The sequence below is a fragment of the Onychostruthus taczanowskii genome, unplaced genomic scaffold (assembly GCF_017590055.1).
Source record: "Onychostruthus taczanowskii isolate IOZ18803 unplaced genomic scaffold, ASM1759005v1 scaffold56, whole genome shotgun sequence".
NCBI lineage: Eukaryota > Metazoa > Chordata > Aves > Passeriformes > Passeridae > Onychostruthus > Onychostruthus taczanowskii.
The window spans coordinates 1,879,144-2,437,828 of NW_024503235.1; the positions used below are offsets into that span (position 1 = coordinate 1,879,144).

A 558,685-nucleotide genomic window follows, 5' to 3' on the forward strand; every position below is an offset into this window, starting at 1 on the left:
GCACGGGCGGCGGCGGCGGCGGCGGCAGCGGTGAGTGCCCGCGGGGTGCGGCGCTCCGGGACAGCGGCGACAAGCCCGGGCCCCGCGGCCACCGGGCCGCACCTGTCCCGGAGCATCCCCGGCCGGCGGCGGGGGAGCGGGGAAGGTGAATTTGGGGATGCCCGGCGCGGCTGCGCTGCCGGGGAGCAGCGGGATGCGCGCTCCGGGAGCTCCGGGAGGAGGGATGGAGGGAGAGGAGGGGTCTCGACCCCCGTGGGGACAGCGCCGGGGATCCCCCCGTGCCCCACGGCTGCCGGCACCCCTAAATCATCGCCCAGGCTCTGAGGCGGGATGCGTACCCCCCAAAACCATCGCTGCGCCGAAAACCGGGGAGCTGCGGCCGCGCTCTCCCCGTTCCCGAGGGCTCCCCGGGCCGGTTCCCCGGAGCCTTTCCCGGTGCGGGGCGGGCAGCGCTTCCCGGCCGGCGGCTCGGCACCGGGAGCGCCTTCCCGTGCCATCCATCATCCCGCTGAAAGCCCGTTGACGTCAACCCCGTCCCGTGCACGCCGGTCCCAGCGCCGGGAAAACCGGGATAGGGACCGGGAGAAGCGGGGATTGTCCTGGGGAGGGTCAGCCCCGGGGCATCGCACCGGGCTCAGCTCGTCCCGGGCTTCCCGGCGGCTCCAGCCTGGGATTTGTGCGTGGATTTGCCTCTTCCTCCATCCAGAGCCTCCTCCGCCCTCCGTGGGGTTTGGGGCAGGTCCTGGGGTCGGTTCTGGAGGGAAAATGGTTCGGGAAGGGGTGAGGAAGGGTGAGACCATGCCCCGGGATGGGCAGAGCTCCTGTGCTGCTCCCTTGTGCCACAACCAGGGGGACAACAAGTGGGGACAGCCCGTGGGCATCACCCTGGCACCCCAATGGGCTCAGGCCTGGCTGGCCACAGGGTCCCCTCTGTCCCCAGGTCCCCAGGGCCACTGCGTGGGAGCTGGCACTGAGGGTGGCTCCCACGGGAGGGGGTGACTGTGAGGGGCTCTGTGGTGGGCAGTGCCCGTTCCTGGGGGTCTGGCAGGCTCTGTGGTGGGCAGTGCCCATTCCCGGGGGTCTGAGGGGCTCTGTGGTGGGCAGTGCCCATTCCCGGGGGTCTGGCAGGCTCTGTGGTGGGCAGTGCCCATTCCCGGGGGTCTGAGGGGCTCTGTGGGGGGCAGTGCCCATTCCCGGGGGTCTGGGACCCACGGGAAAGGGGCTTCCAAGGCTGACCCCCATCTCTGGGTGCCCAGGGAACATCTCGGGGCTGCGCCGTTTGTTTCCATTGTGAGCCGGGAGTGGGAGGCTGCGGATCCTCCGGGAGCACGGGATGGGCTTTGCTGCCAGGCACGGGAGCCTGGGGCTGTTCTTCCACCACAGGACGAGGGAGCACCTGCCCAAACCAGCCCTGCCTGATCCCCTGGCCATTCCCAAACCATCCCTGCCTGATCCCCTGGCCATTCCCAAACCACCCCTGCCTGATCCCCTGGCCATTCCCAAACCAGCCCTGCCTGATCCCCCCCGCTGTTCCCAGACCATCCTTGCCTGATGTCCCGGCTTCTCCCAAACCATCCCCGTTTTCATCCCCTGGCTGCTCCCAAGTCATCCCTATTTTCATTCTCTGGCCATTCCCAAACCATCCCTGTCTGATCACCCTGGCCATTCCTAAACGATCCCTGTTTTCATCCCCCAGCCATTCCCAAACCCTCACTTCTCCCAAACCATCCCCGGTTTCTTCCCCTGGCTGCTCCCAAACTGTTCCTGCTTTTATCCCCTGGCCATTCCCAAACCATTCCTGCCTGATCCCCCTCGCCATTCCCAAACTGTTTTCTTTCCCCAGCCATTCCCAAACCATCCCCGTTTTCATCCCTTGGCTGCTCCCAAATCATCCCTATTTTCATTCTCTGACCATTCCCAAACCATCCCTGCTTTTGTCCCCTGGCTGCTCCCAAACCATCCCTGTTTCCATCCCCTGACCATTCCCAAACCATGCCTGCCTGATCACCCTGGCCATTCCCAAACGATCCCTATTTTCTTCTCCCAGCCATTCCCAAACCATCCCGGTGTTCAGCCCCTGGCCATTCCCAAACCCTCCCGGTGTTCATCCCCCAGCCGTTCCCAAACCATCCTGGGGTTCATCCCCCAGCCATTCCCAAACCCTCCTGGTGTTCATCCCCCAGCCATTCCCAAACCCTCCTGGTGTTCATCCCCCAGCCATTCCCAAACCCTCCTGGTGTTCATCCCCCAGCCATTCCCAAACCCTCCTGGTGTTCATCCCCCAGCCATTCCCAAACCCTCCTGGTGTTCATCCCCCAGCCATTCCCAAACCCTCCTGGTGTTCATCCCCCAGCCATTCCCAAACCCTCCTGGTGTTCATCCCCCAGCCATTCCCAAACCCTCCTGGTGTTCATCCCCCAGCCATTCCCAAACCCTCCTGGTGTTCATCCCCCAGCCATTCCCAAACCATCCCTGTGTTCCTCCCCTGCCTATTCCCAAACCCTCCCTGTGTTCATCCCCCAGCCATTCCCAAACCATCCTGGTGTTCATCCCCCAGCCATTCCCAAACCCTCCAGGTTTTCCTCCCCCAGCCATTCCCAAACCCTCCCTGTGTTCCTCCCCTGGCCATTCCCAAACCACCCCGGTTTTCCTCCCCCAGCCATTCCCAAACCCTCCCTGTGTTCCTCCCCCAGCTGCTCCCCTCCCAGCTCTCCTCTCCAGCCCCAGTTCTCCGTGTGCCCGTTTCTTCCCGCACCGCCACCTCCCCAAGGCCGCTCCCGCTGTGCTCACACCTCTCTCCCTCTGTTCCATCTCCGACATCCCTTTGTGAGGCCAAACTCCTGCCACCTCCCACACTCCCAGCCTCTCGCTTTGTCCCCATTCCAGCCTTTGTGGGACAGGGACAGAGGGTGACATTGTGGCAGCTTGGCCCCAAATCCGGGGGTGAATTCCCCCTTCCATCCACCCTGAGCTGCTGCCATCCCTGGAGCTCAGCTCTCCGTGGGCTCCCGCTGCAGCACAGCCCTTTGGGAAGCCTCACATGGATACAAAATGCAGTTTAAGGTGATGAAAATCCCTAATTTTCCTGCTGATTAAAACTGGAGCTGTGTGACAGCAGTTCTTGGCGTCCCTGTCAAGGCACTTCAAATGTTTTGTCACCACATCTCCACAAGCAGGGAAAGAGCCTCGGTTAGGAATTATCGGGAAGGGATTGACAGCCCCGCTCCTCCCGCTGCCTGCTGGGATCAGGAGCTCCTTCCTCACCCTGGGATGCTCTGCTGGGAGCCTCTCCAGCCTCCTCATCCTTTCCACAGACAAAAAGACTCCTGGAGATGGATGTTTCACCCTGGAAATTGGGAATTGTGCAGATTTTAGTTGGGTGGTGAAGCAACACCAGAGCTTTTGGCCTCATCTTCTCACAAGTGCTCTGGGGAGCAGCACCTTCCTGGGATCATCCTGTCGTTTCACCCTGGAAATGTGGAATTGTGCAGATTTTAGTTGTTGGGTGGTGAACCAACAGCAGAGCTTTTGGCCTCATCTTCTCACAAGTGCTCTGGGGAGCAGCACCTTGCTGGGATCATCCTGTGTCCCTCATCCCATCCTCCTGCTCTTCCAGGGATGCAGGAGCTGCTGACACCCCTGGAGAGCCACCCCAGCTCCCCGTGCCACAGCGAGGGGCGTTTGCCGCAGGCTCTGCCCCCTCCTGGCATCGCTCCGGCTCCCAGAACTCTTCCCAAGTTTTCTGCTGATCCCTGAAGAAGCTCAGGAATAATTGTGCAGCCTTAGCAGTTAAAAAAGCAACTTTTTCTGCAAACAAAGCTGCTCACCCCCGGCTCCTGCTGGGCACTGGAGCCAGCTGAGATCTGCGGGATGGATGTGGCTGGGCAGGGAATGTCAGATCCAGCCAGGCTGTTGGCACATCCCGCTGCTGGATGTGGATTTGGGGATGTGGCTGGGTTCAGTGACCCATCCCGGAGTTGGTGGCTCATCCCTGGAGACCCCAGGGGCACTGGGCAGGTGCCAGCAGCCAAGGGTGGAACCTGAGGGATTTCAGGCTCCAGAGCTCCTGGAAGACACAGGGATATTTGCCAACGTGGAATGGGGAGGACCAGGGCGATCTGCTGGGTGCTGCTGGAAGGAAATCAGATGTTCCCTGCTGGTAGGAGCAGCAGAAAGCCAGAGCTGAGAGCAGCCCTTCCCCTGGAGGAAGCAGCTCCATGAAATATTGATGGGATTCACACACAGCAGCCGAGCCGTGCGAGCTGCATTGCAGAGCTCGGAGCCGGAAAGGCAGCGGCAGCCGGAACGGGAAAAGCTCCTCTGCACGTTCCCTCTGTGCCAGGGAGATCAGCCCCAGCCCTGGCACGGCCCTGCCAGCCCTCGGTGCCACCAGGACAAGGGTTGGGATCTGAGTGGGGCCATCCCGTTCCAAACACATCCCAGGTTTCTTGCATGCCCCAGTTTTTGGGGGTTTTTGGGGCCACACGGCTGCAGCGTCCCACTGCCCACAGTGCCAGCTCCTGCGTGTCCCCAGCGAGGTCCTGCTCCGTCCCCAGCTGCCCGTGGTGGCCACAACCACCACAGATTATCCACGCTCTGTCCTGGATTATCTCTGGGATGAGTGGGACCATCAGGGATGGTTGGCGCTTGCCGCGGTGTCCCCGTGGCTCTGGTGGCCAGTTGGGCTCGGCGGGCACTGGCTGTCCCCCAGCCTGGCCCTGCCGGGTGCCTTTTGCTCCTCGGATTCCTTGATGTTGCCAAGGAAACGCTGGGATTCAGCACAGATCTGATTTAACCGGGCGCAGACGTCACGCAGGGACACGGGGGACAGGGACAGCGTGGTCAGGGCGCAGCCTCTGCTCTCCTGCAGCCCCTTCCCCATCCGGGCACGGATGGCCTGGAATTCCACACCCGTCCCACCTTCCCAGTGGAAGATGGGCACAAAGTGGGAGCAGGAGGATTCTGTGTCCCATTGGTTCCCCATGGAGGATCCCACTGGGTCCTCCTGGAGCTGTGACATCCAGAGGTGGACACATCCTTTAGGAATGGAAAGGGAATTGCCATGAGCAAGGTGTGTTTGGATACAGCAGGACTCAGGAAGATTCCCATGGGACATTTCTCCTGTGTCACTGCTGCCTGGAGACCCCATGCTGGGCTGTGGCTCCCAGTGTGGATCCCAGTGGTGCTCCCAGCCTGGATCCCAGTGGTGCTCCCAGTCTGGATCCCACTGGTGCTCCCAGTCTGGATCCCACTGGTGCTCCCAGTCTGGATCCCACTGGTGCTCCCAGTCTGGATCCCAGTGGTGCTCCCAGCCTGGATCCCACTGGTGCTCCCAGTATGGATCCCACTGCTGCTCCCAGTCTGGGTCTCACGTGCAGGAGCAGATGGAAGCCTGGAGAGCCCCTGGAGCAGCCCCAGCTGCTCCCAGGCTGGAGGAATGGCATCCCTCATGAGCCATAGCCAGGTCTCTGGAAGAGCTGAGCCCTTGGGGACATCCCTGGTCACTGTCACCACCATGCCATCAGACCCACAGCACAGCCACCAGCCCTTCCCATCCCCATGGAAAACCTGTCCAGGCTGCCATCCCAGCGCCTGCCCTTTGGAAAACCATCCTGAGCAGAGCCATCCTGTGGGATTTGCTCCAGGACCTTCCTCCTCTTCGTCCTCCCTTGCTAAACCTCTCTCATCCAGCAGCCAGGCCCTTTCCAGAGGCAGTTCCTGTGGGATCCCTGAGCACAGCCCCATCAAACTTCCCAACTTTTCCAAGGAATGGAGCACATTTGGACCCATCCTTTAATTTTAAGCTGATGCAGCAGCAATAATGCTGCACCTGCAGCAAATCCCAGCCAGGACAGAACTTTCCTAACCTGCCTGAGCCAGGAGAAGCTGAATTCCAGGACCTGGAGTTCCTCCCAAATTCCCAGCTCACGTGCACCCAATTATAGCCCTTGTTGGGCAATTAAAATTATACAAGCAGCTGCCTATCAAAGCTGAAGCAATTAATTAGAATGAAATACTTTTAGGGGAAATGAGCCTTGCCTTATTCCCAAATTCCTGGAGGAGCAGGTGTGTGGGAGCTGGGATGCTGCAGCTTGTCCTGGTGTGCTGTTGCCCAGGCAGGGCCTCGGTGTGGCAGCTCTGATAACCTTTTTATTCCCCAAAAAAGCTGATTTTAGGAGCTACCTGCTCCAGACATCCACAGTTTTCAGTGCTGTCCCTCCAGACTCGAGGCAGCCCCAGCCTCACAGGGGGCAGGAAGAACCTCCTGCCCCACTGCCGAGGCTTTCCAGCCCTGTTTTTCCCTGGGAACACCCACCTTGATGGTTTTGAGGGAGCAAACAGCTCCCAAAATCCCTCTGCCTCCTTCCCTGGCAAGGCAGCATTCCCAGCCACCCCCACCATGCTCATTTAGCACCTTCCTCCTCCTCCTCCTCCTCCTCCTCCTTTCCCACCTGTGTGGGGGCACTTGTGGGGCTGCTCCCTCCTTCTCCAGAGCTTTTCCCAAGGCACCCATTTTTCCCATCAATATTTTGCCCCTCATTCCTGTTTCTGTGGCATATTTGGGGCCAGTGCTGCCTCCCAACCCCGGGTTGTCCCTTCCCACACCTGCAGCCCCCCTGGCACTGCCCAGTCACAGGGCTCCATCGCCTCCTGGGGTCACCTGTGACCCCCTGTCCTGCCTCGAGCCCCACTTTTCCCACCTCTGCCATCCCCACGGCATCTGCAGGGATCCAGGGGGGTCACCAGCTCCCTGAATCCCACCCAGGGATGCTCCCAGCACATCCCACCCCGCTGGACCACTGTGGCCCTGCTCGGGGCTGGGAGGAGAACTGGGTCAGCCGTGTAACCATGGAGATGCTGAGGGAGATGCTGAAGCAGCGCCAGCACAGCCCCGGCTCTCCAGAACCCTGGAAAGATTCACCCGCCCTGGCACCCTCCGGATCCGGCCGGGATGGGGCTGCGAAGCTGAGCCGAGCCTCCTCCTCCTCCTCCTCCTCCCCGGCGCAGGGCCGGTAAGACGCCTCCATCTCCTTTTTTATTTTTAAATATTTTTTGGGGTGCCACGAGCGGGGAGGGGCAGAGCTCGGCCCCCGCCATCCACACGCAACAGGGATCCCGATTTTCCTGCCGCTTGTGCTCATCCAGCGGGGATGCTCCAGCCATGACACGGCTCCCAGCGGTGCCCGCGGGCTCCGTGCATCCCTCGGGATCCGGGTTTGCTTCGCCGGGGAACTTCCCGGGGCTGCCGGTGGTCGTCGTTTCCCGCAAGGACGGAGCGTGGTGGCGGTGAGCGCTGCGGGGGCTGCGGCGCTGCCCCGGGAGCTCGGAACGCGTTCCCACGGCAGGGCAGGAGCCGGCTCGGATGCGGCGTCACGGTGGATTGCTCCGAGCATCCCTGCTTTGGGATCCGGGGGATGAATACGTGGAGGGGAAGGGGAAATGTGTGTCTGAAGGGGAAATGGGGGTCTGAAGGGGAAATGGGTGTCTGAAGGGGAAATGGGTGTCTGAAGGGGAAATGGGTGTTTGAGGGGAAAGCTGGTGCGGTTCTCTGACTCCCCCCGCGCTGCCGGGAAGGGGGAGCCGGGGCAGGGGCAGCGGCGGGCTGAGGGGGCTGTGGTGGCATCGAGGGGGCTGTGGTGGCATCAGAGGTGCTGTGGTGGCATCGAGGGGGCTGTGGTGGCATCAGGGGTGCCGTGGCCATGCCAGAGATGCTGTGGCCATACTGAGGATGCTGTGGTGGCATCAATGATGCTGTGGTGGCATCAGGGGTGCCGTGGCCATGCCAGAGATGCTGTGGCCATGCTGAGGATGCTGTGTTGGCATCAAGGGTGCTGTGGCCATGCCAGAGATGCTGTGGTGATGCTGAGGGTGCCGTGGCCATGCTGAGGGTGCTGTGGTGGCACCAAGGATGTTGTGATTGTATCAAGGATGCCATGGCTGTGCCAAGGGTGCTGTGGTGGCATCAGGAGTGCTGTGACCATGCCAGAGATGCTGTGGCCATGCTGAGGATGCTGTGGTGGCATCAGTGATGCTGTGGCCATGCTGAGGGCACTGTGGTAGTGCTGAGGATGCTGTGGTGATACTGAGGATGCTGTGCCCATACTGAGGATGCTGTGGTGGCATCAAGGATCCTGTGGCCGTACTGAGGGCAGTGTAATGGTGCTGAGGATGCTGTGGTGGCATCAAGGATGCTGTGGTGGCATCAAGGTGCTGTGGTGGCATCAGGAGTGCTGTGGCCATGCTGAGGATGCTGTGGTGGTGCTGAGGATGCTGTGGCCATGCCAAGGATACTGTGGCCGTGCCAAGGCTGTGGCAGCCACAGTCAGTCTCCAACACTCAAACCCAGTCTCCAGCCCAGCTCATCTCAGCACCTGGCACCCCTGAACCCCCCACCCAGCACCTGCTCTGGGCAGAAACAGATTGTGCAGAGAGATACGGGGTAAAATCACGGGCAGGGGAAAGCAAATCCTCCCTTCGGGCTGAGGAGCCGCTCGGCTTCCTTTGCAGTGGATTATCCCTGTGTGTGTTGCATTGGAAATGATCCCATTAGCGCTCTGCTCTCCTGATCTAATTTGCTCCCACCAGAGCCTGGTGCTCTCCGGGCGGCTGCAGCGGCGAGTGGGGAACAGCAACAGGAGCCCTTTGTGTTCTCCTGCAGGGTTGGGTTGTCACAGGGATTTCTCACCTGGAATGTGGAGGGGCCTGGGCTGGGCCTGGCTGAGCCCTCGTGCAGAGGGATTTGTGTTTGTTCAGGCACAGCCTAAGCCAGGGTTGGTGGTGGGGAAACTGAGGCATGGGGTGCAGCGGGACACTGCGGCTGGGGAAGTGTTTGGGATCCATTCCCCGTGTCAGGTGCATCCTAAGGGAAAACTCAGGGATTGCAGCAGGTTTGGAGCCTGAGAGTGGCGGGTGGCATTGGGAAGTGTCATCCCAAAGGTCCCCAAGGCAGGGATCAGCCCTGACCCCTCCTGGAGGAGTTGCTGCACATCAGCACGGGGCTGTGATGGGACAGATCCAGAGCTGGAATTGGAGCCAATGGCTCCATCCCTCTGGAGTGAGGCTCATCCCACACCGATGGCTTTACCCCAGAGGATCCACCCCTCTGGAGCTGGGATACATCCCACACCAACAGCTTTATCCAAGGGATCCACCCCTCCAGAGCTGGGGGTCAGTGCTGACCCCCCCAGGCACCAGGAGTTGGGGGAAGGCCGTGGGTCAACGCATGGGCAGAGCCAGGAGGGAAAACCCCAGCCAGGAGAGAACTAATTAATGATATTAATGACTAATCACCCACTCACCCCTGCAATTGATAAATCCACGAGTTCAGCGGTGCTGGAGCTGATCCCACAGCTCCTGCCAGGTCTCATCCATGATTCCCATCAGGTCTCCTCCCAGCAGTGCCCGCTGTGGAGCAGCAGAGCCCCCACCCTGCCCCACTCTCCATCCCTCTCTCCTGAAAGGGAAACATTTTTCCAGGCGCTGCTTCCATCCATTATCACAAAGTGGCTTCGCTTGGCCTGCAGTTAATAATTCACCTTTCCCTGGAAGATGGATGCTCCATCCCGCTGGAGTTTAAATATTCATGGCCAAGGGAAGGAGGCAGGGCCGTGTGGGAGCTCTGGCATCCACCCCTGCTGCTCCCATCCAGGGATTCCCATCTCATCACTGGAGCAGGCTGACCTGGACACGGTTTGGAGAAGGGGATGTGCAGGGAAAACTTGGCTGGATGCGATTTTGGATGTCCTCAGGGGTGGATGGGGCTGTACCCAAGGGACCCCTCATGCCTGGCTGGGCAGGTTGGTGGCACTCAGAGCCTTCTGCCCTTCCAGGTGTCTCCTGGATGTTGGGAGTGTCCAGATCCTGCAGGGAGCTGAGGCAGGGCTGGATGTTCAACCCAGGGGTCCTGACCCCTTCCTGCTGCTCCCGCAAGTGGGAAAAAATCTTGGAATATACTGGAACCCCACAGGGATCACCCAGTCCAACCCCTGGCCCTGCACAGACACCCCTGTGCATCCCTGGGATCCCAGTGTCCCAACACTCCTGGAGCTCTGGCAGCCTCGGGAATGCTCCTGAGGGAGCCTGGGGAGTTCCCAGTGGGAAAAACCTTTCCCTGACATCCAGCCCTCAGTGGGTGATGCCACCTGAATTTCCTGGATTTGTCAACACCTCGATGGCACCACCCACCCCTGCCAGCGACGCCACAACCGCTGCCACCACCCCTCAGTGTCCCCAACTTGTCCCCGCAGCTGATCCCGGGCAGCAGAGCCGGTGCCGGTGCCGGCGGGCGTGCTGACCATGTTCAACGGGGATGCCAGCTCCTCGTCTGCCAGGAATGTGGTGCGCAGCTCCAGCATCAGCGGCGAGATGTACAGCCTGGAGAAGAGCGCGCGCGGCAGCGCCGACTCCGTCTCCGTCACCGTCACCGCCAGCAAGAAGCGACGCTCCAGCCTGGGCGCCAAGATGGTGGCGATCGTGGGGCTGTCCCAGTGGAGCAAGAGCACCCTGCAGCTCAACCAGACCGGTGAGAGGCCGCCCTGATCCCCCTCTTGGGGTTGGAGGTGGCCACCAGTCGTGTTTTGGTTGCCCGCGTGTGATGGAGGCATCTAAATATGGCGCCTGAGAAATGGCGCCTAAAAATGACACCCAAAAAAACTGCACCTAAAAAATGACACCCCAAAAAAACTATACCCAAAAAATTACTCTGCGGCTCAACCAGACCGGTGAGAAGCCGCCCTGATCCCCCTCTTGGGGTTGGAGGTGGCCACCAGTCGTGTTTTGGTTGCCCATGGGTGATGGAGGCATCTAAATATGGCGCGTGAGAAATGGCGCCTAAAAATGACGCCCAAAAAAACTGCACCTAAAAAATGACACCCCAAAAAAACTATACCCAAAAAATTACTCTGCGGCTCAACCAGACCGGTGAGAAGCCGCCCTGATCCCCCTCTTGGGGTTTGAGGTGGCCACCAGTCGTGTTTTGGTTGCCCGCGTGTGATGGAGGCGTCTAAAAATGGCGCCTAAAAATGACACCGAGAATGAGAAATGGCGCCTAAAAATGACACCCAAAAAAACCACACCCAAAAATGTCACCCAACAAAAAATGACCCTGCAGCTCAACCAGACCGGTGAGAGGCCGCCCTGATCCCCCTCTTGGGGTTGGAGGTGGCCACCAGTCGTGTTTTGGTTGCCCGCGTGTGATGGAGGCGTCTAAAAATGGCGCCTAAAAATGACACCGAGAATGAGAAATGGCGCCTAAAAATGACACCCAAAAAATGGCATCCAGAAATGATACCCTAAAAATGGCATCTAAAAATGACATCCAAAAATGGCACCTAAAAATGACATCCAAAAAACTACACCCAAAAAAGGCACCTGAAAAACGGCGCCTAAAAATGACACCCAAAAAAAACTACACTCAAAAATGACATCCAAAAAAACTACACCCAAAAATGGCACCCCCAGAAATGACATCTAAAAAAAACTACACCTAAAAATGACACCCCAAAAAAAAGACACCCAAAAATGGCACCTAAATGCCTTATAAGAAGGCATATTATATAATATAATATATATAATATATAGATAATATATGTATAATGCATTATAGATATAATTATGTAATATATAAGGCATATATTATAATATTATAATATAATTATAATGATATACATTATATAATCCTAACAGCTTCAGTCACTCCCCAGTTAATATTTTCCTACATTTTAAGGCTGTTCCAGGGAGCTGCCAGGACCGGGCAAACCCTTGCATGGGGACAGCCCTGAAGGAGCAGGACAAAGCTGGCAGTGCCACCACTCACACATGGTCACACAGCAGGGCCCGGGGACAGTGCCAGGGGTGGCCGCTCGTGCCACCCTCCTCCTCCTCCTGCTGCCATCTGCCGCTGCTGGGGACACGTGGTGGGGAGGAAAGGGGACATCAGGTGGTGTTGGGGCTGTGCCCACACCTGTGGCACTGCGGATTGTCCCCTCTGGCACGGGGACAGGGATTTTGGAGGACAAGGGGATGGAGAAAAGGGACATCAGGAGCATTGGGGCTGTGCCACTGAGGGTTGTTGTCCCCTCTGGCATGGGGGACGGGGATTTTGGAAGCCAAGGGGGTGGAGAAAGGGGACATCAGGCAGCTTTGGTGCTGTGGCATTGCAGGTTGTCCCCTCCAGCATGGGGACAGGGATTTTGGAGGACAAGGGGATGGAGAAAGGGGACATCAGGAGGCTCTGACATCGTGGATTGCTGTCCCCTCTGGCACAGGGACAGGGGGGTTTTGGAGGCCAAGGGGACATCAGGCGGTGTTGGGGCTGTGCCCACACCTGTGACATTGTGGGTTGTCCCCTCTAGCACGAGGACAGAGGCACAGGGAGGGTGGAGAAGGGGACATCAGGAGCGCTGGGGCTGTGGCACTGTGGGTTCCTGTCCCCTCTGGCACGGGGACTTTGGAGGCCAATGGACGGTGCCAGCTCCTGTGGGCTGAGTGGGGCAGGTCTCAGCTGCAGAGGGGACTCTCAGCCATGCAAAGCCGCGGTGACATCGGGACAGAGAGAGCTGTGGCAGATGGAGTGGGGACACAGGGACACGGGGACACAGAGCCAGCCCGTGGCTCTCCTCTCCTGCCGCATCAGGGTGTGTCCATGCACGATCCCGTGGGAATTCACCCGGGGACCGGTGCAGAACTCCCTGGAATGATGGAAAACAGGAAGGCAGGAGGGCAGGGAAGGGCTGGGGGCAGGAGCTGGAGCTGATCCCGTCTCCAATTCCAGAGGGGGGCCCCAAAAAGCTGCGCAGCACCATCCGCAGGAGCACCGAGACCGGCATCGCCGTGGAGATGAGGACCAGGGTGACCCGGCAGGGCAGCCGGGAGTCCACGGACGGCAGCACCAACAGCAACAGCTCCGACGGCACGTAAGGAACGGGGCAGGGCTTGGGAAGGGCGCCGGGACCCCTCCCGGCAGAGGGATGCTCCATGAAAATCCTTTGCAGGTTCATCTTCCCCACCACGCGGCTGGGAGCAGAGAGCCAGTTCAGCGATTTCCTCGACGGGCTGGGGCCGGGGCAGCTCGTGGGGCGGCAGACCCTGGCGACCCCCCCGATGGGTGAGCAGGGGCAGCCCCCAGGGAGGCTCCCGAGGGAGTGAGGTGGGGGAGAGGCCGCGTGTTTCTTCCCAGGGCTCCGTCCCAGCACATCCCGGGATGTTTGGGAATGCTCTGCCCTATGCAGGGGAGCAGGGCTCAGGGCAGGGCATCCCTGAGAAACAGCTCTGCCTTTTCCCGGGGCTCTGCCTTTTCCCGGGACTTCCCCTTCCCAGGGCTTCCTTTTCGATCATCCTGGAACCAAACCCTCGCCTTTTGTCCCTCTTTTCCCTTTGAAATCCCAAATGGGGATCAAAAGTTGCGCCCTGAGTCTGAATTCCCAGCCAGCAGCAGCTGGGGACACACCCCAAGGTGGCCCCCTGATCCTGCTGGGGCTGGAGATGCTGGGAATGGGAAGAGCTGCCTGGTGTCCCCTGTCCTGTCCCTCCTGTCCCTGTGGTACTGGGAGCTGGTGCTGAATAAATCCTAGCAGGAGGGAAGTTCAAAGGGGAAAGGGGAAAGGGAAAAGGGGAATGGAAAGTGGAAAGGGGAAAGGGGAAAGGGGAAAGGGAGAGGGGAATGGAAAGTGGAAAGGGGAAAGGAGAAAGGGAGAGGGGAACAGAAAGGGGAAAGGGAAAGGAGAAAGGGGAAAGGGAAAGGGGGGGCTGGAGATGCTGGGAATGGGAAGAGCTGCCTGGTGTCCCCTGTCCTGTCCCTCCTGTCCCTATGGTACTGGGAGCTGGTCCTGAATAAATCCCAGCAGGAGGGAAGGCAAGTTCAGGAAAGGGAAAAGGAAAAGGGAAAGGGAAAAGGGAAAGGGGAAAGGGGAAAGGGAGAGGGGAATGGAAAGTGGAAAGGGGAAAGGAGAAAGGGAGAGGGGAACAGAAAGGGGAAAGGGAAAGGAGAAAGGGGAAAGGGAAAGGGGAAAGGGAAAGGGAGAGGTGTGGTTGGACCCCTCAGAGTTCCTGGCCCCTGATCCCTCCTGTCCCAGCCTCTCCTTTTCCTGGGATCACCTGGCCAAGGCCCAGCCTGGGTAAATCCCAGCCTTATTCCCACCACGAGGGATAAAATCCCAGTGACAGGGATGGAGCTGATGGGGAGGAGCAGCTCCCACCCAGATCTCTCCTCGCTGCTCAATCCAAGCTCCTTCCCATCCGCAGAGCCCCTAATTCCCAACAAATCAGGCATCCAGTGGGACGCTGGTGTGAGGATGAGGGTGCCCAGTTCCCACTGGTGACGAGGACACGGGGCTGTGGCTGTCCCCAGGGGGAGGTGACCATCAGGCACGGCCCTGAAGGCGCGTCCCCCCTTGCAGGAGATGTCCACGTCGGCATGGCTGACCGCAACGGGCAGCTGGAGGTGGACGTGATCCAGGCCAGGGGACTCATCCCAAAGATGGGCTCCAAGTGCATCCCGGGTAGGTGGCTGTGGAGGAAAGGGGGTGGGCGCCGTGCTGGGATCATCCCAGGATCCTGCTCCATGTCCCTGGTTGTCCCCTTTTCCCATGGCAGCCACCTATGTGAAGGTTTACCTGCTGGAGAACGGCGTCTGCCTGGCCAAGAAGAAGACCAAGGTGGTGAAGAAAACCTGTGACCCCTCGTACCAGCAGCCCCTGCTCTTCGAGGAGAGTCCCCAGGGCAAAGTCCTGCAGGTGGGCAGGGACACCTACCCCAGGTGGCTCTGAGCCCCATCCAGCCTTTCCTTGGACACTGCCAGGGGTGGGCTGCGATGCCCTCCTTGGAGCTGGGATGTTCTCCTTGAGGTCTGGGTGCCCTCCTTGGGGTCTGGAATGCCCTGCCTGGGTTAGGGTTGGGATGCTCTCCTTGGGGTTGGGATATTCTCCTTAAGGTCTGGAATGATCTCCTTGCTCCTTGAGGTTGGGGTGTACTCCTTGAGGTCCAAGACATTTTTCTGGAGGTCTGGAATGCCCTGACTGGGGTTGGGATGTTCTCCTCAAGGTCTGGGATGCCCTGCTTAGGGTTGGGATGCTCTCATTGAGGTTGGGATGGTCTCCTTGAGGTTGGGATGTTCTCCTTGAGGTCTGGAATGATCTCCTTGAGGTTGGGATGATCTCCTTGAGGTTGGGATGTTCTCCTTGAGGTCCAGGACATTTTCCTGGAGGTCTGGAATGCCCTGCTTGGGGTTGGGATACTCTCCTCGGGGTTGGGATGGTTTCCTCAAGTTTGGCATGCTCTCCTCAGGGCTGGGATGTTCTCCTTGAGATTAGGATGCACTCTTTGGGATCTGGATTGCCGTGTGCCAGGACCTCCCCACCCTCACATGGTGAGGGGAGCAAGGCCAGGGATCCCCAGAGCCCTTCCCAAGCCCGACCACAGCCGGCTTTTTCCATCTGGGCAGGATTTCCCCAGAGCTCCCAGCTCCATCTCCCCTTCCCTGCCCACAGGTGATCGTCTGGGGCGATTACGGGCGCATGGACCACAAGTGCTTCATGGGGATGGCCCAGATCATCCTGGAGGAGCTGGATCTCTCCAGCGCCGTCTCGGGCTGGTACAAACTCTTCCCAACCTCCTCCCTGGCCGACTCCAGCATCGGACCCCTGACCCGCCGCCTCTCCCAGTCCTCCCTGGAGAGCTCCACCAGCCCCTCCTGCCCATAGAGGCTGGGATTGGGAAGGAGACATCCAAGGAGACCTTGCAGAACTGGTTGTGGAGAGCTGTAAATATCCTTTTTTTTTTTTTTTTTTTTCTTTTGTTTTTCCTTTTTTTTTTTTTAATTTTCAGTCTCCTTCCCCCACAAAAAATCTGCCCTGGACACCCTCCCTGGGAAGGGAGAGGGAGTGAGGACCAGGTGTGAGGCAGGGGGGAAGGAGAGAAAATTCCCTCCGAGGGCTGCGACTGCCAACGACCCCAGACTGTTCCCAGACCTCGTCCTGGAAGCTCCCAGTTCTCTCCCAACCCTGCTGGGAGCAGCCCAGTCCGGCTGAGGACGAGGTTCCTTTTTCCTGCCACTCCCTTTCCCTGCCTCTGTGGAAAAGGTGGCTTTCCAAGGGGAAAACCCCACCGAACTCAGAACAAATCCAACTCAGCACTATTTTTGTTTTCCAAGGAATGTAGCATCTTCTCTTATGTAGCTTTGCCACGTGCTAACAACACACTCACTGCAATATCCAAGAGAACTCCGGGTGGACCGGGAACATCTGCCAGTCTCATCCCGTTTGGTCGCTTTCCCAGCACTTTTGGTGGCCATTTTCCCTGCCTTTTTAAAATTTTTTTCCCCCCAATTTTTCTTTTTTTTTGGGTTTTCCCGGGAGCATGTAGCCTGTGACCATTGCCAAAGCAAGAGGGGACAGGGAAAGGGGCGCTGGCCTCCCCTCAGCATCCGCTGGGCTTCTCCTCGTGTCTCAGCGCCGACCGCGCGCGCGTCCGGCCAGAACCGCACCCGAAGGACAAACTCTGGGAATGCCTCGTGGGAGGCGGGAGAAGGCGACCCAACGGAGCGGGAACACCGGGATCCTGGAGGATCAGCTGCCTCCCAGCCCCCTCCTTCCCAGATGGAGGGCTGGGATGCTCTCCTTGGAGCTGGGATGCTCTCCTTGAGGTCTGGAATGCACTCCTTGGAGCTGAGATATCCTTGGAGCTGAGATATCCTCCTCGAGGTCTGGAACGCTCTCCTTGGAGCTGAGATGTCCTCCTTGGAGCTGAGATGTTCTTCTCGAGGTCTGGAACACTCTCCTTGGAGCTGAGATATCCTCCTTGGAGCTGAGATGTCCTCCTTGGAGCTGAGATGTTCTCCTTGGAGCTGAGATGTTCTCCTCGAGGTCTGGAACGCTCTCCTTGGAGCTGAGATGTTCTCCTCGAGGTCTGGAATGCTCTCCTTGGAGCTGAGATATCCTCCTTGGAGCTGAGATGTCCTCCTTGGAGCTGAGATGTTCTCCTCGAGGTCTGGAATGCTCTCCTTGGAGCTGAGATGTCCTCCTTGAGGTCTGGCTGTCCCTCCTTGGGGTCTGGGAAGCCCTGCTCGGGGTTGGGATGCTCTCCTCGAGGTCTGGAATGCTCTCCTTGGGGTTGGGATTCCCTCCTAAGGGGCTGGGATACCCTTCTTGGGGTATGGAATATCCTCCTTGGAGTAGGATGCTGTGCTTAAAGCTGGGATTCCGTCCTCAGGAGTTGGGATACCCTCCCTGAGGGCTGGGATGACCTTCCCAAGATCTTGCATCCCCTCCTGGAGATGCCCTCCTTGGAGCTGGGATCTCCTCCTCCTCCAGACCAGGCTGTCCTCCTCAAGGTATGAGATTCCCTTCCCAGGCTCTGGGATTCCCTTCCCAAGCTCTGGGATTCCCTTCCCAAGCTCCAGCCCGCTCCCCTCGAGGCCTGGGACATCCTCCTTGGGGTTGGGACACCCTTCTGGAGAGCTGGGATGCCCTCCTGGATACTTGAATTCCAAGCAGGAGCGGAATCCAACCCTGGTTCTCTCCAGGGGGACATCTCAAGAGCAGCTCTGGAATTCGGGGGGCAGACAAAGGAGCGGGAGTTCCTTAGTGGGATGAGCGTTTTTGGGGTTTTTTTGTTCATTTTGTTTGTTTTTCCAAGCAGCATTTTGGTTCCCTCCGAGGGATCCAGTTCTTGTAGCAAACCCGGGAATTACGGAAGCTTTTTTTGAAGGTGCCTATTGAAATTTGCTGAAATTACTCAGGGGAGACACCACTAGAAACTCTTGGTTTCTTCATCAAATATTCCTAAATCCAATGACTGTCCTGAAGGGTCAGTTCCCAAGAGAGAAGGAACAAAATCCCGACACACCAAAAGATGAGGAGACTGGAAGAGGACAAGAGGTTCACGGGGAATTTCATGGGGCTGGCTCTGACCTTCAGTCTTCACCACAAAGCACCCCACGGCACGGTTGGGGTTTTTATAGGATTATTTCTTGGCAAAACACGGAATTCCACGATGCACAGAGCACAACAAAGCCACCTGGGCTTCTCCTGGTGGCACCGGGAATGAAGAACCAGCTCAGCCACAGCGGAACAAACCCAAACCTGAAGGAAAAGACTGTTGGGATGGAGCTGTTCCCTCCACAAACCCAACCCCAAACCTGGGCGTCCATAAAACCAAACTTGGGAGTCCTTAACCCCAAATCTGGGGTCCACAAATCCAAATCTGGGGAATCATATATCCAGTCCCAGGAGTCCACAAACCCAAACCTGAGGGTTCACAAATCCAAGCCTTGAGGTCCACAACCCCAGTTCTGGGGTTGCATAACCCCAAACCTGGGGGCCCAAAAACCCAAACTTGGTGTTCCATAACCTCAGATCTGGGGTTCCACCAACCCAAATCTGGAGGTCCACAACCCCAAACTTGGGGGTTCACAAATCCAGATCTGGGCAATCATAAATCCAAACCTGAGGGTTCACAAATCCAAACCTTGGGGTCCACAAGCCCAAACCCGGGGTTCCACCAACCCAAATCAGGGGTTCCACCCAAACCTGGGGTTCCATAACCCCAAAGTTCCACAACCCCAAATCTTGGGGTCTACAAATCCCCAAACTTGGGAGTCTACCAACCAGATCTGTGGGTCTACAAACTCCAACTTTGGGGTCTACAAACTCCAACTTTGGGGTCTACAAACCCACACTTGGGGTTCTACAACTCCAAAACTGTGGCCAGCAGGACTCTGTGCTGTGGCCAATGGCACTGCCACAACCTTGGTGCCATCACGACGGGGACTTGGAGCTGCTGCCGTGACTTTGCCAACTCCAAACCGCCCAGAAGGGAATTGGCTGGATCCTGCTGAGCTGGGGTGGGGAAAAGTTCATCCTTTCCCCCCGTGAAGGATGAAATCCTCCTCAGAGGAGAAGCGATTCCTGGATGGAGACCTCTGGGAATGTGGGATGCCCTGAACCTTGGGTGGTTTGGGGAATAAACTCTGTGCCCTGAGCTCTGAGGCAGGAACAAACAACAGCTTGGACTCGATGTTCCCTCCCGAGCACGGAGCAATTCCATGAGGCCAACGGAATCACGGCAAACAGAATTCCACGAGGCTCAACCTGGCGGCGCCTCTGCCGGATTTTTGACTCTCCGTGAGGGAAAGCATCCCAAAAGGAAAAGCTCTCTGCTCCTCCAAGCTGCCGCTCTTCCCTCTGCCTTCACCAACTCGATTCTGACGGGAAAACTCCAAATCTGCCGCGGCGGGATCGTCCCAGCCACGGAGCGTGGGCAGAGCAGGGAGCTGAGCAGGGACGTTGTGCTCCTGGAGTGCTCCTGGCGTGGGCACAGCTTCCCACCCCCTCCGCATTCCCGCATTCCTCCGGCAGCGCTTCCCTGCTCCTGCTCCCGCCTGGCTGCCAGCAACGTCCCACGGCTGTGCCTGCACGGGGGCTGAGCAGCCGAGCGCGGCCACCACGCGCTCCCCAGGGCCAGCACAAGCGTCCCCGGCTTTCTGCTGGAAAAATCCCGGTGAAATTCCACCTGGGAACGAGGAAAACCCAAAGATTTTGGCTCGCGAGGATGAGTTGGGGGTGACCAAGTGCAGCCTCTCCATGGGTGGGGTTCCTCCTGCTCCTGGGGAAGTGGGAACACCGTGGAGTGACACCAAAATCCAGGAAAACATTCCCTCCTTCCCTTCCAGTCCCCCAGGAGCTGCCACTCTCTTCCCAGCAGGAATGACCCACCTTAAGCTGGTGTGGGAAACCCAAACTGGGGGAGAAGCCAGGATTGTGCCACGCTGGGGTTGCAACATCAGCTTCTCATTTCTCAACCCCCAGGACCTCGTGTCAGATGTTTTCCTTCCTCAAACAAGGAGAAAAACACAGCCAAGACACCCAGAAATCCCAAACTGAGCCCCGTGCCAGCTCCTGAGGAAGTGAACTCCATCCCAGGATAAACTCCTGCACTCCAAGTTTGGTTTTTTGTTGTTTTTCTGGGGGAATATTTTCTCACAAAAGGGCATTTTTTGATGTGCAATTTGATTTTGCAAAATTCCCTGGAAGGAATTTCGAGTTTGATGGTTTTCTCTATTTTCTATCAAGAAAAGAAATCCAAATCACTGGTTTTGCCAGAGATTTTTTTTCCTGGAATGAGGAATTAATATGGAATTACATCAGTTTTGCAGCACATTTCACACCCAGCCCCCAGCAGAGAGGAGCAGCCCCCACCTGACACTGCCAGAACTGAAATCCAAACCCCCAGCTGGAATCACGAGGATGGATTTGACAAAAAAAACCTTGGAATGATGCTGGAACATCCCCTGAAAGCTGACAAAATTCACACAAAGCACAGAGAACGCTCCAAGATTCCAGGCCTGAGTTATCCCTGGTTTTCCACCAGCCTGGAATGGGCCAGATTTGCCAAAGTCCAGGGAAAATTTCCAAGAAATTGGGATCAGCCAGAATGCAGCTGCTGTTTCATCACCATCAGGGCATGCTGAAAAACTGGGAGAGGTTTGGGTGGAGTTTTCCCAAAATCCAGTGGAATCCAGCTCCAATTCCCTGAACCTACTGCCACAGAGCACCAGAGAGGGGGGGAACAAAATCCCCTCCACCTTTCCCAGCTCTGCCAACCTTTCCTCCAGGAGCTCCCAGCTCCTGGTTCCACACAGACCAGGAATTCCTCAGGAATGGGATCAGGATTCCCTTGGCTCACAGGGAATCTCTTCTGTTCACTGCCTGACACCACAACTTGGGAAATCCAGCCTGGATTCCACAATTCCCACCTGGACTCACAAAGCCCAGCGGGGCAGGAAGGATTTTTTTTTTCCTCACGCAAAACAATCCCTAAAAAACTGCACCAGGGATGCTTTTCCAGGTGGAAAATTTTTCTTCCAGTTGACTCAGCTGTTTCTTTCTGGATGGATGGGAAATGCCTGGATGTGGGAACCTCTGGATTGGTTTGGAAAATACCAGAATTGTGCAGCTCAAGGAACAGTGGCCGGGCTGAATCCAACCTAAATGTGTTTTTCCTCACGGATGGCAAGAGCTCTCCCTGTTTTCCCTGGGGATTTCATGGCTGCAGATGGATCAGGAGAATTCCCAGCAGGGTTTGAATCCTGCTGTGCCAAGGGCAGCACGGCCTTTTCCAGTGTTTTTGTAGCAAAGCTGTTCCAACTGGAAGTCTTCCCTCTGCTCCAAAGATCCCAGGCTGGTTTGGGTGGGAAAGACTTGAAAATTCATCAAATTCCAGCCCCTCAGAGGCTGCTCCAAGCCCCATCCTGGGACACTTCATGGACAGGGCAGGATTTCTTTTTTCATGGAGAAACCCCCTCCCAATCCTTGGCTGGTTGGTTAAAGGTGTGAAAATCAATTTTAGGAGTTGAAAAAGCTGCAGGAAAGACTTTTTAGGGGAAAAAAAAAAAAGCATCCCAAATAACAGGGTTGGAATTTTGGGGGTGACTCCGTGATCGGGTGGGACAATCCCGCTCACCTGAGGAAGATTTTGGGTTTAAAAAGACACAGAAAAGTGTCCAAGTGTTGGTCTGGGTGGCTGAGGAACCCCCACGTTGTGGGACCCCCGAGCATCCCTCAGGAACACCGGGAAGGACTCCAGGAGAATCCAGGAGATCCCAGTGCTCCCCCAGGGCCTGGAGCTCCGGTTGTTGCTATACCTCATCCTTTCCTTTTCCTTGGATCTTTCCCTTTCCCCACTTTTTCCATTCCTTTAGGACCCAGAGCTTGTGCACTCGGCCACATCCAGGTTTTATTTAGTTGTTTTTTTGTTTTTTTGTTTTTTTTCTGCTTTTGTTTTCCTGTGGAATGAAAAGCAATCCATGATTGGGGTGGGCAACTCCCAACCCTGCTCCCTTTGGGATCTGAGCCTGAGACAAGGGAATCCTGGAGCTGGAGGGATGATCCAGAGGGATCCCTGTGCCCCTTTTCCATCCTCCCTGTCCAGCAGCCCCTCCAGGGCTGCCCTGAGCCCCCAAAACCCTCCCAGAGGTGGGTGAGGGGCTCGACTCCAAAATCCAGCGCTGCTCCCACCCTTGGGAGGGCACAAATCCTTTTCCAAAGCCCTTGGAAGGGCACAAAGCCCTTGGAGAGGCACAAATCCTGTTCCAAATCCCTTGGAAGGGCACAATTCCCTCTCCAAAGCCCTTGCATGGGCACAAATCCCTTTCCAATGCCCTTGGAAGGGCTCAGATCCCTTTCCAAATCCCTCAGAAGGGCACAAATCCCTTCCTAAACCCCTTGGAGAGGCACAAATCCTTTTCCAAATCCCTTTCCAATGCCCTTGGAGGGGCACAAATCCCTCTCCAAAGCTCCTGGATGGACAAGGAGCCCCTGGAGCAGGCAGGGGGGTGACCCTGCCTCGGAGGACAGGTTGGAATGCTGATCCCATTCCCTGCAGGATCCCAGCTCCCTCTGGCTCCAAAGGGAATTTTCTCCCACCGCAGGGAATATCCTGAAGGAATTCCCAATCCCGAGGGGGAGCCCCTGAATGTTCAGAGCACTTTGAAGTTGGTGGCCTTGTTTTCTTAAAGGGCTTTGATCTTTTCATGAAAGGAGAGAATCTTCCCCATCCCATCAACATCATCATCATCATCCTCCTCCTCCCCAGCTCGGAATTCATCCCTGGAATGTTCAGGATGATCCAGGACTCTGGAATCTGTCATTAATCCCTTAAGTTTACCCTAAAAGGGGAAAAAAAAAGTGGGGAATTTCTCCTGGAATTCAGGCTGGCAGCAGCACCAGGGAAATAAAAACAGAGGGAAAAACCACGATGGATTCTTAGGAGTGGGCAAAGTGAAGTTTGGGAGTGTTTATCCCATGCAAAAATTCTGGATTTCCATTCCAAATGGAGGGATTTTATCCAGAATAAGGAATCTTTCAACCCAGCTTCCCCCTAAAATGTTTGAGGGGGAATGTAAGTGAATTGTGGAATGCCAGACTGGTTTGTGTCCATTAAAAATTAAATTAAAGGGAATAAAAGAGTGGGAATGCTGAGGGATTAAAGGCAAGGAGATGCTCCCAGAGCTCTGCCAGAAATTCCAAACCCTTGGAAGCTGAGGCTGAAAGGAGGGACGGGGGTGAGAGTGCAAAACCCCACAAGGACCCCGAAATCCCTCACATTTTCCAGCCTCAAATCGCCCAAAATTTGCATGGAAAGGGATCACCAGGAGAGGGGGGAAGTGTCAGAGCTTAATGAACCACGAGTTAATTGGCACTAAATGAGAAGGTGACAGCTGAGGGGGAAGGGAGAGCCAGGGGAAGACTTTCCTTGGATATTTTAGACTTTCCTTGGATATTTTAGGATTTTTGGGAGCTGGGATGGGAGCAGTGACCCCACCCCCTCCAATTTGTGCTAAACTGGGTTTAATGACAGATTCCTCCCATTCCACAACTCCACCCTCCCCAAAAAAATCACCGGGAAGGGGGGACCTGGAGCATCCCTGGAGCCCCAGTCCCACATCCAAGAGAAGGGGATGGGTTTGGGACAGCTACAGAAAAGTGGGAATATTTCAAAAAACGAGCAAAATGGAATTTTCTACCTGTGTCCTGTCCCGTTTTCTATGTGTGTGGTCCTTTCTTAAATGTCAAACTCTTGTATTTTTGTGGTTTCTATCTGCGGGACTGACGGCTCTGAGGGCGCACGTTGTTTTGTAAAATATTCCTGACGTTTTCCTTCCCAAAAAAAAAAAACAAAACAAAAATAAAAAGGGAGGAAAAGCTGAATTATTCACCTTTTAATTGGCTTTGCATGTACAGTATTGGGGCAGCAAGTGGAGATGATTAAAGCCAGCTTGAAAACTTTTTGCTTGTGCTTGAGTTGAGTTTTTCTCAAAAAAAAATCATCCCACAACCCCTCATGGATACTCTGGGAAAGAGGGGAATGGGATAACATTTTTTTTTCCCCTGGAAAAAGCAGGTTTGATGTGAGGACAGCAATCCCATAATGAATAAAAGATCCCACAAGAACCCCCAAACCTCCCTGGTTTCCAAATCCCCTCCAGCTTCCCAGGGAAAATGGGGACAGGAAAAGGAGGAATGGGAAGGGTTGGGTGGGATTTTGGGATGAAATTCCTCCCTGTGAGGCTGAGGAGGGGCTGGGATGGAATTCCCAGGGAAGCTGTGGCTGCTGCACCCCTGGGAGTGTCCAAAGCCTGGCTGGAGAAATCTGGGATGGGGAAAGGAGCAGGGGGTGGAACGGAATGGGACCCAAACCATCCTGGAATTCCACAATTCTCTGATTTTCCCTCATCCTTCACATCTTTGGACAACAAGGTTTTGTTAAACCCGAGTTTAAAATGGTTGGGATAATGGAATCAAAGCTGGAATGAAATCATTTAATCCCAGCAGCTGCAGGAATTCTGCTGCACCTTCCCCCCATCCCAAAGCTGAGGGGTTTGTATATAAAAGTGTCAACTTTGGATTCTTCCAGGCCTGGCTGTGCTCCCTCAGCTCCCTGGCATTTGGGACAGAGCCCAACCCAGAGGGAATTTGGGCTGATTTTTGGGATGAAATTCCCTAAATTCCCACACCTGGAGTGACCACCAGCACCAGAGGAGTCCACTGCAATATTTTATTTGGGAATTTACATATCCACAGGAGAGAGCAGACCACAAGTCCGACTTCTTGCTGACTTTTGAAGCAGTTTTGGGTTCTACTGGAGATGAGAAAAGAAATCTGCCTAAGATTAAAATGTCCCAAGCGAGCCAGGAAAGGGAGGAACCAGGATTTTACACAGGAACAACGACAACAAGAACGAAACAAAACAGAAAAAAAAATATGGAAAAAAGTATAAATTAGGATGTCAGAATCATTTTTAAAAGTGTAAGAAAACTTGCACAGGGCTCTGAGCCCCGGAGAATTAACTCTGGTTAGATTGTTAAAAGTGAAATTCCATCAAATCCTAACACCAGCCAGAAAATTCCCTCTGCAGTGCAAGTTTTTCACATTCCATTGGCTTTGCCCCCACTCCGGGCGAGATTCCTGCTTGCTCAGGGGGGGTGGGACAGGGCTTTTCCCAAGGACTTTGGTTCCAAGGAGGGTGGGAGCAGGGAGAGCTCCACTCGAGGGAGGAGGTAGCAAGGCTTGCTTGCCCCTGGGCTCGGCTTAAATCCAGTTCCTCAGCACCAAACGAGGTTCCCCACCCTTTTTTCCACCCCCCCAAAAAAAAAAAAAAAAAAAAAAAATTCATCTAACACTGCAGTTGAAGTGAGAAATCCCAGCTTTCTGGGCAGGATTCAGTCCAGATTTCCCAGTCCCACCTGTGCCCAGGTGCCCAGCAGGGCATCAAGTGCTACCCAGGAGCTCTGGTGGAGCTTTGTGCAGGGAGGGATCCCCTCCCTCCCCGTGTGCATTGACTGTGCTGAGGACGGGGCTGCGCTCGTGGCCGGGCCACCGAGCCGTCCCCGTGTTTGTGACAGTGGAAAGGCAGAGATGGAGCTCAGGGATGGAAACAAAATTTCAGGTTGGGCTGGGTGCCCCGAACCTGAAAGCAAAAAACCCTGAATGTCTCATGGAGCGGGTTTGGAGAACAGAACAAAGGCAGAAATGGTCACGTGCGAGCGAGGGCTCATTTCCACAGCGGGGAGCTGAGGGAGGGATTGCTGCCCTGGGCTGCTCCTCCTCCTCCCATGGACTGTCCATAGCCCATCATTCCATTGGCTCCATAGAAGTTCATCCCAGCCATCTGCTGGGTCATCTGCAAATGGGACAGGAGAGAGGTCAGGGATGGGCTCCCAAAAACAGCAGAGCCCTAAAGGGGAGCAGGGTGTGGCTCCTCAGAATGGGAGGACTTCAGGGTCCTCAGGACATCAGCAGGAATTTTCCCGTGGAAAGGGTGAGCAGGCCTTGGAATTGCCCAGGGAATTGTAGAGTCCCCAGGTATGGGAGGATTTCAGGGCAGGCTGGACATCAAGAGGAATTTCTCCATGGAAAGGGTGAGCAGTGCTTGGAATTGCTCAGGGAATTCTGGAGTCCCCAAGTATGGGAGGATTTCAGGGTCCTCAGGACATCAGCAGAAATTTCCCCATGGAAATGGTGTTCAGGCCTTGGAATTGCCCAGGGAATTGTGGAGTCCCCAGGTATGGGAGGATTTCAGGGTCCTCAGGATATCAGCAGGAATTTCCCCATGGAAACGGTGAGCAGGCCTTGGAATTGCCCAGGGAATTTTGGAGTCCCCAGGTATGGGAAGACTTCAGGGTCCTCAGGATATCAGCAGGAATTTTTCCATGGAAAGGGTGGTCAGTGCTTGGAATTGCCCAGGGAATTTTGGAGCCCCCACACCTGGAGGTGTCCATGGGAGATGAGGCTGAGATTGGACCCAACCTCAGAATCCTTTCCCAACCTGACCCATCCTGGGATCTTCAGGCGCTCCCACAACCCAGCCAAGCCCAGTTTACCCGATCCCGCCCCAACCACAAACCCCTGCACATCCCCTCGTTCCCCCCCCGTTCCCCACTCCCAGAAAACCCCTGGAAAAGCCCCCCAGGAGCCTCCCCCTCACCTGGGCGAGGTTCCACTGCAGCTGCTGCGTTGGCTGGACCCCGTACACGGCCTGGGGCACCGCGGCCACGTAGCCGGGCTGCTGGGCCCCCATCATCCCGTTGGGAACGCCCAGCACGTTGCCCACGTACCCTGCTGGGATGGCCACGGGTGCCACCATGCCAGCAGCTCCAGGCTGGGCCAGCATCCCCACGGATGGGGCCATCAAGCCCCCCATCATGCTGCTGGAAGGGGGCACTCCCGGGAAGGCGGGGTAGGGAGCGGCGGGATAGCCCAGCTGAGCCGGCGCCATGAACATCGCTCCTGGGGAAGGCAGGCAGGGAAGGAGCAGGGAGAAACGGGTCAGTTCAGGGGCTGGAATGTCACAATTCCAGCCACAGACTGGTTGGGATGTCCGGGATGAGCTGTGCCTTGTGCTGCTCACAGTTCTCAACAAAGCTGGGGAAGGAATTTGGGCAGTGACATGCAGGAATGGATTTCCAGTGGCAGAGGGTTGGGTTGGATACTGGGATGGATTCCTCCCTGATCCCCAGTGCTAAAGGACAGATTTGGGTTGGATATTGGGAAGGAATTCCTCCCTGATCTCCAGCGCTAAAGGGCAGGTTTGGGTTGGATATTGGGAGGGAATTCCTCCCTCATTCCCAGTGCCAGAAGGTTGGGTTGGATATTGAGAGGGAATTCCTCCCTGTGAGGGACTGGAATGGTCCTCCCTGATTCCTAGTGATAAATGGCAGGTTTGGGTTGGATATTGGGAAGGAATTCCTCCCTGATCTCCAGTGCTAAAGGGCAGGTTTGGGTTGGATATTGGGAGGGAATTCCTCCCTCATTCCCAGTGCCAGAGGATTGGGTTGGATATTGGGATGGAACTCCTCTCTGATTCCAAGTGCTAAAGGACAGATTTGGGTTGGATATTGGGAAGGAATTCCTCCCTGATCTCCAGTGCTAAAGGGCAGGTTTGGGTTGGATATTGGGAGGGAATTCCTCCCTGATCTCCAGTGCTAAAGGGCAGGTTTGGGTTGGATATTGGGAGGGAATTCCTCCCTCATTCCCAGTGCCAGAGGGTTGGGTTGGATATTGAGAGGGAATTCCTCCCTGTGAGGGACTGGAATGGATTTCCCAGAGAAGCTGTGGCTGCCCCATCCCAGGAAATGCCCAAGGCCAGCTTGGAAAAGGCTTGGAGCAACCTGGGATAGTGGGAAGTGCATGGCTGGAACGGGATGAGCTTCACATTCCCTTCCCACCCACCCCACTTGGGATTTTCAGGGACCACCCACATTCCCACTTCTCCTGGAGTTTTCAGCTCCCTCCCCTGGTCCCAGCTCAGGCCAGGGTTACCTTGTGCTGGCACCTGGGACGTCTGGGAGCCGTACAGGGACAGGATGGAGTCTTTGGAGAGCTGCTTCTTGCCCACTTCCTCCCCTTTGCCTCCGGGCTCCGGGAAGAGATTCAGATTCTCGGGAACGGAGCCAGCGCTTCCAGAGGTTGGCATGGAGCCAACAACCTGGGACAGAGAGACAGGATCAGGGCAGAACCCAGCACAGGGGAAAGGGGAAAATCCATCCACACACAGGGACGTGCTGGGGTGATGGAAGAGGGAGATTCTTCATTCAACGTGGAACAGGGAGATTTCAGGATTTAATTAAGAAATTTAGGTGAAGGAACATTCAGGGCAAACAGTTGATGTGTGTGGTGAAACACTGCATTCCCAGATGGATTTCCCATCCCTGGAAGTGTCCGAGGCCATGTTGGACACCCTGGCACAGTGCAAGATGCTCTTTAATGTCCCTTCCATCCCAAATGATGGCATGGAGCCAACAACCTGGGACAGAGAGACAGGATCAGGGCAGAACCCAGCACAGGGGAAAGGGGAAAATCCATCCACACACAGGGACGTGCTGGGGTGATGGAAGAGGGAGGTTCTTAATTCTTCAACGTGGAACAGGGAGATTTCAGGATTTAATTACGAAATTTAGAAGAAGGAACATTCAGGGCAGACAGTTAATGTGTGTTTGATGGTGAAACAGTGGCACAGCATTCCCAGATGTGGGAATGGAAGAGGGACATTCATTCTTCAACGTGGAAGAGAGAGGTTTCAGGATTTAATTAAGAAATTTAGATGAAGGAACATTCAGGGCAGACAGCTGATGTGTGTGGTGAAACACTGCATTCCCAGATGGACTCCACATCCCTGGAAGTGTCCGAGGCCACGCTGGACACCCTGGCACAGTGTCCCTGCCCTTTAATGTCCCTTCCATCCCAAATGATCCCGGACACAACCAGGCTTTTCCAAGCATTCCCAGCTCACCTTCCTGGAGTCTGAGCTGGATCCCACGGATGCAAAGAGGTCCAGGTCCTTCTCCAGGCTGCTGGGCCGGCCGTTGGTGACGGGCGTTGTCACCGGAGCGTCTGCAGGGACAGAGGTGGCCTGGGTGTCCCCAGCCTGGGGACACCTCTGTGCCACCACTGCCACCCCTCCCAGACCTGACCCCGACCTCCCTAGTCCCTCTGGAGCAGGATTTGGGAAGTGCCCCTGGGTTCTGTTTGTCCCACAGAGCTCCAGCTGCTCCTGGAACACCACAGGATAAAGGGAAAAACATGGAAAACTCTTCCCAAGCAGCTCAAGCTGAATATTCCTGCAGGATTCCTGGGATTGTTCACCTGAAAGGGAAAATGAGGACTGGAACTCCTCAAATTCCCACAATTTCTGAACCAATTTCTCTTACCCAGGCCCAGCAAGTCCATGACTGGCTCAGATTTGGGGGAACTTTTCCTGGATTGCTGCGTTTCGTCCTTCTTTTGAGGCTGGGGGAAAAGAAACAACACAAATCTTATGCAGCTTTTAGGTTCACTCTGAAATGGTTTTAACAAGATTAACCTTAAAATCCCCTTTTTTTCCCAGTGGATTTAAGTGAAAAATAAAAGCAAAATTCTCTTTGCTCTTCCAAAATGAGAATTTCCCAGTTTTTTGTTGTCCCAATAGGTTGTCAAATCCAAGCAGGCTCTAAACTAGGGAGAAGCAGCTGCTGGAGCTGGAAAAAGCAGCAGGGAATAGCTGGATTCCAACCTGCACATCTGCTCAGTGTCTGGTGAGCAGAGCAAAACAAACTCCCACCAGTGACTCAAAGCACCCAGGGTGTGACTGAGGCCAGAAAAATGCTCCCAGAGCAGGCTGGAATCCCTCTGCTCTGCCTCAGGGATGTCTCCACAGCTGCTCCATGGTTTTCTTCCTGATCTTACCATTTTCACCTTCTCAAAGATGATGGGTTCCAGTTTTCTTTCTGACTCGTTGGTCCTTTTCCATTTGTCGTCCTTTTCTTTCTGTGAGGGGAAAAAAAATCACTGACATGAGGGGAAAAGTTCCTGACTACACCAAGAAAAAGCTCTCACCCGGTGCTGTTACTGATCTAAAACTCCTCAGATCTAAAATCCCTCTGAAAAAGCTGAATTTGAGGTAAATTTTTGCATTTTTCCTGCTCTGAGCAAGGAATTGGACAAGGCCCTTCCAAGATCTCCAATCATTATCCCTGATTTATTGCCTCCCTCTTCCATCCACACAAACCAAACAGTTCCAAGAGGGAAAAAATCAGGAATTTAAACAGTTTTGTTCTTTTCTTTCTGTGAAGGAAAAATCACTGACATGAGGGGCAAAGTTCCTGATTTTACCAAGAAAAAGCTCACACCTGCTGCTGTTACTGATCTAAAACCCCTCAGATCTAAAATCCCTCAGAAAAAGCTGAATTTGAGGTAAATTTTTGCATTTTTCTTGCTCTGAGGAAGGAATTGGACAAAACCTTTCCAAGACCTCCTCCAGTGTGAGATATCCATCCACACAAACCAATGAGTGAGATGAAGAAGAGGGAAGAAAACAGGAATTTAACCCACCCAAAAAACTCCAACCCCTGAGCTCTGCCATGTCTGTGATCCTGCCTTTTTTTCCTGGATAATCTGGAATATTCCCTGAATATTCCAAAATATTCTCTGAGCAAAATCCACTCAGCATCCTCAAATCTCCTCAGTGCTGGGCAGGAATTCACTCCATGAAGTGCAAGCAGCCCTGGAGAAGGGATTTCTCCTGACACAGGGAGTATTTCAATAGATATATTTGAATATTTTGTTTTAATCACAAATTTAGGCCTCCAGACTCACCCTGAAGGCGTTGATGTCGATGCTTCTGTCCATGTATTTCTTCTTCTCATATTTATCCCGGATAAAACTCTCCACAGCTCTACAGCAGCTGGTTAAGGACAAAGGATTCCAGAATAGAAGCCTTATTTGACAGGGAGGAACAAGGTACAGGCTGTAACTAAATTAAATCATTGTTTAAAGAGCATTTCCAGCAGTAACTTTCTTAAAATAATTTACTGCTGGATCCCAACTTGGTTTTTGCCCCTGGGTTATTTCAGGTTATTTCAGTGCTATAAAAAGGGAATTAAATCAGGATTTAAGCTCTTGCTGTGTTTTGTCCATTGTGTTTTTTTTTGTTTGTTTGCCCCAAGCATCCCCTCAGCACATTCAGATCACAACAGGATTGTGCACCTCAAAAAGCACCTCAGGTGCCAGATTAACTCAGATTGATGGTGGAAAGGTGATTTTGTGGGTTTTTTTTTAGGTTCACATCATTCCATCCCTGCTTACTCAGCATTCCTGCAAGGTGGGAGTTACAGCTGAAGCATTAAAAATTCCATCAGAGAATCCCAGCCTGCTTTGAGCTGGAAAGGAACCTAAATCCCTTGGGCAGGGGTACCTTCCACTACCCCAGGCTGCTCCAAGCTCCATCCAGTCTGGGGGACACTCCCAGGGATGGGGCAGCCACAGCTTTTTTGGGAAATCTATTCCAGCTCCTCCTCACCCTGACAGGGAGGAATTCCTTCCCAAAATCTCACCTCTCCCTGCCCTCTGGCAGGAATCCACCCCCTCTATCCTGTCCTTTGCAAATCATCTCTCTCCATCTCTCTTGCAGCTCCTTCAGGTCCTGGAAATCCACAATTAGGTCTCCAAGGAGCCTTTGGAATACTCAGAACTTTGGAAAAGCCAACCCTCCCATTTCCTCCAAAACCTTCAGCTTTTGGGCTCACTCTGAAACGTCAGAGATCTCAACCAGATTAACCCTTAAAATCCCTCCTTTTCCAGTGGGATTTTTTCCATTCCAGTGCATTTTTTTTCCCATTTAGGCCAAAAATAAAAGCAAAATTCTCTTTGCTCTTCCAAAATGAGAATTTCATGGTGAATATTTCCCAGTTTTTCATTGTCCCAAGAGGCTGTCAAATCCAAGCAGGCTCTAAACTAGGGAGAAGCAGCCGCCTCCTGTGGTGACCTTGGTGTTCCAGATCCCCATCCCAATCCCTTCATTCCCATTCCCTCCCCAAGGGAACAACTTCTCCTTCAGGGAGGTTCAACCACACAGCTCCAGGATGGAAATCTCTGTGGAATTTCCATGTTTTTTCAGGAAAGGAAAAAAAAAAGGATGCTGGTCTGTCTGGGGCCTCCGGAAGTTCTCGGGCAGGTAGGCTTCGTAGAGACGATTGGCTTTGCCATTCCCCATCTCCTGCACGCACTGAAATCCAAAAAAACTCCTTAAAATTTTCCTTCTCCAGGCATTAAAGCTCTCCCACAAGATCCCAGGCTGCCAGGGAAGAGAAATCCAGGGAAGGGAGATCCACCTGAGAGCCACTCTTCACCCCCAGGGGATGCTGAAGCAGCTGCTCCAATCCCCTCCCAACCCTAAACAATTTTTAGCTCAAGGCAGGATAAATATCCTGTTAGCAACCCAAAATCCCTCTGGAAGGAGAGGTGGGAAGCACCTCCAGGGAAGCAGGGATTGGTCATTTAAGAGACTTGCAGCTCCTTAAGCTTTACTCTCTGCTGTTTGCCCAGTCTGGAACGGGGACATTTTGTTGTCCTTTTCCCTCCCAACCTATCCCAGCTGGAATTCTTCTTCCTCCTCCACTTCCCCCATTTTTTTGGGCTATCCTGGCTTGGTTTATTTACAAAAACCCCACAGTGCTTTATCCCAGCCCTCACCTGGATCTGTTCCTGTGTCCACTGGTCGAGGTTGACAGATTTGACCCTGGATATGTGAACTCCCAGGTTCCTGTGGATCCCGGCACAGCGGATGCAGATGAACACCCCAATATTCCAGGACGCCCATCGTGGCCCTGGGAAGAGACAGAAAAGTGTTTCCCACCAATCCAACCCTTTTTTCTTTTTTTTGTTTTGGCCTGGAGCAACTGGGAAACTGCACCAAGTGAACTGGAATTGAGGCCTCTGGATTCTCATCCAGGCTGGAAACTGGAATTCCACATCAGGAGGATGCTCCCAATCGTTATCCTTGGGGATTTATTGCCTCCCTCTTCCATGCACACAAACCAAACAGCTCCAAGAGGAAGAGGAAAGAAATCAGGTTTTTAAACAATTTTGTTCTTTTCTTTCTATAAAGGAAAAATCACTGACTTGAGGGAAAAAGTTCATAATTTCACCAAGAAAAAGCTCACACCTGGTGCTGTTACTGATCTAAAATCCTGAATTTGAGGTAAAATTTGCACTTTTCCTGCTCTGAGCAAGGAAAAAACCTTCCACGATAAAAAGATCTTGGATAAAATCCTTCCAAGATCTCCTCCAGTCATTATCCCTGCAGATTTATTGCCTCTCTCTTCCATCCACACAAGAAGAGGCAGGAAAACAGGAATTTAAACCACCCAAAAAAACTCCAACCCCCTGAGCTTTGCCATGCCTGTGATCCTGCTTTTTTTTTTTTTCCTGGATAACTCAGCTCCAGAATATTCCCTACAGCAAAAAAAAACAAAAAAAACCACTCAGCATCTTCAAATCTCCTCAGTGCTGGGCAGGAATTCCCAGCTGAGCCAGGACCAAGCACTGAGCCCAGGATTTGGTCCCAAAACCAATCCCAGCCCAAGGAATGATCAGTTCACTCCAGTTTCCACAGCTCTGATATACATTATTTGGTTTTCCTGGGTCAAAACAAAATAAAGGTACTGGCTAAGGTCAGACATTCCTGGTTTTCATGCAGGACAGCTCCAAGGTGTGGATGGGAGATCATGCCAAGGATAAAAAAAACATCCACAAGGGAAAGATTAAGGATCTCAGATGGACTCAGTGCACCCAGGAATCCCAGCAGGGCACACAGAGATCCACAGGAATTCCCTCCCCTCTCTCAGCCATGCCAGATCCTCAATCCTGCTGAAAATTTTAGGAATATTTTAAAATTAAACCCACTGCTCCCAGTCCAGAGCTCCAGCTGCCAGCACAAACTGGTGTCCCAGGGCATGAGAAACTGGGAAAACACAAAATTAGGGATCAAAGAGCCTCCACCAGCCCTTTTTTCCAGACATTCTTCTGGATGATGAAGAGTTATCCTGCTTTTCTTGCCACAGCTAAAATAGCAGCGCCTCAAGTTAATGAGAGGGAGGTGGGAGGGGGAAGAGGGGGAAAAGTGTAATTTCAAAGCCCTAAAAAAGCAGTGCTGTATTTGAGATGCTGTTAACAGTTTAATTCCTATTCCTGGGGAAAGCCTGGAGCATCCTGAGGGATTTGGAGCTGATAAATGCACTCAGGGACCCTTCCAGAGCACAGGTATCCAACCTCTAACAGGTAACTCCAGCAGCTCTTCCAGGGAATTCAATTAAAAATGCCTTTATTAAGTTTTCTGGCCTTTCCTGCCATTATTTGCTGCTTTTTCCCTCTCCAGGAGTGGCCTTTGGGAATGATATCAATTTAATGGAGCTGAGAAATTCACTTCCCAGACACCCTTGCCTACACCTCAGTCCCTTTATTACCTCCTTTATTATCAAAGCAAAACCCACAACTTCAGCCCCACCTGAAGATGCCCAAAAAATGGGAATAAAACCCTTGGCCAGGATCCTTTCCTGTGATTTCTACACGGAATTCTCCCCCAGATCCACCCCCAGGGCTCTAACGTGAGACTGCTGGAAGGATTATCATGAGATTCAAGGTTAGATTTAAAACTCCAGATAAATTTAGCCTTGATAGGACTAAAAGGATTAATGGGCAGCTCCTGGAGTAATCAGCTCACTGGGTTTGTCACATGGACCAGCTCAAGGCACCACAACCTCCCACTAAAACATGACTCAGGGGTAGTGTCACACTCTCCTGCTGCTCCAGTGTCCCCTCAGGGGTCTGGGACAACAAGGCAGCCACAGCTGGAATGTGCTGCAACTCCTAAATCCGAGTTCTGGGAGAGCCAAGATGGAGCAGCTTCCTTATATTTGAATTAAAATGAATATTTAGGGTTTTTGAACCCCTCCCAGCAATAAACACATTATACAACCAGGGGTGAGCTGCTCCCTGGGGAGATTCCAGCTGGGATTTGGGTGTCCTTGAACAGCCACAAGGTGCTGCAGGAAAGGCTTCCAACCTGCAGGGAATGGAGGATTTGGGGGATGTGGGGTAGGTTTTATGCAGGGCCAGGGCACAGATTGTGAGCCCAGCAGCTCAGGGCTCTGCTGTGTCACAGGAGGGACTCCAGGGCCACACAGGGAGGAATTCTGGATTTTCCAAAACGCTCCCTGAGCTGCGGCCACAGCAAACCCTGGTGGGGTCGGGATGGATCCAACACCCTCCAAAACCCCCTTCCCAGACATCCAGCTTAACTAAACCAACACTTTAACCTTCAAATGCCTTCTAAAAATGTTCTTTTAAAATGTCTCATAAAGCCCTGAGGTTGTGGGAGGGGGGAAGGGTTTGGTGGAGATGTAAACAACCTCCCACTTCCCTCTTTGGAGCAGCTCACGCTGGAACATCTCCCACTAAAAATCTCCCTGCAAGTGCCCAGCGGCTCAGATTTTGCTTTTTAGGGCTTTTTGCAGGCATTTCCCCAGGGTTTCACAGCTCTTTTCAAGGTGACTTGACTCGAAAAAGCTCTGGGTGGCATCTCCAGATGTGAATTTCATGCCATGCTGCTGCTTTTCACTTCCCCAAAACCCAGCCCCAGCTCAGACCCTGCAGCAGCTTCAGTGATAAAAGGGGGAAAAAACCCTGGGTTGGAGTTTAGGGGAACATTTTTCTGAGAAAAAATGGGTTTATATCAATAAATAGCAACAGGGCAGCTTTAATCAGCAGTGCTGAGCTGCCTGGGGGAATTATCACCCCTCACAAAAGTGGGCACACCCTGATTAATTGAGAATGGGGGCACCTCACCCTCCTGGCTCAGGGAATTATGGATTTATCTCCCAGAGCATTGAGGACAAGGCCGACAGAAACATTCAGCTCCTTAAACCACTAAAAAATAAATTTGTTTCTTGCACGAATCCTCTGGCTGATGTTCTAAAATCAATTCCCCTGAGGCCGAGGGCCCTCAGAGCCACCAGGCCAAAATGGAAACCCCATTCCCACATGGAAAATTGGGAGTTTCCTCCTGTGACCACCAGTGCCAGCCTTGCCTGATGCTGCCACCACTTCTGTATCAGCTCGATGATGATTTTATGTCTGATTTTATGATGCTAAATGTCTCAGCTTTAGAGGTGATTTTAACATCCATGGGAAGCAAAGTCACCTGGCACCAACCCTGCTCAAATTCATGGAGCTTCACCTCAGGCCTGCACAAATCCCTCCTGGATTGAAGGAAACATCAATTTGGAGTACGAATCCAACGTTTTTCAGAGCCTGGCTGCCCACTGGGCTTAGCACAAGATTTGGGTTAGCTCAGACCCCTTTGGGATGCAGGAGGATCAGGAACCCCAAAGCATCCCTTGCTCAGTGAATTTGCATTCCCACTTTTCCTGAACATTGAGTGCATTCCCCAGGGAGGAGGATCCAGCAGGGATTCAGTGCCCAGCTCATGCTCCAGGAGACAATTCCAGAGCCTGTTTTACATCCCAGCCTGTCAAAATAAACTCCACATACCAAGCTGCTCGTGCCAGCTCCAGTCCCCCTCTAAGCCCTGCTCATTAATGCTCCAAGGGCTGCTGAATAATCTGAATGACTGAAAAGGATCCTAATTCCCTTTAAAACCCCCAGCCTAATTCTCTTTTCAACTCCCAGCTGCTCCAAAGGAATCACTTGCTCCAAGTTCACACCCTGGAGTGGTTTTAATTGAGAAATCCCGAGGGGATTCACTCCTCACCCTTTACTCAGGCACCAAATTCTGGCCCAAGGTTCCTGAGGCAACTTTTCTGCTGTAATAACTCTGCAGAAAGCATTTAAAAATAAACCAGGAGCTGGCTGCAAAACCACAGCTCCTTGGAAAAGGAAGAGCAGGGGAAAAAAAAAAAAAAGAAAAAAAAGAGCTGCTACCATGGGCAGGATTGAGGGAGCATCACAATGGAGAGCGTGAGGAAATATTCCCAGTGGAAATGAGCAGATTTCAGGGAAATGTGGCCTCATCCATGGATCCCAAAACTGCTCCGTGTCTGTCTGTGGAAAAGGGACGTGGGGAATTCTCCCTGGAGCAGGAGAATCCCTGCCAGGGGATATCCACACCCTCAGCCTTCCACCAGGGAAAAAATTCCTCGAGTCCAAGCTGAATAATCCTCATTTTTCTTTTGCAGAGTCAAAGGACGAAGGAACTCAGGATCCAAGAGGTTCCTCTGCCTTGTGGTTTCCTTGTTCTGGAAAGAAATTGCTCAAGGATTTACTGCCATTCGTGCTGCTCAGAGCTGGGACAAAGCCTCTCTTGCAAAACAACTTCCTCTGCTCTTTGCTGGAAATGTCTACTCTGCACTTCCAGGGCTTGGGGGAACCAAAGGAAACTCCAAAAACCCACTTCAACCAGCTTCAAGACCTCTAAATGATGTTATTTAGTTATTAATAACCGAGCTGAGCATGGATCCTGCTGCAGGGACCAGGGATGCACCTCGGATTTGGGATCAATCCCTGCTGCCCTCCCAGATTTAGGGCCAGACTGAGGGATTTGTGCAGCTCTCAGGGGATGCTAAAGCCAAACCCTCACTTTAACACCCACAAAAAATAGTTTAATCATCCAAAAATTCAGCTTTATACCATCCTTTGAAAGAAGAAAGGGCTGTTTGGGGGTTTTATTTTGCTTTTTTTTCTTCCCCACACAGTAATTACAGGCCTCAACCACATTTTGCATGAAAAACAAAGATGCTGGCTCTGATTTCCTCCAGAAAATCTTCCAGTTTAGCAAAAAATATCTAATATTTAAGGGCCCCGTGGCCTTGAAGCCCAAGATTTGGGTGTTTTTGAGTAAAGATGAGCAGCTTTCAGTGCAGCTTTATCACTGCTACCATCGTGTTCTTTGAAGTGCAGGTGGAGGAAATGAAAATTTCTGTGAGCAGCAGGGTGGGGCTTTCCTGCTGCTGCAGAAAGGGATGGTTGTTCCTTCAGTCAATGAAAAGGTGACAGGGACAATTTCAAGCAGTGCTGTCACCAGAATCCATGAAAAACAACTGGGTGACATCAACACTGATGGTGACACAGCTTAAAAATATAAATATACATTAAAAAAAAAAAAATCAGTCAATTCCACAATCCATGGACTTCCTGTGGCATCATTTTTGGACCAAAACCACACATCAGCCAATCCTGGAAATTGCAGATTCCAAGGAGGCCTGAATTTCCATGAAATGCAAATAATTTAGGTGGTAGGTGCACCTGTGAACAGAGCAGCAGGGTGGAAGCTCTGCCATCACTAAGTTGATTTTTGATGCTGTAAATAGAATTTTGCTGCTTTTTAAGATGTTTTTAATTTGCCACTTGGTGTTGAAAATATTTAGACTCTGTTTTTTAATTTAATTTGAGTTAAAGATGTTTTAGGAGCCACTAAATCCTTAGAAAAGCTCTGAGCAGAGGAAGGTCCTGGGTCAGTTTTTGATGGATTGAGAATTTTTTCAGTATCTAAACATGATAATCATAATAATCTCAATTAATATCTTAATTATAATAATACTGATTTTCAGACTCATGAGCTAAACATCCCTTGAAATTCCATGGGAAAGGGGCAGGAAGGAGTGGCATTTATTGCCAAAAATAGAGAAAAACCAATTTATTAAGGCCCAGGTAAATCCAGCCTCGCACCCACTGCTCCAAGTTCAAGACAGCTCCTCCTAAAAGCTCCAATTTTGTCCCAGATTCCCTGGGACACCGGGAACAATCACAACCAGGGACCAACCTGAAGGAGCCCCGAGCTATTCCTGACTTTTTGCTTGGTTTCAAGACCTACTTTGCATTTTGGAGCACGAGCTCCCTTTGCACTGCAGCTGCCATTCCTTACATAACTCCTGGCAGTTTCTATAGGAACAAACTTTACTCCAGCTGGGAATCACGTGGCATTTTTTTTTGGGGGGGAGCTTTCTTTTCCCACCTCCAGAGGTGGGGCAGCACAGAGAGCCCAGGTGCTGCTGCTCTGAGGATTATCCCTATTTCTGGCAGATGTAGGGCCACAGATCCAAGTGTGACTCAGAGCTCTGCTTAAAAGGGATCTTCCTACAACTAATTCCACACTAAATCCCTGTTGGGAACACTGATGCTTTTTTCCCCTTGCTTGAGTGGGCAGTTCCAGCTCCAGGCAGGCTCAGGGTGGACAGAGCTGTGTCCTCTCCCAGTTTTACCCTGCTGAGGTGAAGATCCCAGAGGGATAAAGTGAATTTCAGGGCATTTCCACTCGCTTCGTTCACAAAGCTCTCAGATCTGAATTGGGAAGAGCAGAAAAGCAGAATAATGGAAGATCCCAGAATATTGTGGCTGCAGCTGAGGATTCAAATGAACACACAACCCACATGGATCCCTCTGGCAAGATTCCCTGGCCTAAGGCTGAGCTTTCTCCTCATCCCAGATTTCCTAAGCTGAGCTGAGCAGCTCCAGCCCCTCCACTTTGGGTTTTTGAAGGTACAGGCTGCACCACTCCCCCTCCATCAGCACTGCCATCCTGATTCTCCTTCCTCCCATGCAGCTGTTCCAGCAGCTATTTAAAAAGTTCCTCTTGGAATTGCTCTGCCTGCAAAGGAAATTCAGCTGCAGCTCAAGAGGCTGCTGGAGGAGGAGGAGTTGAGTCACGCAGATTTTCAGGGAATATTTGGTTTGGATTAGTAAGAGTTAGGCTGGACTAAAGCAGCTCCCCCATAATTCCCAAATTCCACTAGAAATCAGCCTCCCCATATCACTTACTCCACCCCAAGCTTCTCCCCCTTCCCATCCCATATTTACCCACCTCTGGGCAGGGATTTCCCCAATCCTACACCTTTTTTTTATTTTTTACTAAAGAATTAAACCTGGATTTACGCCAGCAGCACTTCTCCCATCTAATCCCTCAGGATACAAGGGATGGATTTAGGCCTGGAACCCACGGATCTCACAAGACAAAGGGATGAAGGGAAGAGCCAGACAAAGCAGGGGGAGCACAGGGCAACCTGAACCTCTGGGCAGCTCCCGCTCCGACGTCACCACCCCGGGATCCACGGAGCCTGCTGGATGCATGGATGGGACTGGAGAGCAGAGGGAAGACTTTGGGAGAAGGAGAGAACCAAACACAATTAGCTGGGGGTGCAGAGCAGCTGCAGGGGCAGCAATGAATCCACTCTGTGTCGCCCAGTGGGAATTTTCCAAATCCCGATGGAGATTTCGCCTCATCCCTCCCTCCCTCAGCCATCCCAGCTCCAGGCTGCCACATTCCAAGCAAGGAACGTGCTGCTGGATGCTCAGCTCAGGCTGTGCAGCAGCTCTGTTATCTCTCAGACACACAAAAAGCGAGCAGCAGCACCACAGCCACCCTTGGAATGGCACCAGCAGCAAAAACCCCACCTGCCCAGCAAGTGCTGCTCTCTCCAGGTGTTTTTCCAAGTGATTCCCACAGCAAAGACCTCCAAGGAGAGGATTGGAACTCAGCAGTGCCCACCCTGCCCTGCCTCAGCTCTCCCAGTTCCCCCAAACACCAGGTTGGCAACAAAAAGAGGAAGAGAGTGGAGAGATTTCACCCAATTTCCTGCAAAACAAGAACTCTGAGCAGGGTTTGCTGCAGCAGCAGAATCACTCTGAGATTTCACAGAATCTCACACTGGCTTGGGTGGGAAGGACCTTAAAGCTCATTTAATTCCCCTCTGCCATGGGCAAGGACACTTCCAGCTACCCCAGGTTGCTCCAGTCCCTGGGGAGAGTGCAATGTTGCAGTTATTCCAGGAGGAACAGCAGGACTTCCTTGGCATCAGAGCTGGGAGAGCCCCACGTTCACCAAAAATAACAAAATTGCCCCAAAACGGCAGGAATTCCTTGGAGCTTCAGGCAGAGACAGCTCCATTCACTAAAACTGCCCCAAAACTGCAAAAATAACAAAACTGCCCCAAAACTGCAGGAATTCCTTGGAGCTCTGGGCAGAGACAGCTCCCGTGGCACCACATTGATCAAAAGTACCAGAACTGCCCCAAAAATGCAGCAAAACCCTGGAACTCTGGGCAGAGACAGTTTCATTCACCAAAACTGCCCCAAAACTGCAGGAATTCCTTGGAGCTTCAGGCAGAGACAGCTCCATTCACCAAAAATATCAAAACTGCCCCAAAAGTGCAGGAATTCTCCCTGGAACTCTGGGCAGAGACAGCTCCATTCACCAGAACTGCCCCAAAACTTCAGGAATTCCCTGAAACTCTGGGTAGAGACACTTTCATTCACCAGAACTGTCCCAAAAATGCACAATTCTCCCTGGAACTCTGGGCAGAGACAGCTCCTGTGGCACCACATTGATCAAAAGTACCAAAATTGCCCCAAAATTTCAAGAATTCCCTGGAGCTCTGGGCAGAGCCAGCTCCCATGGCCACATGTGCCCTGGAGGAGGAGATTTCCCACTTCCAGGAATCTCATTAGTGCAGGGGGTAATTAGTGGATCAGATAAGTGGGGACAGCCCCAGCCTGCTCTCCAGGATTGGTGCAATCCCTGACCTCAGCCAGGAGCAGCTTCCAGCTTAGGAAAGGTTGAACTCCACACTAGAGCTTCATTATCATGATAATTAATTAATTAGAATCCTGCGCTTCCAGGACGCGCCGTGACCAGGAGAGGCTCCACCACCCCGAGCTGTGGGGTTGAATTTATTCCCATTTTGGTGGAATTTGCTCTCTCCCAGGCCTGAGCTGAGATAAAGGAGCTATTTCTGCCCTTGGGGCTGGCAGGAGGTGCCAAGAGATAAAGGATTGGCACCAGGGAGAGGAACATCCTGATCCCACCACCACCTTCATCCCAAAGCCAGGTGTGCTCCAGGCAGGTGGGAAGGATGAGGTTATTGTGGTTTGGGGTGAAAAGAAATCATAATTATCTCATTTTTAACACTGTTCAAGGGGGCTGTGCAGTTTTGGAGGTCACACTGAGGTGACCAAGCCCTTTGTTTACAGATGGATTTGGCCAATCCCTCCTCCAAGTTCAATTCCAGCAGCTCTTGGGAAACGAGGCTCAAATCCAGATCTCCAAGAGATTATGGCAGCTCATTAAAACAGGATTTTGGGCAACTTTAACTCTTTTGCTGCAGGAAAACAAAGCAGCAACCACAGGGGACAAGGAACAGTTTTATTCTTTTGTTTTATCCTCTGGAATTCAAACATTTCCTCTCTCAGGGTCATAACACACCTTGGAATCAGAAAAACATGGAATGGTTTGGGTTGGGAGGGACCACAAAGCTCCTCCTGTCCCTTCCACTATCCCAGTTTGGCCTTGAACAATTCCAGGGATGGGGCAGCCACAGATTCCTGTGCCAGGGCCTCACCAGCCTCACAGGGAAAACCCAGCTGGGAAAGGAGGACAAAAATGTGGAATTCCTCCAGTGGTCCACGATCCCAGGGTGAGGTTACAGCTCCTTCCCTGCGCTGGCATTCCAGCCCCAGGTGACAGGATGTGACTCCCCAGCTGGAATTCCCTCAATCCCACAGCGCCGGCTTTTCCAGGTCCCTCTTCTTCCCCCTTTCAGCAGAGGCCCCCACCCACTCTGGGGTGTTTCCCGGGATTCCCACAGGGAGATTTGGGGCCGTTCCCTCCCCATCTCCCCTCGGCCTCCAGAGGCTCCGGGAAGCGCAGCTCCTCCCGCTGCGACCCGCACCAAACCCAGCTGGGCTGCGGCCAAAAATGTGGGGGTTTTCAGCCGAAAACCACCGGGTTCTTTCCCCCAAAAGCCCCCTGTTGTGCCCCCAAAGAACACGGCGTTCTCTCCCCCAAAACCACCGGGTTCTTTCTTCCAAAACCACCCTGTTGTGCCCCCAAAACCACGGCATCCTTTCCCCCAAAACCACCGGGTTCTTTCCTCCAAAACCATCCTATTCTCCCTCTCAAATCACGGAGTTCTTTCCCCTAAAACCACCGGGTCCTTTCCCCCAAAACCACCAGGTTCTTGCCCCAAAAACCACCCTGTTCTCTGCCCCAGACCCCCCCCGCTCTCTGCCCCAAACCCACCCTGCTCTTGCCCCCAGCCCCATCCCGTTCTTGCCCCCAGCTCCCCCCGTTCTTGCCCCAGCCCCCGCAAACCCCCGTAACCGCCGGGGCACCACCGTTGTCCCCCCGCCATCACCGGAGCGCTCCCCTCTGGCGGAAACACCGCGATGCCCACCCTCACCAGACCCAACCGGGGCTGTCCGACTCTCGGGGGAGCGCCCGCACCGGAGAGCACCGAGCGGCGAGGCCGGTGGGGAGTGGGGGGGGCACCGAGGGGGGTGCATCCGGTGCGGCGCGGGCTCAGCAGGCCCCGCCGCCCATCCGCGCTACCTTTAGCCTGGCAGTCGGCGCAGAACTTGTTCTCGTCCTCGGCCAGCAGCCCGGCCAGCACCGCCTGGTAGCGCTCCACGTCCCGCACCGATTTTCCCGTCATGGCGCGGCCGGCGCTGCCCGCCCGCGGGTCACGGCCGGCCCGCCCGCTTCCTGCTTCCGCTATGGGCGGGGCTACAGCCGGGGGAGGAGCCAATCAGCGCCGGCCCCGCGCGGCAACGCCTCCCCCGCGCGCCGCCGGTGCTGGGCGCTGATTGGTTGCGGCGCGAGGGAGGAAGCCAATAGGGAGAGAGGGGAGGAGCCAGCGGGTGTATGAATGGGGAGGGTCACGTGATGGGGGACAATGGGGGGACAATTGGGGGGGGCGGTGACGACTTTTGGAGGGCTCGGAGGCGCTGGGTGGGGGATTTTGGGGGGCTCAGGGTGCTAGGATTCTGGGTGGGGGTTCAGGGGTGTGGGGTTTTGGAGGCCCAGAGGTGCAGGACTCGAGGTTGGGGAGGATTCAGGGGTAAAGAAGTGCTGTGTGTGGGATTTTGGGGGGTCAGAGGGGCTGGTTGAGGATTTTTGGGGGGCTCAGGGATGCTGGGTGGGGGTCCAGGGATTTTTGACGGGAGTTTTGGAGGCTCTGATGTGCTGGATACGGAGTTGGGGAGGATTCAGGGATACAGAGGTGCTGTGTGTGGGGTTTGGGGGGCTCAGGGATGCTCGCTGGGGGATTTTGGGGGACCCTGGGGTGCTGTCCCTTGCCTGGAGGGGGGGACCTGGCAGTGCAGGCGGCTGAGGAGAGGATTTCAGGACGGGCAGTACCCGAAAAACCGCGATAAAACGAGCAATGGCACCGACAGGAGACAGAAATCTGTCACTGAAGCACTCTGAAAAAACAGCCGGAATTACACAATCCTCCCAAAAGTGCCACTCGTGTCCCAGAAAGGGACAGTGCTGGGACACAGGGCCACGAGCAGGAGCATCCCAGCAGCTCCGGGAGGGAGAGATCCAAAAGGAGATGCTCCCAGATGGTTTTTTTCTTTTTTTGCCCCAAACCGCCAGGTTTTGGTGCAATTGCTTCCCTAGGAGGAAGAACAATCCAGGAGCGATCCGAGAGGAGGAGGAGGAGGAGGAGGAACGGGCCGGGATGAATCATCCCGTGTACCCTGGCAATGGGGGGCGGCTGCCGGCCCCTGTGACCTCCCCTTCCCTGCCAGCACCGCTCTGGGGACATGGGGACATCCCCGAGGGTGACAGGGCAGGAATTGGGGCAGGAATCCCCCAGGAGCTGGATCCCAGTGCCGCCCCCATCGCGGGGTGTGGGGGAGCTGCGGCCACAACGCGTAGTGGCACTGGTGGGGACACCGCGGGGACATCCTGGGACATCCTGGCCGGGCTAGCCACAACGCGCAGTGGCACTGGTGGGGACACCGTGGGGACACCGCGGGGACATCCTGGGACATCCTGGCCGGGCTGTCCCCGCAGCAGCTCCCGAGCTCATCCCTGTCCTGTCCCAGCCCCTGATGTGTGCCAAATCCTGTCCCCGTTGTGCCAAATCCTGTCCCCATCATGCCAAACTCTGTCATTGTGCCAAATCCCGTCCCTGTTGTGCCAAATCCCACCCCCATCATGCCAAATTCTGTCCACATCGTGCCAAATCCCATCCCTATTGTGCCAAATTCCGTCCCCGTCGTGCCAGATCCTGTCCCCATCGTGCCAAATTCCGTCCCCGCCGTGCCAAATCCCGTCCTCATCTTGCCAAACCCTCTGTCCCCATCCAGCCACAACAGCCACGGGCTCACCTGAGAGGGGCGGGGACCTGCCCTCATCCCTCTGCTCCATATTCATGAGCCCCTTCCTCCTCCTCCTCCTCCTCCTCCTCCTCGCCCGGCCCTCCCGGTGTCCCGGAGCGCTGCGGCGGCCGGCGCTCGGTGCCAGCCGCGCTCGGTGCCAGCCCGGCTCGCCATGGCCCGTGCCACCACCCTGGTGTCGCAGCTCTGGCTCCTGCTCCAAGCCTCCTGCCTCTGCCTGGCCCAGCTCGTGAGTGCCGTGCTCGATTCCCGGGATGGAGAGGGGATGGAGAAGGGATGGAGAAGGGATGGAGAAGGGAATGGAGAGGGGATGGAGAAGGGGATGGAGAGGGGATGCAGAGGGGACATTCCCCATCTCCGCTCCCTCGCAGTGCTGAGCACTTTGGCTTTATTCCCCCAGCACTTTTCCCGTGTTTTTCCCACGAATGTCGCCCCTGGAGGGTGGGAACATCCTGCTCCAAGCCTCCTGCCTCTGCCTGGCCCAGCTCGTGAGTGCCGTGCTCGATTCCCGGGATGGAGAGGGGATGGAGAGGGGAACGGAGAAGGGGATGCAGAAGGGGATGCAGAAGGGAATGCAGAAGGGGATGGAGAAGGGGATGCAGAGGGGACATTCCCCATCTCCGCTCCCTCGCAGTTCTGAGCACTTTGGCTTTATTCCCCCAGCACTTTTCCCGTGTTTTTCCCAGGAATGTCGCCCCTGGAGGGTGGGAACAGCCACAGCCCCGACCCGTGCGGGCTCTCTGTGCGGACTGGAAATTCGGGAATTGTTGGCTAAATGAGTTTGGTTTGATTTTCCCTCTGGAGCAGCACTGGGGCGCTTTGTCTTCCCCACTGGATTTTTTGGGAAATTTGCTCCTGTTTTCCCGGGATGTGCTGCAGATCCGGACTGAGGAGGGCTGGGGGGGCTCTGACCCTGCCGGGGTGGTCCCAGGGCTCTGTGGGGCTGTCGGGGGGTCCCCGTGGACTCTCCAGACTCACCCAGCAGCAGGAGAAAATGGGTCTGGAAAAAGGGAAGGTGAGCCCTGGAGAGGGGCAGGCAGAGGGATTCCACCTGGGAAAACTCCTTTTACAGCTGCAAAAAAAAAAAAAATCAGTTTTTAGAGGTTTTGGAGAATTTTTCCGTGTAATTCCTGAGCTGCCTGTTGGAAACTGGGGGACAACTCCTTCCTAAACCCTCACCGGGGTCCCCATGGGCTTGTGGGGCAGGGGAGCGGAGCAGGGGGGATGTGGGAATTTCAGGAACAAGGAGCCCTTTGGAATTCGTTCCTTGGGCAGGACAAAGGTGCCATTCAGGGGAGATCCCGGGGATGGGCTCAGGGATTGATCCAAGGTGGAGCTGGGGCTCTCCTGTTGTGTACACGAACCAGCAGCACCTCTCACCCCTATAGATTTACACCGATTCCTACATTTATTCCTTATATTTATATTAATTTTTAAAATTAATCCAGCCTGGGAGGCTGGAGGAGCTGCAGGAGTGCAGCCCAGCCACCGCCTGCTTCCCATTTCCAGGAACACCAGGGCTTCAGTCTGCAGGACCGGAATCTCTTCCCCCTGAACTCCCTGTTAGGATAACAGAGGTTTCTTTGCCGAGTCCTGTGCAAACCTCAAAGCCAGGAGCAGGCTCTGGGAGCTTCCCTGAATGGAGCTTTTGTCTGGAGCCTGGGAGCGGAGCCAGCCTGGCCCAGGGAGAGCTCACACAGAGGGGCTGGGGGTCCCCACCTCATCCTGGGGTTTTGGGCACCTAAATCCTGACAGTGCTCCCGAAAATCCCACTCTGAGCTAAAAGGGGTCTTTGGAAGGGCTGCTGTCACCCCATGGACACCCTGCTCTGGGAGTGGCAGGGAAAGGGGGACAGAGATGGGGTAGAAATGCTTGGAGAGCCTGCTCCATCCAGGCAGGAGCACCAGGGAAAGAGGGAGAAGAAATGCGGCAAAAATGTCATCCCATGCAGATCCTGCTCCATCAGGGCAGAAGATCCTTGGATACCAGGGAAAGAGGTAGTAGAGATGGGGTAAAAATGTCATCCCATGGAGATCCCACTCCATGGGGGCAGGAGATCCTCAAGTACCAGTGAAAGAGGGAGCAGAGGTGGGGTAAAATGTTATCCCATGGAGATCCTGCTCCATGGGGTCAGGAGATCCTTGGGCACCAGGGAAAGAGGAAGCAGGGGTAAAAATGCTGCTATCACCCCATGGAGACCCTGCTCTGTTCCCCATGGGCACCAGGGCAGGAGAGGAGAGAAATGGGATAGAAATTAGGCAGAGAGTGAGGAGCTGGAGGTGCCAGTGTGAGAAATCCTGGATTTCCCCATCCATGCCCTTGCTGGAGGATCCACAGGAGGGGCAGAGCTCTGAGCCCTCGGGGTGTTCTCCATCCCAGCTCCCTGGAAGTGAATTCCCAGCACATTCCCCACACATCTCGGGGTCCTTCCTGACGTGGATCCCATCCCTTTTTCCACAGCGAGGGCCCCCAGGAGAGCCTGGCCCACGAGGGCCCCCCGGTCCCCCAGGAGTGCCGGGAGCCGATGGCATCGATGTGAGTGAGCAGCAACCTGTGCTGGCTGAGGGAGGGAGGGAGGGAGGGGACACGCAGCACAAAAGGGACATTGTGAGTGGCACAGGGCCGGGGGTGCAGCTCCGTGCTGTTCCCACTCCTGATTTAGGGCAGACAGAGCAGCCCCAGCTCCGTTTGGTGCTGCACCCCAAATCCAGCTCCATCCACAGCTGGGGAATTGGGGGTGGGATTGGTTTTTGGGGATGCAGGACAGGGAGGTTGGGGTGCTCGGAGGGGTTGGGGCAGGGAGCACCCCAGAGGTGCCCAGTGAAGGGGGGACCTGTGGGGGGACAGTGACACCCCAGTGGGGTTCCTGCAGAGGGATGTGGTGGGGGATTGTGGCTCTGGATCCTCCACGGGTTGTGGGATGGGGGCCTGAACAGAGGGGAGCCCTGTGAGGCAGCAGAAAGTGCCCTTTCTCCAGGATGTGGTGTTATTTTAGTGTTATTTATACCCAGAGCAGCCACAGCGCTTCAGAAACCCCAGCACAACCCTCACGAAATCCCAGTAAAACCCTCACAAAAGCCCCCTCAGAAACCCCATCAAACCTTCACAAAACCCCAAAACAACCCTCACAAAATCCCACTTCACATACCCCAGCAGAACCCTCACAAAATCCCAGTAGAACCCTCACAAAACCCCCCCTCAGTAACCCCATCAAACCCTCACAAAACCCTAGCTCAACCCTCAGAAAACCCCCCTTCACAAATCCCACTAAAACCCTCACAAGCCCCCATGAAAACCCTCACAAAACCCCCAAAAAACCCTCACTAACCCAAAAAAACCCTCACCCCAATAAAACCCTCACAAAACCCTAGTACAACCCCCACGAAAACCCTCACAAAACCCCAAAAAACCCTCACAAACCCCAAAAAACCCTCACCCCAATAAAACCCTCACAAAACCCTAGTACAACCTTCACCAATTCCCTCTCACAAAACCTCACTAAAACCCTCACAAACCCCAAAAAATCTTCACAAACCCCACTAGTACCCTCATAAACCCCACTAAACCCCTCACAATCCCAACCCACTTTCCCAACCCTGCCCCCATCCTGCCCTGCCTGTGGGACCCAGCAGCTCCCTCCTGTCCCAGGAGCAGGACAGGGATCGGGGTCCCCGGGATGGGCTCTGTGGGGTGCCCCATCCCTTTTCCACCTCTCCTTTCTCAGGGTGACAAAGGCCCTGTAGGATCTGCTGGCACCCCGGTGAGTACCCACCCCATCCCGGTGATCCCGCTCCTTCCACGGGGCCTCCTTCCCACCTGATCCCAATTTTTCATTTTTCCAGGGTGTCAAGGGCGAGCCTGGAGCTCCTGGTCCGGATGGACCCGCAGGGAAGCTGGGAATTGATGTGAGAACTGTCCCCTGTCCCCTCCTGGTGTCCCTGTCTGTGGGGTCACACAAACTGCTCCTGTCCCCAGGGTCTGTCCCACATAAAAACGTGCCCAAATCCCTTTGGGCAGGAGCTGAAAGCACCTGGGGAATCCCAAATAAGCTCAGGAAGAGCTTTTGACACCCTTTTCCACCTTTAGGATCCCAGCAGAGCTCAGGAAGAGCTTCTGCCACTCCTGCCCACCTTGGGGATCCCAAAAGAGCTTGGGAACTGCTTCTGCCACCCTCTCCCGTTTCGGGAATCCCAAAAGAGCTTCTGCCACTCCTTTCCACTTTGGGAATCCCAAAAGAGCTTCTGCCACTTTTTCCCACATTGGGAATCCCAGCAGAGCTCCTCTTGTTTCCTCCAGAATAAATCTGAAGCAATTCCCTACTGTCCCCACTCCCTTGGTAACCATAAGGTGGCACCAGTGACTTTGCCACTGTCCCCTCCTTGGCACAGCCTGGCAGAGGTGGTGGCAGGAAGGGGACGGAGCTGCCACCTCACCCTGAATGTCCCCAGGGTGTGTGATGGGTGCCTGGGGAGGTTTGGGTGGGTTCCTGCCCCATCGCAAGGATAAAACTGGGATCAAGGCTGGGTGGAGCTGCCCACGTGTCCCTGCCAGGGCTGGATGTGCCCAGGGTGTGTGTGAGGGTCTCTGTAGGGCATCCCTGTGCGTGAAATTCCTGATGGATTCAACCCAGCAAGAATTCCTGGCTGGAGAGCAGGAGCAATGGGAATAACTCGCTGGGTCTCTTCCCTTGCAGGGCCTGACAGGAGCCAAAGGGGAGCCAGGACCCACTGGCAGGCCAGGAATTAAAGTGAGTGAGGGGCACTCCTGGGCTCCTCATTCCCAGGCTCCCTCATTCCCAAATTCCCACCTTCCCAAATTCCCACCTTTCCAAATTCCCAAATTCCCAAGCTCCCTCATTCCCAGTCTCCCACCTTCTCAGGCTTCCACCTTCCCAAATTTCCAACCTTCCCAAATTCCCACCTTCTCAATTTCCCACCTTCCCAAGTTCCCACCTTCCCAGACTCCTCCCTTCCCCCCATCCCAGCCTGGGGCCATCCCTGTCACTCTGGAAGGGATCCATGGATGCAGGAGCTGCCTGATGGAATTTTTGGCCCTGAGGCTGCATCCAGGGAGGTGGAATTGGAGCAGCTGCCAGAGCAGATCCTCCTTTTCCAGCTCCTGACTCTCCTCTTGTGTCCTGGCAGGGCCAGCCTGGACTCCCAGGGCCACCAGGGCTCCCTGTGAGTATCTGCTGCTCCCATGGGTGGGGTGGGCACCCCCCAAGTCCCCCCTGCTCCATCCTTGGTGGTGGGGTGGGAATCGCCCTCCTTGGGGCAGGAATTCTGGAGGATTTGGGGAGTTTGAAGCAATTGTAATTTTTTTTTTTTTTTGTCGCAGGGTCCTTCACTGCCAGGACCCCCCGTAAGTGCCACACTGGGGCTGGGATGGGTGGCCTGGGGTCCTGCTTGGAATTGTGCAGGAGGAGCTCAAACCTCAGCACCCCCAGAGGGGAGGAATCAGGATGGGACCTCTCTCATTCCGTGAATTTCTCTCCCTTCTCCCTAAGGGGCTTCCAGGCCAGGTTGGACTTCCCGGGGAGATCGGAGTGCTGGGACCCAAGGTGAGGAGTCAGGAGGGGACAGGGAAGAACGTCCCCTCCTTCCACCAGGAGCTGCTTCTCTGCCCTCCAGGCTCCTGGGATGATCAGGGATGACCCTGAATTGTGGGAATGGAGGTTCCCCTGGTGCCATCACCCTGGGGATGTCCCCATTCCTGCTGGGACTGTCCAGGTTTCTACCTCCCCTCCTGATCCCAAATTCTCCTTTCCTGGCCTCCTTTCCTAGGGTGACCCTGGACCCGATGGCCCGAGGGGTCCCCCAGGCCCTCCAGGGAAACCTGTGAGTATCTCCCTTTCACCTCCAGGAGGGAGAAGATTCCCCAGACTCATCCTCGGGATTGGGGCTGGAATTCGGGCTCTGGCTCTCACCTCCCACCCCACTCCTTGTTCCCTGTTCCTGTAAAACCATCCCGATGTAAAATCCTGGAATGCTGAGGGTTTCCTCCTCTGCAGGGACTTCCAGGACACCTCCAAGGCCTGGAAGGAAGCGCTGATTTCCTGGTGAGAGTCCTGCCATGACTGTGTCCCCTGCTGTGACCAGGGCATCCCCCATGTCCCCTCCCTCCCTCTCTTCCCAGGCTTCTCCAGGTCATTCCCAACTCATCTTTGTCCTTTCTCTCCTCCCAGTGCCCCACCAGCTGCCCCCCAGGTCCCAAGGGCCCCCAGGGACTGCAGGGACTGAAGGTAAGGAAGTCCTGGAGCTGCCATGGGGGCAAAAATGGGAATTGTCACCTCCAGGATGTGGTGGAGTGAAGGATCCTTCTCTGGATCTCTGGAGCACCAGGACAGGGAGGCCTGGAGGAAAAGGTCCCTGTGGGTCCCCAGCCCCTTCCTGGGGGTGGTACCCTGTGCCAAAGTCCCAACCCCAGCTCAGGATGTCACCTGTGGGATTGTGAACCTCCCCAATGTCCCCAGTGGGATTCTGAGCCCATTCCATGTCACCTGTGGGATTCTGAGCACCCCAATGTTCCCACTGGGATTCCGAGCCCCCCAGTGTCCCCAGTGGGATTTTGAGCCCCACCACATCCCCAGCAGCACCCCAGGGTGGGTTGTGCTGGCAGGGGGGCTCTATGGGACATGGCCACCCCAGGGTGGTGCCACCACCCTGCAGCTCTGCCAGGGATTTCCTCTCTCCCCCCTCAGGGACACAGAGGCCGCCCCGGTGCCCTCGGAGAGCCTGGCAAGCAGGGAGAGCCGGTGAGTGTTGCAGCAGGATCCCAGAAGATCCCAGCAGGATCTCAGCCAGATCCCAGTGAGATCTCAGCAGGATCCCCACCAGATCTCAGACAGATCCCAGCAGGATCTCAGCAGGTCCCAGCAGGATCCAGGTGTGGCTGTCCCTGTGAGGCTGGAGCCAGGGAAGGAGTTTTGGGAAGAGAAAGGAAGAAGGGAGGAAAGGAAAACGGAAAATATGGGAATGGGAGACCAGGGTGGCTTCCTGGGCAGGGTCACCTGTCCCCATCCCCTGCCGGGTGCCAGGTGGGGGCTGTGGTGTCCCCAGGCTGCTTCGTGTCCCCTCTCCCTCCAACATTCCCTTTTCTCTCCATTCCCAGGGCCCCAAGGGGGATGTTGGTGCCTCTGGAGAACAAGGAGTCCCAGGTCCTCCGGTAAATCCTTCATTCCTCTTTTCCTCTGTCCCCCAAGTGTTCAAGAACTGGGGGTGGCCTCTTTGTCCTGGTGTCCCCAGACACCAGGGAGGTGACACCAGCCTGTCCCTGCTCCCAGCACTGGGACTGAAGCAAAGCCTTCATCCCATCCCCTCCCAGACATGGATGCCACCATCTCTCCCTCTGGAGGGCTCCATGGGCACCTGGGCTGCTCCCAGCGATAATTTGGGACAAACCCCTGAGTCCCCCTTGCCCCGGTGGGAATTAAAGCCACAGGAATTCTCAGAGCACTTTGAAGATGAAAAACAATTACTGGGCTGAACCCTGCAGGCCAGGAAAGGGCAAAACTACTTTGAAGCTAAGAGCTCTGGCCCAGGGAAGTGGCTGCAGTTTGGGCCCTCTGGAGTTATGGAATTGACAGCTGGAAAAGCACCTGCTGGGGGGCTCTGGAATTAGGAGGGACTGGAATTCCTCATGTTTGGATTCCACTGTTGGGTTTTGCTGTAATTGCTGCTTCCCCCTGGGCTGCTCCTGGGGTTTTTTTTCCAGCTGAATTTGCTGTGGTTTTCTTCCCTGCAGGGACCTCAGGGCCTCAGGGGGTATCCAGGCATGGCAGGACCCAAGGGGGAGACGGTGAGTGCGGGTGGCATCCCCTGGCCCCGGGCTCCAGATCCCACTGAGATTATTCCCAGCAGCATCCCTCCATGCTGAGCCGTCTCAGGGATGCAAGGATGGATTGGGGTGGGAATTGACCTTTCCATGCTCTCTTTGCAGGGCCCTGCTGGCTACAAGGGCATGGTCGGGAGCATCGGAGCTGCCGGGCGGCCGGTGGGTGCCCCTCCCTCAGCCCTGGGTGCTCTGGGGTCCCACTTTGCCCCACTCAATCCTTGTGTTCCTTTCTCCTCCAGGGCAGGGAAGGCCCCAAGGGACCACCTGGGGGCCCTGGTGACAAGGGAGAGCTGGTAGGTGACACCCCAATGCCAGTGTCCCCTTTTCCCCAGCTTGGCACTGTTCCCATATGGAAAACATGGAAAAGGCTCTGCCTCTAGGGGCATCTTCACCTCTCAGGACAGCAGCAGGACACTGACACTTGTCACCTCCTGCTCTAGGGTGGCCGTGGCATCAGGGGACCGCAGGGTGACATCGGCCCCAAGGGGGAGAACGTGAGTACAGCTGGTGGCACCTGTGCCCTGCCTGGGCACGAGCCCCTTGTCCCTGGCTGTGCCACTGTGTGTCCTTGTTCCCTCCAGCGCACACCTGGAACGTTCCTTTCCCTCCCCACGTTTTTTTGTCCCCACTGTGAGCCTTTGAGTCCCTTTGAGATGTCCCATGAGTGCCTCCTCCCCCTTTTCAGGGTCTCCCGGGCATCGATGGCAAGGATGGCACCCCAGGCATCCCAGGAGTGAAGGTGAGGGAATGCCACCCGCTGGGAATAACGGGAATGACAAAGGGAACAATGTCCCTTGGCACAGCAGCTCCTGGCCACGAGCTCAAGGACACTGTCCCCCCTTGGGCAAGAGCCCCTTGCCCACCTGTGGGCACCCCACTCCTGGTGACGCCCCTCTGTCCTCGCAGGGTGGCACAGGACAGGCCGGACGCCCGGGAACACCGGGACACCGGGGACAAGCTGTGAGTGCAGGACCCCCCAGCCTGTCCCCTGAGGGGTGACACCCTCTGCCAGGGGTGCCAGGGCCAGCACCCCTCGGGGACACTGAGCTGTGCCCAGGGGTGACACCCTGAGGGGACACTGAGCTGTGCCCAGGGGTGACTCCCTGAGGGGAACACTGAGCTGTGCCCAGGGGTTGATCCCGGCTTTGTTCCCTTAGGGTTTGCCGGGCCAGCCGGGAAGCAAAGGTGGCCCAGGTGACAAGGTGAGTGACAACTCTGAGCATCCACCCCGCGGCTCTTGTCCCCTCCATGTCCCTCCCTGTTCCTGCTGTCTCTCCCTGTCGCCCCCGTCCCCTCTGAACCGCCTCTCTCTCCCTTCACAGGGTGAATCGGGTCCTCGGGGCCACCCCGGTGTCACCGGTGCCCCAGGGCAGCTTGTAAGTACCGAGATGTCGCCGTGTCCCTCCCGGGGACAGCTTCGGGGCTGAGCTCTCTCTTTTTTCCTTTTATTTCCCCGTTTCCTGCGAAAAGCAGAATCGGGCACTTCATTCCCCGCCTGCTCCTCCGGGGAAACCCTGCTCCTGTCACCACCCTGCGGTGGCGACAAGGACAGGGCCACTCCTCTCTCGTGGAAGGACAAGGAGCACACCACGCCGGTCAATCCCATCTTTTGTGGGATTTTCTTTCTCATTTTTAGGGCGAGCCCGGACCTCGGGGTGAGCAGGGCCCGCAGGGTGTCCCCGGGCCGAAGGTGAGCTGGGGACATCGCGGGGGTGTGGCCGTGCCAGGGCGGGTGGCCCTGACTCCGCTCCTCTGACTCTCCGCAGGGTGACAGGGGCGAGCGTGGCCTCGTGGGACCCCCCGGGGAGCCGGGCAGAGTGGTGAGTTGTCCCCAAAGCCGGTGAGTTGTCCCCAAAGTTGGGCTGGGACATGGGGGATGCTCTGAGTTGTCCCCAAAGCCACTCTGGGACACGGGGAATGCTCTGAGTTGTCCCCAAATCCAGGCTGGCACACGGGGGATGCTCAGCCCTGGGATGGGAGATTCCAAGCCTGGATTTGGGGTCAGTGGGACACAGCCAGACTTCCCCCTTTGATCCCAGGGTCAATCCCGTGCCTGTCCTGCTGCTGAGGGATTAGGGAATAGCTCAGGGATTAGTGGGACCCCAGCTGGGACAGGAATTTCCTCCCATCCCAGGAGAGCCCAGCCCCTCTCCAGAGCTTTCCTGCACTGGAAAAACAGCCAAACCCCTGATTTTTGGTGCTTTTACTGGGGGACAGGAATCCACCCCTGGAAGATCACTGCTCTGGGCATGGCTTCTCCTTGGTTTTGTGCCCTCAGAGCTGGGATTTAGGGAAGGTTGGGATGCTGGGATCAGCTGGAGGATGGGAGCTGCCTGTGCACCTCACTGCCTTGGGGACAATTCCCTGATGGGTAAAAGTCTTCCCATTGTCTCCCATCACTCATTCTCCCATATTCCTTGGATTTCCAGGGGCCAAAGGGCGAGCAGGGCCCACCAGGCATCCCAGGACCCCAAGGCTTGCCTGGAGTCAAAGGAGACAAGGTGACAGCTCTGGGGACAGCAAGGTGGCTTCTTGGGGGCTCTGCTCTGAGCTGGCCTGATCCCACTTTTTCCTTTTCCCAGGGTTCTCCAGGGAAAACTGGCCCCAAAGGCAGCATTGTGAGTACATCCCAGGCTGTTGAACAGAGCTGGGTTTAACAGAGCTGGGTTTAACACTGGCTCTAGGCACCTTCTCCATGAATTCCCCCCTCATCCCAGAGCGTGGGGGTGACTTTGGGAATGTTCCCATCTCCCCTTGCCTTTCCTTTAGGGAGATCCAGGTGTCCACGGCCTGGCAGGGCTCAAGGGAGAGAAGGTGGGTGCTTCCAGGTGATTCCTGGGAATGCTGGGGGATCCCTTCCCATGCTGGGGGATCCTGCCTGGCATTAAATCCCAGCTCCAGCCCTAAATCCCTGCTGTCTCCTTTCCTGTGTCCTCTGTCCCCAGGGGGAGTCAGGAGAGCCAGGACCCAAGGGACAGGTGAGTGATGGGGGGATTGGGACCGAGGGGACCCCACAACTTGGGGGATTTGTGGGATCTTCAGCTGGATCCTCCTGGCTGAGGTGCTAAGGGAATATTTTCTCTGGAGATGGGAGCCAGTGACCCCAGTCAGCCCTGGATTCAGGCTCAGCTCCTCTTTGGGGTTAAACCCTGGATTCAGGCTCAGATCTGGGCTCAGCATTGGATTCAGCCTCAGCCCCAATTTTTGAGATCCAGCCCCAGTCCCATTTGGAATCCAGCCCTGAATTCAGCCCCAGCCCCAGTTTGGGATCCAGCCCTGGATTCAGTCCCAGCCCAAATTTTTGAGATCCAGCCCCAGTTTTTGGGATCCAGCCCTGGGTTCAGCCCCAGCCCTGCTTGGGACCCAGCCCTGCCTGTGGTTTTTGGGACATTTTGAGCTCTCGGGGTGCAGCCCCCGAGCACAGCCTGAGCCTCTCATGTCCCTCTCTCTCCATCCCTCCTCCAGCAAGGCATCCAGGGAGACCTCGGCTTTCCCGGCCCCTCGGGGGATGCAGGAGCACCGGGAATTCGGGGCTATCCCGGCCCGCCCGGCCCGCGGGGGCTGGTGGGGGAGCGTGGAGTGCCGGGAATGCCGGGCCCGAGGGGCACAGCCGTGAGTATCCCGATCCCACAAACCTCCTCACACTCCCTGCTCGGCAGGAATTGCCTCTCCTTCCCACCCAATTCCTCTGGGAAAACACTGCTGTTCCACTCAGCAGCTGGGATCCCGCCTTCCTGGGGAGGAATTCTGTCTTTCCCACTGTGTATGGCATCCAAATCCCTCCCCATATAAACCAGCCAGCAGCAAGGATTTGCAGGGTTGGGATTTTTCCCTAAAAACCTCATTTTGGACTCAAATGCCATGAGCACGGAGTGAGCTGAGCATGGAGCACTTGCCCTGGGACAGAACGGGGAAGAGCAGGGTGGGAAGGTGACCTGGGATGCAGGGAGGGGATGGGGATTGGGATTTGGGCTGGGAAGGGTTCTGGGAGGCAACAGAAGGAGCGAAATTCCCTTCCTGGCAGGGCCGGGATGCTGGGGACCAACACATTGTGGACGTGGTGCTGAAGATGCTGCAAGGTGAGGGTGGAGTGGGGCCACCACATCCCATAGATCCCATGGATCCCATCCCATGGATCCCATGGATCCCACCCCGTGGATCCCTTCCCGTGGATCCCACCCTATGCATGCCATGGATCCCATCCCATGGATCCTTTCTCATGGATCCCACCCTATGGATTGCCCCCTGTGGATCCTATGGATCCCAACCCCATGGATCCCTTCCTATGGATCCCATCCCATGGATCCCCCCCTGTGGATCCCTTCCCATGGATCCCACCCCGTGGATCCTTTCCCATGGATCCCACCCTATGCATCCCATGGATTCCATCCCATAGATCCCACCCTATGCATCCCGAGGATCCCATCCCATGGATCCCTTCCTATGGATCCCACCCTGTGGATCCCTTCCCATAGATCCCACCCTATGCATCCCATGGATCCCACCCCATGGATCCCATCCCGGCCCCTCTCTGCCCCACAGAGCAGCTGGCAGAGGTGGCCGTGAGTGCCAAGAGAGCCGCCCTGGGTGGGGTCGGGGCCATGGGACCCCCCGGCCCCCCCGGCCCCCCAGGGCCACCCGGTGACCAGGGACCCCACGGCCCCATGGGACCCCGAGGTGTCCCCGGAATCCTGGGAGCTGCTGGGCAGATCGGCAATGTCGGACCCAAAGGTGGGTGGCGGTGGCACGGTGCCAGTGCAAACCCTCCTGGGGTGGCACTGCCACGCTTGTCCCTGTCCCTGATCGCCCATCCAGGGTTTCCATGGAGTCCTTCCCTCCTTTTTGTACCCACAGGAAAGAGAGGAGAGAAGGGCGAGCGGGGAGAGGTTGGCCGTGGCCACCCAGGAATGCCGGGGCCTCCAGGGATCCCAGGTGAGACCAGGTGTCCCCAGGTGGCCTTTGTCACCTTGGGGTGATGAGCCCAGCAGTGGCTGGGGATCTTCTGATCCATCCCACAAAAACTGCTCAGGTTCATCCTGTAAATCTGCTCAGGTTTATCCCACAAAAAGGTTCGTCCCACAAAAACTGCACAGGTTCATCCCATAAATGTGCCCAGGTTCACCCCACAAAAACAGCCCAGGCTCATCCTGTAAATCTGCTCAGGTTTATCCCACAAAAGGTTCATCCCACAAAAACTGCCCAGGCTCATCCTGTAAATCTGCTCAGGTTTATCCCACAAAACCTGCCCAGGTTCATCCTATCAATTTTCCCAGATTCATCCTGCAAAATCTGCCTAGGGCTCATCCCAAAAATCTCCCACCTGGATCATCCTTCCTTTCCTTCTTCCTCATCTCTGCCACCTCTTTCCCTCTCTCTGAAACTGCTCTGCCCGCATCCCCAAACCTCTCCAGCAGCATTCCCCAATCCCTATTTCTCAGGGAAAACCCCCTAATTCTCAGGAGAAAACCCCTATTTCTGAGGGAAAAAAATTCCCTATTTCTCAGGGGAAAATCGGTATTATTTCTGAGGGTAAAATCCCTCTTTCTGAAGAAAAATTCCTATTTGTCAGGGGAAAAAAAATATCTCTATTTCTGAGGGAAAAATGCCTATTTCTGAGAGGAAAATGCCTATTTCTGAGGGAAAATCCCTATTTCTGAGGGGAAAATCCCTATTTCTGAGGGGAAATCCCTATTTCTGAGGGGAAAAATCTCTATTTCTCAGATGAAACCCCTATTTCTCAGGCAAACCCCCCCATTTCTCAGGGAAAATACATATTTCTCAGGGGAAAAAAAACCCCTATATCTCAGGGAAAAAAAAATCTGTATTATTTCTGAGGGAAAAATCCCTATTTTTGAGGGGAAAATCCCTATTTCTGAGGGAAAATGCCTATTTCTGAGGGAAAAATCCCTATTTCTCAGGGAAAATACCTATTTCTCAGGGAAAAAAATCGGTATTATTTCTGAGGGAAAAATCCCTATTTCTGAGGAAAAATTCCTATTTCTCAGGGGGAAAAAAAACCCCAAAACAAACATGTTTCTGAGGTAAATCCCCTATTTCTGAGGTAAAACCCCTATTTCTCAGGCAAACCCCTAGCTCAGCTTGAGCCTCAGCACCCCGTCCACCCCACCTCCTTGCCTTTCCAGGTCTCCCGGGCATCCCAGGCCACGCTGTGGACGGCAAGGCGGGCGAGCGGGGCCTGCCGGGCTCCCCGGGCGAGGCGGGCCGGCCGGGCTCCCCGGGGCCCGCGGGCCTGCCGGGCTTCTGCGAGCCGGCCGCGTGCCTGGGAGCCTCGGCCTACGCGGCCGCACGCCTGACGGAGCCGGGCAGCGTCAAGGGCCCCTCGTTCTGAGCGATTCCCGGCGGAAAATCCCTTCCCAAAGTGACCATAACGCTGCAATCCCACAGGGAGCAGCTTCCGCGCTTTCCCGGTTCTGGGGTGAGGGTGGGCGCGGCGAAAACACAGCCCTAAAATAAACCTAAATCTAGGAGCTGATTTTCTTTTACACGGTTCTGGCAGCATAAAGAAATCTTAGAGGTGGTATAAATTTTATTTAAATACGCTTTAGGGTTCCTCTGTGCTGCCCCCCGTTCTGAGCAATTCCCCGAGGAAAATCCCTTCCCAAAAATCCCTTTCACTGCAATCCCATGAGGAGAAGCTTCTGTGCTTTCCCCCGGACGTGGGGAAAACGCAGCCCAAAAATGTTAATTTTGGGAATAAACCCAAATTTGGGAGCTGATTTTCTTTTACACAGTTCTGGCAGCATAAAGAAATCTTAGAGGTGGCATAAATTTTATTTAAATACACTTTGGGGTTCCTCTGTGCTGCCAGAATCTGTAAAGGGGTCTTTATGTAAACCAGAATCAGGGCCTCTAATCCTGTTTCCATCCATGGGGTTTCAAATCTGCACCGTGCACCCTTTTTCCAAAAAAAACCCAAAAAACCAAAAAAAACAAACAAAAAAACAAACAAAAAAAACTGGAATAAATTTTATAATTCCATAAATCAGAATCAGGGCCTCTAATCCTGTTTCTATCCATGGGGTTTCAAATCTGCTCCCTGCACCCTTTCCCCCCTCCAAAAAAAGAAAGGAATAAATTTTATAATTCCCTGTGATGTTTGAAGGAGCTGGTGGAAATCCCCCTTTTTTAAGCCTTCCCTTTTCTTTTTTAAATTGGAATTTTTAAAGCCTCCCCAAAACCTAAATCATGGTTTGATTATTTAAGAGAATTCCCAGCTCCAACTTGGTCACTCCCAGAGCTGTAAATCTTTGTAAAATAGGGATAAAAATAGGGATATTTTATAATTGTGATGAGGAAAACACCAATTTTTTGGAAAAAAATGGACAATAAAACCAAGCTGGATTCTTAATAACTGGAATAATGCGTGGATTTCTTTGGATCAAAGCAAGGCCATGGTGGGCTCAGAATTTTGAGGGTTGAAGTTGGGGATTGGGATGAAGTTGGGTGATAAGTTTTTCTTTGAGCTGGGTCTTACGAGCTGTCAGAGAACTTATTACACTTTAAATAGTTTTGTTACTCCAAATGGCATAAAATTAGTAGGATGGCTTCTGAGGTGGTGTTGGAAACAGAAAAGTTTTAATAAAAGGTAAAATAACAAAGCTTTTTCAGAGAAAACTGAGCTAGGGGTAAGAGGTTTTTAGTCTTACTGAAACACTCTATAAAAGCAATTATTTCCTTTGTTCTCGTCTTTTTCTAGTGAATTATTTAGGTAAGACTTTAATTTAGTCTCTGTCTAATTAGACAGCCCTAAGTTTAAAGTAAAGTCTCAAAAGTTCTATAAAGTATCTTTTTAGCAAATGAAAGAGAAGAACTTCTAAGCTTTTTTTTCCTTTTTAAAGAGACAAAAGATAATTTAGTCACTCCGTCAACAAAAAACACATTCCTGCAGTTGGGAAGAGGGATGAAGTCCTTCATCCCAGGAGGAAGCAGCTTGGATGTCATTCCTGAAACCCAAATGTGGAGATGGAACAGCTGGAAAACATCCAGCCCTCTTCCAGATCCCAAAAATCCCTGTAGGGAGAGGGGAAGGAACAGCCTGGCTGAGCCTCCCGGTCCTTTTCCCTGGAATTCCCGTTGAATTCCCATTTTCCAGCCCCTCCGGGAATCCCGCTCCAGCTGTGCCGCACATCTGGAGCACATCCCAGCTCTCCCTGACTTTTCTCCCCACGAGAGGGAGCTGTCAGCCCGTGGAATTGGCTCTTCCAGCCTGGGATATTCCCGAAAAACGCGGCTTTCCTTCCGGAAGGGGCTGGAGCATCCCCCGGGACCGGGCTGAAGCGGGAAAAGGGGGAATTCCCGTCCTTTGACCCCTTCCCACTTTTGGGATGGATGGACCTGGAAGGAGCTGGGAGAAGGGAATGAGGGCTGGAAGCGGCTGGGAGCTGAGTTTTGGTCCTGGAGCAGGGAAAAGCCACTTCCAGGAAAGATCAAGGACTGAGTTTTGGACTTGGGGCAGGGAAAAATCACTTCCAGGAGGGATCAAGGGCTGAGTTTTGGACTTGGAGCAGGGAAAAATCACTTCCAGGAGGGATTAGGGCTGAGCTCAGGTCCTGGAGCAGGGAAAAGCCACTTGGGCTGAGCTCAGGTCCTGGAGCAGGGAAAAGCCACTTCCAGGACAGAGCAAGAAAAGCTCTGCTGTGTCTGTGGAGCATCCTGGACATCCAGGAGGATCCAGGAATCCTCGGGAGCTCCTGTCCTGCACTGGGATGGGATGGATGAGCTCCAGCACATCCAGGGATGCTGCTCCAGCTGATCTTGCTGCTTCCAGAGGCAGCACAGCTTCCCAAAAATCGCTGAGGGCAGCAGTGAGGGAGCTCTGCCTTGGCAAGGAGCAGCTCTGACCTTCGTGATCCATCCCAGGAGCCAGGAATCCAGAGCCTGGCAAAGCTGGCGTCTGGGAAGACTAAAAAGCTCGGGAATTAATTAAAATTCCGGGAAGCAGCTGTCTGGAGCTCCTGCCTCTCTCTCTCCCACCTGCTCGTGCCTCATGGATTCTCCTGGGAGCCAGCCCAGTCCTCGTCACCTCAGCTGATCCCTGCTCCCAGACATCCAATCCTCAAGATCCAAACCCTGGCCAGGCAGGGCTTCTTTGCCAAGCAAAACCAGGTGGAATCTTTCCAAATTATTCCAAGGGCTTTAAGGATCTGCTCCCCGGGAATACGGCGGGGAGGAGTCCAGCGTCCTGCCTGCCTTCGGTGGGATGGGAACGGCAAAAAGGGAAAGGGAATCGAGGAATCCCTTTGGGATTGCACCAGCTCCTCCTCCAGACCTGAGGCCTCCTGTGGGAGCTTTCCTTTGCTTCCCAGCTCCTTGGAAAGCTGTGGGAAAAGAGGAAAGGAAGAATCGGGATAAACGACAGCCCAGAATAATTAAATTGAATGGGCAGAGACACTTTCCACTGTCTCAAGTTGTTCCAACCTGGCCTTGGACACTTCCAGGGATGTGACAGCCACAGCTCCCCTGTGAAATCCATCCCACCCCTTCCCACCCTCCCAGGGAGGAATTTTTCCCCCAAAATCCCGTCTAAAGTTCCCTTTTCCCCAAAAGTCACCGTGTTCTCAGTTATCCACCTGGACCGTCCTGAAATCCCACCCCGGACTTCCCGTGGCCATGAATAATTCAGGAATACCAGGAAAGTTTCCCGGAGCTGATGAGCCCAAATCACCTGGAGGAGGTGAAGATGAGCTAATCACCGTTTGTTCTCGCTCGATGGCTGATTAACTGCTAATTAGAATATTAAACAAGGGCTTAAATACGTAAATGAGCTTCTGAGGATGGAGTTCGTTATTGGAGGTGCCATAAAATTCCTGATTTTTATTCTTGGTTTATTGTTTGATGGGTTAGATTTTTTTTTTTTCCCTCATGAAGAAAGGGATTTGTTTTTAAAGTGGTTTGTTACGCTGGAATGTTGTAGGAGCTGGGATAAATGAATCCCAAACTCCATCAAAACACTGGGAATGGTGCTCCCAACCCCACTGGAAGGATGCCCAAAGTTCAGGAAGCTTTTCCAGGAAAAAAAAAGGGCAAATTTTGGATGCTCTGCCCAAAATGGCTCCAAGATTCCTGCAGGGTGAGAAGAGGGAGTCACAGGGAATTCACTTCCATCCATTTCCCTGGAATTGGCTGGGGGAATGAGGGTAAAAAGAGGGAGTCACAGGTAATTCACTTCCATCCATTTCCATGGAATTGGCTGCGGGAATGAGGCCAGGAAATCCTGAGAACCCAAATTAAAGGTGGGAAGGGCAGGATTGGCCTGGCAGTGACAGGGGGGGGGACAGAGGGGACAGAGTGTCATTCATGGAGGGGCACCCAGGCAGAAAACAGGGATGGAAAGCACGGGAATCATGGAATTGTGATGGTTGGAGAAGATCTCCAGGATCATCAAATCCAACATTCCCACACCCATCCTGCCATGGACCCCACGGACAGGGATGTTGCTGATGGGATGAGGACTGGGAAAGCCTTTGGGTTTTAAGAGAATTCCCCTGGGTTACAAGAATTCCCAGCTCCAACTTGGTCACTCCCAGAGCTGTAAATCTTCGTAAAATATGGATAAAAATAGGGATATTTTGTAATTGTGACAAGGAAAACACCAACTTTTGGAAACGTGGGACGTGGGTTTTTGTGATGGGGCTGGAATTTTGGATCCCCTTCCTCTGGACCCAAACGTGGCCCCAGCCCCAGCCCTGACCCCAGATCCCATCCCAGGTATCCCTGCAGGACAATTCCTGACACAATCCTCCCTGTTTGGGAAGCAGGGAACAGCTGCCACATGGATGTAAACGAAATAATATTAATTAGGCCTCTTAATGAAGGTTTGTTGTGGTATTAATCAACCCCCAGGCCTTGGCAGAGGCTGGGGGTGGGGTTCAGCCCCAGCACTTCTGAGGAATTCCCAAAACCCCAATTCCCAAGATTCCTGTTGTGATTTTCCTTCTTTGCCCTCAAATCCTGGCAGCTCTCCCTGCTCCGGTCACCTCCCCGTGCTGCCAAAATTTGGGATGTGATATCCTTAAACCTCTCTCTGCTGCCAACACCATTTTGTTCCCATCTGTTATCCAAGGGTTTTTCCAAAGGAGCTCAGCCCAGCCCGGCTTGGCAGCACCGTCCTGCCCCAAAACCATTCCTTGGGAGCAGCAGAGAATTCCAGAGGGGTTTGGGATGGAAGGGACCTTAAGGACCATCCTGCCATGGATGCCAGGTTTTTCCATTCTGGCCTTGGACACTTCCAGTCACAAGTTGTGCTTGGGAATCCTGCATCCATCACGGGATTGTGACATTCCCATGAGGAATGAGATGCTGGTTTGGGATGCAGCTGCTCCCTGTTCCCTTCCTGCAATCCTTGCTTGAAACCTCTTCATTCCCAGCAGCAGGAATGGCAGCACCACTGAGGAAATGGAGGGAAAAAATCCCAAATCCAGCAGGGAGTGGATTTTTGGAGCCAGAACCTTCTGGGGTGGCAGCACCAGCAGCAGGATCTGCTTCCAGCAGGATTGGGAAGTTCAGGGCTGGGATCAAGGAGCCACATCCAGGTGCTCCAGCTCCTGGCAGGTGGGAATGGTGCAGGTAATCCATGGATTTGTGTCCAATTCCAAGGGTTTTGACACCCCAGGGTGTGAATTCCCAAGAAGAATTGGGAATTGTGCTGATTGTGGCAGCCCTTCCCAGCTGCCACATCCAGAAATTCCAGGGCAAAGCTATTCCAGGTTCAAGCAGCTCCATCAGCCTCGCCCGAACTCTTTTTTGTGTTTTGTGTCTGAACATGGATTTTAAACAATTTCTTCCCATTTTTTTTGCCAGATTTCCTGGCAGTTTTCCAAAGGAATGCTCTGGGACAGCGCCTGCTATCCCACAGCTGTCCCAAAGTGCCAGCGTTTGCTCCAGCGTTGTTTTCCAGGCGCTGAGCAGTGGCAAAAGCAGGAAAAATCAATAGTTACAATCCCCGTGGCTCGGTTCTGCCGATGAGCCGTGTGCTCCCTGCTGAAAAACCCGGGAATTGCGAAGGAAAAGGGAAAAAAATGGGAAGGAAAAGGAAAAAATGGAAAGAAAAAGAAAAAAAGGGAAAAAAAGGGGAAAAAGGGGGGGAAAAAAGGGGAAAAAGGAGAAAAAGGGAAAAAAAGGGGAAAAAAGGGGGGAAAAAAGGGAAAAAAAGGAAAAAAAAAAAGAAAAAAGGTGGGGGGGAAAGGAGCACAGAGCTCCCCTTGGTGCCATCTCCCACTTAACCTCCTGCACCCTGAATTCCCTTGGGAAGATCCAAGCACGCCCCTCCAGTTTGGAAGCTGAATTTAATCACCTTTTAATGGGAGAGAGGCCAAGGATTCCCAGGGCTTCCCAACGATTTGTTCCATAATCAGCTGGAATTGGTGCTGGACAGGGCAAATGGAGCAATGATTCCTGGATGTGGAATTATTATTATTATAATTCCTGACACCCCCTTATCCCTCCATCCTCAGGCTGAATTAAAGTGATATTTAAAGTGACATTTAATTAAAGAGATATTTAATTTATAATTTAGTATATAAATCCCAGGTGGGAGAAGGTACTGATTCCATCTTTTCCATCCCTCCCACTCTCCTCACAGGGAGTTTCCCACTTTTTTTTTACAGGAGCTTGGAATATTCCAGGCTGGCAGCTGGTTGTTTTGGGAAGGAATTGGAACTGTGGGGGATTCATTTTCAAAGAAGAAGATCCTAATTAAAAATATTTCCGGATTTTTTTTTTTTTTTGGATGAGCCAACTCCTGGAATCAGGGCACGGATCCTGCTGAGGAATCCTATGGGATATTCCTGAAGAAGTCCTCAGTTTCCCTGATTGTCCCTCCCTGATTTTTCCCCCCAAAAATGCCCAGGGGATGCTCCAGTTCCTGTCCTGCTGCTCTCTCCATGGTCCCTCCCTGATTTTTTCCCCCCAAAAGATTCCCAGTGGAAACTCCAGCTCCTTCCAGCTCTCCCAGTTTTATTCCTCCCAAAAATGCCCAGGGGATGCTCCAGTTCCTGTCCTGCTGCTCTCTCCATGGAATTTTTTTTCCCCTGGAAGTTTTGCTGGTCTTTGCCTGGCTTTTTCCCCCCAAAAGATTCCCAGTGGATGCTCCAGCTCTCTCTCCCCATTTCCCTGCTGCTCTTTCCTTGATTTCTTTTCCCCCAGAAGATTTCCAGCATTGGTTTCTCCCTATTTTTTTCCCCCCAAAAGATTCCCAGTGGCAGTTCCAGCTCTCCCAATTTCCCCGCTGGTCTCTCCCTCAATCAGCCCCCCCCAAAAATTGCACGGTGGAATTTCCAGCTCTCCCAGTTTCCCTGATGGTCCTTTCCTGTTTTTTTTTCTCCCCAAAAGATTCCCAGTGGCAGCTCCAGCTCTCCCAATTTCCCCGCTGGTCTCTCCCTCAATCAGCAGCCACTGGAAGATCTGTGGAAGGGGGGATTTTTGGGATCTTTCCTTCCAAGGAATGCTGGCAGAGCGGTTGGGAAAGCTTTGTAAATCACCAAATCCCTGTTTTGGAGATTTCAGGGCTGGAACTTGGTGGCAAAAAATGCTTGGGAAATGAGGAATTTTCTCCTCAAGAACACCCAAAAGCTGAGCCTGGGCCAGGGATTAAACCCCAAATATGGAGGGAAACTTTGGGAATTGGAAGCAGGAAGAATCCTGGAATGGTTTGGGTTGGAAGGAAGCTTAAGGACCATCCCATTCCACCCAAGATTCCGTGGATAGGGACAGCTCCCGCTATCCCAGGCTGCTCCAAGCTTGGACATTGCAGGGATGGGGCAGTCCCAGTTCCTCTGGGAAGTTCCAAAAGAGTTTGGATCCTCTTCCCTCCCCACAAATCCATGGAAATCTAGCAGGATCCCTTCTGTTGCCCCAAAATCCCAAAGAACGCCCTGCCCCAAGCTCATCCTGCTGGGAATTGTCCCACCAACCATCCCAAAAAACCTCAGCTCCCTCCTCCACCCTTATTTTGGATAAACCGAGCCAAGGAGGGGACAAATCCAAGGATAAATCCAAGGATGAAGCGTCTGGGAGTGGGAAAAGTTAAATAAAAGGCAAGGGAGCATCAAATCCACACGGGAGCAGCCGAGGGACGTCAAAGACCCCGCCTTTCATCCCGAATTTCCTCGATCCCGAGTTAATTCCTGCCAATCACCGGGCAGGCGAGAGAGGAGGCGTTAATTAAAACCTCATTAAGGCAAATTGGGGCTCCTGGAGCAGGAATGCGGGGGTTGGGAAGCGGGAAGGGTCCGGTTCTCCCTTCCCATGGGATATCCCTGATAAAATCCAGCTGGAAAAGCCAAATCCATTCATGCAAATCCACCCAATTTGCCCGGATTTTCCCCCTTCCTGAAACTGGGATGCGCTGGAAAAGTCGGGAACCTCCATCCCTGCACGAATGGTGTATGCACACCCAGAAAATCCCGGGATAAAACTTTTGGAATTCACACACACCCCCCCAAAAAAACCAACCAAACAAAAAAAACCCAACAACAACAACAAAACCACCCAAAAAACCCCAAACACAAAATAAAGAAAAAAAAAAAAAAACCCCCCAAAAAACCCCAAACACAAAATAAAGAAAAAAAAAAAAAGCACCAGGGGGCTGTAAGAAAAAGCAATGCAAAAATCGAGATTTTTTATTATTCGGAAGTCCAAAATCGAAAATAGCTTTGAAATTCCGCAGGGAACGCCGGGAACACACGGAAAAGCCTCATATACAGAGACAGATAAATTAACTGGGAATTCTGCAGACAAGCCAGGGGCATGAAGAGATTCCATATGTACATTTTTTTTATGGAAACCATTTATACACTTTATTACATTTACAAAAAAAAGCTGATTTTTTTTCCCACTACTTGTTTTTGTTTTTTTCCCTACGATAATGAAAAAAAAAATTACATTTTTTTTATTTTATTTTTTAGCTGTACAAACTTTTAATTAATAAAAATATATCTCTGTACAAAAGAGGGATTTGAGCTTTTTTTGTGGTTTTTTTAGTAATTTTTCTCATTTTTTCCCTTTTTTTCTTCTTTTTTTTCCCTTTTTTCTTCATTTTTTTTCTCTTTTATTTTCATTTTTTTTACCCTTTTTTCCATATTTTTTTTTACCATATGCAAGTCCTCTGGGCACAAGGATGGAGAATGGCATGGAGCAGATCCCAGCCAGCTCGCAAAAAATGGGATAAACCCCTTTTCCCACTACCTTGGCTCCCTGGGCAACAGCAGGAAAAGGGAATTCATGGATCCAAAGCAGCAAATTCCATTAAAGTAGTGCTCCCTCTTCTACATGCCTGGGTGGTTTTAAATATTTTGGATTTATTTTGCACTCCTGGACATGGATTTCTCCTGGATTTTCCATGGAATGAGAATTTCTCCTGATTTTTCCATGGAATGAGCGGGAGCCAGGTGTGGGAAGCCAATGTGCATCACCTGGAGGAGCCAGGGGAGGATTCCCTGGAATTTGGACAAGAACCTGGATGGATCCAAGCTCTGCTTCCAGATTTGTTGGAATTCCAGGACTGTTTGAATTTTGGGCCCTGGAATTGGGATGGGGACATGGCAGGGCAGGGGTTTGGGTTGGGCTGTGGCGTTTTTAGGGATAATTGAGCTTGGAAAAGATCAGGGATGAGCCAGGAGAGCCCAGCTGGAGGCAGAGTGGGATCCAAGGGAAGAGGAGAATATTCCCTTGGAGTCCTGCTGGGATTGACACCATCCCAATCCATCTGCCCATGGAATTTCATCCTGGGATCCGCCCCAAATCCATGTGGGAACATTCCCCTGACCCCTGCCCACGCTGGATCGTGGCTCAGGCTCCGGCTCCTACTTCCCAGGGAGGAATCTGGGCACCTTGGTGGGATTTTTGGGAGCAGAAGTGGCATTTTTGGGAGTACAGGTGGTATTTTTTGGCAGGCTGGGGATTCTGCTCCCTGTGGGAGATGCAGGAGTAACAAAAATAAAATATTGATGTATTTACACCCAGAAAATCAAGGATAAACCAACAAAAATTCCCAAATTATCCCATGGTTTTCAGCAGGAAGATCTTTGGGGAGAAGAAGATCCATGCTGGAACGGGAGCATGGATGGAAACCCCCATTCCAAAGGGTTCATCCTGATTTTCCTTGGAGTCTCCTGGACTCAGTGACCTGGCAATGGCAATTCTGCCCTCCCTGATCCTAAAAAAAGTGCCTCCAAGCAAACTTTGGATCTCAAGGATCCAGAGCTTTCCCTGCTCCCACAAAATCCCTGGAAACCTTGGTGCCCCTGGGAAATAAAGGATGCAGCTCAGGATGGGAATTAAAACTCCTCTGGCATTGCCCTTTGGAGGATCAGTCTGGAAAGGGCAAAGGATTTGGGAAGCTTTTGGGGGAATTAGTGTTGAGTTCTTTTCAGAGAGGATTTTTGTCCCTTTGGATATTCCTGTTCCTTCAGGAATCATCTGGCAGTGAATTCCTGATCAGGAATTTGGGCCCAGCTCAAATCAGGGGGAACATGGAGTAGGAAAAACCCAGCCAGGAATGCTCAAAGGAAAATTAGACACAGGGAAGAGGGGGAAATCCTTGGGAAGCTTTTCCCAAGTTTTGGGAAGGTCCTATTTGGAAAACTCTTCCTGGGGTAGAAAAATCCAAGAAATAACCCAGAAACCCAAATGCAGAAACCCCAAATCCTCATCCTATCCCATCCAGGTGTTATCCATAAATCTAGCCAGGAATGCCCAAAGTAAAATCAAACACAGGGAAGAGGGGAAAAGCTTCCCAAAGTTTGGAAAGCTCCCATTTGAAAACCCTTCCTCTGCTCAAGCCCTGGGGTAGAAAATCCAAAAATAACCCAGAAAACCAAACCCAGACACACAAATCCTCATCCTGTCCCATCCAGGTGTTTTCCACGAATCCAGCACCTTGTGCACAGCCTCTTTGTCGCCCAAGCTCTTCCCAAAGTTTGGGAAGCTCCTTCCAGGAGCAGCTCGGGAAAGCCTTCCCACCACCAGGCCTTCCCAAGGTCTGGGAGCAGGGCTGGAGCAGAACCTTTGGCTTGGAGATCCAGCAGGATGGAGGAGGTGGATCCAGCAGCCCCTCGGGAATTCCAGGGAGGTGCAGCAGCTTCCCCGCAGCCTCGGCAGGGGCGGGAGCAGGAGGTGGGGAGGGGATGGATGGATGGTGAGGTGGGACAGTCATCCACACTGCACACCGGCCACGGGAACCTGGGAAAGCAAGGGGCTGCTCAGGACACATGGGAATTCTGGGGGAGTGGCTTTGCTATCCTAAAATTGGAGTATTCCAGAGGGAATATTCCCTGCACTCTATGATCCCATGAGAACCCTTCCAGCTCCCCACGTTCCATGATCCCAAACCCTTCCAACTCCAATCACTCCATGATCCCAAACCCTTCCAAGTCCCCACACTCCACGATCCCATGGGAACCCTTCCAACTCCCCACAATCCATGATCCCAAGAGAACCCTTCTTCCAGTTCCCCATATTCCATGATCCTACGGAAACTCTTCCAACACCACACATTCCATAAGTCCATGAGAATTCTTCCAACGCCCCACATTCCACGATCCCATGAGAACCCTTCCAGCTCCGCATATTCCATGATTCCAACCCTTCCAACTCCCCACACTTCATGATCCCAAACCCTTCCAACTCCAATCACTCCACAATCCCAAACCATTCCAGCTCCCTGCACATTCCACGATCCCAAACCCTTCCAGCTCCCCACACAGTTCATGATCCCAAACCCTTCCAACTCCACACCATCCATGATCCCATGGAAAACCTTGCAATTCCCCACACACTCCACGATCCCAAACCCTTCCAACTCCCCATAATCCACTATCCCATGGGAACCCTTCCAACTCCACACCCCCCACGATCCCAAACCCTTCCAGCTCCCCACGTTCCATGATCCCAAACACTTCCAGCTCCCCACACTCCATGATCCCAAGAGAACCCTTCCAGATCCCCACATTCATGATCCCAAACCCTTCCAACTCCCCATAATCCACTATCCCATGGAAACCCTTCCAACTCCACACACTCCACGATCCCAAACCCTTCCAGCTCCCCACACACTCCACGATCCCAAACCCTTCCTGTTCCCCACACACTTCACAATCCCATGGAAACCCTTGCAATTCCCCACACACTCCATGATCCCAAACCCTTCCAACTCCAATCACTCCACGATCCCAAACCCTTCCAGCTCCCCACACACTCCACGATCCTAAATCCTTCCAACTCCCCATGTTCCATGATCCCAAACCCTTCAAACTCCCCATAATCCACTATCCCATGGAAACCCTTCCAACTCCACACACTCCACAATCCCAAACCCTTCCAGCTCCCCGCCCACCCCACGATCCCACGGCCCCGGGGGACGCGGGTGGCCGCGGGGGCGGCCCTGTGCCGCTCACCGTGCGGGGACAGCGCTATACGGCCGTGCACACCGTGCTCACTGTGAACTCGGCCTCGCCAGCCATGATGTCTGAGGGCTGCAGGTTCCTGTCGTACATGGGGTTCTCGAAGGTGCCCCTCACGTTGGTGTTCTCGTGGCCGGCGTAGCCGTTGAACGGGACTTTGGGTCTCCTCCTGTGGGATCGGGGACAAAACCCGCACAGAGGACAGCCCTGAGGGAGGGCACTGACAGGGGAAACCCGTGGGGATGGGGCAGGAAAATCCTGCCGGGGGTTTGCAGCACTGATCAGGAGCAAAACTGAATTTACACCACGTTCAAAGCTATGGGGTGAGGGGGAATTTGCTTTTTATCCTTCTCAATGTGGCCACAAATCCCATTCATGGCCAGCAAAACCCTCATTGCTCTCCTCTCCCAAATCCTCATCCCACCATACTTTATTTTCCCTTCTTCTGAATTAAACCAGCCCTAAAAGGGGGATTTTAAGCCCAGCTCACTGATACTTCTCTCAAATCCCTATCTTTCTTTCAGCTTTTGGAGTTCCTGCTCCAATCTCCCAAACCCTCTTTGTTGCTGTCCCACCTCTTGAATTAAACCAGCTCTAAATGTGGGATTTTAAGCCCAGCTCACTGATATTTCTCTCAACTCCCTGAGTTTCTTTCACCTTTTGGGATTCTTGCCCCAAACCCACCTGTGTTTTTAGAGATAAAGCACAAACCCTGCAATAACCTCCCAAACCTTCTGGTTTTTTTCCACCACCTGAATTAAACCAGCCCTAAAGGGGGGATTTTAAGCCCAGCTCACTGATACTTCCCTCAAATCCCTGAATTTCCTTCAGCTATTGGAATTCTTGCCCCAAACCCACCTGTGTTTGTAGAGATAAAGCACAAACCCTGCAATAATCAGGGCGATGAAAGGCACAAGGATGGCGGCTGCCACGGAGCTGCTGTTGGATGCAAAGTGGTGGCCTATGGATTCGGGGTCGTTTTCCATCATGCTGATGTCTGGAACACAGCAGAAAGGAACACATTTCCCACATTTCCAAACCCCTGCTGGGGGAAAAGGGCTTGGCTCAAAGTACAGGTGGCACCAGCAGCAAAATGAGTGAAGTGGTGCTGGAAAAGGGAATTTAAAAATGGATGTGCAAGGATGGAGATCCAGCCTAACTTAGGCCTCATCATTTATTTACAGCTGCAATTAAAGAGAGGTATAAATTGATTTATTTTGCAAAAAAGATCCAACTTAGATGCATGAAGTTGGGCTTTAAGGAGACTCTGAAATGCTGCAATAACGAGCATCCATAAAGTTGATGAGATTCCAGCAATCCTGAGGGATTAAAGAGCTCAAACCATGCTTTAAGAGGTAGTTAGGAGCTTAAATTTTGGGTGGTTTAAGCTCCCAAGAGCCTCTGTGATTTCTGATGGAGACACTTTCTGTGGTGGGAATGGGGTTTGGACTTGGCAGGGATTTGGGAATTTGGAAAAAAACATGTCCAGGTGTTGCCTGTGCTTCCAAACTCTCCCTGCCTTTGGACAGCAGCCTGGTTATTCCTCATTTTGCTCCCAAATTATAAATTTTATCCTTGTGCTGTTTGTTTCGTGCTGTTTGTCTCCCACAAACCTCACACCAAGTTCAGCAGAGCTCGGAAAGCGTGGAAAATTCAAGCCAGGGGTTGGAGAAACATTCCCTGCCTGGAAACCCCCAACCAGGCCAAAATGGAGCTTCTGGAATCGAGGGGAAAAGTGCAAATCCAAGGAATTTTACCAAGTCTCTGCAGGCCAAACTGCCCGAAGCCTTTGCCACGCACAAAGCCCTGGTACACGAAGGTGCCACTCGAGGACTCCGACGAGACCTGTGGAGAGTGGAAATCAAGGGATTTATCCAACTTTTCCCTGGATTTAACACCCAGTTCGTCCCAACCCCTTCAAAGTGCATTAATTTGATGCAATTCCCCAGAAAATCCTGGCATTTTTTAAGGAGCTTCACCGCCCAACAGCTGAAAGTTCTTCATTCTCGAAGGAAGGGAAGCTAAAAAAATCTTTGTGATAAACTGGAGAGGACATTGCTGATTCCAGAGGGAGAGGGAAAAAGTGGCCATGGGTCAGTTGGATCCACATTTTTTCCAAGCCCCAGTGGATCCCTAAAGGGCTTGGGAAACTCCCAGACACAGGCAAAGGATGAGGAGTTGGCTCCAGTAAGGAAAATCAGCTTTTCCAGCAAGAAGTTGAGCAGACATAAAACATCCACATGGAACAAATCCCGCTGGTTTCTCCTCCAGCATTATCTGGGAGATGATGGGTTCCAAACCCCAGGGCAATAAAACCAACCCCCAGCTGCAGGAGGAGCTGTCACCTGCTGGAGAAGTGCCACATGTCCCCTCCCAGCTCTGGGAATTATCCCTCAGCTCCAGGGAAGGGAAATCCAGGCTGGGACAGCCAAGGAAGAGTGGATTTTGTTCACTCACGTGTCCATCCAGAGCCCATTTGTCATTCCTGAACTTGTTGGCAAAGATCTCCAGTGGCCCCATGATCTGGTACACCTGGAGCAGCAGGTGCACGTCTTCCTTCTTGTAAATCCCTGGAAAAGAAGGGATTTTGTCAGCTCTGGGTTGGAAATAATTGAGTGGGATGGCAGAGAGACCACGTCAGGATTTGAGTGGACACCAGCCCTGGCACTGGGATACACTGGGAAACACAGCCCAGGATATTGAAGATATTTTCCACATGGGAATGGATTCAACTCAATATTTAATTAAACCTCCCTGGGCAGTTCCAAGGTCTGAGCACCCTTTCCATGGAGAAACATTCCCAAAAATCCAACCTGGCACAGACTGAGGCTGTTTTACCTGGGAGCAGAGCCTGACCCACCCTGGCTACCCTCTCCTGTCAGGGAGTTTTGGGAAGCCCCCTGAACCTCCTTTTTTCCAGGTTCCATCAGAAGCTCTCCAGACCCTTTTCCAGCTCCATTCCCTTCTCTGGACACACTCCAGCCCCTCAATTTCTCTCTGGCCATGAGTGACCAGAACTGGACACAAACCTAGAGGTGTCCCAGTGTCATAGACAGGAAGAGAAATTAAAAAAGAAAGACCTCATAAAATCAGGCCTAAATTAATAGCTGCAAGTTCCCACGAGAAAACAATCTTGGTGTGAAAGATTCATTAACACAGCAATCTATTCCTAGAGTGAAAAATAAGTGCACCAGTATAAACAATAAGATCTGTCTCATGGGAATCAGTAGAAAAACTGTGTAAACTAACTAAAAACACAGAAGTTTGACAGGTATGCAAAATATCACAAACAAAATACCACGCAGACCAAAAAACTAAGTGTAAATAAGCGTCCACCAATAAGATCTGACACAGCACCTTCTGATAATCCCATAAAATATGACTTATCCAATCAAGAATGTGCTTTTATCACAACATCCCAGCAGTGCCAGCGCAGGGGACAGCCCCTGCCATGGCAGTGCCAGTGCCACCCCCTCCCAAAGGCCACCTCGTCGTGTCCCTCACCCGACACCTGGAGCTCCACCCCGCTGTGGTCGATCAAGGTGGCGTTGACCTTGCTGGTGGCAGGGTCAAAGCTGGTGACAGAGAGCATGGCTGGCTGCTTCTTCCCCATGTACTCGTAGGAGCCTTTCCACAGGGAATTCCTTGCGAACACATCCGCAGGCACTGGAATTACAGCAGTGGGAGATGCAAAAAAAAAGCCAGCAGCGTTTCCATTTTTTCAGGGAAGAAAAAAAACGGAGCAGGATTTTTGTCTTTCTTTGAATTAACTTATAATAATTAAATTGTTTTAAATATTTAATATTTGAAAAATATTTTGTGTTTTAAGTATCTTAAATCCCACCCGCTCTGTGCCATCACCATGGGGAACAAAGCCAAAACCAGTGACTTTAATTAGTCCGTTGTGACCAAAAACACAAGGAAAGTTTTAAAAACAAACCAACCCCTGAAATAATTTATTAGGAAAAGTTAACTTCAAACAAAAAAAATGTCAAATGTACAAAATCCTGGAAGGGAACACTGTGGGGAGGGCAGTGGGTGTCGATGCCCATCTCCTGCAAGGATCCTGTTTGATCTCCAGGGAACAGGCTGGGGCATGTGGCAGCTTCCAGAGGGGGGGTTCAGGAGGGGGGATGTGAGGGGGCAGCAGGGATGTGTCCATGGGGACGAGCCCCCTGAGCCTCACCTGAGGCCTTGGCGAGCGGCGGCTCCCGCGCGGTGCCCACGGGCCTCCCGCTGGGCCGGACGTCGGCTGCGACAGGGGGCAAAGCACAGCTGGTCAATATTTGGGGTCTGGCACTGTCCACGCCAGGATTCCTGAGGCTGGAAAAGCCCTCCAAGGTCACAGAGTCCAAGCTGTGCCCGATGGCCACCTTGTCACCCAGCCCAGAGCACCGAGTGCCACGTCCAGGCCTTCCTTGGGAATTCCAAACCTCCCTGGGCAGCCCCTGCCAAGGCCTGTCCCCCATTTCTGTGCAGAAATTTTCCCTAAAATCTGACCCCCAAACTCCCCTGGTCCAGTCTGATGCCGTTCCCTCTCCTCCTGTCCCTGTTCCCTGGGAGCAGAGCCCGACCCCCCCGGCTGTCCCCTCCTGTCAGGAGTTGTGCAGAGCCACAAGGTCCCCCCTGAGCCTCCTGTGCTCCAGGCTGAGCCCCCTCAGCTCCAGCAGGAGTTTTCCAGCTCTGTTCCCATCCCTGGACATGCTCCAGCCCCTCCTTGTCCCAAATGGAGGAGCCCAGAAGTGGACACAGCACTCGTGGTGTCCCTCACCAGTGTCCAGGACAGGGGACAATCCCTTTCCTGCTCCTGCTGGTCCATCCCTGATCCAGCCAGGTGCCACTGGCCACGTGGGCACAGCTGGCTCATGTCCTGCTGCTGTCCCTCGGCATCCCCAGGTCCCTCTCTGCCTTTCAGCCTGTCCTGCCCTTCCCTCTGCTCCAATCCCAAGTGTCCAGAGTGACCCCGCTCCAGGAGAGCCACAGGGCACCATTTCAATGGATCAGAACATGTTCCTCATCCAAGACTCTGTGGCAGGTAAAATGTGGGGGAGATAAACAATTTTTATCCTGTGCAGGCATTTCTAGACCCAAAAATTCCCCAGGTGGCTCTTTAAGGAAAGACTGGAGGTGGCACCTGAGTGTTGGGTCACAGGTTACACTTGATGATCTCAAAGGTCTTTTCCAACCTAATTCTGGGATTCTGCTGTGGAAACCAACAGTGGAGACCCTCCTACCAAGTGAAAGTCAGGCTGGGCCATCCCACAACTTTTAAGGGAACAAAATCATGGCTGAAAACACCTCCCCTCTCCTCCCTTGGAGTTCTGACCCCAGAACTGAATCTTGGCTTTATCTGCAGTCTGAAAACCACCTTTGAAGCACCTCAAGGCTCGGGATCTCCACAACCTGAGAGCCTGGGGAGGGTCTCAGAGCCCAGCTGGTGCTGCCAGCCCCTCACCCAGGCAGATGGGGGGCTTCCCTGTCCAGCTGCCGTCGGCTTTGCAGGTACGGTGCTCGGAGCCCCCGGTGAGGTAGAAGCCGCTCTGGCAGGAGTAGATCAAGGTGTAGCCCAGGGAGGGCAGGTCCAGGGCACCCACGTTGGCGTGGGATGGGGTCTCAGGCTGCTTGCAGTGGTGGGCTGGAGAGGACAGGGAGAACAGGTGAGAGAAACCAGCCAGGAGGGCACGGGGAGGGTGAAAAGCGACACCGTGGCAGCAAACTTCCAATCCTGGAAGAGTTTCTACAGCACAGCTCACAGGGATTTTTCCCAGCTGGAGGAATTAATAAGGAGCTTCCCATGCTGGGTTTCTGTTCCTGGCTAAAGCTGAACCAGGCTCCAGCTGATGAGCTGGAAATCAGGATTGGCCACCCCCGTTTTTAAGGGAAAAAGACAAAGGTAAAAGATGCTGAAGCACCTCTGAGCCCAGAACTGAGTGCCAGGTGTGGGTGCAGACTAAAAACTGCCTTTGCAATCCCCAATTCTCCCTAAAATCCAGCACATTTCCTCCAAGGATTCCTTTTCCAGAGCCTGGCTGAGGGCCCCAGCTCCCTGTGGCATTCCCAGGACTCACGGACGCAGTCGGGCTGGACGCCGCTCCAGGTCAGGTTGGGCAGGCAGGTCCTGGTGGTGGAGCCCTGCAGGAGATATCCCTTCTGGCACCTGAAGAACAGGATGCTTCCCACCTGTCCCAAGGGGAGACAATCACTCAGCTTCCCAGGGATTCCCAGGCTTTCATTCCATCCCCTTGTCACCACCTCAGCCCTCACAGGAGCAGCTCCACTCCCAGGGAAGCTCCCAGATGAGCAAAAATCCCACTTATGGTGTCTCCAAATTAATTAAACCTAAAATTAATTAATTAAACCCCAAGATTAAGGTAACTAATTAGCAGGGAAAATGGAAGGATCCACTCTGGCATCCACTATCCCTGCAGGGAATGGGTGGGAATGGAGCCCCCAAGGGAGTCACTGTGGGATTTTTGTCCCCATTCCAATGATTTCCTGCTGGATGAGAGATGGGATTAGCAAAGGCACCTGCAGGATTTGGCCTGAAAATTAATGGGAATTAATGTGAATAGCAGCAACTATTAATTGGCACTGTAATTAATTTCAGATACAATGCACTGCTTATTAATGCTGTGCAAACCCACTTGGAGGGCTAAAGGAGCACACTGCGGGATTAGCAAAGGCACCTGCAGGATTGGCCTGAAAATTAATGTGAATACCAGCAACTATTAATTGGCACTGTAATTAATTTCAGATACAATGCACTGCTTATTAATGCTGTGCAAACCCACTTGGAGGGCTAAAGGAGCACACTGGGGTGTCCTGCTCCCAGGAGGAGACAGGAATCCATGGAAGGACACATGAATCCATAGGATGGGACATGAATCCATAAGATGGGACATGAATCCATAAGATAGGACATTAATCCATGGAAGGACACAGGAATCCATAGGATGAGACATGAATTCATAGGATGGGACATTAATCCATGGAAGGACAAATGAATCCATGGGATAACACAAGAATCCATGAGAGGGGACACGAACTCATGGGAGGACACAATAATCCATGGAAGGACACATGAATCCATGGGATAACACAAGACTCCATGAGAGGGGACATGAACTCATGGGAGGACACAATAATCCATGGAAAAATGCAAGAATCCATGGAGGAAGGACACATGAATCCATGGGACAATGCGGGAATCCATGGGAGAACATGTGAATCCATGGGAAGACACAAGGATGCACGGGAGGACACATGAATCCACAGGATAACATGTGAATCCATGACAGAAGGCATTAACTCATGGAAGGATACATGAATCCATGGGAGAACACAATAATCCATGAGAGGAAACATGAATCCATGGGAGGACACATGAATCCATGGAATAACACAGGAATCCATGGGAGGACACGTGAATCCAGGCCAAGGATTGAGCAGGGCTGGCTTTGTGCTGCACCCCTCTTCCATGGCCATACCTGATACCCTTGGGAATTGTTCTGCATCCCAAAAAGAGGCACCCCAGGATCTGCACACGTCGTGAGGCTGGGATCTGTTAAAAACAGGGAAGGGATTTATGGGAGGGTTCAGACTCCTCCAGGCACACAGGTCCTGCTGCACCTCTGGAACACAAGAGGGATTTGGCTCTGAAGGAACATATGGCAACAAGGAAAACCACATGGATCTTCTTGTTCCTTAAATCCCTGCCTGCTGCAGCACGAAGCAACCAGAGGCACTTCATCCCTCAGGAGAAAAATTGGGAACACACACCTTGGATCAGGACAGCTCTTCCCCACATCCACACCCTCTGCTCCCAAGGGCCATCCCAAGCTCCAAGCACCACGGTGATGCCACCCTCCTCCCTGCCCTCTCCTGAGACATAAACTTTAAGGAATTTAGAGATTTTAGAGGAGCTAAGATTTTAGTTAGAGATAAGCTTTATTGGAGTTCATTGAAATAAATGGGTAGGCCTTGATGAAGTTAAGAGTTAGTAGTTAACTAATAATTGATTGCTTGTCAAGACAATGTTTGGTTAGCTGGGTTTATAATGAAGAATATAGAAACTGATAAATAGCTTTAGGAACATAAGACAATTGTGGGCCTCCTCTGTTCTGAAACCAATTGAAGACAGGGAATAGGAGTTCTACCAAGGGTTCATTTGTCATATTTGCATTGAAAAAGTAGAAAGGTCAGAACGAGGAAGACTTCACTTCCTCATTTTGGGACCCCTCCCCATGAAAGGGACCACTGACCCATTTCAAGGAATAAACTACGCATGCTTAATAGCTTTAGAACTAATTAGCATACAAAGAGGGGAATGGGATGTACCAAAATTATTAATATGTATTTGTATTTTGGCTGTTCAATACTTGTATAGATAAAAAGGGTCTGTAATCACCTGTGAATTGCAGTGTGTGTTTGGGAGCTATCCCTGGCAATAAACACACACTTTCTGACTTTAAACTGTTGGAGAGTCTTTGTCCGTCACAGCTGGATATCGGTACTAGACCAATATCCTTATTTTTTAAATAAATCCCTCCTCCCATCCTGATCTCCAAGGACCACGGGGCTGGGATTGGAAGTGAAGAGAGCCCCCAAAGCTTTCAGCTGGGCCCCCCTTACCGATGCAGCTGGGCTGGGTCCCGCTCCAGGTGCCGTCGGACTGGCAGAACCTCCGCGCCGACCCCACGAGCACCAGCGGGGCCAGGCAGGAGAAGGACACGGACGAGCGGTAGGTGAAGCCTCGGTCCTCCCTCCTGCCCTGGGCTGGGGTCCCCGGGTCCCCACAGAACACGGCTGCAACAGCAAAGGGACAAGGAGGTGGCCACAGACCCCTCAGGAATGTCGCATCCCATCCAGCCCATCCAGCTCCATGATTAGCTCAGGAATCAGGGGTGGCAGAAGGCATTGCTGGCTGCATTCCTTGTAATTATCTCCTTTTGGCAGTGGTTGTTAATTAACTTCCACCTTCTCCCCCGGATTTGCCTTTTTTTTCCCCCCTCTTTTTTCTCCCCTAATTGCACAGTGTCACTTTGTTCCTTGGCTCTGTATCACATGGAAAGCCCACTAATTATCCCAGATCCTGGGAAAGGTGTGAGGAACAGTGAGGGGTTTGTGGGATTTAATACGAAAATGGATATTGTGCAGCTGGAAAAAGGACTCAGAGCTGCCTTTAGCATCAGGAGATGTTTAATTTCCTTTTTTGTTTGGTGTTTGCTGTTGTATCAAACCCACCCAGCTCCACAAAACACTCCCAACTTCTGCTGCAACATGGTGCCCTTTGCCAAAGGATTTTTTGGCAGTTCCAGGAATCCCGATTGCAGAAGATTGGGTCACTGAGGGCAAACACCCAGTTTTGAGGATATTTTGTAAGCAGGAACATGGAAAATGCCCGGATTCACCCCAAATGTGGCATCACCCTTCTGTAACAGGGGTAGAGTGACCGCCTGTGTCCCTGGAGTGACCACCAGCATCCCTGCCTCCTCCCTACAGATGCCAAACCAAGGCTCCCAAAAATCCAAGCCATGAGGGAGCTGGGAGAGCAGCCAGACTTTGGCTCCAGACTCCTGAAGCATCACCATGCCACCAAAAATTCCCACTCCAGCTGCCGGAAAACTCCATTTAGGAACAGGGCACAAAGCACAGCACGATCCCTCCAAACCCTGAGCTGCCAAACCAGTGACACAGAGCTTAGAAAAAAAAGCTGGGAAAAGCCCCAAAAATCTGGATTTGAAGCAGAATCCTGCTGATTGCTGGTGGGAAAGAAGGAAGCTGCCTACTCACGGAAGCACTGGGGGATCTCCCCGCTCCAGGAGCCGTTGCCCTCGCAGGTGAGCACGGCGGGCAGGGACAGCTGGTAGCCCTCGAGGCAGGCGTAGCTGATGCTGGAACCCCAGCTGAAATCTGATCCCACCACCTTCCCGTTGGGAATGGCCTGGGGAGCTCTGCAGGTGATGGCTGGAGGAGAAGGAAGGAGGAGGAGGAGAAGGTGGAAAAGGAGGAAAAGGAAAAGCAGAATGAGAAGGTGGAAAAGAAGGAAAAGGAAAAGAAGGAGGAGAAGGAAAAGAAGGAGAAAAAAGGAAGGAAAAGGAGGAAAAGGCAAAATAGGAGGAAAAGGAGGAGAAGGAAAAGGAGGAGGATGAGAAGGACAAGGAACAGGAAAAGGAGAAAAAGAAAAGGAGAAAAGGAAAAGAAAAGGAAAAGGAAAAACAGAGTCAGGTCTCTCCACTTCTTAATTATTTCCATTAACAAGCAAATTCCACGCAGGGGTGAAGTCACGTCCTGCTCTCCAAGAGCATCTCCTGGGACTGGCACAAAGTGGGGACAAACCCTTCAATGTCTGGAGTTCAATCCCAAATTATGAAATATCATAATTTCATAATCCCAAATTATGAAATATCCAAGCCCAGGCCCTGCACAGACACCCCAAAATCCCACCCTGAGAGCATTGTCCAAATATTCCTTGAGATCCTGGGGCTGTGCCCATTCCCTGGAGAGCCTGTTCAGTGCCCCACCACCCCCTGGTGGAAGAACTTTTTCCTCAACATCTCTACAAATCCGATTTTGAAGTCAATGCTCATTCTCAGCTGAAGGTAAAAATCTGCCCTGACATGGTGTGAAAACTCATCCCAGATTTCCCCGAAGATTCACACATTTTGGACAACCTGGCTGAGGCTCAGACGAGCAGTTGAAGCCACAACCTGTCGGGTTTTCACCCACTCTGGGGTGTTTGGAGATGACATTTTTGCAGTGCTCTCCTCTTCAGCTCAGAGGAGCTAAACCTGTGCCTCCAAATGAGACTCTTGGCCACATTCTGGATCATTTCTGCAGCATTTGCTCAGTGCAGAGAAAAAGGAGAGGAAGAATTGCTCTTTACAGCCTCTGAAGGAGCTGGAGTGCATTTGAAGGTTTTTATGTGGCCTGTTTTTATATCACCTCCATGACAGGTGAATTTTCCAGATTTTTAAAGGAATGCAGAGATGCTGCCACACATTTTATCTGTGCTGGGGGGTGAGGAAAAGAGATCCAGCCTGCCCAGCCACTGCTTTCCTATTTCCCTTTTCTATCTCTGAACCACAGGAGCCGTCTCAGAATAATGAAAAGACTCGCAGGGAACATTTTTCAGATGTTTCTGGGTGATGCCAGCACAGCGTCTGCTGGAAAAACACAATATTTCATCCAAGCTTGATCTGAGTTTTTGTGCAAAATCACTTTACTCCCTGGGCTTTGAAGGAGAAGAGCAATTCCTTCCCTCCCTCCCAGGCACAGATTGATAGCCCTGAACACAGCAAGGTGTTGCTGCTTCCCTGACAAACGCCAAACTTTGGGTGGAAGGAGGGAGCTGAGGAGCGCCCAGCCAGGCTTCCAGGGAAACTCTGGTGGCCTGCAAAACTTGTCTCCTGCACCCCCTGCAGGGTTCCTACCCTTGCAGACAGGTTTGGTGCCGTTCCAGGTGCGGTCCTTGGTGCAGGTGAGGGCAGCTGCTCTGTCTGACTCCATCATGAAGCCAGGAGTGCACTGGAACACCACGGATTTGTTGTAGGTGAAGTCACTGCCCAGCCTGAGCCCGTTGGCCGGCACGCCGGGGTCTCCACAGTTGATCACTGCCAAGGAAGGGAAAAAGGAGAATTTCTGGCAGCTGGAACCACACCTGTGATGGTCCTGAGTGAGTTTTTTTTTCCAGGTGGGATTTAACCAGTTAAATGTGGAGCAGGTTTGTAGCACAAGGTGGAGCTTAATGGCTCATTAAGACCTTGAAAGGAGCTGGATTAACACTCATTAAACTTTAAAGCAAAGCCGGGTCAAACCTGGGTGAAGGGAAGGCAGTTTGCCACAGCACTCCCCACTTAGCCCAGTCACTGCCTCTGATGTAAATCCACCTTTGTCACCACCCGTTCCCAGCCCTGAGGTCACATCCCTGCCCCAGGAATGTCACACTCAGGAGCAGCCCCAGAGAGCCCCCCCAGCTCGGCCAACACCCACTCCCAAAATTACCCCAGAGCTCCCTCCATCCAGCTGGAAAAAGAACCCTACAGCAAGATTTTTCCATTAGATCCCAGCAGAATTCCCAGGCTGAGCTGCTGCTGGTGCCAGGCCAGGCTTTAGCAGAGTTTCTCAGGGTGGCACTCTCTTGGTGCCTTAGGATTTGAGCTTTCCTATTTTTCATATATTTTTAATCCTGAAGTTCTTAGTCTGTAACTCTAAACTCCACACACAGTGTGAGCTGCTGCTTTCCCATTTTGGGCAGACACAACAATTCCCCTCCAGGCCTGGCAATCAAGGACACCTCACTGCCTCAGGCCTGAGAGATGGAAACAAAAGTGAATTGGGGGGAGAAAACCTGGAGTCAGTGACTTCATTACCTAATGAAATGCAGCATTACCTAAAGCTGCAATTGGAATTAATTAATCCCCAAAATGCAAATGGACCAAAATTATAAAAGTGTGAAACCTGTGACCCATCATCCATTTTTTGGGTTTAGCCCCTGGGGGGGCTTTGTCTGCCCTAAAGGTACCTGAAGACCCTTCAATAAATACAACTGCTTTTTATTCCCTTAACTTTGTCTGGCCTCTGTTTTTAGGTAGCCCAAAAGGCATCAAGTGGGCACAGCTGGGCCTGGCAGCTCATCCTCGCCCTCTCCCTGTGGCAGGATTCCATCCCAGTGGTGCCCTGTGAAGGCTGAGCTGGAACAGAGTTAAAGAATAAAGCAGGGATTTATTAAAAGGATCTCCTCAATGGATGCACCTTGGGCAGCACAAGAGCCCAGCCAGGGCTACACCCAAAATGAACGAAAATGGCCACAGAAATGGATGACTGGTTACAAGATCTCACATTTTTGTAAGTCTGGATATTGGAGTTAATTGTCCAATTACAGCTTTAGGTTATGAAGTCCCATCCTTCTTGTTTTTCTCTCTTCAGCCCACGTTGTTTGTGCTCTTGGGCCTGAGATTTGGGTGGTTCTCCTTGGTCCCCAGCTGGAGCAGGAATTGTTTTGTCTCCCTGCTCTGTGCAGAGAGCTCACCATCCCTAATATGAAGCTCAGACCCACCCACTAAAGCACACAGAACCCGAAAACCACAAAAGCTAAACCTGAGGCAGCACCAGTGCTCACCAGTGCACTCGGGGCTGGTCCCAGTCCAGGTGCCGTTGACGGTGCAGTGCCTGCTCAGCACCCCTGTGGAATAATAACCTTCCCTGCACTGGTAGATGATGGAGCTGGAGAACACCAGGCCATCGTTGAAGATCACCCTGGCATTGCTGGGCGTCCCAGGATTCCCACAGGAAATCACTGCCAGGGAAATGGGGAAGTTAAAATAACCCAGGGAACACAAACAACCCCCAGAACCCCGAGGGGCTCCTCCTGCATTGCCTGTCCTCAGTAAAGGCAAATTCTGGGATGTGAGAACACTTCCGGGGACACCAGAGACATTCTGGGGACATGAGAGCATTTCTGGGGACACCAGAGCAGTCCTGAGGACATCAGAGGAATTCTGGGGACACCAGAGCAGTCCTGGGGACATCAGGGCAATCCCGGGGAAACTGGAGCAGTCCTGGGGACACCAGAGGAATTCTGGGGACAGTACAGCAGTTCTGGGGACTCTGGAGCAGTTCTGGGGACACCAGAACAGCTCTGGGGACACCGGTGCAGCTCTGTGCACATCAGAGAATTCTGAAGACATTGGGGCAGCTCTGGAGACATCAGAACAGCTCTGGGGACATCAGAGCAATTCTGGGGACACTGGGGCAGTCCTAGAGACACTGGGGCAACTCTGGGCATACCAGAACAGCTCTGGAGATACTGGGGCAGCTCTGGGGACACTGGGGCAGCTCTGTGCACATCAGAGAATTCTGAAGATATTGGGGCAGCTCTGGAGACACCAGAACAGCTCTGGGGACACTGGAGCAGCTCTGGGGACACCGGGGCAGCTCTGGGGACACTGGGGCAGTCCAGGGGACACTGGGGAAGTTCTGGGGACACCAGAATGGCTCTGGGGACACCAGGGCAGCTTTGGGGACACTGTGGCAGCCCAGGGGACACTGGAGCAGCTCTGGGGACACCGGGGCAGCTCTGGGGACACCGGGGCAGTCCCGGGGACACCAGAAGAGCCCCGGGGCTGTGGCACAGGGGTACCTTCGCACTCGGGCTGCGTGCCGCTCCAGGAGCCGTTGGCGTGGCAGATCCTCTCGGAGGAGCCCCGCAGGGAGTAGCCGGGCTCGCAGCTGAACCTCACCACGCTGCCCACGTCGAAGGCATCCCCCAGCCCAATCCCATGGGAAGGGATCCCGGGATCGCCGCACACGCCCTGGCTGCCCCCTGCCCAGGGAGAGCACAGAGTCACCAGAGCCACCAGGGGACGGTGGCTCTTGTCACCCTCATGGGGAATGCCATCCCCAGCAGAGCAGTGCAATTCCAAATTAAACATTCCCTGGTTCCAGGAGCCCCCCTGGTTTTGAGCTGGATGCAAACATGGCCACAATTCCTGAATCACAAGGTGGAGCCTCCCGCATCAGCCCCAGGGATGTTTCCCCTCCACAAAGGAATTCCCACATGCTCCAAGCCAGCCCAGAGCAGCCGGCACTCAGGGAACAAGGAGGGGTTGGAGCATGCGGGAAAGGGAAGGGAAAAGGGAAGGGTTGGGGAAGTTCAGGGAAGGGAAGTTCAGGGAAGGGAGGTGCCTCCTCCTCGAGGCACAAGGAGTAGGTGATGATGGGTGGGAGGTGATGACAGTGGCTGGGTGACCAGGAATGGGTGACAATGAATGAGTGACCATGAACGGGTGACCAAGAACGAATGACCATGAGTGGATGACCATAGATGGGTGACTGTGAATGGGTGACTGTGGCTAGCTGACCGTGGCTGGGTGACCATGAATGGATGACCATGGCTAGCTGACCTTGGCTAGCTGACCATGGCTGGGTGACTGTGAATGCGTGACCATGGCTAGCTGACTGTGGCTAGTTGACCATGGCTGGATGACCATGAACCGGTGACCATGAATGGGTGACCATGGCTAGCTGACCATGTCAGGGTGACCATGAGCAGTTGACCATGGCTAGCTGTCTGTGTCTGGGTGACCATGAACGGGTGATGACCATGGCTAGCTGTCCGTGTCTGGGTGACCATGAATGGGTGACCATGGCTAGCTGTCCATGTCTGGGTGACCATGAACGGGTGACCATGGCTAGCTGTCCATATCTGGGTGACCCCCGCTGCCCCTCCCGGGGCCCCTCACCGGAGCAGTGAGGCAGGGAGCCGCTCCAGCGCCCGTCCAGCTGGCACATCCGCGTGGCATTGCCCACCAGCGTGCGCCTGCCCAGGCAGCTGTACCTGACCACGGAGCCCACCGTGTGCTTGTCCCCCGAGATCTGCGCGTGGGGAGGGGACCCGGGGTGGCCACACGACACCACTGCAAGAGAGACACAGCTTCAGCACCTGGAAATTCCAGAATTATGGCTTGGGGGGCTTTAAACGTCAGTTAATGCCAACCCTTTCCATGGGCAGGGATGCTTTTCCCTATCTCAGGTTGCTCCAAGCCCTGTCCAGCCTGGCCTTGGACACTTCCAGGGATGGGGACACTTCCTGCTGCTCTGGGCACCTGTGCCAAGGCCTCTCCACCCTCATAGGGAAGTTCAACACACAGGAAACAAAAACATGGGATAATATTTTTTTTTTTTAACTTTTAACCCCAGGAATCCAAGGAATCAGTGGTAAAACAGACCTGGGTTTCCAAATGCCCACAAATCCTACAAACCCTAATATTTTATGGGAGATAAAATGGAGGAAGGAGATCCCTTGTACTCAAGGGGCTGAGGAAGCCTGGGATTGGGGTTTTAACAGGAATTCCCTCCTGGCTGTGGGAATATGGATCATCACTCACCAATTCCCCAGGAACCATGCAAGGGGTGAGGACAGGACAAAAGGAGAGGAAAATGTGCCCAAAACTGCTCAGTAGGATTTGGTGTGGAGGGATAAACATGGAAAAAACAAAAGGAACAATCCCAGCTTTGGAACAGCTCAAGCCAATTGGAATTTCCAGAGTTCTGAGGCCATTCCCGAGGGCAGGGAATGGGACTGAAGCTGGTTTAGTGCCCAAAGGGACAAACTGGTCATGCTGGGAGTGGGGCTGATCCTGCCTGCACCTCCCTAAGGCAGCTAAAATCCACTCTGGATCCCAAATTCCCAGTGTAAGACTGGGACCCACTCACTCAGGTGAGTCCTCACTTAGGTGAGCCCTCACTCAGGTGAGTTCTCACTCACCCAAGGTGTACCCTCAACCACTCAGGTGAGTTTCCACTCATCACTCAGGTGAGTCCTCCCTGTGCTCCAGAGCTACTCCTGCCCTCTCCACCTGCACCATCCCAGCTGGATCCTCTCCTCACCCTCAAAATCCATTGGGATCCACCTGTCCTTACACAGATAACCCCCTGCAGCAGGATCCTCTCCTCAAATCCCAAAACCCATCAGGATTCCACCTGGAACCCCCAAAACCCATTGGGATTCCACCTGTCCTTACACAGAGAACTCCCTCCAGTAGGATCCTTTCCTCAAACCCCAAAACCCATTGGGATTCCACCTGGAATCCCCCAGATCCACTGGGATCCACCTGTCCTTACACAGAGAACCCCCTCCAGTAGGATCCTTTCCTCAAACCCCCAAAGCCCATTAGGATTCCACCCAGAACACCCAAAATCCATCGGCATCTGCCTGTCCTTACACAGGGAACTCGCTCCAGCAGGATCCTCTCATCAAACCCCAAGATTCATTGAGATTCCTCCTGGAACCCCCCAAATCCACTGGGATTCCACCTGGAATCCCCCAAATCCACTGGGCTCCACCTGTCCCTACACAAATAATCCCCTCCAGCATGATCCTCTCCTCAAACCCCAAAACCCATTGGGATTCCACATGGATCTCCCAAAACCCATTGGGATTCCACCTGGAACTCCCAAAATCCATTGGGATTCCACCCAGAACTCCCAAAACCCATTGGGATTCCACACGGAGCTCCCAAAATCCACTAGGATCCACCTGTCCCTACACAGAGAATGCCCTCAGCAGGATCCTCTCCTCAACCCCAAACCCCCTTCCCTGGGAAACTCCTGAAACCACTGGGATCATTCCCAGGTGGATTTTTTTTTGGGGGGGGCGGATTTTCCCTCATGAATCCTGCTAAACCCCATGACATGAGCTGGGCAGGGAGGGTTGGGGCCACTTACAAAGGCACTGGGGGAGGGCTCTGTCCCACGTGCCATCGCCCTGGCACGTCAGGACGTGCGTTCCCAACAAATAAAATCCGTGGATGCACTGATAGGACACGGTGGTGCCGAAGCTGAACCTGTGGGGGCCGCTCGGCTGCACTTGCCGGACGCTGTTTTCCAGGTGCCCGGGGTCAGAACAGTTCACAACTGCAAACAAACAACAGAACAACACCCAAAAAATAACGGGAGGCAAAGGGTGGGGCAGAAAATGTGTGGTTCTCCAAAAAAAAAAGCGGGAAAAAAGGTGGGAAGTTGAAGATTTTATGTTGTGATTTAAGTTTGGTTTTTTTTTTCCCCCTCTGAGATTTTTTAGGGTGAGAGTGGAAAAAATTCTTGTGAAAAGGGAGTCCAGGCAATGCTGCAGGTTCTCACCCAGCAGCAGAGGCTGGATCTCCAGCCCCAAATTGGGATTTAGATTATCCAGCTGGGAATAACTGATCCCAAGCAGGGAATAATTGATAATCCAGCATGGTCAGAGATCCTGGATTAGGGGAATGCATAGGGAGGGAGTGCAGGGAGAGGAGGGGATTTGGGAAGTGAACCTGAGTGCTGATCCCATGGGAAAAAGGGAAGTGGGCTCTGCACAAAGCTATGGGAAGATATTTCCTGGGAAGATAAATGAGGAGATTGGACAAGGTGATTTGGGGGGGAACAGAGGAGAGATCCTGATTTTCCATGGACATGGACTGTGACCACCAAGGTGTGTTTGTAGGGCTGTGCCTGCCTTTAACACCCTCTGACCCCAAATTTAGGTCTGATCCCAAATTTCCTTTTCCAACACACTCCAACACCTTGGAGAACGCAGCGAGGTGAGAAAATCCCACGGGATTTACAGCGACCCTGGGATCTCCAACATCCCCTGGATGGTTTCCAGGGATTTCTGGCTTGGGATCATGGAGAAATCCCCAAGGAAGGCCCAGACTGACCTCGGCAGGATGGCAGGGTGCTGCTCCACTGGCCGTTGGCCAGGCACTGGGATTGGGAAGCTCCCTCCAGGCGGAAGCCGGGATTGCACTGGAATTTGGCCACGTCGTTGAGGTTGAACTGGGAGCCCTGGGTGAGGCCGTTGGGGGGGTTGCCAGGGTGGCCACAGGTGATGGCTGCAAGGACAAAATGGAAATGTCACTGGATTTATTCCTGGAGAAAAGGTGGATTATTCAATGGAAAAAGTTGTGAAGGTAGGAGAGCATAAAACCCCCACATCAATCCCAAAACCCAAAGACTTGGGGCCTGCTCTCTTGAGATACAGGATGACATTGAGAGAATGGGAATTTTGTAGGTTTTAGTGGCACCAGGAATTCCCTGTATCCCTCTCCAGGCAGCTGAGTGCCAGGATCTCACTGATTTACACCACATACCCCTCTCCAAAAATCCCACCTCCTGCTCTTAATCCCACACCACCCCCAGCATCCCAACCTCTGTTGTTCCCTCCCTCTCTCCCCATGCCAGTCCTGGCTGCTCCCTGCAGGGAAAAGTTACACCTGGAAGCAGATAGAAAAGAGGGAAAATAGGAGGAAAATCAGAATTCCAGGACAGAGCCTGAAGAGATGAAATCTGCCCAAGTAGGAGAAACTTTGTGGGAAGATTTTACTTCCAAATCCCTGAAGTGAGGATTTTTTTTTTGAGTTTTTTTTTTTTCCCTGAGGTTGCTGTTGGCTCAGGATGAAGTGAAGGGCACAGGAGCTGCTCTGGCAATTCCCAGGGAAGCAAAGCCAATTCCAGCATCCCAAATACTTCTGGGAAGTGGCTGGAACACTCTGCTGTCACCTCGGCAGGTGACACAGGGAGGGCACAGCCCCGCTGCTGGCAGAGCCTTTGATTCCAGCCAGCTCCAGGCCACAAAAGGAAACTCAGGATGAGCCACCAGGAGATTCTTGGCTGCCTAAGGAATGTGACATCCTGGGACAGCTGAGGACAAAGCTTTATTGATCATTGTCACACGGAATGTCCTGATTTGTCCATCAGAAAGAATTCGGTTTTCCTGGCCAGCTGCCAGCACCAGGAGATTGAAGGGAAGATGAAATTCCCACAAAAGATCCATAACAAATCTGACTGCCCAGGTGGGCTGGAGCACAGGGATGGGGATTTGTTCCAAGCTGGTGGCAGGGAGAAATGAGAAATATGGAGTGCTGCAGGAAGCAGGTTTGGGATATCATCCCACGTTTTTGGAAATGGGAGGGATTCTGTCCCTGGATTAAAACAGGCTTCCCACAGTTCCACGGATCAAAGAGAGGAGGTGACTGCAGCAGGTTGGGATGGGAAATACCAGGAGAACTGGGAATGGTGCTGTGCCCTGAGTGGGGTCAATAAAGCCCTGGGGTGCCTCATTCCAGACCCCACCAGAGCTCGGATCGACAATCCCAAATTTCTGTTACCCCCAAGGTCTAAAATGTGCCATAACTCAGAATTCCAGAATGGTTTGGGATGGAAAGGAGTTTAAAGCCCATCCCATTCCAGCCCCTGCCACGGGCATATAAATTCCACCCTTTCCAACCACTCCTCTCCCAAAAATCTCCAGCAGGATCTCAGACACCCCCCAAATTCTTCCTCCTTCTGTGTGCACAGCCAGCCCACACCTCGGGGGTGTGAGCTCTGCTCAGCCCTTTCCACAGCCCCTTCCACAGCCCCTTCCTGGCCCTCCTGGCTGGAATTTTCCCCCCAGGGCTGAAGGAATGACAAGTACTTATGCACACAAGAATTTAATAGAAAGATTTGATGGACAAGTAAAATACCTTTTACTAACCAATAAAGTAATTGGCCAGAAAGCTACTGACCAATTGGAGTGGCATGTGAGGTCTGTAAAACTGCATAAAAAGGAGTTATAAAGAGTAGGTTTTTTCCTGCATGAAGAAAATGGAGTCTCAACAGCAAAACACCCCGAATGTGCATCCATGACCACCCCACACCTCGTGGGTGTGAGCTCTGCCCAGCCCTTTCCACAACCCCTTTGACAGCCCCTCCCAACCCCTTCCAGGCTGGAATGTCCCCCCGGGGCTGAAGGAATGACCAGTATTTCTGCACACAGGAATTTAAGAATAGAAAGATTTGATGGACAAGTAAAATACCTTTTACTAACCAATAAAATAAATGGCTACAAAGCTACTGAACAATTGGAGTGACACAACAAGGTCTATAAAACTGCATAAAAAGGAGTTATGTGAATAAAGAATAATTTTTTTCTTGCATGAAGAAAATGGAGTCCTGTGTGATTTATTCTGATAGAAAAATGCCCTGAACGTGCATGCACGGCCACCCCACACCTCATGGGTGTGAGCTCTGCCCAGCCCCTTCCACAGCCCCTCCCAACTCCTTCCAAGCTGGAATTTTCCCCCCAGGGCTGAAGGAATGACAAGTACTTACGCACACAGGAGTTTAAGAATAGAAAGATTTGATGGACCCTAACCAATAAAGTAATTTGCAAGAAAGCTACTAACCAGTTGGAATGACACATGAGCTCTGTAAAACTGCATCAAAACTACTTATGTGAATAAAGAACAGGTTTTTCCTTGCATGAAGAAAATGGAGTCTCGAATCAGTGTGGTCATCAAGAACAGGTCTTGCTGCTCCAGACCATCAATCTGGCCTCTCACTTGCTCCAGACTAGCTGAACATGAACTTTAAGAGCACTTCTGTCTTTAGGAGCACTTCTGTCTCCTGCGCCTCATCCTCAAGAGCTGACAGAGGCGTCTGTCAGTCCTCGCTCTTCCTCCTTCTCATGGGCGTGAGCTCTGCCCAGCCCTCTCCACAAGCCCTTCCACAGCCCCTTCCAGGCTGGAATTTCCCCCCAGGGCTGAAGGAATGGCAAGTACTTACGCACACAGACAGGCGTCTTGCCGGACCAGCGGTGGTCCTGCTGGCAGATGCGCACGGACATGCCGATGAGGCGGAAGCCGGGCTGGCACTGGTACACCACGCTGCCGCGGTAGTTGTAGTTCTCCCCGTTGATCTGCCCGTTCACAATGGGGCTGGGCACGCCACAGTGCCCGGCTGGAGGGGGGAAAACAGCAAGAATCAGCTGGGGGTCCCATCAGAGGTGTCCCCAAAAGGCATCGCCCGGATCTCTGCGGGATTGGGGTGAAGAGAAGCCCAGACTGGGTTGGGCTGGAAGGGAATGTAAGGATTGTCCACAGGGACACCTTCCACCATCCCGCATCACTCCAAGCCCTGTCCAGCCTCTCCTCGGAGACTTCTGGGATGGGGCAGCCACAGCTTCTCTGGGCATGGATGGGGTTTGGAGAAGCCCAGACTGGGTTGGGTTGGAGGGGGATGTAAGGATTGTCCACAGGGACACCTTCCACTGTCCCTGATCACTCCAAGCCCTGTCCAACCTCTCCTTGGAGACTTCTGGGATGGGGCTTCTCTGGGCATGGATGGGGTTTGGAGAAGCCCAGACTGGTTGGGTTGGATGGGAACGTTAAGGGTTGTTCACAGGGACACCTTCCACCATGCCAGACTGGGTTGGGTTGGATGGGGATGTAAGGATTGTCCACAGGGACACCTTCCACCATGCCAGGTCACCCTGTCCAACCTCTCCTTGGACACTTCCAGGGATAGGGCAGCCCCAGATTCTCTGGGCATGGATGGGGTTCATGATGCCCAACTGGTTTGGGTTGGAAGGGAACATAAGGGACAAAGAGGGCACCTGGAAAATCCAACCTTTTCCCTGCTGCCCCTGCTATTCCTTTTTCCTGCATCCAGCCATGGAGAGTGGGGGGAAGCTGAGCTCTTCCCATTCCCACCAAGGCCTGCTCCCTTCTGCTTTTTGTCCCCTTAATGCTTCCCAAAAGATTGTCCCTTTTATTTATCCCCAGGAAACTGAGGCACAGGGAGGGACAGGAGCTCCAGGCCAGCAGGACTGAGCTGCCTCTTGCCTTCATTCCATGGAATCATGGAATGATTTGGGATGGAAAGGAGTTGAAATCCCATTCCACTCCCTGCCATGGGGACACCCTCCACCATCCCTGGCCACTCCAAGCCCTGTCCAGGCTCTCCTTGGACACTTCCAGGGATGGGGCAGCCCCAGCTTCTCTGGGCATAGATGGGGTTCAGAGATGCCCAGACTGGTTTGGGTTGGAAGGGAACATAAGGATTGTCCACAAGGACACTTTCCACCATCCCTGGTCACTCCAACCCTGTCCAGCCTCTCCTTGGACACTTCCAGGGATGGGGCAGCCCCAGATTCTCTGGTCAATCCACGCCTGCTGTTTATAGGGAAGAATCCATCCCAATATCCAACCCAACCCTGTCCTCTTTCCGCTCCAGGCTGTTACCTCAAGACTCTGCTGTCATAAACAAACATCCCCATCCCAAAACTCTCCCAACACCTCACACCTACTGAGGATGCAGGAATCAAACCCTGTTACATCCACTTCAAACCCCTCAGGGTGGACATCAGTCCCTAAATCCCCCGTTCCCTCCCGAGGAGCCTCCAGGAGCCTTCCCCACACCCATGGGTGCCACAGGAGGTTCCCAAGGGACACCTACCCAGACAGCGGACCTCAGCCCCGCTCCAGAGCCCGTTGGCCATGCACTCCCGGACCCTGGAGCCCACCAGGGTGTAGCCAGTGTTGCAGGAGAAGATGGCAGTGGCCCCGTAACTGGTGAGGGTCCCGATCTTGTTCCCGTTGGGAGGGGTGGGCAGGTCCCCACAGGAGATAACTAGGACAGATCCCAAAGGATAGTGAGAACAGGCTGGGTTTTGAAGGAATGCATCCAGGCACAGTACCAGGAGTTATTGTTGGAGTGGGAAAGTTCATTAAATAATTCCAGTAATTGTAATAATTCCAGAGCCATGTTAGACGAGGTGACAAAAATAAGAGCTGTTAATATTTATGCTTCAGGACACAAGGGAAGCACTAAAGACAGGCTGGGAAGGAACCAAAGGATTTTTTCACACCAGAACTTCCTCACACAGGAATATTTTTCTGTCATTAACCCATTGCTGATTCCCAGAAAACCCACAGAATCATGGAATGGGGTGAGTTGGAAGAGACCTTAAAGACCATGAGCAGGGACATCTCCCTCTGGGCCAGGTTGCTCCAAGCCCTGTCCAGCCTGCCCTTGGAATGGCACAAAGTTTCCTATTAAAAGTGACACCCAGCTTTCCCCCATAAGCCAAAATCCAGAAATCTGCAGATCCCAGCTGGGTTTGTGGGATGCAGGAACCCCTGCAAACCCAACTCCCCCTCAGAACTCCAGCTCTTGATTTTATCTTCATTTTCTCTGCCTTCAAGCTCTGCAAATCCTCCAGAGCTCCCGCAGGGTGCTCCTGACCTCGGGGCACTGCCAAGATCCTGTCACTTGGATTTAGGTGGCAATAAGGCTGAGGGAACAAAAGGAGGTCAGGCTCCTGCTCCCAGAACCAGAGGAAGAGCTGGCAGGGGGAAAAGTACATCTGTCACCCACGCCAGCAGCCACAGCTCCACAAACAAAGGCAGGCAGCAGGGAAGGAAAGATTTTGCTGCCTCTGTCTGCACTTGGAGAGAAAAACTCTCCACCTCTGACAAAAGGAGAGATCCAAAGCACAGCAGTGGTGTCAGAACAACTGAGAGCTGCTGGTGTGCCGCGCTGGGTTTGATTTGCAGGTGACACTGTTACCCTTGTAAACCTGGTGTTTGTGTGAGAGCTGAGGCTTGACAGCAGAATTCTTTATTTTTCGTCCTTAAAAGCCCTGACTTCAGAGCAGCTGTGACAGAGAAGCTGCTGGGACCCCACAGCAACAGCTGAGCTGAAGGGCTTGAGATCCCAGAGAAGTGCTGGGATTAAACCAGGAATCACATCCAGGCATCTCCCTGCATCCCAGCTCCCTTCCAGCAGCTCTGCTGTCTCCACCTCAGCTGCTGCCAGCAGTAATTAAGTTCCACCCCACAGCAGGGACACCTTCCATTATCCCAGTTTGCTCCAACATGGCCTGGGACAATTCCAGGGATGGGATGGGTTGGAAGGGATGGAGCAGCCACAGCTTCTCTGGGAAATCCATCCCAACCCCTCCCTGCCCTCACAGGGAAGGATTTCTTCCCCAAATCTGAACCAAACCACCTCACAAATGCCCAACAAAGTAAATCATGCTCCACAGCTCCACCTCAGCTGCTGCCACGAGTAATTAAGTTCCACCCCACAGCAGGGACACCTTCCATTTTCCCAGTTTGCTCCAACATGGCCTGGGACACTTCCAGGGATGGGGTGGGTTGGAAGGGATGGGGCAGCCACAGTTTCCCTGGGAAATCCATCCCAGCCTCTCCCTGCCCTCCCAGGGATGGATTACCTCCCAAAATCTGCACCAAACCATGCCATCCTATACCTAAAGGGCACCAATCTCCTTGGTTATCCATGGTCACCCACCAGCACCATCCTGAAACCCCCAGGGCTGGGATTTCCTGGCCCAAAAAACAAAACCAGCCCCCAGTGACGCTGCCCTGTGAAAACCACCCCAGCCCCTCCCTGCCTTTCCAGGGATGGATTTCCTCCCAAAATCTGCACCAAACTATGCCATCCTGTACCCACAGGGCACCATCTCCTTGGTTATCCATGGTCACCCACCAGCACCATCCTGAAACCCCCAGGGATTTCCTGGCCCAAAAAACAAAACCAGCCCCCAGTGATGCTGCCCTGTGAAAACCATCCCAGCCCCTCCCTGCCCTCCCAGGGATGGATTTCCTCCCAAAATCTGCACCAAACCATCCCATCCTGTACCCAAAGGGCACCATCACAGAATCACAGAACGAGCCAAGTTGGAAAAGACCTTTGAGATCATCAAGTCCACCATCTCCTTGGTTATCCACCACCAGCACCACCCTGAAACCCCCCAGGGCTGCCATTTGCTGACCCAAAAACCAAAACCAGCCCCGGTGCCACCCCGGGGGGTGCCCCTGCTCTTACTTTTACAGGTGGGCACGGGCTCCCCGATGCTCCAGGTGCCGTTGGCCTGGCAGCGGATCACCCTCTGGCCCGTGTAGTAGTAGCCAGGGTCACAGATGAGCATCAGCTGGGCGTTGTAGTGGTACTGCACCTCGTAGGTGAGGCGCCAGCGGCCGTGCTCCACCGCGATGCTGCTCACGTCGGGGCACGTCACGGCTGAGGGGGAAAAGTGGCACAGGGAGTTGGCTGGGTGAGGTTTTAACACACCGGAAAATTCCAGGTGTGGTGGGTTTTTAGTGGAGCTGTGGTTGGGAATTGAAAGGAAAATTTTGTGGGTAGTGTTGTAAGTGGTGATGGTGCCTGAAATCTGAAGAGAAAAAAGCCTTTGCAATGGTGTTAAAATCATCAGATGGGAATCAAGGACACCTCACTGCCTCAGGAAACAAAACTGAGTTGGGGGGGAGCAAACTTGGGGTAAATGACTTCATTACCTGAAGCTATAATTGGGAGACTAACCCCCAATATGCAAATGGCCCAAAATTACACAAGTGTGAAAACCCCTGACCCATTGTCCATTTTGGGTGCAGCCCCTGGAGGGCTTTGACTGCCCTAAATGCCCCTGAAGGCCCTTCAATAAATACAACTGCTTTATACTTTTTCGTTTTGTCTGGCCTGTGTTTTTAGGTAGCCCCGAAGGCATCACTGCAGGCTGGGCAGCCCAAACCCCCACTCACCCAGGCACAGAGGGGGCTGGTTCCCGTTGCTCCAGACTCCCTCCTGCAGGCACTCTGCGCTGGGCTCGGCGCCCGGCTGCAGCTGGAAGCCCTGGTTGCACTGGTACACAGCCTTGGTGCCCACTGTGTACTCCTTCCCAAAGACAACCCCGTTCCTTGGGGCTCTGGGAACGCCACAGGAGAGAGCTTGGGGAAAAAAAAAAAAAAAAAAAAACCCCCCAGGGCTGCCATTTGCTGACCCAAAAACCAAAACCAGCCCCGGTGCCACCCCGGGGGGTGCCCCTGCTCTTACTTTTACAGGTGGGCACGGGCTCCCCGATGCTCCAGGTGCCGTTGGCCTGGCAGCGGATCACCCTCTGGCCCGTGTAGTAGTAGCCAGGGTCACAGATGAGCATCAGCTGGGCGTTGTAGTGGTACTGCACCTCGTAGGTGAGGCGCCAGCGGCCGTGCTCCACCGCGATGCTGCTCACGTCGGGGCACGTCACGGCTGAGGGGGAAAAGTGGCACAGGGAGTTGGCTGGGTGAGGTTTTAACACACCGGAAAATTCCAGGTGTGGTGGGTTTTTAGTGGAGCTGTGGTTGGGAATTGAAAGGAAAATTTTGTGGGTAGTGTTGTAAGTGGTGATGGTGCCTGAAATCTGAAGAGAAAAAAGCCTTTGCAATGGTGTTAAAATCGTCAGATGGGAATCAAGGACACCTCACTGCCTCAGGCCCTGAGAAATGGAAACAAAACTGAGTTGGGGGGGAGCAAACTTGGGGTAAATGACTTCATTACCTGAAGCTATAATTGGGAGATTAACCCCCAATATGCAAACAGCCCAAACTTATACAAGTGTGAAAACCCCTGACCCATTGTCCATTTTGGGTGCAGCCCCTGGAGGGCTTTGACTGCCCTAAATGCCCCTGAAGGCCCTTCAATAAATACAACTGCTTTATACTTTTTCGTTTTGTCTGGCCTGTGTTTTTAGGTAGCCCCGAAGGCATCACTGCAGGCTGGGCAGCCCAAACCCCCACTCACCCAGGCACAGAGGGGGCTGGTTCCCGTTGCTCCAGACTCCCTCCTGCAGGCACTCTGCGCTGGGCTCGGCGCCCGGCTGCAGCTGGAAGCCCTGGTTGCACTGGTACACAGCCTTGGTGCCCACTGTGTACTCCTTCCCAAAGACAACCCCGTTCCTTGGGGCTCTGGGAACGCCACAGGAGAGAGCTTGGGGAAAAAAAAAAAAAAAAAAAATCAGGGAGCTGCTGTTTTTATCCCAAATCTAAACCCCGGATCCCGAACTTTCCTACAGACACTGCAGGGAGTGCCCACCCTTCATAAAGAACCAGCTTTTGCACCAGCAAAGCCAACCCTGAATCTCACTTTCTCCTGGAAGAGGCTCTGGCTCGCACAGCCCATAATATCTATCCCACAAGATGCATCAGCAGAGTGCTCTGGGTTTCCATGTGGAGATGAAGGATCTGATAGTGGGAACGCTTTGTGTTCACACCCCACAGCAGCACCGACCCCAAACACCTCTCCAGGAGCACTTCTGCATTACACAAGGCAGCAAATTGTGTGATTATGTTGTGGCAGAAGGGAGGCTAAATTTAGCCTCATGGCTGAGGAGGTAGAGGGGGGAAATTCATGGGAAAAATGGGAAAGCAGGCGTGGCGCCAGGCGGCTGCTGGAGATGGCAGCGCTCTCGAGGGGAGGCTCTGCACCATTCCTGCTGGGATCCTGGGCTCAGGGAGCAGGGCAGGGAGGGGACAGGCAGGTGACAGCCAAAATACGCAAAGAATCACTGCCATTTATGCTGTTACCCTTTCTCCCAACCCTGCCAGCACGGGGAAATGCCCCCAGATCTGCTTCTCCAGCAGCACGAGGAGGAGGAGGGAAAACAAATCTAGATCTGACTCCAAACACACCCCGTGGTACCCATCCCTCTCCAAGCCTGGCTCTGGGGAAAAGGCAGATCCACTACCCTCCTGTCTGGACAGGGTGGGATGCCAAGGGAAGAGCAGCCAGGACCTGGGAAGCTCCTGAAGGCTCTGTGGGGCTGGGAGAGGAGCAGAACCTGCCAGAAGACACAGCCCTAACCCCCGATCCCAATATCTGCCTGTGCTTTCAGACAAACCCATTCCCTCCCGGAGCAGCCCCAGCTCGGCTCCAGAACTCTTCTCCTGAGCCAACACATTCCCCTTCCTGGTGTTCCCTGTGCACAAAAACAGGGCTGGAAAAGCAGGAAAAGTGTCACTTTTTGGTGACATGGAGCCCAGTGAGGGCTGGAGAGTCCAAACTTTGCATGTGCAGCAGCAGCATCAGCAGAGCCCTGGGTCTTTCCCCATGCAAGGCCCAGCTTTAATCCCACTCCTGCCACAGCATGGAGCAGGATCCCAGAGCAGCTGGCAGGTGCTGGAATTCTGAGAGGTTTCAGCAGCTCCAGAGGCAGGATCAGGCCCATCCCTGGCGGCACTGATGGTGACAGGAGTGTCACTGCAGCGAGCTCAGGGCTGGCCAATCCCTCTCCAAGGCCTGGTGTCTAGACAGGCTGCCAGGCTGAATACCAATGGCTCTCCCAGGGAAAAGAGAGCACCTGGAAAATCCAACCTTTTCCCTGCTGCTCTTTTCCAGCTCCCAGTCATTCTCTTTCCTCTTTGCCATCTATTCCCAAAGCCCTGGAGACGAGGATCACCCCTCAGCGTTCCGAGCTTGTTCTCAACACCGAATTACCCAATTCAAATATCATTTTTTTTTCATTGCTTTTCAAAGGACTCTCAGAACTCTATTCCAACCCATCCCTGCTCTCACCTTGGCACAGGGGGATGGCTTCCCTCCAGTGGAAGTGGCCCTGGGGGTGCTGGGTGCAGGTGGTGGTGCTGTGTCCCACCAGGCGGTAGCCGGCGTCGCAGCCGAAGCGCACGGAGCTGCCGGGGCGCAGCCCGGAGTGGCTCAGGATCATCCCATGGGCTGGTGGCTGTGGGAGGCTGCAGTAGGGAGCTGGGAAGAGCAAACCAGCCACAGGATGAGCAGCAGCAGGGTCATTCCCTTCCCACTCCCAGGAATTACACTGAGCTTCCCCAAAAACCACAGAACAAAAATCAGCGATGGATAAACGTGGAGTTGAAGTGGGGATGGAGTGCAGGGCTCTAGTCTGAGCCTCACCCAGCTCCAGGAATTCCTGGTTTTTAAATATTCCTGGTAATTTAATATTCCTTAACTCATTTGCTGAGCAAAGCCTGGACAGACTTTTCCAGTGCCTGGCCACCCCCTCATCCAGAAACCTTTCCCGATATCCAGCCCCTGGCATCAATGACTCCACATCAGGCTTCAGATTCTGAAAAGTGGTTGGGAAATGAGCCAAAGCTCTAAGGTTTCTCCCTAGAATTTCTCCTGATTGTGATCCCACAATCCTGGTCCTGATTGTTACAGAGTGGTTGAGATTGAGCCAAAGCTCCAAGGTTTCTTCTGGACAGCCCCTGCCTTTCCCGACCTCCCCAGCTCGGAACACGCCCGGCTTTGTGCCTCCCCTGCCTTGGCATCTCCTGCCCTGACAGCTGGATCTCTGCAGGAATTCCATGGATTCTCCTGGCTGTGGAGCTGCTCCTGCTCCTGGCAGAGGCACCTGGGACTCACCAGAGTAGCGGATTTTGAAGCCTTTCCTGTTGTAGGCGTGGTCGGAGGACCAGCGCAGGAAGACGCTGTTCCCGCTGCTGGTGACGGTCAGAGGGGACGAGTAATTCCCACTCAGGGACAGCAGCAGGGGGCTCTGCCCAGAGGGACCTGCCAGGAACATGGAAAAGGGAGAAGGGAGAAGTCACAGCAGCCATGGAGCCACTGGTGGGGCTCGGTGTCCCTGCAGGAGGAAGGAGCACAGGGAGATTTCCCTGAGGAAAGGCAGCTCCCAGCTCCCTGTGGAGTTCCAGGGCTCTCATCCTGCTCCTGGGATCCAGGAGCAAAGCTGATGACAGGAAAGGCAGGATTTTGCTCAGGTCCTCATGGTGACCCCAGGAGCACCAGCACAGTCTCTGTGTCTTCATTGTTTATCCTGAGAATCCCCTCCCCATTCCCAAGAACTCCTGGGGCTGGAGAATCTGCTCCCTGTGGCCTTCAGGGATGAGAATTCCCCCTTTTCCAACTCACCCGCTGCAGCAATCTCTGCTGCCATCCCTCTCCCAAGATTTCCCAACTCCTACCCCTTGGAAAAATCCTTCCGATCCATCCCAAAAAATCAAATTATAGCTGTTTCCTTATGCCAGGAATCAGTGAGGAGCTTTCTGGAAGGCCAGCAGGAGGTTCCAGGTGGGAAGTTGGCCCTGGAATGCTCCTTGCCCCTTGACTGCCATGGGATTATGGAACCCCAGGAAGGTTTGGGATTGAAGGCAGGTCAGAGGGGGGAATCTCTCACCATCAAAGATTTCAAACTCATCAAACTGCTTCTCGCTGAGGAAGTACTCGATGGTGAGGGAGATGTTGTAGCCTGGCTCCACCTTCACCACCCAGGAGCAGGTCTGGAAGTGGGGGTAACTTCCCAGGAAGCTCTGGCTCAGGATCACCCCGGTGGAATCCGTCATCAGCTGGTTCATGGGGCAGTGCACTGGGAATGGAAATGAGCATTCAGTGGAAATGAACATGAAATGAGCGTTTTTCAGAGCAAGGATGGAAGAACAAGGTGTGTCCTGATGAGCCAGCTCAAGGCACAGCACGACCCCTGCACTCCTTGAGCCCTGGGGCTCAAAGAATCCCAAAATCCCACAAATCCCAACAACTTGTCACACTCAATAAAGGAGCAAAAAGCAACAAAGCCAACAAACCATTCCCACTGCCTCAGCTCACACCCCTCCCAAAACCAGGAGGATCACGACCAGAACTCTCCTGAGGCACAAAAGCCTCTCCAAGAATATCTGGAAACTCTTTTAGAACAAAAGCTGGAGCCACAGCTCATCCCATGGAATTGTTAACAGGGACATGAGAACTCCCAATTCCTGCTCAGGGGGTGTCTCACTCCCTCCTCCCAAAATCCCACACTCCTGCAGATGGGAAAATGAACCCCAAGGATGAAAAATGTGCCAAAAAACCTCCCCCAGCTCCATCCCTGAGCAGGGAAATCTGGGATTTGTGGAAGTTTTACCTTCACAGGTGGGTGGGGGTCCCTCAAACTGCAGGTGGGTGCCCAGTTTGCAGGTGAGGATTTCACTCCCAATCAGGGTGAAGCCGGGAAGGCACCGGTACCTGACGATGTCACCTGTGAAGGGATGGAAAACAGGGATGGGAGGGGGAATGCACCCAAAAAAGGGGAATTTATGGGATAAAAGATGGAATAGAGGGATAAAACAGGGGATTGCAGAGATAAAAGGGGAAATGGAGGGATAAGAGGGGGAAATAGAGGGACAAAAGGGGGAAATAAGGGGATAAAAGGTGAAATAAGGGGATACAAGGGGGAATTGCAGAGATAAAAGGGGGAAATCCAGGGATAGAAGGGGAAATGGAGGGATAAGAGGGGGAAATAGAGGGACAAAAGGGGGAAATAAGGGGATAAAAGGTGAAATAAGGGGATACAAGGGGGAATTGCAGAGATAAAAGGGGGAAATCCAGGGATAGAAGGGGAAATGGAGGGATAAGAGGGGGAAATAGAGGGACAAAATGGAGAAATAAGGGGATAAAAGGGGGAATTGCAGAGATAAAAGGTGGAAATGCAGGGATAAAGAGGGGAAATAGAGGGACAAAAGGGGAAAATGCAGAATAAAGGGGTAAATATTGGAATACAAGGGGTAAATGCAGAAATAAAAGGGGTAGGTGCAGATAAAAGGGGTAAATACAGGAATAAAAGGGAGAAATACAGGAATAAAAGGCGTAAATCAGAAATAAAAGGCTAGGAAAGCCATGCTGGAGTCACCCTGGGATAAACTCCTGTCACCACAACAGATTTGGGAATTATTCCAGGTGCAGACTCCCCTCAAAGAGAGCAGCCAGGGTGAGAAGCTGCTCCAAGAAAAATCCTGGCTGCAGCCACTTGAAAATGTGGATGACAAAAAAGATAAAAAATCACAAAAAAACTCCGGAAAGATCCCCAAAAAGCAGAATAAAGGCTCTAAAGCTTCATGTGCAACACCTGAGAAATATCATTATTCCCAAAGATTCCTGAGAGATTCCAAACAGCCTCAAATCTCTCCCAAAAATCCATTTTTCCAGGGAGGAAAAAGGCTGGGAACAATGGGAACACTTGGATGCTGCTTTTGATGTTGATCTCCCACGGAAAACCCTCCTGGAAAACCAGGATTTGGGGGGAAAAATGCACTCCTAGGAGCTGGAGAGGTGGGAGTGAGGATGAGGAGGACGAGGGAAGGTTTTACCGATGTTGAACTCCTCGTTCTCCGTGACGATCTCAGCGTTGGGAACGATGGTGGGAGGCTGGCAGCGGAACAGCTGGAAGGCTGGGAAGGCAAGGGAAGAGCAGCACGTCCTGAAGGCAGCAGGGAAATCCTCCCTCCCCACCAGGAACATCCTCCCTCTCCACCAGGAAAATCCATTGCCTCCACAAGGAAAATGCTCCCTTTCCACCAGGAAAATCCTCCCTCTCCGCCAGGAAGACCCTTTCCACAAGGAAATTCCTCCCTTTCCACCAGGAAAATCCTCCCTTTCCACCAAGAAAATCCTTCCTTTCCACAAGGAAATTCCTCTCTCTCCACCAAGAAAATGCTCCCTCTCCACCAGGAAAATCCTCCCTTTCCACGAGGAAATTCCTCCCTCCCCACAAGAAAATTCGCCTTCTCCACCAGGAAAATCCTTTGTCTCCACAAGGAGAATGCCCCCTTTCCACCAGGAAAATGCTCCCTCTCCACCAGGAAAATCTTCCCTTTCCAACAGGAAAATCCTCTCTCTCTACCAGGAAATTTCTCCCTCTCCACCAGGAAATTCCTCCCTCTCCACCAAGAAAAATGATCCCTCTCTACCAGGAAAATCCTCCTTTTCCACAAGAAAATTCTCCCTCTCCACCAGGAAAATCTTCCCTTTTCCACCAGGAAAATCCTCCTTCTCCACCAAGAAAATCCTTCCTTTCCACAAGGAAATTCCTCTCTCTCCACCAAGAAAATGCTCCCTCTCTGCCAGGAAAATCCTTTCCTTTCTACAAGGAAATTCCTCCCTCTCCACAAGGGAATTCCTCCCTCTCCACCAGGAAAATCTTCCCTTTCCACCAGGAAACAGAATTGGCCAAATCCAACCAAGCCTTTCCCCCCACAAATCCTACAAAGATGAAGGCAGGAATTTGTATCCTGCTGTTTCTTCCACCCCAACAGGAAGATTTTGGGTGTTCCTGGACAATGTTTTTCCTTTGGGAATGTCAACAGCAATTTTTGGGATGCTGAAAAAGGATCTTGGTGGCCTCAGTGGAATTTAGTCATCCAGGAAAAAAGAAAAGCATCCCAGGCTGCTCCAGCACCTCATGAATTAAAATATTGTCCAGGGAATCCCATCCCTTGGACAGGGATCTCAAAACTTACTGATTTGTATTTTTTTTTAAACTTGGAAGTGATTTTTTTTTTAGTGATTTTTTCCACAAAGAATTCCAAGAGTGAGAATGTTTCCAGCTGCAAATCCTTGGAGTTCTCAGAGTGACTTGAGCAAAGTCCAAGTGAAAAAGGGCAAAATTTGCAAAACTTTGTGGAAAAAAATGAGCTGGAAAACTTCCTGCAAAAAAACTGGACTGAAAAACTCTGTGGAAAAAAAAAAACTGGTTTGAAAAATTTTGTGGAAAAAAACTGCAATGGAAAAACTTCATGGAAAACCTGGGCTGAAAAACTTCCTGGAAAAACCTGGTTTGAAAGATTTGTGGAAATAAACTGAACTGAAAAACTTCCTGGAAAAACTGGTTTGAAAGACTCTGTGGAAAAAAAACTGGGCTGAAAAACTTCCTGGAAAAAATTGGTTTGAAAAATTTTGTGGGGAAAAAAAAAGAAACAAAAAATGGACCTGAAAAACTTCCTGGGGAAACCTGACCTGAAAAACTTCACTGAAAAAAAAAAAAAACTGGGCTGGAAAACTCTGTGGAAAACTTGGCGTTAAAGGGTATTTTTTTGCATTTTCCCAGATCTATTCCCCAATATTCCCAAGGTTTCCCCTCCCAGGAGTGCAGCAGCACTGACCATAGAAGTAGATGGCGAAGATGCCTCCGTTGGCGCCGTCGCTGTGGAATTTCAGCAGCACCTGGTTGGAGGAGCTCTGGGCAGATTTCTTGGCTGAGTTGCCTGTGAACACCCCCAGCTGGGGGGCTGTTTGCTGGGGCCCGTCCCTGATGGCAGGAACATAAAGAAAATTGATTTTTCCAGGGATTTAAGCCTAGGAACTTGACCTCCTCCTGCCCTGCATGCCCAGGGACTCCTCCTCACCCTCCTCCCCCTTCCTCATCCTCCCTTTCCCACATCCACATTTCAGACTCCCTGCTCCAGTTTAACCCCTACAACTTCTCCTGGCTCCCAGCTGATAATCAGAAATGCAAATTTCACTTTTAACCTCAGAAACTGAGGAATTAGGACCTGTTTCCCAAAGGAATTTCACTCCCTGTTCGCCCAGCAGACATGGGGATATTCTGAAGGTCAGACTTTGTGTGCTACAAGCTCAAAATTTGGTCACAAACTCTTTAATCAGAGCTCCCCTGGCTGCCTAAAGTTGATAATCTCCATTATTATGCATAAATAATACTTTTATTTATTCATATTAAAAGAAGGCTCAAAAAAATGTTTAATTTCTCTTCTCCAAAACACCAGGAAGCTCCCAGCCTGCAAAGGGGATCCCAAGGGCCCCATTCCCAGTTGCTGCTATTTCAAAGCCAGGAGTATTTCCCAAAATGAGTCCTTGGAGTGACTCCTGACCCTCCGCACCCACCAGACAGTGATGAAATCATTGTAGGGCTCTGTCTGCAGCAGGGTGAAGTTCAGGTGGATCCCATATCCCACAGGGACTGTCAGCAGCCAGGTGCAATCCTGGGAATTTGGGTACTGGTTGGGGAAGCCAGGAGAGTAAACTGTCCCATTCTGGGCAGTGACATTGCCCCCACAAGGCACTGCAGGGGAGGAGAGAGAAACACAAAACCAGTGAGCAAATATCCCCTTAAACATCCTTAGATCCTATTTTTATTCCTTTTTTTTTTTTTTTTTTTTTTTTTGTACAAAGGTAACAATTCTGGATACAGAAAAATCCAGATCTTGGCCTAACTTGCCTCAAATACTTCCTCTCTGCTACAAGCACAGAGCCAGCACTGAAAGAGCAGCTGAGGATTCAGCTCTTTGTGTTCTCTGGGGTTCAAGGACTTACAAGAGGGCAAATATCACCTCTCTCCCTCCTTCCCAGCTCCTGCAGAGCCTGTGCTGGGATAAAGGTCAGTGCTCCCGGGAAATGGGCTGGGAAATCTTCAATAAGCAGGTCTGAACTTCTTAAAGGTTCACCTGAAACCCTTCTGGAAGTAAATCCCACAGAATTCCGGCCACCAGCCCGAGGGGTGAAAGGCTGAAACAGCCATGAGGGGGGTGGAAATAAGAATTTGGGTGAGTTTGGATTGTAAATCTTCAGCCTGCAGAGTCCTCTGAGCACAGTTTTCAGAAAAAAAAAAAAAAACACCTTGGAAGATTCCTGAGGATCTCCCACCTGGATCATTTTGGAGATGCCCAAGAAGGAGAGAGACAGGGACAGAGTCCTCAGAGCTGCCAGGCTGTTTTACCAGCGACTATTTTTATTTATCAGAGCTAGATCAATGGAAGCTGGATGTTGTTGAGGGAATAAAGCACCAAGGAATTACCACTCCAAGGCCCCTGGAGTGTGTCACACAGAAATAACAGCTCCAGCAGGGAGGTGAGAGACACAGATTCTCCTCACCCACACCCCAAGACTCAAACCCCCCATCAGAAGCTGCTCTTTGGTTCCGAAACACCCCAAATAATCACCGAAACACCCCAAATAGTCACCAAAACACCCCAAATAATCACCAAAACACCCCAAATAATCACCAAAACACCTCACAGAGACCACAATTTCCTGCAAGAGCAGATTCCCAGCCACACCTTTGCTCCCAGAGCAAAGCCAGCCCGGTCCCAAGGAGCTGAAGTGCCCAGGTGAGCCCAGGCCATACCTTCACACCTGGGCAGGGGGTGGTCCCAGTTCCTGTTGGTGCCGTGCTGGCAGGTGAGCACGGGGTGGCCGATCAGCTGGTAGCCAGGCAGGCACTCGAAGGAGATGGACTGGCCAACGTTGTAGCCAGCTCCTCTCACCACCCCGTTGGCAAAAGGCTCCGGGTCGGGGCACTCCTGCAGCTCGTAGGCTGGAAAACACAAGGTGGGAATGGTTTGTGTTTCATCTCCCAGGGAAAAGGTGACAGGGTAAGGCCACAGGATGTGCCAGGGGAGAGGCAGGATGGAGTTCAGGAGGAATTTCTCCATGGAAAGGGTTGGAAGGGGTGCCCAGGGAGGTCTGGAGTCAACAACCACGGAATTCACTCAACAACCACAGAATTAACTCAACAACCATGGAATTCACTCAAAAACCAAGGAATTACCTCAAAACCCATGGAATTGACTCAACAACCATGGAATTAACTCAACAACCACAGAATTAACAACCATGGAATTCACTCAACAACCACTGAATTAACTCAACAACCACGGAATTCACTCAAAAACCATGGAATTCACTCAACAACCACGGAATTCACTCAACAACCACGGAATTCACTCAACAACCAAGGAATTCACTCAACAACCAAGGAATTCACTCAACAACCTAGGAATTCACTCAACAACCAAGGAATTCACTCAACAACCATGGAATTAACTCAACAACCACGGAATTCACTCAACAACCGCCACCCCCAGGGCAGGATTGTCCCTCCTCACCTTGGTACTCCAGCTTGAAGCCGGGTTTGTTCTGGGAGTGGTCGCTGTGGAAGTAGATGGTGGTTTCGTGGGAGGTGGACAGCAGGGAGCCGGGCAGCTCGGCGCCGCTGAAGCGCCCGATGACGCTGCTGGTGTCGTAGGGCCCGTTCCTGATCTCCACAAAGTCGTGGTTGGGCTCCGTGGAGAAGTTCAGGAACTGGATGTGGGCACCTGGAGAGGGGGAAGGAGGAGTTTGGCTCTAGAATTGCAGGTGAGCTTTTGCACCAGCACCAGCTCCAACCCCAGCACCAACATCAGCATTAACCCCAGCTCCAACACCAACACCAACCCCAACCCCAACATTAGCACCAACCCCAGCTCCAATCCCAATACCAAACCCAGCTCCAACACCAGCACCAACCCTAACATCAGCACCAACCCCGGATCCAATCCCAACCCCAAACCCAGCTTTAAATCCAGCTCCAACCCCAACATCAGCACCAACCCCAGCTCCAATCCCAATGCCAAACCTAGCTCCAACACCAGCATCAACATTAGCACAAACCCCAGCTCCAATAGTAGCACCAACCCCAACATCAACACCAACCCCAGCTCCAAGAGAAGCTTCAACAGGAGCACCAACCCCAACCCCAACCCTAGCTTTAAACCCAGCTCCAACCCCAACATCAGCACCAATCCCAGCTCCAACCCTCGTTCCAATCCCAACCCCAATTCAAATCCCAACCCCAACATCAGCTCCAACCCCAGCTCCAAGAGAAGCTTCAACAGGAGCACCAACCCCAGCATCAGCACCAACCCCAGCTCCAACCCTTGTTCCAATCTCAATCCCAACCCCAATTCAAATCCCAACCCCAGCTCCAACCCCAGCACTGCCCACTGCAGAGCCCAGGACAGCCCGGGCACTCAGCAGGACTCTAACTGCCCTGGGGACACAGAGTGCCTTCAAACTGACTCAGAGGAGCTTTGGATGGGAGGTTAGGAAGGCATTCCTCCCTGGGAGGGTGGGAGGTCCTGGCACAGGTGCCCAGAGAAGCTGTGACTGCCCCTGGGTCCCTGGCAGTGTCCCAGACCAGGCTGGATGGAGCACCTTGGGATAGTTTCCCCTGGCAGGGCGTGGAATGAGATGATCTCGAGGTTCTTCCCAACCCAAACCAGTCAGGGATTCTCTGATTTTTCAGCCCCTCTTCTGGGACAGCACCAACCCAAAGCCAGCTCTCTCACCAAACCCCACTGGCAGCAGGATCCTCCACGTGCAGTCCAGGTTGCTGGGATAATTTCCTGGGAATCCTGGGCTCAGGAGCACTCCTTCCATCTCTTCTGCTGTTCCTCCACACTGGGCTGGAAAAACAACAGGGTTCATGGTCAGGATCCAGTCACAGGATCCCTGCCAGGATCCCTGAGGGGTCTGTCTGGGTGAAGACCACGGGAAATCAAGGAATTAAAGACTCAGCTGAGGAAAAGGAACCAGCACCAAGTTTCCAGGCACTGCATGGCCACATCAGGAATGGATGTGCATTTCTCCTGCCCTTTGGAGATGGAGACTGAGCCCAGGGATCCAGTTTGGGCCACCACAGAGGGAGAGCCAGATCTGAGCAGTGACAGAGGGGATGGGCACCTGCTCTGCCCACAGACATTGCATCAAATCAGGCATCAGCGCTTGCTTGACACCTTCACCAGCTCAAAAATTGACTGTGAAGAAGCTGAGTGATCCTGTTTTGACCCCAGTTACAGCCTCTTCTTTTCCCTGCCCCAGCTGCCAATCTCTGGGCAGTCTGTCACTGATAAATCCAGCACAGAGTGTTTGCTCACTGCCCGGAGCCGACTGCCAGCTGCAACAGCCCAAAAATATGTTTACAAAAGGCATCGCATGAAATTCAAACACTGACAGCACCTTCTCATGCTTATCTGGATGACCTCCACCTGGTCCCAGCAGCAGCACTCAGCTGAATCCAGCCAGGTGTCCTCCTAACTCGCTGTGACAGCCAGGTACAGGCTCTTTGTCCAATATCTCATTACCCCAGACTTGCTCCTAACGAGGTTTCTCCCAGAAGATTTCTCTTTCTTTTCCCTCCTAATGGCTCTTTAATAGAACTGCTTCTGAATTATTTAGAAGCCCAGCAGCTGGAGGAAGTAGACCAGGAGAAAATCAGCACAGTTGCAAACTGTGCTTGGAGCAGGAGCTCTGGTGGGCACAGGACAGAGCCCCAGGACTGTCACACCCACAAAGGTGACAGCCACTCCTCCAGGACTGACTCCAGATGTGTTTCTGCCTCTCTGCAGCTGCCTGACCTTTCCCAGGGAGGTGAAAAGACAGGCACAGCCCAAGCAGCCAAAATCCTGCTGGACTGGGTGGCTGGTGCTGATTCAAAGGACCAAACTTGTGGCTTGCCAGCTTTTGGGATCCTCCTCCATGCTGGGATCTCCCAGCTGAGTCCAAGGACTTCTGCTTCCATTCAGAGCAGCTCCCAAGGGAATGGGTCCTTTAGCTCAGTCATTCTCCTGGAAACATCTCTCTATTTATTCCTGGCCTGCAGATCATCAGATAAAAGAACTGTTGGCTCTTATAATTACTTTAAAGCCAAATGATGTAAGCTGGAACAGCAGGAGCCCAAAATAACTGTTAACTAAAGCTATTAAATGCATAAATGTCTCTCTCAGAGCTGCAAAATGTGCAATATGAATATTAAACATCTACATTTGCTAAAAGCAAATGACTGGAAATAATTTTAAAAACCTCCTGCAAGTTCCCTTCACCTCCAGGCCTCTTCCACAGGGAAAATGGAATGTCCAGTCATTTCTAGACCTGAAAATCTGAACACATCTGAGGGTAAACAGTGTCCTGGACCTGGACAGCAGAGTGGCCACAGCAAGCTGGGATCCTGGGAGGGACCAGGCCCCAGTGAAAGGAGAAGCTTTCGTGGTATCAGATACATTCCACAAAAATAAACCACACTTCAGATGGAAAAAATCCTCAAGCCATAAAACCAACCTGCTTCCAGCACGAGGAAATTTGAGGTTTTCCCTTTTGAATGGTTTTGTGCTGAGGGGGATAATTCTGTGTTTCACATTTTGTGCTACAGCCACATCTGTAACATCCAAAACAAAGCACTCCAGGCAGCCCACGGGGACTTCTCGGGCACAATTTCCCTGGCAACCGATGTTTTCTCACACTCTCTCACACTTGCAGAACCAACCTGAATTTCTCTAAATCAGCTCTTTAGACTTGGTTTTTTTGGGTTTTTTTTTAGGGAAGTGTTATAAATATCAGCCAGGTAGAAAGAAGTTGATTCCTACCGATGCAGAGGGGTGGAGGGTAATTCCAGCGGCGCACCGTGCCCGGCATGCAGGAGATGTGGGAGTGGCCCTGCAGGGATGGAAAACAAAAACAAAACAAGGGTTTAGGGGGTGGATGGAAAACAAGGGGAGAGCCTGTCCCTGTCCTGGCAGGAAAAAATTCCTTGCAAGATGGATCTGATCCAGGGGGAGATGCCTGTTGTATCTGGGGTATCAGAAAAAGTGATGCCTTAAAGAATGGAATAAAACAACTCACTTTGGAGATAATCTTTCACACTTGGGTATTATCTTTGGAGATAATATTAATGTAGGAGGTAATCTAAAGGCTGGTCTTTATTGGAGGAATCCAAGGGAAGATATGGAAAAATGTCTATAAAATGCTGATCCCTGCAAGGGGGGGGTTGAATACAGTTCTTCAAATTTAGCAAATTAGCATAATTGACAAAAATCATCAGGGACACAAATAGTGAGGTAACTCAACCATCTCTGAATCCTCTCCCTCAGACAGGGACTAAACTTTGTTGATGAAAATGTGTCTCCAAGAGCTGGTCTCAACCTTGACCCCCAGGAAGAACCAAGACAGGACAGGAACCTGGGACCCCCAGCTTGGAGCTCTGGAACGTGTTTTGTCTTTCTGCCTCAGGAAAAGGCAGGGAAAAGTACTGTGACTGGCCACAAATACAACAACAGAGCTACAAATAGATGTGTAAAGAACATAGAGAACACAGAAAAGCAGGAATCCTTCCGGTGATGCCTAAAGACCTGGAACAGAGCTGGACAGAGTTAAAGAATAAAGCAGGGATTTATTAAAAGGTCTTTACAGGATCCACTTGGGCAGCACAAGAGCCCAGCCAGGGCTACACCCAGGATGGACCCAAGTCAAGAGTTTTCACACTTTTATGAGTTTTGGTCCATTTCCATTTGGGTTAACTGTCCAATTCCAGCTCCAGGTGATGCAGTCCCACCCTCCCAGGTTGCTCTCCTCCATTCCCTGCTGTTTGCACTTTTTGGGCTGAAGCTGCAGCGGTGTCCTTGGTTCTGGGCTGGAAAAGGATTGTTTGTGGGACTGAGCTGTGAGGAGAACTGCTGACACTGTATAAAGTTCAGAGTCACACCGAGGCAGTGCAGAATCTGGAAAACCAGGGAGCTAAAGCTGCAGGAGGGGTCGGTACCTGCAGGGCGTAGCCGGGCTCGCACTGGAAGGACACCACGTCGTTCACCAGGTAGCGCTCGCCGATCTTCAGCCCATTCCCAGGAACCGCCGGCTCCGGGCAGCTGGAGAGGCCCACGGCTGTGGGGGCAAGGGAGATGGGAGCTCAGGGAGTGGGGATGGGGCTGTGCTGGGGGCTGGAGGGATGGAGCACACTTTTGTTTTACCCCACTCCCGTTTACCAACCGCCACCGCAGGCTCTGGGTGGGGAAATGCTGTTTCCTTTGGATTCTCCATGGACAGCCCATTTCCATCCCCACATTTACAGCTGGGAATATCCTGCTGCAAACCCAATTAACAACCTGTGACATCTCATGTGTGGGGTGATGGGGTCTCCTTCCCTTTTCCCTTTCCTTTCCTTCCCTTCTTCCTTTCTCCTTTCCTTTCTCCTTTCCTTTCCTTTCCTTTCCTTTCCTTTCCTTTCCTTTCCTTTCCTTTCCTTTCCTTTCCTTTCCTTTCCTTCCCTTCCCTTCCCTTCCCTTCCCTTCCCTTCCCTTCCATCTCCCCCCTCCTCCCCAAATCTCCCTCTCCTTCCTTTCCCCATCTCCCTCTCCTTCCCACATCTCATTTCCCCATCTCCTTCCCTCCTCCTCCTTCCCTCTCCTTCCCTAAACTCCCTCTCCCTTCTCCTTCCCATATCTCTCCCTTTCCTTCCCACATTTCCCCTCTCCTTTCCAAATCTCCCCTCTCCTTCCCTTCCCCATCTCCCTCTCCTTCCCAAAACTCCCTCTCCCCTCTCCCTCTCCCCTCTGCGCAGCCCAGGGAGATAAAAGCAATCCTGCAGGCTCCTCACAGCCGCTCCCAGCACCTCCCTCCCTCCCTGCCTGTGCTGGCAGCTGCCTCTCCATGATAACCTGCATCCCTGCAAGGGCTCCTGCTCTGCTGCAGCCCCACAGAGCCCCAGGCAGGGGGAAAATGAAAGAGAAAAGGAGCGAGGAGAGGCTGAGTCTCCTCCTAAAGCCCAGTCACGCTTCCCCCACCGGCTCCTGGATGTGCTGCTTGACCTTCAGAGAGGCAGGAGGGAAAATGGCTTTAAATAACTTCTCCTTCACATCAGTGGCTTTCACTCAGTCCCAAATTGTTCCTGGCTTTGGAGCATGCAGAGGTAAGAGCTCAGCCTGAGTACCACAGTGAGGGAGAAACCTGAGTTTTCCTCCCCTGTTTTAAGCTCATCTCTCCCAACTTCCTGCCAGAAGGAACACAGAAAAAAAACCCAGGGCTCAGGGCTGGGAGATTCCAATTGTACAAACAGAGCAGAAATCACATTATTTCCAGCTGCCCTGAAAATCAACACCTATTAATTTCCTCAGCCAAGGAAACAGACAGGGCTGATAATCCCCAGGCTCATGAAAAACCTGGCCATGATTTTTTGCAGGAGGGTGCTCAAAGGATTTATTGATTGGAATAGAGGTGGAGAAGAAACAGAGTCGCAGCAGGAGGACTCCTGCAGCTCCCAGAGCACAGGCTGGGCACATTTTTTCTCCCCCAGTCCTGTGGTGGCTGTAATCCTACTGGATTCAATAATGGACAAGGTTTCAGTGAGTAAAGGCAGCAAATCCTGGAAGGTTTCGTGCTGCTTGGCTCAAAGCACAGTCCCAGCTGTGCCACTGCAGGGAATCTCACTTTGGGTTTGGGTGGGAAGGGTCCTCAATCACCCAACTCCCCCTGCCTGGGCAGGGACACCTCCCACCCTGCCAGGCTGCCCTTGGACCCCTCAGGGATGTGGCAGCCCCAGCTCCTCCTCGGCCACTCTCCAGAGTGAACTGCACCATCCAAAAATCCATTTGCAGCCTTGGAAAGAACCCAAAGCAGCAGAAGGTGGCTTGGCTCCAGAGGCCAGAGCCGTGCTCAGAAGCAGCCACCAGCCCCAGTGCCCAGCAGCAAGCAGCCCTGCAGTGTCCCAGAGGGTTGGGGACACAGACACAGCTGTCCCCAGGTGTCTCAGCATTCCCTGCTCTGCTGTGGGACACGGCCAGGCCAGCCTGGGATGAGCCAGGGAGCTGCAGGAGCTCCAGGCTGGCTCCCAGCCCTATTCCTGCCTTTGGATGTGCTGGGCAGAGCTGGCAGTGCCCTCCTGCATCCCCTCACTGTTCCTGGGCTCAGTGGCACCAATTCCAACCTCACACAGCAGCAGAGCTGAGAAAATCATGGAATATCCTGAGCTGGGACCTGCTAGGATCATCCTGGCTCTGCAGGATAACCCCAGAATGTTTAGGTTGGATTTAGGGCAAGGTTCTTTCCCCAGAGGGTGCAGGAATGGGAACATTCCCAAGGCTGCCAGAGCTCCAGGAAGGTTTGGACAGGGTGGGATTGTTGGGGTGCCTGTGCAGGGTCAGGGTTGGATCCTGGTGGATCCTTCCAGCCCAAGATATTCCATGATTCTCTGCCAGTGTTATCCAAACACTGGCAATAACAGACCCCAGGCTGGGCTGTTGCACCTCTCCTGATCAGACATCAGGAATCAAACACACACCCAGGGGAAAATGAATTTTTGTCATCGCCATCCAAACCTGACAGCCATTTCCCAAAGGATTCTCTTCCCTGCCTCAGTCAGGTTTGTTCTCTCACCGCTGGGGATTTATTTTTGAAAACACATTCTCTGTCTAGAACCACATTTAGCCACGTGCTGGGGTCTGTATTCCCAAAAAAACCTGGCATGAGACCTGTTGGGAGCAAAGTGCTGCCAATTCCAGGAGGTGTTGGGATCATCCCTAACCAGGAACCCACTCAAGTGCTCCACACCACCACAGAATTTGGGTTGGAGGGGACCTTAAAGATGTTTTTAAGGTGTTTTTAATTTTTCGTTAAGATGAGTGGGTGCCCACACGACCTCAGAGCTTCCACAGGCTGTGCCTCCCTCAGCTGGAGGCTGGAAAAGGAGGATGGATCAACCACCTCGGGAATGCTCCTGTGCAGGTCCTGGACAGCTCTGAGCACAAAGCACAGAAATTCCTGGATCCAGGAGCGTGCCCAGGGTGCTGGGCTGCGGGGACAGGAGCACATCCAGCAGCTGAGGGAGGGGAACATCCCAGCAGCCACCAGGCAGCACCTGAAACACTGCAGAGAGCCCACACTGACAGCAACACTGATAACACTGACTGATAACACTGCTAACACCGAGTTCAGCCCTCAGCTGTGAGCACAGCCTGCCCAGGGTGTTTGTGCAGCCCCATCCCTGCAGTTTTTCCAAGCTCAGGCTCCATCAAAATGTGCAAATCGAGTTTTATCTCTGTTCTGACCCTGCTTTCCTCAGCAGCTCCCACGGGATGACCTCCGAGGACCCTTCCAGCCAGGATTTTAGGGATGAGGACATGTCCAGGCCTGCTGCTGGTTCCAGCAGGGAATGCCAAGAGCTGCAAGTCTCTGCCATCCCCTGGCAAGCAGCCCTCCCCAAACCCAGATCCCAACCCTGCACCCATGGACTTTTACCCCTTTGTGCCACCACCCAGCCACAAAAAGCTGCCACCAAGAACACAATGAGGATCATCCCACCCCTCTGCTCCATCTTTTCTCTGTTTATCACTCCCTCCCTGGGAGCAGGGAGCCACAGCAGCTCCTTCTCCCACTTCTCCATCCCCGCAGGCACCTCCCCAACCTCCCAGGAGCTGCGGGATCAAGGCTGGAACTGCTCTTACTTTTGTATTCCAGGTGAAAGCCGGCAGCAGAGACGCTGATGTCGGAATAGAAATGCAGATAGAGCTGGTTTGAAGTGCTGTTGAGCAGCGCAGGCACTGTGGTTCCTGGCAAAACAAGAGGTGCACAAAGGCAGTGGAGAGGAGCTCTCTCCCCCTCCTCGGAGATTTGCGGCAGGAGAGGCTGACAACACAAAGTCCTTTCAACTTAACGAGCTCCTCTCGGTTTTGATCAGGTTCTTTCTAATGAGGCCAATTGAGAAATACCCAGGGCCTTTCCAGTGGCTGCTCCTGGATTTCAGCCTGTGGAGCTCGGCCACCGACGGACAAAAAGCATCAAGGGATGGGAAACAGCGTGCGGGGAGCACAGGAATCCGGGAAAATTCGGGATTCCTTCATCGCCTGGAAGCTGCTGCAGCAGCAGGACAAGGCAGCTCCATCCCAGACCCTTCTCCTGCCAAGCTCATGGCACATTTGGAAAATAAACAGGATTTTGGGCCATTGTTCTGCCAGTGGTGCTGCATTTGAAAACTTCTCAAAGCTCCTGGAGCCTACTCTGCTAAAAGCCACAATTCAAGGAAAAATACAAGGATTCCAAAGGAAATACAAAAATTCCAAAGAAAAACAGAGTTTGTTTGGTAGCCCTTCACCCATTCTGGGGCACATCAGGCAGGCCAGGTCACCCTGGCTGGTGTGGTGGCCTCACATCCCAGCAGAGCTGAGGGAATTCCCATTTCCAGGAATAAAAACCCACTGGTTTTGTGTTTAAGGTTCCCTCCCAACACTTCCCACAGGCAGATGCAGTTGAAATTCCCAACCCAACAGAGCACATGATTCCCTTTAAATCTATTCCTGGCTTTTGATGCTTTTTGAAGTTTAATTTTGTGAGGTGAATGAAATGAGGCAGGAGCTGATGGGCTCAAGGGCCACGTACCAGAGAAGCTCCCCAGCATGGTGGCTGTGTTGTCCCCTCCATCAAACACTTCCAGGGAATCCCAGTTCTGCTCTGTGACAAAACTGATCACCTGGATCTGCAGAGAGAAACAAAACAAAGAAAAAAATGAAATAATGGGAATAAATCAAATTTATAGCAATTAAAGGGTTACTAATTGACTTTACACACTCTGGGGGTTCAGCACGGGCAAAACTTGGGAGACTTCTGCTTTTGACCATTCCCACTGGGATTTTCCAGCTATTTTTCCCCCAAACTTCCAAACAGAAATGCTATTTTCTGCTGCTTCTCCAGAGCTCCTGGAACTGCCCAGCTCATTTACAGCTGCTGAGAATCCCAGACCTTTTTTCCCCCATTTGGAGAAATCCCTGAAGACTTTGAGCCCTTTCAAATGAGAGCAACCAGCAGCAACCCAGAGATAAAATTAACTCAAAAACCACCTCACATTAAGCAACAGGATTTCAAAAATCCAATCAAGTTCCTGCCTTGTTCCTCAGCTTTTAGTGGAATCACTCGAGTGCATTTTCAGATTTCACCTTTCCCTGCCATGCCCCACAAGGTTTGGAGGCCTTAGGAAGGCGCTTGGCTCCATTAGTTGGAACATCAACACAAATCCTTGGATGAGAAACATTGGGAGAGCTGAGAAATCTGCATTTATACCGAAAAGCAGAGCTGAGAAATCTGCATTTATACCGAAAAGCAGCTCGTGCTTGAGTGAGGATCTCCATGGAATTGCACAGCTTTGTTTGCCAGGATTACCATTAGCAGGGATTTTGCCTAAATTCTAAATGCTGGTGGTTCAAAGCCTTCAGTGTCCCACGAAAAACCCGAGTTTGGTGAATGGGGTGAGAGTGAGGCAGAAAATCTGAGCAAGAGCCACTGGTTTTGGGGAAAATCCAGATTTAATCTGGAAGGTCTGCATGAGATTTTCCAACATTGGGTATCTCAAATTAAATTGGCAGGCAAAAAAAACCCCAAAAAAACAAAAAACCAAAAAACCAAGAAAAAACAAATCCAAAACGAAACTTAAAGATAAATCAGGAGCATAATGAGTTGTACAGCTTGGCTCTTAACAAGGAGAGTGCTGAAAAATTGGGCAAAATGAGCAGTGAGGAGACTTCACTGCCCTCAAACTTTCTCTACACACGTGTGAACCCTCTCCCCAAATCTTATTCCCTGATTTCTCCATCCACCCCAATTCCCCACTTACTTCTGCCTTGCCGACCATCAAATCAAAACCCCCCGTTTGAAAATAAATAATATTTAAAAAAATCAATCCCCCCACTTCAGCCATTTAAACCCATTTCCTCCTTGATTTACTCCGGGTAATAAAACCGGCTGTGAAGTTCCTCCCAAGTGGTTTTTTTTTAGCAGAAAGTGAGTGGAGTTCACCCAGCAGGAATCGCAGTGACCCCCACAGAGCCATCACTGCTCCCACTGACCCTTTTTTCCTTTTTTTCCTGCCTCATTACACCCCTATTGTGATTTACATTATTGGAAGTGGAGTGAGAATGAGCGTTTTGTTTGCTCTTACACCGCCTAAATTATTTATTCTCCTCTCTCCCCCCTCCTCCAGCTTAACGGAATAAACATTTTTAAGGTCCTAATGCTAGTCTGACATGTGGATTCACAAGGGATCTGCATCTATTTATTGCCACGTGTATAAATTAATTCACTCAGGAAGGTTTGCTCCGGGAATGAATAATTCATGGCAGAAGTGCCAGCTTCTACCCTGATTACATAAAAATCCTGCTCCTGAGTGCTGCTACCAAGAAAGCTTCAATTTCACCTCCTTCCCTGATTCACAGTTGTTTAACCTTTAATTGTTGTGCAAAAAGGGGGTAAAGTGATGCTGGAATTAAGATCTAATAATGGAGAACCCAAAGGAAGTGGAGCCAGGATGGATCCTGCTTCAGCTCCGCGGTCATTCCCTCCCTGGGGGCTGCCCTGAGACCCCTCCCTGCAGCTGAAAACCCAAAACCTTTCTCCAAGGGCTTTTTGGAAGTTTCAGGGAAGCTGATGGGTCGTGACCAGGTGACAGCAGATCCCGGTGCCATGAAGTGGAGACCTCAGCACTGGTGGGGGCCCAAAAATATAGGATCAAAGAATTTTAAGGGATTGGGATGGATTTTAAAGTTTATCTTGCCCCAAAACCTCTGCTGTGGGCAGGGACACCTCCCATTATCCCAGGCTGCTCCAAGCCCTGCTCAATCAGGCTTTGGGCACTTCCAGGGTTGGAGCATTCATATCCTCCCTGGACAACCATAATAAAAAAATTCTTCCTAAAATTTAACCCAAATTCCCCCTCTTTTGTGCCAGAATGTGGGTCACACTGAGGGACCACGGTCCTGCTCTTCCCCAAATCCCTCCCTGACAATGCTGCTGGAGCTCTGGCAGCCTCGGGGCTGTGCCCATTCCCCGGGGAGCTTGGGCAGTGATAAACACCCTCTGGGGAAGAAGAACCTTTCCCTAAATCCAACCTGACCCTCGCCTGGCACAGCCCCAGCCCTTGCCTGGTCACAAACATCACCAGTGAGTCCCTGCCTAATCCTGGCAGTAGATGAATGCCTGATTCCAGAGAATTCCACATCAATCCACCCCTGTCCTACAAGGAGCAGCTACTTCCCAACACATGGCCTCTCTGAGAGCAGCAGCACACCCCGAGTGTCCTCCTGTCTGTCCTGGCTGTACCTGAATCCCTGCTCCCTCGGGCACTGAGATCTTCCACACGCAGTTGAGGCTGTTCAGGTAGGGCTCAGGGAAGCCTGGGGACAGGATGGTTCCTTTCCTCTCTGTCAGGTTTCCCCCACAGGGCACTGCCATGAGGAAAGCAGAAGGAATTGGTTTTGCTAAAAACATCGTTAACATGACAAGAAATCAAGAGCTGGCTGTGATTTAAGGATGAGATTTGTAGGACTAATCCTCTTTACAGTAACTTTTTTCGTGCAACTTTTGGCACATTCCTCGGGTGTGGTGAAGGCACGAGGATGATCTTCTGGAGCTGCTCTCCTTCAGAGGAGGTGAAAGCAGCTTCCAGCCAGATCTGATTTATTTGATATGCTGCCCCAGATCTCACAAGAGTACTGGATCAAAAATGTCAATTCCCTGGAATTTGGGGTTAAACTGTTCTTATTCAGAGCCAGGCTGGGCTTTGTATTTTGTCAGACAATCATGGAACAGCTTAGGTGGGAAGGAACCTTAAAGATCACCAAATCCCTTCACCCAGACACCTTCCACTATCCCAGGTTGCTCCAATCCCTGTCCAACCTGGCCTGGGACACTTACAAGGATGGGACAGCCACAACCTTTCTGGATAGAACCACAGGAGGTTTTAAAGAAGTATTTTACATTTCATTAATTTACATTTACATTCACATTCATTAGTGCTTTGTTTTGCTGTTGATTTTTCCCACAGAACACCCCAGGCTGGAAGAGACCCACAAACACGACCAACATCCAATCCCTGTCCCTTTCCAGGACAACCCAGAGAGTGGTATCACTCCGAATGACATTCCCAATGCCACCCACCCCGCTCCCACCTCCCCCAGTGCCACCTATCTGTCCCTACAGGACACAAAATAAAATTACATGGACATGCAACTTTCCAAGGTAAAAAGAATGGAAGTTTAATTTCTGACTCTAACATTTAAAGATTTCCAAAAGTGACAGTGGATTGGAGGGTGACAGTGTTGGCTGGAAAAACCAACAGCCCATCAAACTTCTCTTCCAATAAAAGAACGCAAAACAATAAGTTATTCGCACACAGCGCGCGAGGAAGTCCGCTACAAGAACACAAACATCAGAATGCTTAGAAAAACTTAAAAAAAACCCAAAAAACAGGGCGACACCTACCCACGCAGGTGGGGACGGAGGAGTTCCACTGAGCCAGGGCCCCGGGCATGGCCAGGCACTGGATGGCCGGGGAGCCCCGCAGGCTGTAGCCGGGGCTGCACTCGAAGCGCACCACGGCGCCCACGGCGAAGTCGCTGCCCAGGCGCCGGCCGTGCCGCGGCTCCGGCACCGAGCTGCACTGCGTGGCGCTGGTGCGGGGCACGGCTGCCAGCAGCGGGGGAGGCAGACACGACAGAGTTAGTGTGAGCATGGCAGCTGGGGGAGTAAAGATTTGTCAGTTTTACAGTGAGATCACCGAGTATCTAAACCCCGGGAGGTGGTGGGTGAGGACTTGATCGTTGATTGATTGTACCTAAACCCCAAAGAGGGGTTCAATCCAAATCCAAATAGAGCATTGGCTGATTGTTCCTAAATCCCAAGGAGGGGCTGAATCCAAACAGAGCATTGGCTGGTTGGTCCTAAACCCCAAAGTATCTAAACCCCAAAGAGGGGCTGAATCCAAACAGAGCATTGGCTGGTTGGTCCTAAACCCCAAAGTATCTAAACCCCAAAGAGGGGCTGAATCCAAACAGAGCATTGGCTGGTTGGTCCTAAACCCCAAAGTATCTAAACCCCAAAGAGGGGCTGAATCCAAACAGAGCATTGGCTGGTTGGTCCTAAACCCCAAAGTATCTAAACCCCAAAGAGGGGCTGAATCCAAACAGAGCATTGGCTGATTGTTCCTAAATCCCAAGGAGGGGCTGAATCCAAACAGAGCATTGGCTGATTGCACCTAAACCCCAAAGTATCTAAACCCCAAAGAGGGGTTCAATCCAAACATGACCATTGACTGAGTGCACCTAAACCCCAAGGAAGGGCTCAATCTAAACATGACCATTGGCTGATTGTACCTAAACCCCAAAGAGGGGCTGAATCCAAACTTGGCCATTCATTGATTGTACCTAAAATCCTGAAGTATCAGGGTTGAATCAAAACATGGCCATTGGCTGATTGTACCTAATCCCAAGGAGAGGCTGAATCCAAACTTGGCCATTGACTGATTGTACCTAAAATCCTGAAGTATCAAGGTTGAATCAAAACATGGCCATGGGCTGATTGTACCTAAACCCCAAAGTATCTAAACCCCAAATAGGGGTTCAATCCAAACATGACCACTGACTGATTGTACCTAAAATCCTGAAGTATCAGGGCTGAATTCAAACTTGGCCATTGATTGGTTGTACCTAAACCCCAAAGTATCTAAACCCAAAGGAAGGGCTGAATCCAAACACAACCATTGACTGTACCTAAATCCCAAAGTACCTAAACCCCAAGCAGGGGCTGAATCTGAACTTGGTCATTGACTGATTGTACCTAAAACCCCAAAGTATCTAAATGACAAAGAGAGGATGAATCCAAGCTTAACCATGGCTTGATTTTATCTAAATCCCAAAGACTGGCTTAATTCAAGCATGACTATTGACTGATTATACTTAAATCCAGGCATGACCATTGAGTGATTACTCCTAAACCCCAAAGTATCTAAATCCTAAAGAATGCCTGAATCCAAGCATGACCATTGATTGATCATTCCTAAATTCCAAAGCACCTAAACCCCAAAGATGGGCTGAATCCAAGCATGACCACTGAGAAAAAAAGAACATTTCACTCCCAGTTCTGCCAGCTCAAGTGATCCAAATTCAAGTGGTTCCATGCCAGACTGAGTGGAGGTGGCACTTGGTGACACAGCTGGGTGAGCACAGGGGCACTTGGTTGAAGGTTGGGCTTGAAGAACTTGGAGGTTTTTTCCAATCTTAATGATTTAATTATTCTATACCTGAAATAAAAGCAGCTGGGACATCCAGAACCCCTCCACTGCCTCCCTTCAGAGAACTTTCCCCACATCAAAGGGTTGTTTTTACCCAGGGGAACCAAAGGATTTGGCAGTAGCTTCCCAAAAAGTTGTTTTGTCACCCAATGCAGGAGCCTCTGTGGGTTCCTCAGCTCCCTGGGCCTCGTGGCCATGAAGGAGCAGCAATTGAGAGAAAATCTTCTTTGGAAAAGAGAGAAAAGGGGGATTTAAGTTGTGATGGTGCTGAAATTGTTGATATTCCTGTTGAGTACTGGGAATTACAGTCAAAACAGGAATGAGTCTGGCAGATAAGTGAGGAGAAAAACTCATCAAAAAAATCAGGTCTATTGCCAAGGAAGAATTCAATTAATATTTTCCTCTGAGTTGCTTTAAATTTATGAGTGTTTAGCTAATTAGAGTCTGGCCAGGCAGATCCAAATCAGGATTGCCCTTTCCCCCTTGCTTCCCATGCAGCTCGTGCAGGAGGGAGGAGAAAAACTCCCCTGGTTTCATCAAAACCTTTGCTCTGCTGAGCTCTTTGAAGATTGCGATCACAACCACGGCTGTTTCACACTCATTAGGCAGGAATTCAAGAGAACAGATCTCTAACTACTCCAAAATCCAAACCAGGCTTTGCTTCACCCCTGGAGAAGGCTCAGGTCATGCCAGTGTCTGTCCCCTCTTTGCAGCAAAAGCCTGGATGTTCCCACAGATAACTCCAGGGAGCACGTGGGTGAGAAATCCCTTCTGCTTTCCCACTGTTCCATGCATCATTTGCTATTTACTCCCATAAAATCCCTGAGTTGTTCTCGCCCGGTGCAGCACAAAGCTGTTACTGAAAGGATCAAGGGGCAGGAGTGTGACAGCCCCGAGACTGTGACACGCACAGAGGGAAGATTTCTGAGCTGCCAGACGGGATTTCAGCTGCTTACACCCAGCAAAGTGCTAAAAATGCCACTGGGAAGAATTGCTGCAGGATAAATCTCCAAATTCCCTGTGTGACGCCGGGCACGACGCCGGGATGGGGCTGATGGTAATGTTGGGATGTGCAGGGTTCAGGCTGAGTGGGAATGAAAGGGCAGAATACAAAGTACCCAGAGCAGTCAGACAGCACTACCAGAGCTCTGCTCCCAAAGGAATCCTAATTCCCTGTGATATTCCCTGCTCAGAACCCCCAGACACCAAAAGCAGCTCAGGACACTCAGGACACCCCTGGGAGTGACCCAAGGACACTTCCAGAACACACCTGAACTCACCTTGGTAGACAAAATGAAAGCCTTTGGCTGTAGATTGACCCTTGGAGCTGAATTTGATGAGGATCTCGTTGGTGGTGGCCAACGGCAAAGATTCCCCTGGATGGGGAGGAGGGAGAAAGGGAGAGACAGAGGTGAAGGAATGAGCCACAGGGAGCAGGTGTTGGGTGTCAGCTGTGACAAAGCTGCTTTCCCCAGCAGGGACAAGGACAGGGGACAGGGAGCAGCTCCCTACCTGAGTGAGAGCCTGAGAGGGAGCTGAGCAGCCGTGAGTGCTCCGTGGGGCCATCGTGCACCTCCACCACGTCATTGAGCGCCGTCTGGAAAAAGGCAAACTGCCCGAAGAGCACTGTGGGGACAGGGACAGGGACAGGGCTGGGACCAGCCACTGCTGTCCCCAGCATCACCACACTGCTGTCCCCAGTGTCATCACACTGCTGTCCCCAGCACCACCACACTGCTGTCCCCAGTGTCATCCCACTGCCATCCCACTGCTGCCCCCAGTGTCCCCACACTGCTGTCCCCAGTGTCACCGCACTGCTGTCCCCAGCGTCATCACACTGCCATCCCACTGCTGCCCCCAGTGTCCCCACACTGCTGTCCCCAGTGTCACCGCACTGCTGTCCCCAGCGTCATCACACTGCCATCCCACTGCTGCCCCCAGTGTCCCCACACTGCTGTCCCCAGTGTCACCACACTGCTGTCCCCAGCATCACTATGCTGCTGTCCACAGCATCATCACACTGCTGTCCCCAGCATCACCACACTGCTGTCCCCGCCGTCATCACGCCATCATCCCCACTGCCATCCCCACCCAATCCCAGTGCTGTCCCCACTGCCATCCCACTGCTGTCCCCAGTGTCACCACACTGCTGTCCACAGCATCACCACACTGCTGTCCCCGCAGTCATCACACCATCATCCCCACTGCCATCCCCACCCAATCCCAGTGCTGTCCCCACTGCCATCCCACTGCTGTCCCCAGTGTCACCACACTGCTGGCCCCAGCATCACCACACTGCTGTCCCCGCCGTCATCACGCCATCATCCCCACTGCCATCCCCACCCAATCCCAGTGCTGTCCCCACTGTCATCCTACTGCTGTCCCACTCCCACCCCCCTGCCACCACACTGCCATCCTACTGCTGTCCCCACTATCATCCCACGGCTGACCCCACTGCTGTCCCTACACAGCCAGGCCACAGAGCCAGGGCATTTCCATGGACTCACAGAATGCCCTGAGCTGAAATGGACCCCAAGGACCATCGAGTCCAACCCCTGGTCCTGCCCAGGACCCCCCAGGATTCCCAGCATTCCAAACTGGGATCTATTTTCCCAGCACAACATTTGTCCCATGTTTCAGCTGCCTTTATTCCAGGCAGGGACAAGGCCTGAGTGACAGCCTGGAAAAATGGGAGCCCTTCATTTATCCCAAATTCCAGAGGCAGCACCAGCTTCCCTTGGGTTCATTAACACAACGTTTTCCCACTGATTCCCAGTCCTCTGGGAATATTCTGTGACTCATCCCCTTCCCCTGCCTAGGGAACACAAGGTACAGAATTCCAGTGAGGAATAATAATTATTGATTAGCTGTAATTGGCTCCCGTTGGGTGGAGCTTTGGACAAAACTTGGACAAATCCAGAATTTTCTCTGACTCCAGCACAAAGAGCACCCAACAGCACCTCTTGCTACTCTCCCATCTGCCTTATCTCCAGTTCTGGATGCACTTATAAAAAACCAGCATTAAAAACCCAACAAATAAGAGTTGGAAGAAGAGAATCCCATAAAAATTCCGAGCATGGTACCATAGTCCTTGGGCACGACGATGGAGTACAGGCACACCTGGCCACTGGTGTAGTTTTGGGGATAATTTGGGGACAGGACCACTCCATCTGAGCCTGTGTACTGCCCTCCACAGGGAGCTGCAAGGGAAAAGAAAATGGAGCATCCCTGGAGCCTGGAAATGTCCCCAGCCACCATTCCCTGCTCCAGGTGTTGCACCCTGAAAGTTCTCATTGGAAAAATCAGGTTTATCCCACCCTGAGTTCATGCTGGCTCCACGTGGAATTATCAAACCACTAATTAATGTGGGATTTGCACTGTTCCCCACATCACAGCTGGGGATGAGCTCCTTTTGCCACCTTTTCTCAGTTTTCCCTGCCAGAGCCTTCCCAAATTAGGGATTTCATTCCTTCCCCCCACCAGCTGCCTCTTGATTCCCTTCTGAGATCAAGTCTGACTGCAAACCATGAAGTCAGAAAAGAAAACAAAATAGCCATAGAAAAACCCTAAGGAAAAACCCCTTGTTTTGCCACTGAGCTCTGCCCCTGCTCAGGAACGCCCAAGACTGAGGGTTTGGATTAGCAAGGATCAGGTTTAGCCAGGGTTTAAGTGGATTCCTGACTCCTGCCCTGTGCCAGGCACTGGATCAGCCACGTCCAGTTTCCTGTCTGTCTCCAAAAAAAAACCTCAAGAAAACTCTCAGAAATCAGCTCTTCCTGTTAAAAGAAGAGCTGTTAAACCCCTGAAAAATGATAAAAACTAATTCCTGGTAAAACCCCTCAAAAATTAGGGAAAAACTGAGAAACCCCTCTAAACTTACACTTAAAAATTAAGTTTTCCATGGGGGATGCATCGAGGGATCCAGCTCTGGGCAGATCCTCCCCCCTGCCCCTTCCCATGGGATTTACCTGTACAGGTGGGGCGAGGCTTGTTCCAGGTGGGTTTCCCATCCCCTCCCATGACACAGGTGAGGGTGGGGCCCCCCTCAATGTCGTAGCCCCCATCACAGTAGAAGGTGATGGTGGAGCCCAGCTTCAGGTCCGTGCCCACTCTGGTGCCATTCTTGACGGAGCCTGGGTCAAAGCAGGACTCCCGGGGGTTCTCTGCAGGGAAAGAGATAAAATTTTTAAAAAGTATAAAAAACCTGCTAAAAAAATTAAATTCCCAGGATTTTTATTCATCTGCTGTTTTCATCAGTGAAATGAGAGGGTTTTTTTAGGATTTTTTTTGCACCTGGGAATGTGTGGGAGGCTCCAGTTCCCACACAGGCACCCAAAACCCAAGCAGTAAGGCAGAACTTTGATTTCACACAATCCCAGGATTGCTGAGGCTGGAAAATCCCTTCAGGACCATCAAGTCCAAGCTGTGACCCATCCCCACTTTGTCACCAGCTCAGAGCACTGAGTGCCACAAGGACAAATCATATTTGAGATGGGGAGGCCCTGGCACAGAGAAATCCTGGATTCCCCATCCCTGGGAGTGTCCAAGGCCAGGCTGGATGGAACTGGGAGCACTCTGGGATAGTGGAAGTGTCCCTGCCTATGGAGCTGGATGGGTTTTATGGTCCTTTCCAACCCCAACCAGTCTGTGATTCTTTTATTTACTCCTTGGACACCTCCAAGGGTGGGGATTCCACCCCTTCCAAGGCCTGACACCTTTTCCATGCAGAAATTCCTGCTGATGTCCAACCTGAGCCTCCTCTGGCACAACTTGAGGCTGTTCCCTCATCCTGTCCCTGTTCCCTGGGAGCAGAGGCCAAACAAACCCCACCTTGCTCCATCCTCCTGGCAGGCAGAGAGTGAAAAATTCTCTGCCCTGCAGAGTTTAAAATCTCATTTCCATACAAACATTCCAGGGAACACTACAGAGCTGTCAGGACTTAGATATTTCTTTCCTCCATGTTGTTCATGTTGTTCTTCTAACGGCTTTTTTTTTTTGTTTTTTTCTTTTCTTTCTCTTATTTTTTTTTTCATGCCTGCAATATAATTAGAGGCTTTGATTAATCCTGCTCTTTTGTCATTTGGAAATTGCTCATTAAAGACAAGGACTTTTCTGAGAGCAGTGGCTCTGGCAACAATTCAAGTGTACTTAAGCATTAAATCAGGGGCTCTCAGATTTTGGGGAAGGTGTGGAAGGAGAAACAGGAAACTGTAAAGCCCACAGGTCTTGCTTTTGCTTCTCTGCATGAAAAATCTGATGATCCCATGGTTTCCTGTCCACAGCAGCTACACCAGGTGATCCAAGTGAATGGGGCACAAAAGGATGGGATTTGTTTTTTTTTTCCCAGAGCACCAATTCCCTGTTTTGGGAGCCACAGACTGGTCAGCCCCCACTGCCCATCACACATTTGCACCCTCAACTTTTAAATCCTGGGTTCTCCTGGGCTCAGTGGGGTCTTGATGCACACATTTTAGACACTTTGAGCACCACTTTTCCTGTTTCATTCCATTCCTCTTCACCTTCCTCTCTCCTCCCATTGCTTTGGGCAAGAGGGACTCTCTCCCTCCTTTTCTCCACCCTCTGCTTCTGGGGTGGCAAAACACCAGAATTCCCCCTGAAAGGAGTTTTCCCCAGCATCTAGAGCCTCTCCCACTTGTTCCAACGAGGTGGAATCATCTGGGAATAAGGCCAGGGAAAGCCCCAGGTAGCTGCTGGGCCAGGTGTGCCCTCAGCCCTCACCTGTGTACTCGATGACGAAGCCGGCGTTGCTGACGGAGGCGTCGCTCCGGAACGCCAGGAAAAGGTTGTTGCTGCTGCTCTCGATCCTCTCTGGGAGCTGGGAGCCATAAAAACTCCCAATCAGGGGGCTCAGGGAGTCAGGCCCATCATAGATGTGCAGGAAATCGTAGCCAGGCTCCAGGCTGAAGCTGCAAAAGCAAAGGAGAGCTTGGAGCTGGGAAATGTCCCTGGAGAACTCCGGGTTGAGGTCCTGGGATGTGGAACCCCAGGGTAGGGATTGGCTGCTCCTGCCCCAAAGTTCTGCCAAGCAGGACATTCCTGCCAGCTGCTCCTGCTCCAAAATCCTGCCAGGCAGAAGAAATTCCTGCTTCCATCCCAGGAGTGGGGAATCTAGGAGTGGGGATGGAGTCAAGAGACAGAGGCTGAGCCGGAGCTGCTGCAGGGATTCCTGGGCTGTGCCACACCATGTTCTGTCTATCAAAGAGGAGCTGCAGCTGGAATATGAGGATCTCCCCGCCAGAAAAAGTCTGGGAACAGATTATCCAGGGGCATGGGGCAGTTCCATCAGCTTTGGTTCCTTCCCAGAGTTCAGGACATCCACACCCAGACCATCCCTCCCCTCTCTGTGGCCACGGCGAAAAACCACGTGGGCCCTCCCTAAGGCCATGGCACCAAACCCTTGGGTACTCACACGTTGAACACCAGGGCAATGACATAGTCAGGGGACACTGTCAGCTTCCAGTCACACTCCTTCCCTGGGGGATATGGCTCCGGGTACTGTGGGGACAGGATCACCCCAGCTGGGCCTGTCAGGATTCCGCCACAGGGAGCTGCAGGAGAACCACCAAGGGTGAGGCTTTGGGGCACAGAGACTTCCAAAGCACCAAATGGGAAGCAGGAATGGAATAAAAAGATGTGATAGACAGGGAGGCTTGAGACAGCACAAAATCCTGGGGTATTTTAGTGAGAAGTGACCTTGAGGTTCACTTGGGACGTGAGGTTGTGGTGGCTCTGCCAGGCGAGGGCTCTGCCATTCCACAGGGGACAAACACCACAAAGAGAGCTCTGGATGCCACCAGGACCTCCCTAAAATCCTTAAGCAAGGAGCCAGGAGGGGAGAGAGGGAGATCTTCCACTTCTCTGCTGCATTTATGGAACTCCCTGTCAAGGCCTGCTTGCTTGTAACGAGGTGAAAACATGTCTGGGCCTAAATGGCTCCGCCGTGTTTACTCCACTTCCCAGCACATTAAATGCCAAGCTGATTGAAAAATCAATTATTACTTTTTTAAGGCTCGAAGTGCTTGCTCGTGTTTCTCACCGTGGCAAAACATGACTGATATTTTTCCTGTCAGCTTTTTCGGCAGGCTCCCTGTGAGGGCTCTGAGATTCCCCAGATCAACCCTCACGTATTTGGGGAGAAAGGAAGGGGGTCTGATAGCAGCTACAGAGTGGGAAATGAGCTGGGATGGGATAAAAATGATGGGATAAATATTGGAAACATTTTCCATGAAGGAACGAGCACGTGGGATTGCCCTGTGGGCTTTGATAAAGAAAAATATCAGGAAAAATATCAGGTAAAACCCAGTGGGGCCTGTCTAGAAATGTCATAGTAGGGATTAGAGACCTTTCTCCAAGTCCAAAAATGGAGAAATGTTATCCTTCTGGGACACACCAGGAAACCACAGCACAGATATGGAAAATTTGGCTGAAGGCCACCCAAAAATACCTTGGAATAACCAGCAAACCTCCCATGTTTGGGATGGGATGAGAGCAAGGAGAGCACAGCCTGTGAGGGGGTCTGAGAGCAGCTCACAGAGAGGGAAATGAGGGGACGGGACACAAGTGGTGGCATAAATCTTGAAGGATTTTCCATCAAGGAACGAGCACATGGGATTGTCCTGTGGGCTTTGATGAGAAAAATATCAGGAAAAACCAAGTGGGGCTGGTCTAGAAATATCCAAGTAGAGATTAGAGACCCTTCCCCAAAGCTTTAAAGCAACTTCAACCAAGTCCAGACTCAGGCATGGAGAACTTTTATCCCTCTGGGACACACCAGGAAATCACAGCACAGACATGGAAAATTTGGCTGAAAGTCCCCCAAAAATGCCTGGGAAGAACCCACCAGCATCTCTTCTGTGCCCATTCACCCCAATTTTAACCCCAAGGGTGCTTTCCCCTCCCAGACTGCAACGTCAGGGGAAAACTCCAAAGAAACTGAAATCTAAGGACTCATTTTTGAAAAGCCTGAGGGAGACAAGTGTTCAACACCCTCGGATTCCTTTGAAAATCCCACCCAGAGTCTCCAAAGGATTTGAAGCAGGAACTGGACCCAGCCAGTGCTGCCTGGGACTGGGAGGGATGCAGACTTCAAATGGCCCAAACCTCCTGGGGCTCTCCCAGCCCAGATTGTTTGGCAGTTGTGCCACAAAGAGGGGAAAACACATTTGAAATGCTAAATACCCCAAATGAGCCCTAAATTTAACACTGAATTTTCCTAGTTTAGCTCCAACCAAGCTGCCTCTCCCCCAGTTACTCATATTTCACTCCAACTCCTTTTGGAAAAATAAAATTGGATGGAAAATTGGATGGAAAATAAACTTTAAACACAATTTGAAGTATTAGAAAATCAGCATTTTTTTATCACAGATAAAAAAAATCACATATTTTTATCTGGAGACCTGAAGGATATTTTTTTAAGTATTTCTTAATTTTTTAAGATGTGTGAGGCGAAATTTTACAACAGGGCTCAGATCATGGATCTGTGTTCATGAGTTCAGCACAGGAATGTGTGTCCATGGGTTCAGGACATGGATCTGTGTCTATGGGTTCAGGACATGGACCTGTATCCATGGGTTCAGAACAGGGATGTGTGGGATTCAACACAGGGTGTGTGTCCATGGGTTCAGGACGTGGATCTGTGTCCATGTGCTGAGATCATGGATCTGTGTCCATGGGTTCAGCACAGGGATGTGTGTCCATGGATTCAGGACACAGATCTGTGTCCATGGATTCAGCACAGGGATGTGTGTCCATGGGTTCAGGACGTGGATCTGTGTCCATGGGTTCAGGACATGAATTTCTGTCCCTGTGCTCAGATCATGGATCTGTGTCCATGGATTCAGGACATGGATCTGCATCCCTGTGCTCAGATCATGGATCTCTGTCCATTCAGCACAGGGATGTGTGTTCATGGATTCAGGACATGGATGTGTCTCCATGGGTTCAAGATATGGCTCTGTGTGCATGTGCCCAGAACATGGATCTGCATCCCTGGGCTCAGATCAGGATCTGTGTCCATAGGTACAGGTCACAGATCTGTGTCCCTGTGTTCAGATAATGGATCTGTGTCTATGTGTTCAGATCACAGATGTGTGTCCCTGTGCCAGGACAGGGCCCTGTGTCCCTGTGCCCAGGTCACAGATCTGCGTCCCTGTGCCAGGACAGGGCCCTGTGTCCCTGTGCCCAGGTCACAGATCTGTGTCCCTGTGCCCAGCCCATGGATCTGTGCCCATACCTGTGCAGGTGGGGGGGTCTGGCTGCCAGAAGAACCTGTTCTGGATCTGCACACAGGTGATCTGGGCCTCCCCTTGCAGGGTGTAGCCAGGGTTGCACTGGAAGGTGATGGAGTCCCCGGCCTCTCTGCTGTCCCCGCTCCGGCTCCCGTTCTGGGGGATTCCTGGGTCGTTGCACGAGGTGGCTGTGGACACTGCAGGGAATTAAAAGCACTCTTGAATATCAATGTTTATTTGACACCAGGCCTGCAGCACCGGCTGTCCTCAGGCTCTGTCCTTAGCCAGACATCCAGGCCATGCCTTGTTTCCCCACCCCTCCTCCCTCAGCATCCCAAAAACTTCCCCCACACAAAAAGTGCCTTTCCCTTTGCTCTGAGCATCTGCCACTCCAGCTGGGACAGGCTCTGGGGACCAGCAAGTTCAAGAGCAGCACCCAGGGAGCAGCTTTGATGTAGAATTGTGCACATGGCTGTTTACTCCATCAGGCCAGACACCCACTGATCTTTCACGGTGTTTTTGGAGAGTTCTGTGCCAAGCACATGCTGCAAAATCAACTCAGCCACCAGCACTTCACGCTTTCCCCTGAGTGGCAGAGAAATTTAGCCTCAAGATCTGTGAAGCATCAAGCCTGACCTTTCAGAAATGTGTTTGTTTCCCTTCCAGACTTGTTGCTGCCTCTCTTTGAGATCCGAGATGTCCCCTGAGCTGGGGACAGGCAAAGCTTCACTGCTGCCTGAGCTCAAGGTCTGCCAACAGCACAAGGATTTACCAGCAGGGAAAATCCTGGAGTAATAGGAGTTTTGTGAGCTTATCCACCTCATTAAAGCTCCCAAGATCCCAAAGTGGACAGGTCTGAGCTCAGGTCTGGCTGCTTAGTCACACCTGCTGAACAAAGGCTTTGAGCAGGAGCAGTCAATAAAGCCAAGCTCCAGATCAGGAGCTTATTTCCTGCTAAGTTGATGAGAGTCTGTTACAGCCAGGCAGTTTAGAGAAAGCTGCTCTTGAAAGAGCCAGAGGAAATCCCTCTCTTTCTGTGCAGCTGGAGATAAGGAAGTTAACAGCCCAGGCTGGTCCTTCCTGGCAGGACGAGACACAAATCTGGCAAAAAAAACCCAGGATGGCACCACTGTTCTGGGTGACACAAAGCTCTGCCTCTGTCTGGGTCATCCCAAAGGTCTGAAATCCAGCAGAAATTCTCCCCAAAATGCTGCCTTGTTCCCCCAGCCAAGCAAGGCACCCTGGACAAAAAATTATGGAAAAAAAAAAAAACCAACAAAACTTGGGAAGATGCTTCAATATGTCTCAGTCCATGGAAAGTCACATCATCACTCACCCAAGTACTCCCTGTTTATTATCACTCCAAAACAACAACACAAACCTGGAATCCTCTGTAAATATTGGAATATATCCCCCTAAAGGATTGAAAGGAATGTGTTTGCAGGGCTGAGGTTTGGTTGGGTTTTCCCTCTGGGTTCAGCTGGGTTTTCCCTCTGGGTCTGGTCAGGTTTTTGAGGAATCCCTGCACATCCCACCTGAGAACTGGATGGCAAAGCCCTGTTTGCTGGTGAAGAAGTCGGTGTTGAACTGCAGGATGACAGAGTTGAAGGTGCTGTGGATGTCCCCAGGCAGCCCCGAGCCGCTCATCTCCTTCAGCAGGATCCCGTTCTCCACCGGCCCGTCCCAGATCCGCAGCACGTCGTGGAACTCCTCGGTGTGGAAAACCATGAAATGGAGCCTGAGGGGCAAAAAACACCTGGAATTCAGGCCTGGAGTGTGATTTGTGCCAAATTCACGCAGCCAGATCCACACAGAATGTGTTGTCTCATCTGGAATTCAGGCCTGGAGTGGGGTTTGTATCAAATTCAGGCAGCCAGGCTCACATGGAATGTGTTGTCTTCTTTGGAATTCAGACCTGAAACATGGTTTGTGCCAAATTCAGGCAGCCAGACCCACACAGAATGTGTTGTCTCATCTGGAATTCAGACCTGAAACGTGGTTTGTGCCAAATTCAGGCAGCCAGGTCCACATGGAATATGTTGTTTCATCTGGAATTCAGACCTGGAGTATGGTTTGTGCCAAATTCAGGCAGCCAGGCTCACACAGAACATGTCTCATCTGGAATTCAGACCTGGAGTATGGTTTGTGCCACATTCAGGTAGCCAATTCTGATGCTGGATTGCAGCACCTCCAGGATTTTGATGTATTTTGGGAAGGTCTGGATGTTGCAGAATGGGGTCTAGATCAGCAAACAGAGGAACTTCAGCAGAGAACAGAGAGAAAATGAGGCAATAGGAGGGAGAGCTCCAAAATCCACACCAGGAAGGGAAGGGAAGGAAAACAGGAGTTATGAAGGTGACAATGAGCTGACACTGAGGGTTTATTTGGATGCTCTGAAGGCGGATTTTATTCCCTTCCTCAGGATTTCAAAGTTGGCTTTGTCCTGGAGACAGGGTTCAAGGCCTTCAGGCAAGGCACTGGCACAGGGATTTCCTCAGGGAAAGCTGCAGGAGGCCTCATGTGAGGGAATTCCTGTTGAGTCTGGGCCAGTGATGGACCCAAGGGAGAGGCAGGAGGTCCTTCTGTGCCAGGTGAGAGCTGGTGGCACTCCAGGACAGGACAAACATGGTCCCAACACATCCCTGGTGGGATCTCACCCTGCTGCTCCCCAGGCGCAGCTCTGCTGTGGGAGGATGAGGAGCAGATGGATCCAGGCTTTTCCAAGAGCTTTGGGATCTTCCCAGGTCAGAAGAACCATGCAAGAACAAGATCCTGCCCTGGCTGTGGTGACACCTGGGGGAGTCACCAGCTGAAGGATGCAGTTCTGAGTGTCCTGAGTGTGAATGGACCCACAGGGATCATCAAATCCAATTCCAGGCCCTGCAGACACCCCCAAATCCCACCCTGTCCTTGAGGGTGTTGTCCAAACCCTCCTGGAGCTCTTGGGAATGTGACCATTCCCTGGGGATGGAGCAGGAGCTGATCCCTTCCACTCCTGCACTCAAATCCCACCTGGAGAGGAGAGGAGGAATTTCCCTGTCCCTGTTTGTCACTGCCCCATTTTCCCTCTGGCACAACAAAATCAGGCCAACTATGGGCAACTCAACCCCAGTGTGAAATGGGGACAGAAACCTAGAAACAGAAAAAAAAAATCTGTAAAAAATAAACCCATCAGGTGCTGTGCTGAAATCCCTGCCAGCCCACAGAGGCAAACAGGGAAGTTTTCACTTGGCTGCTTTCCCATTTATCTGGGGCAAACATAAATAAATCAGGGGAGAGCCATAAAAAAAAAAAAAAGGGGGAGGAAAAAAAAAAAAAAAAAAAAAGCCCCACTGCAAAATCCTCAGCAACAAAATGATGCCCACAAAAGCTGGGAGAAACCAAAAGAGCTGAATCATAAATCTCCCAAGCAGAGACCTTGAGCAAAGAGAAATAAAGCCAAGCTTGAGGAAAATCAGGATGGATGGTGCAGAGCTGTTCTCCACGGCTGCCTTGGTGTGATTACGTTTGTTCCCAGCCTTAACTGGGCCCAGTGAGCCAGAAACGCTGGAAAAAACTCATCCCTGGAGACCTTGGGATCAGGGAGAGGCTGCCAGAGGTTGAGCTGGGCTGGGGAAACACCCTGGAACTGCCACCAGCAGCTCCAGGGCTGCCTAAACCACCCCCCTTTATTTGAGAAAAAAACAACTTCAGGCTGTGCCAGGGGGAGAACACCTTGATCCAGGTGATCCATGGGACAGGCTGGAATCTGCTGGGACATCAGATCTGGAGCTCTCTGGAGCAAATCCATCTATTCCACAGGCACATCTCAGCTTTTCCCTCAGCCTGATGTGTGAGACCAGGCACAGCCCCTGCTTCAGCAGACAGTGGAGGGGGAAGGAATTTTATTCCTGAGGGGAAAGGAGTTTTATTCCTGAGGGGAAAAGAGCTCTATTCCTGCACTGACAATCCCAATTTCCCAATTACAGGCATAGAAATGCAGGGAAAAAAATTAGAAATTGGGGAGATTTATATAAATATAAGTGTAAGAGAGGGGAAGTTCTGCCAGCTTAGCAAGGAGCAGAGAGGAGAGCCCAGCTCTGCCCTGAGAGTGTGAACAACCGTTGAGGAGCTCTTCCCAAAGCTCCCCAGAACCCCAGTGACCATCCTGAGGTGTTTTTATCTTTTATGACATTCCCCATCCAAGCTCTGGCCATTCCAGCTTGGCTGTGCTGTGCAAGGCTGGCACTCCCCTGGCACAGAGGTGCCACCAAAGCCACCACCTCCCACCCCAGCAGCAGTTTGGGAGCTGCCCACTGCCTCCCTCTGCCCCAGAGAGGCTTTTCCAGCTTGAAAGCTGCTCAATATCCTGTCCTTGGAAAGTGGAACATCCCAAAATGCTGGAAGTGGTCACATTCCAAGGGCTGCCAGAGCTCCAGGAGTGTTTGGGATGCACAGGGTGAGGTTTTGGGGGGTCTGGGCAGGGCCAGGAGCTGCACTGGATGATCCCCATGGTCCCTTCCAGCTCTGGGTATTTTCTCACTGCTGTTTTTAGATGAAAGTCTGGAAAATGGAACCTGTCAATACCCATGAAAGAATTAAGAACATCAGTGGATTTTGACAACACTGGGATCAGGGACTGACCACAACCTACTTCTGCCACGTCTCTGTGTTCCAGCTCCCAGCTGGGCAAGGAATTTCCATCCATTTTCCTGCACACCCTCCTCCTTTTCCTCTTCCTTCCTCCTCTCCCCCAGCTCTCCCAGCCCAAGCAAGGCGCTCCAAGCCCCAGATCAATCCCCTCTGCAAGAGCAGCCCTTTCCCTTTCATGGCTCTGAAGTGCAGACTCATTTTTCTCCCCGTCTCACCCCCCTGCCCTTCCCCTCATGTTGTGCAGATACAGCTTCATTCCAAAAGCTCTGGTGATTAATTTTCATGTAAGTTATAAATGAGAGCTTTATACAATTGTATCATGCGTGAAGAGGATTATTTTTCCAATGGATTACCATAAAAATGAAGTTGCTGGGAATGTGTTCTCTCCACTCCCCTGAGATCAGCTGTGCTGCTGGAGCTGGGAAATGAAAGGGCACGGAAAGGGAGCTCTGATCTCTTGGAAAGGCAGGGTCACCAGGTGTGTGTGGCTCTGACACCTTCTGGAACCTTCTCCTTTCACTGCTGGCCTCTTCCAAGCCTTTGGTTGATCCCAAAACTCTGCTCATGTGGGTGCTTTTAGGGATTAAAAGTTGCTGAAGCAGGCCCTGGATGGGGGGAAAAAGGGACCTCTCTACCCTGTCCTATAAAAACCTTTTCCAGGAGAATAAAAGTAGAGGAGATTTCAAGTGGAAGCTGCCTGTGCAGGGATTCAGCTGCTTTGGCTGGGCTTTTTCTCCTCTGTTCACACCCAAACCCATCCATTATTGAGCCATCCAAAGGGCAGTGCTAATGGAGGGAATTTCTACATTAAATAAAGATGAAAACACCAGCCCAAACCTGTCTCCAGCAGAAATCCACGGGCTAAAAGCAGCACAGAGCTCACCCTGAGGGACAGGCTGTGCTGGAGGGGTGATGGGTGCTGAGGCAGCAGGGAGGAAAAAATGGGATTGAGAGGGAAGGAGTTCAGGATGGAACAGCCACAGGCTTGGGATGAGCCAGGAATGGCTGACAAGCACTGGGATTATTAGTTAGAATTATTTTAATAATAATATTAATAATAATAATAATGATGATGATAATGATAATAATAATAATAATAGAACTTTTAAGGTGCATTTCTCCCCATCAAATCCACATCAAGACCACTCAGTCAAAGCTTGGCTTGCCCAAATATTCCAGTTTTCTGTGGGCTTTGGCCAGCCTGGAATCTGTGGGAACACCCAGGGCAGCCCTGCCCTGAAGGGTTTGGCAGGGCTGGGCAAACATCTCTGGGGATGGTGGGGACAGAAGTGCAGGATCAGGGAGCAGGAACTGGCTGGATCCTGGGACATTCCCTGTGATTTCCTACAACACCCTCATTCCAGGATTGTGCCAGGTGGCCATTCAGCACTTTTGGAAAGTTCCTCATTAATCTGATGGAAAAAAGGTTTGAGAAAAAAAGGAGAGGGGTGGAAAGCTGTCCATGGACACCGAAGCTCTGGGATCTTCAAGCTCAGGAGCACCACGGGTGGCACCAGGACACGGTCTGGTGTCACCACCCAGGGCTGTGACACACAGGGGACACACAGGGCTGAAAACAGAGGTGCAGTGATGCCACAGGGGGCTCTGAGCAGCCTGGGCTGGTGGGAAACGTCCCTGTAAATCCTTAATCCCAGCCTAAACCATTCCCTGAATCTGGAACCAAAGCAGTGACTTCTCCCTGCTTGTCCCTCTCAGAGTGACAGCAGCTTCTCCCACCTTGCTTTATTTAATTTTTGACCTGGAAAAATCAGCTCCACGTGGGAAAAGAGCCAAACCACAGGAGCCCAGCTCACCCAATGGTGCATCCAGGCTCTGCCTCGATGGTCCAGATGCAGTTGAGGTTGTGGTCATAGGGGGTTGGATATCCTGGAGAAAGGATCCGTCCCGAGGCCTCTCCTCTGATTGTCCCTCCACACTCAGCTGGAACGAAAATATTTATGGGGTTAGGGAGGAGATTCGTGGCTTTTTGTGGCTCTTGCTTGGCAACAATCTCACCCTGCAAAAGAGATTAGTCCTGGCTTTTTCCAGGGATTCTAAAAGCTTACAAAGATGAAGAGAATCGTTGAATTCAGCTGAGTTATCAGAATTATTCTGCATTTCTGTGCTCATTCTGAACACCTGGCAAAGCTTCCCTGCTCCACCTTTCTGAATCCCCAGGGAGCAAAGGCAGAGCCTGGCAGGATCCTGCCTCCCTGCTCCAGACGTGGGGGGTGAAGGAGCTCTGCTTGGATTCATCAGAAAATGAAGGATAAGAAGGCAAAGAACTTGTAAATGTCGCTGTAAATGAACTGCAAAGAACGTGAGGATTTGGAGTAATTTCCATAACATATCCATTCAAATTTTCATTTCTTTGAGATTTCTTTCATTTCTTTTTAATTTCCACACACTCAGACACGGCCTCATATCCAAGACATGTAGAGCAAACAGGGTGAAGGTTAAGAAACTGCACAAATGATAGAGATTTATCTTTTTACATCAATAAATGAGGCTAAAATCCCAGCCAAGGAATGGTCCTGCCTCCTGGGAGAGAGAACACGGAGTGCCAGGGGCTGAGCACAGCCCTGGGTGTGGAGATCTCCCAGGGGACTCAGTGTCCAACAACTTCCCCATGTCCTGGGCACAGCAGGACAGGAATCAGCAATCAGCAATCAGCCTCGTTCATTTAACACACAAAATCAGGATTTTCCAAGCAAGAAGAGATGCAGGTGAAAAGGAACTCAGCAAAGGGAATTGAAATGTCTGGGGATGGGATCAGGTGTCAGGCAGCTCTCAAATAAACCTGGCTCTGAGCTGTCACATGCCAGGACACACGTTGATGTCACTATCAGGAGGTGCCACTCACTTCAACGCATCCAGAGTGAAAGGACAAGGGCTGGGACAGCACAAGGAAGCAAAAAAACCCTTGTCAAATGTGTGTTTAGGGCAAAGTGTTTCATGTTAAAGCTGCTTCAAGTGCTCTCTATCTCACACAGGATCCTCACCACATTAATTAGTGCTGATGGGCAATTAATAGCAGAGTTAATGTCAATGGATCAGCAAAGCGTGGTCAGGGTGGGCAATCCACAAGGAAATAATTTCCTGGAGGTGCAGGAGGTGTCTCTATCTTGAGATGCCTCACAGAGGATCCTCACCACAACTTAATTAATGCAGATGCAATTAATATGAGAGTTAGTGTCACACGGATGAGCAAAGCAGGGACAGAAGGTGGTCAGGGTATGGGATCCAAGGAAATAATTTCCTGGAACTTTTGCAGAGCAGGAGGTGTCTCCATTTCAAGGACCCTCACCACATACAACTTAATTAGCGTAGATGCAATTAACAGTAGAGTTAATGTCAGTGGAACAGCAAAGCAAGGACCAAGGGCAGGGCATAGAATCCACAAGGAAATAATTTTCTGGAGGTTTTGGAGGAGCAGGAGGTGTCTCCATCTTGAGATGCCTCACAGAGGATCCTCACCACAACTTAATTAGTGTAGATGGGAGTAATTAATAGCAGAGTTAATGTCAATGGATCAGCAAAGCAGGGACAAAAAATGGTCAGGGTGGGGTATCCAAGGAAATCTCAGTCTCGAGAGTGCTGGAGGAGCAGGAGGTGACTCCATCTTGAGGACCCTCACCACAACTTAATTAGTGCAGATGCAATTAACAGCAGAGTTAATGTCAGTGGATCAGCAAAGCAGGGACAAAAAATGGTCAGGGTGGGGAAGCCACAAGGAAATAAATTCCTGGAAGTTTTAGCAGAGCAGGAGGTGTCTCCATCTCAAGGACCCTCACCACACACAACTTAATTAGTGCAGATGCAATTAACAGAAGAGTTAATGTCAATGGATCAGCAAAGCAGGCATAAAGGGTGTTTAGAGTGTGGGATCAAAGGAAATAAATTCCTGGAAGTTTTGGCAGAGCAGGAGGTATCTCCATCCCAAGGACCCTCACCACACACAACTTAATTAGTGCAGATGCAATTAACAGCAGAGTTAATGTCAGTGGATCAGCAAAGCAGGGACTAAGGATGCTCAGGGTGTGGGATCCAAGGAAATCTCTCCCTGGAGGTACTGGAGGAGGAGGAGGAGGAGGAGGAGGAGGAGGAGGAGGAGGTGTCTCACCCACACAGGTCGGCAGGGGCTGGTCCCAGGCTCTCCTCTCCCCTGTCAGGCACACCAGCACCCTGGTGCCTCTCAGGGTGTATCCAGGGTCACAGCTGAAGGACACCGAGCTGCCAGCAAAGTGTCCCTCGTCGTGCACCTTGTACCCAAACTGGGGCACGCCGGGGTCCTCGCACTTGATGAGTTCAAAACCTGCAGCGGGGAGGAAGGGCAGCTGTTGGCACTGGGAATTTCACAGCCAGGAGGGTTTCACGCAAAGCCACGGTGGTGTTTTCTTCTGACAATGATTTGTTGGGGACCAAAAGGGCCATGTTGGAAATTAGAGGGGTTTTAATGAATGTTGGAGTTTTGATCTGAATTTCTGGATCGTTACAGGCTCGACAGGAAAGGTTTGATCATATCCCAGGGAACAGGGACAGGAGAAGAGGAAACAGCCTCCAGCTGTGCCAGGGGAGGGTCAGGTTGGACAGGAGGAATTTCTGCATGGAAAGGGTTGGAAGGGGCTACCCAGGGAGGTTTGGAGTGCCCATCCCTGGAGGTGTCCAAGGAATGGCTGCATGTGGCACTCAGTGACAAGGTGGGCACAGCTTGGACTGGATGGGCTTGGAGGGCTTTTCCACCCTCAATAATCCTGGGATTCTGTGCTCTACCACACCCCAACTCCACTTTGGGTGCGAGATCACCCCGGAAAGGACTCTTTGCTCACGTGCAACACAAAACCACAAAAATACACCTTGACCTGTGGGATTGCCAGCACACATGGGATTGAAACTCACTGGAGAACTGCAGCTCGAAGCCTTTGCTGGTGTTGGCAGTGTCAGTGATGAACTCCAGCCACATGGAGCTGGAGGTGCTGTTGATGCTGGTGCCCAGCAGCTCCGAGTGGCTGAAGGTGCCCAGCAGCCGGGCAGAGCTGTTGGTGCCATCGTAGACCTGGGGGGAACAAGAAATCCAGCCTGGAAAAGCCATCCCTGTGTTACTCCAGGGATCAAACCTGCCCAGAGAAGCTGTGGCTGCCCCTGGATCCCTGGAAGTGCCCAAGGTCAGGTTGGACAGGGCTTGGAGCAACCTGGGATAGTGGAAGGTGTCCCTACACTGACAGGGGTGGCACTGGATGATCCTTAAGGTCCCTTCCCACCCAAACCATTCCAGGATTTCTCTGCAGTTTCACTGAGCTCTAGAACAGAGAAATGATGAGGAATTTATCCCACCTTGCCCCTGCTCTGCTCACAGCAACACCCTGGGCTGTCCTTTGGCTTTTTTTGGTGGAGCAGCTTCCTGGAAGAGCCAGCAGCTCCTGATAAATGCCCTGATTTGGGGTCACCTCAAATCAAGGAATTTGCTTCTGGCACTGAGCTGATCCTGGGTATTGGAGGGAAAAGAGAAGGAAAGAACCAACCCTACTCTGAATTCCAGCATCAGGCTGGAAAAGCAACTCTAACCCTTCAGGATTTGTCCCACAGGTGATCCAGCAATGGTCCCTGGATCCACAAGTGCAAACAGGGACAAATCCTTCAGGCAATGTGGGCTGAGATCCAGGGATCTCAACTGAAAGTCTGACTTGAAACTCCACAGTGCTGCCCACCTGAGGAGCAGGATTTCCACCCTGGAGGATCTGCACCCTCCTCCTCAGCCCTGGTTTACTCTGCACACAGAGCTGCATCTCCTCAGCTCTCGTTCCCAAGGAGCAGCTACTGAAAAAACCCACGTTTTTCTCCCCAGATTGACTCAGAGATGAGCCTTGAATTCACTGTGATTTAAGAAAAACACAAATGGTTTTTTTTTTCTTCCTTCCTTTTGTGAGGACCAAGAGCAGCTCCTCACCAATGGAGATCGATAGGAACTTTCCTCAGATGAGCAGCTGATGACAAACCTGCTGAGAGAACATAATTCCTCTGACAAGGAGTACATTCCTTGCATTAACAGGAAATCTTTCTCTCTTTCCAGTCATTTCTGAGCTGGAAACGTGGATTACATCTCTCCTGGAGTGTGACACTTCAATGAGGACAGAGGCATTCCTGGGAAGATGGCTCAGCACATCCTTGCAATATTAATGCCTCCTTCAAAACCATTCTTTTGGTTAATAAAAAACTCAGCCTGGATTTGTCTCCTCCTCCACAGAGTCCTGGAGCTTGAATAATCTCAGAAGAGTCTGGAGTTCTGCATTTCAATCAGCCCCTTTCTGGGACAAACCAGCCTTGATTCTTCAAAGCACTAAAATAATGCTCAAACCCTCACCCTTCTGATGGATGAGGAGTTTTTCCTGTAAAATTCCACAGGTGGGAGATGAAGTTTAGCTGGTCTGGGGGAAATTTAGTCTTCCAAACTGCCACGGCCATCACTCCATGACACTGGGGTGACACAGAGGTCACTCCCACCTAATCCCATCAAAATTTTAGAGCATTTAGAGACGTTGCTCTCCTGAGCCAGAATTACCTTGAGGACATCTCCTGCCTCCAGCTCGAAGGTCCTGGCTTTCAGCTGGATGCCCTTGCCAGGCTGGCTCTGGATGGAGTAGATGCACTCGTGGTTGTTGTTGTAGTTCAGGGGGTAGTTGGGGGACAGCAGCACACCCTGGGTTCCCGTCACGGACGAGCCACACTCAGCTGCACCGAGACACAAAGGCACATTTCAGTGACCCCACGCGTGTTCTGGCCACGCCACACATGCAGGAGACTCCTCTGAAGGCCACAGCTGCTCAGCCCCTCCTGCAGCAGCAAGGAAAGGGGCTTCTGCCTGTTGTTATCCACTACAACCTGTTGTTATCCACTACAACCTGCTGTCATTCACTACAACCTGCAGACTGTCCCCTTTTCCAGCACATTTTCCCAGCCAGGCTTCTCTCCTCCTTCAGAACCTGTGTAAATTTAAATCTGGGGGGAATCATTTGGGGAATCTGTGTAAATATAAATCTGTGTGAATCTCTGCAAAATCTGTGTGGATCTGTGGGGAATCTGTGGGAATTTGGGTGAATCTGTGGGGGATCTCTGCTAATATAAATCTGTGTCAATCTCTGTGAAACCTGTGTGGATCTGTGAGAAATCAGGGGGAATTTGGGGGATATCTGTGTGAATCTGTGTAAATATAAATCTGTGTGAATCTCTGTGAAACCTCTGTGGATCTGTGGGAAATCTGGGGGGAATTTAGGGGATATCTGCGGGAATCTGTGGGGAATCTGTGGGAATTTGGGTGAATCTGTGGGGGATCTGTGTAAATGTAAATCTGTGTGAATCTCTGTAAAATCTGTGTGGATCTGTGGGAAATCTGTGGAAATTTGGGGGGATCTGTGGGAAATCTCTGGAAATTTGGCAGGGGGATCTATGAGGAATCTGTGCAAATATAAATCTGTGTGAATTTCTGTGAAATCTGTGTGGACCTGCAGAAAAACTGTGGGAAATCTGTATAAATTTATGTGGATCTGCCTCAGAACAACCCCACGCTGAGGATTTTCTGTTCCTCCTGCCGAGCTCCCACACGAGCGAGCCGTGACTCACTGTTTTCCCAGCCTGTTTACCCTGCAAGATTTTCTGCTGTCAAACACTGACTGCCTGCTCCTCTGGGGCTGTGCAGGCAAGGCTGGGCACTCCAAAGTCCCCTGAGAGCAGTTTTTGGCATCAGTCTAATGGCCCTGAGTCCTCACAGCTCCTGGAGCTCAGGGAACCATCCCAGGGCAGCTCCTGGAGCTGAAGGAACTATCCCATGGCAGCTCCTGGAGCTCAGGGCACCATCCCAGGGCAGCTCCTGGAGCTCAGGGCACCATCCCAGGGCAGCTCCTGGAGCTCAGGGCACCATCCCAGGGCAGCTCCTGCAGCTCAGGGCACCATCCCAGGGCAGCTCCTGGAGCTCAGGGCACCATCCCAAGGCAGCTCCTGGAGCTGAAGGAACCATCCCAGGGCAGCTCCTGGAGCTCAGGGCACCATCCCAGGGCAGCTCCTGCAGCTCAGGGACCATCCCAGGGCAGCTCCTGGAGCTGAAGGAACCATCCCAGGGCAGCTCCTGGCTCTGCTGCTCCTCCAGGGAAGGGTTAAGGAAGGAGGCAGCAGCAGATGCACCCAGAGGAGGCTCTTTGGAGCTGACTTTGTCCTCTGCTCTTGCCATGGATGAAAAGCTGGATTTTGGCACAGATTCCCAAGGGACAATGCTGGGGACATCTCAGGGAGCTAGCCTGGCCAGAGGGCTTGGACAAAGGAACAAAAACCACTCTGAGTTCTCCCCAGACCATCTCTAGGTCAGCAGCTGAATACAGAGTGTCTGGAAAAGCAATTAAATCTCCTGTGATCTTAACGAGCCAGTCTCCCATTTCCATCCCTATCCAGGCAGATCTGAGCAGGCAGTGGGGACATTGTGACAGAGCTGTCACCCTGCCACAGAGCTCTGGGCCATCAGCCCTGAGTTTGCCCTGTTATGATAAACCCAAGCTGTTAATTCTGAGCCAGGAACAGCAGCCAGGATGTCCACTTGGTGCTGCTGTCTGAAGCTTCAGTTCAAAGCTCTGGAAATGATGTGTATTTTTGATTTTCATTCCCCTGATGAGCTTTATCTGCAGCCTGATTGTTATTCCTGCCTGTCCCAGCAGGATGGGGCCCCAGAGCTCAGCAGAGCTGGGAAATTCAGCACCACAGGCTGGGAGGAGGCAGCAGCTGGCTCTGCTGGGGAGCTTTGCCCTGCAGTGGCCCTCGAGGGTCACCCAGAGCTCAGGACCATCTCCTGAGCAGGTCTGGCCACCAGGTGAGAGCCCTGCCCTGGAGGAATCCCCCAGGCTCTGGGTGAGCAGAGCTGGCAACGATTTCCTATTGAAATTCTACACCAAAATAAAGGTGTGACATCTTTTTCCCAAGGCCTGCAGCAGCTCCCCCATCCCTGCTCTGGATTGGTCCCATCCTGGGGGATGTCACCCCTCCATCCCAGGGATGTCACCCATCCCAGGGGATGTCACTCCTCCATCCCACCTGGGGGATGTCACCCCTCCATCCCAGGGATGTCACCCATCCCAGGGGATGTCACTCCTCCATCCCACCTGGGGGATGTCACCCCTCCATCCCAGGGGATGTCACCCATCCTAGGGGTGCTCCCATCCATCCCAGGGATGTCACCCCTCCATCCCAGGGGATGTCACCCATCCTAGGGGTGCTCCCATCCATTCCAGGGGATGTCATCCCTCCATCCCAGGGGATGTCACTCATCCCAGAGGTACTCCCAACCATACCAGAGGATGTCACCTCTCCATCCCAGGGGATGTCACCTCTCCATCCCAGGGGTGCTCCCATCCATCCTGGGGGATATCAGCCATCCACCCCGGGGATGTCACCCCTCCATCCCACACAGCCACCTGGGGGATGTCACCCCTCCATCCCAGGGGATATCAGCCATCCACCCGGGGGATGTCACCCCTCCATCCCAGGGATGTCACCCATCCCGGGGGTGCTCCCATCCATCCCTGCCCACCTCAACAGTGCAGCACAGCGGGACCAGCCAAGCAAAATGAAAGCACATGACCACCTACCAACACACCTTGGCAGAGGCGAGCTCCACACACGCCGTCTCCCGCCCAGGCAGGTGATCCGGGCCGCTCCCTCCAGCCGGTACCCCGGGAAGCACGAGAAGGTCAGCACGTCCCCCACTCCGAACTGCAGCCCCTTCCTGATGCTGTAGGCTGGCACTTCTGGCTCGTCACACGGCTCCAGGTCGTATTCTGGAGGGGATAAATGGGTTTTTTGGGATGGTAAATGGGTTCTGTCCTCCGTGGAGAGGACACGAGGATTCAAGGGAGCTTTGATCCAGCTGCAGTGAATCCATGAGGATGGAATCCTGTTTGAGCCTTGAAAACCCTCCTGGATTTCACCCCAACCTAAAATTCAGGGGTTCTGTCCTCCCTGGAGAGGACACGAGGATCCAAAGGAGCTTTGATCCAGCTGCAGTGAATCCATGAGGATTCCAGGCTGTGAAAATCCACCTGGATTTCATCCCCACCTACAGCTCAAGGATTCTGTCCTCCCTGTAAATGACACGAGGATCCAAAGGAGCTCTGAGCCTTGATCCAGCTGCACTGAATCCATGAGCATCCCAATTTCCCCCTCCACCTACAACTCCCCCCCAGCACCTGCATCCCAACCACCTCCAAAGGCAACAGGTCCCAGTTCCTGTCACAGTGACACCAGTGGGGATGGGGATTTGTCACTGTCCCTCTGCAGCAGCCCAGTGAGGATGGATTGATCTGGGTGGGATTTCTGCTGCCTCTCCATTTCTAATCCTGGAAATGGATGATCCTGCTCAGGAAATGCAGGAGGACACTGAAGCTGCTGCTCCAAGAAAGGTCATGTAGGATTCTGGCCAACAGCCAAACTCACATCTCTGACCCCAAACCAGCCTGAAGGAAAACTCTTCTGAGGGTGTTTTTGGCAAAATCTCCAAGTCCAGAGCCTGTATGTTAACATATATATATATATATGTAAAGGAAGCTAAAAATAGAACTGACTCCCATTTTTGCCTTTCAAGATAGGAAAGAAACCTTGAAACACACTGAAAATGAGAGTTATAATTAGAGGCGAGCTTTTGAAAGGCAAAAAGCCATTTTCCCCTCATCAAAATGGGAGTTAATTGGAAATTTTCTGACTGGTTTCCACATGCAAATCCCTGACTTCAGAGGCCAGTAACAAAGGCACTGGGAACCAGGTTTCAGCTGCATCTATGGCAACAGCTCTGCCCGTCAGGGAGGGTGCCAGACCAAGCTCCACAGGAAAAATGGGAATTTCTCTCCTTCCCTGGGTGCTGAAGTGGCAGCTCAGGACTGGGAAGGACACAGGGACAGAGCAAGAACAGCAATAAAGCTCCTGTCCCTCACTGGTTGTTGTAGGGAATGGCTTCTGGGGCACTCAGGCAGCAAAGATTGACATTCCCTGGAATGGGAACACTTGGGAGTCATTTGGAGGACTCCAGCCCAGAGGACACAGTCAAACACCTCCCACCCTTCAACCAGAGGCTGCCCCAGTGCCATGAGCTGCCCTGCAGTGCCACATGTCCCTTTTTTGGGTCCTTCTCCAAGTCCCTGCACTCATTCTAACTGACAACTGCTGAAAAATCAGGATTTCCTTTGAAAAATCTGCACTTTGGATCGCCACACGCACTCAAAGCCACCATCACCGTGATGGCTGAGCAAGCACAGCTCAGCATGGGATCGTTGGAACTTCTCTGGGCAGGAATGGTTTCCCTCAGCCTCCTCCTGACTCCTGGAGTCAGGAAAATCTGGATTCCCTCAGAGCCCTGCTGGGTGCAGCAGGAGGGAGCTCCCATCTGGTACCACAGCAGAGCAACTGAGCCAGCCCAGGCAGGGAAAATGCATTTTCCAGTTCCCTGGAAGTAGCAGTGGGATCATGGCAACCCAGCCTGGGATATGCCAGGTTAAAATAATGGAATGGTTTTCCATGATTAAAATGGATTTCCATGATAAAATCATGGAAGGGACACTAAGAATCATCCAGTGCCATGGCAGGGACACCTCCCACTGTCCCAGGCTGCTCCAAGCCCTGTCCAGCCTGGCCTGGGACACTGCTAGGGATCCAGGGGAAAATCCATCCCAGCCTCTGCCCACCCTCACAGGGAGAAATTTCTTCCCAATATCCCCAAATCTCCCCTTTCCCAGTTTGAAGCCATTCCCTGTGTCCTGTCCCTCCATCCTTGTCTCCAGTCCCTCTCCAGCTCTCCTAGAGCCCCTTCAGGCCCTGGAAGGGCTCTGAGCTCTCCCTGGATCCTTCTCCTCTCCAGGTGAACATTCCCAGCTGTGCCAGGCTGGCTCCAGAGCAGAGACAGATCCAGGACAGGCTGCAGGCTCAGGAGGGGCACTGGAGGAGCATCCAGAGGCAAAAAGAGGGAGCAGACAGACAAGGGGGACCAGCCCTGCCCTGCTCCTGACCCAAGCAGTGCAGATTGCTCCACGCTGCTTCCAAAGGATCCCATCTGACTGTCCCTGTGCTGGAAATGCTGGCCCTGCTGCAGGGATTCTGCTCTAAAACCAGAGAAGGTGTTTGGGGAAAGAGGGACAGCATTCCCCAAAAATCCTGAGCTGGAGCTGTCCATAAACAGAGCAGGGAAGGGGAGGGTGAGGAGGGAGACTGGAGAGGGGTTTAATTCCAGTGGGTCCATTCCTGTGATCCAGGACAGACAGAACTGTTCCCCCTGGCTGTATGGGGGCTGCAAGGGGGATATTTCTTGGGACACATTGGGAAAATGTCTTGGGACACATTGGGAAAATGTCTTGGGACATACTGGGAAAATTTCTCAGGATACACCAGGAAAATTTCTTGGGACACACTGGGGTTTAATACTGGGATAATTTACTGGGTGACAAAAGGAGTGACCCAAATCAATGGAAAATTATTTTACTGGGAGGGTGGGGAGGCCCTGGCACCCCAGAGAAGGGGTGGCCCATCCCTGGAAGTGTCCAGGTGTTGGGGCAAGCTGGGATAGTGGGAGATTGGGCAGGGCAGGGCCTGGATGAGCTTTAAGGTCCCTCCAAACCACAGAAAAGTGGGAAGGGAAAGAGGGGGAAGGAAAAGGGAGGAAAAGGGGAAGGAAAAGGGAGGAAAAGGGGAGGAAAAGGGGGAGGAAAGAAGGAAGGGACAGAAGGAAGGGAGGGAAAGAGGGGAGGGAGGGAAAAGGGAAGAAGGGAGGGAAAGAAAGAAGCGAGGAGGAAGGGAAAGAAAAGAAGGGAAAGAAGGAAGGGATGGAAGGAAGGGAGGGACAGAAGGAAGGGAGGGACAGAAGGAAGGCGCTGGGCAGCTGCTGTCACCTGAGAAGGTGATGTTGAAGCCCTCGTAGGACATGGAGAAGTCGGAGATGAAGCGGATCTGGGCCGAGAAGTTGCCGAAGAGCCCGGCGCTGAGCGGCGCCGGCAGCCGCGAGCCCGTCAGCTGCTTCAGGGGCTGGGCAAAGCTGGAGTTCTCTGTGATCAGCAGGTAATCGTGGCCATTCTCCAGGTGGAACGTGTGGAAGGTGAAGAACACACCTGCAGAGGAGGGGGGAACCACAGGTGGAGTCATCCCACAGCATTCCCTGCTTCCCACCGAGGGCAGGGGGGAGATCACTCTGAGATCTCATGGATTTTGTTCTGGTGGAGATGAAATGAATAAAACCCCTAAATCCTGGGTGTGGGAGCAGGCCCAGAGCAGGGACAGGCTCTGGAAATGTTGGATTCCTGTGCCCTTGTGAGGGATGACACAAACTTGCTCCAGGGACAGAGCAGCAGCTGAGGGAGCAGCCCAGGGGAGCCTTTTATTCTAAAAGTGACTTTTAAATGGAGAGCAAGAGCAGCAAGGCTGGAGATGGGAGGGCCAAGCGTGTTCCAGAAGGAATTCCTGCCGGGAAAATCAGGATTTAAACCCAGCCTCAAGGTCAGGGAGGCTTTTCCAGAAGTGTGTCAGTGGTGCAGCTGCAAGGACCTTCCCATGATGGGCTGAATCAGAGAATCATGGAATGATTTGGGTGGAAATGACCTTTAAAATTGTTTTATTCCATCCCCCTACCATGGGAAGGGGCACCTTCCCCTAAAGCCTACTTTTTTATTCACCTTTTCTTCCCCAAAATAAACCCCACAACAGCCCCAGCCACGGAAATCCCAGCCAAACACAGCAAAACTATTTTGCCTTTTCCTCCCAAATTCAATTTGAACGATTTGAAACATTTGGGGAGAAGGCTGTGACCTTGCTGCATTTGTAAATGAGCCAGAGAGGAGTAATGGATTACTTAAAGTCCCCTTCACACCTCCAGACACACAATGGGAAGCACTTCAGGCTCCTGCAGGAGCTTCCAGCGAGGTGATTTTTCATGCTGGAATTCAAACACCATTAGAAACACTCATTCTCTGGAAAATAATTCCAGCTTGGAAATAAAATAATAATAAAAAAACTCTCCAAAAACTAACAAAAAAACGGCAGTGAGAGCAGAGCCAGGCAGGATCTGAGCTCAGGAACTCTGTCACAGCATTGTCACACCGACTTAACAAGGCAAGGAGATGCCAAGCAGTAAAAAGCCTTTTTGCATTTAGATGGATTTTTCCATCCTGATCTCCCAGCTCAGGGCAGGCTCCCAAGCCCCTGCTGGTATGGGATTGGGATTTATCCTGCTCAGAACCCCTCTGGAGAGACACAGACCCCTCCTGGAAACCCAAGGATGGAATTCGGGCTTTGGGAGAGACCCCTGCTTGGTTTGACCAGGTTATTTCATTTAAGCCAATCATTCCCACCCCAAGGGCTGGCTCTGCATCCCACCTTTCCCAAAATACAGCATCCCAAAGAAACAGCAGGAAACCTGCAAAGAAAGCCCAGAGGAAGATCCTCCTCCTTGCTGCCCATTCCCTATTAATTCCTGGAGATCAGGGAAAGCCCTGGAGATCCAATATCCAACCCCACAGCATCAAATTCCAGCTGAAAATTCCATTTATTTATCCCAAGTTCTTCCTGGAGGTTTGCTGCTCACATGGAGCTCTTCCCTTCCAAGAAGTGAAGGTCAGAGAGGCTGGAAACCAATAAGGAATTTTTCCCATGGGATTGGGAATGAAGGAGTTGTAGGGTCATCCCAGCCTTTATCCCTCACTGCCCTTCAGGGTCTCAGGAGGATTTTTATTACCCAAAGCTTAAGACTGACATTGATAATTCTTTCTTTATATCCATTCTGTGGAGAATATGTTTTAGTCTCGCTCTTTCCCCCACTGCAAAATTCCACAAAAGCAGGAAACTTCCAAGAGTTACCGAATTGTTTGTTATTTCCATCAGAAGCACAAAACAGAAATAGATCTGACCTGAAAACTGGGATGTGGGGAATGCAAAATGACTTTATTGTCCCCTGACAGCAAATTTAAACCCTCAGTTTTAGCAAATCCAGCCTAAGGAACAGAAATAACACCACCCCTCTGGAATTAGCACAAGAATAATTCAGTTATCCTGGAGAACATGCCCAAATTCCAAGTTTTTTAAAGTAAAAACTCCAAGCAGAGGGCACGAGGCTCCTCCAGCACTGAAGGGTTGTGGAACTGTAGCAAAAAGGGCTAATTATAAACTCATTTTAAAGGATTTGTGACCAATTAAACCTTTGCTCTGGTCTGCAATTTACTGTGGCACAAAACATCTCTGCAAACACAAGGTTGGGCTTTTATTTTCTCCCCCCATTCTCTGCAGAAGAAACAGCAAAACAAATTAGAGGGAAAAGAAATCACTTTGAAGCAGTGAGATTAAAAATAATGGTCTCTCTTTAGGCATTTAAATACCTTTAAAATTAAGCTGCTTTTAAACTCCACTTGCACAGCCTGGGAGTCCATAAAGTGTCACAGGAAAATAATTGTTGGAGCAGCTGGGGCAATTCCAGGACTCGTGTGGTGGCCATGTGGGAGATATTCCCAAAAAACCTGGGAGGGGAGGAGCTGAACTCCTCCACAAATCCCTCAGGGGAGGCAGATCCCTCTCTGTGACAGGGAATGGTTGCAGGATATCTGCATCCACATCCTGACTTTCAGGATGGGGCCACAAAGGTCTGGAACAGGAGATAACACAAAACACAGGCTCCGTTTGATAAGAATTTTCTCTTGAAAAGGATGAAGATGTGACATCAAAACCCTCTGGATCTTGTCCAGGGACAATGGAATCATCATTCCTGAGAGGAACTCTTGGTTCCCAGAGGGAAAAGTTTCTCTCCCACTGCCTCAGTCCTCTCCTCACCTTTCCCATGGGATGTCTCTATCGTCCACGTGCAGTTCAAGTTGTTGGGATAAAAATCAGGGAAGCCTGGGGAGAGGATGGTGCCACTGGAGCCACGGATGTAGCCCCCACAGAGAGCTAAAAACACACAAAAAAAGGAGAGAAAGAGTTTAATAATCCAGAAACTTTCACAAGCTGTGAGGAAAAAGTAAAGCCAAAACCCAACATGGGAAAATCCAATAAAAGAGACTGATCGACCCAAATCCAATCAACCCAAATTGGGTTTTGTTGGTCAAAATCCACCAAAATACATGGACAGACCCACCAAAACCCAGGGATTAAATTCCACTGGGAGCTTTCCAGCATGGGAAGGGTTTCTAGCAGCTGGAACCACCATCCCTGTGGGACCCAACTCTGGGTATCCCCACCCTGGGAGCTCAGCTCTGCCTCCCAGCACCAAGAACACCCTGCAGATGCTGGATCAGAGCTTTCCTCACCCTCACAGCTGGGCAGGGGCCGGCTCCACTGGAAGTTGGGCTCGCACTCCAGGGCCTCGCTGTCACTCAGGGTGTAGCCAGGGTCACAGCTGAATGTCACCAGGGCTCCCACGTAGAAATCGTTGCCGTGGCGCTGCCCGTTGACCGGGATGCCCGGGTCCAGGCAGTGGTCAGACTGCAGCTTCACAGCTGGGCACAAAGAGCAGGGTCACAGCCCTCAGCTGGGCACCGAGCAGCTCAGGGGCAGCTCAGCCCACCCACGGGATTGTCCTGGTTAATCACACAGTCGGAGGGTGGAAGGGAGAGAGGGGATTCCCCAAGTGAGGGGATGGAGAGAGGGAAGTCCTCAAAGTGAGAGGAGGAAAGGGAAATCCATGAAATGAGGGGATGGAGAGAGGGAAATCATCAAAATGAGAGGAGGAAAGGGAGAGGGAAATCCCTGAAATGAGGAGATGGAGAGAGGGAAATGCCCCAAGGAAGGGGAGGAAATGGAGAGAGGAAAATCCCTGAAGTGAGAGGATAGAGGGAAATCCCTTAAATGAGGGGATGGAGAGAGGGAAATGCCCCAAGCGAGGGGAGGAAATGGAGAGAGGAAAATCCCTGAAGTGAGAGGATAAAGAGAGGGAAATCTTCAGTGTGAGAAGAGGAAAGGGAGAGAGGAAAATCCCAAAAGTGAGAGGATGGAGAGAGGGAAATCCCTGAAATGAGGGGATGGAGAGAGGGAATTGCCCCAAGGGAGGGGAGGAAATGGAGAGGAAAATCCCTGAAATGAGGGGATGGAGATAGGGAAATCATCAAAATGAGAGGAGGAAATGGAGAGAGGGAAATCCCTGAAATGAGGGGATGGAGAGAGGGAATTGCCCCAAGGGAGGGGAGGAAAGGGAGAGAAGAAAACCACCGAAGTGAGAGGATGAAATGGACAGAGGGAAATCCTCAAAGTAAGAGGAAAATCCCCAAAGTGAGAGGATGAAATGGAGAGAGGGAAATGCTTGAAATGAAGGGATGGAGAGATGGAAATCCCCAAAGTGAGAAGAGGAAATGAAGAGAGGAATTGGTCTGGGATTCTTGGGTCTGTCCTGTGCAGGACCAGCAGTTGGACTCCACAATCCCTGTGGGATCCAGCTCTGGATATTCTGATTCTCTGAGCTCAGCTCTGCCTCCTAACATCAAGACTATTCTGTAGATGGTAAAATAAAAAATAAAAAGCTTCTACAAACAAGCAGAGAGGGAATGGCTTCAGATTGGAAAAGGGGAAATTTGGATGGGATATTGGGAAGGAATTCTTCCCTGTGAGGGTGGGGAGGGGCTGGGATGGCATTCCCAGAGAAGCTGTGGCTGCCTCACCCCTGCAAGTGCCCAAGGTCAGCTTGGAGCAACCTGGCAGAGTGGGAGCTGTCCCTGCCTTTGGGTTTTGAGTTTCCTTCCCAGCCAAACCAGTCTGGGATGCCAGGAAAAGCAGAAACTGCTCCTCCACTGGCAGCAGCTTCCCATGGCCTGTCCTTGAGCAGTGTGAGCTGCCTGGCACGGGGGAAAAGAGACCCAGGGGGACTTGAGGAGGCTGTGGGGCTGCTGGAGACGGGGAATTGCAGGGAATTGCAGGGAATTGCAGGGAATCCCATGAACAAGGGGCCCTTACTTTCGTATCGGATCTGGAAGCCGATGTCGGAGTGGCTCTTGTCCGTGGTGAACAGGAGGTAGAGGTGGTTGCTGGTGCTGATCAGGAACTGGGGCACCTGGGTGCCATCATAGACCCCAATCAGGGGAGAGGAGTAGGAGCGGCCGTCCCTCACCTCCAGGGTGTCATAATTCACCTCTGTCTTGAACCTGGAAGGGACAGGAGGAAAATGAAACCCCAGCACTGCTCCTTTCTCCTCATTCCCTCCTGGAAACACCACGGGGGCTGTCTGAGCTGAGCTTTTCCGCTGCCTGAGTCTCATTAAGGCACCTCACACGTGTTTGGGTTTTTTTTCTGATCCTTCACCTCTTCTCCTGCTGGCCCCCACCTAAAATGTTGCCCAGGTGCTGAGCCAGCAAATGAGACAGGGCTGGAAGAGCCATGGAGCCCCAAATGTCACAGCAGTGGTGGCAGTGGCAGCTCCTCTCTGCTCTCTGGGGCATTCCTGGCACTGCCAGGAATCCAAAGAACAGCTGAGTTTTCAGGATATTTGCATCGATATCCATCTACATCCCTGAACAAGCCCTCCCACACAGCCAGCCCCAGGGCCAGGAAATCCAGGAAAGTCAAAAAACTCAGCATTCCCTGCTGCTCCCCCCACCCATGTGGCAGCTCAGCCCCCCAAAAAAGTGTCTAAAACACCCCTGAAAACCAGCAGGAGTGGTTCAGACACAACCATTCCCCCCAGTGCTGGGTGAGTTTTAATTCCCTGCCAGGAGCTCATAAATCAAAAAGGGGAGAGGGGAGAACCTCAGAGCTCACTCCCCTCTCCTGGCTGCACCTTGCAATCACCAAAAGCACCCAAAGCCAGGGAATTTGGGGGCTGCCGGAGGTGGTGGGCACCTGTCAAAGGTGATCTTGATGGGGTAGCCAGGCTGGGCCTCGATGACCCAGGCACAGCTGAGCGAGTCCTTGTAGAAGCCAGGCCAGCCTGGGGACAGGATGGTTCCACTGGGTGACGTCAGGTGGCCCCCACAGGGTGCTGGGGACACAAAAAGGACACAAATCACACAATTACCCAAGCTGGAAAAGACTTTCAGGCTCATCCAGCCTAACACTGTCAATGCCACCACTAAACCACGTCCCTGAGTGCCACGTCTTTAAAACTGGGGTGAAAAATGTCCCCGAGCTGCAGCACCGTGAGATGTCCCCACCTCTGAAACCCCTTCCCTGCATTTCTGTCCCGCCACGATTAAAACTGGGGTGAAAAATGTCACCGAGCTGCAGCACCTAAGATGTCCCCACCTCTGAAACCCCTTCCCTGCATTTCTGTCCCCCCACGAGTTAAAAATCACCAGAGCCAGATGGAAAACCAACATTAACTGCTCAGAAATTGCCTTTTCGGCTCCAAGTGCAGACACTGCCCCACTGGGAGCCAGCAGAGCTGACCTTGGGCCCTGCTCGGAGGGGACGGGGTGTAAAATAATGATTGGATATAAAAGCAGAGGAAACCGCAAGGTCGCTTGGCATTTCAGGTGCCAGAAAATCCCTCCCAGCCCTGCTAATTGAGTCATGGCTTTGCTGCCTCGAGGGACATCACCAGAGCAGGGCATGAATTCCAGCCCGTGCTCCCCAGTGCCACCAGCAGGAGCTGCACGCACTTTCTTGCATTTTCTGGGAAAAGGACACCGGGTCTGAGAGCCCAGAGGCACAAAAACCCCACAGCCCCCAGGAACTGCCAGGTTTTGTCCTCCAAGGAGTGACCCAGGGCCAGCCCCAATGTCACCGTGCCCCTGTGCCAGCCCAAAATGTGCCAGCCCCAGCCCCAAAGCTCCCCTGCTGCTCTGAAGGGTGGCAGATGAAAGTCATTTGATCCCAGCTGGCTCCAAAGCAATTATTTTTTCCTTTCTGCCCCAAAGCTGCATGGTCTTCTGTCAGGATTTCCACCCTTTTCTCTGTCTCCTTCATTCCCATTAATTTTTTTTTCAAGTGTTGAACAGGACTTTAGATCTCTGGGCTTTTCTCCTTGCTTAAAAAGGGTAATTAAAATGTCCAGACTGAAGGGTGAGTCAAAGAAATCACCAGAGTGATCAGGAGGAGAAGGCAGAAGGTTATCAAATATAAAACTTGATTAGAAGTGTATTATTTAATGAATGTTTCCCTTTCATACTTAAAAATATGTAAATTTCAAGGCTTGTGCTTTGAAAGTAACAGGAGCCCTGAATTAAACCTACATTTTGACAGGAGCAAAATTATGTAAGAATACAAGAAGTCCAGCTTTTTATCCTATAAAAGATGTTGAAGACAATTGAGTCTTTCCTTCAGTCCCAAAGACAATGGCCAGGATTGTGCAATTCTTGCTGCTCAGGCAATGCAGGGCCAATTACTCCAATTATTTCTCAATATTCCAGGGCTGTTTCTCAAGAGCTCAGCACTTGTTATTCAAATTGCTGCAAATACCAGAGCAGAGCATCACTTCCCTGAGAACACAGGGCACAGGAAGATTTTCAGTCCTAATGAGCTCCTTCTTCACTTCTCTTTTGCAGAGGAGAAGCTTGAAAGTCCTAAAAAAGCTTTGAAATCTGAATTAAAGCCTTTAATTCAGCCCAGCTCCCTCCACGGCAGGGTTGGCTGTTGCAGCCAGGAGATGGAAATGCAGAATTTCTGCCTCTCAGCTGTCAGAGCTCATTGACAGAACTTCTGTCATTACATAAATATCAGATATTTTACATGGATCAAAAACCAGGATGGGAAAACATCACCCTGGATCTTCCATTCCCTGTTGTTTGATTCCCTCCCTGACAGGAGCAGCAGGGAAGCTTTGAGGCACCACGAAACCAGAACCTTTTATTATTATTGTTATTGTTATTAGAAAAACACCTGTTGTAACATGAACTGATCATCAAACAAATACAATAAAAATACTCCCCAGCGTTCATTCCACACACAAAAAAAAAAAAAAAATATTGGAAAATAAACAGAGCTCAGGAAAATTTGAACTGAAATTTCCTCCCCAGCAAAATCCTCTGTGCACCTTCCAGAGGCATGGAAAACCCTGGAAGGTGTTGGCTGGACACTGTGGAATGTGAGAGTGAAACCTGACAGGCAGAACCCAGATTCTGGATCCCAAAAGGCTGCAAAATTCACCCCCAAAAAATCTATCTCCCTGAAGGAATGCTCACCTGGAGAAGAGGAAGAGAAGGAGAGGAGAAGGAGAGAAGGAGGAGAAGAGGAGGAGGAGGAGAAGAGGAGGAGAGGGGGAGAAGGAGAGGAGGAGAAGAGGAGGAGGAAGAGAAGAACAGGAGGAGAAGAAGAAGAGGAGGAGAAGAAGAGGAGGAGGAAGAGAAGAAGAAGAGGAGGAAGAGAAGAGGAGGAGAAGAGGAGGAAGAGAAGAGGAGGAAGAGAAGAGGAGGAAGAGAAGAGGAGGAAGAGAAGAGGAGGAAGAGAAGAGGAGGAAGAGGAAAAGAAGAGGAAGAGGAAAAGAAGAAGAGAATCTCTCTCCCACCAGGCTGGGAACACTCACCAGGAGAAGAGAAGCTCCAAGGAGACCTCAGAGCTCCTTCCCGTGCCTGAAGGGGCTCCAGGAGAGCTGGAGAGGGACTGGGGACAGGGGATGGAGGGACACGACACAGGGAATGGCCCTGAACAGGGAAAGGGGAGGTTTAGGGATATTGGGAAGGGATTCTCAGCCGTGAGTCTGGGGAGGAGCTGGGATGGAATTCCCAGAGAAGCTGTGGCCACCCCGGGATCCCTGGCAGTGCCCAAGACCAAGGTTTGGACACAGAAGCATCCCTCCCCACGGGAAGAGGTGAGATGGGATCTTTTCTGCCCCTCCCAGCCCAAACCAACCCCAAACCCTGGTGCCCAGGTGTGGGGCTGACCTTCGCAGCGCAGCACAGCGTTGTCCCACACCACGTTGCCCTCCTGCAGCACGCAGGTGACGCTCTCGGCGCCGTGGGTGCGGATGAAGCCCTCGTCACACAGGAAGGACACGGAGCTGCCCAGCTGCAGGCTGTCCCCAAAGCGCTTCCCGTTCACCGGCACGCCGGGGTCCGGACACTCGTTGTGCCGGAACGCTGCCAGGAGCGGGACGAGGAGAGGAGGAGGAAGAAGAGGAGGGAAAGAAGAGAAAAAGAGGAGAATCAGCATATTTGGTTTTCCCCCCACAACCTGTCCCCAAAATGAGGATGTTGCATCCTCAAATTGAGGAAAATTGAATTTTTCCCTTTGACGAGGAGGAGAGGAGGGAAAGAAGAGGAAAAGAGGAGAATCAGCGTCTTTTTTTTTTCCCCACAACCTGTCCCCAAAACAAGGATGCTGAGGGTGTAATTGAGGAAAATTGAATTTTTCCCTTTGAGGAGGAGGAGAGGAGGGAAACAAGAGGAAAAGAGGAGAATCAGCATCTTTTTGTACCCTCCACCCTGTCCCCAAAACGAGGATGTTACACCCTCGAATTGAGGAAAACTGAATTTCCCCCCTTCCCAGTGCCAGGAGGAGAGGAGGGAAAGAGAAGAGGAAAAGAGGAGAATCAGCATCTTTTTGTACCGCTCACCCTGTCCCCAAAATGAGGATGTTGCACCCTCAAATTGAGGAAAATTGAATTTTTCCCCTTCCCAGTGCCAGGAGGAGATCAGGAGAAGGAGTAGAGGTGGGAAAGAGAAGAGGAAAAGAGGAGAATCAGCATCTTTTTGTACTCCCACCCTGTCCCCAAAACGAGGAAAATTGAATTTTTCCCCTTCCCAGTTTCTGCCTCAGGCACAACAGGAGAGGAAGGGGGAGGTTAAAGGTGCTGGTGTCCATCAGAGGATGGGATACAGCAGGAACAGCAGCAGGAAAGGTCCTGGAAAACCGAGTCACCTTCTCAGCCACCTTCTATATGTAAAAATACTCCAAATAGGGAGAGATTTTAAAAAAACCCCAAAAATTTCTGCCCAGAGGGGACATAAGGGAACTGCTGATGGGAAAAACGGAAAGATTTAAGGCACCAAGGTTAAAAATCAACCTCAGCACGTTCTGTGACTGCCACATCACAGAGCTGGAAGGGACATTAAAGCTCATCAGGGCCATGGGCAGGGACACCTTCCACTATCCCAGGCTGCTCCAAGCCCTGCCCAAGCTGGCCTTGGACACTTCCAGGCATCCAGCTTCTCTGGGACTTCTATCCCAGCCCCTCACAGGGAACAATTCTTTCCCAAAATCCCAATTAAACCGAGTCCCTTTCAGCTCCATTCACAGCCCTGCTGAGAGGAAACAAAGCACACACACAAATCTCTCAGGTGCCACCAAGTCCTTGTGGGATTGCAGGGACACCTGGCTCAGTTTTAAGACCCTCTCCAGCAGTTTAAGCTCCACCAGCCAAACATTTGGCAATTAGGCCTTAATTCCTCATTAAGTGCATAATTATGTCCTACATCTCCTCCTGCTTGGAGAGGAGCAGCCTAGCAGGGATTAAAGGCTCCGGGTTAATCCCACACCTGAGGTTTCAGTGTCTTCAGTGCACCTGAGCAAAGCCAGCTGAGCTCTGGATGGCTCCCAGAGCATCTCTGCCCTCAGCTCTCCTGTTCTCCACAGGGCTGGAGGGGAAAAGAGGCTGGAAGTGAGTCCTGTGCTCTGGTACCTGCCCCTGGCCCCCTCTTCCCTCCCCCAGACTGAAGGGAAGGGCCTGGAGCTGTCTGGGAAAGGCTCAGCGCAGAACTCGAAGCAGTCAGAACAAATTAACTCATTCCTGAGTCAACCCCAGCACTGAAAAAAGATGAAAAATGTCCTGGAAAAATGTCCCCACGCAAGGGAGCTCCCAGCAGGGGAAAGGGAGAGGCACCAGCAGCGTTCCTGAGGTGTCAGCCCCTCACCCAAACCCCTCCTCTGAGGAGCCCTCAGCCTGCTGGAGTTTGGCAAATGCTTCCTTAAGACCTCTGATTTTATTTATTTTTTTAAATTTCTCTTTAAATAAAAGCTCTGCAATCAGAGCTGGAAAGGCCATCAATTTATCCAAAGGCCAGCCTAACAAAGCTCAGCTCTGCTGAAGAGGTTTAAAAAGGCTCTTTGGAAAATTACAGGACAATATGAAGCTAAAATTACCGTGGGGATTTGAGGAGTGGACTTAACACAGAGCCAAATCTCTCTCTGGAAATTTCAAGGCTTTCTAACACAAGGCAGGGCTACATTTGCCCTTTTCTCCAAAATTTTGCATCTCTGGCTGTCAGGAATCAAGGGTGGCACTGACTGAGGGACACAGGGACAATCCCAGACCAAACATTTCCTCCTGAGCTGCCGCCAGGGTATCACCTCAGCTCCCTGAGCAGAAAGGAGGCTCTGAGAGGGAGCCTTCAACTTCGCAGCCAGAAAGAATCTGTGCCACCAATCCTCCATCACCCAACTGCAAATCCAAATTAATCCCCAATTTTCGGGTTTACTTCGGAATTCCAACAGCTTTAGCAAGCTCCATCTCTGCAGTTTCCAACACGAATTTAGAGTTGAAGGAAGGGTGAGGCACTTGATGCATTGGGATTTGAGCTTTTATGTTTTTTATATATTTGTAATCCTGCAGTTCTTTAGCTCTAAGAACTCCAATAACTCCAAACTCCACACACAGTGTGAGCTGCTGCTTTCCCATTTTGGGCAGACACAACAATTCCTCTCCAGGCCTGGCAATCAAGGACCCCTCACTGCCTCAGGCCCTGAGAGATGGAAACAAAAGTGACTTGGGGGGAGCAAACTTGGGGTCAATGACTTCATTACCTGAAGATGTAATTGGAAGATTAACCCTGAATATGCAAATTATAAAACCCCAAAATTATAAAAATGTGAAAATCCATGACCTGTTGTCCATTTTGGGTGTAGCCCCTGGGGGAGCTTGGTCAGTCCTAAATGTCCCTGAAAGCCCTTCAATAAATACAACTGCTTTTTATTCCTTTAAATTTGTCCAGCCTCTGTTTTTTAGGTAGCCCTAAAAAGGCACCACACTTGTAGCATTCACATTCTCTGGAAAAATCCCTTCATCCAGGATTTCTCTCCTGGGAAGCTGAGAAGCCTCAGAGAAAAAGGAAAACAATTCTTATCTCATTTGCTTCTCCTGGGTTGTGCTTGCAGGTGGAATGTGTTTGGTGATTGTTTACCCACAGGTGATTGTTTCATTGGTTTCATGTGAATTGTTTTCACTCATTGGCCAATCAGGGCCAAGCTGTGTCGAAACTCTGGCAAGAGTCACGAGTTCTTATCATTATCTTTTCACGAGTTTTCAATATTACATTTTTAGCATTGAGTAAATATCTTTTCTGTATTCTTTAGTATCGTTTAGCTCAGTATTCTTTAATATAATATTATTAATTTAGTATATAATGTAATAATAAATAATATATTAACTTAATTAAATAACTATATTAATTCATTAAATCACTATATTAATTTAATATAGTGTTGTAAAGTAACAAATTAGCCTTCTGCTAAGATGGAATCAGACACACCATTCCTCCCTGCCACCTGCAAATACAACACCCACTCACTGGTGAAGGTGATGTTGAATCCTCTCTTCTCCATGGAGTGGTCAGTCTGGAACTCCAGCCGGGCCACGTGGCCACTGCTGGTCAGCGAGGAGGGGATGTGGCTCCCTGAGAAGGTGCCCAGCACGGGCGACTCGGCCGTGCCACCGTCCTTGACGGCCAGGAAGTCGAACTGGGGCTCCACGTCGAAGTCGTTGAAGGCCAGGTGGATCCGGCTCTCGGGGTTGGCGATGATGAGCCACACGCAGTGCAGGCTGCTCCCGTACTCCTCGGGGTAGTTGGGGGACAGCACGATGCCCGACGGGCTGGTGAAGTTGAAAAAGCAGGAGACTGCAAAGGGAAAGTGGCGTCAGTCCCCGCAGCTGTCGCTGCCCGCGTCCCCCTGGCTGGGATGCTCCCAGTTCCTGCTCTGAGGCTGCCTCAGGAGGGCTCTGCTCAGGGGGAAATGTCATTTCCAGGCTGCCAGAGCCCACTGACAGAACTTCTGTCATCATATAAATATCAGCATTTCAGGTGCATCAAGAACCAGGAGGGGAAAACACCACCCTGGATCTTCCATTAATTCCCTTCCATTTTTTCTTTAATTCCCCCCCCTCACAGGAGCAGCAGGGAAGCCTTTGGTGACCACTAAATCAGAATCTTTTGGTCACCAATAAATCCAAATATTTTGGTCATCACTGAATCAGAACCTTTTGGTCACCACTGAATCAGAACCTTTTGGGCATCATTAAATCAGAACCTTTTGGTCACCACTAAATCCGAATCTTTTGGTCATCACTGAATCAGAACCTTTTGGTCATCAGTAAATCAGATTTTTTTAGTCATCACTGAATCCAAATATTTTGGTCACTACTGAATACAAATATTTTGGTCATCACTGAATCAGAACCTTTTGGTCACCACTGAATCAGAACCTTTTGGGCATCATTAAATCAGAACCTTTTGGTCACCACTAAATCCGAATCTTTTGGTCATCACTGAATCAGAACCTTTTGGTCACCACTGAATCAGAACCTTTTGGGCATCATTAAATCAGAACCTTTTGGTCGCCACAAAATCAGAATCTTTTGTTATTGGGATAAGAAAAGCACCCGTTCTTTGGGATTTTGGGTGGATTTGCCATTTTCCAGTCCCTTCCAGGGACTTCCAATGAACAGCAGGAAGAAAATGCCTCTCAGGTGGGATCTGGCGTTTTCCAGGTGAATTCTCCCCTCAGGAAACCCCCCAATAATCCAGTGGGTGACTCGAGATGGTGCAAAATAAAACCAGCCAAGTTTCACCTCAACATTTTTTTGCTGTGGCCACATCCCAGCACAGAACCTGGAGCAAGGAACCAGCTCAGTCCCTCTGGGCACTGCTCCAGCCTCCCCTGCTGCTGTCCCTGGCTCAGCCCTGTCACCTGCAGGTGACACATCCATCCCCAGGGCGCTGCAGACTCCTCGGGGCTTTGCTCACAATAAAATCTGCCCTTTCCATCTGCTGAGCTCATTTCCCCCCCACTCTGCATTCATCAAACTCCTTCCATCCACACCATGCCCGTCCCACAGGGAGTATTTGTGGGACACAGCAACAAATGGAGTGCTTGGAGAAGGAGCTGGGAGTTAATTTGCTCTGTCTGTGTCCTTGGGAAGTCGTTTACACCTGGCTGAGCACTGGGAGAGGTGGAACAGCCCAAGAACATTCCCAAATGCTGGGGTTTGGGACAAACCAGAGGAATCTGCAGCCCTGGAGGAGGGGAAGATCTTCCCACCACAAATAAATCCCTGAGTTCTGCTGGTTCCCAAAAAGAGGCACCCAACCAGGCTGCCATTGCCACGGAAATAATTAAAACCAGGCTCAAAACGAAGCTGAGGGGAAGAGCATGCATGAAAAACCCTCCAGCTCTCCAGGGGCTCAATCTATCCCAGGCTGCAGCTGCCAAGGCCCATTAATTTGGGAAGGCAAGGCTGCCTTTGAAGTGCTACCTTCCCAAACTTCGGGATATTTTATGTACGGATGCTTTGCTCATCCTTTTTCCCCACCGCCACCCTTGGTAAAACCCATTATTGGGAACATCCATCTCCCTAATTCCTGGCACACAGGATGAGCTTGGCTTGGGGTTGGCATTTAGACAATTATTTGGATCACTGCTCTGCCTCCCTCTGTTATTTTCCCTCTGTCTCCCCTCACCACTTAATGGGCTGGGATCAAATAATTCGGACGTTCCCGTGACGTTATCAAGGCCACGGAGCTGCACAATCCATTCCCTGCTCTCAGCCACAAAGAGAGCAGATTAAAGAGAAAACAAACTGCAAAACATCCTCAGGAATTTATTTTTTTTTTGGGCTCTCTCTGTCTTTTTACCAGACGCTGAAATATCAGGGGATGCTGTCAAATAATTCTGTCAGCATAAGCACGGTGTAATCTGCCTCAGGAAAATTGAAAATAAATTCATTCACACCCAGGGAAATGTCTCCGCAGCAGGGATGAGGTGTCTCCTCTAAATTTTTAAATCCAAAGGGGTGAATTAGCATTCAGCCAGGACCTCCAGCAGCCCAGCAAGAGAGAGGTGCAGTCGCCAGTTCAGAAAATAAAACAACAAAGGACTTGCTGACAAAGGGGAGAGGAGCAGAGCGAGGGAAGAATATAAAATTAACCTTGGCCAGATAAAACAAAGTGACAGATTAAAGAGGAGCAGATTAAAAAAAAAAAATCAAAACCCTCCAAGAGTCTCCACTGCAGGGAAGTAAATGAGGATTTTGATTTTCCATAAGATCAGGGAGGAGAAAGGCGAGTTGGAGCTGGAGGACCAAGGCCACTGGGCCAAGCTGTGGCCAGGAAAAATCTCTCCTTGATGGAGAGAGGAGCTGGAACCACATCCCAGAGGGGAACATCCAGCCCAGGAAGCCACGAGGTTCATGAACAAGACCAGGGAGTCTGTGAGATGATGATTTTCTTCATCTTTTGAAGCAGAGGAGGTTTTTCTTCACTTGGAAGGAGATTTTTCTTCTCTGTGGAAGGCTTTTCTTCACTGTAGAAGGAGGTTTTCCCTCACTTGGAAGGAGGTTTTCCCTCACTGTGGAAGGAGGTTTTTCTTCTCTGTGGAAGGCTTTTCTTTACTGTGGAAGGAGGTTTTCCCTCGCTGTGGAAGGAGGTTTTTCTTCACTTGGAAGGACGTTTTCCCTTGCTGTGGGAAGAGGTTTCAGCTCTGATCCACTCAGCCTCCCTGGAGCTGGACACTGGGACAAACCAGGAGCTGTTTAACAACGTGTCACAGGCAGGGCCAGGCTGTCAGGAGGAAGATGATGGCAGCAGGAAAGGTGGAGGCAGCCCAGCTGCACCTGCTTGGCGCTGCTGGAGCATCCCAAAGAGCCCTGAGCAGCAGGAATCATTCCCAACGTGACAGAGGCCAGCCCTGCTGCCCATCAGCAGCACGGGCTGGGAGCAGCCCTGGCTGCAATTAATATTTATTACCCTTGTTAAATGCCAGCAGAGGCCATTTCATTATGTGCACAGCACAGGGGCCTGTTTACAAAAGCTGGCTGTGCCAATAATTTTTTTATTTGTCAATAATTGCTACATTTGTCAATAATCCTTATTGCTGACCAATTACTGCAAAGGCAATGAGAAAAATCCCTTTATTAAATAAAGAATAAATCACAGCAGACACAGAGCAGCAAGAGCACGGCACGAATGAACCAGCACAGCGATTTGTTCAGGTTACCACAAGCACCACCAGGATTCTGCCTCTGAAACAATGAAGGAGCAGCTCCTTGGCTCTTGGGAGAGGGACATGGATGTGAACATGGATCAGGCAGGAGTTTTCAGCAGGAGAAATTCCTGCAGCTCCTTCTCTTCTCTTCTCTTCTCTTCTCTTCTCTTCTCTTCTCTTCTCTTCTCTTCTCTTCTCTTCTCTTCTCTTCTCTTCTCTTCTCCCTTCTCTTTCTCTTCCTCTTCTCCAGACCCCACCTCCTCCCAGACCACCTCCCTTCTCCTGCTCCTGGCTCCAGACACTCCATCCCTGCTCACCCTGCAGGAGAATCCAGGGCAGATCCCAAGGAGAGGTCACACCATGGGAGCAGGAAAGGCACCGGGGTCAGGAGCTGGAAACCAAGCAAGAAATCCCTGGAATAATTGCAGTCTCCATGGAAACAATCCAAAATTCCTGACTTTCCTCTCAGTTTTTAGATCGTGCTCTCACAGATCTCTTGAGAAAGAGTTGGGAGACAGGAGTGGATTTTCTGCCTTGCATTTCCTTTTTTCCAAAAATGCCTCCTCTAGGCAGAACTTGGTGATGGACTGGAAAAGCAGGACAGTGCTGAGAGCTCGGGGCACTTCTCCAGCTGGGCAGCAAAGTGCTTCATATTTTGTATTTTCCTCTTTCTGTATCTTGTTATTCCAAAGAGAGAAAAAAAAAAAAAATCTGCATCTCATGGTGCCTTTTCCTCCTGAAAACGCTGTGACACCACAGGGCAAGTGGGAGGTGAGGGAAGGAGTTTGGAGCAAAATTAACTGGGAGGGTTTTGTTATTTCAGACCAACAAAACCCAGCTCAGTCTGGGGGTGGGACTGCAGGTATGAGGAGAAGAATGAAAACCAGGCAGGTTTTGGGAACCAAATCTTGAGGAAAATATCACTGAATTTAAAATAGACGTGCAGGGAAGAGCAGGTTTCACTGCCACCCACTCCAGCAGGAGCAGGACTGGCTTTGGGAAGGAGCTGAAGTTTTTTAAAACTTACTGGGAGCTGCTGACCCCCACTGGGACAGGGCTGGGCTGCTCCTGCCAGGGATCCTGCAGCCATCTGCTCCTGGGACGTGCTCCAAGGCTTCTGCACCTTCCCCTCCCGAGTCCCCATGATTTCCAACAGAACTCTTCCTCTCCCAGCAGACTCCCTTGGGAATTTTTGCAGTGGCTACAAGAAGGTGGAAGTTTGTGGCCATTTTTTTGGCCCAAAAAAAGCCTGGTGGTGCTGCCGTTCACCCATCCTGCGCTCCTCCCTCCTCTGCCAAGTGCTGCATCCAGCTCCTGCAGGTGGGATGGGACTGTCCCTCAGGGCCAGGGGGACATTTCTGGGCAGCCACCACTTCCCTGTGGCAGATATTTTTGGCAGGAATAACTGGGATGTTAATGAACACATTTATCCCAAATCCATTAAAATATACCCAGCAATGAATACATTTATCCCCAATCCATGAACACATTTGTTCCCAATCCACTCAAATATTCCCAGGAACGACCACGTGTTAACAAACAAACCCAGGAACAAAAACATTTATCCCAAAACCCCTCACACATTCCCAGGAATGAACACATTTGTCCCCAGTCCACTCAAAACCAACCAGAAATGAACACGTTTATCCCCAAACCCAAACGCTCCCAGAAATGAACAGATTTATCCCCAAATGGAATCAAACACTGCCAGGAATGAATATATTTGCTCCCAATCCATTCAAACATTCCCAGAAGTGAACATGTTTATCTTCAATCCATTCAAACACTCCCAGGGATGACCACGAGTCCCAAACCCAATCAAACATTCCCAGGAATGAACAGATTTATCCCAAATCCATTCAAACACTCCTAGAAATGACCACATGAGTCCCAAACCCAATCAAACATTCCCAGGAATGAACATGTTCCATTCAAACATTCCCAGAACAACCACACTAATCCCAATCCAAGTCAAACATTCCCAGGAATGAACAGATTTGTCCCAAATCCATTCAAAACATTCCCAGGAACGACCACATGAATCTCAAACCCAAACATTTCCAGAAATGAATGTGTTTGCTCCTAATCCACTCAAACATTCTCAGATTTATCCCCAAACCTTCCCAGGAATGACCACAAACCAATTCAAACATTTCCAGAAATGAATGTGCTCCATTCAAACATTCCTAGAAATGACCACATGAATCCCAAACCAAATCAAACATTCCCAGGAATGAACATGTTCCACTCAAACATTCCCAGGAATGACCCCATTAATCCCAATCCAAGTCAAACATTCCCAGGAATGAACAGATTTGTCCCAAATCCGTTCAAAACATTCCCAGGAACGACCACATGAATCTCAAACCCAAACATTTCCAGAAATGAATGTGTTTGCTCCTAATCCACTCAAACATTCTCAGATTTATCCCCAAACCTTCCCAGGAATGACCACAAACCAATTCAAACATTTCCAGAAATGAATGTGCTCCATTCAAACATTCCTAGAAATGACCACATGAGTCCCAAACCCAATCAAACATTCCCAGGAATGAACAGATTTATCCCAAATCCATTCAAAACATTCCTAGAAATGACCACATGAGTCCCAAACCCAATCAAACATTCCCAGGAATGAACAGATTTATCCCAAATCCATTCAAAACATTCCTAGAAATGACCACATGAGTCCCAAACCCAATCAAACATTCCCAGGAATGAACAGATTTATCCCAAATCCATTCAAAACATTCCTAGAAATGACCACATGAGTCCCAAACCCAATCAAACATTCCCAGGAATGAACAGATTTATCCCAAATCCATTCAAACACTCCTAGAAATGACCACATGAGTCCCAAACCCAATCAAACATTCCCAGGACAATCCCAAACCCAATCAAACATTCCCAGGAATGACCCCATTAATCCAAATCCAAGTCAAACATTCTCAGGAATGAACAGATTTGTCCCAAATCTATTCAAACGCTGCCAGGAATGACCACATGAATCTCAAACCCAGACATTTCCAGAAATGAATGTGTTTGCTCCCAATCCATTCAAACTTTCCCAGATTTACCCCCAAACCTTCCCAGGAATGACTACAAACCAATTCACACATTTCCAGAAATGAATGTGTTTGCTCCCAATCCATTCAAACTTTCCCAGATTTACCCCCAAACCTTCCCAGGAATGACTACAAACCAATTCACACATTTCCAGAAATGAATGTGTTTGCTCCCAATCCATTCAAACTTTCCCAGATTTACCCCCAAACCTTCCCAGGAATGACTACAAACCAATTCACACATTTCCAGAAATGAATGTGTTTGCTCCCAATCCATTCAAACTTTCCCAGATTTACCCCCAAACCTTCCCAGGAATGACTACAAACCAATTCACACATTTCCAGAAATGAATGTGTTTGCTCCCAATCCATTCAAACTTTCCCAGATTTATCCCCAAACCTTCCCAGGAATGACCACATGAATCCCAAAACTCTGCTGAGCGACGCCAGCCAACCCAACCCTGCTGGGGTCAGTGCAGACCCTCCCCCTCTGGGGATTTTTTGGGCACAATCCCCTCCTTTTACTCCCCCATGATTTCATTCCCTGCCAGACACGAGGCGGGTCCAGAAAACCTGGATTTTCCAAGTCTGATCCCAACAAACTGAAGCTGCAGCAGAAATTCTGGAGTGACTCTCCCAGAACTGGCAGAGGGCACCTAAACCAAGGCAGGAGCTCTGCCTCTACTGCCCCAGGTGGTGACAATGGCATTTATTGTCACTCCAAGTGCCACAATCATCCCCCACAGAACAGGACGGGTCAAGCACCCAGAGAAAAATGCAGGATGAAAATTTGGGAAAGGCAGGAGGAGCAGGGAAGGAAAGAACAAAGATCCTTGAAAGACTCTTTCACTGCAGAACCCCCCCAGGAGTACCAGGGCCCTGCTCTTTCTGTCAAATAAACCCTATGAAGTGAATTTTGGGGGCCTCCCACTGCGAACAAAATCAGAAAATGAGTTTTTTTTCTCTACTCCACACGAGGATGTTTGAACAGCAATTCCCACCCTGGATCTGGAGGTTTTGGCAGCTCTGGGATGTCCCTCTCCCTCACCACATCTCCATCCTCAGTGTCAGCAGCTCCAGAGCTGGAATTATGGAGCTGATTCTCCATTTATAAATGGAATAATCTCCTCAGCCACAGGATATTCTGTCCCCAAATCAGAGCACAAACCTCAGCTGAGGGAGCACAAGGGTTTTCCAATTTCCATTTATCCAATGCCCACCCACCCCGAGCCCGTTTTGCTGAGAAAAAGGAACAAATTCTGGCCAAAATTGAGTTCTGGGTATGGAACTGCCCTGGCCTGTGACAGACACCACACTCCCCAACCCTGGAAATGCCATTTTCAAAGACAACAACAGAATTATGGAGCTGGTTCAAGCAGTGCAGGATGGTGCAGGACAGAGAGAAGAATTTCAGCCATCACCGACAGCCAGACACTCAAATTGTACAGAAAGACACCCAGACTGTACAGAAATAAACACCCAGACACCCAAATTGTGCAGAAAGACACCCAAACTGTAAGATATAAACACCCAGATACCCGAATTGTAGAGAAATAAACACTCAGACACCCAGAGTGAAGAGGAACAGACAGTCAGACACCTGAATTGTACAGAAATAAACAATCAAGACACCCACATTTTGCAGAAGCAAACACCCAGCCATCCAAATTTAACAGGAACAGACACCCAGACACCCGAATTTAACAAGGAAAAAACATTCAGACATTCACATTGAACAGGAACAGACACCCAGCCATCCAAATCTCATAGAAACTGACACCCAGATACCCAAATTGCACAGAAATAAACACTCAAACACCCACATTGAACAGGAACAGACACCCAGACACGCAAATGGACCAGGAACAAACACCCAGATACACACAACTGCACAGAAACAGCCATGCAGACACTCAAATTGTACAGAAATGAACACCCAGACACCCAAATTGTACAGAAATGAACACCCAGACACCCAAATTGTACAGAAATGAACACCCAGACATCCACAAAGTACAGGAACAGGTACCCTGACACCCAAATTGGACAGAAACAAACATTCAGACACCTGAATTGTACAGAAACAGACACTGATATTTTACAGAATCAAACACCCTGACACCCATATTTAAGAGGAACACACCGCCAGACACCCCAAAACCAACCAGATTCCCAAATCCCACAGGAACAAACACCCCCAACACCCAAATTTCAAAGAAACAACCCCCCAGACCCCAAATTTCACAGAAGCAAAGGGTTCCCTCATTTCCCCCCTCACATCTGATGGTCTCCCAACATTTCCCACCTGGAAAATTCAGACATTTTGTCCTGTGACCCCTCCTGCTGCACAAGAAATCAGGAGTGAAGGTCAGGAGGGGTCTGTGAGGTATTTTTCCCACTGCCTGCACATTGTCTCATTGATCCATAAATATCCCCAGAGCCACAGAGAACAGATCACACTGGAATGATTTGAACTGAAAGATTCCTGCTATGCTTTGAATGGATGGGGCTCGATTTGATCAGTATCAATAATCCTATTTTACCAAAAATCTCCTTTCTAGTCTGCTGTAACCCAGCTCTGTTGCCCTGAGCACAAACCACAGGTTTATTCTCACTCCAAACTCTCAGCACGAGCCTCAACTGCAACAACTTGTTCAAAGTCACCTGAAATTCCAAGAAATTAAAAGGAAAAAACAGCACAGACCCAGTTGAACACTTCCCACCTCCCAGACAATCAGGAAAAACTCCAATATTTATTTCCTCAGCAGCACCTCCAGCTGATTTGCTTACAAAGAGAAAAAACCAAACAGGAAGGGAGGGATGGCAGCTGGAAAAGGCAGCACTCAGAGGAATTGCTTCCCTTCCCCAGGCATTTCTCTGAGCTTACATCAGTGTTTGAAAAGAAAGGCACTGGCTTCAAACTGGTTCTCCCCCTTCTCCACGACCCCCAGTTCTCTCCCAGCTCCTCCAGAACAGAATTGTTTATTAGGAAAAGGTGTGATTTTTATAGTCTGACTCACTAAATTGAGACCTGATTGGTCTCAAAGTGAAAACTTTTTCTATTATTGTTGAGTTATGAATAGTGTACTTTGGAGAACTATATTTATAAACAATGCTTACAGAAAGAGAGAATTCTTTTCTCTAAGTTTCTTACAGTTTCTACAGCTTCCCAGGAAAATCCTGGCAGAATTCTCTCTCTCTCTGTTCAGAGGATATGTGATTACCACACTCCAGACCCCCATCCAGCTCTGCAGGATCTGGTTTTTCACCCCCAGCTCCATCATTTTCATGGATCAGCTCCTGCCACACCACATTTCCACTGGAATCCCCCCAGTTTGGCACCTGCACTTCTAAAACCAACATTTTTGCTTTCTCCCTCTCCATTCTCCCCTCCCTCAGCTGCATTTTCCTCTCCTGTTTTTTTCAGGCTCAGCCTCACTCCCCTGCTCCAAGGCCCAGATTTTAACAGAGCCAACAAAGTAGAAAAGGAGATAAAAAGAAGAGTGAGGTTATCACCAGCTGGGGAAAAGAGAGGGAAAACTCTGGGGAAAACTCCTGCAGGAAGGTCCTGTCAGGGCAATAAAAAAACTGCCCAACATATCTACAGAGGACAGCATTAAAACCCCATGGGGACTGTGCAGGAACTCCCACTTCCACCCCAAAATGTGATCCTGAGCCACCACAGAGAGCAGAACATCCCAAACCTGCTGAGAACTTGGGCAACAAATGCAAAACCAAGGCCCAGCAGGAGGGAGCCTGGAGAGGGTCGGTCATGAGGAAAAATGAGGGGCCAAAACCAGAATCCAGGTTTAAATTGTGGATTTGGCCCTGTCCTGTCTGTGCTGGCCACCAAGGACTTGATTTTCCCTCAGGACAAGGCAGGGAGTGCCCAGCAGAGCCCAAAACTTTCTCTGCAAACAGAATCCAGGTTTAAATCTGGAATTTGGCCATGTTCTGTCTGTGCTGGCCACCAAGGGCTGATTTTCCCTCAGGGAAGGGAAGGGAAAGCCCAGCACAGCCCAAATCTCCCTCTGCAAACAGAATCCAGATTTCAATCTGGAATTTGGCCCTGTCCTGCCTGTGCTGGCCACGAAGGGCTGATTTTCCTTCAGGACAAGGCAGGGAGTGCCCAGCAGAGCCCAAAACTTTCTCTGCAAACAGAATCCAGGTTTAAATCTGGAATTTGCTGTGTCCTCTCTGTGCTGGCCACGAAGGGTTGATTTTCCCTCAGGACAAGGCAGGGAAGACCAGCACAGCCTAAATTTCTCTCTACAAAGAGAACCCAGGTTTAAATCTGGAATTTAGCTGTGTCCTGCCTGTGCCGGCTACCAAGGGCTGATTTTCCCTCAGGACAAGGCAGGGAGTGCTCAGCAGAGCCCAAATCCCACTCTACAAAGAGAACCCAGGTTAAAATCTGGAATTTGGCCATGTCCTGTATGTGCTGGCCACGAAGGGCTGATTTTCCCTCAGGACAAGGCAGGGAGAGCCCAGCACAGCCCAAATCCCACTCTGCAAACAGAACCCAGGTTAAAATCTGGAATTTGCTGTGTCCTCTCTGTACCGGTCACCAAGGACTGATTTTCCTTCAGGACAAGGCAGGGAGTGCCCAGCAGAGCCCAAAACTTTCTTTGCAAACAGAATCCAGGTTTAAATTGCAGATTTGGCCATGTCCTGTCTGTACTGGTCACCAAGGGCTCATTTTCTCTCAGGACAAGGCAGGGAGAACCCAGCACAGCCTAAATTTCCCTCTACAAAGAGAACCCAGGTTTAAATCTGGAATTTGGCCATGTTCTGTCTGTGCTGGCCACCAAGGGCTGATTTTCCCTCAGGGAAGGGAAGGGAAAGTCCAGCACAGCCCAAATCTCCCTCTGCAAACAGAATCCAGATTTCAATCTGGAATTTGGCCATGTCCTGTATGTGCTGGCCACGAAGGGCTGATTTTCCCTCAGGACAAGGCAGGGAGTGCCCAACATAGCCCAAATTTCTCTCTACAAAGAGACCCTAGGAATCTGGAATATGACCATATCCTGTCTGTGCTGGCCACCAAGGGCTGATTTTCCCTCAGGACAAGGCAGGGAGAGCCCAGCAGAGCCCAAATCTCCCCTGCTCAGCCCAGGGAAGAGCCCAAACCTGTCCCCAAGCTGGCAGAAGGTGACACCGGGCAGGCGCCACCACCTCGGCGTCCCCTCAGGGAGGACACAGGGCGCTGCTCTGGAGCTGCTGGCCCACTTACAAACACACACAGGTTTCTGAGCAGACCACTGGCTGCTCTTTTGGCAGGTGATGCTCTTGTGGCCCTTCAGCTCGAAGGCAGGCTGGCACTCGAAGTGCAGGGTGTCCCCGTGGCGGAAGCCGGAGCCGTCTCTGCGGCCGAAGGCGGGGACGCCGGGATCGCCACAGCTGCCCTGGTCGATCTCTGGAAAAAAGAGCACAGGGCTTGGCTGGGGAAGGGGCTGGAGGAGAGAGAACACAGGGCTTGGGGGTGGGAAGGGGCTGGAGGAGAGGGAACACAGGGTTTGGGGGTGGGAAGGGGCTGGAGGAGAGAGAACACAGGGCTTGGGTGTGGGGAAGGGGCTGGGAGAGAGAGAACACGGCTTGGGGTATGGGAAGGGGCTGGAGGAGAGAGAACACAGGGCTTGGCTTGGGAAGGGGCTGGAGGAGAGAGAACACAGGGTTTGGGTGTGGGAAGGGGCTGGAAGAGAGAGAACACAGGGTTTGGGTGTGGGAAAGGGCTGGGAGAGAGAGAACATGGAAACTGGGTGTGGGGAAGGGGCTGGAGGAGAGAGAACACAGGGCTTGGGGTGTGGGAAGGGGTTGGAAGACAGAATTTGGGTGTAGGGAAAGGGCTGGAAGAGAGAACAGAGAATTTGGGTGTGGGAAAGAGCTTGGGAGAGAGAAAACACAGGGTTTGGGTGTGGAAAGGGGCTGGGAGAGAGAGAACACAGGGCTTGGCTTGGGGAAGGGGCTGGAGGAGAGAGAACATGGCTTGGGAGTGGGGAAGGGTTGGAAGAAAGATTTTGGGTGTAGGTAAGGGGCTGGAAGAGAAAGAACACACAATCTGAGTGTGGGAAGGGGTTGGAAGAGAGAAAACATAGGATCTGGGTGTGGGGAAGAGGTTGGAAGAGAGAATTTGGGTGTGGGGAAGGGGCTGGAAGAGAGAATTTGGGTGTGGGGAAGGGGCTGGAAGAGAGAATTTGGGTGTAGGGAAGGGGCTGGGAGAGAGAATTTGGGTGTGGGGAAGGGGCTGAGGCCCAGCTGGTGCAGCCCCCACAGGTTGTGGCATCCCAACCCCGATTCTCTCCTAAATCCCATTCCCATTTCTGCCTTGTCCCCTTAACACAGAGTTAATCCCCCTCTCTCTCTGCGTGCATTTGGACTCCAAAGAAACCCCAGGGACAACTTCCTGTTATCTCCTGCTTCCCTCAATCCCATTTCCAAATGGCTCCCTGCCCTGCATCACTATTAGCTCCAAAAACTTCTGTACTCCTCCTGAGTGATTATTTACCTGCCCCACACTCTTCTCCCCTCCCAGTCCTCTGGTTTTTATCCCCAAAAACTTCATTCCTTCATTCCTCCTGAATGTTCCCACATTATTTATCTGCTCCTCACTCCTGCCATCTCCCAATCCTCTGGATTTATCCCCAAAAACTTCATTCCTTTGGAGTATTCCCACATTATTTATCTCTTTACGTTCCTCTCCTCTCCCAATCCTGTTTTTTCGCTCCAAAAATTTCTTCATTCCTCCTGAGTGTTCCCACATTATTTATCTCCTCTCCTCTCCCAATCCTCTCGTTTTTATCCCCAAAAACTTCATTCCTTCATTCCTCCTGAATGTTCCCACATTATTTATCTGCTCCTCACTCCTGCCATCTCCCAATCCTCTGGATTTATCCCCAAAAACTTCATTCCTTTGGAGTATTCCCACATTATTTATCTCTTTACGTTCCTCTCCTCTCCCAATCCTGTTTTTTAGCTCCAAAAATTTCTTCATTCCTCCTTAGTGTTCCCACATTATTTATCTGCCTCACACTCCTCTCCTCTCCCAATCCTCTGGTTTTCATCCCCAAAAACTTCATTCCTCTTTAGTGTTCCCACATTATTTATCTCCTCTCCTCTCCTCTCCTCTCCCAATCCTCTCGTTTTTATCCCCAAAAACTTCATTCCTTCATTCCTCCTGAGTGTTCCCACATTGCAGTGTCGCTCCACACTCCTCTCCCAATCCTCTGGTTTTTATCCCCATCATCTCTCATCAGTCTCGCTGTCTTTTCCTCCCCGCTTCCAATTTCTTGCACCAAATTGGAAATCTCTTTTATGACACTTCCTTTACAGAGGCAAATCATGGGAGCTGAGATTTGCATGACTCCCTCTAATATCCCAATTTGGCTGGAATAACAACAAGCACCCTCATTATTATTCTGGCTCCAGGCAACTCCACATCCAGGTGTATTTTGAGCAGAAGTCACGGAGCTTCTGCTGCATCTCGAGCTGAAAACTCACTGCTAGCTAATGAAGCATCTCCAAAATAATTTAACATAAATTAATATTAAAAGTTTTCATGAAACAGGCTGCGTTTTTTGCCTCTCAGTGAAAGCACTTTGCCAGGATTTACGGATCTTCCTGCACACTTTCCAAATCCAACTGTTTAGGAGCTGCACTTGCATATTAGGGATGGGAAATGAAAATTTTGGGTGTTAAAGCTGCACTGAACTGTTCATTCCTCCCCTCAGAAACGCACAAGGCCAACAGTGCCTAGCATGAAATGAAAATTCAGCTGGAAAACTCAAGGAACAGCAACGAGCTGGGATGGGAGGAGTGGATCTGGAACATTCATCAGCGTGTTTGACAGGGAGCTGGGGATGCTCCCTGCTGCCACTCAGAACACCCATGGCTGTTTTACCCCTTCCCTCCCACACCCTGGAACTGCAGTGAGCAAGCCCTGGGAGCTGCAGGGGGTCTGTCCCCAGTGTCCCCGCAGTGTCCCCTCAGTGTCCCCACTGTCCCCAGTGCTGGGTGCCTGAGGAAGGAGCTGTTGGATGTCCTGGGATCCCTCTGGCTTCTGGCATTTGGTGATGATTCCCCACCCCTAGCAGTGTCTCCCAGGCCAGGCTGGAGCACCCTGGGGCAGTGGGAGGTGTCCCTGCCCATGGACTGGGGTGGGCTTTGAGGTCCTGTGTGATCCAAACCATGCCAGGATTCTGTGACACCAACACACCTCACTCCAGCCACCCCTGAGGACATGGAGCAAGTGTGGATTCACCTCCCAGCCCAAACTGTACCAAAAAGTTCCCATCGTGACAGCCCCAAAACTCCTCCACAAATGGGCAGAAAAAATTCCTGCCTGACCCCATCCTGGCAGGCCCAAAAGTCCTCCACAAATGGACATAAAACTTCCCATTCTGGCAGTCCCAAAATTCCACACAGGGACACAAGAAGTTCCCATCGTGGCAGCCCCAAAACTCCCCCACAAATGGCCATAAAAAATTCCTGCCTGACCCCATCCTGGCAGCCCCAGAACTCCCCACACAGACACAAAAAATTCCCATTGTGGCAGCCCCAAAGCTCCTCCTCAAATGGACATAAAAAATTCCTGCCTGACCCCATCCTGGCAGCCCCAGAACTCCCCACACAGACACAAAAAATTCCCATTGTGGCAGCCCCAAAGCTCCTCCTCAAATGGACATAAAAAATTCCTGCCTGACCCCATCCTGGCAGCCCCAGAACTCCCCACACAGACACAAAAAATTCCCATTGTGGCAGCCCCAAAGCTCCTCCTCAAATGGACATAAAAAATTCCTGCCTGACCCCATCCTGGCAGCCCCAAAACTCCTCCACAAATGGACATACAATTCTCATCCTGGCAGCCCCAAAACTCCACACATACACACAAAAAATTTCCATCCTGGAAGCCCTAAAATTCCACATATGGACATAAAAAATTCCCATTGTGGCAGCCCCAAAACTCCTCCACAAATGGACATAAAATTCCCATTCTGGCAGCCCCAAAACTCCACACATAGACACAAAAAATTCCCATTGTGGCAGCCCCAAAACTCCACACACGGACACAAAAAATTCCCATTGTGGCAGCCCTAAAATTCCACACATAGACACAAGAAATTCCCATCCTGGCAGCCCCAAAATTCCACACACAGACACAAAAAAATTTCCATTGTGGCAGCCCCAAAACTCCTCCACAAATGGACATAAAATTCCCATCCTGGAAGCCCCAAAACTCCTCCACACACGGACTCAGAAAATTCCTGCCTGAGCCATGGCAGCCCCGTCCCCCTGAGAGTCACAGGAGCTTCCCCAGAAGGGTCAGAGATGCCAAAACCCCAGAGCCAGCCCCAAATGTTTCCCTCAGCTTGGGCTGGTGGCTCTGCAGGGATGGGAATCACAGGAATTCTGCACCAAGCAGCTCCAGCTTAGGGAAAAGCAGAGGTTCCAGAGCTGTAATTCCAAAGGAAGCTGGGAATGTGCAGCATCAGTAAAATCAGGACGTGCTGAGGGCATCAGGAGCTTGGAAAAAATGCAGCCCCAAGTGAGGTAAAATCAGAGCATTTTGACCTTTGGATGAGAGAGAATAAAGGCAACACTCAAGGGTCTCCTCCCTCTTCACCCATTCCTGTCACTCTGCACAACTCCAGCTCAAATCAGGGGGTTAAAAATGGGAGGAAAATGAGGAATTAGGGCTCTCAGTTCCCACCCTCTCCTTGTCAGCAGCAGGCAAACACAGCTCACAGGTTTCATCACCTTACAGAGGTCCGGAAATGGAATTTATTCAGAAATTCCATTTTCTGACCTGAGAAAAATCCCCTGGTTCCTGCATTTCTTTGTGTAGGGAGTAAAATCCATCAAATATTTAGCAGGGCAGAAGTTCCATTAAAAAAAAAAAGGAGTGATTCAAAAATATCAAAACATGTTACTTCAATAAGATTGAAACATTCCTCCTGATGAATGTTTAAAGTAAAATCATTTCCACATTAGAATAATAAAAGTCAAAACTAAACAAGAACATCCAAACCAAGTGTTTTGACATTATTGAAAGGAAACAAGTTGACATGAATCTTTCACAGCTTTCTCCATCAAATATTATTCATACAGGAGGAAATTTTTGACAAAACGGCGTTTTCCGAGGGAAGATGTGGCAGCAGGAATTTTGCAGAGCTCTTTGTGCTGTTTGGCTGAGGGTGGTAGGTGGGAAATGGGGTGAGGAATGAGAAAAAAACCTCCTGCAGCCTCCCCAAATCCAGGCTGCTCCTCCCTGGGAGTTCCTGCTCTTGCCTGCCTCGTTTCTGAGGGAAAATGAGGATTTTTGGAGCTGCCAGCAAGTCAAACTCTGGTTTCTGGAAGGGATGAAGGATTTGTGAGACTGAGGAAAGCCCACAAATGTCACCCCCAATCAGGAAATACCCAGGAAAATATTTACCTCTCACACAGGATTTTGTACTTAAATGACCTTGGCTTAATTAATTAAAGCCAATGGTGTCAGGTAGGAATTTGGAGGAATCAAGACCAGGGTGTTTCTGCTGCTTTTTAGTTTTTGCCCACAAGAATGAATAAAAATGATCCCATTTTTATCTCATTCCAGCCCAAAGGATTCTCTGGTTCTGACCCCATAGGATGGAACGGGATGGGCTTTAAGGCCCCTTCCAACCCAGACTGGTCTGGGATTCCCTGAAGGAGGAAAAAATGGATCTAAAGAGGAAACACAACAAGGAGGGGATGAACTAAAAGGGAAAATCCCTTCCTGCCTCTCCCTGCCACCCAAAAGCAGCAGAGCAAGTGCAGCACTGGGCCTGGCTTTGTTAGGATCAGCATCATCACACCCTGTCCTGAGCCTTGGGCCAGGCTTAAACACCAGGAACAGGACCCTGCAGAGCTCAGCTCAGCACGAGCTCCAAGCCCTTCTGTGGCTCCTGCTTTGTGACAAACTCAAGCCATTAAATTCACATTTAATTCCATGGGAAAGCAGAGCAGGAGGGATGGAAACCCCTTGGCCTCCTGAGAGACCCCAACACCAACAAAACAGAGGGGAAGGAGATGCAGAACCTAAAAAAATAAACCCAGAGCTGGATTCCCACCTGGATAATTGGCAAAAGAGCTGCAGGAAGCAGCAGCTCATCCCAGCAAAGTTTGAAAAAAGAAAAAAAAAAAAATCTTTATTTCTTCTGCTGAAGAACCGGAGTTTATTCCAAGCAATAGCATAAAAGTAAATCAATTGTATCAATTCCTGTGGTAAGATGAAAAAGTTTGATTAAAAGCACAAAGGGCAGGGGAGGAAATCTCCAGCTCCAGCCCTGCAGAGCTCCTAAGCCTCTTTAGCACCGTGGGGCTGAATTGCAGCTCTCCACAGCCAAAGCCTTGCTCAGCACTCCCCCGACAATAAACAGCCTTTAATCATCCCCTGCCTGCAGCAGGGGGCTCAGACCTGAGTCAGCTCCTTCCCAATTCCAGCAGAAATCCAAATTAAATTAGTGTGGGAGCGCCCATAAATCTGGTTTTAATTTGAAATTCTCACTTTCTATTAAAACAATGCAACATTGAATTACAATTTGGCTTCGTTCTGGTTTTTCGTGAGGTTTTTTTTCATGTTGAGATGTTTCTGTTCTTACCACAGGAATTTATAAAATTCATTTACTTTTATGCTATTGCTTGGCATAAATTCAGGTTCATCAGTAGAAAAAATGGGTTTTTTTTGAGTCCAAATAGGGGAATATCCCTCAGAAGGAGGAAATGATGGGAGTGTGGATCTTCTTTAATCAATCCTAAATTTCTCAGGAACTTCTGAAAAATGTGGCATGAAGGAATCCTTTATCCCAGCTGTTACAATGGGCTGGGAATTCTACAGGAATATCTGATGGAAGTGGAAGGCACCATCTCCAGGGGAAGTTTTCCCAACAAATCACCCAAGATTAAAGGAAAAGAGGGAGAAGAGAAGCCCCAGGATCCCAAAAATTTCAGCATCCCTCAGCTCTGTGCATTGGGGAGGAAGGAAAGGATTCTCCAGGAAAGTGGAACTTAATCCAAACTCCTTCTGCCAAGCACTGGAAAATCCAGAATTATTGTTCATTAAATGAAAAAAAAATCTGTTCCGGAGGCTGAAAGTTGGGAATGGAGATTTGGGAGTGATCTTGGGGAAAATCAAGGAGCCAGAGCTGAACTGAGACCCAACTGATTTACAGAGGCTGCAAACAGGACAGCCAAAGAAACACCTTTAAAATGAAAAATGTGCATTTGGGGCTGGAAAATCCAGAGCTGAATGCTCCCACTGGGCACTTCCAGCACCTCTCAGGGAGATTTTCCCTCACAATTTCCCTATTTTTGCCAACACCTGACAACAACAAACCTTAGGCCAGACTTGAGCACTCCCATCTTGCTGCATTCTGGGAGTTTCTTTGAAAAAATCCCAATATTAACTTTGATTTCACCTGAAACAGCCCTGCCTAATCCCAGTTTATGGCAGCTGACACCAGTGATCTGCTGGAACCACGGATTCCCCATCCCAACCCCTCCCACAGGCACAGTCTGTTGCTGTCAGCTGAAAATCCCCAAATTTTTTTCCAAATAAAACACCTGAAATGGCAACGGGACAGCCCCCACCCAGGAGAAACTCTTAAGGAAAAATAGAGGAAAGGAACCTCTTAAGGAAAAAAAGGAAACTCTTAAGGAAAAAAAATCTTACAGAGCTTTGATTTATTTAGAGGAGCTCCCTTTTCCCCCAAATCCTTGCACCCAGCTTTGATTTAGAGGAATTCCCTTTTTTCCCCAAATCCTTGCACCCAGCTTTGATTTATTTAGAGGAGCTCCCTTTTCCCCCAAATCCTTGCACCCAGCTTTGATTTATTTAGAGGAGCTCCCTTTTTCCCCCCAAATCCTTGCACCCAGCTTTGATTTATTTAGAGGAGCTCCCTTTTCCCCCCAAATCCTTGCACCCAGCTTTGATTTATTTAGAGGAGCTCCCTTTTCCCCCAAATCCTTGCACCCAGCTTTGATTTATTTAGAGGAGCTCCCTTTTCCCCCCAAATCCTTGCACCCAGCTTTGATTTATTTAGAGGAGCTCCCTTTTCACCCCAAATCCTTGCACCCAGCTTTGATTTATTTAGAGAAGCTCCCTTTTTCCCCCCAAATCCTTGCACCCAGCTTTGATTTATGTAGAGGAGCTCCCTTTTTCTCCCAAATCCCTGCACCCAGCTGGTCCCTGATGCTTTGGGAAAGGGGGAATTGGGCAGGGGGAGCCTGGGCTACCTTCGTAGGTGGCTTTGAAGCCCAGCAGGTTGCTGACACTGTCGGTCTGGAAGAGGAGCCACATCTGGTGCTGGGTGCTGACGATGAGGTCAGGGACCGTGGTGCCCGTCAGGCTGCAAAAATAAATAATAAAAACAAATCAACAGCCTCGAAGCAGCCTCAGATTTACGCGTTCTCAAATAAAGGACGCTGCAGGAGAAGGGAAATGCCAAACTAATTAAGAATCACCCCAAAAAATGGGAGATTTTCAATCCTCTGGTGTTCAGAGTTCTACCCCCCACGCTGAATCTTCCCCCACCACCCTCAGTGCAATAATTACAATTCACTGCTCTTATTGGTACAGATCACCCAGCAGCAAAAGGAATCGTTTCCCTGCTCGCTGAGGCAAAACATCAGCCAAACAAATCAAATTCCCAGAAGCCAAACTGTGCCCTGAGTGACTGAATCCTCTGAACTGCCCTCGCAGCAGTTTCCAGTGGCACAGAAAATGACTTTCCACCCATTGCTGCCCTGAGAGAAGTTTCTACAAGGCTCAAAAAAAATAAAAAAAAAAGGCAAAAAAAGCACCCAGCAGACAAAGCACGAGCTCCAAATGTGCTCAACAACCCCGTGAGCCCTTGAGAAGTGCCACTAATCCCGGCAGGATCAGGGCTCTGCCTTCCCCTCAGGATCCTCCCAGGGGAGGGAAATGTCACTGATCTCTCCCTGTTAATGAGGCTCATTCAGCCTCCGGGATTAATCACCTCGTGGTGGTTCAACACAGCTTTAGAGCTTTATCCCCCAGCCACAGGAGCATCTTTTGCACAGGCAGATGGAGCTCAGCTCCCTCCCTTCCCTGTGCTCCTGGAAACAGCAGCAGCATTTGTGTGGGCAGGGTGATTATTCCAGGAGCAGGGCTCTTGTGTTGCCTGTGTTTAATGTTGTGATTATCCTGTTTCTGCTGAGGTATTATCTGCGAGAAATTCAGAAATTAAGAGCAAGTGGAGAGGGGTGAGAGGGTTTTTTTAATGTTTTCTGCAGGGTTTAAATAAATCCAAATTCATGCCCGTGCTCAGCTCTGGGTTGGGCCTGGCCCCAGCTACAACAGCAGCTCTTGAAAGGCTCCTGGATAAAAGTAAACTCAAAGAAAAGGGACAGGGAATTGCTGGAGCAAGGCCAGAGGAGGGCTGTGAAGCTGATAAAGGGACAGGATCCAGGCTGGGAGAGTTGGGAATGTTCAGCCTGGAGAAGGGAAGGTTGAGTGGAGCCCTCAGAGCAGCTGCCAGGAGCTGCAGGAGATCTGGAGAGGGACTCAGCACCAGGAACTGCGGTGCCAGGACAAGGGGCAATGGCTTCAAACTGGAAAAGGGGAGAACTGGGTGGGATTTTGGGGAGAAATTCCTGGCTGTGAGGGTGGGCAGGCCCTGGCACAGGGTGCCCAGAGCAGCTGTGGCTGCCCCTGGATCCCTGGCAGTACCCAAGGCCAGGCTGGATGGGGCTGGGAGCAGCCTGGCACAGTGGAAGGTGTCCCTGCCATGGCAGGGGTGGCACTGGATGGGTTTTGAGGTCCTTCTACCCCAAACCACTCCAGGATTCTGTGGCAGCTCCCAGGGCTGTGTCACCCACCCAGTGCAGGTGACATTAACTCCTCTCCCTGCCGAGTGCCAGCTCCTTTCCAGGGCAGGATCTCAGGGAAATGGGACCACCCTGGGCATCACAGACCTCTCCTCGCCCTGCCAGGAACTTCTCAAACCCCAGGGACACCTGCAGCAGCCATGCTCAGGCTCTGAACCTGGAGTGGTTTTTGTTTTTCCTGCAATCACAATCCCAGCCAAGCTCTCCCAGCTCTGCCCCCGCCTTTGCTCCGTGATTGCTCTGACCCGCAGCAGGAACTTTATTGATCTCAGGGTGCTGTTAAATGAAGAAGTGATGTTGTTTTAGTGCCTGTTTTGCATCCCAGAGATGTTCAGGAGTGTTATTGTTGATTCTGAGTTTATTTATTAAAGCAGCAGCCAGGCAGGAATGAGGAACACTCCAAGAGGAAAAAACCTCCAGGAAAAGGAGCTTCAAAGCTTTCTGCATCCTTTGCCACCCCACTTTTAACAAGCTGGGTGATTGATTTGGGTGCTTGTTACTTCAGAAAATCAAATTCCTTCTGCAAGTCAGGAAGCTGAGCCTCACAATCTGCCCTGCTCCTATTTTCCAGGGATGGGAATGAGCCCGGAAACAAATGGTCCTTCCCAGCTCTGTTTGGGGTGGAATCTGCTGCTCTGCAGCTCCACTCAAGTGCATTCCTTGATTGGGAAGGCAGCAGGGCTGAGCTCCTCAACAGCCAAGGAGAAGTGAAGAGCAGGAAGGAAATTGGAATTACTGCCTTTGACAGGAGTTTCTGCATTTTGATTCTTCCAAAGAAACCTCACTTTGTATCCAGGTATTATTCCTGATCTGTGACTCCAGCTAAAAGTGGCAGAAAACTCTGGGAAAAGTGATCCATGGACTTTCAAGCACATTAATTAGCACTATGGTCTTCACAGCTCTCTCCCATTTCATTATGTTTCAATTAATCCTCCCAGATTATTAATAATAATAATAAAAAAATCCCTGGAAGGATTAGCAGCAGGAATTTACTGGAAACTTCCTGGGAAAAGATTCCAGGCATCTCAGATATTCCAAATTTGCATCAGCAAAATGCTGAGGAGATAACAAAGACTAGGAAAAAAACAAGGAGTGGTTAAAATCCAATCTAAGGAAAATCTTCATCGGTTTTAGGCAAACCAGAAGGGCTGGAATGGGAAATCATGTCAGGAATTTCTTCCAAACTGCTGCCACGGCAGGGATTTGCAGATTGTGACCAAGCAGCTGTGAAATGTTCTGGGACACCTGAATTACACCTGAGCAATGATCAACCCTCACATTCCAGCTGGGGTTCCTGACCAAGGATCACCCCTGTCCATGTGCTGGGAAGAAACAAAACCTCAGGGAAAAGGTGTTTGGGAAAGACAAAGAAATATTGATGTGTGAAAATGCAGTGGGAGGCTGCTTCTCATGGAAAAACAAGAGGAAGAAGGAGAAAATACAATAAAATACAATGAATTTCTCCGTCAGAGAAAGGCCAGAGCACAGCAGCTTTGCAGGAGAAGCCTGGAGGGAAAGCAGGACCATCTGCACATTCCCTATGCTGAAGAAACCCCCACAGAACATCAGATTTGCAAGAAAAGGATGCAAAAAAAATCCCAAATCCCAGCCTGGAAGAAGCCTCGTTTCCCCAAATGCACCCTGGGTGTGAAATGATGGGGATGTCACTCCAAGATCTTGGATTGACAGCTCAAAATTATGGCAGCAGGAGAGAGAGAGAGAGATCCAAACAGCTCCTGGCGCTTTTCCTTTTGGATCCCAGCTCTTCTCAACTCCCTGGAGAGCCTCAGCCTCTCCCTGAGGGGGAGGGAAGCACAGAGGGGACAATTTTCTGTTCCCAAAGTGACAACCAACCCCAAAACCAACTGCATCCCTGCATCCCAAGCCCTCAGCCCCACCTGGCCAGGTGCATTCCCACAGGAGGGAATTGTACTCACACATAAAGCACAGAGGGGACAATTTTCTGTCCCTAAAGTGACAACCAGCCCCAAAACCCACCAGATCCTTGCAGCCCCACCTGGCCAGGTGCATTCCTGCAGGGGGGAACTGGGAATTGGTACTCACATATAAAACTCAGAGGAGACAATTTTCTGTCCCCAAAGTAACAACCAGCCCCAAAACCACCGATCCTTGCATGCCAAGCCCTCAGCCCCACCTGGCCAGGTGCATTCCTGCAGGAATGAATTGGTACTCACACATAAAGCACAGAGGGGACAATTTTCTGTCCCCAAAGTGACAACCAGTCCCAAAACCCACCAGATCCTTGCAGCCCCACCTGGCCAGGTGCATTCCCACAGGAGAGAATTGTACTCACACATAAAGCACAGATTTCTGGTCTCCGACCTGGCCTCCATCCCCCACCGTCAGCGTGTCGTAGCCTCTCTCCAGCTCGAATTCCTCGAAGGTGAGTTTGATCACCTGCCAAAGACACGGCACAATTAACACCATTCATTCATCAATTAACACCAAGCCCTGCCCTCCTCATGGATCCTGCAGCAGCTTCCAAGAGCATCAAAATCTCCAAAACATTCCCAAAAGTTGTTTGTTTTTTTCTTTTTTTTTTTCTGCTTGCCCAGGTGACTTCACTGATGTCAATATTTGTGTGTTGACATCTCCACGAGCCTTTTCCCACCCTTTCCCTCCCCAAAGCTGGAATTCTGGAGGTGGGTTTGGATATAAATGCAGAGTATTTTACTTTGTGGCTCAGGAAATTCTCCTGGTTCATGGTCAGAGCAGGAGAGGATTTATGGATTTATGTGAATTGTCAGAGAACTCTCTCCTGCTGTCTGCACACACAATCCTCAGCATTTTCACTTCCCTGATCCCTGTTGTTTCTCTCCTGTTCCACCCAAATTTTGGATTTTTGCAGCCTCTCTGTATCATTTAGGAGCAGAACTCTCAGGGAAGTTGGTGCTCCAAGGCTCTCAGCTGCTTTAGGAACTCTGCTTTTCAAATCTAATTTAGGGGGCAGAGTCCTTAACCCAGCCTGGGACAGGCAGAACAAAGAGATAAAGAAGAGATTAATTAAATTAGAGAAGAGTTTCACATCCCCCATCAGCAGAAATCAATGGAGTTTTGTTTCTTGGATTCTTTACCTGACCAGCAAAAAGACAAAAAAAAAAAAAAAAAGCACAAAAACCACTCAAATGCAGGAGACCTTTGCAAATACAAGAAATCTCCTGACTTTTAACAGGAGATTTTTAACAGATTAAATCCCCAAATGTGGGTTGCTGCTTCTTTCAGCTGCTTCACAAAACACAAAAATCACCAAAAGCCAAAAGGGAGAAGAAGGCAGGGGAGTGCCAAGGACCACAGAGCTCTGAGGCCACTTCCCACCTCAGTTTGGGACAAGGAACCAAAGCCCAGGAAACCCAAAATCTTGTTCTTGTCCTTCCTTGCTTTTACAAGCAGCACCTCCTGCAAAACCTGAGCAGGTGTGGATTCCCAGGGGGATAAAAAACCCCGAAGTTCAAACCAAAAATAAGAGAAAAAAAAAAGTGTTTATACAGTTCAGGCTGAGCTGGCCTGTGTTTTCTTTCCTACAGATGAGCACGGTATTTTTCAATGCACAGAAAATGAAATGTAGAGATTTTAGCTGTTGTGAAATGAGGGCTTTTTTCCCCAGAGCCCCAGGATGGTGAACCAGGAGCCCGGGTGATGCTTCAGACAACTTTAATTTGTGTCTAGTACCCAAATATTAACCTGTGCAGGCTACAAAAGCATGAAGTGCTGGAATGAAGTGATTAATCCAGAGAACATCGAGCTGCAGACCTGCACACACCATTACTTCAGCCACTCAAGGAGCTGCATCCTCAGCACTCTGACCCTAATTAAACAACTAATTACATCCTAGCACGCTCAAGACTGCAACCTCGTGGCACAGGATTTGGATGCTGAATATTGTATTTATTTACCCGTTTTCCTGTTTTGTGGGGTGGTTTTTTTGGTTTTTTTTTTTTTTTTGGCGTTTTGTTGTTGTTTTGTTGAAGTTTTTTTGTTTGTTATGGTTTTTTCTTTTTTTTTTTTTTTGTTTGTTTGGGGTTTTGTTTGGTTTTTTCATTTCCCCTCTGAAAGCTGGAAATGTAATTAATTTAATTATTGAATGATTTATTAAAGAGCCAAGGAAGCAACCAGCACCCCCAAACCTGGAGCTGCTGAAGGGACAAGGAGCAATCAGCAAAGCCAGGAAAATGGGCTGGGACTCCAGATTCCGAAGTCATTGGAAGTTCAGTCACACTCTGAGGAGAAAAACCCACAATAATTCTCTCCAGGAGAACAGCAGCTGGTGCAGTTCTGACCTGAAGCTTTACAAGCACATTCCTCATTTCCCTGCCCCCCAGGCTCCAGAATTTCCACCTCCATTTGGGATAAATCATCCCCTTTTCCCCCCATCACCTTGGACATGGCTTTTTTGTTTTTTTGGCTCCAGGTGGGAACAACCCCAGGAGAAACCTCAACCAGCAACATCCATTATGTCAAAAAGGGCCAGAAATAGCTTTTATGCAAATTCCCCAATTATCATATGCATTTCTCAGCTCCCCAGTGATTTATTTTCCCACTGTGGTTGGAATTAATTCCCAGGGCACCAGGGCCCAGCTAAAAAAAACCCTGAATATCCCCCAAATAGATTTAATGTCCCCCCTCTGCAGAGGAAAAATTCCCAATTTGAGGCCTCAGCTCTATGGATGCAAAGTTCCCAGTTTTGAGGGGAGAATTGCAAATTTGGAGGGGATTTTGGGGCTCAGTGGATCTCAGGCTCTTTCTCTGCCAAAGATACAGCAGAGGACCTGTAAATAATTCCTAAATTCAGGTCCCTGCTTCTCCCAAAGCTCCACGGAACAGGACCTGACCCAAAGACCACTGGAGTCCATGAAAAGATTACAAAAAAAAGATTACAAAATATTGTTTTAAAATATTTTATGGGAATTATTGGAAGTAATTCATCCCCAATCCTTCCCTCAGCCAGGCTGGGAATGGGAAATGCTGGGATCATCCCTGAGGGACAAGGCAGGGAGAGCTGTGGCCTTCCCAAAGGATTTGGTGCTTTTCTCCCTACTCCAGGAGAGCTTTTCCCAACCTGTAAATCAAAATTTCCACTGTGAAACACCTAAAACCAAAAAACCCTTCCAAAAATTGACATTAATTGAATTAATTAAAGCCATTTATCATTTCAAAGGAGAAGGCAATGGGATCTCCTCTCACAGCTGGCAAATTTCCATATTTCAGTGTATGAAAGAGCAGAACCTGCAGTTCCTTGTGCTGTGGAATCTCTGATCTGAGTTGGGAAATCTTAAAATTAATGGATTTGACGAATTCCAATCTCCTTTAGGATTTAGGAAAGGATCAGGACAAGCAGGGAGAGCTTCCCACAGGGGTTGCTGCTTTTCTTCCCTGATTCAGGAGAGGTTTTCCCCTCTCTGTAAATGACACTGAAACACCTAAACCCCAAAAAAAAATCCCTCAAAAACTGACATTAATTGAATTAATTAAAACTATTTATCATTTCAAAGGAGAAGGCAATGGGATCTCCTCTCACAGCTCAAAAATTTCCATATTTCTGTGTATGATGGAGCAGAACCTGCAGTTCCTTGTGCTGATCCAAGCTGGGAAATCTTAAAATTAATGGATTTGACCAATTCCAATCTCCTTTTTGTACAGGTGTGACTGCCCTGGCCTGGGAGAGATCAATCCCTGTCCATTTTCCCCTGGCAATGGGAATTGAATTGAGGGCAGTGTTTGGTGCCCTCACAGCTTTTTCCAGTCTCAGCTCGTGACAAGGAGAGACAGGGCTTGTATTTAAATTCAAACCAGTGCAAAAATGTGAATAAATTTACAATACTGCATAAATAACATGAGATAGACCCAAACCTCATTCCTCTGCCCCTGGGGGCTGAAACCCTGCTGGATAAGGAAAAAAAAAGGGAAAAATCAGCATTCCTGGCACAGCCTCCCGATGAGCTGGGCTGCTCGGGCACCTCCCCACCCTCCAGATATCAAAGGGGCTTCGATTACAAATAATTACTCTCACTTTTAATTACAACCCTTAACAAAACGAGTCTTCAGCAGGGAGGGAAGGTCAGGGATTTCAAGACAGCTGGGGAAACACAGGGAAGAGTCAGTGTGGGGACAGAAACTGAGCCTGGGGGGCTGAATAAACCTCGAATGTGAGGCTGAGAGAGGCTGGAAAAGCTTTCCAGAGAAGCTGTGGCTGGTTCTGGATCCCTGGAAGTGTCCAGGGCCAAGGTGGACAGGGCTTGGAGCAACCTGGGACAGTGGAGGAGCCTGGATGTGTTTGGAAGTGACTGGATGTGTCTGGATGTGTTTGGAAGTGTCTGGAAGTGTCTGGATGAGTTTGGAGGGGTCTGGATGAGTTTGGAAGTATTTGGAAGTGTTTGGATGTGTTTGAAGGGGTCTGGATGTGTCTGGATGTGCCTATATTTTTCTGGATGTGTTTGGAAGTATTTGGAAGTGTCTGGATATGTCTGGAGGGGTCTGGAGGTTTTTGGATGTGTCTGGAATTGTCTGGATTTGTTTGGATGTATCTGGATGTGCTTGGATGTCTCTGAACATGCATGGATTTGTCTGGGTGTGTTTGGATGTGTCCGGACGTGTATTTGTCTGGATGTGTCTGGAAGGATCTGGATGTGTTTGGATGTGTCTGGATGTGTCTGGATTTGTCTGGAAGCATTTGGAAGGATCTGGATTTGTCTATTTCTGGCTGTGTCTGGCTGTGCACACACACTCCACCACCATATCCCAGCATCCAAATCTATTCCAACTTTTGTTCCATAAAACATCAGGGCAAAGGACCCCCTTTGTTCATCTCCTCCTCTCACGGCTCTGGTAAATTCTCCTCAATGGCTTGGAACTGAAAGGAGCAGGTTTGGATGGGATATTGGGATTGAACCCTTCTCTGGGAAGGTGAGGAGGGGCTGGGCTGGAATTCCCAGAGAAGCTGTGGCTGCCCCTAGAAGTGTCCAATGTGGAGAAACCTGGGATAGTGAAAGTGTCCCTGCCCTTCTTTGAGATCCCTCCCAACCCAGACCTGGAATCCCATGAAATAGAAGTCTAGAATTCCACAGAACACCAGAAACCCTTTCTCCCTGGAGCTGCAGAACTGTCCAGCCCTGAGCTGGTGCTGAGGACCCACCTTCACAGAATTCCCAGAATGACCAGGTTGGAAGAGACCTTGAAGGCCATTGAGTCCAACCCAGCCCCAACACCCCAACTCAACCCTGGCACCCAGTGCCACATCCAGGCTTTGTTAAACACACCCAGGGATGGTGACTCCACCACCTCCCTGGGCAGAACATTCCAGAACTTTATCACCCTTTCTGTAAAAATTTTTTTCCTGCTATCCATAACCTGTATTCCCCTTGGTGCAGCTCGAGGCTGTGTCCTCTGGTTCTGTCAGCTCCTGGAGGCAGAGCCCAGCCCCAGCTGAGCCCAGGCACCTTTCAGGAGCTGTGCAGAGTGACGAGGGCACCCCTGAGTCTCGTTTTCCCCAGGCTGAGCACCCCCAGCTCACCTTGGCGGGGTTGAGGGCGGTGATGACCCACACGCAGTAGGCGTTGTTGTCGTACTGCACGGGGTAGTTGGGCGACGTGATGACCCCGCTGGGCCCGCGCAGGTACGTGTCACACATCCTGGCTGGGGACACAAACGGGGACACTCAGCACCGGGGAGGGCCTTTCCGGGGGGAGGGAGGAGGGATGAGCTTGGGATGGAAGTGGGAGGAGGTAAAAATGGCTAGGTTGGTGTTTTCGCGGCCGGGTGGTAAAAATGGAGGGATTCTCTGTGAAGAGTGGGGCCATGAAACCCTGATCTCAACAATCCCTGATCCCAACAAACCCTGAACCCATCAACTCTGATCCCATCAACCCTGATCCCAACAAATCCTGATCCCATCAAAGCCTGATCCCAACAATCCCTGATGCCAACAAACCCTGATCCCATCAAACTCGGATTCCAACAATCCCTGATGCAAACAAACCCTGATCCCATCAAACTCTGATCCAAACAACTGCTGATGCCAACAATCCCTGATCCCATCAATCCCTGATCCCAACAAACCCTAATCTCATCAAACCCTGATCTCAATAATCCCTGATCCCAACAATCCCTGATCTCAACAAACCCTGAACCCGTAAACTCTGATCCCATCAACCCTGATCCCAACAAATCCTGATCTCAACAAAACCTGATCCCAATCAAACCCTGATCCCAACAAAGCCTGATCCCATCAAAGCCTGATCCCAACAAACCCTGATCCCATCAACCCCCAATCCCATCAACCCCGATCCAAACAATCCCTGATCCCAAGAATCCCTGATCCCAGTAATCCCCAATCCCATCTCCCCTCAGACCAACACCCAGCCCACTCTCTATGCTCACACTGATTTATTCCCTTGTTTTCCTCCTTTTTTTCCTCACAAAAATCCTTCCCCATCCAGGCCAGGAATGACACAACTCCCTCCTGATGTCCCCAAAAAAACACATTCCCTTTCTTCCTGCAGATCAAACCCCCAAAACACTGCACAGCCAGGATTTATTAGGTCTTTATTAAGTATTTATCAGCCGGTTTCCTTCTGTGGGCTCAGAACTAAGGTGGAAACTCAGCTCTGCATATTCAAAACATCTCAGGTAAAGGAAAAGCTGGAAAAAATGCTTAAGCAGGGAAAATTTTGCCTGTGGAATGCCTTTGATGTAATATTTAGCTGAAATATTCCACCAAAAAAAAAAGTGGGGGAAAACATCGTGGTTCTGGAAATATTCTCTGCTGTGATGGAGCCTCAAAATTAATTTATTTTTGAAGTTTAGTTATTTATTTAAATGTATAATTTAATTTTGGAGAGGTATTTGCATTTGTGGAGTCTGAAAAGGTTTTTTTTCTCTGTAAAATGTAGAAAATAATCTCCTGGCCAAGCTGTGGGAACATTGGGAATGGTTGGGAAGCAGTTTAGGAAGGAGCTGAGGTCACTTATCCAGGATGCTGAACCACTCCTGCCTCATCCTGGAGCTCCCACAGTGTACAAGAAGGATAAATCCCATTATTCCCATTTTTCAGGTGGGATTAAGTGACTCTCCCAGAATCCAGAGGGAATCTGCTGAAGATGGGGAAGCTGCAGAACTTTCCCCCAAAGTTTGCTCATTGGGGATTAAGAAATTATTGAAGCCCAAGGGGTTAAAATCTGGGACTGGCTCTGGAATTTGAGAGAAAGCCAATTAAAAAAAAATGGTACAAACTGGGAGGAAAAAGTGGCAGAAAGCTGAAATAAAAATCCAACTTTTTAAATAGGAAAAAAACCCCCAAAACATGAAAGTCAGCAGCTAAAAATTTAAGATGATTCACAGAAACAGAATAATGCTGGCAAATCCTTTCTTATCTCTTGCAGGAGGACACCATAAATTTCCTTTACAGTGTCACATATTTATGCCAAATATCCTCTTACACTGATTCAATTTATTCCAGGCTTGTTTCAAGAATTACACGGGATTCCAAAGCCCTGAAAAAAATCTGCAGATGAAATTAAAAAAAAAAAAGAACTGGGGAAAAAAACCACCCTATTTATGATTTTAAGAGCTTTAAAGGGATTCAATTAAAAATATTACAAGTTGTTCTTTATTAGCATTACAAATATCACAATGTGACATTTCAGAGAGGGAATGAAAACAAAATGGCCAAGGGCAAAACGGAAAAAAAAACTCCATTCCCTGATGGCTCATGGCACAGGATGAGGCTCCTGGGGAAGCACAGCTCCAAAATTCCACATTTCCAGTTAAAAATCTCCCTCCATCTCTGCTTTTCCAGGTTTTATTCCAGTCTTTCCTCTAAGGAGGAGAGGGGAGAAAACACCTGGAACAGGGAGAGGGATGATCCTGCTCAGGTTTGACATCCCTGAACAAAAGGAATGTTCAGGGAAGGGAAGGGAAGGGATTTAGGGACAGTTGGGAGGGGTCTGAGAGGGGAGAAGAGGGTCCAGAAACAGGGGCTGAGGGGCTGAAAAAAGCTTTAAAGTGAGGGTGGCGAGGCCTTGGGGAAGATTTCCCAGAGAAATCGTGGATGCCCCATCCCTGGAAGTGTCCAAGGTCAACCTGGGATGGGGGAAGGTGTCCCTGCCCATGGAACAACATTTTCTGTAAGGTTCCTCCCAACCCAAACCCCTCTGGGACTCTCTGACCTGGCCAAGGGATGGCCTGAGGGCAGGATGGGTGAGAAATGGACATGAAGGAGCTGGGAATTCCCACAAATCCCAAAATCCAGCCAAGCTCAGCCCCCTCAGGCTGCCCCTGGATCACTGGGAGTGTCCAAGGCCCACTTGGAGCAATCTCGGAGAGTGGAAGGAGCAGGATGGTCCAACCCAAACCATTCTGGGATTATTTGACCTGAGGGCAGGATGGGTGATGGAAAAGGGACATGAAGGAGCTGAGAATTCCTAAAAATCCCAAAATCCAGCCAGGCTGAGCCCCCTCAGACTGTCTCTGGACCCCTGGTAGTGTCTAAGACAGTGGAAGGAGCAGGATGGTCCTCAAGGTCCCTCCAACCCAAACCATTCTGGGATTCTCTGACTGACCCAAGAGCAGGATGGGAGTTGGAAAAGGAACATGAAGGAGATGGGAATTCCTAAAACTCCCAAAATCCAGCCAGGCTGAGCCCCCTCAGACTGCCACTGAATCCCTGGGAGTGTCCAAGGCCAGCTTGGAGGAACAGTGGAAGGAACAGGATGGTCCTCAAGGTCCCTCCAACCCAAACCATTCTGGGATTTGATCTGAGGGAAGGATGAGTGATGGAAAAGGGACATGAAGGAGCTGGGAATTTCCACAAATCCCCAAATCGAGCCAGGCTGAGCCCCCTCACACTGCCACTAAATCCCTGGTAGTGTCTAAGACAGTGGAAGGAGCAGGATGGTCCTCAAGGTCCCTCCAACCCCAACCATTCTGGAACTCTCTGACTGGCCCAAGGGCAGGATGGGTGATGGAGAAGGAATATGAAGGAGCTGGGAAATCCCACAAATCCCCAAATCCAGCCAGGCTGAGCCCCTCACCTCTGCAGACGGGCCGGTGGTCGCTCCAGGCCACGATGATGTCGCTGACTCTCTTGCAGGTGATGCTCTTGGAGCCCTGCAGGTCGTAGCCCTCGTTGCAGGAGAACTGGATGCTGGAGCCCAGCCTGGAGAGGGGACACAGGGGACATCAGCCTGCTCCTGCCTCGTGCATCCAGGATTTGGGGCCAGAGCCATCTCCTGGCCCCACGAGCAGCAGGAAGGGAGGAGGGAGCAGCTCTGCCTCCCCTCTGCCATGTTTGTCCCAGGTGCTGATGTCCAAATCTCAGTTTTAGTGACATTTCAGGGGGATTTTCATCCACAGCCCTGGGAGAGGACACGCTCAGTGTTCTCATAAAGTGAAATAAAAATCTTTATCAACTGCTGAGAGTTCTGCTCTTTGATCTGTGGTTTGGATTCTGAGCTTTGCTGTTCCAGCTGCTTTGTTCACTGGGTAACACAATCCAGTCTGCAGCAGCTGGGAATTCATCCCATGGAATTTAGGGGCTGTTGGGATTCCCTTTCCTCTGCCCTCCCTCCTTTGCTGGATTTGAGGAGAATTTAACAGACTGGGATTTGATTGAGAGACATTTTCCATGAGCAAAACATCCCTGAGCAGCAAAATCAGATGAAATATTGATTCCCCACAGCCACCAGCAGCTGGGGCATCCCTGCAAAGGAAAACTGGGAACTGGAAAGGAACAACAGCTCTGGTTGAAACTTTCTAAATCCCAATTAGCTGGCACCACACAGACTCAGTGACAAGGAACCTCAGTCACCTCAAATTCTCTAAGGGCAGGGCCATGCTGGGGCTTGAGCTAATTTGAAAAGTGATTTTGTTTTTTGGCTGTTTCAATTTTCCAGGGGAGGGATGACAGCACAGAGGGATTCTACAGCCTGGATTGGGAAAGGATAAAAATACTCCAAGAGATCTTTAGAGAGCCTCACGTGGAACAGCACACACAGGCAGGGTTAACACACGTGTTCCCCAAAACTGGGCAGGATTTTGGGAGGGGGACAGAGCAAACAGAGCCCCCCACACCAGGAGCACGACCAGGGACACCCAGGAGCTCATGCACAGAACACACAGAAAATGTTCTTACCTAAAATCGTTGCCTATCCTTTTGCCTCTCTCGGGAATCCCAGGGTCTGGACACAAATTATGTCCCTGGGACACACCAACCTGAGTTACTACAAAGCAAAAAACAGCACATACAGAGACAGAATAGCAAAAGGAACATTCTTTCAGCAGCTGTCTTGGTGGATGTGGCGAGAAAAATGGCAACTGGGAGCTCAGAAACCTCAATGTTTTATTCCAGAAAAACAACAGCTTTGGAAACAAATATCCTGCTCAGTTTACACACCCGAGTTTTCTAGGAAATGCCAGCTAGGGACACAGTTTTCCCTCCGTTCCACTACAGAAATACCTCTAGAAGAAGTTACATTTTTGGTATTTTTTTCCATTCTGCTAAATGATACCAACCACAGAGCCCGTTCGCTGTGATTAAAACTCCACCTGCCACCCTCCAAGGTGATCTCACAGCCCTCCAAGCCCAGCCCAGTGTGCCAGGGAAAGAAAACAACTCCATGAAAAGGCAGGTGTGTGATCCCAGGGAGGAAAACCAAGCACAGAACGAGAGGGAGAAAGGAGAGGGGAATGCAAGTCGAGGGTTTGAAAGCCAAGTCATTTAGTTGGAACATGGAAAAAATTATGGAGCAACCTGGATGCCAGCAAACATGAAATCCATGGAGTGGTGGCCAGCACTGAAGAAAGCTCCCAGCTCCATCCTCCCCATTTCTAGCCCTCTCCAACCTGCCCGAGGTACAAAAGAGGGTTCAGGGTGGGGGAACCTGGGGGGTTCCTCAGCCCTGGCACAATCCTGATTTCCAGGCTAAATTCCAGTACAGTAACAAGGGACAAGAGGGGGATTTTGCCACAGGAATTGGAGGGGATTTGGTTTTCTTTGCACCCAAACCAACAGCACATTTCTCAGCCATGACGCTGAATCACTGGAACAACCCCGTTTCCATTCCACCTCTGCCCAGCACTGCATTACAGGGAAGAAAATCCCAATTTTATTCCTAACACAGTGTCCCAAAGGCCACTGCCAGGGGGAGGGTGACACTGAGGTGACACCAGCCTGTTTCTCATGGCAGACAGAGGGCTCAGCAGCTGCAGCCCTGCAGGGGCAGGGGGGAAGGGGAGAATCCAGGGGGAGAATCCACCCACACTGGACACACACAAAGCCAAGACCATCCAATATTTGGGAATTTACCACTGGGGAATCCCTGGTGAATCCCCAGCTACAGCTCTTCCTACAAGGAGGATGCTTCCCAACTTTTGCTGATCCCAAAAATACTCCAGCTTCTCCTCAGCACTAACACCTCCTCTGATGCCCTTTCAGTTCTTTTTAGGAATTTCCTTTTTAAGGCCCTTTTTTCCTCCCTTCCCTCTCTGCTGGAGCAGGAATTGTCCCCACACATGGCTCTGCTTTCCCTCATGATGCTCTCCTGTGTGTGTGGGAGGGCACAGAGGTGACAGAGACATGGGTTCATGGAAAACAGCCTCCTGTGGGATTGTTTTCTCATTTTCCACATCCATAACCCCTGGTTAAGCCCAGTCAGCAGCACCAAAGCAGCATCCAGCGTCCCTCCATTTTCTGTAGCTCCAAACTTTGCTTTGCCACTTTTCACAGGCCCAGAGGATTCCAAACCACCCCAGAGCGTGAAGGAAGAGAGCCCATGGATTCAACTCCCAGCTTCTGACAGGAAAGGTTTGGCTGAACAAAGTCCCCAGGTGCCACCATCCTCCTTGGGCTCCTTCCCTGCACCCAAAGGTGATGCCTGTGCACAGGCAGCTCCAAACAAAGGAAAATTCACCTCAGGATGAGAGGCCCAAGCAGGGTTTTATGTCCCAAAGCCATGTGGGAGTGAAGGAAAGTGCTCAAATTCCTGATTTTACTCTGTAAACCACCCCCCTGACCAGACACACCTGTAACAACCAGTTTCCAGGGCTGCACCTCAACACTTGGGAACTCTTCCTCAGAGGAAAATCCCATTCCCACAGCAAATTCCTCCTCCCATGGTCAAAACCCCCCCAGACCACCCTTTCTGTGCCCCTAGAGTGGGTCACTGCTGCCACACCCAGTGATTATTTCCCATATCAGATAAAAATGAAGCCTGGAATTCCAAACTTTGGGAAGAAATGATCCCAGATCCCCAGGAAAACAAAGGCCCAGAGGAGAGTTTGTCACCCCAGTGCTGATGTCTAAGCCCAGCTCATGTCTCATTAGCTGGAGATTCATTAACACCTAAAAACATGTGTAGATAAAGCAGAGAACAGGGAAGATAAAACTGAGCAAGGGGGAGAGGGAAGATAGCTCCATATCCTGGGAGTTGGGGAATTTCTCTTTTAAGGAGAGTGAAAGAAAAGGAGGAGATGGATTAGATGCTCATTTACAGAAACTTTTTTTCTCTAGTTTCTGTTTTGAACACACACACACACACACACACACACACACACACACACACACACAGAACAGCCCAAAGGTTATAAACTGGCTTTGTCATGCTGAAAATTTGCTGTGTTCACCTTCCCAAAGTTCCACCTGGGCTGATTTCATTTCCAAGTGAACCCTTCAAGGTTACTGGAAAAACAACAGATCCCAAAAATTGTGATGAACTGCTCAATTTCTGTATTAGAAGCTCAGGAATTCTCTCCCCCAACCATGGGATTGATTTTCCATCCCATCATCCTCCTGATTTTTTCAATTTCTTTCTCCTCGTGAATTCAGTGACAGCCAGTTCTGATTGTTCCGTTTGCAACTGGAATTCACTGCTAAAATCCTCTTTAGTTTTATCTCTCTTAATAAGAAAACTTCACTGACAGATTCCCAAAGGATAATTTCTCACTGAATTTCAGAACTACAAAATCAAGCAGCACCTAAAAAAAACCTTTGACAAAGCCCCAGCATTTCTCAGCATGAGCAATCCCGTGAAAGGAGGTGATGCTTTCTCCTGGCAGGAGGGGTGCAGCAGGAATTAGATGGTTTAAAGGGTTAATCTGTGTGGTCACACCAGGGTCATTCCATGCAAACTTCTGGGAATGATCCCAAAAATCAGGCCTGAGAGCTTGGCGCTGATTTAGGGGTGCGGGGCTCACCCCAACGAGGTCCTGCTGCATTTCCAACCCCCAAAGACCCTTCAGCACCCAAAAACCACGGATTCAATGATTCCAGAACCTCAGTGACACCAACCCAGACGGTGAACACTCATTTTAGCAACACCAAGAGCGAAAAGGGCACTGGGAAAATCCAATCCCAGCTGGGAATGTTCCACCAGGAGAGCTCCAAACCCCGATTTCCCACCTTGTGCTGTCCCAGAACAGCTCAGGAAGTGAAGCTTCACAAGCATTCCCAGAAATGCAGAATTCCCAGAACATTTCCAGGCAAGCACAGCTTGTCCCCAAGCCCCAGGTGTCCCACAGATACCTCCCCAAAATCCAGGAACTCCCACACACTCGAGACCTAAAAACTGCTCAAGCCACCCCAAAAATGACTTTGCAAAGCAGATTTTGACCGAGCTGGACACGCACAGAATTCCAGTTCTTCACCCAAGCCCTTCCAGGCACCCCCACAGGGCCTCTGCAGCTGGACCTCACCCAAACGCCACAAAAACCACTTGGATGCTGGTTTTTTAAATTCAAACCACCACAATTTTCCCACTGTGGGACCTGGAATATCCACATTTACATTCTGCATTCAGCACCAGAAACAGCCTCCAAAATACGGCCTAAAAATTTCAAACTATTTCTTCAACCTGCTTTATTTGCCTCTCGGTATTATTTTCCCTCCAAAAGTGATTAAAGCAAGATTTCCATATAATTTGACTGATGGTGAGCAGTACAAGGCACTTAATTAAGATTTCAAACAAACACATTGCACTACAACTGAGCCCCAGCAGCACCTTCCCCCAGAATTCTGTATTTTTATGGATTTTTTTCCCCCTGCAAGAACACAAGCAGCTGTTACATCACTACATTTTGCCTCCATTCAGCCACACAAAACACACAAGGTTTAATCTGACCAGGCAATCCCAAATCCAAAACCTCTGCAAAAACCTGCAGGATTTAAGAGTGGATTCTTCCAGGGAGGATTTTAGGCCAGGTTTTACCAAAGAGCACTTGGAAAGAAAACATTGCTGGTAGGAATAATTAAAAATAAAGCAGGGACTTCAAGGTTAGACTTGGTCTTTTCCAGCCTTAATGATTTTAGGATTCTGTGGCACACCTTTAAGTGTTACCAAGAGACACAAAAAATTCCTGAATTTCTGGTTTTTGAGTCAGAGCAACTGGAAATTGCTCTGGAATAGGAAATTTCTTTAGCCAGCCTGTCCCACCTGTGGAATTATCTGTGATGCAAACTCAGCTCATGGAAGTTTGGGAGCACAGAGGGGCTCAGCCAACCCTGCAAATCCAGCAGGGAACAGAGCAGATAAGGCTTTGCAAAAAAACCAAAATAAATAAAAACCTGATTTTCCTGGCGCCATCTCCTTGGGAATCAGCACTTCTGCAGCTGGAAATTCCCTGTGGGAGCAGAAGGCTCCAAAATGGGGATAATCAGGGCTGAAAATCCAGACCTGATGGAGAGCAGGGGCACGGGGAAGGAGCTGGAGGGTGACAAGGACCATGGAATGGGGCCACCACCCCCATCCCCATTTTTCCAGCTCAACAACTTCCAGCCTGAGCTGTCCTCCATCAGCAGGATGAGATTTGAGCTCCCAAGATGCTGCACTGGCAGCTCCGAGCCCCTTGGGATGGGATAAACCAGGCAGGGGGGGATGAATTCCTGTTTTTTCTCCTCAGAAGTGCAGGATCTGCAGGAAAGGGAAGCGCAGGTGCTGTGTCCTCCTCACCTCAGGGCATTAAAAAAAGGGTAAAACTGCTCCAAAGGCCATTCCCAGGAAGGAGAAATGGGAATTCTGTGTATTGTTAACACCATAATACTTCATTAAATCAATGATTTCACTCCTTTCCCCACGTTCCCCAAAATCCAGGGCAAAACACCCCCCACTCCAAACACACCCCTCTGTCTCCACACCCAGCCAGGGGGGTTCCCAGCTGGATTTTCGACTCAGTTAAATGCACTGGGATGTTTATTCCAATAAATTCTTCCTGGCAAGGAATGCATCACCCAGCCAGCAGCAGCCTGGACTCCATTTTAAAGGATAATTTCCTTTAAAATTGAATTATGTTCCCCTGGACACGCCCCCAGTGTTTTCTGCTCTGGAGATTTTGGGTTGTTTTTTACCTTTTTTTGGGCTTTGCTCCCAAAAAAACAGCCTCTAAAAATTCTCCTGGGAGCTGGGAGGGAGACTCTCCTTCCAGACAGACACTAAGCCACGATTCAGATCCAGTCCATGCATTTTTCTGCATTTTGTATGCAAAATCCACCCGGCTGAGATGTGCAAACTGCTCCTCTCTGATGGGGTAATGGGCTGTGCAACAAAATGAGCAATTCCAGCTTCTCCCCTAAAATCCATTTGGAAAAATGCTCCATCCTGCTCCCATTTGAATCCATATAAAATATTAACTCCCAGTCAGATCCCTCCTGTTTCATTTTATTAAGAGCTCAAGATTCAGGGACAAAACTCACAAGTTTTGCTCCTGATTTGGGAAGAACCCGATGGAAAAGCTGAAAGATTTCCCTCCTGCCCGAGGGAGGCACAGCAGATGTTCTGCCCCTGACACACCAAGCACTACACACAACCTGAAAAATCAGCATTACAAACCCAGAATTATGATTTTTCTGCAGGGAAAAGGAAATAAAACTCAAACAGAAAAAGGAAGACGCTGTGACTACCTCTGTAAATTTTCTAATATTTTGTTTTTAATGCTGTTCCTTATCCCTGCTCCTTATTTACAGCGATAACACCGATCCCAATCCCAAAAGTCTTTGTTTTCCCCACTAAAAGAAGCCCAAAGCCACGACCCTGGAGCACAGAACCAACCAAATGCAGAGATCCAACCCCCTGCACCCTTCCAGGAGTTAGTAAATGCTTGTGACCAGAGCACTGGGAGGAGGGAGTGATGCAGAAATGCAGAGGGAAGAGGGAAAAGCACCCAAACTTTTCAGAGTGGCGAAGTTTTAGAGATTATTGGAAAGTCCAATGAAATGTTCCAGGAGATTGTTATCAAAAAGACAGTGAGGAAGAGCCAGAAAACTTACACACAGATGTCTTCTGGTTGTTGTCCTTGCTGGGCATGAGCTTCACCCCTCTGGACTTCAGCTCCATCTGCTTCTTGACTGCAAGGAAAGATGAGGAAAAGGTTTAGCTGAGCTTCATGGATTTTCAAGTTTTTATTTTAAAAAGAAAAATGGGAATCACCCACATCCTGCATCCTTCCTTTTGGGATCAGCCAGCTTATCCTGACTGCTCAAAACCAGCAGGGGTTTGTTTTTCCATGTTAGGGCTTTGGAGAGGGATTTATTTTCCATGTCAGGGCTTTGGAGAGCTTTAATTTCAAAATAAAAATGGGGTCCAACCCCTCCCATCCCTCTGTAATCCACTAAAAATGGGAGACAGGCAAAAGGGAAGCTCTGAGGAACTTCAGGGATGCTGAGAGGAAAATGCTGAGCTGGTTCCCCCCAGTTTTTCTGCTGCAGGAATTTATCCCATGAACCCATTATACAGCAGAGCCATTCCAGGGGAGCACTCATAACCTAAAAACTGCAGAGCTGGTGTGAATAAACAGCCAGAAAAGGCAGGAAAAATAGCAGGGAAAAGAAAATTAAACCCCATTATTGGCAAAGGGAAGCATCAGCTTGGACCCCCACAACTGGGGGACTCCTCCCAAAGTGTGACCATTCCCTCCCTGCTCCAAACCTCCACCAGAAGAGGAGAAAAACCAGGAAAGGGAACAAGAATTCATCCATCTCCAAGAGCCCCATCCTTTCCCAACAGGCAGCTCCCCACATCAGGGAGCAGCAATTTGTTTTCCTACTCTGGACTTGGCTGCTGCTGCCTCCACCCCGAGGGTTTGACACAAACCCCACCTGGCAGAACCATCTGGGAACAGCACAAACACCTGGATTTGGGATCATTCCAGTTTCCAGAGGCAGGAATTGGGATAAAAGAGTCTCTACTGTGAGGAGTTGGGATAAAAGAGCAGAAATTGGGATAACCCAAAAGGAACTGGGATAATTCCAACAGGAATTGGGGTAACCCAGCCCTCACTGCAGGAACTGGGAAAACCCAACAGGAATTGGGATAATTCCAACAGGACTTGGGATAACCCAACAGGAATTGGGATAATTCCAACAGGAATTGAGATAACCCAACAGGAATTGGGATAATTCCAACAGGACTTGGGATAACCCAACAGGAATTGGGATAATTCCAACAGGAATTGAGATCAAAAGCCTCCACTGCAGGATTTGTGATAACCCAGCCCTCACTGCAGGAATTGGGATAAAAGAGTCCCCACTGCAGGAACTGGGGTAACCCAACAGGAACTGGGATAATTCCAACAGGAATTGGGATAACCCAACAGAAATTGGGATAATTCCAACAGGAATTGGGATAACCCAACAGGAATTGGGATAATTCCAACAGGAATTGAGATAACCCAGCCCTCAATAGCAGGAACTGGGATAACCCAGCCCTCACTGTGAGAAATTGGGATAAAAGAGCCTCCACTGGCAAAAAATTGGAATAAAAGAGCTTTCACTGTGAGGAATTGGGATAACTAAGCCCCCACTGCAGGAATTGGGATAACCCAGTGTCCAAACCACTTTCTGGGAGCCTTTTCCTGATGAGCCAGCCCTTATCCTTGGAGAAACCCACTTCAAACCCTTCTCCTCGTGTTCTTCATCTTGTCAGGCTTTCATCCCTAAATTAGCACATTCCTAAGACAAAGCTGTCAAGAAGAATTACCCATGTAACTAAAGAGGGGGTTTTTAATCGTGCTGGGCTTTTTTGGGCTTAAAAAGAACCTGTTTGGAACAGCTGCTGCAGGAGGCTCAGACAGGGAGATGCTTCTTGAAGCTCACCTGAGGTGCTGCTTTGAGGGAGATGCTGGGTGCAGCTTTTCACTCATCATTTCCTCACAGCTTTTGGCTTTCTCTTTAAATAAAGCAGCAAGAACTTCAAAAATTTTAGCTGGAAAATATTCATGAGGAAAAGCTGCTGCTGTTCCTGTCTTCCTCAGCAGCTTCAATCTGTTCAGGGCAGCTGCCTTTTTTTATTAATTTAAGAAGGGAAAACTAATTAACAGCAGGCTGCTGTCAAAGCAAATTGAACTCTTTGTTTCTTTTTACTCCAAATTCACCTGCAAGTGCAGCAGGAGGAAAAAAAAGCAGCAGGTTTTGGGATGCCCCAAAGGTCCACGTGGATGGGAATCACGGGGTATTTCCAGCTTGATCTCAAGGTTTTTAATAAATGTGGTATCAATGGATCAAAAGAAGGACTTGGGGCTACTAGAACTCACATTTTTGGGGTAAAAATCTATTTCTGCTTCAAATAAAATAGTGACAGACATTCCTGTGGTGATTCTCCAGCTTTTTCCAAGCAAACACAGGGATAACTCCCCAGTCCCAGCCCAACATTCCCTCCCAGGCAACAAAACCCAGGCAAATCCAAGTTTCCAAGGCTGAATTTGGATTTTGATCTGAATTTTCCAAGGATGTGTGTTGGGATTCTGCAGTCTCTAAGTCTCTGCTCTGTGGTTTTGCTTTGGGGCACGAGCAGTGATGGAGCAGCTCTACAAAATAATCCCCATTTTGGTATTCTCCACAGCTTCCCACTGCACATCCCATTATCCAGCCCCCAGGGAATGTTCCCACTCTGCACACAAACAAAAAGCTCAGCTCAGATGATCTGTGCACCACAAAGGGAATTTAGAGGCCAAGCAAAGCTTCCCAAGCATTGGTGAACCCCACCAGAGCTGATGGTGGCACCATGGATGGGATGAGACATCCTTGGAACTCTTCCATGAGGACACAGCAAGCTGCAGGGATTTCCCCAGTGCTGAACATCCCAAATCCAGGAGAAGGCAGTGGAAGGTGCCAGGGGGTGCAGCGAGAGGAATTTTAAGGTCTCTTCCAACCCAAACCATTCCAGGATTCTCTGGCACAGGGAAATTCATAATTTGGATACAGCCAGGCTTGGAAATTTTTCAGGGACACATTTCTAACTAAGGTTCTCCCAGAGCCATCCCATCCAACATCCCCCTCCAACCCCATTCCTGATGGAAAACCTGGCTCCCAAACCCCTCAGCAATGGGAACAAAGCACTCAGCACTGAGCACCAATCCCAAAATTCAGAGCCCAAGCTGCATCCCCAGGAAACATCTCCTCCCCTAATTGTACCGTGTCCCTTTCCAGGAGAATTGATAAAGATAAATTGGTGAAGATAAATTGATAAAGAGGGATCACTCTATCCTCTCCTCCTCATCCTTCATTCTGGAGCCCTAATGATGGAAGTCAGACTTTACAAATGACTCCATTTAGATCAGAACCAGGCACAGCAAAGCACCACTTGTTTTGTCCTTTTTAAAAAATTAAACAAATAAGAACAATTCTCCCACTCCCTGCCCTCAAAAATCTGGTATTTGAAAATCTACTTTGTTTGTAAATTGGAATGTGGAGCAGTACTACAAAGGACTGTGTCAGGATAATTGGATGAACAGAAACTCCTGTTTTCTGGAGGCTTTTGCTGCTCACACACATCCAACAGATCTAATGGAATACTCAGCATCCTGTCAGATTTGAGAGATGACATTACAAAGCTCTGCCAGCATGGCAGGCAGGCCGGGCTGTTCCTTTCAAAGCACTTCGTGTTGCTCTAAATGAGGATTTAAGCAGACATTTATTTATTTTAATTTGGAAAACAGCGCTTCAGCAGCAACAACAGGAAAAAAAATCTATTCCATGAAGCTCTGCTCTCCTTGTTGGGGGAACTGCTGTTAAATCCAGATCCTGGCTGGGTCTCTCCCTCCTGCTGGGATGATTCAGCAGCAGGATGCTCACAGGGGTTCTTGTTCTTGGTGAAGAGAAACCCCCATAAAGTGCGACTCTTTGGAAAAATTCCTCTTTTGGCAGCCTGAGCGATGGATCTTTGGGAATCAAAGCCTGCACAAACACTGGGATTGTCCAGAATTGCCCAGGAGACTCCACAGATCTCATGGCAGGAGCTAAAAATCCCTTTGGAACCCAAGGGTGTGATCCAGGATGAGGAGGGGGAGATCCAAGATGGGAAATGGAAGATCCAAGATGAGGAGGGGGAGATCCAGGATGAGGAGGGGAAAGATCCAAGATTAAAAGGAGAAGATCCAAGATGAGGAATGGAAGATCAGGATGAAGAGTGGAAGATCCAAGGTGAGGAAGGGAAGATGCAAGATGAAAAGGGGAAGATTGAAAATGAGGGGAAGATCAAAAATGAGAAGTGGAAGATCCAAGATGAGGAGTGGAAGATCCAGGATGAGCAGTGGGAGATCCAGGATAAAAAGTAGAAGATTCAGGATGAGAAATGGAAGATCCAAGATGAGGAGTGGGAGATCCAGGATGAGGAGTGGGAGATCCAGGATGAGGAGTGAGAGATGAGGATGAAGAGGAGCAGATCTGTCCAAACTGAAGCCAAACTGATCTATCCATGGGTAGAGCTACTGATCTTCCCATGGACAGATCTGTAGATCAAAGCCATGGATGGGGTTGGGACCACCCTGGGATATTGGGAGGTCGCTGGCCCTGGAAAGGGTGGAAGCGGATGGGATTTAAACCCATTCCAAACCATTCCAAGATTCCATGACACCCTCACAAAGCCATTTAAGTGTCTCTGGTGACCAGCAGAGAGCTGCCCAGCCCCTCCCTGAAGGAGCAGCTCTGTCCTGTGCAGGGCTGGAGCTCATCCCATTTATCTTCCTGCCCGAGGGAAGGGAAGCGGCCGGGGCGGGGAGATCGATAAAAGCTGCAATTATGTGTTGGTAACAATCAGCTCCAGAGCAATTAGGGAGCCAAGTTCTGCCATAAAACATGTGCAGAGAGGTGCAGCAGCAGCCAGGGCAGCATTCCCATCTCTCCAATTCCAGCCCTGCATTTGCAGCCCCTCTGATGGGGTGGACACTTGAGGTGCTGCCACCTCACCTGATTAAAATCTTTTGTATTATTTTCTTCCACCTTTTTGAGGAGACAGGATGGGGAGGAAATTAAAAAAAAAAACAATCCTGTGCACAGATTTCTCCCAGTCCCTTTGATTTCCTTACATGGGGAATGGGAAAAAAGCATTTGCAAAAATCAAGATTCACCTTAATGAAAGGGAAAAGGGAAAGGGGAAATATTTAACTCTCCCTAGAAGGGAACAAAACGAATTTGCTGTATTCAACAACAACAACAACAAAAAAAAAAACCCTCTCCACAGCCTGATTGCATCTAACCTTGCTTTTACATTCCTAAAGTGATTTCCAAATGAGGGCACGGATTAGGGAGAGCAGAGAGGGAGCAGACAGAGAAGGTGTTCTGCAAAACTCGGGATCAATTTAAACAAGCTGGAAGGGAAATTGTTTTCTTATAGATTATCAGCAAAGCCAGACCCTGTCCCAGAGGACACAGGGGGTTCATAAATGATGTACAGACACGTCTTTGGAAAAGAGACAGCAAATTAGAGCCACCCTAAAGCCTCCCTTGCTTCTCCTGGCCGATCCTGATTCGGCTCTCCTGATGAAAAATTCATTTCGGCTGCTGCGCTTCCCGTGGAATGACATGGCCTGTTTTGTAGGGATTTATCTCCAGTGAAATATTTATGTCCAGGCCAGGTTGTGGAAAGGGTTACAGGGAGGTTTTTAAAGTATCAGCATCTCCTGTCCTACAGATCCCACTGCCTGCAGACACCTTCCCTTCCTTCCCTGGGAATCTTCACTGCTTGGCTGTTTGTTTTGCTGGATTTTTAAGCATTGAAAGGCAGAAAGAAGCTGCTAAACACCACAAAAACCGGCAGGAAAAAAGAGGGCAGGTCCTTCTGTCAGCTGGGCCTAGGTCCTGCCTGGATTCCAGCTCAGAATGGGGAGTTCAGTTCATTTTCCAACACTCAATCCCCAGTTCATTCCCTCTGCCAACGCCGCGCACGAGACGAGAACCCCCTGACATTCATCTGATCAAGGGGAATGAGAACATTCATCCTGACTTTGCTGTGGAGGGAAAAGGCTGACTCAGACAGGGAAAAGACATCCAAAGGGAAACTGCTTTTTCCAGGTGTTGGTGCTGCACAGCAACAACAAAAGGTTTGGGGTTTTTTTTTTCCTTGCAGTTTAAAGTCATTTATACGTTCAAGGAAAGCAGGAAAGTTAAATAATGATGCGGTTCGTGTGTTGAGGCCATGACAGCCCTGTTAACAACAACCTGGGAACATCCAAACGAGGCAGCTCTGTGGATTTATCCAAGGAAAATTATCTCCCTTTCCCTTGACTCCTCTCCAGAGCTTTTTCCCAGCAAACCTGCAGAGCTCCCCAGAGCCCAGCCTTGGGAGAGGACCCAAAACCATTCCTGCTCCTTCTCTGCTCTCCTGGATCCTGCCTCCAGAGTCAGCTGCACCACAACTCCTTCAAAAACATCCCAGGGAGTGGTGGGAACGCTTCCAAGGAATCCACTCAATCCATTCTGGTCCCACTCTGGTCCCACCTTCACTGCCAAAGGATCTCCTGTCCCTCAACAGCACCTGAACATCCCCATCCTGAAATCTTTATCCCAATCCTGAATTCTGCCCTGTGAGGGTGGGAAGGGGCTGAGACGGATTTTCCAGAGCTCCTGAATCCCTGGGAGTGTTCAAGGCCAGGCTGGAGAGGACTTGGAGCACCCTGGGACAGTGGAAATGTCACTGGATGGGTTCTGAAGTTCCTCCCAACCCAAACCAGGCTGGGTTTTTCTACGAAACCCGCACTTTGGAGGATTCCAGCTGGAAAATAACAGCAGCAGAACCATGCAGGGAGGCAGCTGGGGATTCCTGGCAAAGCAGGGGTGGGTGAGGCCAGGCAAGGGCATTTCTTTATTGCTCCTTACCTTGGTACTGGGCACTGAAGCCCTTCTGCCTGTGGTTGCCATCAGAGGTGAAGTGCAGCCGCAGCCAATTTTTACTGCTGATCACAGGGGCAGGCAAATTCATCCCAGTGAACCTGCAAGAGAGCAAAGCAGCACAGCCACGTCAGGAGCTGGGAGTGACACCCAAACCCACCTACAGCCACATCAGGACCAGGAGTGACACCCCAAACCCATCTACAGCCACGTCAGGACCAGGAGTGACACCCCAAACCCACCTACAGCCACGTCAGGAGCTGGAGTGACATCCCAAACCCATCTCTGCAGGCCATCCTGCTCCCCCAGGAGTTTGGGAACTCCTCCATGGGTACCACACAACAAAGGAGAGCATCCTCCCCACGCCAGGGCTGCTTCCAGCCCCACATTCCTGCAGGGATTCCCATCTGAGAGATCCATGTTTGTAATTACAGAGGTTCCCCATCCTTTTTCCTAAGGCACAGAACATTCCCAGGCTCATCTCTTCACATTTGGTTAACCCCACTACAAAAACCTGTTTATTTTAACTCAGGAAGAGAAAGTTTGGCAAGAACCTCTTTATTTTTTATTTATGACCAATCCCGACCTGAGGAAGATTCCAGCCAGCAACAGAGGTGGGCAGCTCCAGAGCCCAGCAGCAGTCCTTCATATCTGCTCATCATTTTATTTCCTTTTAAAATATGATGTTGTTTACTTCATTTAACTCCAGCTCACAATTCCTGGCTGAGTTTTGTCCCAAACCAAGTTCTAGACTGGAACACTTCAGACTCAGGCTGAGATCCACAATGGTGACATTCACCACTGGGGACATGAATGCTCTCTCTGTTCCTGCTAATGAAAGTTAATTATTTTAATTCCCAATTATCACTTACTTTAAAATTACTGCAATTTCAGCACCCATTATTGGCATTCCAACACCTTTTATTGCCATTCCAACACCCAGTTTTGCCATTCCAACATTCTTTTTTGACATTCCAATGTTCTTTTTTGACATTCCAACGCACCCTGCTTTTTTTAATGAAGGCAAAAGGATCCTGGGAATCTGTTCCATCTGAAGGGTAATTCAGATTTGATTATTAAACATTTTTTAGCAGCAGCTCTAACAGCCCATGGAGCATCTGAAGAGTCCTTCAGTCACCCAGCCCATCCAGAGGTGACCTCAGCTCCTCCAAGTGGGAGCCAGGCTGGAATTGGCAGCGTTAATTAATGGCAGAGGGGCTGCCCTGTGCTCCCAGCCCGTTAATGAGCTGGCAGGGTGATTAGTGCATAACTGAAGCATCTCTGCCACCTACAGTACAATCCAAACCCTGGATTATCCCGTGCCTGGATCCTGCAGCGCTCTGAGATGATTCAAGACTGGGATTTGAGGTTGTTCCCAATCACTTCTCCATGGATTGTCTCCACCCCTGTTCCCCAGCCCTTTCAGGAGGATGAGGTGGAGCAGAAATGGATCCTCTTTTTGCCATCCTTGGGGAACTCCAAGGCTGCTGAACCCATTGAACTGGAAACTTCCTCAAAGAACCGAGTTCAAACGAACAGATTTGGGGCTGAGATCAAACATGGGATGGCTCAAACCCATCCTGAGGAAGTTCCCCTGGCATGTTGTTATGACAACACCCTTAAACTTAATGTTCTCACCCCCCAAGGGCCATTCCATTCTTCATTCTGCAGCAGCAAACCCCTCAGAAATAATCTTTAGCTATGCAGAGCCAAATTTCCCTTTCACAGCTGTAATTCAACTGCCTGAGATAAAAACCAGACAACAATGAAGCAAAGCTGCCTGAATGAGGCTCAGCTTCTCCTGTCCTCCATCCCTGGTTGTGGTTTTGATCAGCACATCCTTGAAGGGTGGATTCACCCCAAACCTGATTTGTTTTTCCTTTGTGTGACACCGAAGCCTCCCCATTAAACAAAATTCCTTTATTCAAAACAGGGAGGGGTTAATGCCACCAAAACTCCTCTTTTTGAGAAAAAGCACTGAAGTGAGGCCTTCTCAACTCTTTTATTTCTTTCCTTGCTCTCTCACTTCCCACTGAATCCAGGCATTAAATATTTATCCCATTCCCTCCCCTGGCACAATTAGTATGGCTGTACATGGCTGGCACTGATTACTCTGCATTCACGTCCCATTATCTATTTACAATCCCAATTCCTGCTTTAATTTGTTTCCACGCAGAGAGGAAGAAAAGGAAGGGGAAAAAGAAATCAATAAAGTGTCACAAAGTGAGGCAGAAGCACTGGAGGAGCAGGAGGAGATGTTTGCACACCGATTTTGAGCACCCTGAGATTTGATTATCATCAATTTGGCCATTAGTTCTTCTTAAATGGACACAGATACGATGAGAATTCCTGGTGTGGATGCTGCAAACCCAGTGCAGGAGTCAAAGTCATGACTAAAGGCAGGAATTCCATCTGAAACCCTGTTATTTCAGGTGAAATATATGGAGATGATGGATTTAAACATGAATTTGAAGGAGCCCTGCTTTCCTGGTGCTACCCAAAACTGGGGTGCAAATAAAAGCAAAGGACATCACTGGGGCTGTTTTATCTTTTTTTCCCCTCCCACTGAACTGATTTTGTTGATTTAATTAAACCTCTCTGTTAATTTAATCTCTGTTTTGACACCCCTTTGGATCTCTGCTGATAATCCCCAACACCAGCCAGGCTGGGTCCTGGCTCCTCCTGGAGCCTCCAGGATGAATCTCCTGGAAATTTCATCTTCCTGGAGATCAGATCCACCTTTTCCTTCCCTGGCTGTGTTAAACCCAAAGTCAGACCCACTGGAGTGGCTGGGAGGAGTAGGAAGAGGAGGAGGAGGAAGGGAGATCCCAGCAGCTTTTCCATGGGTGGAGGAGCCAAGGGGAGATCCCAGCAGCTTTTCCATGGATGGAAGAGTCAAGGGGAGATCCCAGCACCTTTTTCATGGATGGAAGAGTCAAGGGGAGATCCCAGCAGCTTTTCCAGAGATGGAGGAGTCAAGGCTAGCAGTCAACACGAAATCCAAGGAGAAGAACACACCTGGATCACCCCTGGAATGCCCAGGAGACGATGGAGCAGCTGGGATAATGGAATGTGTCCCTGCCCATGGATGGGGAGGCACTGGATGGGATTTAAGACCCTTCCCAACCCAAACCATTCTAGAATTCCACAATCCACAATTGGATTTGGTGCTGTGGATCCTCAGTTTCACCAGAATTGTTGAGGACACAGAACTAAGCCCAGCCCACTGTGAGCCTCCTTTTCCCTCCCAGCTTTTATTCCACTGATATCCTGCCAATTCGGATGGAGGAGCCAAGGGGAGATCCCAGCAGCTTTTCCATGGATGGAAGAGTCAAGGCGAGCAGTCAACACGAAATCCAAGGAGAAGAACACACCTGGATCACCCCTGGAATGCCCAGGAGACGATGGAGCAGCTGGGATAATGGAATGTGTCCCTGCCCATGGATGGGGAGGCACTGGATGGGATTTAAGACCCTTCCCAACCCAAACCATTCTAGAATTCCACAATCCACAATTGGATTTGGTGCTGTGGATCCTCAGTTTCACCAGAATTGTTGAGGACACAGAACTAAGCCCAGCCCACTGTGAGCCTCCTTTTCCCTCCCAGCTTTTATTCCACTGATATCCTGCCAATTCTGACTCATTTCCCACTCACTACAACTCAGGGACACCTCTCAGCAGCTCTTCATCTCCCTGTGTATTATTATTCACTTCACCTGTATTTTTAACTTTTCATCCAAACCTCTCCTCAAATTATCAGGAGAGCTGTACCATTAATTCTGAACATCTTATTTGAGCTTGTCTGCTCTCTTAAACAAAATATACTTAAGCACCTCTAGACCTCATTTCTGGGTCGCAGGAGACTTCTCCTCACTGTGGACTTTTACAAGGAAAATGAATCATTAGATCAGTTATTGTTCCTCCTTTCCTTCTGCAGGGATGGGAGGAGCACTCCTGCACCTCATGTGGGTCTTAAAAACATCCCAGTGGGGAATTCCAGCCTTAAAACATTCCAGGGAGGAGGGGACTGGGAGGTCTGAAGGGGGCACATCCTTGCAAGGGGAATCCCTGACTGCTCCCAGAAGTTCCTCTGCCTTGTTTGTAGGGTGTTTTTTTACACAATTCCCTACAAGCAGAGGTGTTCCATGAGCCAAGCTGCTGCTCCCCGAGGTGTGTGGGTGATGTGGGGTCTGTCCCTGCACCTCCTGAGGCACTTGCAGGCTCTGGAGCAGGGTGAAGGTGAAGGAGTGCTCCTCCCATCCCTGCAGCAGCACAGGAGGAACAATAAATGACCTAATGATTCATTTTCCTTGTAAAAATCCACAGTGAGGAGAAGTCTCCTGCGACCCAGAAACGAGGTCTACAGGTGCTTAAGTATGTTTTGTTTAAGAGAGCAGACAAGCTCAAATAAGATGCTCATTAATTAATTAATGGCACAATACAAGGTCAGGCCTTGGAGCTGCCCACGGAGGTTTGGAGCTCCCATTCCTGCAGGTGTCCAGGGCAGGTCTGGATATGGCTGGGGACAAGAACTGGTGACAAGTTGGGCTGGGTGACCTTGGAGGGCTTTTCTAACCTCAATTATCCCGGAAAGGAAAACAGATTCTTCCTCCTCCTCTGCCAGCGCTGCAGCCACAGGGAGACCTTTGTGCTCCTCGCAATTAAAATAATTAAATAATTAATCCCACCCTCGCTGCTAATTACCCCAATAAAAAGAAGCCAAGCGACACAACCAAAGCACTTCCCACACACTCCCACCCTGAAACCAGAGCTTGGTTCCAGTCACACCACAGCGAGGTGACAAACACGATTAGATTTATTCCATTCAGAGCCAACCACCCCTAATGCAGCACAACAGAATGCAACTGAGGCTCTCTAATGCTGCACTGCAAATCCTCCCCCCCAAACCTGCTACAGCTTTATTAGAATTTCCTCTGAAGCCTGGATATCAGAGCTGCAGAGATTGTTTTCCCCGGGCAGGCAGGGGGAGATGTGCTGATAAGGAGCAGGGCTGTGTTTATCAGCGGATAAATAACAACCAGCCCTCCGCGCAGGGCAGCCTCACTCCCGCCTTTGTCACCCTAACAATGCACTTAAATTCCATTAAACCTGGATTTTACTACCAAACAAGCCTGGGGAGGCAGGGAGGGGGATGTTTCAGCCCACTAAAATCTGCAGAGGGAGCCCAAGAAGCTGCAAGGGAGATTTTTGGAGCTGCATCCTGGCGCTTTTCCAGCTCACCGGGCACAGAAGTTGCTCCCTTTGGGGACCGGAGCACAATCAGGTCACCTCAGCTGCGCTCCCAGACACGCAGGAGGGGCTGAGCTGATCCTGGCTGCCTCCAGGATGTCACATTAATAATGGAAGAGGCTCGCTGGAAGTGACAAACTCGGTGGAAGTGACCCTGCCTGGTGGCAGCTCTGTCGGATTAAGCCCTTTTCTGACCTGGAGATGGGGCGGCTGAGATGCATTTCAAAAACTTTTTTATTCCATTTTCATTTAAAAAGTAAGACAATACAAGTGTTACAATTCACACTATGACAATCAAAAACCAGCTATTTCCTAGTCACAATACCATTAGTATTTCTTAACCTATCAACTTTTACCACACCATACTACAAATACCTTAAAACCAATCATCTAAAATTACCCTTCATAAATCCTAATACATCTTTTATAATTCCATTTCTCCAACATATCTGGTCTTTTCTACAAGACCATCCTTTAAAACTTGTTTCTTATTCAATTTCTCTCTCAACAACAAATATCCTATTCCACAACATTTCTAAACTCAACGTTTACATACAAATACACACTGTGTGAACCTTCTATCAGGTTTTAAGAATTTTTTACAAATCCATTCCCCACATTAGCTCCTTCAGAATCACACCAGGCCTGGGTTCAGCCCTGTCGTGTTCTCTCCTCCAGCCTGTCCCTCCTGTCAGGCATTAATGTGACATTAAACAAAAGTTGTTTCCAGCCCCTCTGCTCAGTCCCCAGCACCTCAGAGAAGGAGTTTCCCCAACCAACCCACACTTCCAGAGCCAGGATTCAGCTTTTCCACCACAAGCTCATCACAAAAAGGCATCATTTAACTGCAAAATCGGTGGGAAAATATTCCAGCAGCAGGCAGGATGGACAGAGCAGGCATGTGCCCGTGGAATGAAAATCCTGGCACGCAGCACAGGAATCCCTCCCATCAGAAGTGTTACTGTCTCCAGTTTAAACCAGTAATAATTAAAGCCCCTGAGGTGGGTGCAGGGCCAGTGGGAGGCAAAGAAATCACTCAATTCCTCTCCAAGGTCATCCAAGGAAATGAGGCCTCCCTGAAGATTCCCCAAGCTAAAATATCCATGGCCTGGATGTTGTAACTCCAGAAGAAGAGAGAGGGAGATCAAATATTGGGAAAGCTCTGGGAGGGAGCTACAAAAGGCAGGAAATCCAGCGTTAAGGCAAACATTGGAAGAGATTCAAAAGGAGCAGAAGGGAGGAGGAAAAGCTGCAGATAAGGATTGTCTCACACCGGGACGTGTTTACTTTATTAATTCCTGATCCTGCTCTCCTCAGAGCAAGGTGAGAGGATTGGGCAGTGTGAAATACGCCATTCACTTGTGTTAAAATTTTAGTAGTTTAATAGTAATAAAATAGTAATAAAAATGAGGGCAGTAAGAATTTGGACAGATAAAGTTAGGACAATAAAAGATAATAAAAAGCAAAGAATTATGGACTTGGGGTGCTTTGCTCTGCTACAAAGCACACTTTGCTAACAAAGGATTAACCCTTAAAAGCAACGGCCTATTGCATATTCATAGATCTCATACATGATTCAAACATTCTTTTCAAACTGGGGTGTTTCTGCTTGTGAAAAATGTCTATTTTATGATTGGCTTTTTGCAAATATTCAAATGAATATTGTATGTGTTATGTTAGAAAGTGATGCTGGATTAATTTTCTTAAGTCGTGTGGTAAATACAGTTTTAGGTTGGAACATAATGTTAAAATAGAAACTATGCTATGTAAGATACTTTTTTAAAAGAAAGGACTTGCACCAGATAGCAGCCACCTAAATCTTTCAGAGAAAAAGAATTTATTGCCCAATTATCAGAAGAAACGAACTTCTTCCCACCTTGCTCAGCCCTGAAGATGCTGTCAGGATTCAAAGGAAGAAGCTGACACTGACCAGACAGAATCCTTTGTTTGAATGGAATTTATGCATCATGTATGAGGTGTATGAACATGCAACAGGCTATTGCTTTTAAGGGTTAATCCTCTGTTAATGTGGGTCCTTTTTCGGGCTTATTTTACCCAGAAAGAGGTACCTGGACTGTCTGTAACTCTTTGTTTTTATTGTCTCATATTGTCCTAAATCCTAATTGTCCAAATTTTTGTTACTCTAATTATATGCCTATTTTTATAACCATTTTATTACTATCAAACTTTTAAAATTTTAAAAACAAATGATTGGCGTTTTTCACAATGTTTAACTTGAGCTCCCCCCCCTCATCTTGTAAATCCATCTTCTCTGGTTTCTCGGAGTCTGGACTTTCCCAATGAGGAGGCAATAATTCTTCTCTTAGAATCCAGTTGTATCTCCATCCAGAGGATAATGAGAAGAATTTCTTGGTTATCTTTTCTATTCCTTGGGTCGGTTACAAATAGTATCTTACATCACATTGTTTCTATTTTAATATTATGTTATAACCTAAAAAGCTCTATTTACCACCACGTAAAAGAGCTTAACTCTCCAACATAACACATATAATATTCATTTTAATATTTGTGAAAAGCCAATCATATAATATACATTTTTCACAGGCAGGAATGAAACAAAAGCTGGGAATCTTCCCCAGCAGGGATCTGTGGTCACACACGGGGGTCAGCACCCAAATCCCCGTGGCACCGAGGGGACGTGGCCAAGGTGACACAGCTGGGGTGGCCCCGAGCCCGGAGCTGGCTCAGCTCAGCTCCAATCTGCTGCAGTATAGACATGCCTGGGGTCACACCTTGCTCTGGAAAAGTCATCTCACATGCTGATTTGTCTGTGTTTTCTGCATGGAAAATATTCCTGGCCCCATTTTTTTAAGCTTCTTTTTATGTTTGGTTGGTTTTGGTTGGTTTTTTTTTGGGTTGTTTTTCATTTTTTCCCCCCTCAGGTCCTGCATTTACCCAGAGAGCAGTGACTGGAGGATTAAAGGTGAGCACTTTAATCCTCCTCACAATTCACTCACGCCACCAAGTGCAGCAGCACTCCCAGGTTGTCTCTGACCCCTCTCAACTCCAGGGAGCACCAGGCACGAAGGCTTCTCCCATCCCAGCTCCTTCCTCCTGTGCCTCAACCCTGCCCTTACAAAAATCCAGTTTTTCCTCAGGATCCCAGCGTGGTTTGGTTGGAAGGAGCTCAAGGATTATCCAGCCCCACCCCACCATGGCAAGGGCCACCTTCCACCAGAGCAGGGTGTTCAGAGCTCCTTCCTTCCCCTCACAAGGGCAGCTTGTTGCTGACTTACACTAAAAAAATAAAAGACAGCACCAACAGAGATTATCTGGGATCACCGAGATGAATTTTTATGAGGGAACAAAGCCTGGGTAATGATGATGTTGAAGGAGCAGCCTTTTGCTCCAAATGGTCCCCCTGGTAATTCCTGCGGTGTCTCCACAAGTTTAATACACGGGATTATTGCAGGGAAGTCTCTCAGAACGCAGCAGATCCTTAACTTGCTTTGACATTGTCATTTTACACTGCATTATTCCACGGGAGAGCTGCAAAGCAATAAATCCTTCCTCTGCCAGGATGTGGGAGCCCTGTGAGAGGTGCCAGCAACAAATTGTTCAGCTAAATTCTCATTTCTGCCCCGAATTCCACCTTGTCCTCAATGACTCTTCAGAAAAAAAAAGAAAGAGTCACCTGCTTAAAGCCTACAGGAAGCTCTGAGATTTCATTCCCTGATAAACTCATGCTGGAGTTTTAATTTAAAGCAGCAGGGACAAGAAAGGTGCTTTTCAGTAACTTCCACTCCATGAAACTATCAGAGAAATAAAACTTTGGTTTTCCCCTTTTACTCCTTTCCAACCCAGCTTTGGCTCTTCCTGCCAAGAAAGACATTGTGAAAAGGTGTTTGCAAAGTTCTATTTATTTAGGGAGCTACTGAGTAACTCCAGCAGGAGAACATAAAACAAGCCTGGCCTTATCATTTTGGGTGAATTCTTCAGAAAAATCCATTTTCAATGTGTTTGCTATTGAGAGAATTGCTGGAATTCACCACAAGTGAATAAATTGTTGTTTCTGAGGATCAAGTGGCACCTTCTCAGCAGCAAAGTGAGTCCATCCAATCATTCCAACACCCACCCAGCAGCAAGTCCTTTGGAGATTCCCTGGGTGAGGGCTCTCAGGAAAGGGGAAAAAAAACCTCATTTTAAATTCCACCTGCCCCTGTGCTCCCACCTCCAGGCAGCCAGGAATTCCCAGGTGGGTTTATCAAGATCCCAGGTGGGTTTATCAAGATTCTCAGTGAGTTTATCAAGTTCCCAGGTGGGTTTGTCAAGTTCCCAGTGCAGTTTGTTTCCTCCTTAGCAAAAGATGCCTGATGCACTCTGGCCATTACAAAATGCTCATTAAAATCTCCACACTGTGCACAACTCCTATTTCACACCCCAGACAGGGCACAGCCTGCCAAATCCAAAAAAAACCTTCCACCTGCCACTGGTAAAACATGGGAAGGAGGCAGAGAATCAGCCAAGGTCACACAGATGGATCGGAGCAAACTGTGGAGTCCAGAAAAACCCATAAATCTGAGGGGTTTCCAGAAAACCCCATAAATCTGAGGGGTGATTTCACATCCAGAATGCTACACAAATCCTGGGGAAGCACCTGAAACTCCCTGCTCCACCCAAGGCTGGGAGGAGGGGGGTGGAATTTGTTAATTCAGGCAGTTTCACACTGTCTCCTTGGTATCAATGGGTTTAGCTGGTGGAGTTGGACACAGGAGGAGCAGAGATTTCACTGGAACAAATCCCAGGGCAGCCTCTGCCAGGAACAGCTGCTCCCTGTCTGGGAGAAGCAGAGCCATTCTTCTTCCCAAAGTCTTACAGAACCAGCAAGAAAGGACTCAGAGCTGAGTGCCAGGAGCTGGGGACAAATCCAGCATGGGCAGGGACACCAGGAAGACCCTTGGGGAGGAGCCTCCTGGGGCTGATGGGTCCTAGGGAGAATGGGAATCTCCAAGGATTTAATCAGTACTCCTGAAAGCAGCTGATGATCACACAAAATGTTCATTTAACAGGAGACCCTGCTCTGCCCTTGGAATTCCTCGGAACAAATCCACCCTGATCCAAACCTGGTCTTTCTCCTCCAGTCAGTTTTTCTTTAGTTCAAACAAAAATTGTTATTTTATGGAGCCCTGGACAACTGCAGGTGAAAGCACTGCAGAGAGGGCAGCTATAAAAAAAAATGTTGTTAATATTTGAAGGACAATCCACACAAAAACATGAGAAAAAAACCCCAATTGTTCCAGTTGTCCATCAAACTGTGAGCAGCATCCTGTACCTGTGGGTACAGATCACCCTTCATTATGACAACTCTATCAAAGTGCACTTGAGTCATTTCATATTTGCTGTGTCACAGTTACATTATCAACAAGTACGAGCAGAAATGGATTTTTACAGCCAAGAGATTAAATTACACACCCTCCCCTCACTGCCTCTCTCATGAAAATCCCCGTTACAAACAGCAGGTGAGTTAGAACACAAAGCAAGGCAGTGTTTGGTCTGTTCTGTTGACAAATATTACCCAAATATCAACCCCAAACCTCAGCAGGCAGCAGAGGGAGGTCACCTCCCTATCAAGGAAAAGCAGGCAGTGAATTCCACCTGAACACAGCTGCTCTCAGGAAATATTCCCAGGATCAGCCCTCCTGAACCTTTGTTATCTCACCTGCCCACATCTTATCTGGGGACTCAGCACTCCCACATTTGCATGCAGCATTTCAAGTCACTCCTCCCAAATCAGCCCCTTATCAGCTCCAGCATCCCCTGCCCTTGCTCACAGGTGGCTCTGCTGTCCTTTATGTCACTCCCTGCTCTAGGGGTGCCACCAGAGCCGGGCTCCACCTGAGGAGAGCTCAGGATAAAGCAGAGGGATGATGGGGACAAGGCCCAAGTGCTGGGAGGCCATGGCCACCACCTGCTGATGGCACAGGGAGGGATCCTTCACTTCAGCTCATCAGTTCCACATCCCCAGCCCAGAGAGGGAACAAGGACAGCCACGAGCCATCTGTGACCTGGCAAGGTGATGGCCTTGGTGAAACCACCAGAGAACATGGCAAAATTCATTTCCTTGTGAATGAAACACAGAGAGAGCTCTGGAACACCTTCACCTAGGGATCAACCACATAAACTCATTTGTGGGGATAAATCCCAGAGTGGGGCAGGTTTATGGGACCACAGAGGGTCACCTGCTCCAGCAGGGCCACCCCAGGGCACAGCAGTGTGTACAGAGGGCTCAGGAACACCTTCACGTGGGGATCAGCAACATAAACTCATTTTGGGGAGATGAATCCCACAGTCCCAGAGTGGGGCAGGGTTAAGGGACCCTGGGGGATCAGCCACATGAACTCATTTTGGGGAGATGAATCCCACAGTCCCAGAGTGGGGCAGGGTTAAGGGAGCACAGAGGCTCAGCTGGTGCCACCTCAGGCCCAGCCCAGGGCACAGGGCCCAGCAGTGTGTGCAGAGGGCTCAGGAACATCCCCAGGGAGGGACAATCCCCAGGCAATCCTCTCTGGGCTCTGTTCCAGTGCCCACAGGGCAGCTCTGCCTGCTGGGCAGGAGAATTGCTGGGCTCAGGCCCTGCCCGTGGCTCTGCGGCCATTGCTGGGCCTGGAGCAGAGCCTGGGCCTGCTCTGACCTCTGCACGCAGGGACAGACAGGGATGGACAGAGGGACACAGGGACGGACAGGGGAATACAGCGACAGACAGGGTTAGATGAGGACATTCAGGGTCACAACAAGGTCACCCTGGGACACATGGGGACACTCAGGGTCATCCAGGAACAGACAGGGTCACCCAGGGCTGAGGGCCCCTCTCAGCATCTCCTCAGCCCCAGCTCCCTCAGCCTTTCCTGCTCCAGGCCCTTCCTCAGCTCCACAGCTCTCCAGGAGCTCCTGGCCCTGCTGTCCCGAGGATCCCAGAGCTGGACAAGCACTCCAGATGTGCCTCTAGGGCTGACAATTTATATTTTTAATTCCCACTGAAGACAACAACCTGGAGCCCAGCTGATCCCACCTGCCCAACGTGAAGCGACTCCTGCCTTCACTCCTTCCTCAGAGGACAAAAACCCCAGAAATGCTCTTGGTTCCTTTCTCCCAGAGGCCCTGGGGTGGACAATAACAATAAAAATATGCCTGCAGAGCTTTCAGCCTCAAAGCCTGATTTTCCAGGCACTCTCCTGCAGTTCCTCTGTAATGGCATTTTTTATGGCCTGGCCGAAGGAACCTAATCTTGCAATTATTCCATTTAATGCCATGTAATGGCTGGGCAGCTTCCTGGGATATGAGAAAGGAGAAGTGTGGTATAATTGCATTAAAGTGGGAAACAGGAGTAACTACTCACACTAAAAAGGATGAGGAATAAAAGGCAACATGGTGTGAATTGTAGAGAAAGGAATGGGTTTACGACATGCAGCCGAAGGTCTGGAAGCTTTTGAGAGGCACCATTCCCCTCCTGTCCTTTTCCCTTCCCCTCAGGACAATAAAGGAGGAAAAGAAGAGAGCTGGGAGCATAAAATCCACAGGGCTTGCAAAAGGGATAAACTGGGTTTGAGGATGGAGTGAGCAGGTCAAGGGCAAGGCACCTCCAGGGAGATTCTCCTGGTGCACTGCAGCATTCCCAGGAGAACCTGGCAGCACAAGGTCCTAAAGATGGGGAACACCTGCTGAGCAGCCCCAATTCCCAGGACAAAGACCTCCCTGATCCCTGACTTCACAGCATGAAAAAGGAGACTGGGAAAAATAAAAAGGGAATAAAAGTTATTGTTTGAAAAACCATTGGGGTGACCCTCCGCAGTGCAGGAGGGATAACAGTGGGTGATTAATTCCTGAGGGGAAGGGCTCCTCACTCCAGCTTGCAAAAGCCAAAAGTCAAGTGTCCCAGGCTCTGGAATTCAGGCACAATGAAGATTCAAGGAATTCTCAAGGAATGGAGGGAAAGGATTTTACCTTAACAGAAAAAAAAAAAAACCAAAAAACAAAAGGGGGAAGGACGTGTCCCATGTGTTCCACATCTTCCAACCCATTCCATGATTCCATGGGTCTCTTCTCCTTTGCGTGAGGAAAAACCACAAAACACACCACAAAACCAGCTGAGGCACCAAGTTTGGGCTGAAGGGAGCCACCTGAGCTACAGAGGGACCTGTTGGGATCCAAACAGAGCTTCTGAGCTCAGCTCTACACACCTGAGAGCACCTGTACCTGTAATAAATGCAAAAATTCACCCAGATATCACCAGATTATAAAATACAGTATTTTCTATTCACCTTGTGACTTTTAAGGCCCCATCCCTGTGCTGAGACCTTTTCCTGCCACCCCAAATCAGAGGGAAGAGTCCAAGACACGAAGCTTTTAAAAGCTGGATTCTCCCTGTGTAATTATGAGTACCAACAAAGAAAATGCTGAACCTTTTCCCTTCCTCTGCTCCTGCAGGAATGGGAATCTTCCAGACATTTCAGCTTCTCCCTCCGTCAAACTCCACACAGATCCTCCACACCTTCACACGTCTGATCCTTTCAGCTCAGCTCTCAAATGTCAACATTCATTTACCTCCTAATTAACATCATTACGAGCAGTGACATTTTTCTCGTCTTCCTGCTTAGTTTTCTTTGGGTTTTTTTTTTTGGTTTTTGTTTTTTTTTTTAGTGTGTCCTGATGTTTTCTGTCAAGAGGCTGTTTTCACTTCCAGGTTTTTTTAAAAGTAACAGTAAAAACTTGTTATTTCCAATGAGGAGCTGCTGTGTATTCCAGGGATTGCTCCTGACAAGGAGGGGCTGGGAGTGCTGCTGGGAGCGCTCTGGCAACAGCTTTACCTCAACTTTCATTGCAATTCACGGAGAGTCTTCTGCTCCTGTTAATTTTCCTGGCTTGCCTTTGACGTTATTCCTCCTGGCATGGAATTTTCACCCGTCTAAGCAAACTGGAGCCAATTCCATCCCTTCATCAACACTCATTACTTAATAGGGCAGGCAGAGCAGTGGCCAAGGTCTGTGAAGGGTTTCTGGGCATTTTTGTGGCATTTCATGGTTGGTTTTATGGTTGTTTTGTTGTGGTTTTTTTTTTTTTTATTCTATTTTGCCCCTTTGGATACAATATTATCTGCTAAACACAAGCTTTGCAAATTCTGCTTTTCACTGCAAATCCAAACAGGTCCACAAGCAAGATTTAGTTTCTGCCAGGACTGGTGGCAAAATCTCTCCCTCCTGATCAGGTCTGGGCAGCCTCAGGACACATCTGGACCCTCTGCCCAGAGGAGATCAGGGCACTGAGAAGGTCCCAGCCTTCTCAAAGCCACGGGCCTTGTTCAGCTTCAGGCAGGAAAATGGACACAAACCCTCTTGAATCACCAATTCCATGATGCCTTTATGGGTACTCCCATGATTAAACAAATACCTGGAGCAGCCACAAGCACAGGAAAAGCTCTGCAGTGTCTGAACATGTCCAAAGCCTGGTTTTCCTGGGCTCTGCTCCCCACAAATGATTTGTCCTTAACAATCACTGTTCCACGTGAAAATCCTCTAATAAAAGAGGAAACTGGAGCAATAAAGGTGCTTTATTCTGCTCTCTCTGGTGCAGAGACCCCATAAAAGTGGTGGTGGGTTAAACCCAACCCCGTGCTGGAGAAAGGATTGATGGATGTGTCCCACCCCAGCAGTGCCCTGTGTTTATTCCAGCACTTCTAGCCCAGATTTCCCTGGACCTAAATGACCTATTTTGATGGAGTATGTAGGTAATCCAGGGACATGAACAAACATTGTGCTGAATTCAGATAAATGGCCTCGATTCAAAGTGAATTTTATAAATGACCCAGCCCAAGTGGGACAGCTCTGCCTTTATGTGCATTTTAACACAATGCACCCCTTAAGGCAATTGGGGCTGAACAGCATCAATTCCACATTTAAATATAATTCCTGGGGAGGATCTGGAAAGAACACAGGGAAAAAAAAAAAAAAAAAAAAAAAGAGGCTAAATAAACCAAATCAGGGAAAGAGCAAAAGAGTTTTATTTGTAGCTCCTGAACTGTGGGAATTGGGGAGGCTGGAAAGTCTCTTAGGCTGAATTATTGAGATAATAAAGCACCTGCTGAAGGGACCTGTGACTGCTGGAATGAAATTATTTCACTGCCCCAGAATAATCACCAGGGCAGGTTCTCTTTGGAGAGCAAAGGAAACAAGGGAAGGAAGAGATAAATGGAATGCAAATCACCCTCTCCACTAAAAGGGAAAGCAGGGACATGAAAGGAACGAGGCTGGTGGGACAAACGGAGTTTATTTACCAGGCTGAGGCCACTGGAAAACAACTGGAGTAAACAGCAGGGGAACTGGGAATCCAGCTCTGTCCAGGCTGGATTTTGCCACGAGCCTGATGAGCCCTCGACCCCTCTCTGCCAGGGTTAACCAGCCCAGCAATTACACAAGTCCTAATTGTGCTGGAATTACACAATCCCAGAGTTATCCATGTGCAACTCAGGGATGACTCCCGACTTCCAAGGCTTCTGCTCCCCCATCTTCACCTTTCAGAGACAAGTTCCACAGAACAGGGGCTGTTTCATAATTTAGTACTTATGCAATCGGCTACATATGAATATTTAACACTACTGGGAACTTCAATAAATCACCTTGTACTCGGAATGAGTGGTCAAAATTCCAATTTGTTTTATTCATAGTCCTGTCCTCAGTCACAAGAATTCTGACAGGGACAGCCAAGCTCACCTCTGCCTGTGTAGGACTGATTTCACCTTTTGGAAACAACCAAACAAACCACTGGGAATTTCTTTTCTTCCCAGACAAACCTGCAGAACGTTATTGCATTCCCATCTGCTAAAGCGTAATTAATGAAGGCTTTTAAACCCACAGAACCTTTCAAATTAATGAAAAGTCCACCCAAATAAATTATCCATGGAGTCCAAGGGCTGTGGATTTAAATAACAGTGGTTCTCCTGACAGGAACCAAGGAACAGCTGTCACAGACAATTATTTTTAGGGTTGCTACTAAACCATTTTCCCATTATCAGCTGCCACCTCGCAGCGGCGAACGGCGGCTCCACATTTTATCATGACAAAAAATCCGAGGGCTCCGCTTCCCTCCTTGGGTGTTACAGGTTTGTAAAACGTTGGGTGAGAAACGGAGCCAAAATCCTGGTGCTGGAGTAGGGGGGCCCTGGGTGAAGGGATGCGATGTCACCACCATGGCCATGACATCGCCACCATCACTGTGACATCATCACAGCTATGACATCATCTCATCCCTCCAGACAGCAGGGTAACAGGAAGAGGGTGTTGCTCCTTCTGGTGGGCTTGGGAGACCTCATGTCGCCATGGCAGTGATGTCACCATGGCACATCCCGAAACTCTGTCCATGGAGTGTTCCTGACTCCACCAAACTGCTCCATCACCATGGCCATGACATCACCATGGTTATGACATCAGCACATCCCTCCAGCCAAAAGGGTTACAGGGACCAGGCCTGGCTCCCTCTGATTTGCTCAGGGGACCACATATCACCATGGGACATCCCAAAATTCCATCCATGGAACGCCCCCAACTCATCCAAGATCTGCTCTGCCCCCATGGGAATGACATCAGCACCCCCCACACAGTCACAGGGACCAGGCCAGGCCTGTCCTGCTCGTCTTTGGGACCCTCATGTCCCAAAGGCCCTGTGATGTCACCATGGCACATCCCAAAATTCCATCCACAGAACACTCCCAACTCATCCAAGATCTGCTCCGCCCCCATGGCAATGACATCAGCACCCCCCTCCAGCCCACACAGTCACAGGGACCAGGCCTGGCCTGTCCTGCTCAGCTTTGGGACCCTCGTGTCCCCAGGGCCGCCGCCCACGCCAACGTTCCATCCACGGGAACTCTCCCACGCCAACACAAACTGGTTCCACCACGCTGACTATGACATCAGCACACCCCTCCAGCCAACAGCATTGCAAGGAGCTGGCCTGGCCTGTCCTGATTGGCCGCTGGCAGCTGATGTCACAGTGCCGCGGTGACGCCAGGGTGGTGGCCCGGCCTGTTGTTGGCCCGCTGTGGCTCAGTGCGCTCCAGCGGCCGCGCTGAGGGGCAGCACAGCCCGGCGCTCCTCCGCAGCGTTCCAGAGGAACTCCAGGCAGCCGGGGAGCAGAGCAGGAGCAGCCCAGCCTGGCCGGCCCCACGCGGCCATGGCCCGGCCGGTGCGCTCGCGCCGGGGGCCCAGCACCACGATGCTCTTCCGCATCACCATCCAAAGGCCCGGCCGCATGCTGCGGCGGAGGCCCATGAGGGCACGCTCCAGGCTCCGGGTCAGGAGGGGAAGGCGCCTCGGGAAGAGTGTCCGCTTCAGGTCCTCCGGGCGCGCGCTGCCGCCTTTCTTCCTCTTCATGGAGAGGCACCGCCGGCGGCTCCAGAGGACCTACCCCAACCTTACCGTGGTGCAGACGGCCAAGAGGCTGGGCAGGATGTGGCAGAGGCTGCCCGAAGAAGACAAGGAAATGTACAAGGAGGCTGCCGAGCGCCTGAAGGGCAGGAGGATCCGCCGCCGCATGCCCAGGAGCCGGAGCAGGCCGAGGATGCCCGTCCGCAGAAGGGCCATGAAGGACCTCATGATCTCCTTCACCACCAAGGCGGCCAACCTGCGGAATTTCCTCATGTCCTACCTGTGACTGCAGTTCCTGCCTGTGACTGCAGTTCCTACCTGTGATGGCAGTTCCTACCTGAGATGGCTGTCCCTACCTGAGATGGCTGTTCCTTGGAAAGTCCCAATAAAGTTCCAAGTTGTTATTGCAGTAAACCCTGGCCCGCTGTGGTGTCTTTGGGCAGGGCACGAATTTGGGTTTAGCAGAGCTGGTGCCATCGTGGTTGGCAGGGAGGCTGAGGCGGGGTGGGGATGGATGTTCCTGCACATCCACAAGGAGAATAGCCATGACTTCTCCAAAGCATGAGTTAAAATAGGCTCCTTCTGCAAAGGAGGGATTTTGGTCCTCCAACAGCAGGTCCTGGAGCAGGGGAGGAGGCACAGTGAATGCCAATTGGGAAGCAAGAGGGTGCAGGGAACACACAAACATGGCTTTTCCCAGGAAAAAGCCTTGGGAAGGGGCACAAACTCAGAGCCCAAACCCGCACAGCTCCCTGACCCTGCTGGAGGAGCCTCAGAGAGGTTTCTCCTCTTGACCACAGCCTTTGCCCATGTTCCTTTAGGGATGATCACAGCCCATTCCCATGCAAGGTCACATCCCAGAGTCCCAGTCAACACCACATTTTCCCCAAGCCCCAAAAGTCTCCAGCAAACAACTGCTGAGGTGTTCCTGTCCCTTATTCCACACAACATTCCACAGGAATTCCACTGACATGGATAACAGCTCCTGAAGTGTTCCTGTCCCTTATTCCACACAACTCCTGAGGTGCTCCTGTCCCTTATTCCACAAACAGGATTCTGTCAGGTCTTTGCACACCCCACAAAGCAGCTGGGAAACCTAAAACCCTGGGATATGGTCCTAGGATACGGGTACAAAAGCTGGAGATATTAAGGGAAAACTGCAAGGCTGCCATGAGCTGGTAGCAGAGTGTTGAAGTGAGCAGCGACAAGAAATTTCACTTTAATGGTTCTCCTGCCTGCACGGCCGCTGAGAGCCTGACAGGATCCATCAATTAAAATCTATTCCCAGCTGCAGCAGCCGTGGCTCCAGCAGAAGGAGCAGCTATTTTTGGCCTGTTACAAATATGAAGTGGTCAGAAAGGCCCCAGATATCACCCAGCCAATTACGCTTTCCACGGAATCTTTGCGCTCCCCCATCCCTCAGCCTGCAAGCTCCATAAACAAGTGGCACTCGGGCAAAATCAGGCCCAGGGAAGTTGGAACATGGGTTCCACTCAATTGAACCCATCACACAGGACCGGTCCTGAGGAATGGCTCCAAATTCCTGCAGCTCTGCCTGCAAATATCCATTTTTTACAAGGACACCCAAATAAACTCCAAGTCTGGCCATTGCCACCAGTCTCTTCAGCTGAAACACCACCTGAGAGGCTGAGGGACAACTCTGCCAGCCCTGAACACACAATAAAATTCCAGTTATCTGCAGCAGGAAATCTTGTAGTGACAGGAAAACAGGAAGGGATGGGAAACAGTGCGCTGGAAATTGGTTGTTATCCACCTGGATGTGTTTCCCACTAATGGTGTGGAGACTAGAGATGGAAATAACTGTGAGAGCAAAGCATTAACAAGGAGAAATAACAGTTTGGGAGATGCCTTCCAGCAGCAGAGAGGAAACAATGATCTTGGAAGAGCTGCAGGCAGCTGATGGAGGAGGGGGGTAAGTGATAAATATGGATATTATGAGGGGAACATATCTGGGGGGCCTGGGGTGGGTTCCTTCCTCTGCTTTCCACACTGTAGTTAAAACCTGCAATAAACCAACTGCAGAAAATGGTTTCTCTCAGTATTGGCACAATTTTGGCTCGTTGGGAGCCTCGGCACCTTTTTCATGTGCTCAGAACTAGCGTTAATGGTGTTACAGACCCAGGAATGTCACTTTTATCATCATGCTGCCTGCGTTGTCACTGCTCGGGGAAAAATGATTTTAAAACACCTTGGAAATTGCCTGGACAACCTTCCCTTCAGGCCAGCTACATGGAATTACCTGAGAGCTGTCCAGGATGGGATTTGCTGTCCCTGTCCTTGGGATTTGCCGTCCCTGTCCTCTCCATGTGGGGGCTTCAAAGGGGACGAGTTTCAGAGCAGAAGGGAAAAGCCAGGAGTGACAGATTTTTATCCAAAGCCCTCCAAAATCCGCTTTCCTGTGCCTGACCAGGGGCACAAACACACATCTGCCACCACAGGTGTCGGATCACAGATGCAAGACAAACATTTGGGACTTCAAAGTTTGGGTAAACAACACAAAATTTCCTGTACCCTCCCGCACCCAAACTAAAAAATCCAATTATTGAGCACAAAACCACCGAGACGTGGCTGCTGCACTCGTGGCCCCATTGAGAACATGAGAGCTGTGCCTCTGCAGAGATCTCCTCTTGTTCTGAGGGAACAATGGCACTTCAGTCCCCCTCCCTCAGCCAGCTCCACTCTCCTCATGCCAGCAATTTTCCTTTTTCTGTGCACGAGATGCTCTTGTGTGGCAGCAATAGCAGGAGAAGCACTGGAGGACTCGTGAACAGCAGATTTATTTAATAAATTTCTCAGCACTCATGCTCCCACATGTGGCTTTGTCTGTGTTCAGGGACACACCAGGAGTATCCCACAGCTTGGCACCAAAACAAACACCCCAAACCAAGCCCTGCAATTCTTTCTGGAGGCTGCAGTGAGGATCTGAGCCTTTGAAGGAGCAGCTTTGGGGTCGAGTTTGTGTCAGTGTCCCCAGAGGGTTATGAGAGTCAGCCCAGTCATTCCCAACAACAAGAAGAGATTAGAGGGGGACCCTCTTCTCTCTCCTCACTCCTGGCCACCCAGAAAGATTTTTGGGACCAATCCACAGCAGCCAAACCTGGCAGAAACCTGCCTTAAACCCCCACTTAGGAACAGATTAATTCTGGATGACTGCAAGGCTTTGCAGGTTCCTTGTCACGCTTTAACTGAGATGTTACAACTTCCAACACCCTTTGAAAAATCAGAGCCTGGAAGAGTTCTCTGCTCATTAACTGCCTGCCAAAGGATCCTCCTGCTCTCAAGAATCAATAACCTGCTTCTGTTCACAGCTTGATTTTAATGGGACCAAAAAGCCACAAGAGCTGAGAGCCACCAGGACCGCGGCGAGCGGAACAACAGCTCGGCTCTTTGAAGCCCATCTTGCAGGCAGGAAGGCACAGACTGAGCATCCCCGAGCTCATCCCCATCTGCACAGCTCGGGCTGCAGAGGCAGCACACCCTGCCCCCCTTGTTAGCTTTGATTTACATCACAGATCACCGCAGGAAGGAGCTCCTTCCACACCCGGCACGGCCCAGCCCGCGCCAGGGATGCTCCCAACGCCATTTTCCAGCTCTCCCACTCCCAGGGGCATCACAGATGATGGGGACAGGGAATCTCCAGTCCTTGGGAGCAGGGAGTCCCCAGTCCCAGTTTGAGATGAGATAATGGAACAGTTTTTCCAAAGTGTGCCACCCCCACCCAACTCCAAACCCATCTGTTTCTTTTAGTTTCCCCCCCAAAAAATCAGCAGCTGAGTTATCAGAAGTGCAATGGGAGCAGCAGCTTGACAGACCCAGTTTTGGCTTTCCCAGAATTCATCATTTACATGGATGAAATACGGGTTGGCTCGTGAACTTCCTCATTCCACTTAAAGCCACAACATTCCAGTTCCATCAGGCAGGGATGGGTTCTGGCTGCAGCTCTCATGGGGAGGGTGTCAAACACCCCAGAATGTGTCAAACACCCCAGAATGTGTCAAATACCACAGAATCTGTAAAATATCACAGAATCTGTAAAATCCCCCAGATTAAGAATATCCACATTATGGTTGGGGTTGGAATTCAATTATCTTTAAGACCCCTTCCAACCCAAATCATTCCAGGGTTAAAAAATATATTCATTTATTTTCTATGTGAAAAATAAATCTGTCATCAGATAATCCCAAAAGAGAGCCCAACCACCAGGTAAAATGGGATTAATTATGTTTAAGAAATTGCTTGATTTGACAAAGTTCATTTTCTATCCCTTTCCTATCAGCTGCACAGTCCCAGTGGCTGCTGGGGGAGTTGGGTGTGACTGAGATGGGGATGGCAAAGCTGTCTTCTTAAAACTGGTGATGAATTGATTTGGATGGTCCACCAGGGGGTGAAGATGTGATTCTTCTCCTGGGCACTATGGAATCATGGAATATTCTGGAAGGAACACACAAGAACCCTCCTGGCCCTGCACACATACCCCAGTGAAAGGAATGAGGGATTTGTCTTTATAAACCAACTGTGGGTCTGCTGATAAATAAAGTTAGATACAGAGGGATGAAAGAAAGAATGGGAAGAACCATAAATTCCACAGGAATTCCACTGACACAAGGAAAATTTAAAATGGGGGGTACACTTTAGAAGGGGGTCTGTATTAAGTGATTTGGGAAGTCTCTACCTCTCAAATACCTCAGCCAGTGAGGAAAGAGAAGAGAGGGAAATGCAGCTGGGAAATTGGGATAAAAAGCAGGCTGCACCCTCTAAAAATTTGGAAGACTCCATGGAAATGCCCCATGGCCTCTCCCTTTATCCCAATGAAGCTCCAGGACTCCTCTGTCTCCTTTTTGGGCACAAACCTCTGGGGTTTGTGGATGAATTTTCCTGGCACCAACAACCCCAGCCTGTGCCTGGCAGCGTGTGAAGAGAAGAACACTCTCCCCACTCAGTCCCTGCGAGGTTTTTATGGCCAGGGGTGACCAAACCTGTCAGGGTGACCCCAATCCTCAAGGAATCACTGCAGAGTTCCCTGCCGGTGCTGGGTGAGAGGCAGCCCTGCCTCCCAGCCACACCAAACTCATCACTCTGCTCTCCAGAGCAGCTTCACCAGTGGCCAAAGCCCTGGCAGGGCTGAGCATCACAACCTGAGCCGAGCAGGGTCTGGGGCTGCTCCATGAAGAGCTCTCAACACCCCAGGGCACAGATCTGAGCTGCCAAGGCAGCAGAACAAGAACTGCACAAGGGCAAAATGTCCTTTTAAAGAAGCCTCTGAGGGTGACCTTAACAAAACGTGAATTCTTTCCAACTGCAGAAACTCTTGAGTGCTGCCAGTGGGTTCTGCTTTATTATTTCCTGCTTTTTAAAGCTGCTTTCTGTCTGCCCTTTGCTACTCTGAGCTTCTCTTGCTCTCCCAGCTCCTCAGAGATCAATCTGCACCTTCTCCACTCAGCTGACGTGAGTTGTGTCACTGCTCACTAGCCTATCATTCCTTATTTGCAAGGGTCTGATCAGATAAAAAATCCTGAAACGTTCTCCAGTCAGAAATGAAGCAGAATTCTGGGAAAGGAGCAGATACTGAGTCCACTTTCTGCTGGGGAAAATAAAAATCCACCTTTACCACATGGGGCCAGTGATGTTCTGTGCCTCCATTAATGGTGTGGGAGATGGGGCAGAGCCCTGCACAAAGCTCTGGGAGCAGCTGAGGGACCCCATGGGCACATTCCCACCCTGGAGAAAGGGGAAAAGGGACAATCCTGAGCAGTTCAGAGGAAACTCCACGTCCTGCCCCAGAGGAGGGGAGATCCCATGGAGCTGGCAGAGCCCTGAGCTCGTGAACCAGGCAGGTTGTGCCATCAGTGCCACCAGCAGCATCCTGGGCTGCAGCCAACCTGGAATTCTGTGGAATTCCCATGTTCCAGGAGGATCTGAGCACCTTTTTTTGGATGATCTGAGCATCTTTTTTTGCAGGATCTCCCTGCTCACCTCAAGCCAGGGCACCTGACAAGAACCTGCAGGACAAGAGCAGCCCCAAGCAGTGACAGCTTTATTTGTGCTGCTGCCTTTAAATCAAACCTGGTGCAGCCTCAGAGCAGCCAAATCCACCAGGAAATTCCCAGAATCATCCACAGTTTAGATGAACTCTCTCCCTTTTCAATCAATAAAGTGCCATTAAGAGCCTATTCTGAGCTGGATGTTGCTGATGTTCGAGGAGTGCAGCCCTGGCAGAGACTGCTCCAGATTTTTTCCCTGATTTGGATTAAATTTGGGTTCAATTTGGATTAAAATTTGGATTTTGCTGGGAGGAGTCTTCAAAACACCAACTATGCAAACTCTGACTCCTCCTCACCTGCAAGTCCAGGGGAATTTTAAAGCTCTGCCAGGTCAGGTTCTGGTCTGGGATTTCACAGACTCTGGAATTTCCCACTGCTTTTACTGCTCCCTATAAACTGTTTTGGGATCAGAGGGAAAAATATTCAAGTGGAGTAAGAAACACGAAAATTCCCAATTCCAAAATGTTTCAGGCTGGTTTATGTTCCAGTCAAGGAAACCTCCAAGTTTCAGGATACAACCAGGAGCCCAGCCAAGGCTTTTACATGCCCAGAGCAGCTGGTTATGAGCAACATTTTTAGAAGGAAAACCTAAAAAATCCCATTTGGAATCTCCTAAACTTCCCACCAGGAAACACCTTGGAGTCAGTGGAGCCTTGCTTGTCTTTCCCAGAGATTTGCTGCAGTTTTTCCCGAGATTTAGGAAGATGGATTCTTGGCAGTTTGGCAGAAAAAACCAAAATAAGTTACTTTCCTGGCAACTTGCTAAAATCAGAACTTGCATAAAGGAAGGGGAAAAATGCCAAAAGCAAAGCAAGGCCTGGCATCCACAGCAAATGCAGAATCCGTGAGTTTGTCCCTTTGGACTCAATTAGTCCAAATTTACAAAGAATGACACCCATAAAGATGTTAAACATTAACAAAACTTCTGCTAACTCGCTTCAAAATGAATTTTAATTGCAAGCTGTTTGATGCATTGCAAAATTTAATGAGGGTTTTATTCTGCCCACAAAAATTCCGATATATTAATTTCAGGCTAAAAATCTATAGTTCCTTAAAAGCCTGAGAGAAAAAATAATCAATGACAGAATGTTCTAAATGCCAGTCACTCAGATCGTTCTGCTTTTGAGTTTCTGGGGGGGCAGATATTGAGCACAGCCCCTCCTGCTTCAACATTTCTGCTTTCAAATGGGTTTTTGAGGGAATGTGGCAATACAGATCACGGAATTGTTAAGGCTGGAAAAGACTTTTAAGATGATCAAGTGCAGCCATCAGACTCAGGAGCTTTTTCTCTCTTCAACTGGAGACGAGAGTGAAATCAGAGGGTGAAATATCAGAGTTTCAGAAGAGCAGCAGATTTATCCTCAGCTTGTGCAAATCAAGCAAATGGGAGAGAGGGGGGAGCAGGGGGACGCCCTAGATCAGGAGCCCCTTCCCAAGCCCAGCTCTCACCCAGGGAACCAGGGCACATTCCCAAATGCCAGAGCTGGGCTGGAATGGGCATCCAGGCACTGCTGATGAGCAGGGAAATGCAGAGCCCGGGGAGGTTTCACTGGGAATGTTCCAGTTTGCACTGGGACAGCAGAACTGGCAGCACCACCAGCAGGTGTGGGCACCCACCTGGGCACAGGGCACAGAACACACCTGGGCACAGGACACAGAATCTACCTGGGCACAGCACCCAGCACCCACCTGGGTACAGGACACAGAATCTATCTGAGCACAGGGCACAGAATTTACCTGGGCACAGAACACACCTGGGCACAGGACACAGAATCTACCTGGGCACAGCACCCAGCACCCACCTGGGTACAGGACACAGAATCTATCTGAGCACAGGGCACAGAATTTACCTGGGCACAGGACACAGAATCTACCTGGGCACAGGACACAGCTCCCAGCTGGCACAGGACATAGAATCTACCTGGGCACAGCCCCCACCTAGATCCAGGATCCACCTGGGCACAGGAAACTTCTGGCACAGCATCCACCTGGGCACAGCACCCACCTAAGAGCAGCACCCACCTGGCCAGCACCCACCTAAAAGCCGTACCCACCTGGGCACAGCACCCACCTACATACAGCACCCACCTGGGCACAGCATCCATGGGCACAGCACCCACGGGGGCACAGCCCCCACCTAGATCCACCTGGGCACAGGAAACTCCTGGCACAGCATCCACCTGGCCAAATCTGCCTGGGCACAGGGCACAGAATCCACCTGGGCATAGGACACAGCTCCCACTGAATACAGGACACACCTGGGCACAGAACACACCTGGATAGAGAATCTACCTGCCCCAGCACCCACCCGGGCACAGCACACACCTGGGCACAGGACACAGAATCTACCTGGGCACAGCCCCCACCTAGATCCAGGATCCACCTGGGCACAGGAAACTCCTGGCACAGCATCCACCTGGCCACAGCACCCACCTACATAGAGTATCCACCTGGGCACAGCATCCATGGGCACAGGACACACCTGGGCACAGGACACAGAATCTACCTGGGCACAGCCCCCACCTAGATCCAGGATCCACCTGGGCACAGGAAACTTCTGGCACAGCACCCACGTGGGCACAGCACCCACCTGGGCACAGCACCCACCTGGGCACAGGACACACCTGGGCACAGCCCCCACCTACATACAGGATCCACCTGGGCACAGGACACAGAATCTATCAGGGCACAGCCCCTACCTAGATCCAGGATCCACCTGGGCACAGGAAACTTCTGGCACAGCATCCACCTGGGCACAGCACCCACGTGGGCATAGCACCCACCCACATACAGGATCTCACCTGGGCACAGCACGTCCTGCCCAGCACCCACCTGGGCACAGCACCCCCTGCCCAGCAGCAGGAAACCCAGAGGAGCAGCAGAGACCCCGAGCATCCCCAGTGCCCCCCTGTCCATCCCTGGGAGCAGCTCCTGGCCCCGTCCCTGTCCCAGCAGCCCAGCCCTGCCCCTCTCTCCCAAATCAGCTTTGCCATCTCCAGCCTCCCCCTCACCCATCACAGAGCAGCTCTGAAATCTCTTTCAAGATTTCCCTTTGGTTTCCCCTTGCCTTTGATTTGCTTCCAGGCTCCAGAAATTCCAGTGTGGCTTTGAACAAATATCCTTTGGATTTTAAACTTACACAAAGCTTCTGTGACTGGGCAAAAACCCCCAAATCCTCTGTGAACGCTCCCCTTCCCACAGGGCTGTTTGGAGCACAGGGCACTGCTCCAGGATCAATGGGGGTAATTTATTCTCTGACATTACACAGGGAACAACCTGATTTCCAAATTCCTTCCTGCCAGCTTCCAGCCTGAAGCACTTCTGTTATTTTTTCTCCCCTTTTAAGAACAGCTGACTTATCAAAACCAGGTTTTTCCAAGAGAAAAGCACAAGCTAAGCCACATTACAATAATTGAAGCTATTAATTACCTTTATGCTTTTCTTTTTTTAAGGGAGATCTTTAATGCAGGTAATTCTGGCTAAAAGAGCTAATTTGAGCTGCTCCATCATTTAAAAGATGATTATAAAATTAATTCAGAAAGAGTGGAAGAAAGACAAAGGGACAAAGGAGAGCAGGAAGAGATGGGTATTCCCCCTGTGCTCCAATTGGGAATTATCAAAGGAACGGGATTGTTTTAAAAGAACAGGGAGGGCTGATGGTGTTTTTAGGTTTTTTTTACAATTTATTGCATTTTCCAGAGAAGCTGTGGATGTTCCAGCCCTGGAAGTGTCCCAAGCCAGGCTGGATGGGGCTGGGAGCATCCTGGGATAGTGGAAGGGTTGGGTGGGATGGGAATGGATGGGCTTGGAGCTCCCTTCCAACCCAAACCCTTCTGGCATCCCAGAACTCTACACATCCTCCTCTTTTACAGATGGAGAAAAGAATTCAGGAAGGGACACTGGGAAGGAATTCCTCCCTGTGAGGTGGGGAGGGGCTGGAAAAGGTTTCCCAGAGCAGCTGTGGCTGCCCCTGGATCCCTGGCAGTGCCCAAGGCCAGGCTGGACAGGGCTTGGAGCAGCCTGGGACAGTGGGAGGTGTCCCTGCCATGGCAGGGCATGGAATGGGATGGGATTTAAGGTCCCTTCCAACCCAAACCCCTCCACGATTCTGTGGGAATTCCAGCCAGTAAAGCAATCCATGGACATGAATTGCCAACAGCACTTTGTTTATTCCTAATCCTCCAATATTTACTGATGTCCTGGGCATCTTCCTGATCCCCACTCCAAACCCAGCCACCAGAAAGGTCCCTGGGAGGCCAAAATCAGCCCACAGTGAAACAGCCAAAAGTGTCACAGCCAAGCCCAGCAGGAGCTGAAGAGATCCCAACCTGCCAGGACAGAACAGAACTGTGCCAAGGAGCAAAACCCAGCTCAGGATCTGCCTCCATCTGGGCTCTGGGCAGCCTGATCTGAGCTCAGATCTCACTGAAGTGCCTGCTTTGAACAGCTGATGGAGCAGCTTTGTCTGGGGCACACAAATGTCCCCGTGCCAAGAGCCAGCAGTGGTGGCAGCTCCCAGGGCAGGCAGGCAAACACTGGATTTGGAAGCCTGTGAAATTCATGATTATCACAGAAATCCCACCTGTTCCTGCTGACAGCCATTCCCAGAGCCAGCTTTTGGACCAATTCCTTAAGGAAACATCAAGCCCTGGAAAGGAAAACCTTCCCCTGTCCTGAGGATGCTCAGTTGGGTTTCACCCCTCAGGTCTGACCCTGCTGAGGGGAGGCTGCAGTGACCAACCCCAAACTGAAATTAAAGCAGTTCCCCCTCCCTCCAGGGATCCAGCAGCTCCCAGGTGAACCCTGGATCCAGACTGGAAAACAGACTCTGCACTTCCCTCCTCATCCACTGACCCCTGCCAGGGCATCTTCAGCTTCTAAAGCAGCAGCAGCAAAGCAAACAAGAGGAAAAAGGGTTAATTTTTGCCACATTAACTGCAGGGTTGGTACTTGAGTACAAGAGGCCCCCAGGCCTGGACTAGAGCTGGTAGAATGGAGAAGTTTGGCTGAATTCTAAATAATAGATATGGGGTTGTACTCCAGATGAGTCAGGACATAGAGATGCCAGATATTAATGGAGATGTCAATGAATAAATACAACACAGTAGTGTAAAAACACACTAGGAATGACAGATACAACAGCCCAGCTCTGAAAACAGACCAGGAATAACAGACACAGCAGCCCAGCTCTGAGAACACATCAAGACTAACAAATCCCAGCTCTGGAAACACAACTCCAATTGCTAACTTCGTTTTTTCCACGCTGTGGCCACACTTTGTTTCCTCTGCCCTCTCAAGAGGAATTGCACCAAGACACGTTGGTGTTTCCCTACTCTTTGAAACGCTGATCTTTTCCTCCCCTGAGGCCCAGACATCCCCTAAAACATCATTTTAAAGGCAGAGGGATGAATTCAGCACGGAATGGATCCATCAGTGGTGATTCCCAGCTCCAGGGAGTGATGGAAAGCGAGCCCAGGGAAGGGACACGTGCTGGGATCCGGGGAGCAGCTGCAGCAAACCCAGCCAGGCAAAAGCCAGCAGGCAAAGAGCATTTAAACCACATTTTGTGAGGCAGCTGACGTCTGAAAACAAAGTGATTCCATCCTTGAAACAACTTGTAAATAGCAGAAAAACATCCCTGAGTGGGGCCTGGAGAAAGCCCAGCAGGGAGAGGCCTTTGAAAGCATCCGAGGTGTCTGCGCTGCTCCCTTTGAAGCTGCAGATAAGGGAGGGTGTAGAACACGAGTGTTATCAGCTCTGGCAGACACATCCTGACACCAAAACGCAGCTCCCTGGATTCCTGTGCAAGGAGAGACCTCCCTGCACAGGCACAGCTCAGCCCAACGGCGTGAAAATGACAGGAATTGGTGTCTGAACATGAAAAAAAAGGCACAGACAGCTCCTGGAACAGCTCGGAGTGAAGGCACTGATCTTCCCCACCAACGTTTGTCCAAATCCTTGCTTTAGCTGGGAGGAATCAGTGTTCTGCTGTGACAGTGTTTTAAAGAGAATTCCAAATATCCGACTTTTTACAACCCCAAACATCATCTGCACTTACTTAAAGCTTCCTTCCCCTGCCAAATCTGGGTATTATTCACTGCTTTACAGTCTATATTTTGGGTCACATCCTGAAGGAGGCTCCAATATTTTTCTCAGCTTCCAGCCAGGCATGTCAGACTCAGTCTCAAAAAAACCTCTTTTTAGATTACAGCTATTGAGGCTCCTTGCAAAAACCTGTTGTTTGGTTTTGGTTGTTTTTTTTTTTTTTTTTTTTTTTTTTTTTTTTTTCCTTGCAAAAACCTGTTGTTTGGGGTTTTTTGTTTGTTTTATTTTGTTTTGGTTTTGGTTGTTTTTTTTTTGTTTGTTTTTTTTTTTTTTTTTTTTTTTTTTTTTTTTTTTTTTTTTGTTTGGTTTTTTTTTTTACTCTTCCAACATGTGTTTGCAGGACAAACACCAAAAACAAATAAGAATGAATTAATGACCTTCAGGGATTTTTTTCCCCCTCCACTGTCACAGGCTTCCCTGCCCTTCATCCCTTGGGATTCAGGCTCACACAACAGTGACCCTTCTGTGGGGATCTTTGCCCCTGAGTTGACCAAACAACAAAGAAGGGACAAATTGGGATAAAAAAGGCAATTAAACCATTATCAGGGTCACTTTTCAGCCTAAAAGCATCTCCTTCCCAATCTGAATATTCATTAAAAGCTTTACACTGTGCAGCAAATGGAATTCATCATGTTAATGCATGGAAAAGTAACTTTGGGGGGAGAGTGGGATGGGATGTGATCCTGTTTGATTGGATTGAAGGGGAGAAGTCATGGGGCCTTGTCCCAGGGGTTTGTCTGTCCCTGCCATGTCCCAGGGCAGGATTTGGGAAGCAGATGATTCCCAGAAGGAGGAATGGCAACCAGGAGCAGGGAGAAGTGAGTGCTGCTGCTCCACGTTCAGCCACGACCTGGGGCAGGAGCTGAAACCTTCCCTTCCCTCCAGGAATATCCACCAGCTGTGGAACTCCTCCAAATCCCTCCTTCCCCTTCCTTCCAGCATTCCCAACTAATTCTGCAGTGCCAGGAGCTCTGGGACAGCGTGTGAGCACAAACCTCTCTGTCCAAAGCATTCCCAATCCTTGAACTTGTCACCAGCACCGAGGATGCTCAGGGATGGTTGGAATTCCCTTGGGAAGCCATCAGCTCTGCCTCCTGCATTCCAGAGCTCCAGCAGGGAGAAACAGCTCCCTGACCAACAATTTCCTGCTTTTCACAGAGGAAATCCATGTTCAAATAAGGCCTGGAATGCAGGAATTCCAAAGGTTGGAATTTCCTCACCACCTCCTAGGAACTGGAAGTGCTCTGGTTCCAGCTTCTCCAGAATGTTCTCTGCAGGGAATGAACCTTCCAGGAGAAAAGGAGATCTTGCCAGATGACCATTTCCCACTAAAACAAAGTTTTAGGAGTTTGAAGCCTTTGTGGGATTCGTTTCCAATTAAAAGCACATAAATGCTCGGGAAGAAAAACGATGGAATTAAATAAGGAAGTCAATTTTGCAGATTCCAAAGAAGATGTAACTGACATTTCAAAAGCCACTTCATCCACATTTCCCAGTCCTATGGAAAACACATCCTATGGAAGAAAAACATCTGAAAATTACAGATAAAGCATCCAGGAGTTCTTGTAAAATAAGGAAGCTCCAATCATTGCACAGGGAAAGGAAACTTTCCCCATTTTTCTGGGTTTTAAGTGGTGATGAAAGAATTTCTTTCAAGGCACACAAAAACCTTCCCAGCTCCAGCCTCATGCACGCCCAGGGCAGGATAATTCTTGTCAACTCGCAAATAAAATCAATTAGAGCTTGGAAAATTTCTGCCAGAGAGTGGCAAGTGTGAGATGAGAATCATTGGGAAGCAATCTGCTTTTCAGAATCCCTGCGAGGAACAGCAGCTGCTGGGGAGGCACAGGGGGCAGAGAGAGGGACCATCCTCTGGGAAAGCCTATAGGATCCTGTAGAAAGCTGCACAGGGAGCAGGAACACATCCCAAAGCACAAAATCCTGCCTCTGGAGCCAGAGCCCTTGCACGGACTTCACAGGCAGCTCCGAGATGAAAACCGGGAGCTGAAAGCTCCGAGGCCACCACGGCGGGATCAGAAGCTGCTTTGATATAAAGAGAAGGGGTTGGTTCATTAGGAGCTCACACTGAGGAGCTTTTCACCACCCCATCAGCAGCTCCATGTGAAGCTGTGACCTCCAGGACCTGCAGCTCTGAGAGCACAAGGTGTGTGCAGAGAGAGGGGACGGGATGACGGAATCTCGGAGCATCCCAGAGCTTTAATGACTTTTGGGAACCACTTAGGAGACAGATTCAGGTGCTGGGGAGGGAAGGGTCAGCTGCACGTAGGGATGGGAAAAGGAAGTTGAGAGGAGCTGCTGAAATGCTGATGGCTCCTGCAAATACCTTCCCCCAAAGTCTTCCCAAATAGGGAAATCAGAGAACATGGAAATGAGGGAATTTCAGGAATGCTGCTCCAGAAAGGGCTGATGGATCCAAGGGGTCTCAGGAAAGGAGAGAATTTCAGAAATGCTCCTCCAGGAAGGGCTGATGGCTCCAAGGGGTCTCAGGAAAGAAGAGAATTTCAGAAATTCTCCTCCAGGAAGGGCTGATGGATCCAAGGGGTCTCAGGAAAGAAGAGAATTTCAGAAATGCTCCTCCAGGAAGGGCTGTTGGCCTCAAGGGTTCCCCTGAGCTCAGCTCCAGGAAAAAAAACCCTAAAATCAACCAGAGGAACCTGGAATTCCAAGGTTCTTGGTTCTCCCAGGCTCACCTGGTGCACGGGCACTTTTGTTTTCACCCACTGCCCATCATCTGGAGCCTGTGTTGCCTTCACATCTGGCACAGCAGTGCTGGAAGTGAGTGCAATGATTCACATGCACGTGTTGGGGCAGGTTCCTTTTCCAGGGAATCACGGGGTGAAGCCAAAAGGAATTCTACAGAAATGAAGTGAAAAAAACCAGAGGAGAAGAAAAGATTTTGTGCAAGGGAGGAAAATGCAGCGCCAAGGTTGGAGAGGCAAAAGGAAGACGAGGCACTGAGGGGGAGGAACTGAACTCAGACAGGAATAAACTCCCTGGATTTGGCCGTTCCTCACTTGCAGCCTTGCTTCTCCCACCACATTCCCTCAGCATGGGACTATCAACAGAAAACCAAGGAGGAGAAACTGGATCCCAGGGGGAATGACAAGGGAAGGCTCAAGGAGTGGGAGGCATTGGGGCAATGTGACAGCTGATGCAACTTTCCTAAAATAAACCCAAAAAGGCTCAGAGCATTTTGTGATCTGAAGCCCACGACACCAGGATAAAGCAGCAACAGCAGCACAATTCCCAGTGAAAATCCCAGTCCCTCCCACCCAGCCAAAAAAACACACCATGGATAGAAAAGATCTGGAAAGCCTCATTATTGAAGCTAAAAGTAAATTTCATCCTAAAAGTAAATTTGCCACCTAAATTTTCCAATCAGAAACATCTCCTGAAGCTCCAGAACATCCCAGACAGATCAGAGACACATTTTGGGGTGTTCTGGGTGCTCAGGTTTTGGGGTGTGGGGCTCTGAGCAGGTGCCACAAACCAGGAACAATCAGCAGCAATTCCCAACAGCCTCAGCACTGGGAATTCCCAGCTCCAGCAGGTCCTGACACAAAGCCCTGGGAGGACCTGAGCTGCTCTGGGGGATTTTCTTCTTTTCCAGGATTTCGAGGGAGGAATTGCACTGATGCTGCCAGATCTCCCAGGGACAAGAGAAGGGAAAGGAACCCCAAGGATGGAAGAGAAGAAGAAGAAGTCTGGGGGTGAGGATGCCAGAGAAGCCCAGAGTGGACTGGACTGGAAGGGATCTCCAAGATCCTCTGTTCCCACGGGATCAGGTGCATTGCACACCCTGGGGACAGGGCAGGGTCACACCTGGATGGCCCAAAGGAGAACAGGGCATCTCCTGCCGTGCTTCCCATTCCACCTCCCAGCATGGAGACCCCACCTGGCCCTTCCTGATCCCACAGGCTCATCCCACCCTGCTCCTTCCCCCTCTTGCTCCCTGCTCAGCTCGACAGGATTTTATTTCTCACCTCCCAAGGCAATCTGGGCCCAAGGTCCCCTGGCAGAGCTGTGGGAGCAGCTGAAAGAGCTGTAAAAGTGATTTTATTAATCTGTCTCAAACAGCTCCCTTGGAATTCTTCCTGCAGGATTCACATCCAACAGGTTGGGGAGCAAAGGAAACCCAGCTCAGGATTCTCCAGGCTGTGGGATCAATGAGAAGGCACTTAAAGCAAGCTGGCTCATAAAAAAAAAAAAAAAAACCAAAAAAAAATCCATTTTTAAAGCTGGGAGGGTGAATGGTAATGCAGGTTTTTCTAAGAGCAGGTCAAGTCAAGGTTACTTGAAGTGCTGAGTTAATGGGCTCATAAATATCATCATTAGGTGCCAGTCCCTAGCTTGGAAACACACAGGAATTATCTTCCTGATGAAATTGAATTTTGTTTATTTGTGCCCAGCCCTGGCCATGACTAAAATTACTCAGAATGCTCAGAAAATGAAATATTTGAAATATTCAGCTGCGAGAGGCTTCAAGAGAATTGGCTGCAAGTCTCTCTGCCCTATTACCAATAATTAAAATCAGTTTTTTCATAGGCAGAAGGGGGAAAAAGGGGCTTGAGCTCTCTTTTCCTGCTGAATCACATCAGCATGGTTAAAGATGAGATAGGAGCACCAGGTTTTTTCCCCCTACGGGCAAAAATTATTGAGAACTGACTCATCTGAATTTAATTACTGGGCCGGCTCGGAGAGATGAAATTCTAAACAAGACTTCTTTGCAATTCCACTTGTGGGGCTGCAAAGTTTCCTTCAGGAATGAGAAATTAGATGCCCTGGAATGGGCTGGGGCTGGGGCTGGCTCGTGTGGATGGGAAATTCAGGAGATGCCCTGGAATGGGCTGGGGCTGGCTCGTGTGGATGGGAAATTCAGGGGATGTGAAATTCAGGGATGTGGAATTCAGGGATGGGAAATCTGTGGATGTGGAATTCAGGGATGTGAAATTTGGGGGATGTGGAATTTGGGGATGTGAAATTTAGGGATGTGAAGTGCAGGGATGTGAATTTCGAGGATGGGAAATTCAGGGATGTGAAATTTGTGGATGTGAAATTTGTGGATGTGGAATTCGGGGATGGGAAATTCAGGGATGTAGAATTCAGGGATGTGAATTTCAGGGATGGGAATTTCAGGGATGGGAAATTCAGGGATGCACCACACAAAGCAGGAACAGCTTCTGCCGGGGGGAATTCCTGCTGCTGGGGCCAGGGGATCCCAAAAAGGGCTGAGCTCATCCAGGGAATGTGCTGGGAGGAAAGGCAGCCCCAGGGATGCAGCACATGCACACCTGGAGGGGGAGCAGGGATGCAAATCCATCATTTTTCCCTCCAACGAGCCCCAGAGTGACGCCTGTAAAACTTAAACCAGGCTTTAATCTCAGTTTTAAGGACTGTGTGTGCACTGCAGGCTCAGCTCAAAGCCGGGCTTACATTCCCCACAATTTAAAGTTTTTTTCCCTGCTGTGTTTACAAGGAGTTTATTAATTTTATTTTATTTTTTTTCCCAGCAGGTTCCCTCTGCCAGGCTTTGTTTTATTTTTGACATGACAAGACACAGCTCTGCTTTGGCAACACCTCCAGGCTGAATAATGTTTTTTAACCAGCTCCATCCATCTTCCCAGCCAGCACAGCTGAGTGCCTACGAACCAACAGTGCCCTAAAATATTAATGCATTCTAATAAAACCAGCCCGGGCTTTTTTTCATCAAACAGCAACATCTAATTTTCCAAGGGGGCCTGAGAACAGTAAACAATTGGGACGTGGTAAATGGCAACTTCCCTCCCATCAATACAGCCTAAACACTCCAATCCTGCTCCCTCAGAATTGCCAGCCAGGATAAATCACTCAAATAAATGGGATTTGCAACAGGATCCTCACAAATAATCACAATTTAACTCGCTGCTGATAATCCCAGGCAACACCTGATTATTTCAAAAGCTTCATTCTTCCCTTCCAGAGGGATGTTGGGTTTAAATTCAACTTCCAGGACCTTCCACTTGCTGCCAGTCAGGACTTTTAACCATTTGCAGGGTGCAGTTGATCACTGTGTCCTTTGCTATAAAACCAACAGGAGGAACACATCAAATTCCCCCTGCAGTTCCTTATTTCTCCTGCCTTCAGAGCACTGGGGTGCCTTCTCAATATTGAAAATATTGGCTTTTACCCCAGATCAAAGCAATATTTCTGAGAGCACTTTCCAGGCAGCCCGCTGGGATGAGGGAGGGTTGGAATTCTGTCTCCTGTCCCAGGGACAACTGGATCTGGTGAAACATTTCCACAAGTTCCTCAACACCAATGGGTTTAGCAATCATCAGAACATTTAACAAAACCAAGGCTTGAGTGTGGCAGGGCTTGAGGGGTTCTCAGAGGTTGGGTGATTTTGTTTGGGTTTTTTTTTCAATCTTTCTTCTTCTACCCATCCACACCACGACTCTCATTGCAGACAGCAGGACTCAGAGCAGCCAATGCTCACTGCAGAGTTTGCCAAGCAAATCCCAAGTTCCAGAAGGAAACCACGGGGAATAACTGGCAATTTCTCCTCCTTCAGGTCCAAACTGCTCCCTCTGAGCACCCTGTGAATTTGGCTCTGCCCACACAGACCACGAGTCCCCTACAAGGAATGAACACAGCGGGAACCTACCAGAGCGAGGATCCCTCCGTGCCAGCAACTTCCAGGACATCATATCCATCCTCCAGCTGAAAATCCATGAAAACCAGGGCAATGGTGTCCCCAGGCTCGGCCAGGATGGTCCAGGTGCAGTCTGCATTGTTGCCATACTCCAGGGGGAAGTGAGGGCTGGAGATGATCCCGCTCTGGCCCCGCAGGGTCCCTCCGCACGCGTCGTCGGCTGCAACAGAGGCGAGGGGTGAGCCCTGGGGTGCCCAAAGTCCAGCCCAAAGTCCCAGGCAAACCCCAGAGCTTGGGGCAGGGAGGGTCACTGCCACTCTTAAGGATGGAGGTGCTGCCTCAGGTTTTAGGTTTTGTGTTTTTCAGGTTCTGTGCTGCTTTAGTGTGCATTTCTGAGCTTCATATCAGGGGATGATGAGCTCTCAGCACAGAGCAGGGAGACAAAACAATTCCTGCTCCAGCTGGGGACCAAGGAGAACCACCCAAATCTCAGGCCCAAGAGCACAAACAACGTGGGCTGAAGAGAGAAAAACAAGAGGGATGGGACTTCATAACCTAAAGCTGTAATTGGGCAATGAACTCCAATATACAAATGGAGCAGAACTTATAAAAGTGAGAGACCTTATGACCAGTCATCCATTTTTGGGACCATTTTGGTTCATCTTGGGTGTAGCCCTGGCTGGGCTCTTGTGCTGCCCACGGTGGATCCATTGAGGAGATCCTTTTAATAAATCCCTGCTTTATTCTTTAACTCTGTCCAGCCTCTGTTCTAACTCAGCCTTCACAAGGAATCAAACATGTAGAGGGATGCAAATTCAGCCGCAGGCACAGCTCCACCAGAGCAGCTGAAAAGCACATTTTGTGCTGCCTTTGGAGCCATTCCCTGGATCTTCCTCCTCCCTGGAGCAGCTCAGGTGCCACCAGCCCCAGTGCTGGACTCCAGACTGAAGGACAGCGTTGAAATCAAACACGAGTTTGGCACTTCAGGGTGGAAATGCAAAGCTGGGCTTTTCCTCCAGCTGGAGAGGGGATCTCAGCAATGGAAATGATGCCAACCCTCAGCTCCAGCACCAGCTGGGGTCAGGATTAATCCCTCCCTCCCTGGGGTTTCCTCCACAAATGCTGAATGAAGCTGGGCAAGGAGAAGACTCTGGGAAATGCTGTCAGAGCAGAGGGAACTGCTCCTTCCAGCAGGGAATTTCCTCTTGTCCTACCAAGGTGTTGCTTTGGCCGTTCTCAAGGTGGAATTTCAGGGAATTTCAGTGGAATTTCAGGGAATTTCAGGGAATTTCAGTGGAATTTCAGGGAATTTCAGGGAATTTCAGTGGAATTTCAGGGAATTTCAGGGAATTTCAGTGGAATTTCAGGGAATTTCAGGGAATTTCAGTGGAATTTCACCTTTTAGAGGGTCCAGAGGAGGGCCAGGAATGGTGAAGGGGCTGGAGGGGCAGCTGAGGGCACTTGGGGTGCTCAGCTGGAGAGGAGGAGGCTGAGGGCAGAGCTCAGAGGGGCTGCAGCTCCTCCTGATGGAATATTGGGATGGATTTAGGGCAGGGTTCTTCCCCCAGAGGGTGCTGGGCACTGGCCAGGCTTCCCAGGGAATGGGAACATTCCCAAGGCTGCCAGAGCTCCAGGAATGTTTGGACACCACTCTCAAGGTGGGATTTTGGGGTGTCTGTGCAGGGTCAGGAGCTGGAGTCAGTGATTCTCCATCCCTTGATTCTGTGAGTATTTTCACCTCCAATGAAACTCAAAAAATAAAATTAAATTTAAAAAGTGTTATAGAAGTGACAAAGACCATCTTAATTTGGAGAAAAGCATTGCAATTGATCATAAAAAAAACATCAGGGATAAGCAGCCCTCTCTCAAATCACTCTGAGCCCTCCCATCAAACACTCCTGGCCCCAAACCAGCAGGGAAATGCCCCAAAAAAACCCCACTGAGAGGCACAACATCTCTGTGCCTTGTAACCCATCCAAAGGAGCATTAAAAACATCCCAAGCAACCAACATTTGCTCACTTGAAGCCCCAGCTCCACGGCCCAGGGGCTGATTGATTGCACAGGCAGAGTCAATAAAAGGAATCAATAGGAGATGCTCTGCTGAAGTACACAAGGAATCGAGGGGAAGAGACTTCAAGAGCAGCAGCAAATGTTTTTGGTAGAACAACACAGATATTTGTGTATTTACACACTCCCCAGCCCCCGTGGGAGCACAATTAGCAAGGCACTCTCCGGGCTGATAAAGGAATTTTGAAGTTCAACCGGCAGGAAGTTGGGAATTGTTTTCAGTAGAAATTGTTTTACCTCCCCTGCAGCATCCCCAAGGCAAGGGCACATCCCAGCCCTGCACAAATCCACCTTCCCTGCAGCACAGCACCACAACCACCCTGGCATGTGCCCCGGGACAGGGAATCTGGCACTGGGAAGCAGAAAATCCAGTCCCATTTCCAGTGTTTGAGCTGGAAAAACTGCAGGCTTGGGTAGGTGCTTGATTTTCTGGATAATCATGGGATCATGATTGGGTTGGGCTGGGAAGGAGCGTTGGGATCATCTCATTCCATGGGCAGGGACACTTTCCACAATCCCAGCTTGCTCCAACCTGGCCTTGGACATTTCCAGGGATGGGGCAGCCACAGCTTCTCCAGGAAATCAATCCCAGCCCCTCAGAAGGAGGAATTTCCTCCTAATATTTAATCTAAACCTACTCTCTTTCAGTTTAAAGCCATCCCCCTTGTCCTGCCACCTGTAAAATTGGGTTTTTCCCCCACTTCATTTTATTTTTAAAATTTAATTGTCCAGGGACCAAGAAACTGCAGCTAAAGAAGCTGTGCCCCATTCCCAACACCCCAAGCCCTTCACAACCTTCCCATTATTCCCCCAAAGCCCAACAGCCTCGAGGAACCCATTAAAAACTCATTAACCACAACCCCGATTTTCAAGGGCTGGTTTTTAAGGATTGGTTTCTAAGAGTTAATTTTTAAGGATTGGTTTTTAAGGGTTGATTTCTAAGGGCTGGTTTTTAAGGGTTGCTTTTTAAGGGTTGTTTTTAAAGGTTGTTTGTTAAAGGTTGGTTTTTGAGGTTTGTTTTTTAGAGGCTGGTTTTTAAGGGTTGCTTTTTAAGGTTGTTTTTTAAGGGTGGTTTTTTTAAGGGTTGGTTTGTAAGAGTTGGTTTTTAAGGGTTGTTTTTTAAGGGCTGCTTTTTAACCCCCCCAAACCCCATTTCCAGGGGGATCTCATTACCTCTGCAGACGGGGAGAGGGAAATCCCAGGAGGCTCCTTGTCCCGAGCTGGCCTGGCAGGTGAGCAGGGCGTGGCCCTCCAGGAAGAATCCAGGGTTGCAGCTGTACCTGACCCTGTCCCCGATGCTGAAGGTGGTTCCTTGCTGGACCCCGTTCCGCAGCCGCCCCGGGTTCCCGCACGTGTGGCTGGGCAGGGCTGCAAGGGAACAGGGCTGGGTTAGGGACAGGGAATTGTCACGGGGCTGGGGTGAATCCTCAGGAAAAATGGAATAATCGAGAATAATCCAATTGAGGGAAGCCGGGCTGGGTTAGGGACACGGAATTGTCACCGGGCTGGGGGAAAGCCTCAGGAAAAATGGAATAATTGAGAATAATCCAATTGAGGGAAGCAGGGCTGGGTTAGGGACAGGGAGCTGCCACTGGGCTGGGTGAATCCTCGGGAAAAACTGAATAATCGTCATTGAAAACAGAATAATCCACTTGAGGGAAGCAGGGCTGGGTTAGGGACAGGGAATTGTCACAGGGCTGGGGTGAATCCTCAGGAAAAATGGAATAATTGAGAATAATCCATTTGAGGGAAGCAGGGTTCTGTTAGAGACAGGGAGCTGCCACTGGGCTGGGTGAACCCTCGGGAAAAATGGAATAATTGTCATTGAAAACAGCATAATCCATTTGACGGAAGCAGGGCTGGGTTAGGGACAGGGAGCTGCCACTGGGCTGGGTGAACCCTCGGGAAAAATGGAATAATTGTCATTGAAAACAGCATAATCCATTTGACGGAAGCAGGGCTGGGTTAGGGACAGGGAATTGTCACTGGGCTGGGGTAAATTCTCAGGAAAAATGGAATAATCATCGTTGAAAACAGAATAATCCACTTGAGCAGCCTCCAGACTTACCTGGGGTTGTACCAGAACTTGTCAGGCCCCTTGGAGTCAATGTTTAAATATAATTTTTACCAAACATCCAGATAAAGAAGGAAAATCACAGAATCTCAGAATCACCAGGTTGGAAGAGACCTTCAAGACCATCGAGTCCAACCCAGCCCTGAATAAACCTCAACTCACCCCTGGCACCCAGTGCCACATCCAGGCTTTGTTAAACACACCCAGGGATGGTGACTGCACCACCTCCCCGGGCAGAACATTCCAGAACTTCATCACTCTTTCCATAAAAACCTTTTTCCTGCTGTCCAGCCTGTAGCTGAAGGCTGCCCCAAATCCCTCCCCAAGCTGCTGAGGCAACAAGATCCTCTCCTTCCTGAGCAATTTCTGAACCACAGGAAGGAACTTGAGGATCAGGCTGTGGTGGGTGCTTGATCTCTGGAAATCATGGAATGGTTTGGGTTGGGAAGGAATTTAAGGATCATCTCATTTACCCCATTCCATGGGCAGGGACACTTTGGACACTTCCAGGGATCCAGGGGTAGCCACAGCTTCTCTGGAAAATCCATCCCAGCCCTCCCAGGGAGGAATTTCTTCCTAATTACTGAATTCTCCCTCTCAATTTTATATGATTTGATTGCACTTGGTTATTTAGCTTGAGTTGATTAAATCCAAAGATCACATTTTTCAACAAGCTGCAGTTCCTGCAATACAAGCAGGTTTGTTTTACACCTTAAATCCACCCAAAACCCAGCAAAACTGATTGCCTGCAAAAAAACCCCCAATGTTTCAGCTCACCAGGATTTGTAATTCCCAGTGTTTAATCCAGATTTCACACACGTGCATCAAACCAGACTCAAACACAGCTGGACCCAGCTCTACTTAAAGCAAAACAGAGCTCAATAAAATCAGGGGAAATGTGGGATACTCCAATCTAAGATGGGAAAGCTGCAGCTGAAACGCCAATAAATCCTCAGGCAGTGCCTCTGCACAGCACTTCCAGGGAATTTAAATAAACCCCCAGGTTTCCACCAGCCACTCCAAAAAAGATCAACTCCAATCATGGTTTTAGAGGCTGATAAAAACCCCAAGCAAAGACAACAAGGCCTAAAAATGAGTCCATCAAACTGAAATCAGGCCCTTGTGCAGCATCTCCAGCGATGGTTCCTTTTCATTAGGGCTGGGGGAGCAGGGGAGGGCCCTGCTCACACTCAGTGCTGGAAAATGAGTTTGTCAGGGATGAATTTCCACTTTGCTCTGCAGCTCTGCCCAGAGAAAGAGGGAGAGGAAAAGGAAAATGATGTCCTGGCACACACAGAGAGGGATAAAACCCAGGCAGAGCTGGGGTGTGAGAAATGCCAATCACTTGTTCTTAAAATTTTAAAAGTTTAATGGTAATTAAATGGTCATAAAAATTGCAATATAATTAGAGTAATAAAAATTTGGACAATTGAGATTAGGACAATATGAGACAATGACATTTTTCACATGGGGAAATGGGACATAAACCCCCAGTGCTGAGGGAAATCCTGCTTTGGGATGGGGAGTGGGATCTTCCTCCCTGACAGGAGGGGAATGAAGGGTTAATCCCAAATGCACACAGGAGCAGTTCCCAGCTCCCAGAGAGACCACCTGGGTCTGTGGTGAGCCCAGCCCTGGAAATTCTGCACTGAAACATCACCTGGAAGGGGATTTATGTAAATGGCATGTTCAGATCCACTCCTGAGCTTCTTCAGGCAGGTTTGGGGTTTTGTGCTGTGCCCACGAGCTCTGCTCACACAGAGATTCCCCAAGCCCAGATTTGGTGTTTTTCAGCTGTTCCCATGAGCACTGCTCAAACAGAGGTTCCCCAAGCCCAGATTTGGGGTTTTTCAGCTGTTCCTCTGAGCTCTGCTGACACCTGAGTGTCCCCAAGCCCAGATTTGGGGATTTCTGCTGCACCTGCAAGCTCTGGTCACACACAGAGTGCCCCAAAGCTCAGTTTTTGGGGATTTTCAGGGTTTTTTTGCTGTCCCTCTGACTCTGGTCACACCTGAGTGTCCCCAAGCCCAGATTTGGGGATTTCTGCTGCACCTGCAAGCTCTGGTCACACACAGAATGCCCCAAAGTCAGGTTTTGGGGATTTTCAGGGTTTTTTTGCTGTCCCTCTGACTCTGGTCACACCTGAGTGTCCCCAAGCCCAGTTTTGGGTTTCTCAGCCATCCCTCTGATCTCTGCTCACACACAGAGTGTCCCCAAGCCCAGTTTTTGGGGCTCCAGCCCTCCCATCCCTCCCTGCACACCAGGAGGGGCAGATCCCAGCTCCTGACACCATTTCTTGCCCCCAAACTCGTTATTTCCATCCACCCCCAAAGCCCCTGGAGCTGGGAGGTTCCACCAGGAAATTTTCCTGCCCAGGCAGGTTCTGGGAGCAGGGGCTGCTGTCAAATCCAAGCGGGTGGAAAAGCAGCCCAGAACTAACATTTCATTTTTTGTAATGATACTCAAACCCCCAATTTAATTAAATTACCAATGCCACTTTTTTTTTTTTAATGAACCCATTCCTGCTTTTATGCTTCCATCCTTTAAAATTAATGAGTATAACTCTGCTATAAATAAAAATCCATCATTTTTAAAAGTCAATCTCTACCACGAGCTGCTCTCTACTTAATGAACTGTGAAGAATCAGACAACCCTGACCTGCATGGGATCTTAAAATCAGACTTGAAAAACAGATCTCAGATTAAAATTCTGCTTCACTGAGCTGCCTGCACATTTCAGATCTTGCTCCAGGAGGGGAGGCACAGCAGCTTTGGGGGGAGCAGCATTAACCCCCCACTGCCCTGGGTCGCTGCAGGGAGCTTGGACTGGGGTTTTTAAATCACCCAAGTGCAGGAGATCTTCAAATTCCTGCTGATGGAGAGAGAAAAATGATTCCAGAGGGGTTGGGGTTACATCCAGAGCTGGGCCATTTGTGGAGATGAAGGGAAGGTCCTGTTACTCATTTTCTGTTCCTTCCCACGATGAATTCTGAGCAGTTTATTTCATTTGTCTGCACCTGAACAGCTGCCAAAGCCTGATGTGATTTTACAACAGAGGAAAGGCAATGGGATTATCCTGGTGCAGTGGCACCTCCAATGTCACTGTCCCAGGGCTGGCTGGGCTCTGGACACCTCCCTGCAAGGTGACCCAGCACAGGAGCCACGCTGGGGGTGTTAAAGCCAGCACAGACCCAGCAGAACCAGAGCAGAGCCACGACTGTCACACCAGGTGACAATGGCCTGATGCACCAGTGGCACCTTCTCAGCAAGAACTTGATGCCTCAGGTTTTAACTTTTATATTTTTCAGGTTCTCTCCTGCTTTGGTGTGTGGGTCTGGGCTTCATATTATGGGATGATGAGCTCTGCACAGAGCAGGGAGACAAAACAATTCCTGCTCCAGCTGGGCACCAAGGACAAATGATCCAAATCTCAGGCCCAAGAGCACAAACAACAAGGAGTGAAGAGAGAAAAACAAGAAGGATGGGACTTCATAACCTAAAGCTGTAATTGGACAATTAACCCTAATAAGCAAATGAAGCAGAGCTGATCCCAGGGAGAGACCCCGTGACCATCGTGCATTTTGGGACCATTTTGGTTCATCTTGGGTGCAGCCCTGGCTGGGCTCTTGTGCTGCCCACGGTGGATCCATTGAGGAGATCCTTTAAATAAATTCCTGCTTTGTTCTGCAACCCTGTCCAGCCTCTGTTCTAGGCCAGCCTCCACCAGGCACCAAAACCATGAAGCACAGGAAAAGAATCAGGGATGAACCCACCAGGACCTGGAGCTCTCCTGCTCCTTCAGCTTTCACTCACCCCTCAGAACCACTCAGCCATCCAAAATGACCCTGGTGGGCACAAAGCAACCTCAGCCCAGCTGAACCTCCTCCTGCTCCACAGCTCTGCTTTTGTCCTTTTCCAGTCTGAGTCCCTTTAGTCCCATCCCCTGGAACCTCTGCAATTCCTGGGATTTGTGTCTCAGCCTCCATTCCAGCTGGAGGTGTCCCTTCCCGCTGGGGTGGGACACAAAGAGCTTTAAGGTCCCTTCCAACCCAAACTCCTCTGTGATCCTGAGATTCCACCCTGGGAGCACCACCCAGGATCCTCCTTCATCCACACTTTTATCCTTTTCCTCCTGGGGCCAGACCTGTGAGTACCAGAGCAGATCTGACTCCCAGATTTCACAGGCTGTCACCTAAAATGAACTCAACTTGAAATGGAAGCTGGAGATGTGAGGCATTTCCATCACCCATTCCCTGAGCTGCTGCAGAGCTCCCAGAACTGCTGACCTGCACCAGCAGCCTCAGCCCACCCAGTGATTCTCATGTTTTACCTTCCTTTCTCCCTGACTCTCATTTTTTACCTCCATTTCTCCCTGATTCTCATTTTTTACCTCCATTTCTCCCCGATTCTCATTTTTTACCTCCCTTTCTTCCTGATTCTCATTTTTTACCTTCCTTTCTCCCTGATTCCCATTTTTTACCACCCTTTCTCCCTGATTCTCATTTTTTACCTCCATTTCTCCCTGATTCTCATTTTTTACCCCCCTTCCTCCCTGACTCTCATTTTTTACCTCCATTTCTCCCTGATTCTCATTTTTTACCTCCCTTTCTCCCCGATTCTCATTTTTTACCTCCCTTTCTCCCCGATTCTCATTTTTTACCTCCCTTTCTCCCCGATTCTCATTTTTTACCCCCCTTTCTCCCCGATTCTCATTTTTTACCTCCCTTTCTCCCCGATTCTCATTTTTTACCTCCATTTCTCCCTGCTCTTCTGAGCTGTGAGCTGCTACAGAGCTCCCAGAGTTTCTGATCTACACCAGAACCTTCCTCCCATCCACCTTTAGCTCTCACATCCATTTCTTTCCACTCTTTTTAACCAGGCTGCTCCCAACTTTTCCTCATCCCAGGATGGCTCCACTGCGAGTTTTCAACATCAGGAGCTTTCACAACCTGGTGCTCGTCAAGCTGTGCCTCCTTGTTCCAGTTCATTCGAAATTAATTAGGAGTTTTTAAGTCATTAGATGTGACTCAACGCATCCTTGGCCACAGTCCCACCATCACAACGTATTCAGCCTCATTACATCAGCCTCTCCCAAGCCCCCAAAGCTCTCATTGTCAGCAGGGAAAGAAAAGGGGAAAAGGGAAAGAGAAGGGGAAAAAAGGGGAAAAAAACATTAGAAAGGGGAAAGAAAAGGGAAATAGGGAAAGAAAAGGGGAAAAAACATTAAAAAAGGGAAAGAAAAGGAAAAAAACATTAAAAAAGGGAAAGAGAAGGGAAAAAAACCATTAAAAATGGTTTCTCTCCTTGCTCACCATCAGCTCCTCGACCTGTTCCAGGCACTTTCAAACAAAACCCAAATCCATCCTCACCCCCACGAGGAGAAACCTTCCCTGTTTCCTTTTCCAGTTAATCTCCAGCTCCATTTTCTCTGTTGATATTGCTGGAATGTGCAACAAGCCCGAGGTTTGGGGAGTGCAGCTCTGCTCTATTGCCCTATTTCCATGGCTAAAATCAGCTTTTTTATGGCTTGGATCACCCGGGCTGAGATTTCCACGCTGTCATTGTTCTAGCCTTGAAATCTTATCAAGGAGCACCACTTTGATGATACGAGGCTGTAGATCACATCCCTGCATTCCCCACTCATTTCCATCCCTAATAAAAGAGGAAGGAAGGCGAGGCAGGCCCTGCCAGAGCAGCAATAATTCATAAATCCCACGGAACGGCGCTGAACAGAGCACATAAAAATAACAAAATCATTGACCTCAAACACTTGGCTCAGGCAGTGCTGCACACACAGATCCAAATTAATCCCCATTCAGATTTTTTAATTTTTTTTCTTAACCTTTCTTTGTGTTTTCCTGCCTTTCCTGGATTTCTGGGGGGGTTGGAAGTCAAGATATCCACAGGAATCAACAGGAGAGCCAGGGCAGGGAGCTATTATCCTAATGAGCCAGCCTGCACTGGATCCTAGAAATTCAAGGGAAAAGCAGATTTTTTAAAGAGAATACCCCTAAGATTTCCATCACAATTCAAAAATTAAGAGGACGTGGAGAGTGGAGGAGAGATCCACACAGAGCCCTTTCCTCCCACTCTACATCCATAACTTTTGGGCCAAGTACTCCAGGGATACTCCAGGACTGTCTGAGATATTTCAGCAGTGTTTTAGCACAATCTGCTTTAGTTCAGAAGAGTTTTAATCTTCACAAGAACTGTCCAGAGTGTGCTACAGCAAAGGAAATAAATGGGATCGTTTTCATTTCATTTTATCCCTTTTTTTTTTTTTTTTGTCGTGCCATGATTTGTTTCCAGTACATCCACAGATAAAACTAAATGGAAACTACTTTTCCCCCCCTCCAATATTTCTCTCTGTTCACTAAAAATCAGCCAGAAAGTCACTTCTGGATAACAGCAACCCAAATGCTTCATCATCCATCTTGTTTGTGGGAGTCGTTCTGGGCCTTTTTGGGTGGGTTTTTTTGCTTTTTAGAAACTCAGTTTTCAATTTCCCTTTCTGGAACGTGCCTCAGCAACTTCTGAGCAACTTCAGCGCAACTTCCAAGGATATCCCAGAGGCTGGGAGAGCAGGAGCTTGGCTTTGATTAAATCCTCATCAGAATCAGGTGGAATCCTCATCCTCCTGCAGAAGCAGCAGCAGAGGCAAGGCCTGGGAGCCGGGGGCTCAGGGGGAATTGGGGAGCAGAGGATGCCAAGTGTGGGATGTGGGGAGCAGCCTCAGCAGCTGGGGCTTGCTGCCTCCCCTCCTGCAGGCTTCCAGGCCAGAGCAGCACTGGCTGAGCACAGCAGAGGGAGCCTGGCTGGGATGAAGATCCAAATCCCAGGATCATGGCATGGCTTGGCTTGGGAGGGGATTTAAATCAAATCCCATCCCATCCCATCCCATCCCATCCCATCCCATCCCTGCCATGGGGACACCTCCACTGCCCCAGGATGCTCCAGCCCCAAAATCCAACCTGACCTTGGGCACTTCCCAGGGGCAGCCCCAGCTGCTCTGGGAATTCCATCCCAGCCCCTCCCAGGGAATAATTCCATCCCAATACCTGCCCAGAACCATCAGCTCAGGCAATTTTATCAGCTTCCAACAATTTTAGTGCTTTCAAATTCCTCCTGAGTTTCAGGACTGTCTGACATCCCGCGGTGTTTGGAAAGTGGGGAAATGATTCCTGAATATCCTGAATATCCACATTGGATCTTTCCCACCCCTTCTCCTGAGCAGAGAGCTGTGCTCAATGAAGAAAATAAAGTTTGTAGCCCTTCACAGGTGATAAAGCCATGGAGCAAACAGCCTGGCAGGCCATAAAATCCTGGATTTTGGGATGTGCCAATAGAGGAATTCCATCCCAGCCCTCAGAAGGAGGAATTTTCTCCACTCTCTAATCCAGTCCTCCTCTCTGGCAGCCTGGGAGCATTCCCTCCATGCCCCTGTGGGAAATCTGGAAATCGGGATGCAGGATCCCTGTGCTGCCCATGCAGAACTCAGCCTCCAGGCTCCGATCCTCAGCCTGCCCCCCACCCACCCTGGCATTTGTGAAATCCCACCACCAGGACTGTGAAAAATGTGTATTTTATGATTGGCTTTTCGCAAATATTCAAATGAATGTTGTATCTGTTATGTTAGAAAGTGATGCTGCATTAATTTTTTAAGTAGTGTGGTAAATACAGTTTTAGGTTGGAACATAATGTTAAAATAGAAACTATGCTATGTAAGATACTTTTTTTAAAGAGAGGACTTGCACTAGATAGCAGCCACAGGACACCTAAATCTTTCAGAGAAAAAGAATTTATTGCCCAATTATCAGAAGAAACTTCTTCCTGCCTCAGGTCAGGATTCAGAGGAAGAAGCTGACACTGACCAGACGTCTAGAATCCTGTGTTTGAATGGAATTTATGCATCATGTAGGAGATGTATGAATATTCAACAGGCTATTGCTTTTAAGGGTTAATCCTCTGTTAACCTGGGTCCTTTTTCAGGCTTATTTTGCCCAGAAAGAGGCACCTGGACTGTCCCTAACTCTTCGTTCTTATTGTCTCGTATTGTCCTAATCTCAATTGTCCAAATTTTTATTACTCTAATTATATTACTATTTTCCTAACCATTTTATTACCATTAAACTTTTAAAATTTTAAGAACAAGTGACTGGCGTTTTTCACGAGGATCCTCTCCAGGGATGTGTTTATCCCCCTGAACAGCTCCAGCCTCCCGGTGCCACAACACTTGAGCACAGCTTAATTTAAAGGAGGTGCTGAAGTGTTTTGCTGAGCAGGAATGGCGTTAAGTGTGTGTTTAAAGGCTCCACTGAACTGGCATTTAACAGCTGCAGAGTGACTGGAAAACCTTTCCCCGGGGAGGAGGGTGGTTCTGCATTGCCTCCCTCCCTCCTTGAGCCCAGCTTTAACCATTCCATGGTGCCAGGAAAATTCATCCACAAACAGCAAAGGTTTGTGTCCAAAAAGGAGACAGAGGAGTCCTGGAACTTTACTGCAATAAAAGGCCATGGGGGATTTCCATGGGGTCTCTCACATTTTTAGAGGACACAGCCTCCTTTTTATCCCCATTTCCCAGCTGCATTTCCCTCTCTCTTTCGGGGGTGAGGTATTTGAGAGCTTCAGACTTCCCAAATCACCTAACACAGACCCCCTTGTAATGTACCCCCCTTTTCCTTTTGTCTCATTTTCCCCTCCAAATCCAAAGATTCCGCACAGTTTGAGTGAGCACTGGAATAAAAGGCCATGGGGGATTTCCATGGGGTCTCTCACATTTTTAGAGGACACAGCCTCCTTTTTATCCCAATTTCCCAGCTGCATTTCCCTCTCTCTTTCCGGGGTGAGGTATTTGAGAGCTTCAGACTTCCCAAATCACCTAACACAGACCCCCTTGTAATGTACCCCCCTTTTCCTTTTGTCTCATTTTCCCCTCCAAATCCAAAGATTCCGCACAGTTTGAGTGAGCAGCAGTCTGTCTCAATCAGTGGAATTCCTATGGAATTTATGGTTATTCCCATTACTTCTTTCACCTCTCTGTATCTGAACTTTTCTACCCTCAGCCTGTTGGTAAAACAAAGACACCTTCTCACTGCTCTGAGCGGGAAGCACAGAAAGTGCAGCACCAGGAGAGCAGAGCAGGCACCAAACTGATGCCTTAAGTTTCAGCTTTCCTATTTTCAGCTTCTCTACTGCATTACTATACAATCTGAACTTCATTTGAAGTGTCAGCAGTTCTCCTCACAGCTCAGTCCCACAAACAATCCTTTTCCAGCCCAGAACCAAGGACACCGCTGCAGCTTCAGCCCAAAAGTGCAAACAGCAGGGAATGGAGGGGAGCAACCTGGGAGGGTGGGACTGCATCACCTGGAGCTGGAGTTGGACAGTTAACCCCAATATATAAATAAAACTTATAAAAGTGTAAAACTTGTGACTCAGGGTCCATCTTGGGTGTAGCCTCAGCCGGGCTCTTGGGAGAGAGGGGAAATATCCTCGTACTGCCCAAGGTGCATCCTGTAAAGACCTTTTAATAAATCCTATTTTATTCCTTTAACTCTGTCCAGCCCCTGTTCCAGGCAGCCTCTCCAGGCCCCAGAGGAGAGCAGAAAGGAGCTGAGGCAGATCAGAGCTCTCACTCCACCCTGCCCATCAAAAGCTCAGTGGGACCAGTGTGAGCTGCCCCTGCTCAGTCTGAACTGATCCCACACAGACACTGGGTGCCAGTGTTGGTCTGCTCTGCTCCTCGCTGCAGCCAGCCCTGCCCACGGAACACTCTTTGTTCTGGGGGGAAAAAAGCCACTTCCAACTTTAGAGGCCACATTGTTCAGCTGCTCATTGATCTCCTCTGGCTGTTGGCTCCTCACCCAGGAGCGGGGGCTGCAGCCAGCTCCATCTGCTAAATAAATAAATAAATAAATAAATAAATAAAATGTTAAATGAATAGATATTGCACCACATCACTGCATTCCTGGGCTTCCAGCCCCCTCTGCAATGAGCAGGGCTGCAAGGGCAGGGCTGGGGACACAGCCGTGCTCCAGGTGTCACCTGGGCATCCCCACAGTGTCACACACAGCTCCGTTCTCCCTCACTCCCAGCTTCCACAGAATTCCCAGAATGACCAGGCTGGAAGAGACCTTCAAGCTCATGGAGTCCAACCCAGCCCCAACACCTCAACTCAACCCTGGCCCCCAGTGCCACATCCAGGCTTTGTTAAACACACCCAGGGATGGTGACTCCACCACCTCCCCGGGCAGAACATTCCAGAGCTTTATCACTCTTTCTGTAAAAAACTTCTTCCTAATATCCAGCCTGTATTCCCTTGGTGCAGCTGGAGGCTCTGTGCTCTGGTTGTGTCAGCTCCTGGAGAAACAGCCCAGCCCCAGCTGAGCACAGGCACCTTTCAGGAGCTGTGCAGGGTGATGAGGGCACCCCTGAGTCTCCTTTGCTCCAGGCTGAGCACCCCCAGCTCCCTCAGTGGTTCCTCACAGGGTTTGTGTTCCCAGCACCTCCGGATGAGCTTCAGAGTCCCAACATCCTTCCCAAACTGAGGGCCCAGAAGCTTTTTGGAAGGGCAGGTGGGGATTTTTTTTTTCTCCCTTATTTCCAAGTGAGGAGACCGAGCCAGCTCAGCTCCCCCAGGTTAAACCATGATTAATGCACTTGCTCAGGGCTGGGGCCAGAAACCTCAGAATTCACAGCCTCCACCTCCTTCAGCTCCTCTCAAACTCCATAAGGGCTGCCTCACAGACACAAATAAACAAGGATAAACTTGTTTCTTTTCATTTCCCAACTGCCTTGGGAATTTATCCTTTCTTGTCTCGCCCCTCTCACAGTTTGTCTTTCTCTGTTCCTTCTTTGGGAAGCCTGGCTACCCAAAACCACCAAATGCTCAATATTTTGTAGAGAAGACTTCCCAGGACGTCCAGAGCAGGAGTGAAAGCACAGAGTTTGTGGGAAGTACCCTTGGGAAGAGGGAAAAATGAAATATCCCAGCACTGGTATGAAATATGACAGCAAAAGCCAAAGGAGGCTGAGCTGGCATCACATCAACACCCAGGAACCAAAACCACGCCGAGGACGGTGCCACAGAGAGCCCGCAGAGCTGCCACAGCAATCCTGGTCACCAGCTGCCTCCAGCTCCACAGGCTCATTATTAATTTGCAGTCATAACTGATGAAAAATAAAGAACCCAAACCTCCAGATGGTAATTTTATCCCCTTCACTGCAAACAGAGCTCGAGTGATCCAATTATGTCACAAAAACACGCGCAGGGCTCGGCGCAGGCAGAGCCTGGGAAGGGCTCAGCTCCTCTGGCTGCACGGGGGATCTCCCCAGAGCCTGGCTCTGTTCAGGGACAAGGATTGCTCCTGATTTCTCCCTCCCATTCCTGCTCAGGTGCACAGATGCCCGCTAAAAGTTACACAACCCAGCCCTGGCAGACGTGGTTCACGGGGAGAAGCTTAAAAATGTGCATCCACTGCTAGGAACTACGCAACACACTTCTTACAGCAGCTCTGCTCCAGAATTGCAAAGGCTCAGCTTCAGAATTCTTTACAAGCATCGAAATAAAACTTTGGATTTGATCTCGCTCAGCCAACCTGGCTCCCTTTCCTGCCTTTGGGTATATAATATATATATAATATATAATAAATATAATAAATATAATACATATAATATATATAATAAATATAATAACTATAATAAATAAATGTAATAAATATAATATATAACATAGATATAATATGTAATATATAATATAATATGTAATATATAATTTTATATAATATTTACTATATTATAATATATTATAATAGATAATTGTTGTATAATATAATTGATTGTCTTAATATATTACTGTATAATGTATTTTTATATATAATAGACTGTATATTAATATATTAATACAATCAATTATATTATATAACATATATATGATATATGATATATTATATATAATATAGAAAAATAGATAGAATATAAAATACATATTTAATATATATTCTAATATACAGTTGTTATATAACATAATTTATTTCATTAATGTATAATCTATTATCTATATTGTATATTAATACCGAATTATATATTATTATATGCAATAAATAATTTGGAATAAATGTTTCAAACAGCTCAAGGAGACCTTAAATACACCAGGAATTCATGCAGGGGAGTTGTTACAAATGAAAAAATCTATATATCCATAGTGCAAGGCATCTACTGTACAAACATTGTCATGGAAACAGGACTCGGATCTGCTTTAAAGGACTCAGAAGAGAAAGGGCTGGACTGAACCCAAAAAATCCCAGCTAAAACCCTCCCAACTGGCCTCAGTCTTCTTCTGCAGAGCCCAGAATTCCATAAAAATCAGAGTTTCAGGGGCTGCACAACCTGGGCAGGCCCAACACACCGACCTGACCCTTCTCCAAGCTCCCGAAACTTTCCCTTCCCATCTGATTTCCCCCAAAAAATCAGAATATCCCTGCTCTGATCCCAGCCACTGCTTCCAAGGCTGGCTCCTGCTCCTGGAATTTCCAGGGGGAATTTCAGGGCTCCAACTGCTGCTCACACAAATTGCTCCGGGGCTTTGTTGTGCTCTGCTCCATTGCCCTTGCAGCAGAACACGGATTTTTCTGTAAAATGTCCAAATTCCAGCTGCTCTGGCCCGCTGAGGATCTGCTCATGCAGAATTACAAATGTAGAATGAGGAATTTGACTTCCAGGAAGTTTTTTGGTTTTTTTTTTTTCCTGCTGAATTCCTTCCTTAGCAGCCAGCAGCTCCTGAGGACACAAAATCCCATTATTGAAATGCTGGGAGATGGTTTGGGATGAAAACACCGAGACTTGGTTGGGAATTCCCATCAAAACACAATTAATGGGATTATTGTAGGGAATCAATAAATTTTTTCCTCCCATTCTGTGCTCCTGGTTTAATTTTATAGGATGAGAGCTGGCACTGAGGAGGGGGTTAAAAACAATATTCATTATTCCAAGGTATTTTCAATGGGAAAAAAAGATTTCTCTGGTTTCGTTTAGAGCATTAAATAAAAAATATTTATAAATATATAAGAAAATGTCTGGAAAATGAATTCCAGGACAGTCTTGGGACCTGGGTCTCTGTCCAGGACACTCTGAAAAAACACAAACCCAACAATTTCTGACACGGCCTGTGGAACAAACTGCTCCAATTTCTCTGGATAATTCTGGCATCACCTCTCTGTCAGCTCCATTAAGATTTTGGAGACTCCTGGGCTTCAAATCCTGTTTGTTTCCCTCACACTGAGCAGGGTTTTATGTAATTTTTGATCTGAAAAGAGAATTCCATGCCAAGCTCCAGGTCCTGGTAAATCCAGGGTGGCTCCGATGCCCATCCCAGACATTCCTGAGCTCCAGCCAAGCCCTACAAAACAGCACTAAAGGGATTAAAAACCTGCAGGAGGGGGAAATTCACAGAATTCAATGACACAGCATTGGGAAAAAAAACAAAATTCCAGCAGCAAAACCAACTCTGAAAGGGATGGGGGAGCTGGGAAGAGGCTGAGGCAGGAGATGTTCCCAAATCCAGGATAAATGGATGTGGATTTGCACAGGTGGGACACCCGGCCATGGGAAAATCCACCAGAATGAAGGAAAAATGGGGAGGGAAACGAGAGGAAAGAAATATTCCTGCAAATTTGCTTCCCCCACGAGGCCAGGGCAAAACAATCAATTCATTTCACAATTCATCATGGTCACAAATCAATATTCCACAATTCATTTTGGGGAAATTCAGATTAGTTCCTCCAACCAGGAGACTGAATTTCCACACTCCCAGCTCCAGCAGGGCCCAGAGGAAAATCCTGGACCCTGCAGGACAAAAATTCCAGCTAAATTCCAGTTAATAAATAAGTAATTTAAGGACAAATTCTTCCTAAAAACCATCAGGGAGAAACAAAGAGGGAAAAGTGCTCTGGATTCTGAATGGGTTATTTGGAACCCATTTTCCCAAGCTTTTATTTTTTACCCAGCTTCTTTTTTCCCCTCAGCTTTTGTGCAAAGCTGAAAATATCCAGCCACGCCACGCTGCCTGTTTGTGGAATAACATGGGAGCTGCCAAATCCCCTCCCTGCCCCCTGCACTCCCCAGAAAAGCAGAAATGTGCTTTTCTCTCCCAGCTTCTGGCACCCACAGCTCTCTGCGACTGAATGAGCTCATGTTTTATCCCTGAAAAGTGCTCCCAGGGTTCCATGGGATTTGTTGGGATGTGGAAGTTTGGTCCAGCAGAGAAACACCTGGATTTGTACATGTGAAAAATGTTATTTTATGATTGGCTTTCCGTGAGTATTAAAATGAATGTTGTATGTGTTATGTTAGAAAGTTATGCTGTGTTAATTTTCTCAAGTATTAAATTAACTATTAAATACTGTTTTAGGTTATAGCATAATGTTAAAATAGAAATTATGCTGTGTAAGATACTTGGTTAAGAAAGGACTCGCACCAGACAGCAGCCACAGGACACCCAAATCTTTCAGAGAAAGGGAATTTATTGCTCCCTCATCAGCAGAAAAAAAACTTCTTCCCACCTTGCTCAGACAGGAAGACGGCACGAGGATTCAGAGGAAGAAGCTGACAGTGACCAGACAGAATCCTGTGTTTGAATGGAATTTATGCATCATGGATGAGGTGTATGAATGTGCAACAGGATATTGTTTTTAAGGGTTAATCCTCTGTTAATGTGGGTCCTTTTTTGGGCTTATTTTGCCCAGAAAAAGGTACCCAGACGTCCATCTCTCCTTGTTTTTATTGCCTCATTTTGTCCCAATCTCAACTGTTCAAACTTTATTATTCTGATTATATTACTACTATTAAACTTTTAAAATTTCAAAAACAAGTGGTTGGCGTTTTTCACAGTATATATTAATATATGTATTTAATTCATTCATGTAGGGAGATTATATGCTTATTTTATTGGTATATTTATCTAATATCTATTTAATATATTAATATGAAATATCTATGTAACATTACTATATCAAATAGAATATTAATATCTATTTAACATTACTATATAAATATGTATTAGATAAATAGAAATAATAATAGCTATTTAAATAATAAATATAAATAATATCTATTTAATATATAATGTATATTAATATATTAATGTATATCTGATACGTTAATATATGCAGTTTATATGCTTATTTATTAGATGTAAAGATGATGAATATATAAATATACTTACTATATAATTATATATCAATGTATAATATCTAATATATTCATATAGAAATAGATAATGTATTAATACATTATCTATACTATATAAATATTTGTTATAATGATATAATTTTATATTGCAGAATTAATATATTATATATTATCCTATATTTTTATAAAATTTTATTTCTAGTATTTAATTATTTATTATTATATATTTATATATCATAAATATTATTATTTAAAATACATTTTTAAAAATATATTTTTTAAAACATATATAAAAATATAATAATAATTTAAAATATATATATTTTTTAAAAACACCTCTCAGATTGTTTCTACCCCCAGGGTGGGAGTGGGGAATATTCCAGGTGTCCTGTGCAGGTGAATTCACTTTTTTCCCCGTCATTTTTCCCCAGGAACACAAAGCCAGGCGAGTTTCTGTGTCCAGGGATGGATGGAGCTGTTGGACCAGTGAGGAAAAGCCCAAATCCTCAGGAGAAGCTTTTCCCTGAGTTTTGCTGGTTGCTCGGGGGGATGTTTTGATTTTTTTTTCCTTATTTTCTCCCCTTTTTCCACAGCAGAGGAAGGCTCTTAACTCCCTGCCTGTCACACCTCAGGCTGGCAGCACAATTTGAGCTGGAAAAGCCAAAATTCACCTTCCACAGCAGCCTGGGCTGAGGGGGTTTTGTTGGGACTGAATTGTTGGGATTTGTGGGGTTCATGGAAAACCCACAGGACACCAATCACCTTCACTTAATCCCTATTAAACATCCCCAAAATCCTCCCCTGGGAAATGATCAGCACGGAATTCCACCCCTGGAAGCCCAATCTAAACCCCAACAGGAGGAACTTGATGGCAGAGCCAATAAAAATTCCCATTTAAAGGAAATTAATGCCTTGAATAACATATTTGAGTCCCCACCTCTTGCATAAATTAAAGGTCACGCACTCAACTCTTCCAAACTCAATTATTTCCCCCCTAATTAAGTTTATCCAGGACATTAAATGAGCAAATTAAACTGAAACCATCCCTCTTGACCAGCTGGAGTTGGAATGATGATGAACAACGACGTTCACTGCCCAGAAAATAAAAATATTTCCTAAAAGCCTCATTTTTCCTGATGGCCACTGATTTGCTGTTGGAAGGTTCAGGATATTCCAAATTCCCTTTCAGGAGATGTTAAATTTTATCCCTTTCAAGTGGGCATCGCTCCTATCAGCCCTCCACATCTGCTAATTAAGCACTCTTCAGTAATTAAAGTTCTTGCAGTAAAAAAAAAAAATGAAGAATTAGGAGGTGATCATTAGGGATTAAACACTCCCAGCAGAAAGGGGAATGTGGAAAAGCTGATTTGCAGGAAAAAAATTGGGATCTGTTGTAGTTTTCTGCACAAAATTGGGGAATTTACAGGAAATTTTTCTGATTTTTTTAGTTTTTCAGTTTGTTGCTGAAATTATTGGAAGATGAAATAACTGAGTAATTATGGCATGTTTAGTTCAGCTTTTCAATTTATTTGGAGTTGTTGGATTTCCTGTTATTTTACACCAGTTTTTACCAGCATCTACAGCAATAAAAAAGCCTTTTCCAAGGCATGGAAAATTTAAAAAAATTTTTAAAAAAATTTTAAAAAAATTTTAAAATTAATAATAATAAAATTTATCCTCAAAAAATTGCAGAGTTCCTGTTCATGGTTAGAATTCCCTGATTTGTCACCTAATCCCAGCCAGGGGTAAAGGAGGGTTTGGGTCACTTCATCTTCCAAATCAGCTGAAATCTTGTTGGGTTTGAAAATCTGAATTGTGGGCTTTAAAACCTGAATTGTGGGATTTAGAAACATGAATTTTGGGCTTTGGAAATCTGAATTTTGGGCTTTAAGGAAATCTGGATCATGGGCCTTTATTTCCCTCTTGACATGTTGTGCTCAGTAATTCCATTTCCTTGTTTGAGCTGCTCCTGAAATCCCCACCAAAGCGGGACAAATTCAAGCACCAAAATGGGAAAAATTAAGCACCAAAGTTGTCCAAATTCAAGCAGTAAAACTGGACAAATTCAGCACCAAAATGGGCTAAATTCGAGCACCGAAATGGAAAAATTCAAGTAGTAAAATGGGCTAAATTCAAGAACCATAATGGGCCAAATTAAGCACCAAAATGGACCAAATTAAATCACCAATATGGGCCCAATTCAAGCAGTAAAATTGGACAAATTCAGTATCAAAATGGACCAAATTCAGCACCAAAATGGGAAAATTTCAAACACCATAATGGGCCAAATTCAGCACCAAAATGGACGCAATTAAAGATCCAAAATGAGCCAAATTCAAGCAGTAAATTGGACAAATTCAGCATCAAAATGGGAAAAATTCAAGCATCATAATGGGCTAAATTCAGCACCAAAATGGACCCAATTAAAGAACCAAAATGAGCCAAATTCAAGCAGTAAATTGGACAAATTCAGCACCAAAACGGGAAAAATTAAAGCAGTATAATGGGCCAAATTAAGCAACAAAATGGGACAAATTAAAGCACCAAAATGGGAAAAATTCAGCACCAAAATGGGCCAAATTCGAGCTCCAGAGGTCCCCCCGTGGCCCCTGCACTGTTTTTTCCCTCTCCTCCCTCACCCAGGAGTGGCAACTCCTTCACTGCAAGTGTCACTTGAATTTGCTTAAATGCTTTAATAGAGCCTCCTCTCTCCGGCGCTGATTGGGCTCATTTGCATATGCAAATCACCCGCCAATAGGAGGCACTTAATATTCCTCCGACTTCATTTAGGGCTGCAGCAAACGTGGGTCAATATCTGAGGGAGGGGGGCTTGGGGCTGAGTCAGCAAATGCTAATTAGCTCTGCTGCTTCCAAGCCTTAAAATCAATTAGTGGGATATTAAGGCAGACTGGCTGGGAGCTCATTGAAGTAATAAAAATCTTTTGTGTGGCAAAAAAGGGAAAAAAAAAAAAAAAAAAGGAAAGTTTGACTCTTCCTTCCCTGGAGAGCTGGTGAGTCTGGGATCCTGATGGGGAGAAAATCATCGGGCCCTGGAATGTGGCTCTGGGGGGAAAAGCAGGAAAATCCCAAATCCACACGGATTTCAGTAGGATTTTTCCCTCTGCCCTCGTTGGAGCAATGGGAACACTCAGGGACCTGGCTCTGCTGGGCTGGATTGGGAGGAAAAGCAGGAAAATCCCAAATCCACATGGATTTCAGTAGGATTCTTCCCACTGCCCTCCTTGGAGCAATGGGAACACTCAGGGACCTGGCTCTGCCGGGCTGGATTGGGGGGAAAAGCAGGAAAATCCAAAATCCACATGGATTTCAGTGGGATTTTTCCCTCTGCCCTCCTTGGAGCAATGGGAACAGCAGGAGGAATGGGAGCAGCACATCCACAGCCACCAAACCCCAGAATCCCCAGTGATTCCTGGTCGCTGCCATTCCCAGGGCAGGCATTCCAGGATTTTACAGCTCCAAAAATCCCACTGAGCATTCCAGGAGCAACACCATGAGCTGAATTCTGTGATCTAAAAATCTGAATTGTGGGCTTTGAAAATCTGAATTGTAGGCTTTGGAAATCTGAATTGTGGGCTTTGGGAATCTGAACTCTGGGCTTTGAAAATCTGAATGCTGGGCTTTGGAAATCTACACTCTGGGCTTTGGGAATCTGAATCCTGAGCTTTTATTTCCCTGTTGATGTGTTGTGCTCAGTGATGCAGCCCCCAGGAGCTGCAGCACCAGCTCAGCCCATCCTGCACCTCAGGAAATCCACTGGATCCACCCCAAAATCCAGGTGCTCCCACCCTGAGGAATCCTCTGGATGAGGTGACTCCATCAGGAAGATGCTTTGGAATCACCAGCTGAGAGTCACAGGCTCACCCCACCCCAAAGGAGAGGCACAGGCAGGAAAATCCATGGAAAATGAACTTTTAAGGTGTTTCCCCTCACCCACCCCATGGATATTTGACCTTGGGAACTCATGGGAAGCTCTTGGATCCAGAGCCAAGCTCAGTGGACAGCCCCATTCCCACCTTCTATCCCTTTTCCCACCTAAGGAAGCGTTGGTTCGTGAACAAGACTCCCAAATTCCCAGGGAAATCCAGCTAAATTACCAGCACAGCTGAATTTCCATTTGTTTCTCCACTCTCTAATCAAGATTTTTGCTTTACGAGTGCCTGAGCACCTGCTGCAGCCCCGAGCTCATCACCCCTGCTCGGGGCAGACACCTGGCTGGATTTTACATCCCAAAATTTATTGGACATGATGGAGCAGCACTCACACAGCTCCTGCCAAGGCTGGCAAAAATAACTGCATCACCCCTGCCATGCCAATTTGCCATTCCCTCTTCTGGCAAGGCTGGAGAGGCACTGCCTGGAATGTGCTTGTGACCAGGAGAACAATTCCAGCTCTGTTCAGTCCTTTTTGTTCCGGAGCAAAGTGGAAATAAACAGATAAATAGGATTTAAAAGGCAGCTTTGGGTCTCTCAGGTGGCTTTCTGCGCTCTGGGAGTTGTCCAGAAAACAGCAACTGCCCTCTAAATGCTGCAGGAGGAGGGTTTTGGGTCTTTTTGACCCAAACCAAGGTTTTTATTCACAACACTTCTCCCAGTGCTGGCACAGACGTGAAGCACCAGCAGGAATTCAGGTTAATTTGGGATAAAAAGCCCAGGTGAGGGATTCTGACCAACCAGGTGCTGTTTCTCCCTCCAGATTCCCATCCACGTCACTGCCAGGGAATATTTGTGCCAAATCCTTCATGTCCAACCCACGGCACATGGAAATGGACCAGGAGCTGCAGGTTGAGAACACGGACAGGGCAAAAAATTCCCCATGGAAAACCTGCTCAAGGCAAACCTGTTGCCAACCAAATGTTTCACATGAGGTGGAAAGCACTTAATTGGGGACAGAATCAATGCAGGGCTATGCTTGAAATCTAATTATCCATCTCCTCTTGCAGACACTGCCCTGTGTAGAACAGCCCTGGCACTCAATAGTATTGACAATCCTGCCCAGCTCTCCTGGTTTTCCATGGAATCCAGGGGCTGATATCCTGCAGAAAAAAAAAAGCAAATTAAAGTTCCTGCGCTGGCACATTCCAAAATCCAGGATTTTATGGCCTGCCAGGTTGTTTTCTCTGTGGCTTTATCACCACAAGCTGTGAAGGGCTACAAACTTTATTTTCTTCATTGAGCACAGCTCTCTGCTCAGGAGAAGGGGTGGGAAAGATCCAATGTGGATATTCAGGATATTCAGGAATCATTTCCCCACTTTCCAAACACCGCGGGATGTCAGACAGTCCTGAAACTCAGGAGGAATTTGAAAGCAATAAAATTGTTGGAAGCTGATAAAATTGTCTGAGCTGAAGGTTCTGGGCAGGTTTGGGATGGAATTATTCCCTGGGAGGGGCTTTGATGGAATTGCCAGAGCAGCTGGGGCTGCCCCTGGATCCCTGAAAGTGCCCGAGGCCAGGCTGGAGCACACTGGGATTGTAGAATGGGATCAGTTTGGAACCCAAACCCGACCCAAACCATTCCAGGACTCCAAGTGGGAGCTTCCCATCAGCATCTGAGCTCATCCTGCATTCAGCTCTTGATTAATATGGGAAATTGGGAACTCCCCCTCAATATCCACAGCAGAATGTTTGGTTTTGTTTGCTTTTGTGGGGTTTTTGTTTGGTTTTGTGGGGTTTCTGTTTGGTTTTGTGGGGTTTTGTTTGGTTTTGTGAGGTTTTTGTTTGTTTGGCTTTGTGTGTTCTTTAGTTTGGGTTTTCTGTTTGATTGGTTTTTAGTTAGTTTGGGTTTGCGGTTTTTAGTTTGGGTTTTTTGTTTGGTTTGTGATCTTTAGTTTATTTGGGTTTGTGTCCTTTTTTGTTTGTGGTCTTTATTTGGGTTTGTGGTCTTTAATTTGGGTTTTTTGTTTGTTTGCTTTTGTGGGGATTCAGTTTGTTTGGGTTTTGTGGATGTTAATTTGGTTGGTTTTGCGTCTTTTTAGTTTGTTTGGTTTGTGGGTTTTTAGATTGTTTGGCTTTGTGTGTTCTTTAGTTTGAGGTTTTTGTTTGTTTGGTTTGTGGTTTTTAGTTTGTTTGGGTTTGTCTCTTTTCAGTTTGGTTTGTGTTTTTTAGTTTGTTTTGTGTCTTTTTTGTTTATTTGAGTTTGTGGTTTGTAATTTGTTTGGTTTTTGGGTTATTAGTTTGTTTTGGTTTTGTGGATATTTTGGCTGGTTTTGTGGGTTTTTAGTTTCTTTTGTGGGTGTTTCATTTGTTTGGTTTTGTGGCTTTTTTGTTCATCTGGGTCTGTGAAATTTTAGTTCATTTGGATTTTGTTCATTTCAGTTTCGGGGATTTTAGTTCATTTGGGTTTCTGGAATTTATTTTATTTAGGTTTGTGGGATTTTAGTTCATTTGGGTTTTTAGAATTTACTTTATTTGGGTCTGTGGGATTTTAGTTCACTTGGATTTGTGGATTTTAGTTTGGTTTGGCTTTGTTTTGGGTTTTCCTCCACCAAGGACAGTCTCAGCCTACCAAACCCAGAAGCTCATTTGGGCAACTTTTAGATAAAAATCTCCATTATTGAGTCCCCAAAGCCAACAAGAACTCCAACTGATCCATCAACAGAGCCAAACCCCAGCTGGGAAAAAGGAGAAATGCAGCAGCAACATCCCAAAAAATCCCAGAGCCAGGAATGCTCCGAGAGGGACGGAAGCAGCAATAAAAATACAATTTAATTGTATTTTCTCCATCTGTTTGCACAACTCTGCAAAGAGCCTGTGAAGAATGAGCCCAGTATTTATTTCCAAACAGCTCCAGCTCCTCGGGGCTGTTTCCCTCGGGATTTCAACGCCTCTAATTCCTGAAAATGAGCAGTGTTCGTGCAGCCCTAATTGCTCCTTTTCAATCAGTGCTTGCAGAGAGAATTTGGTGCAGCTGCCATCCATGTCTTGGGAAGGGAAATTTTCAGCCCCTGGAATTCCTCAGGGATCCACAGGGCCCTGCTTCCCCCCAGGAATTCCCACTGAATTCTACTTTTTTGGGGGGGAAGATCCAGACCACCAACAAAAACCCTGCCCTGAAATTAAAATTTTAAGTTACAAAGAGGAAGATTCCTAAAAAAAAAAAAAAAAAAAAAAAAAAAGGCATTTTTAGTATTTTAGTTAAATATTTGTGTATTTATGTTTATATATCTATTTAAAACAGGCACTTTCTGGTTTATATCCCTTTGTATCCCTTTAAAAAAGGGCCCTGCTTCCCTCCAGGAATTCCCACTGATTTCTGCTTTTTAGGGGGGCAAAAATCCAGACCACCAAAGAAAAAACCCACCCTAAAAGTAAAATTCCAAGTTCCATAGTTGAGTATTCCTAAAAAATAGCATCTGACATTATTGCATCCCTCTATTTTTACAGAGCCCTCTTCATTTATATTTTACTTAAATATAGGTGTATTTTATGTATATTTTTATTTAAAATTTTATTAATTTTTTCATATTTGTTTTTCTCTATATCCCTTTAAAATATTTTCCCCTATATTTATATCTAAAATATATATACAGATTAAATTATATTATATATATATATATTATATATATATATAAAAAAATTATATATACCCCTTTATGTATATATATTTATGTCCCTCTTCTACAGATAGATTTATAAATTGTGTCCTGACAAGGAAATAAATGAAAATACAACCTCATGCTCTGCTTGACAAGGTAGGAATTGCCCCAAAGTTGGATTTGGGAAGTCTTTTCCAACCCAAACACTTCCACCATTGTGTTTTTCCTTAAATCCCTTTTTATTTGTCACCCTCTGCTCTAACACAGCACCCAGAGGTGGTGATTTCATAATAATTGAATTTACTTTAATAATTTAATCTTCTTTTATCCTTTCATTTCAAATAAACCACCTGCTCTGCACCCCTGCTTTATTTATTATTTCTGTGGAATTTGTGTCACTTTTCCTCTCACTGTCTCAAACTTGCCTGATTTATTTGAAGTCAGCTCTGAGTGAATTCCTCAGCAAGGAGAGGAATTAATTCCCTTTGCAGTCCAGCCTCACACATCTTCCAGAACAAGCAAAAAAAATGGGTATTTCTACATTTTTAGGAAGATTTTTTTTTTCACCAGATGAGGCTGTCAACATTCAAATCCCAGTCAAATTTAACTGGGATTATTTATAACTGGCTCCAAAATTTCTGCAGCTGAAAGGAAATTCAGGACTCCACAGCTGGGTTAGGGCTGGGGAAAAAAAAATCCTTTAGTGAGAAAAGAAGGAAAAATCCCCCAGTCTGAGGGTGAACGGGGCTAATTAGGAAATCATGTTGAATTCAAGGGACAGTAAACAGGGAAAGAAAACAAATTTAGGGATGCTAAAAGCATGAAAGCACTTAATTTCAATATTTTCTAAATGAGACGTGCTGAAACAGAGCTCCCTGAACTGCTGGTGTTTCCTAGAAGCTCGTAAGTAAAGAAATTACCTTGAGATCAAAGCATTTGATTGAAATGGAAATGAAATCCTCTCTGTTCTCCCAATTCCCCAAGAAAAAGCTGACAGGTTTTCACTCCCACTGGTCCTGCCGTGGCTGCCCTCAGCTCTTTTTCCACACCAGCCACTAAATCCAGATTTGTGCTGACCCAAGCCTCTCTCCTCTCCCCAGATGGGATTTTGGGGGGTCCATTCCCAGATTTTCAAGCCCCCCAGCAGCTGCTGCATTTCTCCCTTTTCCCAGCTGGGGTTTGGCTCTGTTGATGGATCAGTTGGAGTTCTTGTTGGCTTTGGGGACTCAATAATGGAGATTTTTATCTAAAAGTTGCCCAAATGAGCTTCTGGGTTTGGTAGGCTGAGACTGTCCTTGGTGGAGGAAAACCCCGAGCAAACAAAGCCAAACCAAACTAAAATCCACAAATCCAAGTGAACTAAAATCCCACAGACCCAAATAAAATAAAATCCCAGAAACCCCAATGAACTAAAATCCCACAGACCCAAATGAACTAAAAACCCCAATGAACTAAAATCCCACAGACCCAAATGAACTAAAATCCCACAGACCCAAAAAATCCCAGAAACTGAAATGAACTAAAATTCCACAAACCCAAATGAACTAAAATCCCACAACCCAAATGAACTAAAATGTGCCCCCAGGAGCAGGAATTCCCATAACAAGGAATATCCTGAGCTTTTTGGGTCACTTGGGAACTGCCAACCCTGCAGGGTGAGGTGGAGCAGAACCAGGCGGTGCAACCCAGGAATGCCCAGGGAACACAAATTCCCAGGATTCACAGAATTCCCAGAATGACCAGGTTGGAAGAGACCTTCAAGACCATCGAGTCCAACCCAGCCCCAACACCTCAACTCAACCCTGGCACCCAGTGCCACATCCAGGCTTTGTTAAACACACCCAGGGATGGTGACTGCACCACCTCCAGGGCAGAACAAACACCACGGGAATGCCCAGGGAACACAAACACCCCAGGAATGCCCAGGGAACACTTTGGGAATGTCCAAGGAAGAATTCAGGAATGCCTTGGAAATGCTCAGGGAATATAAACACCCCAGGAATGCCCAGGGAACAAAAACACCCTGGGAATGCCCAAGGAACACAAACACCCCAGGAATGTCCAGAGAACACCTCAGGAATTCCCAGGGAACACACCAGGAATGCCTTGGAAATGCTCAGGGAATATAAACACCCCAGGAATGCCCAGGGAACACTTTGGGAATGTCCAAGGAACGAGGAATCCCTTGGAAATGGCTAGGGAATACAAACATCCCAGGAATGTCCAGAGAACACCTCAGGAATTCCCAGGGAACACACCAGGAATGTCCAGTGCACACAAGCACCCCAGGAATGCCCAGAGAACACCTTGGGAATGTCCAAGGAACACACCAGGAATGTCCAGTGAACACAAACACCCCAGGAATACCCAGAGAACACCTTGGGAATGTCCAGTGCACACAAACACCCCAGGAATGCCCAGAGAACACCTTGGGAATGTCCAAGGAACACACCAGGAACGCCTTGGAAATGCCCAGGGAATACAAACACCCCAGGAATGCCCAGTGAACATCCTGGGAATGCCCAGGGAACACCCCAGGAATACCCATGGAACACAAACACCCCAGGAATGCCCAGGAACACCCCAGGAATGCCATGACGTGGCCATGTCCCCACCCAGGCCTCACCCTGCCCTCCCCAGCAAGGCAGGAAATGTTCAAATGTTCTCTGCTCACACCAAGCTCAGCTGATGCGTCCCCATCACTGGGAATGTTTTTGTGCCACTTTGATGCCTCCAGCTGTACTTTCTTCCTGTCCTCTTTTTAAAAAAAAAAAAAAAAAGTTCCTGAGAGCTTTCGTTGCCAATTTTAAAATTCTGTTTCTTTTGGTGCATTTCCCAACGATGGCTCCGAGGGAGGAGGGGAATAATGAAATAATGAGGGGGCTTTGATGGCAGATCACAGCAGAGCCATTTACTGCAGGATTCTGATGCACTGCTCTGCCTTTAAACGGGAATTATCCCTCACTGGCTCTTCCCTGAGTCACAGATTCCCCAGTATGGGGATTTCGGAAGGAATTTGAATGAGTTACAGACGGGACTTGTGAGTTTTTAGATGATGTGATTTGTTCTTCTTATCTTCTGCACAGGCAGGAAGGGTGAGTTTGGCTCACATTGTTACAGCGAAGGTCAGAAAGTCACAAGACCCTTAGTTAAAAAACTTTTAAAGGATTTATTGACCAATAAAACCCTGCCAACAAGGATGTTTGTGTTTCTGACCCAGTCCTTAAATATTTCGTCTTACGGACCCATGCTACAGTGCTAGCCAATCATGCCATGGCACACAAACCCACAGCACTGCATTCTAAACCCCTTGTTTACCTTTGTAATTAATATTATTTTTTCTCTATCTTAAACTCTAAAACTCTAAACTTTCCTCTTCTTAACTTAACCTGTCTCTGCTTTAAACTACAAATCCACATTCTCGCTTCCAGCACCTCAGTTTGGGAGCCTTTTCCAAGGTCTCAGATCAAATCCTGGGTTTAATTCTAAGCTTTGGTTTACAGTTCTGAGAATTCCCTGCATTTTGGAATCCAACACCCAAGGAACTGAAGCAGCACTCCAGCAGCAACCCCAACTGCATTTATCACCTCCTTCAGCCTTAATTAACACCCAAAATGCAAATAATTTGCTTTGGGGCAGGCTCAGGGTTGTATTTCAGCAAGTGAGCTCCTCTCCCACCTTCAAAATAAAACTCTGATTTATGCCAGTGCTCTCTCTGTCACTCTGGCGCAGGTTAAGTTTTAAATACATTTATTTTCCCCCTCAGTTACAGCCCTGAAAGCCTCCTAATCACCAGTCAAATAAACCCCAGATTGTTTCAGATGTGTGTGACTAAAGGGCAGCCCCGGCGCCAGCCTTTGTACAAGATTTCCTGAGGCATCAAGGTAATAAAAGAACATTACAAAGTGTACAACGAGCTGTGTGTAAATGCCAAAAAATGAACTGGAAATGTCAAGAAAGTGCAAAAGCAGCTGCGTGTCCTCTGCCCCAGGATTTGGGAGTGACGTGTCTCACACAGAGACTGGCAGATGTTCCAGCAGAGGGACTGCAAAGGGGAAAATCTGAACAAATTGGGAACATTTGGGGGGGAAAAAAAGCAGTTTTGCAAATGGATTTGTCTTTCCTCCCAATGGGTGCTGAGCTCACCTGTCCCAGAATCCTCACCTGTCCCAAAAGCTTCCCCTGTGCCAAAATCCTCACCTGTACCAACATCCTCACCTGTCCCAAAAGCTTCACTTGTCCCCATATCCCCACTTGTCCCAAAATCCTCCAGTCCCAAAAGCGTCCCCTGTGACAAAATCCTCACCTGTCCTGACATCCTCACCTGTCCCAAAAGCTTCCCCTGTTCCAAAAGCTTCACCTATCCCAAAATCCTCACCTGTCCCAAAACCTTCACTGTCTCAACATCCTCAATTGTCCCAAATGTGTCACCTGCCCCAACATCCTCACTGGTCTGAAGAGCTTCACCTATCCCAAAAGCTTCACCTGTCCTAACATCCTCATCTGTCTAAAAGCTTCCCCTGTCCCAAAATCCTCACCTGTCCTGAAATTCCCACCTATCCCACAAGATTCACCTGTTCCAAAATCCTCACCTGTCCCAAAATCCTCACCTGCCTGTCTAAAAGCTTCCCCTCTCCCAAAATCCTCACCTGTCCTGAAGTTCCCACCTATCCCACAAGATTCACCTGTTCCAAAATCCTCACCTGTCCCAAAATCCTCACCTGTCCTGACAGCCTTACTTATCCCAACATCCTCACCTGCCCCAAAACTTTCACCTGTCCTGACATCCTCATCTGCTCCAAAATCCTCACCTGTCCCAACATCCTCACCTGTCCCAAAAGCTTCCCCTGTCCCAAAATCTTCACCTATCCCAAAATCCTTACCTGTCCCAAAACCTTCAGCACCAAGAAAACCCCCCCAGTGCCTCGAGGCATAGCAGAGAATGAGGGAATTTCAGCAGAAACTGGAGGGGATTTGAGCAGAATTTAATTGTCAAGAGCAGGAAATGCTGCGAGGCTCCACCATCACCTCAGTGAAGCATTTCCCTGGCTGAATGTCTGGGGTAATTGGCCAGTTGGACTCATTACCAACAAGTTTTCAGCCTTAATGATAATTTTAGGGACTCAAGATAAAAAAAAAAAACCAAAAACATTTATGGGGAGCTGAGCAGCATTTTAGGTTCAGTAATCAACAGCCGTGTAAGCTGCATTTTAACATGGTTAATTTGTCATTCCCCCAGCAGCACCATGGAACATCCTGACATGACTTCCACTATAAAACAGCTTTTTCCAGATGTCCAAGGGTTCCTCTGCCCCAGGTTTGCAGCTTTCACACACAACCCTTCACCCCCACAGCCACTGGGCATCACTGATGGCACAAACACAGGGTGAGCTCAGGGCTGGGGGAGGCAGGGGCAGGGAAAGGCAAAATAACAAATGGGTGAGGAGAATGCAAGGGAAGTGCAGTAAATCAAATCTCCTGGTGCCTACATGGGACACTGCTCCTGGAAATCTGCCCCACATTACTGAGAGGAATGAGGGATTTGTCTTTCCAAGAAACTGGTGGATAAAACCAGCACTGAGAGAGAAAAGAAACAATGGGAAGGATTGGTGAATGGGAAAAGATATTTGCTTGTACAAATAAAATTTAAGTTTGCTGATAAATGGAATTGGATATTGAAAGATGAAAGAAACAATGGGGAAAACCCTAAATTCCATTAGAATTAAAAATTAAAAGGAGGGTTATACATTAGAGGGGAATCTTGGGGATCAGGTGTTCTGGGAACTCTGAACCTCTCAAGTACCTCAGAAATGGGGAAAGAGAGAAGAGAAATGCAGCTGGGAAATTGGGATAAAAAGGAGGCTGAGTCCTCCAAAAATTGGAGAGACCCCAGGGGAATGCCCCATGGCCTCTGCCTTTATTGGAATAAAGTAAAAGGACTCCTCTGTCTCTTTTTGGACATAAATCTCTGATGTCTGTGGATTAATTCTCCTGACATTACCTACCCTTCCCAGATACTCCAGGGAATTCAGCCAGAGCACACTTTTAACAAAAAAAATCCCACTCTGCTGGAAGGAACAAGCAATTTAAATGCTGAAAAAAAAGTAAATTAAATTACACAACAATGAGGCAGAGATATCCAGATCCTGGTGCAGACTCTGCAGCTTAGTTTCCCACCTCCCAAGCCCAGTCCAGGTGCAATTCCAGCCCCTCCTGGACTCACCCTCGTAGCTGGCCTGGAAGCCTTGGGCACTCACGGCGTAGTCACTGACGAGCCACAGGGACAGCACCAGGCCAGTGCTGACGATGGGAGCAGGCAGCTGGAATCCTGTCAGCCTGGAAAAAAAGCCACACAAGGTCAGTTCCACCAGGAAAAACCCACACGACGTCAGTTCCACCAGGAAAAACCCACACGACGTCAGTTCCACCAGGAAAAACCCACACAAGGTCAGTTCCACCAGGAAAAACCCACACGACGTCAGTTCCACCAGGAAAAACCCACACAAGGTCAGTTCCACCAGGAAAAACCCACACAAGGTCAGTTCCACTAGGAAAAACCCACACAAGGTCAGTTCCACCAGAAAAAACCCACACAAGGTCACACTCACAGGGAAAAACCCACAGCATGGTCACACTCCCCATTTCTGACCTGGCAAAAAGCCCACACAAGGTCACATTCACCAGGAAAAACCCATAGTGAGGTCACACTCATCACTGCCCTACAAAAACCCACAGCATGGTCACATTGACCACTTCTGACCTGAAAAACCCACAGCAAGCTCAGTCCCACCAGGAAAAACTCACAGCAAGGTCTGCCTCAGCAGGAAAAGCCCACACAAGGTCAGCCCCACCAGGAAAAACCCAGACAAGGTCAGTTCCACCAGGAAAAACCCAGACAAGGTCAGCCCCACCAGGAAAAACCCACACAAGGTCAGTTCCACCAGGAAAAACCCACAGCAAGGTCACACTCACAGGGAAAACACACAGCCAGGTCAGCCCCAGCAGGAAAAACCCACACAAGGTCATACTCACCACTTCTGACCTGGTAAAAAACCCACAGCCAGGTCACAGTCACCAGGAAAAAACCACACAAGGTCACACTCACAGGGAAAAACCCACAGCACAGTCATACCACTGCTCTACAAAAACCCATAGCATGGTCACACTCATCACTTCTGACCTGGTAAAAGCTCACAGCAAAGTCACACTGACGAATTCTGACCTGAAAAACCCACAGCAAGGTCACACTTACCAGGAAAAGCCCACAATGAGGTCACACTCACCACTTCTGACTGGAGAAAACTCACACCAGGTCACATTCATTGGGGAAAAACTCACACCAGGTCACATTCATTGGGAAAATCCCACACCAGGTCACACTCAGCATTGCTGCCCTACAAAAACCAGGAGTGGGGTTGATCCCATCACACTCCTGGAGGAGCTCAGAGCTCCTGAGCACCTGGGACAGCCTGAGAGCAACAAATCCTGGGCTTTTCCCACCTTCTGCCTGCCCACAGGAACTGCTCCTGTAATTTTTCAGAGTTTTCCACAGTTTTTCACAGGTTTTCTCCACTCCTGTGGTTCTTCACTGGTTCTGTCCCAAAGCCCTCCCTGGTCACCAACACCTGCCCTGGGACACTCCACAAACCCAGGCCTGGGATGCTGGAGCAGAACCCACCCCATGGGACAGAGATTTTGGGGTGCTGAGTGAGCCCAGGGCTTTGTTCAATAATGCTTAAAATGTTTTGAGAACCTTGGAGTAAAAATCTGACTGAAGTGTTCTACAAACTGCACTAAACTGAACTCAAAAAACAGGCAAAAAATGAACGTTAACAACTAAATAAACCTTCAGTGTGGTGCCTCCAGAGTGTCTGACATGGAAAAGGCTAGAAGGTTCTAGGAATCCTCCCCAGTCCAGCACCAGGACAAGGACAGGAGTTTTATGTGTGCACAGATCCAAAATGTACCAAGGGATGGTTCCCACCTCCTCCCTGAGGTAAAAATCCAAGCTCACAGCCGGGAAATTGCTGCACCAGAGGGTCTGGGAGCTGCACTGCAGGAATTCCCAGGACATGGGCACAAATCAGAGTGAAGAGAAGAAAATAAAATTGGACAAATCCAGGAAGTCCCACCTGCTCCCCTCATGGACTCACAGCTAAATGACAACTGATTTTATTATAAAAACCTGTTTATTACTGATTTTCATTAATCCCAAACACAAACCCTTGGTGCTGAGCCATCCCCAGACCAGCCTGTTGACCAAAATTACATTTTTACAACTTCCAAAGCTCCTCACACGTGGCCAAGGGGATTCCTGGACAGATTTCCAGTTTAAAGGATTCCCACAGAGGACTCCTGCCTGCCATTACTGGGGTCAGGAATTCAGGAGCAATCCCTGAGCAGCCCCAAACCCAGACTTTTATAAACCACAGGAGCAGCAGGAACTGAAGGAATTTGGTATCATTTGGGATCAAGAGTGCTCAAAGGATCACAAGGGCAGGAGTAGCATGAGATAAACAGGAAAAAAAAAGAGAATTTAAAGCTTCTTAAGCACACTCTGAGGTTTATACCATGTAGAGCAGCCAAACTTTGTGCCGGGGGGAAAAGGATCACCTGTGACACAAAGCTTTCTGCCCCTTTAGGGAATACCTGTAAATGTTATTTCATTCAGGGTGTTTCCTCTCTTCATACAGAATGAAAAGGCACCCACAGAACAAAACCAGATTTGGGGGGGGTTTAAAATGAAATTGAAATTGAAATTTCTCTGAGCACCCAGCCCAAGCAATTCCTGCTCATAGTCATCACCAGCCCCTGAGACAGTGAGGGAACTTCCCTCCTCTTCTCTCTGCCTCTCATTGAGCAAACTTAAGTATTATTTCACACACATTTGAGCTCTGACTGATGAGAGATGACAGGCTCTGCCTGAGAACTTTATTGAAGCAAAAATTCCAGTTATTGGCAGAGCTCACGGAGTTGCCAGCCCATGATTTAAGTTTTAATGTCAGCACAGCAGCACTGACCAGCCCTCAGCATAAAATCCATGGTCTGGACAAGCTGGAAGGACAATTGCTCCTGTTTATTAACAATCAGAGCTTCCAGGAGCCAGAAGGATTCAGTTTTTACTGTGCTGAGTGGAAGTGTCATTGTTTTTATTAATCAATTTGGCAGTTTAATTAGAGTGGCCTGCTGAAACATCCATGCACTTAAAAAAAAAATCCAGGAAATGCCTGGACCAGCTTTAATAAAAGCAGAACCTGCTGATTTGTCTTCCCCTGATCAGCCCATACCATCACCCAGGAACTTGTGAATGCCTTTCATTCCCCAGAGTGGATCTGCTCCCTCTGAGCTGAGCTTTTTGCATCGTGGATTCTGCTCACAGCCCCTGTGCTAAGAGGATCCCACTCTGCAGATGTTGCTTTTAATTCAGGGCAACAGGAACATGTCCTTTACCTGTAAGGAAGAGCTGCTCTCCCCCAGGAGTCACAGGAATTAAGTGTTACCTGAAACAACACTGCCCTGCAGCATTTATTCCAACACAACTGCTGTTTTCTACTAACAGGGCTTTAAAAGAGAAGTTCCTGTGCACGAGGGCATGAAATTGTCACTGAGCTTGTTCTCAGAGCCCACACTGACTGGAGAGACAATTTCCAGGGGAGCCTCTAGAAATTGATAAAGCCAAGCAGCTCTGACCCTCAGAGGTTCCCTCGCGTGTCCCCACCAAAGGCACCAAACCCACTCCCCACACACCAAAAATCCCCTCAGCCCACAGAACATCCCAGGTGGCTCCACTGAAAGCAAACTGAGCCAGGAGGGAGCAGGAAATGCTGCTGCAGTCAGGGAAATACCTGTGCAGCACCTCCAGCTCTGCCCCACAGCCCTCCCTGGCTGCTCCTGCAGGGAAATCCTGCCCTGGGAACGAGCTGGAGCTGCTCCTGCTTCTCACTGAAATCACAATGAAAGCCACTTCTCCTCTTAAGCCTCCAGCCAACTCACACAACTGCTTTCTTTTTTTCTTCTCTATGTCCTTGTCTTGTCCAAGGCAGCATCCCCTTGAAGAACAATCACTTACCATGGCTATGTTCAAAACCTCAGCTCTGCTGTTGCAAAGCCCCAGGACAGCCAGCATTGGCAGGAATCCCTGCTTGGTAACTGCTCTCCTGCCTTCCTCCCTAAATCTGCACCCCAGAGAGATTTAAAGCAGGGGAAAGGCAGACAGAACATGGAATCATTCCCCACCAAACAGCAATTCTGACATCGCTGATCTTCAGGGCAGCAACCACAAAAAACACTCACTAACAAGGCAAGGAAGCAGCAAACTCCACTCCTTGTTTTTATGGAGGTGAGGGCAGTAATAACAGCAGGAATAATCATATTCCATTCCTTCTGTACCTCTAGCCAAATGGATTATTGAGTGATTATCCCCTTAACGTGCTCGGAGCCAGTGCTGATTGTGTGAGATCTGCAATGTGTTTTTCATTGGCTTAATTTTGCTCCTGCAGCGAGGAACCAAACGAAACCAGCGCCAGAAATGCCACTTGATAAGCTTGCCCTTGCAAAAAAATCAATATATCCAAACAAATCAACACAGAAATCCTCTGCTCTGTTTGCATCCCTCGTGCTCTGCTTCAGGTGTGCCACGGACGCTGCAAGTCTGCCTGGTTTGGCTCCCAGCTTGCAGCAGGACAGGAAAAATCAGTTTTGGGAGAGTCGATGGCAGTGAAAAGCACCTTCCACAGGTGACAAACCCCACCTGCCATGGAGCTCAGCCTGGATGGGACAGAATCCCAGAATCAGGGAGGCTGGAAAAGCCCTCCAGGACCATCGAGTCCAAGCTGTGCCCAGTCCCCACAAGTGCCACATCCAGCTCTTCCTTTGGATGCCCTTCCAGGGATGGGCACTCCAAACCTCCCAGGGCAATGCCTGACCACTCTTTCCATGGAGAAACTTCTCCTGATGTCCAAGCTAAACTTCCCCTGACAAAGCTTGAGGCCGTTCCCTCTCATCTTGTCCCTGTTCCCTGGGAGCACAGCCCGACCCCCCCTGGCTGTCCCCTCCTGTCAGGAGTTGTGCAGAGCCACAAGGTGCAAAAAAATCAATATATCCAAACAAATCAACACAGAAATCCTCTGCTCTGTTTGCATCCCTCGTGCTCTGCTTCAGGTGTGCCACGGACGCTGCAAGTCTGCCTGGTTTGGCTCCCAGCTTGCAGCAGGACAGGAAAAATCAGTTTTGGGAGAGTCGATGGCAGTGAAAAGCACCTTCCACAGGTGACAAACCCCACCTGCCATGGAGCTCAGCCTGGATGGGACAGAATCCCAGAATCAGGGAGGCTGGAAAAGCCCTCCAGGACCATCGAGTCCAAGCTGTGCCCAGTCCCCACTTTGTCCCCAAGTGCCACCTCCAGCTCTTCCTTTGGATGCCCCTCCAGGGATGGGCATTCCAAACCTCCCAGGGCAATGCCTGACCACTCTTTCCATGGAGAAACTTTACCTATAATCCAATTTAAACCTCCCCTGGTTCAACTCTGCTCAGCAGCTTCAAGCCACACCTGAACATTTCTTTTTCCCCCAAACCCCAACACCCAGGCAGGACCCCCCAGGCCTGTTCCAAGCCCCCTCAGCTCCATCTGTTGCACATTTGCCATCCCTTGGATGCAGCACGGCCGTGCTGACGCACTTGGGGAGTGCAGGTGCCATAATTAAAGCCCAGCCCATTATTTTTCTGGTAGGATGCCCACCATCAGCTCAGGCTGCAATCAAAACAGTTATTGCAGCTGGCAATCCAGCAGCCTTTAAAGCATAAATGCTGGAGAAGTGTCTCAGAACATCTAATGAAAATGCACTGGATTGTGTCATTTAACCCAGCATTAAATTACAGCACCCCAGAGCTCGGTGAGCTTTTTCTGCCTGTCATTTAAAGGCACCTATTAGGGAAAATTTCCCATCAAATGAGGCACTCTCCTTGCTGTGTGCAGGGTAAATGACAGCAGCCTGGCACCCCTGCACCATCCTGGGATAATGATCCTTGCAAGGCAGGTGGGAGGGAGGGGATGCTGCCCCTCTGCCCAGCCTTGGAGGGCTTGTCCAGCTCTGGATCCTCAGCACAGCAGGGCCAGGAGCTCCTGGAGTGCTGCAGGGCTGAGGAAGGGCCTGGAGCAGGAAAGGCTGGGGCTGAGGAGATGCTGAGAGGGGCCCTCAGCCCAGGTGCTGCTGCCTCAGCCTCTCTCACACATCTCATCCCTTCTCCTTCCTGCAGAACTTCCCCTGTTGCCCGTGGCTGTGGATAAAAGCCACCCCTGAGCAGCCAGCTCGCTTCTCCTGGCATTTCCTCAGGCTTGGCTGGGACAGGAATTTCCCCCCATCGGTGGCTCTGTTAGATTTTTCCCTGTATTTATTAAAGAAAAACACAATTACAGTGAGATGTCAGCTTTTTTCCAGAGCCCATGGACACGAACGCTCTCATTAATCATCAATAAAACAAGCAGAGCATGATCTGAGAGCACTCCCAGCTCCCAAATGCTGCAGACACTTAAAAGGCAGCTCTGTCCTCCAGGCACAGCTCGCTGGTGTCACTGAGATAGTTGTCCTTTCATTTGCAGCCCTGCAAGGCTGAAATGATGCTCTGGACCAAAAAAAATCAACTCTCAACCAACTTAAAAGGATCCTGCAGTGACACAAGAACAGCTCCCAGTTGGATTTAGCCAAGCTGGTGGAGGGATTTGTGCTCAGAGCCCAACTGCTTTTGTTTGGGAGTCAGGCACAGAACAAACACCTGCACAGGAGTGCTTGGATCTGCTCACATTTCACTCCCATGGCCACTCTGATCCCATCCCAGCTGCTGGAGAATTGATTCCAAACCAGTACAATCCACTGGTTCTGACATTCACTATTTTTGTTTTTCTTACCACGCCAGTTAACAAGCAAAGGGCAAAACCCCTCATTTTTTTCTGTTCCTTAACCTCTCCCAGTGCCATAAACACCAACAATTTTCTCAGGAATTGTATCCAGCACAGCTCTCAGTCTCAGGAATCAGCTGCACCTCCCTCCCTTGCCCAAGCCAAGCACAATCCATCAAGGCCCAGGAGCCCTTTGCTTACCTCTGACACTGACAAAGCTTCATTAACCAACACGGGCTCGGGGGACAGTGACAGAGCTCATAAATCCCAGCCTGGATGGATTTCTCCACTTGTTTAAAGCAGGGTTTGGGTCAATTCCCACTAGAAAAGTGTTATTTATAGAGCCCAGAGCCAGCACAGCCAGCTCAGATATATGAGGCCTTCATGGCTCAGGCTGGGGACAGGTACTGAGCATCAAATTTCAATAAATTTGATTTTCCATGCAATGCAATGGACTGGGAAGACCATGGAGTTGGATGTGATTTATTGTTTTTCTCACATCCCTTCCATGCTCGTTTTTCCAAGATTTCCTGGCACTGCAGTGGGATTTTGTCCCCTCTGCCCTGCTCAGGTGAGACCCCACCTGCAGAGCTGCCTCCAGCCCTGGGGTGGGAGTGGGGAAGGTGTTCCTGCCCATGGGATGAGCTTTAATTCCCTTCCCACCCAAACCCTTCTACAATTCCATGAAATCCAACTGTGGCACCTCCATTCTCAGCCTCGTTATGACAAACCAAGAGGAAGAAAAAAGACAAATTCACAGGAAAGTTCATCAAATCTCAGTCACCCCCTGGCAAATCCGAGCTGACATTCTGGGTAAACAAAGACAAGTTTGGATACAGCCCAAGCACGGCTCAGCAGCTTCAATTCAGAACTTGCAGATTTGGGTTATTTCTGTCTTTCTTCAAAAAAACTCTCAAAAAAAACAAAAAAAAAAAAAAAAAAAAAAAAAAAAAAAAAAAAAAAAAAAAAAAAAAAAAAAAGAAAAAAGGAAAAAGTCACCATGGGTGTGAAATGGGAAAAAGAAGTTCTTGGAACATCCTGGAAATCACAGAAGGTTTGTTTATTGCTAAACACAGGGCAAGGGGGGAACAAGGAGCCAGTGCTGCCACAGTGGAGGTGTTGGGATCACCCCGGGCTCCCAGCAGCCCTGCAGAGCAGGAATGCAGAGTCCTGCACGACAGGAACAAGCGTCTGGCACAGCCTGAAAGGAAAAAGAGGCAGGATGGAGAGGCTGTCAGGCCAGCAGCTCTCTGGGATTCTGGGATTTCACAGCAGGGAAAGCTGAGAAGGTTTGCCCAGGGAGCAGAGCAGCTCCTGGGCTCCGGGCAGGACGGATCCCTGCTCCTGGGAGGGATTCCAGCACATCCCTGTGCCCCACACCCTCTGCTGCACTGCCCTGCCCATGCTGGCACCAAACCCCACAGAGGGCAGTGCCACCACCCTGCTCACTGACTCCAAGGGACGTTATTTTGGAATAATTTGAACTATTATTTGGTTCGGTATTAAGTCAAGAGATTTTTGGGACAGGTTCTTACAAGCAGGGCCAGACTGGAGCCACCTCCTGTCACAGAGCAATGTGTGTAATAATAAATGTAAAAGTAATTATTCATAATAAATAAAATAAAATAAAATAAAATAAAATAAAATAAAATAAAATAAAATAAAATAAAATAAAATAAAATAAAATAAAACAAAACAAAATAAAATAACATAAATAAAATAAAATAAAATAATAACATAAATAAAATAAAATAAATTAAAAAATAAAATAAAATAAAATAAAATAAAATAACTAAACTAACTAAAATAAAATAAAATAAAATAAAATAAAATAAAATAAAATAAAATAAAATAAAAATGTAGTAATAATTTAAGCAATCTCTTCAGAGATCCTGCCTGTGTGTCTCACCTCAGAGGTGTGAGCAGGTCCTTTAACCCCTAAACCAGGACAAAACCTCTTCATCCCCGTCTCTGAAGAGGCTGCCAAAATATCCCTGCCAAGGCTCCTCCTGAGCCTACAACATTCCCCACGGTGCCAGGGAAAAAGCTCCCACTCTGATTGAATCAGCTGCTTTTATCACTCCTCCTGATGCACCCTCTGCTAATAAATATGGAAAAAGTGAATTGAAATTGCAAAGCCCTGCTGCAGTTGCATTAACTCCATTACCTCTCCCAGACTTTCAGCTCCAGTTTCATCAATTATCCTGCAGACAGAGTTTAAACACTCAGCACTTCCTCAGAACAAAACAGGGACTCTGCTGAAGGGTCCTGGAGCTGCTGGAGCAGCTCAAACACGCCTCTTCCCAGAGAGAAAAACACAAATAAAGTGGATTTTATCCTACACAGCAGAGAACATAAATTTAAGTGGGGTTTTGTTGTGTTTCTTTTCCCATGGAGTTAATGGGAAGCGACAAAAGGCTCTGCTGAGAGGGAGGTGGGGCTCGGATGTTTACTAAAGGTGACAAAGGATTTAGCTGGCCCTCTGCTTTATTTATCCTTCTCCTTAGTGAAAAGAACTGTAGTCACCTTGGAGACATGAGGCAGTGACAAAGGAATATTGCACTGGACCAGAGGTGACTCAACACAAACTCCTGACACAAGCTCTGTGCATTCCCAGCTGACAAGTGCTGCTTTTCCAGGAATTTCTTTACCAGGACAGAGCCCCTGGATTTTTTCTTTACCAGGACTGAACCCCAGGAATTTCTTGACCAGAATTGAACCCCGGGATTTTTTCTTTACCAGAACTAAACCCCAGGATGTCGTTTCACCCCAAATTTGCATCTCTGCAAGCCACAGGAACACTGGGGGAACTCTCTCCTCCCTTTGTCCCTTCCTCTCCTCCTCCCTTTTGCTGTTTTTAAGATCAAAAGCTTTGTGCTCTTGATTGGTAATTAAGTACAAGTCACCCAGGCTGCTTTTTCAAAGAGTAATTAAAAGGTTATCAAGAGAAACATGCAAGGTGCAGGTAATTAGGTCAGCCCAGAGATAACTCTGCTCTTATCACAAGGATCACATCGTTTCCGAGTTCAAACCAAATCCTTCAACTTTCAGTCAATTAAATGTGGCCCAAGATGTGGTTCTGAACTGCTCACACAGCAGATTGATGGCAATCCTTCTCCTCGCTCTTCAGCCACTTGTCAGGGAAGAGGGATGAGGATCTGGGAGCAGCTTGAGGAGACACCGTGAGATGTGGGACGTGAGCTGCAAGGGAAGCAGGGCCCTGTGCCAGCAGCAGGATTTGTGTGCTTTGCACAGAACCCCACTGAAATACTGACTGCAAATGTACCCTGCAGGCTCCGTGGGCACGGGAATTTCTGCAGAACCCTCCTCGGAAGGAGCAGGTTCCTCCCAGATGTGCCAATAAATTGGAATTTGTTCTTCCTCCCAGCGACGCCCGTGGAAACGCGGCCTGCACTGCGAGGCCCTGGGAGTTGTTTTCCTCTGGATGCACGGCCTCAAACAAACATTTTCTCAAGCAAATAAACTCAGCATCACTGAAATGTTTGGTTTGAACAGGGAAGAGACCAGAGGAGGACACAATTCCCTGCCCACAACAGGTGGGAAGGGAAGCCCAAGGGTTGGAAGAGACTGAGAAACCCTGGCATTGCTCAGCACATTCATAAGTGAGGAGCCTCTGCTGGTAGAAACATCCCATGTTCTGTTCCCTGGGCTTTTTTGAATATCTCTGTAAGGAAAAAAACCAAAAAATCTGATTTTCTAAGCTGACCACTTCCATTTGGAGTGTAAATTCAGCAGGTCTCACTGGGAAAACAGAATTAGGGAGCTACAAGGACCGACACACAGGGAGACTGTAAATGTGTTTTCCCTGGGTCTGAGAACAAGCTCAAAGCTTCAAATCAGGGAATTTGCAAGTGATTTAAGACTCTCACATTAAAGGGGTCCTGCAAATTACTGGCAGATGAAAAAGCTGGGGGAAGCCACGTGGTTCTGTCGTTGCCCACTCTGGGGATGCCGTGGAACAAGAGTCTGACACAAAGAGGTGCAAGTCTCTCCCAAATCCCACAGCAATCTCAGAGCCATAAATAACCCCAAGAATTCAAATTGTAGTCAGGTCTGTGCTGAGTTTCTGAGGCCAGCACAGTGGGAAGGCAATCAGGAAGGGAACCTGATTGGAGCGACCTGGGAACAATGCCACAATCACAAGGCACAATGGGAACTGGGCAAAGACTGTTCTGGAATAACTGCAGGGCTCCACAGGACTCCCTGATCCCACAGCAGCTGGGAACTTGGAGGAAGAGGATGTAGGAAGAGATGTGGAATGAGCTCAAGAGAAGGGGAAGTCCTGGACATGAAGCAAATCTTGATGTCCCTCATCAAGAAAAACTCTGCAGCTACCAAATATAATTATTATTAATATAATTATTATAATATACAGCTCTCAGGTTTCACAGAAAATTCCCCCACAGTAGTTCCTCCTCAAAGCCTGGAGCTGGGAAAATTCCAGTGGACAAGGAGGAATGGGTTCCAACTGAAAAAGGAGAAATTTAGGTTACATGTATGGAAAAAATCCTGCCCTGTGAGGGTTGGGAGGCCCTGGCACAGGTTGCCCACAAAACCTGTGGCTGGCCCTGGAAGCCTGAAGTGTCCAAGGCCAGGCTGGAGCAGCCTGTGATGGTGGAAGGTCCCTGCCCATGGCAGAGGATGGAACGAGATGGAATTGAAGTTCCCTTCCAACCCAACCCACTGCAGGATTCTAAAAACCCGATGATTTGAGAGAAGCTGGAATAGCAAAGACTTGGAAATGAGCTCTGATTTTAGCAAACAAAGCAAAGTCATGGCACTGAGAGATGACAACAGCCCTGGATGTCTAAATTAAGGCACTGAAACCCATTTAATATTCACGTCCTCATCACAAACACGCAAGGCAAATTCCCTAATATCCAGTAAAGCTGTTTATTAGCAAATGCCTCATTGGATTAGGGCTGCTCTTATTCTATTAGGGAACCTTCACACCACATTAAATTGCAAGACAAGAGGGTGCTTGCCAGCACATGATGAACACAACATTAACCCCTTCCCAGGAAGTCCTGGAATGGTCTGGGTTGGGAAGGACCTCAAATGCATCAGGGATGCTCAAAAATAGAAGTTTGGGAGGGGAAGAGGCAAAGAAATCCAGTTGTCCCTTCTTTTCCCCTTGCTCACAGCTCATTTTGGGTGAGCTCTGATGAGTGACACGTGGCCATCCATCTTCAGGGCTGCACCTCGGTGATGAATGGAGAACATTTGGAGAGCAGGCAGGAAAAAAAAGCAAAATTGATGGCCATGAGAAAGAGAAAAAAGGGAGAAAAAAAGTAACCCAGTGTTAGGCAACAGTTAAGAGTTTAATGAGGTGAGATTGATACACCAGAAATAATACCTGGGGTGTCCTGAGGTGGAAGGGACCCACAAGGATGAGGGGACACCCCAACAATCCCACCCTGTGCAAGAGCCTTGCCCAAACACTAAAACTGGTGAACAAGGAGATGAGACATGAAACAGCCCAAAGGAGCCAACTCCAGGTTTCAAGTTGCTAATCCAGAAATGTCCAAGGGAAGAAAACAAATGTCCAAGGGAAGAAAGCAAATGTCCACCATGCAGGAGTTCATCTTTTACTGTGCTGAGCCTCCCTAAATGCTTTCAGACCTCTAGGAATCCCCCTATTTATTTCCCCCCTTTATTTCCCTTTCCTGACCTAAATACACTCCATTTCCTGAGCTCGGAGATGGAACATTCCCACGTGGATTTTGCTGCTGGTTCCACCCCCAGCTCCCATTCACCTGCCCAAGCTGCACCTGAACCTTTTCTGCTTCCTCACCTTACCCCAGTGCAGGGCCACAAATCCCCAGGGCAGAGCCCCAGCTCACACTTGGGAGGTTCCTTTCTGCTACTTCTATTTACAACCAGAATGTTCTAGTGAGGATCTCACAGCAGCATTAACTTCTCACCACACAAAGTTTCCCGAGCTGGATTTTACCCCCAGTTTTCCACCTTTCCATTATCCCCAAAGCAAAGCACTGAACCTCCTGATTAAACACCCAGGTCCCATAATTAAAGTGATTCTCAAGCACAGTTGCCAAATGAGGAGATGATTTATTTGCATAACTGAAATAATCTACATAAAGAGCTGATTTCCACCAGGGTGCAGCTCAGATGCTCCACTTGGGTCAGACAAGACACTGAGGTCAATGGATTTGTCCTGAACTCGAGTGCTTTGAAGGAAAATCCATTTCCAGGGCTCCAGAATTCTTGCCAGAGATTCAGAGCCTGGATGCTGCCACTGCTCCCTGAGTTTTTGAATGCATCACTGTCAGGGTGGAGCTGCCACCAGCACCTCCAGTCGTGTCCCCAGCTCAGAGGGCTGAGATCACGACTGCTCCACAGCTGACAGCTCACAGAGCATCTGCTGCCACAGCAACACAGCAAAATCAGCCTCCCACAAAACTTTTTTTAACACTGAAAGCCTCACTGGAGAAGCCATGGGGAGTTTTCCTACTAAAGTGGATTACTGAAGACTTCTTACCCCTGGAGATCCAACAGATGGGAGAAATGCAGCCCTGGCCAGCTGCTGGATGGACTGGGGGTTAAGGAACAGCCCAGACTTTGGGGGAAAACCCACAAAGGCTTTGGCAGAGCTGTCACTGAACCCCGCAGTCCATTCTCCCACTCCAGGAGTGTCCTCTGGACTGAGGGAAGCTCTCTGCACATTAACTCTGCTTCCCTCCTGCTCCATTTCCTAATTAACTCCTCTGCATGTCTGGGGTAAGTCTTGATAAATCATTACTGTCAGGAGTTCAGAGAAACATTTCCAAGCCTTATCAGAGATAAGAAATCAAAACAACTGTAAGAACTGCTCATGGAGAAACACTCCCAGTTTATTGCAGCATAAACATCCAAGGGCAGATTTAATCCCAGTGGCAGGAAGGGGAACATGTTTATAAACATCACTGTAATGAACACTGTACCTCGTTCTCAGATTCCCCTGCTGAGGCAGCCCATCGTAGATGGATAATACATCAAAATCTTCCTCTAATGCAAAGGAGTGGAAAACAAGCTGTATCCTGTTCTGCTCCTCAGCAGTGATTGTCCACGTGCAGTTTGCATAATTGGGGTATCCATAGGGAAAGCCTGGACTCTGTATTGTCCCGTTTGGGCCCTGCAATGTGTGACTGCAGTTCTGGGCTGCCAAGAGAAAAGACAAAAGCACAAAGTCAGAGGGTGTCAGGTGAACATTGAATGTCCTCAGCATCCCAACAGAGCATACAGGGCTCTTCCCACCAGGTTTCTGTGCCTCAGGAAACAGAGGAAAGTAAAATCTGAGGATGAAGTTCTGGCCTCCTCCCTGCAGGGATGTGGAGCCCAACCCCCAGACACATCCTGGGCTCTGCTCCCAGCAGCTGTGAGCACAGCTGGATTCACAGCTGCTGCCTGGCCCTGGGGCCACCCTTCCCCAGCCCACCACAAAACCCGGAGTTCTCCCATCACACTCCGACTGCACCCGTGCCAGGGGCCAGGCCCTGCTGGGTCACAGCACAGGGACAGTGCCAGAGCTGACTGTCCCCAGATTCCAGGACAATGCCAGAGCTGAATGTCCCCCAATTCCAGGGACAATGCCAGAGCTGACTGTCTCCTTCTCCCCCAGTTCGAGGGAAAATGCCAGAGCTGAGTGTACCCCAATTCCAGGGACAATGCCAGAGCTGACTGTCCCCTTCTCCCCCAGTTCCAGGGACAATGCCAGACCGTCTCCTTCTCCCCCAGTTCCAGGGACAATGCCAGAGCTGACTTGTCCCCCAATTCCAGGGACAATGCAGAGCTGACCGTCCCCCAATTCCAGGGACAATGCCAGACTGTCTCCTTCTCCCCCAGTTCCACCTGGACACAAGGCAGAAGAAGGGCTGAGTGTGCAGGCAGTGCCACATCCCACCCTCACCCTGAGAAAGCAGAAGGGACCCCAGGGAGTGACAGGCTGAGCCACCACGGGCAGCCTGGCTGGCCAAGGCTGTCTGAAATCTCGTCAGCCACAAACCTGTCCTGACTCCAAAAAGAGCAGGACACAGTGCAAGGCTTGGCCAAACAAACCATCCTGTAAGGTGCCCTCCAGCCCTGACTCGGAATGGCTCACTGGAACAAAAGACAGCAGCAGCACTCACACCCCTGTTAGACCTGTCCCCCTGTCCTGGGGGGACACAGGGGAGAAATCACCGGCTGGACCCTGCCTTGGGGGGCTGCTGGCTCCTCTCAGCCACTTCTGACAGGTTTGTGCTCCTTATTCTGCCTCAACACACAGAACATCTTCAGTCAGTATGTCTGAGGAGCTGCTGCAAAGCTGCAGAGAACAAAACCCCCTCCTGTAACACCAATGAAACACCTGAAACCTCCCTCAAATCCCTCATTTCCCCTGCCCAAGGCAGTACCTGGGAACGTTACATCCCAAAGATAAAGAGCCACGATGTACACTTACAGGATATATGAGATTTTCTTCTCTCTGGGGACACAGGTACATGAATGTGTTTTGGGAACAGCCTAAATGACAATTTCCCTTCAGCCTTTTGCTCTCCCTTCACTGCTGCTGTACCTGGATATCTTTGGAGGCACAAAGGACTCACTCCAAACTGCTCCAACCCTCACTGCTTTAGTGGAAGAATTCCCCCACACAAAGCCAAATTCCAGACAGCTGGAAGGGTCAATCTCGTGGCCCAAAAGCTGAGTTTCACCTTTATCCTCTAAGCTGCTGCTGCAGCTTTTCCCACCCATGCTGGATTGTTTACCCTGCTGATGGGGACAACAGAGGCTTTCAAGTCGAAATGCATTAGAGTAGAAATTACTTCTTTGATTTCTCCTTGATTTTTTTTTTCTTTTTTTTTTTTTCTCAAAGGCAGCAAAGGCATTTGCACTTCTGAGTGCCAAGCAGCTACAGGTACAAAACTGCAGAGTGGTGCTCATTAAAGGCAATTATAATTAGATTGACCTACTTTGGGTGCAAAAAACGCTCCGTGGAACTTCTCCGCGCAAGACGGAGTTCGCCGTTTTATGAATCCAAGACAGCCCATCCTATTTACTACCCAGGGAATCTTTTTGTAGCACGTTTATTGGATCAATGAGAGGCAGGACAGCCCCACAATCCACCAGGGATTAAAGTGAGGGAGGCACAGGATTCTTTAACTGGAGTATTTTGCATTTCTGTAGCACCTGGCTTTTTGTCACTACATAAGAGACTAATCCGCCTCCCTCCTCCACTTGGGCTCCATTTCTTTTGGGGAGTTCACTGGAAGAGCTCAGTGCCAGAAAGCTGCAGAGGAGTGGGAATATTCCTGTGATCACAGAGGAGTAAAATGAAGCCCAGTTTGGTTTAAGAACCAAAGATCCACGAGCTCTGTTCTCCAATTCAGTCGAATCCTTTCTCCAACCTCAGCGACGCTCAATAAGCAGCAGGGGGATATTGAACTGTCCCTCCTGCTCATTTTTATTTTAATCATAAGTTCATCAGAACAATTTAAGGCAAATGGGAAATTAAAGAGGCTTTATCTCTCAATTTCCTGATGGTGTAAAAGCTACCAAGGCTGCACGAAGCTCAGGAAATAAATTCAAGGTCACAGACACCATGTTCCAAACACTTCCAAGGTCATATGGAAGCTCCAAAATCCACAAACTCAGCCCATCCTTCCACAGCCAGTGCCTGTGCCACAAATGGACATAAATCTATCTGAAAGAACAAATAAATAATAGAAAAATAAGACAGAGTTTTATGATGTATCCAATCAATCTACTGAAATATTTGCATGTTCACGATGTTGACCCAGAGGTGCTTTGGGCACAGATAAAAGAAAATTGCTTATTGCAAACAAAGCACAGCTTTGCAAAAGCTGCCAAACTGGGCAGTAATATGTTCTGTAATAGCTGTAATAGCAGAGAACTTCATTTATATTGGACATTGCTGGAAAAAAGTCATCAGGCACGGAAAGAAATCCGGGAAGCTGAGGGAATTTATGTGTTCTATCATTTGCTTCCAGGTCTGAGTTAGTTCAGCTCATCCTTGACTGACAAAACCTTATCTGAAATTCAAAATTTCTCCCGTGAAGATTGCAGAAACAATTCCCTTTATCCCTTTGGCCCAGGAGCACAAACAAGTAGAAAGATATGAAAGGGCAGCGCCGGTGCCTGTGCTGGCAAGTTCCAGGTGGATTTGGGGTTGACAGAGGACAATTCTCCCAAAATTTCTGGCACATTCTTCCCAAAGTCTGACACGAGGCACCTTCAATTCCTCCCGCAGAGATGAGAATGCTGCATCATCCCCCCAGCTCAGGTGTGCCCCTGTGGGTATTCCAGCTCCTCATCTCTTCTCCATGAGCTGACATTCCAGAGGGTGAGACCCCCTGGGCTCATCACAGGGATGGCTTTGTGGGCATTTGTCCCATTTGTGATGCAGGGAAAACAGAGCTGAGGCCAGGCTGGGCTCTGCCAGCACCTCCTCTCAATTCTGGAGAGTGGTTTATTGGGAGTGGGTCCCTGAAATGAATCCCTCAGCACTGCTTTACTGCAGGAACTTCAGACAAGGACAAGGGATCATTGAGGGCATCATCATTTACGAGATCACCATTCAGGATCATCACAGGAATCACTTAGGCTGGAAAAGACCTCCAAAACTATTAAATCCTTTAAGGAAAACCACAGCACTTTGGGAAAACATCTTTATGTGGGACACCACCAATGGAATTCACTGATGGTGACTCAATTCCTCAATTTTTTCACACGTTGGTTTAACCAAGTCTCCACTTCCAAGAGTTCTTTTGTGCAACAGGCACTCTTTGAACAATCCCCAGACTAACTGGCTTCACCCTGGGCTCCTCACGAGGGAAATGATGGAATATTTACTCTGCACTACTCTCACAGAAGAACTGCAGTTTGTAACACACAGTTTAATCCACACGGTACAAAACTTAACGTGACCAGACACTGCAGTGAAAAATAAATATCAGCTGAGCAGAGGAGAGCTACAAACCCCCCAGGCTTCACTGTGGGGCTCCATGAAGAGAAAGGAAGGGTGGCAGGAGCAGGAACCACATCCTTGTGCTCCAAAGCAGAGTTCTTTTGACAGGACAAGCTCCAGGAGTGGAGGCAGAGGCTCAGGGGAGGTTTTATTTCCACTGTAAATCCAAAGTCATCTTGACACACGAGCCAGGACCATTCTGGTGCCAGTCACTGCAGATTTAGAGAGGCCCTGAAGCAGCAGGGCTGGCTGGGCTCTGGGGCAGCACCAGCTCAGCCCAGTGTCCCAGAGGTGGCAGTGTGACAATCACTGCACACTGACCAAACCCACCAGGTCATGTGCAGGTAAAACACGAGATTCAGCCATGGAAGAACACTCACAGCAACAGGATTTTGTTATTCCCTTTAAACAAGCAACACTTCAGGACAGGAACGAGCTGCCTTGGCTGTTGCTCCCTCCCAGCCCGGCCTGACAGGGAATTCCAGCAGCTCCAGACTGAGATAAACCTGAACATCCAAACTGTGTCACTACAAACCTCCCCCCTCTGCCAGGAGGTAAACAACAATAACAAACAAAGGCATTTTCTGGAGTGACAAGTGCAAAGGAAACCAGTAGGAAAAAATAATCTTCCACCTACTTGCAATTCCTTAAACTTCAATCCCAGGCCAAATTCAGGGGGGTGTAAACCAAGGAAGAATTGTAGCTGTTGGTTTACACCATGTTATTATCCAAGCAATGCTTGAGAGAGAGGGAGACTGAATTTATCTCTGAAGTGCTTCCTGAAATACAAGTTGCTGCACTTTGTTCCTCAGCAGAAACAAAATCTAATTTAGCAAACGCTGATGCATGGTCACTGCACAATTCAGTGGGAACAAATATCAAATCATGCACAGTGCCTTGCTCTCAGCAGCATCATTTATGGAGGATCCATGGCTGCCTCCTCCCTAATGCAGCAGTTTGGGGTTTTGCCATTTGCTGTAGTTACTGTTACTCACACAGAAATGCTGTTATTCCGTGTTGTTCTACAGCCCATTCCACAAAGGCAGGCACATAAAAAACCTTTCCCCAGGAAAACTGAAATGCACAGGCAAACGCTGAAACACCAGGGGCAAACCCTGCTCGTCCAGCAGCACCTCCAAGATTTGCCCACTTCACCTCACTCAACCCACACACACCAACTCCTTCTCATTGTTTGAACAGGAAAAAACGTTCCTGTGCCCATTGTTTAGTGCTGTGCATCATTTATCAGGCACTAAAGATGCCTCCTTTAGGGTGGTTCAGCAAGTCATTACACCTGATCACAACCAGGGAGTAATTTACTCCCAGCCCGGCTCTGATTCTCTGTCTCACCCAATTTCAGTGAGCAAACACGGAAAGCACCTCCACACTTGATCAATGCCAGCCTTGCTGCCCTCAGGATTCACCTTCCCCGAGCTGGAGCTTAACCTCCAGTCTCCTATCAAAGCCTGCTGGGTAATAAATAATGCAGAGTCATTCCATTAACTAGAACTTCATCAAAAGCCCGTGGATCCAAGAGCATCATCAAGGGATGATTTCCATCTCAGATAGCCTGAGCCTGCTCATTCTGAGCACGGGGAGTGATGAGCTGGGCAATGCAAGGGCAGAAAAAGTGCATTTGAGCTGAACTCAGCTCGTGCCAGCACTGCCAAGCCCAGAAGAATCCAAAGCCCCAGCTCAGCTCAAGACAGGACACCCAGATTTGCACAACTGCACAAATCCCCAAACACCACAGTTCTCTGGGCACACACAGCCCTTCCCTCCCTGTCCAGGTGTCCCTCACTGCCCCCTGCCACCACTTTGTCCCTTCGTGCCACCACTTTGTCCCTTCTGGTGCTGCCCAGGCTGTTACTGCAGAGCTCCCACACCCCAGCACTGCTCCAGCCCAGCAATCCCGTTTTCAGGCCTTCCCAAGCAGGAAGAGGAGAGGAACAAAAGGATGCAAAAGTTGTCCCCATGTGTGCTCTCTCTCCCTTTCCCAATCAAAAATGTTGTCCTGGACAGTTATGAAAATTCCTACACGTGTCTGGGATTCCACAAAAGCTCCAGCTGAGCCACCGCACACCTGAAACCACAAACACACACAGCAAAAGGGAGCTTGTGCCAGGGGAGGTTCAGGTTGGATATTAGGAAAAATTTCTTTTAAATATCCAGGAAAAATTGAGGAAAACTTTTTCAGAGGCAGCAGGGTGACAGGAGGGCCTGGCTGCTGTCCCTGCCCGTGAAGGGACCAGCCCAGCTCCCTGGCAGGCTCTGATGCTGCATTTCCTTCCCCAGTGACAGGAGAGCAGCTCTGTGAGGCAGCAGGCAGGAGTCTGGCGCTGGCAGTGCCCTCAGCGTGGCACAGACTCTTTCATCTGTCCAGCAGAAATATCCAGACGTGTTCAGCACTGCACAGAGCCCAAAACCCACCCCTGAGCTTTCTGCAGGCACAGCAAACCAGCCAATTCCTCTGTGCTGCCCTGGCTCCTTGCTGGACCCCAGCTAACCTCGTGTGTGCCTGTGCTGTGACAAAAAGGACTTTATTTTGTGCCTTTGGCATGAGAACAAGGGACATTCGTTCTGCCAGGCCCACTGATCTCCACAGGGCTCTGAGGCACCTTGGCTGAAGGAGTTCAGACATTCCTAGCCCAAAAAGCCCAAGCAAACAAAAAACCTGAACGCCCCAGGAAGAGTAACACTTGAAAAACCAAATTAAGCAGCCCCAGTTGATAAGACTTTAAACACAATCCCAGGTTTCTGCCCTCTCCACTTCTCAGCAAATCCATTTCTTGGTACAGATGTTCCACATTTCAAGTGTGGTCCCTGTGGCACTGCAGCAGCTTCAGATTCAGGTGAAATCCTGGAACTGTGTCACAGGAGCTGCTCACATCCTCAGAATTCATCCCACACCCCACGCACAAAAAAACTGGGCTGGAAAACTCCTGGCAAAGCTTCCACACCCCAAGAGGATTCACTGTGTTAGGAAAATTAATCCACAAACATCAGAGGTTTATGTCCAAAAAGGAGAGAGAGGAGTCCTGGAACTTTATTCCAATAAAGGCAGAGGCCACGGGGCATTCCCCTGGGGTCTCTCCAATTTTTGGAGGATGCAGCCTCCTTTTCATCCCAATTTCTCAGCTGCATTTCCCTTCTCTCTTTCCCCATTTCTGAGGTACTTGAGAGGTTCAGACTTCCCAAAACGCCTGATACCAAAGATTCCCCTCTAATGTATAACCCTCCTTTTAATTTCTAAATTCTTACAGAATTTAGGGGTTTTTCTTCCCCATTGTATCTTTCATCTTTCAATGTCCAATATAATTTCTCAAATAAACCTAAAGTTTATTTGTGTTTATTTTTCCATTCACCCATCAGTGGAATCCTTCCTACTGTTTCCTCTCTCTCTCAGCGCAGGTTTTATCTCCCAGCAGACCCACAGCTTGCTTGGGAAGACAAATCCCTCACTCCTCTCAACTGCCAGCTCCCCTGGTCTGTGCAGGGCAGGGGCAGAAAGCTGCTGGGGGTACTCAAGGAAGCCTGAAGGGCAGGGAATGAAGGAGCAGGCTTTGGAAACCTTGGAAACGCAGCAGCAGCAGGATGGTTCATCCCAAATTGCCATTCCAGAGGCAGCCAGGGTCGTGGCTCAGACGTGACGGGGTTCTGGGGTTGAGATGACCCCAAGGTAGTAGAAAGTCTTTTTTCTCCCAGCTCCACAACCAAAGAAGTCGAGATTTGTCGGTTCTGCTTTTCAAGGTTGTTTATTTTTCCTTATTTAAAACATTCTTTCCCTGACCAGCTGAGCTCTGTCCAGCAGGCTGTGGCACAGTGACTGCCCTTGGGGTGGTGTTAACATTTTATACTAAGAACTATATGTACTTTATTTACAATAATTTTCCAATACCTATCACCTATGTTAGACAGTCTGTCTCTACTCTAAACCAATCCAAAAGTGTCACCATCCCAGCAGAAGATGGAGGGCAAGAAGAAGGAGGACAGGATATGCCCAGATTCTTCCATCTTGCCTCTTGAACCCCCATTCGAACCCCAAAATTCTACTTTTTCACCCTGTGACAAATTAGCTACCATGCTACTCTGACTCTTGTGGCTTGTACATCTTCACACAAAGTTGGTAACTTTTTCCATGGGCTAAAATCAAAGGCACAGGTATTTTTGACTTCGTGCCAAGGTCTCTGAGCCCCTTGCCAGGGTCTCAATCATCCAGGGCAGTCAGAGGAATGTCCTGAGTTCTGACACAGACGTGCCCAGGCTCAGCTGCTAAGCACAGGCACACAGGGAGCAGCTCCAGCTCCTCCTGACAGGGCAACCATCACCTGGGATCACCTGCTCAGCTCCAGGAAGTTATCCCAATAACATTCAGCCAGGATATTCAGACATCTCCTCCAGGGATGTCATTTCCTTCCTTCAAACCTTTCCCTTTCAGAATTGGCTCTTAATCAATTTTGGCTGCTCCCTCAGCGCTGCCACTCCTCTCCACAGCCATTGTCAGCAGAATGATAAACCCAGGCACTTATGGAGCTGTTTCCATCTCCAGAGCACTCCACAGGCATTAACCAATTAATGCAGATTCTGGGGTGAGGAACAGCCCCACTGGGAATTCCCAGCACTTCCCTCTGTGGCCTCTCAGCTCCTCCAGTGCCCTTGGATTCAACCACAGAATTGCTGAACCCTTTGCCTGGGAAGGGACCTCAAAGCTCCTCTGCACTTCTCCTGTCAAACCAAGAGTTATCCTCAAAAAAAAAATATGGTTTAAGATGTGGTAAAGGCACAGAGATGGAAGCTGGGAGGCTCTGACTGATCCCTCTGGTGACTCCTTTGTGAAAAACACCACAAAACCAAACCCGAGTTCACAAATCCTTTTCAAAGGAACTTCAGAGCCCCAGGTTTACAAATATTTTATAACCCTGTGGAGCCTTCCTAACCCCACCTGAGCTGTGCAGCCACATTTCCCTTATAAACCCCCCCTAGGCAAGTCTCCACTTATTTTGGCATCTAAAGATCCTTGAAAATCTTGTCCTGAGATCTGAGGCTCAATTAAAATGTCCAGCCTGATTCAAAACCTTCTCAAAATTTCACTCTTATTTTCTCTCTAAGATGAACACAGCAAAGATTTCATTTTTTCTCACTTCCACTGTAGATATCTGTAAAAATGACACAGATCATCTCAACCCCCAGTTGAAATTAAACTCAGAAAACAGAAGGCAATTTGATGAAAAACTTTTTTCCCAGTGTCTGCAAATGGACTCCCACTCATGTGCAGCATTTTTACTCAGTCTCATTTACAAGGTGCTAATTATTATCGCCAAAACAAAATTTTCAATTTGTATTTCAATTATTTTGCAGTAAAATAATATTTGCATTTAAATGGTTTATCCAGGGGGCTCAAAGGCATTTTCATCTCAGGTGTTACAATTATCTCAAAAAAAAAAGAAAATAAAAATTGAAGAAGGTGAAGTAAGGTTCAAGGTGAAATCCCATCCCAAGTGACAGTGGAGCCAAAATTGAAGAATTCCTCATGAAAATCTTTCATTGTTCTCCCATTGTCACCATTAAACACTTAAAACCAGCTCAAATTCCCTTTGCCACTGGAGCTCTGTGTCCAGCTGTAAAATTCAATGTTCCCTCAAGGCCCAAGGGAGATCTTGGGCTCCAAATCCCATCTCCCTAAGAATTCACAAGCCCTCAGCCCTTGGAATTCTCCCAATATCAACAATTCCATCCTTTCCCTGATGTGTTTAAAGAGAGCCCAGTGGGGAGAGCTCCTTTAGAAGTAAATCTGCACTGAAAAGTTTTTCATCTGAGGGAGTTCCAAGGGGTTTCTTCCCCCTTCCCACCATGTTCTGGATTCTAACTTAGATTTTACACATCAATTCATGAACCAGCTTGTATTTTCATGCATTTTTTACTCCCTAAAAGCCCAGAAGTTCCACAAGTCCCCTTTTGGTGCTTGCAGAGAGGCCACAGACCCTTTTTATCCCCCAGGGACCCAGAGAAGCTCTGCAGCAGCCAAAACAGAAGAAACCACTTCATCCACTGCCATGGCCAGCATCTTACACCTCCAGATCTGAACTAAATTAAAAATATCACTCGGAACAAGCAGAGACTCCACTTATTAAAAGCTCTTCACTCTTGCACCACCGTTCTCATCTCCCCACGCTCTGCAAAGTGAAATGTTCTCTGTTTTTACAAGAGCTCTGAGATCTTCCAGCAAACCCCTCTGCCAGGCAATTGTGTTACAGCAGCTCACACTTGTGTGATTGGATTTGAATTACAAAAAGAGTCCAACAGAAAGCAATTTCTCCTGGGAATTTTTGTTAGGATATAAATCCAATTTTTACTTGATTCCGTTAACAGCACTTTCATATTCACTTCCTTTAAGTATTGCAGCACTTGATATTTATTACCTAATGCCTCCTTGTCACCTTGAGCAATCAATGAAAGTCACCTGGAGTTGACAGTACAGAGGAAAGTTAATAAATAAAAGTTAATAATTCACTTCACCCAATGAGCCAAAAAAACAAGCCAGTCACATGCCCCAAAGAATAATAGCTACAAAAGGCTCCTACCAGATTATCTGGAGAAAGAGTGAAACATTTCAATTATACTGAATTTCTCAGTCCATTTAGACGTGAGTTTCCCGTTTACAATGGCAAAACCTCAATTATTATTTCAGGGAATTGGGGAATGGTTTGGAGGGGATATGTTAAAGATCAGCTGTGGGCACTGAAAGCTGGGAGCTCTGTTCAACAAGGGAATGGGGAACTGATAGATGCTCTGATAGCCCAAAACCAGATTTTTTTTGTGCTGTTTTGACCCAATTTAGAAAAACTCTTGTGCCAAGCACTGATTTCCCATGACTTGTACAACTTCTGCATCCTGTGACCTCTCCACCTCTGTAGAACCACCAGAGAAACCCAGAACTCCCTCCTATTAACATTACACTGTATTTTCTTTTTCTCTCGCCTCCTCCATCCATTTAAAACCTCATTTTCACCCACAGACATATTCCACTTCATCTTAGTTTTCAATCCCCAAAGCAGATCAATACCTTTCTTCTTCAATCTACATAGCTCTCAATCAAGGAGCTAACAGGGGGTGAATTGAATCGACTTGTACGTTCAAATTGGGGATTTTTTGTCAAAAGTCTCATTTGTTAACTGCATTTCATGGAAGAAAAGGCAAAAAACTCCCTGTAACAGCCCTCAGTGTTGGACTCCTGGGTAAAAAAAGGTCATCATTTGTTCTCTAATTTAAGATTGGGAAGTGCTCCCAGGAGGAATAAATGACAGAGCCTCCCCTAAGCCGGCATTTTAAATCCAGCAAAATGAACTTGCTCTTATTAAATGAATTTAGTTAATTCAGTAGGAAGAAGTGCAGGTGTTTACCAAGAGGTGACAACAGCAGGGACCTTGCAGGGTTGGTTTTTCTCCCTTAAATCTTGCCCAGGGTCAGAATCAGCCCTGCCTGTGCCACTGGAGAAGCGCCCTGGGTCGGTGAGACACCAGAGCAAAGTTAAAAACAGGATCCTGGAATGGTTTGGGGGGGAGAGAGACCTTAAACCTCATCCAATTTCATCCAAAAGAGATCTTAAGCCTCATCATCCAACCCCATCCAAAAGAGACCTTAAACCTCATCCCATCCCATTCAAAAGAGACCTTAAACATCCCATGCCATCCAAAAGAAACCTTAAACTTCATCAAACCATATCCAAAAGAGTTCCTACACCTCATCCAACCCCATCCAAAAGAGATCTTAAACCTCATCCCATACAAAAGAGATCTTAAACCTCATCCCATCCCATTCAAAAGAGACCTTAAACATCCCATGCCATACAAAAGAAACCTTAAACCTCATCCAACCCCATCCAAAAGAGATCTTAAACTTCATCCAACCCCATCCAAAAGAGACCCTAAACCTCATCCCATACAAAAGAGATCCTACACCTCATCCAACCCCATCCAAAAGAGATCTTAAACCTCATCCTATCCCTTCCAGGTGCTGCCCCAGATGCTCCAAGCCCCGGCCAGCCTGGCCTTGGACATTTCCAGAGATCCAGGGGCAGCCCCAGCTCCTCTGGGAATTCCATCCCAGCCCTCCCCACCCTCCCAGGGAATGATTTCTCCCTTTCTGATCAAGTCCAAAGAACTTCACTCAAAACCCACCCTGGGTTTTATCTCTGGGCTCTCCTGACAGCATGGGGACAATTCCACACCTTGTTCCCTCAGCACAGGATCTCTGATGGGGCTTTTTAAAACAGATTTTCATTAAATCCCCCACCAAAGTAGAGAAATTCCAATGTAGCTGAGGCCAGACAAAAAAATTAAGGGGATAAAAAGCAGTTGTATTTATTGAAGGGCCTTCAGAGGCATTTTGGGCAGACAAAGCCCCCCCAAGGGGCTGCACCCAAAAAATGGACAATAGGTCATGAGTTTTCACACTTTTATAAGTTTGGGCCATTTGCATATTGGGGGTTAATTAATTCCAGTGACAGCTTAAGGTAATGAAGTCATTTACCCCAAGTTTGCTCCCCCTTGACAGCTTCAGGTAATGAAGTCATTTACCCCAAGTTTGCTCCCCAACTCACTTTTGATTCCATCTCTTGGGGCCTTAGGTGTCCCTATTTGCCAGGCCTGGAGAGGAATTTTGTGTTTAGTGGTTTTGAGGTTTAATTTTGAGGTTTTGAGGTTCGCATGACTTCCCTAAATATTTCTCATGCCAAACCATGACATTGTGTCTGCCCAAAATGGGGAAGCAGCAGCTCACACTGTGTGGAGTTCAGATTTATACACTAAAGAACTGCAGGACAGTTCATGACAAATACATGAAAAATAAAAAAACTAAAATCCTAAGGCATCTCCGGAAAAAAAAAGTCCCCACACAATGAGGGACAAACTCCCCATCCTTCAAACCCTTCATTATTCCAGCAGGTGAACCTTATTTTAATATTAACAACCCCAGTGATGCTTAACTTTAATGAGAGCCCCTTGGGAATGCTGCTGACAGCTGCCCAGTGTCCAGGATCCGTGCCTAACCTTTCCCTAATGGAGACAAAACAACAATAGAGGGATATAAACAATATGCTGTGGGATGCAAGGAGCATCTTTAAAAATGGCATCACCTTTGGAAAAGCACCAGCTCCATTATCCTCCCGCAGGATGGGATGTTTTCCTCCCCTTACCAGGAGGAAATGTGTTTTTCTGGGTGTTATTATTTGGTGGATAAAGGGGAAAGGAACATTGAATTGTGCCTTTGTCAGAGGAGAAATGAGCTGCTGTTTTCTGTACCCCTGAGTTTACCAGCTCTCCACAGCCCCTGCAAGGTGCAGAGCTTCCTTTGCCCACAGCAATGAGAAGAGAATCCTGCTGGGATTCACGGATTTAAAGGTGTGGAAGGGGAAGGATTTGGGACAGGATGTGACCCCCTGTGAGCCACCACACCCCACCACATCACTCCTCACCACAAAGCTCCTCAGCAAACTTCCCGTGCCTAAAATCCCACTCCTCCTGTTTTTCTCAGGGAATAAGCTCCACCTCAGGCCATGCAACTCCAAAAGTAATGACATAAATGCCACCAAAAAGAAAAAAAATCTTATTTCGAACTCTGCTTTCACTAAATTAACTAAACAAAATATTGATAAACTGCTGATAAATAACAGGAACCGTAACAAGGAAACAAGTTCTCCATTTGATCTCTGCCATCCTGCAGGCATTCATCTTCATAATTAATTAGATAATACTATTAGTACAGCACTACTTTTCCCCCTCCATAGACAAGAAGCTGGAGCTCACATAATTTAAGCAACTGCTTCAAAGGCGGAGTGTGTGGCAGGTTAAATTCAGAAGGTCCAGAGCATCCTCTCTGCCAATATCCTGCTTTTCTAAAGCCCAGGATCCAATTCCCTGATGCATCTGGCAAGTTCTCAGGGCACACCTCCCACCTCCCCACCTCTAGTGAGCACACTTTGCTTTTAAAAGCTGCAGTCTTTGCATAAAACATGGATCCAAAGGTATAAAATGTGTAAAGGCAATTCTGTACGAACTACAGGAGCTGTGCAAATCCTCCCTGCAACACAAACTGCAGCTGGTTTTATTCCTGACTTTTTTTGACAATACTACTTGAAGTTCAGTAGCAGACAGACAACTTTCACCTCAAAATGTCATTCACAATTAATCCCAAATTGTACATGAAATGGTTGAATTCACTCCACGCAATCAAGGGAGAGAACCAAGAGCACAGAAAAGTTGAGCAGTTAATCAACCTGGTGCAATTTGTACCTGCTGAAAGCTCCTCACAAACATCCCAACATCTCTCTCTCTCTCTCTCTCTACAGAATAAATCTGTAAATCATTTTGCAAATTCTGTTTATCCCTGCTGTAGGGATGGGGAAGGGAAGCAGAGTGAGTGAGGCTCAGACCCTGCTGGATCCCCTAGTGCCCCCAGCCATGGGAGGCAGCAGGAACTGGGCTCTGACAACTCCTGCAAAAGTCAGGGGAGTGTGCAAATAACAGCAGAGCACTGAAGCAGCAAATCCCCAGTTGTGGTTAATTCTCTGCCTGTGATTAACTCATCTTTCCTGGCTATTCCAGCCCTCCTTGCACCTTCCAGTGCAGCTGGGGCTGGGATTGTCAGGCTGTGGCTGTGCCTTGGTCTGCACTGAAGTGACAGCTGGGGACCAGGTAAAATGCTCCACTGAAACAAATGTAGGTGGATGAAACCCAAATAAAGCCATTTCACCAGGACAGAACAGACTTCCCATTGCAGAGGTCAGAGGAACAAATCTTCCCTTTGTTTTGTGTTCAAGTGTTCTGGACAAAGACACCTTTATTTGAGATTCACCGTTGTTTTATCTGTCTGGAAATGGGAATCACAGACATTTTGATAAATGGATGCAGGAATTGTTCTGTTCCAGTGTAACCACTGTGAAATGCCTTTCACAGACACAGCTCCAACCTCATCTGCAGCAGGGAGGCTTCTCAAAAACCACCTCAGGAGCTGCAGCATCACACTCCCGTGCTGGTGCTCAGCGTGGGATGACGCAGGAGTGACATCCAGGCTGCTCCTGCTGGGTGACCTTGGCCAGGCCTTCCTGCTCCTGCCTCCTTCCCTGACTTCCAGCACCTCCTGGGGCACTCACTGCCCTGCCCAGGAGTGAAACAGGAGCAGAAATGCCTTTTTACAGCAGGAAATGGGACGCTGTGGGTTTCCTGCTGGTTGGATGGAAAGAGGAGCTGCCTGCTGAGGACAGCCAGGATTAACAGAGGAAGAAGCTGAAACGCCAGCAAGGATTGAGAAATTTTTTGGTGAGGATTTGGCTGCAGCTCCAGTCCTGCCCAGGTGGTGCCCACACAAACCAGGCTGGCTCTGGTGGCACTGGTGGCATTTCTTGCGTGTCCTCCTAAGGCAATCCTTGCTTGGCAAGCAGAATTCCAGCAGCACTGGAAGAAAGCCCCTCTGGGCTGTGATTTCCACCTCTTTCACAGCTCTCCAGCACTCCAGGATTACACACAATACTTGTTGAGAGTACAGAATGTTCCCTGTGCCACACAAGGGCCACCTCCAGGTGTATCCAGGAGGAATTTCTGCATGGAAAGGGTGGTCAGGCATCAGAACTGCTCTGAGGTTTGGGGTCTCATCACTCGAGGTGTCCAAGAAGGTCTGGCTGTGACACTCAGTGCTCTGGGCTGGGGACAAGGTGGGGATTGGGCACAGCTTGGGCTCTGTGACCTGGGAGGGCTTTTCCAGCCTCACTGATCCCGGAATTTTGGGTGTTTACACCTCCCTGGGCAGGTAATGACACTGCTGGAAACTCACACACCAACACCAGGGCTTGCAGGGGTGTTTCTGCACCCTGTTCCACCTCCTGCACCCCTCTGCAAACCTTCACCCCCAAACACAGGCCAGGGGTTCATTACCCAGCAGATTTCTGCAGTCAGCACCAGGGCAAGATTTGATTTTTTTAATTACTCCCTTATCCCACACCTCCATGGCAGCCACAGTGACAAGACCCTCTTCCAGTGGAAGTCACAGCATCACACCTCTTCACTCCATGATTTTTCTGCCCCCTTGGGAATCACCAGCACCAGCAGGACTCTGACACGGCCCCCAGTCCTCTTTCCATCCATCAAACCCAACTGTGCACTCAAAAGCAGGGAGTTCATTCCTACAGGTGATGCCTGCCTTGGAAGGCCAGGAAATTATTGCAAAGAGCTCAGCCAGGGAATGCACCTGACACTGGGAAGAAGAAACACCACACAACCACTGTGAAATCCCATTAAAAAAAGGGGGAAACCACCCAAAAAACTCTCTTCCACTTTCATGCAAGGGAGGTGTAAAATAATTTCATCCAAGCTCCCTGCAGTCTCCATTCTGGCTGTGTCCATGGAGCCAAGAGACTGAAACAGAGTTAATTGGATTCCTTTAATCAATGGGAGTGTCCCAATTACACATTAACCACCAGCAGCCCTGGCTGCCACTGCAGAGCACGGAGGCAGCACAGAGATTTTGCAGATTCCTGCACTGCATCCTGTTTATTGCAGGCAGAGAACATAGTTTTTCATAATTGCACCGTACTTCCCTCGCCCAGAAACGCTGTGTGAACACAGAACTGTGCCTGCTACCACCCCTGGGCTCATCTCCATCCCCCAATTCCACTGAAAGCCATGCAAGCCTCCTCCTCAGAGCAGGAAATAACCCTGGAGTTGCACTGAAATCATCTCCCAGCAAGGAGCCTCATGTTTCTTGGTGAAGAACTGAGGAATAAAGCAGGAAAAACGATGTTGCAGTTAAAGCTGAGCTGCCCCAAGCTCCCCAAACAACCTCGTGCAAGGCACTGCACGAAGCACAATTATTCCATGGAGTGGTTTGGGCTGGAAGGAACCTCTGGAGATCAGGCTGAGCCATTTGTTAGGGATTTGTCTCTGCTCTCAGAGGTTGGGGTGGGATCAGAGCCTCCCTGCTGAGCTCCTGCCCTGCGATATCTGCAGGACAAGGATGAACTGGAGCTCTCACTAAACTGACTTCAGGGAAACATCTCAAATTAAAACTCTGAGCTGGACCATAAATCCTCAGTTACCAAGCAGGATGGATGGTTCCCACCTCTCCCCAGGTGGAGCAAAAAGCCTCACCTGGTTTAAACTCCCTTTAAAGCCTGATTCCCTTTCCCTTCCTGTCATTCCTCACTGGATATTGGAGCCAATCAATGGGATTCCAGCACCTTTGCCATTTCTGGCTGCTGTGGATGTCAGAGAGACAGCTCAATGCTGCACTCAACAATTCCAGCAGTAGAGAATCTTTACTACTTAATCATTTCCCTTTTTTTTGTAGCCCTTAAAGTCTTATCTCTCCCCTTCCATTTGAATTTGCTCTATTTTCTGTTGGGAAAAAAAAAAGCCTAATTTAAATTTATGCCTATTCATGGCGTTTCTGAACCTCCCAATGCCTGGAAACATGGAGGAGAGTAAAGAAGTATTATTTAAAATCCACTCAGCTAAACAGAGCTTTGTTATAATTTCACTAAAGCCTGTGAAAAATTACTCCAGCCCAGTGTCTCAGGATACTCCTGATAAAAATGGAGTTAAAAAGACTCTTCTTGCAATGCTATGGGCTCAAAACCAGTTAAGGCTGCCTGACCTTGCCCCCAACTAACCCCCAACATTATCATAACAATTTCCTCTGGTCAAGATCCAGGCCAAATTCTGGCAGGGGTTGGGAGGCCAGCAGCAGGAACAGAAGCACAGCTGTGAAATTTGGCATTTCCCACCCAGCTGGGCTCTCAGCAAGCAGAGAAGGGCAGCAATAATTCCATGGCTGGAAATCCCTGGAATGCTGCTGGAAGTGGCTGAGAGCAGGAACCATTCCCTGGGTGAGGAATGCTCAGCTCTGCACAGGGACACATCCCCCACAGCACTGACAACCCCTGGTCAGCAGCTCAGCCACACCTGGGACACAAAAACCCATCCATGGGATCCATGGATCAAACCCCCCAGAGGCATCCTGGTGTCTGCCAGGAGCTCCTGGCACAGGGAGGCAGCAGCAGAGGAGCAAACACCCAGCTCTGCTCCTGGGGGCAGCAGGAGCCAGGATTTCCCTGGGAGGAATCTGAGAGATGGGCACAGCTCAGCAGGACCCAGAATTTCCTTGAGAGGAATTTTAGAGATGGGCACAGCTCAGCAGGACCCAGAATTTCCTTGAGAGGAATTTTAGAGATGGGCACAGCTCAGCAGGACCCAGAATTTCCTTGAGAGGAATTTTAGAGATGGGCACAGCTCAGCAGGACCCAGAATTTCCTTGAGAGGAATTTTAGAGATGGGCACAGCTCAGCAGGACCCAGAATTTCCCTGGGAAGAATCTGAGAGATGGGCACAGCTCAGCAGGACCCAGAATTTCCTGGGAGGCACCTGAGGGATGGGCACATTTAATTCAAGTTCGATCCAGAACCCCCAGATTTACTGACTGCATCTCCTATGAACCCTTTCCTCACATCTCCAGCAGTGGTCCACACCTAATTAAAAACAAGTGGGAATGTTCTTTAACCCCTTGTGGTTCCTCAGGGCAGTGGAATTATCAGTGCAGGCTGAGATGGCTGCAATGAAACCTCCTCTGCCCTCTGTTCCTGCCCACATCTTAAATTCATAAGCAGCTTCCTGCTCATCCACTTTTCAGAAGAGAAGCCTGGAAAAAACCAGTTTTCCATCGAGAAAAAATAATAATTACAGGGGTTTAAATGATGAGCTAGTGTTTCAAGCTGGTGCATCCTCCCTTAACCCCGTACCAAGCAAGGTGCTGACGAATAAAGCAGTATGTAAATAATGATGTCAAGACCCTTTTCAACAGGCCATTAAAATGTATTTTATCTGTGTTTATCCACACCCACGGGGCCTACACATGCCCCTAATGCACCCTGCAGTGCTGGAGCAGAGGAAGAAGCAGAAAGGGGTGAGCAGCACCACTGTGCCCACCTGACTACCAACCAACAGTCAGAATTCCAGAATCATCACACTCCAGAGGCCAGGCTGGGCTCACCACAACCCACAGCCAAAGGCAAATCCAGTGCCCTGTGCCCATCTTATCCCTGTGAAACCATCACTGCAGCCTCCAGACTGGAAGGGAGAACCTCACAAAGCACCTCCATAGCCACAATAAACTTCAAACTGGAAGGTAGAACCTCACAAAGCACCTCCATAGCCACAATAAACTTCAAACTGGAAGGGAGAACCTCACAAAGCACATCTAGAGCCACAATAAATTTCAAACTGGAAGGGAGAACCTCACAAAGCACCTCCATAGCCACAATAAAGTTCCCATCACCAGGCACCACCTTCCCTCCTCTCCAGCTCCATCCTTCCCCCAAGGGAAGCTCCATCATCCTGCCCAGGGACATGGCAGCACCTGAGGGCACCCCACGCCTTGTGCTGGGTTTCAGAAGCCATTTCTGGGCAGGCACGGCCCAGCTGATGTGATGGGAGCAGGGTTTCTCCCCCTTTTTCTGTCCCACTCCTGGCTGATGGCTCCACACACACGGCTCTGCTGCCACACTATGTGAACTGCTGGCTACTGCTCCCTGCACAGCCCCGGAACGGGAGAGCTCGGAGCTCTTGGAACTTTGTTCCACAGGGTTCAGCACTCAGCTCAGGCTGAAATGATTTCCTGGGGTTGCACCCTGAACCCACCGTGACCCTGCAAAGGGTGGGTGCCTCCCCTCCCTCCCTGTGTACCCAGCAGCAGGCACTGACGCCCAAGTTGGCATCCTGCTCTCACAAAAACATCCTTACTGGGGTTTCAGAATCTAAAGAGAGGACTTATTGATCAATGCCTCCGGCTCTGATGCAGATAAAAAACCATCTGAGGTCTAAAAAGCTTTCGCAGGTCTTCTGCTCACAAAGCAAAACAGCCCAGAGCATCAACCTCTGGCTGAAGGATCCAGAACAGAGAGCTCAAAATGCAGACAGGAGGGACCAGGGGCCTGAGAAGAAAGGATTAAATGCTCAGCGAGGTACAGAGTGAAGCCTGGAAGATCCAGTATGAATAAGGCACAGACAGCTCAGAAGAGAAAAAGCTGTAAGCCCCTGGTAGAGTAAAGCTGAGATTTAGGTATCTCTCCATCAGTCTGCTCACATGAGGAAAGCTCAACAGAAGCTGCTGGAATGGTTTTCCTCTGTGCACAGGCTGAATGTTCATGCTGAAGAGATGAAAAATAGCCACCAAAATAAACATTCAGCCTTTATTAAGGACCTGTAGGTTGTTTGGGTGGGTTTACAGCCTTTCCTAACAGATGCTCCCAGTCAGCAGAACTGTTCAGCTCCACTGCAAGAGTGCTCAAGAGCAGCAGTTAATCCTCATCCCCCAGCCCCTGAAAGGAAACCTGCCTTACATAATAAAATCAATCTTGCATTCCAGATAAAGTTTTTCTTAAAAAAAGAAAAAAAAAAAAAAAAACACCAACCCCAAAAGAGCAAAAATCCCAAAGCCAAGGAGCTTTCATACACATCAACACCCAAACACACATTCCTCCAGCCTAGGATACAGCAGACAAGACAACAGGACTTGGAAACTTGGAAATCGGGGCACTGCACAGTGTGGAGAGCAGCCACTGCCAGGCACTCGGCTCTCCCACTCTTCCCCCTCCTACACACACAGAAGGACAGTCCCTAAATATTTGCTGTTTACACCAGAAATAAACTTCACTCCCTGGATCTGCTTTGGCTGCAAGGGCAGCTGCGGAAATGAGGTAGGAGACACAAGCAAACTGCCCCCAAATTCAAGTCTTCTTCTGCTTTCAAGCCCAAACATGCATATTTCATAAAAACCAGGATGCTGAGGCCAGCGAGCTCATATATGAGATATAAAACTAGGAAGGCAGAAGGAAAAGGAGGAAAGTGCTTCCATGTTCATGCAAGGCATCCAGAAATCTGTTCTATCAGCTGTGGGCAAGCAGCAGGGTAGTGCAATCCTGAATTAAGATGCCAGGGAAAGACAGAGGGGAAAGCAGTGCTGGCATTTTTCACAGTCATCCTGCACATCAGCAGCTCCTGAAGCAGCTCAGCCCAAACCTGACCCAGCGGAGCAGGGGAATGAGATCATGGAGAGCCACCCTCTATCACACGGCAGCGCTGGAAAACTGCTGCTCCCGGAGGATGAATCAAACACCCTCGGTGCCGTGCCCAAGGTGCCAGGGCACAGTGTGCCAACACCTCAGTGCCACACAGCCCATTACCATCACCCCAGTGGCACCACCCCAGTGCCACACAGCCTATTACCACCACCCCAATGCCACCACACCAGTGCCATCACTCCAGTGGCACACACCCCAGTGGCACACAGCCCAGTGCCACCATCCCAATACCACCAGCCCTGTGCCATCACTCCAGTGGCACACAACCTATTGCTACCACCCCAGTGCCACACACCCCAGTACTACCACCACAGTGCCACACAGCCTATTACCATCATCCCAGTGCCACACAGCACAGTGCCACCATCCCAGTGCCACACAGCACAGTGCCATCACCCCAGTGGCACACAGCCTATTGCCACCATCCCAGCGCCACCACCACAGTGTCACCACCCCAGTGCCACCACCACAGTATCACAAAGCCTACTGCCACCACCCCAGTACCACAAAGCCTACTGCCACCACCCCAGTACCACAAAGCCTACTGCCCCCACCCCAGTGCCATCACCCCAGTGCCACCACCCCAGTCCCACACAGCCTATTACCATCATCCCAGTGCCACACAGCACAGTGCCACCACCCCAGTGCCACACAGCCTATTGCCATCACCCCAGTGCCACATAGCCTATTGCCAGCACCCCAGTGCCACCACTACAGTGTCACACAGCCTCTTGCCACCACCCCAGTGTCACACAGCCTATTGCCATCACCCCAGTGCCATCACCCCAGTGCCACCCACCCGCACCCCGCTCCCGCACGGGGTCCAGCGGCGCTCCCTGCCCCCGCAGCCGGGGCTGGATCGGAGCCTCTCCCGCAGAAGTTGCCCGCGGCACTCACCCATGGCCGATCCTGCCAGCAGCCCCAGCGAGAGCAGCAGTGCCCGGCTCCAGGCGCTGCCCTCCGCCGTCAGCAGAGCCACCATGCCCAGTTTCCACCAGTGCCTCCCGAAGCTGCAGCTGCATCCCGGCTGGTCCCATCCCAAGGAAGGTTGCATGTCAAAGGGCAGCGGCAGGAATGGGGCGTGCTGGGGGTCTGCTGGTTGCCGCTGTTGGGTTTTTCCCCCTTTTTTCCTTCCCCTCGGCGATTGGGATAGTCCTCGGCTCGGCTGGATGAAGAGGAGAAAGGAAGGAGGAGGGGGGAGGTGAGGGGGGAGCGGGTCAGGCTTGTGATTTTTATTTATTTTTTTTTTTCCCCCTTAATTTTTTTCAGCCCGGGAGGAGGAAAGAAAAAAAAATCCCACCGCATGGAAGGCTCTGAGCTTCTGCAGCTGGAATGAACCAAGTGTGGCAGCAGCTCGGGGAGAGGAGAGGAGAGGGAAGGCGAGGAGAGGAGAAGAGAGGAGAGGAGAGCAGGGGAGGGCTGGCGCGTCCCTCCCGGTGGCTGTCTCAGAGCCAGCTCCTCGGCAGCAGCACCACCACCAGCACCACGCAGCCCTCAGGGATTTATACTTCTTCCTTTTTTTTTTTTTTTTTTTTTTTTTTATTAAGCCACTTGATTAATCGTTCCCGGAGCTTTGTTCCCTCTCTGGATGGCGGGCCAGGGGGGTGTTGTGGAGGGGGGGATGCTGTGTTACCCACCCCAAACCCAGCACCCAGCCCCACAGCCTGGGCTCCAGCAGCGTGTTTATTTTTGATACTCCAGGTTTCTTGATAAGGAACGAGCCCCCCACCCCCGTTTCTATCACACACACATCCCTGTTATTCACTCCCCCTCCCTTTCCCCCATAAACAACCTGATGCTATTGACACAATTTTTGTGATGAGGCAAATTTTGTGGCAAACACAGACCACGGCAGACACCCCCCTCCCCTCCCTTCTCCCTGTCTGTGGCTTGTCCTCGCAGCACGGCTCCCTGACACTGGTGGGACTGGTCCAGGGGCATCCTGGAGGTGGGAAAGGCTGTGCCCCCTCCCCCCAGCCAACAGGGGGGCTTGGCAGGGCTGGCAGAGCCCCGTTTCTCCCCCATCACCAGCAGCACCAGCAGCACCTCCCCTTGTTTTTGTTTTAACATCTCCCGGTACGCCGGTCCCTGGAGCTGCAGGCAAGATGGGGAAAAGGGAGGGAGGAATGGGAATGCAGCCACTTAACGCCACATTCGGGAACTTCATTATCTTGCTAATGATGCTCAGATCCAGGGACAAGGAAAACAACTCGAACATGACACCAGAGCTTAAGGAAATAAATAAATAACGAAGAAAAAGGCACTCTGGAACGCTCGAGCATCCTCCCCCTCCTCCCTCCTCGCCAAGCACCGACTTTACGTTCGTGACAGGCTCGGAGCCGCCGCTCTCCCCCAAACCCCTGGGGAACAGGGGGTGTCTGCCAGCCCCACATCCCCTCTCCAGCCCTGTTATCCCCTTTTTTCCCCCGCGTCCATCCCAATTTCCCCCGCTCCCCCCGGGATGCGAGGCCGGGCCGGTGCCCCCGGTTCCCAGAGCGGGCCCGGGCCGCTCCCCCCGGCCTGGCCGGGGCCACCTCGGGGGCTCCCGTGGCCACCACCCCCCTGCTCCCCCGGCTTTGCATTTGCTGCAATTTCTTGCTGCAAAACCCCCTTCTTCGGCCGTGTTCCGGTTGCCTTTCAATGAGCTTATTTGACAGCTAAAAAAACCAAATTATATATCGAGGTCTCGCAGATCTGGGCTCAATCCTCCTTGTCTCTCCCTCCGTCCCCTCTGCATTTCAATCCTCGCACTGCCCACATCGGGAGCCGCTGCCAAGAGCCAAGGCAACCGCGGCTGGCACATGAAAGAGTTGCTTTATGTCTGTTTAAGCTGCAGCATCAATTCAAACAACCCCGATTGTGCACAGGCACAGCTCCCCCGGGGAAAGCTCCGGGGACAGGGGGCCGCAGCTCCACGAGTCGCTGTCCCCTCGCCACCCAGAGATGTCCCCCAGCCCAAAATCGCATCCTGTGCTGGGGATGCTGCAGGGCAGGGGCTGAGCCAAGAGCCCTGCATGCACCAGGAATGATCCACAGGCATAAAAAAAGGCATTGAGGAGCCTTTATTCTCACTTTATTCCCAGCAATTAGGAATGATCCACAGGCAAAAAAAAAAAAAAAAAAAAGGCATTGAGGAGCCTTTATTCCCATTTTATTCCCAGCAATCCCACTTTACTGCAGCTATTACAAATCCAGGGGTTCCTCCCGCGTAGGTTTGCACCGCCAAAAAACCCGGAGGTTTAGGGTTGAGCTGTCTCCAAAATAATTAAGAAAATAATAATTAAGAAAAAATACTGCGCTTATCCACGGAAAGGACAATTGCCATGAGCACGGCACAAACCATGCCTGGCATCCCCAACTCCTCATCCCCGAGGGAGGGATGCTGGGGTTCCCAGCCCGTCTCTCACCCCGAGTCTCACCTTGCCAGATCACCTCTCCCTACACACACAATTCCTGCGAGTGGCACAAACGCTGCTCTGCACTGCCACCCGCAGCCGAGCCCGGCTGCAGGGACACATTCCCGCTGATATCATCCCACTTTTTCATGTCCCCCTCGCCAAAACTCTGCTCTGATTCCTCCCAAGGAATGCCAGGCGGTCCCCAAGGTGCTGCACAGCTTTGTGCCGTGGGTGTGGGGAGGAAATCCTTCCCTGCGAGGGTGAGGAGGGTCTGGCACTGGGAAGATGTGGTTGTCCCATCCCTGCAAGTGTCCAAAGCTAGGTTGGACAGGGCTTCGAGCAAGCTGGGACAGGGAAAGGTATCCTGGGATAGGGAGAAGTGTCCCTGGGATAGAGAAAGGTGTCCTGGGATAGGGAAAGGTGTCCCTGGGATAGAGAAAGGTATCCTGGGATAGGGAAAGGTGTCCCTGGGACAGGGAAAGGTGTCCTGGGTTAGGGAAAGGTGTCCTGGGATAGGGAGAGGTGTCCCTGGGATAGAGAAAGGTGTCCCTGGGACAGAGAAAGGTGTCCCGGGGATAAAAAGGTGTCCCTGGGATAGGGAAAGGTGTCTCTGGGACAAAAAGGCGACCCTAGGACAGGGAAGGGTGGGATGAGATGAGCTGATTTAAGATCCTTTCCCACCCAGATCCTACACTTTCCCAAGGAGTCACCTGTTGAAACAAAGCCTGAGGCACAGGGCACATCCTCCTCCTATGGAAGCAAACAATTCCCACTTTTTCCCACCACAACCAATTTTCTTTGGGAAAAGTGTGTCCCATGAAACCCGACTACTTCAAATTCTGAAGCACCCTAAGCAGCTGCTGCATTCGATTCCCCACAACATTTAAAGGAAAACAACCACAGACACATCAAAATATTTACAGGAAGAAGCGAAAGCGGCATTCAAAGGAGCAAAATGGAAAATTAAAGTGTTATAAGGAAGCTACTGTAAACAGCTGATCTTCACAAAGAAAAGCTGAATTTAGCACAGAAAAATTTATGCCAAATCATGTTTCACAGGACAAATAATGGGGAAAGAGGGAAGGATGCTCTTCACATTAATTGGATAATATTTACTGTGTGCTCCCAAAATAGAAAAAGTAAAATTGACAAATCCCGCTCACAATCAGCAAGAATTAACATGTGGCCAGTTCTAAACATCCCAACAAAACATCCTGCAAACCTGGCCTGTCCTGCTTGGGACGTGGAAGTGTTAAATCGTATTTTACCTTCCAAAAAAGAACTTCACAGATGAGGAAATAGAGAATTTTCCAGATGAAGCTATGGAGGAACAGAAGGGGAAAGATGCAGCCTGTGAAACCACCAGACAGGAATCCCTTTGAGAAAATGGGGCAGAAAGTTGTTTCTGTACTCAAAAATAGCCTAACAATGTTCTATTTTCATACCCACGGCACAAATCTGTTGAGGTTTTTATTACAGAGAATATCTCTGTTCTTTAAAAATAGAGGGGAACCAGCATCCCACTAATTACAGTGAGCCTATGATTAGAGATAATTAGATACATTTACAATTTAGAATTTCCTAACTTTGGCTGTTTATGAACCATATATGTGCCCATAGTGTGTGCACAGAGCATCAGTCATTCCCTGCAGCTATGAGGAGTAAATTGATAACACATTAAATTATTGAACATGGCAGGAGCAAACTGGAATTTAAATGGGTGTTTGGAGAGGAAGGAAGCCCAAGAATTGGGATTTGGAGCAGGTGACCATTACAGGCAGGTGGAACACAAAACTCTTCAATCCCTCTGCAAGTCCCAGAGGAATCTGGGGGGTTTGGAGGGGCAGCACTGCAGTGTTTGCTCCGTGGTGATGCCCAGCCCAGGTCTGGAAAGTGCTGGAATGGCTTTTTCCACTCAGGAATTGTTGTGTTCCCTGCCAGGGGCTGCTATCCCACTCTGCTCTAACTCTCAGTCCAGGTTCTCCCTCCTGCTGAAGTGGAGCAGACACAGGGAGCTGATGGCCATGGAGAACTGGGATTGTCCAACATGGAGAGGAAAAGCTCTGGGGGGACCTAATTGTGGTCTTCCAGGACCTGAGGGGCACAGCAAGGATGATGGAGAGGGACCACTTACAAGGGATGGAGTGACAGGACATGGGGAATGGCTCCAAACTGGAAAAGAGGAGATTTGGGTGGGATATTTGGGAGGAATTCCTCCCTGGGTGGGTGGAGAGGGGCTGGGCTGGAACTCCCAGAGCAGCTGTGGCTGCCCCTGGATCCCTGGCAGTGCCCAAGGCCAGACTGGACAGGGCTTGGAGCAGCCTGGGACCGTGGAAAGTGTCCCTGAGGATGGCACTGGATGGGATTTAAGGCCTCTCCCAACCCAAACCATTCCTGGATCCTGTGGCTGATACATTCCTTGAAGCAATCCTTGTCCATTGCAGGATGGACAAAACCTCTGGAGCACATCCAGACCTCCTGTGCAGGAAGTGACCCTGAGGGTGGCACTGGATGGGATTTAAGGCCTCTCCCAACCCAAACCATTCCTGGATCCTGTGGCTGATACATTCCTTGAAGCAATCCTTGTCCATTGCAGGATGGACAAAACCTCTGGAGCACATCCAGACCTCCTGTGCAGGATTTTGGACTGAATTTATCACCCTGAAGGTGCAAGACACAACCAAGCAATTATCCTTTGCATCCCAGAGGGTTCTGAGATTTGGGCAGAGTGTTGGGTTCTATTCCTACAACCTCGTTTGGTCTCAAATTCTCAGGAAATTCCTTGAATTTGGTTCTATTCCTACAACCTCGTTTGGTCTCAAATTCCCAGAAAATTCCTCAAATTTGGTTCTATTCCTACAACCTCACTTGGTCTCAAATTCTCAGGAAACTCCTCAAATTTGGTTTTATTCCTACAACCTCGTTTGGTCTCAAATTCTCAGGAAATTCCTTGAATTTGGTTCTGTTCCTACAATCTCATTTGGTCTCAAATTCTCAGGAAATTCCTCAAATTTGGTTCTATTCCTACAACCTCGTTTGGTCTCAAATTCTCAGGAAATTCCTCAGGAAATTCCTCAGGAAATTTCTCAAAAACTCAGGAAATTCCAGGTGAGAGTTTCACGGCCCTCCAAGGGGACTTCTCTGCTAATTTCCAAATTTTGGGGGCTGCATTGCACAACTTCACCCTGGCAAAATAACTGACCTGAAAGAGACTTTGCTTGCAGGCAAAGCTTGTCCTCCTAACTGCAAATATCCCAGAGATAATAAAGAAATTGCATGTTTATTAACACCTTTAACCTTGTGTTGTTTTACAGGCGCTCCTACAACACTGCAGAAAAAAATTAATTCAAGCACTTCAGATTTTCTACTACGTTTATTCACAGCAGTGGCCAAGGCTGAGCTTCTCTTCCTCCCTCTTCCAGTTTTCCCAAATATTCCAATTTCCCAGTCTTTTAAGGAACAAAACAGACCCAAATTTGGTGAGGAGAGAGCAGAACAATTCACAGACTTGGGGCACAATACTGAGAGCTGTTTTCTGATTTGCAAAAAAAAAAAAAAAAACAAATTGAGGATCCTTGTCCTACAAAATATGGAGAAGTGGCTTATGGGACAGAGAGGAAAAGCTCATCCTTCCCTCTGGATCCCCTTCCCAGAAAATAAAATGTAAAAAAAACCCAGCCAGAAATGGATAAAGGCTCCTAGGAGCTTCATTATGAGGAAGAGAAAGAAATTATGTGGAAGTTTGAGGTAATCCCCTGAAGCTTGACTGAATTTCTGGGTTAAATTCCTGGAGAACTGCAGGGACAAACCTCAACTCTACCAGTGAGAGCCATGCAAAATTTTAAGGGAATTCAGAGTTCCTGTCCTGGTATTGTGAGGAAAAGCTGCCATTTATCAAAGTCTCCGAGTCCTATAAGGACTTCATGTTTTCCCCAAAGTGAACATTTCCATCTCGAATAATCCCCTATGATTTATAGGGTGAGAAACAGCTGGATGACAATTCATCTGAAATAAATTTTTTAAGGATGACAGAATAAGAAGGGAGCTTTTTTTCTTTTCTTCTTCTTCTTCTTCTTCTTTTTTTTTTGTATGGGAAGATGGAGACAAATAATAAAAATGTTTTATTTATGAAAAATGCCTGAGCTGCTCAGAATTGAGTGCTGGTGCAATAAAGATGGTTGATAGAAGAGAGACTTGGCTGTGAAATTTCAGAGATAGGGACTTTATTTGTGTGTTCAGAGGGAGATTAACACAAAACACTCAATGCCTGGGTGGTGCACGACTCGCTCGTGCTTTATTCCCTCAAACTCCTGTTAATCCAGAGTTTAAAATCAGAGTTTTAATAGTAAAGACCAAGCCAAAAAGCTTGGTTGTGGAACCCTGCTTAATTATATCCCCTTGGGGCGCTTCACTTGGGAATTTGAAGGCTGTGAGCCTGACAACAACCCCTGCAGAGCAGCTTTGCTTCCTCCCATGCAGGCTGGGGCTGCTCAGTTTCAGCCACTTGGCCGGGTCAGAGGTACCAGACTGATTAAATGAGATTTTACAGCCTCTGGGAGCCCCGTCACAACAAATCACCAGCGAAGTCTCACCCAGCCTCAGCACCAGTGACTCAGGGCAGTGACAAAGATCTGAGTGTGAGCTTCACCCAGCACCACTGAGTCAGCTCCCAGATTCACATTTAGGCTGGGCTTAAGAGGATAGCTCAAAATGGGAATTAACTCTACTAAGATCTGAGTGTTTCACCCAGCACCACTGAGTCAGCTCCCAGATTCACATTTAGTCCTGGCTTAAGAGGATATTGCACCCATAGAGGTCAAAATAGGAATTAATTCTACGAAGATCTGAGTGTTTCACTCAGCCCCACTGAGTCAGCTCCCAAACTCACATTTAAGCTTGGCTTAAGAGGATGGTCAAAATGGGAATTAACTCTACAAAAGTCTGAGTGTGTGTTTCACCCAGCCCCACTGAGTCAGCTCCCAGATTCACATTTAGGCTTGGCTTAAGAGGATAGGTCAAAAGGGGAATTAACTCTACTAAGATCTGAGTGTTTCACCCAGCACCACTGAGTCAGCCTGCTCCCATATTCACATTTAGGCTGGGCTTAAGAGGATAGCTCAAAATGGGAATTAACTCTACTAAGCTCTGAGTGTTTCACCCAGCCCCACTGAGTCACCTCCAAAATTCACATTTAGGCTTGGCTTAAGAGGATATTGCACCTGCAGAAGTCAAAATGGGAATTAACTCTACGAACACCTGAGTGTTTCACCCAGCACCACTGAGTTAACTTGCTCCTAAATTCAAATTTAGGCTTGGCCTAAGAGGATATTGTACCTGTAGAGGTCAAAATGGGAATTACCTCTGCAGAGCTGGAAAAGTCTGGGTGTTTTGCAGGTAGTCACAGGTCCTACAGAAGGTGGAGAACCTTCACTCCTGGAGGAGCTGCAGGACCAAACGTGCTTCACCTCTTCAGGCAAAGCCCTTCCTAAGGGGCCAGGCTTCAATGGGGGTCATAATTCAATTAAAACTGGAGGATTCTCCTGGTGGGACGGGGCTTGGAGCAGCCTGGGCAGGGGGAGCTGTCCCTGCTGGAATGGGATGAGCTTTAAGGTCCCTCCCAACCCAAACCACTCTGATTCACTGAGCTTTAGATTTAGCCCCTGATACACCAACACCAGGTTTGTTCTCTCCTCCTGTGTTTAAAAAATTCAGCTCTCCCTTCCCTTTTAATCCCTTTTATGTAAAGAGAACCACGTCGTGGTGTCGCCAGTATAAAATCCAGAGTCTGTTTACTCTTGTGGGCTTGATAAACAATCTTACAGCGATCCTCCAGGTGACATTCTGCACATCAGAACTGCTTCAGTCCTCACTGTTCCTCTGCATCATCATCTATTTTGGGTTACCCAGATGGCTGAGGTGCTCTAGGACAATTTATAAGGAGGAATTCATGTCTTGGCAAGATGTGCCCACTGGCCCCTTTTTTTTTCCTCCGCACGCAGCTGCGAGCCAGAATTTCAACTCAGCTAAATTAGACAAGCAATTAGGAACCTCCAGTGTTTCCACAACATTCCTCACTCACCTCACCTTGTGGGGAAGGGGATGGCGGGGGGGACATCAACCAAACTGAGAGGCTGTGGAAGGAACACCAAGGCAGGCAGCTGGGAGAAACCCCAAAGCCCATTCATCGCTCCCAAACTCCCACCAGCAGCAGAAACAACAAACTCAGAGCCCCAGGGCACCTCAAATGTGGGAAGATGAGAGGGGGGACTCCAGTAAAGGGTCCACGTGTCACATTCCATTCCTGGAAGTGTCCCAGGCCAGGTTGGACAGGGCTTGGAGCAACCTGGGATGGTGGAAGGTGTCGCTGCCCATGGCAGGGGTGGCACTGGATGGGCTTTAAAGTCCCTTCCAACCCAAACCATTCCAGGATTTCATCAATATTTACTATCTTAGGGACAAGCAGACTGCACTGGATTCATCCCTGGGTTATGTTCAGCTGGAAATCCAGGAGCTGAGGATCAGCCAAGCTCCCTCCAGGCCCCAAAGGAACGAGGCTGGAGCATCAAGAAGGAATGGAAACCACAGCTCTGCTCAGTCAGGAACACTAGCACACCAAAGCAGGGTCGTATGGATTTAATCACCAGAATTCCTGCTTATTCCAGCAGGGTAACATGGGTTCTCTCCGCAGAATTCCTGCTTTATTTCACCAGGATTACACTGCTTCTTCACACAGAATTCCTGCCCTGTTTCACCAGGATTACATTGGTTCTCTCCCCAAAATTCCTGCTTTATTTCACCAGGATTGCACAGGTTCTCCATGCAGAATTCCTGTCCTGTTTCAGCAGGATTACATGGGCTCTCTCCCCAGAATTCCTGCCTTATTTCACCAGGACTACATGGGCTCTCCATGCAGAATTCCTGCCCTCTTTCAGCAGGATTACATGGATTCTCCACCCACACTTCCTCATTTCCAGCACAGGATTACATGGTTTCTCCACTCAGAATTCCTGCTTTGTTTTGCAGGATTACCCAGGCTCTCCTCCCACTATTCCTGCCCTGTTTCCAGCATGGGATTAGAGACACCCAATGAAGATTCTTAGCAATTTTTTCCTTTTTTCCCATTATTCACCTCATGGCTGTGCTCCCCAGAATTCCTGCTTTATTTCGCCAGGATTACACAGCTTCTCCACACTGAATTCCTGCCCTGTTTCACCGGATTCCATTGGTTCTCTCCCCAAAATTCCTGCTTTATTTCACCAGGATTGCACAGGTTCTCCATGCAGAATTCCTGTCCTGTTTCAGCAGGATTACATGGGCTCTCTCCCCAGAATTCCTGCCTTATTTCACCAGGACTACATGGGCTCTCCATGCAGAATTCCTGCCCTATTTCAGCAGGATTACATGTATTCTCCACCCACACTTCCTCATTTCCAGCACAGGATTACATGGTTTCTCCACTCAGAATTCCTGCTTTGTTTTGCAGGATTACCCAGGCTCTCCTCCCACTATTCCTGCCCTGTTTCCAGCATGGGATTAGAGACACCCAATGAAGATTCTTAGCAATTTTTTCCTTTTTTCCCATTATTCACCTCATGGCTGTGCTCCCACATGGACCTACAGGAATATTCCAGTTCTCAGGAGCTTTTTACTCATACCTGGAAATCCACACTTCCAGCTTTTCCCAACACATTTCTCCCAAACCTCTGTTAGAGACAGGAAAGAGGAATCACCCCCCTTTTACAAATAAAAAGCTGAATTCTGGGAAGTCAGAACTCAATCCATCCAGTCTAAGGGCACAAACCACAGGAAAATAAATTCTCAGGGACACAAACCAGGATCTGGAGGGCACAAAAGTCATAGAACTTTTCCTCTGCCTTGACCAATTCCCAAACTCCCTTCCAGTGCATTCCATCACTGCTGGATGTCACATGAAACTCCCTGGGCAAATCCTGATTTATTTCCTAACTCATTGCTGAATTTTCCCCAAGATTCTCTTGCAGGATCAACTCCTTCCATTGTGGCTGCTACAGGGTTCCTTTGAAAAATAATTTTACACAGCAAAATAATTATTTACTTACGGTTTTCCAACCCAATACTTGGATCAGAATTTCCTCTGTCTCAAGCCAGGTCCGTTCTGCCCCAGTAAATTCCCATTTTCTTTAAGTGGAGTAGATGCTTGGACTTTTCTCCTGTTCAATGCACTGCCTGTTTTCCTCCAATATTCCTAACACAATTAGCATAACAAGATAAAGGAATCATCAAGTCCTTTCCCATTTTTCTTCCTTTGTAAAAGGACTGATGACAAACTGGGAATCAGGATCTGTATTGAATTACATTTGCCACAAAAGAGTTCATTAAGTAATAGTACATAATAAAAATCATCTGTCAGCTTGAGGGATTGACCAAATCCACTTAAGGGAACAGCTGGTTATTTTCTGGAGCACTCCAGAGCCAACGGTCAATATGTGCAAGGAGAAAGAGTGGGACACAAGGAAACAAGGAACAGGTCAGGTATTGGAATGCCAGGAAAGTTTCTGGGATTTCCTGCACAGTTGGTGAGGACTGGAGGTGAGACTTTGCCTATGGCAGCTCGGTTTCTCCCTGATTTTTGTGCTGACAGCAGCTCCTTTCACCAGGAAAAGGATCACGGAGGGCTCAATGTGACAGACCTGGAGATGCTTCAACAAATCATGGAATTTCATCATCATCATCAAATCATGGAGCATCATCAGGTCATGGAATAGAATCCCAGGATCAGTGAGGTTGGAAGAGAGCTCCAGAACCACAGAGTGTCCACTCTCCACCTTGTCACCAGCTCAGAGCACTGAGTGCCACCTCCAGGTGCTCCTTGGACACTTCCAGGGATGGGGACTCCAAACCTCCCTGGGCAGCCCTTCCAATGCCTGACCACCCTTTCCATGAAGGAATTTTCCCCAAAATCCATCTAAAATCTCTCCCAGGACATCTTGGGGCCCCTCCTTGTCAGCACCAGGGGAGCTGAACACAGAATCACAAGGTTGGAAGAGACCTTCAAGATCATAGAGTCCAACCCACACCCATGAACTTCTCTCTCACTCCAACACACCGAGGAGACCATGACAACCATGGCAGCAGGGTCCCATTTCTCGTCCCCAATATCTGTGTCCCTAAAGCCGCATCAGCACATCCCAACAGAGCCATCACTGTCCCACCCTTCCCAGCCAGGAATCCCAAATGGAAAAGTGCTTCTGACTGCGAAGTGTGCGCAGCAAACCTGGGGAGGGAATGCTCAGGCCCATCCCCAGCACTCCTGGAGCTTCAGAGGAAAACTCCAGCCTTGTGCAGGATCCCTGCTCCAGCAGAACCACAGCTGGCACTGCAGGAGGGCTGAGCCCCCATGGGATGGGACTGTGCCACCACCCTGACCCACAGGGTGCCATGTCCTGTTCTGACTCTGGCAGGGTTGTTTTCTATTGTTGCATTGTTTATTTTTTTTGTTGTTGCTGTTTTCTTCCCTAGTAAAGAACTGTTATTCCTGCTCATATCTTTGCCTGAGAGCCCCCTTAATTCCAAAATTACAACAATTCAGAGGGAGGTTTTTGCATTTTCCATTTCAGGGAAGGCTCTTAGCAGACACCTGGCTGTTTAAACCAACACACCTGCTTTTCACAGCTGGACCCACTGGGGATGAGGCTCTGCCACAGCCCCAGTCCCAATCCCCATAAACTGTGCTATCCTCTCCCTCTCCAAGCCTTCTCCCTGCACCAAGGGAAATACAGGTTGGATATCAGGAAAAAGTCTTTCATGGAAAGAGTGATAAAGCTCTGGAATGTTCTGCCCGGGGAGGTGGTGCAGTCACCATCCCTGGGTGTGTTTAACAAAGCCTGGATGTGGCACTGGGTGCCAGGGTTGAGTTGAGGTGTCAAGGGAACAGGTTGGATTCAACGATCTTGAAGGTCTTTTCCAGCCTTGTGATTCTGTGATTCTCTGTGATTCAGAAGCACACCCATCCCAGCTCCTGCTGCCTGCATTTGAGTCACTTCATCTGCATGGAAGATTTCAGAGAAGCCACCCAAACAGTGCTGCTGAACTGGACTCCTTTCCTCTGGGAACCAGACTCCCAGGGGCTGTTGTGCTGTGATTCAGGATGTGCTGTGGCTGGCACAGCGAGCAAACATGAAATTGTGAACCCAGACCCTTCAGGATTGACACTTCCAGCTGCTCCGAGCTGCCAGGCTCACATGTTGGAGATGGCTCATTGATGCTGATGAGCCAGGAGCCAGTTCCTGCATCTTAAACTCCTGCTGGTGCCTTGAGAAGGCTGGCTTAGAACAGAGACCAGACAGAGTTAAAGAATAAAGCAGGGATTTATTAAAAGGCCTCAATGGATCCACCTTGGGCAGCACAAGAGCCCAGCCAGGGCTACACCCAAGATGAACCAAAATGGTCACAAAATGGACAACTGCTCATGGGGTCTCTCACTTTTATAAGTTCTTCTCCATTTGCAAATTGGAGTTCATTGTCCAATTACAGCCCCAGCCCATGCAGTCCCATCCTTCTTGTTTTTCTCTCTTTAGCCCACGTTGTTTGTGCTCTTGGGCCTGAGATTTGGATCATTTGTCCTTGGTCCCCAGCTGGAGCAGGAATTGTTTTATTTCCCTGCTCTGTGCAGAGAGCTCACCATCCCCTGATACCCCAGACCCACCCACTAAAGCAGCACAGGATCTGAAAAATAGAAAAGCTGAAACCTGAGGCACCACTGCAGCCTCTCAGCTGTGCTTTAAACACTGCCCTCCCAAGAGCAGCGTGCAGAGTCAGACATGGGTAAGAACCTTGTAGTACCAGGATCTCGTGCAGGGAGCAGATTCCAGGCTGGATTTATCAATCCAGCTGCAGGTGCAGGGGAGTGTCAGTGCTGCTGAACAGGGAAATCCATCTGGCAGGAGCAGCACACTCAGAACACATCCAAGGTTTGGGAATTTTATCTCCTCTTCTGAAACTCGCCCCTGCTCATCTTTCAGAGATGTTACTGTAAAAGCAGAGCTGGGCAGAGATGTCTTATTGAACATCTCCCCCAGGGCAGGCAGCATCTCCCGGGGTGAGGGAATCATCCAGCTGAGGGATGAAGAGCAGGAAGCATCCAAATCCATCGCAGCCCTTCCCACTGTACTGGATTTGCAGGGATGCCCTGACGAAGGCAGGAATAATGCATCTGGCTCCATGTTCTCAGCAGGCTGATTTATTATTTTATTAGACTGTATTATACTAAAGAATACAGAAAATATACTTAATGCTAAAAAGATAATAATGAAAACTCGTGACTCTCTCCAGAGCCTCGACACAGCTTGGCCCTGATTGGTCAGTAAGTCAAAATAATTCACATGAAACGAATGAAACAATCACCTGTGGGTAAACAATCTCCAACCACATTTCACACATGAGCACAACACAGGAAAAGCAAATGAGATAAGAATTGTTTTCCTTTTTTCTGAGGCTTCTCAGCTTCCCAGGAGAAAAATCCTGGGCCAAGGGATTTTCCAGAGAATGTGAATGCCGCACCACTGTGCTCTCCTGCTGCTCCTGGCAGGGTGTGTGCAGCACTCAGGCTCACTCTGAGTGCAGGGATGGAGGGAAGGAAGCTCCAAAGGTCACCCAGTCCATTCCCCACCCCGAGGCAGATGCAAAAACATCTGCCCAGCTGGCACAGGTGGAGCTGAGCCTGCCTTGGGCAAAGACTCCCTGGATGCTTTAGTGCACATTCAGTGATTTCCTGAGCAAAAAGGAGATCCAGGCATCCCCTTCCAAATGTTCACTGCCAGCACATCCTGTCCCTGTTTAAGGGATCCTTAAACCCAACCTAAACCCAACCCCTGCCTTATTTGTGCATCTCCCCCACAGCTCCTATTCATGGAACAGTCCCTAAACCAGAGAATCTCCCACAAAAATTCCAATTAATTGACCAACACTGCGTTGGTATGGTTGGTTTGGGTGTCATGGCTGTTTTGTTTGTTGATTTGGTTGGGTTTTTTTAAATTTAAACAAGATTATGTTTTCTTACAGACAAATCAGCTGGGGATTAAGAGTTCAGTGGTTTGCCCACCTACCACTGCTCCTGGAGTTCTAATTCAAACCCCATTTTCACGCAGAATTTGGTGCTACCAGAGCAAATTCTTATTTTCTCCAGTTCATTTGTTCACGCTGAAGCAGATGAACATTAGTTAAAAGCTCACTCCCAGCTCCAATTCCAACCTCCTGGCTCACAACACAAGATTTTGAGAGCAGCTTCTTGCATCCACGAGAAACTGCTCCAAGCTGGCTGCCAGTGGTTCTGAGGGATTTGACAGGGAATCCAAAAAAGAGGGGAAGGAGTACTTTTAATCCTGGCTATTGCAGTTCTCTGCACATCTTCAGACACCGGCACAGCTCAGGGATAGAGAGATTTCCTGTCATTTTCCCAATTTTTTCCCTGGCAGAGGAGGAACATTTTTTCACCCTGAGCAGGAGGCTGAAGGGCTCAGCCCACCACCCTGCTCACTACAGGATCCACACCTAAGAATTCCCTAAAAAAGCCTGGAAACAGCTCCACCCCTCTTACCACCTGATCCTAAACCTCCTGCACAATTTAGCATCCATTCATTCTTCTCCAATGGATTCAAAATTATAGCAATGGGGTATGGCTGTAATTATTCCCCCCTGTTAATGAGTTTTCTTGCACTTTACCAATGCTGCTGGGACTCTCCTTCCCCATTTGTGCACTCCTGAATTAATCTGATTAGGAAGCACAATATTCCAAGCATTTATTCCTCACTTCCTTTCATTTGTATAAATATGTTGCTCTGCCATGTTCTCTAATTGCTTAACATCTGCTGGAAGGAAGAGAAAATAAACACATTATGGCAAGAACAAGCTGTGATACCCTTTACAAATCAGAGTGGACTGAGAATTCCAGGAACACCACAAAGTGGAAGTCATCCACCCATGAAGTGAGGAGGGTTTGGCACCAAGACTCCTGCACTGGAACCAATCAGTTCATTTTTGGTTCCATTTGTGGAGCTGGACTTTTGATGATCTGTGACTTTGATGATCTCTGTGGATCCCATGCAAGCCAAGATTTTCCATGATCCCAACGTCCTGACAGCGTTTTTGCCCAAAACTTTGGGACAAGTGAGCCCAGCAAAGCCCGACAGAGCCATTTTCTCCTCAGCCACTGCTCTCAGCATCCTCAGCACTTACTCAGCTCTTTCCCCAGCAGCTCCTCAGCTGCCTGTGCCAGCACCCATTTATTAAATGAACATTTCAGGAGCCAAGGGATGACAACGGACTCATGGGGAGCCACTGGAGCCCCTTCAGCTCATGGCTGGCATTTAAATGACCCCACAAAAACTGGGGGCAAACAGGAGCTGCAAACCCCTGAGCTTTCCCTGCAGTGGGAGGACACATCTGAACCACAGGTCTGAGGTAGTTTTGGTGGAGTTTACTGAAAAAACTGACAGAGATATGGTTTAGACCAATACAAAACACCGTAAAACTGAGCTAGAAGCTTTTGCTGGAGCAACAGAATAGTTAGAGAGTCTTAATTTCATTTCTCCAGCTCAAGAAATCCTGCTCCTCTGTCTCCTCTGCTCCAGCCTGAATTTTATCTCCTGTTTAAAAGGAGAAAACAAAGCTAATTTTAGCTAAAATATGAAGTCACGGGGTGTAACGTGAAGCTGCTGTACGTTACCTGCACAGCTCAATGTCACTGTGACAGAGCTGACAGTGCACTTGAATTTTATTGTGTGATTTCATGAATGACTATTAACCACTGCACTGAGCCCTGTAAATAGCAGCTCATTTCTGAGAGCTTTTTTTTTTTTTTAAATGACTCCTTGCTGCTGCTGCCATTCCTTGTCTTGCTCTCTGAAGATGCCACTTATCAACTGGGGATTCAATTGTGTGCAAATGAAGAGTTTATTGACTTTAGTATTTTCCCCTCAATATTTTGTAATCTGAAGCCCAACCATTCACCCAGAAAGAAACATCTTGTAAAAAGGGAGGAGGAAAGATCTCAATTGCAAGAGATCTTTTATCCAAACTACAGCTTGTGGAGGCTGATAGTCCTAGACAAAGCCAGGAGGGACACAGGGAAAAAATGGGGGTGTTATAATGTAAATCAACTCATGTGGTGGCAATTTTGGACTCTGCACCTCCCTATATATTCATGAAACCCTTTTTGTCCCTTTCAGAGGATTCTCCTTCTCACAGATCCCACTGGCAGGGCCAGAAAACAGCAGCAAAATTCAATATAACCAGAATTATTTTATCCATAAATAAAGCTCCAACCACCAGGAACACAAGTAGATAACACCAAACAGAGAAACACGAGGAGATAATAGTGCAGATGCCAAGATAGGAGCATCTTTAATTGTCTGGATCTGGCAGGGAGAACAAACTCCTGTGCAGTTGGGTTTTCCTCCAGTTAATGCTTTGTGTCTGTGCTGGGCAGCCCAGCTGAGGGGGGAAGGCAGCTTTGCTATCAAATCTTGGTTTTAATGAGCAAAAATTATTCTGTCTCTGCTCTGCAGGCACAGCTCCAGGGTAAAAGCCAGCCCTGCCTGGCTGGGAAATGGTTTTTTGTCAGGACAAGTTAATCCTGGCCAAGGAATCCGCGTTATCTCGGCTCCTCCGGGGAGCTCATCCCTGGGATGCTCAAAAAGGGAACTCAGACTCTGGAGCATAGAGGTGGGGGCAAAGCTGAGTTAACCAGACCCAGCCCAGCTCCATCAGCTCCTCCTGCAGCATTTCCAGCTGGGAAACTGGAGTGGTTTTACTGGAAAACCTCCTGGGAACTGGGATGTGTGGGACAGGACTGTCCCAGCTCCACTGCACAGGCAGCACTGCCCAGCTCTGGAGCACTGCACAAGGTAGGGGTAAAACTGAGTTACCCTGACACATCCCAGCTCCATCAGCTCCTCCTGAAGCATTTCCAGCCTGGTTTCAATGGAAAATCCCCTGGGAACTGGGATCTGTGGGACTGAACTGTCTGTCCGGGCTCCCAGTGCCCAGACTGGTGCTGGCAGCACTGCCCAGCTCTGGAGCACTGCACAAAGTGAGGGTAAGACTGAATTACCCAGACCCAGCCCAGCTCCTCCTGCAGCTTTTCCAGGCTGGACATCAAATGGTTTCACTGGAAACCCCCCAAGACTGGGATGTGTGGGACAGGACTGTCCCAGCTCCACTGCCCAGGCAGCACTGCCCAGCTCTGGAGCACTGCACAAAGGGGGGTAAAACTGAGTTAATCTGACCCAGCCCAGCTCCATCAGCTCCTCCTGCAGCATTTCCAGCTGGGAAACTGGAGTGGTTTTACTGGAAAACCTCCTGGGAACTGGGATTTTTGGGGTAGCACTGTCCCAGCTCCACAGTACAGGCAACACTGCCCAAACTTGGAGCACTGCACCAAGTGAGGGTAAAACTGAATTACCCAGACCCAGCCCAGCTCTTCCTGCAGCATTTCCAGCCTGGGAATCAAACAGTTTCACTGGAAACCCCCAGGAGCTGGGATCTGTGGGACTGTGTCCCAGCTCCCACTGCCCCGTTCTGGGCACTGCCCTTTTCCTTGCCAAGGGACAATCCAATCCAATCCAATCCAATCCAATCTTGGAAAATCCCCTGGGAACTGGGATTGTTGGGACAGCACTGTCCCAGCTCCCGCTGCCATGGCTGGTGCTGGCAGCACTGCCCAGATCTGGAGCACTGCACAAAGTGGGGGCAAAGCTGAGTTATCCTGACACATCCCAGCTCTTCCTGCAGCATTTCCAGCCTGGGAATCAAACAGTTTCACTGGAAACCCCCAGGAGCTGGGATCTGTGGGACTGTGTCCCAGCTCCCACTGCCCCGTTCTGGGCACTGCCCTTTTCCTTGCCAAGGGACAATCCAATCCAATCCAATCCAATCCAATCCAATCCAATCCAATCCAATCCAATCCAATCCCCACATGGACTTTCCCCAGCTGGGAAACTGGAGTGGTTTTACTGGAAAACCTCCTGGGAACTGGGATGTGTGGGACAGGACTGTCCCAGCTCCACTGCACAGGCAGCACTGCCCAAACCTGGAGCACTGCACCAAGTGAGGGTAAAACTGAATTACCCAGACCCAGCCCAGCTCCTCCTGCAGCATTTCCAGGCTGGAAACTGGAGTGGTTTTATTGGAAAATCCCCTGGGAACTGGGATTGTTGGGACAGCACTGTCCCAGCTCCCGCTGCCATGGCTGGTGCTGGCAGCACTGCCCAGATCTGGAGCACTGCACAAAGTGGGGGCAAAGCTGAGTTATCCTGACACATCCCAGCTCTTCCTGCAGCATTTCCAGGCTGGGAAGCAAATGGTTTCACTGGAACCCCCCAGGAGCTGGGATCTGTGGGACTGTGTCCCAGCTCCCACTGCCCCGTTCTGGGCACTGCCCTTTTCCTTGCCAAGGGACAATCCAATCCAATCCAATCCAATCCAATCCCCACATGGACTTATGGATGCAATCACCCCCCTTTTGGAGCCCTTTTCCACCCATAACTGTGTGCTCACAAGGACAATCTATTCCCCAGAGAACATCATTGATATGAACAAGGAATCCATGCAGAAAGAACTCCACAAATCCTTTTTTTCCTCTCTTACCCTCCTGGCTTGGTCCAGCAGCATCAGGCTCCACGAGTTGTATTTTGGATAAAATATCTTTTGGAATTTATTTCTTTCCCTCCCCCATTTTTATTCTATCTCAATGAATGGTTTGGACTACAGCTTCCAAAATATGGAGGGGAAAATACTGAATTAATAAACTCCTCATCTGCACACAACTGAATCCCCTCCCTTTCCATTTTCCTTTTAAAAGTGGAGGCACCACTTCAGTTTAACTTGAGGGAGTGTTTGAGATCCAGCTCACTTTGTAATAAATCTCTGAGGGAGGGGGGTGGAAAAGAGACTGGAACACGACTCTTTAAATCCATAATGGATGGGAAACACTCATCAGAACGTGTGAAAAGTGAAAACAGTTTACACAGTAAAACCTGACTGGTTTAAAACACTTCCCTAACATGAAAGTCCCTTTTTTATTAGTTAAATATTGATGATTATTGTAGGATCCTACTTAAGAGTCAGCTGGAAAGGTGCGTGGGGCCTCAGCAGCTGCTGCTGAGAGAAAAATGCAAACATTTACTCAGAAAACCAGGCAGATCTTCCAGCTCAGAGTGGGTTTAGATTGGATACTGGGAAGGAATTCTTCCCTGTGAAGGCGGGGAGGGGCTGGAATGGATTTCCCAGAGAAGCTGTGGCTGCCCCTGGATCCCTGGAAGTGCCCAAGGCCGGGCTGGACAGGGTTTGGAGAAGTCTGGGACAGTGGAAGTGTCCCTGCTCATGGAAACAGATGAGTTTAAAGTCCTTCCCACCCCAACCATTCCAGAATTCCATATATTCCCATCAAACACCTGCGGAGCCACAGCAGGGCTGGCATTAGCCAGGATGGGCACCTCCAACTCCAGGACAGGCAGGATGTTCCTTTCCCTCCCTGATGCCAGCAGCAGGGCTGGGCAGAATCCCCTCCCTGGGGGAAAATCCCTCTGCTAAAACATCCACCCAGAGATCCTGGAGCAGGGGACAGGGACACAGGGACAGCAGGGAAGTGTCAGTGGTAAAAACCACCCACAAAAACATCCCCCCCAACATCCAAGAGGGGAAAGATTTCCAGGTTATCCTCAGTATTTGTGCTCTCTGCATGCCTGGCAGGAACACATCGTGCAATTCACCTTCAGTTTACAAATGGCCACACAACGGGGAGGGAAAAATAATGAAGCATGAAATGCAAACCCTGCGTTGGAGGTGAACCATGAAACAGCAAGAGCAGCACAGCTGCAGCCAGGGAAGAGCTCCCACCCAGTCACAGCCCAGCAACACAACTGGGGGAAACTGGGGCCAGGGCAGCCCCCACCCCAAAACAACCCTTCAGAAAGGGCAAAGGAGCTGGTGGGATAAATACCACCCATCAAATTCTCTGTTTTGAGCAGCAGACACTGAAGGCACGAGGGTGGGGAGCACTTGAACAGTTGCAGGCTGCAGCAGGTCCGAAGTTACTCCTGGAAGCAGCCAAGGAGCAACTCCAGGGGTGTGGAGCCAGAGCAGCTCCCTGTGCTCCTGTCGAAACCCAGAGCAACTTCAGGGGAAGTACTGGGGCAGTGCTGGGGAAAAACACGGCCAGGGCCCTGCCCAGGGACACACACAGAGCCTCAGCTTCCATTCCTGCTCCTTCCCAGGGATTTGCTGCCTGGCACAGGCTCCAGGAACCCCAAAGCTGCACCCTGGCTGTCCCTCGTGTCCCTGTGACGAGCAGCAGTGAGTAAACACGCTGGGCTGGGGTGGGAGAGAATTTGAGGATGATCCCATCCCACCCCTGCCACGGGCAGGGTCATCTCCCACTGCTCCAGCCTAGCCTGGGACACTCCCAGGGATTCAGGGGCAGCCACAGCTTCTCTGGGAAATCCATTCCTCACCCTCACAGGGAAGACTTTCTTCCCAAAATCCCATCTAACCCTGGCACCCTTCAGCTAAAGGCCGTTCCCCTCTCTTGTCACTCCGTGCCCTCATTCCAGCCAGGCACACAAACACCTTCTGCCTGCATTTGCTGTGGGACATCTGAACCCAGAACACTCCCAGGTACTGCACAGAAGCCAGGAAAGGACCAGAAGTCCTGGGATAACTCTGTTCTGGCCAGGGAGTGCTACCTGTGCAACCACAGCTTCAGGGAGGCTTTGCTATACTGGCCAAAAGTGAAATCACAAACACAACCCAGGGCCTGGGGACAGCAGCAGCTGCACAGATTTGGGGCTGCACTTTATGGATACCAATCCTTGGGGTTGAACTTCATGGGCAGCAATCCTTGAGGTTGAACTTCATGGGCATCAGTCTTTGGGGTTGAACTTCATGGGCATCAATTTTTGGGGTTGCACTTCATGGGCAGCAATCCTTGAGGTTGCACTTCATGGGCAAAATCATTCCCAAAAGCCCTCACTTGGATTAGGAGTCCTCTCACCCTTGTGTGGAAATGCAGCAGTTCTGGGCACTAAATCTTGTAGGATTTGCCACAGGAAATGGTGCAGAATCTTGCAGAAATCAAATCTTGCAGAATGGCACCACAGAATGCCACGAGAATCCCATTCCTGTGTCCAGGAGCACATCTGGCCATGAGCCATCCCACTGGGAAAAGCAGCCCTAAAACAATCCTGGAGAGCTCCTGAGCCACCTCCAGCCCTGTGGACGCTGCCAGCGGGGTGTAACCACCTCAGCAACGAGGTGCATGTTCTTCTGAGAGCACACTGCTCACCTGAACTGCATCCAGAACCCTTCCAGCAGTTTGTATTTCAGAATGCAGCTCCCCAGCCCTGCAGCAAACACATCCCTGCCTCTCTGGACTGCCTGTTCTGGAAGGAGATCTGCTATCAGCTATCAATTGCAGTAGCAAGCATCTAATTTGACTTTGGCAGCAAGATGACAGTGTCTTGAATGCTAAATTACATCTGCAAAAAGGTCAAACCCCATGGATACCTGAGCATTTACATAATTCAAACAGCTCATCATCAGTTGCCTCCTTTTTTTTTTTTCTTCTTTTTTTAAAGCTACTCCAAGGCAATGAATTTGCCATGACTTTCGGGAAAGTGACTTTTAGTGGGTAATGTTCTTGGGTTTGACCTTGTTTCTACGGTGTTAATTACTGCCATTATCAACTGCTTGCATCTTCAGGAAAAAAAAAGGCAATTAGTTGTAGGAATCAGCCCTCCCCTACACCGGAGGTAATAAACCTGAAACCCCTGCCCTGGGAGGAGCAGCTTTGTGCAGCCTCCCATCACCTCCAGACCCTCCTCCCTTCATAAAACCACCCGGAGCTGCTCAGCAGCCTGCAGACAGAGTCATTTCTCAGCAGTGCCACCATTCCTGGGCAACTTTTACAAATTCTGATGCAGAAACACTCAGCATAATGAAAACGGATTTCTGTCCCCTGCTCACGGCGAGGAGCACAGTCAGGGCTTTCAGATCCCATTCCCATCTGATTTTCTGGATAACAAACACCAGTGATTTTCCATCTGAGTGCCTCAGTTTCCTTCTTTCTTCCTGGGAAGCTCAGCAGAGCCCAAATTCCACAGATGCCCACGCTGAGGGCACCTCACCGCTGCTGAACTTCTCCAACTTCCCTCACTGCTCGTATTTGCAGATGAATTACAGCTTTGTAATTAATCTTCCCTTTTTTTCCCTACCTCTGTATGTTAATCACCGTGATTATTTCTGGTAATTCCATTTTACAAATGCTCCTGGAAGCGCAGAGCAGTGGCTGCACTATCTGAAATGAAATCTCTGCTCAGGGAACTCGGCGAGGACAGAGGTTTGGGAACAGAGATGGAATTGCAGGGAGTGCCCAGCACTTGTTTCTTCACTGGATTCAAGAGTCACAGGATCACTGAGGCTGGAAAAGCCCTCTAAGGTCACCAAATCCAACCTGTCACCCACCCCCTCCTTGTCCCCAGCCCAGGGCACTGAATGCCACCTCCAGCCCTTCCCTGGACACCTCCAGGGACGGGCACTCCAAACCTCCCTGGGCAATGCCTCACCACCCTTTCCATGGAGAAATTTTCCCTAAAATCCAATTTAAACCTCCCCTGGTCCAGCCTGATGCCGTTCCCTCTCCTCCTGTCCCTGTTCCTGGCAGCACAGCCCGACCCCCCCCGGCTGTCCCCTCCTGTCAGGAGTTGTGCAGAGACATAAGGTCCCCCCTGAGCCTCCTTTGCTCCAGGATGAGCCCCTTCAGGAGCTCCATCAGGAGTTTTCCAGCCTTCCCTGGGCACTCTCCAGCCCCTCTGGACCCCTCCAGTGTGCCAGCACTGATGGAAAACTGCCCCGTGCCCCCCCAAAAGGAGCTGAGCCCAGCCAGAGCCCCCCTGGCTGCTCTGCTCAGCAGCTTCAAGCCACACCTGAACATTTCTTTTTCCCCTAAACCCCAACACCCAGGCAGGCTGAGCCACCTCAGCTCCAGCTGTTTTCCAGCTCCTTCCCCTTCCCTGAATACTCTCCAGCCCCTCCAGGGCTCTCGGGTGACCAGAGCTGTCCCCAGCCCTGGAGGTGCTCCAGCAGTGCCAGCACAGGGGACAGTCCCTGCCCTGTCCTGCTGGCACAGCAGTGCTGATGCTCTTCCTGCCTCACTCCCTTCACTCAGAGCAGGAGCATTTTGAGCAGGAATCTCTCCCTAAGAGACTCTTTCCCTCCCCCTCAATACCCCTGGGGGAAAAGAAAAAAAAAGGACAAGAAGTAAAAGGAAAAGAAAAAAAAAGTAAAAGAAACAAAAGGAAAATAATAATAATTAAAAAAAGGACAAGGTTTGCTCTGAGCTTGTCTATTCACTGCTCAGCCAGGAACAAATGTTCAAACCTCCCCAAATTCTGAACACCCTGAGCACCTGTGCCACCAAACCCATCAGGCAGCCCCTCCCTGCTCCTGTCACCTCACACAGTACCTGTCCCACTGCCACCACCCAGCACCAGGGGTCCCATTCAGGGTCCCACTAAGCAGCCTCTGCTTCCCTCCAAGCCCACTCCAACACTTGAATTCTGCCTCTCTCTCAAACTGAAAAAAAATTTCAATTTTTTTCCTTGTCCAAGACCTGAAAACATGCTGGAAAGACATGGTTAGGGTTAATAAGTATCTCTATCAATAGAATATTCAATCAGTATGAATAACCATCAGATCTCTCCCCACCCTTCTGACTGATGATAGCTAAATTACTTCTAAATATAGCCCTTAAAATCTGCATTAATCCTGTCTGCTCAAACACGTTGGCTTTATTGACAGCATGAAGATATAAGCCAAGCACCTGCATGCAGCACGAGCTTATAAAACAGGAAATAAGAGCAATCCAGATGAAATGCAACTTCCATTAACCTTGGCTTTTTGTTTTCACTTCTCTGAATGCTCACAGTGCCACCAAACAATCATTGCATTGCAGGCAGCTCTGGACTCCAGCCCTGCCAGAGAACTGCACAGCACAACCACCTCCATCCTCACTCTTCACTCTGCAGCTTGGGGGAAGATAACCAGAGGGAGAAGTTCCTCTCAGGACACCAAGAAGTCAAGACCATCAGTGCTGGGTGGACCTGCAGTATTGTGTTAGGGGAGTTCCCAGATGAAGGAAGGAATGATGAATCTGATTCCACGTTCTCAGAAGGCTAATTTATTATTTATGATACTATATTATATTAAAGAATACTATACTAAACTATACTAAAGAATACAAAAAGGATACTTAATGCTAAAAGGATATACTAATGAAAACTCATGACTTTCTAGAGCCTTGACACAGCTTGACCCTGATTGGTCAATAAGTTAAAATATTTCACATGAAACCAATTAAACAACCACCTGTGGGTAAACAATCTCCAAACACATTCCAAAGCAGCGAAACACAGGAGAAGCAAATGAGTTAAGAATTGTTTTCCTTTTTCTCTAGCCAGGGTCTGAAAGTCTCAAACTCAGCATCCAGAGCTCCACCACCCTCTCTTCATCGTCTGGAAGGTGCTGATGCTGCTGAAGCCTGGCTCTGCTGGATTTCATTCCCCAGGAGAGCTTTTCTGGAGCCAGACCTCCAGCTGGAAACTTCAGGAGAGGTCAGGCTGGATCCCTCAGCACCTGCAGCTGACACAAGACCCGAAAGAAGCCCATGGACACATCTGGAGTCAGTCCCTGTTTCTCTGGTGTGAATTACAAATGACTCCACGAACTCCTGGAGTCACCTGAGAGGCAGAGGTGAGCCAGGCCCTGCCCTGCCCCTCTGAGGGCAGCCTGTCCATCACACTCTGGGTTACTGCACAGCGCTGGGAGCTCTGGGCTCCTCGCCATCACGAGTAATTGGATTGCAAGAAAAGCACAGATCTGCCTCCAAATGACATTTTTATCAATATCTGTCTGTTTACAGGTGTCTGTCATAACCTTCAAATACACTTAAATAACTCATTCATCCAAGCATTGAGCATGTGCTAGGGAGAAGATTCATCAAGCAAATGCAAAACTACTGCTCCAGTTTGTGCCTTCTGAGAAAATGTTCATCACAAAACCTCTCCAAGAGTCCTGGAAATCCTCCCCTGGAGTGGCAGCATGGCTTGAGTGGCCAGGGTTTCCCAACAGAGGAGGTGGGGCCAGTGGAACAAAGATTCAGCCCAGAAATAAGAATTCCAATAAACTGTTTCTTCACAAAACAGTTTGTTTGAGATTCACTGCTGCCCTGGGACATCTCAACTCAGTTCCATCATACTCACTGCAATTTAAGGCTGAAGAATTACCCTAGTCAGTGGAAAAGCTCAAGGTTTCACGTGGATTCTGACATGCAAAGACAAACCTGTGGAAATGAAGAATGAAATCTTTTAGCCCCTCCCCAACCAGACAGAAACAAACCTTCTGCTGCCAGGCTGTTTCAAGCTCCAGTGAACCCAAATCGCTGCATCTGAGCTTCTACTCCAGAATTTAAGTCTGTCAAAACATCCCTCAGGCCAGGCCAACCTGTACAGCAAGAGCTGAGCTTGTACCTGAAGCCCAGAGTGATTTGTTTGCAATTCCTCAGCGCTGTTCTGGCTGCAGGAGTGCTGATGTTCCCTCCCACCACCGAGCACCCCTGGTTATTTCTGGTCTATTATCCACAGCAGGAATGAAATCCAGCAGAGCCAGGCTTCAGCAGCATCAGCACCTTCCCAGACAATAAAAAACAACACTGAGAGGGTGGTGGAGCTCTGGATGCTGAGTTTGAGACTTTCAGACCCTGACTCCCAGGAGAGCACTGCACTGACCTGAGGCCATGGAGAAGGCTTCCAAAATGGAATGATGGCACTGGGATTGTGGGTGTGCCACCCTTGGACTGGCACCACAACCCCCTGGAGCACACACAGTCCAAGAGCCCTGCCTGGCACCACTCTGGGCAATGTTCAGTGCCAGGTTTGGACCAGCCAGGGCTGCCAAGCCCAGCCCAGCCCAGCCCATGCTCACCCAAAATCCCACCTTCCCCATTCTCAGAACACTGAACTCGCCACCCCTGGAGCCTCCCAACGCTCCCTTCCATTAATCCTGCCTTGCTAATGACCTAACAAATGAGGAAGAGCCTTATGTGTGTCAGATGAAAGCTCTGTGATAATGTCTTTAATGTTTTACTTTAATACTAAATTTAATTAGGATAGTGAAGAGGTGGGGGTGGGGGGGAAGGACTGAAACCTGGGAAGTGTCACCAGCAGCTCCTCTGCCACATCTGAGCTGGAATGGCTCCCAGCCAGACGAGCAATTCCTCCAGGAGCAGACAGGGCCAAGCCAAGCATGTGAGGCCCAGATGCAGCTGCCTGGCCCCAGGGAGGGTCCCTGAGGAGCTCTGCTCTTCCCAGTGCTCTCCAAGCCACTCCAGAGGCACCTCAGAGCTCTGGGATCTCAGGGAAAAAAAGGCCACCCTGGAGTGCTCCTGTCCCTGGGGCTCTCAGTGTCCCCACAGCTGCCAAGTGCCATGGATGCCCCAGGTCCCTGTGGTCCCTCGTGCTCTGGGGGAGGATCAGAGGGAAGCAGGTGATGCTCAGAGCCCTCAGAGGCACGCAGGACAGCCAGGCCACCACGCTGGGGTGCAGGGACGTGGCTTAATCCCCCCCAGGGGACGGGGACAAGCCCCTGTGACAGCAGTGCTGGCTCCTGGCAGCAGCACAGATGGTCCTGTGGGTGTGACACAACAGCTCCTCTCTAGAGGGGTCCCAAGCCCTGTGATGGCTCCACCAGCACTGCCAGACACGTTCTGGTGACCCAAGTCACCAACACGGGGACAAAGGCAGCTCCTCAGGCAGGTCACAGCAGCCACATCCTTCACTGGACTCAACAGGAGGTTACAGAGCTCTGAGTGTCAGTGACATCCCCACTGCCCTGGGGACCTGTCCTGGGGCACTTCAGCCACACAAGTGCTCCTTGTGGCACTGTCACCAAGGGCAGCAGGTGACAGTGCTGGAAGAGGCACTCCCTGATCAGCTGAGCTGAACAAGTGCTCCCTGGGGCAGTAAAGCTGGGGATGACTGTCACTCTAGGACATGAAATAAAATTATGTGGACACTGGAATCTCCAAGGTAAAAAGAGGGCAAGTTTAATTCTGACTCCAACATTTATACATTTCCAAAAGTGACAATGGATTGGAGGATGACAGTGCCACCTCTCCAATGACACTGGACAAACCAACAGTCCATCAAATTCCTCCTGCTCCAGAAAAGAATGCAAAACAATAAGTATTTACAGAAAAGCATGTGAGAACGTTCATTACAAGAACGTAAACATCAGAAGGCTTAGAAGAACTCAAAAGAACAGGGGGACAGGGGACACGGGGCTGGGTCCCTGCAGCCACCAAAACCCATGTGGAGACAGACACAGTCCAACAGCTGGAGGAGCCTGATCACCCCAGGACCCACAGGAGCCTGATCACCCCAAAAGCTGGAGGAGCCTGATCACCCCAGGACCCACAGGAGCCTGATAACCCCAGGATCCACAGGAGCCTGATCACCCCAACAGCCACAGGAGCCTGATCATCCCAGGCAGCCCAAAAGGAGTCCCAAAAGCCCAAATCCCAAACTCAGCCCAGAACAGAGAGCTTGGAGCCTCCTGCCTGAGCAGCACACGAGCCAGGCTCTCCCTGCTGAAGGACCATGGAGTGATTTGGGTTGGAAGGGAGCTCAAAGCTCATCCAGTGTCAACAGCCACAGGAGCCTGATCATCCCAGGCAGCCTAAAAGAAACCTGATCATCCCAGGCAGCCCAAAAGGAGTCCCAAAAGCCCAAATCCCAAACTCAGCCCAGAACAGAGAGCTTGGAGCCTCCTGCCTGAGCAGAACACGAGCCAGGCTCTCCCTGCTGAAGGACCATGGAGTGATTTGGGTTGGAAGGGAGCTCAAAGCTCATCCAGTGTCACCTCTGCCATAGCAGGGACACTTCCCACTGTTCCCAAGCTGGCTTGGTCACCTCAGGGATTCTCTTTTGAAGGCATCTCTGTCCCCAGCCCACGTGAAACCATAGCTTGGAGTCTGAACAACACGAGCCAGGCTCTCCCTGCTGAAGGACCATGGAGTGATTTGGGTTGGAAGGGAGCTCAAAGCTCATCCAGTGTCACCCCTGCCATAGCAGGGACACTTCCCACTGTTCCCAAGCTGGCTTGGTCACCTCAGGGATTCTCTTTTGAAGGCATCTCTGTCCCCAGCCCACGTGAAACCACAGGAACTTGCAGTAATAGCTGTTGCATATTACATTTACAGAGCCCTTTGTCCAAGGATTACAGACTTTCCAAAACTTAATTAATTAATCTGTAACCCCCCTGCCCTCCATAAGGTGCACTAAATTCTCTGTCAGCATTTCCAGACTAAAGCACTATTTTACAGCAGTTATTAATTGGCTGTATGTTTCAAGTTCCTCACCCAGGGAAAGATTCAGTTCCTGCCTTCTAAGCACAAAGCCCAATTCCGGATTCTTGGGGCTTCTGGCTTTGTTTTGCTTTCCTGACATCAGACACAGCCAAGTAAACAGGTCAGAACCTCCTCATTTCACAGCTGCCATCAGCAGTGGACAGAGAAACACAGATCATTAGAGCAACGGCCATTTCACCCCTCACAGAAAATCCCATATATTGTGCACAGCTGTGCCTGTGGGATCACATCTCCAGCTGAATCCAGAGGGGTTTGCACAACTGGGAGAGCTCCTACACCTCAATACCAATCATCTACTGCTTAAAATAGAAATAGTAACTCTATGAAACATTAAAACAAAAATTTAAAAACTAAATATAAAAGTATATAAATTCTTTTGAATAACCTTTCAAAATATTCCCAGATCCAGAGGTGTGACAGGGCTGTGTCTGTGGGTCTGTGTGACAGAAGCATTCCTCCTTCTCTGAAAACAGCAGATTTTAGAGGGTATGGAAACCAGGCACCTCTATTTTGGATTTATTGATAGCAGATCGCTGCATTTTCAGTGGCTGGGAACTGAAGAGGAATGCACAGCTCTGTCTCTGCTGAAATGATCACAGGAGAGAGCTGGGACCACAGGGAGCTGGGCAAAGCTGGGAGGGGACTGGGTGGAGGGAAAGAAAAACACCCACGTAAGATCACAGAATTCACAGAATCACTGGGTTGGAAGAGACCTTCAAAATCATCAAAATGCCCCAAAACCTCAACCAAACCCTGGCACCCAGTGCCACATCCAGGCTTTGTTAAACACACCCAGCAATGGTGACTCCACCACCTCCCCAGGCAGACCAAACACCTCAGGAGTGCCCTCAGAACACAAATTCCCAGAATGCACAGAATTCACAGAGTCACTGGGGTGGAAGAGACCTTCAAGCTCATCGAGTCCAGCCCAGCCCCAACACCTCAACTCAACCCTGGCACCCAGTGCCACATCCAGGCTTTGTTAAACACACCCAGGGATGGTGACTGCACCACCTCCCCATGCAGAACATCCCAGAACTTTATCACTCTTTCCATAAAAAACTTTTTCCTGATATCCAACCTGTATTTCCCTTGGTGCAGCTTGAGATGGAGTGCCCTGAGCAGAACAACTCAGCTCAGGACAGCAGCAGGGGAAGGGGCTGAGGGGTCCCTGCCCTGCTGTGCCCCAGCCAAACCCCCCCTTCCTGCCACCACAGCGATGCTCCCTCAGCACAGACAAGAGGGTTATGGGCACAGGGTTTAAAAATAAATCAACTTCTGCGTTGTTTTGGAAGCAATCTATGAAAAGAGATTTGGTTGTAAAAGCTGTTTTATAAATGGAGGCACAATTATTGTTTGACAATAAAAAACCCAAACAGTTTTCTTATATTTGCTGGGAATATAACCATTTTGCAGATGTCTTCAGACAGGCTTTTCAACTGCTTTCCGCATCTTAATTTTCCCTTTTAGGTTTTTATTACATTTAAATTAAACTGATGCCTGTAAGCAGTCAAGGGCAACTTTTAACAAGTCTATCAGTGCTGAACTTTTCACTGCTCAGCTCTCTCACCTTTGCTCAGGAGACTGTAAACAAAGCTCACCCTTTCTCCAAAGCCCCTCCTCTTCCCTGCTCAGGCAGGAATGCTTTTCCAACCCTTTGTGCTTCCAAAAAACCTTCTGCTTTTCACTGTCAGTCACTACTCTAATTACTCATCCCAACACAGGAGCCAAAAGCCCTTCTGCATCTTTGCTTTTTAGGAAACAAACCCCATCCCATGAGCTGGAATGTGAGGAATGACATGCAACAGAGAAATAAAGGGAATTTTTTTACTGACCAGATTAGACATTGACAGAAAAACCAAAGCTAAAAAAAAACCCCTCCTCTTCCCAGGGTAAAATGGAAATGGAGCTTGGAACAAGAAAAAGTTCCTTAAAATACCTTAACAGAGAATCTTAAATAAGTGATCTGTGTCAATCAGGTTTCAGCAGCGATTTGGCCAGGAGTTTTGGCTACCACCAGGAGAAGAGACCACCCCCACTCCCTCACCTGCTTCTTCCTCCCCTTGATGATTTCAGCATTTCTACTCCACATTTAACCCCAGACCAGGCCCTGCTGATTTGGAAACATCCTCAGGAGAGGCAATAAAAGCCCCAAAAGAGAGATGGCAGGGCTGAGCTTTCCTCAGCTTGGTTTGCTCAGACCCTCCAAGAGACTAAAAAATCCCTGCTATACCACACAGGACCTGAGCATCCTCTCCCCACCCTCTCCAGGACACAAAAAAGCACATTTCCACATTTCCACTGCTTTGAAGTAGCCTGAAACTGCTTCCCAATCCTTTTTAAAATGGAAACTGCATCTAAGGCACCAAAGCCACGGAGAATTTCCAATGGGCTCGTTGGAATTGAGAATTTCCAAGCCCTTCTTGCTGCTGCCCCTGTGTGTTCCCAGGTTTGCAGCTCTGCCAGGGCAGCTGTGGTTGCTGCAGGCTGGATTAATGTGGCGTGGCAGAGAGGAGCCCAGCACACCTGCTCTAAATAAAGATTTCACTTCTGTTGCTCTATTTATTCTTGTTTCAATCCATCTAAAGTAAATTCTATGTAGGCTCCAAGCTGCTCTTTGCTTGTGGGGAAACAATGAGAGCCCCCAGGTACAGCCAAAGCTCAGAATTAGGTAAATAATTAAGTTACCTCAGATACTCTCAGTTAATTCCCACAGATGGATTTAGTTCCTATTTTCTGGGTGGAATGTATTGTTGCATTAGCTGGAACTATTCCATTAAAGGAATCTTCAGATTGTTTGGGGGTTCTGTGGATTCGTGAAGCTTCCTGCCATGGATTCTCCCAGGAAGAAAGGAGGCTTGTAGGTATTTAGCACTTTTGTTGGCTCCAGATGCTCTGCCAGATCTGTGGAGCCACCAACATCTCAGTCCCAAGGACAGGTTCCATTTACCAAAAAGTTCCAACAGGTAAAGGAAGCAGATTTTGCTCAGCACCTGGAAATTCGGGAGAAGTGCTTCCCAATTTGTGTCACACAGCACAAACAGCATTTTCTGTCTGCACAGGGGGCATTTTCAGTCTCACCTACACAGAGCAGCCAAAAAATCCCTTTCCCAGCTGCTCTGTGCCCATCCAGGGCTGATCCCAAAGCCACAGTGGGGAGCCCCTTGCTCTGCAATATCTGCAATAATCTGCTTTCCTCCCCTGACAAATCCTGACATGCATAAAGTGATAGCAGAGAGGCTCAAAGTTTATCAGCAGCACATGTAAAATTGCCTTTTCCTGTCCTGAAAACAGGCAAGGATGAGCTGCTCCTGCCAGAACCACTCCACAACTCCTTACAGCCACTAGAGTTTGGTCAGGACCCTTCAGGATGAGCCTTGTCCCTCATCCCCCTCCTCAAACCCCACTGATTTCTCCTCAGGAATCCCTGGGCTTCCCCCACATCCATTTTTTGTTCACAAATGAATTAAACATCGCAGCTTCCCATGGAGAAGCCAGGAGGAATTGATGGGAATGTGTTTCTACCTTACACCTCCTATTTCCAATTTTTAAACTCACTTTCCTAAACCTGTACCCAGCACATCACAGGCACTGCTGGAATAAAAACAGCAGCACAAGCCAGAGCAGCAGGATTTCCAAAAGCACTGAAAACACAGAGCTGGTCCCTGTGGTTTGAGCCAGCCCAGGTACCCAGCAGATGTTGAGGTGCAGCTTAAACAAAGGCAAATTCTCCCCACGGCTCCTAAAACCACTTTATTTGCATGTTTCTATGCAAGTTGAAAGGTTCATCAGGGATTTTTCCAGGTGCTCACACCTTTCCTTCCCTCAAGTCTCCAGCAGCAGAATCAGCCAAACTGCACTGCTTTATTTCCTAATAAAAGTGGGGTAAACTTTGCTTCTGTTCTGTTCTCTCCAGCCTAAACCAGAGCTCAGATGGGCAACACCTGAGCACAGAGAATTACACACACTCAGCACAAGGCAGGTGTTGCAAACCCAGTTGAAGTTGACTCATAAAATACAAAAATTAAATTAGATTAATGAGGAAATTGGTAAAAATAGCATTAAAAGAATAAGGAGAATTAAGAAGAAGAAGAAAACACCAACTCTACAGGAGAGGGCCCTGGTGAACAGGCCCATTCCAGGGATGTGCACTGACAAACAGGTGCCTGCTCAGCACACCCAGCTCCTCAGGAGCTGATTCTGCTCCAGATTCACTCTTGCACACCTCAAGTTTGAAGATCTGACTGCAAATCCTGACGTGGATCTGTGACACGGACAGTGACATGGACAATTTCCATGGAGAACTCACCACACACATCTATTGCTCCCAAAACATGCCCTAACATGGAACCAAAGGGAAAAAACAAACTTTCCCCAAAGCGAAAGCAGACTAAAACTTACCCTCAAGAGTCAGGGTGGGTGAATCTCAAAGCTGCTGAGCTTCCAGGAGTGTGTGGAACATTCTGGAATCTTCTACCAGCCAAGGCATGAAAGTCCCTCCCCTTCCTTTTCCCACCCCCTTTCTGTTCCACACCCATCTCCCTGAAGTTCAGTAAGGTTAAATATTAGAAGTAACTTCCTTTAATAGCTTTTAATGAGTTTTTTTTAATTACTGGTGAGCAGTGCCCACTTGCAGCCAGCACCAGCTGAGTTTCCTCACAGGCCCTCCTTGAGATCTTTGATCTCTAAATCACCTCAAAGCTGAAGTTTGCTGAAACCAACATTGACCAGCTCCAACAAACTGAACCAAAGGGATCTGGAGATCTGGGAACTTCAAATTGTGGCACTTGGAGGATGTTGGAGTAACCAGGAGATACAAAGGAGATCAAGGCCTGGAAAGCTGCACAGTCCCTGCTGATAAAAGGACTAAAGGATGAGTAGGAAGAGCAAGAAATCAAGAATCAATAAAATTCTGATTGATGAAGAGAATTGCATGGCTTAGAGCCAGTGGTTGTTAATTTCTTTGTTTGGTAAAAATGTATAAATAAGTGGAGAAGTTTTGGACCAAGGTCTGTGTGGAGGCCAGAGCTTTGTCAGCCACGCACCCAAACCCTGGCCAAGAATGAAATAATGCCTGGCTCGCTGACACCACAAAGGAAATCTGATTTATCCCGAGGATTTTGGAGGATTTTGGGAACAGTAACATAGCTCAGGTGATCTCTGGCAGAAGAGGCACCTGAGGGCAGGGACCCTGAGGGGGCTCCTCCAGTTTTTTGTTGGTTCTATTACCCAATCTCAAATCCATTTTTTTTTCCTTAAAAAGAAAAGCTTCTGTTTATTTATTTTTATTTACAACAAATTCTGCCATCTACATGAGACTATCAATTACTATAAACTATGATTTCCTCTGTAGCAGCCCTCCATTCATATCTCTTACTAATAACAAAAATAAGGTGGCGCTTGAATCCCACCCAAATTCCAGAACAGCCCATCCCTGTGTGGCATCATCCTTTATTTATTTATAAATAAAGGCTGAGGAGGGCAGGGATTGCTCCATAATCCCATAATTTGTAGGCTCAGGAGTCTCAGCTCTCCCCCTAAAGGATGTGAAAGTTGGGGGCAGTCTGTGCAGCTCTTTTTGGGGTTCAGCTGTTGGTTGTAAAGTCGTGCTTTTGGTGTAAAAGCTGTCCTAGAGTAGACCTTGCACGTTCTTTAGTTTGCAAAAATATTCATTCATAACCAGTTGGTTCTCAGCCCACGGATGGGAAGTTGTGAATCATGGATTAATTCCCAGTGCAGAGCTGAATGGAGAGCACAAGTGAGATTTGCTTCCTTGCTTTTTCCTTGGGTTTTATTTTTTTGGGTTTTTTGGATTTTTTTGTTGTTGTTTTGGGGATTTTTTGTGTTGTGTTTTTTTTTTTTTCACTGTGTGCAGTGTTTAATTCCTTTTTTTTTTCTTTTTTTTTTTTTTGTTTGTTTTTTTGCTGTTATTTAATTCCTATTTTTTTTCCCCAGGTAGGAGCAGTTTCCTGGTGTCCCACAGCACCTGGGAGAGTTTTCCTTGGTGTTGATGGAGCCAGGAACATCCTGGGGAGCAGAGACAGCTTCACACTGCTGATATCTCACCAGCTAGAAACAGAGTAGAGGGGTTTTCTGAAAAACAGAAATATTTGTGGAGTTTGTGGCTCCTTCCTGGTGGTGCTGAGGGGCTGAGCTGGTGCCCAGCAAGCCGTGGGGGTCTCTGGGCTGGGCAGGGGGCTCAGTCCCAACTGGAGCAGTTTGTCCCTGCACTTCTGGCTTAGACTGGGACCAACTGGAGGGAATTTGAATTTAGGGAGGGTTGTGATGGGTGTAATATTGAATTATCACCTCCTGTACATGAGCAGAAATAGTGACCTGGAGCAGAAATGCAGCAGAAGGGAGTCTTTACCAATTCCCAGCCACTTTTACAGCCTCTGCCATTTCTTGGTGGGTTTCCAGGCTGGTCTGACCCTTCCAAGCTCCATTCTCACCTCCTCCCTTGGCCAGGCTCCAGCTTCACAAACCCTCTACCCTGACCCATGTGGCACCTGAGTTTTTTGCCCCCCTCACCCAGAATTTCTGGGGCTTCTTCCCATGAGTTTAGCATGAATGAAAGCAGGGCTGCTCTGGTGAATTGCTGTGCTGCTGCCTGGTGTGATTTTAGCACTCTGCATCAGGGATTAGCTGCACAACTCCTGTTGCCATAGCTCTGCTCCCTCTGAGACTTGAGTGTGTCACATAAACTGAATGAGGAACAACCAAAGCAGGAAGGGGGGCTGAAAGGTGGGCAACAGAGGAGGGAGCCACAAACAAAGCAGGAATCCTTCCCTCAATTCCAGCCTCGTGATCCAACATTTACGGTGACAATAATTCAGAGCTGTAAACAGGCAGTGAACAAAAGCCCCGTGTGGGAGGGGGGAAGGCTGAGCTCAGCATGACTGGCGTGCCTTGAGATCACTCCTCAGGCCTCCTTCAAAGCCCTGCCTGTTCATCAAAAGAAATTTTCTTTTCCCAAAAGAAATTTTCTTTTCCCAAAAGAAATTCCAGCTCCAGAGCAGAGCAGCAGTCCCATTTAGTGCAGTGGCCAGTGCATGAGTGTGGGTGTCTGTCTTGGTTTGAAAAGCCAGGTGTCTGCTTAAGGAAGGCAGGAGCCTTCCCTGAAATGGAAAATATAAACCCTCTCCCTCCAAATTATTATAATTTTGAAATTAAAAGGCTCTCAGGCAAAGATATGGGAGCAGGAATAACAGTTCTTTACCAGGAAAACTAAAAATACAAATGCAATAGTACAAACAATTATCAGAAGATAACTGCCCCACCTCTAACATCACAGAATACACAACTCCACCCACATCTTGCAACCCAGGACAGTGGCAAAAGCAGGAAATATTCCCAATTCCTGGAGTTCCTCACCAAAGTCCCCCGTGCACACTGCTGGAGGAGGTGGCAATAAATGGGAAGCTGCCTGAAATCATTGGTTGGGTTTGTTTTCTTTCTTTATGGAAAAGGGGGGAAAGTCACATTTCAGCCACAAAAGCTTCCCTGGGAGCCTTTCAGAGGAGTCATAAATAGTTCTGTGTGCCAGGGTTTGAGGTGCCCACTTGGGCTCTTTGGTGAGCAAGCAGCTGCTCAGTGCTGCTGTCCTGGGGACTTTGGTCTGCCTGGAACAAGGAGAAAAGGCAAAAAACAAAGTGGGGTGGGACCTGAAGGAAAAATCCCGGTGATTCTGGTTAGGTGGAATAGCTGTGGCAGCAGGAAAAGGCAGAATTTATTTGTCACCTGTTGATTTTTTCAGTATTTACATCTAAAAAGCTCAAGTCCTTCAGTTGCATTTTGGAGATGAGTGCAGGCGAAGTGCTGCTGTTGAAGGTTGTTCCAGCACTTTGTCCAGCCAGCCAGGGCTCTGGGGAGCAGGGATGCATCCAGGGATTGGAGTGGAAGATAAATTGTGGGATTTAACAGGGAAAAAGCCCATGTGGTGAGCAGCAAGTACAGCAGGAGCGAGGCTCTGGGTCAGTGTGTGGGTTACAAACAGGGCAAGGCAGGGGATGGATGTGTTAGGAAAATTCATCCACAAACACCTGAGGTTTATGGCCAAAAAGGAGACAGAGGAGTCCTGAAACTTTATTCCAATAAAGGCAGAGGCCATGGGGCATTCCCCTGGGGTCTCTCCAGTTTTTGGAGGATGCAGCCTCCTTTTTATCCCAATTTCCTGCTGCATCTCCCTTCTCTCTTTCCCCATTTCTGAGGTACTTGAGAGATTCAGACTTGTGGATACACCTGATCCCAAATATCCCCCTCTAATGTACAACCCCCCCCTTTTAATTTTTAATTCTTATGGAATTTAGGGTGTTTTCTTCCCCATTGTTTCTTTCATCTTTCAATGTCTAATTTCATTTCTCAACAACCCTAAAGTTTATTTATAAAAGTAAATATCTTTTTCCATTCACCCATCAGTGGAATCCTTCCCATTGTTTCTTTTCTCTCCCAGTGCTGGTTTTATCCACCAGCAGACCCCCAGCTTGTTTGGAAAGACAAATCCACTGTTCCTCTCAGGTGTAAACTGGTGGGAGCACATTCCCAGTGTGCTGGAATTCCCTCTGGAGCTGTTTCTCACGGATCCTGCCTCCCCACCTGTCCCTGCTGCCCTCTGCAGTTTATGGACCTTTCCTGGAGCTCTCCTGCTGTGAGACAACCTGTCAGAAAACCTGTCTGAAAGCCCAGGGGTCAGAGGAATTAAAAATCAGCAATGTCTTTGGGGAAAAGAGAATAATGAAAGTGATGAGGCTCAATTGCCTTCAATCCATTTGGCTTTTAATTCCATGATAATGGGCACCAATTAGCTTAAGGAAACACTCAGCTTTGAAATATTCATTGGGATGCTGGAAAATCGGCTTCATCTTCCTGGGGAGGAATCTGAGGAAAGGGCTGTGTTGGGGTTTTGAATTTCAAAGAAAAGGAGAGGCAGATTTTAGTGTTTCAACTGTTCCAAATATATTTCTCCCAAAATCAGTGTCAGCTTTTGTAAATGCTGCTTCCCTTCTGGAATGGCTCCATCCCAAGGCAATGAATCCCAATTTATTGGCAGTGTGGGTGTGGAATTGGGTTCTTTATTTATCTGCTTTGATGCAGGACCCCAGAACTTGGAGCAGAGGAGGACAAACTGTTAGGGCTGAGTTTTAAAAGCCTCATTTCCAGGTGAGCTGCTTCTGGAAAGTGATGTCCTGTGCTTGGGCAGGTAGCAGAGAGCTTCTGGTCTGTTTTTCCTTTCTAGTCCATTTTTCCTTTCCAAAATTAAAGTCTGCTGGGAAAATATCCTTCCAAAGCCTTTCAGCTGCTGGGCTCAAGTGTGGATGTTCAACAGCAGTTGCCCGAGTTCAGTTCTCAGCTCTGTGACAGTCTCAGACAAACCTGGGAGGGTCCATCTGGGGAAGGATTTGTTCCTCCCCTTCAGCAAAAGCTGTGGCTGGCCAGCAGAAAATGTCACTGTGAGAGTTTTCCCTGAGAACCAACTGCAGCATTCCTTCAGAGCAGCCAGCCACGTTCCTGTGAACCTCACCTGAGTGAATCTGGTACTTTTTATTTGTGTTTTCCATGCAATTTTCTAATTTGGTTCCCTGCAGCCTTGGGCTGCTCTCCCCGTTCCAGTATTTAATTGAAATAAAGGATGTGCAGCACCTGTTCTGGTTGGGCTCTCACCTGGTGGTCTCTGTGCAATAGGAATAATAATAATAACTTGAAATTGTGGTTTGGAGCGAGTTGCTTTGCATTCTGCAGGGCTGGGAGAGGTTGTTTAGCTGGGATGAGGAGAGCTGATCACACAGATTAATTCTGATTTTAATACAATGATGGAGCTGCATGAGGGAAATGTCAGTGTTCATCAGCTCCTTCTGGGTCTTTAATTTGCTGTCATGGCTCAGAGTCAGGTTCTGACCTGGGATGTGTGAAGAGAGTGTCAGACCCTTGTGCTCTGCTGGAACTTGGTGTTGCCATCTCCTCAGTGTGGTGGCAGGTGTTTGGGAAATGCTGGGACATTCCTGGAGCTCTGGGGATCAGGGAGTGCTGCTTTGGAAGCTGTTTGGGAAATGCTGGGACATTCCTGGTGCCAGGGAGTGCTGCTCTGGGAGGTGTTTGGTGAGAAATTCTGGGACATTCCTGATGCCTGGAGCTCTGGGGATCAGGGAATGCTGCTGTGTCTCCAGAGAGGAAACTGTTGGAATGCCAGTACAGTTTGCCTCTGGTTTCCTGCCCCTTTTCTGCTCAGAATTTGCATTTCTGTACTAGACATGAGTTGTTTACAGCCCTGGGCCTCCACTGTCATCTCCTGTCCTTCATCTCATGTCTCTTCTCTCCTACCTTGCACCTTGTGTCCCCATTTTCAAGGTCTCTGTCTAATGCCAGGCCTGTGTCCCTCAAGAGTCACCGCTCCCTGGACTTTTTACAAGGGCATGACAGGATGGGGAAATGGCTTTAAACTGAGAGAGGGCAGGGTTAGATGGGATATTGGGAAGGAATTGTTCTCTGGAAGGGTGGGGAGGGGCTGGAATGGATTTCTCAGAGAAGCTGGGGCTGTCCCTGGATCCCTGGCAGTGTCCAAGGCCAGGCTGGACAGGGCTTGGAGCAGCCTGGGACAGTGGAAGGTGTCCCTGCCATGGGACATGTCTTTTCCAACCCAAACTCTTCTGGGATTCCAATCTTCCCTGCTGCTCCTGCCTTTGGAAATGAAGCTGTCACTCTCAGAAGGGGCAGCTGTGACCAGAGGAGGAGGAGGAGCAGGGACCTCACTGCAGTTCCCCCTCAGACAACATCCCTGCTTGGGCAAACACAGCCCCTGTCCTAATGGAATATTTGCTTTTCCCTTCGCTGCAGCTTGGATTTCAGCTAGCAGAGGCAGCCCAGCACCTGCAGCAGGTGCACATTTCCACCCTGTCCCCCTCCCAGCTCCCTGTACCAGATCTAAAGGTGATCTAAAGGGGAAGGAAGGTGATAATGGAGCTCCTGATTACCCAGCCCCGGGTGAGGGCTGAGGGACGAGCTGGGTTGAACAGCGATGCTGGTGAGACTGCTTCCCCCACCCCCTTCTTCCAAATCATCTATTTTTCAAGTTCACATCAATTACTTCTGTTTCCAACTGGATAAATTTGAATGAGACGCCTTTCTGTAATCTGCTGACAAGACAGTGAAGCATTTTTTGTTAGCACCTCCTGATGCCATCTAAATTGGGTGTTTGCAGGAAGAAATGTAGCGTGCAGTTAAGGAAGATGAAAAAGCAGAGGAAGGAAAGGGAGATGTTATTTAGAGCTTGTGTTAAGATGGGAGTGCTGGGTTTTCATGCAGGGAACACGAGGCTACAGCTGAATGAGGTGTAGAGGTGAATCAAAAGGGTCTCTGGGTTTGTCTGGCTCCTTCTGGTGCAATTCCTCTGAGGACTGGAAGGACCAAAGGGAATATTCTTGCTAACAGGAGTGGTAGAAGTGTCTGCACCCTCTGCTCTGGGTACCACAAACTGAATAATCACCATAAATATGCTACAGTCAAAATACACCTGGGTTTAGGTAGGTGTCCATGAAGAGTTTTCTTCTTCACCTAAATTCATAATGGATAAGGGAGGGAAAAAAAGCTTAATCCAGACTGTTGAAGGCTGCATCCTTAACTTTCTGGGGAGCTGCTTTGGCACTGGGTGTGTTTATAACATGTTTTCAGTGCTTTTCTCCAAAAAAGAGGCAGAACTGCCTGTGATGGATGTGAAATGCTGGGGAAGCAGGAGAGGGAGAAGGTCCAAGGAGCTGTGCAGGGCATCCCCTGGCTCTGCCACCTCCCTGAGCATCTCCGTGGTGGAGATGAGACCTCTGGGGGCAGGAGAAGAGAAGAGGTGAAGTTAAAATCATGGCAGAGCGTTGCTACAACAACCTCCCTCTGCAGCAGAGATTTGCCATAGCAATAAACTTTAACAAGAGGGATTTGGGATCGGTGTGTTCCTCGTAAATCCTCTCAGGCTGGCTGTTTGCTGCCGAGGCTTTGGGGAGGGTGAGTGCTAACAGATCTCCCTCGGTCTCAGGGAGCAGCTGGAGAGACCCCATTGCTGAGGAGGGAACTCAAAATCCCTAAATCAGAGCAGCTGGAGGGTGAGTGCAGCCACTGCCACCACCCCTGCCCTGCCTCCTGGAGGACACTGGACAAAGTTAACATTTGGGAGAAAATTCAGCATCACTTCTGTCATCCAGGCTCCTTTTCCTCATTGCTTTTCCTTCATAATATCCCTTGTGTGCAGAGCTTTTCGTATAAGGAGAGCACATGAACTCACTCCAACCCTGTTTTAGGCACTGGGAGCTGCCAAAAATCCTTCTGTGTGCTCTTTTTTGGGGGTTTGGGGGTTGCTCTTGGTGACTGGCAAATTAGGGAAAGCCTTTTGAGTCACCCAGCTGCAAAATCTGAGTTGGGCAACGACATCTCATTGGGTGTTTAACCAAGCTCTGGTTCCTGTGTGGAGCTGAAAGGCTTCTCAGTGGAACTAATGATGCTTGTTAGGCCTGACACAGTCACTTTTACAATGCTGAACAAATAGCAGCAAGATTTTAATTTCTTCCCCAATTATGATTAGGATACTGGAAAACTGAATGCAGGTTTGTTTATCCAGAAGGAGCTCAAGTATGGTGAGGACAGGAGCAGCAATCAGAGCACCAGCAGCAGGTTCAGCTGGGAAAGCTTCACTCTGCCCCTCAGGGTTTGGAGGGGTGAAATGCAAACGCTTTGGGAGCTGATTTCTTGGCAACAGGATTGGTTTTATTCCTGTTTCTTCAGGGTTTTTCCAGTGTTTTGGTTTACTGTGAATTCCAAGCTGGGAGCTCAGACTGATTGATGGATTGAAGCTGATGTTGATGGAACAATCACTGGAGAGTTTTTCCCTTTCTCTGCAGCTCCCCAAGGCCTGGAAGAGAATCTGTTGCCTGAAAGGAGGAGTGTTTTGTGTCTTATCTGTCTCAACCACCTCCAATCGAGCTCCTCTTTTGTGATTTCAAGCTGCAGCAAGCTGGGAAACTTTGCAGCAATTCCATGCAAATCCATCCTCCACTTTGCTCCCAGTGAGGCAGATCAGGACTCCTGGACAAGTAATCAATGGGATTTAGCAGAAGTTGTTTATTGTTTACATTACACACTTATTTCTAGATTCTCTTTATATAGATTTATATCTAGATTTATAGGACATGCGACCCCAATATATTTTCCCTTCAGATCTCATTAAATAATAGGTTTCAGCACGGGTTTCAGGTTTCCCTTGATGTTGCTGGACCTGTTTGGACTCCATCACCTGCTGCAGGTGGGCAGTGCCACATGGAGTGGTGGCACTTCAAGCCTAACAAGAATTTGGGGTCCTGGAGCCCTCAGTGCCACCAGACCTGTGCTTGCCCTGCCAGCTCCAAGGCAGTGGTGTTGTTTGTTTGGTTTTTTTCTGAGCCTTTGAATCCTGTTCTTATCCCCTCCCATTTTCCTTTTTTCCCTTTGTAGCAGAGATGTAAGGCTGAGGCAGAGACAAGGAAACACCTTGTTCAAAGTGTCACTGCTGCTTGTGCTGAGCTGCTGTGCCAAAGGCAAATCCAGGGTGAGGAGCTGCCTGCAACAGTTCCCTGTGCAGTGGAAAGCAGAGGGATGTGTAGCCTGGGCTCCTGATGGGAAGGAGGAGATTGCAAGGTGAGCAGAGCACCGTGAAGGTGCTTCTGAGCACATCACAGTATTTGGATGTTTTCTGTGCAGCTGCCCAAAACAAATGTTTGCCTCCCCCCAAATGGGAGCTGCCTCGTTCCTGGTGGAGAGAATGTCCATGCTGAACTGTGGAAGGTCAGAGCATCCCAACACTCACCCCTGGAGTGGAGAGTGCCTGAAGGTTACCACAAAATCCCCAGTAGTGGACAGTGCTTGAAGGTTACCACAAAAACCCAGGGGAGTGGAGAGTGCCTGAAGGTTACCACAAAATCCAGGGGAGTGGACAGTGCCTGAAGGTTACCACAAAATCCCCAGGAGTGGACAGTGCCTGAAGGTTACCACAAAACCCCCAGAGCTCCTTCGCCTCGGTGTGGCAATCGATGTTGTGCAAGGAGCCAGATCCCTGCTTGTAAATCAGCTCAGCCTGTAATATCTGTCAAGTGTTTGGGGACACCTGGCTATCCATGCTGGATAAATGTCAGCTGTTATTACAGTTTCTTGCTCGGGTTATTGATTTCTCCCCTGCTGCTCTCCCTGGGATGGAGCCATTGGAGGTTTTTTGGTGGATCAGCTCTTCCTCCTTCAGCTCATCTCACAAACTCTGAACCCTGAAGGGCAGGGTTGGTGTCTCATAATTCCCACCCCTGCAAGTGTCCAAGGCCAGTTGGACACTGGGGCTTGGGACAGTGGAAGGTGTCCCTGCCCATGGGATTGGATGAGCTTTAATCTCTTTTCCAGTCCAAACTCTTCTGGGATTCCAATCTTCCCTGCCGCTCCTGCTCCTGGGGTGGTGGCAGGTGTCCCTGGTGGAACAGGAAGGGATTTAAGTCCCCTCCCAGCCCAAAGTGATTCTGTGTTAAACAATTCCTGCTTTCCAGAGCCCAGGAGGTCAAGCACTGCCCAGCCCCCGAGTGCCTCCTGCCAGAGGCACAGAATGTCCCCTGTGACCCTCACAGTGATGTTCTGTGTTCTGCTTCTCCTCCAGTGCACACACCCACACCCTCTTCCCCTTCATCCTGGAGACTCTGCTCCTGTGTGAATGGAAATCTGTTCAGCTCTGTTATTTCAGCCTGAAGGACAAAGTTATCATTCTGTCTCCCAGCAAATGCACTGCCCTCACCTTTCAAAGCTCAGCCATGAAATGCAAACCTTTGACAGGATCTGATCCCCAGGAGTCCCTGCAGTGTTTTAGCTTGGCTGTAAAAGCTGCCTCAGTTAAAGGGGAAAAATATATTTATTATTTTCTCCTTCCAAACCCAGAAAGTCTTCCCTGCCCCCCTTTTCCCTCCTGCCATCATACCAAGAAACTTTCCTCGCTACCGTAGAAAATGTTCAGCTTTTAAGGGCAGAAGGGCCCAGCTGTGATTATTTAGTCAGGATTTATTGAAAACACCGATGTGCAAGTCTTGGTTTTCCTAAATCAGCTGCACCAAAGGCAGAAAGACACTGGGTGTGCTGGGTGGAGATGGATGTGCCTCATTAGCAGGGCAGCTGTTGGAGAGACCCTGCTTCTTCTGCAGCCTTTCCTGACCTTCCCACGTTACAGGAGTGCTTTCCAAGTGCCACCGGCCCACAACGTGCTCCCTCTGTTCTCCCCCTGCCCTGCTAGCAAAGCATTTTTCCCCTGGTCCATATGAAGCATTTTTGGGGTTACCTGTGGGCAGCTCTGGCTGGTGCTGGAGTGTCACTCCCCCCAGTAAGAGCTCCGCTGCTGTAAATTGACTGTGTGCTTGTGGCAGGGGATGTTGTTGATTTATAGACTGAAGGTCTGGCGTGCTCATCTTTTTAATTAGCATCAGATCCTTGCCTGGGAGCCTCCTTGCATCAACATGTTGCTGTGCCAGGTGCTCAGGAAAGGCAGCATAAGAGACTCCAGGTCCCCAAGAAGATGCAGTCTGGTGCAATTAGAGGGGAGAGCTGCCTGTGTCACATCTGCTCACAGCTGCAGCCCTGAGAACTGCCCTGAATTTCACCCAGATAAATCCTGGAACCAGCACTTCCAAAGCCTCATCTGGCTGTGCTCAAGCTGCCTGATTGAAAACCTCAAATTTAAAATTTAATTCCAGCTGTGGGGGTGTCCTGAAGAGCCAGGTCAGGACCAGAAGCAGTAGTCGTGTGGTTATTCAAGGTTCAGTGCTGGGCCCAGGGTTAATTTATTTACCAATAAATAAATGTGAATTCCAAGTTGGTGAAGGTGCAGGAGCCTCCTCAGTGAGACACAAAACTGGGAGGAGAACCCCAGGGTGCTGGAGAGGTGGGCACAGGGAACTCTGAAATTCAGCAAGGGGAAAAACAGATCCTGCAAGAGGGGAGGAAAAACCCAAACAGGCTGGGGGGAGAACAGGACCTGCGTGGTCCTGGTGTGATTTGGTAACAGTTTGGTTTTGGGGTAGGACAAAGAGGGTCAGAGACTGGAGCAGAAATAGCCTCTCCCAGCTGTCCCTGTGCCTGGCAGGTGTCAGGAAAATTAATCCACAAACATCAGAGGTTTATGTCCAAAAAGGAGACAGAGGAGTTCTCTTTTTTTAATTCTAATGAAGGGACAGGCCATGGGGCATTCCCTGGGGATCTCTCAAATTTTTGGAGGACTCAGCCTCCTTTTTACCCTGATCTCCCAGCTGCATTTCCCTTCTCTCTTTCCCCATTTCTGAGGTACTTGAGAGGTTCAGACTTGTGGACACACCTGATCCCCAAGGTTTCCCTCTAATGTACAACCCTCCCTTTTAATTTTTAATTCTTATGGAATTTAGGGGTTTTTCTTCCCCATTGTTTCTTTCATCTTTCAATGTCTAATTTCATTTCTCAACAACCCTAAAGTTTATTTGTAAAAGCAAATATCTGTTTCCATTCACCAATCAGTGGAATCCATCCCATTGTTTCTTTTCTCTTCCAGTGCTGGTTTTATCCACCAGCAGACCCCCAGCTTGTTTGGAAAGACAAATCCACTGTTCCTCTCACAGGGAACTGGATCCAAACCCAGGCAGGACAGGAAAGGGGAGTTGTGTTCACCTCAACGTGACTGAGACATTTTATGGGTTTCTTTACCTTTTCTGATTGCTCTGGGAGCAGGGGGCAGTAAATCTGTGGATTTTTATATCTTGTGCAAAAGCTGACATTGCTAAAATATCCCATTATCACAAGCTGCCATAAATGAGCTCTTCCAAGAGCCACAGCTGGACTCTGAGGGTGGAAGCAAAGCGATTACAGGAAGCCATGAGCTGCTCCTGGAAGAGCAGTGGGAAAGTCAATAACTTATTAGCACCAGTTTCTGGATTATCTGGTTTCCTGAAGTGTCTCCGTCCCCCACTGCTCGGCTAAACGGGGTTTTTGTTATGCAAAGCCACGGATCGCCAGCCCCCGTTCCCCCCCTGCAAAGAGCTGGTGTTGAACAGAGTGAGAACAGGGCTGGGAAATGCCAAAGGCGGAGAAGTCACAGCTCGGGGTTGTTTGAGATTCGCCTCTGTTCGCCCTCTCGGTGAGAAATGGTTGAAGAAAGTGAAACATGGCTAAAAAAAAATAAATAAAGTACCCACGGCAGTTAGAGCTGATCCGTCTGTGTTCAGAGCGTGAGGAGAAAGGTTCTGATGGGGAGGGATGAGGAATTTGTCATTCTTTTGTGGGGAGAAGTCCCTGTGTTCTTCACCTTGGAGTGAGTACCAGGTGGGCAAGGAAGAAAAACTGTGACCATTGAGACTTGAGGGATGAGAGGTTCAGTCCCAGCCTTCCCAGAACCTTCCAGACACTTTGTGTGGAATTTTGGACCCTCTGGAAAACTCCTAGGAGCTGTCCAATGGTTGTAGACAAGGAAAGAGGAGCTTGGTGCTTGGCATGAGTTTCACAAGAGGAATTCTCCATTTGCTCCCATCCTCCTTCACATTCACTAAATTAATTTACTTATTTGATGGACCATAATGTGTGTGTCACCACTAAAGCAGGATGTACACAGCTTTATAGAGATGTATTTCCTGCACCATTAAACCACTCTCCCTGTGACAGAGCCTGTGAATAAGTTCCAAGAGGTAACCTCAAATGTTTTAGGGCATGGCTTTCTAATAAATATATATGGATATCTGCCCTTGGAAACTCTTGGGATGCAGCAGATTAGAAAGGAGGGCAGTAGGTTGGGGAGGAAAAGCTTGTTAGCAAATTGGTTTGAACATCCAGCACCTCTGCTGCTGTTTCTCTGCTCTGAGTACACATGGCAGGGTAATTTATGTCCTGGAATTACAATCCATATGAATTAGCCTGGCACAAATAGATCATTTCCTAATAATAATGACAAGATGCTTCAAGGAATGATGATGAGAACAGCACTTTCTTATATGTTCTGCTTTAGTGCTGAGTAATTATCTAATCATTTCCTTGTAGGGATATAAAAGGGGTTTTATTTCCCTCCTCTAAAGCAACAAGTGCTTTTTGGAGGCTGTGGTGTGAAACAAAGCCCAGAAATAACAATAACAGGTCCACTTCTGTGCTGACAGCCCAGGGAGAATGCCCTGCCCAAGCCAGGCTTTAAGGGAATGTCCAAGTGGGGAAATCCATGGTGGGGTTTGGGGTAAATTCCTTCTCTTTCACTTCGGGAGTGAGAAACTTGGTGTTTATTGCACGATGTGATCACAGGATGGGCTGGGTTCCAAGGGACCTTAAAGACCTCCTTCCACCCCCTGCCATCCTCTTGTGGGCTCCCTTCAGGCACTGGAAGGCCAAAATTAGGACACCCCAAAACTTCAGTTTCCCACTCTGAACAATCCCAATTCCTTCAGCATTTTGATTTGCAACCAAAATTCTGTCTCTGAGCTGCCTGTGCTTCGTACATCACCAAGCCCAGTGGTCCAGAAAAAGCTTGGGCTTCCAGGTGCCTCTGCAAGATTAATTGTTGAGTTGCTAATTAGTGGGAAAAAACAGGTTTTTCTCTCTGTTTTCTCTCCCTGCCTCACCTGTTGAGCTCCAGGTGCTCGGTGAGCAGAGCTGCCTCTCCCTCTTCCACCCCTGGGGCGGACCTTGCATAATTCCCTTTGCCTGCCTGCTGTTACCATAGTAATAAGTCACGATTAAGAAACCTTCTTTGAGTCGTGTTTAATCCTGTGGAGTCCTGGCAGGGCTGATGATCACAGGGCTCTGGTGAGCACACTTGGATCCTTTGCTTTGCTCAAAATCCAGGCAGGAACCCCGGAGGAGCCTGTGCTGCTCCAGCCCTGCCGTTCCCACTGTTTGCTCTGCTGCCTTTTGGGGCTTGTTTTCAGCATTTTTGGAGTCCTTCAGAAGTGGTTGGTGGGAGGGAGCACGGATTTTCCATCTGCAAGTACCCCTTGTCCCAGGGATGGTGCTCACCCCAGTGCCTGTGGAGGCAGAAGCTGTGTGGTTCCACTGGTCCTTAAACACTTCCAATACTGGAGTTGGTTAAATTGGAAGATTTCCCCCAAAACCTGCTTAGTGGCTATTACAAAAACATTTTCAGCAGGTTTTTTACCCCATTCCTCCCTCTTTGCAGCTGTCATTTGACCACAAGCTGGATGTCTCCTGTGCTGCTGCCAATTTAGTGCCTCCCCCAGTTACATCCCAGGATGGCAAATTTGGCTGATATCACATCCCAGGATGGCAAATGGCTGATAATGATATCCCAGGATGACAAATCTGGCTGATAATGACATCCCAGGATGGCAAATCCGGCTGATAATCAACCCCCTCCAAACCCTGCCTGGGGTGGAGGACACGGCCTCCACGTGCAGGGGAGGAACAGGAGAGCAGCTCCCCGAGGTTTTCCATCACTTGTTTAACCTGGTGGCCCTGGAGCAGCAGTGGAGTGAGAAATGGCTTTTCCTGGGGCTCTGCCCTTGTGGATAATTGCCTGGAGGTTGCTGGAAGTGCAGGAAGGGAGGAAGGAGAGGCTCCTGCCTGTCAGAAGCTGCTGAGGTGGCCGTTGTCACCGTGCTAGGGGAAACACTACTGAAATCATGTCCCAGGAACTCCTTTTTGTTGTTGTTGTTGTTGTTGTTGTTGTTGGAGAGGCTCCTGCATGTCAGAAGCTGCTCAGGTGGCTGTTGTCACCGTGCTGGGGGACACAGCACTGAAATCATGTCCCAGGAACTGTTGACACCATGACTAAAACATCCTAAATAAGCAGGAGGAGTCGGCTCTGCCCTCAGCCAGACTAAACTCCTTTTTTTTTTGTATTTTTGTTTTTTTGTTTCAGTGTTTGTGCTTTCTCTGCAGAGGTTGGTGCTGCCCTTGGCTCTGTGTCCTGTTCTCACAGCCCTCGGTGCACTGCCAGTCACGCTGGCCATGCTGAGAAGGCAAAAAAATGGGAAAAACCAGGGAAAACTGAGTGCTGGAGGCACAACAGGATTTTTTCCAAAGGGGTAGGGCAGAACTGGGAAGTTCAGGATGAGGACTTGGGGTGTGAGGTGATGATGATGATGTGATTTTAAAGGATGGGAGTTAATTGAGGCAGTAATTAATCCCCATTCAGCCCCCTCACCTCTTACTCAGGACTGCCTTGGGGAATTCCATTTTTTGTAGCAGTTTTGCGGTGTTTCCTCCATCCCAAGTGCTGGGGAGGCAAATCCTGATGGAGAGGTGCTGATGGACCAACACATTTCATTCTCCTTGATTCTATGAAAGAAAAAAAAAAGCAAAAAAAAGCCCCGCTGAAAGGCCCTGGGCAACTCTGTGTGATTGAAACATAAAATCCATCACAATAAAAAGCAGCCAATGTATCCAGGAACGTGCATTAACTGAAGCAAGCACTCTGAAGCCTTTCAATGACACCAAATTAATAATACTAAACCCCAATGCTGGGTGATGAGCTGCCTTCATTGTGAGCCTGAGTACATTTCCACATTTACAACCTCGCCGTGAATTGTGCTGCTCTTGCCTGTGTGGGCTCCTAATTGAGATTTGAACTGCTAGATAACTATTAGCATGCAAATCAGAAATAGTGGGAATAATAATAATAATAATACAAATGTTCTTAACCTACTCAACTGCTGGAACAATACTGCAGACAGAGAAGGATGATCCTGCAAGTGAGGTGGTTTCTGGATGTGAAGATTAGAGAACAAAAATACACTTGGCCTGCCTGGGTGCCTGTTATTTTATTATATGTTATTATATATATTTTTTATATAAATAATGTATTTTTTAAGCTACACGAGCTGCTCTTGTTGCTGTACCCCACTGATAATCTGTGTAAATGCCACAGCACAAGTGTGGAAGAAAAGGGTTTTGAATTCCCAGACTGATCAACCCTCTGTGTACCACCAGAAATGTTGGATTTTAGTGGTGCTCCTGCTACATTGGGATTCTCTGCCCCATTTTTTATTTCTGTGGTATTATTTAAAAAATAAAAGGTCACTCCAGTGAATAATTTGTTTCCTGATGTACCAAAGCTTCTAACACAGCCAGGATGAATTATATTTTTCCAATAGTCATGAATTATTGGTGAAACATTTCAGTCTGACTTGCTGGCCTGAGTGTCAGGGTCAGACCTTCTGTTTCCTTTTATTTCCTTTTGTTTTCCTTCTGTTTCTTTCTGTTTGCTTCTATTTTCTTCTATTTCCTTCTGTTTCCTTCCAACTTCTTCTATTTCCTTCTGTTTCCGCCTCTATTTCCCACCCTGGCTGGGGCAGACCTGGGTCTTTCCAAACCTCCCTTTCAGCCTTTTATTTTCTTCTGTTTCCTTTTATTTCCTTCTCTTTCCTTTTATTTCCTTCTGTTTTCCTTCTGTTTCTTTCTGTTTGCTTCTATTTCCTTCTGTTTCCTTCCAATTTCTTCTATTTCCTTCTGTTTCCCCCTCTATTTCCCACCCTGGCTGGGGCAGACCTAGGTCTTTCCAAACCTCCCTTTCAGTGCCCAATTCCCCCAAACCTCCCTGCTCCTCATGCCCAGGAGGGACAGAGGGAAGTGGGCAGGGGCTGCCCAGGGAGGTTTGGATTCCCCATCCCTGGAGGTGTCGGAGGAAGGGCTGGAGGTGACACTCAGTGACAAGGTGGGGACTGATCACAGGTTGGATTTGATGGCCTCACAGGGCTTTTCCAGATTCCAAGAAAATGTGTATTCTATTGCCATCTGTTAGAGGTGTGGCAGTTATCTTCTGTTCATTGGGCAGTTTTCTTTGTCTCTTGCACAAACCAATCCTCCCTCAGGGAGACGTGCCCAATTCCCCCAAACCTCCCTGCTCCTCATGCCCAGGAGGGACAGAGGGAAGTGGGCAGGGGCTGCCCAGGGAGGTTTGGATTCCCCATCCCTGGAGGTGTCGGAGGAAGGGCTGGAGGTGGCACTTAGTGACAAGGTGGGGATTGATCACAGGTTGGATTTGATGGCCTCGCAGGGCTTTTCCAGATTCCAAGGCAATGTGTATTCTATTGCCATCTGTTAGAGGTGTGGCAGTTATCTTCTGTTCATTGGGCAGTTTTCTTTGTCTCTTGCACAAACCAACCCTCCCTCCAGGGAGACATCTGCTGTTAAGGGGCTATTGAGTGTCACTGCCTGACTGATAAAAATTCCATCATCCCATTGGGAGATGCTCCACCCAGAGGGAGGAGCCAAGAATTCCTACCTGGATGTAATCTGAGGTTTTGGAACACCAGAACAGACATTTAGAGGAACCAAGCATTCCTACCTGGATAGAATCTGAGGTTTTGGGACTCCAGAACAGCCTTTCCACTGGATTCCCAGAGGAGCAGCTGCCTTTTCCACTGGATCTTCAGAGGAAGACTACACCCTTCTACAGGATCCCTGCTCCAGCAGAACCACATCTGCCACTCCAAGAGGACTGCAGCCACAATTCCTATTGAATTGTACCAAAACCCTGACCAACAGGGTGTCAGGTTGTGTTCCGACTCTGGCAGTGGTTTTTCTTTTGTATTATTGCATGTATTTGGGGTTTTTTTGTTTGTTTGTTTGTTTGGTTTTTTTCCTTTTCCTAATAAATTGTATTTCTGACTTGGAGTCTCTCACTGGTTTTGCTTTCAAACCAGAACATCCATCCTCAGAGATGCTGTGAAATGAAGTCAGAGCTGCTCCACCCTGGAAATTCCGGGGATGGCAATTTTAGAAACTCATGGTGTTTATTTGCTGCTGTAAATGGAGCTGCCAGACTGCCCTGGCTCCAGCCAGGATCTCCCCCTCTCCCTCACACCATTCTCATGCCTTTTAATGACGTGTCCATTGCTGTGCTCCCTTCAGCCAGGGAGCAGGATTATCATTCTTATTTTATTACCAATGACAGCATGAGATTTTTCAAGCCCCTGCAAACACTGTTTGGCCGATCACTTTGTAAGTGATTGGGTTATGGTGAATTATGGAGTTCTTTCTTTCTGCTCCCAGCAGATAAAAATACATTTCCTCAAGCTAATCTCGGTGTAAAACCCAAATCCTGTCTCCATCTGTAATGTGTGATGTGATTTGAGCAGGGGCTGACAGAGAAGAGCCTTAATGAGAGGAGCCATCACCAACGCCAGATTTTGGGGCTGGTTCTTCTCCCTCTGAGGGCCTGAGAGAAAACAGTCAAGAGATTTGATGGGCCCAGTTACAGAGGCTTTGACAGAGGAGCTGAATTCCTGGAGTCACTTGTGGAATGTTGGTTTGTCAGCATCAATAGCAGCAGCTCCAGCAGAGTGACAGCCCAGCCCGGGGATTCTACTCCAGGCACGTCCTTGGCCATAATCCCTTTGCTCAGGGCTGAGCTACAATTACACATAATTATGTGCAAGGGTATCAAACCCCCCTGCAGAGCCTGTGCTGCTTAATGCCAGCAAACTGTGAATTTCTCAAACACCTCAGCAATCACCTCTTGCTTTGTCTTCTTATCATCAGGATTTAATATGAGGGCTGGCAAGTGAGAAACTCACCCTCTCCTCTCCCCCTTATTTGTTGTCACACTTGAATTAAAGTGGGGGGTTTTAAAAATAAATAAAAATTTAAATTGCATTTTATTTTCTTACCAGCTGCTAACTCTCTGAGACCGATTGGGAGATCAATTATCACAGCGGTGAATAAATCTAATTTTTCAATATAATTTACGGTAATTCCATATCCTCTGCCTGAGAAGCAAATAGTGCTGGCTGGTTTCCAAAACAGGGCTTGGAAAGAACTTCAGAAGAATCCTCACAGAACCAGCAGCACCCCTGAGCTCCAGCAGCCAGGACCTCCTCGTGGTGCCAGGGGTGGGGAGGGCTGGATTTGTCTGCTCCAAGGAAATTCCCCTAGAAAATTCTAGAATTGGTTCTGGGGAGAGAACCACGATGGAATTCTGAATATTTGTCCTGGGTTTGTGGAGGATTCTGGCTCTTGGGGTGTGAGGACTCTCTGTTGGGCTCAGCTCAGCTCTGGATCATAATCCACGTGTGGGATTCATCCCTGTGGCTCTCTTCAGTGTCCAAAATAAGGAGGATGCTGGGAGCACTCCTCAGGGTCAGATGGGCTCAGGGCTTTAGCACAGGACTGGCCCTCTGGAATGTGGGAATTACATGAGGAATCAGCCTCCAGGGTTAGCAGTGGTCAGGAGGCAGGATGGCAAATCCAGCTGATAATCAAATTCCAGGATGGCAAATGACTGATAATGACATCCCAGGATATCAAATCTGGCTGATATCACATGGCAGGATACCAAATCTGGCTGATATTACATCCCAGGATGGCAAATCTTATATATATATCCTGATAATGAAATTCCAGGACAGCAGATAAATAATAATGACATCCCAGGATGGCAAATCTTCCCTGGGTCCCACCTCTGTCGCTGCTCCCCATGGATGTCCCTCAGCACCTGTGTGGAGTCACCTGAACCAATGAAAATCTCTGACCCTGTGCCTCTACAATCATCTCCATGTGGAAATCTGTGGGGAAAACTCAATGTTCCCTGTTCCAATCCCATTTCCCTGGAGTGGCTCCATGGCTGAGGCAGGAAGGCCAACACTGGAGCACTTCCTGGGCACTGATGGCATTTCTGGAAAAGTCTGGTGTGACAGATGACTTCAAATGGCCTTAAATAATTCAAGTAAACACCCTGCACATATTGGACAGGGTGGGGGAAACAAAAAGAGGCTGCAAAACTTGTTGTGTTCATTTAAAAACTCACTTTAAATCTACCAGGAGTAGAAATAATGCAGTTAATTGGCAGGAATTTAGAAATCCTTTCATTTTGGAAGCCCCAGGACAAACAGATTGGGAACTGCAAGCTCTCTGGGTGTCACCAAGGGTGCTGCACATGGCCTGAGATGCAAAAAAGCAGGGAAGGCATTTTTATTTATGGCTCATCCAGCACATTATTGTACCTTGCATTAAAGATTCATCCCCAAGCTGGTCAGATTGATTCCTCCCCTCTGCATTAATGCACAAACAAAGAAATTATTGTCATTTCTCAGTGCAAAGTGGCCCTGGAATCCAGAGCTGTTGAAGCTGTAGCACAAACACTTGCAGCTCTCAGAGAACACAACAGCCTGGAGAAGGTCACCTGCCAGGTCACAGATTTTTCCTTTTACCTTGTTCACTCAATAACTGCAATTTCTGCCTTTTTCCCCTGATGTTTGTCCATTCCCCATGCCCTTTGTGGTGTGTGTGATTTTCCACATTAGCATCGAGCCCTCTGTTGTCCAGATGACAAGTTCCACTCCAGTAAAAGCCACACCCTGCATTTTGGGGCAATTTGGGGGAGGTGCTGTTTCAATGCTGTGCTGGGTGGAACAGCACCTCTGACTCTTCTGCAGAGGCAAAAAATGCTTTTGGACATGCAGGGGTTGCACAATGAGATGCAGAGCAGCAGACACAGGATAATATCCCAGCAGTCAACATTCAGCAATGGGTGCAGTGCTTGGGGAGTTACCAAATACCTTAAATGTGTGTTTTTATGTGAAATGCTGGGGTTGAGGCAGTTTTATTGAGGCAGGGCACAAGGCTCTGTGGAATTTTGGGCACTTGCCTTGTTGGCAAACAGGAGCAATGCCACCCTTTTTGTCTGTTTAGTTTGCAAACTGCTTGGACAGAGCCTGGTGTGTGTGTGTGCAGGACACAGTGAATTCCTGGAATTGTGTTTTGGGATTGCTCTGTCATGGATATCACCAGTGGTACCTGAACTGGCCAAAAGAGAGACAGAGAGAGAGAGTTTTGCTTTGATGTTCAGAGTGGGAGTTGAGCTGATGGAAGTCATCCTCATGGAATAATTTTCATAGAACAGCCTGGGCTGGAAGGGGCATTAAAGCACATCCAGTGATGGGCAGGGACACTTTTCCCTATCCCAGGGTACTCCAAGCCCTGTCCAGCCTGGCCTTGGGCACTTCCAGCCCCTCATTCCCCCAGCCCTTCTGGGCAGGGCTGCTCTGGGTGTGCCTGGGTGGGTTAGAGCAATTTGTGTTTGTGTGTGTGAGCAAAGGCAGGAGCTGTACACCCTAAATCACACCAGGGATGTGCACACCCTAAATCAGACCAGGAATCTGCACACTCTGTGTCATACCCAGGGATCTGCACACCCTAAATCACACCCAGGGATCTGCACAGTGTCACACCAGGGATGTGCACACTCTAAATCACACCAGGGATCTGCACACTCCAAATCACACCAGGGATCTGCATACTCTGTGTCACACCAGGGATCTGCACACTCCAAATCACACCAGGGATCTGCATACTCTGTGTCACACCCAGGTTCTGCACACTCCAAATCACACCCAGGGATCTGCACACTCCAAATCACACTTGGTGGCATTTGCAAAAGACTTAATTGTTCCCCAGGGAACGCCTGAGTGGGTCACAGGCAGTGAAGGTGCAAACCCCCTGAGCTGTTGTCTCTGACAGAGGAGCGGCTGTTTCCAGACCTGGGGGATGTTCCAAGGCTCTCTGGTGACACTTTATTCACCTGTCCCTGTTGTTACCTGAACCACTCCCTGTGCCCCGGGGCTCCTGAGTGGTGACAGGAACTCCTGGATAAGCCACCGGGAGTTTGTGCTGCTTGGCACCACTCCCAGGACAGTTTTCCTGCTGTTCACAAAATCCTGGAACAGTTTGGGTTGGAAGGGACCTCCAAACCCATCTCATTCCAAGGCAGGGACATTTCCACTAGACCAGTTCCAAGCCCTCTCCTACCTGCCCTGCTTATTTGAACTTGAGGGGTAGGCATTGGCATAGAATTGCAAAAAAAAAAAACCCAAAAAAACCAAAACCCCTAAACCTGGGAATGTAAAAAGATATAGATAGCAGGGAGCTGCTGAAGGTTGCAGAAGCATTTTGATGTTCATATGCTAATTGCATCCCAGTGCCTCACAAACCGCAATCACTCCATTGTTTTTGTGCCATGTGTTTTTGAAAGGATTTCATTGAAACCTCCTTAATGAGGCAGGCACAGAGTGAAGGAGGTGTGGTAGGGATGGAAATTTCTCCTGAATGCTCCACGTTCATTCTTCCTTGATTTCATCTTAGCAAAGTTGTTCATGTTCATTTTAGAGGCAGAAAGCAGAATGTGAGCGCCAAGCCAGCTCTGGCATGCAGGGAGGGAGCTGTGATCCTCCTGGATCCTGGAAAAGGGCAGGGACAGGGTGGCTGTCACTCCTGGGATGCAGGGAAGGAGCTGTGATCCTCCTGGATCCTGGAAAAGGGCAGGGACAGGGTGGCTGTCACTCCTGGGAAGCAGGGAAGGAGCTGTGATCCTCCTGGATCCTGGAGAAGGACAGGGACAGGGTGGCTGTCACTCCTGGGAAGCAGGAAATGAGCTGTGATCCTCCTGGATCCTGAAGAAGGACAGGGACAGGGTGGCTGTCACTCCTGGGATGCAGGGAGGGAGCTGTCATCCTCCTGGATTCTGGAAAAGGGCAGGGACAGGGTGGTTGTCACTTCTGGGATGCAGGGAAGGAGCTGTGATCCTCCTGGATCCTGGAGAAGGACAGGGACAGGGTGGCTGTCCCTCCTGGGATGCAGGGAGGTGCTGCTGTCCCCGAGAAGAGCTCAAGGGAGATCCCTGGCAAACCCAAGGCCTCTGGGAGATGGTTCACAAATCCATAAAGTTGGAAAAGACCTTTAAGATCTCCAAGTCTGACTCTCAGCCCAGCATCACCACCCTGTTCACCACGAATGTGTCCCCAGTGCCACATCCACACATTTCAGAACCTCTCCAGGGATGGTGACTCCAGCACTGCCCTGGGCAGCCCATTCCAATGCTTTACGACCTTTTTGTGACAAATTCTGTCCCCAAAATGTGATCTAAACCTCCCGTGGCACAAGCTGAGGCAGGTATTGGAGCAAGGCTGCTGCTGCTTGGTGATGCAGCTTTGCATCCCCCCAGCTCAGATCCCCAGCCAGGCTCGTGGTTTTTTGGAACATTTGGGATGTGCTGGAGCTCTGTGGAGCCCAGAGAGCTGCAGGAACTGCGGTGACCCCAAGAGTGCTGGGAGGAGCACTCAGAGCCGTTAATTACAATGTCCGCAGGCTCTTTCTCAGTCCTTTGCAAATGTTAACCCTGTGGGCAGCAGCAGCAGCATAAAAAGCCTTTTATTTTCCCTTCTAAATGTGCTGCTGCAATTAGATTTTTTATTTTTTTCTAGCTGAGAGAAGAAGGCAATGAGGCTGTTGCCAGGGAAGGGTGCTTGTCATAGAGGTGACTTTTATTTTGTGTCTGGTTTGGGTTTATTTATTTCTCCTGTTGCCAGCACAGGACACAATTCCAGTGAACTGTGGGGTGCAGGAGTGAGGCTTGGTAAAGATGGTTCAGCTGAAATAGGAGCAGCCCTAAATCTTCAGCAGGGGCCTGATGAGAACCCCAACACTTCCCAAATTGCAGCAGAGCTCCAGCAGCCTCCCTGTCACAGCGCTCCCTGTTCTCCATCATTTTGAACACGAGCTGATAAAATTGAAAGGACAAGTCTGTATTTCTTGCCCACTCAGCAGTAAAATGTATAAAACATTTGGAATCTCATAAGATTTTCCAGACCAAAATGTTTTCAGAGCGTGTAGCTGCAGTTTCTGAAATGAGCCTGCCTGGAGGGTGAATTTCAATCAGAGCACCTTTCCCCCCCGCTAATTTTAGCACATCCTGGGAAATGATGGGAATCTGTAGAGCCTGAGGTTTTTAGGAGCAGGATCACCTCACCTGCAGCAGGGGCTGCCTGGAGCCCCATCCAGGTGGGATTCAGAGCCTCCAGGTGAGGATGAGGCAGCCTCATCCCTTGCTGAGGTGCTTCCAGTGGTTCCTCACTCCATCCCATCCTCCTGGGAATGGAGTGGGGAGTGAGGAACCTTTAGGATGTAGCATTCCAGGCCTTTAGGATGCAGTTTTCTCTTGGGAATGAGTGTGGTGCTCCCTGCTGTGTAATGGACAGGTATTCAAGTGACAAGAAGTGCAGGGGAAATTCTTACATTGAGCTGATAAATTCAGTGGCAGCTCCAGCCTCACAGTGACAGCCAGTGGTGCATCTCATCTTTTGTCCTGATAGAAATAAAAAAAAAAACCCAAAACAACTCGAAATATTCTGATTTTCCAGTACAAAGACAATGCTTTGGAGGATGACAAATCCCATCCCACTCAGCCAAGTCAGAGCCTTTACATTCATTAGCTCAGTGCTTGTTTCCCTCCTTTTGATGCACCTGGTTCCCACCTCCACTCCTGCTCACGCTCTGATTTCCTCTGTGAGCCACTTTTTGGCTTTTTTGGAGGCATCAAAGCCAGGCATTGCTGTGTTTAAAGAACATAAACTTTTGATTTGATGGCATTATGATCAGCTGAAGACAGGTCCCTTTTGTTCATGTTGCTTTGCTTAGACACGTGCCAAGAGAAATTGAAATGTAAAAATAGCTGTCCTTCTTTAAACAGTTCCATTCCATAAGGCTGGGAGGGATGGGAGTTTGTCTGAGGAAATAGGGGAGGACTGAAGGACTCTGAAGTGACTTCTGGCCTGGCTTTGGGACTGATTTGTCATCTGGCTCTGACTCAACAGCAGCAGGAGGAATTTGTCACTGCTCTGTGGGTGTTGGTGTTCACACTCTGTGGCTGTGCCTTCCCAGCCCAGTGCAGACCTGTTGTATTTGTGTTCCCCCCAGACAAAGGCAGGAATGATGAATCTGACTGCATGTTCTCAGAAAGCTAATTTATTATTTTATGATACTATATTATATTAAAGAATGCTATACTAAACTATACTAAAGAATACAGAAAGGATACTTACAGAAGGCTGAAAAGATAATAATGAAAACTCGTGACTCTTTCCAGAGTGTCCACACAGCTTGGCACTGATTATCCAATGAGTGAAAACAATTCACATGAAACTAAGGAAACAATCACCTGTGGGTAAACAATCTCCAAACACATTCCACATGTGAGCACAACACAGGAGAAGCAAATGAGATAAGAATTGTTTTCCTTTTTCTCTGAGGCTTCTCAGCTTCCCAGGAGAAAAATCCTGGGCGAAGGGATTTTCCAGAGAATGTGAATGTGACACAGACCTTGAAGGTCACTGCTGTCACCTCAGAGGCTGTGTGGGCACAGCCCAGAGCCCCCTGGGCTGGAGCTGCTCAGTCACTGAGGGGCAGAGGCAGCAGCTCTCCCTTCTGGGGTTTTGGGGCTGTTTTGGTCATTCTGTGCCAATTCCTGCCCCTCAGCTGAAGTTCAGACAACCAGGGCCAGGCTGGCCAGGGCTGGTAGAGCTGTGCTTGTGTGGCACAGGTGGCACTGGTAGGACAGAGCTGTGCTTGGGTGGCACAGGTGGCACTGGTAGGACAGAGCTGTGTTTGGTGGCACAGGTGGCACTGGCAGGTCGGGGTGCTGTGTCTCTCCAGCTGCTGGAGCTCTTCCCACCCTGTTCTCCCCAGGACTGAGACTCCCCTGCCCCATGGACAGGGGTTGGAGCTGCAGGAAGCACAGCAGGAGCTGATCTCAGCTGTGCCACACAGGGAGGGGTCTGGAGCCACCTGAGAGGGATCAGAGGGACACAGTGCTCAGGGGAGCCAGGTCCTGGCTCTTTGGGGGTTTTTAGGATCAGTGATATCTGTGACATAAATAAAAGCTCATTCCTTATGGTGTTGGTACTTCTCAGCAGTGCTGCAGATCATGGAATTGTTGAATGCTTTGGGTTGGGGGGGAAATTAAAGATCTTGTCCCACCCCTGCCGTGGCAGGGACACCTTCCATTGTCCCAGGCTGCTCCCAGCCCCATCCAACCTGGCCTTGGGCACTGCCAGGGATCCAGGGGCAGCCACAGCTGCTCTGGGCACCCTGTGCCAGGGCCTGCCCACCCTCACAGGGAGGAATTCCTTCCTAATATCCCACCCAAATCTCCCCTTTTCCCATTTGAAGCCATTTCCTGTGTCCTGTCCCTCCATCCCTTGTCCAAAGTCTCTCTCCATCTTTCCTGTAAGCTCCCTTTGGGTCCTGGAAGGTCACAGTGAGGTCACTCTGGTCTCTTCTCCAGGCTGAACCATCCCAGCTCTCCCAGCAGAGCTGCTCCATCCCTCTGCTCGTCCTGGAGCCTCCTCTGGGCTCTCTCCAGCAGCTCCAGATCCTTCCTCAGTCTCTTCTGTGCTTCAAAACACCCAAGTGCTGCTTCCCAAAAATCCTACACCTTCCCTTGGAGGAGGTGAAGGAAGTGGCTCCTCTTTGCTGCTTGTGCAGCCACAAAAAAGCCATTTCCAATCCCACAGTTTACCCAACTAAACCAATGGCAAGGACTGTGGGAGCCTTGGGAGCAGCACAGGCACTTCCAAACGGATCAATTGGAATTGATTCCTGCAGAACAGTGGCAAATAAACCCCCCTCCCCATTTCCTGGGCTCTAGCACAAAGCTCCTTGTAGTGGCATGTAAAATATTTATACTTCACTACTAAGCTGTAACTTACATTACCCATAAATGAGTTCAACAAAACCTTTTCAGAAAGCATTTTATTCTTCAGCAGGAAAGTGCTTGGCGCTCTCCAGAGTTCTGGGCTTTGATTCTACACCCCCTCCCTTATTTCATCTGTTCAGGAACAACTTGCATTTCAGGGAATGGTGTTTAAATTTTTTATTTCTTGTCTGTTTGGGAAGCTGTGTCATTTTGTCAGGGTTTATTTGTTGTTGTTTTCTATATGTTTCTTCAGTCTGGTAAATGTATCTTTTTCTCTCTTCTGAAAAAAGAGGAAAGCTAATATTCCATTTGAGCTCTTGAACTGGGAAATCAGCTTTGAATTTCCAGCTTCTCTGCCCAGGACTCCTGGGTTTCCTTGGGCAGATTTAGCAGCTTATTGAAACTCAGCTGAACTTAATTATCAGCAGATGTGAACACCTTTTAGAGTTCAGTTAAATTACACTCACTGTGCCTCCAGCAGATGGAAACTGTTGTTAACTTGGTTTTCTTGGTGGAGGAGCCATGAGGCTGAGGGGACGCCTGAGTGAGGATGTGGAAGGATCCTCCTGAGGGATTCCTTCAGCCTTGTGCTGCCTCTGCTGGGCTGTTTAGGGTGGATTGATTCCATCGTGGAATGACTCCGTTTATTCCGTTCAATTCAGGATTCAATTTATCGAATCGTGGAGTGAATTCATGGAATGATCCAGTCCTGAGCTGGAAGGGATCAAGGATCATTGATTCCAACCCTGACCCTGCACAGACACCCCAAATCCCACCCTGTCCAAACTCCCCTGCAGCTCTGGCAGCCTTGGGAATGTTCCCATTCCCTGGGAAGCCTGGCCAGTGCCCAGCACCCTCTGGGGGAAGAACCCTGCCCTAAATCCATCCCAATATTCCATCAGGAGGAGCTGCAGCCCCTCTGAGCTCTGCCCTCAGCCTCCTCCTCTCCAGCTGAGCACCCCAAGTGCCCTCAGCTGCCCCTCCAGCCCCTTCACCATTCCTGGCCCTCCTCCAGACCCTCTAAAAGGTGAAATTCCACTGAAATTCCATGAAATTCCCTGAAATTCCACTGAAATTCCCTGAAATTCCACCTTGAGAACGGCCAAAGCAACACCTCGGTAGGAGAAAAGGGAATTCCCTGCTGGAGGGAGCAGTTCCCTCTGCTCTGACAGCGTTTCCCAGAGTGCCCCAACACCCTCAGGGGGAAGAACCTTTCCCTAAATCCCACCTAAACCCTCTGCTGGCCCAGCTCCAGCCCTTCCCTGGCTCCTGTCCCTGTCCCAGGGAGCTGCAGCCCCTCTGAGCTCTGCCCTCACCTCCTCCTCTCCAGCTGAACGCCCCAAGTGCCCTCACCCCCTCCTCCTGTGGCCCCCCCAGACCCTTCCCCGTCTCTGCAGCTCCTTTGGGCACTTTTACCGATTCTTGAGTTACTCTGAGTTGAGTTTTTTAGTTCTGTGTGAGCCAGAGGAGCTGTGGAGTGCCCAACATTCATGCCCAGCTCTGCTGCAGCCCCACCAGGGCCTGCCTTTGCCTTGGCCAGGAGCCTTTGGGAATAAATTGTGATTATTGGGAACATTCAGGGAAACGAGACAAAAAACAGCTTGTGGCTTTCCAAGAAATTGTGGGAACAGCTTTGCTTTGAGGGTTTCTCCTGCCAGCACCCCTGGGTAATTCCACCAGCACTGCCTGTCCTCTGAGGTGTTTGGCCCTGCACAGGCCATTTTTTGGGACAAAAGGGACAATAATTCCCACCCCTGTCCTCTGTGCTGTTTGTCCCAGGCTATTTTTAGGGACAAAAGGGACAGTAATTCCCATCCCTGACCCTGACCAGGCCATTTTTTGGGACAAAAGGGACAATAATTCCCACCCCTGTCCTCTGAGGTGTTTGGCCCTGCACAGGCCATCTTTTGGGACAAAAGGGACAATAATTCCCACCCCTGTCCCCTGTGCTGTTTGTCCCAGGCTATTTTTAGGGACAAAAGGGACAGTAATTCCCATCCCTGACCCTGACCAGGCCATTTTTTGGGACAAAAGGGACAATAATTCCCACCCCTGTCCTCTGTGCTGTTTGTCCCAGGCTATTTTTAGGGACAAACGGGACAGTAATTCCCACCCCTGACCCTGACCAGACCATTTTTTGGGACAAAAGGGACAATAATTCCCACCCCTGTCCTCTGAGGTGTTTGGCCCTGCACAGGCCATTTTTTGGGACAAAAGGGACAATAATTCCCACCCCTGTCCCTGCACAGGCCATTTTCAGGGACACAGTGGGGACAGTAATCCCCACCCCTGTTCTTTGAGGCTGCTCCTGCTTCCAGGAAAAGTCTTGTGGGTTTTTTTGCTGTTGTTGCCCATGTGGCTCCATTCCTGTGATGCCATGATGATTTTTTTGCCTTTTTTTTATATATCCCTTAACAGGGTCTCGCCCTTAATTTTAGGACCAAGGATAGAGCATCACCTACCCCGAATTATTCTTTTCTGAGTGACTGAGGAGTCCTTTTCAAATGGAACAGCACAAGGAGCTGATTCACTAGTGCAATTTCTCTCCTTTCCCTGAAAGAATTCACCTTCATCAAATTGGCTTGCACCTAAAAAGGCCCTTTCCCTCCCCAAAACATCCTTGTGGTGAGAGGCTGCTGCTGCACAGAGAAATATGCTGCTTTCATGACTTTAATAATTAAAAATGCACTTTAAAAAAATCCTTCTGCACACTCTGTAGGAAAGGTCTGGTGCATTTATTGGAGCCTCTCATGGATCCTTATAGTTTTATGGGCACTTTAGAGCAGAAATAAAGATCTTTTTATATTCCAAAAGCAGATGTCTTCAGAACTGCCATTCTGTTCTGCACAGCCCCAGCGTTTTCCTCTTTAAGATGTTGCATCTGGAGCCAGGTTTTTACCTTTCCTTTTTCCAGAGATGAGCCAGTTTAGGGCAGGGGAAATCTCCCTCCCCGTGTCCTGTTGTCACTGTCACATCCTGGGGGACTCTGCCCTGCACAACCTGAGTGTCACAAGGGTGGCTCTGCCAAATGCTCAGACCTTGAAATTCTCATTTCTTTATTCTTTATTTCTTTGTTTCTTTATTTCTCATTCTTTCCAAACTTGAGGTCCATAAAAGCATCGATGGGAATCTTTCATGTGGAGATGGACTCAAAGCCTCGAGCTGAATCCTTCAGGAATTCCCACCCTGATCTTCCTCCTCACACCCAGCATTAAATGGACCTTGCTGAGGTGTCTTGGAGGCCCAGCCCAGCAGCAGATTCAATTCTAATGTCGTTTTGAGGATGTGGCAGGCATCCCTTTGTAGTTATCCCATTTTCCATCTCCAAAAGCAGGAGCAGGGAGGGCATTCTGCCCCTGTCCTCAGCACTGAGTGCTGTGTCCAGTTCTGGGCCCTCAGTTTGGGAAGGATATTTTGAGACACTTGAGGGCCAGAGTTAGATTAAAACCAGAATTTTGCTGCTGGAGTATTTTTAGCTGTGGGTGTTGCAGGGAGGAGCAGGAGCTGATCTCAGGATGTTTTACCTTTGAAAAATCCACGTGGAACGGGGTGTTTGTTGTGCTGGAGAGCCCAGGAGATGGAGATTTAGGTTTGTGTCAGTGCAGGGAGAGTTTCCTTGGGCAAAAAATACAAATGCAGCTTCCCCCCACCCAAAAAAAATAATCCCAGTGGCTCTTAGAGGCTGACACACAACAAAACCCAAGAAAATAAATGAACTTGACCACGCCATTCATACAAATCACATGAAAAATAACCTCAGGACCTCACCCCCCCACAAAAAAAAAAAAAACAAAAAAACAAATTAAACCAATCAAATTTCATCCACACCATTGATACCAAAAAAAAAGTTACTTAAGGAGGTAATTTCAGTTGGATTTAGGCTTTGATTTTTGCATCTTGGTGTGAGCCTCGTCAGTGTTTATAAAAATGGGGTTTCTGTGTTCATTGTGACACAACACAGAGAACCTTCAAAGCAGTTGGAGGGAAAAGGGAGTTGTTATTTTTGATAAATTATGTACGAAGGGAAGGGTAAGGAGTAGCTCAATCTGTCCTTCCTCTCTTAGGACTTGAACACAAAAAGAAAACAAGGTTTGAAGCTTTTGAATGTTCAGTCAGTGCCAGAGACAGTACAGAAGTGCCTTTTAGTGACATTAGGTCACTGAACATCCTCAGAGAACAGGACACACCGACATGGCAGTTGCTGGTTTGATTTTATTTTACCCCAACTCTCTTTTTCCATGTGTTTCTCTTTCCCTGCATTTCATCCCCGTGTTCCCTTTCTCTTGTGCTTTGACCTACAGCCATTTTTAGGCAAACATTTCATTCCAGTGTCCCCTTTTTTTTATGTTCCAACCATCATTTTTACGGAATTAATTAATGTAATCACAGAGTGATCAAGGCTGTGGGGAAGGTTTTGGGTGCATCCCTGCAAATTGCCACATCTGAGCTTCCTGCTGCTCTGACTTGTGCTCTTAGAAGGTTTCAGGGAGTCACAGTTGCAAAGGAGATGGAAAGGAAAGGGGAGGACTCTTCTGTTTTATAAACCCAACTGGAGGTGCCAGTTCTGATGTCACAGCTGGGGGGAGGCAGCTGGAAAACCAGAACCCCATGGATTGATTTTCCCACCACCAACAAACTGGAGAAAAGAATAATGAGGTGAAGGGAGACCAGGAAGCTGTGCCCAGCCAGCTGGAAACCCTCCAGTCCTGAAACAAGCCATAAAAAGCTGATTTGTGGCTCTGAGGTTTGTGGTGTTCCGTGTGTCCTTCTCAGCTCCTCCCCAAGGGAGTCCCAGGATGGGCTGGAAGGGACCCAAAGCCCATCCAGTGCCACCTTCAGGGACACCTCCCACTGTCCCAGGTGCTCCAAGCCCTGTCCAGCCTGGCCTGGGACACTTCCAGGCATCCAGGGGCAGCCACAGCTGCTCTGGGAATTCCCAGCCCCTCTCCACCCTCCCAGGGAATAATTCCTTCCCAATATCCCACCCAAATCTCCTCTTTTCCCATTTGAAGCCATTCCCTGTGTCCTGTCCCTCCATCCCTTGTCCAAAGTCTCTCTCCATGGTTTTTTGTGGGTTTGTTTGTTTGTTTGGTTGGTTGGTTGGTTGGTTGGTTGGGTTTTTTTGTGCACTGGAAGGGGCAGTGATGTTCCCCTAAGAACTTTCCCTTCTCCAGGCTGGACAATCCCACTCCTGCCAGCTTGAACAATTCCAGAGGCGCAGAGCCCAGTGTGTGCAGTGCCACATCCCAGCTCAGGGAGGTTTCCTCTCTCTTGGGGCTGTGCTGGCCCTGCCTGTCACCTCTGCTGTCCCCTCTCTGCCTGGCCTCTGCACAGCCAGGCTTGTTTGCCAAAAGCAGGAGTCAGGGTATTTTATTTTACATGAATTCCTTATGTAACTTTTCAGGAAATGAGATGATTTTTGACTCCTGCTGCCTGACAGGAGTAATGGATTCAGGGCAGGGAAGGTGCCTACAGAAATGAGTGCCTTTCCTTCATTCCAGGACACGGTTGACATGGCAAATAAACTCACAGGGCTGAGATCTGTGCCTTGGGTAAATAAGTGTGACTCTCTGAGCTGGGCTGGAACACTGTAATGTTCATTTACCGTTACAGGCTGAATTGTAACAGCAAACTGCTTAATGATTGCTCTGTGCACTGCCCTGAGCTCTGGGGCCAGGACACACAGCAGCCACCAGCAGCAGTCCCAAATGTCCTTTAGGACCTGTCTGAGGAACCTGGCAGGTTCATTAGCGACAGAGAATGGCGCTGAGCAGCATTTCTGCTGCTCCTTCTTCCTGCTGTCAGGAAAATTCATCCACAAACACCTGAGGTTTAGGAGACAGAGGAGTCCTTTTACTTCATTCCAATAAAGGCAGAGGCCATGGGGCATTCCCCTGGGGTCTCTCCAATTTTTGGAGGACTCAGCCTCCTTTTTATCCCAATTTCTCAGCTGCATTTCCCTCTCTCTTTCCCCATTTCTGAGGTACTTGAGAGGTTCAGACATCTGATACCAACAGATTGGAACACCTGATACCAAAGATTCCCCTCTAATGTACAACCCTCCCTTTTAATTTTGAATTCTTTTAGTTTAGGGTTTATTTAGGGATTTTTAGGTAAATTCTTTAGTTTTGGGGTTTTCTCCCATTGTTTCTTTCCTCTTTCAATATCCAATTCCATTTATCAGCAAACCTACAGTTTATTTATAAAAGCAAATATCTTTTCCCATCCACCAATCCACAGAATCCTTCCCATGGTTTCTTTTCTCTCTCAGGGCTGGTTTTATCCACCGGTTTTTTGGGAAAGACAAACCCCTCATTCCTCTCACTGCAGCATCCTGTGCCTGAATTCCCAGTTCCTCCAGCATGGATGTGGAATTCTGTCCGTGTTGGGAGCAGCTCTGTTTGAGAGCCTTGCCTGGGACAGGTGGGTGGCACTGCCTGGGAATGAAGAATTTCCAAGCTTTTTTTCCCTGCCTGACTGAGCTGCACTTCCCATCCAGTCCCAGTGCTCCAGTCTGGTGCTCATTAACCACTGTTCTTCATTTACTTGGCAATCAAAAGGACAATTATGGGGAGACATTTGAGTTTGTGAAGCACAGGGAGAGCAAGGAGACACTATCTCCATGCAAAATTATTTTATTTTTAAAAGGTCTTTTTTTGTTTAAATATGCCTCATCTCAGGGGTAGTTTAAAGTGCATAATAGCCCATAGAACAGTTGTGCAGACTTGATGCATGATGATATTTTTACGTGGTGTTTGAAAAAATTACAAAGGGAAAGGTTTACTTGCTTTAAAACACTTCCCACTGAAAAGCCACAGAGCTCTGTCCAACACCAGAGGTTGTTGTGAATAACAGAAAATTGGGAGTGAGCAGAGTGAGGTGAGCTGTGATGTTTTGAGGTTCCCTTATCCCAAAGCACTTATTAAAGCTGTTAGGGAGGGTTTGGAATTAATTATTGACATTATTGGGAATGCAGTGATTGTGTGGCGGGGTGGGAAGAGCCCTGGGAGGAGAGTTGGGGATAAAGGGACCTGGGGAGGAGAGTTTGGGTTAAAGGAAACCTGGGGAGGAGAGTTTGGGATAAAGGAAACCTGGAGAGAGGAGTTTGGGATAAAGGAAACCTGGAGAAGGGATAAAGGGACACTGGGGAGAGGAGTTTGGGATAAAGGGACCTGGGGAGAGGGGTTTGGGATAAAGGGACCCTGGGGAGGAGAGTTTGGGATAAAGGAAACCTGGAGAGAGGAGTTTGGGATAAAGGGACCTGGAGAAGGGATAAAGGGACACTGGGGAGAGAGGTTTGGGATAAAGGGACCTGGTGAGAGGGTTTTGGGATAAAGGGATCCTGAGGAGAGGGGTTTGGGATAAAGGGACCTGGGGAAAGGGATTTGGGAGAAATGAACACTGGGGAGAGAGGTTTGGGATAAATGGACCCTGCAGAGAGGAGTTTGGGATAAAGGGACCCTGGGGAGAGGGATTTGGGATAAAAGACCCTGGGGAGAGGAGTTTGGGATAAAGGGACCCTGGGGAGAGGGATTTGGGATAAAAGACCCTGGGGAGAGGAGTTTGGGATAAAGGACCCTGGGGAGAGAGGGGTTTGGGATAAAGGGACCCTGCAGAGAGGGGTTTGGGATAAAGGACCCTGGGGAGAGGGGTTTGGGGATATTGGGGCTGCCTATGCCCTAAACCCCTGTCCTGGGCTGATCCCACAACGTTGGGGTGACCTAATTGTGATTTCCAGTGCTGAAGGAGCCAAGAGGAACCATGGAGAGAGGCTTTGGACAAGGGATGGAGTGCCAGGACACAGGGAATGGCTCCCACTGCCAGAGGGCAAGGCTGGGTGGGATCTTGGGAAGGAATTGTGCCCTGGGGGGTTCTGTGCTTCACTGCCCCATTTATGCAAATAAACGAGACCCTGTGATATTTGTGCAGCCAAAAATGGGATTTTTGCCACTTGTTATTGACTGGGAGGACAGCAAATGTGTCTGAACTTGCTCTTTAAGGGAATTTTTTAATTTTGGAGGGGTTTTTAAAATCCTGGCCTGTATTTTCTGGCTCTCACATGTGCACTGGGTCACCATGTATCACAATTGATCCCTTTTGGGCTCTCTTTTGGAGAACTGAGCAACTGAAGCTCTCCCTTTTAATTCATATTACTTACCAGGCAGGGTTTTCACAGCCAATCTGCTTGAAAATAGTAAATCTGAAAAGAAAAATCCATTTTCAAATCATTAAAAGCATTAAAAGTGACCTTTACCTGCTGCAAACATAATCCATTAATAATGTGTCTTGTACTGGACAGATAATGGGGATCTTCCACCCGGGGATTAAAGGATTGTGCAGACTCAGCTGCTGATTTCCTGAGGAAATGTGTGCTTTTGGGAATCACAGGGGGGACCCCAGGGCTGCTGCCACCTAGATCAGGGCTTCCACCTCATGCCTCTCCCAGATTTCAAAATATCCACAAATTTCTGCTTGGATAACTCTGAAAACTTGGGATCTTTGAGCAAAGGGTGATGCCACAGCAGCTTTTTGGTTGTGTTTGCCTCAGAATAATCTCTGGAGCTCTGCAACAGGGATTAGGCTCTGTGTGTTCCTTGGGCAGATTTAGGGTGGCCTAAATTCAGGTTGCTGGTTGAACTTACCTCTGTTTCAAAGGAAGAAAATTCAACAAGAAATGCAGTATATAATACCACACTTTAATTCAATTTATATTGAATATTAAAATATTCAATATTTTTAGCTGTAAGTCAGCATGCAAGGGTTAGACAATCCTTGTGTCTGGTGGGATCCTCTCTGAAAAATCCCAGCTGTTAAATTCACACAGGACAAAAGTGAGCTCCTTGTAGCTCTTGCCCAAAGTAGGAACAAGGAGCTGGTCTGGAATTCTCCCTGGAACCAGCCAGAGCTGTTTTCCTGCTGGGAATATCACCCAGATTCCCTGAGATTTTGGTGACCCGAGGATTTTCATTGGGATTTCAGATTTAAAATCCACATTTTGTGCTGCTGGAGTGATCCAGAGGCTGTGACAGCACAGCCAGCACGGAGCTGGTGGCTCGGTGTGCCTGGGGACAGGGAGGGAGGTGTTGGCATTGTCACCCTCATCCATCTCCCCGTGCCTGAGTCACTTCCCAAAGGGAAAGGAGCTTTGGGAGCGTTCCTGAGACACTTCCCAAAGGGAAGGAAACATTGGGAATGTTCCTGAGTCACTTCCCAAAGGGAAGGAAGCGTTGGGAACATTCCTGAGTCACTTCCCAAAGGGAAAGGAGCATTGGGAATGTTCCTGAGTCACTTCCCAAAGGGAAGGAAGCATTGGGAATGTTCCTGAGTCACTTCCCAAAGGGAAGGAAGCGTTGGGAACATTCCCAGTGAAATGTTGGGAATGAAACCTCGCGCAGCTCCGGCCGCGGCTGAGGAGGCTCCGCGGGACCTGGGAGGTGTCAGCTTGATTGATCACTCAGCTCCTGCAGAACATACACAGAACAGAGACTTCTCCATTGAAGAGCCAGCAGGTTTTCCAAGGAGCTGGCCCTGGGAGGGCAGGGGAGCCGGATCAGAGCTGCACTGAGAGCTCGTTCCTGCAGCAGACTTGGGGAAAACAGATTTGGCTGCCTTCCCTCTGCTGGGAATGACCAGAAAATGAGGTGGAGATGGAGCAAAGAGCAGCTGCTCTGAGCAGAAACCCCATTTGCAGGGCTCACAGGGCAGCTGGGGGTGTCCAAGCCTTGGGAGTGACCCCTCAGGGGACAGCTCTCTGCTTGGACAGACCTTCCATGGGGTCTGCGCAGTGTGTGGGGTGCCCATCCCTGGAGGTTTCCAAGGATGTGGCTGGTGACAACGTGGGGATGGGTCACAGCTTGGACTCGATGCTCTTGGGGGGCTTTTCCAACGTAAATTCTGGGAATCTGTGACTTTCCTTGGGACAAGTGGGAATCCTTTCAGGGTTTTTCCTTGGATGGAGCAGGTACAGCAGGTTGGGCTCTGTGTACTCCTCACCTCAAAGCTGCTCACAAGGTGCATCTGGGCTGCTCAGGGATGCTCCAGCCCATTATTTAGGAAGTATGGAGTAGGGGATGAGTCAGTGAAGTGATTTTCCCAGCAATGGATGGGGCAATAAACATCTCCCTGCTCATAAAGCAGCAGCTCTGAAGAGCTACTGCCGGGCTGCTCTGCTGCTGCTGGGCTGCTCTGCACTCAGATTGCAATTAGGTTGTGTATTAAATTAAAAATAAAACCAAAACAGCAGAGCTGAGCTGTGCTGTAACTCACTGAAGGTGAAGTTCACCCCTGTTCTGCAGTGCTGGGTTCTGTAAAACTTCCCCCTGTTTATTTTCATTCTTTTGTCCATGGAGAGTCACGGAGTCACAGCATGGCTTGGGTTGGCAGGAACCTTAAAAATCCCCTCATTTCCCCCTTGCCATGTGCAGGGACACCTTCCACTGTCCCAGGCTGCCTTGGACACTTCCAGGGATGAGGCATCTGCACCCTGGGCAGAGCCTGAACCTCCATGAGCACCAGGTTTGGACTTCAGAGGCTGCATTCCAGCCAGACCTCTGCTTTGGAAGGCTGTGGGGGTTTGGGATGTTAATTTATCTCCTAGTTTTGACTTCAGAGGCTGCATTCCAGCCAGACCTCTGCTTTGGAAGGCTGTGGGGGTTTGGGATGTTAATTTATCTCCTGGAAGAGGTGGAGGCCCTGTGCAGCCACTGTGCAGTACCCTCAGTACCCAAACACCCCCAACTGCACTCCAGAGGAAGATGAAGAGTTCCTTGAACCCCAAGTGCTTGAGCTGAATTTAAATTCAGCTCTTAGACAGCACAACCGGAGCAGTCCCTACATTTAAAGTTTGTCCCAGGCAGCAGCACCCTTTAAAATGCAGGTCAGCCTTCCTCCAAGTGTGACCTCTCCTCTCAACTCCTGGAGTTTGAACACTGACACTGGAGTTACATTTCCAAGATTTTCTTCAAAGGCCCAAGGATGGGAAGCTGAATTTTTGTTCTGCTCTTTTGAAGGCTGAGTGTCTCATGAAATAACATTACAGCAGGAACTGGGAGCAGAAAAATTAACATGATCAAAGGTGGCAGAGTCTGTTAGATTTGGCAAATGCCTTATTTGATTTGTATCTGCAGCAGTGGTCACACTGCTGTGTCCTCAGAGCCTCTCACATCTGAGAGCTCTGCTTCCCCTGACTTTGTGAGTAATGTACACTCACAGGTTATTGTGAAAAGCCAAAAAAAAAAAAAAAACCTAATCAAATCCTCTTGCAGGATTTAAACCCTTTTTTTTTTTTTTTAAATAAATGAGTGCTGTCCCAGGTGGGCTGAATGAGGATGAGCCACACTGATGTCTGACTCAAACAGGTGAAGCCTCCCTGGGTGCTGCCCTTTCCCATGGCCACCAGTGGCCTGTCCTTGCTTTGGCACATCAGTGTCCTCGTCCATCCTCCAGGCTCCCAGACAGATTCCTGCCCTGGAATCTAAAGGGGAATGTTAATTAACACCTGACCATTTGGAATTCATGACTCTGAGATGATTACAGGGATTCTGTGGGACCCTTGAGCCGTCCTGAGGCCAGGCCTGAGCAGCTCCCAGGGCTCTTTGTGTAGCCTCAAACCCCAGTGCTCCCAGTGCAGCCCAGCTTGGCACAGTGCTTATAAACATAATTAGTGCAGGAAACCTTTTCCCTCTGTCCAGGAGGTGACTTTTCATTAAATGAGGGGAAGAAAAGGCCCTGAGGAAGCTTTTGTCACGTGGCAAGAGCCAGTTCCACCTCCAGTTCAGGTTGCAGCCTGCTGATGGATAGGGAACTTCATAAATCTTAAATGCTTACAGAGAATAGAAACATTTTGCTCTTTCTCCTGGAAAATGTTCCTTCCCAGTTTGGCAGCAGCTGGTTTTGTTGGGAAGTGTTTGTTGGTGTTTCTCTGTCTCCCTCCATCCCTCACCTGGGCAGGCTGGGAAGTGTTTTTGCCTGAGAGCTTCTCCCAGCTCTGGCTGATTCCCAGGGCACGACTGGGAGAGCAGCAGCAGGAGGAAAAGGTCACAGGAAAGATAGGAAAGATGTGAGAGAAAAGGGGAGTGAGTGGAGGAGACAGGAGGAGGTTTTGCTGTCTTGCACAAGGAATAACGTGAGCCAGCTGAGGCCGAGCAGGGAGCCTGAAACAGAAGGGAAATGTGGTGGGAGAGGGGAAAGGAAAGGGAGAGGGAGACGTGGAGCAAGAAAAAGAGTAAGGAGGTAAAGGGTGTTTGGAAGAAAGATGGAGGAAAATGGAGGCTTTCCATGGTCAGCTCTGTGATGTTCTCTCAGCTGGGAGTGAGGGATCCCCTCCTGGAACTCTCATCCCACAGCTGGGAATGAGGGATCCCTTCCTGGAGTTCTCTTCTCTCAGGTGGGAATGAGAGATCCCTTCCTGGCAATCTCATCCCTCAGTAGAATGAGGGATCCCCTTCCTGGAGTTCTCATCCCTCAGTAGAAGGAGGGATCCCCTCCTGGGGCTCTCATCCCACAGCTGGGAATGAGGGATCCCCTCCTGGGGCTCTCATCCCATAGCTGGGAATGAGGGATCCCCTCCTGGAGTTCTCTTCTCTCAGTTGGGATTGAAGGATCTCCTTCCTGGGGCTCTCATCCCACAGCTGGGAATGAGGGATCCCCTCCTGGGGCTCTCACCCCTCAGTAGAATGAGGGATCCCCTCCCAGGGCTCTCACCCCTCAGTAGAATGAACGATCTTCTTCCTGGGGCTCTCATCCCTCAATAGAATGAGGGATCCCCTCCTGGGACTCTCATCCCTCAGTTGGGATTGAGGGTTCCCTTCCTGGGGCTCTCACCCCTCAGTAGAATGAGGGATCCCCTCCTGGGGCTCTCACTCCTCAGTAGAATGAAGGATCTCCTTCCTGGGGCTCTCATCCCCCACTTGAGCCCACCCCAGGCTGGCACTGCCCTCCTGCCAGGGAATGGGCTCTGCCCTTGGCTCTGGTGCTCGGGGGATCTGGGTGCACCAGCCAGGCTCATGCTCCAGTGGGGTTTGCTTGGAATCCCCCTCATTCCTTCTGTCAGGAACCTCCCTGGGCATCCCATCCTTTCCCAGGGCCACCAGGTCATCACTGCTGTGTGCCTGGAGGCCCCTGTGGGTGCAGGAGATTTTTGGCCTCCTTTTCTAGAGCCTCCACGGTCCCCATCACCCCCAAAGTGGTCCTGGCAGGGCCACGGTGGGGCCTTGGCACAGCAAGCCCAGCTGAGGTTGGATTTGATCTTGGAGGTGCTTTCCAGCCTTAAAGATTGGAGGATTCTGTAATTCTCAGCCTCTGAGAAAAACTGAAGTTCTTGGAGGAGAAATGAAGCAGCCAAACCGGGGAATGTTAAACAGGAACATGAAATAAAGTGTTAAACAGGAATATTAAATAACTCCTCCTCGGGAATGGCAGGCTGGGAAGGACTGAGGGAAGGAGCTGATGGGAATTTAATAAAGATTGTGTTCAGTTCTGAGCTCCAGCAACCTGCCCAGGGTCTCCAGTGCGAGCCAGAGGTGTTGCACCACTGAATTTTGTGGGATTCACTCTCTTTTTCCTGCTGGAAAGCAGCAGTGACCCATTTTCCAATGAGCAGGGCTGGTTTTCCTCCTCCTTGGCCATGGCAATTCCTTGGTAGCACTGCCTGGGCTGAGCTGCTTCTCGCTGGGGAAGGAGTTAAGATGAACTCAAAAACATTAAGGCCTTTTTAATTCAGAAGAGGAGGGTTTGTGTCATGGTGTCACACAGTTTAACTAATCTACTTTAAAATTAATTTGGTTTAATTTTCCTTAGGGCCCCCATGTGGATATACCCTTAAATACCTAGAATAAATAACAGGTAACTGGGTTGTAAATCACCACAAGTAATTGTGTACCTACTTCCCTGTTGTAAATCAGCAATAACTCCAGAGGGGCTGATTCTCCCTGTGTATACCTGCAATAAACGAGGAGTAACCTGCTCTAAGTCAATAAAGGTAATTTTCTTCCTACTTTCCTGGGATAAAACAAGAAGAAGGAGCTCGGCTGAGAGAAATTCAAAGCAAGAAGGTGAATATTTTTTACTTCTGAGGATAATTAATGACAGAACAACTGACCAGGGACTGTAATGAACTCTGTGGGACTGCAGAGTTCTTTTCTCAAGCTCAGCTCACTCCCTGAGCCTGCCCTTGTTCAAGCAGGAGGAGGAAGCTCCCTGGGCTGTGGCAGGCAGAGCATCATCCTAAATGAGCATTATTTACTCATTATTTACTCCCTGCACACAAACCTCCCACCCTGTTAACCCTGGGAGAGCCTGGGAAGGGCAGGAGCACTCTGGAAATTCCAGTGGTGAGGAGGAGGCACTGAATGGGCCAGGAAAGGCTGAGGCAGGGTTATCCCACCTCTCTTGGATCCTGGCATTGCTGCAGAGGGAGAACCGAGGGTGGCAAATGAAGGAATTCATTCCTGCCCCCACCCCTGCATGGAGGTGAAGTCAGCAGCCATGGAGTCATGGAATGCTTTGGGATCATCATGGAATGGTTTGGGATCAATGAATGTAATTGACCATTGGAATCATGGAATGGTTTGGGATCAATGAATGCTTTGGGATCAATGAATGCTTTGGGATCATCATGGAATGGTTTGGGATCAATGAATGTAATTGGCCATTGGAATCATGGAATGGTTTGGGATCAATGAATGCTTTGGGATCATCATGTAATGCTTTGGGATCATCATGGAATGGTTTGGGATCATCATGGAATGGTTTGGGATCAATGAATGGTTTGGAATCATGGAATGGTTGGGGATCATCATGGAATGGTTTGTGATCATGGAATGGTTTGGGTGGGAAGGGACATTAAAGATTTGTCCCATCCCTGCCATGGCAGGGACACTTCCACTGTCCCAGGCTGCTCCAAGCCCTCTCCATCCTGGCCTTGGGCACTTCCAGGGATCGAGGGGCAGCCACAGCTGCTCTGGGAAACCAATCCAGCCCCTCCTCACCCTCACAAGGAGGAATTTCATCCCAATATCCCATCTATCTGTGCCCTCCTTCAGCTTTAAGGCCATTCCCCCTTGTCCTGTCACTCCAGGCCTTTGTAAAAGGGCAAAAATTTCCAAATTTCCAGGTCCTGCATCAAACCAACACAGCTCATTGAGGGAAAATAAATGGAAATTGGGATGAGCTGGAGCTGTTGGAGCCACCAGTGCTTGGAGACCAACCTGACAGACCCTGCACTGTGCAGTGACAGGGTTTTGTCCCACCCTTGCACCTGAACCAGCTCCAAGGTGAAGCTGCATTGGTGGCACCTAAAAAGCCAAATTTGCACAAAAATATTTGGTAGGAATAGAGCAAGGTTCTGTCAGGAAAATGTCAGGGTACTTAACTCACCATGAGCTCGTTCTTTGCCTCCCCTGTTTGTCCATCTCTGTAAGCCCAAGCAGGATTTCTGACTTAGGACTCTAAAAAAGAACTCCTTACAGTAATGCTGGTAGATCATATGTTAGATTTTTTTTTTCCCCCTTCTGACAAAACAGCCTCTGGCAAATTTTCCACTCCAATCTAAAAATTGTGTGTTGCTTCCCGGAGCCGAGCCCTTCTCCTGCTGCACCACAGAACGATGACAGACGAACATAATTAGCAAAGTGAGTAGAAACCCCATCTGATGTTGTGGCATTTCACACCCTATTTACAGAGGAATTAACACCTTCACTGTCACGCTGGGGACGTCGCCTTTCGATCTGCTCAGGAGGATTTGCCTTGAGGAGAAAATTGATTTAATCACGTGCCAATCTGTCTCCATGAGGGGTCTGCGGGGCTCTCTTGGTCTTTCCCCTTGGGCCTCACAGTTCCTGCACAGAAATAGTCCCCATCTCGAAAATTTTCATTATTTTCTTACTAATTTGGCTCAGCCTTTGTATTCGTTGCCCAAATTCCTGGCTGTGACTCAGAACTGAGCTCCCACCTCTCCAGGGACTGTTATTTGTGTGGATAAAGCTGGTCCAGCTCTCATTAGCAAGGCTCCATCTCCAGCCTGGATCCTTCAGGAGAGGGGTTTGGATCCTTTCCCTGCGCAGCACAGCAATGGGAAGGCCCAAAGTTGAGCAGAGGAGTGAAAAAGAGCTGCTTGCTTTATTGTCAGATCCTATTGATCAGAGCTTGGCTCTGCTCTGCTCTGCTTGGCCTTAAAGCTGCTAAAGTGGAACAAAAACGTGGAATGAGGGATAACAGCTGGTTCCACGAGGCTGAGCCCAGTGGGGTTTGTGCTGGGGATCTTTCATTTTCATGCTGAGGCAAGAACATGAATAGATCACCCACAGATTTATGTCTTATCTGTAAAGAGTATTTGGGGTGGGAAAAATCTGGAAACCTCTTCATGTGTTTGGTGCTTGCATCGCCATAACAGATCTGCTCTCTGAAGGAATCCACTCTGGAAGAGGAGCTGGATGAATGTATGCATGAGCAGAGGCTGCGTGCCTGCATGAAAATGGGAAAGTTCCATCTTTTATGCAAAGTGGGAGAAGATAAACTGTGCTTTTTGTGGCTCACGTGGAGGAGCACTAAGGAAACTCGACCAAACCCAGTCCCAAAGGTTTGGGAGAGAAGCCAGTCCCAAAGGTCTGGGAGAGAAGCCAGTCCCAAAGGTCTGGGAGAAAACCCAATCCCAAAGGTTTGGGAGAAAAGCCAATCCCAAAGGCTTGGGAGCAAACCCAGTTCCTGAAGGGCAGACTCAGAAGGAATTTCTTTTAGGGCATCATTACTGCCTCATAAGGAGAAAACCCAATCCTAAAGGTTTAGGAGAAAACCCAATCCCAAAGATAGGGAGGAAACCCAATCCCAAACGTTTGGGAGGAAACCCAATCCTAAAGGTTTGGGAGAAAACCCAGTCCCAAAGATATGGGGGAAAACCCAATCTCAAAGGTATGGGAGAAAATCCAATCCCAAAGGTTTGGGAGGAAACCCAGTTCCTGAAGGGCAGACTCAGAAGGAATTTCTTTTAGGGCATCATTACTGCCTCATAAGAGACACTTTCAGTTCTTCAGCTGGATTTTCTTGTCATTTCCCCTGCCATAAGCCCAGGCTTTCCTTCTCCCATTTATATTTGCTCAAATCTCTGTTTTTCCATGACTTTCTCCCCACCCTGTGCCCGTCCCCTCCCTCCCCAAGGAGTCCAGTTCCCAGGAGGGGTTTTGCAGCAGGCTCTGTGTCAGACGCTGCAGACGAGCGAGTTAAAACCACGACTAAAACTTCCATGGAAGAAGAGGATGGAGAAGTAAGGAAATGGGATTCAGCAGCTCTCCTAAAATCACCTGCCAGGCTGCTCCCTTGGCTGGGAGCCCTTTTCCAGCCCAGCTCCCTTCCCTTCCTGGGCAGCAGAGGAAGATTCTGTTTGACAGGGCTGATCCTCGGAGTTAAAACTTTATTCCTCCATCAGCACATTAATGAAAAGAGAAATGTAGCTCGGGGAGGAAGGCTTATGAAATGAAAATCAAACTAAATCTATCAATTCCCCATCCTGAATAAATGAATCTATTAAGGTGGGGTGAGATGCCTGGCAGATAAGGGGTGTTCCACATAAAACCAGGCAGGAAAAGCCAGGCAGCCCTGTGCAAACCCGGCGCTGAGCGCTGGGATTGTCTCCTGTGTGCTGTGAGCTTTTCCACCTGAGCCACAATTCTCCAGTTGCTGCCTGCGAGGAGAATGTTCCTTGGCTGGCTTCGGGTTAGGGAACGTTAATGGGAAGAAATGCCAATAGATGGCGCTTGGGAATTCTTGGAGGAGGGAAGAGGTTGGGTGGGAGCGATGGACACTCGTCCTTGTGTGCTGTAAACTCTCCTGATGAGCTCCTGGATTTGCTCTTCCCAGGAAGCCCAAGGAAATGTGGGTGCTCCTCCTGGTATCCCTGGCCATCCTCTCCTCTCTTTTTGCTCCCCAGTGGCTCTCAGTTTGGATTTTCAGGCAGACAAACCCTTTGGAGATGAGATCAGCGGGGCTGGCAGAGCCGGGTGGCCAAGGAGCTGGCCCGGGTACATGGTGGGTAAATCACAGCTCTACCTGCACTGACAGCAGTGATTTATCTCAGCCTGGAAAAAGCTGCTGCTTCCCATCTTGGGCTCTGAGGGTCATTCATCACTTTTTGTTATTTTTCTAACAGAAGAGAGAGTGCTGGCTCCCTCCCCCCATCGCCTCCAGCCGCTCCCCGGGGACAAATTGGCAGCTCTGGAAATGGATGAGCTGAGGGGCTGTTTTATTTCTGTTTTTAATCGTGCAGCCAAAGCCCTGGGACCTGCAGGGGCAGATGGAGCAAGGCTCTGGAACTCTGCCACCAGGAGGATGTGGCCTTTGGGTCCTGCTGCTGAGGTGGCAGGTGGTGACATCCCAAGGCCTCGTGGTGGCTCTGAATCCAGCTCAGCATCCAGAGAGCCTGCCAAGGATTGTGATCTGGGCTGGGCAGGATCTGGGGGTTCTCTGGAGATCTCACTGCTAGAAACAGGAGCTGTCTCTGCTCCTGAAGCCTCCTGATCTCTGCTCTCTGATCCTGTGCCAGCCTCAGCCATTCTGGGGCCGTAGGAACACTCATCTCTGTTTCCTCGGGATGCTGAGCTCTGCACGAGCACGGGGCTCTACATCCAGCCACAAACAGGTGCAGGTTTTATCCCTGCTGCTTTGCTGGGATAGATGAATGTACATGAAAAAAACCCCAAAACATATATATACACATACACATTGTATATTTACATTTTATATGTATATATATAATATGTAATGTATATATTGTATATATTGTATATATTTATATATAATGTATATATCTGTATATTCCATAAATAATTTTGAGAGAGACCTGCTGAACTCTCATATGCCCAGAGAAGCTGTGGCTGCCCTATCCCTGGAGGTGTCCAAGGCCAGCTTGGACAGGACTTGGAGCAGCCTGGGATAGTGAAAGGTGTCCCTGCCCATGGCAGGGCTGGAATGATCTTAAAATTTAAGGTCCCTTCCCACCCAAACCATTCCGTGATGATTTTGTGATCTATTTCCAGCCCATCCTGGATCTGCTATTGCCCTCCTGCTGTGTTTTTTAGGGTTTTTTTTTAGGCTTTAGGGTTTTTTTTTCCTTCATGTCTGACTCCTCTGGGCACTGAGGAGCTGTAGGCAGGCAGCAGGAGAGGGAAGATTGGATACAGGGTCCTTGGGGAGGATACAGGTGCTCCACGATCCCTTTCTCACTGAGGGGACATTGCTTCAATGACTCTGCCAATCACTGTCCCTCACCTGTCTGTCACTTGTTGTGCAGCCAGGGAATTCATCTCACAGAGTGGCCAAAAGTGGCGGATTTTTATGTCTGGAAGGGGCCATTTTGCATAATTCTGGGCACCAGGGAACAGAGCCTGTGAGGAGGCATCCACAGCCCCATTTCCATGGAAATTTCCCAGCAGGCAGGGGACATGGATGTATTCACTTCCCAGGGCATTGCAGATGGGCAGATTTGCCTTGTAGAGCTGGAAATTGCTTTTGTGTCTCACACATCAGCGTGCTGAGCCTGCTCAGAGGAAGGGCATTGAGGAGAAAGGGATGGGGATGTCTCCCTCTCCTCTCCTCTCCTCTCCTCTCCTCTCCCTTCCCCCCCTTCAGGGGAAGCTTTTGGAGCTGCAGATTGTGACGGAGATCACAGAATTTTGGGGTGGTTTGGGTTGGAAGGGACCTTAAAGCTCATTCAGTTCTACCCCTGCTGATGCCTTAGGATTTGAGCTTTTCTATTTTTCATCTATTTTTAATCCTGAAGTTCTTTAGTGCATAACTCCAAACTCCACTCACAGTGTGAGCTGCTGCTTTCCCATTTTGGGCAGACACAACAATTCCTCTCCAGGCCTGGCAGTCAAGGACACCTCACTGCCTCAGGCCCTGAGAGATGGAAACAAAAGTGAGTTGGGGGAGCAAACTTGGGGTCAATGACTTCATTAGCTGAAGCTGTAATTAATTAACCACCAATATGCAAATGGACCAAACTTATAAAAGTGTGAAACCTGTGACCCATTGTCCATTTTTTCAGTGCAGCCCCTGTGGGGCTTTGTCTGCCCAAAATTCCCCTTAAGACCCTTCAATAAATAGAACTGCTTTTTATTGCCTCAGTTTTGTCTGGCCTCTGTTTTTAGGTAGCCCCAAAAGGCATCTCTGCCATGGCAGGGCTGCAGCTGCAGGCAGATGTTGGGGTGGGAGTTGTTGCTCTCTGCTGGTCCTGGCCCCTGCATGGTGGTGGCTGGAGAGGCTGTGGGGGTCATCTCTGCTGGGCCTGCCTTGCAGGATAGATTTGTATTCTCATTTTGGCTTTTGTTGGATTTTTTTTTCCCTTTTCTTCCCTCCTCCTGTTGACTGCACAATGCATAACCTCGGCTGTGACAGGCTGGTGATTATTTATTGTCGTTTGCAGTGACTCGGGGACAAGCACAGACCATGTACAGCCATTAAAGGCTTTTTTGGAAAACCCAGGAGGGGCCAGGCCCTCTCAGGAAGCAAAGTGGCCTCGTTCCCTTGGCTGCAGGGAGCAGCAGGGCCTCGTGCTCACCATGGCCATGGTTCAGGGCTCCTCTACAGCCTCCCTAATTGACTCATTTGTCTCTCCAAATACCCACCAGCTTCACTGAAGATTTGTGGGTTCTCTTCATTATTAGTATCATTAATTTTTATTTAGATAGAATTGATGGCCTCGTCCATGGAAGCTGATCTGAAGTTGTGTCTGGAAAATGCACTGAGGGGCTGGTGGGGATGGAGAGCTCAGGGGTTGGGGTCCTGGGGGTGACCTGGGCCACAGCCAGAGCCACAGGGCCACATTTCCTTGAGAAAGGTTCTTGTGCAACCTGGAGGTGACAGAAGAGTTTCTGGGTGGGATTTAGGCCACCTAAATATTGCTCCAAGAGATACAAGACTTCCTGACTGTCAGTTTACTGTTGTCCTGTCCTTTTTCTGAGGGTTTTGTGAGGAGAATCACCACCCAGACAGCGTGGAGCAGTCAGATTTCACAGGCAAAGAACAAAACCCAAATGTCTTGGATGATTTTTGTCCTGTTCTCCCTGGAGAGAAGTCACGTTGCTGTTGCAGGTGTTGCTGGTCCAAGAGGGGACCTCTCCCTGCTGAGCCCAGCTGGGGCAGAGGCCGTGGGCAGCAGAGCTGAGGGCAGGCACCTGCATGTGCTCATCTGCATCCTTCCCTTGCCAAAAATCAACATTTCTACTGATGCCTTAAGTTTTAGCTTCCAGAATTTCCAGATTCTGTGCTGCCTCAGTGTGTGATTCTGAACTTTATACAGAGTGTCAGCAGTTCTCCTCACAGCTCAGTCCCACAAACAATCCTTTTCCAGCCCAGAACCAAGGACACCCCTGCAGCTTTAGCCCAAAAAGGGCAAACAGCAGGGAATGGAGGGGAGCAACCTGGGAGGGTGGGACTGCATCCCCTGGAGCTGGAATTGGACAGTTAACCCAACATGGAAATGGACCAAAACTCATAAAAGTGTGAAACTCTTGACTTGGGTCCATTTTGGGTGTAGCCCTGGCTGGGCTCTTGTGCTGCCCAAGTGGATCCTGTAAAGACCTTTTAATAAATCCCTGCTTTATTCTGTCCAGCCTCTGTTCCAGGTTCCTCTCAAGGCATCACAAACTTCTTGTAAATCCGAGGGCTCCTGGAGGTCAGGACGTGGCTGTAGCTCCTGTCCTTGCTGGGACAGCCCTGGAGGAGGAGGATGAAGAGGAGGAGGAGGAGGAAGAGAAGTTAATCTTACAGCTGGACTCTCTGCTGGACTCGTGTCTTATAGGTGATCACTTCAGAGGACAAGGATGAGGACAAGGAGGAGGACTAGGACAAGGATGAGGATGAGAAGGAAGAGGAGGAGGATGAGTGAGGATGATGATGATGATTGATGATGATTCAAAGCCTGCAGCTGTGTGGAGCCATTTCCGTGCTGAGAACCTTTGCTGCCACTTGGTTTCGGTGTTCTGGTTTGTTGTGGGTTTTTTTTTTAATTCACTCTTCCAGTTAAACTCTTCATTTTGCTGCCACTTGCTGGGCCTGCCAGCTGCTAACAACCACCAAGGGACTCCAGGCAGCTTTGCAGGCTGCCTCGGAGTGCCTCAGGCAAAGCCTGAAACGCATAAAACATGAAAATAACCTTTTGTGTTCGCTTGCAGCCTCACACCCTTCATCCTCCTGGGGTGGGGAGTGATTGGTGAGGCTCACATCCAGCAGTGGAGGTGGCTGTGTGTTGCAAGGTGCTGGGATTCACGCTGGGGCTCTATTTTTATTATTCTTATTATTTTATTATTTTTAGGGAATGTTGCAAGCTGTGATTTGGGCCGGTGACCTCCTGCACGGAGTGATGCCTGGTGAAGGCTGCCCTGGAGCAGAGGCTGGACAGAGTTAAAGAATAAAGCAGGGATTTATTAAAAGGATCTCCTCAATGGATTCACCTTGGGCAGCAAAAAAGCCCAGCCAGCGCTGCACCCAAGATGACCCAAAATGGTCCCAAAATGCACAACTGCTCACCGGGTCTCTCACTTTTTTAAGTTCTGCTCCATTTGCATATTGGAGTTAATTGTCCAATTACAGCCTCAGCCCATGCAGTCCCATCCTTCTTGTTTTTCTCTTTTCAATTCACCATTTATTTATAATGTTATTTATCATATATTTATACTTTTTGGGCCTGGAGCTTGCAATGGTTATCCTTGGTCATGCTGGAAAAGGATTATTTTGTCTACCTACCCTGTGAAGAGAACTTGCTAACACTGAATGAGAGGCTCAGAGTTACACACTAAAGCAGCACAGAATCTGAAAAATATAAAGCTAAAACTTAAGGCACCAGGAGCACATTCAGTCTGTGCTGCCACGGTTTTAGCTTGGCTACAAAGGAAGCAAAGCTGCCCTGAACCATTGTGTGTGATAAAGAAATCAGGCACTGCGAGACCCTCACTCTGTCCTGCAGCTCAGGGGAGGAAGGCCCTGAGTGGTGACATTTTTGTGGCACAGCTTTGTGCAAGCACTGCCCCAAGCTGGGATATGTCACATTCACATTCTCTGGAAAATCCCTTCGCCCAGGATTTTTCTCCTGGGAAGCTGAGAAGCCTCAGAAAAAGGAAAACAATTCTTATCTCATTTGCTTCTCCTTTGTTTTGTTCATGTGTGGAATGTGTTTGGAGATTGTTTACCCACAGGTGATTGTTTCATTGCATTCTGCTGTGAGTTGTTTTCACTCTTTGGCCAGTCAGGGCCAAGCTGTGTCAGGACTCTGGAGAGAGTCACGAGTTTTCATTATTAGTTTTTTAGCATTGAGTTAGTATCTTTTCTGTATTCTTTAGTATAGTTAGTATAGTATTCTTTAATACAATATAGTATCATAATTTAATAAATCAGCCTTCTGAGAACACGGAGTCAGATTCATCATTCCTTCCTTTGTAGGGACATTCCCTGTGAATACAATAGGGATGGGCTGAGCAACCTGCTCTGGTGGGAGGTGGCCCTGCCCATCCCAACGAGATGATCTTTAAGGTCCCTTTGAAGCCAAATGAGACTGGGATTCTGCGATTCCTCATTTTTTGCTGGGATTCCCCGTTTTTTTCTGGGTTTCCCCAGATGCAGGAGGCAGAGCATCCTCAGCCTGTGAGCAGCATCCCCAGACTCTGCTGGTGCAGGCTTTGCTTGGAGCTCCCTGAGTTCTGGCTCTGAGATTGTTAAATCGTGCTGGTCAGGTTTATCCTTCCTTAATCCTGCGTTATTCAAATGTTCTGCTCTGTCTTTCATGTTAAACAAACAGACAAACAAAACTCCTTAGGAAGCAAAGTCCTGATTTGCTGATTAGACCCAGCCCTGCTGGAATCTCATCCTAAAATCCATCAGAGTGCATCTGCTGGGCTCCCCTGGAGAACTGCAGCATTTCCAGCCTTGAAGGGCTGACTTGAAGTACATTTGCATTGAGTGCAGATCACAAGGAGCCAACAAGCCCAGGTCAGCTGTGTGAGGCCAGCTCTGCTCGGGGAGGTGTGAAGAGGTTGGAAAAGAGGCTGTCAGGAGCATTAGTGCAGGGAGGGAAAAGAGCAGCTCTGCTGGGGTGTGTTTGCTGCTGTCTGTTTTTAGCAGTTAAAACACTGCTGCGCTGCTGACACTTTGTAGTGTTTAGCCAGGGATGAAAAGAACTGATGTGACTTGCAGGGTAAAAGAAAAAAAAAAAAAGTTAAAAAAAAAAGTTCAGGATAAAAAAGGATTTCTTCCTTCCACACATAATCTGGAGAATGTGAGAGGGGTGTCAGCAGGCAGATAAATGTTCCTTTCTGCCTGGCTTTGTGGGGGACAGCAGAAAACTTGGGCACAAACCCCTGAATTCCTCTGCACACTTTGCTTTCTGCTTCTGCTAGAGCTTGCCAGAAAGTGTGTTTCGCTTTCTCCAGATTTAATTCAAGAGCTCTCAGTGCCTTTTCCAAGCTCTGTGTTGCAAGACCTTCCCATATTGAGGAAAGGAGCCCTGTGACCTCACAGTGAGGTTCCTCCCTCTGGAGCAGGAGCTGGAGATCCAGAGAAGTCCTTCCTGCTCCTTCTCTGCCCCCAGGGATTTTGATTTTGATGTATGATGAGACAAAGGTTATTTTGTGATCAGTGAACTCATGATCTGTTTATTGTTTTCCCTTTCCAAACTCTCCCATTCCAGTCTGTTCTTTCATGATTAATTAACCTTTTATTCTTTCCAAGTGGGTGCACATTTTTTATTGTGTAAAGTTGGTCTCCTTAATTCCTTCAGTTTTCCCTTTATTCAGTGAAAGTTGTCCCAATATTAGGTGCCCAAAGAGATGAAATAGCAGCTCCTGCACCCCTGGGAGATGTTCCCTTCCTGCTGCTCCTGCCCAGTATAAAATGATCCCTCTCCTGTCTCTCCTCAGGATGTGCATCCTTGGTAGGAACTTCTGCCTGATGCACAGCTTAATATATTCCCTGCACAGTTTTGTGCCATTATTCCTAGTTAAACTCTCCTGGATCACCCAGAAGATGAGGAATGTGCAGCAGCTTCCCACAGCACAGCATAATTAGCTGCTTCAAAAGCTACCTGCAAAGAGTGATGCCCTCATTATGCCGAGCAGAGGAGGCTTTGGTGGGGTGAGATGTCTCCAGGAAGGAGATGCATTTCTCTTCAGAGCAAGAAGAAGAGGCAGCCCTGGCCCTCCTGCTGTTCCCTTCATCACTGGGTTCCTCAGGAGCCTGAAGGCACCTGGCAGAGCCCCATGATGGAAGCAAACACCTTGGAGCATCCGTTAGGAGATTGTGGTGATTAAAGCAAAGCCTCGTGGTTCATGTGCTGCAGGAAATAAGCCAGGAAATAACCACCAATGTTGTTTAAAAATGCTTTATTTGCTATTCTGCTGCAAAACAGGTGAGTGGGTGCAGCTTTAGCCAGGCCTGGTGGTGGAAGTGACTGGGAGCCCGTCACATTCCCAGCTGTCCTTGGCTGGAATCCTTCCCTGCCACCCTGGGCAGAACAAACCTGGTCTGTCCATTCTTCTTTATCCTCTGATAAAACAAAGCCAGCCTTGGGTTGGGAGCCAGCCGTGATTTGTTCCCACTTTATTTCTGAAATCCAGAGCTGGCCAAGAAGTCTCCAGTGCCTGCTTGGCTGAGCACAACAACCCTTGATGTTCCTGCAGCGTTTCTCGTCGAGGATCTCTGAGTGCTCTGCAAACAAAACCTCCAAAAGCCTCCCCTGAGCCCCTGGGCTGGGTCTTGTACTCCTGACTTAGCAGATGAGTAAACAAAGGCCCAGCAGCTCAAGTTTTCCATGTTCAGAGCACTTTGTCAATATTAACCTGATTAATCCTCACACTTGGGTGGGGAGCGTTGGGTTCCTTCAGGGGCAGAGCAAAGTCACAGTGGGGATGTCCTGAGTGCCACTGTTTGGGGTCCCCACACTGAATAACGGGGTGCTGGCAGCTGAGCCATGAGTCATGGGGTGTCCAGAAGGGACCACCAAGGGTCATCCACAACGAGGTCACCTCTGGTCTCTTCTCCAGAGAACAATCCCAGCCTTTCTTCCCAGCAGAACTGCTCCATCCCTCTGCTCCTCCTGGAGCCTCCCTGGACTCTCTCCAGCAGGTCAGCTCTGTCCAGTAGGAGTGTGTGTGAGACTCTGTGGGAAATGTGCCCAGGAAATGTCCCTGTGTGAACCCCCCCAGGTGACAGAGCAGGGTCTGCCCTGCTCAGGACAGCTCTGCAGACCCCCTTGAGTGGATGGGCTGATCCCAGGAGCTTTTAAAGCCCAGATCCAAAAGAGCACTGAAACATTTTATTAGCCTTTAACAAGACAGAGTTATATCAAGTTTGTTCAGCATTAATTATACTTTCTGCAGTGTTCTACCTACACCATCAATTATTAATTAATCTCCCTCTGTATTTTTAGCTGTTACCTGTCCCTAATCACCTTGCTGCTATAACTTTCTGGTCTCATGCCAACGTGTGTTGCCAGACCAGTTGAAGACATTAGTAGGAATGTAATTACCTCGTTAGTGCTCGTGGGGTTTTGCATACCCCACCGCGATGACATTAGAGATGCAGAGGGAAAGGCATTTTTCCCTGGAAGTGTTTCTGCTTGTTCCCTCACCCTGAGGACGGTCAGTGACCCTGCTGTCACAGTGCCCCTGCTGTCACGGTGCCACAGATCCCCTGGCACCGTGAGCAGGACTCTGTGACCCGGCTCTGAACCGTGGCACTGCAGCTGAGGCTGGGCTCAGTCAGCTCCCTGCAGGCAGGACCTCAGTGCTGGGGGGCACTGGGGAGGTGTCCAGTGCTGGGGGGCACTGTGGGATCTCCCAGGGCTGGGGGGCACTGTGGGATCTCCCCAGGGCTGGGGGTCATGGTGGGATCTCCCAGGGCTGGGGGTCATTGTGGGATCTCCCAGTGCTACTGGGGTCATTGCAGGGACTCTCCAGTGCTGGGGCGCACTGTGGGATTTCCCAGGGCTGGGGGTCATTGTGGGATCCCCCAGTGCTGGGGTCACTGTGGGATCTCCCAATGCTGGGGGGCACTGTGGGATCTCCCAATGCTGGGGGGCACTGTGGGATCTCCCAGCACTGATGGGGTCACTGTGAGATCTCCCCAGTGCTGGGGTCACTGTGGGATCTTACCAGTGCTGTGGGATCTCTCCTGTGCTAATGTGGTCACTGTGGGATCTCCTCAGTGCTGTGGGATCTCCCAGGGCTGGGGGTCATTGTAGGGACTCTCCAGTGCTGGGGGGCACTGTGGGATCTCCCGGCACTGATGGGGTCACTGTGGGATCTCCCAGTGCTATTGGGGTCATTGTGGGATCTCCCCAGTGCTGTGGGGTCTCCCAGTGCTGGGGTCACTGTGAGATCTCCCCAGTGCTGGGGTCACCTGGGTGGGTCACTCAGGTACCCCAGCCTGCAGCTCCCCGGAGCTCTGGGGACAACCTTTGGTCACTTCTGGCCATTGTGCTCCCGAGCCTTCCCCTGCCCCATCAGTGGCTCAGGCTCTGTTTCCATCAGGAAGCTGTGCAAGTGAGGGCTCTCCTGCTGCCTGCTTTTTGCAGCTGTCACTTTGTCACTTCCACATCACACCACAATGTCAAACGGAGAGAATGGAGGGGACAGCAGCTCCCTGCTCCCTGTTTTAAGGGATTCAAGCTTGTCCTGTTTCTGTGCCAAATTCCCTTTGCCTCTTCCATCCCAATTATCACATTCTGATGTTGCCTCAAGCCTTCCCTCAAAACCCCCAGGAAAAACAATCACCCAGCTCCTGCTCCGTGCCTGCTGATGTCTCCCCAGCCAGCCACGCTGCATTTGTGTGCTCAGGCATGTCCAGGGCTGCAGATTTCCAGGCTCAGGATAAAACCCTGCCAGCCAGCAAGGTTCCCAGCCAACTTTTCCTCCTGTTTTTCCTGCAGCTCCGTGCTGTGTGCATGGATGAACAAATGTCAGCACAGCTGGGCTGCAGTGGCCACTGGAGGAGAACTCCTGAACTCCTTCCCTCTGCAGCTGGGCACAGCTGGCAGTGTCAGATGGTGCCCCTGTGCCGTGGCAGAGGCAGCTGTGCCACCTCACCCAGCTTTGGGAAGGGCAAGGCTGGGCTGTGAGACCAAATCCTCCCTTTGTTCCCTCCTGGAAAGCACCAAGGGCTGTGCTTGGAGCTCTCATCTGATTGTTGTGTCAGTCAGCGTGTGGGAAGGGAGTGGTTTTGGGGGAATAAAAGCAAAAGGAGACTTTTTCTTGGAGAAGGGAAATGAGGAGTGCTGAGGTACTTCAGAGCAGGATTATTTTAAAAGCCCCCACATATCCATAGCCCAGACATGAGATTTTAACACTGGAGTATTTATGTTCCTCAGAGCTGGGCAAATATTTGGGATGCTCTTCTTGGATGTTCATCCTTCATTCACCCAGGCAAGATGAGAAAGTGGCAGATCAGTGAAGGTGGAGTACCTGACACGAGTCCTTGACCTGCAGGTCTGGAAGCCTCCACTCCAATGAATCACACATTGGATGGGTTTGGATGAGTGGTCAAAAAGCAGAAAGTGGGGAGAGCAAAGCCATTAACTGAACATAACCATAAGGACTTCAGTGTCCCTGCCCTTGGAAAGGGTTGGAACTGGATGACCTTTAAATTCCCTTCTAAAAAAGGGAACTTAAAAGGGAATTCTGTGATTCTAAAATCCACCCAGAGCAAATGCAAGGTGTCCAGCTCCAGGGGGAAACCTGGGAACATCCAGCATGACGATTAACTGCAGTTACTGTGACCCAGCAAATCTGTGCCAGGACCATCCCGACAGGTCTGCCCCAGGGCAGGCTGGCAGTTCTGCCCCCCAGTCCTCACTGCTGCAGCCAGGTGCTGGCAGGAGAGCTAAAAGATAAAGTGCCTGAAAAATGCAAAATATGAGGAGCTGGCTCTCAGCTGGCACAAATGAGCCCAGGTTTTTTTGACATCGGTGGAATTACAGCTTGCACTGGATAAAACCTGGCCTGCTCTTCCTGCAGGGGCTCTGATTGCTGATTTGACTTTGGGGTCGGAGTGCTGCTGGTGCATTGGGTTCATCACAGCAGCTGAGCCTGGGCTGGAAACAGAGCTTTGCTGCAAAGCCATGCTGCTCTGCTCCCCTCAGAATTTGCCAATTTGCCAAATTTGTTTGCAGAGCCGGGGTGACTGCAGACCTGCAGGGATGGCAGGCAGGTTGCTTGGCAGTTTTACCCTGCCTACCTCTGCTTTGGAGCACCTGGCCAGCAGCTCCTCCTGCTGAAAGCCTGGAAGAGCCTGGATCTGGCTCCAGCTCTGCTGTCCCATCTGCTGCTCCCCAGGATGGCAGTGCCCGCTCCATTTCCCACTGAAGGGAAAACATTTCCTCTGCTAAACACAGGAGTCCTTCCCCATCCAGCTCCAGCCTGGATTCCTGAGTGCTGCACAGGGTTCCTGCTGCTGGGTTTTGTACAGGTTTTGTACAGGTTTTGTACAGCTCAGTGCAGCTGGAGAATTTCCATGTGCTAGAGAGGAAATTCCAGCTCAGTGCCAGATCCAAGGAGCCCGTGAGGACACAGGGATGCCCAGTGCTGGTTTGAATTCTTCCAAATTTACATCTCCATGTGCCACCTATCAAAATATTTCCCCCAAAATCCTTTTGGTTTTTGGTTGTTTTGGGTTTGTTTTGTTTTTTTTTTTTTTTAAGTGTGAAATGCCTGAAGCTGGGGATTTTCCAGGGAAAGGGCATTCCCACCCATCATCAAAGCTTGTCATGTTTACTGTGGAACACTGAGATCCCTAAATTCTCAGCAGCTGCTCTGCTGTCTCTGTGTTTATTTTTTCTCTCCTGTCAGGAGTTAAATTTGGAGGGCACAAAGCACTCCTGTGAATGGAAATGGTGCAGAAGGCTGGAAGAATAAAGGAGAATAAGGACAAAATTATGTTTATTTTCCCCTGCTCAGAGCTTTAAATTGGCAAAGCCTGACCACTCCCTGCCCAGTTCCTCATCCTGACAGGTGTTCCCTCAATTCAGAGACATTCCAAGGGAAACAAATGAAAAGTAACCAGAGAAAAATTCCTTTTCCTGAAGAGGCATCCACACAACCTGGTGTCATTTGGGCAAGTACTTTCTGTGCTCAGCTGCTTTCACTGGGCAGAACTGCTGAGTCTGATGGTGAAACCACCAAAAAGTTGGGAAATATTCCCAAAACAAAGAAGGAAGGATGTGGCAGTGACTCCACTGACTCAGGAATGATGGTGAAATGTAGGGGTTTTGATTCCATGGGCTGGAAATGCAGTGGCAGCTCTTGGGCTCATTTTCTGATTTGGCCAGTTGTTAAATGTGAAGTGAGGTTGAAAGTGTGACCCTGTTGTCAGAGCCTCAAACCCTGGGAGCAGCCTGGGCCAGTGCAAGGTGACCCTGCCCAGGAGGCTGGGCCAACTTTGAGCTCCCTTCCAACCTAAACCATCCTGTGATTCCATGAAAATGTGAAAATTCCACCTGAGGCTCCAGGTATTAAGAGGAGTGAAGAACTCTGAATCTCTGAGAACAGGAGGACTGAGAGGTGCAGATTTCCAAGCTCTAAAGAACCTTTCCATCTCTTTGGCTGGGTTTTTTTCTGCTCTGACCCCGCCTGTTGTGAGCCTCAGAGCTGATTCCCAAGAGATGGGAGCAATGAGGGGATTGGGGATATCAGCATGGGGCAGTCAGGAGTGATTCCCTGCATTACAGGGAGAAGTTCTACCTGCTTTGAAATCTGAGTGCCAGCCCTGCTTGACCTGGCTCGTGCCTTTGCCAAAATACATATGAACCAATACATCCTTCAACAAAAAACCAAATTCCAGTGAGTAATAACAAAGTAGGAATTCAGGTGGTTCACTTTCAGCACTGGAGTTTCCCAGCTTCTGAGTGCTCATGCTTTGTACCTTTCTCCTTCTTGCAATTTTAAGTGATTTTTTTTTTTTTGTCTTTTGCTAAAGCTTAATATAACCTAGCACAGATCCATGGCTTAAAACAGTCAGCAGAACTTTTGACAGCAGTGGGACCCATGGGATAAAGCACTCCAGTGCCAGTAAACTCTGATTCTTTCCTCATTATATAACAATGCAAATGTAATAATTTCTTCTCTGCTCCAGTTGTTACTCAATCCCCGATTAATTCAGAAATGGGCCAGTAGTGAATATACAATTGCAACTGCCAGCAGAGTTTAATATGAAGTTTGGGTTATTGTCACATTGCTATTAATAACACTCATGATTAGGCACTGACTTGTCCCTGAGCTGTTTAAATGTCACCGCTGGAATCAGAGGGGTGAAAGGAATTTAATCTCTTTTCCCCAACCCTCAGCCTCTGTATCACAGGAACTTGGAAATGTGTGGTTTTTCCTATTGTTCTTCAGTCTATTGTAGAAGTGCTGCAGTGACTAATTCCTGCATAAATCATTGCCATGACAACACCTGTAATATCTCCTGTCAAACACTGCGAGCTGCTGTGGCTCCTTCTCGGGTTAAAAAGGTGCAAATAGGGGTGAGCAGAGTGCACAGACCTGTTCTGGGAGTGGAGGAGTGCTGAGCACTGGGGTGAGCTTTGGGAACCTCTCCCTGCATGCCTGCCTTCCTTCCCATGTCCCTGGGAGCTGATCAAGCCTCCTGTCAGGGATTAATGGATCTGAAATGGGGAGAGAGATGCTCAAAGGTCTGGCTTGGTGTTGAGTTGGAGCAAACACAGCTCCAAGGCAGGGCTGGGTCTCACCAGGGCTCCTCAGCCCCCTGGAACACACAGGGTGGACAACTCACAGCAGGCTCTTTCCTCCTGGCTGCATTCATGATAAAATATTGATCCCCGTCTACGGGGAAACAGGCAAAGTTGGGTGTTGTGTTTAATTAAGGGCTTTAAAAGAAGGACTGGTAAGGTGATCAATATTTATTAGGACAGGGTAATCTTGTTTTGACTTCTCAGCTTGGTGGGTTTGATGTATGCCAGCAGCAGGGCTGGGGATGGGCAGAAGTGAGATGTGCTTTTCTCTGGGGAGTTGCTTTGACGATAACCCCAAGCCAAGCTCAGCTTTAATGGCAAAATAGATCAGCCCATTTTTCTTCTGTTCCTGCGAGCTCTTCTTTATTCCCCTCAAAAGGAGGCCTGTGAAGGAAGAATGGAGCGGAGAGGTTACTGATTGCTATCTCCAGCCTTGTCACAAAGGAAGATTTACTAACACAGGGTAAAATAGGAATGACTGCGTTGAGCGGATTCCATCGGAAGTGCTTTACAGGCAGGACTGGATGAAAAATGAGGTTTGACTTTTAATGCCAATATAGAATCCATCTGTTTAGGTCCATCTACTTTTTTCTTATCCTCTATTCATCCCTATTGTGTGTGAAGTCTCCTGTGATATGTGAAGATCTCAGTTTTGCCTCAGATTAAAGGCAAGGCTTCTCTTTGGGCAGCGTTCCCTGCTCGGGCACAAAGGGGAGGAGGGATGGAGACCATGTGTGGAGGGCTTGGTCCCTGCAGTGACAGAACTCTGGGGCCCCTCTTGAAGAGTCCTCCTAAGGAGTGACTTTATTTATCCAGAGTTCTGCCTCCTGACCTGGTTTTCTACTCCTCAGTGCCTCCCGTGCTCGCTGCCACCGGAGCGTGTGAAGCGTTGCTGTTCCAGTTCCTCGGCCCGGGTTCAGGGCAGGGTGGTGCAGATGGAGGTTCAGCACTGGAATTTTGGTTCATACAACCCAGTGAAGTCATTTTGGGTCTTGTCTAAGCTGTACTTAAAGTTCTCCTGTCTGGAAAATGTGGTAAAGGTTTTATTGACCATTTCACCCAGGTAAAGGTGAAATGGTGAATAAAATATGAGAAGGGCTCAGCTACATTGTCCAAGAGAGAGGTGGGCAGAGTTTGTTACCTGCTCCTCAACCCTTGGGCTGTCCCTTGCTGATTTATTTCTGTGCTTGACTGTCCTGAGAGTTGCAATGTTTTACCTCCAGTCTGACCATAAATCTCCGGTGTGGATGGGGATGTTGGGCACAGGTTCACCTGGAGAGGCACTGAACTGCAAACTGAACTTCCTCTTCCAATCCCACACCTGCGTTCTGCATTTTTGTTCTGCTTCAGCCACTGAGAAGGAGTGAGGGAAGAGAATCTGGATTTGTGTGGTGCCTTGGCTGAGGCAGAGCTGTAACCCTCGGGGAAGGGCAGAAGTGCAGACAGCCCTCCTGATACCAGCACTGCCTGGAAATGTTCCCTCCCTCCCTCCCCTCTTCAGCTCCAAGAGAATTAGTCTGAAATTAAAGCCTTTGTTTTGCCCAGTAGGAGCAGCCAGGCTCTCTGCTCGGAGAGGTGGTTCAGTGGCAGCAGCAGACCTGGGTAATTTGGGTGACAAAAGAGTTTTACTCAACAGAAATGCAGTTTTGGAGTGGAGGAGGCAAAGCTGTCTGTGAATTTGGGTCAGATTCAGCACACGATTTCTGCCAAAAAAAAAAAAAAAGGAAAAAAGAAAAAAGGAAAACACAAAATTCTCTCTTTATTGCTTTTCCAGATAATCAAAATAATTCATTTTATAATTCCCAAGAATCAGCAAATAAAAATACAATGAGAATTAACATTTTCTTCTCCCATGGGAATATCCCACACTGAAAAATACATCCAGGCAGTGACATTTGCCCAGGTAAAACATCTCATTTAACAAAACCTGTTGTTTTTCACAGGAAAACACCTGCGTGGTTCTGGTGCAGGTGGCACACGAGTTCCTCCCTCTTGGAGTGGCTGCGCATAGAAATAAAACCTGTGAATAGTGGCCTGTGAATAGAAATAAAACCAGCAGATGGTGCTGGAGAATGTCCACCCTGGGTCCTGCAGGGACAGCCTGAGCCTCCCCTGGAGGGTGGCCTGGGCTGGAATATCCATGGAGAGCCAGGGCTGGAATATCCATCGGGAGCCAGGGCTGGTGGCGAGGAGGGTGGAAAGGAGGAAAATTGGGCATCTCCAGGCCTGTTCCTGCCTGATGAGCAAAGGCCAGTGTCTGTCTCTGTGTGTCCCTGTCTGTCCCTGGGTCTCCCTGGGTGACCCTGGGTGACCCTGTCTGTCCCTGTCTCTTGCTGTCCCTGGGCATCCCTGTCTCTCCCTGTCCATCTCTGTCTGTCCCTGTCTGTCCCTGTGTCCCCCTGTCCATCCCTGTGTGTCCTTGGGTCTTCCTGTGTCGCCCAGTCTGTCCCTGTGTGTCCCTGTCCATCCCTGTCTGTCTCTGTCTGTCTCTGTCCATCCCTCTCCATCCCTGTCCATCCTTGTCCGTCCCTGTGTCCCCCTGTCCGTCCCTGTGTCTGTCCCTGTCTGTCCCTGTGTCCCCCTGTCTGTCCCTGTGTGCAGAGGTCAGAGCAGGCCCAGGCTCTGCTCCAGGCCCAGCAATGGCCACGGGCAGGGCCTGAGCCCAGGAAGCTCCACAGAATTCTGGACAGGGCTTGGAGCCACTTGGTCTAGTGAAGGGTGTCCCCAAGATGGGCTTAAGGTCCCTTCCAACCCAAACCATCCCACCTTCCTCTGATTTCCCCAGCGTTTGGAGCTGTCTCGTGTTGAGTTTTGCTGTCTCAGAGCACAGAGTGGGGTGTCCCACCTGTACCCCTCAGCTCTGTGTCTCTGCTGCTTTCTGCTGCAGCAAAGTCTCTTGTTTTTGCTTTCCTAGGAGCCTGGAGTGGCCTCATTTGCTATTCCCACACATCTGCTCTGCTGCAGCCTGTCATTCATCTCCTGGTAGCTTCAGGTTTCCCCCTCTCCCACTTGCTGCATGGCCACCCAACGACTTATTGGAGGTAAAACTTAAATTCTTTATGTGTAAAGGGGTATGAACTGTTCAGAAATTCACTGGGGAAATTGAAAGAATTTACCCAGAAGGTTAGAGCCTTCTTTGACCTAATGTGACTTATTGAGGGTTGAAGGGTGCGAGACCATTTTTACTGAAGGACCTGTTAAAGGTATTTTTGTAACTAATGAAAATAAAGATACTTGTTATCAAATAAAGAGCTCAGATGATGTTTTAAATCTTTCTCTGGCAGAATCATCTCTGTCTCTCCCATATCATGTGCCTGAGGCCAAAAGTGTGCATGACTTCTTCGAGAGCAGACCTTGACCAGCATGTCAAGGAAATGCCATGGCCCTGCTGAAGTAAGGAAAGAGACAAAGCAAATGCAGCTTCCAGGGCTACCTGGTAATTGTTTTCTTGCTAAAAAACATAGGATGAATCTTTCAGTTAAAGGAAATAACAGTCTGAGAAGCGGGGAGGTCCCTCCAGCCCCGTCAGAGTGGAAATGAGCACAATTCTGGTCACACATTACGGTGCTTTGGGAGAGCAGCCTGGCCTGGCTTTGCCCTGGATACCCCCAAATTCTCCAGATCTTGTTCCAACCCGAAGAACTGCCCTCATTTGTTAGCAGAGTGTGATGGCCACTGGCAAAGCTGTAAATGCTCTGCTGGGACTGCAACAGAAAGGGGCATTTTTAAGGCTCTTCCTGAAGTAAGATGGAAATTAAAAAGATATTTTTGTCCCAAGGCCAGCCCCTGAGTAAGCGTAATTTGGCTCTGACAACTCCGGAGGAGCAGTGCCAGTTTCTACAGCTGAAGTCCCATCTATGATATTAAGAAAAAACAAATCTCATTTATTCTGTGTCCTTGTTGGCATCACAATCCAGCTATTAAAAAAAATGAACACATTGCAGAGCAGTCCTGCCATTATGAAGAGAGTACACACCAGGATAGTTAAAATGAACTGAAGGGATTGTTTGTTTTAATTTTTTAGGGGGTTTTTTTTGTTGGGTTTTGTTGGTTTTTGGGGTTTTTTTTTGGTTTTTTTTTTTTTTTTTTTTTTTTGGTTTTTTTTTTTTGTTTTTTTTTTTTTTTTTTTTGTTTTTTTTTTTTTTTTTTTTTTTTGTTTTGTTTTGTTTTGTTTTTTTGGGGTTTTTTTTTTTGGTTTTTTTGGCCTTGAGGGGCTCTGTTCCCATGTTCACTTTGTAAACACGAAGGTGAAGGAACCTTTCCACTGCTGGAGTGCAGAAGTAGGTGGGGAAGAAATGCTTTGCAAAAAAAGCATCACATTGTGAGGCTGAGAATCCTGAATTTTTGTAGCATCATGGAATGGTCTGGGTTGAAAGGACCTTAAAGATTATCCAGATTATCCATGGGCAGGGACACTTCCACTGTCCCAGGCTGCTCCAAATCCTGTCCAACCTGGCCTTGGATACTCCCAGGAATGGAGCAACCACAGCTTCTCTGGGAAATCCATCCCAGCCCCTCTCCACCCTCACAGGGAAGAATTTCCCAGAAGAAAGCAGACATAAACAGAATTTCTCTGGCAGCCTTATCCCTGTCCCCTGACCCCAAACCTGCTCCCTGCAGCTGTGCTGCTGTAACCCACACCAGGCAGGGCTGTGCTCACACTGGCATTAATTGTTCTTTGTCAAGTGCTCTAAAACAGCCAGATGAAACCTGCCAGAACCTTCTCTGGGTTTTTTCCCTCACCCACTTCAATGCGAGGAGGGCAAGTGAGTCAAACTCTTGTCAGGCTCTGGGTGAGAACAGAGGGCTCAGCTGGCCCAGCAAGGCTGACCCAGAGCCACAAACACAAACAGGGTTTGCTTCTATGCCCTGTCTGCTCACTAACAGCTAATTTACAGCTCCCTCCCAAAGAGGGGAATTTAATGGGGTTTTCTTTCAAAAGTGTTACTTATTAATGTGCTGTAGCAGTGTAAAAGTGTCTGCAGGCACAGAAATCATCACCAGCGACTGCTAAAGACTGATACACAGAGAGAGGAAATTTATATTCTCTCAAAAATGGGAACCAGACTGTAAATTGAATTTGTCAATAAATATGGAAATGGTTCCTGTTTTCCTTGTCTTCACTGCACTGGGAAATCTGGTACCATCACTGATGTGGGAAGAGAAATTTCTAGGTCCTGCCCTGCTGTGTGTCAGGAGATTTGTTATCACCTCTTCAGGTCCAGGGTAGAAATAATACAAATCCCTTAGGAACAGAGTCTGGAAGGAGATAATTGCATTTAAAGAACTCAGAAAGACATTCTGGATAATTTACCTTCCTGGAAACCTGTGAACGGTGAAGGAAGGAACACAACCATCAGACTTTGGTCCATGCAAGCACCCAGTGATCCTCAGGTGAAATTCCTTGTTCTGGTGAACTTCCTGAGGAAGTTCCCATTTCAGTCCTGACGGCCCTGGAGCTCCACTCCGTGCTCTGCTCCTCAGGTACACTGTGTGTAAATTGTGTCACCTGACTTTTGAGTGGCAAAGCTGCACTTTGAGGGGGATGTGATGGGGAGGCGTTGGCCTGGGTTTGGATTTTCCTCCCTGCTTGTGGACACTGCACTTCCATGGTTCATCTGCCCCTTGGAGAAACAGTTGCTTGGTTAGGAAGCAGTGCAGTGAGCCATGGATCTGTCCTGTGTGCCTTCCAGCTCACGGTTTTGGTTTTAAATTTCTCTTGGATAAAAGGATTTGCACATCAATGTTTGCAGAATGGTTGTTCAGCCATCACCTGCTGGTGTTGGGAGTTGGATTTAAGAGAAGGCAGCTCCTTGAAGGAAGAAGGTGAACTCTGAAGACACAAAACTGAGTTATAAGGCAGCCCTTAGACCCTCAGGTCGTCCCAGAGAGGCCAAACAACTCCAACCTATCAAAAATGCAATGAAAGCCCATCACTTTGATAAGTGGAAAAAGTCACCCCAGCATCAGAAGAGAGAGATAATTTCATTTTATCACCCCAGGGTTGTTAGCCTGGGGAGCAGAGACACTCTGCTGGGAACTGTGATCCCATCAATCCTGACAGGGCTGCTCTGATATTTTGGTTTAGTGGAGTTTGGGGGATTTTTATCTCTTGGTTCATCAAAACCCCTGGCACAGCTGTCCTCTCCCTTAACACACACCTGGCTGCCAGGTGAGCAGTGGCTGCTCCTTGTGTGTGATGTTTGAGTGTGTCTGCAAGGAAAGGCTTTGGGGAGGTTCTGCTCTTCTCTCCCCTCTCCAGGTGAGCAGTGGCTGCTCCTCATGTGTGATGTTTGAGTGTCTGTGCAAAGGAGAGGCTTTGGGGAGGTTCTGCTCTTCTCTCCCCTCTCCAGGTGAGCTCACAGCTGGTTTGGCTTTCCTCATGGGAGAGCTGCTCCATCCCTCTGATCACCTTGGTGTCCCTCAAGGACCCTGGGCTGTAACCTGGCCTCTCACTACATTGAAAATTCGAGGTTTATTCCCCTCTGCCCTTCCCAGCGTGTGCTGAGTTTTACAGAATTCAGGCTTTGGCTCAAACCCCATGAGTTAAGCCCAGCCTGTGGTGTTGTGGACAGCTCTGCTTTATCAGAGGAGTGTCAGGCTTCCCCTGGCTGGGACTGCTATCAGTAATTAGCACACCCCACCGAGCTGCTGCTCCACAGAAATGCTGCTTTGTCATCAAAGTACAGTAGCTTGTAACTAATTACATCCCCGCTTTATCTGGGCCCGTTCTTCCTTTTAAATACACTTAATAACTCTGCCTTTGAAGGTTTCAGGAATAAAAATAACCACTTCAAATAATCTCCTGGAGACACATGCCACATTAGGTGTAGAGCTGGAGTAGGCACCTTGGATTATCTGAGCAAAACAAGAGGCCTGGGTCCCTGCTGGGCTGGGATGGAGAGCTGGAGGTTTGGAGTGCTCTGGAGACCAGAGTTTGTGTTTTCCAGGAGTCCTGTGCTGCCATTGTCGTTAAAGATGTGAGGAAGGACAAGGGGACTGTGCCAAAAGAGCTGTGATTTCAGGGCAGTGGCTGAGCTGGGTGGAAAGACTAACAAATACAACAGCTAAAATCCAGCATAGTCCCTCCTCCGTGACCTGAACCCTCAACTTCTCTTCCTAAATCATGTTTAAACATTCCCAGTGTCACTGGATCCACAGCTCTGTCTTCTGTCATCCTCTCCCTGACCCCTTCAAAAGAAGGACCAAAGAAAACATTTTGTTTCCCTGATCTTGGAAGTTCCTGTGGGATGGGAAACACCTTTGCAGAAGGAAGGGCTGCTGAGCTGGGTTGGGAGTCAGGGGGGAACCAGGATTCATGGAGCTGGAGCCAGCAAGTTCCCACTGGTTTATTTAAAAACCCTCTGCTGTCACTGAAGCCATTCTGTGAGCTCTGGGTGCCATAATGAGGCACTAAAATATCCCATAGGGCAGGATCAATTTTTATTATGGCCAAGTATTTTTGGTGTGTATTTTTTATTATTACCTAATTTCTTCCTGTACAGTGAGCCCATAAACTCTAACGATGCTTGGGATAGATGGGAATGTGCCAGTCCCTGACTGCAGTTTCTGTGCCTTTGAGCTTTGGGAAAAAGGTAGGAAATTCAAAAGTAATCCATGTCAGGACTTTGACAGGAGAGAGGACCAGAGCAGAGTCAGGGGCCCGTGGCTCCTCATCCCAAAGTGATCCAAGCAAAAGGAACAGGCAGTGCCATGAAAATGTCATGGCTGCAAAGCACCGAGGAGGAAATCAACATTGAGAGGCAGCAGAAGGCGAGTAGATTATGGCACTTCTAAATTAAAGGTGTTCAGGGGATTCCTGGAGGGAAGGGGCTGGGAGTTAGGAGGAATTCATTATGGAGACCCTGCACTGGTGAATCACCTGCCCATTAAACCTGTCCTACACTGCCCTCAGAGTGGGGATGGCATCACTGGGGTCAGGGAGAGCCTCTCTGTGTGCTCCCAATGACCTTTAGCCAAGGAGGTTCTGCCTTTCCCCCTAACTGCAGCTCCAGGTGTGTGTGGCCCTGCCTGCTGCCCAGACTGAGGGATGGAGCCAGGGGCAGGTGGCTTTAAGGGCATCATTGGCTGCCAAATTGACAGTGGTGCTTTGTCTCATTTGAAATGAAAATGCAGAGGAGGGGAGAGCTCTGAGCATGACGTGGAGGGACAGAGTGCCAGCACTTCAGAGGACTTTGTTCTCCAAGGGGCTGTTTTTATTCAGGGTGAAATTCAGGATCAGTCCCAGGACTGGAGCACGGTTCTCTGTCTGTGGTGTGAACTGGGAGCAGATTTAATTGAGCAATTGTGGATTTATGTCCGACCCAACCCCACAAGAGTCACTCCACATTTGCATCTCAGCTCTGCCAGGCTGGACCATCTCCAAGATGTTTCCTTGGCTTTGCTGTATCGTTTTTCTTCAGCCATTTCAAGTGCAATTCTTAATGGATACCTCTAGAGAAAATAAAATGAGTAAATTCAGTGCTCGTGGAGAATCAGAAAGTCAGCACAAGGATTGAGCTGGGCTGACATTCCCTCTCCTTCCTGCAGCTCCTGCTCTGCTGCCAGCCCCACCAAATGCATTCCCAAGGCTCCCTTGCAGTGCTCCTTCAAGTCTCTTCCCCTGTGGCCATGCTGCCACCTCCTCCTTGGCTCTGAGGGTGACAAAGCCACCACTGCAGCCTCAGTGAGCACAAGGGAGGTGACCACAGCTCATGGGCTTCCCCGGCAGTGTCCTCTCAGTGTGTGAATTCTCACCTGCATCAAACCCTAAATTTGCCTGGAGTGATTTCCAGTGCCCCCAAGGAACCCTGTCCCTCACAGGTTTGTCTCTCTGCTCTGAGAGCAGGAGGAGTGAGGTGTGTCAGTTCTCAGCTCTAGACACACTCAACGATTTGCACAATTTTGCCACCAAAAAACAGAGGTTGTTTTGTCACCACTCCCATATGGTGGCTCATTCAGCTGTGCCAGGACACAATTAATTATTGGAGGCTGCTGTTTATCTGTCAGACCACTGTAAGGAGAAGTTTGGGCTGCATTGTTTGTTTAATCTATAGTGGCTTTTGTTTGCTTCAGAATAGCCGATATCTTTTCAATTTTTTCCTTTTTCTTATCTTACCCCTTTCTAAAGCTTTAATTCCTATAATCCAAATGGTCTCTTTCCTTTCATTGCTGCTGATCAGTTATCACAGAGCCAGAAAATCATGGAACTGGGTTGGGAGGGACCTTAAAGATGATCCCATCCCACTCCCTGCCATGGAGAGGGACACCTTTCACTGTCCCGGGCTGCTCCAAGCCCCAGGGTGGGACGCTGCCAGGGATGGGGCAGCCACAGCCTCACAGGGAAGAATTTTTTCCTAATGTCTCATCTCAGCCTCCTCTCAGTGTGAAGCCGTTCCCCCTTCTCCTGTCATCACATGCCCTTGTAAATATTACCCATAGTAATATTTACAAGTCACTTGTCCCAGGTGGAAGATGTGACACTCAGCTGGGCTGGCAATGTTCACGAGGGCTCATCCCATCTCCTGAGCAGCAGCAGCAGGATCAGAGGGGAGTGAAAGGCAGAGAATAAACCGTCCCTGGAGTGACTCAGCCCTGAGTCAGTGTCTGGCTGGCTCCCGGGGACACCTCCTGACTAAACTCCTCAGCCAGATGCCCGTGGGCAGGAACGTGGCAGGGGATGAATCCTGCCAGGGCCCTGCCTCCAGGATCATGAGGAGCTGCAGAATGAAGAGATGCAGCAGCAGGAACCCCTCTGCTGAGGTATCAGAGCTCAGGAGAGCTCCCCACCACCATCACCCACCCCAGAGGTGGCACTGAGGTGTCCCAGCAGCTCATCTGCCCAAAGGGAGGCTGGAGTGTTCTCAGGCCCTTCCCAGACCTTGCCAGGAGAAATCATCCTCACACCCAAAATCAGAAAGGGGAAAATAAATCAATTTATAAAAAAAGAAATGACATGAACTAACTCCAAATTAGGATTATTCTGTTGCAGCCACATAAGCTGCATTGTAAAACCTGTTTTAATATTTCTCCTAGAGAATGTCCACCAGTAAAAGGAATATGCAACAAGTAAATAACCCACCAAATATTATACACGTAAAATATGAGGAAGGCAGCCTGCCTCCCTCCGAAAAGCCCCTCCTTCCCCTCTGGGGCTGCAATGGTGTTTGCCAATCCCCTGAGGGGCTGTGCAGGTGCCAGGTGTCCTTGAGGAGGGGCTGTGTTCTCCACAGGCAGGTAACGTTCTGCTCAGGAGAGCTCTGTGCTGGCCAGGTGGCAGCTGCTCCAGAGGAAACAGATGTTCTGTTCCAGAATCTGAGGAGCTCTCAGAGTTTTGTCAGTTCCTGGGGAGCCGAGAGCTGAGGTCAGCACTGAGCTGCCACAGCCTGGGCTGCAGGGCTGATTTTATCGGGAGGAAAACGAGTGTTTGTCAGTGCAGGGGAGAGCTGGGAAAATATTTCCAGGAGGAAGGGAAGCGTTTGTGAGTGTTGGCTGATTGTGAAAGCCCTGCATGGACTTGGCTGGGTCTGCAGCTCCCTGTTGTCAGCTTCTCCTAAAGCCTGAGAGCCATAAATGTTTGTTTCCAGAAGTTTCTTGGAAAGAGGCTCCCTGCTGGGACCACGGCTCCCTTTGGGTGGCTGGGGATGGTATTTTGGAGCATTCCAGGGGTGCCAGGCTCACCCAGCCCTACTGCAGGGGCTGGATGTGCAAGTGCCAGCAGGAAAAACAGGACTGGGGGATTTCCACCTTCTCCACCAAGAGCAGGTCCCCCTCCTTTGCTTTTGGGGCTGCCTCAAGGACAGGTCACCCCTCAGTTACACCCAAGGCCCTGCAGATACTTTTAAAATCACAATAAAACAACCCCACACAAGACCTGTCCCCCAAACCTTTGCTTGGCAGGAGAGTCAGGCTCTCCAAACGTTCTGTTTCCACAAGCTCCGTGTCAAGACTCGGAAGTTTAACTAATTATCTGCGTGCAGATTTTGCTTAGCTCAGGTCTTTATTTCCTCCTTTGATTCTGTCTGCAGTACAGCCTTCCATGCAGGACACTAATTCCACTTCCAAGCAGCTCCTTTTATCCTGGAGACTCCAGTGCCAGACACCTCGGGGCAAACTGGGTGGCCACAGGCTGGGAACAGGCAGCGAGTGTGTTCAAAGGCAGGGAAAACATTTCATCTGTTCAAAGCCAGCTGCAGTCCCCACTGCTGGGCTTTTGAGTGGCTCTCGTAAAAACTGAGGATGTTTAATTATCAAAAGTTAAAATAATAACTGGTATAAACAGCACTGGAAGGGTTTGGGCTCAGCTTGCTGGGCTGTGTGTTGCTGTGTCCCCTCCCTGCCATGAGTGTGTTTCTGGTGTTTCAGGGGGATTTCTGTCTTTGTGGGACAACGGGCATCATTACTTCTGAGGGGAAAAGTGGGATTTTCCCAGAAAAAAAGATGCTCATCTAAGTGTTCCTCCTGATCCCAATTTTCTGCCCTTCCTGATGCTGATCCAAACCCAAGCAGGGAGTAACTCACTCAAGGAGGCCTTGCTTTGTCCCTTTGGAATCAGAACACCTTTTCAACACTGAAATGTGAAGTTTTCCATCTCATCCCAAACATTTATTGTTACAATCAGTGCCTCTGCCTGTCCTTGTTCTCTGCACAAATATTCAACACCTTTTAAATCTTTTAAGTGCTCAGAAAAGTCACATTTTACTGGAAGGCAGGGCTCTGCATTCTACTGGACAGGGTGGCTGATGTTTTCATGGCACAGCTAGTGTGGAACACGAGGATTTAGTCAGGTTTCACAGCTGTTTAAAGGTGTTGTGGTTTTTATTGTCTATTCAGGTAGCTGGCCTTGAATGTTGAGATGAGGATCAGCTTTGTGAGTCGTTTTCTTGGCACGACTTCTCTTCCACAAACTTAGCAAGCTGGTTTATGAGACCATGAAAACTTTTGCATCCATGGCATCCTACAGCTTGGAGAATTTTGTTCTACTTATTTTTTCCTTTTTACTTTGGAAAAGGCCTCTCCTTCTCTTGGTTTTGAACCTGGGTGGGGACTGAGCAGTGGGGGAAAAGCACCATCTGCTCATTCCGTATTTTCTCCACAAGCCAGGGAACAGCCCATGAGGTCTCCCAGGGCACCTGGGGTGTCCAAGAGCACCCAGACCCTCCCGTCTGAGCCGCAGCCACCAGCAGAGCCGTGCCCTGGGGCTTCTGGAGGACAGTGAGGCAGTGAGAAGATGCTCCCAGGAGAGAGGAGCAGCAGCCCCAGCTCAGGCAGGCTGATCTTTATGATGTTATTTCAATTGCTGTGTTTCAGCTGCTGTGGGAGCTGCACACCTCAGCCTGGTGTGCTAAATATACCTTATTAATTGCCTTGCTCTTTCCACACACCGGAGGCTGGTGCGCCGTTAAACACACCAGGAACATTTATTCCTTGAGGTTTTGGGGTTTATTGAAATATTCCAGCTCTTAATGACTCCTCTGCTTGGGATCAGGCTGGACCTGACTGCAATCCATGGTTTTCCCTCCTCAGTATTTCCATTTAAGCTCAACATGCTCGTACAGAGCAGCATCACCGGCCTGGAGGAGTAAAGCCCTTCTGGGAGCATTTAGGGCTGAAATTTCTCTGTTGTGCTGCATGATCTGAAGGCTGCAGCTGGGGTTGCTCTGTGCAGGGGCAGGAGCAGCCCCCCAAAGTGCAGTTTGCAGCTTGAGCAGGCAGTCAGGTGGCAGGGCACAGCTCCAAGGCAGGGCACAAACTGAGACCATCTCCAGGTCACAGCTGGACTCGCTTCAGGAAGCACCAGGGATGGAGCCCAGGCCCATTTTCCTGCTGATCACCTCAGCTGCAAGGCTGGAGCAGCTGGGCTGGAGCTGCTGCTGCTTTCAGGCAGCACAGCACTCACCCAAAGAGAGAATTTACTCCAGAAACCCTCCCTGTCTTGGGTTCTGAATGGAACAGGGCTGTTGAACTTTCATTTGCTGGGCCTCTGTGCATCGAGGACAGGACTCAAAGGGGCTTTCAAATAGAAGTAGGAAATTCTCCAGTGTTCTTTTAAAAATGCCAACCTGCATCTGCAGTGCTGCAGGAAAGAAAAAGCTGGAAGAGCTTTTCTTTCATGTGGGAGGAACCCCATACTGGAAGAAAATCACAGAATCATGGAAGGGACCCATTAGGATCATTGAGTCCAACCCTTGGCCATGCATAGACATCCCAAAATCCCACCCTGTGGATCCCTGGGAGCGTTGTCCAAGCTCTTCTGGAGCTCTGGCAGCCTTGGGAATGTGACATATCTGTGCCCCAGCACCCTCTGGGGGAAGAACCTTCCCCTAAATCCAACGTAAACCCTCGCCTGGCACAGCCTCACAATTCCAGCCCATATCACCAACCCCAAGCCTTCTGGGAGCTTCACTTCGAGTAGGAAAACAACCCTTCAGCTCCAAATATCCTGTTTTTTATTGAGAGCCTCTTCCTTTTTTACAGCCCTGTTTGTTTTTGCTGTAAAAGCTGGTGCAGCACCTGGCACAGCAGTGTTAGCTCCATGCATGGTTCAGCCAAGCCCTCTGCTCCCTTTCAAGTGCTGCAGTGCTTTTGGAGCTGTGCCCTGGGGCTGTGAACACACTTTTGCCATGGGATAGGGGCTGCTGGGCTCCCAAAAACTCATCCCAAGGACAGCTCTGGATCAGTGTCCGCAGCACATCAGCCCCTTGGTAGCATCTTTAACTCGAAACACTCAATTCCTCCAGGCAATTTCGGGTCTGCTCCCTTCCCTGGATGAGTTTGTAGAGGAAAACACAACAGCCATCACCAGGCAACACGTTGTTGTATTATTCATGGCCTGTAGTTGAGAGTGATTGAGGTGGGGAAAGGGAGGAGAAAAACCCTGCAAAATTCATTAAGGCTTCAACAGGCTCAAGGGATTTGGGATATTGTGGCTTTAACTGGAGCTAATGGGGCTCTGCTGCTTCAGGGAGGGCTCAGAGTGGATGGAAGGGCTGCAATTCCTGCTGGGCAGGTCAGGATTCAATGTCCCTGGCACAGGTGAGTCATGGGAGGAGCCCTGGAAAAAGAAGTAGAAAAGAAGTTCTCAGGTTAGTCATGGGAGGAGCCCTGGAAAAAGAAGTAGAAATGAAGTTCTCGAAGCTATAGGATGTAGCAATGTATCTGAACAACTCAGACTGCAGGCTGCACCAGCCATTTCACTGTAATTGTTCTTATCAGAATTTTCTCAGGAATTCATCAAAGTTACTAAGACATAAACTATGCTAAAATAAGAAAAAAGAAGCTAAGAAACTGAATTCTGAGACCACAAGAAGGAGATAACAGAGTTGTGAGTCACCTGGACTGTGACCAATCCCATATTCTGAGAAGTGCATGCAGAATGCATGGACAAGCAAAGGCACCAATAAAAACTGCATCACTAACATGTGCAATAGTTTTAGAATCCATAAATAACTGCATAATGTAAACAATAAACAGCTTCTGCTTAATCATATTAGTTACTCATCCAGGAATCTTGAATTTCCCACAATAGGAAGCCATGGATGCAAAAATTTTCATGGTCTCATAAACCAAACCATGAGGTGTGACACAGCACTCGTGGCCTCACTGTCACTTCACCCTTGTGTCCTGTCTGGTGAGGACACAGAGTGTGGCACAAAGGTTTTCCTGCATGTTTCACCCCTGGCAGCAGCACTTGCTGCAATCCTTCAGTGGAAATCCACAGGAATTGTTGCAATTGTTTAGCAGGGACACAGAACAAGCACAGCTCCTCGGCTGCAGGCACTGATTCATGGGTGGGGTTTGGAGAATTTGGTTTCCAGAGCAGGCACCTTGGGTATTTCTCTGCTCTGCAGATGGGGAAGGCAATGCCAATCCAGCCCAGGAATTTATACACTCTCTTGTCAAAAGACTGATATCCCATGTATTTATCCTTGCACTGCCTATTGATTATTAGGAATAGATTTTTTTATACTTTGCAGGATGTGGGGAGAGGGGAAAGTCAATGCAGACTCTTCAGTGGCTTCTCAATGAGGAGTTTAAATGGAGCCCCATTCCTGCATCTTCCAGAACTCTCCAGGTACTGAATCATCCTCCTTTATGGGAATTATTGCGGAATCACTGAATCTTCAGGTGCAAGTCCCATGGTCTCAAAGAACATAAATCATTTTCCTGGGGCTTTTTGCCAAAAATTCTGCCCTTTAAAGGGCCACTGTGTGGCTTCCCTGCAATTTTCCCATTTGCCAGCCTGGCTGACACCAATGTTGGTGTGACACCCCACAAACACAGAGGTGGCCGTGGGTGGATCAGTTCTCTGAAGAGGAATGTTCAGTTTCCCACCTCTGGGCTCCTCAGGAGAAGAGGGACAAGGAGCTCCTGGAGTGGGTCCAGCAAAGGGTGAAAGATGAGGGGCCTGGAGCACCTCCTTGTCCAGGAAAGGCTGAGGGAGCTGGGGCTGAGGAGATGCTGAGAGGGGCCCTCAGCCCTGGGTGACCCTGTTGTGACCCTGAGTGTCCTTGAGCATCCCTGGGTGACCTCTCTGTCCCTGTCTGTCCCTGTGTCTCCCTGTCCGTCCCTGTCTGTCCCTGCGTGCAGAGGTCAGAGCAGGCCCAGGCTCTGCTCCAGGCCCAGCAATGGCCGCAGAGCCACGGGCAGGGCCTGAGCCCAGCAATTCCCCTCACAGGAGGCAGAGTTGCCCTGTGGGCACTGGAACAGAGCCCAGAGAGGATTGCCTGGGGATTGTCCCTCCCTGGGGATGTTCCTGAGCCCTCTGCACACACTGCTGGGCCCTGTGCCCTGGGCTGGCCCTGAGGTGGCACCAGCTGAGCCTCTGTGCTCCCTTAACCCTGCCCCACTCTGGGACTGTGGGATTCATCTCCCCAAAATGAGTTCATGTGGCTGATCCCCCAGGGTCCCTTAACCCTGCCCCACTCTGGGACTGTGGGATTCATCCCCCCAAAATGATTTCATGTTGCTGATCCCCCAGGGTCCCTTAACCCTGCCCCACTCTGGGACTGTGGGATTCATCCCCCCAAAATGAGTTTTTGTGGCTGATCCCCACGTGAAGGTGTTCCTGAGCCCTCTGCACACACTGCTGGGCCCTGGGGTGGCCCTGCTGGAGCAGGTGACCCTCTATGATCCCATAAACCTGTCCCACTCTGGGATTGTGGGATTTATCCCCACAAATAAGTTTATGTGGCTGATCCCCAGGTGAAGGTGTTCCTGAGCCCTCTGCACACACTGCTGAGCCCTGTGCTCTGGCATGTGGCACCAGATGAGCCTCTGTGGTCCCTCCCAGCCTGCTCAGTCTGGGATTCTGAGATTTTGCCCAGGACACTGCAGGAGATGGCCTTGTGGCCCCAGCAGAGCTGGCCCTGCTGTCTCCAAAGCAGGATTGGCAGTGAAGAGCCTGCTGGAGCCCATAAAGCTCGACAGTAAGTAAAGGATGAGAAGGCTGAGCTGATACAGTCTAATTAACTTCCGTTCAGGCTCTTTGTTTGCTGTGCTCAAGCCTGGTTTCTTCCAGATTTAAATTGATTATGAAAATCAGCACAATGACAAAACGCTGCTTTTGAAATCAGACTTTTCACAGTAAATGGTTATTTGTTTCCCTGCTCAAAAATATTGGCTTATCCCCAGTGATAGAATTCTCTCTCTCTCCTCTTCCACCTTCACTCCTGCCTGATTTGTGTGTGTAGTTTAATTAAAATCATACAGTCCTTCCACAGCTTGGTCCATCTCTGCTGCTAGCCTTGTATTTGATTTATATACAGCATTCCAGTGAAACTGCCTGAAGAAATTAAATAGACATGAATCAACTTGCTGCAGGCTTTTGAAATCCAGCATTTCACAGCAAACTCCCTGTGGACATCTCCTTTCAGCCTGGTGCAGGAGAAATGTTCCTGTGAGCACAGAGGGACATGGGCAAAGCACAGTCATTAGGTTTGGGGTTTATAATTGGAGCTGTTTGCCAAATGATAGCTCAGGAGGCAGGAAGCCCTTGGATTCACTACTTATAAGATTATTAAAAAATAAACATTTTAAAAATAAAAGGAAGAAAAGCAAAACTACTTGGGTTATTAGGCTTCAATTTTATTTTTTTTTTTTTTTGGCTTGGCTTCTGGAATGAGTCTAAACCAGTGGTAAATGCCTGTAACAACACTTCAGCCTAAGTGTGTTTGATGGAGCTGCTGTAAATGCTGGTTCTGTCTCTATCTTATCTGGAGGTGTGAGCTCTTAGCTCATAGACAGAGACTTATTCTTAGCTGAGCTGCAGCTCCCTTTGGAGGCTTCGTACATCACAAACAAAGTTAACTCCTTATCAGAACCTCCCCTGCTTTTATCAACGTGACTTAAAACAGGGCAAAACAAGGCACTGAGCAGGAGAAACCTGAAACGCTGCTGCTGCCACTCCAGATTCACTTACCTGGAGTGTGTGAGAACATGGAATAAACTCCCTTGGAGCTGAAACTGTGGAGTTAACTCCTTTGGAGCTGAAATTATGGAGTTAACTCCCTTGGAGCTGAACCTGTGGACCAGGCCTTTTAGGACTGAGAATGGATATCCAAAAGGGACAGACATTTCTCTGCCTTTCCGAGCCCCTCAGCCTGGCTTAGTCCCAGCAGCAGCAGCGAGGCTGGTGTTGAATTTCCAAAAGGGTGAGCAGAAAGGGAAGAAAATTCCTTTGTAGCTCCTGGGCTGTGTGCTGGGAGCCCAGATCCCCTGCACAGCCGTGCGTGGAGCGAGCACCGCGCTCGGCACCGCGGAACGTCTGCGGTGCTGCTCATCCCTCCTGCCTCGTGCTGCATGGGAGTTAATCAAGAATTGCCAGCCTTGTGGAAGACAAAGAGAGCCCGCTGTGGGATTTGGGCTCAGCTGTGTCCTTTCAATAATTTATAATAAGTCTGGGGCTGTAATAACCTAATCGCAAGGATTTGGGGAAGGAGGCGATGAGTTTGTTTGTTTCCTGCCAGCCACAGGTGATATTAAAGTGAAGAAAGGAAAATTAATCCCCTTTTCTGATTTGTCTTATAAAAGATATGCAAATGGTGTGAGGAGATGCTCAAAATGCCAGTGATTTCTGGATTGTCACGGGTGAATACTAAAGCAGGGCCTTGGAAAGCGAGGCTGTGGTGGCTCAGGAGCACCAGGGCTGTCTCTGCTGCTTGATACCAAAGTGCTGCAGGTTGGAATGATCCATGGAAATCTGCTGATCCCACCAGAAGAATCTGGCTGAGGGATGCAGTGGGTGGCCTTGGTCAGGCCAGCTTAGGCAGGCTGGGATGTTAAACACCATCAGAGGGGAGCTGAGCTCCTGGGAGAAGTGCAGAACGATGCTGGAAGCTGCAGGAGATGCAGTGCCAGACCTAAAGATGTTCAGTGGGCTAGAGAGATTCCATGGGTGAGCTGAGCTGTGGGAATTCCTCCTCTGTGCTGGCTGCTGTCAGGGTGGGAGGTGGGAGAGCAGAAAGTGCCTCTGTGGGGTTTTACAGATGGGAGGCACAGCCTGAGCTGGGTGGGAGCTCAGGGAGCCCAGACTGTGGGATCCAGTGGGATGGAGAAACTGGACTTGGAAACAGCTTTACAGAGCTCCAGGACCTCCCTTCTATGCTGCAGGGCTGCTCCAAGACAGGGACTTGTACTGTACTGTGTGCATGGAAAAACCTCAGAGAAAGGTAAAATTGTGGATGTAGGAATCACAGAGTAGTGAATCACAGACTCCCAGACTGGTTTGGGTTGGAAGGGACCTTAAAGCCAATCCTGTTTCACCCCCTGCCATGGGCAGGGACACCTTCCACTGTCCCAGAATGCTCCAAGCCCTGTCCAGCCTGGCCTTGGGCACTGCCAGGGATCCAGGGGCAGCCACAGCTGCTCTGTGCCAATGCAGGGAAAGGAGGGTCTGGAAGAGGCAAGCAGGAACACAGCAGGGAGATGTTGGTGCATCTCAAACTGGAGAGCACATCAGTGAAGGCTCTGATTTGGGCTCCTGGCTGTGTGGGGTGTGGAGCTGGCCTGTTTGGGGGGTGGGTGCCAAGCATCCCTGCCTCCCTGACCTCCGGAAATCCTGCTGCCTGGGAGACAGCCTGTCATCTCATGTTTGCAAGTGCTTTTCAATTTAATACATTTTAATCAGAAAATTAATCAGGAAACACCAGTTCAGCAAGATAATTGAACAATGAAGAGACATGATAATTACTGTTTAGTCTAATTAACTTTGTTAAGTCTTTATTGGGAACAGAGACTTCCTGAGTGAAACTTATTAAATGGTTCTCCCTGGAAAACAGAATCCCCATCAAAAAGGCTTTGTTCCTCACACTGTTGGTTAGGAACTGGGTGCTGTCTTTAAATCATGATTAGGGAAGCCAGCAGGTGGGTTCTGAGAAAACTCTGAGTTACCTTTCAGCAGCTTCTCTTCCATCCTCAGTTCATTTACATCTCTTTAATCCAGGGTTCTCCTCCTCGCTGCTTCCCAGGTGGGCAGGGTTTGATTGCCAACAAAACCCACGGGGCTGTGCAGCCCCACGGTGCTGCCTCCTCAAGCACCTACACTTGGCTTTGTTCCCAGGTCAAAGTGTGTGGAGAATGAACAGGTGATGGAGACTATCGGCAAAAAAAAGCCTGAGCCTTTGTCTGCTGCGATAAATAGATCTAAAAATATCAAATATCAAAATATCCAAACCTTTTATAGGGTTCTGACAGGAGGGAGCTGCTAGGAACACCTGATTGAGGGGTTTATTGAGGGGATCTGCGGGCTGGGATAACCCTGGGGAAGGCCAGGGTGGGATGGGGAGAGTATTTGGGAGAGCACCACGATGCTGCCATGGAATATTCACACCAGGCCAGAAAAGGAAACCTTGGTGGAAGCCCCCAGGAATGAATCCTGGCTCCAGGAATGAAACCTGGCTCCAGGAATGAAATCTGGCTTCAGGAATGAATCCTAAACCTGGCTCCAGGAATGAAACCTGACTCCAGGAATCAAACCTGGCTCCAGGAATCAAACCTGGCTGCAGAAATGAATTGTGGCTCCAGGAATCAAACCTGGCTCCAGGAATGAACCTGACTTCATGCCTGCTGTGCTCCTCAGCTCTGACCTCTGTCCTTTCAGGCTCTGTCAAGACTCAAATAAATAATCTATGTTGATTGAGGAATATTAATGGCATCAGGAGCTGTGTCTGTCTGGACAGGAATTAGCATGAAAGAGCCGCTCTGTCTGGGCTGGTGTCTCCTCTGCTTTTGCTTGGCTTTGCTTTCCTGTAAGGGCGTAGCATGAAATATTTATCATTTCAGAATGAAGGATTAAACATAAATATTGAAATGAACTTGATTGGCTTTTGATCTGCTGAGAGAGCCCTTTGGCTGGCCACACTCCAGCCAGAACTGCCCCACCGGCAGCTCGTGCATTATTCATGGTGGGATAGGTCAGGAAGAGGAGAGAGCTTGGGATATCGACCTGACAGAGGGATGTGATTTAATAATCCCTGGCTCCTGGGTTATCTGCTTGAAGCAAGGAACCAGGGGAAACTCAGGGGCTCAGACTTTGCTCTCAGTTTCAGTCGTGGCAAACCTGAGACACGCTTTGTGCAGAGCCCAGCTCCCCTGGGGGCACAGGGCCTGGAACACGCTGTAGCCCCTGGGCTGTTGGACTTGAGGCTGCTTTGTTTGCTGTCAACACTTCTGTAACCACAGAGATGCTTCTGCAGCAGAGCAGGTCTCCCTTCTCCAACACACAGGTATCTGAATGAGCAATTTTGCAGGAGAAAAATGCTCTGAGTGAACACTCTGCTACTTCTCTAGTTCTCAGTGTCTCAGATTGTACCCAGCACACTCTGCCCCACTTTAGACCTCATTATTTTCAATTATTTTCATTATTTTCAGACCTCAAGTTTTAGCTTTTCTATTTTTCAGATTCTGTGCTGCTTTAGTGTGGACTTCTCAGCTTCATATTAGGGGATGGTGAGCTCTCTGCACAGAGCAGGGAGACAAAACAATTCCTTCTCTAGCTGGGCACCAAGGACAAATGATCCAAATCTCAGGCCCAAGAGCACAAACACCGTGGGCTGAAGAGAGAAAAACAAGAAGGATGGGGCTTCATAACCTAAAGCTGTAATTGGGCAATTAACTCCAATATGCAAATGGAGCAGAACTTATAAAATGTGAGAGTCCCTGTGACCAGGTGTCCATTTTGTGACCAATTTGGATCATCTTGGGTGTAGCCCTGACTGGGCTCTTGCACTGCCAAAGGTGGATCCATTGAGGAGATCCTTTTAATAAATCCCTGCTTTATTCTTTAGCTCTGTCCAGCCTCTGTTCCAGGTCAGCCTCACAAGGAGGGCACAGGATGGCTCCCCACAAGTCCTGCTCTCTCCTGCAGTTAATTCATGGAACTCTGAGCCTGAGTGTTTTGAGTTCCTTGTTGGTGAGGAGCGCTGTGATTGAATTTGTAATTTATTTGGTCCAGTTTGTAATTAAAGGAAGTGCTCTCCCACTCTTTGTGGTTGGGTTTTTCCATCCATGTCGTGCTGCAGAGCAGCCCCAAATTGTTCAGTGCCGTGTTCAGCCCCAAAGCACAAGAGACAACTCATTACTCCTCTTTTTTCTGGGTCACCCCATGCCAGGCATCGTTTTGTTGTGTGGAATCACGACTCAAGACATGGCTCTGTTGGGAGGGAACATTTTGGAGAGTGCAGTCAGCAGCACTGCCTGCTCCTGTATTTCCTTTTTTCTCCTCTCTCCCCATTAATTACTGAGCAAACTCTGCTGGTTCCTCTGGGAGGATCCTTTCACCAGGGAAAGGCATGGAATGGTTTTTCTAGAGGGGCAACTCTTGAGCAACCTCCTGATTTAACTTTTCCCTCCCGTTCTCTCCCGCAGTGTCACACAGAAAATAAAATTGCTGGAGCCTTAAAGCACTTCCCCAGCTGAGCCAGGGAGTTAATTATTATTTAAGAGAGACAATTGGGTGAGGTTAAAAGCTGTGAAAGAAAAGAAGGGGAAAAATAAAAAGTTGAAATTGCAAAAAGAGGGGGAAGGAGAAAGATGCTGTTCTATAGTGTGATTTTATACAGAGCAATATCTGCAGTTTCAAGGCAGAAGACAAATAGAATTTTCCTTTTTCATTTCCTTTTCCTGCAACCATTCCAGGACAAAGAAATTTCTCTTTTCTCCTTCAGAAGGATAGATAGGAAGTGGTGACCCTGCAGTATGTTTCAGCCCAATTTGGTGGCCATGCAAATAGTTTGTATTTGAAGAAATACACCACCAACCTTTGTGGCGCTCTGCAAATCACATCCTAAAGCTCTTTTGTGCTTTGCTGCCCTGAAAGTCAAATCCCTGTGGCAGCAAACCCCATTTGTCTTGTGGCTGAACAGCAAAGGGCCCAGCACGTGGGACTCCAGAGCCTGCTGGAAAGGGCAGGCAACTCCCCAGGCACCAGCACACAGCAGGTAATTAAGAATATCATAAAGTCTTAATGGGGGCTTCAGCCTTTTCTGCAGGGTGGTTTTGCCCCTGTAAACAGCAATCATTTGGCTGTGCTGAGAGAACTCCAAAGGAAAGGCAGTGACAAAGCTGTGTTGGGTGTGCTGAGCCATCCCCTCCTTGTCCCCAGCCCAGGGCACTGAGTGCTACATCCAGCCCTTCCTTGGACACCTCCAGGGATGGGCACTCCAAACCTCCCTGGGCACTTCCAAGGCCTGAGCACCCTTTCCATGGGGAAATTTTCCCTAAAATCCAATCCCAAACTCCCCTGGCCCAGCCTGAGGCCGTTCCCTCTGCTTCTGTCCCTGTTCCTGGGAGCAGAGCTGTCGCCCCGGCTGTCCCCTCTTGTCAGGAGTTGTGCAGGGCCACAAGGTCCCCCCTGAGCCTCCTTTTCCAGGCTGAGCCCCTTCCCAGCTCTGTTCCCTGCCCTGGACACGCTCCAGCCCCTCAGGCTCTCTCCTGCCATGAGGGGCCAGAGCAGGACTCAGCTCTCATTCCACACTTCCCTCCCCTCACGGGGGCAGAGCTGGTGTGTGACTTCACAGACCTTGGCTGAGCAGAGAGCATGGGAGTATTTTTACCAACAAAGGCTGCTCCTTCCTGAACTCCCAAACCTTTGTGTTTGTGCAGTGACAGAGGAGATTTGCCTCCCCTCGCTGCTCAGAGCCACAAATACCTTCCCTGCTCTGTAGGCAGCGTGTCCCAGGCTCCTGAAGAACCTGCCCCATGCTGCTCAGCTTTTCCACAGCTCCTTGTGCAGCCTTTTCTTTGCCATAAACCCTTAATTCTCTGCTTCCAGCACTCACCTTGTCTGTTTTCTCTCTCTGAAACAGGCAGAATGTTAAATAAATGCCTGTTGGTCGTTAAAGCCGTGTTTACAGCTCTGGAACAGGCACAGAACCTGCTCTGCAGAATTGTCACTGTGTGAACACACCATGATAAGCAGCTGGGAGTTAAAAGCTTTGGGATGTATGGAAAGCTGTAATTTGCTGATTACCAGGGCTTGATTGTGGTTGTATTGCAATATCTGTTCCCAAGCATCCCCAGAAACCCAACCCCTCTCCAAAGGAGCCAGATCAGAGGAAAATGCTGGGACTGCAGGAGAATGATCAGGGGCTGCAGGAGTTTTGACCCCTTGTGTTGGATTGGTTTGGGTGGAGATGGGGCTGTGCTGGTGTGGTTGCTGTGTCTCCCATCAGCTCAAGATCTGCTGAGCTCCAATTCATAGAAAGGCAGCAAAGCCATGCAGGCTTTTCTGTCCTCACTGGTTTTCCACTGCTAATTTGTTGGAGTTCCTCAGGAAGTCACTTCTTCCCCTCCTGGCTCTTCCTTGGGGCTGTTGGCATTCCCTAGTGCTGATGCTCAGGACCTGGTGCACATAAAATGTGGTTTTCCTGAAGCTTCCATGGAGCTCTGCAGAATGGATTTATGTGCTAATTCCACTGATCTCTCTCAGACAGGATTTCTGTAGGGTGTGAGTTTGGTTTTGGATGAACACCCCCTTCACCCAAAGGTGCCTTCAGACACTAGTGGGCTTTATTTTAAATTATGCCCCTCTTTGGGGGAAAAAAAAAAAAAAAAAAAAAAAAAAAAGGAAAAAAAAAGAAAGAGGAGTCAGGAACATAAATTAAGCCTTCAAATGCATGTGCAGTTCTCTGTGACACAAACTTTGCTCTTGGGGTTTATGATGCTAATAAAATACTATTCACTGCTAACAGCTCTCTCCTTCCTGGCCTCGGAAACAGAGACAAATAAGTGCCTGTATTGAAGGAGTTCACATTTTATGTCTCTTTGCATCAATATGGCCCTGCTTTATTGACATTTTTAGGTAGAAACTGGCTGGTCATGTCTGAACTATATTAACTATTATTTATTATTTGGGCTGAGGACCCGAACCCTCCTCGTTCTAGGTGGTTGTACATACAAATCAATACTATTTGTATCCCAAAGAGCCTCTAAATATTATGAGAGACAAGAACTAAGTGAGATAAAAAGTGCAAGAAGCAGCGGGGTGGTTTGTGTGGGAGGTGCTGGGGAACAACACGAGCAGCCACGGCAAGCACCGACCTTGGGGATGGAGAAACATTGCCAAGGGTTTGTGGCAGGTTCCTGAGCATGGAGGAGGTGGCACAGAGGCTCCTGAGCTAATTAACCCACAAATTAATGAGAATTCATTAGAGTGAGACCCATAAAATGGTCCTACTGTGTCCCAAAAGAACCAACTCACCCAAGGGCTGCTGTTCCACGCTGTCCCTGGTGTGCTCTCAGATTTCATCCACCAGGTGCTCACAAGGGAAGTCATGAGGTGATCAGCAATTATCATTTTGTGTCGTGTGTAGGATAAATCATGTAAGGAACTGCCTGAGCAGGGCAGCATGGACTGGAGCCTGCCCCCAGACACGTGCCCTGGCTGCCTCCAGGAGGGCCTGGGAGATCCAGGGCAGCTCTTGCTGGTGGGGTGTCACTCTAGGACACGAATTAAAACCCCACACACACTGGAACCTCCAAGGTAAAAGAAGAGAAGTTTAATTTCTGACTCCAACATTTGCTTTCCAGAAGTGAGAGTGGATTGGAGGATGACAGTGCCACCTCTCCAATGACACTGGACAAACCAACAGTCCATCAAATTTCTCCTCCTCCAGAAAAGATTTTAAAACAATAATTATTTACAGAAAAGCGCGTGAGAAAGTTTGTTACAAGAATATAAACATCAGAAGGCTTAGAAGAACTTAGAAGAACAGGGCGACAGTGGGGTGTTTGTTCTTCTGTTGGAAAATCTGGAATGGTCTGCTTGGGAGAAGACTGATGGTCATTTAACCGTGGTGGTTTGGTACCTCTTTAGGGTCATCCAGGTCCACGTGGGTCCCAGACAATTTCCCAGGAGACAGCGGAGTGTCAGGGGTGAAGCTCTGTGCCTGGGAAGACATTGTTTGAAAGACATGAGTCTGGATTTTCCATCAGAATTTCTGATCATTCTAATGCAAAACAACTTCACACAACTTAGCCATGAACAGAACATTTCTTTCCTCTTGTTTCCTTGCCCAGATCTTTGCTGGAACACCTATAAATGTCTCATCTGACCCAGAGATTCATGTATGGAGCTGTTTGGGGAAACCACAGTGAAAACCCAGCACAGAACCAAGCCCTCAAAATCAGATTAACCTTTAGGAAGAGCTCCTAAGGAAGTGCTTTGTCCCCTTTGAGCACTCTGAAGCCCTGACAAAGTGACTTGGCTGTTGAAGCATTTGTCACATGGACAAGGAAGGTCAAATTTAGGTCTCAGGGTGCAGGGAGAGAAACCTGTCCCCATGGAAGAACCTGTGGAAGATCTGCCCTGTTGACTTCCCTGGATTTCACCTCGGGGCTGTTCCAGTGAGAGCCCCCAACAGCGAGGCTTGACTTGGCCTGGAGTGTGTGATTTCCTTATGCCATGGAATTCTCTGTGCTTAATTTTCTAGTTTTTAAGGACCTGGACTAGTTTCTAAAACTAGAGCTTTATTCCCCACATTCACTTTCTAAAGGACAATGACAGAAGAGAGAGGGAGAGCGAGAGGGAGGGGGAAAATGCCACAAACTGGGACATTTTGTTATCACATTCCCTGCACATCTGGGAGCTCTTTTGGTACATAATTGCTGGCTAGTGTTGCTCACGAGCTGCAGCCCCGTGCACAGCCCCTGGGAAGCTGCTGGGATGTTGTGGCCCCTGCTCTGCAAATTGAGCGTGACCTCCTGGCCAGGTGTTCAGCTCTGAGAGGGAAACTTGGCCTTCCTTCCCTTTGCTCTGTGATATTCTGGCCAGGCCACTGGGTTTGGAGGCTCTAAAAGCCTCATTGATCCCAAATTCCCTGCACTGGGTGGGTCCTAAAGAGAATTCTGTGGTGAATTCTTGCTGCTCTGCAAAGCTGACATTGGGTATTGGGGAAATTCCTTTCTATGCCTGGATTTGCTCTGTAGAAAACATCAGCTTATAATTAAATGAAGAAATTATTCCATTTTTCTGTTATTTAAGGAAATAAATCCAGCCACAGGAATTAATCCAGCAACCTGGATGTGACTAACAAACAGCCCCGTGCAACTTTTCCCTTTCTATTCTCTCACCAAAATTTAAAGAAGGTCCACAATTCAAAACATTTTGTTGAATTTCCTGCCTCTTTAAAATACCATTGAAACAGAACTTTTAGGGGGGAAGTCTAGTTAAGATGCTTCCCTACCTTTCCTTGGGATTGTGTTATGTCTTAATTGCATAATCCCAAAATTTGGGAGATCCTCATCCCAAGGATGTGGCAGGCTGGTGCTGGGGATGGCTGGAGGCAGCTCCCAGGAAATATTTGGGACATATGGTGGCAGATAATGGATGAATGCAGGATTAAAGCAGAGATGATTGAGTAAACTTCTGCCTTCTCCACCTGGATGTGGTGTCTGTCCACGCCACGTGGTGAAGGTGATAAATTGTAGTGAATTTGTGATCTGGAGCCATCAAATTTCCTCACCGTCTTTCTTAACCTTGGGACAAATTAAATCAAGTTCTGCTGTGAAGCCTAAAGACATAAAATTTGTTAGCTGTAACAGCACATCCTGCCAAGCAGTCAGAACTCCCTGGTATTAATTACTTTATTCTCAAAGTTAAATAAATGATGTGATATTTGGATTCAGGGGGAAGCCACCCAGGAGTCTATAAAGGATGTGAAGATTTTCCTGTCAATGAACATCCAATCTCTGTTGCTAATTTGCTGTGGAGGGAAATAATCGGTTCTAAAGTACCTCCATTCCTGAGTGAGATCCTGCCAAACAGGAGCACCATTGGCAGGACACCTGGGGTGGTGCATCCCAGTGATTCTGGGATTTGTGTTGGGGTCCCTCTTCCCATTTGTTTTCCTCTTCTGGAACAAGCATCATCCCAGCCTGTGTGGATTCCCTGGCTCTGCTCCCCAGCTGCTGGGGGTTTCCCTCAGCTCTGAGAACACCAATCCATGGATGAACATCTCCTCACCTGCCCCACATGAACCCAGGTGGGTCCAAGGCCCCTCACACAGAGGGTGAAGTCATCCCCACTGCTCTGGCTGTGGACTGGAGACCCCTGCTCTGATTTCTCTGAGTTTCTCCCTACAAGAAGTGTCTTGCAAAGAGACCCAAACCCAGCTGACAGCGAGTCCACACTCCTGGGTTGTTCAGTGAGTCACTACCCCATTGGAAAAAAAACCAAAAAAACAAAAACCCACATTATTTTGAATTCAAATTTGCCTGCCTTTAATTTCCACTAAGAGATTCTGTCTCTGCTCATCTCTGCCAGGTTAAAGAGCCCTCAGTATCTGATGGTTTCTTCCTGTGAAAGTGTTTGTACACTATAATCAAATTACCTTTTGAATTTCTTCCTGATAACTTTAAAGAGATTAATACTTTCACAGTCTCCATTCCGAAGCAGTTTATTTCCACGAGCCTGAGTCACTCACGGGCCTTCTCAGCACCCCCTCTCCAGGTCTGTGACTTGCCAGAATGCACAGACACTGCAACTGGGGGCAGTGCTGTTAAACTGGACTCAGAAATAGCCTCGGGGTTGGGTCAGGTCCTGTCCTGGTTCTCCATCCTGGCTCAGGTGAGAAATGAGCCCAGGATATCACACCAGTGAGGAACTGGTCAGAGAACCCAACCTGGTTATGAGGGGAAACCTGTCAGAAGCAGTCGTGGGACTGGAACCCAAATTTCAGGTGCAGCAACACCTTTCTGATGTGTTTCTGAGCCTGGGGAAAGCAGGCAGAGATGTGAAGAGAGAGATTCCTGGTCTGGAACACTTCTTCACTGCTCCCGTGGCTCAGGTCAACTCCCATCTGTCATTCCTTCCCTCCCTGGTGGAAGATGGAGAACAGCTACTGGGAAAAAGGTGCTAAATGGCTCCCTGATTTATTATCTTCATTATTTTACTGAGGCAGCTGTGCTTGGCATTACCCTGTGGGGAATGTTTGTACTCAGCCTCTGAGATCAGCCCTGCACCAGCAGCTCGGTGTTTCTGCTGCCATTTCCTGGGATGACAAGTTTGCCCAGCTTCTTAAATCCACAGCAAAGCTTTTAGAGAACTTTAAGAACTACTTTTTTGTGAAGGCTGTATTTAAAGGACTAAGAACTGGGGCTATTTTTAGAAAAGGCTAAGTATTAAAATGCAGAAAAGGCAGAAGGAGAAGTGGACAGGGAGGCAGCACGAGGCTCAGCTCGTTAGCACATCCTGCCCTGAGCACCACTGCACCCTCGCTCTGCTGCTAAAATTCATTTATACTGTAAAAAAAGGAGGTGGAGAGTTTTAAAAAAGTAGGCAAAATCTCAATCCTGCCAGATGCTGAGTGCTTCTTTGGGAAGCCCTAAGTTGGCAGGAGCTGGAGCTGCTCAGCCCCTCTCAGACACTCCTCTTCCTCCTCCTTTATTGTCAGCTCATCTGCAGAGCTGGCCATAAAACAGGCAGGGGATTCCAATAAAACAAAACCATTTCCAAGGGTTACAATACGGATATTTCACTGTACAGACTCATTCCAGAGGGTGAAATCCTGTGGAGAAAGGGAGAAAGATGTTCTGGTAGAGGAACACAGAGCTCCTACAGGCAGAGGGATGGAGGGGACAATGTGAGCCCAGGGGTGCAGCTGGGCCAGGTCCCTGCTGTGCTGTCCCATGAGCTCCTGGCTGTGTCAGCATCACTGAGGGTGAACAGGCTTTGGGAGGAGCATTCAGACCTTAAATCATCACCCAAATTACTGCCACACATTCTGGCTCAGCACTCGTGGCCTTATTTATAGCCCAGGCAGCAGACGGCATCTCCTCGGAGGTTTGGAGGCTGAGAGTAAACTGCAGGTACAAAATGCTGCACCACATTTCAGGTGATGTAAAAGCCAGGGGTGGTTGCTGCCAGCTCCCTCTGGAGATGCCTGGGAAGAGGTGATCTCCTTCCAAAGGGCTGGTGGTGTCTCAGGTGGGTTCCTCCAGGAATTAAGTGCCAGGTTCTGCTGGTCCCAGGAGTTGGAATTTGAGGATCCTGGTGGCTCCCTTCCAGTTCAGGGTATTTTATGATTCCTGGGCATGTGGCAGATGAGTGTCCAGCTCCCCAGGGAACAGGACATGGTGATAAAAACCACTTTTGGACTGAAGCTGCCTTCTACTCCAGCTGTGGAACGTGGCCCTGATCCTTGCTGTAAGCTCAAATCCCAAACAAGAGAATTAATTAATGGCAACAGCAGCAGCTCAGAGCTGTCCCCTGGATTGGCTCAGGTTGTGGGTGCTTCAGCAGCCCCAGGCCATGAAATCCCAGTGCAGGGATTCCCATAAGGGCTGGAGAACAGCCGGGACCCTCCGGGCTCTGCTCATTCCCTGCCTGTGCAGGACTGCCTGGGAAGGCAAGCCTGGAGCTCCGGGGAGGGCAGGCTGAATCAGGAGCATCATTTCCATATTCAACAGAGCCTCGAGCAGCACGATGAGTTTGAGAGAGTCCCGCAGTCCTTCAGGAGGCACCTCGTGCCCATAAACAGGCTCCCCCCTCTCTCCAGAACCCATAAAACCCTGTGGTAACGACCGTCGTGACAACCATAAACCTGTTGTTTCCATTCCCGTGATTTACGGAGCTGGTGGGAAAGGTGGGGCTGCTCTTTTATTGGGATGATCAAATGTTTGCAGAGGGAAAATACAATCTGCATTCCTCCAAGGCTGCTTTTATACAGTGAATCATGAATACATTTCCTTTCCCATTAGCAGTTTAACATGGTAGGACACAGAAACACTTCTTCAAAGTGAATTTCTTTTTTAAGTAGTGTAAAGTCCTGGCTGTGGGGGAGGGAATGCACAAGCCTTTGTAACCATGTGAAAGCTGGGCCAGAACCTCCACAAAGCAGCATTTTCCTGCTCTGGGCACCTGTGAGAGAGATAAATCACCTGTCCTGCCCTTGTGAGGTGCTGCCCACGTGCCTGGGCAGTCGAGCAGCCTCAGCATGTGCAGGACAGCTGTGGAGACAGGACTTTGGTCCAGAGAGAAAAGAGGATGAAGGAAAACAAATCCTTTGAGTCTCTCATGTGCTGGATCATCCAGGCACACGCAGAGAGGAGATAAATGATGCATGGGGCTGGGGTGGATTTAGCCTGCCATTACCTGGCCATTTCTCTGTGTTAAATACTTTTCCCTATTTTCTGCTGGGTTAAAACTTCACACAGGTACTCAAGAGATACTGTATTTAATAGCTGCAAATGTGGAATCGAATACAATTAATAATAGTAATTGTAGTGGCCAGCACGCTGATGTAATTGACCTAAATGTTCCTTACTAATTAGAACAGCTCCAGTTCAGAAATCGTTCACAGCTTTATGCTGGGAAAAACAAGCTGTCCTCAATCTGTGCCACACATCAGCGTTCACACAGGGCAGATTGGATTTTACTGTTATATTTATTTGCCTTTTCTGGGAGTATTAGAGCTGGATGGATCTAAAGAAGATGATCTGGGCATGCTGTGGGTTTATATTTGTAATTTGGATATTCCTCTCTCTCTTGGGTCACAACTATGGGGCTTCCTTCAACACAGGTCACACTTCCACTGGATTAAATGAGCTGGGATCTCTCCCTTAAAGCTTCTTTCATCTCACATCTCATGTTGTCATTTTTACTCCTGCAAAATGAATATGAAACCCATCCATGAAAGTGAAATGAGAATTTCTGCTTTATTTCTGATTTATGCACTGATGTAAATTGTCAGGGAATGTGCAAAGCAGAATCAAGCTGGGCTCAAAGTGTTTGTGGTGCAAACCCCTGTTACAGCAAATCCCTGTTACCACAGCATCCCCATCCACTGATCTGGGATGTGACAGGACATGGGATGTGACAGGACATGGGATGTGACAGGATCCAGAATGTAACAGGACCTGGGATGTGACAGGACATGGGATGTGACAGGATCCAGAATGTGACAGGATCCAGACTGTGGCAGGACCTAGGATGCGTATCTAGGATGTGACAGGACCTGGGATGTGACAGGACCTCGGATGTGGATCCAGGATGTGACAGGATCTAGAATGTGACAGGACCTGGGATATGACAGGATCCAGGTTGTGACAGGATTTCGGAATGTGACAGGACCTGGGATGTGGATCCAGGATGTGACAGGACCTGGGATGTGACAGGATCCGGGATGTGACAGGACCTGGGATGTGACACATGGCTGGCTCAGGCACTGTGAAGTTGGTGACTGACAGCAGCTCAGACAGCGTTTGATGTTAAACACTGCCCAAGTGCTGCACCACAGCCAGGGGACAGGGTCTGCAGCCTTGTCCCCATGCAGAGTCCCCTTCCTGCCCAGTCAATCCCCCAGGACTGGCCAATTCCCCAATGGGAATGTGACACTTCGACAAGTGGGACAGTGACATTGTGCCAAAGAGTGGCATCACAATCACAGCTTCGTGCAGAGCTTATCCTGCCAATGTTCTCATGTGCCTTAGAATGGGATTTTTGGGGCCAGATCCCTCCCTAGTGTTGCTGGAGATGGAGCAGCTGAGCATGGCTGTGCTCCCCAAAAACTGAGTGTGCAACAGGACACAGCCAGCCCTGAGCCAGCATCTCTGCACCCCCAGACAAAGCATCAGCGCCTTCCCAGAGCAGAGCAGAGCCTGGCTGAGGTGAGAGCAGCCCCTGCTCCTGCACAGATCCCCGGGAGGCAGCGAGGCTCCAACTGCCAGGGAAGCAGAGAGCTCGGCTGGGCAGGAAAATCAAAAAGGAGCAGCTAAAGGCCTTGGCAGTTGGTCGCCCAAAGCGACCACAAACATGTGTCTCACCCTGGTAGGTCTCATCAGCACAGCTCAAATGTCAGCTCGTGCTGACAAGCGAGAGAGAGGAAAACACGGCTGCCCTTGCTGGAAAATAATGACAGCTGCGAGCAAGGAGGGAGCAGAGAGCAGTCCCAGGTTGGTTGTGTCCCATTTGTGATCCTCCTCTCTCGCTGTTCTTCCAGCACTGCTCGTTTTGGGGGTTATTAAAGTGCTGGGTTTGCAGCAGCAGTGCTGGGCACGGTGTAAATGCCTGGGAGGAGAAAGCCCAAACACCTCCAGCAGCTGCTGTGCAGCCAAAAAAAGGTTTGACATAAACCACTGAGCACTGATCCAGAGAGGTTTTTAGGAGATAAAAGTTCCATTCCCAAATTTGACACGCACTCCTCTCTGTGATCTGTGGGCACTTCTCTTAATCTCTTTGTGGCTGAGTTCTCCAGGCTTAAAGAATATTGGAGGGGTTTAGGAGCAGCTGATCCTGCTCTGGGGCTGTGTGTGACACTGGGAAAAGCCACATTGGAGGGACACAGGGACGTGGCACTTCATGATGTGGTTTAGTGGCCATGGGGGTATTAGGTCAGAGGTTGGGCTGGATGGTCCTGGAAGCCTTTTCCAGCCTTAATGATCCATGCCAGGCAGTGTGGGTGCACTTGGACAGATGAAAAGCAAAAAGTGGGAAACCCATGGCACCATCCCTGCTGCACCTCTGGATCCTCCCTCCATCCAGGATTTCTCCTGGATGAACCAGCAGGTGCTGGGCTCTCTGCTTCCTTCCACCACCACACACCTGCTTTATTTTTCCCCACTTGTAATATATTTCAGAGACAGGCTGAAGTGCAGCATAAAGGAAAGTGTGTCCAGGACAGCAGGTCAAGGAAAGGGACACCTCTCTTCTCTCTTCCTCTCCCTTCCAGCCCAAGGCTTTTTCAATCTCCTTCCCACCCCTGCACCCAGCTGGTTAAGAGCTCTCCCTCCTACAAAAATGTGTGCTGTGTCCTCACTGCATTAAGCATTGGCTTCAAGTGAATTTCTCTCACAAGCAGAACTAATAAAAGGACTAAAACCTGCCAGGTTCCACTTGACAAATGACTGGAAGGAGGATATCTCCCTGCTTTTAGTGTTTGCAGTGATTGATCAGGGCAGGCTCGGAAGCAGCTGACCTGTTGAGGGTTTCCAGAGGGGGGGATGATGGAAGGAAGATAATGCTCCTTTCTGGTTGATCACTGTAATTTTTGCTTTTCAGCAGATAACATATCCAGTGTCCAGAAATCACCACCTGTGTTTTGGAACTCGCCCAGGAGCTGCAATTTCAGTCCATGTGTGCATCTGTCTGCTCAGCTCACCATTCCCAGGAGGCTGGCACAGCCTGGGGGTGCTGCTGCAGACACACACAGGGGGACAGGGTCATCCCAAAGTGCTTTATGGCCCAGAATGAAGGTGCCCAATGGGTCACACCAGAGCCTGGCATCAATCTACAGAGGGCTCCAGCAAGGCTCTGGCTGCATCCAGGCACTTCCTCCCAGTGAAGCTCTATCAGTCTCTCCTGGGGAAGCTCTGAAAGCCCACACTCTGAGATGGATGAGTTTTTGCTCAGCTGGAGGTGGGAGAAGGAGCTCTGGAGCAGGGAATCCCAGCCCCATCTCTAGGCACTGCAAACTGGCCAGGCTGGATGTGCCCAAGGCTGAAGGGACACAGCCCACATTTGTGCAAGGGACCTCCTTTTAAGGAGTTCTGGCTTTCAACAAAAATCTGAGGAGTTTCACTCCTCCCCCAGGTACTGGGGACCTGGAGAGCTGTAAAATGTCCAGGTGATCTGAGCTGCCTTTGCTCAGCCAGACAACGTGGAGCAGGGCCAGAGCCTTGGGATCTGCTCTGTGAATTAACTCATCACACAGATTTCTCTCATCAAATCCATTTGCAAGCCACAGTGACAGTTGTTACTTATTTATCTAAATAAAAAGAAACAATTAGCTAAGAGGAGATGCACTGTGACCTCACTGTGAAAGCTGTTCTTTGCTTTTTGTGGGTTTCAGACATTTCATCTCCCTGGGGATCACAGCAACCAGGGCTGAGCTGAGTCCTGGCTCTGCCTCGAGCTGGTCGTGCAGGTGAATGCTCTTGTGGTTAATTGACATCCTATTTATTGCTGAAGTGTTGTCCTTTTTGGGTTTTTTCTTCCCTTCTCCGTCCAGGAAGGAAGATTTTTGTTCAGCAATCGGTCACAAGAGATTAGCAAACAAGCTGAGAACACTTGCTCTGGAGTGTGTTTGAGACCAGGCAGCTCTTCCTGGACCCTGTCTCGCCTCCCTCCTTCCCAGCAGCTTTCCCTGACTGCATTAGGAAACTTCATGGAGCCTTCCTGGAGGTGGATTTTCCCAGGCAGCCATCAGTGCTGCTGCCTGATTTGTCATTTTGTGCAGTGGATAAAAGCAATTTCATGTTCCACTCTGAAACCCCTTGTTCACTTTATGAATAACTCCTGTAAGTATCACTTCAGAAGCTGATCCAGCAAAGTGACAGGGAAGGGATCCTCCTGGGATGTCCAAAAAAAATTTTAAAAAGGGAGACCAGATTGTGTCTGCAAGGCGGACGCCTGGGGGTGTTTTTGTGAACTCCTCATGTGGGAGGGAGAGCAGAGCAGGCACTGGAGCCCTGTGCAAGCACAAAGCCACTTTTGCAGCTTCTCTGCTGTCCCTGTCCCCCTTTAAAGCCCAGAGCTGAGCTGCCACCCCAGGTGACCTGTGCAGGGGGGTGTTTGACACCACGGGTTTGGTGCCACCTTGTCAGAGCCATCAGTGCTGGATCATTTCTGAGCAACCTCAGCACCTTCCAGCTCAGCTGATCCACTGCTGGCCCTGACTGAGATCAACAATTAATGCTGGATCCTCATTAAGGAGGATGACTCTGGTTTTTCTCTCCTCTCCTGCAGCTGCTGGCAGGGCAGGGGCTCAGGATGCTCCCAGGAAGGCTGGGGCTGACCATGACTGAGTCCCCAGCCCTGGAAGTGTCCAAGGCCAGTTTGGACAGGGCTTGGAACACCCTGGGACAGTGGATGGTGTCCCTGCCCATTGCAGGGGGTGGAATATGATGATCTTTAAGGTCCCTTCCCACCCAAACCATCCTGGCACTCTCAGTGTTCTCAGTCCCTCTCAGCAGTTGTTTGTGTGCTGCCCAGGCCTCACTTAATGCAGGTTTCTCATGAAAATACCTGTGTTTAATATCTCACTTAATGCAGGTTTCTCATGAAAATACCGTGTTTAACTCCAGGATGTTGGCCCTGCTGAAGGGAAGTGTAGCTCTGCCAGCTCTCTCCATTTTTAATTGTCACCATAACCTCCCTCTCCTTGCTGAGACATAAAGCCTGCACAGTCTGCTGGGACCTTCCCACATATTCCTGCAGCTGCAGGGACTTGTCCTGACTCCTGCTCTGTTCTTGAGGAGATGTTGATGCATTTACTTGCAGTTGCTGAAGCAAAGAATGTGAAGAGATCCCCTGGCCCTGCCTGCTCACAGTAGTTGGTCACTGAAGCACATGCAGATTTTCGCTTTTCGGATTTATTTTTTTTGTGCACAATTAGGCTTAGCCTGAGCTAACTGTGTCCAGCTGGGCTTTGACATCAGCTGGAAACTCTCCAGGCTGGTGCAATCGTTGGTGCCTGCTGTGCTGGGAGGGTTGGGGTGCTGTGGGGGGAGCCCAGAACAGACTCTCCACTGGCTCTGTTTATCTAAATTTCCTTGGGATATTGCCTTGCACCTTCTTGTCCTGAGCTGGGAGCACGTGGCTGCTTCTTCAGCTGCTGCTGGACAAGCAGGGGAGTGGGAGGAGATCTGAACAAATCCCTGGGTTATCTCCTGGCTGGAGGGGAGCTCTGGGGTCCTCCAAAGGGGAAAAAGGTCACTCCTCATCCTTTTCTCTTTCAGAAAGAAAAGGGAGGGAGGAAAATAAAAAGTACTGAAAAACCTTTAAACCAACCTGAGCCAAATAATCTGAGGGTTGCATATTTGAATCCTTTCCCTCAGGTGGCATGGGTGGACCCTGAGTGACATCCTGTCACCCTGGTGGCATTTCTGCAACATGTCCCAAACCCACCTCTCAGAAGTCAGGCCTTCCTGCTCGGGGTAAGCTGTGAGGAGAGCCTGGGGAAGGACTCACTCTTATGGAATGACTGCTCGTGGAATGCTGTCAGCATTTCTTTAAGATGCCAGAGGCTTTAATAAGCAAGGAATTAATTACACCTCCCATGGCTGCCTGGCAGCTTCACCTTAATGCCTGAGCACATTTGCATGCTGTTATTGGGGGGCAGGAAAATAATGGCATTGTCCTCCTGTTGTCCCCCAGTGAATCCAGGGTGGTGTGATCCTCCTGAGGGAGGAGCTGGAGGCTGTGCTGGCAGGCAGGGGGTGAGCTGTGCTCCACAGGTCACCATTCCTGTGCTCCAGCCAGTGCAATGGAAGGGATTTATTCCATCATCCAACTGATTCTGGATGAGCTGCTGGGTAAACAAGGCAAAGGCAAGGCTGGGGTGAAAGCTCAGGTGGCTTTTTGGAGCTGATCTTCACAACCTTGTTTGTGTAGCTGTGCTTGCCAGTGCCTCTGGGCACAGCCTTTGAAGGTCCTTTCCTGCTGCAGGTGATTCATGAGCCAGCTCGAGGTGAACCTTTCTGGCAGGTTTTGTTTCCTGTTCTGGGCAGACCTTGGAGCATCAGGTTTCCACCCACCCCTTCTAGCGAGCAAAAGTCCTACATTTATGGCTTCCCCTGAGGCACTGGGGATGACTGATCAGGCAGCTCTGACCAAAAATGGCACATGAAGTGTTTGCTCCTTGAGGAGCTGAGTAACGCGCTAATGAGTGCAAGACAGATCCTGCTGCTTCCCATCCGATGGGAATTCATCGTGCCTGTGCTGGAGCAGAACCAGCCTGCCTGCTCATGCATTGATTATGGCTTCACTTTCCAGAAAGTACAATTGAGCTGAACTTTTCATGGAGTTTGAGCCAGGAGTGATGCAGTCAATGAGAGCTGCACCAAGAGCTGTGCCCTGAGCCAGCCCCGAGCCAGGGCTGAGCTGCTGCAGTGTCCCGTGGTGATCCCGTTCCCATCTCCCTCAGGCAGGGCCAAAATGTTTCTCTGTGATGAACCAAATTGCTTGGCTGAGTGCTGGGCCTTGGCATGGCCTGGTGTGTGGCAGGGGAAGGACTTCCCAAGGCTGTCCTTCCTGCCTGTCCTGCTCTGGATTTGGGGTGAGGACCTTGGGAAGGGGTTCCTGGTGATGCCTCAGGTTTTAACTTTTATATTTTTCACATTTTGTGCTGCTTTAGTGTGCATTTCTGAGCTTCATATTAGGGGATGGTGAGCTCTCTGCACAGAGCAGGGAGAAAAAACAATTCCTTCTCTAGCTGGGACCAAGGACAAATGATCCAAATCTCAGGCCCAAGAGCACAAACAACGTGGGCTGAAGAGAGAAAAACAAGAAGGATGGGACTTCATAACCTAAAGCTGTAACTGGGCGATTAACTCCAATATGCAAATAGAGCAGAACTTATAAAAGTGAGAGACCCTGTGAGCGGTCGTGCATTTTGTGGCCGTTTTGGTTCATCTTGGGTGAACTCCACCCTGGCTGGGCTCTTGTGCTGCCCAAGGTGGATCCATTGAGGAGATCCTTTAAATAAATCCCTGCTTTATTCTTTAACTCTGTCCAGCCTCTGTTCTAGGGCAGCCTTCACCAGGCATCCCTGGACTGCTGAATGTGGGACGTGCCCTGTCCTGGGCTGTGAAAGGTCGGCAGAGGCTCTGAAAGGGGAATCAGCACCAGGGCTGCCTGAAGGAGCCTCCTTTGGGCTCTTTGGTTGCTGGCAGAGGTTTAAAAATGCTTTTTATTTAAGTATAGAGAAGAATCCCTTAAATCCAAGAGTCAGAGTTTATTGCCCTGAGGAGCCCTGATGGCTCCAGCTGCCCAGCCAGATGTTGGGTAGGTAAAGCTCTCTGAAAAGCAAAGCTGGGCTTGGCTGAGCTGAGCTGGGCCAGCCCCTCACTTGCTCCCAGCCCATGATTCAAAGCCCAGCTCCAGCACTGCAGACCTGCCCACAGCCCCATCACTTATTGCTTAACAAGTGCATTAGTGTAAATCAAGAGGCATGTTTCAATTATCTAATAGAAGAATTATTGATCCACGCTCTCCTCCTGAACGTTCAAATGTTCCAGGAGGAGAAGCAGTATTTGTATATGCTATAAAAAAGCTGGAGTGTGGTTTTATGTTTCAATTAGGTGGTGCAAGATGTTTTTGTAGGAGCAGCTGTGGCCAAGCTGTGATGGGCACAGAGCCACTGGTGGTCCCCAGCCCTGGTTTTGGGGTCAGCAAAGGACAGCAATAGGTGAAATTCCTCCCTTTCCCCTTAGGGTGCTGTGCAGGGAAGTCCAGGGCTTCACTTTCCACTCGTTGTCCATGGAAAAGTGCAGCTATTCCTTAAAATGCCCAATCCAGTTGAAGTGTGTCAAATCAAACCAATTTTCTTCTCCCTCTCCCTGCCCCGTGGTTCTGATGGCTGGGGGGAGAAAGGGGATTTGTGCTTCTTGTGTAAGGAGTGTAAGGAGCCCTGGGCATCTGGCTGATAAAACAAACATCCCACAGGAGAGTTAATGCAAGTGGAATTATTCTGAACCTTCAGCTTTCAGTCCATTGTCCTGTGCTGACTGTGCAAAATGCCATTGAGGGATGTTCCTTTTTCCCTTTGATATAAAACATGGGGCTATTTTAGAAACTTAAAATTCATTCCAGCCTCTTCTCAGCACTTCTTTTCAAAGCAGCTCAGTTCAGCTGTCAGTCCCCAGCTCCACTTTTAATTAAAATATGTTTGTAGCCTTCCCTGACAAGCAAACATGTACAGTAAGTTGCAAACTACAGAGCAATTCTTCTCAGCTTAAGGGTGCCACATCAAATGTCACTTGGCACCTCTCTAGGACAGCTCTCTATGCTTAAGAATAAATATACAAATAAAGTTGTCATCTGAAAAGCTGTGGATAACCCCTTTCTAGGACAGGGAGCTCAGATAAGACATAATAGCAGGTGCCTGTACTTCCTGCAGTCCCAAAAATGTCTCTGGAGACTCCATGGCCCTGAGTTGTGGGGTTTTTTTTCCCCATTGTGCACAGTGACACAACTTGTGAAACGGTGTCGCTGTGATTTGGGGGAGCCCTGGGGCAGCTCAGGGGTCCTGGGCCAGCAGAGATTTGCAATGAGGATTGCTCAGCCCAGCTGAAAACAGAGCTGGGGTGACGCCCAGGGACCCTTCCAAGGAATGGGATGGAAGCACAGGGAAATGTGGGAACAGCCTGTGCTGCAGAATTTGCACAGAATATTCTTTGTGGTTTGAGCACTTCACTGCCAGAGCAGGATTTCCCTGCTGGAACGAGGCACCTGCTGAACCTGTCACTGCTTTCATGTTCTGCTTATTGAAATCCTGAGAAACCCTCCAAAAGCAAATAAGATTAACTCCAAACAAATGTGTGGCACAGAGCAGCAAAATGTGCTGCAGGTTTATTGCTGTCACCATTATGAACAAGTTTCTTCTCCTGGCCTGGCTGCTATTTGGTGTATTTTTCAGTGTTTAAGGTTTGTTTGGTGTATTTTTTAGTGTTTAAAGTTTTTTAAAGTCTCCCCAAGGTTTCAGGGTTAGGGGAGGCCACTCTCACTCTGTTTTGGGGGTCAGGCTGGGCTTCTCTAAAGCAGGTTGTCCTAAAATAAGCAATGGGATCACAGAACTCTGGGTATGGGGTTGGGGACTTGCTGCTGCAGCTGGGTGCTTGGGATGGATGTTGTGGGAGATGCTCAGCTTTGAGGGGCTAAAATGGCCCAGCCTGGAGTGGCACAACTGTCCCCAAGTGCCACATGTTCCAGGGCAGTGATCCCTGCAGCACTGGCAGGGAAGGGGGCTTGTCCCTGTTTCCCAGCTGGAAACCTGTGCAGTGTCAAATATTCCAACTCCTCACCCCAACTTCTCAGACCCAGAGTGGCTTTGTGACTTAAATCCACATTTTTGGGGGCTTCCCAGCAGGAACCAGCCAGCTCCTTCCTTGCCCCAGCCCTGCTCCCCATTCAGAGCCCTGCAGCAGAGCACTGGAGCCCTTTCCTGGAGCAGAACCTCCTCCTCCAGGCTGTAGTGTGGTAAATCCATCCAGGTGGGAAGCACCAGGACAGGATAGCAGTTGTATTTTCCCTCTGCTATTTACACACTGCTTTAATTAGGAGGCTGCCTTTGATTAGCTGAAGAAAACCCAAGCTGTGTCAATTGAAATTAATTTCCCCCTATCAATTTATCCTTTGTGAAAAGTTTGGGTGGCTTGTTCCAAACTGGAATGTGGGTAGCACAGGGAGAGAAATCAATTTTCCTAGCAGGTCTAATCATGAGAGGTGTGAAATTAAGTTGTCACCCAGACCCCCTAATCCTCCTGTCTAAGTGCATGTTGGGCTGTTTGCTGAGGCAATTACAGGAACCTGGTTCCTCTCCCTTCCTGACTTCCTTTATTAGAAAACACTTAAGGTACAGCTCCCTGTGACACGTTGTCACCAGGGAGGGACAAAAGTTTCAGAGGAGAGAAGTAGGACATGTAGGAGCAACATGAACTGGTAGGAATCAAGAAGCTATTTATGAGCCATTTACTTACTTAGCCCTAAAAATAGCTGGGGTTTTATGTGAAAATAGGGCTGTGATTGAAATCAAGCCTTAGACGTGAGGTAATGGGAAAAGGGGGGGGTACAAAGAGAGATGCAATCAGGTGTTCTATAAATAGCCCTGCTGGCCTCTCCAGGGGTGGGGTAGGGGTTTGGTTTGGGTGTTTTCCTGCTGGGGCTTGGAGGGGTCAGTGGGGCTGGAGGAGCTGCCTTGCGGTGCAGCAGGGTTTGCTGAAAGACTGAAGGCAGCAGGAACGTGGGCAGGTGCTGGGACTGAGATCCAGGATGGGTGATCCAGGTGTTGGATGATACCCAGCACCTCAGATCCCAGCTGCACTGTCCCACCTGCTGGCCAGTGCTGTCCTCAGGGGGCTGTGTCCAGTCCTGGGCTCCTCAGGATGGGGCCAGGAGCTCCTGGAGAGCTGTGGAGCTGAGGAAGGGCCTGGAGCAGGAAAAGCTGAGGGAGCTGGGGCTGAGGAGATGCTGAGAGGGGCCCTCAGCCCTGGGTGACCCTGTCTGTTCCTGGATGACCCTGAGTGTCCCCATGTGTCCTGGGGTGACCCTGTTGTGATCCTGAGTGTCCCTGTGTGTCCCCATCTGACCCTGTTGGGTCCCTGTCCATCCCTGTCCGTCCCTGTCTGTCCCTGGGTGTCCCTGTCTATCCCTGTGTCCCTCTGTCCATCCCTGTCCATTCCTGTCCATCCCTGTTTGTCCTGGCTGTCCCTGTGTCCCCCTGTCTGTCCCTGTGTGTCCCCCTGTCCGTCCCTGCGTGTCCCTGCGTGCAGAGGTCAGAGCAGGCCCAGGCTCTGCTCCAGGCCCAGCAATGGCCACAGAGCCACGGGCAGGGCCTGAGCCCAGCAATTCCCCTCACAGGAGGCAGAGCTGCCCTGTGGGCACTGGAACAGAGCCCAGAGAGGATTGCCTGGGGATTGTCCCTCCCTGGGGATGTTCCTGAGCCCTCTGCACACACTGCTGGGCCCTGTGCCCTGGGCTGGCCCTGAGGTGGCACCAGCTGAGCCTCTGTGCTCCCTTAACCCTGCCCCACTCTGGGACTGTGGGATTCATCCCCCCAAAATGATTTCATGTTGCTGATCCCCCAGGGTCCCTTAACCCTGCCCCACTCTGGGACTGTGGGATTCATCCCCCCAAAATGAGTTTTTGTGGCTGATCCCCACGTGAAGGTGTTCCTGAGCCCTCTGCACACACTGCTGTGCCCTGGGGTGGCCCTGCTGGAGCAGGTGACCCTCTGTGATCCCATAAACCCCACTCTGAGATTCCAGGCTTCTCTTCCAACCCTCCTGCCACAATAAGATGCTTTGCAAGTCAAAAGGTGCTGAGTAACTTCTCCTGGAAGCAGTTCTCTGCAGTGCAACCTCTTTGATCTCCTGCTTCCATCTGCTCTTTTATTGCTCCAGAGCTGCAGTGTTGAAGTTCTTAACTCAAGAGGTGACTTTTGGGTCCTTTTGGGTCTCTCAGTGTTGGAGCAAGCCCAGCACCCTGGCTGGGTGCCACAACCAAGCCGTGCCTGTCACCTTAACCTGCACAGGAGCACTCCAGAGAGGGCACTGAGAGGAACAGATGGAATTAAATCCCCATTTACTGTAGGCTTTTAATAAAAGAGGGGACGTGTGTAACATCACCAGCTCTGCCCATGCTCTGGGGAATTTGCCCTGGACACTTTTCCAGCTTTTCCTTGGAGCTGAGAAGCATAACTGTGCTTTTGCCACAATGCAATTAAAGAAATTCACTGCTCCCCATAAAGACTAAACCCTATAAAATACAGCTGTTCTCTCCTGCTGGGTTTAAAAAGAAATGGTTTCACAGAAATGGCTCCAGGTGTGTGTTTGTGCCAGAGAGGCTTGTGAATGCCTGCTGGAAGGGCTGTGGAAATATTTTGGCAGATGTTGCTCCTGGGCCAGAGGATGCTGCTGTGGGAGATGCAGAGCTGTGGCTGTGGGGACAGCCTGTGTCCCAAATCCCCACAGCGTGGTTAAGATGGCACAGTTTGCTCAAAAGCTGGACTTGATGATCCTGGAGGGCATTTCCAGCCTTCACAACGTGGTGATTCTGTCTGTGGTGTGGTCCCAGCCTGAGCCAGAGCACCCTGGGCTGTGCTGCTGGCCCTGCTGAGAGTCCCCTGCCCGAAGCTCTGGAGGTGAAAGTCCTGAGCTCTCTGCTTTCCCAGGCCTTCAGCCCAGCCAAAGCAGGGTGCAGTGTGCTGGCAGCAGCCTGCTCTGCTCTTCCTGAAAATATGTTTGAAATCAAGGAGCTCAAGAGCCCTGCAAGCAGGGAGAGTGGGAGGGAGCAGAGACGGAGCCCAGCTGTGCTGGTGCAAAATGGGATTTATGACTTGTGACCATTTTTCAAGTGAGAATCATTGATTTTTGTAATTTTTTTTTCTTTTTCCTCATAGAATTTCTTCTCCTTGAAATAGAACAGATTGCCTGAAGCACCTGGCTTCCCAGGGATCCAAGGCCATTCCTTCCTGGATCCTTCCTGCCCTGAGCACAGAGGTTGCAGTGATGTGTGGAGCTGTGCTGGGAGTTTTGCAGCCAGGAGGTGCTGGGGATACTTCAGTGCTGGAGCTGGAGGTGCCATTTTCCCAAAAAAATCTTTGGATTTAGCATTTCTCCTCATGGCAGGGCTGTTTTCCCTGCAGTGCTTTACAGTCCACCAGGAAGGAAACCCATTCTTTGTTTCTGACTTACCCTAAATGCCTTTCTTTGTTAATGTCAGACCATTCTTTTTGTACTGCCTGTTCCAACACAAAAGGAAACAAATCCTTTCTATGCCAAACTGCAAATTTTTGCCCCAAACGTGCTGTTCTGATGATTTTTGAAAGGCTGCAGAAAGTTCTCTTGATAGGCACTAAAACCATGCAGATTTTGAAGATTTTCAGAGGTTGGACTTGATGATCTTGGAGGTTTTTTCCCAACCTTAATGATTCTCTGATTCCATCTCTGTGCATTTGGGCTGGGAAAGGATCGTTCTGAACAATTCTGCTTCCTTTTGCCTTTGTAAAGTCATGAGTGCAGGCACAGCCATGAATTTGGGGAAAACTTAAACTCTGCCTCTCGTTTCCCTCCCTGAATAATGGATGGTTGTGGGGGCCTGGTGGGGCTGTTAATGCTCCTGTGAAGTCACAGCCCATCTGTGAGCCCAGAGAGAAATGGGAATTGCAACATTTTGTTTTGTCTGCTCTACAGAGCAGGAGCTGGAGATTGATTAATTCTTGTGAGCTGATCAGAGAGCTGGGGGAAGGTGTTCCAGACAGAGGGGATCAGGAATTGGGGGGCTGTCTGTGGGAGATGAGATGTCTGAGGACCCCCCAAGCTTTGGCCTGTCCAGTGTGAACATATCTGTCAGAGGGCCTGGGCAGTGTGTGGGGACAAAGGAATGGAATAAATAAGGAGAAAATAAAAAATGCTAATTGAAAATCAGACTGAGATTAATTCTAACCGACTCCACATCACAAAGTGGAGTGACAGGACAAGGGGCAGTGGGTTCCCACTACCAGAGGGCAGGGTCAAATGGGATATTGGGAACAAATTCTTCCCTGTGGGGGTGGTGAGGAGCTGGGATGGATTTCTCAGAAAAGCTGTGGCTGCCCCATCCCTGGAAGTGTCCCTGGAAGGTTGGACAAGACTTGGAGCACCCTGGTCTGGTGGAAGATAACCCTGCTCATGGAAGGGGGATGAAAATGAGTGATCTTTACATTCCCTTCCAACCCACACCATTCCATGATTTCCTGATTCTATTTTCCTTCTCATATGAAGGAACGTGGCCTATCACTACTCACTTAAAGAAATAAAAACCACACTGTACTAAAATAGTGACTTCAGGTCCCTCTGTGAACATTCCCCTGCAATTACTCAACTCTTTTAGACTATTTCCAACACTTTTGGATCCTGACAGAGAAATGCTGTTTATCACTTCCAATTTCTACAACTGGGTCTGAAAACTAATTAGTAAACAGACTGTACCATCTGCTTCCTTGGGATGTGCTCCTGCTGTAACTATTTATATTTTAAGTTGGGGTTTTTTTTTCCTTTGTAAATTTGTTCTTTCTCCTAAAGTGGTTCAATCCAGCCTATTGTACAGTCATATTCCTCTCCTTCTGCATCTGCATCTCTTCTTGGCATCAAGAGTACACTGAGAGGAAGGAAACATAAAACAAAACTTAATCCTGTCATTCTTTCTGCACAAATGTGCCTGGTTTGTATTCCTGGGGCAGCTCTTGCTGGAAAACACTGCAGAGTTTGCAGGTAGGAAAGGCAGGAGCTGTTCACCTAATGAAAGCAGTGATTCTCCATGGGGAGGGAGCAGGAGAAGGAGATCCAGACTCCCCTGGTCTCCTCAGCCCTGGGAACAGAGATGGCACAGGCTTGGGAGGGTACGTGGCTCTTGGTTTGACCAAAAAATTCTGGTTTTGGGGCAATGTTTGGAGCAGGGCAGGGCTGATGCTTTTGCCATGCCAAGGAGTGTTTTCCACATCAGAGACTGGCAGAGCTCAGTGATTCTCCGTGGTGGATATTTCCCCTGATATTCCTCTTGAATTCTCCATCACTCATTTTAATATTATTATTCCTGTTTGCACACTAAACAACCCTTCCTCCCTGCTGGTTGATGTCCTCATTGTATCTGCTTTCTGCAAGAGAAAGCAAGATCTTATCCCTAAAATAAACTCAGGGATGGAGAGTTTGGAGCCTTCCTTTGCCTCTGCAGGGGGTGGATGATGCTACCCTGGGCCTCTACTCCCAACTGCACCGAGCTGTGGATCCTGAGCTGTGGAGAAAGGATTTTAACATGGTAGGTGAGGAGGAGAGCTCTGAGTTTTTGGCAGCTGAGCGGGAGCAGTGATTCCCTCCTGGAACTGCAGTACCAACTCTGCCAGAGGTGGGACAAGGAAATCGAAATAACTCACAGTAGCCAAGTCAAAAATGTCACTCCCAGCTACATCCACAATTTTCTGCTCATTTCTCCTCACCTGCAAAAGGATCAGCTCTTAACCAGAGGGAAAATTGAAGCAGTAGTTGTTGTGTGGCTGAAAATCCACTGGTGTGGTGGATGCTGCTCCCCCTCCAGGTGCCAAAGACCTTTAGACCTCCAGCTCGTGAGATCCCCATCAACCCAACAAAGGTCATGCTTGGCAAATAATGTGTCTCAGATGAGTTTCTTCCTCTGCATGAGCTTAGCTGCTCAGATCGTGCCCTGCTTTTATCCCTCCCTTTGAGGGCTCCCAGGCTGGTGGCAGGAAAGCCATTATCAAGGAGCTGCTCCTTTGCCTTTCTTTGTGGATATAAATACTGACACCTTGTTCCATTTTTCATGCATTACTTCTTTCCCTGCCCCATTCAAAAGAACAAAAGGAGTTCTGAGCTCTCTGAGCTTGGAATTTGACAGCTTTTCCTTGGTGGTGGCATTACTGGTTTTTTAGTTCTGCTCAAAAACAGCTTTTTCCTTTCAGCTGAAGGGGAAGGGGGGGAAATGAAATGATGGGGAAATCTGGAGGAGGTTTAACCTGCATGCACGAAGCAGCAATTCTAGTGATTTTATTGTTTGGGCTTTCTGATGGTCGTCCCAAATCATCAATAAAGCTCTGGCTGTCTCTGCTTTGCCCTCCTCATTAGCTGGAGGCAGAGCCCAGCTCTGTGGCTGCCTGGGAAGTGCCTGCCTGGCTAATTCCTCTCTCCCCCTGCCTCTCCAGCTGGCCTTCACTCCCATTTGGAATATGTAAGGGACCAGAGGGCAGGATTTATGGCCAGCAGACAGTTTTTAGTACAGATGTGCAGAGCAGCAACTCTCAGGTGCCAACAAAACCTCTGGAGAGATACATCATAGCAGGAAGTTGTCAGCAATTAATTTTCAGAGGGCTAAACCTCAACCATGTTTTAATAGAAGAGGAGGCTGAAGGACCAAAGAGAGAATAAATCATTTGGACCCCTGGGAGGTTTTTTTAGCTACTTTCCTGAGCAAGCGTTGCTGCTTTTTTTCTCCTTTGCAACAGGTAAAACATTGGGGGTTTAACCACTGAGACAAATATTCTTTAAAAAGCAAGACTTAAAATAGAAAAATAAAACTAAGAACAGCTTTTCTCTGTGAGATCCCTTGAATCTTTTTGCAAGAAAGATGCCAAACACTTGGATAAAGGTCTGGTTGATCTTGCAGGTGATACCTGAGTGACAAAGTGAGGGGGGGCTGAGCTATAATTGGTGGCTGTGAAAAGTTTGCTGACAGGGTTGGTTACTGACTTTTACAAATTTAGTTTTGGGGGGTTGATTTGGGGGTTTTGGGCTGGGTGTTTTTTTTTTGGAGGAGGGGGTAATTTTTTTGCAGCTCAGTTCCTCTGCCAGCCACAGACTTCAGAGAGGAAGAAGAGATGGCCACAGCTCAATGGCAGGGCTGCCTGAATGCTGGTTCATGGTTGGAGCTGAGTCAATGATGCTTTCATGAGGCCGTGGTGTGAAAGGAGAGTTTCTGTTCCTTCTGAAGAACCTCAGTTCATCAAAGCATTTCACGTTTTCCTCCCAGTTAAGCCAGGGTTTAAGTCCAGTTCTGCTGTGCACAGTGTAAATGGGGTGTGGGTGTCTAATGCTCATTGTGGTGGCTTTTAAAGCTCCTAAAATTTTCCACTCCCACCAAAGTTGGGGGTTTTCTTGCTCTGTAGAAGCTGGCAATTGTCTTCCTCATGCCACAGTGTGGTTTAGAGGGCATGGTGGGATTAGGTCCAGGGTTGGACTTGATCCTGGAGGTCTTCTCCAACCTCAATGGTTCTGGGATTCTGTATTAACAAAAACTGTTGCAATTCAACAAAAACCAACAAATCACAGAATCATGGAATGGTTTGGGTTAGGAAGGGACCTTAAAGATCACCCCACTCCACCCCCCACCATGGGCAGGGACACCTTCCACTATCCCAGGTCCATCTTCCACTATCCCAGGTCCAACCTGGCCTTGGACACAGCCAGGCACCCAGGGCCAGCCACAGCTGCTCTGTGCCAGGGCTTCTCCACCTTCACAGAGAACACTTCCTTCTATATATCTAACCAAAATTCCCCTCTTTCAGTCTGAACCCCCAAATCTTCCTCTGTCCCAAATGGTGGTGGCAGCTCCAGGTGCCTCCCAGGTGAGGCAGTGGTCAGGAAAGCTCAGGAGACAGAGAACTTGAGCTGAAAATTCACTGTGGAACAATTCCACTCTGTCATCTTCCTCCTTATTACCCTTTCCTCTGCAGCCATGATGGGATTAGTGATATTTCCATTTGTCTGTTTTATGTATTTTGTTTTCCTTTCCTCTGAAAAATGATTACAGGATGAAAAGTTTGTCAGGCCTTGGAGTTCAGCAAGATTCTCTCTGGAATTAATTTCCTACAGTGGAGTATGAGCAGGCATCTAGAAAAACACTATTTGATTGTACTTTTGTTTTCATATAAGAAAATTATTATTTTTTACTTGTTGGTGGGTGTAGGACACAGAGCTGTGTGGGAAAGCAGGATTTTTATTTATCAGATGCCTGAAGATTTAAAATCCTAAGAAGTAGTAATGAGGAAAGCTGAGGATATGGAAATTTTGCTCCATTTATTCCCTAAATAATGGGAAATATTTGGTTATTCCCAAGTGTCAGAAATCCACAGCAGATGAGAAGAGCAGGAGGAGCAAGGACATTGCCCTGGAACCAAACACCCCGGTGTGCTGAGCTGGGGTCTGTCAGACCCTGAGGCCCAGCAGAGCCAGATCCAGGCAGGTCTGGCATGAAATGGCTCCTCTTGATTTCCTCATCCTCCCCATCGAGCTTCTCTCTCTCGATCTAATTGAAGGGGTTTGTTCTGACACCTGCTGCAATCAGGGCTGGATGTTTTCCACGGGAATTCGGTGCCAGGCACGAGGCCTGTGCTGTGCTCTTGGCTCCAGTGCCTCTCCAGCACTGGTTTCTACTTGCTCCAGTTGCAAGAGACCCTTCTGCTCCATCACTCCTTCCACCTGCAGATCTTCCTGCAGCCACCCCCAAGTGGTTTTTATCCCAAAAACTTGTGGATCATTCCTGCCCCACCATTTCACCCTTCCCCTCAGCACCCTGCTCTCGCAACCTTTTTAATCATATTCACATGAAATCAACCCCCATGGTGGGGGTTTGGAACCAGACCATCTTTAAGGTCCCTCCAAAAGCTAAAGGGTTTTGGTTTCTGGTTTGGGTTTAAGGGTTCCCTAAGTCCAAACCATTCTCTGATTTTGAGATATCTATGGTGTTTTCTGCATCAGGAGGGATCTCATTAGGTGCTGCTGCTCCATCAGCTGCTTGACACCATCACCTCCCTCAGAGGAGGAGGCTGAGGAATGCTGGCTCCTCCTCGGGTCTGTAGTGAGGAAAAATCCATAATTTCCCCTCTCCTCATCTTCCCAGTGCTGATGGAGGATTCACTCTGCCTTTAAATGAAGTAACCTCTGCAAGGACTTACCATGCCTGGAGCCTCAGACCTTCGTGCCAGGATGGTTTCTTCTCCATCATCCAGAATTATTCCCTTTCTCCAGCTGCTGGCCTCGGGTTCCTGTGCTCAGAGGAGCTGACTCAGAGATGACTCAAACTCTTCACACGCCTTTGTGGGTTTGCAAATGAAAGAGCAGGGTAAGGTTGGGTGGTTAATAAGAGACCTCAGCCAGCAGCCAGCCCCTTCCCAAAATCCCAGGGGGAAGTCAGGACCTGGAAACTCACCCTGGGCAGGGTGATTCAATGGAGTGAGCAAAAACCACTTGTAAATACATTTATTAGTGCTGAGGCTGTGGTTGGAGCTGAGGCAAGGGAGAGAAGCCACACAATTACCTACAAATTCCTCCTGAAGTCCTGGGGTCTGTAGGTCAGCAGGGAAAGAGGAAGGAACAGGGAGATATTTCTGTTTTGCTGTGGGTTTTATTTAATTCCACTCTTTATTTTCTGCTCTTAAAGGCACATTATAAAACTGGTGTTTTTTAAAGGAAATTGCCAGTCTGGAGGCAGCTGCAGAATGTGAAGAGTTACTGGGAAGCCACAACACCAAAACTGGTATCTGGATCTGGGTGTATGAGGGACTTGTCAGAAAGATTCTGAGTCCATCAGCTTTTTCTCAGAGCCACAGCAGAGCAGCAACAATCCCATGAGATTTCTAAATCCATTCCTGGTTACGTCCAGCTGCCAGAAAATGCCCTGGGGATGAAGGGGCAGGGTGGGACTCTTCACCTTGGGCTGCACAACAGGAATGAAGTAACCAAAAAAATTACTTTGAGTCTCGCTTAGGAGCAAAACCAGCCCCTGAGCTGAGCACAGACCCCATCCCAGTGAAGCCTTGTGAAGGCTGCCCTAGAACAGAGGCTGGACAGAGCTAAAGAATAAAGCAGGGATTTATTAAAATGATCCCCTCAATGGATCCACCTTGGGCAGTGCAAGAGCCCAGCCAGGGCTACACCCAAAATGAGCCACAATGGTCACAAAATGGACACCTGGTCACAGGGTCTCTCACTTTCATAAGTTCTGGTCAATTTACATATTGGAGTTAATTGTCCAATTACAGCTTTAGGTTATGAAGTCCCATCCTTCTTGTTTTTCTGTCTTCATTCCTTTTTGTTTGTGCTCATGAGCCTGAGATTTGGATCATTTGTCCTTGGTCCCCAGCTAGAGAAGGAATTACTTTGCTGTTTTGAAATTGAAATTTTTGGATTGTTTTGCTCCTGCTCTGTGAAGAGAGCTCTCCATCCCTAATATGAACCCTGACCCACACACTAAAGCAGCACAGAATCTGAAAAATATCAAAGCTAAAACCTGAGGCATCACCTGGAAATTTGGGTCTTTCCTCTCACATTTAGTCAGGCTGTGGCTGTTGCAGGAGGGATTATCACCCTGTGCTCTGTAAGAGCTGCAATGAGATCCTGCAGATGAGGGTTTCCAGGGGATTCACAGGCATCTGTCATTCCTGCTCAGCACATCCTGGGCTGAAAGGGAGGGAATTGCACTTGGATACAGAACTTTTCCTGCTCCTCAGCTGGGGACATCCCGCAGGTGCTGGGAGGTCTGAGGGGAGGATTATGGGCTTTACAGTGTGCAGCATTTCCATAGGGCTTAATGGAGCCAATACCTGTAAATTAGGATATTTTTTCATTTATGGAGGTAAAGCTCCAGTGGGAAACTGCATTTGCTGTTGTGAGCCTTAGAGGTAATTATAATCTCCTTTTTTGACACTGCACTGTTGGGAGTGAATGCCAACATTTCCATTTGAGGGCTTATTTGATTATTTTTCTCATTTTGCAAAACATTATTACATTAACCCGCCACTCCTGAATCCTTGTCCTACCATGGCATTTATGCATGAGAGGGTCTGTGCTCTGAAAGGAACATCAGGCTGAAGAATGCTCCGTGATGATGGAAAGGCTTCTGTTTATCCTGTGGTTTTGGAATAAGAGCTTATTTTTGGCTTTGGAAGCAAATGTGACCTAGTTTGGATCCAAAATGTAATCTGAACCTTCAGCTACACATGTCAGATATTTATTAGGGCTGAAAGTAGTCAATAAATGGACGTGAGTCTGAGTAAGACTGAGAGAGGGGAAGTTTAGGTTAGAGTTTAGGGAGAAATTCCTCCCTGTGAGGGTGGGGAGGGGCTGGGATAGAATTCCCAGAGAAGCTGTGGCTGCCCCTGGAAGTGTCCCTGGAAGGCTGGACAGGGCTTGGAGCACCCTGGGGCAGTGGAAGGTGTCCCTGCCCATGGCAGGGGTGGAATGAGATGAACTTTAAGGTCCTTTCCAAGCCAAACCACTCTGGGATTCCAAGGTTTTATATAAATCAGTAATCCACAGCACCCTTTTGTTGCCTTCCAGCCCTCACCCTCTTTCCATCCCAGTTAAACCAGTTAGGCAGGAGGAGGCTGCTCCAGTCTGCAGAGATCCCTCAGGCTGCTCTGACCAGGTGAAGCCATCCCTGAGAAAAATCCTTCCCCACCAGGGCTCACTGCTCTTCATTTCTCTGCCCACACTGTCCTGAATGCAGTTCTGGGTTATTCCTCTCAGTCCATGCAATGCTTTCCTTTTTCTTGCTTACTTTTAATTAAACCTCATCACTTGAAAAATCCCAAGGAAGGCTTTGCAAGATCCTTAATTTGATTTTTATTTTCATTAAGCTCAAACTTATATGACAAATCTCCCAGAGCTGTGGCTAAATGCACTTTGTTTTCATGCAGTGCTCTTCTGGCTGAAAGTCCTGTTCCTACCAGGGGAACGTGGGCAGGAAGGGAATGTTCACCTGGGGTTTATGACCCTGACAACCTGTTTTTGTTATTAAAATGGTGGTGAGCAGCAGAAGTGATGAAATACTGAGTTCTGTGGAGTCTGCAGAGTGTTTTTTTAACCTCCAGTCATTATACATTGTGTTGGCATAAAAAAACAGAGGAAGAAGATCCTTCCTAGAGAGCAAGCAATTCTTCTTGGACCTTATGAAGTTAATTATTTTATATCCCATAACTGAAACTTGTAACTCAGTGTAATTGGCAGGAGAAGTCCCACAGTAACAATCACGGGGCTGGTTATTGTTTCCTCTAGTGCTCCACTGTGGGAATGCTGGAAAAACAGCTTCCCATCCTGGTGTTTATTGGCAAATGCTTAAATAAATCATGCCAGCCTGTACAACAAGCTGAACAATCAATAATCTCTCCTCTTGAAATGGGAAGTGTTGCAGGAGGGGAGGAGGTGGGGACAGGTTTGTGGTGCCTGTTTAGCTGGGATTTGCTTTATGGGTTTGGGAAAACCAGAGACCAAGCCCAGGCTGGAAGATGTCCCTGTCCATGGCAGAGGGGTGGGATGGGATGAGCTTTAACACCCCTTCAACCCAAACCACTCTGGGGTTTGATGTCCCTTCAGCCCAAACCATTCTGGGGTTTCATGTCCCTTCAGCCCAAGCCATTCTGGGATTTTATGAGTCCATGATGATTTTATGAATTTGTCCTTTCCCCAGTCTGCCAACACCTCACTGTGTGACCACAACAGGTCCTGGATTAACCTCGTGGTGCTCCCCTATTCTGTTAAAAACCCCACTGATTGTCTCAGGCCCTGTTTGCAGCCTGGGTGAAGGAACCACATCTCACACTCGGCATCACAGTGCCCCAGGGTTCCTCACCCCTGTGTTCAGCCCAGCAACACCAACTCCTCATGCTGCTGTCAGCACCATGGGAATGACCCCATCACCCCCATCCTGAGGGATTTTGTGCAGCCACATCAGCCCCAGTTCCTCAGGTGCCTTTTCCAGCTGTGCTCAGCCCATGGAGGCTCCTGGCTGTGCAAGACTTGATTTTACCCAGGGGCTGCTGCTGCTGCTTTGCCTCACAGACCCTCTGGAGCTGCCTCCCTCTTGCAAGTGGATATATTAAGATATTTTTTCATATCTGCCACTAATTTCTTTTATTTCTGTCCCAGGTGGAGCCTGCAGTGACAAGAGTGACCCATCTTTTTTTTTTCATATCTGCCACTAATTTCTGCCTATTTCTGTCCCAGGTGGAGCCTGCAGTGACAAGAGTGACCCATCTGTGAACGCAGACAGCACTCAGCACTGCCTCAAGATTCCAGCATAGCCAGGGAGAAGGGCAGGGACAACAGAGCTTTGCTTAAATGTCACCTTTGGCACTTGTGATGGGGCATTTGAAGTGGAAGGAAAGGGCAAAGCAGGAGATCTCTGGTGAATGTGGCACCTCCACCCTGCTGCTGCTGCTGAGAGCAGCAGTGGCTGAGGATACAGCTCCAATTTAATGCTTCAGTAGGAAATCTTAGGATGGATCCTCATCTGGGACGAGCTGGCCTCACTTTCAGTGGCAAGCAGGCAGTTTGTGAGGGATGGGGTCTGACCTGCTGGTCGTTTGAGGGCTTCAAGCTCATCTGTTCAGCTGCAGTTGAGTTTGCAGGTTGGCATGGCATTCCTGCCATGTGGCGCAGGAGCAGGGCTGGGCACACACTCAGGATTGAGCATGTGAGTGTTTTACAGAAATACTCCTGTGTCAGTTCAGATATCCCCGTGCCCTTCTTTCTGCATGGAGAATGCTGGCTCAATTAAATTGTCATCTTCCTGGAAAAAAAGATATCCTGGTAGCAGGCCTGGGTCTCTTGGTATGAAACTACAATTCTGGAAGGAATTTAAACAAAGTCATCTGTTTTAGGGGGTTGCTGAATTTTGCTTTCTATCCCTTCCATCACGAAAAGGAAATATGCTTCTGAACTCTCCAGACAGTGATTTCAAGGTAGGATGGCTCCTGTTAAATTAGACATTTATGGACTATTTAGTAAATTACCTCAGAGACAAAACCTTCCAGGCTTGTTTTCTGTTTCATATGGACTATTTCAGAAAATTCCTCAGGATTATCTGGGGCTGGGAGGATCTGAGGAGCTGGGAGATGTGGGAGAGGTGGCCTGGCTGGGAATTGCCCAGTTGTCCTGCTGGTGGCAGTGACTGGGGACAGAGCGCAGCAGAGAAAAGCAGCTCTGGACCCTTTCCCAATTTCAGCAGCTAAGGAAAGGAGAATGCTGCTGGAATGTTAGAGGGGATGTGATGTGATCCTGCTGCAGTCATGGCCCGGAGGTGGCCGGGGGTGCCTGACCCCGGGGGAGGCTCTGATGGGGCCACCCCTGGCCAGATGTGGCTGCAGCTGCTTCCTGACAGACACCTGGGCTTCCACAGGGCCAAGGCTGCAGCCCCATGGCAGGAGGTGCTGTTTGGGCCGTGGGGCCTGGAAACATCCCCAGAGAATGCTACAAAATGGGGTTTGTGGGATCCATGGCATTGGCACAGAGCACACCTGGCCAGCTGTGCGTTGGGTTTATCCTCACCCGAAGCACCAAACCTGTATCTCCTCCTCCCAGTGATGCCCTGTGAAGGCTGGCCTAGAACAGAGGCTGGACAGAGTTAAAGAATAAAGTAGGGATTTATTAAAGGCCTCAATGGATGCACTTTGGGCAGCACAAGAGCCCAGTCAGGGCTATGCCCAAAATGAACCAAGATGGTCCCAAAATGGACACCTGGTCATGGGGTCTCCCACTTTTATAAGTTTTGCTCCATTTGCATATTGAAGTTAATTGTCCAATTAAAGCTTTAGGTTATGAAGTCCCATCCTTCTTGTTTTTCTCTCTTCATTCCTTGTTGTTTGTGTGCTTGGGCCTGAAATTTTGATCATTTGTCCTTGGTCCCCAGCTAGAGAAGGAATTGTTTTGTGTTCCTGTTCTGTGAAGAAAGCTCACCATCCCTAATATGAAGCCCAGACCAACACACTAAAGCAGCACAGGATCTGAAAAATATCAAAGCTCAAACCTGAGGCATCACCATCAGTCCCCTCCCTGCTGATATCGAGCAAAACCTGGTTTGAAGCAGAACCTCCTGCTCTGGGATTTGTTTGCACTTTGCACCAGGAACTCTTCCCCCGTTTGCTCTCACAGCCCCAGCCTGACCTTCCCCTGATGTCAGGATGGCAATTAAGGAGCTCAAAGCAGGGAGGGCTCTGATTGCTATTGATTAGGGCTCTAATTGCTCATCTCCCCATGCTGTCCAAGAGAATTGGGCTGGATGGAGATGCAGGGAGTGAAATGGAGTCGTGGCTGCCATGGGACTCACACAGATATTGTTCCTTAGCACAAGGCTGCAGGATTTGGGGGCTCTTCCTTCTCAACACAGACAGTTTTTGCACTGCTGGTCCCTTCCAACTTCTCTGCTTTCCTGAGGTCCCTCACTGTGACCAGCCACAGGTGCAAGGGCAGGGCAGGGTTGTCACTTCAGGCACACCTCATGTGCTTCTGGGAGCACCCCCAAACATGTCAATTATCTCATTAATTATTTCCTTCCAGCTGAGAACCAATGCTTGGACATTTCAGGGCATCACAGGACAAGTTACATCTCCAAATGTAGACCAGAGATGGTTTTTGAAAAATCCTCATCTCAAGAGAAGTTTAAATTTGGGGGATACCTTTTCAAGCTATTAGCTGATCACAGCCTTGGTAACTTGGAAAAGGAGAGGAAACCTCACCAAAGACTGAAACAATATGACAGTAAGCAGTGGAGAGCTCTCAGGAGCCAGGAATTTCAGAAACAAGAGCCCTCTGCCTATAATTTTGGGTTGTTCCTTGTCCAGGGACACTTTAGCCACCAGAGGCGTGGAAAAAGCAAAGTGAACTCTTCGTTAGCTGCTGAGGAAACTTTGCTGCCCTGAGAGCACGGGATGATCCCAGGGTTGTCTAATTAGGCAGGCAATTGTTTAAAAAAGGATTTCACATCCAGGCCTGAAAGAGCTGGAATTGACCTGTGAAGTGAAGAAAAGGCTGAATTTCATTCCCAGCCCCTGCACAGAACCTGGCTGAGCACAAGGAGCCTCACGCTGCCTCTCTGCTTGGGGTGAATTTCATTAGAATGGGCTGATAATTGCATTGTACAGCCAGAACCAAGCAGGGGGAATTTACCTTCAAGGCCCATGAAGGTCAAGATCATCCTCAGAACAATATCAGACTTTTCACGACAAAGTTTTCATGTGAACAGGGAGAGGACTTTGTGAACTCAGGGGCCTTGCAGACGTTCAAAGCTGACAGCAGCCATTTTGTGCCATTTTTCAGGAGTAAAACTGAAAACTATGAAACCACAGCTGGGCCTGTGGTTCATCCAGGGCTTCTCTTCTTCAGGGGATCATTGGGTGCAATTGTGGAGTTTATTTTCTGTGGTTTGGGATATTCTCTGGAAATACCCCAATCCTTTGGGGGACAAGGTCAGGTAGGGGGCTGGACCTTGCTGTGAAGGTACAAAATGTTTTGCTCCTAAGGAAGCTCTTCTGGGAGCCTGAGCAGCTCCCAGAGGGTGCCAACACTCCTTTCCAGATGTGCTGCACCTCTGGGGCAGACAGAAAATGCTGGATAAGCTGGAGCTGCCCTTTCTCCTTAGTGAATCCTTCCCATGTGGAACCAGCAAGCCCCTTGGAGGTAACAGCAGGTGGCTGCGAAAAACACTGCAAATAAGAAAGGATTGAAGACTGTGGAACTGTTTTTAGGTAAATTTCTGCTTTTCAGATCAGATCTGCATGTTTATCCCCTATCTACATGCACACTTAATCCCCAGTTGCCATGGGACAGGAGAACTGCCTGTTATTGCAAGCTCTTTCTCTGAGCAATTTCCTGTTGTTAATGCAGCTCAGTCCCTTGATTCCATTCCAGTCAAATCATTCCTGTTGTCTTTTCCGAGGTCATTGTGCTGCCTTGCAGAACCCAAACCTCTGTGTTGGCAAAGCTTGGGAATAAAGAGCCCTCTGTGAGGAGCTGCTGAGCCAGGCTGCCACAGCCAGGTGAGAGCAGACCTGAAAGGGCATTTCCATCCCTTGATCAGCTGCCAGCCCTGCTGCTCTGGGCACAGCCAGGCTCAGCCTCAGATGTGTGGTCTGACTTGATTTATGTAATCCTCAGATCTAGATAGTCCTCAGAATGCCCTACTCAGGATTATAACAAGGTAAACACATTTTTAGCACACAAAAAACCTGAAAATCTGATTGTTCTGGTGAAGCAGACAAAAGCTGGAAACTCTTAGCAGGGATATTTTTGAGGTGAGGCATTGATGTTTGAGGGAGGGAGAGCAAGGCTTAGAACTGGAGAAAATGGGCTGGGTGGCAGTAATAGAAAAAAAAAACTTCCTGCTTTTCTTCCAAGCAACCAAATGTGGAGTGGCAGAGGCGGCTCCTTTCTGCAGAGCTGCCTCTCTGACAGCAAACACGCCGAGGTGTCGATGTGGGGAGCAGCAAGTTGTGTTCCAGACTCCATGAAAAGTAAGAATACGCTGTGCTTCACACGTGTTCCAAAGAAATCTGCCACTCTCACCTCACTTTGCAAAGTGTCTTTATTCCCCTCTTCCTGAGTCACAAAGTGAGGGGGGAGGTCAGGCCTGGCGGGCTGCAGAGAATCCCAAGAGGCTCCTCGGCCACCTCATCCCAGTGGTGGGCGTTGGGTTGGGATTTGCTGTAATAACCCCCCTGGTGAGGTGACACCAGAGAAGGGAACAGAACCAGGCCCATCATTAGGTTAAAAATAGAAACTCACAGTCACAAAGAGTGTGGGCAGTAAATTGGGTCCTGGCCCTTCCCCATGCCTGGAGCTGCTGTTGCTGCCTGCATGGGTGAAGGAGTCTCCCCTTTTCCCATCTCCCTGGCACAGCAGAATGCCAGCTCTCACCTGGGAGGGTGACAAGTGTGTCCTGGTGGCAGGAAGGCACCGATGCCCACAGCAGGGAGTAAGATCCCAGCTCCTCTTCCTGCCTGTGTGTTGAAATAGGACATGAAATAAAACGACGTGGACACTGGATTATAAGGTAAGAAGAAGAAAAAGAAGGGAAGTTTATTTCCTGACTCCAGTATTTATAGACTTACAAAAGTGACAGTGGATTGGAGGATGAAAGTGCCACCTATCCAATGGCACTGGACAAGACAACAGTTCATCAAATTTCTCCTCCTCCAGAGAAGAATATAAAACAATAATTATTTACAGAAAAGCACGTGAGAAACTTTATTTAAACAAAAATGTAAACATCAGAAAGCTTAAAAGAACTTAAAAAAACAAAGCAACACCTGTGCCTTTGCCAAGCTGTGTTTGGGGCAGCCTCAGCCTGGCTGTGTGTGTTTGTGCCTCTGCTGGATGGTTCCAAAGCACATTTTCTCCCGGGCAGAGTACTGGCATATGCACACACATGCAGCAGGCACTCACTGCAACTGGCAAGCTGGAAAAATAACAGCATCCTCAGGGAAAATAGAGGCTCCCGTGTTGGTACCTTCCTCCCCTCTGCTGGCAGTTGCTCTGCACATCTCCAGCTCTCAGGCTGCTGCCCCTGAGAGCCAGGGAGGGAGATAAAACAATCTCATCCCAGCGATGTGATTTCCCTCTCCAAGTCCTCTCGCATTTTCATATGGATGTTGATAGCGAGGGCTGTAGATGTCACTGCTCTGGATTTATGGATAGAGATGTGCAGATGAGTGTGACAGCTGGGTGTCTGACTCCTTTCCACTGCAAAATCTGATCCCTCTTCTCTGCCATCAGCGGATTTCGTGCCACTCCTGACTCCGTTGGCAGAGCTGGGAGCTGTGTGGAACTCCAGGCTGCATTTCCACTGAGCTTGTCAGGTCTCAGCCCTCAGCAGTGAACTCGTGAACAAATCCAGCACTGGTGGACATCCCCTGAGTGTGCAGGGGTCGTGTCTGAGCTGCCCTCCCTCTGCAAAGGCTTTTCCCTTGGCCATGCAGGGTCATGTGTGGGGTTTATCTCGCTGAGAACAAACCGTGTCGTGCAGCAGAGACCCCGCTGGGACCCAGCTCAGGTCGTGAGAATGCTCTCCTCCAGAGGCAGCTCAGCATCCAGCTCCTGTACTGCTGTAAATCAGGAGCTGTGGGGTTTAATTTGATTGCTGAGGCTGTGTTCTTACATCAGAAATTACAGGAACAACGGGAGGGATTCTCAGCTCAGCTCAGTGAAAGGGCCTCGGGTGACAGGACAAGGGGGGATGGCCTTCAGTGAAAGAGGGCAGGGTTAGATAGGATTTTGGGGAGACATATTGGCTGTGAGGATGGGGAGGGGTTGGCATAGAATTCCCATAGAGAAGCTGTAGCTGCCCCATCCCTGGAAGTGCCCAAGGCCAGGTTGAACAGGGCTTGGAACAACCTGGGATAGTGCAAAGTGTCCCTGCCGTGGCAGGGGGTGGCGCTGGAAATCATTGAGGATCTTCTCAATCCGAACCATGCTGGGATTCTGGGATTCTGGGACAGGAAGGCACAGCAGAGTGGCTAGGGATGGGCAGGGCTGCCTGTGAGGGTGCACCTGCAGGTGTGTCCCATGCAGGTGTGTCCCAGCAGGGGTGTCCCAGCAGGGGGGTCCCCTCTGCCTCCCCCCCGTGCTGTGGCTCTCCTGCAGCTCCATCTGCACCAGAGCATTCCCTGCTGCAAGGCTGAAGGAGCAGGAGTGCTGCACGTAGAGCTGAGCTGATGAGGCTCAGCACCCCCTCTCTTTGTTTCATGTTTAATTAGCTGGTGCATGAAGGATGGATTGGATAGAACAAGGAAGCAGCAGGGAGAAGGAAGGTTAATCTATCCTCTAGCCTTGCTATTCCTTCTTCCTTGTGATCTTGTGAAGCAAGGAGATGATGTGTCTTTTGAAGTGTAAAGTACTCCCTATCCTTCTCCCCCCTGAAGTCTCCTCCTCCTCCTCCTCCTCATCCCAGCCTCAATCCAGCTGCTTCCTGCCAGGTGCTGCTGATGGCCAAGGGGCTGGGCCCATCCTCCCTGGGGGCTGCACAAGGGGGCTTGGAACCATAAAAAGTCAGGACTGGCTCTTTTAAGCATCTCAATGCCCTGTCCTGGAATCCTGGGGTGCTGCCTGTCCCAGGCCAGGGCTTGGAGTCACCTGGGACAGTGGAAGGTGTCCCTGCTCATGGGATGAGCTTTAAGGTCCCTTCCAACCCAAACCTGTCTGGGACTTTGGGATTATTGACTTCGTTTGGGGTTGAAGCAGCAGGAGCAAGAGGAGGAGGAGCGAGGGCTGGGAGGATGCCCTGAAGCCTGGGCTGTCACCTGGGGTGTCCCCAGGACGTCAGGGCTCACAAACAGCAGTGCCACCCCCCAGCTGTGAGTGAGGAGAGGGAGCTGGGCTCTCTCCTCTCCATCCTCAGGAGCTCTGTTCCATTTTCAGGAAACTCTTTGAGAACAAGGAGCAGGGGAATCAGGACAGAGGAGAGGGCTGGCCTGGCACGAGCAGCCCTTCCCCAGGCCCCGTGTTCTCCCCAAGTCAGAGTAATTGAATTGTTTTAATATTAATGTCTTCTCTCGAGCTCTGCTGATGGGAGGGAGGGAGAGATGTTTCTTCCAAAACAGTCTTAAGCTAATGCAGAAAGTATGAATAAATCTCTCAGAGATTATAGCCCCTGGAAAGCTCCTGTGAATATCAGAAAGACATCCTTCCTGCTATGGGAGTTTTGATTGAATTACAAATTTGAGGCAACTCCAAAGCAAAACTGATTAAGTCTTTTCTTTCTCACTCTCTTGTTGTAGCTTTTTAAGGCGCTAAAGCTTTTTAATAATTAGAAATCCCCCCATCCTGTTTGTAAGTGGTTATAATTGGCATAGCCCTGCCTGCAAGTAGCTCTAATTGGCATCATGTCCTCGTGGATGGTGAGACACCAGAGCACAGAACGAGGTGGGAAGTGTTGTCACTCCTTATCTCTGAGGGAGACCCACGGCCTGTGCTGTGAGAGGATCATCTCAGGGTTGGGAGGCAGAGGTGATGTGCCAGGGATGAGACCCTGGGTGCTGCTGAGTGGGGAAACAGGGATGGGGCTCCAGCTGAGGTGGGGAAACAGGGATGGGGCTCCAGCTGAGGTGGGGAAACAGGGATGGGGCTCCAGCTGAGTGGGGGAAACAGGGATGGGGCTCCAGCTGAGTGGGGGAAACAGGGATGGGGCTCCAGCTCTGCTCCCGGGAGGAAGTGGAAGGCCCTGGCTTTGGCCTCTTGTGTAGGAACCTGCTGTGAAAACAGCAAAGCCCCTGTTTTTGGAGGAAGGGGAGGGTCCTGCCCATGGGGCTGTCTGAGCCGTGTTTGATTAACGGTGTTTGATTAACAGTGTTTGATTAACGTTGGCACTGCACTGCCAGGATCTAAGGCTTTGCTGGGAGAAACACTGTCAGGATAAAGGCACTACAGAAATCACCTAATTCAGTTCTCCCCTATTGGAGCAGAGAGGAAAAAAAGGAAGAAAGAGAGCAAAAGAGAAAGCATTGTACGGCAGGAGCTGCGCACAGGGCCGTCTGCAGCAAGCAGACAGCTGTGGTCTTTACCAGCCCTTGACAAGTGATTTTTGCAACAATCAGATGGGAGAACATGCTCTGTTAGGCTTATAATTGATAATATAGCACACTGTTGAAATATGCCTGTCAGTTCTGCGGGGAGATAAAATTATAGCATTGATATTTCAGAGCTGTCCTCACAGGCAGTTTCTGAAACCGCATCCCGGCCCTGGCACGTGAAGGGTGGGTGTGGAGGCAGGATCCAGCCTTCAGCCTCACCCTGAGGGTGAGGAGAGACCCTGCTGCAGACCCCCAGCTCTGGGTGGGCTCTGTGGAGCATTTCCAGCACCCAGCAGGTGCTTGCACTGAGAGAACCCAGTCACAGAGGGGTCAAAATGTGTCACAGAAGTGTTAAATAATGAACAGGGAAATTCAAATGATCCAAGTCAGTCACAGTGGGGACTTTTTTAACAGGGAAGGCAGTTAACCGGTGGACACTTCAGAAACTGATCCCTCCATTGCTGGGAATGTTTTGAAGAGGAGCACAGGCTTTGGGAATAATCCAGCAAAACTCTTGGGATGCACAGCTTTTGAGATCACAGGACTCCACTAAGGAGCTCAGTGTCACAGAGTCCCACATCCTCCAGGAGTTCAAGAACTTTTTGGATCACCTTCTAAAAGGTGTTTGGTGAAAAGAAAAGCTGAGACAGGGAGGGACCCACCAGCACTTGACTTTGCCATCTCAGTCCCACTGCCCAGAATCAGGATGGTCACACCAGCTGGGTTATGAGAACCACCAGTTGCTCAGCTGGGTTCTCCAGAATCCTACAGGATCAGGGGGCACGGGAAGGTCCTCACCTTGTCCAAACCTTTAGGGTGTTTGCAGTGCCACGTGGATGCTGGTACTGGAGAGACAGCACAGGGTTTATGGAGCAGGGGCTGGAAACACTCTGAGTTGTGGGACAGATGGAGGAAGGGACTGCAGGGGTTGTTGGTAGGACTTGGTTGTGTCCACTTGAGCTCCAGATCTGTGATTTGTAGACAGGGAGGGGAGGTGTTCCCAAGCCTGTGCGGATCCAACATCCTGCACAAAACAAAAAGGTCTGAAACAGGATAAAAGCAGTCCTGGAAGCAAAAGGAATAAATTATTCTTTTTCTGCTGGTGACCAGGTGGAGAGCAGCAGGTGAGGCACAAGGTGGAGATTTGCCAAAGCTCACGGCACCTGTGTGCCAGCCTTGGGGGAAGGATGCAGCAGCCTCTGCCCTCTCAGCTCTCCCTTCTCTGTGTTCCTCTCCCTCTGTCCTTTCTTTCTCTCCTTTCTTGGCACATAACTTGGATAGATCGAGTGTCAGAACAGTTAAATGATATTTCTGACACCCCTTTGCTATTCCCTGCTCCGGGGGGCTCAGCCTCCAGCCCCTCTTGCACCCCAGTGAAACCAGTTGTTGGGATGGTTTGTTCATCCCCAGCCTCACCCACTGAAGCCCCCAATTAGCATCTTGCTCCAGGACACCTGCAAGCCTTTGTCAGGGTTAGTGATTCAAATTTGGAGTCAAATTAAAGGCATGTCACTAATTATGAGCTCCGGATTCCCTTCAGGGTTGGCTGCACTGAGTGAAATTGAAGTTCCCGACATCCCCATTCCCATTCCCCCTTCCTAATTAGTCCTCCCCTGCTCTTAGAGGCTGACATTTAAAATGAACTAAGCTGAAATCAGTGCTTTTGTAGTCGATTTTCAGTGCTGATAATGGCAACACGGAGGGGACAAACCCCTGCCTTAGTGGCAGTGACAGGTCCCAGCTGCCACCGAGCAGAGCAGGCACTGCTGCCACCCAGCCTGGGTGCACCTGCCTGGGAAAGGGCCTTGAAGGTCCCTTGGATTAATGCATTAAGGAGATTTTTATTGTCTGACTCCCTGACGAAGGTCCCGTTCGTCAGAGATTTCTCCCCTCAAGACACAAAAGTCAGTAAATTCTAGGCTCAGTCTGCAAATCTCCAGCTGACGTTTGTGACTTAACTCACTCTGCCGAGTAAAACCCCGAGCACAAAGCTGTGAGTTGTAGCAGCTCTGGTGTGACCAGGCTGCCAGGCTCTTAAACCCCCAATTTCCTGCCTTTTGATGGCTTTGAATCACGATGGGCCTAATAATAATGATAGTTGGTACTTAGATGGCACTTTATCTTAAAAGCACTGTGCAAACATTAATTAATTATAGACACAGACAGTGTCTGCAAACGTGGAGCTGCAGATGCAGCCGGGTTTGGAGCCACGCACAGCTCGGAGCCAGGAGCTTCCCAGCAGGAGAGAGCTTGGATCACATCTGCTGTGGCCCCTCCGTGGGCAAAGCCCCTCATTTCTGGCAGTATCTGCCCCAAAAGGTGACAAAAAACTACCTGTGCCCCTGCAAACACCTCCCTGCACAGGCCTCAGGGAGGATTTTACTGCTGTTCCTGCCTGGAGAGGTGGCAAAACCTTGGGGTTGGCTCCTGGTTTGGATGAGCAACCTGATTCTGCCTGGACTTTCAGCCTCCTTATGGCTGCAGGTGTTGCTTTTTTGGGAATGCTGTGGCCCCTAAAATTTACAGGTGATGCAAAACCTTGGGGGTGGCTCCTGGTTTGGAGCAGTTTGCTCCAATGAGCAACCTGATTCTGCCTCCTTATGGCTGCAGGTGTTGCTTTTTTGGGAATGCTGTGGCCCCTAAAATTTACAGGTGATGCAGAAATGAACTTTGCCCATCTCCTACTTCTCCAAATTAAAACAAGCACCTCAACACTGCAGGGAAGCTGGGAATGCTCCGTGCCTGCCTGGGAAGGAGGGAGGGAAAGCAGCAGCAGCCATGGAGGAGGGCAGGCTCTGCCTTCACAACCTTTCTCCTCCTCTGACCACATGCTGGACATGCAAAAGATCCCTGTTTCCTTGGAAACGGGCTCTTCCCGCATGTGCTGCAGCGAGTTGGGCAAGTTTGCCTTCATCAGACCCCCACGGTGAGGAGAATAAGCTCCAGAGAAGCTGTTCTGGGGCCGGCAGCCTGATTGCTGCTGCTTCCCTTATTTGCATCTCTTTAAGAAAAGGCAAAAGAACGGGAAAATCTCCCTCCTGCCCCTTGCAGAGGAGATCCCTCCTGGTTCCTTGCAAGCCCTGTCGCTGTCTGAAGGCAGAGGAAATTACTGCAATCACTGAGACAGGGCTGAGCACCCCAAAACTTCCCATCTCCTCCTCAAAACTTGGGCTGCAGACACTGCTCCCCTAGACAAACTGGGAGCAGTGGAGGGACGTGTCCCCTCACTTAGCTCCCCTTTTTTCACTTCCCAATAAACTCAGCATCAAGTCAGGCTTGAGACAAGAGGCCCAGAGGCTTCCTGGAAGATTCCCCCAATGGCAGCAGCTTTGCATTTGCCTTTGCCAGCTTCACCCCCTGCCAAGGACACAGGGGCACCCCGGGGTGGTGCTGGGGAGATGCTCCCTGCGCCAGAGCAGTGCAGAGCCTGTCCCTGGGTGCTGGGCACCAGCAAGGGACCTCAGGAAGCAGAGGAAGGAAGAACAGGGACATTCCAGAGCACACAGCGAGGCTGGAGGGGCAGCAAAGCCCAAAGCCCAGCTCCGAGCGGGTGTGTGGGTGTTTAACCCAGCAGATGTAAATGCTCCGGGCCTGCAGTTTAGAGAAACCTCATAAATATTTTAGCTCGGGGAGGATGAAAGGAAGACAAACAAATATAGGTTTGGGCCTTTGGGGCATTGCTGTGATCATCTCTTCAGAGCAGCAGAGGTGGTGCTGGTTCTTGGTGCTGTGGCGTGACGGGCAAGCTACTGACACATTGTCTGACGAGCACTGCCACCAAAATATTGATTTTGGAGTGAGGGAAAAGCAAGGAAAAACGTCCAAACTTTTCTAATGAGGCAGTTTTGCTCCTATTATTCCAGCAGGATTTGCCAAACTAACCCAGTGATCAAAGCCTGGAGTTTTGATCTGAGATGGGTGGGCAAACGCCATGAACATTTGTGCTGTTCTCGTACACTTGTTTTGACTGTCTCTGCCTCTAAAGTCTTGTTTGAATTTGAGAGTGGAATTTAATTTGATTATTTTTACAGCTAGAAAGCAATGAAGGATGAATAAATACTCTTTGCTGAACATTTCATTTGAAAAATACACTAAAAACCACTGAATTAACGATTCACTGATTGAGGCTGTGAATTCTGGTTGATCATCATTTTAAAAGCGATCCTGGTAGAATTTTGCAAGCTGAGGAATATCATAAAGTGTTCCAGTTGTTTTGCTGCTGTAATTATACAAGACAGACTGTGTGCAGATGCAGTGGTGCTGCTACAAATTGCTCTGGTGCCCTCGGTGGAGCCAGGAAATGCAGATGTGGGAGGTGGCTTAGGTGGAGCTGCCACAGTTTTGCCCAGGGAGGTGGTTTAGGTGTCAGCCTGCACGTTAATACCAGGCATTAATTGCCTATTAATTACCTGGCTCTGTTTGGAACCTGCTCACTGCGACTCTGTAAATATTTGTGGCAAAATTCAGCATCCATAATGATCTCTTTATCTCTTTATTCTCTTTACTCAGCACTAAGGCTTGCTGTGGGTTTGCTGGAGGCACTGGCAGCCCTTCCAATGGTCACCTCCACTCTCTGGCTGCTCCTGGGCTTATTTTGAGGAGAATCCAGTCCTTTTTTTAGCAAATATGGATGCAGTTTGTGGAACTGATGCTCAGCCGACTCTGTTGGTTTCAGTATAAATCCCAGGAGAGATCAGCATTTTGCTTTAAAACCTCTGAGCTCAAACAGAGGATGGATAAAGGGAAATGTTTGCACAATCTCTTTGCAAATCAAATCTTTAACGTGGCGCGTCACTCTGGAGAGGTGGGGAGGAAAGATAATCCCAGATTTTGACTTTGAGCTTGCAAGGCAAAGCTGCCCTTCATTGTAAAATCAGCGGGAGCTTGTTTCCAACTCCCACGGGAGTTTCTGGGATGGAACCGGAGGCTGCAGGAACCTGAGACTCCAAAACAAATTTCCGCCACGCCTGCCTCCGGGAGGTGCTGCCCTGTGCCAGGCGCACGCGGAGCGCCAGCGTTTGGACACGTTCCGCTAATCCCGGGATTTGGAAACGCTCTGGCAGCGCACGGCGAGGTGATTCATTCCTGGAGAGGGATGCAGCACACAGAGGCTGCCAGCCAGGGCCCCTCGCCTCTTCCAGCAAAGGCTCCCCACTCTGGGGCGTTTCTGGGATCAGAAACATCAGGGTCTGGGCTCATCACAGTCCGTGCTCGCTCTTGCAGGGTGGAAAAGGAAAGCACATGGCAAGGAATGGAGCTGGGAGCAATCCTGAGGTCCCAGCCTCATCTATGGCTCACTGGTCTCAGGTGCCACAAGGGCAGTGTTTAATTTTCCTCTTTGCAACCTACTGATTCCCCAGCATCTTAAAATTCCCCAAATATCCGTAAATTTGAAATCCAGGCCCCTTCCTAACTCTTAGAAACGCTGCTGTCCCACGCTGGAGAATGATTCCTCAGGCAGTGAATAAATTCTGGGGCTGGCTGGGTTTGGGCTGAGGTTTGGAGGTGTGGAAAGCATGCTCAGTGACTTTAGGATCTTAAATGCCTCCCTCAAGCTGGAGTTTGGTCAGCAGCCAGGAGCTGCACCTAGCAGGAGCTGGGAGCCAGCCCATGGTGGAACACGCTCATTATCTCTACCTTGCTCAGAAAGGATATTGTGATTTTAATAACTTCTTGGATCCATTTTTTTCCCTGGTAGCTCTCGTTGCCTTGGATACAGGCTCTGGAGAGGCTCAGCCCTGCTAAAGATGGTAGATCATTTAAATGGAATAGAAGATGAGGTGTGGATTTGCAAAGTGCTTTTGCACTCCCGGAGCTGGCTGGGAGCGCGCCGGCAAAGCCGAGCTGCCGCGGGATGAGCGGGTTTGTTCAACAGGGCTTTGTTCCTGGGGATGGGATACCAAAGCTGCTTTTGCACAAGGAGTTTGTGGTGTCTGATGTGTCCACGTGACAGCACCAGGCTGGGAAAAGCAGAGCCCTGAGGCTTTGGTGATGGTGTTGAATCAATTCCAAAGGCGCTGTGAGCAGGAGCAGAGCTGGATCTTGGCGCCTCTGGAATGGGGTGTTCCAAAGTCTTCAACCCCATCCTCTTCCTCCTTCACCACCACCTCTGCCCTCCGTCTGACTTCCCAAGGTCACACAGGACCTGCGGGGTGGTTCAAGGCCATGAGCTCTTCCAGCTGATATGCGTTCATGGCACTCCAGCTCGCCTGGTTGTTCTCTTCCAAAGCTTGATTCCCATCCCTAGCACTCCTTTATTCCCTTCCTCCCAGCTTACACACACGGCTTACCTACAGAGAAGCCATGCAAACAGAGAAATTCTCATTTCATGAGAGGTTGCCCACCCCAAAAGGTCACCAAAGCTATTAAAGAAAGCCCCTCATGCCCAGGGCTTTGGACACCTCATTTGACTTGCTTTGGTCAAATTTCACGCTGCTGCAGTTTTTGATTTATGCCCTTTGAAAGTCTTTTGCTGTGCTAGAGAAAGCCCACTCATGGTGCCTGTTGTAATCAAGCAGCTCTGGCTTTTTGGAGCTGACTTTTCTTCTCTTAACAACTCTGGGGTGTCTGGGCCCATCCTGATAAAAACAAACTAAACAAATTGCTTTTTCTTCCTGGTCCTCATCATAAACACGCTTGGATCTATGATGCCTGTCTGGAAAATTGTTAAGATCATTTAATCACTGCCAGAATAAATCACCCTGACTGGAGACTCTGCCCTGAACCTGGATTTGCTGCTGGGGTTACTGAGGGTGAGATGCTTGTGACACTGGGCTCAGAAATTGGTGTTTAATTGCTATGGAGGAGCTGCTGGAGGTCACAGCCCTGCTGTGCTGGGTGACAGGGTGTGACAGGGCTGCTGGAGGAGCAGGAGGAGCTGAGGGACAGCTTCTTTCCATGAGGGTGTCAGAGCACTGGAAAAGCTGCCCAGGGAGGATGAGGAGTCTCCTCCTGGAGACATTCAGTGTTTGTGTGGGCTCACCTGGCAGCTCCAGCCCTTCTGCCACCAGTGCAGAGCCAGGGAGCTCCTGCCATTGCCTCCCAGCTGATTTCCCCAATTCCTGCCCGTGGATGCCCTGTGCTGGAAGGAGTTGCTCACCTCGGTCTGTGCCAGCCCTTCCTTCAACCCACTGCCATCCACAGCCCATGGGAAGGACCCCGTGATGCCTGAAACTCTCTGGAATTTCACCCTTGTGCTGCTTCATGGGCCTGGGAGAGGAAGGAGGAATCACTGAGGAAGCAGCAGCAGAATGAAGAAGAGGGAAAAAAAAAAAAAAAAGCAAAAAACTAACACTTCTGTGCTCAAAAAGAAATCTCAGCCTTCCTGGAGTGAAGAAAAGAAGAGGAGGGAGGGAGATGCACCACACAAAGAGAAGAAAATGGGCTGAGAAACCACAAGACATTTTAAAGCTCACCCAGGAAACCCCACTTTGATATCCACTCTCATTGGAAGCATTTGAGGGCAGAATAATGCTGCCATCATTGATCACACAAAGGGATGAGAAAGGGAGTGGATCCAAGAGCTCCTTTCTGCTTCTTAGGACCAAAAAAAAAAAAAAATAGCTTTGTATTCAATTTCAATGTAGAAGCTAAGAACCCTTAATCAAATGTCTGTTTGCAAGGCTGTGTTTGTCTCTTCCAGGAGCAGGAATGGGAGTGGGGCAGGACAGGAGCCACTTCCCCAGCCTGTGGGGACCTCTCTGCTCTGGCTTTTCCTCTGCCTTCAGCCCTTGGGAAGTGGCTCAGGTTGGTTCATGGCCAAGGAGAAACTGAGTCACACCCAGGGAATTTCCTCACACCGGATGTGTGTGGGCACAAGGTAACTCATCTTCAGAGAATTCCAGGCTGGTTTGGACTGGAAGGGACCTTAAAACTCTTCCAGTCCCACCCCTGCCATGGGCTGGGACACCTTCCACTGTCCCAGGTTGCTCCAAGCCCTGTCCAGCCTGGCCTTGGGCACTTCCAGGGAACCCGGGGCAGCCACAGCTTCTCTGGGCACCCTGTGCCAGGGCCTGCCCACACTCACAGGGAACAATTCCTTCCCAATATCCCACTCAAATCTCCACTTTTCCAGTCTGAAGCCATTCCCCCTTGTCCTGTCACTCCATCCCTTGTAAACAGTCACACTCCATCTCTCTTGTAGCTCCTTTAGGAGCCACAATTAGATCCCCCCGAGCTTTCTCTTCTCCAGGCTAAGCAATCCCAATCTTCCCCTCAGTGCATTGCCTGGGACTTAATTCCATCTCCTGTTTGTCCAACAGTTCAGCTCCATAGACTTCATTTTATGCTTGTTTAAGTTAATTTTTTAATTAGTGCAGAGCAGAGGCGTTTTGGCCGGGAGGTTGTTTGGAGCTGTGTGACCAGGGCAGCTCCCGGGGGATGAAGGGATGCAGCAATGCCCACATCCAGCTGGTTGGGCTGCTTGGAATGGGAATGCTGACTTCCCATTAAAGAAAATTGGTGCTGCTCCTTCCCTAAATACAGACTGGATGTGACCCAGGAGAAGAAAAATCTCAGCAAACTATTTTTCCTTAAATTTCATCCCTAAATGTTCATCCAAATATCCAGCGGAGCAGTTACTGCTGAACAAATGAACTATGGAGCTGCATCAAAATCAACTTTTTTAGCAGAGATATGTTTATTATGTAGTGTGATTTTATTTCTTTTTACTGATGGGAGAAAGAAAGTGTTCAAAATGAACATTTTTTAAGCTGATGAAAAAATCGATGTTAGGAAAATAAATGCTTCATTTTTCATTGGGTATGTCTCCATTTTTTTAACTTCCAGATTTCATTTTCAGCAATTTGACTTTTCTGCCTGTCATAAACCAGCTGGATCAGACTCCCTGGCTGTGTCAGTCTCTCCCTTTGCTCAGAGGCAGTGTAGCAGCTCCAGAGCAGGACTTCCCCCAGCTGCAGCAAGAAGAGAATGAGAAAACCTCAGCCCACCCCTCTTGGAGCCCCAGGTCCTCTCCCCATGAACAAAGCAGCTTTTTGTATGGCCAGTTCCTGATTTTCCACCTGGGACCCATTTTGTGTCTCTCTACCTGAAGCTGGGGAGATCCTCAAAGGCAATTTGGTTTTTTAGGTATTCCAAATCTACCTGAAAATGAGAAAAACTGAACTAAACTTGGCAGAGAAGAGGGTGAGTGACTCCAGAGGGAGCATTTGCCCCTGTGCTGAGCTTTGTGGTGCCACTGGTCTGTGATTTTGGGGGAGCAGTGCTGAGTCCTGCCAGGCAGTGCTGCTGGAAGGAGCATCCCCGTGGGCACAGCCTTGCAGTGACAGCCAGGAAATTGTCTCTGCCTGGAAACATGGAAAGGAGTTGGAATGACTTTAAGATCCTTTCCAAGCCAAACTGGGATTCACGAACAGCACCAGTGTCTCCCTCTCTGCTCACCCCCAGCCCCAAGCCTTGGCACCCTCTCTGCTCTCACTGGAGGGGCAAAAATCCCCTGTTCACCTCCACCAACCTTGCTGGGACCCAGCAGGACCCCCCAGGACATCTGGGGCTGGTCTGGTTGGCCACTGATTTTCTTGTAGGTCTCATCAGCTTATCTCCTCCTGGTGCCAAGCAGATTCTGCCTCTCCCCTCTGCACTGGGATGATCTGGGGTGTGAACATCTCTGCCCCATGGATGCATCAATCCCACTTTGAGGTTGTGCCCAGAGCTCCCAGCTCCTGTGACCTCCTCCTGCAGGCGGGATGAGGTGCAGAGAAACCCCAAAACCCTCAGCATCACCTGAGCTCGATTTGTCTCAGCAAGAGAATGTTATTTTTCCTTTTCTTCTAAGCAAAATGGGTATTTGGATGGGATTAAATCTAACTCCCTTCAAATGGTGAATTCTGACTGGAATGCAAACAGTCCCTGTGGGCCCTGTGGTTGCAGGCAGCAGTGTGAGGATGGTGGTTGTGTTATGCCTCGAAAATATTTCCAATTGCAAAACAAAAGTGGGAAGAGAGGCCTTAAATGATGTGAAAATAAGACTGTTTGAATTAATGTGTCAGCCCTGATGGATGCTTGTGCTGCCCAGGGTTTTGAAGGGGCTCTGACAGGTAAGATATTACCAGGTGAGATTTACCTACAGCCCATGACTTTTAGTCAGCAAAATCCAAGATGAAAACCCATCCTTCACTCCACACTGACTTCCCAAGAATATTGAATCAAGATAAAGACCTAAAGGGCCACATACACAAAGCTATTTTGGCATCTAAGTCTCATTCATTTTGATGCAAGTTTTGACATTTTCAGATATTATCTTTCATTTAGTCAAGTAAAGGAGGGTCAGTCCTTATTCTCAGCTCACTCAGTGCAGGAGTACAGGTCATTCCAGTGTCTGGAGCCAAAGGAAGGGAGTAAAAGTGGGTTTCACTGGATATCCAGGCTTCAATCCTCTCTCAGCTCTAGCCATTCTCACCATAAACTTTTGCAAGTCACTAATGACTGGATTCTCCTCTTACACAGTGATGGAGCTGGGAAGGAAATTGGGGTTTTAACCCTGGTGGTTTTACAGCAGTGGAATTCTTTTCCTCCTCTAAACTCTCTGTGAAAACACAGCCTAAAGCTCCAAGCCTTGGCAATGGCACAGCCAGAGGAGAGAAAGAAAGAGGAAAATGCGTGTCTGCACTGAGGGAGAAAAATCCTAAAAGAATAATGATAGAGGATGTTTTTATTGCGGGCGGAGGGAAAACCCCCAAAATTAAAAACAAGGCTGTGTTGTGCGCAGAGCCCTTCAGAGACTCAGACTCAGAGTGTTTGCTGTTTGAACACACAGAATTTAAGGCAGCACTTCCTTCCCAGCCAGATAAATGAGAGTTTTTTGGGGAGCTTGCAGTATCTACACTCGGCCAGCTCCAGCAGCCGGAGCCCAGGGAGCTCCGCCGGCTGCAGCAGCCACAGCTCCTCCTCTGCCCATCCCCAGCTCCAGCTGCAAAAAAAATCCTTGGATTCAAAGAAAGCACGGCAAGGAGCACCCTGTGTCCGACCTTGTTTGAGGCCAACATGAATTTCAAAGCAGCTCCCACTCTGCTGGCCTTGGCGGGGCGTGGGTGGAACGTGGGAGGCCGCGGGGTCGCGATCCCCGCCTGGATCCTCACGTTTCATCCTGCCACCCATCCGGAGCATATCAGAGAGTTTTCCATGGAAATCAATAGCAACAGAGGTTTCTTCATGCACTTTAGAGCATCGAGGTTAAAAGTCAGCTGTGTACTTTTCGATTTTTTTTCTTTAATTTTTCGGATTTTTTTTTTTTATTTTAGGAGGGTTTTTGATCATTTATATGTAAGATCTGAGGATTTTGCTTTCTTCTTGGTTCGAGTTTGCTGCCAAGTAACTTTAAAGGCCTTCCTAAACAGGTGCTATTTTCTTGGCAGAGGAAAAGGGAGCAGCACGTTGGAGCTGATGCTGGAGGTGGAGGGGCAGCCCCGTGTCTGGCCTACCCTGGGCAGTGGAGTCTGTCTGTCCCTCTCAGCTGATCCAACCCTGGGTTTTCCAGCCCAGGAGCAACATCTGCACGTGGGACCCACAAGGATCATCAAAGTCCAACTTCTGAGTTCTGGAGTGGTTAAATTGTGAGCTTCACCTTGTAAAGCACCCAGAGCAATGTTGGGATTGGTGTTGGGATTAGCCCAGCTTGGATTTGGGACCCTGGCAGCATGAGCAGCAGGGCTGAGGGCTGGGGTGGGCAGGGTAGTGCTGCCACCCCCAATTCCATCCATCCATCCATCCATCCATCCATCCATCCATCCATCCATCCATCCATCCATCCATCCATCCATCCATCCATCCATCCATCCATCCATCCATCCATCCTCCATCCATGGATCCATCCATCATCTATCCATCCATACATCATCCATCCATCCACATCCATCATCCATCCATCCATCCATCCATCCATCCATCCATCCATCCATCCCATCCATCCATTCATCCACCCATCCATCCATTCATCCATTCCTCCTTCCCTCCCTCCATCCATCCCATCCATCCATTCATCCACCCATCCATCCATTCATCCATTCCTCCTTCCCTCCCTCCCTCCCACCAGGACAGGAGGCAAAAGATCATCAAATCTCTCTGCTGAGGTTTGATGGGAGAACTCTCTGGGACAAGATGAAAGCAGTATACAGAATGCTTTTGTTAAACGTGGAAGCTGACATGAATTTACATTAATGTCTCCTTTCTGGACAGCAGGAGTCTGCATTTCTCCACAACATCAATTTCTTATCTCTGTGAATGCAGGTATTTGCCCCTGACCACAGAGGAAATGAAAAGTTTCTCCATTATGTGTTTATCTATTTCAAGAAGCAGTTTTCTCAATAGAAGAGGGGAGCAGGAGGTTCCCTGCATTACTCTGAGGCACGAGCTAAATCAGCATTTCAAACAGGCCACTTCCTGCACTATAAAGTCCTTTTCCCTCACTTCTCCCTTCCTGTACAGTAACTTCCATGGCCAGCAGCCCTTACCCATTGCATGCCCTGCCAAATAAATCAGTAATTGAGGATATCACTGACAAAGGAAATCCTGATCTTTGTGTTTTTCTTCTGCTTGTGAAATCTTCCAGACTTCCCAGCATTCATCCACACAGGGAAACATCACTGCAAAACCAAAGCTGAGATTTCTGCACCATCACCTCAGCCCTCACAGACTCTTTCTCTGTGGGGGACTGTGGCAATTCTGCTTTTCAGTGTTAAATCCAGTGGGACTGAGCCAGTTCAGCTGATTTGTGCCTCCTTGGCTGAACACTCAACTGCACAGGGAGCTTCTTGGTGGCCTTGCAGACTGCAGCTGGAGCAGGGAGGCTTTGGTGACCATCTCAGAGGAGCAGAGCAGCAGCTGGAGGGCAGGTGATGTCACCTGGCTGCTCTGCCATAGAATCATTGGGGTTGGAAAAGACCTCCAAGATTATTGAGTCCAACCTTGGTATTGTCACCCTCACCTTCTCCTCACGCAGCCCAGAGCACCGAGTGCCACATCCAGTCCTTCCTTGGACACCTCCAGGGATGGAGACTCCAAACCTCCCTGGGCAGCTCCTGACAGCCCTTTCCATGAAGAAATCCTTCTTGATGTCCAGGATGAATGGTTCATGCTCTTCAAAGGGTAAAGGTCATCCTTAGGTAACTTCCAACTCAGTCATGGCTGACTCTGCCTGCACAGAAACGTTGAGGTTCCCGGGGAGCCCAGCAGCGCCTCATTTCTCCCGTCACGCTGCCTTCCCCCTACACAAGCCCACGGAGCTGTGCCTGCTTGTTCTGCAGCTCTGCTGCCAAGACAGGGGAGGATTTTAGCGTGAGGAATGAGTGTGATTTGGGAGCAAGCCCAGCAGAACGTCACCCACCCTCTGCCAGGACTGATGAGGCTCTGCTCACAGAGCACAGTGCCAGACTGCTCTGGTGGCGTGGCCCACCTGGCTTTGGTGTGGGTGCCACACCCAGACCCCGGAGGTGAACCCCCCCAAGGCAGCACCCACAGCCTCTGTTTTGGGGCAACCCTCTGAAATGTGCCCTTTTTGGTGGTCCTGTTGAAAAGCCACTTCTTCTCCCAGCACTGAAGCTGTTCCACATCCTTGTTTGGCGTCCAACAAAAAAGGGTCCTGTCCACAACTCCCTGCCAGGAGGGGACAGCCAAGGGGGCTCAGGATCTGCTCCTAGGAACAGGGACAGGAGGAGAGGGAATGGCTTCAAATTGCACCAGGGGAGGCTCAGGGTGGACACCACCAGGAATTTCCCCATGAAAGGGTGGTCAGAGATTGGAACTGCCCAGGGAGGTTTGGAGTCCCCATCCCTGGAGGTGCCACTCAGTGACAAGGTGGGGATCAGGCACAGCTTGGACTGGATGCTCTTGGAGGTCTTTCCCAGCTTCAGAGAGTTTGTGATTCTGTGATCACTGATTAGACCCATTCCTGGCCAAAATATTGAACAAGCAGGATCAAGAGTTAAAGCAAAAAAAATTATTTCAGGGAAGTGGAAGCCACAAAACAAACCAGTGCTAATGTATTATTAATATATTCATGACAGCATTAATAGCAACTCAGAGTTTTGTAGCTGGTTTAGTAAAAATGCTACAGCTTTATGTATTAATAAGTGTGGTAATATTAATGCCACTTGCTGAGATAAATAACATTGGTGATAACATTGATAATAGCACTGCATCTCCAGGCTAAAAAAAAAAAAAAAAATTAAAAATTTAAAACGCTGCTTCCTGCAATTTTTGGCCAGCCAGAACCCCCTTCCCATCACTGCTGGGTCTCCCCTTGCACAGCTCACTCCATGCAGCCCCTCCCTGCTCACAGCACCTCTGTCGCTGGACTTCCTGGGGAATTCCCACCTTTCCAGCCAGGATTGAAGCCCTCTTTGGTTTTGCAGCCTTAAATTCTTTATTCCATATCCCTGCAGGGGATGGCTGCCTACAGAGGCTGAAGGAGAGGACAGAAAGAGGCCCCTGTACCCTGTCGAGCCCACCTGTGAATTTCAGGCTGGTCAGGACAGAAGGATGTGATGGAATCAGCCCTTCCAGCTGATTTCCAGCTCAGAACTCTAACCAGGGGTATGAAACGAGGCTGCTGCAGGGAGATTTTTCTCTGCTGTGCTCACAGATTTTGTGGGCAGGAGGGCCTTGGCTGTGGAACACCCAGGGAAGGTGTGGGGAAAGCTCTTGGGAAAAGAGGGATGGAGAACCACACAAAATCTCACCAAAAGGGTTTGGAATGGAGCTGTCAAGGTCCCAAGGTACATTTTTGGGTGGTTCAGCCCCCTCCCAGTGCTGCCTGTGGAGCTCTTGGGGATGTGCAGAGGAGGAGCCGAGCTGCCAGGGCCAGAGGATACGGTGTGTGTTAACTCGTTCAAAATTCCTTCCAAAATCCCCAGAATTCAGAATTCTTTCTTCAGAAAGAGGCGCCTGTATCCTGTGGAGCCCATCCATGAGTTTCAGGCTCAAACAAGCAGGTGAGAGAGGCTGAATCCCTGGATTTGCCACAAGGATCCCATTCTGGATATGGTGCCAATGGCAGGCCCTGGGGTACAGGCTGGTGACAATGGGCTGAGATGTCTTTGGAGGGGTTTTGGTCTCGGGGGCAGAGCAGGCACAGAGACAGCAGGGACTGGAGAGGCAGGAGCAGCACAGGGTGGTGGCTGCTGCTCCTGGCTGGGTGGAGTCCCCAGAGCATGGTGCTGTTGGGTACCTCGTTGCTATCAGCTGAAAATTAAACTTTATCCCTTGGCTGATGGCTTGGATCCTCCCTTGGCCTGTGCAGGGCTTTGCTTCTGGGCACTGACCACCAGAACTTAGGGCACTGACCACCAGAACTCTGGGCACTGACCACCAGAACTCTGGAGCACTGACCATCAGAACTCTGGGCAGTGACCATCAGAACTTTGGGCCACTGACCAGCAGAACTCTGGAGCACTGACCATCAGAACTTTGGGCACTGACCATCAGAACTCTGGGCACTGACCACCAGAACTTTGGGGCAGTGACCACCAGAACTTTGGGCAGTGACCACCAGAACTCTTGGCAGTGACCACCAGAACTTTGGGCAGTGACCACCAGAACTCTGGGCACTGACCACCAGAACTTTGGGGCAGTGACCACCAGAACTTTCGGGCACTGACCATCAGAACTTTGGGGCAGTGACCACCAGAACTCTGGGCAGTGACCATTAGAACTTTGGGCCACTGACCACCGAACTTTGGGCAGTGACCATTAGAACTTTGGGCAGTGACCATCAGAACTCTGGACAGTGACCATCAGAACTTTGGGCAGTGACCACCAGAACTCTGGGCCACTGACCATCAGAACTTCGAGCATTACCATCAGAACTTTTGGCAGTGATCATCAGAACTTTGGGCAGTGACCAGCAGAACTTTGGGCATTACCATCAGAACTTTTGGCAGTGACCATCAGACCTTTGGGCACTGACCATCAGAACCCTCCCAGCTTGTCCATGGTCACTGTTTACAGCCAGACCTACAGCTTAGTCCTCTTTTCTCTTGATTATGAATCTCTGTGAGGCTGCAGGCTCCTTGCTGCTGTTTTTGCTCCCTAATTGGCTCCGGGTGTGTGTGTGGATGTTCATGTGCCTGCCTCCCTCATCAGCAGCACCCCTGCTATTCACAGGAGTAATTAGAACATCTCAATCTTCCCTCGGTGCCACCCAGGCCTGCTGAAATTATCGGTGGCTGCTGCAGACGTGCGGAGCCCAGCCCAGCTCCCGGGAAATGCAGCCACTCCTGGATTTTTCTGGGGGAAGTTTCACACCCCAGCTCCTTCCCACTCCCAGTCCAGTGGGGTTTGTCGGCTCAGCGAGGATTTTGGGGTTTTGCATCCCACTGGAACCCGAGTGCTGAGCAAACCTGGCTTGGTGCTGGATGCCCCGGGAATCCTTCCCTGCCTCTCCTTCCCTGGCCCCACCTGGGCTCAGGGCAGGGTGAGGGGTTTGGGGTACCCTGAGCAGGATGGAGTGTTTTTGGGGTACTCTGGGCAGAGTGAGGGGGTTGGGGTACTCTGGGAAGGATCAGGTGTTTGTGGTACCCTGGAAAGGATTAGATGTTTGGGGTACCCTGGGCAGAGTGAGGGGTTTGGGGTACCCTGGGCAGGATGGAGTGTTTTTGGGGTACTCTGGGCAGAGTGAGGGGTTTGGGGTACCCTGGAAAGGATGGAGTGTTTGGGGTACCCTGGGCAGAGTGAGGGGTTTGGGGTACCCTGGGCAGGATGGGGTGTTTGGGGTACTCTGGGCAGAGTCCTGGTCTGTCCTGGGGTCCAGCAGAGACCCCTCAAAAGAGCCCTGAACCCCCAAGGTGACACATAATGGGTGTGGGTATAAATATATGTATTTGCTGTACATAAATATATGTATTTGCTACATATAAATATATGTATTTGCTGTATATAAAGACTAAATAATATGAGGTAAAAAATCTAAATGCTATAATATCTATAATATATAATAATATCTATAATATATCTATAATATATCTATACTATATAATATATAATAATATCTACAATATGTCTGTAATATAGATCTATAGGTATAAAATAGATAATATAAAATATGTTATAAAAATATATATTATTAAGTAAATATATTGTGCATAAGTATATTATTAAATAACTGTATTAATAGGTATTTAAATGAAATAGTACATAATGGTATTAAATAACTATTATTAAATATATTATATAAATATAACATATAAATATACACAATTTATAGGTACATTATATTTTATTTATATATATTTCAATAGATATTAGATATATAATATATATTATATATTCTACATTATATAATATACAATATATATTGTATTTTATATTTTATATTTTATATTTTATATTTTATATTTTATATTTTATATATTATATTTTTATATTTTCTATTTTATATTATATATTGCATTTTATATTTATATTTTTATATTTATATTTCTAGTTTACATGTTATTTGGTATTACATAGAAAGATAATATATAAAGACACTATGCTTTATATGTTATTTACATACACTTACATGTAAAAACATCTATAAAATATATAAAATAAATCTCAGAGGATGCTGAGGGTTGATCCTCATTAATTTAATGTTCAATGAGGGAAGGCAGTGGCCACTCACCCATTTCCTCCCCACACGGGGTAAAAAGTGGGGTCAAGAAATGCAGAATTTTTTTTCTGAAGTCTTCCTTTCCCCCTCCCAGCCCAGGAGGCCAACTCCATATCTTATCTCTCGAGCTCCAGTGCTCCCCAAATGCCTTTAATGTTTCTCTTGAGGATGAGGGGCTCTCTCACCATTCCCAATTATAAAATTAAAATAAAATAAAATAAAGGCCAGGGAAGTAACTTCACTAATGACTTTGACTGGAATCATTAAGGACACCTCAGCACCATGGCTGCTCTTCTCCGCTTTCAGCAGCGATATTGATTGCTGCTTTAATTTAAATCTTGGACAAAATCCTTCATTTTTCTCTGGGCTTACCACAGGAACTGATCCCTGGTCCCCAGCGGAGCAGCAGGAGAGGGGGGAAGAGGGGGTGGGTGATTGTTCCGGCTCTGAGCAGGGAGGGGCAGCTCAGGGGGGTCAAGGACCTACTTGGGGAGCACTGAAAAAGCAGGAATTGAGGGAAAACTGCTTGAAAATGCACCCAGGAGGAGGCCAGGGTGGCATTTTCGGAGGGGAGCTCTCGTGCTCTGGGTTCTCTCCACTCTCATGATATATTTTCCAATTGCTCTTATAGATGCCTCAAAGGTTAATGTATGTTTGTGATGAGTGCACTTTGGATAAATGTTAATTAGCTGGGGTGCAATTCAAGGGATTCTTCCCTCAGAAATAAATGCTTTTTCTGTATTTTTAGCCACTCTTTTATCAGTACTTATCCAGGAGATGAGAGGGAGGGCTGGGGGCTGCAGCTCACCCCTGGAGCAGCAGAATTTGGGTGTTTGGAGCTGCTGCTCACCTCTGGAGGAGCAGAATTTGGGTGTTTGGGGCTGCAGCTCACCCCTGGAGCAGCAGAATTTGGGTTTTTGGGGCAGCAGCTCATCCCTGGAGCAGCAGAATTTGGGTGTTTGGAGCTGCTGCACCTCCCAGAGCCACCCTGGGACTGCAGTGGCTGGTGCTGGGGCTGGGACTGTTCAGTGTCACTGGGGGATTCAGGGACCTGGTGTGGAAAACAAGGCACCTCTCCTGCCCTGGGGCTGTTCTCACCCTCTGCTGGTGCAGGACAGAGGTTTTTTGTCCCCAGAAACCTCACAGGCCTGGGGTACTTCTCCCCTAAGCCACGTCCCAAAATCCCTGTGGCTCCACGTCCATGTGACCTTCCAGTGCCTCCAGAACATTCATGGGTGGGGAATGTGCAGCCACAAACTCTGATTTCCAAGGGTTAGCAAGTGACTGCCCTTCCGTGTGCAAGCTGTGGGGACAAGGTGGGATTTCCATCACTGGGAAGGGAGAGGAGATTTCCCAGCTCCCATTAGCTGCTGGTAATTGCTTTGAGAGCAGAGGTTCCAGCTCAGGATTTCACACAGAAGTGATGTCCCCTTCCCCAAGTGTCACATCCACAGCATCCCAAAATTCCAGAGCCCCAGAGCAGGGCTGCAGCTCCCAGGGGACCAGGCTGGCCCTGGCAGCCACACAGCTGCTGGGACAAGGGGGTGTCCCAGAGCCTCCCCCTGCCTCAGCTGCTGCATCTTTGCAACACCAAGGTCAATTGAATTCATTACAGAGCAAAAATGAAGTTCTCTGATTGATTGAAGGTTCCTCTTTAACACTTGGAGTAAATGTGTTGGTTTCACTTGATGGAAAGCTTTAAAGGTCTATTATAAAATACCCTTTTTATACAAGAAAGGATTTTTTTTTTTACATCATTTTTCTTTCCCTTAATTTTTGTGGGACATAATTATCCTTTTCCCCCCTCACCTCCTTTTCTTTTTAATTGATTTTTTTTCTTCTTTTCCCTCCCCAGTGCAAAGCAAGGAACCTTATTTAAAGGGGTACAGACACAAAATCCAGTGCTATGATGGATACCACGGGTGGAAGATGAGATAGATCCATCCATCTCACACTTTCTGTGGCTCCCATCAGTCACTTGATTTAAATTTTCAGGGTGAGGAAAGCTGGAGGACACAACATGGGAGGTTCAGTGCACCTTCTCTGTGCTCAGACTGGAATGGGGGTGATGTGGGGGTCCCTGGGGGCTGCCAGCCCCCATTTCCTGCTGCCAGCTGCCACGTGGAACCCACCTGAGCACTGGAGCCATCACTGCCACAATGAATTCCCCTGCTTTGCCTTGCAGAAAATCCCCGGTGCTTGCTGCCCGTTTGTGCAGCGCTGCTGAGGAGGGAAGATGGGGACAAAAGGGAGAATTATCCCATTTGAGGGGTGGGAGCCTCCCCTGCTCGGGGGAGGCTGCAGCAGCCTTTAACTGCTGACACACTCGTGATCATTGAGCATCGAGCTAAATCCAGACTAAACAGGAGCTCCACGGGCTGCTGCAGGCACAGGAGGGAGGAAAGAGGAGCTGGAGGGGTTTCTCTCACCCTTTGGAACAGTTTTTACATTGCCCACACCCTGGAGAATCTTGCTGCCCATTCCTGGGACTCCCTGGGGAATGCCTGACCCAGGAGCAGCTCCTGGGGCTGGGTGGGATTGGCAGCACCCAGCAGAGCCCTGTGCCCACGAGAAGCTCAACAGCAAATTCCTGTTCTGCAGTTCACCCCTCTGCAATATTTGGGCTGCAGGCACCTTTCAAACAAGAGTTTGGCAAAGAGGGGAGCGCTCAGCACTCAGCACAGCCCAGGGAACTCGACAGGACAACGTGCTTAATTCCCATATTAAGGAAAAAAAAGCCTCCTGGTGTCTGTTGGTGCCCCGGGATGGTCACCACAGAGCTCCCTGTCTGACGAGGTGCCAGCTCTCGCGCAGCGTGAGTAATGCTCTTTGTCAGCTCCCATAAAGGCTGAAATCTATCACCAGCCCTTTCCTCCAAAGGTTTGGTTACCGAGAAAAGTAATTACAATTTGTCCTTAATTCCAGAAGTGTGCCTGGGAAACTGGCTGGGAGGAGGCTGGGGAGGAGGGGGCTGGTCCAGGGCAGTCACAGCCTCCTGTCCTCCCCAGGACCCTCAGCTGCCACCTCTGGAGCTGCTGCAGCTGGAAATTGGGCAGGGGAGGTGACAACGGGCAGCTGGGGACCTCGAGCAGCTCCTGTGACATGGATGCTGCAGCTCCTGGCCATGCTGGGGAGGGGAGTCCCCCTTGTGAGTGTCCCCAGGAGTCCCTGCCCTGGCCAGCTGGGCCTCGGGGCTGATGGATGGCACAGAATCTGTTTTTCAAGCCCAGTTGTTCAGTGGAAAGGGAAAAGCTCTCCTCCTGCCTCTGGATCTGATGTGATGAGACATGTGCCGGGGAAGATGAATTGAGGGCTGCATCTGAAGTGCCAGATACATAATCCATCCTAAATAGGCTTCATTAGTGCTAACAATTAAAGTTACCATTGTGGATTGGATACGTTTTCTATTAACTTTGCCCTTGTCTGCAGCTCGGACTCACCTCGCAATAATGAGCTGTGTCACTTCTGATCTATTTCTCATAATAGCTCCTTTCTCCTCTAAATCTGGGCAAAATATGATTTATAGGCAGGGCTGTCGTCTGGGTGTCAGGCACCCACCCTCTGCCACGGGGAAGGGGTAGATGTGGGCTGGAGCTCACAGCCCTCACTGGCTCTGTGTGGGGAGCAAAAACCCTCCTGGGGCTGGGATTTGGGGTGATGCCCATGGCTCAGGGGTCATCAGGACAAAGGAGAGCTGGGGCAGGAGCCTTCCTCGTGCTGCTGGAACAAAAGGAGTGACACTAGCTGAGGACTGAGCCCCAAACCGCCTGGCAAGGACCCACCTGCAGTGGATGTGGCCAGGCCCCCTTGGAGGAGCTCAATCCCAGCAGATGTTCCAGCAGCCACGCTTTGCCAAGACAGATGCTTTTTTTGGGATCTCTTTGCATCTCTGCATCACCTTTTTTGCCTCAGCTCTGAGGAGATGTGCCTCGCTTTGTTACTGGCCCAGACTGCCCTTGAGTACAGCTCAAGGGATTGAGGCTGGAGGTGTTCTCCTGGCTTGGCCAGAGCTGTGGGCAGGAGGAGGGTTGGAAACCTGCCCCTGTCCCCTCCACATCCAAATTTCCTTTGTCTCAGTCGAGCTCCAAACCTCTGCCAAATGGAGAGCAAGCCACAGCAGCAGCAAAAGCCCTCCTGACAAAAATGTCCCCCTCCTTGGAGGCTGACTGTCACCTCATTATCTCAGCAGTGATTGAGGCAGGTAACCCTCTGCAAGGTGTTTTGGTGATAAATTGAGAATGCCTGGTGTAAAGCTGTAGCATATTAAACATGATTGTGGATGGATAAAGCAGAAGGCAGCAGTGACCTGACCCTGTTCTCCAGGGCACCACAGTTTGGAGGAACACGCTCAGCCCAGGCATCTTTGATTTTAAATAATTATTATTTCTGTTTGATGTGAACCCTGTGTTTCACACAAGCAGAGCCAGGAGAAGTTCCCACTTAATATTTTTGTCATGTTTCCCACCCCAGAGCCATCCCAAGTCCTGGCTCAGCAGCACAGGTGGGATGTGCAGGATTGGCTCTCCCTGTCCACTCCTCTGTCCCTGCAGGGCTTGGATCTCCAGCAGGATTATTTGGAGAAAAAAAAAAAAACATCCAGGACAGAAAAAAACCCAAGGAGTTCTGACAAACAAGATCCATCAACAGCCTGCAACGCTTTGGGACCTTTCCTGATAATTAAAAGCAACATGATGGCTCTGTGCTGGTGAGAATTTATTCTGTCACTTGGCCTCCAAGAGGCCTCCATGCCAGGAAGTGTCACTTGGGGTGTCAGGGCTGTCACTGAGTGCTCTGCTGTGGCTGCTGGTGCTTGTGGCCCTCCACATTACAGATGGAGGAGCAGGCAGGGCTGGATCTCGTCACTCTCTCCCTGTCCCTCCCTGAGCAGTGCCCCCCACCCTGGGGCTGTTGGAGGGGTTCACATCCATCCCAAGAAAACACTTCCCATCAGCGAGGCAGCACCGCTGCCAGTAGGCAGTTGCCATGGCAATGAGGGTCTGGAGTGGCCCTGGCAGACCATTAATAATAATAATAATAATAATAATAATAATAATAATAATTAATAATAATAATTTATTTTAATCTGGGCCTGCTTTCTTCTGTGGGAGCCAGAGCTGTGCAAGGCCTCTGCTCCAGAGTGTGGGGGCAGTGAGGGGAGATGGCAGGAGAGAGGGGTGCAAGGAGGAGTGGAAGCTCCGCTGGGGAGGGAAGGAAGGCCTTGATGTTCACACCACCTTGAAGTTCCATGGGGAGGCCCTGATGTCCACACCAGCACCATCTTCTGCTTGGAGAGGGCTGGAAGTGACAGGACAAGTTTGGGGGTACCACGGGCAGGGGCAGTGTGACAGAGGAGCAATGCCATGGCTGACTCTCACAATTCAAAGAAAAATATCATGGATATGTGTCAGGAGAAGTTTTATAGATTTATAGTTGTTTTACCCCCCTTGTGTTGTTATCAGGGGTGCCCTGGGTTTGGGACATTTGGGAAGGTTGGCTCGTTACCATGGCAACTGCTGACCCCCACTCAAGATTTTAAAAAGTGATCTCCAGCACTGGGCAGGGAAGGAGGAGTGGATGGACAGAACTTTGTGGGGGCTAAAGGGTTAAAAGGCAAACCCTCCATGGTGTGGGTGAGCACATGGTGGGAAAATCCCCTGCAATGTAAATTTTTCTCTATTCAGTCTCCTGTTGTGTTTTTGGTAAGGTTTAATGAACCTCTCTGAGTGAGTAGCATCTCTCACAGCAGCCCCTCCCCAGGAGCTGGCACTGCCTGGAGGTGACCCCAGCCCGGTGTGGGGAGCAGTGCCAGCACTGCCTGGCGTGGGGGGACCCCAGAGCCCTTTGGGGGAAGGTGTGACCCCCTCCAGCCGGCCTCAGGCTGGGATTCTGTGCACTGGGAGCCTCCCACAGCTGGTGGAGCACATTTCTCAGCAAGCTGGGCACTTTCTCTCCTGTTCTTGCTGTGACCTTGGAGCAGACCCAGCATGTCCAGGGGGGTCTGGGGGTACTTCAGGGGGTGTTGGTGCTCCTTGGGCTGCAAACCCCCTGTCAAACAGAGGGACATCACCCCTTGGTCAGCTGGGTGAGCTCAGAGAAGGGGCTGGTTTCACTTGCCTGGGGCTGAACTCAGAGCACCACCTCAGCCCTGTGCAGCCCTGCTGGGAGCTCAGCTGGGCACAGCCCCCTGTCCTCTGTCCCTTCCCCTCCAGCCCCAGGTAGCTGAGCGTGTGACACCCAGATTTGTCCCTAATTTTCTCCTGAGAGGCCATGGATGGGGCTGTAAATCTTCCCCAGCACCAGGGTGTGGGGTCTGGTTGGGACAAGGGTGGGGTGAGGTTCCAGCATTGCCCACCCCCTGCTCTCCTGCTGAAATTTAGATTTATCTCACAGCATTTAGTCTTTATCTATAGCAAATACATATATTTATACCCACACCCATTATATCTCCCCTTGGGGAGTTCAGGGCTCTTTTGAGGGGTGACTGCTGGACCCCAGCACAGGCCAGGGCTCTGCTCTCCTGCCAAAATCCCAGCTCATCCTGCACTGCACAGGTGCCTGGGGGACAGCCCAAGGTCACCAGGATGTCATAGCAGCCCTTGGAATTGAGATTTTATCTTGGGGAGCTGCTCAATGCTTTGCTCTCCAAGCCATCCTTCATCCCTCCTAAGGGAAGGGACTGCGTGGCCCGGAGCTTTTCACACACACGGTATCAATCTCTGAGAGGAAAGCACTTTTATATTGCACATCTGATGGAGGAATAAATTCCCACAGAAGTAGAAAGCAGAAGCTAATAGGCTTTTTCACAATGAAAGAATAGATCTGCTGACAAAGGCATTTCCAGGGCATCAAAATAAACTGTATTTTCTGTGAAGACCACGGATCCCCCAGAGCTACCTCACCTCTGCAGCTGCCCAGCTGAGAGTGGAATTCCTGGGATGCTCAGGGCTGGCTCCAGAGCCCCATCACTGTCACTTCATGTGTCACCCACTCAGAGAAGTCCTTGCATGGGTCAGTGATGTCCCTCCTGGGTTCTGGTCCCTCTGCTCACCCCCAGCTTGCCTGGACACTGCTCTCCACTCCCAGCATTGTCCCACCCTGCCAGAGCCCTGCTCCTGCTCTTCTCCATCGTGGAATTCCTTGGCAGCTGTCAGGCAGGCTTCCAGTGCCTTTTCCATTTCCCTTTTTCAGAAAATGCGTGTTAATTTGTCTTTCCTATCAATTGATTTTCCAGTTAAACCACTCTGTGCCTGCCCTTGCTTCCCACCCCACAGGAGAACCAACCCTCTCAAGGAAATGGCTTAGGAGACCAAAATTTACTGAAATCTTACATGCTCCAGTCCCCAAAGGAGCAGGGAGGGGGGAAGAGGAAATGATTTGTTCAATTAATTATAAATGTTTTAATTTAAATGGCTAATGTAGAAGACAGTCAGATATAAACCAGCAAACCACTGAAGTGGTTTATGGGTCCTTAAAGAGCAGTAAATGCTTGTTCTGATCCTGCTAAGATCACTCAAACGACTTTTCCTGCCGAATTCAGGGTAGGGTGCAGTGGGAGGTAGAGAGGGGAGATTTCCTCTTGTATTTCACATCCCCCCAGGCAAGTTGTGATAAACGCTTAACAATCCCTTGCAACTTGCCTTTGAAAAAAAACCACAATGCTTACGAAAAAAACAAAGAAGAAGAAGAAATCATCTGGGTCAAGGTCACCTCTTGCTGTAGGATCACTCCTACACCTACCAGCCACATCCCTGTCATCCTCCTTGGTATCCCAGCCAGCCCCAGAGCTCAGGATTCCACGGTGAGGGAGATTTCAGCTACATCTGTCTTTGTTCCCTGCCCGTGGTCCCTGTCTGCTGCACAGCACCGAAGCCCTCCGTACACAGCATTAATGAGCTGATTTACACAGGGAGAGCTCCAAGCCGCCCTTTTTCTTGTCAAAACCACAGAAAGGCAGAGTTATGAGGCTTATTGGGGAGAGAAATGTTGCCTGCAAGGGAGAGATGGCCAATGGAAGTTGCTTGAGTGACTGAGGGAGAGGGAGCCCATGGGTCTGCGTGTGGCTAGAGCAGAATTATGGAATATCCCCCTGGAAGAGACCCACGGGGGTCATCCAGTGCAGCTCCTGGCCCTGCACAGACACCCCAACAATCCCACCCTGTGCTCAAAAGCCTTCTCCAAACAGCCCTGGAGCTCTGGCAGCCTCCGGGCTGTGACCACCGTGCTGGGATAAATTTGCCAAGCCCAGGCCTTTGCTGCCACCAGGATTCTCCTGCTGATCTCAGCCCTCACCCCTTCCTCCTGCAGCTCCTTGCAGTTCAAACCCTCTGCTGCCATCTCTTTCCCTCAGCCCTGTTTTCCCTGTGTCCCTGCTCCCTGCCTGCTCCGTGCCTCCAGCACTGCCACTGCTCCTTTTTCCTCACAATTCCTCTTTGGTGGCTGAAAAGGGGCAGACAGCCTGGGAGAGGGTAAATTGGACATCAAATAAATGCATTTTCTTCCTTCCTTTTTTCCCTCTCCTTTCTCCAGACCACCCTGCCCTGAAAACTATTTTTTCATGAGTTCTCATTCTTGACCCCTAGAGCTCCAGAGATGTTACCTAAACTAAATAGCTTTGCTTTTCATGCTCCAGCAAAATCTCTTTCGCTTCCAGCACAACCCATCTCCTCCCAGGCCACAAGGAAACAGTTACAGCAGCAAAAGGCTTCTACACTCATAATTACAAGTCCTTGTGATGCACCAGTGGGCTGAGAGAGAGTCTGTGCAAAGAAATTTGGATTTGGGGATTATAGAGGGGAGTTTTTTTGTTTTTATTCATTTTTTTCAGCCTTTTTCCAAGAGGAAGAAAACCCCAGAGGTGGTTATAAAGTAGATTTATTGGCAGGGGGCTGTTTTAATGGAGTCAAAGCCCAGCTGGCTCCATCAGCATTGTCAGGAGAGGTTGAGGGCTCCAGCTCCAGGCACCACGCAGGGGAGGATTTCTGGGAAGCTCAAACCTCATCCCTGGCCTGAGAGCAGGAGCTGAGCGGCTGCCAGGGGACAGCAGAGCCTGTGCAAGTGACAGGGAGCTGGGGACAGGCATGTGGCAGCCATCTGGAGGGGTGGGCAGCAGTGTGGAGCCCAGCAGCGACCAGCACAGTGCTGGGAAGGCCAGGAGCCAGCACTCCATCCTCCTCCAGGGCAGGCAGGAGCATCAGGAGCAGCAGAGAACGGGGCTGAGCTCTAACCTGCCTTGTTAGAAAGCAGAAAGTCTTCCACAAATGGATTTCCAATTTCCCATCCACCTGCTTAGCCAAGACAGATTTCTTGCTTTTATAATTACTTTTTGGGTAGTTACAGGATCTGGTATCCAGGCAACTTGATGCCTCTTAAATCCTCTTGTAAATCTGTTTCTTTCTGTTGATTTCGAGGTGTTGGGGAAACATCCACCAGTCCCTTAAGGCAGACACAACTTTCTCCGTGGCTCTTTCTCTTCCCCAAACTCAGCTGGGCAGGCACAATGCCGTGGCAGATTTTGGGGGGTTCAGGTCCATGATGCAGCAGCTCCCACAGGCCGTGTGAGGCAGCTCTTGGTCTGATTTCCAATAAAATAGTGGCCAAAAAAAGGCTGCAATGCATCTTGTTTTCCCAGGCATCCCCAGGCAGAAATGTGTTCCCACGGCTTAGGTCCATCCCTGCTCCGTGGGTCGTTCAGGAACGTGCTCAAAACCTCTTAATTTTTGGGATGTTTGTGCCCATCTGGGCCAGGGCAGGCTGGAGATGCTTTAATTAAAGCACAGCCACAGTTAATCACCCTGGCCTGTCCATCGGGGCCGGGGCAGGAGCGGGGCTGGCTGGCACATCCCCCAGCACTGCAGGGCTGCTCTGACTTCGCCCTCCTCCCACTCATCCACACTTCCACAGGCAAGGGAAGGAGGAGGGGAGCAGGGATGGCACACACTGCTGCTCCAAGCCCCTACAGGCTCCTCATTGCCATGCAGAGAGCACGGGGAAGTCAAGTCCCCCTGCAAAGGTCACGCATCAACACGCGCTCCGAGGCTCTGACCTCTGCTGGGGGAAGTGTGATTTAATTAACTTCTGCTTTGCTCTTCACCTGCTGGAGTCATCATCTGCATGTGGGTCACATCCTGGGGGCTGCTGGTCCCTCTGTCCTGCCTCCAGCCCTGGCAGCACTGTCCCTCTGTCCCTGTCCCCCCCGGGCTGGGTGTCCTTCAGCACGGAGACAGCGCCTGGGCTTGGAGCTGTCGCTTGTGGTCGTGGTGGCAACAATTAGAGCATCAGTCAATAAACTAATACTCTCATTTACAGTCATTAGGGACTGCAGATCCAAGCATCTGCTTCTGCTAATGAGTTTAAAAGTTGGCTAAATATGGCAGACCTGCTCTCGCAGAGAAGGAAGCAACAGGAGTTCGATGCGGAATTGGGCTCTGGTGAACATGACATCAATTTTAATTAGCAGCCATCTACAACTTCCCAACCAAACCAAAATAAGTGGTGAAGGGAGGGAGCTGGAGGCTGCTCAGAGCTCGTTTTGGGGTCCCAGGTGGCTCTGCCAGGGGGAGTGAGCCCCAAGGGTGCCCTGCAGGCACCAGCCCAGCTTGTGCTCAGCGCTCCCTGGGCTGCGAGCGCAGCACTGCTCTGCTGTCACACAGATCTTTTAATCTGGTGAGGAATCATTCATTTCCACCTCCAGGCCTAACACAGGCTGCCAGGGGGATGCTGAAGTTTGAAAAGCCCTATCATAGATCTGTTGTAGCTCGGAGAGAAGGGAAAAAGCTTTTCCTCTAAATGACTGTAAATGTTTTTTGCTCGGAGATGCCGGCTCACAGGGGGATGGAGATTTATGAGCTGCTGTTTGACCTCACTGATGGAGACCTCCATCACCTGTCACCTCCCAAGGCCACCCTGGAATGGTTTGTCAGGAGAAGAAGCAGCCTACAACACCTTTTCACTCAGATCTCTCAGTCTGGATGGTAGGATTGCTTTGTGTCCTGCCCGTGGAGAGTTAAACCTAGGTGTGTTCTCTGGGATCTCTCCAGGCAGGGGACAAAACCCTCCTCAGAGCCCAATCCATCATCCTCTCTGAGCAGCAGCACTATTTTCCCCGTGGATCCATTCCTGCAGAACACCAGACATCATGTTTTTCAGGAATCTCGTGTTCCCCAGTGCGGGTTAAAAGCAGCAGCTAAAAGGAACCACTTGAAAAGTCCTTTTCCCTTTCCTTGCACGCTGTTCAGTGAGGCAGATTGAGGCATTAGCAGCAGTCAGGGAGGTTTTAAGGCATGGCCTGCTCAATATAAAAGCAAGGTCCACGCACAGGACTTGGCTTTCAGTGATGATTTTCTCTCCCTGGCTGCCAAGTTGTGTTCCCACCTCGCTGCCTGCTGTTGCACCCACTCCCAGCCGTGGGATCAGGACCAGGTTATGGACAGCCCAGCTGAGAGTCATTTCATTTTAGCTCCTCAGAGGAAGAGTTTAAAGAGGAAAAAATTTGTCTGTTTTTTCAAGTGGGTTTTTTTTTTCAATGCCTACAAGAATCTACAGCTCCAGAAATGTTCTTTGAGTGAGGGTAACTGTGGCACAGCGCAGGAGCATTTCCATGGCAGGGCTGTGCTGGCTGAGCACAGCTGGTGGCTGTGGAGCTGGAGGGATTTGTCTGAATTGCTTGGAAAGGCCAGGTTTGGTGGCTTTCCAGGCAGGGACCCCCAAAGGGCATCCTTGACAGGGTGAATAACTGAGAACTGGCTTAGGGAGGCTGGAAAAGCGAAAACCTCTTCGTCTGGAATAAGAACTTGGCAGATTGGGAGCACGGCAGAGTTTGTGAAGACGGGAGTGACCAGGGAGGCTGGAAAATGAAAAAAATCTTCCTCTGGAATAAGAGCTCAGCAGATTGGGAGCATGGCAGAGTTTGTGAGGAGTGGAGTAATGAGGAGGCTGGAAAATGAAAAAAATCTTCCTCTGGAATAAGAGCTCAGCAGATTGGGAGCATGGCAGAGTTTGTGAGGAGTGGAGTAATGAGGAGGCTGGAAAATGAAAAAAATCTTCCTCTGGAATAAGAGCTCAGCAGATTGGGAGCATGGCAGAGTTTGTGGGGAGTGGAGTGACCAGGAGGCTGGAAAAAGAGAAAACCTTTTCATTTGGAATAAGAGCTCCGCAGATACAGAGCATGGCAGAGTTTGTGAGGATGGGAGTGACCAGGGAGGCTGGAAAAGGGGAAAACCCCTTCATCTAGATTAAGAGCTCAGCAGATCCAGAGCATGGCAGAGATTGTGAGGAGGGCAGTTACCAGGAGGCTGGAAAAGGGGAAAACCTCTTCATTTGGAATAAGACCTTGGCAGATTTGGAGCACGGCAGAGTTTGTGAGGAGTGGAGTGACCAAGAGCTGCTCAGGTGCTGCCTGGGGAGCCCCAGTGAGAAGCTGGACGTGCAGGAAGATGTGTCTGCTCCAGCTGGGGCTGGAATTTTGGGGGCTGTTGGTCAGCAGAGCCACTCCTGAGTGCTGCTGGGGGAGAGCAGGCAGGGAATGCTGCAGCAGCAGTGGGAGCTGGGAAGCACAGCCCAGGCCCTGCAGCTTGCTGGAGGAAGATGAAATGCTGCTTCTGCAGCCAACGCTCTTGATGCTCTTTTTAATACATATATTAAAAGGGTGCTAATAAGCAAATCCGTCAGTTATGCAAATGAGTGGCAATTGCATCTTGAAGAGCATCCCACAGTTTAATTACATCATAATTGCAATGTAACACTTTAATTACCATATGCATCATGAAATCATGAGCACTGTTTCTAATCTCTTCACTAATATTTCAAATCAAACAGATTGCACAGGGCCTGGCGTGGTGCTGCCATCCTGCACAGGCAAACTGATGCCTTGGAGTGGCTACCAAAAACACAGGCTAGCCAAGATTAAGAGAATAAAAGTGGGCATTTATTGGAGATTTTCAATAGATACACCTTGGGCAGTCAGAAGGCTCAAAGGGGCTACACCCAAGATGAACTGTCACGAGTTTTTCATCTAGTTATAAGTTTGGTCCATTTATATATAGGGGTTGATATAGTCATAATATAAATTATATTATATTATATTATATTATATGTAGTATAGAATAAATAGTATAGAATAAATAGTATAGAATATAATATCATAAATATAATTAATATAATAGAACATAATATAACATAATGTACATAACATTATATTACATTATATTGTTATGTTTAACATAATATAATATATAATTTATAATATGTAAAATTTAATATCATATTAATAATATAACTATTTGCTATAATAGATTAATAATTAATATAATAGAGTTTTTATATAGAGGTTAATCCTCCAATTATAGCTTTTGGTAGTGAAGCCATTTACTCCAAGTTTGCCCCCTCTAATTCACTGTTCTTTATATCTATTGGGGCCTGAGACAGTAAGGTGTCCTTGAGTCCCAGGCCTAAATAAAAGCTGATTCCTAAAGCATCAAAACAAGGGATTCATCCCATGCCCTGCAGGATCCAGGCTGGGAAGGACTCCTCTGTGTCCCTGCCTGCCTGGGAAGGGAGCAGATGGCTGCAGGAGCGTTCTTGGCCAGTGCCTGGAGCACGTCCCTGGCGTGCTGAGCCGTGTGCCTGCACTCCCCAGAGCACAGGGAGCTGGGGCCATGCCAGGATTTTCCCTGGTTTAACCCTGGACACACTCAGTCCCCACCCCTGTCCAGTTTGGGGTGATCACAGCAGCCAGGAGATCACCCCAGCCAGGGGATCACAGCAGCCAGGAGATCACCACAGCCAGGGAATCACAGCAGCCAGGAGATCACAGCAGCCAGGGGATCACAGCAGCCAGGAGATCACAGCAGCCAGGAGATCACCACAGCCAGGAGATCACCACAGCCAGGAGATCACCACAGCCAGGGGATCACCCCAGCCAGGAGATCACCCCAGCCAGCTGATCACACCATCCTGCTGCCTGGATGAAGGGATGAAGGTTTGCAAATGGCTGTTTTGGAAGAAGAGATTTGATGAAAAAGCTGCCCCTGATCCTCCCTTCCCCACCCAGCACAGAAAAATGAATTTCACATTTCTCCCTCTCACCCCAGAGAGGGAAACAATAAAGATTTCTCGGGCAGAGCTTTATCTGGAGGCCTGGGAATTAGATTTAAACCAGTTGATTCGGTAAATCTTCCCAGTTTGCATTCTTTACTTTTCCTACCATCCGGCTTCTTTCCTTTCCCCATAAAGCCACATCTAATAAGAGACTTAAGTAACAGAATGGCTTAAAAAGGGACTAAAATCCACATTTGGGGAGTAAGAGACGAATGTTTTTAAGCAGATACGGGTGTGATGGACTGATGGATCAGGAGAGGAGCCTGCTGGGCAGGTGAATCCCTCCTGCCCATGGCAGCGCCCCAGATGGAGCCAGCTCTGCTGGGAAGGGGCTGGGGTCTCCCTGCTGGCCCCCTACCCAGCTCTCCTGGCATGCAGAGCAGGGCCAGAGTCTGCACCAGCCCTTCCCAGCACTGCTGCTCTTGCTGCAGGTTGTGCATTTGCTTTGCTGTGAGCTGGCAGTGATTTGAAATCATCCTGTGCTAATCCATATAAATTCTTTTAATCGTGGATTTAATCTTCTAAGCGCGTGGTAATTAAATTACACACCAGTCAGTGACATCATGAAAGGTGTGAGTTTACAGGCCCCTGGGCAGGGCTTCAGGACAGCCCATGGCCAGGACAATCAGGCACTTGATTACTTCCCTTGTCACTGGTTTTCCCCTTTCTGTCTCTTTTTCCCAAGTCATTTTGGTTGGGAAAGCATCGTGTCCAGTCTGTGCATGATCCTCACCTGAGTGCCACATCCAGACCTTCCCTAGACACCTCCAGGGGTGGGTACCAAACCACCCTGAGCAGTTCCAGTGCCTGGCAGTCTTTTCCATGCAGAAATTCCTCCTGACCCTCCCCTGGCACAGCTCAAGGCCATTTCCTCTTGTCCTGTGTGACAAGGAGGAGCAGGAGAGGAGAAGATACAGCCCCAGAAGGAGCTGATGGCCAGGACAGAGCCTGGAGCAATCCAAGTGCTGGAATATTCCTGGAGAGCAGGAGCAGACCTGGAGGAAAGCACTCCGGAGCTCCCTGAGCAGAACACTGTGATGGGCTGGTGTTAATGGAGGGAAACACCGTGACACCAGAAGCACATTAACAAATTAAACTTTGGTGCTGGGAAGGGGAAAGTCTCGGTGAACTGCGAGGTAGGGAGATGACTGACTTCGGGAACGTGACAATTACTGTACTTAACTTTTTTTTTTTTTCTTTTTTATTTTTTTTTTTACATTAAGAGCCAAATAGGAGCATATATTTAATTCATTAAACCAGTCTGAAGTGGCTCCCTCCATCCCAGAGCAGTTAATCGGTGCTCAGTGTCTCCTAATGAAGGGGTCCCTGTAAGGTCAGCCCGACACTCGTTAGCTAATCGGAGACTTATTTGTTTTGCAAATTGCTCTCCTATTTTGAACCACCGCGCTGCAATTTCCATGGCGGGGAAGCCGGAGAGAGTTCAGGGGCTGGGTTTTGAAGCCCTCAATCTGTCACTGGGAGGAGGGTAAAATTAGCCTGGGAAAGAGAAGGAGCGGGATGCGGGGCTTGTTCCAGGCAATCCAGCCACGTCGGGGCTGAGGGGTGGCTGGAGGGCTGTGTGGGCACCATCCTCCACATGCCAGGGGAAGGGGACATTGTGTGACACTGAACTCCTCACCAGGCCTGGCTGGGCAGCGCTGTCCTGCCCTTTCCATCCTCCTCTCCCTGCGTGGCCCATGCCCATGCCCTCTGCCCAGACCTGCATCCTCAGATGCCCAAAAACACTGGGGTGAGCACAGAAAGATGTTCCCAGGGATGGCAGAGTCCCTGGTGGCTCTGTGAGGCTGTTCTGGGCAGGGACACAGAGCACATTTCTGCATAGGGATGAGCAGTGGGGACACCCACGAAGCCTGAAGGAAACACAGAGCCTGAATTAGATGTTTAAACCCTTTTCCTTCTCTCCCAGAGGCAGCTGGAGGTCTGGCTGCTGTTCTGGAGCACAACAGGTCCACCTCAACTGGGAGTTCATGTTTATCTCTGAAGGAGGAAGCATGTCCCACCCTTTCCATGGATGAAGATTCTCCTCCCTCCTCTATTCAGATTTGTTTTACAGCCATGCCCATGGGAACAAGCTGACACGATGTCCCTTTGCATCCCAATCCAGCTCGGTTCCTGTGACACACAGGCCACAGCTCCTCGTCCCCTCCTCACCCTCCAGAGCTGGGAGTGACCTGAGCTTTGCTTCTGGAAAACGGGGAAGAAAACCTGAATTTTGTATTTTAGGTCCAAAGCAGAGTGATGTGTAAACTGGGGCTGTCAGCCTTTCCTGCCCAGCCCCTCAGCCGGGAGCTGCTGCCTCCCCCTGTCCCAGGGTGGGTGACTGAGAGCCCGGGGCCTCCTCTCCCAATTTCCCTCCTGTGTGGAGAAATCCGGAGCCAGAGCAGAAGGCAGCAGCTCCCTGTGCTCGTGCTGGGGCTGCTGCCCTGGCTCTGACCTTTGGCCATGAACTTCTAGCAGGGATTTTCCCCTGGTTTCAGAGCAGGATGGCTGGGAGCACTGGGAGCAGACCCCGGCTGTCCTGGCTGCTCTGCTCATTCCACTTGGCAGCTGCTTGAACTTAGAGCAGTGCAGGGGGAGAAAGAACCTTTATTTTCCAATATCACAGGCAAAAAAAAAAAAAAAAATACACACCATCTTTACTTTAATTTCACCGTTAAAGTAATGACATTATAGTGTAAAGAAAGCGTTCCACTGAGATACAAATTTTTTCCCAAATGTCATGGAAATGGAGGAATTTCAGCAACTGTATTTGTGTGCAAAAGAGGAGAGAAAGTAGATTAATTTTAAAAGGTTACATTGATTGCAGTCAGGCATGGACCTGCAGCAAGGAGCCCAGTGCAAGGGGGTGTGGGAACGAGCTGCTTTCCTCTCCATGGAGCTGTTCCACCTCAGCATCTCCCCAGGATTCTGGGGCATCCCCAAAAATCCTGAACTCCAAGAGGACCCAGGATATGTGACCCTGGAGCCTTGAAAAGAGCAGCCCTGGCTCCTGAAACACGAGGCTTCATCCATGAGCACGAGTCCTCATCTTGGGGCTGGTGGTGAGGAGTTCCCTGGGAACAAACTAAATAGTGAATCTTTACTGGATTTTATTCCTCTGCGGGATCTCTGACATCTGGGAAGAACTCCTGGTCCTTCAAGGTGATGAAGCTGATTTCCTGCAGCTCTGTTGACACAGAGAAGGTGCTCAGAAGTCTCTGTTTCCAGACAGGCTGGAGGAGAGCTGTGAGCCTGACATGGTGGTGCAGCAGGTCAGGTTCAGTGGGGTCTCTCCAGCCCAGCCTGGGGTTGTTTGGGGGCTGCAGTCCTGGCTTGGCTCTGCTCCTGAGAGCAGGGGGAGCTGCCTTAGGAGACCTGCCCAGTGCTCCTCTTCCAGCATCTCAGAAACCTTGGGTTGGTTAATTCCTGGAGCAGTTTCTAAGAACCAAAGAGTGGCAAAGACAGCCTGGAAGTGTCAGCAACGCCCATCTGCTGCACGAGGGAAGTGTTCCTATAGCAGACATGAGCTGTGAGCATCCCCAGGGCAGTGTGGGGTCTCCTGGACCCTGGGATAGCTCTGCTGATTTGGTTTCACTTGTCAGAGATGGGCCCAGGTCCCTCCTTCAGGCACTGGCTGCCCTTGTGTTACTCCATCCACCACCTGGCCTGGCCATCTGGCATGGACACAGGCTCTTGGGGAGCTTTCTCCCCACCACCAAGGCCCCATGGATGGTGCTAATGGCAACTTCCATTTGCAGGGCAGTGGGACACAACCTCGAGGGGTCACTTGCCGTCGTAACTCACGGGATCTTCTTTTCCTCACGAGGCCTAGAGCTGGGGGCAAAGCCACCCAAGCAGAAAACAAGAGCCCGAGTCTCTCTCATGAAAGCACAAGGGAATTTTTAAATCCCCACGACCACATTTCTCTCCCAGAACTCCTCTCCTCCTCTTCCCACAGGCGCAGGAGCCGTCCCTTCTCCCGAGCTCCGGCGTTTCCCACATCAAGCGCGAACCGAGGCTGACCTTCCTCGGCGGGCGAGCAGTGCCGGAGCTGTACCTGCACCTCCACATCAATACCCATCCCCACGAGGTGCTCTCTGAGCTCAAAAGCCATCCTGGCGGGGTCATGCCCTGCAGCGTGGGGCTGGGGAAGCCCGGCTGGGCTCGGCAGAGCCGCCGGTTCCCCGCGCTGCCCGAGCCGCGTCGCGGTTCAATGGCAGGAGGAGGAAACGCTTCTCCTTGATCAGGAGGGATAAGAATAGCGAGCGGCAGGCGGCGGCCGGTGGGGTGTGGATGAAAGGCTCTCATTCTTCCCCCTCCCGGGGCGATCTGGCCCTTCCTTTCCCAGCCATAATTGCGTGGCACGCCGCAGAGCAGTGTCACGCTCCACCAAAGGCCGCGCGCCGCGGGGCCGGGGCTCCAGGCCGGACGGCAACGAGCGGGGAGGCAGCCAGCGCGCTTTTGATGCCTCTCTTCTTCCTCTGACGTGCTGAGGAATGGTCAGGCTCTGAGGAAGGCATTTCTCTGGCTTGGAGCTCTGCAGAGGAGATCAACTGCTGCTGTGCCATGCCAGGAGGGCAGAGGGACAGCAGCAGCCCATGGCCCAGGAGGTGCTCCATGGGCCAGACTCACACCCAACATCCCTGAGCCCTCCACAGCTCCTCATCCCTCCAGCCATCGCAATGGTGGACACGTCTGTGACCCTCCTGACAGTGGTCACTGGCTTTTGGTGGCTTGTGCTCTCAGAGGCCGTGCTGGAGACAGCCTGGTGTGAAGAGCAGAGCCCTTGGAGGTGTTGTGACACCTCAGCACGGCGATTCCCAAGCCCAGCAGCTGTGCTGGGGCATCGTGGCCTCCCACTTCCCTGTGTTTTTTCAGGTGTTTCCTCTGGCTTTGCTTTCATTAATTTATCACACGCACACAGAGGATGAGTGGGCTCGAACCTCCATCTCCAGCAGCTGAAATGGAATAATTACCCAGTGTGACCCACCTGGAGAAGCATTCCCAGCTGGTCAGCAAATTGTGAAGAAGTTCACTGTATCCTTTAGAGCAAGAAATTATCCTGGAGTGTAAGTTATGGCTCCAGCAGCCACACAGGTACAAGAAATGAAATTAAAAGGGTGGGTGAGATGGAGATTTAAATGATGCTATATAGAAAACCCTGAGCAGGGAACACCTTGACCTAACTGGGGGTTCCCTTTGGAAGAAGGGGGCCTAGCAGCAGTGTCTGAAAGAGATAAAAGGGGAAAACCAGACACAAGAACCTGGGAACATCCCCTCAGCTCTCCCAGGGCAGGCATCTCACAGCTGAAGTCCCTTTCCCTGCATTGGCGTGATGCTGCACAACATCATCCCTACAGCTGGCTGGTATTTTTGGGGGGCTATTTTGTCCTATTTTTAGGAAATGCCAATATGGATTGGGGACTTTTTTTGGGTCTGGGAGGGAAAAGGTCAGCCTGAGCAAATTTCTCAACCTGAACTGAAAGCAGAGCGGGGTGACAAACCCACTCCAGCTTCAGATGGAGCTAATTAAAGTGCTGACATTTTAAGACACGATGATGTGAAATCTCTTGCTTCAAGCCAAGTCTGGGCCCTTTTCAGAGTTTAGTTCTGCTGCCCAGAGTTTCCAGAAGAGGTACAAGCCAACTGGGAGGGGTGGTGGGTTGTTTTTTATGTGGTATTGTCCTGACAGTACAAGCAAGTTTTTAGCCTTTGGAAGAATCCTGTCACGTCAGCTTGCCTGGGCAGAGATCCCTAAAAAAGTGGAGCTCTCCAGCTCAGGCATCTGGGAGAGGATTTGAGTCTTGGCACTGTTATGTTTTACCCTGCAGAGAGAACGGGGAGGAGAACCCCAGCCCCACAACATGGGGGTGAACTGGGTGCACACCCCAAAACCTGTAGCATCACCCCAAACAACTCTCCCCTGCACGAACAGTGGCATAAAATCCAACCAGGTGCAGTTTCCTGGAGGATGGAGGCTTTTTGGGGTGCCACGGGGAGGGCATGGGAGGGTGGGCTGTGGCAGAGCCGTGTGCCATGTGCTGCCAGCAGGGCTGACACGCGGGGCCGGGGCTGGCTGGGAGGGAGGGAGGGAGCTGCAATCAGGAGCTCTATTGTGGCTCTCGGGCTGCCGGCACAATGCAGCATCAAGAGACAAAGTCAGCTCGGCTCAGTGGGGTGCGGGAGGTGATTTGGGGGAAGGAGAGGCTGGCTCTGACAGGTAGAAGGAGCCTGGAGTGACGGGGGAAAGCCAGACTGATGCCGGCGCCTGCAAACAGTTTCTGGCTCCAAGCCGAGCTGCAGCTCTGGGAGGGTGAGTGAGCTGTGCTGCTCCACTGAGAATATCCCGGGGCGTTCCCAGGAGAGACCTGTCTGCACCAGCCCTGGGGACAGGGATGCACCCAGGCATGAGGCACAGGGGGGTGGATGGACAGACAGACAAACAGGCTGATCTCCAGGGAGAGATTGATCAGGGCAGGGCAGGCACAAGCCCAGGCTGCAGCAGGAAAACCTTTCCATGTGAAGGGAGCTGGTGGGATGCTGGGGCAGCAGCATCATTTGGGGTTTGGGACTCACTTTAAAGCCCCACTCCTCATCACCATCCCTTCTGCAGGTGCCCAGGTGCACCTACCCCAGCCAGGTGAGGCCACCACGAGTCCCAAAGGGCTGTGCTGGTGCCAGTGGGGGCCATCAGGCTCTCGGGAGCCACAAGTGCAGCTTCTCAATGGGGAAAAAAATATTAGTTTGGGGACAGCCTATTTTACTAGCTCAGAGAAGAGGTGAAACACCCTGAGATCTGCCCCAGTGCAGGTGAGATGCTGGAGATGAACTGGGGAATGGGAGGATGGAGATGAACTGGTGGGTTCAGGATGGAGATGAACTGGTGGGTTCAGGATGGAGATGAACTGGTGGGTCAGGATGGAAGTGAACTGGTGGATGTGAGGATGGAGGTGAAGTGAGGACTGTGAGGATGGAGCTGAACTGGTGCATGTGAGGATGGAGGTGAGCTGATGGGTTCAGGGTGGAGATGAGCTGGTGGGTTCAGGATGGAGATGGGCTGGTGGATGTGAGGATGGAGATGAACTGGTGGGTTCAGGATGGAGATGAGCTGGTGGGTTCAGGATGGAGATGAGCTGGTGGGTCAGGATGGAAGTGAACTGGTGGATGTGAGGATGGAGGTGAAGTGAGGACTGTGAGGATGGAGCTGAACTGGTGCATGTGAGGATGGAGGTGAGCTGATGGGTTCAGGGCGGAGATGAGCTGGTGGGTTCAGGATGGAGATGAGCTGGTGGACATGAGGTGGGTTCAGGATGGAGATGAGCTGGTGGGTTCAGGGTGAAGATGAGCTGGTGGGTTCAGGATGGAGATGAACTGGTGGGTCAGGATGGAAGTGAACTGGTGGATGTGAGGATGGAGAGGAACTGGTGGGTTCAGGATGGAGATGAACTGGTGGGTCAGGATGGAAGTGAACTGGTGGATGTGAGGATGGAGATGAGCTGGTGGGTTCAGGATGGAAGTGAACTGGTGGATGTGAGGATGGAGGTGAAGTGAGGACTGTGAGGATGGAGCTGAACTGGTGCATGTGAGGATGGAGGTGAGCTGGTGGCCTCTCCCCAGCTGAGACATTTTCTGCTCCGTCATCCTGAGTTTTCTGCTCTGTTTTGCCAGACTGTTCCGGGGAAGGCGGCTGAGCCACGCCGCGCGTTCTCCCAATGCCATCTAGTGTCAGCTCCGGCAGCCCCGGAGTTATTTTAAGGCATCAGCGCTGATTTATTGCAGAAGGATCTTTGAGGGCCAACAGGCTGCCCAGGCTGGTTATTAACAGCAGCACGGATAACTAACGGATGGGTGCGCAGGCTGGGTTGGATTATTTTTATTATCGCTGCTGTTTCGCACTAAAAACCCACCCTGGCAGGATGGAGTGCGAGGATTCAGTGCCGCGTCCGAGGTGATTAAAGTCTTTCAGCCTTCAGACTCTTGTCTTGTAGCCCCGCCATCACCTGAGGCTTAATCACTCAGAAAAGTGCTGTCATGTCCTATTGTCGCCGTATTGGGAGCGCGACCTCTTTCCCGTTTAGCTGCCATCTGAAAAGAATGTAACTTGCCAGGAGACAGGAGTGACTCAGGAGAATGGTGATGGGATATAAAGACTTTGACCTGCGGGCCGCCCATTTGGAGGCTGCCAAGGTCAGTGGCAAGGGCGACTTTTCTCGGTGATTATTTGGCCAAACAACCCAAAACGGGCAGTAATGGGTCTGTCCGTGACAGGCAGCGCTGGGCTGGACTCTGCTCCTGCCGTGAGGGATCAAGCCCCCAGCCCTCCCTGCCTGGGGTTTGGGGCTGTGTGACTGCCCGCGGTCCCCTCCCGCTCAGGAATTTGTCCTCCACATCTTCCCCTTGCCACCATCACAGGGCCATGGGCTGCACAGGCTGAGAACTCTCTCATTTCTGCCTTTTTAGGGGTAAAGAGCCTCAGCAGCATCTCCCGTGTCCCATTCATCGGCCTGTCAGTGCAGGGGAAGGTTTCAGATGTGCCCTGTCCCCTGCTCGTGTGTCCCCTGCTCTGCTCACCACCATCACCTGCCATGATTTAGGTCCCTGCTAACCTCATCCTCATCCTCAGCCACTGCTGACCATGTCAATTTATCTCCTTGGCTGCAAACCACCTCATCGAGGCAGTTTGAGTGGGTGATTAATTAAGGTCTCCCTAGAAATGAGGTTACTCCCTGCAGCCTCACATATAAATGTAAGATTAATGGGTGCTGGCCCTGTTAGACGGCCACCACCAGGCAGGGCCAGGGAGGGTTTGCCTGCTCCCATCCACACACTCCTTGAACAGACATTTTCCATGAAAGAACTTCCAAACAATGCCGTGGGATGGGGAAATGCAGCTGGCAGGGCAGTGGGGAGCCAGGGGGCTGAGGAAAGGGGGTCCCGGCGCTGAGCCAGGCACTGAGCAGAAGCAGCAGCCAGCGATGTTCACAGACTCACCCCTCCTGGAGGCTGAGCCAACATCCAGCCTGCTCTGGGTGTTTAATTTTCACTAATCTGTTTGGGGTTTTTTAATTATCTGCAAACAAGGTGCCTTCTTCATGGAATAACAATGCTGGGGACAGTGGGCGGCGGGGCTATGCCCACACCCCTTCCCTGCCGCTCAGCACCGCTCCGGAACTCTGCCCAGGACTTGTTTATCTGTCCCTATCCATCATCAATCCCGGGATTCCGCCCTGCTAACCAGCATCTGCATCTGCATCTCCGACAGCAGGAGCGAGTCCTGCTCAGCTGGTGTGTAAAAGCCTTCGCAATCACCCTGTGCTACGGAGCTGGAGGAGGGTTTAAATACAAGGCTCTTTAATAAGATGAAAAGAGCCCTTTCTTTCCCCACTGGTTTTCTGCTTGCTCTTTCATGCTGCCGGAGCCCTCGGGTTGTGTCAGGGCCTGCCTCTCTGTGGGCTGACAGGTTTCCTAACTCCCCTCCCTGCACTGTCAGCACAGCATCAGGAACAGCAAATACCAGTTGCAGCAGCTGGAGGAGGAGGAAGGCCAAGTCGGAGCAGTCCCTGGCCTCGCGTGGTCGGGTTTTTTCCTCCAAAACACCCTCAGTGGCACCGGTGACCTGCAGAAAACCCTGTGCCTCACTGTGTGCAGCAGGAAAATGGGTCTAATCCCGTTTACCCGTCTCCTCCAGAGCTGGCTGCAGTGTTTGATTCATGTCAGCGGCTTGGCTGGTGACTGCGGGATGAATGACGCTATATAAATGCAAAGTGTTATTAATATTTCATGTTGTAGTGAAAATGTACTAATGGGGCTTGTTCCTGGAAGATAAAGTGCTGCCATTAATACACCTTTGTGTCCCCTGCTCTGGGGACTCACCTGTGGAGGGATGGAGGGGCTCTACCAGAGCAGAAACTGCCCATCACACCTGGCAGCTCCCCAAAAGAGGGGATTTTAACCCAGAAAGACACAAAGAGCCACTTCTGACACCCACAAAACTAGGGGTGCCAGGGGCAGAACATCCCCCCACCCACCACTGGGTGCTGGTGGATGGGTGCTGCTCTGGGTCCTCCCTGCCTGCCCGTGGGGGCCACAGCCCCTGGGAACCCCCTCCTCAGCACAGCCACTACACAGGCATGTTAAAAAAAAAAATAAAAATGGGCTTGTTTGATTTCAAACTGCAGAACTCTTCCCTGGAGCCATCCGCAAACACTGGTAATTTACTTTACAGCTGTTTAGATTTGTTTCTCTACATTTTTTTTTAAACCCCAGCAGAATTGCAAATGAAATGTGTGTTTGCTCCTCAAATGACTCCAGCCCTACCTGAACTCCTGCACCCCACACCTCCTTGGACTCCCTCCCTTGTGACCCCCATCCCTGCACCCCACAGCTGTGAGATGAGGGTCAGACCTCCAAGAGGGGATTCTCTGAGCTGAGGGTTCATCTTGGGAGGGCTCCAGATTCTGATATCAAGGAGGGGTGATGGGGAAGAGATTTGTGCCAGCTTGCAGGTGAGGGGGGCACAGGCAAGGAGTTAATTAATTGCCAGTGAAATTATCAACTGCCACCCATTTAATAGAGGGCGACAAGGGATAAAGTAAAGGCTCTGCTAAATTATTGCCATGGTGCAAAGTTTCAATAAAAAAGGATTATAAAGAGTGGTGTTCGGTGCTGTAGGTGGGGCCTCCCAGGGCTTCGGCCACTTTGCAGCGAGGGGATGGGTGCAGGGAAGGCATGGAGCGACCCCAGGTAGTGCTGAACATCCCTGCAGAAGCTGAGGACAGACAGCCCTGAGCTCCCACCCCTCCCCACGGCGAAGAGCCGGCTCAGCCCTTCCCGGCACGGCACGGCAGCGCTGCGGGGCCGCCCCTCGCCTCGGGAAATCTGGCATTCCATGGGACACGTGGGGATCCGCCTGGAGCCTCATCCCTTCCCCCGGGAATCTCCTCCTCGCTCCCAGGAGCGCGGGGGTGACTCATGTGCCGTCTCTTGTGCCGGGCGATGCGCTCCTGCCCTGGGCAGGCGCCGACCTGCAGCAGCGCCGCCGAGGGACACCCGCAGGTGAGCGGCCTGGGGACCCCTTCTGCGGCGACCCCCGGCCCCGAGGAGGTGGGGAGGGCGCTGGGGAAGTGCGTCTGCCCAGCCTGGCAGCAGGGCGATGGGCACGGCCTGCGCTGCTGCCGGCAGCGTGCACAGGGAAGGAGGAATTTGGGGTTTGCGTGTTCCTCCAGGGAGCTGCCGGAGAACCGGGAGCGTCCGTGGCCACTCCAGTCCTGCGGGTGGGTGCATTGGCTCAGCAGTGCAGAGCAAGGGATGCGTTCACCCCTCGGCGAGGGGGAATCTTGTAATTTCACTTATTTAAGGAGAGCCAGCACCAAACGCAGCCCTGGGAGTCTTTGCTGCAGCTCCAGGAGCACGAGGTGCGTTTATCCGGCACGGTGCGAGCCGGGCTCAAAGCGACCTCGCAGGTGCCTGGGTTTGGTGAAAATCGGTTGTTTTGGATGCCCGGCCGTGGGCAGCCCCTCGGCTTTGCAGCTTTTCCCCAGCCCAGCCGCTGCCTGTGCCCTGCCGTGGGCTCCCCGCTGCGTGGGCACTCCGTGGGGACACGGAGCGGTGGCACCGGGCTCCTCCTGCGCTGCCCGGGGGAGCACGGAGGCGACGGCAGATTCCAGCGGTGGGAGAGGACGCGGCAGCTCCTATTTGTTGTCTGCCTGGGCCAGGCCTGGCAACGTAAGGGAAATGAATAACAAATACCTGAGCAACGAGGCGGGAGCTGGGGCGGGATGGGGCCTGAGCAGTGCACCGGAGGTGGCTGGAGGATGCTGTGGCTGGGGCAGAAACCCCGAGTGTTGTCAGGTGCCCAGAGTGCAGGACGGTGCTTGGAGGAGAAGTGTCACCCGGAGCAGGTCTGTGCTATCAGTGGTGTCCCTGAGTGCCAGCACAGGTCAGAGATGGCCCCAGGAGCACGGCTCAGTGCTTTGAGGCACACAGGGGCTCCAATGGGGACCTTTTGCTTCTGCTTCAGTGTCACAGCGTCTTCTCTCTTCCCAGGCTGGCTAACAGGATCGGGGAGCCATGAACTGGGGGGCGTTTGAGGGGCTCCTCCGCGCTGTCAATGTCTACTCCACAGCCTTCGGCCGCATCTGGCTCTCCCTCGTCTTCATCTTCCGCCTGCTGGTCTACCTGGTGGCGGCCGAGAAGGTCTGGAGCGACGACCACAAGGACTTCGATTGCAACACGCGGCAGCCGGGCTGCACCAACGTGTGCTATGACCACTTCTTCCCCATCTCCCACATCCGCCTCTGGGCCCTGCAGCTCATCCTGGTGACGTGTCCGTCCCTCCTGGTCCTCATGCACGTGGCCTACCGGGAGGCCAAGGAGGAGAGGCTGCGTGAGATCCAAGGGGACAATTATCGCTGCAAATACCCCAACCCCGGCAAGAAGCGGGGCGGGCTCTGGTGGACGTACCTGCTCAGCCTCATCTTCAAGGCCAGCGTGGACGTGGTTTTCCTCTACATCTTCTTCCGCCTCTACAGGAACTACACCCTGCCCCGGGTGGTGAAGTGCGAGCTGCCGCCCTGCCCCAACGTGGTGGACTGCTTCATCTCCCGGCCCACCGAGAAGAACATCTTCACCCTCTTCATGGTGGTCACCACCTGCGTCTGCGTGGTGCTGAACCTCATCGAGGCCACCTACCTGATCGGGAAGAGGTGCCACGAGCGCCTGGAGGCCGGAGGAGGGGACAGCCAGCAGCACAGCCACGACTGCCCCGTCTCCTGTGCCAACCCCGTGGGCACGGGCGGGCAGGTGTTCCATGGGGCTGACTACAAACCCCCCACAGCCACCATCCCGCTCACGGCCTCCTGCCCCAGCACGCTCTCCGAGGTTGAGGCTCCTTCCTAGAGCTGCCCAGGAGAACACAGGAGCTGCTCACCTGGCCTGCAACTTCCTGGCTGCTCTTCCTCTGCTGTGCTCCAGTGCAGGAGCGCTGAGGGTGGCAGCACCCTGGAGCTGGGCTGTGCCTGAGGGGTCTCTGACTCTCCTGTGCTGGGAAAAGCACTTTACATCATCCTGCTGAATTTGGGGTAAAGCTGGGGATGTAGAACACGTTCTGTGGCACTGACAGGGAGCAGTGGTTCCATGGCAGCTGTGAACTGACAGTGGTGCCCAGACTCTGAGCCTGTACCAGCCAGGACAGACACCCTGATCCCCCAGGAAACCCCTCTTCCTATCTCTCACCCTACATCAGCCACTCAGTGGGTGTCAGGGCCACCTCAGACTGATGCAATTGTCATTAATAACACTCATTAGTTGAGTGGGGGCAAGAGCAGGTCCCTGGTGTCGCAGCCACCGCGGCGAAGCGCAGGCGTGAGGATCCGGCCAGGCAGGCAGAGCCCGCTGTGAGCTGCTGGATCATCCTGCCTGGCCAGGGCAAAACACCTGAGCAAAACAGCCGAACACAGGAGAGGAAAACACCCCAAGCATTGATTAAACAATAACATTAAATGGCAGAATCTGATCTCTTTCGTTGTTGTAATCCATCGCGTTCGGCCGTGACACGGGCGGTGCTGCCACTTCCGAGGCCATCAGAGGCAGCTGGCATGAATAATTAACAATAATTTCATGGCAAATGCATTCACAAGAAAAATTTACATTGAACATGCAGCTCGATCTGTTACTGGTTTTGCTTTACTCGGAGGGTGTGATAATTATTTTTTCCATGAGCAGTGACAGTGCCAGCGCTCCCTGGCTCTGTCCCAAAGGAAGTGGCACAGGGGGCGAGGGAACACCATCGCTGTGTCCTTTATGTGACTGAGGACGTTCTCAGTGACAGATCATTGCAGTGATCCAGCTGAGACCTTCCATGGGCAAAACTGAGCTCTTTTCCCACAGCTGGATGGGAGGCTGAGGGGCTGCTGTGCCCTGGGGGATGCTGGGGACAGGCAGGGCTGAAGGGAAGCAAGAGCAGGTGGGGCTGCAGCACTGCTGGATGGGAGGGCAGGGACTGAACCAGCCACTGGTGGGGGTGAGGGTGGTGGAGAAGCCCTGGGGGGATCCTGGTCAGTACTGAGCCCTCTGAGCCCACAGCAGCTCCTTGAGTTTGGGGACTTTTGGGGTCAGAGACACAGATGATGAAATACACACAGAATTTTTTCCACTTCTCAGAGGAAGTTGTGCTGGCACTGCCTTCCTTCCATCCGCTCCTGCTGCTGGATTATCCACCTGAAAGTTTTCTTTATGAAGTGCATAACGTCAAAGGACACAAGTTGTTCTTTGTGTGCGAGCCATTGCCCCGAATTAAAGAGCATGGGCTGGGCTGTTTGTTTTCCAGCAAGGTTGGCCACTCCTGCTCCAGGCTGGAGAGTGAAAGCCCAAGGAGTTCCCCTCTGCAGGCACTAATGGGGACAGAGATGAGCCCCAGAAAAACCACCCTGTCCCACCTCTGCACACCAAAGCACAGCTGGAGCTGCTGCCCATTGAGAGACACCTGAAGATCCAGCTGCTGGATGTTGTTGTGCTGTTTTGTCTTGCTCAGAGCAAACATTGCAGAGCTCTGGGTCTCTTGCGCCATCCAGGCTTGGGATAAGCAGCAGTCAGCCAGAAAAACAGGAGCATTTGGCTGCTTCTTTTGATACTGGTGCTGCAAAAACAGGGGTCTGGATACTGGGATATCTCCTGGAATGCAGAGGCAGGACCAGAGTCAGCAAACCAGGGGGGTGTGTCACAATAAAACCTGAATATTTCCCAGAGTCTGCATCCTCACACAGGAAATTCCCTGTATTTGCTTGTGAGGTCCCAGAAGACCTCCTAAATTTTGGGGTGAGGGGATTTTAAAGAAACTCACCACCAACTCCAGCCCAGGCAGGGATGTGGAGCGGATTGCATGAACAGGTCAGGGGTAAATTTGCCTTCCCAGCTTGGGTTCGTTTCTGCCCTGGCCAAAACCCGCCTGTTTGCTGGGAATTGAGGAGAATCTCTCTGATTTATGTCCAGCCCTGGCTGCCAGCTCCCAGGACCCCATGACTCCTCTGCCCCTGCTCTTGCGGGGGAGTCTCATCCCTGGGGATGTGGCCCTGGAGGGGGACAGCTGTTGGCAGGCAGAATCCTGCCATGCTCCGTTTAAGACCCTTCTAAAAAGGCTTTTAGGTTTGAGGTTTTCCTGCTGGTTTGGCGTCTGCCAGCTCCACAGTTTGGGTTTTTCCTTTATGGAGGAGCCAAGGTTGGGCCTCCCTAAGGTGGGTGTTTCAGTGCTCACATCTGGCACTGAGGCCTCTCAGCTGTCACCCTGCTGTGTGGGAGCAGGGTGGCACCAGGGTGACCCGTCCTGGGCATACCCCTGAAGCTCCCCAAGTGCTGAGATCTGCAGAACCACGCTGGCACCTTGTCCCTGTGCCCCCATTACCATCCCTCTGCCAGTGTGGGCGCAGGGATGTGCCCCTTGATGGATTTATGGATTTACCCAAACACCCAGCTCAGCATTTCAAACACTGCAAAGCATGGGCTGTTTCTGCTCCCCACGCAACTGCCTGAGGGAGATCTTCTGCCCATACCAAATGCACCTGAACTTTCTCACCGTGACCACAGGGCTGCTCCAGAAATTCCAAAACTGCAGGCAAGAGGCTGCCCAGGGGGATCTGGCCCCACTCTTCACCTGGCCCTTACAGGGTTTGGCCGTGGGGCAGGGAGCAGCTGCTTCTGCAAGGAATCAGAGCTGACAGCGCTTCCCAACAGCTTCCCTTTCTCCAGGGCTTCTCACCTCACAGGCCACAGCCCCCAGATTCCTGCAGAGCTCCTGCCACACCAGCTCTCTGCATCAACATAGCTCAAATTCCTGATCCGGGCAGCTCCGGGGTGAAGGAAGGTTTCGGAGCCCCTGCTTGGCTCTCATCCGGGATTGGGGTGCCTGTGGCTGTCCCCTCCTCCAGGCCCCAGGTTCTGCACCCCCAGGTTCCCACCAGGGTGTGCTTTGGGTCTCCTGGGCTCCCATTCCATTGTCCCCAGCCTGGCAAACCCTCACTGGCTTTGTTTGACCTCCTGGAGACAAAAAGCCTCCGGGCAAGTGGCTCCTTGTCTGCCAGAAGAGCAGGGAGCAAATCTCTGCAGGCACCAAGCACCCCGGGGCTCTTCAGACGTGTCCCCATGGGAGGGGTGGCCCTGGCCAGGTGCCGAGGTGGCTCCAGCACGGCTGATCGGCCCCAGGGTGTGCCGGAGGATTCCAGGGAATCCTCGGGACACTCTAGAAACCAGGTGAGGAAGGGAAGCGCATTCCTGCCCGGGCTACATCGGCACCTATCGCGGCTGATCCATGGGACATCCGGTGGGATGGGCTGACGCAGCCTCCTGGAAGCTCTAGGGAGGGGGACAGCCCCCTTAGGGACACCTCGAGGGTCCCATGGGGCGCGGCATGAGGCAGCAGCAGAGCAGGGTCCGGCTGCACGGGGACCCTGGTGCCACTTGCTCTGTGGGAAAGGTCCCATCTGGCCACACCGGCCCCGCCAGGGCGGTGCCTGCAAGTTCCCGTAGGTTGGAGATACCGATGAGCTGTTGCAAAACTATTACTAAGGCAAAATCATTTCAAAAGTGGGTTGCAATTGCGTAATCCGGGACTCTCGGCAGTGCTTGCTGGTGGGCCCACGGCTGGGGCACGGTGCTGGCTCCGCAGCGCCCGGACCATCCCTGCAGGGGATGGGACATCACCTGGAAGGAGCTGCTGGTGTTTCCTGCGGAGGAATGTGCCTGTGCTGATCTCCCTGCGGGATTTGACCTGCCTTTTGTTGTTCAAGCCGAGCGTGTGTGTGCATGTGCGCGGCAAGAACGTCTCCAGGAGCTGTTTGCCAGACTCACCCAGTTACTGGGAACCAAACCAACCACCCTTCCCCTCCCCTCGCACGCTCAGACAAACCCTGCGTGTGCAGGAGGGCTGAGGCTGGGAAGGAGCTTCCCCGATCCCATCCGGACACCTTCCTCTGGCTCTCCCACCTGGACAGGTACCTGCCGGGGCACAGGGTACTCTGGGGCTGCCAGGGTTGAGGGGGGACAGCCCCGGGGGGTAACGGGGGGCAGGTGGGAGTTGTGTTAAGGTGTAAGGGGTGCAGGTGGGACCTGGGGCTGCTGTGACTGTGGGCTCAGAGGTGGGGACCCCAACATCACACAGTGCCACGTCAGGCCCCCAAAGGCCGTGCCCGGGTCCCCATCCCATGGGGTGATACAGGGGGATGGCACAGCGTGGCACCCCGAGGAGCAGCAATGCCCTCCCCAGGCCTTGCACCTCTGTCCCACGCCCAAAAGAGGCAGAGACCCCCTGAGAAAAGTGGTTCTGCTGAGTTTGCAGCCTGGCTGGGAGCAGGGCGCTGTCGGGTCCAACGCCCTGCGCCCACACGGGGCAGGACGTGGCCGTGACGCAGTGGGTTGGCATCCTGGGGGCTGGCAAAGGTGCCGGGCTCTGCGGGAGGCAAACGGGCACTGCCGGCACAGCTGAGCACACCTGAGCACTGCCCCTGCTCTGCCTGGCTGCCATCCAGCCCTGGGGAGCCCCTGGGGGCTCACAGAGTGCTGCACACACCCGCTGCCACGGGGATTGGCACAGAGCTTGGCACGGAGATCACGTCCCCTTCCTGCCCCACTGTGGGTCCATGACTGGAGCCAGCGCTGGGCTGATCCGGGCACGCAGGTGCTGGGCAGGTGGGTTATGGGCAGGTGGGTGCTGGGGTGGTCTCACTGGCACCAGGGATGGGATCGTGGGTGAATTAGCTGGCACTGGGGGCATGCAGAGTCTCCAGGTTCCATCAGCACCAGTTTTCAGGGGCAAAACAGCAGCTCTCCCAGTTTTAAATCCAAGGGTTGGGTGGGAACACAGTGATTGCTCCCCACCCTGACTCCCAGCCGAGGGTTTGCCAGGGAGGAAGATCTGGTTTCAGATGGGGTGGCGAGTGAAGGTGTGTGGGCATGGGGAGAGGCACAGCCCTGGCACTTGGCACACACTGCCAGGGACCCCATCCTGGGGCCACTCAGCCCAGCCACCCTTCCCGGTGCGTCCCCGGGCCAGAAGTGTGGGAGCACAGCCACAGATTTGGGGCTTGCTGTGGGTGGCCCTGGCCAAGGACAGGCTCCCAGAGTGTTCCATGGGCTCTGGGCAGTGCTGCAGGTTCTGTTCCACTCCACAGCCCTGGGACACCACAGTGCACTGGATGAGAGGACCCTGATCACCAGTCTGCCATCGTGCCCTGGCTATGCCCTGTGCTGGACACTTCCCACCCCACAGCCCCCGGTGAGCGGGGAAGGAGCCTGAGCCTCCTCCAGGTACGTCTCAGAAGGCACTGGGTGGGCAACAGGCAGCTGCAATTCCTTAAAGTGGGAGCAATCCGGTGTCCTGTGAATCCTTTTGCCAGAGCAGACACCTTCACAGCCCAGAGGGTTGTAAAAACCACCTGGGTTTGTAAATCCAGGTGCAGTAAAGCTCCGGGTCAGGCTTAGCATGTCTCCCTCCTCACACAGGGCAGCCCCAGGCTGAGCTGCAGAGCCGGTTTGGCCGTCGGCACCTCCGGCGTTGCTGCCGGAGCAGGAGCAGAGCACTGGCCAGGGTGAAGTGCTGGTGACATGCTGCTGACACACACAGACTGTGACACACACGGGCTCTCACTTTCTGCAGCCCCACTGCCGCCTGTGTTTGGGCTACCTCAGGTATCACCTGTGAGACAGAAAACAGGTCCCTGGCATGTCCCAGCACCCCAACCCTGCAGGAGCAGCCATTTCCCCTTTGGCTGGTGATCCTGGCCCGCTCCAGCAGATCGTGCTGCACCAGCTCTCACAATCAGGCACAGAGCTGGTGGCAGGGACTTGGCCAGGTGGCTCATCCCTGACAGCTCTGTCAGAAGGAAGTGCAGAGAGATTGAGTCACCTCTGTCACCAGAAGTGTGTGAGGATGGGCTTTACTGTCTGCAAGGGTGAAGAGCCCCCACCCTAGATGAGTGTAATGTGGTGGGGGAGGGGGTTCAGGGGTCAGTGAGAGTTAGTGGAGCAAGAGATGTGCAGCCCGTGGTGTCCCCATTGCTCCTTCCACCTCTCCAGGTTGGGTGACTCTGGTCTCCCTCAGCTGCCATGGATTGGAAAACGCTGCAGGCGCTGCTCAGCGGGGTCAACAAGTACTCCACAGCCTTCAGCCGCATCTGGCTCTCCATGGTCTTTGTCTTCCGTGTGCTGGTCTACGTGGTGGCGGCCGAGAAGGTCTGGGGTGACGAGCAGAAGGACTTTGACTGCAACACGCGGCAGCCGGGCTGCACCAACGTGTGCTATGACCACTTCTTCCCCATCTCCCACATCCGCCTCTGGGCCCTGCAGCTCATCTTTGTCACTTGTCCTTCCCTCCTGGTCATCATGCACGTGGCCTACAGGGAGGACCGCGAGAGGAAGAACCGGGAGAAGAATGGAGAGAATTGCCCCAAGCTCTACAGCAACACAGGCAAGAAGCACGGCGGGCTGTGGTGGACCTACCTGTTCAGCCTCTTCTTCAAGCTTGTCATAGAAATCCTGTTCCTCTACCTCCTCCACAAGATGTGGGACAGCTTCGATTTGCCACGGCTGGTCAAGTGCTCCAACGTGGATCCCTGTCCCAACACCGTGGACTGCTACATCGCTCGGCCAACCGAGAAAAGGGTCTTCACCTATTTCATGGTCGGAGCCTCCTCCATCTGCATCGTCCTCACTGTCTGTGAGATCTTCTACCTCATCTTCAAGCGAGTTGTGCAGAGGACAAGGAAGTGGAGGAAATCCACCAAGCGCTCCGTCAGCTACAGCAAGGCCTCCACCTGCCACTGCCACGTCAAATCAGAGGAGAAGGACAACAAGTCCCAGCCTAGGTGTGTGGCAGCCCTGACTGCTCTGTGAGGGGTACTGGGAAGGGTGGTGGGGGAAGAACTGTCCTGGTATGTGCCAGGGATGGTTGGCACCACGGGTGACCACCAGTGGTGCCAGCACCAGACTCTTCAACCAGGATCTTGATGGCTGTAAGGGGAGGGGGACACATCCATGAGAACTCTCCTGCTTGGGACCATGGGCACATCCCTGGGCGTCCCAGTGGTGTGGACACGCTCAGTGGCAGGTGGGTGCTGGCTGTCCATGGCCATGCCTGAGTGTGTGTGTTCTTCCCACAGAGGAGAAGAGCTGTGAGCTCACCCACCCCAGACGGTTCACATTCCCCTCAACTTGGCTTTTCCAGCCTGGCAAATCCCTGAACCCTCAAGAGTCGACCCGTGTGAAAAATGACTAAACCCAACAAAGTAATGTCCCTGGAGAGAGACCCACGGGTGCCTGAGCAGACACAGGTAAGGCAAGGGCAGCCCTGGAGCTCTGCAGGTGGCAGTGCCACAAGCATGGACGTCACAGCAGCACACAGATCCTCCGAGTCCAGCAGCTTCTCTTGGGTCCTACAGCTCTGCTGCTCCCACGCTGGGTGTGAGTGCCCCCAGCTGGTGCCCAGCCAGGGCTGGTGTCACCCAGTGCGTGCCAGTCCTCCCAGCTCACTGTGCCTCACACATGCACTGCTTTCTTTTGTACCAAGAAACCAAAGGAATTCTGGGCTCTGTGGCCAGAGCTCTCTTCATGCACCCAAAGTAATGACAGAGGACCGGGGCTCCAGTCTGTTGGCAACTGTTCTGCTGGCCCAGTTTGCCCAGTTTGCTATTTCTCCCCCTTGGCTCACACAAGCACCAAGCCATGTTTTGCCCAATAGCCCTTGCTGGCTCTGCTGCTTCCCTTGGTGCCTCTGTGTCCCCCCTCACCTCAGATGCACATCACACACGGCACACGCTATGGATCCAAAAGTCCAATAAATGTCGTGTTTGGAGACACCGAGATCTGCTCTGCACGCTGGAAATTGGGGGACTGGTGAGGGCAGAAGACATGGATCTGCAGAGGTTCCTCAGGAGCCCACAGCCAGGTCCTTCTCCGCCTGAGCGGGGCATTGGTCGAGCCCACAGCCGAACTCACGTCCGCCCGTTCCGCCTCTCCCAGCTTGTCACGCGTCGTTAAACTTTAATTCAGCAGAACCTCACGCTGGCCCCCAAGGAAATCAAGGAGGGATGAGCATCAATTATTTACTAAACCTTGATAAATATTACAATAAATAGAAATGATTTCCATTTAATCTCTCCTTAAGCAGCACTAGCGGAGGGTCGGCTGTTCCCAGCTCCGCTCGGCATTTCACAGCCCCACGAGCGTGTCGGGGTGTGCTGAGACCCCGACAGCAAAGCTCCGTCTGGAACCTCCGCGGGAGTTCCCGGCCGAGCTCCGGTGGGGTTTATCCCGAGAACCGACGGGACGCGGGATCGCAACTGGGATCCGGTGGGGCTCAGCCCGGGAGCCTGCGGGATGCGGGATGGGGGCCAGGAACCGGTGGGGTTCATCCCGAGAACCGGCGGGGCCCATCCCGAGAACCGGCGGGATGCGGGACCGCAGCCGGGCTCCGGTGAGGCTCCAGCACCACCCAGCGCCCGCAGCACCGCACGGACCCTCGGGGGCAAACCACGAGCGCCGCAGCCGCGGTCCGGCCGGGGCGGGCAAGGACGGAACACCCCCGGGACCCCGGGCGGGGAACGGAGCATCCCGGGATCTCTGGCTCAGCGGGTTTTCCCAGTAGCGGACCCACAGCCGTAATGAGAGCGCTGGAGGCACCCGGGCTTCCCACCGTTCTCCCCCAGCTTCGGCCCCGACGGGTCCGGCCGCCCCCGCCCCGCCCGCCGGGGCCGCCCCCTGGTCCGGGGGCCGCGGGAGGGGGCGGCCCCGCACACCTGCAGCTCGGGCCGGCCCGGTGCTAAGCCCCGGCCCCCTGTTTCCTGCCCACGCTCCTCCTCCGGCTTCCCCGGGCCCCGAATAAGCGGAGCCACCCGGCCCGACCCCTCACACCCAGCGCGGCCCGAGCCCGGCGGGACGTGCCCGGCGCGGCGGAGGTGAGTGCGGGCAGCCGGGACCGCCGGGACACCGCGACCGCTCGGGGACACCGTGCTGGGGACGGGGCACCCCACCGCTGCCAGGGATTCCTTTAACGGCACAGCCGTTAATTCTCCGCTTAATTAGCAGCGGTTAATGAGGAGCCGGGGCTGCGGTCGCCCTGTCCCTCCCTCAGAGCCGGGCTGAGTGCCCGCGGGGTGAGGTCTTGGCTCCCCAGAATCCTGGGAGCGGCAACAGGGTGGTGAGCGGTGCTGGGGATCCCCTGGCGATGGGAGGGGACTGGGGCTGGGAGTCCATCGCCCTGCAGCAAGGGAGCTGGAGGGGGGCTGTCAGTTCAATTTGGGGTGAGCCCTGAATAGGCATCGGGGTGGCAGCTGTACCCCAAGGGGTTGTGCTTCCCCTCTAGACTATCCTGTTCTCTGCTTTTTGGGAAAGCCAGGACAGCAGCAAATTTGTGAGCCCCCACAGTGCCTCCTCTCCAGGTGCCCTGAGCTCCCTGGGCAGCCCCAAAACGCCCCTGGCTGCGGGCTGTCCCTGGAGTGGCCAGGAGAGCCACGAGCTGTGGGTGCTGCTGGGAGGGGAGAATTCCCATCTCTCCCAGCTCCCTGTGTAGGAGGAGCCCTCTGGGGCTCCTAAACGCTGCCTGGAACCCTCCCTCCCTCCCTCAGAAGTGGGATGTTCCTCAGAGGGTTTGCTGGGACACTCTGCAGAGCAGCTATATCCTGAAAAAGCAGGGTTTAGGTGGTCACATCTGCCCTGTGCTCCCCAGCATGGAAGCAGGGCACTGACGTGGCTGCTGTCTTCTCTCTGCTGACAGAGGCAAAGGGTTCCTAGAAGATGGGTGACTGGGAATTCCTGCAGAAACTGCTGGACCAAGTCCAGGAGCATTCGACCGTGATCGGGAAGATCTGGCTCACTGTGCTCTTCATCTTCCGCATCCTCATCCTGGGCCTGGCCGGGGAGTCTGTGTGGGGGGACGAGCAGTCGGATTTCGTGTGTAACACCAAGCAGCCAGGCTGCACCAACGTCTGCTATGACAAAGCCTTCCCCATCTCCCACATCCGCTACTGGGTGCTCCAGTTCCTCTTTGTCAGCACCCCGACCCTGATTTACCTGGGCCACGTCGTCTATCTCTCCCGCAAAGAGGAGAAGCTGAAGAAGCAGGAGAGCGAGCTTCGGGCTGTCCACAGCAAGGACCCGAAGATCGAGCAGGCCCTGGCAGCCCTGGAGAAGAAGATGTCCAAGATCTACATGACAGAGAGCGGGCGGCTCAAGATCCGAGGGGCGCTGATGTGGACGTACATCACCAGCGTCATCTGCAAGAGCATCTTTGAGGCCGGGTTCCTCGTGGGCCAGTGGTACCTGTATGGCTTCTCCATGGTGCCCCGCTACGTGTGCAAGAGGGACCCCTGTCCCCATCAGGTGGACTGCTTCATCTCCCGCCCCACCGAGAAGAGCATCTTCATCATCTTCATGCTGGTGATGGGCCTGATCTCCTTAATCCTGAACCTCCTGGAGCTCTTCCACCTCTGCTGCAAGAACCTGCTTAGCAACATCAAGAAGGTGTCGGGGCCAGCTGGGCCGAGCCAGGACACCTTTGTGGATGACATGGTCTCCAGTCCCTACGCACCCAAGCACTACCCCTTCCTGCCCATGGCCGAGAGCCACGCGCCCTCCTACCAGACCTACAACAAGCTGTCCAGCGAGCAGAACTGGGCCAACTACCGCAACGAGGAGAACCTGGCACTGGGCAGTGGCAGCAGGCCCCTGTCGGACCCCTACGCCCCCGGGCTTGCTGAAGCCTCCGCCCCGGAGGAGAAGCCGGGCAGCCGGCCCGGGAGCTCAGCCTCCAAAAAGCAATACGTGTAGAGCCGGGCTGGCCCCGGCTGGCAGGGGGACATTCCTCAGTCCCTTGTGCCTGCAAAGGTGCTGGCTGTGGGCAGGCAGCTGCCTCCTGCCTGGTTCTGTGCTGTACACATTCCCCTCTGGAGGCTCCAGAGACCTGCCCGCTCTGGGATGGGATGCTCGGGAGCACGGCTGTGGAGCTCTCGCCGGTTTTCCCCACAGACCCTGCAAGGAAGGAAACTGCACGAAGTTCCCCGGGACACCGTGTCCTGTGTGCCTTGCCGTGGGAAAGGGAGAAAGCTCTGGAGCCACGCCGTGGAACAGGCTGTCCCCGAGGCCATGGCTGCAGGCTGCTGGCCATTGGGAGCTGCAGTTCAGCCAGACCCCAGAGCCTCGGCCACCATGGGAGCCAGGAGTGTAGCCGTGGGAAGCTGCTCTTCTCCAGCCTCCACATGGAGCAGGCTGAGCCGGGGACTGCCGGGAAAAGCTGGGCTGGAGCAACGCTGACTGATCCTGGCCACCAGCCCCATCCCGTTCCAGTGGCCCTGGCACCTGCCCAGGGTTTGCTGCAGAAGCTGCCCCCTCCCCAAGGGACACAGAGGGGTTAAGCCAGCTCTGTTGTCACCAATGGCTGCAGGGTCACTGTGGGTGACCCAGGAGTGTGAGTCCCTCCCCTCCCAGCCCTGGGCTCTTTCCCATGGGATGTGTGCCTTTAAGTTATTTTTAACCTGCTGGGCTGAGCATGGAAGTTTCTGCCTTAAAGGTGCAGTTTGCAGGGACTTTGGGGAGCTGTGTCCAGCCTGGCCATGTGCCTTGGAGCCCCGTGGGGTTTAGGGAACAATCAGCCCAGCACCTGATAGTTTGGGGGTTTTGGGGTTTTTATTACTTTGCACTAGTCATCTCCTGCTGTGGGCTGAGGGGCTGGGGAGGGGGGGTGGAAGGACAAACTGTTGTCACAGGAGCTGTCACCCTGACTTCCCCAGCCCACTGATGCTATGAGAGGGGATTGTCCTGCTGTGACCAAAGGGCTGCAGGTCCTGTGTGACCCTGGTGTGAGGGTGGGGTGTGGGCACTGCCCTCAGCACTGTTTCCCTTCCCCTGGCAGATTCTGTGTTGCGTCTTGTTGAATAAAGTTGGATGAATGAGAAAAGGTGAAGGAGGTGTGTCTGTGCTTCCTGCAGCCTCCAGCTGCCTCTGGGAGGGTTTGGGGCTGAGGGAGGGGGAAATGCTGTCCTCTGGGGGTGATGGGTCTGGGGAGAAGGGGAAAGTGGACAGCCAGTTGTGCTGTGGGTGCCACTCACCCACTGAAAGCACAACCCTCCCTGCTGTGGCCTCCTGTCCCCCTGAGGCCAGCCTTTTGACAGAACTGTCACGTCCCAGGCTCATGGTGGCCCAAAGCAGAGCTCAGCCCCTCTCCCTCCACTGCAGATAAACCCAGCAGAGGCCATGGAGCTGCTCGTGGCTGCATAATAGGTGGAAATGAGCCACAGATAAAGGCACACAATGTGGCTGGGGCTGTTGTTTAGTTCCCCAGCCAAGCCAGGCCAGAGCAGAGCCTGCTCTCTGTCGAGGGCCTCTCCAGTGAGGGTGGGACAGGCTAAAAATACTCTGGAGAAAATGAAATATGGGTGATATGGGGCAGTATCACTGCCATCAGCCACTGGAGGAAATGAGGAGGGAGGCACCCAGCTGTGCTGCCCTTGGGCTGGGAGCTGAGCCCACCCTTGGCTTCCTCCCTGCTGGGAACAAGGGGGGTGAAACCCCCTGGGGTGGGGGTCTGGGCACACCACCAGCTCCCAGCTCTTCCCTGTGCCCTCCTGGAGGATGCTGGGCTAGATCTGCTGTGGAAGGACCCTGCCCTGCTCCCACTGTTGCCCAGCTGGGACCTGCCAGGCCATGCCAGTGCAATGGGGGGCCACATCCCAGTGCTCGCCAGGTATCAGCAGAGCCCTGCAGCCCCGGGGGGAGCAGCTCAATGTGTTGGGTCAGGAAGAAACACCCTGTGAGTGAAAGGGAATGGAGGAGCCGTGCCATGTTTACCCACCACAGTGTCCCCGGGTCACCTCCCCTCTCCTGGACTCCTATTTTTGTTGGCACGGGGGGAGCATCACGCTTTTCCGAGCGACCCTGCAAGGTGGAAAACAAGACGGCCGAGACCCCCCCACCACTGCCTGGATGGTGCAGAGCCCAGGCGCTGCACAAACACAACTCCGTGTCCCACTATTGTTCCCGTGTTGTGACAAAGTGCCTCGGGGCAGCTGCAGTGACCCCACGCCGCCGGGACGTGCTGCCAACAACAACAGCGAGGGGCTTACCTGCGGGCCAGGCTGGGGAGGGGGCAGCAGCAGGGCTGCGGTTGGCAGCAGCCTCCCACAAGGTGGGCGGGCAGCCCTTAGGCAAATAAAAGTTTGGAGCTGATAAGAGCCCAGGCTGGCCCGGTGGAGCCCTTTGGCACAGCCTGGGGACAGACAGTGGCCAGACAGGCATTTCTCACACCTCCACACTCCCTCCTGAGTAAACAGGTCCCTCTGGTCCCTCGTGGGAACGACACTCACTCCCCCAACACCCGGCCCTGGATGGTGACGCTGAGCCCCATGTTGGCACAGGCAGCCTGGGGGCTGTGGTGAGAGGCTCCCATGGGCACCCCCAGAGTTTGGAAATGCTTTGAGGCAGCTCTGCCAGCCCTGGAGGGACCACACACTCCCCAGAACCCAATTCCTGCTGATGTTGGTCTGACGCCAGTCAGAGTCCCCAGGAGCCCTGGGGCTCCTCTGCAGGGAGGTTTCTGCCCTCCTCCCAGTTCAGACCAGTCCATGCCAGGCACACTGTTCAGCTCATGGCCTGGGACAGAGGGCTGTCCTGCCTGAAAGGCTCTGCCTGAGGTGCTGGCCAAGGGCCAAGGAGTTTATTTTTAACCTTTCCCAGCACACAGCAAACAGCAAGTGTCTAAATCTGACCCACTCAGGAAGAGCCGAGGTGGGAGCAGAATCACAGCTGAGGGGGAAGAAGAGCAGAGAGCTGGGCAGAAGGGTGCCAGGCAGGGCCACAGCGTGGCCACACATGCCCACAGGGCCCTGTCAATGCCCAGGTGTGTCCTCAGGGGGAGTGGGAGCAGTCAGGAGCATCCTCCCAGGCCAGGCACAGAGCCCTGACCCCAGCACTCTGTGCCCACAGTAGCCACCATTGGGGCAACCCCAAGGCAGGGATAATCCTGCCCTTTCCAGCCACTGCCAATGGTACACGGCGAAGGAAAAGCAAACCCCACGGAGCTCCCTTCCTCCCTGGAATTATATTTAGCCCTCCACTAGGGTCCCTCCATGCACGGGCATGGCAGACAATGCAGCCCTGTGTGAGAACTGCAGGAGGGAGGAAATGCACTCAATAGCTGCATCCTGACATTGTCGCTCACCCCCGTCCGTTTCCTCGTGTGGAGGCACCAGGACTGCAGTGCCCAGCACCCTGTGCCCACCCTGGCACGGCTCCTAACCCTGCCAGCAGCTCAGGGCATCATCCTGATGCAATACCAGGCACGCAGAGGCTGCTGCCTGCAGAGCTAGGGGCTTTTTGTGGCATGGGAAGACCCATGTGGCCTAAAAACAAGGACTCGCAGTGGTCCTGGAGTGCTGGGGATAGGGAATCAAGCCTGAGCTGTACCTGCAGGAAGAGTCAGTGCTGAATGAGAAGGGAACATGTTCCCCTGTAGCTGTCCCCAGCTATGGCTCAAGGGATGTGACTTGGTGTAGAGCAGAGCTGCTCCTCTCCCACGGCACTTCAGGGCCTTTTCTGACCACAGAAGGAGCCTCCAGGAGCAGCATGGAGGGAGCCATAGCAGGAAGTGAGACGTGGAGAGCTGGGAAAGACTTGGCTGCTCTCAGGAAAAGGGCAAAACCAGGGCCTGGGAAAAGCCTGCGCTGGGAGGGAGCAGAAGTCTCCAGGGGCTGTGGGAGACACGCTGAGGGGATGCTCTCTTTGCTCTCCAGCACAGCCGGGGTGAGCACCCGCCATGCCCCGGGGCTGTGGGGACACCGTGCTGTGGGAAGGTCCTGGGTGTCCCAGGGCCACCCCACTGTGGGCATGTCCAGGGTGTCCTGGGGTCACTGCACTGTACCAGCATGGGACACCAGCGTGTGAGTCCCTGCCAGCCCCTGCTCCCCCTGCCAGCTCCCACCCAGCTCCTCTCCTCCCAAAGCATCATCACTCCAGGCCTTGCAGGAAGGGCCCGGATGGACTTGGGCCATCCCGGTGCCAGCACAGGGTCACCTCATCCTCAGCCCTGCACAGCTGGACCATCCCTGCGTTGATCTAACCGGACATCCAGAGCAGCCACACAGGTGTGCCGGATGGCCAGGGGGATGTCACTGTCCCCCCGGCACAGCAGCTGTCCCAGTCCCCGCAGTGAGCTGGGGCACAGCTCGCTGCCAGCATCCTGCCTGAGGAAACCACCACCTGCTCCTCCAACGAGCTGCTCATGATGGATTCCAGCAGCAATGCAGGACCTGGGCAGGACAGAGGGTCCATCGGGAAGCTGCAGCTGCCCTCAGGACATGCCAAGAGCACTGCAGTCACCCTGACCCCCTGTGAGCCTGGGGCACGGCCACCACAGGCTGGGCTGGGACCAGGAGTACTTGTGGCTGCTGGATTCAACCCCTGAGCCATGGCACCGTGCAGTCACAGCCAGCCCCAGATGCAGGGACATCCCCGAAGCTGGACAAGCCTGGGAGGATGCTCTCACACCAAACACTGGCCTCCTGGCCAGGCATGGGACTCCTTGTCTGGGGACAGGCTCACTGCAGGCAGGGCTTCCACAGCAGCGCCCAGCTGTGCCGTGCTGGGAACAGCTGGATCACAAACCCCCTGCACCAGACCGAGCATTTGCACGTGAGTGGCTGAGTGCAGGCTCGAGAGGGCAGGGTTTTACCATAATGGCTTATTCAGCAAAGCTTCCTCTGGCTCTTGGTGAGCCGCCGTGGCTGCTCGCCCTAGCCCTGAGAGCTGCCCGCTCCTATTCTTGTCCCGCCGGCACTTCCCAAGCGGCACATTGTTGGGATTCAATGGGAGGAAGGGTGGGTTTACAGCACTGAAGGCTTAGGAGAAAGGCAACGGGTCTGGGAAGCGGCTTCACCCCTGTCCCAGCGCCTGCAGGAATCCACAGACCTGCAGCAGTGCCGGCGGATGGACGGGAGTCCCCAGACACACGGAAACAGCTGGAAGTGCCACGGGCAGGGGATGCCAGCACGGCAGGGGCTGCCAGCCAGGTGCCATCGATGCCCAAGCTGTCACCATCAGGGCTGAGTCCTTCCCCGGGACTCAATGACTCAATGCTGTGCTGGAGCAGCCTCCCCGAGCGACACTGCATGGGGCTGGGGCAGGAAATGGGGCAGCGAGGCCCCCCCAGAGCCCGATTGTGCCCGGCCGGCCCTGGGAACGAGGGGATCAATGGGCCATAAACAGCCGGGGGAGCCGCTCCGGCGCGGGGTGAACAAAGGCATTTCAGAGACAGCTTCCGAGCCGGTCCCAGCTGGGAGAAGGAACAGGACCATTCCCACCCCAGCACACAATAGGGGACAGCCATCACCCCACAGCCTGGCTGGGAAAGCAGGAGACAAAGGGGAAGGGGCTACTTTAGGGGACTGCCTGCCAGGGGGGCAACGTGGTGGGCACTGTGAGCCCCAGTGCAGGAGGTGGCAGTGGGACAGGGCTGGGACAGCCTCTAAATCACACCCAGGCTCCTCCTGCACCTTCTCCCGAGGCTCAGCTGCCCTCGCAGCAAAGGTCAGAGTGTTCCCGGTGGTGCTGGGCCATGAGCCCAGCTGAGAGCAGCAGTCCAGCCCAGGACAGCAGCTCGGGCAGCAAACACAGCCGGGAGCAGCGCAGTAAAGCTGTCAGCGGGGCAGGAATGGCCCTGGGGCACAGCACAGCGCGGTGTGAATGCTGACTGCCTGCTGACCTCGGCGCTCACACCGGCACGGCAGATTTAGGCAGATTTATCGTCCCCGGGAGGGGAAGGCCGGGCCGGGACAGAGCCGGGGCCTTGCTCAGGCACCACGGGAAAAAACAAGCCAGGAGGCAGCGATAACCCCGGCCCCGGCCCTGCTCAGGCAGCTCTGGCTGGGATTCGTCCCTGCTGTGCCAGCAATGCCTGAGCCTGGAGGGGACACCGGCCACTGGCCCCCAGGGCCTGCTGCCAGCCTCTCCCTGCTCAGCACCCCAGTGGGACCCCCGTCCCCTGGGACCCCACTCTGTGTTGTCACAGCCCTTCTCCTCGAGATAAAGAGGTCAAACGGAAGCAGATGACGCAGCTGGGGGAGCTGGGAGGGAGGCACAGCCACAGCACAGGCTGGGAATTTGGTGCCTCCTCCTCCTTCCTGCCCACCACCCTGCTGCCAGGCCTGGAGGACAGTGCCCAGCCAGGGACAGCAACGGCATTCGTGCCACTGCAGCAGCTGCTTCTTGAACACGGAGGGAGCAGAGACATGCCCTGAAACAGGGCTGTGCTGACGCAGGAGACACAGAGGCCCGAGAACTGACAGAAGTTTATTGTGCAGAGGGCAGAGATGTCCCCATTCCCAACACGTCGCCACACTCAGAGCACCACAACGGAGCAGGACCAAGACTTTCACCTCCCCCTGTCACCGCTGCTGGGTGGGATGATGCAGGGAGGGGGCCATGGCTGCTGTAGTACATTGTGGCGTGGGGCTGTATTGGGGTTCATCAAGAGCCACAGGGGATCTGGAAGCAGGGCAGCAGTTCTTCCTGTCACTGGCGGTCAGCCTGACCCCATCCCATAGCACTCAGGTCCAAACTTCTACCTTCACACCATGGAAGAAATCAAACCTGAGGAGACACAGATGGAATCAGGCCGAGAGTGTTTTGTGGTGCAGGAGCCAGGCCTGGCGAGAGCTGAGGAGTTTCAGACTCTCTCCATCTCCACACACAGCTCCTTGCCCGCTCTGCCACCGAGCTCCGGGTACCTTGAGCAAATCCATGGGGTGGCAAACCTGACCCTCCGGTGAGGAGCAGCAAGTGCAGGAGGGAGGCTGGTGGAAGCAGTGCAGGTGTCAGGGGAGTCCCCAGCTCCAGGGCACCGCCTTTGCCCAAATCACTCTTTATTAAGTCTTTTCGGGCCGGTTCCTGTTGAGCACGGCCCGAGGGGCGAACTCCAGCTTGTCCTTCAGGCTCACCACCTTGGTCAGGTCCTCGCCCACGATCTCCTGCAGCTTGCGGTCCTCCCGCTGCTCCGAGATGCTTTTCTCCTCCTGGGCCGTGGGCGGAGGGTCTCCGCGCAGGAACCACTCCAGCTGGGAGCCCACCAGCCCCACCACGAAGGCCACCGGGAAGGTGACGTACGGGGCCTTGGAGCGCACGGCCGCCCACAGCACGGACCACATGCCTGCGGACCGGAACGGGCGGTTACCGGCCGGGCCCGCTCGCACCGGGGCTTCAGCAATGGCCGCAGGGAATGGGGACCCGCGTGGGCCGCGCACGGACCCCCGCCCGGGTCCGCAGGGACCCCAGCCCGGCCCCGCTCACCCGGGCCCAGCCCCGGCCCCGGCCCCGCTCACCCGGGCCCGGCCCCGCCCGTTCCGGTCACGGCCGTGAGGGGGCGGCGGGGCGGGGCTGCCCCCTGGCGGACAGAGAGGGAACCGCAGCGCTGGAGGAGCGACGGCGGCTGGGGACACGGGGGGGACACCGAGGGGACACCGAGGGGACACGGGGGACAGGGGGGACACGGGGGACACCGAGGGGACCGAGGGGGAGTCATCAGGGGAGACGGGGAATACACGGGGGGACAAGGGGGGAACATGGAGGGAGTCATGCAGGGGGCAAGGGGTGTCACAGGGGGAGCCACGGGGAGAGTCGTGGGGTGTCACCCATCGGGAGACACACAGGGAGGAGACCCAGGGGAGACCCAGGGACGATTCAGAGTGGGAGACACGCAGAAATCACAGAGGGTGTCTTGGCCACGGGGAGACGTCATGCAGGAGTCACGAGGAGTGTCACAGAGAGACACCCACGGGGGTGTCACAGGCGAGACTCACGTGGGGAGTCACAGGGGAGGCACGGGGAGACATCCACAGAGAGACACCCGCAGGAGGGGATCCATGGGGAGGGACTCGGAGGCTGAGAACCCTCTGGAAGAGACCCATGGGAGGTTTCCGTGGGGAAGTCCACGAGGAGACCTGCAAAAACCCTTCTCCCACGCCACGGTCACCAATTTCCCACGCCACAGGCATGCATTTCCCACCCCACGGACACAAAAGGATGGGAGACAGGTGAAAGGCGAGCCCGGTGCCGGCCATGTCCCCGCAGGGAAGTGGCCGCTGGCCCGGAGTAACCAAAGTCATCTTTATTAATTGCGGCGGTTCGTTACAATAAAAAGGGAGCCACGTGTCACGGTCACTGCACGGCGCTGGCCGGGGCGGGGGCCGGGGGCCCTTCCCAGGCACATCCCTAAATTCGGGGTGCAGGGGGAGTGGGGTGGGGGAGGGCTTTGCGTGGCTGAGTGGGCGCTGCCGTCACGGAGGTGTTTAGCACCGACGGACCCCCAGGAGCGAGGGACCCCCAGCGGGGCGTCCCCCAGCTGCCTCTGATCCCACCGCCCTGCCTGAGGGCCTGGGCGAGGTTTGGCCCCAGATTTCGGGAGCTACCTGGCACCCACTGGCCCTGCCCTGGGGGGTGGCTGGTGATGCTGCGTGGGGCTGCTGGCGCGGCAGAGTGAGGGACGGGTGTGAGTCCTTCCCCCTCTGCCATCAAAAGGGACACTGAGGGGGACAGGATGTTTGGGGGATGGGGTTAAGGACAGGGATGAGGCAGATGCAGCCTCCTGCCCCACCACACTGCTCTGCCCTGGTGGGAGCTCTCCACCCTGTTCCTGGCTCTGTGCACAGTGATGGGGGAGCTGGGGACAGCCACATCCCAGGGTGTCCCTTGGCCCTGAGAAGCATCAGGTACGTGACAGCCCTATCCTGGGGTGTCCCATCCCGCCGGGCTCCGGGAGCTCAGGGGGAAGGGCTGTCCCCCTGAGGGGGTCTCTAGCTCCACACTCAAGGGACAGCTGCTGGCCGTGTCCACACTCCGGTCCCACCCACTGGTGCCAAGCCCAGTGTGGTCCTTGTCACTGCAGGTGGGCTCACTGGGGGAGCATCTCCCACCCGCAGCAAGGCACGTATTGCCTGTCCCTGGCTAGTGCCACATCGCAGAGGTGCTCCTGGACTCCAGGCTGGCAGGAGGGAAGGACGGACAGATGAGGGATGGACTGAGGGAAAGGAGGGCTGAGCGGGAGGGGGAGAAGCGCGTGGCGATGCTCCGTGCGAGGGAAGCGGGGCGGCTCGCCGTGACCGGGGGCCTCTGCTGCTCTGGCCCGTCCCACCAGGCAGGACACAGCGCTGGTCACGTGTAGTTTCTGGTTTATTCCTTGGGTTATATTTATATATGTATATAGGGGAGGGAGCCCTGGGTCCCCACGGCACCTGAGCCGCAGGCGGGGGGAGCAGCGAGGGGACCCCTTTGTCCCCAGCACGTCCCAAAGCCTCGTGCCGGCAGGGCAGGGCTGGGGGGCTGCGGCTGGGCAGGGGCTGGGGGCCCGTCCCCGCCACACACCAGGGGATTGCACTGAGTACAGAGAGGCGGGGGGGCCTGCCTGCAGCCCCCTCCCCTCCAGCCCGGCGGGGCCGGGCGCTGAAGGTCACCTCTCTTTGGGTTGGGATGCACGGGCGGGTGTGCAGAAGGGCTGGGGAGCGGGAAGGGGGACAGAAAGCTGGGACACAGCCCCAGGGAGGGCAGAGGGAGGGAGAGCCCCGGACCCCAGGAGAGGCTGGCAGGGGCATGCGGGCAGCGGGGCAAGGGGATGGGACAGAACCGGGCTTTGCGTTCACCCGCCGTCGGATCCACGAAAGGGCTAAGATAGAAAAGAGAGAAGCTGTGAGTGGGGCCAAGAGCTGCCCCAGGGTGTCCCCGCGGCCCCCCATCACAGTGAGCTACGGCCGCGCCGTCCAGTCCGGGTAGAAAAGCGGAGGCTGCGGTCACAGCCGGGTCTGCGCCTCGGGGATGTAGATCTCGATGCTGTCCGCGCTCTCGGTGGCCGAGCTCTGGCGGAAGGAGGCGGCTCGCTTGGCTGCCAGGAGCCGCTTGCGGGCCTCCTGCCGCTGCCGGTCCACCGAGTCCAGGGAGCGCTCCTTCACCGGGTGCACCTTGGAGCGCGGCGGCTTCTTTGGTATCGGGGGAGGCACCTTCTTCTCCTCCTGCACAGACAACAGGGGATTCAGGCTGGGACTTCCCAGGAATGGGCATCCCAGCAGGCTCAAGCCGCGGTGAGGGGCTCCGCAGACCCTCCCACAGGTTGCAAGGCGGGGCTGCACATCCCCTTATCCATGCCGTGCCAGGACCCTGCCTGGCCCTTTGCTGGGATACATCAGTGGGAGAGCAGCCCTTCTCTAGCCTCACTTTTGCACAGCTCTGTTTTTAAGGGTTTGCTAAAAGCAGCCACCAGTGAGAGCCCAGCAGTGGTTTGGGTGCAGATGTGCTTGGGGATGAGGAGGGAGGAAGAGGGGACAGGTAAAAGTGCCAGTGGCAGAGCCCTGCCCTTACCTTGGGCTCCATGATCTTCCATCCATTGGCCTTGAGCTGCTGGAGCTCCCCAAACTTCATGCTGACATCCTCAATGGAGAGCTGCAGGAGGTCCCAGAAGCCAGCCAGGTCTTGGAAGGTGGGCACAGGGAATGCGTTGGGATCCTGTGGGGACAGAGAGACAGAGTGCCATCCTCATCCCTCAGTGGGATGTTGGCTCTGCTGGCCATGGGGCGATCCCAGCCCCCTGTGCTGGGGGCTCTCCTCCATGGTGGTCCATAGTCACTGGCTGAGAGTATGAGACACCCCCTCCCCACCACAGCTGACCCCTGGCACCCTGCCCACACTCACACTCACCATGTTCTGCTGGCAGAGGCGGTAGAACTGCTGCACCTTCTGGGACATGAGGAGCTGGGCACTGCCCACCGCGCTCCGGATCTTCTCCAGGACTGGGGGGGAGAGCAGACAGTCACAAGCCACTCATTGCCCTCCAACACATCGTGTCTCTCCTCCCCTTCACAGCCCCAGGGGGTTTCCCTGTGTTTCTTGCCCTCACCCAACCTCTTTAGCCCTGGCAGCGAAGACGCTCCAAGGCAGGAGCACTGCAGGACAATGACTGTGCCCCCCCCCAGCTCTGCAGGATCCCCACCCCTCTCTGCTGCAACACCCCACCCGACTCACTCTCCTCGGGCAGGTCATAGTCCTCTGCCTCCCTCTCCATCTGCTGGCACCAGCCCTCCATCTTCTCCACCTCTGCCTGCAGCAGTTTGATGAACCACTCCCCGTCGCGGTGGCACGGGGAGGCGCGGCCGGAGTCGGGGAGGCTGCGGGAGCCCCGCTCTATCCAGGCGTCCCGCCGGGGCACCTCCACCGTGTCGTACTGCAGCTGGTAATCCTCGCGGTACGCCCACTGCCCCTGCGTGTGCACCGTCTTGTACACGGCGTACTGCCGGCCCGACTCGGGCTCCGAGGAGTGCCGCTGGAAGGGCCGCCCGAACTGCAGGGCTTTGTCCTCGGTGGCCACGGCCAGGCCGGTGAAGCCCTCGAGCTCCAGGTCCGCCTGCACGCCCGCTGTCACGCTGTTGGAGCGCTTGAAGCGCGCTCGCCTGCGGACACAGGGAGAGCGTGGGGACCCTTGTGTCCAGCAGGGATTGTCCCATCCCCCCGTCAGTGGAAGGGGCAGGGTGAGGGACACCCACGGGTAGGATGGGGCTGGGAATGCCGGGGTGGATCCCGGAGCATTCAGGGCCACAGGCGCAACCCTGAGCAGCTGCGATCTGCCGGTCCCTCATCTCCTCTGCTCTCAGCCTGTTTCCATGGCTACCAGCGCTGGACCGGGGATGGAGAGGAACATGGGCACAATGCCGGAGCTCCCCTCCCGCAGGGCATGCAGGTTCTGGCACACCTGGCATTCCCATCCCAGCCAAAATGTCATGGTTAGCTACAGAAATGCCCAAAGGTTCATCTGCACCTGGCGTGGGCTCAAAGCTTAGGGCTGAGCCCAGCAGAGGAGACCCAGCACAGGGATGGAATAGAGCAGCACCTTCCCTGGGCAGCAGGGAGGACAAAGGAAAAGGCAGATCCTGCCCCAGGTGGGGGCAGCTAGCCTGGCATGGGGAAGGTGCTGAGCTCTGGGCTTTCAGCCAGGGGGGAGAGGGAAAAGCTGCTGTGAGGTAGCCGTGGTGTGTGGAGCTCAGGAAGCCCCTGGGAACCCAAGGCCCCAGTGCAGCGAGTGTGGCAGGTCTCAGCCCAGCCCATCCATGTGGTACCTTTTGTCCTCCTCCACCTGCACCCCGATGGAGTGGAACTCCCTCTGGCTCCGGCTCTCCGTATCCGAGTCAGAGACGGCCTCAACCTGCCGAGGGGCAGAGAGAGAGCGCTGGAGGGCAGCCCCAAACCGCAGCGTGGTGGCTCAGCACGGCCCCCACCACTGGGGCAGCCCGCAGGGAGGAGCGGAGCCCACCTGCACGCCGATGGAGGGACGCCACTTCCGCTGCCGAGCCAAGCTCCGCAGCTCCTCCCGGCCTGGGATGGCCTTGATGATGAGCGTGGAGGGCTTGGGAGCAGCACGGGGCTGGACTGGGGGCAGGTCGAGGGCCACGGCCGTCACCTTGGAGCTCTCCAGGCTCTCGGCCGAGTTGCAGCGGGCCGCGGCATCTTTGGACCAGGCGGGGCTGCGGGCGACCTCGCTGGGCAGGTAGCTCTCGTGGGTGGACTCGGTGCTGCTCTGCGCCGTGACGGAGATGAGAGGTTTGGCTTTGGTTCCTGGAGGGATGGGAGGTGGAGCTTTTCTGTAACTGAAGGCTGTTGTGGGAGAGGTGCAGGATGAAAAGGCACGTGAAAACACAGACACTTGCTCATTTCCCGCCACAAACAGGGGCCCCGGGGAATGCTGCCCATCTCCTCCCACAGCACAGGGATCATGACCCCACAGGGTTTGCCCCCAAGCTGGGTTAGATATGGCCGGAGCTCAGCGGGGCTGTTTGACCAGTTTTTGGGATTGGAAAACACCCCAGACCCACACTGGCCACATTGCTGCAGCACCCAGCAAGGGGCAGAGATGGGGACAGAAGTGGAGAGAAGAAGGGGATGGCAAATGGGTGCTGGGGACACAGAGCAGCCTCCTGACTGGGCCTGGGTGACGAGCAGGATGCCCACACCCTGTCCTGGGCACTATAGGGGTCGAGGGCCAGGAGGAGGGCAGCAGCAGCCCTTGGCAAGTGCCCAGGTGAGCAGGCAGGGAGATGTGGGGTTCCCTCACGCGGCCAAGCCCTCGCCACCCTCCAGGACTCACAAGTGCTGGGCTTCAGGATGCTGCTGGTGATGGGCGGCCCAGGAGGGGCCGACATGGAGAAGAGCGAGAGACAGTCATCGTCCTGGGAGCAGCCCGCCTGGATGGCCCGCAGGTAGCTGTGGCTCCGCATGCGGAAGCAGCCGGGCAGGTCCAGCGCCTCCACGGCCTGCGACTCCACCTCGCCGAAAACCGACTCACAGACGGCCTCAAACTGGTGGTTGAGCTCGTCGTTGATCTGGGGAGAGCGGTGGGTGAGGCTGAGCCCGGGCAAGGGATGCTCAGAGCGACATCCACCACACCCCTGCCCCGGCCTGCCCTGTGGAACCGAGGCACAGAACGTACCTGGCCGGTGGTGAAGGAGCGCCCGTAGCTCTGTCCCCGCGGGAGCATTCGCGGTGGCGTGCAGCAGCTGGGACAGTTACAGATATATGAATCAGAATAGTGCCTACTTGCAAACCTAATGAGAGACAGTGGGAATAGAAGGGATCGCACCAAAAGCAACACATTCCAGCAGAGCATTGGGAAACGCAGCTGCAGCGATCCTCCCGCTGGCCACCGCTGCTGTCCCCACTCCTCACTGCCCCCAAAACTGTCACCTACTGGGACTGGGGCACGTCTCATCCCCCTTTGAACATGCCTCTTCTCCCCAGGGTCTGCACGTGGCTGCAACAGCAGGTCCCCCCCAAAATCCCAGCATAGCCATGTCCCCCCCAGTGCCCTGACACAGAGCAGGGACAGGGCTGGGTGCTGCTGCGCTGGGGACTGCGGCTGTGAGCTGGGACAGTGCTGTGAGCAGGGACAGTGCTGTGAGTGGGGACAATGCCCTGAGCAGGGAAATGCCACTTGTCCTCGTAGGGAGCCCATGGCCCCACTGCTGCCTGCAGAGCTGGGACGGGGCTGGGAGGCAGCAGCCCTTACTTGGTCCTGGCCTGGTCGGCGCTGGAGGAGCGGCGGTAGCTGTCTCGCCGCGTGGCCGCCCTGGGCAACACTTTGGCGCTGATGTCCGAGTCGGCGCTGTCCTCGTCACCCATGGCCTTGATGTAGCTGCCGCTGCGCATCCGCCGGCACGGGATCTCCCCGTCCTTGCCCGCCGGGTACCCGCTCCACTCGTCCTGCGGCACCTGCAGCAGGAGGCAAGCGTGGGAGGATGTGGTGGCCGGGGTCCCACAGGTGGGATGCAGAGCCAAGCCACGTGCCAGCCCAAATCCAGCCCAAATCCAGCACATGTGCCCAGCTCCCCTGTCCCCCAGAGCAACAGGGACAAACCCTGTGGGCTCTGACCCTTTTGGAAAGCCCCAAAATCCCGGAGAGCAGATCCCGCCTAAGAGCTGCAGCTCCCCATTCCCACAACGCGGGGCGGCGCAGCAGCTCCCACCTCACAGCCCCTCTGGCAGGAGCGTCTGGGCCAAATCCCACCCATGCCAGCGCCACACCCGCCTGACGTATCGGGCACCAGTTCCACCACGTGCTGCTGACGCCAGCACCACGGGGTCCTTGTAGGGCAGTGGCAGGGGAATGGTGTCCCCTGGGGCCCCAGCCAGGGGGATGGGGCCAGCACCCTGCCCCAGTGTCCCTGCTGCCAGCAGAGCCAGGCCCCAGCCACCCCACCCCTGGCCAGCACAGCATTGCTGCTCCCTGTCTCCTTCCCCCAGGAAAGGGAGAGAAGAGTTAATTAGCTTTTAATTGGAAGGGGGGTGACCTAGAAGGGAGCCTGGTGATGAGGCAGGCAGTGGCACCCAGCCAGGCACACAGGCAGGATAAAAGCAGTGAGAAGGGAGCAGGCACAGGGCTGCTGGTGGCCCTGAGCTGACAGAGCTGGTCTGACCCCAAATGCAGCACAGGGCAGGAGGCAGCAGATGGACTTCAAGAGGACATCAGAGACCAGCACAGGACCCTGGGAATGGGGCACAGGCTCTGGGGACACAGAGCAGAGCTGGAGCATCTCCACAGCACCCCAGGCTGCTGGATGGAGGGTCCCAGCCCTGGCTCACCCCACAGCACAGTCAGCCCCAGTCCCATCACCCTGCCCAGCACCTCACCTGCAGGTACTGGTATGCTCTGTCTTTGGCCTTTGCTTCCTGAAGCATCAAGGTCTTCTCGGTGCCGCCGGCGCTGGGATAGGCTTCACGGGCCTGGCTGACGGTCATGGTGTGCCAGGCGCTCCTCTTGAGCGTCTGGCCGTCCAGAGACATGGACATGCCGGCACAGGCCAGGCATTTTCCTTCCCCGCCACCCTTTAGACTCTTCAAGGTCAAGTCTCTGAAGGCACTTTCGGGAGCGTCCACGCAGTACTGGGTGCCCTGGTCGGCGGCGTGCCGGCCGGACACCATGTAGCTGCTGTCGCTGTCCAGGTTGTCGTCCGAGCTCCACCAGCCCAACATCTTGGACCGGTGCCGGGAGTCCACCTTACGGTCCTTGCTCTTGCTGCGCTTGCCGTGGCGGGACTGGTGGTGGTGGTGGTGATGGTGGTGGTGGTGGTGGTGGTGGTAGCCGTCCCCGCGGCCGTCCATCTTGGCGCCGTTGTAGTCCCGCTTGGCCGGCGCCTCCAGGGAGTGGGACTTGGCGAAGAGCTTCTGGACGGAGTGGACGAGGTGGCGGATGCGGCTGGGGCTCTCGCTGCGGGGCTCGGCGCCGCCGGCCCGGGGGTACTGCAGCGTGTGGAAGCCGTCGTGGTGCAGCGGCAGCTGCTTCTCGAACTGGTCCAGCAGCGTGGGGGGCAGGCGGTTGATCTTGCTGGCAGGGTGGGCGGTCGCCATGCATTCGTCGCAGGAGTCGTAGGGCTGCTGCGCGTGATGCATCCTCGGGAAGGTGCTGCTGGCGCTGGCGGAGGGCGGCTCGCTCAGGGGCCCGCCCGGGCACTCGCTGCCCGCGCCGGGGCTCCGCGCCGGGCAGTAGGGATGCTCCAGGGAACACGGCTCGCTGGGGCTGAGCAGGTATGGCGGCCGGCCCTCGGGGCCGTGCGGGATGTAGTCGGCGGGATGCTCGCAGTTCTCAGGGATGCAGCGGCAGCGGTGGCCGGAGGAGGGCTGTGTCTGGCTACGCTCCCCATGGTAGCCCTTCATCATTTCAGCACCCACCCCATAGCCTCGGCATCTTGCCGGGATGCCCCTGCGGGCTCATCTGTGGGGACAGAGACAAGAAGAGTGTCAGGATCCCCTCTGCACCCCCACAACCAGCAGAACATTGGGGGCTACCTCACAGGAACCAGCTGAGAAGGCTGGGAAGATTCCAGGGCAAGATTCAGCCCTGTGAAGTGCCAGCATCCTGGCTTTCCGTGTGGTGACAGGAGCACAGTGTCCATGCCAGGCACCTGGGGTTACCCCCAGCCCAGGCGCTCAGAGGGGGCAGTGGGAAGGAGAAGGTGCTGCCATGCCTTGCAGGCAGCAGGGCCTGCAGACGGCGAGGGAGGACACGCTGCCATCAGCAGATCCTTGTTTTCTTCTCCAACACCAAATATTATGAAGTGTTTCTCCATTAGAAAGCGGCTGTGGCTGAGTTTTTCAGCCGTTGCGATTCACAGCGCCGCTAATGAGCTGCCGCAGGGCGCGGGGGGGCCGCGCTCTGATGTCTCCATCCAGCCCCACATGGAGACCCACGATCCAGGGCTCTCCTGCCCTGCAAGCCCTCTGGATGAGGAGCCAGGAGCAGAAGTGGCTGTGCTGTGTGAGGGCAGCCCCAGGGCAAAAGGAGGATGGACGGCATTGAGCCAGGCTGAGCCTGCACCAGCCAAGGCTGAGCAGCCTGCACCCATGGAGGTTTTTGTGCCTTGCAGTCCCTCAAAGGCTCTGTCTTTGGCTGGACTGTAAATGAGGAAATTACTTATTCTCCAGAGTATCTCGGCTAATTAGCAGGCATCGTTAACGCTCTTGCTGTCATATTTGGGCAGGGTGCTGCGGGCAGCATGTCTCCCAGACTGGCTGCAGGGAAAGGTGACCGTGGGACGCTCCCTGTGGCACGTGGGGATTTGACCATGGAGACGACACAAGGGGCATTGGGAGGGCCAGGGCTGGTGGGAGGGGGTTGTGTCCCCAAGCAGCGCTGGAGGAGAGAGCGACTGGGGGTCCCAAGGGGTGTGGGGGTGGGCACCAATGGTGTTTTGGCCCTGAGCAGCAGACAGGGCCCGGGGAGCACATCTGACCTAAGCCGCCACCACCACCACCTTCTTTCCCAGCTTCTTTGAGGCTGGATGGCTCCATCCTGCACCGCTCCCCATCCTCAGATCCTGCTCCTGCTCTAACAAGGCTCCCTAATTGCTGAACGGAAGAGATGCAGCTGGTACAGATGATGACTCTCCCCTCCCGAGACAGCTGCTGCGAGGAGCAGGGGCAGCAGAGTGGGATGGAGCTGACTCCCTGGCCTGGGATCGAGCAGCAGGATGGAAGGACAGACAGACAAGCAGGCTCCCAGCCCAGCTCTGCCTCCGCGGGCTGAGCTATCATCTCCTGCTCGGGGAGGGAAGCTCTCAGCTGATCCAAATATTGCTGCCGCGGCGGCAAGAAGGAGTCAAAATATCTGCGGAGCCTGTCAGCACGAGCCCGCCGGGCTTTTGTGCTCGGCAGGTGCAGGAATTCAACAAAGCCGGAACCGCAGGCGAGGCAGCGCCGCAGCTCCCCCGCACCTGCGGAGCGCCGGCAGCGGGTGGGGACGTGCCGCGGCGGAGGATCCATGTCCCAGCTCACCAAGGCGACACAGGAATCTACACCCTGCCCAAAGAGCAGCCAAGCTCCCTGAGGGCAACCTCGGGATGGAGAAAGGGCTGGGAGAGACCCTGTGGGGCTCAGCTCGGGCAGCGCAGGGTCCCCATCGCGTGTGGCAGCAGGAATGGCCACGTGCAGAGGATGAGAGCCCACTCCTCTCCCCTGTCCCAGGAGGGCAGAGTGGGGAGGCTGGCAGTGGGACTGGGGCAGCTGGCCGAGAGCTGGAGCTGTCTCCCTCCAAAGGCCAATCCACTGAGCAGCCCGTGGGACGGAGGGATTTGTGCCACCAAAGCACAGATTTAAGTCAAGGGGGAAAAGCCCAGCCCAGCTGAATTTTGTGCCATTTAACACCAGGGTAATTACCACCAGTGGGAACCTACCGCCCACACAATTATGTGCTAGGATAAACTGGAAGAGCATAATTACCATTACAAATAACTCACTCCTCGCCTTTATTGCATCCAGCGCCTGGAGAAACTCCCACCAGTGGCTCCCCATCACCACCTCCCTCTAATGTCTCTCCCCATCGCGAGGGTCAGCACAGGGAGGAGAGGGGCTGGTAGTCCCTGGTGCTCCAGGCCATCCTGAAATTCAGCCTCCTGCTTAATTTCCCATGGGAGCACTTGGCAGAGGCAGTTCCACTTCCCAGCAGCTTCCCCATGAGATCCCTGCCTTGGAGGCAGCACCGTGCTGAGGCCCAGGGCTGCAGGGATTCAGGGCAGACCCACCAGGAGCCTGAGCTTCCCTGGGACCCCACAGCACCAGGATCCTCCCATCTTTCCTCCAGGAACACCAGCAGGGATGTGAGAGGACATCAAAACCCCATCACAATGTCTGGGTTTGGCAAACCACCCTGACACAGGGCAAGGCTGGGTTTTCCATCACTTCCAGGTCTAACCCCAAGAGCTGGAGTTGATGGCCCTGCACTCAGGGGGTCCTGGCCCCCTGCCCTTCCCCAGCAGCCCCACCACGGGCAGCCCACGCTGGGGTCCCAGTGAGGGCTGTTGGTGGCACTCACCGCCCGGCGCTCAGGGGGATGCTGTCCTCATGGCCTCGCCAGCAGCAGCTCCTCCACGCTGGGAATCCCTGGGGCAGCAGGCTCTGGGGGAGGAACAGGAGGGGGATGAAGTCAGAGCAAGGGTGCTCCCCCCCAAAACCAGCCTGAGTATTTTTTATCATCCCAGCCTTCCATCCTCCCCTGAGGCCACCCCACACCAGCTCAGCAACGGGGACAGCTCCGCACGGCCACGGCCACGTGTTTCAGCCAGTTTAGCCCCAAAACCATCCCCGGTCCCATCCTGTTATGCAATTCCCTGCCAGCGGGTGCCAGAGCCAGCCCAGCGGCCACCTCGCCATCAACTTTCATTTGCTCTGGCTCCGGCCGCTCGCTCCACAAAACCTCCTCCCGCCACCCCGCCTTTCCAGCGTCACCAAAGGGACTTTTTTTTCCACCTTCCAGCCCGGGAGAGGTGCGAGCTCGGCCCGTTCTGCTCTGCAAATTAATGCGAGGTTCTGCCAGCTTGGGTCCTGCTGGGGACCTTTATGGCTTGGGATGAAAGCGGGAGAGAACAAACACGCAGCGTGAGCGCCCGGCACCGCGCGCGAGCTGGAGCCGGGGAAAAAAATAAAATAAAGTGGTTTTCCCACTTAGGGGCTGAACAAATTTGATCTACTGTCGTCGGAAGAAAATAAATATGGAATACCGCCAGGTCGTTTCCACCGTGCTTTTAATCTATTTACTCTTTCCCCGCTCATTGTAAGCGAGAAGGATTGTGGAAAGCAAACGTTTTATTTTATTACTAATTGCTCTGTTATTTTATGAGGCTGAATTAGTAAAATTTACTCGGTTTGGAGGAAAAAAAGAGGGGCTTAGTAAGAGATCACCTAATTTAGCAGAGGAAGGGGAAAGGGAAAGGAGAAAGGTGAAGAAAGGGAAAGGGAATAGGAAAGGAAAGGGGAAAAAAGAGGAAAAGGAAAGAGAAAAGGGGGATGGGGAAAAAGGAAAAGGTAAAGAGGACAAGTGAAAGAGAAAAACAGTGTGAGCAGGATGCAAAGATCACAGAAAATACACTGGCTGCAATCAGGAAATCAAAACCAATTACTGTTAATAAAAGAAAGCAGAGCAGCTGCAGGCAGGCACTGCCTGCAGAGGGCTGTGAGGGGCAGGATCCAACCGGGCACCGCTGGAAAAAAGGGATGAGGCAAGATTTTTTAAAAGTCATGAAAGATGATCACAAGCTGAGGATTTGCAAATATGAGTGGAGCAGGAAGTGTTTACTGAGGCCACTGGGAAGGCCACAAAAGCCAGCACAGCTGGCTGGGACCTCAACAGGGCTGGGGGGCTCTAGCACCCCAAAATATCTGGGGGTCCCTGACACCCCAACATAACTGAGAGGCTCTGGCACCCCGAAGCTGGGGGCATCTCCTCTGGCTCAGCCCTGCCCTGATACATCCCTTCTCCTCGAGCATGGGCACTTCCCAGGCACCAACCCCAAATCCCCAGTGCCCCAGGGCTCCAGTCCAGCACAGCCACCCCTCTCCACAGCCCAGAGGCTGAGGACAGGCCGTTCAACGGGCTGGGCACGTTATTAAGCACATGATTAATTTTGGCACCAGCCCCAGCTGCCTGACAGCTCCTTCTCCAGGGCTGGGAGAGCGAGCGCGAGAGGTGCTGCCTCTGCTGATGCAGCGGTTGGTGGGATGAAAAATCCTGCAATGCAGCACTGCTTCTTAATGAGCCATTTGTCTTTGAGTCTTCTTCACTCATTACCATGCCGGGAGAGGGATGGGAGTTGCCCCACGTCCCCATCTGAGCAATTACTCCTGGAGCAGAGCGAGGAAATACGGCCACGACGACGCGCCCAGCTGCCAGGGATCCCGGCACGGCCGCCAGCGCTGGGACTTCCCTCCACAACACCACTGACTCAGGCTGCTGCCACCACAGGGGAACAGGAGCCCCCTCCCTGCACAGCACACACAGCCCAGAACCACCCACCCTGGCCCCAGACCTGATTCAGGGGGCAAGAGCTGCGCTGGGTGTGCAAAGGAGCTGGAGCATCCTGGAGCTGCCAAGGCAAAGCCAGCGGGGAAAGGAGTCTGGCATTGCATCCCTGTAAAGCCCAAACCACATCTTCAAAAGCCCTTTAAGATGGGGAACACCTGGGATCCCAGGAAGCTGGCTGAGAAGGGAAGAGGTGGCACAGGGAATGGGCCATGGCAGCATACCAAGGAAGGGCTGGCAGGGGTGAGAAGCCAGCAGTCCCATGGCACAGGCACCTCCACCCCCTTGGCCTCGCAGCAATGCTCCTCCTGCCCGCAGGAGCCAGGACATGGCACGTGGGGCATCGACAGCCAGAGGTGGGATCCCACACCCAGAGCATCAGGAGTGCAGCCAACTGAGTTGTGAGACCCCCGTGGAGGGACCCCCAGGCCAGGCAGATCTCCAGGGACCCCAGCCCACGCCAGCACAGGGGTTGTGGGCACTGAGGCACACAGGGATGAGCACCCATCAGCGGTGATGCCCACGGACAGCTCCCCTGCCTGGGTCCACTCAACACACTCAACATCTGCCCACTCTGCCTGGGGCCAGCAGCAGCCAGCACACTCCTCCTCCAGGGCTTGCTGGGAGAGGGGGACATGCAGGTGACACCGAGGAGGGACCACAGCCTGCTGTTCACCTGCAGTGAAGGGAAAGGACAAGCAGGGACAAGCCCTGTGCTGTGCTCGCCCTGGTGGCTGTGCCCACACTCCCATGGGCACTCCAGCCACCAGCGGTGCCCCAGGTGGGCAGTGGGCTCCAGCAGCTCCCAGGAGTTAAATCTGCCTGTGCCAGAGGCACTGGGGGCCATGGCAGCCCCCTCAGACCCTGTGGCTGTGCAGCGGTGCTGGGTGAGCCCCATTCCCCATCTCCCCCATCTTTCCCTCCACCCACATGGAGCCACCAGCCAGGCCACGCTGCTGAGGCTTAAGGAGCCACTTACTCCCCAGCCATGCCGTGTAATGGCTTAAGCCAGGGATCACTCCAAAGCCTCTTTGGTGAGCTTGGGGCAGCACAGCCTTAGCACCGAGCATGGCAGCAGTGACAGCTCTGCCCATCTCCTGCCCATTTCCTCCAAGCCCCTGGGCAAGCTGCCCCTTCCATCCCCAGCTTCTCTCCCACTGAGCCTCCAGCAGGCTGGCACTGCCATCCCTGCTCTGCTCCTGCCAGGTGCTTGGCTGAGCCAGGGCTCTCACCTGTCACCAGCTTTGCTCCTCGTCCTCTTTTCCCCGGCACGAGGCACTCTCTGCTCCAACCCCAAATAACACCAATCCCAACCGGTTCTTTTCAAGGCACCTCCCCCTGCCAGGGGCCCGCAGGGGCCGGAGTTTCCAGGAACAGCGAGGAAGCAGAGCCCTGGTCCCTGTGCCGGCAGGGATGCTCCAGGCCATCACGTCCCATTCCCAGGCTGCATCCCCTGGGGCCAGGGCTGGGATGAGCACAGCCAGCCCGAGGCATGGCACAGCCCAGCTTGCCAGGAGAGGACCCAAACTGCTGCTTTAATGGATGGGCTTAATTTGCAAAGCTGATGAAAACCTAAATATTTAAATACGTAATTCTGCACAATGCTCTTAGCGCGGGGACAGAGCACGGGGAGGGGGGGCACGGCTGGTGAGTGAGGACACAGTAGGCGTGGGGGATGCTCTGGTGGGACCACCTGGATCACCTGAGCCAAGAGCAGCTCCACCACAATTTGGGGACCATGCATCCCTTGTCCCCAAAGCCAGCAGAACCTGCAGAATGAGTGCCATGGGGAGCTCTGCTGTTGGCGCTGGAGACCTGCTTCACCAGCCAGAAGCATCCCAGAGAAAAATGTGGGGAAAAGGGAGAGTGGTCCAAGCCAGAGAGCTGAGAAGGGCAGCAGGACAAGCCCCCATGGAGATTACACCACTGATATTCCTGCTACAACAGCTTAGAGATAAAAGAGATTTGCTGGATTTACCAGCAATACAAATTGAATATTTAATTTTAGCTGCAGGGGAGGAGCGGGGGCTCATCCCAGGGGTGCACGGAGGTGTGCAGGTGGTGGGCCTGGAGAGATGTTTCCAGCTTCTGGGGGAAAACTGGTGTCAGAGCCATCCCCACGAGCCAGAGGGGCTGGGCATTGACATGGCAGTGGCACTGGGCACCCTCTGCCCAACCTGCCCCTAATCCCACCAGCCACTCACGGCTGCCAATGGCACGGCACAGCCTCTGCCAGCACGTGGAGCTCCTGCAGGATCATCCTTGGATGAACCATGCGTGTGAGCCCAGCACCAGCTCTGGGGGTGCTCAGGAGGGGCCCTGACCCCACACGCTGCCCCTGGGCCAGCTCTGAGCCAATGTGTGGCTGCCTCGCTGTGCTCCCCTCTGCCCTGACCAGGGTGTACCCAACGAGGCTCTGCCTGGCTGAGGATGTCCCTGGATGAGGCCAGTTGCCACGCAGGGCATGGACTTTGCAGGGAATGGGGCTGGAGGCAGCAGAGAGGGAAACAGATCTGAGTATCCTGTGGGATGGGGCGGAGAAGCCCCCAAGGAGACCCAGCCCCCCTCCACCAAGCCAGAGCAGACACAGAGGACAGGCAGCAGCAGCCCCCTGCCAGCTGTGAGAACGGGGCTGCTGGCTGTCCCCAAGGCCAGCACAGGGTCCCCAGGGTGCCACCAAGCCAGGTGCCCATCCTGGCTCACCACTCCGTGGCCCGTGTGCCGTGCTGGCGCGGGTGCCAGCGCGGGGCGGGCTGGGGGAGGATGGCACAAGATGAATGAGGGAGTCGGGAGGCTAATGGCATTGTCTGGAAAGTAGGTCGTGTGCTGAGCAAAAAGATATTTATATCAAAGCTCGTTCCCCCGCAGAAGCTCCCGAGCTGGGTACAGGCAGCACCACGAGCCCATGGCCGCTGCTCTGCACCCCCGTGACACCCGTGTGGCACCTCATGGCACTCCACCCCCCCACGGCACCCCCTGCCCAGCTCCATGCCCAGCTCTGCCACCCCGAGCCCCCTCCAGCCCCGGGGCTGCCCTGCTCGGGGGTGGCAATGCCAGAGGTGAAGTCACCCCGATGGAATGGGAGCCACGGCAGCTTTGCCTTTTCCTGACCTGGCTGTGGGCACTGAATGGCATCGAGTTATTTTTATTTTAATGCAACCTTTGCCAAGGTGTGATGCTGCCCGAGATGCTCCTCAGATGGGCACAGTAAGCCCAGGATGGCCACAGAGGGACCTGCCCAGCCCAGCCTCAGGCCAGCTGCACCACCCAGGCCTCTCCCAGCACCCAGCTCTGCCCATGCTCCTCACATCCTACACCACCCCCAGCCTGAGCCTGGGCCAAGTCTCAGCCTTGTTGCAAAGCTCAGCCACCTCCTTTCCTGCTGGCAGGAGACCTGTGCCCCAAGATCCCTCCCTAACACCTCCAGCCTTTCCAGAAAAGCCAAGAAATCATCCCAGAGAGCCCAGATGGAGTCAAGTGGTTTTGCCCCCTCTGGCCATGCTGCCCCAGCTGTGGACATGACCCAGCAGCAGCCACGGGGCCATCCAGCCCCGCTCTCCTGCCCATCCCCATCCCACACCTGCGATCCAGCACGGGAGCAGGTTCATTTCCCATAATAGCTGTGTCGGCTGAATTTACAGCCTCGCTCCAAGTTATTAATAATAATGGCCTCACTCTTAAGTAGGGCTTTTCATCTGCCTCAGAGCCCTTTCCAGAGGACGTCTGCAGCATTATCACCATTTTATTCTCGTTTCAGTGGGCACAAGAGTGAGATGGAGAAGGGGAAGCTGATCTGTGGTGTGGAGTGCACGGTCCCGTGGGGAGCCCGGCCACGAAACCCCCAGGGAAGCTGGAATGCCAAGGGCCTGTCGGGATGCAGCCCTGAGGATCCTGCCAGCCGTGCCGTGGTGATTTACACCAGCAGCGAGCCCGGGCCCTGCCGCACGGATAAATCCACTCCAGGCAGCAATAAACCAGCGTCACCACATCGGTAATCCGCAGCGCTGCCACCGCCGTGAGGAATCCAGGGGCAACGCACATGTGCCGATAAATCCCGGACTTGTCTCAGCAGGGAGGTCCCTGGGGTGGAAATCCCCACTGGAGCCGTGGCCGGAGGGGTGGGTGCAACCAGACTCTCACGGGAGATACCAGCAAGGGAGACCCTGGGGATGGATCCAGCACATGGGACTGGCAGCGGCCACGTGGGACCGGGGACATCCCCGAAACGCCCCCCTCGTGTCCCCCCGTGATGCCCACCCACCCCGGGCGGCTCCGGTGTCTCCCTGCCGTGCACCACAGCGGGGCTCGATGGGCAGATTTATTCCCCTGTAAGAGAGCTTTGATCTGAAGTTATTTTTTGTTTACTAGCAACAAGGTATTGTAAATACATCTTTGCCGATAATTATAGAGTCTGGGCGCACACCTTAATCTCCATAAAATATCAGATGCTACAATTTGCCTGATTTAATGAGATTGGAGGCTGATAAGCCGCTGAGCTAAGCTGTAAACTTGGGGGGGAGGAGGGAAATGATTGCAAATGTGCTAAACCGCCTTCGTCCTCCTCCTCCTCCTGCTGCTGCCACGTGCCCAGCCCGGGAGCGTGTGCCCAGCCCCGTAGCCCCCTGCCCAGCTCCCGGGGTGTGCCCGGGCTGCGCCGCAGCAGCTTCACGCAGGGATGGGCATTTAGGGCAAACGGAGCTTTTTATACAATTTACCTCATTAAAACTCCAAGAGCTGAGCACGGGGCTGTGCCTCGGCACACTCTGTTCTCCCTGGTCCCCATGCCTTGCCAGGGGGGAGCCAGCACTGCCCCAGTGCCAGGCTGGGTCCATGTGCCGGCCGAGATGGGAGGATAGGGTCCCCAAGGGGCACGGGGGCACAGCTGGGGTGCACAGACTGGTCAGGATGGATGTGTCCATGTGTGTCCTTGTGTGTCCATGTGTGTCCAGGTGTGTCCATGTGTGTCCAGGTGTGTCCAGCCATGCACAGCCCTACATGGCGCCACCAGCCATGCCAAGGGCAAGCTGGGCTGAGAGGTCTGTGCCACCCAAGGCCACCCTCCTGCACACGTACAGCCATGCCCTCGCCATGTCCCTCCACACACACGGGGGTTTGTGCAGACCCAGGTGCCCGGGGTGGGGATCCCCTCCTGCAGGGATGGGGGGGGCCCTGCCTGGAAAGCAGGAGGCTCCTCCTGGTAACGAGCAGCCCCGTTTCCACAGCAACCTTAAAGGCCCACAGGTGCTGCCTCACCAGCGGACTGGCTCTGGCATTTCTGGGGGACACTCAGCCCGTGCCCCTGCCCAGCACCCTGGCCTCAAAAAACAGCACCCCTTCCCCACAACCCATCTCCCCCTGCTACCACCTGGCTCACCCACAGCCCCCTCCCTGCACTGAGACCCCCAAAGGGTGCAGACCCCCTGCAGCAAGAGAGACAGGACCCCCCAAAATCCCCCTGTGCCCACCCTGACATCATGAGGAGCCGGTGCTGACCTACAAATGTCAGGCTGACAGGTTAATTACTTTCCCTCTTCCTCGGGCCGTTATCAGATGGAATCAGACGTCACCTGAGACTGTTAATTGGGCTAATTATTCCAGTTTCAGATTTTAAATAATTAGTTACTGTTGACTCCAGCCTGACTTCCGTGATTTTCTATAAAAAGGTCAAATGGTTCCTGGAGCCCAAAACCCGAGAGATGGGGTGGAGGGGCTGCAGCAGAGGCCAAGCACACCGAGACCCCTGAGCTGGCTGGGGACACTGGGGACAGCGTGATTCCCACCAGTGCCTCGTGCTCCTACTGGAGCTGGCAGGAGAGGGACATCATCTGCCTCAATGGCAACAGAGGGAAACCAGGAGAGGGAGGGGGGTGTGGAAGCACAAGGTGAAGGGTGGGCAGTGGGAGGCAGCCCCTTCCTCCCTCTCCCAGCATGGTGACAGCTGCCCCAGGCTGAGCTCCCTGCCCAGGCTGAGCCACAGGAACCCCCCCCAGCAGAGCTCAGTCCCACTGGGCACCTCATCCTTCCTGGTCTGACTGCCCAGGGCTGAAATCTCAGCCCAGGGGTTTCAGCAGCTGTGATTTCCCCACAGGGTTTCCCTTTGGATGCTGGGCAGTGGGCACACGGGCAGCACCTGCCCTTCAAAGGGTGTGGTGGCCAAAGCTACACTTGGTGCCCACGGGCTCCCTGCAGGGACCACCTGTCACCTGCCAGGCATGGCAGAGAGGGACACGCTGGGCAGAGGGACAAGCAGAACCAGCACATCCCCAGGCTCATTCCCTCAGGAACACCACGCTTTCTCCCAGCCTCATCCCCGCTATTAATAGCCTTCACTAGCCTCCTCGGGAGCCATTTGCATATTTGATTGCAACTCCGGGGCGGGGCAGGGCCCTTCAATCAGCCGCTCCCGCAGTCTCATTTGCATGGTCTCCTGGTCTGACTGCCCAGGCTGAAATCTCAGCCCAGGGGCTTCAAGAGCTGTGATTTTCCCACTGGGTTTCCTTTGGATGCTGGGCAGTGGGCACACGGGCAGCACCTGCCCTTCAAAGGGTGTGGTGGCCAAAGCTACACTTGGTGCCCACGGGCTCCCTGCAGGGACCACCTGTCACCTGCCAGGCATGGCAGAGAGGGACACGCTGGGCAGAGGGACAAGCAGAACCAGCACATCCCCAGGCTCATTCCCTCAGGAACACCACGCTTTCTCCCAGCCTCATCCCCGCTATTAATAGCCTTCACTAGCCTCCTCGGGAGCCATTTGCATATTTGATTGCAACTCCGGGGCGGGGCAGGGCCCTTCAATCAGCCGCTCCCGCAGTCTCATTTGCATGGTTTGACATTTTGTTCTGGGAGCAGTGACACCGGCACTGCAGTTGGGGACACGGTTCTGGGGGGCCGAGGTGAGCGCAGTGTCACCAACCACAGCGCTGCCCCGGGCACTTCACATCAGCCAAGCTCTGCCTGCCCGGGAGCGCCAAGCAGGGCCGGCAGCCCCTCCCTGGCTGTACCAAACCCGCCAGGGAGTGATGGAGCTTTGGTGGCCCATGTCCCCACATGCCCTGCCCTGCCCTGTCCCGCTCTCCAGCCCGACTCACAACAGCCCGTGCCTGTCCGACCTGCCCGGCGGGACGATCAGAAGGGCCCGTGGAGGGCAGGCTGTGCCCAGCCCGGCGGGCAGGGTGTGGGCAGACGGGCACAGCGCTGGGCTGACGGGCACACGGCTCCGCGTGGTTTCCGTCCCACCAGCCCTGTCTGGAGCTGCCGCACATCAAAGGTCAGGGGCAGGACGGGACGTCCCCAGGGAAGCGGGGGGACCCCGAGCCTCGGGGAGCCCGTGGGCACCGCCTGGGGCAGCGAGGGTCGGGACCCGCCTCCGGTTCGTCCTGCGGTTCGGACTCGCAGCGTGGGGCCGGGGATCAGCACCGCGGACAGCGCCCGCCGCCGCCGCCACCATGGCCAGCGCCACCACCGCCACCAGCATGGCCACCACTGTCACTACGGCCACCCCTGCCACTGCCGTGGCACCACCGCCACCATGGGCACCACGAGAAACTCCCACCACGATAAACTCCCACCACGAGCATCACTGCCACAGCCACTACAGCCACCACGGCCACCAACACCACCATTACCACCGCTGCCACCACGGCCACCACGGCCACCGGTGTCACCACAGTGCCCAACAACACGTGCCACTGGCGGCCGTCCTGCGGCCCCGCCAGCAGCCCCTGTGGCAGCCCCAGGCCAGGGATGTGCCAGACAGCGGCAGGAGGAGCTGGGCGGCTCCAGGGCCCCGAGCAGACACGGCCGGGAGCTGTGTCCCAGGACGCCCTCGCTTCCCCCCCGGCTCTTGGCATCGCTTGGCAGGAAAAAACAAGCCAGGGTGAGGCGTGGGATCAAGCCTCAGGATGACAGGGATCGGGAGAAGGCTCTGCTGCTTCCCTCCCTCCTGCCTCAGTTTCCCCTCGAAGAAAACACAGCAGAGATACAGGTTTGTGTCACGGAGAGGCAGGGTGATGGGGGAATCCACGGAGAGGTACAGAGGGACCCAACTGCCACTGTGACTGTGCCAAGGAGCGAACTGAAGACAGGCAGGGCTCGAAGCACAGATGTCGGCACCGGCTGTGCCGCTCCCCGGCAGCGGGGCCGTCTGGCAGGCAGAGCTGGGGCTCCCCGGCTCCATCCACGGACCGACACACAGACACACAGACACACAGAGGGGACCCTGTGCCTCGCATACACAGAGGTGCAGCCCTGCCCTGCTCCCCACAGCCCCGGTGAACAGCCCCCACTCAGCACATCCCCTCCCCCAGTGCTCAAGGCTCCCAGCCCCCAGCTCCAGCACACACCCCCCTGCAGCACACGCAGCCCCCAGCCCAGCTCTGCAGGGAACAGGAGCAGAGACCTCGGGGTTGGGATCTCCCCATCCCGGTCGGGCGAGCTTCCTCGGGCTGTGCCGAGGCTCGTCTGAGCGAGGGCTGGCCGGGAGCCACAGGCTGCAAACCGAGGCGAGAACGTGGCTGCCAGGGAGGAGGATTCGGCCACGAAGGGGTTAGGACTGTGGGCTGCCCGGGGGCTCCCGCTCTGCCCGGGCCGGGGGAGCTCGCTGGGCTGGCACGGCCGGGCACAAAGCAGGGCTCTCCCAGGACTGGGGCTCTGCAGGGCACGGAGCCCCCTGCACGCAGCCAGGCCCTCTCCCCTCCCACCCGCCACCCCACTCACCCGCCGCCGCTGCTAAGCCATGAAGTTGCCGGCCTGGGCTCGGCAGGAGTCGGAGGATGGCCGCGGCACAGCGGCTGGATTCCCTCTGATCCCGCAAATTCCCTGCGGGCTGCCCATGCCGCGGCCAGGCCGCGCAGCGAGGCCGGAGGCGTCCCCGGGGTCACGGCCACCCACGGCAGCGCGGCGGCGGCGGCGGCCACGCTCCGGGTGCCGACACCGGCACCGGCACCTTGCAGCCGGCGAGAGGCGGTGGCGGAGCCGTCGCCCCCGCGCGCTGGGGACACACCCACGCGCGCTCCCCGGCGCGCTCGGCCACCCCCGCGCACCAACACGCACCCCCGGCAAGGGGCTGCCCACGCCGGCAGCGCCGCTCGCCCACGCACGGCCCCGCGCGGCCAGACGGACACACAGCCTGCGGGCCGACGGATGGACGGACACCCGGCACGGCCACATGGACACACAGCCTGCAGGCCGATGGATGGACAGACACCCGGCCCCGCACACACAGATGGACACACAGACACACACACTGATGGATGGATGGACAGGACCCTGCACACACAGATGGACACACAGACACGCACACTGATGAATGGATGGACAGGATCCTGGACACACAGATGGACACACACACTGATGGATGGATGGACAGGATCCTGCACACACAGATGGACACACAGACACACACACTGATGGATGGATGGACAGGACCCTGCACACACAGATGGACACACAGACACGCACACTGATGGATGGATGGACAGGACCCTGCACACACAGATGGACACACAGACACGCACACTGATGGATGGATGGACAGGACCCTGCACACACAGATGGACACACAGACACGCACACTGATGGATGGACAGGACCCTGCACACACAGATGGACACACAGACACGCACACTGATGGATGGATGGACAGGACCCTGCACACACAGATGGACACACAGACACACACACTGATGGATGGATGGACAGGACCCTGCACACACAGATGGACTCTCGGCAGCTCTGCATCACTGCACCTGGACGACTACACTGCCACGTGCACCTGGCTGCTCCCACTCACAGCATCCCACGTGCCCACCCACAGACACTCCTGTGCACTCCACAGGCACCTGAGTGCTGCCCTCGCCCCCACCAGCCCCCCACACACACCTGCTGCAGGGGAACCATGTAGTTCCCCCACCACGGGGCTGTCTCCCGTGTGCCCCTACCCAGAGAGGGCCCAGGGGAGCCTGAGGAAGATGGGTGTTATGACACAAAACATGAAACCTGAGGCCATCCCTCAGCTCAGCTGCACAGATGGCACCGACCTGGGTGAATCAGCCACCACGGGGTCTCACTCCAACCCCATGTCTGGGGACACCAACCACAGCAGGGACAGCCACTTCCAAGGCATACAGTGTTTCCCCAGCACCAACCAGTTCACCATTCCCAAACAAGTGCCCCAGCACCACTGTACCACCACAGCATCTACATCCCTTTGGGAAGATGAGATGTTCCCCAAGAACGGGAAATCAGCAGGTCCTGACACAAAGGGACTCGATACCTTCAGCTTTTGTAGTCCTCTCACTCCGGCACAGCACCCCCACATGCCCACAGACAGGCTGTTCTCCCTCTTCCCTCTGCCCACCAAAAACTTCAGCTAATTCCCAGCCCAAACAGCTCCTGATCCTCCTGCAGGAGAGGGCCAGGCAGGCAGCAAGGCCCTGTCACCACCCGCTGCCCGGAGCTGCCAATTTAAGGCCAAGCAGACTCCTGGTGAAACACTGAGCTCTGGCAACCACGGCACAAACATCTGCTCTTCCAACGGCATCGTGATTCACAGGCTATTAATTGGGGCATGGCAGCACTGGGAACTGTTTGCATCCCCTGGCTTTGCTCAGAGCCACAACTCGCTGCTGACAAGGTCTGGGTGCTGGAGACAGAGCCAAACCTGGCACGGCAGCGGCTGCAGTGGAGCCACACCAGGACGGTGCCCAGCTCCCACACTGGCTGCACGGGCACTCGGGAGCCAGGCAGAATGAACCCCAGGAAAGCAGCAGAGGTGGTGCCCAGTGCTTGGCAGAGCCACAGTGTCCTCTGGAGCTGGGGGCAGCGGGCAGGCTGCCTCTCTGATGGGGTGGTTGGAAGGTGCTGGGGGTGTTCCTCAAGTTGCTGCCTCTCTGATGGAGTGGTTGGCAGGTGCTGGGGGTGTTCCTCAAGTTGCTGTCACCAAACATCAACGTGTTTCCATAGGGTGTCCCAGCTGCCACTCGCTCCCAGGGGTGCTGGCTTCAAGGGGAGCCACACAGCAGACCCTGCTCGGGCAGCACCAAACAAAGGCTGTGGGGAGCCTCCAACAACAGCCAAGAGGAATCTGAATTCAGAAGCTGATTAGAAACCATGTCATGGCTTCTTCCTGCTCCAGCATTTGGGGAGGAGTGAGCTGGGGGGCGACATGGAAAATCTAATTAAGATTGAGGGCAGGTTGCAGAGGCACTGACACAGGCACTGCAGGAGCACAGCTGCTTGTGGGAGGGGGACACCGGGTCCTGCAGCACCCCTGGCCCTGGAGAAATGGGGAAGGTACAAATTAATTCTCCTTAATCCGATGGGCACTCGCTCCACTGCCACGTGCTGTGGCAGATGACAGAGAGCAGCCTGGCCTCCCCACAGCTCAGCTTTTGGACCTGTGGTGGCCAGGCCCTCTCTGTCCCCTGCCAGTGACAGTGTACAGCCTTGGGGATGAGCTGTTGGGCAGGACAGGGTGAGCAGAAGGGGCTCAATCCTGCCTGGTTTGGAGGAGGTGAGTGTGGAGTGCTGAGCTGTCTGCCCTGTCCATGGTTTTCCAGGCAGCCCCCTCGTGCTGCTGCTCATAGAGAGACCAGGCATCACAGGACCATTGAAATGCCACAATCTGAAGGCCACTTTATCAGAGCAGGGGGTGCCAAAGCCCAGAGGCCAGCCTGAAGGGACACTACCCAGGGTCTGCAGCACCCGCTCTGCGCATCCCCCTCCCCTTGCCCTCCGCAGCACCTGCCATGCCCTGTGCCACCTGCATCGCAGGGATGTCCTCCCCGCTGCCAGGAGCTGCCAGCCCACGGCCGGGGTGTCCCCCAGGGCACGTCCAGCCGCAGCCCCCGGCCCCCGCCCGCCCCGCGAGCCCCCCTCTGCTGGCACGGCTCGCCTGCTATTCTTAGCTCTCCAGCGCTGCGCTCTCCCGGCTATGGCACCGTATATTACTATTATTGCTGGCTGCCAACGTCTTGAAGCAGGCAGCCAGGATCGTGATGGGGCTTCCACACCCCTGGTGACCTGTCATTCGGTCCCTGCTGGGCTCTGGTCTTCAACAGGCTATTTCAGGAAATCCAATTTGATGGCCAGAAGGAGCACAAGCCACACATTCAGCCCCTGCGCTGGATCCAGGCTCCTCCTGTTTCTGCTCAGATCCAGATTTTAGCTTTGCCTGTGTTGGCAATAAGGGCCAAGAGTCACCTTTGGCTCCAGATCCAAATTTCTGGCTGGGTGGGATCCAGGGTTTCGGCTCAGCTTGCTGAAGAGATGCGAGCGTCTGCAAAACCTGGATCTGGAGCCCCAGCCCCCACCGCAGCAGCTCCACCTGGGCATGAGACCCCAACACGGGGCCTGATCCTGCCTTTGAGGGTGGGCAGAGCTGGGGAGACCCACACCAGCACACCCACACAGGCTCTGCATCCCACAGGTCCTGGCACTGGTCTGCCTCTGAGCTCCTGATGGGGAGGTGAAGGAAGGGCCCCCCAAACACCCCCAGCCTGGGCTTCCCAACACCCTCCACTTCTCCCGTGCCTTGCCCAAGCTGCTGGAAGTCAGGCACAGCAGGAGGACTGAGAGGGCTGGGGGCTGCTCCTCCATGCCCACGTGGCACAAGCCTTGGCACTCAGGAGGGAGATTTGGGCACCAAGCTCAGCATCATCTCATCCAGGCTTGGAGGGGGACACCACAGCTTTGTCACCCCTTTCCCCAGAGCAGGGATGCCTGGAGCTGGTGCTGGTGCCCTGGCTCAGTGGGGTAACAATAGCCAGGGCAGCCCCAAAGTTGGCTCACACCAACAGCTCCCCACGTCAGTGCTCTCACCACTGCCACAGCCAAAAGGGGCCCCTCCAGGCTCGGATGTTCCACGGTCACTTTGATGGCTATTTTTGCATTCCCAGCCCTGCCGGCGCTGTAATAATGCTTGAAAGGGCTGACATGCTCCTTGCAGCCATGCCCATCTCCCAGTGGCCTTCCCCCTGTTCCATCCCTGCACAGACAGAGTCCTCAAGGGCTGGGAGCCATGGATGCATTCGGGGGAACAGTGGGAGCACGGGGGTGAGAAACTGAGAAAGACAAAAAATTACATCCATTTCCTAAAGGAGAATCTGCACTGCTGACCAGATCCTGTTCCCTTTACACCAAGGAAGGCTGCCTGCTCCCAGCCTGGATTCCCACAGGGATAACCAACACCCACCAGCCAGGCTCTGTCCCCCTTCCTGGCCAGGGGACAGGCAGGGATTGTCTACGGACAGCACAGCCTTGGATCCCACCAGGGAGGTGACATGAGGGGCTGGATGTCACAGGATGGAGCGAGACCAGTGGTCCCAGCACCAACTTGCTCTGCAGGTTTGGCACAGGATGGAGAGACCAGACCGGCTCCTCCAAGGAAACCCAACAGTCTGGAGGAGGGAAGGCAGCAGCAAGAGGGAGCACCCAGACAGGGGCCCCCGAAGCTCTGCTTGCCTGCCAGGCTGGCTTGGACCATGGCTCCTGGATGCACGGTGATGGGCACAGCTCAGCTGGTTCCCCACGCCAGCCCCCGGCACCCGGCCAGGCATGGTCCTCGCCACCCCCCCGGCAGGAATGAGGAGGGGGAGCCCACTGGGTGGGGAGGGGTCCTGGGCCTGCCCCGAGCCCTCTCCCACGCCAGCCCCCGGCACCCGGCCGGGCATGGTCCTCTCCACCCCCCCGGCAGGATGAGGAGGGGGAGCCCACTGGGTGGGGAGGGGTCCTGGGCCTGCCCCGAGCCCTCCGCAGCGGGAGAACGCAGGATGGCTGGCGTCGCCATCCAGGGGAGGCTGGAGGGGCTGCGGGCTGTGCCTCCCTCCCCAGTGCCTCGGGCAGCAGAGGATGGGGATGCCCGCTGGCACCCCCTCTCCCCCACCCACCGGGGAATCCTGGCGGAGCCGAGCTCCATGGCACCGCTGAGATGCCCCCGGCCATGCCCCGGCTCCTTCCTCCACCACCCGGTTCACCCCCGGCCACCCGCTCGGCGGGGCTCGATGGGTCCGCAGGTGACACGTCCCGTTCCCGCGGGGCCGGTTCCGCACGGCTCCGGTGCCTCGTCGGTGAGAGCCCCCCTCCTCACTGAGCACCGCCGACCCCGGGGACCGCTTCCCCGCGCCCCCCCCGCCGGGCACCGCGGACCTCGGGGACCGGCCCCGCTCTGCGCTGGGCACCGCGGTACCCCCGGCACCGGGGCCGCCCCCGCCGCTCTTACCCCTCTCCCGCCTCCTACATCCTCCGGCGGCTCCCGGGCGGTTCCCCGACGGCCCGGCGCGGCCGCCCCCGGCCCGGCTGCTCCCGGCCCGGCTCGGTTGGGCTCGGCTGGTCCCGGCTCGGCCCGGG

At 50.7% G+C, this 558,685-nt stretch overlaps 9 protein-coding genes across 12 annotated transcripts; 5 read left to right on the forward strand and 4 right to left on the reverse strand.

Moving 5' to 3' along the window:
* Nucleotides 1-15,698, forward strand: RIMS3 (regulating synaptic membrane exocytosis 3). Its single transcript, XM_041417635.1, has 7 exons — nt 1-30; nt 10,248-10,522; nt 12,773-12,914; nt 12,993-13,105; nt 14,397-14,498; nt 14,593-14,732; nt 15,486-15,698. The coding sequence occupies exons 2-7, from the start codon at nt 10,297-10,299 to the stop codon at nt 15,696-15,698; spliced, it is 936 nt and encodes a 311-aa protein (XP_041273569.1). The 5' UTR covers nt 1-30; nt 10,248-10,296.
* Nucleotides 15,699-24,535: 8,837 nt separating this feature from the next.
* Nucleotides 24,536-43,291, reverse strand: SMAP2 (small ArfGAP2). The gene is made up of 10 exons (XM_041417624.1): nt 43,144-43,291; nt 32,499-32,632; nt 31,946-32,031; nt 30,624-30,702; nt 29,715-29,795; nt 29,201-29,279; nt 28,783-28,883; nt 27,813-27,978; nt 26,479-26,780; nt 24,536-25,674 (listed from the first exon to the last, which is right to left on the reverse strand). The coding sequence occupies exons 1-10, from the start codon at nt 43,244-43,246 to the stop codon at nt 25,546-25,548; spliced, it is 1,260 nt and encodes a 419-aa protein (XP_041273558.1). The 5' UTR covers nt 43,247-43,291; the 3' UTR covers nt 24,536-25,545.
* A 1,747-nt stretch (nt 43,292-45,038) lies between these two features.
* On the forward strand, nt 45,039-59,121 carry COL9A2 (collagen type IX alpha 2 chain). Its single transcript, XM_041417622.1, has 32 exons — nt 45,039-45,168; nt 47,400-47,474; nt 48,664-48,699; nt 48,782-48,844; nt 49,633-49,686; nt 50,084-50,119; nt 50,277-50,300; nt 50,446-50,499; nt 50,723-50,776; nt 50,950-50,997; nt 51,124-51,180; nt 51,640-51,693; nt 52,050-52,103; nt 52,683-52,736; nt 52,878-52,931; nt 53,012-53,065; nt 53,213-53,266; nt 53,458-53,511; nt 53,679-53,732; nt 53,930-53,974; nt 54,095-54,148; nt 54,409-54,462; nt 54,539-54,592; nt 55,202-55,273; nt 55,355-55,390; nt 55,542-55,586; nt 55,718-55,750; nt 56,238-56,384; nt 56,797-56,851; nt 57,315-57,503; nt 57,627-57,704; nt 58,916-59,121. Exons 1-32 carry the CDS (start codon nt 45,094-45,096, stop codon nt 59,119-59,121), a joined length of 2,076 nt encoding a protein of 691 aa, XP_041273556.1. The 5' UTR covers nt 45,039-45,093.
* Nucleotides 59,122-69,889: 10,768 nt separating this feature from the next.
* Nucleotides 69,890-314,060, reverse strand: CSMD2 (CUB and Sushi multiple domains 2). Its single transcript, XM_041417597.1, has 71 exons — nt 313,904-314,060; nt 291,860-292,076; nt 278,226-278,338; nt 248,363-248,557; nt 245,134-245,341; nt 208,664-208,776; nt 201,842-201,919; nt 195,719-195,806; nt 194,619-194,743; nt 191,102-191,223; nt 185,888-185,991; nt 181,960-182,072; nt 173,945-174,127; nt 161,959-162,285; nt 158,338-158,532; nt 155,360-155,498; nt 154,478-154,665; nt 152,842-153,030; nt 152,366-152,482; nt 149,446-149,661; nt 146,164-146,352; nt 143,097-143,266; nt 141,437-141,593; nt 140,661-140,852; nt 138,352-138,478; nt 133,441-133,643; nt 131,911-132,102; nt 129,088-129,226; nt 128,397-128,584; nt 126,626-126,820; nt 125,741-125,857; nt 124,170-124,283; nt 123,938-124,033; nt 120,851-121,054; nt 119,690-119,814; nt 116,981-117,077; nt 116,050-116,154; nt 112,377-112,495; nt 111,205-111,274; nt 109,132-109,248; nt 107,911-108,120; nt 107,151-107,339; nt 105,911-106,088; nt 105,172-105,317; nt 103,381-103,461; nt 102,159-102,272; nt 101,436-101,624; nt 100,664-100,810; nt 99,839-100,027; nt 98,069-98,254; nt 97,343-97,537; nt 93,944-94,117; nt 92,273-92,446; nt 89,386-89,559; nt 88,418-88,606; nt 86,434-86,607; nt 85,332-85,514; nt 84,312-84,488; nt 82,624-82,803; nt 80,984-81,157; nt 79,823-79,996; nt 78,679-78,752; nt 77,260-77,371; nt 76,647-76,826; nt 75,378-75,443; nt 74,696-74,857; nt 73,649-73,761; nt 72,949-73,036; nt 72,050-72,188; nt 71,186-71,360; nt 69,890-69,971 (listed from the first exon to the last, which is right to left on the reverse strand). Exons 1-70 carry the CDS (start codon nt 314,058-314,060, stop codon nt 71,201-71,203), a joined length of 10,794 nt encoding a protein of 3,597 aa, XP_041273531.1. The 3' UTR covers nt 69,890-69,971; nt 71,186-71,200.
* Nucleotides 314,061-510,497: 196,437 nt separating this feature from the next.
* LOC121342895 (gap junction beta-5 protein-like) lies at nt 510,498-512,416 on the forward strand. The gene is made up of 2 exons (XM_041417638.1): nt 510,498-510,552; nt 511,543-512,416. The coding sequence occupies exon 2, from the start codon at nt 511,567-511,569 to the stop codon at nt 512,392-512,394; it is 828 nt and encodes a 275-aa protein (XP_041273572.1). The 5' UTR covers nt 510,498-510,552; nt 511,543-511,566; the 3' UTR covers nt 512,395-512,416.
* Nucleotides 512,417-516,432: 4,016 nt separating this feature from the next.
* Nucleotides 516,433-519,375, forward strand: GJB3 (gap junction protein beta 3). Its single transcript, XM_041417639.1, has 2 exons — nt 516,433-516,479; nt 518,560-519,375. Exon 2 carries the CDS (start codon nt 518,590-518,592, stop codon nt 519,373-519,375), a length of 786 nt encoding a protein of 261 aa, XP_041273573.1. The 5' UTR covers nt 516,433-516,479; nt 518,560-518,589.
* A 1,465-nt stretch (nt 519,376-520,840) lies between these two features.
* GJA4 (gap junction protein alpha 4) lies at nt 520,841-524,437 on the forward strand. 2 transcript variants are annotated; one of them, XM_041417632.1, is made up of 2 exons: nt 520,841-521,435; nt 522,254-524,437. In XM_041417632.1, exon 2 carries the CDS (start codon nt 522,274-522,276, stop codon nt 523,303-523,305), a length of 1,032 nt encoding a protein of 343 aa, XP_041273566.1. In that variant the 5' UTR covers nt 520,841-521,435; nt 522,254-522,273; the 3' UTR covers nt 523,306-524,437. The 2 variants fall into 2 exon arrangements, with proteins under 2 accessions (XP_041273566.1, XP_041273567.1); XM_041417633.1 differs by lacking the exon at nt 520,841-521,435 and adding an exon at nt 521,495-521,677.
* A 5,365-nt stretch (nt 524,438-529,802) lies between these two features.
* SMIM12 (small integral membrane protein 12) lies at nt 529,803-530,861 on the reverse strand. 3 transcript variants are annotated; one of them, XM_041417647.1, is made up of 3 exons: nt 530,844-530,861; nt 530,253-530,671; nt 529,803-530,115 (listed from the first exon to the last, which is right to left on the reverse strand). In XM_041417647.1, the coding sequence occupies exon 2, from the start codon at nt 530,667-530,669 to the stop codon at nt 530,391-530,393; it is 279 nt and encodes a 92-aa protein (XP_041273581.1). In that variant the 5' UTR covers nt 530,670-530,671; nt 530,844-530,861; the 3' UTR covers nt 529,803-530,115; nt 530,253-530,390. The 3 variants fall into 3 exon arrangements, with proteins under 3 accessions (XP_041273581.1, XP_041273579.1, XP_041273580.1); XM_041417645.1 differs by having other exon boundaries at nt 530,812-530,853; XM_041417646.1 differs by lacking the exon at nt 530,844-530,861 and having other exon boundaries at nt 530,280-530,837.
* A 2,421-nt stretch (nt 530,862-533,282) lies between these two features.
* On the reverse strand, nt 533,283-558,625 carry DLGAP3 (DLG associated protein 3). The gene is made up of 12 exons (XM_041417611.1): nt 558,558-558,625; nt 542,357-542,439; nt 538,681-539,761; nt 537,560-537,762; nt 536,984-537,050; nt 536,642-536,876; nt 535,811-536,151; nt 535,617-535,702; nt 534,529-534,953; nt 534,205-534,296; nt 533,869-534,012; nt 533,283-533,522 (listed from the first exon to the last, which is right to left on the reverse strand). Exons 3-12 carry the CDS (start codon nt 539,704-539,706, stop codon nt 533,304-533,306), a joined length of 2,838 nt encoding a protein of 945 aa, XP_041273545.1. The 5' UTR covers nt 539,707-539,761; nt 542,357-542,439; nt 558,558-558,625; the 3' UTR covers nt 533,283-533,303.
* Nucleotides 558,626-558,685: the final 60 nt, after the last annotated feature.

Excerpts from the sequence above, each read along its gene's own strand:
- COL9A2 (XM_041417622.1), top strand. The coding sequence starts at position 45,094 with ATGGCCCGTGCCACCACCCTGGTGTCGCAGCTCTGGCTCCTGCTCCAA. Across the intron at positions 50,777-50,949 it reads CAGGCCCTCCAGGGAAACCT|GGACTTCCAGGACACCTCCA; the intron begins GTGAGTATCTCC and ends CCTCCTCTGCAG. Across the intron at positions 52,737-52,877 it reads CAGGACCCAAGGGGGAGACG|GGCCCTGCTGGCTACAAGGG; the intron begins GTGAGTGCGGGT and ends CTCTCTTTGCAG.
- LOC121342895 (XM_041417638.1), top strand. The coding sequence starts at position 511,567 with ATGAACTGGGGGGCGTTTGAGGGGCTCCTCCGCGCTGTCAATGTCTAC.
- RIMS3 (XM_041417635.1), top strand. The coding sequence starts at position 10,297 with ATGTTCAACGGGGATGCCAGCTCCTCGTCTGCCAGGAATGTGGTGCGC. Across the intron at positions 12,915-12,992 it reads AGCAACAGCTCCGACGGCAC|GTTCATCTTCCCCACCACGC; the intron begins GTAAGGAACGGG and ends AATCCTTTGCAG. Across the intron at positions 14,733-15,485 it reads CCCAGGGCAAAGTCCTGCAG|GTGATCGTCTGGGGCGATTA; the intron begins GTGGGCAGGGAC and ends CCCTGCCCACAG.
- GJA4 (XM_041417632.1), top strand. The coding sequence starts at position 522,274 with ATGGGTGACTGGGAATTCCTGCAGAAACTGCTGGACCAAGTCCAGGAG.
- DLGAP3 (XM_041417611.1), bottom strand. The coding sequence starts at position 539,706 with ATGATGAAGGGCTACCATGGGGAGCGTAGCCAGACACAGCCCTCCTCC. Across the intron at positions 535,703-535,810 it reads GTCCCTCCATCGGCGTGCAG|GTTGAGGCCGTCTCTGACTC; the intron begins GTGGGCTCCGCT and ends GCCCCTCGGCAG. Across the intron at positions 534,013-534,204 it reads GCCTCTGCCAGCAGAACATG|GATCCCAACGCATTCCCTGT; the intron begins GTGAGTGTGAGT and ends CTGTCCCCACAG.
- SMAP2 (XM_041417624.1), bottom strand. The coding sequence starts at position 43,246 with ATGACGGGAAAATCGGTGCGGGACGTGGAGCGCTACCAGGCGGTGCTG. Across the intron at positions 29,280-29,714 it reads TCTTTGAGAAGGTGAAAATG|CCTCAAAAGAAGGACGAAAC; the intron begins GTAAGATCAGGA and ends CTTTTCCCCCAG. Across the intron at positions 25,675-26,478 it reads TGCAGTGGAACCTCGCCCAG|ATGACCCAGCAGATGGCTGG; the intron begins GTGAGGGGGAGG and ends TCCCATTTGCAG.
- CSMD2 (XM_041417597.1), bottom strand. The coding sequence starts at position 314,060 with ATGCAACCTTCCTTGGGATGGGACCAGCCGGGATGCAGCTGCAGCTTC. Across the intron at positions 292,077-313,903 it reads GCTGGCAGGATCGGCCATGG|CCCAGAACTGCAGTCACACA; the intron begins GTGAGTGCCGCG and ends TTCTCTTGGCAG. Across the intron at positions 124,284-125,740 it reads CGTCGTGCCCAAGGACTATG|TGCTCTTCGGGCAGTTTGCC; the intron begins GTACCATGCTCG and ends CTGTCCCCACAG.
- SMIM12 (XM_041417647.1), bottom strand. The coding sequence starts at position 530,669 with ATGTGGTCCGTGCTGTGGGCGGCCGTGCGCTCCAAGGCCCCGTACGTC.
- GJB3 (XM_041417639.1), top strand. The coding sequence starts at position 518,590 with ATGGATTGGAAAACGCTGCAGGCGCTGCTCAGCGGGGTCAACAAGTAC.